The sequence below is a fragment of the Lemur catta genome, chromosome 16, assembly GCF_020740605.2.
Source record: "Lemur catta isolate mLemCat1 chromosome 16, mLemCat1.pri, whole genome shotgun sequence".
In the NCBI taxonomy this organism is placed as follows: Eukaryota; Metazoa; Chordata; class Mammalia; order Primates; family Lemuridae; genus Lemur; species Lemur catta.
In genome coordinates, this window is record NC_059143.1 from 9,080,554 (window position 1) to 9,657,269 (window position 576,716).

The 576,716-nt window shown below is 40.6% G+C and overlaps 2 protein-coding genes, 2 non-coding genes and 1 pseudogene across 10 annotated transcripts; 3 read left to right on the top strand and 2 right to left on the bottom strand.

The window, feature by feature from the left end:
* The first annotated feature begins 20,442 nt into the window (after positions 1 to 20,442).
* On the top strand, positions 20,443 to 22,207 carry LOC123621525 (annotated as a pseudogene).
* A 2,971-nt stretch (positions 22,208 to 25,178) lies between these two features.
* Positions 25,179 to 429,494, top strand: L3MBTL4 (L3MBTL histone methyl-lysine binding protein 4). 7 transcript variants are annotated; one of them, XM_045527505.1, is made up of 20 exons: positions 25,179 to 25,356; positions 71,986 to 72,024; positions 89,581 to 89,639; positions 89,980 to 90,082; positions 101,826 to 101,880; positions 141,831 to 141,916; positions 159,231 to 159,335; positions 160,444 to 160,579; positions 163,463 to 163,554; positions 165,094 to 165,248; positions 166,322 to 166,398; positions 200,655 to 200,740; positions 202,853 to 202,963; positions 240,834 to 240,948; positions 267,921 to 268,023; positions 308,243 to 308,416; positions 320,000 to 320,070; positions 415,214 to 415,383; positions 424,743 to 424,805; positions 427,863 to 429,494. In XM_045527505.1, exons 4-20 carry the CDS (start codon positions 90,011 to 90,013, stop codon positions 428,028 to 428,030), a joined length of 1,839 nt encoding a protein of 612 aa, XP_045383461.1. In that variant the 5' UTR covers positions 25,179 to 25,356; positions 71,986 to 72,024; positions 89,581 to 89,639; positions 89,980 to 90,010; the 3' UTR covers positions 428,031 to 429,494. The 7 variants fall into 7 exon arrangements, with proteins under 7 accessions (XP_045383461.1, XP_045383460.1, XP_045383459.1 ...); XM_045527504.1 differs by lacking the exon at positions 71,986 to 72,024; XM_045527503.1 differs by lacking the exons at positions 25,179 to 25,356; positions 71,986 to 72,024 and adding an exon at positions 25,726 to 25,803.
* On the bottom strand, positions 350,306 to 350,431 carry LOC123621993. The gene has a single exon (XR_006729369.1). It is a non-coding gene; the product is annotated as a U6atac minor spliceosomal RNA (small nuclear RNA).
* Positions 384,394 to 384,496, bottom strand: LOC123621996. The gene has a single exon (XR_006729372.1). It is a non-coding gene; the product is annotated as a small nucleolar RNA U13 (small nucleolar RNA).
* A 65,836-nt stretch (positions 429,495 to 495,330) lies between the features above and the next one.
* On the top strand, positions 495,331 to 501,013 carry TMEM200C (transmembrane protein 200C). Its single transcript, XM_045527329.1, has 2 exons — positions 495,331 to 495,425; positions 498,237 to 501,013. Exon 2 carries the CDS (start codon positions 498,330 to 498,332, stop codon positions 500,223 to 500,225), a length of 1,896 nt encoding a protein of 631 aa, XP_045383285.1. The 5' UTR covers positions 495,331 to 495,425; positions 498,237 to 498,329; the 3' UTR covers positions 500,226 to 501,013.
* The last annotated feature ends 75,703 nt before the right edge of the window (positions 501,014 to 576,716 follow it).

Sequence of the window (576,716 nt, forward strand, 5' to 3'; positions counted from 1 at the left end):
TGACTCGAAATCTTGCTGGTGTCCCCCTCCCCTCCCCAAGCCAGATGTCCCCCTTCCATTGCACCGGGCTAAGCGGGTGGCCCACCCTTGCTCATGGCCACTGGGAGGCTGGGCAAGGTAGAAAACCAGACATGGTTCCAAACTTGGCTGCTTTTATAAAATAAAACCCGTAAACTCTGAAGGAAGGAAGATGCCCTAGGGTAGAGGAAGCAGTTAGAACAGATAGTCCTGAAACTAGGAAGTGATCTCCTCAGGCTTGGAGGGAAGAAGGTGAAAGGATCAGTGTTTCCTGGAGAGAGGAGCGAGACAAGAGAGGTGACAAGACCCGTAAAAGCATGTGCAATCCCAAGAGAGAGAGAGATCTATGAACTCTCCTCCTCTCCTGGCCCTGCAGGATGGTGAGATCACAGCGGGAGACGTAGCTTCAACAGAACAGCTCTGCTTTTGATCTGGTCTGTAGAATGGATTTCAGATGAAGTTAAGGGTTTTGTTGATAATGTTTGAAAACAGCTATAGGAAATTATGTCTTAGATAGCTTTACTCTGAGCAATGTATACTTCACACCGGAGGCTAAATTAACCCAAGGACCTTTGTTTTCACCCCACACATGTGCACAAGCGCCATGGCCGTACCATCGGTGCATGCACACACGTGTCTGTGCTCAGTTCTCCCCACTGAGCTATGAGCACACAAATACTGATGTACCGGCCTGGGACACACACACGGCCACTGGTGAGTCCTTCCACCTCCAGCCCTTCCCTACTTCTCTCAGTCCTGTGACACTCTTCCCTCTTTGCTTTGGTTCTGCTTGTTTGCCTACATTGCATTGATGAATTGTTCCAGCTAGAGCTATGTCAACAAAGTATTAGCTTCTGTGGTATTTGTCACAGAAAAATTTACATTTTCAGAACAGCGATTTTTCTGAGACAATGACTATGGAGTAATAGTATTTGCTGAATGCTTATTTTTTACCAGGTGTCAGGTTAAATGTGTTGAAAGGATAATCTCACTTAATCCTCATAACAAGCCATATAGGGCAGGCGTTGTGATTAGTCTCCCTCTACAGAGAGGAAAATTGACATACAGAGATGCTAGGCAATTTGCTCAAGTTCACACAGCTAATGAAGTGGTAGGGGGAGAATTTTGACAGGAGCTTCCCCTGCTGCCGCTACGCAGGGAAGCTTGCGGCTCAGAGCTGCCTCCAGTTTACACTTGGACCAAGCATTTCATTTGTCTTTTCACCTCCTGAAAACTAAGAATTTTAAGTTGTCTATTCTCTGGAGCACAAAAGACTTATATCTAGAAGCCAAAAAGGGGAGGTCCAGGGAATACAAGAAAAGAAATCTAGTGACACACCAAAGGGAATTACTGTGGCAAATATTATCCTGCCTCATAAGCTTTCATTTTGATGTGGTGTCCTCTTAATTCTCTTTTCTAGCAGAAAGGGGTTTACTTCTTTTATAATATTTGTATTGTTGATAAGAACCTTTCTTCTCCCCTTGTCCATGTCATACTCTTTCAGCGAGCTGGGTGCTTGGGAAAGCATGTTAATTTGCATGTCTAGAAAAACTAGTCATTATAATGTTCCTGCTTATGTATCACTGAAGGATACATTTGGGAAAGAAAGCATGTGGTTAATGATTGGTTATTACATGTGCCTATGAAATTGAATATTTCACAATAGAAAAATACCACTTCAACTGTTACAGCATATGGGCTAAAATGCAGTGGTGCAACCAGTAAAATGACTAAATGATGTTTACTTTCTTCCTGTACTAATATTGATTTCATTCTTCAAAAATGCATGTAATTTGATAGTGTTTCTTTTAAGTTGCTTAGTTTTGTTTACCAAAGGGTCTTTAAATCTTTTAGTTTTAATTGTCTAATTTTATAGGCAAATTAAGGGTCAGAGAATTAAAATGGTCACCCAAGGTCATTCAGAAGTCAAGATCTTTTGTCTCCCTAAGCTAATCCTCTTGTTACCACATTGTGTTGCCTCTTATGCCAGATTTAGAATTTTATTTATGAGGAAATGTTTAAGGTATGTGTGAATATACCTGCTAAAGTAGTAGTGGGGGGAAAAAACTTAGGGACAGAATCCATTTTATTAACATCCATTGCCAGCCACATATTGTTCTACTGACATAAAATTCCTCGGAAATGTAGTTCATAGCCATTCGCAGACATATTCCAGGGCTGTAGAAGTTATAAACAATATGAACAGCATTTAATGGCACTGTTTTTAAACAAAGCCTATAGTAAAATAAAATTGAGCCATTTTTTCACATACATAAAAGTAAACTGAACTGAGCTATTTGATATTTTCATCCATTTTCAAAAATAATCAGTGATGCACCTCTGAAGATTGAGGGGTGGACCGTGTATTATAGTATCATTATTTCTGGAAGAATTGAAGAATTATTAGCACATTAGATAATGTAACCCAGGGAGCGTAAGTTGACTTGTAAAAAAAAAAAAAAGAAAGAAAGAAAGGAAGAAATAAATGGGAATTCTACTTAAATGTAGGGAAGGGGGAGAAGAAGCTGCAAGGAGCCCAGAATGGTGATGGATACTAAGGTTTCTGAAATGGTCATCAGACTTCTGAAAGATTGTCAGTACTGAGTATGTAACAGTAACCCATTTGTAGCAGGAGAGGAAAGAGTTCAAGGATTTCAAAAGTGGTAAAGGAAGTTTCCTCCCAAAGGAACAACAGTTTGAATGCAAGATTCATTTTTTCTAAATTAGCACAGCCCTTCTCTTCTTGCCCAATAGACAACGGAAAGCCTTTTTGCGAAAGAAGGAACGAGGAAGGAACTTCGAGTAGAACAAGGATAGCTGGTGAAAAACGGTACACAGGACAAGGACACAGCAACCCTGCAGCACAGGAGGAGACAGAAATGGCAAAAGCCCTGCGCTCACCCATAAGACACCCCTGGACCCTCCCACAAAGAGCTGGGGTTGGGGGGGGCATGGCGTGGGGCTGTGCAGTTGTGCCGCCTGGCTCCAGGCCCCGGCTCCTTTGCTTTCCAGCTGTGGGACTTTGGGCAGATCACTGTACTTGCAGGTTTATGTGAAGGATTTAATTAGACAATCTATGTACTATGCTTAGCTGGGTGTATGGAACTCAGTAACTTTTCAATAAATGTTTACTCTTATTAATATTTAGCATGGAATAAGCATTTTATGAATGTTTATTCTCCTCCTAACCTTCTTAGGGGTCGTTTTCTTAACACCACCCAGGAGAAGATTCAAGGCCCAGAAAGGCAAGAGAGCTGGTCCTTTGGCAAAGAGAGTTTAGCTGAGCTCAGCAGCGGGACTGATACTTTAATGGAAAGTAATGTATTATTGCACTTTGCGAGGGCTGCCATAACACAGTACCACACACTGGTTGGCTTAAACAACAGAAATTTATTTTCTCACAATTTTGGAAGCTAAAAGTCTCAGATCAAGGTGTCAGTGGGGCTGGTTTCTGCCGAGGCCTCTCTCCTTGGCCTGCAGGTGGCCACCTCCTCCCTGTGTCTTCACACGTTCTTCCCTCTGTGTGTGTCTGTGTCCCAATCTCCTCTTATAAGGACGCCGACGCCGGTCATAGTGCATTGGGGCCATCCGCATGACCCCATGTTACCTTAGTCACTCCTTTAAAGACTGTCCCCAAATACAGTCACATTCTGAGGTTCTGGGGATTAGGATCTCAACATGCGAATTCTGGGGGGAAACAATTCAGCCCATAACAAGTAAATATATGTGCCTGAGTCAACAGTTTAGTAAATGTGTATAAATTATCACCTGCAGTATTTTCAAAAAATATTTTTAAATTAATTCCATTGTTTCCAAGTCTTAACTAAAGATTTCTGTTCTATTGTTTATGATGTAACTCCTGTATAATAATTAATTTTCAAAGTGTAAGTGCTCTGACGTTGGCCCACAAGGCCTGGCTTGAATCCTGTACTGACCACCTGAGAGTTTTGCGATCTCTGGATCTCTCAAAGTCTACTTCTTTATCTGTAGAATAGGGATAATAATCTTTATCTCAAAGGGCTGCTGTGCAGATGAAATGAGAAAATGCCTGGTTTATAGTAGGAATTCAAGGAAGTATGCTTATTTTAGGCATACATATTAATACAACTAAATTTGACTGTAATCTACTGATGTTTAGTCACAAACTTGCTGCTTAAGTAGGGAATACTACTAATTATTTAGGCCATCAGTTACAAATGCATCCATTATAAAATCATTGTGCAACAGAGATTCTTTGGTTTGGAAGTGATGGCTGGCACCCAAGCAACACTCTTGGACCATGAAGTAGAAGCAATGTGTTGAGGATGGCAGATTAATATGATAGAGGAAGCCTGGTCCTTGCTAGCTCTGGAGCTATCAGACAACTTTGGACAGCCCAACTTCGTTCCTCAGTTACATGGGAAAGAAATCAATTTATTTCTTGTTCAAGCTACCATTCTTCTGGAATTTTGGCATTCACAGTTCATCCTAATCCTAACTGACAAAGAGGTTTTATATTTTGAGTAATAGTTTAGTACAAATCCTAATACAGTTCCTACACATAGAGTTTAATAAATTATAGCTATGAAGATAGATTTTTAAAAATTTGGTAAAAACATCTTTAAAACATGTTTAGCAAGGTTGCAAGGATACAAATACACAAAAATCAATTCCTCTATACAAGTAACACAAAGCTAGAAAATAAAAGCTATTTCACTCATAACAAAAGCAGAACATTTGCCTCTTAGAAATTATTTCAACTTGCACTTAAGTTTTATTTTTTTAAGAAAAATAAAATCCTTGCAAAGTAGAGGAAGATAAGAACAAAGAGCCAAATTCCATACTCCTGACTAACCTGACTAAATTAAGAGATCTGGTAGAGTTAGTGTAACAATAGCAATAAACACATAGAGAATCATAAGGTGTCTAGCACTGCTTTCAGTGTTTAAAATACATTAACTCATTTATATACATTAGCTCAATAGTCTTATGAAGTTGACATTATTATTATGCATGTTTTACAGAAAAGGAAACTGAAGTATAGAGAAATGAAGTAACTTTCCCAGGTCACACGCACTAGAACTTTATTAAACCACAGGCACACATGTACACACTCACACTCAAAACACAACCAAGTCCCCCAAATCCCAGACAAAAATTCCGTTATGTGTTTATTTTGGTTCTGAAATGTATATAACACATGAATATTGAAAAATAGAACTTTATATCAAAGATGGATAAACATACTGGATAAATTCCATTATAGAATAAAATGTGACAAATAAGGAAATTGATATTTTCACATCACAATTAAAACTTAAACATTTTGTCTTTCATTTTCCATCATGATGGCACACTGAGTTCATTCTAAACACTCTTCGATTCAAACGTTTAGTAACAAATGGGTAAAGAATAAAAATATAAAACCAAAATGAAAATCTGGGTTCATAAACAAGTAAAACCCCAAATGAAAACTTTGAGGGCAACTCAGAGCAGTGACTAGGGAAGAATACAACCACTGACTTCACTCCAGGTCTGGGATCAGGAAGTGGTGGCCAAGGAGTTCAGCTTCTAGAGGTGGAGAAGGGCAAGGGGACCAGAACAAGCTAGGGAGGGACACCCACACTTTGAAAAGAGGTTGAAGAAAAGGGTTGGCTGTCCACCACCGTAACCTGTGAATTTAGCAAGCTATGCGTCTAGACAGGTGGGGGTCAGACACAGCCTGGAACCCCGGAGCTGACCACACCACTGGCTTCAGGACTGTGTATGCCCTGTCCCCAGCATCCCCAAGACATAATAAGAGCACAGTATTGTAAAGCCAACCATTCTCCTCAAGATGACCCATAAAATAAATACAATTTTTTTCTGGAACTTGATAAACTGGTTCTAAAATATACGTGGAAGAGTAAACGACGAAGACTTGACAGTAAAATTTTGAAGAACAAAGAAGTGGAATACTTCTATTAGATACCAGACCTATGATAAAGCTTAAGTTTGGTAAAAGACTAATACACCAATGAACTAGAAGAAAGATCCTCAAAGCACAACTATATGAGGTCCGTCCAGAAAGTATCCAGCCATGTATTAATAATATGAAAAATACAGACATTTATTGAAGAAGCAAGATACACATTGTACACAGGATGATGACGCCTCGGTCCCCTTCAATGTAGGCACCTTGGGACCTCACACAGTTCTCCCAGTGTCTCTTAACCCAACCTGTGCACGTTCAACATTCTCAGGTGTTCTGCTTATTGCCGGCCTTCCAGAACATGGATCACTTTCAGCAGATTCTCGACCATCTTCGAAGCGTTCGTGCCACACTTTTATTTGCGAGGCACTCCTTGCACTGTTCCTGAAAGCCTTCTGAATCATCCGAATAGCTTCCACAGAGGAATGTTCAAGCTTAACACAAAATTTGATGCAGACTCCTTGCTCTAATGGCTCAGTCATTTTGAATTTGATGGCCACACAGTACACATGGCCATTATCAAACAGTCAAGAAACAGTAGATGTTTTCTAGGATGCAGAGAAAAGAGACACTTAGACACTGTTGGTGGGAATGAAATTAGTACAATCTCTATGACAAACAGTATGGAGATTTCTCAAAGAACTAAAAACAGATCTACCATTTGACCCTGCAATCCCACTACTGGATACCTACCCAGAAGAAAAAAAATCATAACAAAAAGATACCTGAACTTGTATGTTTACAGCAGCACTATTCACAATAGCAAAGATATGAAATCAACCTCAGTGTTTATCAACTGATGATTGATTAAATAATGAATGCACATGAACACAGAGAGTGGGATGATGGACATTGGATACGTGGGAGAACAGGAGGGTGGGACAGTTGGAAGATGAGAAATTACATAATAGGTACTAGGTACAATACTCAGGTAAGGGTTACATGAAAAGCCCAGACTTCACCATTTCACAATATATACATGTAAAAAATCTGCACATGTACCTGCTCTGGGAGACCAAGGTGGGAGGATCACTTGAGGCCAGGAGTTTGAGACCACCCTGAGCAAGAGCAAGACCCTGTCTCTATAAAAAAAAATAGAAAAATTAATACCAGTTCCTTGGGAGGCTGAGGCAGGAGGATCGCTTCAGCCCAAGAGTTTGAGGTTACAATGTGCTATGATGACACTACTGCACACTAGCCCTGGCAAGAAGAGCAAGACTCTGTCTCAAAAAAAAAAAAAAATACTATTTCATAACTATTTACTGAATAAATAGAAATTATAAAATGTCAATGCTGTTGGATCTGAGAATGACATAAATTTTATGCCAAAATATGTTTCTGGTCACATTATCAATTGTTTTAGTTTTTCTGGGAAAAAAACATGTGATGAGCTATGAAACTACTGGAACTACTGGGTATGATGTGGCACAATAATCCTACTCTCTGGAACATTCTTCAAGGAAATAAACAGATTAGAAAGTTATTTACTTAAAAATATTTATAGTAATGCTATTTATGATTGTAACAACAAAAACATAGCAGGGAAAAACCCAAATGTCTCAGAATAGGAGATGGCAAGCAAAAATACGTCATCTTACAACAGAAGTTCACTGCAGAGCTATAAAAATGTCAACTGTGAGGTTTACGCTGATGCATAAAAATATGAAATAAAATTAATTTTATCAAGCACAGTTATAAAAATGTCAACTTTGAAAACCATGCTCATATATGGAAATATAAATTAAAATTAATTTGGAAAAACAGCACACAGCATTTCCTTATTTCCTCATTTTCACTACATGAAAACACCAATATTTGGCAAAGATAAGAAGAGAATATGGAGGCAAATGAATAAATTGAATTGGGTTTATTAGATTCTTATTTTTTTCTTTAAAGTTGCCAAAGCTGACATATATTCTTCAATAAAACAAGATGACAGAGATTTTATCAGCAATGTAATGATTTTATGAAAAAACAGGCAGGTCTGAGCCCAAGTGGTGTGATCAGTAAGCACCTGGCTTCCGTCTTCTGACATTGTTCAGTCTAGGCTGGTGACCACAAGATGGACTGCCGAATGATACTCCCCCATGTTAAAATTTTTACAGTGATAATAGTTGTCTGTCAATTTCTTATTTTGAAAGAATATAGCTGCAATACAACAAAATGTTAAAATCATTCATACAATAACAACTTGAATAGCTTATAACAATCATGTCACCATGAGCTACAAATCTGTATTTCAAGAACAACTCCATAGGTCATTTTGTACCACAACAGATGTTAATCTTCCACCTCAATCAAAATACATGAGTCAAAGGAGCAAATAATCCACAAACAATGTGGCTTCATCTGCCAGCTACAAATCTTTTGTTATAAATGAATGCATGAATGAAATTACAGAGGAGGTAAAATTCTAACAAAAGGACGATATTAGAATAATAAAATTAGGTTTCTAGGAATAGAGCCGATGAAACAACTTCTCCAGAAGAACAAAATTATTTTTGAAGCTTCCTGTTTTATCTTAAAAATCCAGTCAAATTTCACCTCTACTCCATAATATACTCATGTTTATTTTAATATAAAAATAATGTTTGAAATCATCAGCTAAATAATTTAATTTTCCCTCCTGGCAAAGCTAGAGAGAAACAGAAGCTCCAGGAAGATGCCCATGAGTTTATATACTTGCAGCACATGGAGGCCCACTCCTTGGGAAGACACGACCCTTCATTTGGGAAGTTTGGCACTAGAGCACACCCTGAGCAGGAGCATCTCAGCGATAGCATTAATGTCACAAAAGGAGAGGGAGGCACTGATGTTTGCTTTGCTTGTAAGATTGTTTTTGCACATAAGCTTTTTTTTTTTCCAAAAAGAAAATGAAATCAGTAAATCTTTTCCAAGGTAAAGGTTGTTTATACTTATTAGAAAAGAATTTTCACATGGTTTTATAAATTGTTTTCCAAATGTTGAGTTAGTGAAAAATATATAGTATTAAATTTTGTTTCATAATATTGCTCTTTGTTGATCTACAAAAGTAAAAAAGAAGATGCCAGTGTTTTGCTATCAAATATCTGTTTATTTAAGATAGGATGTTCTCAAGATTGGATTGTCATAAATCAGTGAAACCTAATTGACAACACTGTAGAGAAGAGAAATAACAATTACTTTTCCATTTATAAACAAGAAAAATGGTACTAATAGTGTGGTGAGAACTGGTGTGAAGATTGAGTGAAGTACTTAGAAAAAAGCGCTAAAAGGGAGTTGACAATATGACAAAGAGCCAATATTGTACAATTGTAATTTGCATAATTTGCTACTTAAAATTTTCCCTTAGAGTTTAAAATGGAATGTCAAGGTAATAAAGAGGAAGCACCTGGATAAATGTTGACAGAGCCTCTGTGAAGAAGATTATTGCACAAAAATCTTGAAAATCCTATTAGAATGTGCTCTAAGTATAGAAAAATGTAACTATAGTATAAGACCTATCTACATGCTAAGTAAACAATGGAGCAATTCAATGAACACAAATCAATGCATGGTATTCTGGCTTATTGGCACTTATACACATGAAAAATTTATTTTGATTAAGACCATTAGTGATAAAATAGGAGTCCCACCTTTGGATTTCTGCTTGCTGTTCATTTATTTGGTGGCAGTTCATTTATTTCCAGGTTTAAATCATAGCCTGTGGAAGAAAGACGAGAGCAGAGGACTATCTTCAGGATTGGACTCTAATAGAAAACTGATGTGAGTATCAAGATTTATGTGTTGAATTGGAACCAAGGTAAGATGATTTAAGATTCAAAAAGGGCAATCAGATTTTTTGGGGAAAGTGGAGATTATCAAGTTGCATGTCTAGAGCTCTATTTAATAGCTTCTGAGACACTCTATAGCAGGAGACCGAAGAGTTGGCACTTAACAGAGACGAAAATTAAAAAGAAAGGAAACAAAAGGTGGAAGCAAGGTGAAGTTTAATTTGCCAAACTGAGATGTGGGAATTACAGCCTCTGGAAGGAAGCTTGGAAAATGAATTTGTGATTAAAGAGTAGGACTATAACCCCAGACAAATAGGCTAGTCACTTGCGTACATTTCACCATTACAATGATAAGTGAAGGCAGATGGAGAAAGTTGGAATATATAACTACATATATGAAAACATATATAGGAAACATTAAATGGATTCCTTAGGGTTGAATTGTAAACATAGCAACTCTTCTTATATCATCTTTGTTATCACCAGCTGTTTACTGAGCATGTGGTAATTGCCTGTCCTGGCAATTATTTGGATGTGTCTAACTTTCTTCAAAGCCACTCTGTGAGTGTGAACAGGGATTGAATCTTGGACCCCTCCACACAGAAAGGATTACAGTTCATCCAGTTCAAACCTGCACTGATGAATGAATTGCCTCCACAGTATATTTCTGATGAGCCTTCACTCAGCTTCCACTTGAACAATATACAGTGGTTTCAATTCCAGAAACTTTTTTGGAGCACTTATCATGGACAAAGAACTATGCAAGGTGCTGGGAGAGTAATAAAGTCAGATTAACAACAGAAACTTGGAAAACTGACTGAGTTCATCTTTGAAGTACCCATCCTGATCCAAACAAATTAAAATGATAACGTGATCTTCTCTATGTTCTAGAAACACTCACACACACACACGTGCACACACACACACACACACACACACAGGAATTGCAGGGGCTAAAACTGTGCCCCTAGGAGTTTCTGGATCCCGAAATATCAGAGGTGAGTGGCAGTTCCATTCCTGCCAAAGAATATTTCACGCTTGATGAAGTACAGGAGCCAGCCTCAATATCTGAAACTGGGATTTAGGGGCTGTTGTCTTAGTTCTGAAAGGAGCCAGAAAATAATAGCGACTTTTGTCACCAGGGGCTACAGCTTATGTAATGCTGCATTCTTGCAGTGCACTCAGAAAGAGAAAGGTGTAGGGCCTGGGCCCAGTCCCTCACAGTCTTGGTGACTGTATCTGCAGTTCCTTCATCATCACTGTAGAATGCAAGGCCGGAGCTGCCGATAAAAGACCTGAATCTGGACCAGAAGGTAAGGTCCAGGAAGAGGCAAAAGAGGGAGGAGGGCAGGGAGAGGAGGGCAGGGGAGAAGGGACAGGAGAAAACAGACGTCCACTCCAAGGCCCCAAAGATAATTAGCACTAAGAAAAAACAAAAACAGTCAACAAATCAAACTTAGAAGATGAATTTGCCAGCAATAAAAGCAGAATTAATAGAATAGTATCAAAATGACTTTAAAATAAGTATGTTCAAGATCCTTCCAGAAATAAAGGAATAAACTCTATGAGACAAGTTATCATGAAAGGAAAAAAAAGTAACTACTATCTCAACAGACGTTGAAAGAGCATCTGATAGTATCTAAACTTGTTCATATAAAAACCAAAAAAACAAAAACCCCAAAACACTTAGTAACAGGAGATATTGGAACTGCCTTAACCTGAAAAAGGATCTCTACCAGAGCCTACAGTAAACATGAGAACTTGAAAACATTCCCATTAAAGTCAGGGGCAAAAATCCCCTGCTATCCAATGTGTACTGGGTCTCAACTAATACACTAAGATTTAAAAATATACAAAAATTAACATTATCTTTTATAATGTTAAGTCAAGGAAGGATTTCTTTAAAAGCCACAAAACTCGGAAATCATAAGGACAAAGGTTTATGGTAAAAGAACATACACCAAATTCATAAGAGTGGTTGCCTCTCAGGAAGGAGACAGAGAGAGATGAATGAAGGGATGATAAGGGAATTCAACTTTATAATTGTTTGTTTCTTAAAACATGGCAAATATAAAGTGTTAACGAATGTTCCTTCATATTGGTGGATACATGGGTGTTCATTACATTACTTCCTGCATTTCTCTGAAAAAACAAAACAACAAAACCAAAAACCAACCTATTTTTTTAAAAAGAGGACTAAAACTAAAAACAAAACCCCACTGATTAAAAATTTAAACAGCATAAAAGGTATGAATCCTCCTCTTAAGAAAACCATAGAGTTGTCAAAGTTATGCGTAACCAAGCAAGTAATTATAGTAAAAGACATAAATGCAATAATAGACGTATAAAAATTGCTGTCGGCATGTAGAGGAGAAAAAGTAAAGTAATAAAAATGATAAAGTCTTCATGGGAGAGATTTCATGAGTGCCGAATGCTCAAAGATACGTCATGTTGCAATATTCAGAGAAGGCCTTGAGAGAAGAGCGCTCCCAGATAAGCCTTCTGGGGCAGCTGGGTCCCATTCACAGCTGTTCCCAGAACCGGGAGCGCCACGTGGGCGCAGCAGCGGGGACACGGGACACGGTGGCGCTGTGGTGTCGCCTCAGGCCTGGTAACCCGAGCTGCAGACCAAGAAGAGCCGCGGAAGGTTTCTGCGGAGGTTGGTGAGATTGGGCTTGAGAATTAAGAAGATTTTGCTAGTAGTTGATGCTGAGGAGAACTGGGACGGGGAGAGCCTGGAGAGAGGGTTCGAGAAGGTGGAAACATCTTTAAAATGTGATGCCTGAAACACTCCACGTGCAAAGCTGCAGCCGCCGTCCCCTCCTGCCCCAGAGCTCCGCATTCCATAACTGGGAACCTTGCAATCCCGCCCAGGAAGGGAGGTGTTGTTCCTGTTCTTTGGGTTTTTGTAGTACAAGATCGGGAGATGAGAGAAAGGAAGGGGCTTGAGGTAAAAAGCAAAGGCTGAGTTTCTCGAGGGCTGCGTGGATGCCCACGGCAAGGCTGACCTGGGAAAGAGGAGAGAGGGGGTGAAGTGAGAGGCTGGCAAGGAGAGATGGGTTTTTCAGCCCGTTTGAAGGGCCAGCATTGATGAAGTATTTGGAACTCTTTTACTGTTCTTCCACAAATAATGTAAAAGAATGAAATTTCTCTTTAATATTGCTACCAGATGAATTCTTCTCTAAATCCATTTTGAAATAGAATTATGTGGGTGCCCAGGGTGAAAGTGTTTACATGAAACTAGACATCAGGAGTGTAAGGTAGTTCTGGAGAGGAATGATCAGAGCTTGGACTAGGGAATAGGAAAGGAAGGGGAAATACAAAAAGAAAACGAATAAAAAAAAGTGGGTGGGGAGAAAATGATAATATAGAAAAATGTCAATAACAGTTGGCCATAGAATGAGCTTGGAGAATTCAAGGAGTAGAAAATGGCTGGCAAGACGGTGGGGTGGTCTCCAACAAGGACAGGGGAGGAGGAGGAGATGAAAAGGGAAGGATCCCAGGGCAGAAAATGAGGGAGGAGTTGGATATGTCAAAAGCCAGTGAAAAATCCCTGTGGAAATAACAGGCAAGAGGTTGGAAATACGATTGTGCTACTCCAGAGAAATGTCAGGATGAGATATATAGATTTTTGGGTCAAAAAGCAAATAGTTGCTGTCATACCAGTGGATCTGAAAGCTCAGAAAAATAGCCCGGATTCAGAAGGAACAGAATCTTACCAGCCAGTTGTTGAGGGTAAGTGGAGGAGAGGGGGCTGGTGAAGGACACGGAGAAGTGGTCAGAGAAGAAGGGGGAGAGTTGAGAGAGGACTGCGCCACTCAGGGGAGCCCGGCAAGATGTTGGAGACACATTTGCAGGCACCTCCCCAGTCCATATGACACCTGTGCCAGCTGTGGGCATCTGTAGCATACTGAACACGTGCCTCTGCCCACTTATAGAGTAGACACATGAGTTTGGCTGGGCCCATTAATCTTTCCCAAGAATGAGAAGCTGGAACTCAGTGAAATTAATCAGTACATGAGGTGCTTGAACTGGGCCTGGGGTTTGGCCACATGTGGGTTTGGCCACGTGTGTCCACAGAAGCAGAGAAAGTGCACAGAGAAACAGAGAGGACAGAGGAAAGGGACTGAGAGGCCCGAGGGCCTGGAATGATAGGGAGTAACCTCGGCTCCAGTGCCCTGTGGAGCCCGGCTGTGCTTCTTGACTTTGTGATTCTGGAAAGACCTCTGATTCTGCCTGAGGATGTTGCTTATTTCCTAAGTGAACTCAGAGGGGTTTTGTCCCTCACCAAGGCCAAGAGAAAGAATTTGAAGATTGAGCTTAGGATCATCAAATGTTACAGAAGAGTCTGGTAAGTGGATAACTCATATGTGGAAGCCAAAAAAAGTTGATCTCATAGAAATAAAAAGTAGAACAGAGGGTACTAGAGGCTAGGAAGGGTAGGGAGAAGGGAGAGATAGGGAGAGATTTGTTAAATGGTATACAGTTACAGCTAAGTAGGAGGAATAAGTTCTAGTGTTCTACACCACTGTATCATGGCTATAGTTAATAATATATAGTTTCAAATAGCTAGAAAGAAGATATTGGATGTCCCAACATAAAAAAATGATAACTATTGGAGATGATGAATATGCTAGTTACCCTAATTTCATCACTATACATTATGTGTATTGAAATACCATGTACCACATGAATATGTACAATTATTATTTGTCAATTAAAAAAAGCAAATTAAAAAAATAGAGTCAAGTGAGGTGTCTTGTGCTTGTAGTCCCACCTACTCAGGAGGCTGAGGCAGGATCACTTGAGCCTGGGAGTTTGAGACCAACCTGGGCAACACAGCAAGATCCCATCTCTAATAAAAGAGAAACAAAATGGCTGGATGTGGTGGCTCACACCTATAATCCCAGCATTTTGATAGGTCGATGTGGGAGGATCCCTGGAGACCAGGAGTTTGAGACCAGCCTGGTCATAGTGAGATCCTGTCTCTACAAAAAGTATGGTTGCATGAGCCTGTGATTCCAGCTACTTGAGAGGCTAAGGCAGGAGGATCACCTGAGCCCAGGAATGCGAGGTTGCAGCAAGGTATGATCACACCACTGTACTCTGTCTCTACATAAATAAATAAATAAATAAGACAATTTGAGGGCCATTTGTGACCTTTAAGAGAACTGTTTCAGCAGAGAGCAGGGGCAGATGTCAGACTTCAAGGAGTTATAGCGTAAGTGTAAACTGTAGATAGATTGCTGTAGGAGTTGATAATTAAGGGAAGCAGAGGGTAGGGCCGCCCAAGATGAAAGCCAAGTCAAAGGAAGGCTTCTGTTGCTGTCATCAGTCAGGGTGGAAAACGCTTGAGTATCTGTGTGAGAACATTAATGGGACGATACTGTATAATGTCCCACGTTTGTACAAAACATAGACAGCTGCAATTGCTTCCTACAGCTTTGTCCCTGAAATTAGAAATACTGAACTTATTCAACATTCAAGTTTTAGAGGAACAGAACACCTGGCCAGCTACTCATTTTACTCCAAGAGCAAAGAAATGACATTAATTTAAAGTAATAATAAATAAACAACTGTTTTGTCTTATCTAACTATTGCTGCATAAAAAAACACCCCAACATTTGGAGATTTAACACCATAATCATTTATTATTTCTTCTGAGTATTTGGGTTGGCTGGACGGTTCTGCTGATCTGAGCCGGGCTCGGCTGGTCTTGCTGGGCTCATTCACTTGTGCTGACCACACACAGTTACCTGGTGGTTGGGGGGACACTATGTGCTCTCTCACACTAGGGCCTCAAATGGAAAGACTGGCCATGTCCCATTGTCCAGCAGGCCAGCTTATTCTTATGACGATCACATAGAAGCATGACACAAATAGGGACATGTATGGAACTGGCGTATGACCACTTCACCCCTTCTATTGGCAAAAGCAAGTCACAGGCCACCCCTGATTCCTGCCTCATGATGGGAATAAATGCAAAGTAACATTGGGAGGGGTGTTGATAAAGGGAGGCCACTAATTGAGGCCTTTAATTTAATTGATCCACCACACTTACAAAGGTATGTGAGCTTCTTCCTGTTTAGATGGAGTAGGGAAATATCAGAAACATAAACAGAGTTCTCAATGATCTCAGAAGTTTAGTGCTGAAACAGAAGTTTTAAAAACTAGGAACAACTTCCTTACTGTTACATTTTACATTGTTGGCTCAACTAGACTAAATTGGGGAGCTTTGTTCCATTCTGGTATATTACAGTTTTAGTGTTTTCCAATACCAACAACCAATTCTCTGATTCTCCTAACATCAACTGGGTATTCAACAACTCAATTCAATTCTGGCACTAACTCCCTGGCATGGGTACAGACCCCACTGCTCAAGGGTACCCACAAGACTGCCCCCACTTCAGATACCAGCCACAAGTCCCAGGCCTCCGTATTTCTAACCTGCTGGCTATAAATCAGGGGTCCCCAGGACCCCTTCCTAAGGTTCAATAATTTGCTAGAATGGCTCACAGAACTCAGGAAGGCACTTGAATTACATTTACCAGTTAATTATAAATGATACAAATGAACAGTCAGATGGAGAGGCATATAGGGTGAGGTCCAGAAGAATCTTGAGTGCGAGAGCTTCTGTCCCTGTGGAGTAGGGGCACATGCCAACACAGAAGCTCATCAAATCTCATTGTTCACGAGTTTTTATAGAATTTAATCTCCAGCCCCTCCCACCCCTCTGCCCACTGAAAGTTTCCATCCTCTCATCACTTGATCTTTCTGGTGACCAGCCCCACCCTGGGGGTAACTGAGGGCCCCTGCCTCAAGTCACGTTAGCTTAAAGGGTATGATCTAAAGGGGTGTCTTATAAACAACAAAGGGCATTCCTAACATTCTGGAAATTCAAGGGTTTTAGGTGCTTTGTGACAGAAACCAAAGTAAATGTACTTATTATAATGTGGGATAGTCATGCATCCCTTAATGATGGGACACATTCTGGGAAAAGTGTCCTTAGATGATTTCAGAATTATGTGACTATCACAGAGTGCACTTACACAAGCCTGGATGGTCTAGCCCTCTACACACCTAGGCTATGTGATACAGCCTATTGCTCCCAGGCTACACACCTGTACAGCACGTTACTGTACTGAATACTGTAGACAACTGGAATACAATGGTTAGTATTTGTGTATCTAAATGCAGAAAAGGTACAGTAAAAATATGGGATAAAAGATTAAAAAATGGTATGTCTATATAGGGTGTTTACTATGAATGGAGCTTGCAGGACGTTTTTCTAGGTGAGTCAGTAAGTGGTGAGTGAATGTGAAGGCCTAGGACATTACTGTACACTACTGTAGGCTTTATAAACACTGTACATTTAGGCTACACTAAATTTATAAAAAATATTTTTCTTTCTTCAATAGTAAACTAACCTTAGCTTACTATAACATTAGTACGTTATAATTTTTTTATTTTTGTAAACTTTTGACTCATTTTTTCTTTTTAAATTAAAAAAAATTCTCCAAATTGCTTTAGAATTTTTTTTTTTTTTTTTTTTTTTTTTGAGACACAGTCTCGCTCTGTTGCCCAGGCTAGAGTGAGTGCTGTGGCATCAGCCTAGCTCACAGCAACCTCAAACTTCTGGGCTGAAGCGATCCTACTGCCTCAGCCTCCCGAGTAGCTGGGAATACAGGCATGCGCCACCATGCCCGGCTAATTTTTTCTCTATATATATATTTTTAGTTGGCCAGATAATTTCTTTCTATTTTTAGTAGAGACGGGGTCTCACTCTTGCTCAGGCTGGTCTCGAACTCCTGACCTCGAGCGATCCACCCGCCTCGGCCTCCCAGAGTGCTAGGATTATAGGCATGAGCCACCATGCCTGGCCTAGAATTTTTTTTTTTAATTTAAAAAATTTTTTGATTTTTTTGTTGAGATGGGGTTTTGCTATATTATCCAGGCTGGTCCCAAACTCCTGGCTTCAAGCAATCCTCTCCCCTCAGCCACCTGAAGTGCTGGGATTACAGGTATGAGCCACTGCACCTAGTCTTGACTCTTTTGCAATAACACTTAGCTTAAAATACAAACATCTTATACACCTTTATAAAAATATTTTCTTTCTTATAGCCTTATTCCATAAGGTTTTTACTATTTAACTTTTTTTCCTACTTAAAATTTTTGTTTTGAAAACTAAGACACAAACCCCCATATTAGCCTAGGTAGGCCTATACAGGGTCAGGATCATGAATATCACTGTCTTCTACATACACATCTTGTCCCACTGGAAGGTCTTCAGGTGCAATAACACGCAAGGAGCTGTTATCTCCTGTGATAAAAATTCCTTCTTCTGGATACCTCCTGAAAGACCTGCCTGTTTTACAGTTTACTTCTTTTTTTAAGTAAGAGTATGCTCTAAAATAACAATAAAAAGTATAGCGTAGTAAGTATATAAATCAAATCAGCAACATAGTCCTGTATTATCATTATCAAATATTATGTACTATACATGATTGTATGTGTTGTACTTTTGTACAACTGGCAGTGCAGGAGGTTTGTTTACGCCGGCATCACCACAAACACATGAGTAACGTGTTGCGCTACATTACCACTATAATGTCACTAGGTGATAGGTATTTTTCAGCTCCATCATAATCTTGTGAGACCACTGTCCAATACGCAGTTCTCTGTTGACGAAAATGTCATGTGGTACCTCTGTGTGTGTGTATATGTGTGTGTGTATGTGTGTGTGTGTGTGTGTGTGTGTATAGAGAGAGGATATCCTATTTTCAGGGCAGTATTAATAATTCAATAATATAAACTATTAATAATTAGTTGCATTCATTCCAGAAGCAGGGGAATATACAATATTTAAGTTCAATACAGGTGTACAACACTGTACTCTCACTGTATACCACTTGGTGATCTCAAAGTCTAGAGAAACATGCAACTTCTATCTTTATGAGGATGGATAAAACCTTTTTACTTTCTCATGGAAATGTTATTTTAGCAGTTTTAGATCGACTCATATTTCTAAAATTAGAAATGAATTTTATAAGAATTTGCATTTTGGGCATCAAAATGAAAAAGAACAAATGTATATTCAATCCATAAAAATTGGACTGTCTCTATGTTTTTTTGAGATAGGGTCTCACTCTGTCACCTGGGCTAGAGTGAAGGTGGCATCATAGCTCACTGCAACTTTTAATTCCTGGGCTTAAGTGATCCTCCTGCCTCAGCCTCACAAGTAGCTGGGACTACAGGTGCACACCACCACACTTGGCTAATTTTTCTATTTTTTTTTTTTGTAAAGACGGGGTCTTGCTCTTGCTCAAGCGTCTTAAACTCCTGACCTCAAGTGATCCTCCCACCTTGGCCTCCCAAAGGGCTGGGATTACAGGCATGAGACACCGAGCCCTATATTTTTTAATGGAATATTAGACATTAAGATAACATACTAAGCAAAAAAACTGCTCTTTTTACTTTGTCTAAAGATTTAATAAAATGGGGAAAATTAAATCTAAAATGGAAATAATTCAAACAAGTTTGGATTTGGGCAGTTAGTACATAAGGGCTGACATTCAGATACTTTCAGATTTTTGAGATTGGTTCAAGAACAGTCAAAAAAGAGCCATACTCTGAGAGAGCCAAAAAGAAAAAATAAAGGAGCTCATCATTCTGCAGAAGTAGCCTTCTCCCCCAAGAGATGGTGTGTAAATATATTGCTGGTGGAGTTTTTTAAAAACACCCAAATCCAACCAAGTTGGTGATTAGGGAATATCGCAAATATTAGAATGCAAAAGAAAACTGACTCAATTAATAGCATCATACTCAGCTGACACAGCTTTTGAGTTTCTTGGCTGGAGACACCCCTTTATGAGAATGGTTTTACCAGACAGTTGTTCCTTGTTGACCCTACTCACAGGAGCAGCCAGCTTTCCTTGTTCTGATTGCATGGTTACCTGGCAATCTTTTAACACAATTTGCCTTCCTTTGTAGACTATAATGGTGGAAATATGATGGCTAGAAATATGATGGCATTTATGTCTGTCAGTATAATTGGTGTTCTTGTTGGCAACTGGCTTCCTTAGCCTGATCACTTCTGGGAGCATTAACAAAGTCAGGTTTCTGAACCTATGATGCTGAGAACTAGACCTAGCCCCTGACCTTGATGATCCTGGAAGTAAGTGCTATCTATGCCCGAGACACATCCTCTGGTGCCAGCTGGTTTCTTTCCATGATGGGTCAGTGACCAAGCTAGGAACAGAAATCACCTGCCTGACTCCTGGCATGTATTCGATATACCAGTATACCTTGTTTTATTGCCCTCCTTTTATTGTGCTTTGCTGATATTGCATTTTTTTTTACAAATTGAAGGTTTGTGGCAACTCTGGGTCAAAAAATTCTGTTGGTGCCATTTTTCCAATAGCATGTTCTCATTTCCTGTCTCTGTGTCACATTTTGGTAATTCTGGTGATATTTTGAATATCTGGTAATATTTATTATTATTATCTTACAGTGATCTGTGATTAGTGATCTTTTGTTGTTACTATTGTAATTGTTTGGGGTTCCATGAACCAAGCCCATATGAGGTAGCAAACTTAATCAATAAATGTGTGCATTCTGACTGCTCCACTAACAAGCTATTCCCCCATCTTTCTCTCTCTCCTAGGGCCTCCCTATTCCCTGAGACACAAGAATATTGAAATTAGCCCAATTAATAACTCTACAATGGCCTCTAAGTGTTCAACTGAAAGGAAGAGTCACACACCTCTTATTTTTAATCAAAAGCTAAAAATGATTAAACTTAATGAGGTGGGTATGTTGAAAGCTGAAGTAGGATGAAAGCTGGGCCTCTTGTGCCAGACACTAAGCCAAGTTGTGTATGCAAAGGAAAAGTTCTTGAAGGAAATTGAAGCTGCTACTCTAGTGAGCACACAAATGATAACAAAGCGAAATAACCTTATTGCTGATACAGAAAAAGTTTGAATGGTCTCAGAAGATCAAACCAGCCACAGCATTCCCTTAAGCCAAGGCCTAATCCAGAACAAGGTCCTAACTCTCTTCAATTCTTTGAAGGCTGAGAGAGGTGAGGAAGCTGCAGAAGAAAAGTTGGGAGCTAGCAGAGGTGTTACTTCATGAGGTTTAAGGAAGAAGCAAACTCCGTAACATAAAAGTGCAAGGTGAAGCAGCAAGTGCTGATGTAAAAGCTGCAGCAAGTTATCCAGAAGATCTAGATAAGATCAGTGATGAAGGGGGCTGCATGAAACAATAGATTTTCGGTGAAGATGAAACAACCTTCTTTTGGAAGAAGGTGTCATCTAGGACTTTCGTAGCTAGAGAGAAGTCATGCCTGGCTTCAAAGCTTCAAAGGACAGGCTGACTCTCTTATTAGGGGCTAATGCAGTTGGTGACTTTAAGTTGAAGCCAGTGTTCATTTATCATTCTGAAAATCCTATGGTATCTAATAATTATACTAAATCTACTCTGCCTGTGCTCTCTAAATGTAACAAGAAAACCTGGATGAAGGTGCATCTGTTGACAGCATGGTTTAATTAATATTTTAAGCCCACTGTTGAGAACTGCTGTTAAGAGAAAAATTTCCTTTTAAAATATTAGTGCTCATTGACAATACACCTGGTCACCCAAGAGCTCTTCTGGAGATGTGCAAGGTGATTAATGTTGTTTTCATGGCTGCTAACACTTGTCCATTTTGTAGCCCATGGATCAAGGACTAATTTCCATTTTTAAGTCTTATTATTTAAGAAATACATTTTGTAAGGCTATAGCTGCTATAAATATTAATAGTGATTCCTCTAATGGATCTGTGCAAAGTCAATTAAAAATCTTCTGGAAAAGATTCACCATTCTAGATACCATTAAGGACACTCATGATTCATGGAAGGAGGTCAAAATGTCCCCATTAATGGGAGTTTGAAATAACTTGATTCCAACCCTCATAGGTGACTTTGAGGAGTTCAAAACTGTAGTGGATGAAGTCACTATAGGTGTGATGGAAATAGTGAGAGAACTAGAATTGGAAGTGGAGCCTGGAGATGTGACTGAATTGCTGCAAGCTCATGATCAGACTTGAACTGATGAGGAGTTGCTTCTCATGGGTGAGCAAAGAAAGTGGTTTCTTGAGATGGAGGCTAGTCCTGGTGAAGACACTGTGAACATTGGTGAAATGACAACAAAGGATATAGAATATTCCATAAGCTTAGTTGATAAAGCGGTGGCAGGGTTTGAGAAGATTGACTCCAATTTTGATAGAAGTTCCACTATGGGCAAATTGCTATGAAACAGCATCACATGCTATAGAGAAATCTTTCATGAAAGGAAGAGTTGACTCATGCAACAAACTTTGTTGTTGTCTTATTTTAAGAAATTGCTATGGCCATCCCAGCCTACAGCAACCATCCCTCTGACCATTTAGCAGCCATCAACACAGAGGCAAAACCCTCCATCGGCAAAGAGGTTATGACTTGCTGAAGGCTCAGATGATCACTAGTATTTTTTAGCAATAAAGTATTTTTAAATGAAGGTAATTGCACACTTAATAGACTACAGTATAGTGTAAACATCACTTTTATATGTACTGGAAAACAAAAATATTTGTGTGACTCACTTTATTGTAATATTTGTTTTATTGCAGTGGTCTGGAACTGAACTGGCAATTGTGTCTGAGGTGTGCCTGCTATTTTTTAGAAAAAGTATGTCTAGCTATAGTTATTTGGGGTATATTGCTATTCAGGAAAATGTGAATTTCTACCACCAAATTTCCCATTTTCCTTCTTCTAGATCTCTTGCCTTGGAGATGGCATGGTTGTCCCATCAATAACTAGGAAAATGAGATTAAAGAAATTGAGAGCTTTCCTTCTGGTTTTTTCATGCCCTTCTCCAAATCCCATTGGTTTAGTCAGTATTGGTTGTAGTGGGAAATGAAGTTTTCTTATTGATGTGAGGATCCTTATCTTGTTCAATTTATACAGACTCTATGCATCATCAGAAATATTGTGCTTAAGTTAGATTTTTAAAAATTTTGAGGGAGTATCCCTAGAGGCAGTGTTTTTAAGCTACTTTTTGATAGCTTTGTTCAACTAAAAGAAAGTACAAGTATGAAATTAAATAGATTTTTATATAGATTTTAAGTCATTTGTTCAGAATACCATGATGTGCATATTATCTTTGATACCAAAAAGTTTTGTATCATTTATTTAAAATTAGTTTTAATCATTTGATATAATTTATACTTCTTTCCAAACTAATATTTACATTTAAATGGAACTCCATGCAATTATTTATATCTCAGTCCATTAAAAGAAGTTTAATATTGGACAATCCACTTAGAAAAACACCACTGTAATAGACAAACTGTAACAGAGGAAATTATTAACAGTGGCATTAACATGAAAATAAACTTGCTGATAATAGTTGTTGAAGATAAATGGTGACCAATGAAATAATTTTACCTGTTGTGGATAATTTGCTTGTCCAAGTAAGTAGAGAATTCTGTTAATTTCTGCTGGATTTCACCAAAGCATGTAAAGGAATTCACTCTGTGCTAAACTCTCATAAATTGTAAATTGTCTTATTCCAAATATATGCTAGGAAATAATTGTCTTAAAAACACATTAACAGCCAGTCCTGCTATTGATCAAATAATAAAGCAATGTAATTTAAGCCTACTTAGAAAAGATATGTGAACACCTAGCCAGAAAAAAGTAAACAAGTTTGGCAAATTTTAAAAAATTGGTGTGTTCCTTAACAAAGCCAATCACTATCTTAGCAGGTGGGAAAGTTTCATTTTCACCAGTTGATGGACACAGACGTGTTACATGACTGTTGTGACTCTCTTATATTTCAATGACTTCAGAAAGAGGGTCTGTGTTTACCATGCCACCAGGAATGTCTGTCTCAACAATAAACCGTCCTTATCTGGTCAACATCAACCTTGCATTTAGAGTTGGCTGGATTCAATGGACTTATAAAAGTAAAATGCCTAGTACCCACCAGTGTTCTAAATCCCTTTGCTCATGATGGACCATTGGTTAAGTTATAAAAATCAACAATGTGGATATTTCATTTTAATCTGCTCAAATAAAAGGGATTTACTACTACAGCTTTTTAAAAATTCTGTAAGAAGTGTACTAATGCGTTCCTGCTTACATTTCCATAAAATCTGAATAACAGTGAAGTTTAAAACCGATGTCAGCTTCTTTGAATAGAATCATATGTGGTTGCCAGCACTATGCACCTATGCATTTATGTTTAATACCCTAGATGAGGTTCCCTGCCTGTGTTGTCTGTTTTATGGGTTCTTCCTTTTCCTTATTTAAACGTAGCCCATGAAAACAGAGTGATTTTGCTTTTATAAACTTAAGCCAAATATAATCAATAAACATGTTAAAATAATAATTCTGTTTCCAAAAAAAATGAAGACAAGGTGATATAAATTCACTCTATTCGAATTTCAATCCAACTTTCTTTGATTTTGTATGATATTGATACTGATTTTTCTGAAGGGCAGGTGGAACCAGAAATGCTCTTAACTCTTTTTGTTCTGGGAACATTTTGATGTTTATGTCACTGAGACCTAAAGTCTTTAGTGACAAATAAACAGGACTGGTAAGGACTGGGAATACACTGCTGTAGTTGAAACACTTGTCCTTCACCAAAAACTGTATGTGTGTTCACTTGAGTTGTAGGGAGGGGGAACTCTGATCCACTCCTTTCATCTGCTGAGTCCCACTGTCATTTTATCCAGTCGGGTGAGCAAGTAGCCAAAGGTAGTGCCCTGCCTGTTGTCAGAGAAATGCACCACAACTCTACAATGTCTTACCACAAACACTTTCAAATGGACTAGAAATTAGCACACCATTTCGTTAGATGTGTCTTAAACGTTTTCCTTTGTACAATGCTGCCTTCTGCATCCCCTTTCTTTTTCTCTTTGCCTTAAACCTCTTTTTCTTAACTGATTAGAACACAGAACACAGTTTGTGTGTCTTTGCACTTATAAACTTCTACGATCATTGTTTCTAATTTAAAAACTGCATTAGCAAAGGGGTTTGCAATAGTCTCTTCAGTAGTAACACTGTTTCTACCAAATACTCAATCTTGCCTAAAAACACCAAAAAGGTCATTTTGAATGGTATATTGTTAAGTCATGTTAAATGATTCAATTTCTTGATGAAAGTAACAAACTAATACTTATTTTGTACCTACTAGTTATTCGCATAGTAGAATTTATACACAAGACACTCTGATGAAAGAAAATTTCATCATAAAATATAGTCTTCAATTACCAGCTACTTATAGTTATAAACCAAAATAAATGATTTAATAAGTTCCTTCCAAAACCGGGGACAATGGTTTGTGAAGGGCCAAAGTTAGCCAGTAAGCCCCTAAATTCCCTGAGGACAGGAATGAACCGGCGCCTGTTTCCTGTTCCATCCCGAGCGGTTGGAACAGGGTCAGTAAGCACTTATTGCCACTTGAAAAGAGTATTGTTTTATTTTGAAATGGTAGCCCGGTACGCGTGTGTAGCGAAGTCAAGAGCGGGAAAGGGGCATCGGAGAGAAGGTGGCAAAATCGGAGCGAGCAGCAGGACGGAGAGGACTCCGGAGGGCAGAGAGCATTCGGAAGGTGAACCCCCAGAGCTGGGATGAAGCAGGGATGAGCGCCCAGGGACACCGTTGCGGGGGACACCGTTGCGGGGGAGGGGGCTGTCAGGCAGGAAGTAGCCAAGATTTTGGGGAATCCTGCCCAGGGAGCAAATACGGAGAAAGCCGCATCTAAGATCGAGCCGCAGCCACCTCCCTCCCACGGGAAAGCCCCGACTTCTGCGGGCCCGCGACACCGGGCTCCCCGGGGAGTGGGACCCGGAGCGAGGCAGGTGCGGCGGGAGCATGCGCGTGGGGCGGGCAGGGGGCGGCTCCCGCGCCCCCACCCCGCGCGTGCACCCTCGCGCCCCTCCCGCCGGGCACCGCGGGGCCGGCAGCGCAGCAGCCCGGGCCCGCCGCACCTCCGCGCTCCGGCTCGCCCGCGCCCGTCGCCCGGTCGGCGTTGCGGGCCGGCGCCGCTCCGCTCGGGGTAAGGAGGACGCCGCCGCCCGCGTGGGATGATCGGGACCCGAGTGGGCGCCCTCGGCCGGCGCCTTGCGGGGTGGCCCCGGGCCCCGGGAGGGCCGAGGGGCGTGCGCGTCGCCCGCGGCGAGGGCCCGGCCGGGCGTTGGGGGCGCTGGCGGTTGGGCATCGCCTCCGCGCTGGCCCCGGCTCTTTCTCTTTCTCTTTCGCCGCCGGGGCGCGCGCCGGGCTCCCCGCGCGAGGCGCTGCCCGACTTGTCGCCCACTTTGGACGGGCGCGGCCGCCGCAGCGCCCCACTGCTCCACCCGCCTAGGAGCCCGCGCAGCCCGGGGCGGGGGGCGAGGGACGGGGCGGCGAGTCCCCGCGACCCCCGGGCGGTCCTGGGGCCACCGAGCACTGGGCGGGGGGTATTTGGCTTTTGTTTCCTCTCTGGGCTGATGGCCCCGACAAGTGTAGCGTGCCCGTACTGGCGAAGGCTTCGTCCCCCCGCTGGCTTTCTCTCCTTGTTCATCTCCTCTCTGAGTTCTGCCCAGCCGCGGTGCTGAAGCCCAGGGAGTGCACGCAGGGCGGGCGCCTTTGGGCACGGGACGGTGGGTAACTAGCTGTGCCCCCCACCCCGGAAGTGCCCGCGGCAGTTGCCCTCCGCTGCTCTCGGGGCCTTCTTGGACCAGCAGGGCCCTAGGTGGAGGTGGGCCAGCACACCTGGGCCAGCGCCGCAGTTACCTGCGGCATTGGTGTGAGCCTTTTCTTGAGGTCAGGGAACTCCGGGTGGGTTTTGTCCCCTGTTTTTGATCTCCCCTAGTCATTGGTTAAAGTCCATAGAATGTGCTTTATTTTAGATATGCCTTTATCCACTTAATGCGCCAATGCACCAAGATGGAACTAAATAAAAGAAGGCCTTTTTCATGGTTATTGCTGAGACTACTCTGCGTGATAGCCACGTGCAGTCAGCCTGTCCCCGCGGTCTGTCCTGCTGGGCCATTTCCAGTGAAGACTCACTCTCACTTCAGGCTGGTTTGGCCTCCACTAAGACTCACTAGCGGCACTGTGACCTGGATCCCACTGTTGGAGCTGTTGGAGAAGGGGCTTGTGGCAGGCTCCAGTTTCAGTCCTTGGCTGAAATAAGTGTAGTGGAGTCTCTTGATGTTTTCCAGTCCCCTTGACTCAAAAAAGATTAAAGTGACAAACAGGAGGTGCTAGGGTGGTGCTAGGGTGGAGTTTGTTCCTGGTGCTGGATAATGTCAAGAGCATTTGGCTCTTCCCAAGATGTGAAAACTGCCAACTTCAGTTATTCTTCAGTTATTCTAGAATTGGGAGAAAGGGTTGAAAGAGGAAACATATTTGGAACATTCAAAAAGATTGGATATTACTACGCTGACTTGATGTGTAATCATTGAGAAGGAAGATGGACTTAAAACTGCCATTAATTGTGCTCATAGATGTGAGGCAACACTGATGGGTTTGCATGCCATGTAGCCCTTGACCGTGGAATTGTTTAGTTAGCACTTTTCTGGGAATATTGAGGTCAAAAGAAATATTAAGCTTGGCCTACCTCTACAGTGAGCTCTCAATCTGCTTCCTAAGAAAGAGTGTTGGTGGCAAGGTGATCTGGTGAAGACAGAGTTAAAGAAAGTTAAGGAATTGCTTTACTTTTCACTGTAAGGAGAAATAAGTGTATATGTTTTTAAGTCCATCGTAAGAATCTTAGGTGAGCTGCACCATCTGTATACTTCACTGTGGTACCTGGGTACCTGTGTGATTTGTATCTTAAATTACACTTCTAATTCCTCTGTAGTGATAAGTAATGAGCCTCCTGTGCTTGGCATGGTATTTTACATGTGCTTAAGTGCACACTGAACAAAATATTCATGGGATTGAATCCATATGTGAGCGGGCAACTGCTGAGTAGAGGCAGTGAGTGATAAAAGCAGCAGATAGGGAGATCAGTCTGATTATGGTGGAAGATTTGCAGATGGAACACCCGGAAGTTCTTCCTGCGAAGAACAGGCAGACCCGAAAGCCACTGCGAGGAAGGTTGTGTAGGAAGCACAGCACACATCTGACCAAGGAAGCCCCAAGCCTTCTGCCCCCCAGTGCTCCTTCAAGTGTGTCTGGGTTCCCTTTCTCTAGAGCTGAAGGAGGGATTGAATCTCCATTAGATAAGTGTTAAGTCTTTTGGTTAATTATTTTAATAAAGATTGCATCTGCTGGTGGCCTGGGGGAGTTACCAGGAGGGCCAGGCTTGGTGGCTTGGGAGCAGGGTGGAGCACCTGAGTTCAGTTTATAAAATACTGAATTGAGTGGGACACTGAAATGGCTTTTAATTGGAGAGAACCCTGTTGTTGGGCCAGGAGAAAGCCAGCTAGGAAATGCTCAGCACTTTTAGAGTTGATAATAAAAAGCATGTGACAGGGCTAGTAAATTAGCACAGAGACAAAAGAGCAGTTCTGTGACATGATCCAGACAGGGAAGGAGTCAAGAGAGAGAAACCAAGAAGTGGTCAGATGGGGAGGAAGACTGGGTGTTACAGTAACAGGAAGCCAGTGGAGGGAATGCCAAATTGGGTCTTGTCAGTTGCTGATGAAAAATCCAAACTGAGAAGATATAGTTGAACTTGGCTGGAAAGAGGTGATCTTAGCGGTAACACTTCAGTGTGAGCTGTTAGTAATGTTTTGCTTTCTGTTTTAGGAATACAGATGTCCTTTCATTTGAATAGCATTTTCTGGTTTACAAAGCATTTCCAACTTGTAGCACTGGTAGAAATATTTTGAGGGTAGTTTATTATAGGAACATACCTCCAAGTGAAGAAAACTATTTAGGTCCATGAATAGCCAATGTACTATTTACTACTTCAAAAAGGCGCATGTAGCAAGCAGTGTAAATATCACTATTATCTTGTACTTAAGCAAAATAAAGAAAAACAGTGAATTAGAAGATACTTGGGAGAAATGAAACTCTCCAGTTCCTTCATACAGATAAAATCATCTTTTGTTTAAGCATTTGCATTATTATTATCTTTTTTTAGAATAGTGTCTTAGGAGAATTTATCACTATTTTGTTTTGCAAATACAATTTTCCATGGTAGCAGTGGAAAAATGAAACCTTAACTCTGAGCCCATCTGAGTTGTCATAATTCCACTCTGCTGGCCCTGAGTGTGCCCTCTGGGGAGGACATCACTGCAGCGGGGGCCCTGCTCAGTGTCACCTGCTGAACCTTTCTTCTTCATTTTGTGTTGATTTGAACTCATGTGAAACATTCTCTAGATGAGGCCAGATGCAATGAGTCAAGCTTGGAGAATGCTTATGGATCCCTCCTGAAGATGGATGTGAAATGATAAAAGTGTGGTTGCTGTTATAATTAATAATTGGTTAATAAATTGTTTTGGAAAGTATTAGGTAGGGGCTGTGGGAGGCAGAACAGCAGTGCATGCATCTCTTTCCTTTGTCACTATAACTAGCCAGAGAGCACATATTTAACCAGAGGGACAGATAGTACAACACTTTGACACAAACTATTTTGGTATCTAAGCTATTATGGTAGCTTTTAGGATTATTATGATAATAGCTTTTTAGATTAAATCATCTTTGCCCCACTTATTTTTCTGAGTAAGGGATGAATTAAGGAATTTATACAGTGGTGAAGCATTTTTATTGGGTGTCCACTTCGTGTAAGTTGTGTGCTGTGTGTATGGGGTGACTATGCATACATGACCCCTGCCTTCATGGAGTGTGTAGTCTGATGAGGGGACAGATATAGCTAATCACGCAAACACATGAATAAGTGCAGACTCACACAAATGCAGAAGTATACGATGAGAAAGACTGGAGTGCCTAATGTGGATTTGCGGGTCAGAAAAGGCTTCTGAGGATGAGTAGCCCCTGGCCAGTGGGCGTCGGGCAAGAAAGAAGTTCAGACAGAGGGAAGCTGGGAGAAACCCCAAGGGGGAAAGAGCTTGGTGCACTGGAGGGAGGGGAAGGAGGAGAAGGCCCTGAGCAGGAGGCTGGAGAGCCGGTCAGGGTGGAGGGAAGCCATGGGAGGACCAATTAAGGACAGTGCATTTTATTTCTCCTGCCACTGGAAGGCTCTGAAGAGTGAGGAGTACACGTGGTCTGCCGTGTGCTGGGAAAGGCCACTCTGGCTGCCATCTGCACAATCTTTTGCAGGTGGCAAGATGGATTAGCAAGCCATTGCACATGTCCAGGTGGGAGTCAGGGAGGTGACCTTGGACCAGGGAGGTGGGTGTGGAGATGAATAGAAGTGAAGGGACTTCGGGAGTATTTTGGAGGTTGAATTTATGAAATTGCTGATGGATTTGTGGGGAGGGGGAAGGAAAGAGTGCAGGATTACGCCTCTGATCTCTAGCATGAGAAGCTGGGTGAATTTCTGAGATGGGAACACTGGGGAGAAGCAGACCTGGTAACTGCTTCAACCATTTTTCCAGTGTGATATAGGTTACTTTTAGGGATACAGCTTGGTATGGTTGTGGTAGGTGTCAGGCACCCCACACTGTGCTAGGCACATGGTTTTGGAGTTTAGCAAATGTGGATGGGCTTTCCTCCCCTTTCCTGCGGCCGTGGGTTTTGGTATTCATTAGTCCAGACCAGCCCTTATGGCCCTTCTGAGTTTGAATAGCCAGTCTGTCTGCAAATGGGCACGTGTACCCAGAGACGTGCAGTCCGAGAGCCTGCCATCAAGAGCCTTTGTGGTAGCAATTTCAGTCCTGACGCGGAAGGTCTGAAATCACTGGATGTGCTTCATGGACCACTTCAATGACTCAGTGTCCCCTCCCATGTGGTGTCCCAATACTGATCCTGACACCAGGACCCTCCGAGTCCCTGAAGGGTCTCTGGTCCTGCAGTTATGAGCCATTGCTTATCCTTCATGGTCCCTTCTTTTGTGAGTACATCAGACTTAAAAATGGGACTTTCTTGAGTGACAGCATTTTAAAAATAGCATTTGGTCATTTTTATTGGTATTGTGATTTCTTTCTAAATAAAAGCCAAGGACCAGATTTTAGCCACAATTTCAGGCCAGTGTGAATGATCTAGGCTAGTGCTGATGTCAGCCAATGCCCAGTCCACATGTGAGCAGATATTCGGCCCCTGGCTTTGGTTTTCTACTCTGGCCTCGCGTGGTACATTGACCTGGTGCTGTTCAGCAAATGGGGTTAAGACCTAAATCCAGGCTGGCAATTTGCGTGTCTAAAGGCAGGTAACTGAGTGAAGCAGGCAGATAGACAAAAACAGAGACCTCTTGATCTCACTTTCCTTTTTCTCACCTTTGGAAACTGGGTGTAGGTACTTGTCAACTATAAGAAATTCCTTAAGTACAAGGATGGTGAGAGGGAGAAAAATCCCCCAGTGCTGTGGAGACGGTAGGGAGTGGTGAAGACTATAGCAAACCGGGGATCTTATATGGTCTAAAGGAGGTAGTTATTATTTCAAAAATAAACAACAAAACTCAAGTTGGATATCTGCACTTTTTAGAATGTGAATTCTCCTTATTTAAAAATGCAGTCTCACATTTTTTAGGCCACTGCTAAGATAAACAGAAAATGTCTGCTGACCAGACGCAGTTTGTGGTCTGCCGTCTACAGCCTCTCACTGGTGGGGTCAGCTGGATGCACTCACTTCTAATCAGGTCGGTTTTTATTTACCATGAGTGCCTTTCTTATTTATGATGATGTGGAGTACCAGCAAACATGCTGGCTTCTCAGGCCCCTGACTCCTGCTGTGTGAGTTTGACTTGACTAAAGGTGGGAGTCGGGCGGGAGTGGGGAGCCGGGCCAGGCCGGGCTCTGCAAGCACGTCCTGCTGCAGGAAGGGAGAGCTAACATAGTTCGGGCCCAGTCTGGATTGTGTAACACTTCCATTCATGTTTATGTGGAATTTTTCTCAGTTATTCCCATTAAGACTACTTTGTGCAACGCATGGACACTTTGCTCTTGTGTGATTGGAGTGTCTCCTGTTTCTTGTGGGCTTTTGTACATTTGTACCTGTCTTTCTGGTTGTGAATTTTCCTCCTCCGAGAAGCCTCCAAGCCTCCTTAAAACTAGATGACACACTTGTGTGCTCTCCTACAATGATGTACTGTCACCCACGATGTCACTCTGAGGTGTAGAGCTTGACTTTTTCTGTGTTCTCCAGAAAATTTTTAGGCTAAGTCAAGGCTTGTTACCATGTATTTCCAGAGCCTAGCAATTGCCTGACACATGTTAGACACCCAGAGAATAAAGGTTGAATGATTTTGAGTCAGTTAGTGACAGGTTTATACAGGAAAGAAATAAAAATTCTGAACACTTTGGGATTCCATGAATAACCAGCTAAGACTTTGGGTTCTACTGGAAATGTAAGCACTGACCTCTCAGCTGTTCATTTTATTATAATTATGGTCACATATCAAAGAAAATACAAAGGTTCTATGGTTTTTGCTTTATGGCAAAGAATATCCTTTAATTCCCTATCATTATACCCTTTAGTGCTGGTCCTAGACGTCATAAAGGTGAGTTACTAGAGAGGTCATCATAGCACTTTCAAATCTATATTTTATGCACTTAATTTCTGAGGATGGTTAGAACACAGATTCCTCCCTCCCGCCTCCTTCTCTTCCAAAACTGTGAGCTTGCTATGATTTTATTCCCAGAAGATATGTGACTGTTTTCTGGGCAGCCTCGCACGTGCAATTCAGCCTAGAAGAGGAGCCGTTAAGGTGAACAGAGCAAGAATTTAGAGGAGCGTCTCCCCTGCCAGCCGTTGCCCTGGTCTCTGTGTTTTGTGTGAATGGCGATGCCCACCCGTTTACTGCAGTCGATCATTAGTAAGCTTTAGGGCCACTTTATTCTTCTACTGTGAGGACCAGGAGAATATCATCGTCAGTCTTTTCAGAACTGGCTTGTGTGTGTCCAAAATAAACGGTGCCCATTTCTAAGGTGTAAATGGTGAGAGGACAAAGAAAGGAGCCCAGGAAGGGCGCAGTTACATGCTTATCACCACCATGATGCGCGGAGTGTGAGGTTAGTAGGCTTGGCTTTAAGTTGGGTTCCTGTCCAAATAAGTTGTCTTTCAAGTTTCTAGAACTTTCAGCCCAGAGTAGCTGTAACTTCTATCCTAGGCCAGCTTATGAAGAAGCTGCTTCTGCCCCACAGTTAGCAACTTTGTAAGTTTTGTTTGTTACACGTTTGGACTCAGCATTTTTTTGTGTTTTATGGAGTTTAGAAATAATCTCATACAGGGTTTCTCAACCTTGGTACTGTTAACAGATTGTGCGTGTGTGGGCTGTCCTGCACCTTGTGGGATGTTCAGTGGCAACATCTCGGGCCTCTACTCACAGGATGTCTGTAGCAACTCCGCCTCTTCCTCTGTGACACCCCAAACTATCTCCAGACATTTCCAAATGTCCCCTGGGGATGGGACAGAGGGGTTAAATCATCCTGGGTTGAGAACCATTGATTTAATTCAGCCTGTTTTACAGATGATAACAACAGAGGTTGGTTGTATTAAACAACGCATTCAAGGTCAGAAGTCATCATGTCAGAATATGAATCAAAAAGCAAATTATCCGACTTGAGAGAACTTCTTATCAACTCAAAACTAATTTTCTGTTGTAAAAAATAGTTCCTGTGGTAGTAGGTGGTCCCTGTTGATTCTTTCTTGCCATGACTTGCCAAGTACAACTGCCACTATTGTTGATCAAACTGTGGCAAAGACATATATTTTTAATAGTAGTTCAGAGAACTGATTTGCCCACATTTACTCATCTGAGTAATGGCAGAGCTGGAACTGTGACTTGGCCTTCCTGAGTCCCAGTCCACAGGGTTTTTCTATTATGTTGTGTCAACTTTTGTTTTCATAGCCAAGTTTTGCAGTAAAGTATTCAATAGCTTGGTGAATTTTGTTCTGGAGTAGTAATTCTTTGTGTGCTTGCATAGTTGGGAATTACAAAGCCAATGATACAGATATCTGCTGAGAGTGTATTCATTCATTCCATAGTGTTTATTCACCGTCTGCTTTGGCGAGGCTGTGCCAGGCTGGGGGTGTTTGGGATATGAGAAAGGGCCACACAGACAGAAATGCTGGTCCCGTCCCAGGAGACTCACAATCGAGATGCAAATTCACATTGCATTATATTATAGAAGACTCACTGGTTCATTCATGTATTTATTCCTTCAGCTGCATTTCTGGGTACCTGTGATGTGCCCAGTGTTGGCACGAGGTCCTCAGGCCTTTCTGCCTAGGACGTACCCTCACTGTTCACAGGAAAGCTGGCAGGGGCTGCGGCGTGCTGGTCAGGGGCCCTCGGCCCCAGTGCCTGTGCTGAGCGGGGAGTGCGCGTGCCTTCCAGAAGATAGAGTGAGAATATCCTCCTCAAGCCCTAGTTGACAAGCACCGTTGTTCTGCTCCACAGATGTCCATCAGGAGCTGATTGTGGACAGTTGCACAGCGGCAGGGCTGAGTTACCTGCCCGCCAGCTCCAGTCTCTGTCAGCTGGATCAGACAGTGCCCCCCAGAGACCCTGTGTTACAGACAGAAGGAAAAGTGCAAGGTTTTAATTAACCCCTTGTAGGGATGTGCGCTGTCTTCAGTGGTGGCATTATTTCCGTGTTGCTTATGTGGCCACCGTTGGCATATGGCACACAAGAAGAAAGATATATTTCACTTTTTAGAAATTGAAGAAATCTCTGTCCTTGCCTTTGAATGTTCTCATTGAGTGTTAGTTACATCGCAAGTGAAGATAATAAAGCCACCAAAATATATATGCCTTTGTGCATGAGGGTTTTCCTCAGCCTGAGTGTTTAAAGATGCCAGTCAAAACCAAAAATAAAAAGAAAGAGCTTATAAATTATTTTGAGACATGATTTAATTCACTCACCTTCTTTAAATTTTTCTTATTTTTATCCCATCCACTTCAGAGTTACCATAATGAAAGTCCCGATAGTTAAATGAATGCAAATGTCCCTTTTGTATCCCTCCTTAGGATCACACTTTCCTGCAGGCCATGAGGATCTTCTGGGACTAAAAGTAAGGACACCTTTGAAAGAGGTTACAGGAAATGGAGCTTTTTATCTTTGCTTTGTTCCCGGAACCTGAGCTTACCTGCACCACTGCCAGGCGTACAGATAAAAGCTGAAATAAACGAACAACAGCATAGGGCGCACGGATCACCTGTCTCGCTTTGCACTTGTTTGTCGAACCTAATGTTGAGAAAACCAAGGTAGAAGAATGTTCCTGAATGTTTATGGATCAGAGGTTCCAGCTTTATCAGACTCTTTGATGACAAATACTTGTAATATCTCTTTTGGTATCCTCAAATGAAATTAATAGGTAAATAACTTATTGACTTTCAAAAAAGTCAATACAATGTGCATAAATAACAAAATGAGAAATGCATGTAAGGCAATTTATAGCAAAATGATATGTGTTTTGAAATGTTTGGATATGATTAGGCTAGAGAATAAAATGAAGTAGTTGGATGCTTGTACTTATTCGTGGATTCACTGTGAAGGTGACCAGTGAAAGTGCTGATACAGGTGGATTGTATGGGGAGGGGGGGTCTTTGAGCAGCATGTGCTATATGACGTCATTTTCTGAAATGGTGAACAATATTTGCTAAAGTTCTGCACAAAACAAAATAACATCTTTTGTCAATTTAAACATAGATATTAATCTTTTATTTCATAAGCATTTTGATAATCTCAAAGTTATCTTAATTCTCCTAAAATTTCAGCCTTACAAAGAAAATATGAATGGATATTGGTTTCCTCAATATCTAATGATAAGCATTAATGACTAAGCATTAATTAGCATGAATGACTAAGCATTAATCAATCTACCAAGCATTATTCAAATTTGCTAACAATTAAATTTCTGATTTATGTACTTTATGGCCAACACTTCTTCTGTGTGACACTAGAGGTTAAACCTTTTGTTTTAACTTAAAGTGAGTGAATTTTCTGAAGTTGGAATGGGCTGCCTTGTAGATAGATTTCTACAGAATTGAGGGAGGTGTTCAAGCTGAGTGACCATTTGTATAGACGTTATATAATATTTGTGTGTGTGTGTGTGTGTGTGTGTGTGTGTGTGTGTAAGGAATTGAACTTGTTAAGACTGAGTTATATGATTTTATTATATCAGAGATGCTTATGTAATTCCTAGAAGGCCAGAATGATTTATAAGACTTGGAAGGGTACTTAGAAGTTTTCTATTCTTTCAGGCCAATACAGGAGTCATTTCTATGGTATCCTTGAAGGATGGTAATATAGACTATGCTTAGAATTTAAAAAATGTTTTGATTAGTGGAACATCAGTAGAATAAATATACAGCTCTGCAAAGTAATTATTTTGAAGAGATTAAAATAATCTGAATATATAAATTCTGGAATTTTGTTTTCAAGAAAGTCCTGTTTAAACATTTGATGATGTAGGTATCTATCATTATGAGAAAAACAGGTAGCAGAAATTCATGTCTTACCGGCCTAGGCTTACTGCCTCTTGAAGCCATGGGTTTAGAGAAATATAGCACTAGTTTGAAAGTTATGTCTCAGCTTTCCTAATTCCAAAGCAACTTCTCATTGCCGAGGTGTGGGTTGAGGTCATAGCTGTGCCCTGTTCACACCTTGATAACGCTGCACCTGGGTTCCAGTTATGGAGCTCTTTCTGGGCCATCTTCTACCGCACCCTTGTGCAAACTGACACTTTTCTGTACCTTTCTTACTGCCTTTGTGCTCAGTTTGTCCTGGTTTTGGTGATAGTGGAGGCGTAAACATGCGGTATGTGGAAATGCTCTTCAAAAATTGGAGCTGCGCTGTGGGCATGCTGAGGGCACACTTTCTCTATTGACTCTTACCTTCAAAAAGTGAGAGGCTTCTCAGTATCCTGTGCCATTTTTATTTTACAATAGGAATTAAGAGAGAAAATTAGCTTGATTACATGGGGTATACCCATACTGGGTATACCCAGTTTGGCTGTAACATGCTAGCCCTTGTAGGCTGTTTTTCCTCCTCATTTGTACTTTATCTCTTATAAATTGTACTTTAAATTTTATAAGCTGTCTTCTTGCCCAGTGCGGTGTTGTCCTGGGCACTTTCTGAGGTTTGGGGTGAGGGTGGGGGTGAGATTGGAGTCTAGTACAGTCTAATAGTTTGAATATGCTGTAAAAAGTAACAGAGACTCAAATTCCCACAAAGTGATATTTTAATGGTATGTGACAGCTAGTCAAAATTCAGTCTGAAATATAACGTATCAAATGAATATGTAGTGATATCTATAAATGGTGCTTATAAGGACTAAAAATTAATATGTGCCATGTGCTGATATTATACACCCACCTACCTTCACACATGAATATGATGATTTTGAGTTTATTGTTGATTTGGTAGTCATTATTGCCTGTGAAATATATAAAGGCATATTTCCCCTGGGTTCAGTTTGCTTGCTGCTGTATAATTAAAACCAGATTGTGTTTAAAGGGCAGGGCATATGGTCTTACGAAGTCTTTTAACCAGAAAGGTGAGAATAGGCTGACAACATTAGGTAGCTTAAAATTGTGTCTTGCTCCACAAGTGCACATTGAGGACACATTGTAAGTCTCAGCTTTTGACACTTGACAGTGCCGACGGAAGAAAATATGGGAGTCAGGATTGCCTCTGTCGCTGTCTGCACCGTGGGTGGTGTTCAGCACCGGGTGCCTGTAACAGGTGGCTCTTCTCGCTGAACCCATCTGTAGGTTACACTTCTCTGGAGGTGTGCCTTGATTTTGGGAATGAGCATCAAGCCATTTTCTTGATTACTGCCTGTGTGCAGAGCTTTTGGGAAGCTTTCCAAGTAGTTTACAAAAACCAGATCCACAGGGTTTTACAGTAACTCTTCTTTAATATCATCTCTAGACTTTCTGTCACTTTTTTTGTCTCTTATTTCACTCTATATCCACAGGCTAAGTGTAGAAATACCCGGGCAAACTGCATTCAGTGGTTTATCAAACTAATTTGGGTTTACACTGAATAAGATGCAATGGAAGCAGAGAAAACTGGCATATTAAATTGTTTAAGACTTTCTGGGTTTTAGAAGTTAAGACTGACTCTTTGAATTTTAGAAGGCTTACCAGTAGTCTAATTTTGGTAGACTTAACATAAAAGAAATTTTCAAGGTCCTAATGCAGAGCATTCTAACTTGGGGTGATTTTCCACCACATTTCTTTATGGCACTATATTGGGTGTATTTTAAAGGCTTGTTTGGTATTTCTGTACTACTTTATACTTTTAGAAATCCATATAGATTTCAGTTATTTTTTTTTTTAAACATGTGCTGATGTTGCTACACAGTGATTTCCCAAGGTCAGAATTATTAGTGGCAGTTAACTCCTGGCCATCAGTTTTTAAGATATCTTTGTTTTTATTTTAAAAAATTTTAAATATAATAAAGACACTGTGTTTTTCAGGTGATCAAATACTCAGAATTTCTATAGTAGAAGAAATGGTTTGGGAGGGAACCAAAATTATTGGTATTCTGAATATTTTGGTATATCACATAAAGAAAATTCATATGAGGGGTCATGTCAAGGTTATCTGAATAAACTGTACTCTGCTAATTCTCCATTAGCTATATTACCTAAAAGAATTAGAGTTTGCGATTACCTAAGTTGTAAGTATAGAGAAACTTGACATTTTACTAGCCTTTGAGAAGATGGCAGCTGCTAAACTTCCTTTGCTAAATTATATCCAGTCAGTTGAGATAAAAATGAATTGAAAATAAATGGTTATGGCTGACAATTAATATGCAGTTAAAAACCCCTCAAGAACAAAGCCATTTGCACAGTTAGGTGGCACTGTTTCCTTTTCTTTTCAAAGGTTTGACTAAGTGTAATTAAGGTATAAAGAGGTTTCATGTGGCCTTTTTTAGATCTAGCCAGATGAAAATCAAATAGGAAAAGTACATTAGAAACCAGTGAGGTGATGTGTTTGATGTGTCACTGAAGCACATCTTCCAGCCCACCAGCAGAGAGTAACTGGTTGTTTTAGGGATGCTGAACAAACATTGGGGTGCTCCTTGGGGTTGCTCAAAGGCAGCCTTTGGGTCTGGAAGGTACCCCGAGTAGGTGAAGTGGCCTTAGTTTAAGAAGGGGACAAGTGGTGGGCTCATGGTGCCGGGATGGATTGCTGTTGTGTGGAAGTTTCAGTCCTCTGTTCATTCCCCATCCCCTACAACAGAAGTCTGAAATCCAATTCTTTAAAAAAGTGCGTAATTCCCTGGGTTTTATAACAGCGTGAGGCACAAACAAAACATCTGTAGGCTGAATGGGGCACAGATCACCAGTCTGAGACTTCTGGCATATGCATTTGCTAGGAGCAGGAAGACCAGAAGGCTGCGGAAAGGCCTATTTCAGGAAGTTCAGAGCCCCTGACTTTTCTTTGCCTCTCTGATGGATAGAGAATGGGTGATGGGCTCAGCTCCCTGGAGAAACCCAAAGGCTGACATGAGCCCAGGCGGTCCTGTTCTTGCTGCTGGCATTCCAAACCCCAGGGTAGGAGGGACAATCCACTCAGCACGTGCAGGTGGACAGCACACCCCCACCTGCACCCCCACCTGCAGTGTCCAGCACTCCACTGTCTTAACCTTCCCCAGGTCATTCTCTTACAGGGCTACTGCTCCCTTTTCTGTCTTCTGACCTTTTAACACGCAGTATCTGAAGCAGAGGCTTCCAGATTTGGGGCTGTTTTCTATACCAGTAAAAGTATATGTGATCTATAGAGAGTTGCCAACTTTTAATTTTCCATGTACAGACAAAAAACAAACATGTCAACGGAAAATAACCCAAACCCTGTAAAATATTATAATTTAAAGAGGTTTATTCTGAGTCAAATATGTGTGACCATGGCCCAGAGAGCCATACCCAGGAGGCCTTGAGCAAGTGGTCTAGCCATAGTTGGGTGACAGTTTGGTTTTATACATTTCAGGGAGACAGGAATTACACACGAAATCATAAATCAATACATGTAAGGTATACATTAATTTATCCCAAAAAGGCAGGACATCTCAAAGTGGGGGATTTTAGGTTACAGGTGGGCTTAAAGATTCTTTGATTTGTAATTAAAGAAATAAAGTTTTGTATAAAGGCTTGGTATGTTTTAAGTTAAGATATGGAAGTCTGTTAATCAGAGACAAGCAACTGGACACATACTGGACATATACAAAGACTCACATGATCTGTTAAGTAAATTGATGACCTGCAGGTGTAGTTTAAGCTTTGTCTTCTGTAGCCTTAGGCCTGTTAATGAATTAACAAAGGGTATCTCCAAGAAGGGAGGGGGCATGTCTTAGCTCCCTTTTCATGGCCAGCAACTCAGCTTTAGGGTATTTCTGGGGTCCCCTTGGTCAAGACAGGGTCCCTTCAGTCAGCTGGGGTGGGGGTTAAGATTTTATTTTTGCTTGTACATGCTACCACATGTTACCTCCTTTTAAGGTCGCCTTAACAACCAAAATGTACGAGGGAAATTATCTCAGAATAATGAAGTTTTCTTTCTAAGAAGTATAGGTGGGAATCTTTATCAAATGGACACAATGAAGAGAAGGAGTTATTGTGGAACTTCTCAGATGTGAAAAGTTTTAATATAAATTTTAGAATAGTTTTTATGATACCATACTGTGAGCAGTTGTTTGTTTTCTTGACAGATTTTTCAATTTGGGGCTCTTTGGACAGTGATATTCAAAATAAAGGTTCAGATGTCCAGTTGTTCTGGTACTTTGATTTTTTTTTTTTTTTCAATAACAAGTGTTGGAAGAAAAACCAGTTACGCATAGCTTAGACAAAAAGGGACAGCAGTCAACACTAGTTTTCTCAGCTTATTATATAGTTGGCATAATATAGGCTCTTAATCATTTTCTAAATAAAATATTGCACTTAATTGCGGTTTTTAATACTTGTCCCCCAGTCTCTTGCATTGCATATTCAGAGATGTGAAACGCATACCTGGTTTTGCCCGTTGACAAGGTTGTCGATAATTTGTCCTGGTCCTTCTGTCTGATTAGTGCTGCTACTAACTGCACCCCTGTCCTCTCTCTCTTTGGTGTCTCAGTTCATCTGAGTTTCATCTTAGTTATGTATTTGGTTACTCTGCTCATGCTTCATCAGCATTTTTTGTTTAGTTTCTCTGAATTCCTAAACATTCATTTTTACACTTAAAACATTTGACTGTTTATTGAGTTAAGCAAACATTAAAAAAAAATTCCCTGCCTAGCATTCACTCCTTGTTTAGCCTTTTATAGCTGTGTGAATGAGGGCAACTTAGTTAATGCACCTCAGAAATAGGGTTTTTGTGAAAATCATGTGATTTTCTAAACATAAAACATTAGACGTGCTACTGTTAAGTAACTGTCAAACTGATTGTCTGTTGTTAGAAACACTTATGATGGTGATATTGACCCAAATGGGCAACATATTTAGCTATGCTCTGCAGAAATGCTGTGTTTATTTCCAAAAAGATAAGTAAACACACGCTGAGAAAAGCATTCTTTTTCTCAGGAAAGTCACTGTTTGCCTTTGCCTGTCTGAATTACCAGCCAGGTTTTCATGGGATCACAGGGTGCTTCCTTGATAGTTGTTGGAGCTTGCATGTGAAATCCACACCTTGTTGAATCTTATTTGTTGAGGGAGCAATTTGTGTTACTCTGGTGAATCAAGAGGCATGAAGCACTGGCCAGACCCCGTGGCCAGTGGTAGACGAAGCACTGGGGGCCTGGGCTGCAGAAGGCGCAGTGCCAACCCCGCTGGGAGCACCTCCTGCTTAGAGCCTGAGGTCCCGAGTGGTCAGTCTAACATGGTATAGTCAGGAGTTCAAGCTGATCTATGTGATGGTTTCCCTTTGAGTCTTTGGAATCACCCATGCGGCTGCACAGTAACTGTTTAAAAATTGTTCAAATGATATTAAAAGAGTGGTTTAATCTTTAAAAAAGAGGCTCAGAATTTTCATTTGGGAGATCTTTCTCATGAGTGAATGCTTAAATACCAAAAATTCAGTTTCAGAATGTGAACTAGCTTCATTCCTATAAAAAAATCAAAGTTGTGTTTTATTTCTTAATTCATATGGGTTTGTTTGTTTTTTTTAAACACTGGACAGAAAAAGCATCCTTTAATATGCATTGTGAATATGCCAATTTTAGTACTGGAAGTGCTTGGGATCACATAAATGGTCTTGCTCAATACTTAAATTATAAGACTTTGGGAAAGAAATCATTTTACAATGTTTTGTTCTTTTCTGCTTCTTTATTGTAGATCATATCCATGGGAGTTAAATTATAAAAATAATCAAAAGAAAACTGAATATAAAATACCCATGTGATATGGTAATGCATTTAGCTGCTATGCAGCAAAAATGATAGCCATATCTCAATTTTTACAGTGTTTGATTATGATTTTACTCCTCCCAAAATGAAAGTTACCTCAGCTTTTCAAATCCTGCTACTACTGATTATATTTTTTGAGACCATGATTAAAATTAATACGTCAAACATATTGCAGTGCATATTTTTAGTACTGAGAACAGTAAATTGGGTATTTAGGCACACATGCCACAAGTTTTGTGTCAGACACATCATTTACTAATAATACACTTACAAAAATAAAAGAAAGTTCCCTTTCCTCCTTTTTTCCCACTTATATATCAGTATATATACCAAAATAGTATATATTGCCCCATCAACTATTTTGGTCATCTTTGCCAAGAGAAGCTGGAAGAATAATTGGTGAAATATGTGGAAAGCAGAATATGATGGATAGGAATAAGATAGAGGTCAGGCAACCTGGCGAATCACATGATGGGAGAAACAAGGCTGTCTGTTCATGAATAACAATGATGTGTCCATATCGAAGTTGATCCTGGAAGTAACAGTCTCTTATGTTTTATAAAGCAGTGGAATAAGACATCAGAGCAAGACATCTACATGTATGTCAAGATATTGAGATAATTAATTCTGTAAAGAATGATGTATATTTTTCTATGTATTGAAGGGAGGATAAATTTATTTTATGAGATTACTTTTGCAAACTATGTAAGCAAATGATCCTCTATCTCATCTAGTCCCATGGGTGTGCCCTAAAGGAAATTAAAAATAGTCTAGTATGGGAGAATTGAAGCCAGTCTATATACTTGGTGGTGAGGTGGGATTTCGCTCTCTTTTAGGGGTTTTTGTTTTTAGTAGATTTACAAAATTGATGTATTAAGTAAATATAGTGGCATTATTTCAAATTGAGATATTCAGTATTTGGTGTAGAATTCCTAGTTACTTTATCCCACAAATAATGGGCGCCTGGCAAGTATCAGTCACTGTTGTGGGCATTTGGGTACATCACTAAACAAAATGGGTGAAGATCCTCTATGGGGATATGTCCTAGTTGGGGAGAGGCTGTTAATAACCAATAAATATAAAAAATAGGTAAATTATTTAGTATTTTAAAAGGTGACAAATATTATGGAAAAGTGAAAAAAAAAAGTAACATAGGGTAAGAAATCCTGAGAGTGCTGGGTTAGGGGCAGACTGTTGTGTTGAAAGGGTAGTGAGGAAACACATCTAACCCAAAAGGACTCATTCAGACTTAGGGTAAAGGGATGAAAAACTATATCCCATGCAAATGGAAATCAAAAGAAAGCTGGTGTAGTCATTCTCATATCAGATAAAATAGACCTCAAATCAGCAAAGGTAAAGAAAGATAAACATGGTCATTATATAATGGTTAAGGGAACAATTCAATAGGGAGACATAATAATCCTAAACATTTATGCACCTAACACAGGTGCACCCAGATTCATAAAGCAAACCCTATTTGATCTAAACAAAATGATGAACAGCAGCATCACAATAGCGGGGGACTTCAACACCCCACTGACAGAACAGGACAAACCCTCCAAACAGAAAATAAACAAAGAAACGATGCACTTAAATAGGACTCTAGAACTAATGGGCCTAACAGACATTTTAGTTACCCCCAAACTACTGAACATATATTCTTCTCATCAGCTCATGGAAGATTTTCTAAGATTGATCACATCCTAAGCCACAAAACATGTCTCAATAAATTAAAAAAAAATAGAAATGATATCATGTATCTTCTTAAACTACAGTAGAATAAAATTAGAAGTCAATACCAATAGAAACACTCAACCCTACACAAGATCATGGACATTAAATGACTCATTGCTGAATGATTATTGAGTCAAGGAAGAAATTAAGATGGAAATCAAAAGATTCTCTGAACTAAATGACAAAGGGGACACAAGTTATCAAAATCTGTGGGATTTAGCAAAAGTGGTTCTAAGAGGAAAATTCCTAGCCTTAAATGCCTATATCCAAAAGACAGAAAGATCACAAATCAGCAATCTAACGAATCATCTCAAGGAATTGGAAAAGGAAGAGCAAACCAATTCCAAACCCAGCAGAAGAACAGAAATAACTAAGGTCAGAGCAGCACTAAATGAAATCGAGAACAAAAGAAGATTTTATACAGAAGATTATTGAAACAAAAAGTTGGTTCTTTGAAAAAATAAGCCAAATCAACAGGCATCTTGCTAGATTAACCAGAAACAGAAAAGAAAGGCCCTCGATAACAATCAGAAATGAAAAAGGAAATATTACAACTGATACCATGGAAATATAAAATATTATCTCTGAATACTGTGAAAATTTCTATGCACATAAACTTGAAAATGTTGAGGAAATGATAAATTCTTGGAAGCACACAACCTTCCTAGGCTCAATCAGGAAGAAATAGAACTCCTGAACCAACCAATTACAAGCAACGAAATTGAAGCAAGAATAAAAAAATCTTCAAACAAAAAAAAAGTCTTGGATGAGATGGTTTCACAGCAGAATTTTACCAGACCTACAGGGAAGAACTAGTACCTATACTGCAGGAATTACTTCATAACATTGAGAAGGAAGAGGAATCCTCCCTAACTCATTCTACAGAGCCAATATCATCTTGATACCAAAGCCAGGAAAGGACACAACAAAAGAAGAAAACTACAGACCAATATCTCTTATGAATATAGATGCAAAAATTCTCAATAAAATCCTCACAAAGTGAATTCAGCTGCATATCAAAAGAATAATCCACTGCAACCAAGGGGACTTCATCCCAGAGATACAAGGATGGTTCAACATATACCAATCTATAAATGTGATTCCCCACATAAATAGAAGCAAAACAGAGACCACACGATCTTCTCAATAAAAGGAAAAAAAAAGCGTTGAAAAATTTCAGCACCCCTTTATGATAAGAACTCTTAATAAAATAGGCATAGATGGAACATACCTCAAAATTATAAAAGCCACATATGACAGACCCACAGCCAGCATCATGCTGAATGGAGAAAAATTGAGAGCATTCCCACTTAGAACTGGAACCAGACAAGGTTGCCCACTGTCACCACTACTATTCAACATAGTACTGGAAGTCCTAGCCAGAGCAATCAAGCAAGAGAAGGAAATCAAGTGTATCCAATTGGGGAAGGAAGAGGTCAAACTATCACTCTTTGTTGACAATATGGTCTTATATCTAGAAAACCCCAAAGATTCTGGCAAGAATCTCCTGGAATTGATAAATAAATTTAGCAAATTCTCAGGTTACAAAATCAATGCGCACAAATCAGTAGCATTCCTTTACACTAACAATAGTCAAGCTGAGAATCAAATCAAAGACTCAGTACCTTTCACAATAGCAACAAAGAAAATAAAATACTTAGGAATATATTTAACCAAGCAGGTGAAAGAACTCTATAGGGAGAGCTACAAAACACTGAGGAAGGATATTGCAGAGGATGTAAACAAATGGAAAAACATCATGCTCATGGATTGGCAGAATGAACACTGTTAAAATGTCTATACTACCCAAAGTGATTTACAGATTCAATGCAATCCCCATTGAAATACCAATGTAAGTTTTTGCAGATCTAGAAAAAAATAATTCTACACTTCGTATGAAAGCAGCAAAGCCCCTGAATGGCCAAAGCAACCTTAAGCAAAAAGAACAAATCACGAGGCATCACTTTACCAGACTTTAAGCTATACTAGAAGGCTGTAGTTACTAAAACAGCATGGTACTAGCACAAGATCAGAGACAAAGACCAATGGATCAAAACAGAGAACCCAGATATAAAACTATTCTTATATGGCCATCTGATCTTTGACAAAGAGACAGAAACATACACTGGGGAAAAGAATCCCTTTTTAATAAATGGTGCTAGGAAAATTGGATAACACTCACAAAAATTAACTCATGATGGATGACAGACTTAAACATAAGGCATGAAACTATAAGAATTCTAGAAGAAAATGTTGGAAAAACTCTTATAGATATCAGCCTAGGCAAAGAATTTATGAAGAAGACCCCAAAGGCAACCATAGGAACTTCAAAAATAAATAAGTGGGACCTGATTAAATTAAAAAGCTTTTCACAGTGAAGAAAACAATAGAGTGAATAGAACAAAATGGGAGAAATATTAATATTTTCATGTTATACATCCAATAAAGGACGAATAACCAGAATTTACATAGAACTCAAGCAAATCAGCAAGAAAAAAATCAACCCTGTTAAAAAATGGGCAAAACACATGAACAGAAACTTTTCGAAAGAAGATAGACTAATGGCCAATAAACATGAAAAAATGCTGAACGTCTCTCATCAGGAAGATGCAAATTCAAACCACAATGTGATATTACCTAACACCAGTGAGAATGGCTTTTATCGAATAGTCCCAAAACAACAGTTGCTGGCATGGATGTGGAGACAAAGTAACATTTATAAACTTTTGGTGGGACTGCAAACTAGTACAATCTCTATGGAAAGAACTATTAATAAAAGTAGATGTGCCATTTGATCCAGACATCCCATTATTGGATATTTACTCAAAGGAAAAAAAGTCATTTTATCAATAAGACACTTGCACTAGAATGTTTATTGCAGCACAATTCACAATCACAAAGATGTGGAATCAAACCAAATGCCCATCAATACAAGAGTAGATCGATAAAATGTGGTATGTATTCCGTAGAATACTACTGAGCAATAAAGAAAATGGTGAACTTTTTGTAACAACCTAGAACTGGAGACCATTCTTCTAAGTGAAGTATCACAAGAATGGAAAATCCAACACCATATGTACTCACTATTAAATTGGAATTAATTGATCAACACTTGGGCACATATGGTAGTAAAACTCAACAGAAATCAAACAGGTGGGAGAAGGGAGGAAGGGATGGGTAAATACACTCCTAATGTGTATAGTGTATGCTATCTAGGTGATGGGTACACTGATAACTGTGACTCACACTGTACAAAAGCAATTCATGTAACCAAAATGTTTGTATCCCCATAATATTCTGAAGTTAAAAAAAATAAAGAAAGGATAATGAGAAGGCAAGAAAAGAGCAAAGTGGACAATGTCTGGGGAGACAGTTCCAGGCCCTGTGGCCAGAGGGTGTGGGCTCGGTGGAGGGACAGTAAGGAGACTGTGAGCAGGGGGAGGGAGGGAGGAGGGATGGGGATGCTCTGTAGCCATGTGAGGATTCCGTATTCATTGTGAGGGCAGGGGTGGGGGGTGCCCTGGCAGGGCCCAGGCAGAGGTGACAGGGATGGAATTGTGCTTAAGGACAATCACTGGTTGTGGTACAGGCCGAGGTCCCAGGCCCTCCCCAGTTAAGGACCACTGACCACTGCCACCTGGGCCTGCCTGCTCTGTGGCATCTCCTAGGCCTCAGCAGCCTGTTTGGGAGGACCCAGGGTACCTCTGATCATAGCAGGTGTCCAACTGCCTTGGGCCTGGCCCCCCTTGTTCCACTTCTGAGCTGATGATCTGGTTCCAAAACAAAAAAGAAAAAGAAAATCTAAACTAAAGAAAAATCCACAGACTTTTTATTAATCACACAAATAAACCAATACATACATTTTTGCATAGCCAGGTAATTGCATGCTTCCCTTTCTGTGCACTTTCATTGTCTTCATTCTAGGTCATCCTTCCCTCCTCCTCTCCTTCCTCTTGGCCCACACAGTGTCCCCCGGCTCCACTGGACCTCACTTTCCCACACAACAGTCCTCTGAGCTCAGCGGGGAGAGGCTGGTCCACTGTTTGTGAAGCCTTTTGATTTTTCCATGCTGGGATGATGGACCATAATTTATTCTGAAATTTCTATATTTTTAGGCATCAACGTTTTTCCTCTCAAAATTTGTCTTCAAGCAATGCTGATACATCCATGAACATTTTTTTATTCAGCCATTCTCATATTATTCAGCAGTAAGATTTTTGGTTTTTTCTTCTCAGGTAATGCCAGACAATCATCCTTGATATGTTTGTTCTGCATACTGGTGCTTTTGTGTTCATGGTGTAGGTTCCCAGGAGTGGATTCTTGGGATGATGGGCATGTGTGGTTTTTATATTAATAGATCTTTTCAGATTGCTGTCTAAAATCATATCTCATTTCTACCAGCAATGTAAGAAAGTGCCTTTCCACTCACATCTCTAGTCATAGCTCTTTAATTTTGGGGGAGTTCTGATGGGTACAAAAGGATATCTAATTGTTGTTTTAATGTGTATTTCCTGGAGTCTAGGGAATTTGAGCTTCTTTTCAGCTATTTGTTGGCTGTTTGATTTGCTCCTCTAAGCCTCCGTAACTCTAGGTAGTGTGCCTATACCTTTATGTTTTGTTCTATCAATTTTTTTATACTATCTGTTGACATTTTCAGGGGAAAGATGACAATTATCTTTATACTACTTCCTCTCTTCTTCTTTTCAGAATAGGTACTGTCTGGTTCTTTAGGCTCCACACCCGTGGGGACTGGGGGCTCTACACCCGGCCTGTCCCTGCCTCCCCCACTGCCACCCCGCCTCTCCTGGCTGCCCCTGCACACTGTGAAGAAGTTAGCAGAGTTGGTCTCTGTCATGGCCACGTCTTCTGTGTTTTGCCCACTAGACAACTCTAAAGGCTGAAAACCAGTAAACTGTGTTTAAAACAGAATATTAAAGCAGAGGGCTCAGAAATACCATTTAAACTAGAACTGCTCAAAAGCTTCCATCAAAGTGTGACAAATGCCAGTCAAGAACAAATATGCTTCTGCTCCCATAAACGCTAACTTTGTGTAGATATTTAGGCAGTATTTCCTCTTTCACTCATACCAATTTTTTTGTTTTAATAAATGTTAACTAGTAAATACAAATTACCCCAGAGTGTGTTTATATAGTTAATTTTCTGGGAAGATTTATGAGATTGTATTATGATTTGGGTGCTCATATGAGTATCCTAGTTTGAGAAGCATAAATCTAACCATTTACTTCATTTATAGACAAGGGAATGGTAGCACAGAGAGATAATATCCTCAGGTGAGGACATCCTTTTTCACTGTCCCACTGTGGTTCCCAAAAGCTGAATTTGGTAGATGATATATGCTCAGGCCCAACTGTATTTCCAGCCTTGTTTTCTCTTGAGTGTGGTCCTGCCTAAAACCTTGGAGTCATTTCTCTTTCTCCGAACTCCAGTCTGTCACCAGTCCTGGCTGCTCTGCCTTTGAATCATATCTGGAATCTGGCTCACCCTCCTGACCTGTAACGCTGCCCCCCAACCCACCCCATCTCATCATCTCTTACCTGGCTTATCAATACAGACTCTTTTTTTATTTCATCTTATTATGGGGGTACAAAAGTTTAAGTTATGTATATTGCCCATGCCCCCCCTGCCCCACCCTCCTGAGTCAGAGGTTCAAGCGTGTCCATTCCCCAGACAGTGCGCATCGCACTTATTATGTAGGTATACACCCATCCCCTCCTGCCCCCCCATCCTGCCCGACACCCAACTGGTGTTATTCCCAAATGTGCACTTAGGTGATGATCAGGGAAACCAATTTGCTGGTGAGTACATGTGGTGCTTATTTTTCCATTCTTGGGATACTTCACTTAATAGAATGGGTTCCAGCTCTCTCCAGGAGAACAAAAGAGATTCTATATCACCGTTATTTCTTATAGCTGAGTAATACTCCATGGTATACATATACCACATTTTACTAATCCACTCATGTATTGATGGGCATTTGGGTGGTTTCCACATCTTTGCGATTGTGAATTGTGCTGCTATAAATATTCGGGTGCAGATGTCATTTTTAATAGAATGTCTTTTGTTCTTTTGGGTAGATGCTCAATAATGGGATTGCTGGATCAAATGGTAGGTCTACTTGTGTCTGTTTAAGGTATCTCCATATTGCTTTCCACAGGGGCTGCACTAGTTTGCAGTCCCACCAGCAGTGTCTGAGTGTTCCTGTCTCTCTGCATCCACGCCAACATGTATTGTTTTGGGACTTTCTGATAAAGGCCATTCTCACTGGAGTTGAGTGATATCTCATTGTGGTTTTGATTTGCATTTCCCTGATGATTAGAGATGGTGGTGGATAACAGACTTAAACCTTAGGTGTGAAACTAAGAGAATTCTAGAAGAAAATGTGGGAAAGACTCTTATAGACATTGGCCTAGGCAAAGAATTTATGAAGAAGACCCCAAAGGCTGTCACAGCAACAAAAATATAAATGGGACCTGATTAAATTAAAAAGCTTCTGCCCAGCCAAAGAAACAGTCAAGAGAGCAAACAGACAACCTACAGAATGGGAAAAAATGTTCGCATGCTACACATCCGATAAAGGACTGATAACTAGAATCTATTTAGAACTCAGGATAATCAGCAAGAAAAAAATCAAACAACCCTATCAAAAAGTGGGCAAAGGACATGAATAGAAATTTTTCAAAAGAAGATAGAAGAATGGCCAAGAAACATATGAAAAAATGCTCAACATCTCCAATACAGACTCTTAAGTGGCCTCCCAGTTTCTACCCTTGCCGTCCGTAGGGGCCCCTGAGGCCTTTTCTCTGCTCAGAACACATTAGCCTCATTCTCTTTCGTTCATTATAAAGTGAAAGTCCTTTCCAGGATCCACAGCATGGCCCGTGGCCTGGTGAAACCTCAGCCTCCCTGGGCTCGTCCGCTGCCTTCTCCCCCTTTGCTCACCCTGCTGTAGCACGCTGGTTTCCTTGTCCTTCCTTGAGCAGGTTAAGGAGGAGACACTGCAGGACTTTTGTCCTCCTCTTTGCTGGGAACACTCTTCACACAGATAGATCATTTTTTCATTCCCTCATTGCTTTGTGTTCAAATCCTTATTAGAGAGGCCTCCCTGACTTTAGCACTGACTGGTTCCTAGAATAATATTACATATTTATTTCTTTATGTTCTGTCCCCTCAATGAGAACGTGAGCTCCACAAAGACAGGGACTTGCTTTGTTCTCTGCGGTGCCCAGAGCAGCGCCTGGCACGTAGCGAGCGCTCAGTGAAATAGCTGAGCGCGGACGCATCTTGCGATACGTGTTTCCAGTCAGTCACCGATTCCCCAAACATTCATGGCATGCCATCTGTGCCAGGGCGTTTGCTCTCCTCGTAATGCCTTTGCTCGTAGTGTTCACATTTTCTGAAATGCCTTTTGCCTTTTTCTGCTTGCTGAACTCTTTCCTTTTCTTCAAGCTCGACTTGAATGCAGTTTCTTCAAGGAAACCTTCGACCCCCAAGTTGCAGTTAAGCGCTTTCTCCTCTGCCGGCCCGTGTGCTGTCTGTAGTTCTGTTCTGCACGTTCTGCCTTGTGTTGCAGGTTTTTATATATGTGGGTTATCTCTCCCACGGGATTGACAGAGCCCTTAGGAAATCCTGATATTCTCCCGGGGCTTGTTCTGGGGCTTTTGCATGCTAGCTACTGGTGAAATGCTCATTGAAATGAATTATGTGTGGTATTTATGCCTTTACCCATGACTTAGATTTAGAGACAGGTTCAAATCCCAGCTGACTGAAGGAAGATTGGAGATTTTGATGTTTTCCTAAAGATAATATTAGAAATCGAGGGACTGGCAGATGGACCATACAGGAATTGAGTTCATATGGCCTTTTGGAGAGGAATAGGAAAGGGTATTCTGAAAGTAATGTTGGGCAAAGATTCTTGCCTTCAGAAGGATTAGGAGTTAATTTATATACTAATTAATAATTGTGGCTTCACATATGGAAGAACTTTGAAATAATAATTTTACATTTTTATTTTTCATTATTGTGGGTATATAATAGCTGTATATATTTATGGGGTTCATGTGATGTTTTGATATAGGCATACAATGTGTAATGATCAAATCAGGGTAATTAGAGTATCTGTCACCTCAAGTATTTATCATTTCTTTATGTTAGGAACATTCCAATTCCACTCTTAGTTATTTTAAAATATACAGTAACTTATTGTTGACGATAGTCACCCTTTTGTACTATCAAAGACTAGATCTTGTTCATTCTAACTATATATCTGTACCCATTAATCATCCCCATTTTATCCCCCCTCTCCACTACCTTTCCCAGCCTCTGGTAACCATTATTCTACTTTCTATCTCCATGAGATCAATTGTTTTCATTTTTAGCTGCCACATAAGAACATGTCAAATTTGTCTTTCTTTGCTTGGCTTATTTCGCTTAACATAATAGCCTCCAGTTCCATCCATGTTGTTGGAAATGACAGGATTTTATTCTTTTTCTGGCTGAATAATATTTCATTGTATATATGTGCCACATTTTCTTTATCCATTTATCTGTTGTTGGACACTTAGATTGGTTCTGAATCTTGGCTATTGTAAATGATGCTGCAATAAACATGGGAGTGCAGATATTTCTTTGATATGCTGATTTCATTTCTTTTGGATATACACCTCACTGTAGGATTTGTGGTTTCATCACAACTCACTGTCCAGGCTTCTTTGCCGCTGGCATAAACAAGCTACCGTTAAGGGGGCAAGACTGTGTTGATAGCTCAGGCGCATACTTTGATTAATTGTACTAATTCTTGTTTGAGATATAATAAACTACACTTTTGATTTGAAATCGGACATTTCATATTTAATGACCTAATATATATGTCTCTCTCTCTCTCTCTATATATATATATATATATATTCCGCCCCCCCAGGACAGAAGTTTACACCTCTTTGGAGGCGATTTCATAATATCTTTAAAAGTTATATTCTATCCTAAAGCCCTGCTCACAGGTGTTTATCCTATAGTTAGAGCAGCCAGTGTATTAAACAACATGTATGCAGGCTGTAGAAGAAATTTACCAAAGCCAAACATTTAGGAAACTTTACCAGGTAGCATGTGTGTACGTGGCCTGGAGAGGAAAGGGGGTGGTGAGATTTCTTCCTACATACCTATTTTTGTTGCTTTGACCTTTGATCAGATGAATGGATCAGTGACTCAGTACATGAGTGGATGACCCCACAACAAAACCAGTAAACACAACACAGTGCTCCTGGTGGTCAGCCAGGTTTGTGACCCTCGGGACAGGGCCAGGCAGAGGTAGCAGAAATCCATCCCCTCTCTTTCCCCTTTCATGTTTGTGCATCCTGCCCTCCTCCAAAGCTTTATTTGCTTTTCTTTAGTATTAATGGAACTTCTTTCTGGAATTTGTGAGATAATTAGTCAGCATTACTAGTTTCCTTACACAGTTAGCAGTTGGTATCACTTTTCATATTTTCACAACCATTTCAGTGGGAAGGCAGGAGAGGGCAGATCCCATCTTGCTACCTGTATTCCTCTGTTCACGTATTCATTGAACAGATGGGATGAAATATTAGTAAAGGCCAGACACTGTTCTCAGTGCTGGGGGCTCCCCTGGTGAAGAAAGTGGTCGAGGGGTCTGACTTTGTGTGCAGTGTAGACAGGACAGGCAGACAATAAAAATGCAACACAAATGAATTGATGGTGTAAGTTCGAGTGTTTAGTGATGAAAGTAAAGCAGACTGATGTGATGGGGAGTCGGGTTGTGTTATGTTGGGTGATTTTCCTGAGAGACAGAAGGGACTCTGAGGAGGCGACGTCCGCAGTGGGACCTGCATGAGAAGCAGGAAGCTGTGTGAGGATCCGGGTACGGTGTTCCAGGAGGGGCGCAGTGGGTGTGGAGGTGCTAAGGAGCGTCTCACTAGGCATCTGTAGGGGACAGTGGGGGGCCGCTGTGGCCAGTGAGGTGGGCAGGGAGCAGGCAGTTGGAGGAAATGCGGTTGGTAAGCTTGAGGGGCTGGCCTGTGTGGGGCCTCGTAGGACTTCGTGACGACTTTGGACTTTCCGTAATGCACTGGGAAGCTACTGGTGTCACGAGCAGGGCACTGATGCGTTCTTAGCCACGACTCATAAGCACAGGTCTTGGGGCACCTCACGTGCAGCACGTCTAAACCTAAACTCATCCCCTCATCGCTTGAATTTGTGCTTCTCCTATGTCTTGGCGAATGGCTCTGCTCACGTTGCTGCCCAAGGTGGAGATGTGACATCCAGGCCCTTCTATATTGTTGCCCACGGAAGTGTCCCTCACCTGCCCGCGATGGAGGGTGGGTGGTCCTGGGAGGCATCCTAGGAAATGACATTTACACTGAGGCCGAGGGGCACCTAGGCAGTGGGAAGGCTGCTCCCCCTTAGGAGGTGGGAAGGGAGCAAGCAGGGCGAGTCTGGCACAGTCTGGCTAGGATGGGAGGTTGTCTGGGCAGGTGGGGCGTTAGGTGAGGAAGCTCCTTTGGACTTTATCCTTAGGACATGGGTAGCCACTGAACGGTTGTAAGTAGGAGAGAGCCAGGTCATACTGGCATTTTAGGGTCACATATGGGCAGTGAATTTGGAGGGTAGAAAGACCGGAGTCACCATATTGACTGGAGCTGATGCAGTAATCTAGGCGGCTGGCAGTGAAAAGTGTGGGAGTGTCAGTTTGTGAATTTCCTGTGTGGATATCTAAACTAATTTAGCAGATCAGATTGAGTTATGGTGCCGTAGCAGCCCAGATTTCCCAACTAAGCTAAAGCAGAATCTTTTCGGAAACTTGTTTCCTTTATATATTATTGGGAATTTCTTCAGAATATGAAGGCTTTATTGAATGGGTCTGAAATGAATTTCATTTAAATATTAAATGAATTGAAAGTCATGCTTCTGAATATTTTTCCATAGATTTCATGGTCCTTTAGAAATTTCATTTTGCCTCGTATTTTAGTACTAGCAATAAATGCCAATAACAGAAGAGGTGGCGCTGAGGGAAATGCCAGTGGGAAGTGTCGCTGATGGGCTAAGTGGGAAATGGTCACCTTTATTATGTGGGAGGAGTCTCATGGCACAGGCGGGGGATGGATGGTTTGATGGTGTTTTTATTGGGACCAGGGCTGACTGTGGAAGAGGAGGAGGTACTACTTAGCGGTGAGAACAGCACTCAGTCTCCAGTTTATCACCAGTGGTTTGAATTTAATTAAGCTCTTTGGAATTTTGAATGTAATCATGGAAGAGGTCATTTGTTCCTTCATTTGTACAGCAGTTTGTATCCATTTGTCACACGAATATTTGTTGACACTCCCTGTGCGTTAGGCACAGCCCTACAAACAATGCGGATTTTGCAAAATGAAATAGGCCTCAACATTGACTTAAGTCTATAAAGAGGGATATTATTAAATACGAGGAATTGCATCTTGTAGCTTTTTAGCAAACACTGGTGTGCCAGGCTGGGTCCTCAACACTTTGCCATCGTTAACCCATTCAGTCCCCAGGACAGCTCCATTTGGTAGGTGCTGTTGTCATTCGCATTTTACACATAAGGGATGGGGCACAGAACTTGAGCTACTTGTCTAAGTCACACTATTCAGCTCTTCAGTGGCAGAGCTGGATTTGAACCCACCACTGCAGTTACTGAGTTGGATTTTGGGGAAGATAAAGCGGAAGAGGATGAAAGGCAGGTATGTGTAATGGTGTATGTGCTCATAGGTTAAATGTGGGTTACGGGGAGGACTTTGATTCCACTTTAGCTCTCTAGGAGACCTCTGATACACATGGAAAATGAAAGATTCCTTCATCAACATGGAGAATAAAAGATGAGAACAATGAAAAAAATCCTTCTATAAACACATACTTTTGTTTCTGCTGTGAATTTCTAAGATCATCCTTTAAAGAAGACAATAATTTAGCTTTGTCTCTTAGGAAACAAAACAAAACTAAACAACACAATTTCTTTTTTGATCAATCTGTCACTTTCAAGTTTATTATTATTATTTTCTAACTGTTTAGTTTATAGAAATGTTAAAGTGGGGGTATTTCTTTTTAGTAATTCACCTGACGTTTGGGCAGATCGGAAGCAGTTTGTACGTCAAGGCCTGCACTGGAACTCCCCTTTACTTTCCCTGGGATCATCCTACTGTGACTCACCCGAAGATACATTTTGTACGGTGCATAATCTGTTTGAGTGCTTGCATTGCTGACACTGGGTTGGCTTCCTTGTCATAGCAGGGGTCACCATCATTTTGGGTAGAGTGACTTCTTTTTTTGCTTTGTTAAAGCTCTCTGATCTCGGGGTGTGTATGGGACAGGCAGGAATGGGCTTTGGTGGAGAGCTGCATTTGGCTGCTGGCCCTGTAGTGGAGCAGCCAGAGGGGAGCCGATGCCAAGGAGCAGAGTGAAGTGTCTGCCTCTGTTTGGATGCGAGTAGGAATGGAGGGGCCCTTCCTCCTATTGGACCTGTTGGAGAGCATGCATAGGGCTGCTGAAAGCAGATGCTTTTGGCTGCCCTTTGGGAAGGTTTGATGAAGGACTACGCCTCCGTTCAGGTTGTTTCTTTGCTGTCTATGAGACAAGCTCTCAAATTCCCAGCATGGATGGGGTTGCAGAGACAAGGATGCACAAACTGGATAGCTTCCCAGAATCTGCAGAGTCACACCTTGATGGTGTGCCCTCATTATTTTTCTTGGAGAAAATTTTCCCCCAGGATATTGTGTGTGTGGTGAGGGAACCATGTTTAAATATTATCATAAAATTTAATGAAAGATCAGATGTATGTGATTTTTTTGCTTCATTCCCAGTTTTGGATGACAGTTTCCTAAAAGGAAAAATAGTGCATATTTAAATGTGATTTGTAACAATAAAGCACTTAATGACCAATTGATTGTCATCTTGCTTCAAGAGGATGCTGCATTTAAAACTTTCTTCCCATTATTTGCAAAATGTAATTATAGTGGGTTAAGTTCTTGGAGGAAAATGTGTTTTAAGTGAAAGAATTGAAGTCAGACTATGTTGTTCCTATTTTTGTTTTTTAAAGAAAAATGATCACGAACAAAACATGGAAACAGTTTACATGTTTTCAGAAATTATACATCTGTCCATTGGGTTGGAAGTGGGGTGATCATGTAACTTAATGTACAAGCCAGGACACTTTAGAGAGTGAAAGGAGCACTTACTGGACTGGAAAGAGTAGATCAGCCGGTATAAACTGGGATTATCTTGTGCAAACCAGGAGCTTTGACACATAGTATAAGAAGCTTGCTAAGGGCCAGATATTAAAGAGCAAAATGAAATAAAGAATTGCAAATTTTTATTTAATATTAAAGAGAATTATTGTTGGTTCTGGGATTTGATTTTACCTTATCTGTAAACTAATAAGTTACTGTTACTAACAAGCCTGTTATTGTTTCATGGATGCTGGTGGAAGACACAAAATTCCTGAGTCAGAGATAAAGGAGTTTATAATTCTTGCACAGCAAACAGCATGAACATTAGCATATTTATGTTAGTTTCCTTTGCCCCACAAATCTCCATAGAACAACTTAATATGGACCAGGTGGGTGCTTTGCACTGTGTTTGCATCACTTGCATCACTGCAGAGTTACACACCGAGGGGGAACCACCACTCTTACAGCGAGCAGTAAGCAAGCCTAGTCTTTGCTGGGGCATGGGGAAGGGACGTGGAGAAAGGAGGAGAGACATTGATTCATCTCTCAAGGTTACCAGCTGCGTAAACAACCTTAGGAACTGGCCTGGCTAAAACGTGGTCTGGGCCGTGCAGTCTTGGCATGCCAGACAAGGTGTGCAGGAGTGCAAAGGCCCAGGGACACCGTCTCTCCCAACAGTTCCATGTTGTGAAATGTATTGTCTTTATGATTTCAGGCTTACGTCCATTGCATCAGAGCAGGCTCTGAGGAAAGGCTATTGTGCAGAGGCTCATGCAATCCAAAGGAAATCCTTCTGGTGATACTGATAAACTTCTTGAGAAACTGAGCCAAGAATTTTTAAAAAATTCCTTACAGTGTTCTGAAATCAAGTATGAGATCAATTCTGCTTTACTGTAGGTTAGCATCTATTTTCTTAACAGTTCAGCAATATATTCATTTGTAGCTAAATTAGGAAAGCGCTCTGAGTACCATTTGCTATTAGCAAGCACCAGTAGTCCTGTCTTATCAATTCAGTAACATCTGGGGTGGGAAATGTGAGAGGGGCCATTTTTGGAAGGTATAATCTGCTGCATTAGGGGTTATTTGCCAGGTAGGGTTAGCTTTCCTCAGGATTGTGGAGTGTTTTATGCTTGAATTTTCTGGGTGTGTCCCTCTCTCCCAGTTGTGGCTGGGCTGTCCTGGGTCCTTAATATCCTCACTTCTCCCAAGATGCCCTCTCTGCAGGGTCTCATTTACAAGGTAACCAGCCACAGTTCTCTTTCACCCTCATCAAAATGTGCTTTTCACATACGTTTCCAGACCTCCGTGCTAGATCTTCTGCTAAGTACCCTGACAGTTGATCTTCCAGTTAGTCAGCTCACAGTCATGATGAAAGCCAGGGGGTGTCAAACTATGGCCTAGTGGACCAATCTGGCCCACTGCTTGTTTTGTAATTACTTTTATTGCCACATAGCCACACCCATTCCTCTTCATGTTGTCTGTGGCTCCATTAGTACTACAAGGGCAGAGTCAAGTAGTTGCAACAAACACCGTATGGCTCCCAAGGCCTAAGTATTTACCATCTGCTCTTTTCAAGAAAAAGTTTGCTGACCCTGGTCTACGTTAACAAATCAGCTAGACAGACACCCCTCAGTGTGCGTGGGGCTCACTCAGCTGTACTTCCCACAGTGGAAAGTGCTTGATCCGAATTTGATAAATGAAGAATGATAAGCACCCTGGGGCTGAAATGCTAACAGAAGACGGCTGGTCCCCAGTCCCTAAGTCCATACATCTTAGGAATATATTTGAGTTTGAGACCAGCCTGGGTAATAGCAAGACCTCCTCTCTACAAAAAATAAATTAAAAGCATAATTAGCTGGGCCTGGTGGCAGGTGCCTGTAGTCCCAGCTACTTGGGAAGCTTAGGTAGGAGGATAGCCTGAGCCCAGGAGTTCAAGGTTATGGTGAACTATGATCCCATCACTGTATTCCAGCCTGGACAACAAAGTGAAACTGTAAAAAAAAAAAAAAAAATGGGTATTTGGTGGGAACAGTGAGTGGTAGGCCTGTGGGGAGGTCCTATCCGAGCAGCCACCATCTGCCTCCCTTTCTCAGCCTTCCAGACTCTTCTCTGCAGCACCACGGACCCTTTGCATCTATACAGATTTAACCCAGATGACTTCTTCTCTTTTGGGTTGATTCTGCCCCAGGGGGCATCTGCTGACTCTCACCTGTGCTGGGTGCCGCTGTGGCCATCTCAGACACAGGCAGGTGCTCCCTCTGATGTTCCACTGAAAACCAGCAGTGTCTCCTCTGTGGAAGAAAACCCACAAGAAAAACTGCTCATTTAGAGGCAGTTTGTCATTTTCCAAGTCTGGTTCAACTGTACATAATGTTTCCCTTTGCATGAGGACATTAGAGCCTGACTTCCTTGAAACCTGTGAGTCCACTGTGTTTGCGATTCATGCGTCAAGCGCCTCCGTGTGCTCTCTGCTAGGCACTGTCCTGGGTGCACAGACTAGATGGGGACAGTGTGAAAACCTCACCTTAAGCCTCTCTTTCACCCGGGTGTCCAAAGTGAGCCAGGTCCATCCTTTCTTTATAATATTTTTTACTGCTCTCATTTCTCTCTATCCAGAAACCGCTTGTTACTTTATACCTGGGCTATTCTAGCAAATCTTTTAGCTGGGCTCTGGGACTCCCTGACTCTGGTTCTCATCTGTGAGTGTCATCACAAATCTATTATGTATTCCTGTTTCCAACCAAATCCAGCTGTAATCCTTCTGCTTGGCTTTCAGAGCCCTCCATGAAGCCATCCCACGCAACATTATTTCCTTTTATTGCCCGTAATAAATTGCCTCCTATGTATCTGAGCTCTTTTCTGTTTCTGAGCCAGGCTTGTGTAATTTTCCTTGTCTAGAATGAGCCTGTCTAAATACCCTCCTTCCTCTAATTAGGGCTTCTCAACCTAAGTACTGTTGACAATTTTGGACCAGAGAATTCTTTGTTGTGGGGGGTTGCCCTGTGCTTGTAGAGTGTTTAGCAGCATCCTTGGCCTCTGCCCACTAGATGCCAGCAGCGCCCCCTCCCACCCAATCCCCTGGAGCAGTGGTCTCCAACCTTTTGGGCACCAGGGACCAGTTCATGGAAGACAACTTTTCCGCGGACCAGGGCCGGAGGGTGGTTTCGGGCTGATTCAAACGCATTACACTTATTGTGCGGTGAAACCTCTCTGCTAATGATGATCTGTATCTGCAGCCGCTTTCCAGCACTAGCATCACCACCTCAGCTCCATCTTAGATCATCAGGCATCAGATTCTCATAAGGAGCCGCAACCTGGATCCTTGCATGTGCAGTTTACAGTAGGGTTCGTGCTCCTGTGAGAACCTAGTGCCCCCGCTGATCTGACAGGAGGAGGAGCTTAAGCGGTGATGTGAGCCATGGGAGCAGCTGTAAATACAGGTGAAGCTTCACTGGCTCGTGGGCTGCTCACCTCCTGCTGTGTGGCCTGGTTCCTAGTAGGCCAGGGACCGGTACCAGTCCTCGGCCTGAGGGGTGGGGGCCACAGCCCTGGAGGACAAAATCCTTCACTTTCAACCTACTTTCTTGTTGTATTTGCTGTCAGTTTCTTCTAGACAGCATATTCATAGATCATGATTTTTATACACATTGCCGATTTCTGGCTTTTAATTTGTGTAATTTTGAGAACCACTGTTCTCAAACCGTATGTTGGGGATCCGCTGCCCTGAGCTGTAGACCTACTCCTCCAGGAAGCCTCTGGGTGTGCTCCAGCCCTCACTCACCTTTGCTTCCTTGGGCTAGTGTAGGGCTTGTACCAGCCATTGACTTTTGATTAGGCAGTATTGTTTGCCAATTGTTTTAAAAAAGTTAATCTCATTGCCGTAATTGTGTTATAGGCTCAAAGTCAGGGACCATGTGGTATACTACTTTTTCATGACTTTTGGGAAGTTTTCTCATCTGCAAAATGGGGATAATAATACTGTACCTCAGCGTTGTTTTGAAGTTCGAAGGGTAAATACATGTGAAATGCTTAGAAGGGGCCTCGGCAGACAGTGGCACACAGTGGGCAGCTGTTCACGTGTTTTTATTACTCTCTGTCCCCCCAGTGTCTCTAGCACAGAAGTTAACCCCATAGGTAGTCAAGTTATTTGGCTTTTTCTTCTTTTCAGAAGTGACTGGAGTGGGAGTGTGGGGTACGGCCTCAACATGGATGCCTGGTGTTTTCTCTTCCGTCCTCGAGACCCAAGTATTCTTATGCTGTTGACATCAGTTAAAAATAAGCATGAAAGGCTGCTTCCCTCTCAGTCCTGGAGGAGCAGCGTAAAGCAGGTTCCTGGTACAGACGACTATGGAGTGCAGGAGGTGAGGGAAGGCCGCGCCGCCTTTGCCTCTGTCGAGGGCAGGCTGTCGCCTCTGTGCACGTGGGTTTGCCGTCCTCCCGTGGTTTCCTGGGAGCTCCAGGGAAATCATGCTGACTTGGGATCCCTGAGCAGCATCTCAGAGCTGCAGTGTTCTCAACCACATCTTTCTTCCAAGTACGTTCCTCTCAGTACTTGGTGCTGAATGCCAGTTTCACCACTTCCTAGCTGTGCGACTAACTCTGTAACCTGTAGAGCCTCCATTTCCTTATAAAATGGGAAAGATACTAGTACCTAGTCCACGGGGTTGGCGTGGGGACTAAAGGAGGTCATGTCACGTCCATGTTTTGTGAGTAGAGCTCATGGCAGCTGTTAAAAGGCAAATCATAGTCCTTTGTGACCATTAACACTGCTGTGACGTGCCTTTCTAGTGGCCGTGGTGGCATTCCGACAGCAGCCTTGCCCTCATCCTGCTTTATCTAGGAACATTCCGCCCTTACGTCAGGTGGCTTCTGGAGCATTCTGAGGAACACACACAAACTGCTACAGCTACTTGGTGAAGGAGTACGATAAGGGATCGTCAGGGACTGCCCTGTGTCCGGCTCTCAGCAGCGGGCTCGGCGTGTCTGATTCCGCGGGGAGCGGCGAGCGAGGCACGTGCAGGGACACGTGGTCTGCGGGGCCAGGACGGAGAGAGCCCCGGAGGGGGCAGCACGGATGTCGGTTAACCCCTCACCCTCCCGGGCTTGCTGGGAAGCCTGTCCCCAACAGGAGGCGGCTCATTTTCCAGGAGGTACACGCTTGCCGAGTCGCTGAGGCCTCTGGTCAGAGTTGACTCTGAAGTGAGCTAAATTGGCAGTGCCGCTGGGAGTGTCTGCGAGCCTGTCTTCTTGGCCCTCACAGTGATTATTTCTACCTAAGTTCTGGAATTCGAACACTGGGTTCTGTGTTTTAGGGGAGCTTGAAGAGTGTTCTGGATACATATATGAGGAATAAGTTTTCCGACTGCTCAGCGAAGATGGCCTTTTAGGCATCAGGAGGACCTGGGCAGAAGGGGTTAGCTGCAGGGCTGGGCTCCCAGGTCGGGATCTTCTCAGCTCCCACTGGGTGAGCCTCGCGCCGGCTCTGTCTGTTGGTGCCCGCTGCGGGCTCTGGGCCTTGCTCGGGTTGGTGAGTCAGGTCGCTGCCAGGGGCTGCCGCTTTGTCTCTGAAATGCAGAGCTCTGCTCCACAGACAGTGGTGTCTTTGGCTAGTGTAAAAGGAGATCTTCCTTGGGTAAACAATAAATTCATGAATTTTCTTTAAAAGCACACATTTACATCCTTGAGTCTTTTGGAAAGAGGCAGGCAGACCACGAGAAAAGATGTAGCATTTTGATGGCTTCCCAGTCTCCTTGGCACGAAACAAACATCTGCACTCAGCAGAGTATTCCTGTCACAACGTCGTCTATTCAACCAGACTCTGCCTGCGAATATTCTTTTTGGGAACATATGAAATTAGACACCCATTTAAAGCTGTATTCACAGCTTTGCTTTACAATACTAGTAGAGAGATATAGAATTCATGAATATCAACTTTTTTACATCATGAACTTATGAGCTATGTGATTTATATGGAAATACTCATAAGTCTTCTCCAGTCTCTATAGTATGCACTTTTCTTTCATTCTGAAATAGCTATTCCTATGTCATTATTTAAAAACACTAACTTTCGTCTTCTGTCTTAAGAATTCAGTGAAACTGTGAACACTTTCAGACATTGGCAGATGACCTTAAAATAGACGCTTATGCTGTTATGCTACCTTTCTCTAGACATAGTAGCCACAGTCGTTCTCTGATATGAGAATGTTTATCTGTATCTTCTGTGTGGCCACATTTTCGGGTGTTTGGCATGTTTCAAAGTTGTTTAATGGCGAATGTGATGATCATCTGTAGACAGACAATTTCAAGTTACTACTGTGCCGGGAAATACATATTAAATTACTTGTCTGTTCTATATGAAGAAATTATTAAATTTAGTTATTACATTTATGAAGTTTATATGTAGTTTTTAAGTTTATGCATTTAGAGAAGGAAAAGATTATAGAATTAAAAGATTGGGGTTTACTTTTCTTAATCTAGCCCAGGCACATATATCACTGAATTTGCAAGAGTGTGCTACGGTCACCCTTCCCACCTTCTCTCCTGGCAGAGTGCAGTCCATTTGCTGTGCCCAGTGAGGTGCATTTGGCCAAGGCTGTGTGATTTTTCCAAGGTTTCTTATACATCGACAGTATCCTCTTTATTTAGTTCAGCCTAGGTAATTATTTTTGAAAAAGAGTGACTTAGGGCAAACTCTGATGTCCCTTGAAGAACTAGTGATAATTTGAAGATCATTTGCTCACAAGCAATTCAGCATTTCAAGTAACTTTAAAGGCTGGCATTTTTTGCAGAAGGCTGAAGGGACTGAGGAACCAGTTTGTATTAGGAGATAGTAGCCTGGATTTTGTTCTTGCCTTGACTTTACAAGCTCTTCTTGCTCTGTGGGTATTGTTTTCTTTATCTGGAACGTGGGATCTGATGATTCAACCACTCTATTGTTGCTGCCTTATCTTTGTGAGAGAAATCTGAGCCATGTTCTTCTGTAGATGGCTAAAATGTCTGTTTTCAGATAGGAAGGTGTCAGCAGAAGAAATTCTCCATTTCTTTGTTCTTCTAAGGAAGAAGCAGACACAATAACCTAGAGCCTAAATAGTTATAATCCTCTGCAATTATGGTTAACCTACTTTTATTTCTTTTTGACTTCATAACATATATCTTTACGTCACAAAGCTAGAAGGAAAATAACAGCCCCTTAGATACTCCACTGAACAGTGCATTTCTTTTCTTTCTTTTCTCTCTCTCTCTCTCTCTGTGTCTTTTTCTCTTTATTTTGCCTATATAAAACATAATGTTTATACATTCTGTAACCTTTATAAAGCTTTTTGTCTCCAGGGGGGTGTGTTTAATGCATAAAACATTCATATGTACTTTATATCATCTCAGCATTTAATAGATGTTTTTGGTGATGATTATAATTGCATTGATTGCAAATATGAATATGCAAGCTCAAGTTTATAAAGAAATATAAACATATCTATTAACAGCAGCATGAATAAATATTTAATTTGGAAACTTTTCTTGCCATAATATATTTAAAAAACCCAAACAATTGTCTTCACATTTGGTTGCCACACTTTTTAATTTAACTTTGTCCCCAGTATTTATTCTAGACCATATTCTCTGTAATATTTCATAGAGAAAAATCTCTTTGTTCTCACAGGGACCATGGGAAAAGTGTTTTAGAATAGAGGTTATTCTTCTGTAGTTCACAGTAGATGGGTGCTTTACTTGGGCATTAGTGCTTTGTGACTTACCCAGTTTTCCAGAAAGGAAACACATGTGTGCACACATACACACATATACACACACACAAACACAGACATGCACACGCACACACTGCCTGCCTTTCCCCCTCGCCCCCGAAAAAGCCAGTATAACTTGGGAATTGTGATTTAACATTTCTAATCAAAAACTGCATTTGTTTCCCCATACTTCCTATTGCTTTTCTTTTCCCATTACTTTCCAATACCCTGTACAGAAAGTGGTTAGTGAATATTGGTTCATAAGTTGTTACTAAGATGTTATATATTACCAGGGAGAGGCAGTGCTATATTGGGAAAAAATGCACATTTTAAAGTCAGAGATACTTGGGTTAAGATACCGGCAGTATATTTTATTGGTGTTGTGATTTGGGGCAAAAGACTTAATTTATCTGAGCTTCTTTTTAAAAATGGATATAATGATCTTACTTTTATCTCTTGGTTCTAAAAAAAAGTTACCAGGATACTTCACAGGGCTAGTGTAGAATTGTGTAGATTATGTTAGTGAAGGTAGCCATCCCTCACTAGCCCCACGTGGCTGGCGTGAGGGGGAAGGAAGAGTTTTCCAGCAGAGGGGTGCTGTTGGCAGACAGAGAAAGGGGTGCTGAGCAGACCAAACACAGAGACAGCGTGTGTGAGGGCTCCTGGTGCAGGGCTTGGCACCTGTTCGTGCAGTTTATTTTTAACACTTAGGCCCTTTGGTTGAGCAGAGCAGAGACACAATAGAGGCAGCCTAAGGTAAAAGATGATATATACCGGGAAACGCCTGAGGCTGTTTCTGGAATCGTGGACGGGATTGCAGCCAGTTGAAGCAGCCGACCTGAGATTGGCACAGTGTTGAAGACTCTGCTTGTACGTCTCTTTCTGTATCTCCTCCGTTCTCTCACTGCGGTCTGGTTTTCTCCATTTCCACGTGAGGAAAATAGGTTCTGCCAACAATTCCCAGTCTATGTGTTGCAATCCAGCTACACCAGAGAAGGATTAATCTGATCTACCTTAGTTTCTGTCCCAGATTTCCGGAAAAAGAATCTTGTTTGTCCTGCTTGGGTCTGGAGGTCAGCCTGGATCCGGCAGCTGTTGCCATGTGCATACAGGGCAACTCCTGGATAAAAATACGGATGATGGTCAGGGGGTGGCGGCAATTCCAGAAGGAGAGTTGTTGGAAGGAGACTGTCCTTCCTGGTAGACTGTCCTTACTATTTATACTGTAGAGAGAACTGAATTTAGTGTGAGAAGATCTGTGTTCGAGTCTTGGCTCTGCTGTTTGAGCTGTCGTGGCCTTGAGCATTTTCTCTTGATGGGGGTGTGAATCTCCGTGTCCTGCTCTGTGTCTCGTGCTTAACACATTGCAGGCCATAGTTAAAAATCAGTAAGGATTGTTGCTCTTGCTCCTACTGCTGTTGTTTTTACGATGACTGGTATTGCTATAATCATCACCATGACCCAGTCCGCCTGTGCACTGTCATTCTTGAGAGTATCAAACATCTAACGTACGTGCAAGCAGTTAACCACACCCACTGACGTGCTCAGGTTTTATGATTTAATCACCATCTCAGTCTGGTGCCATTCTCTTCATTCTTCTTGTTCAAACTTTGATTTCCTAGTTTATCGCTTTATAACATTAAAGTGATAAATCCCTTTTCAGAATTAATTAGCTTTTTTAAAGTTTTTGAATGTTGTAATATGTAAGATCTTAGAAAAGTGAAAATCTCTAGAATAGAGGAGTGACTGATTTAATCTTCTGTCTCACCTGGCTTTCTTAACATCCTCCTCCTAGAGTTCTATTTCTATGTTAAGTGTTGTATTCATGAGACAGAGAATTACCTTTTTCTTGCCCAATTGTCATTAGTACGTCATGTGGTGGTGTGAGTCATCAACTCATGCTTAATTAATTATGAAGCACAAAGAGAAGAGAAAAAGGGAAGACTGTGAGCTCCCCGTCCACACAGCCTTTAAACCGTGGTGTCTGCTGCCCTGTGCTGCCCGCACCTGTGGGAAACGTGAACAGTGAGACGCAGGGAAGGTGCAGGCTCTTTGACCGAAAACCAATCTGTAAACACTCACAGGTCTCCTGTTTTATAGGGGTCTGCTTTGGTTGTGTAGTGCTTCAACACAATGTTGGCGTCTCTGACTCTCTGGGAATTTTTTCAGAGATTAAAATTGTTTCATTGTTAAATTTCCCTCAGAAACCCCTAGAACAAACAACTTATTTAGAATGCTTTAGAAAAATAATTTTTTTCTACTTTGTGTACTTTCTATTATAGCATAACCCTCTTCTTCTAAACAGTTATCTATATGCAAATGAAAAAAAATGTTTAGTGAAAATTTATTTCAGCCATTTGCTCAGGAATATACCAAGTAATTGTGTGAAGTCATGATGTGTTATTAAATGTTAATCCAAGAATTAAAAATGCTACCTAATTTTATACTTTTAAATAATTTCTAGATGTTGAATGTCTTAAATGAGTGAGTTTATGTTGTAGGTGTGGGCTATGAAAGTAACTGGCACAAAATGAAAACGTTAGATTTTAATCAGTAAATACTGTATGAAAAGACCAAAGTGGTGTTCTTCGCAGGACATTTTCATAACCTGAAATCCTGCCAGGACTCTCAGCTGGAATATGTAACAAGACAGAAATAAAAATGGCAAGTTCACCCACTCGGTCCTCGTCCTCCCAGTGCTCATGCATTTGCACGGGGCTCTCCTGTGGGGCCCCAGGCCACACTCCGCTCATCCCTCTCTCTCCACTGGTCACCGGTCACCTTGCTTCTGGGGATCGGCCTCTCATCTGCTTGCTCTGTGCACAAAGTGTAACCTGTGTATTTGAAGAGCCAAGTCTTCTGAATGTAAACATTATAAACTTACATGCATGGACTTTCTGAACCTTGTGCCAGGTCAGTTCCTACAAGGTCTTGAGTTGGGTTGAGGAGCACAGGAGGCTGGGCTGGGAAACTGGACTAGGTGGCACGAGGAGAGTTGTTACCTTCTTGTCCTTAAGCCTCAGACTTTTGCTACAGACTTCTTCCTTTTTGGGTGACTCTTCCTTTAATATTCTATTTTAAAGCTTTGTGGAGTTTTGGAGGAATGCTTTAAAGTGTGGCAACATTGACCATTTCTTTCCTTTTCAGAGAGGACTTTTCACTAGGCAGGGGGACAAGGTGCAGGACTCCTTGCAGGGGGCTCGGCCCAGGGTTCTAGCCCTGAGCCTGTTGTCAGCAAGCTGTGGACCTTGTCTCTCATCGGTTTGGGCTTTAGTTTCTCTATCTGAAAATCGAGGGTTGGATTGACTTGTATCAGTATTTCAAAAACTGTTTTTCCAGCAATCACAAGTTCATTTAATAGGTGCTCTTAGAAAAGTGTAAGTTAGAGCTGGAAGAAGTCCTAGAGGTCATTTTCTAGGGTAGTCTAAGCCACTGATTTTACAGACGAGGTTGTGAACTCCCAGTGAAGTACTTAATTTATAGTAAGCTGCATAATTTATAGTGAGCTTATTTTCTCTACCTTGATGGAGGGAAAGGTAGGTGAGGCTGTGACTAGATCAGGTACCTTTCCTGAAGTTCGCTCTGCTGTATCTTTATCTGTCCACGGCTTGGTTGAGGACATTTTCTAGTGGCTTCAGTTTTGTGTCCTTACAGGGAACTGAAAGAGAATAGTGAGGTAATGAGATTATGTTCTGAACTTTGAAGCACTAAATGAAGTCAGGCCAAAGATAAAGCTTTCAATGGATGCATGCATGAGTAATTCCATTTTGATGGTTGTATCACAATTTATGCTTCTTACATAATCTGCAAGGCTTAGGCAACTGATTTATCCATCAAGTGACCAGAAAATCCTGCCATTCTCTGTCCTATACACATGTGGTTTGACTTTTGTATAATGATTTTTTTTTGAAAAGTCCTGATTGTGATAATTTGGGCCCAGTAGTCGAGGGGAATTTTCGCAATTGCATCTGTGTATGTGGCATTTTGATAAGGGCAATTTGAAACCAGGCAATCAGCATTTGGAGAACACCTGCATTCCTATTAAGAAGAAGAGCAATCTCTTTTCTCTCAAATCTTCACTACCTGGAATTAGAATAGACCATTGGTAAGAGGTGATAGGGGTGGCTGGTGTTATAGAAAAGATACAAAAATTAAATTAGCTGCAGATTGGAAAGAAGGTACTAGTTATCTCAGTGTTCGGGATTTTTTTTTTGGTATTTTTACATATTACTAAATTTTCTTTTATGAAGTTCCATACAATAAAGACTTAGGAATTTTACATAATGTTTCCAGGTTTGATGAGAAAGTATCCAAGAAAATACACAGTAGTATCAAAGACTCCAGCCTGTCATCACCATTTCTTTTTAAGATAAATTGGGTTTCTTAATTACTTTTTTGGAATAGACTTTAGCAGGCTGAAACAAGGTTTCAAGTGGAAACTAACTTGATAAGATATCAATGCTTTGGATGAGGGAGAGCAAAAGCCAAATATAGTCATGTGCTGCACAATGATGTTTCGATCAGCAATTGGCCACATATGTGGTGGTGGCCCCATGAGATTATAATGGAGCTGAAAACTCCCTTTTCATCACTCACATGTTTGTGGTGATGCTGGTATAAACAAACTTACTTTATAAGCTTTATAAAGTAAAAAAGTTACAGTAAGTTTAGGTTAATTTATTATTGAAGAAACAAAAATATTTTTTAATAAATTTAGTGTAGCCTAAGTATCCAGTGTCTACACAGTCCACAGTAGTGCACAGTAACGTCCTAGACCTTCACACTCACTCACCACTCACTGATTCATTCAGAGCAACTCCCAGTCCTGGAAGCTCTTTCATGGTACGTGCCCTACACAGGTGTACCATTTTTTTTTATCTTTTATACTGTGTTTTTACTGTACCTTTTTTATGTTTAGATGTGTTCTGATACACAAATACTTACCATTGTGTTCCAGTTGCCTACAGTATTCAGTACAGTAACAACATGCTGTACAGGCCGCACCATACAGCCTGGGTGTGTGGTGGGCTGGATCGTCTAGGTTTTTGTAAATATATGCTGTGATGTTGGCACAACAACGAAGTTGCCCAACGACATGTGTCTCAGAACGTATCCTGCCATTAAGTGATGTATGACTGTATGTTTATAATGATCCAGAAAATCAGGGAAAAATCTGTATATGACGAGGATGCACACATGAATATTTAAGTTGTTGTACTTAGAGGGTTTGGCAGAATGCTGGCGTCCGTTGCGTTGAGTGCCATCTCCTTCCTGAGGCTTGGCCTGCGGCTTTGCCGTGAGTGGGAGCCGTGCCCTCTGCTTCCCCAAGGCATTCTTGGGTGTGTAAATGTCATCTTGTACCAGGTCCTGGCAAACACAGAGATGCTAGAGAATAGACCAGAATTATTTTTGCTGTTAAAATGTATAGACACAGAAAGGTCAGGTGACTCAGGACTTTTGTTAGTATCTAGAAAGAGAGCTTAGAGTAGACAGTGTGACATTCAGGGCTTTGTTTTTGAGGGCTGTGACCCAGTGACACCTTCGTGGAGGAGCCTTGGAGGTCTCAAGCCTGCTGCTGAGGTAGCCCTTGGTGGTGGTCTCCTAGAAATGGAAGTGCCCAACCCCACTGGGTTGTTCCCACACACATACTGGGGAGTCATTTTTCATGCACACAGTACTACAGTGAGAACTCATTACTTTGTTCTTTATACGTGTGGATTAGAAAGTAATTCAAATGAGAAATGAGGATAAAACGCGGTGCCCAGTTTTATCCTTACCCAGTACACTGTTTAGTCATAAATCATGCCAGTTAATGTATTTTCAGTATTTCAGGAGGCTGATACCTAAAACTGATAGATTGTAAGTCACCGGGCAGAACTTACTGAAGCTATCCCTGTGTCCTTTAATGTAATGATAATTCTTTAGAACAGTTCCATCCAGTTTTTTCCAGGTGGTGGATTGTTCACTGGAAGCATCTTTGCAATAGTCGTCTTTTTGGTTTGAGTTCTGAAGCACTTTGTGGACAAAATGGAAGCAGGTTACTACTATTATCCAGTATTTTAACTTTTAGGCTTTTCCTCTTTAAAAAAAAAAAAACCAAGAAATACTTTGCTTTACAATAGAATTATTGAAAACATTTCAAATGAATAAAGAGTTAATTTATTTAAAAATCTTTCAAGAAACATGCTTAGTGTGTTCTTGACAGAATTCATATTAAAAACATAGCACTCCTACTTTTATGCCTTTTATTTAATCACATCTGCTTAACTAAAGTCCATAGAAATCTTGCCTCATCATGCATAATATAAAAATTCTGTAGTAAAAGTGCTTATTGAAAATGATGAGTAGAAGACATATGTGATTAATAGCAAATAAATATGCATAGTGTTTTTTTTGCTTTAACCTTGGTCTTTTGAAGCTGTGGTTTTAGTGCTACCTCCTGAACAGTCAGTTTTGCGGATTTGGATCATGCTATGAGTTATGTGAGGGGCAGCAAGCCATTCTATTTTCCATCATAGTTTTTCAAGTATGTGTTTGATAGAGACAGAATATGTGGAAAGCTCATGAAACAGAATGTGCCCTTTTAAAAAAACACTGTGCTAACTTGCATTTATTTGTGGTAAGTTATAATTTACATATGTTTAGTTCAGTTTATTGAAAAACTATAATTTTGTTCATTTAGTTTATTCTAGAAGGTCACAGGAGGTATATTTGGCTCTTAAAATAAGAATTTATATAAACTGTGTATGATATTTAACTGTTTTTTTGGAAGATACAAAGAACAATTTAGGAGAAAATGGAAACTAAGAAGGAAAATATTTTTGAGTTTAAAGTTCCTGAAGCAGTCTGTTTGCAGTGTCTTTCAGCGTTGAGACTGGCGGCTGTACCTCTTTTGCTGTAAGGTCTCAGCACACAGGAAAGGCCATGAACAAATGGAGAATCGTGTAGCCATGGTCTGGCTTCCCTGTGTATTTCCCTGCAGAAGTGAGGCCACTGCCTCTATCCTATCCTCGAGGACGTCTGGTTGCAAGGTTTTCTGGCCTCTGCCTTGGGGAGGGCACAACTCCTAATGCGGGCGATGATCTATTAATAGATGTTAAGGAGCCACAAATGACAAATGGTCACAATAGAGTTTGTACTAATTTCATCAACCAGTTTTTTTCCTTCCAGATCAGAAGATATTAATAGAGCATGTGATATGGAAGTCTGGTGTGTACACTTTTTTCCTTTATGGTTGTTACCTTACTGTGTATTTCTTAAGTAATAGTTACCTAAGGCCATGAAGATATTTGCTGGTTTGGCTTTTTCTAAAAGCTTTGTTGTTTTACCTTTTACATTCAGATCTGCAATACATGTGGACTTCCTTTTGGTGTACAGGTCGGGTAGAGATTGAGATTCTTTTTACACCATATAGACATCCACTGTCCCCAGCACTATTCATTAACGACCATCTTTTTCCTTTGTATGCCCATTGCATTTCCTTATTTAAAATTGTGTCATCTTTGTCATAAATTATGTGTCTGTTTCTGAACTGTCTAATCTGTTCCAGTGGTGCCTGTTTATTTTTATGTTGGCATTATGCTGCTATAATTATTGCAGCTTTGTAAAATCTTGATATCTGGTAGTGTAAGCCATCTAGATTTGTTCTTCTTATTCCTGGCCCTTTGTATGTCCATATAAATGTTAGGATCAGTTTATTAATTTCTTTAAAAATACATTTATTAGGATTTTTATTAGATTGTATTGAATCAATTGATTGCTTCAGGGAGAATTGTTATCTTTGTAATATCAAATCTTCCAGCCCATGCATATGGTGTATTTTTTCATTTATTTGGGTGTTTGAAAATTTTTCTGAATAATGTTCAGTAGTTTTCAGGATAGAGGGCTCATTCATCTTTTGTTAGATTTAGTATTAGATTTTTAATTTTAATTAATGCTATTGTAAATGTCATTTTTGAATTTTATTTTTCGTTGCTAATACATAGAAACAAAATTGACTTTTTCTATTGACCTTGTATGTAGCAATCTTGGTAAATTCACTTATTTCTAGTAGTTAGTTGATTTTCTTGGATTTTTTGTGTTTGGAATCACTAATAATGAGAGTTTTCTTTTCTTCCTTTCCAATCCTTATGCTTTTTTTTTTTCCTTTTTCATGCATCATTACACTGGTTTGGACATCTAGTATAATATTGATAGAAGTAATGATAGTGGAATCCATATCTTGTTTTCTGTCTCAGGAGAAAAGCTTTCAATAATTCACCATTATGTATGATGTTTGAGTGTCTATCTATTATAGATATTCTTTATCACAATTAGACAGTTCCTTTCTGTTTTTTTTAACTCACCACTAAACAAACGAGGATCTATTTTTGTTTAATAACAACAGTATGTTCTTAAAAAAAGTCATGAATTGGTGTTATGTCAGTTGCTTTTTTTTGTATCTGTTGAAATAATCATGTCATTTCTTCCCACTTTTTAATTAATTAATTAATTTTTAGAACACTTTATCAAGGCATGATTGACATATACAAAGTTACACATATTTAATGTAGACATCTTGATGAGTTTGGGGGTAAATGTATACCCATGAAACCGTCACCACTGTCAAGGCTATAAGCATATCCATCACCTCCCCAAATTTCCTCCTACCCTCTTTGTTATTATTGTAGTGTTTTTTAATTTTTTGGGGGGTAAGAACACTGAACATAAGATCTACCCTCTTGAGGACTGCTTGAGCCCCATGAGTTTGAGACCAACCTGGGCAACACAGTGAGACCTTGTTTCTACAAAAAATTAAAAAATTAGCTGGGCATGGTGGCAGGTGCCTGTAGTCCCAGCTACATGCAGAGCTGAGGTGAGAGGATCACTTGAGCCCAGGAGTTTGAGGTTGCAGTGAGCTATGATTGAGCCATTGCACTCCAGCCTAGGTGACGGAGCAAGACCTTATCTCTTAAAGAAAAAAAGGCTCTATCCTCTTAACAAATTTTAAGTATACAATACAGTAAGTATTGTTAGCTCTAGGCATTATGCTGTATAGTAGATCTCTCTAGCACTTACTTACCTTGCATAACTGAAACTTTGTACCCTTTAACCATAACCTCCCTATTTCCCCCTTTTGCCAGCCCCTGGCAGCCATCATTTATAGTCTGCTTCTATGAATTTAAATATTTTAGATCCCACATATAAATGAGATCATACAGGATTTGTCTTTCTGTGTCTGGCTTATTCCACTTTACATAATGCCCCCCAGATCCATCCATGTTGTTGCAAATGGCAAGACTTCCTTATTTTTAAAGGCTGAATAGTACTCTGTTGTATGTATATAGCACATTTTCTTTATCCATTCATCTGTCAGTGGACATTTAGGTTGTTTCCATATTTTGACTATTATGTATAATGCTAAAGTGAACATGAGCACGAGCATATCTCTTCAGATCTCGATTTCAGTTCCTTTAGATATGTATCCAGATGTGGGATTGCTGGATCATATGGTAGTCATATAGTTAGTATTTTGAGGAATACCTGTAGTGTTTTTCATAGTGGCTGTACCAATTTACATTTCCACTAAGTGCACAAGGGATCCCTTTTCCCCATATGCTTGCCAATACTTATTTATTTGTTTATTTTTTTGACATGATATCTATCCTAACGGGTGTGAGGTGATGTCTCATTGTGGCTTGGATTTGCAAACCCTGATGACTAGTGATGTTGAGCACCTTTTCCTATACATTTTTCTCTTTGTCTGTTTTATATTAGCACTCTTACTATGATATGCCTAGATGTGGATTTCTTCAGTTATCTTAGCTCAAGTTCATAGAACTTCTTTTACTTAACTTTTTATTGAACTTAAATATATATATATACACACACAAAGTACATAGGACATACATGTTCAGCTGAGTGAATTTTTATGAAGTAAACAAATTATGTATCTGGCAAATATGTTAAGAAACAATTTCTGAAGTGATGGGCCTTGCTAAGAAAAAAAAAAAAGAAAGAAACAGAACATTACCAGGACCTTAGAAGTCCTTTTTTATATTGCCTTCCAGGTACTATTTTCTAAAGGTAACAACTATCTTGACTTCCCATGCTTTAGGTTAGTTTTGCTTATTATTGAACTTGACATCAGTGAACATTTTGTTATTAGAAGTATACTATGAAAATTCTAGTATGTGTCTTATGTTTAATGTTTTTATGCATTTCTGTTCTAGGAATTTTCTTGAAGTCTGTAGCTTGATGTTTTTCATCAGTTTTAGGACATTTTTGGCAATTTCTCTTCAAACATTGGTTATCACTAGTTCTCTCACTTTTTTCCTTTTTTGGGACTTAAGTTACATTTTGCATCTTTTCACTCTGACCTATATATGTTTTATGATATTTTTCTGTGCTTTTCATTCTTCCTCTCTGTTCAGGTGGGATATTTTCTACTGACTTTTTATTCAGATTACTGCAATATCAATCTGCTGTTAAACCAATCTAATGAGTTTCAGACATTATGTTGTATACTTCTAGAATTTCCATTTGGTTCTTTTTATATGTTCCAAATATCTGGTGAAAACATCTGCCTTTCACCTATTTTCACATTTTTCCCTTAATTATCTTGAACATATTAATCAGAATTATTTAAAAGTCTCTGATGTTAACTCCAATATCTCTATCACCTATGGGTCTATTCTAGTTTTAGGTCATACTATCTTATCTCTTATTATGCCTAGTAATTTTTGATTTAATGCGAGATATTGTGTATAAAAGTTATAGAGGGTATAAATTGATATTATCTTCCTCTAGAGAGGGTTCATTCTTTCCTCTGCAAGGCAGATACATCGGGGGGTTGATCACCCTTAATCTAGCTGAGGTGAAGCTGGGTTACAGTTTCTATAAGCCCCCCCAGTCCATCTCTGGTTGGTGCCTGTTCCTCAGAAATCCCCCTCCAGAAATTTAACTGAAAATCTGTTGGGTTCACCTCCTCTCCTTGTTGAATCTTCAGTTCTGGTCTTTGTCTTCACAGTGCTATGAGACTAGAAAAAAACTCTACTCTGCTTTATAGGTGCTTATGGCTTAGCTTTTTTGCCTTTCACCTTGCTAAATGTCAAAGTAAAACTGGTCTCGTGTTTGAGAGCCTTCAAGATTCTAGTTTTGACCCTCTAGCCTCAAACATCATGTGAGCTTCACCGTGGTCCTTTACCTGTGCAAATACAATAGGGAGATGTTTCTGCAGATCAACAGCTTACTCTCTGACGTTCAGTTTTTTGTTTTTACTTTTTAAGTTAATCTTATTCCTTCTAGTTCTTATTACTTTCACAGCCCTCTGATGCCTTTATCAGTTTAGTATTTTATTTGGTTTTTGTCATTTGGAGAAGTATTGATCTGCCATAAAATACTGCATTCTACTCAGATGCCCTCAACAAATGTCTTTTTTTTTTTTTTTTATAAAATTGAATGGCTTTTAGAAGCAAATAACATTACAGGTCTGGTCTGTGACTACTTGTGATCTTTAATTTAAGCCTTTAACTGCTATATTTGATTTAATAAGTGAATTAAAAGTATTAGGAATTAAGGAGTGACTGTATTTGGCCATTGGAAGAATAACTCAAATTTGGTAAGTGATCTTTAAGGCATAGCCTTAGAGCAAAGGGGCATACGTTATTTTTAGTTTGCAAATTCCTATTGATTTTAGACAGTCGTGACACTCTAATACGCATATAATTAGTGTGCTGTGAGAGCGTATTATTTTTATCTCTAAAAGAGCGATTGATTTCTGAGAGCCTTGATACCTTAGAAAGACAGACTGTGGAGAGACAAAGGTAAAACATTAATGGCTCAGGAGAGGTCTTAGTACCTTCTTTTTATAGTGTTGCTGGAGTTATATTTTCCTTTTAGTGACTCTGGCCATATACAAAGGGGACATTTCAGAAACAAATTTAATTGTCTTATTTAAACTGAGACACAGATTTGGCAGAGCAAATATAAAAAGATAAAATTGTCAATCTCAAGTTAAAATTACACGGGCAATATGGTAAGGAAGTCAGCTCATATCTTTTTGGGAATCACAAAGAAATTTCCTTATCCCAAAACAAACCATACCTTCCACAAACCCCCAAATATCAAATATTAATGTCAAGCAGTACACTAAACTTGTTGTTTTAGTGACTCTGGCCACATACAAAGTATACATTTGCTATGTATGACTTCCTTATAGAAATTACTGCATTTCCTCTAATGCACTATTGCTTCTAAGTGCTCCATTATTTTAAGGACCACTAGTAAGAAAAAGCAATGCCAATTAAACAATCACATTATGTTTTCTTATTACTAAGAATGTGTATTTTTTTAAAGAATGCATACTTTTTAAAATGAGTGTTTTTAGTTGTCACTCTTGAACATAGTAAAGAAGATGGGTTTTTCTAAAACTTTGTCACCTTCTGAGTCTGAGTACTGAATCACTTTTGACTCAGTCATTACTGTCTGTGTTTTCTTACACAGTATCAACCTCTGTGCCCTCTGGGCTGTTAATATTGAATCATTTCTTAAAAGAGTGCTTTAATATCGTCTCTGGGATTTTCATCCAGGCTGTTGGCATGCATTCTGCACATTTTGATGGTATCATCAACGACGAGGACTCCTATTCCTTTTTCAGATAGTCTGCAAATGTTTTGTTGACTGAAGCATTAAAGAGTTACAGATGTTCTGTCAAGCTGCCAGGAAGCACAGCAAAATCTTTGCTTGGGCAGGCAGTGATATAGTTACATAAGAACTGCTACCTGGTTGGCAGCACTGCAAGACCATCCTGATTTAACACGTGCTAAAATGTACAAAATGTGTTTTGTTATCAATCAGACATGGCATACTTTGGAAGACACTATGACTGCTTAGTGTCTGGCTACTTTATGCATGATGTATTCTGTATTTCCAGCCACAGATATGTGTGTCTTCTTTAAGACAGAATGGAGAGAAAGGATGAGTTTAGTGTACTACTTGACATTAATATTTGATACTCAGGGCTTATGAGGAAGATCACTGTAACATTATTGAGTGACTAGCAACATAAAGAGGCACAAGAGACCTTGAGAGTGGATGACAGAAAAAAGATGTCTTGTTTCCATAGATTTGCCTGGGAGATTTCTGTAGTCATGTCATATAGCCAGGGTTATGCTTCCAGTTACATAAACACATATGTGAGCATCTTTCCCCACCCTCCCCACATCCTCCCCCTACATGCTAATCTTTTATTCATAAACAAGTAGGTGCTTTTTTTTTCTCCAAAATCTTAACTCCTTTTGCCTCTACATCTTCCAAAAGCCATTCATTATCATTGATTACTGCTTTTAAAGCTTTAATTGATACTTTCATTTTGTGGCATCTCTTAATTTTCCTAAAATTCTAAATGTCATATTATCTTACATTTTAATTAATTAAAAATCATTTTGTTTTAAATTATTATTTATAAGTTTGTGATGTCCTTTGAGGTGGTTGGAGAAGTTCTAAGGTATTACCAAATGCAAATTGGATTCACAAAGTAGGATATATTAATATTAATAGTTAACGAGTTCGAGTAATGTTGGGATTACAAACCAAATATTTTTCAGTGTTTTAAATTGGGGAACTATTTAGAGAGCATCTATTCACTTGCTGTTGAGGCTGCAACTACTGCTGCTTCCTAGCTTCCAAAATTTTTATCAGTATGGACTCTTAGTTGAGAAGGACAGAAATGCAACTCAAACTGGCTTAACCAGAAAAGGGAAGTTATTCGCTCATAAAAACTAAGAAGTCCTGGGATGGTGTTGGATCATTTATGGTTGGATCCAGGGGCTCATCACTCTTGACGTTTAGCTTCACCGTCCTCTATGTTGTCTTTGGTCTGAGTGAATCTCTTTTACTTAGCGGCCTCTGCAGATCCAGTCTTACATTCTACTAACCTGACAGTCCAGGAGAAAGGTTCTTTGTTTAATATTTCTGAATTGAATTGAATATTTCTGAATAGAATTGAATCTCTTTGGTTTTGTTCAGGTTACATATCTATCTCTGACCCAATTACTGTGGCCAAGAGTGTAGATTTTATTGAATTGGCCTTTCTGGGTTACCTGCCTACCCTGGAGTGAAGCTCTCCAAAGTAAAAATCAAATAGCTGGACAAAGAAGGAGGGTGTTTTGCTGGCTAAACCAATATATTCTCCTTCCTGGCACTATAAGCAGAGGCCCAGTGGTTTTCAGAACATGTGACTTATTTGGGATGTCTAAACCAAGAGGGGGAAAGTAAAAACTATGGTAGTGAACCTGAAATTAGATTGAGGAAAATAGATCCTTAACCTCAGCTCAGAGTCCCATAGGTTTGTAGGGCAACATTATTTCCCTGCTTCAAAATTATGTCGGTCCAAGTGTGAAAGGTGAGAAGCTGATGACACAATGGGAGGCAGAATGTCAAGGTGGGAAGAGTCCTTGCCTGGGAGTCAGGGGTCCCATGTGCTGCTTTCAGCTCTGAGAACACAGGCCAGTTATTTTTCTGTGGGATTAGTAGCTCCTGGCCGACAAGACCATGCTGGATTTTGTTCTTTGAACATTTTCTCTCTTTATTTTTTTTCAGTCTCTCTTTCTAAATCTACTGTTTCTGGCATTTCCCCTTTTTAATAGTCCAGTTCAGTTATGTAATGCAAATAATTTTGTTATATTTTTCCAATGTTTCTTTTTCCCTCTGCATCTGCTCCACTAACATCTTGACCAGAGTTACTTACCTGCTTTGCATTTCTGTAGCCGCCTGTGTACTGTGTGGCACAAAGTGGAGGGCAGTTACATATAGACATGTAGATTTAAAATTTATTTTTATGCTTAGTAACTGCAAAAAGATTTTTCTAGTTGGAGAGAAGAATTATAAGGCTAACAGAAGAAACTAGATCTGCTGCACAGAAATGAAGAAACTTGAGTTTGCTTTATTGTCATATAAAATTATATAATACAAGTTTTAAAAGTATTTTCAGAATTATACATATTGTGGGTAGAATCATGGCCCTCAAAGATGTCCATATACCAATCCCTAGAGCCTGTGAGTATGTTATGTTACATGGCAAGGTGGAAGTTAAGGTTCCCAATGTAATTAAGGTTGCTAATCAGCTGGCCTTAAGATAGGGGGTTATCCTGGATTGTTCAGGTTTATCTCCGTGTAATCACATTGTTTCTTTAAATGTGGAAGAGGGATGAAGAAGAATCAGTGTAAGGGTGATATGTTCTGAGAAGAAGTGACCAGCCACTGCTGGCTTTGAAGATGGAGGAAGGGGCTGCGAGCCAAGGGATGTTGGCAGCCTCCAGGTGCTGGAAAAGGCAAGGGGGGGATGTGTTCTCTCCTTGAGTCTCCAGAAAGGAACATAGCCCTGTTGACACCTTGATGTTAGCCTAGTGGGACTTATTTAGGACTTTTGACTTCCATAACTGTAAGATAATAAATTTGTGTTGTTTTAAGCCACCAAGTTTGTGGTAATTTTTTACAACAGCAATAGGAAAGTAATTCACACATTCACACATGTATAATTTGGAAATTCCACTCTTAGGTATGGACCTAACAGAAACGTGCTGAATGTACATTTCAGCAGAAGAAATAGAATAGAATGTTCAGGTAGCACTATTTATAGTACCCTAAACCTGGAAATTATCCAAATGCCCATGAACAGCAAAGCAGGTTAATGTGTTTTACACACTGCAATATTATACAGCAGCAAGTGAACTATCTACATCTGCGTGGAACAGTGTGGATGACAGTCACAACCATGATGTTAGCAAAGAAATCAGACCCCCCCAAAAGAAAAAAACCAGTGCATACTGTTACGGTTTGAATGGTTGTCCCCTCTGAAAACCCATGTTGACACTTAGTCCGCAATGTGGCAGTATTGAGAGGTGGGACCTTTAAAAGGTGAGAGCCCTCATGAGTGGATTAATCTGTTCACCTATGAGAGGGTAGTAGGAGAGTGGAGTCATGGGTGAATGGATTGTCATGAGAGTGGGACTGGTGGCTTTACAAGAAGAAGAGAGACATGAGCCAACACACTTAGCCTGCTTGCCATGTGATGCCCTGTGCCGTTTTGGGACCCTGCAGGGAGTCCCCACCAGCAAGAAGGCCCTCACCAGATGGGGCTCCTCAACCTTGGCTGTCTCAGCCTCCATAATCATACGAAACAAATTCCTTTTCTTTCTAAATTGCCCAGGCTCACATATTGTTATAAACAACAGAAAGTGGAATAAGACACATACTGCATCGTTCTGTTTATGTAGTGCATAAAAAGAGACAGAAGTAATCTCTTGTGTTAGAAATTGGGGTAACCATCAAGATTCTCCTTGTCTGAGGTAGGGACAGAAAGGGGGCATGCTCTCAGTGCTCTGCTTCTTGATCTGGGTGCTAGTTCCATGTGTTCAGTGGGTGCAAATGTATTGAGCTGGATACTAACCTTTTATGCTTTTTTCTACATGCATGTTACACTTAAATTTTTAAAAAGAGCACATTCCCAAACATTGTCTCATTTTTCACGAGAGCTCTGCAGTCTATTCCATGTGGTGAGGCTTTAGGAGGCTGTGATTTGCCTTGGTCTCATGGCCAGTAAGGTGGAGAGTCAGATCCAGAACTTGTGATTGGATGACTTCCCCTCCTCCAGTCTGACTTGCCTGTCATTGTATCAGATTAGAGAAAGTTTCTGTAGTACCAGTTTTGGATTCGCCTAATGGAAATTCTAACTAATAGAATTTACAAAGATCTAATGCTATCTTGAAATGCTTGTAGTAGAAACAGCTCTAGTAATAAAGGAGTTTGATTTTGTTTCTGCAAATACTGTGTTTTCATGTCATTTAATGTAGTGTGTCATTTTAGGAAGTAGTACCAGTTGCTGTGATTCAAGTGCCAGTATATTAAAGATATTCCTGGAAGGCAATTTATTTGAACAATGCTTAGTGTTGTGATATTAGGAACATTCAATTTTGGCAAGGCTTCAAAGTGGCATTTGTTGGAAAATCTGTCGTAATGAGTGTAGTCTGTCCTTCTCAAGAAAGTATGAAGTGGTCTCTTGTTTAAATATTAGATTTTAGTTCTATCTCTGCCACGTGAGCTTAGGCATGACATTTATTTACACACTTTCCCATGGACAGTCAAAACTATATGTTAATGTTACTCCTATTCCATGCTTTGCCTCTAAGTTGTAGCTGGGGGCAACAGCAACATGCTTTTAGATATGCAGTCATTAGGTAGGGGGTAAAGTTTTGGAGTTAGACAAATTCCAGCTTTGCTTTAACTGGTGATGTCACCTTGAGCTACTTCAGTGTAAAAGGGCTGTTAGATGGCTGCCACCACATGCTTGGTACACGGTAAGAGCTTACTTAATAAATGGAGTTGCAAGGATGATAATAGTTTGGATTTGTTAAGTGTCCTGGTTGAGTTTTAAGGTTCTGAGCCGATGATTGATATTAAGGGAGTACGTAACTTCATTACTTGATGATAATATTCATGGGCAAATGAAACCCTTAAAGAAGTAAATATGAGGACATAAAAAATTCCTTCGGTAAAACTAACCCTAATGTCAAAATTTTATTATAAATATTTGAAATATGCCATGACATATAGAGGATAAATATGAAAATATTACTCTAGGCTGGCCATCCAGGTTTAATAGTCTCAGTACTTTGCCATATTTGCTTACAATTTTTAAAAGAAAGCATTATAATTACACTTGAAGTCTCCTGTTCCCAAACCTATTTATCTGCATCCCTCCTGAGATGTAATTGCTATGCGGTATCATTCTCAGCCGTACTTTTATAGTTTGGCTTGATGTGTATGTATCTGTGAGCAAATATTGCATATATGGTATGTGTCATCCTGCACTTCGCTCTGTTTGTTCAAATGTATTTTATAGATTTATCTGTGATAGAATACTTATCAATCTAGCTCATTTAATTTAAATGCTGTATACTATTCCATTTTTGAATGTATCACAATTTATTTACCCATTTTCCTATTGATGAGTATTGGGGCATTACCATATTTTTCCTGTTACAGAAAATTCCACAATAAAAATTGTACGTTTTGCACATGTGCTAGAGTTTTTCTATATATCTAGAAACAGCTGCATCCTATGTATGCATAGTTTCAACCTGATTCAGCTTTATTATATATTCCCAAGTGCTTCATAAAGTAATTGTAGCAATTTACACTTCCTCAGCAATACGTGAGAGCTCCTTTCGCTTCACATTCTCTTTAGCACTTGGTTAACCTTACGTTTACCAGTTGTGTTCATGGATGTAAGAGGATGTTTACTTTTAATATGCATTTCCTTGATTTCTAGTGATAGTTTCTCTTCATGTGTTCATTATTTCTCTTTCTTCTGAGTGTAGCCTGTAAAAATAATATTACAATTGTTTTTCCCTGTGCATAACTGAAAGATCATGTACATAATTGCTACAGTTAAATCAAATGAGGGTCCATGCAAGGGGTAGATAATTAATGCACATACAATGCTTAATGTAGTCTGTCCTATAATAAGAACCAATTAATATTACGAATAATAATAAACTTATTATCAGTGGAACAGAACTTCTGACAGTATACCAGACAGCCATTCTATACTCCTCTTAAGATTGTACATCATGGCCGTGCAGTTGGATATGAAAAGTGTGCACAACTAGATAATGACATCTTATAGCCCAGAGTGGGAATTAGTCTTTCCTCCCCTGCTCAGCATCCATCTCTCTTGCTCATAGAATCCTGCTTTCCTTTTGGGTCCTCCAGGGGCCAGATCCTCCATTTCCCCATCTCCTGGTCCAAGAGTGCAGGAAGAAAACCTAGGCTTGGTCAATTGGATGCTCTTTCCCAGGACTTTGGCTCTAGAGAGAGAGAGACTATAGCAAGGAGGGAACAGATGGAGCAGTTAGTTCATTTATTGCAGGGGTGTTGGCAACAGAAGCAATGGGGCACCATGCTGATCAGGCCGGTCTAGCCATGAGATGTTTGCTCTGCCTTCTGTTTTCTTGATCCTTTGTTTCTGTCTGATCCTGCCACACATGTTAAATCTCTGACCTGGATATTCTCTAGAGGACACCTTTTTCCTTAAGAGAACTAGAGTCAGTTTTTCTTTTTGTGATTTCCATCTTTCATCCCTGCTAAGATTCATTCAGTGGAGGTGGAAATGCGGGGGTTCAGTTTATGCCCTCTGTCCATCGGGAGGCAGCAGGATGGAGGAGGCTGATGCCCCTGGTGCAGTCACAGACTCCTGCCTCCTTGAGAGCGTGTGATCTGTGAAGGTTGGTAGGAGCAGTGTGTGCTCCCACCTATCTGCCTCTTGCTAACTGCATACGGTACATGCTCACAAAGGGATCTGATAAGGCACTTTTTTTTCCAATTATTTGAGAAAAGCATCAAGCCTTGCTGAGAAAAGAGATTTCAAAGCAGTAGAAACAGACGATTCAGTTAGAAGAGAAAGTGCTCTGTCTATTCTTTTATCTGTATTGACTGTTCTTTCTTATGTTGAATAACTAGGGCACACCATTTCAGATGACTCAGAAAAACCTATAGTATTTTATATGTGCAAGGCAACATACATATTTCAATAGGTAAATTATGAAGCATAAAAAATACACCTATAAAGCCACCATGCAACTTAAGAATGAGAACATTATACCATTAATTTTCCTCACCACCTGCCATGCTAAAGTTTTTGTTTATCATTTTGTTGCTTCTTCAAAAAACTTTGCCACCTCTAAGGTACATATTGAGTGCTTTTGCTTGGTTTTGTATTTTTAAAAAGTAATATACAGTCTTTTGATTTGTTCAGTCAACATTAATGCTAATATTAATAGCATTATACATAGCATAACTGCATATGTAGTTGCAGTTGATTTATTTTCACTGTGTAATGTTATATTGTGTGGATATGCCACAATTTATTTTTTTTTCACAATCTTGTTTGGATTGTTTCCAGTTTTTTTCTCATTAACATGAGCTTATCTCCTAATGTAGTGTAATTGCAGAAGTGCTGGGGTCATGGTATTTGTTGGAATTATTGTCACTTTCAAGTTCATGCCAAACTGTTTTTCAGTGGTTGAGCTATTTAATTTTCTACCAGCAGAGTATGAGGGTTCCCATTGCTCCTGAACCTTGCCAACATCTAGTATTATCAGAGTTCTTAGTTTTTGACATTCTGATGGGGATGAATTTGTAGCTTGTTGTGGTTTCATTCTTTATTTCTCCGATTACTAATGAGACGGAGCAAGTTTTCATATATTTCTGTGTGAAATACATATTCAAAGTCCTGCCCTTTTTTCTGTGTGGTTTGTTTTATCTGTTTATTATTAGTATAAAAAATACTGCACCACAAGCTATAAGATTCAGTGTCTTAAAACAACACATATCTTTACTTTCACATTAGTAGAGGTTATTTGTGATTGGGCTAATCTAGTCTGGGCTTGACTGGTTTTGTAAAAGGCTTCAGGCTCAGGTATGCCCTATGTGTATTTGTTCTGAGGCCTCCGCTAATGGAGCAGAGACTAACTGAGGCATGCTATTTCAATGGTGGTTAATTGCAGTCACGTGAGGTCAAGGCAAGCTGTACACACACATTTTATGCATCAGCTTGCATTGCAGTTGCCATTGGCCAAAGCAAGTGATAGGCTGAGCCTGAGTTGAGTGCATTTGCTCCAGCATGGAGCCATGGCAAGACAGAGAGGATGCTGTTACGTGCAGCATCCTAGAAGCAGCTGAAATGTTCCTCCCTAGTGCATGTTGTTGGACATATTCCCCCTCCTGTGAGCAACCATGTTGCTCTGTAATGTTTTAATGACATGCATTACATTTCTTATTAATTTTTGTATGTTCCTTATCCATACAGTGCCATATGATTTAATGTTTAAACTGGGACATTTCTGGGAGTGAAAGGCTGTGCTATTAATACTTACGCCAGGCTGGGTGGCAGAAGGCAGACATACCTTGGGTTATCCAGGACATATGGCTACTGTGCTTATATCTCCCTTTATGGGGTGGCTGATGAATCATCTTCCTATTCCACAAAGTACCTGTGACTTTGTTGGTGATAATAGTGATGCATAAATACTTTTTAAAAGAGTTACCAATAGCACCTGGACATAGGCAGTGAATTATTTTTGTTATTTATAAATTCCTTTAATTTGAAGAATTAAAAATGCTTACCTGTTCTCTAAGAAGTAATCTAATTTGTCTCCTTAAGTAGGAGGTCAGTAAGACAAGTATTTGCAGTGTGCATACAGAGAATTCTACTGACTATGAAGGGAAATAAAACTGATTAAGAGGATTAATTTGAAAAATTAGTGCACTATTTCCAAATTTTCTACAGAAGTACAAATCATTCATATATATATTTATCTGTCTTTTTTTAAGTATAAAATACTATTTAGAAGCTCCTCTAATTAAAATCACTTAAAACCACCTTGTCTATGATAGTTAGCGCATGGGGTGTTATTATTACGAAGCCAAAGTACACTGGGGTACAATTTGGCCTTGTCCTCATCTGCCTTTACTTTCCCTAGATAATATGTTTCTTTAATGTATTTTATAATTTGACATTGTTCTTTCCTAACTCTAAAAACTTTATATTTCTTCAAAGCTCAGCAAGGAGGCATGTAGCTGATGTGACATTTGGGGTCCCCTGGGAGTAGGCCATGTATCATGGACAATCAGAATAATTGATACTATGTATTTTGATACTATGCCAAAGATAACAAGTTAAGTTTATGTCAAAAGGAGTATTTTATTTGGTTGGTTAGAATATATTCTGAGAATTGGCAGTCTAAGGGATTATGTAAAACCTCTCTGTACGTCTGTCTTTCTATGTGCCAGACTATCTAACTAGCTGTCATCCATTTATTTATCGTTTATCTCCTATGTATTATATCTGGTGGAATAGTATATTTGATTCTTCTTTTTCTGGCAGCAGAATCTTATATGGGTTGTTAGGTACTTTTTATATTTTTGCTTTATTATTTCTAAATCCAAAGGGAATTAAATTGTTACCAAATGGTATTTTGAAACTTCTCTTTGGTGTCAAAACTTTTGTTTTTGTCCATATATATAATAATATGAATTCAAACTTTCTTGCTGTTTTAAACCAACCACGTTACTGAGATAATTACCAGAGATTAGCAAGGCAGATCACTTTGATGGTGAGGAGAAAAACCTCAGTAGCCAGATGATTTCAGTCTGGCAAGCCGAGGGGCATTATGTGTGGCGAAAGGCAGGCCAGCCTTGGCAGTGCTTGTGTCTTATGCAACAACACTTTGCTGCAGGCATCAGGTCTAAGCTGTTCATTTGCATAGATGTTCAGAGTATCACCGGGAGCAAGGCATGATAAATTGTATTTACATTCTACAAAATGAATGTAATGTTATCGAATTTACTGGATAAGTGCCTATCTTAAGGACATAAATATCATCTGACTAGAAGCAAATGGATATGAGGAAGTAGGTTTTTTTGTTTGTTTTGTTTTTGTCTTTTGTTATTAAAGAAAAAGGGAAAGAAGTTTGAGAACTGTGCTCACTCTGGTCATTCAGCATTTTAAAAGACATATGTATGGATCAAGAACCAATATTCATTGGATTTAAAGGCTCTGAGGCTTCTTTATAATTCAGAGAGACATGTTTATGCAGTTCAGGTCAATAAACAATACTGAGAGTCTGCTGTGAACCAGGTACTATCTTGAGTCTAGACAGTGGACCATAACAATCAGTAATTCACAGTCCTTGTTGTCAGGATGCTTACAGCCTCATTATGGGAGTCATATCTGCATATAAAAATATAAAATATTAAGTGCTGTGGCAAAAATATGTACCAGTGCCATGGGGTGTAGGTAAGACACGCTTGGTCCATTGGGAGCAGGAGCAGGGCAAGGAATACTTTTCTGAAGGATGTGAATTCTCTTTTAGTTGAGTAACAGAGGATGAGTAAGAATCAGATGGGCTGAAAAAGGGAGGGGCAGGTGGTAGGGAAGGTATTCAGAGGCTGAGGGACCAGCAAAACTATGGGGCTGAGAAGCAGCAGGCATGTGGTGTGGCAAAGAACTATAAGACCTTTGGCTTGACAGGAACATAAAATTGGAGGTTAATAGGAGTAGAGGAAAAAGATAAATTGAAGAAATTTTTAGTCAATTAAAAACCAACAAAACCTGGTGACAGTACGTAGTGTGTGATATTAACATAAAGAATGAAGTGATGGTAACTCCTAGGTCTCTGGCTTAGGCAGTGTTAGAGCTGCCATTAGCCCAGACGGTGTCATTGTTTGAATTAGAAGAAGATGCATTTTCTTCTGGAATGATGTAACCCTGTGGCAGGGGCTCAGGGTAGATTTCAGCTTCCACTTGCCCCTATGCTTGGTGCTCTTGGGCAGTGCACAGTCTGAACAACTGTAAAAGGCAGCTGTGGGCAAGTGGGTGGCCAGTCGTCATCAGTGGAAATAGGAGGAGAGAGTAGAACTGAGAGGCAGTGAGGGGGGAAATGATGTGTTCGCTTTGGAACATGTTAAGTTTGTAGTATTTGGAGGGTCATTGTTCAGGTGGAAAAATCAATGAAGAAGTTGGATGTATAATCTTGAAGCACTGAGGACTATAGACAACTTAGGGCTACACATCTGATAAAGGACTGATAACTAGAATCTATTTAAAACTCAGGAAAATCAGCAAGAAAAAATCAAACAACCCTATCAAAAAGTGGGCAAAGGACATGAATAGAAATTTTTCAAAAGAAGACAGAAGAATGGCCAACAAACATATGAAAAAATGCTCAACATCTCTAATCATCAAGGAAATGCAAATCAAAACCACAATGAGATATCACTTAACTCCAGTGAGAATGGCCTTTATCAAAAAGTCCCATAACAATAAATGTTGGTGTGGATGTGGAGAGACAGGAACACTCATACACTGCTGGTGGGACTGCAAATTAGTGCAACCTCTGTGGAAAGCAATATAGAAATACCTTAAACAGATACAAGTAGACCTACCATTTGATCCAGCAATCCCATTATTGGGCATCTACCCAAAAGAACAAAAGACATTCTATAAAAAAGACATCTGCACCCGAATGTTTATAGCAGCACAGTTCACAGTTGCAAAGATGTGGAAATAACCCAAATGCCCATCAATACATGAGTGGATTAGTAAAATGTGGTATATGTATACCATGGAGTACTACTCAGCTATAAGAAATAATGGTGATATAGGACCTCTTGTATTTTCCTGGATAGAGCTGGAACCCATTCTACTAAGTGAAGTATCCCAAGAATGGAAAAATAAGCACTACATGTACTCGCCATCAAATTGGTTTCACTGATCATCACCTAAGAGCACATTTAGGAATAACACTAATTGGGTGTCGGGCAGATGTGGGGGGGGAGGGGATGGGTGTATACATACATAATGAGTATGAGGCGCACCGTCTGGGGGATGGACATGCTTGAAGCTCTGATTAGGGGGGTAAGGGGGGCAAGGGCAATATACATAACCTAAACTTTTGTACCCCCATAATATGCTGAAATAAAAAAAAAAGAAAAAAAATTGTGTTTCAATTGGTAAAATTACTCAAAGTGAATGACGTTTTGAATTATAGCTCCAGTGTTACTTGTATAGTACTGGTGGTTGGCTCTTCAAAACAGTTGAACTGCTTTACAAAAAACTCATTTCAAATAACTTTTCAAAGAATATCTACCACTGTTTATTAATATACAGAAGAGTGGTCATGATGAATTGGATTGGTGAAATTTTTTTCTTATCTTCTGTTTCAGATTGCTGTGCTATGCCTTGTGAGATTAAGACTTCGTACCAAGAGTACCTGTCAGACCATGTGAGTACAGAAACGAGACAGGGAGATTGCACTGACTCCTACTTGATTAGGTCTCAGCTAACCAGAAAAGCAAACATTTTGTTCCAGATAAGACCAAAAGCAATAATATTTATTTTCTTTGTGATACAAATTCTAGATCGGGTAGAAAACTCATCTCTCTCCCCATTATTATTATTATATTAGGGGCTATAAAACCAACAGTGAAATTTTTGTCAGCTTGTTATCAGGTTATCTCTAGCAACCAATTATAAGAAATATAATTGAAAGCATGTTTTTTCATTTGCTTTTTAATTCCGAAGGGGCAGCCTTTCCCAACTTTTTATGTGGCACTGTTTTACAGAAAAACACTGCCGAGGAGTGCTGAAGTGGCGATGAAACAGCCCAACAGGAAAAGGAAGCTTGATATGGATTCCAAAGAGCATTTGGATCAGGACAGACGCGTGGTAAGCCCTGGACCCTCCGCACAGCGTGTGCTCCCCGCTGAAATGCACAGGGGAACAGTGCAGTTCGCACAGCCAGGCTGAGGTTCTTCAGTCACTGCAAGCTGCTTGTTTCTGGTTGAGTTTTATGTATAATGGTATAGAATACAAGTGTCATTACAGTCTGGTCCACTTTAAAAGGTAATCTTCACTTTAAAGGTGCAAGGAGACCTTTTCTTTTAGAAAGATGGAGGTAGTTGATCATTAAGTAAGATAATGGAGGTTGTGACATATATATATATATATATATATATATATATATATATGTAGAGAGAGAAAGGGAGAGAGAGGGAGAGAGGGGTGGGGGGTACTTTAAAAAAAGAGTTGGCTCAGGTGGTCACGGGGGCTGACAAGTTTAAAATCTGCAAGGCAGGTTGGCAGGCTGGAGGCCCAGGGAAGAGTTGATGTTGCAGTCTGGAGTCTCAGGTCAGTCTGGAGTCAGAGTTCCTTTGTTGTCAGGGGAACAGTTTTTTCTCTTAAGGTCTTCAACTGATTGAATGAGACTCACCACATTATGGAGAGTGGTCTGCTTTACTCACAGTCTACTGATTTAAATGTTACTCACATGTAAAAAATACCTTCACAGCAACATCTAGACCTAGAAAGTATAATGTTCATCATGTCTCTAGTTACCTTGTCTGTGCTGTTTCCTTATAATAACTTTATGTATTCCTACAAATTTGAAGGTTAGTAGAGTAACCAGAAGATGTCCGTGGTGACTGTTTTTGGGGATAGTGGGTCATTACAGCATTGTCATTTGTGACCCTCTCATGGGCTTTCATCGTTTATTTGGATGTATGTTTTGGGGTCTCCATTTGGTTTGTGGTTATACATTTATACGTTATATCTGGTGAATTGATGTAATGCATTTTTTGATTTGATGCCAGCTTAGGTGCGGTTTGATGAACTTCAGATGTTAAATGAGACATCATAAATGACAGTCTGGTCCAAGATTGGTTTCAAGATGTTAAAAATAGATCTATGTCCAACTCTAGAGCCATTGCCTCAGGATTAGCCTCCCTGGGAGGTGGGCAGATTAACATGGGGCTGAGGTCCAGCTCCTTGGGTCTGGATTGGTTGCATCTCTTAGATCAGTTCCAGGAGAGTTTAGTGCTCTAAATATGTTCCAGAGAAGAATTTGCTCTTTGAGAGGTTACTTGGAACAGACTTTGCAGGCCTCCATCTGTCTTAGGTTGTGTGAGAATGCCATTCTTATTAGCAGTTTTGGTGTGCTGTGTCATGCCCTCTGAGGAAACTGAGTATGAGGGAATGAAGGATTTGATATGTTCTAAGTTATTCTTGGGTACTGCCTTCCCAAATGTGGTCCCTAGACAAAAAGCATCAGCATCGCTTGCTTGGTTGTTTGTGAGAAATGCAAATTTGTTGGCCCCAATCCAGATGGGTTGGGCTCTGCAATCTATATTTTAACAATCCAGGTGATTCTGATGCTTGCTCATGTTTGAGAACCATTGTCCTAGGGAAATAGCTAGATACATCTTACCTGTGCATTGTACTATAGTTAATTAATATTTTTCTTAAATTTTTTTAGTTTAATATTTAAGACCACCTCCCCCTCCAAACATATTTTCTATTTTTCGTCAGTATCATTTCTCTATAAGCTGCTAAAATTATTATTACCCTTGCCCAGTACTCAGGTATCTTGCTTTACAACCTGAGTAGTTAAACTTCTGACTCACCCGCATTAGCACAAATCCCAATTTACTGTTAAGGCTAAATTCAGTTTCTAACTTAATCCTCATGCCTTTATCATTGTGCCCACCCCACATTGGGATTTTCCCTGTCTTAAACTCCAGAAGTGCCTAACACTTAGGTGTGAGGCCTTGTCTAGCTGGGTTTTTGGAAATATCTGGTTAATGATATTCATGGTGCTTAATGACATCTCCGTGCAAATTGATTTCTTTGATTGATAGTAAGCAAATAATATTTTAGAGGACTATATTACTACTTTAAGTTTTTAGGTGTTGCAACATACTCTTATTTTAAAGGATGTTCACATAGGATAATTGAAAAGATGCACATTTAGGATGAATTCCACAGTGCACTGTGAGTTTGGGGCTCATTGCCAGTTATAATGTCCATTTTCATTAGTTGAATTTAACAGTTTAATACAGTAAGCTATATTCACATCTGGGGCTGCAGTCACTGTGGAGAGAAGGGTTCAGTTATGCTTGGATTTTGCTAGATTCCTTGAAATACTGATAACATCCTTTACTTTCTGTGTTACCCTCCTGATTTTATAAGTGGCATTTCTAGTCAACCAAGTAAAATCCCGTTGGCAGAGTAAGCACATAAAACATCAAGCAAAGGCACAGTTGGGTGTTTCGAAACATCTGCTTCTGAGACTGTAATTTCATATCTTGGTTATATAATAATTTTTAGATGCTAATATTAATATCTGTCAATGAATGTCTTCCTAGACTAATATTTTGTATGTATTTTTATATATAATTTAGAAAATATTTGTCCTTTTCAGAACACAGGCATATGGTTAAAAAAAAATCAAATAATACAGAAAGCATTAAAACAAGAAGTAAATTCTCCACTATACCTCGTTATACATACATTAACCCCCAAAATATTTTTCTAAAGGTGTGACCACTGTTTACGGTTTCTTGTATATCTATATAGGAAATGAAAATGGAAAAAGAAAAGTAAAAAGCCCAAACACTTTATGCACAATTATGCATACATACACATTTCCCAGATGGGCTTACATTCTAGTTGTTGTTCTGTACCTTGCTTTTTTTGCACTTAATTATATATGTATGTCTTGGAGATACATGTTTTCTTTTCTTGTCAATGGTGCATAGTATTCCATTCTGTGAACGTACCATATTTATTTAAACAGTGCCCTACTGTAAACATTTAGGTTGTTTTTATTTTTGTGGTTATATAAGGGCTGTCTGGAAAGTATCCAGCCATTATTAATATAATGTCTCTATTTTTCATATTACATGGTTGGATACTTCCGGACAGCCCTTGTACACCGTGTTACAACCAATGCTCTTATTCACATATCTTTTTGATATACAAATATTTTTGCAGTTCATTCATTGGTAATATCAGCAGAATTGTCGTAAAGGCTATGTTCCTTTAAAGTTTTGATAAGTTTTTCCATGTCATCTTCCAAAGATGTTGCCCTAGTTTATCTCTCCCTAACAGCATCTGTGAGAGTGCCTCTTTTCCCTGGGCTTTATTACACATTTTATGTGTGTTTATTCAATTCTCCTGTGTGGGTGAACTTTTCTTTATGGTGCTGGTCTCCATAGTGCTACTGCAGACTTTAAGAGGGTGTTTCTCTGCTCCTTTTGGACCCTTTGACACATTATACCTTTTCACAGCATCCAGCACAAAGATAAGTGTCATTTTGAGTCTCCTTTGCCAGCTTTTCCACCCACCAACTTTGGAATTGACTAGCAAAGTATAGGCAAATGGTAATTGGGGAAACTAAGCACTTTTTTCCCAGGTGATTTCATTGATGATTGGTGTGTGGGTGTGGGTGTTCTGAGGACAAAATCCCCGAATGATATTCAGGCTATATAATTTCAAATTTCCTACATAAAAAGACAAGTTTTACAAATACAAAAGGAAATTTTATTTGACCATACAAGAATAAAATATATAGCCTCTAATTGTGTATATAAAATATCTGATACTGAATAAATGTTAGTTCTCATTTTCCTTCTCCCTCTGAACCTTTTAAAATCAAGAAATCTTTATGTATATGTGAGTTATGAAGTTCAGAAGATAGAAATATGAGACATTTTCCATTCTATAAAGGATCTTACAGTATTGTTGAATAAAAGAGAACTAACATGTGTAGAGCAATGCAGAACAACTGTGTACTTATGCAGTACATCAGTGCTCCAGGGTGTGGTCACCCTTCAGGGAAAGGTAGGGTCATCAGGGGCTGGAGTCCGACCTTGAGGATGAAGAATATCTAAGAATGTTGGTATTTAATGCTTTCTTATTCTGTCATAACAAATGGTTTTTTAATCTAGCCTGGTAAATGCAATATGAGAGAAGACAACTTTTATATATATTAACGTCTAGGTGCTTTCTAGCCTTGAGAGATAATTAAGTTGAGGGATCAGTGTGGGGATTGCCTGGGCCAAGGCAGCAGCGTGAGCAAGGGCAGGGGGCTGGGAGAGAAGGTGACATGTGTGATCTATGGAGGGATCTTAATCGCTTGTCTGCCTGGAGCAGATGTTGCTATTGGCAGTGTTGTAGCATTGGACGCGGGTCAGTAGATGCCCGTTTTAGTCTTTGGCTCTGCTGCTCATTAGTTATGTGACCAAGGAGAAGTCCCTTCACCAGGCTGGGCTCACTTTGTCTGTAGAACAGAAGTCTTAGATTAGAAGATCTTTAAGTGACTTTCTATATCAGCCGGTCTAAGTTTTTGGTGCATAATGAGATTATAAGGTAACTAGGGTAGATCTGGGTGGTCACACTTAGCCTGTCTTGATGGCAGAGAGAGCAAGTAGTGCTTGAGTGGTGGTCTCTGGCTTGGATAGAATGACAGCAGGAGCCACGGTGGACCTCAGCATTGGCAGAGTGTAATCAAATGTTTCTTGTAATATCTTTTAGTAGATATTGAGAAAATGTTTGGGGTAGGATGATTTTGGTTTCTTATTTTTCAATGGTACTTATTTTTTTTTTCATTTTGTTGCCTCACACAGGACTGATGTCAGTTTGCAACAGCCACTAAAATTCATTTATAGATGAAGGAACTGCAGGAAGGTGGTGTTTATAATGCTACTTTAGATTATTCACTTTTGTTTTTTTGCAGATGTCTTAGCCAGTACTGTAGGGAGATTTCATTCAGAGACTGTAACTGTGTTATCAAGTATTTGAACAAAATGGAAACATTTCCTTCTCCCTGACTATGTCTGCATTCCAGCTGAGCAATGGCAAAAATCCCACAGATTCTTGTATTTTTATCCAAAAGGTTAATTTCTTTTATCTTCAGTTCATATCCCACATTGGACCAGAGCAAAAAGAATTTAAAAAGTGAACATCAAACAGCAGGTGAAATTCAAATAGTACTTTGTCACTGGGGTTAGTAAATAGGATTTCACCATTTTGTACAGTTCACGAAACCAATTTGCATCACCCTCTGGGGCACAAATACCAAGTTCTTACGGAACAGGAACAGCAGGGCACTCAGAAATCTGTGAGTGCTCATGAGACTTCTGTCCGACAGGGAAGGAGAGGAAAGGGGCATTATCTGACAATTCCAACGTGATAAATTGAAATTGCTAAACACAAATCAGTGGTTAAAAATCTCTTGTTTTGTTCCCTTGATTGGAATTCATAGACAGAGAAATGTAGACACTGATTAGTTAGAGAGCATCACTGTAACTGGTAGTAAAGGCATATGATGCGTCCACTGCCATCAGAAAGGAACAGAACATTAAGCCTTTTTGATTATTTTCCCACATCATAATCCTCTGTTCCAAAATGATGGATTTTAAATTGGTAAATGGAAATGTACCATGGCAAAGACTTATTTTATGTTCCTTAAACCATTATCTCCCTTTTTTCACACCACTATCTTTTTCCTAAAGCTTTATTTTCAGTTTCAGAACAAGAATTTGAATCCTGAGAAATCACATTAATGATTTTATTTTTCTCAATTCATATTGATTTCCTTAAGTGTTCCGTCTGGAAGGATAAGGTAAAGTGCTCATTTTTTTCCTTTGTTTTTTAGAATTCATTCTCTACTCGTTAATAGCAGTGCAGATTTATTACTCTTATGAAATAATTAATTAGCCCAGACAGAAGCAAAGAATATTAAAGCTAGCAGGAACTTTGCAGAACATTTAGTCCAATCCTTTTATTTTAACAGGCAAGAAAAATCAGGCCTAGAGAATGTAAGTCATTTATTCAAAATTAAATAGCTCTTTATGCATGGGGTTGGGATTTGACCTCAGGTCACCCAGCCCAGTCCCAAATTCAATATTTTTCCTGCTCTATCATATGATAGTAAATATTTTGCCATTTGCAAAATTGTTTCAAAATGAGGTGAGGATATTATAATAAAAATGTAAATTTATTCTGAAATACAAAATTATGAGCTTTTGTGTGTATATGTGTACATCTACATATCTATAACCTTGATCTATCTAAAGAACACATAGAAATAAGGAGCTTCAGAAATTTAAATCTAAGTGAGAGATAATGTTGTTTGTTGGGGCTTCTTTTTCTTTCTAGGCAGAATTTCAATGACAAGTAAAGAAGTGTGAACCAAACATCCTAATCCACTAACTGAGTGACAGATAGCATATTATATATTTCTTTTTATTTTTGAATGAGATAGTGATTATAAAAATGCTTCAGTAGCTGTTGTGTGAGCAAAATCAACTCTTGAATCTGTTTCTTGTTGCTGTTTTGGTTTTTACGGTAGAAGAAAGTTGCTTTGTTTTGAATTACGTATGTAAATCTCCTGTGTATTGAGTGAATAAAGAGGGGTGAAATTGGGGTGAAGAGCTACCATAGAAAATTAGACCCTATTTGGGACTTTGTCATCTCACTTGCAGTAGAATAGGGGCAGATATGATTGGATAACTACCATCCCCACTCTCACTCCATGCCCTGGGAAGAGACAGTAGTAGCCTTGCCACTCGCAGTGTATACCATATATTTTTGCAATAGCATCTGCTGGGAGACTCTTGGAAATGCATAATCGTGGCCCTACCCCAGACAAACTGAATCAAGATCTACATTTTAGCAGGATTCCCAGGTGAATCGTATGCATGTTAATGTGTGTGAGGCACTGATGTAATACATTTTATGAGGATGCTACTTTATTAGTTGCACAAAGATATCCACTATAACTTTGGATGTGAAATCTGCAAAGCAGAAAAGTACTATTGTTGAAACTTGCCTTCATTCAGCAAATATTTGTTGAGCTAGACTAGGTGTCCAGCTATGTTTTGTGGATGAAGGTTAAGACACTGTCTGCCTTCAGTAAGCTCACCAAAGCAGGAGAGCCCAACCAATAAAACAGATCATTATATTGCAGCATGATAGGCCCAATAACACAGATTTGTATAGGAAATTTGCAGGCATTGGAAGATTGCCCTACTTAGCATGGGTAGAGGGGAGGAGGAAGGAGGATATGGAAAGCTTCCCAAGTTGATCCTAAAGGATAAGAAGGTGAGCATTGGTTTTCTGTTGTTGCATAACAAATTATCAGGAAGATAGCAGCTTAAAACACACATTTATTATTACAGTGCAATTTCTGAGAAGTTCAGGCATGATTTATGTGGATTCTCTGCTCAGGGTTTCAGGGTAGTTGGCCTGGCTAAGCTCAGTGGCCTCTTCTAAGCTCACATGGTTGTTGGCAGATTCAGTTCCTTGTGGCTGTAGGACTGAGGTCCCTGCTTCTCACTGTCTGTCAAGCAGGGGTACTTCCTGCCACATAGTCCTCTCATAGACCCTCTCACAGCCTGATGGCTCGCCCCTCAAGGCCAGTAGGAGAATCTCTTGCTCCAGTCCACTGGGACAGAGTTATGTATTGTGATGGAGTTGGGAGAGTGAGGGTCCTATCACCATTGCCATATGATCCAGACCAAGTCACAGATTCTACCCAACTCGGGGCAGGGAATTCTGTAAGGGTGGGACTCATGGGGGTCGTCTTAGAATTCTGCCCAGCACTGATGTCGGAGAGGAGAGGGGACAGCACAACTGAGGTTTGGGTTCAGGAAGCTGCATCTTGAGTCCAGGGGACTTTTGAGCTGGGGATAAGAAGAGGTTTCGAGGACAAAATGACGGATTTACTTTTGTACTGATTGCATGCTAGGAGCTTGTGGGCCATCCAGATGAAGCTGTGCAGTGGGACCTTGGGTCTGCATGTTTGAAACTAACGGAGGAAATAGAGATCCATCGGCTGTGTGTCTGAGACTGAGAGTGGACTGGCTGGGCAGAGTGGTCAGAGTGAGACGGGGAGGACCAGGGACTTCAGGGAGAGCGGTGGTGATGGCTGTGCACAGGAGAGGCACAAGCAGCGAACGCACAGGAGAGCCCAGGGCTGGGCAGAGACAACAGGAGCATGCAGCAGATCACAGCTGACAAATGTTACAGGAGGAGGGGGGAGCGATGTAAGCCCATCTCTTCTTTCTGTCATCAGCTATGCGACAGATAGCGAGCACCTGACAAGCAAACGGTTGTCAGCACACAAACATTAGACATTGTATTTTATTTGCACTCTTAACCCCAACACCGTTCCTGGCACATAGTAATTGCTCAACAGACGTTTTTTAAATGAGCAATTGATTCAATTAGGCCTTTAGGATTCTTCTTTCCTTTCCCCTCAGAATTCTTCTTTCATTAGAGGTTTTGTTTATATGTTTCTTCAGTTGATAAACACAAACAAGCAGGTTAACTTAATTTTTATTAAGTATCAGGATAAATTCTTCGCAGTTTGAAATCTGGCAAAATAACTGTGATAGTTACCATTAATTGAGAGTCTGCTTTGTGTCATTTCTGTAATAAGGACTCTATCCATGGATCTCTAATGCTTAAAACAATTTTGTCAAGAGGTTGTGATTATCTCCAAGTTAGGAAACTGAGGTTCACAGAGGTTAAATCCCATGTCCAGCATCACACAGCTGGACCTGGGACTGGAACCTACAGCCATCTGACTCTAAAACTTGTACAGAAACAGAACTCTTTCATTGTGTATAAAGCACTAAATAGCCCAGAAGCATATTAAAACATGGCTGTAATACTGAAAACTGGTACTGGCACGTGGCTGGACAGATACACTAAAGAAACAGAATAGAAAGCCAGAAATAGGATCAAATGCACATGGGAGTTTAGCATCATACACACATCTTGGACTGGCAGGGAGGAGGAGGGCTCTCAATAAGTAGTGTTAGGAGAAGTAAACAGCCACCTGGGCAAACATACTGTGTCTGCGTCACACCATGCTCTGGTACAAATTTCAGATTTATCAAAGATTTGAACCTAAGAAATGAAGCTAAGAAATGAACCCTAAGTGTACTGGTCATAAACAAGGGGGGTTTTAGAATCTGTAGTGGAGAAGGGTGTTCAAACTATTATTCAAATCTAGAATCTATAAAAGAAAAGTTTAATAATTTCACTTCTTAAAACAAACAAAAAACTCTTCATATTAAGAAAATCATAAACAAAGTGAAAAGAGAAATGACAAACTGAGAAAAAGTAAATGATGTCTATTTTATCATAGACAAAAACTAATCTTCCTCATTTATCAAGACTGAAATTTAAGTAATTGTCCCAACAGAAAAAGGGACCAAGGATGTAATGAGATATTTCACAGAAAAGGAAATACAAATGACTTTTAAATATACAACATGATATTCAACTTCATAATGAAGCAAGTGCAAATTAAAACTATAGTGAGAGATCATTGCTTCCCTGTCCTCTTGTCAAAAATTTAAAAATCTGGTAACACTCCCTGTTGACCAGGCCAAGGGAAAACAGGCACAGACCAGGCCTATGGCCTGTGACCTGGAGCAGCTCTGGGGCTTGTAGCTGCTTTGACTGGCAGGGCCGCTTCTAAGAGGCTGATCTGAAGCTATCCTGCATGTGTGCAGACTGACACATGTGCAGGTTTCTCACTGTATTAATACGGTTGATAAAACTACCCAAAATAACCTAAACATCCATAAATCAAGAACCAGTTAAATAAATCATGACATAACCCATTAGGTGTGATCCTGTGCAGCTATGAAAAAAGAACAAGGATGCTCACTGTAACCTGACATGGAAAGATCTCTGAGATATTTTGTTGAGTAAAATGAGAAGTGTTAATAGAAAATAGTATCACACTACATTTGGTATACAGTAACAATGAACTAAGCATATATATTCATGTTTCTGGGTGTAGTTTTCTAAAGGAAAGTTTGCAAGGATCTATTAGAAATGGATCAGTGATAATTGGACAGGGATATTATGAATTGGCCAGATAGAGGAGGACAGGTAGGAAAGTTTGCACTGTATTATCTGTGTGTGTGTGTGTGTGTGTGTGTATTCTGTCTCTATGTACATACAGTACATATTTTAAATCATATGAATTCACAAAATTAATAAAAAATAAAATAAAATATGTATATAGAAAGATACTGAGCTAAGACATCTCAAGGAATTTATCACAATCAGTTCTATGTGATTGTATAAGCAGTTGGTAGCCTGATGCAGGCATCTTCAATCTCATTTGTTTGGTTACCTCATTAGTAAAGAAACTTCAATCACATATCTGTCTATATGTGGATTGTCTATTTGAAAATGGTATGATTTATTACTATATAAAGTGCATTTTGTACCTTAACGCCATAGACTAAAATAGAAACTAAAAAATATAAAAATTAAATTAATAGTATTTAATAGTTAAAACTAATTTGTTCTCATTAAAATATTAGCATGCATGATTCTCCTTTGAACACTAGGTTTAAAGCTTTGTGATACCATTGTCTGCAGTCTGTACTTTAGGTTTGGTTTTAATGATTGCCATAACTAGGGTAACCAAGCATCTTTGCTTGCCTAGGACTGAGGGTTTCCCTAGATGTGGGGCTTTTCGGTTTGTGACCAAGTTAGCCCCCTGCATACTGGGACAGTCTCATTAGTCATAACTTAACAAGATATATCTCAAATATATATATAGCAGTAAATTGAAGAAATAATTGTTGGCTAAATTACTAGATCATGATTCTCATTTGTCATTATGCCACCAATTATGCAAAAGTTTTTGTGTAATTCAGCTGCTAAATTTTCATATTATGTGATGACAATTCGTTATTCTTAGAAACTAGTCAAAAGTATTGCATGTGTATATTTCCAAAAGCAAGTTCAAACCCACTGAAACCCTTCATTTGGAAGATTTTAAATTTGGGGAATGCTGTTCCTTAATTTTTAAGCCTTTCGTTATATTATGAGTTTTTAATCGGTGGCATACATTGTTTATGGTCACAGAATTATGTAAATGAGACACATCTGTATACCCATTTCCAAAATGCTCTTTGCTACTATATCTTTTAAGAAAGGAAGCTACTTTCTTAGTATTTGTTGAATGGTAAACTTCACTTTGATAGTAGAAGGAAGGTGTGCCTGATTAATTATTTGCACCATGGGGAGAATCTTTGTCATCATGTTTGTTGTATGTGCTTGTATTGTTTGTCATATTCAATCTGTGGTTTCTTTACAGAAATCTTTGAAGTTACTTGTCCATTCTCTGAAGGTCAGTTTGGTTAAAATTAGATAATCTCATTTTAACTGAGCATGTATAAACTGTAGTAGACCCTGATAGGCTGAAAGGAAAAGTAGGATAGAGGGCTTGGCTTTGGTGTGGAATGAGCATCTTCTGTTAGCCACCTCCTATGGGACTATCAGGCCCAGGGATCCAGTCATCCAGCTATGGTGGGCACGCACCTGTGTCAACCTCAATATTAACTGTTATTGAAGCTTCCTCTTTCTTGTGTTTTAGCCAATGAACAATTCAGAAAGTAATAAAGAATTCCTCACATGTCTGAATGGTTCATGGTGTGCCCCTCCTGGGTTCCCACTGGGAAGGTGCTGGATACTGTGTATTGCCCCCTCAGTTATGGCGTCTTCATGGCTTTGCTTCCTGCGAATGGAAACATTAGTTTTCAGCGTTTCAAACAATCCGGAACTATGGTCTAATCCCTATTTTTCTATATTCTAGGATCAAGCTGAAGAAGAAAAGAAGCCCAGGGATGGCACAACCTCTTTGAATCATGGTAATTATTTCTCTTACAGTTTTAGTTCACAATGAACAACTTTTAAGTGAATTTTTATTAGATTGCTTTAGTTGTTTTAGGTTTATTAATTTAAATATATAGTAATAGTATCTAATATTTATTTAGTGTGTTACATACTCTTCTTCTGTAGAATTTATCAGTGTCACCTCACATTTTCACATATATACACTGAAAAAGTCTGAAGCTCTTATTATCTCATTTAGTTGCCTTTTACAAAAGCTTTAAGTAAAACAACTTCTGATCTGTAAACTTTCTCTGTGAACAAGAAAATAAAGAGATGCTACTTAGTTTATTTATAATTCTGTGCATAAGCTTTTCCCAGATTGATCTGATCTTTTAATGATTCTATTGGTACTCTTGTATTAAAACTATGTTTTTGAGGAGATTGTACATTTGCTCTAAATTTAATGTCCTTCATTATGGTTATTAATACATCAGTAGATTTTAAATAAATAGACTTTTAGTATTCAACTAATGCTCTGATGCTTTAAATTTGAGTCAAGAAATGAAGATGCTACTTCCATGGAATATATATTCTACAGATTTGTGATTATTGCTATATAAGCTAAATTTTCTGTAAAATGTAGTTGAACATCCAACAATATTTGTGCTATTCTCAGTGGAAAGGAAGCATATAAATTTGATAATGTTCCTCTAATTACCTTTTAAAGCACCTTAAGTATTTGTTGAGTAAGCTTTTTTTTTTGTTTTTGTTTTTGTTGGTTTGTTTTTAAATAATGGAAACAACTAAAAATATCTTGAAAAATGACAATATTGGGACACAATGTTGAAAATTTGTGATCTTCTACCTGAATATTTTTAAAAATAAAAATTGTTTTATATTTTAAGCAAAACATATTGCTTTAAGCTTTAAATTTCTTTTCCTCTCTTGCTGATTTCCAGGCCTGTCATGTTCTTTGCCAAAAAATCAAAGTAGAATGCAGTAGTTTGATAATTATGTAATTTGATGTTCAGCTCCATTGAAATATACTTCAGTTATGTAAGACTGGGATTTTAGAAATAAATTTGGACTGTACCTGGCCCTAACAGCAGGGCTTTTTTAAACAATTTTTTTTTCTTTTCAGAGAGAGGGTTGTGATTTATGATGTTGTTGTTTCTCCCCTGCAGCTATATTTTCACACTAATGTAAATTGTTTTAGGTTCTCTTATTCTGTGGTTGAAACATTTACTCTACAAAAAGAAAAGCAGATTTAGGCCAAAATTTTTAAATGTTCAGTCCCTCAAACTAAGATTATTAATATAGTATTTACATTTTCATTATATCCAGCTATACGTTTATCTCAAGTAGCTTTTCAGTTTTGAGTTTGCTGTTGTTCTTCCATTATTGTACATATTTTATAGTTAATGGTCCAGTCTCAAAATTTCACACTGAGATTTAGTCTTCACATTTAATATTGTCACTGTTGCTGCTTTCCCCAGCTGTAGAACGTAATAAATGTTTAGAAAAAGGATGATACTTGGTTTGTGTATATAGATGCTACAAACTGCTATCTGTAATGCAAACTGGATTATTTGAGGGCTTTTTTAGGTAATTTATATTTTTGCCACTTTTAGTGGGATAAAGAAAATAATTCCTTGAATTGCCTTATTGTCTTAGCATTATAATGGGGATTTTTCTCCCATAGTTTGTGGAAATAGTTTAATCTTTTCTTTAGGCTGCTTACAAAAGAGATTTAGTCACTTTAATAACAAAAACCCCACAAAACTGTGTATGTACACATACATATTTATATGTGAACAGATAATTTTATTGAAAAATAAACACATAGTTCTCAGTAGTGATTTTATAACAAGTATGTGTTTCTTTGAAAATCATTTAAAAAATAATTTATTGAATGCCCAGCCTGTGCCACTAACATGACGCACCTGTTACAGATGAGGAAGCTGAGAGAGGCCATTGGACTTGTCTGAGGTAACCTAACTGGTTAGTTGTAGGTCCAGGATTTGAACCCACATCGAGCAAGTTCTAACGCCTGTGCTCTTTCTACTTTACTTATATTCTTTCTACATTAGCTTCTCCCTTCTCTGTAGCTGTTAAAGGTAGAGACAACTGGAATCTCGCTTAGCAATAGAATGAGCAAAATTACCGCCAACAGTTGAAGCATTAATGGGCCCCTGGGGAAAATGGCGGCCGGAAGCCGCGGCCCGCACAGCGCTCCCGAGGACGGGACTGGAAATTGCCGGCAGCCGCCCGTGTGCGGATCGCTCTTCTCTGAGGGAACGTTATGAAATCACAGAGCAGCAACCCTGGACACTCAGTGTGTGGAAAAAAGGTGACGGATGATACATTGAACTAGATCAAAGCACGGGCAGGGGTGACAGGCGGAGAGAGAGCTGGGGCGGCGTGGCCACCTGCCGGCGCTGCGCGAGTGGCGAGGCGGCTCCCTCCGCCGCCCGCCGGGGCCTCACCTGGCCACGGGCCCTGCCCGAGCCTGTGCGGAGTCGCGGCGCCCGACAGCAGGCGCGGTGGGGCCGCGCGGGGGCTAACGCCGTCCGGAGCGCCCAGGTGATGGCGCCAGGGCAGCACCGGCCGGGGAGGGAGTGGACGGACCGGAGGCCCCTGGGCTGTACCGTGTGGGGGGAAGCCACGCACCTGCCCCTGCAGCGCAGCGGAGTCTGAGCACAGGAACTGACGGGCATGGCAGGCTCCAACCGGGGACGCTGTGGGCCACTACTTGTTTGGTGGTTCCCCGGGTGGTGGTGGTGGGGAGAACTCGTGGTCCCTGACCCACTGGAACCAACTTCCGCCCGTGTGATTTGGCATCTGTGCGGTCCACCCCCCCAACCCCACCTGCGGAACAGCTTGCCACTTACTTGGCCCCGACCTCTAGGCCCCAAATGCCTCCTGCCTGTTTGGCCCTGACCCGGATTGCAGGTTGGATCTGCTCTGCTGCTCTCACTGCCCTGCTCCTGGCTCCTGCCCAGTCCTGGCTCTGAGGCTCTCACACTGGAGCCCCAGGCTCCGCCAATGTGCTTCCAGAGCTCCCGCCAGGCCCGGACACCGTCCCCAAGACTCCAGTGCTGCACCTGGACCCAAGACCCCACTCTGCTGCAGGGTGGGAGGAGCTGCACCAAAGTCCAGTGCCCTGCCAGGGACCACCCAGCCTCGAGCCACCAGTACTGTTTGGGAACTGTTTGAGCAAACGCCCACAGCCCGGGAACCCATGATCACTGCCAAGATAGCCTCACCCAGCTGCTACTGTCACTTCCGTGGGGAGACCCCAGGTAGAGCAATCCCCACAACACTAGCCTCGATGAAGAGGGTCTCGCCCAGCTCCCAACTCGACCATTCTACAACTATTTGGTGAACAACACAACACCCAGCACAAACAACATTCAGCACAGGTTTGGGCAGAGGCAATCACAGGCAAACAGAACAACTCAGAACAGCTGCACTATGGGCTTCTAGTGCACACAACCCTCCTCTGCCTTGTCAACATTCCAGCCTTGGAAAAAAGCATCATCCAGTGACCTTCCCTTTTTCTAATCAAGCAGAAGAGTTTCCAGCAAAGAACAGGTGCCCTGCAAATGTATTAGCCCTGAGTCAAGAAAAGAGGTTTCAGATGAGAAGAAGCCAGCAAAAGAATGCTGGCAAAATGAAAAATCAAAACAGATTGACACCCCCAAGGGGTCACAACGCAGCTACAGTAGCGAACTCCAACTGCAAGGAAATTGTTGAAATTAAAGAAATGGAATTCAGAATATGGATGGCAAATAAGATGAATGGAATTGAAGAGGAAGTTGAAAACCAACAAAAGGAAGCCAAAAAATATTTCATGAAATTTGTGAAAAAGTCATTAAGAACTAGACAACATAAAGAAGGGTATAATAGAACTTAAAGAAATGAAAGAGTCATTTAAGGAATTTTGAAACACAGCAGAAAGTTTCAGCTGTGAAGTCTCTCGAGCAAACCCAGTCATTTAACGAGGCAGAGAAGAGAACAAAAAAGGCAGAGCAATCAGAGAGACATGGGACTATGCAAAGCAAACAAACAAACAAACTGTAAGTATCCCTGAGGAAGAAGAAGAAAGAGCTAAAAGCATGGAAAATCTATTGGAGAGAATTATTGAGGAAAACTATCCTGGTATCTCTAGAGATCCAGGCATCCAGATACAAGACAGTCATCAAACACCAGGAAGATTCACAGCAAACAGGGTATCTTCAAGACACATAGTAGTCAACCTGGCCAAAGTCAAAATGAAAGAAGAAATTCTATAAGCAGCTAGACGTAAGCAACAACTGACATACAAGGGAAAACCCATCAGGCCAAGAGCAGCCTCCCTAGTGGAAACCTTACAGCCAGAAGGGAGTGGGGCCCCATCTTCAATCTTATTAAACAGAACAACTACCAGCCTAGAATTTTGTATCCTGAAAAACTAAGTTTCACAATTGATGGAGAAATTAAGTCTCTTCCAGACAAGCAAACACAGAGGGAATTTGTCATGACCAGACCTGCCCTATAGGAAATATTCAGAATTGTATTATACACGAATCAGCACAATAGATACTCACCAGTATAAAATCATCCAACACAGCTACAGCTCCCAACTCCTATAAAACAATAGCACAAGAAGACAAACAAAGCAACAAGGTACTATCCAATATGATGGATGGAACAACATCACACATATTAATTCTCTCTCTTAAAATTAATGGTTTAAATGTGCCACTCAAAAATATAGCCTGGCTGAATGGATGAAAAAATATAACTCAAATATCTGCTGCCTCCAGGAGACTCATCTAAACCATAGGGATGCAAACAGGCTCAAAGTGAAAGGATAGAAAAAAATATTGTATGCAAATGGAAACCAAAAGAGAGCAGGTGTAACCATTTTCATATCAGACAAAATTGATTCTAAATCAATAAGTAAAGAAAGACAAGTATAGTCATTATATAATGGTAAAGGGAGCAATTCAACAAGAAGACATAGCAATCCTAAATATATACACACCTAACAACAGGAGCTCCCGGATACATAAAATAAATTCCACTAGAGCTAAGCAAGGAAGTAAATAATATCATGATACTTGCTGGGACTTCAATACACTACTATCAGAGCTGGACAGATCATCAAAGCAGAAAGTAAAGAAAGAAACACTGGACTTAAATGGAAACCTAGAACAAATGGATCTAACAGATATTTACAGAACAGTCTAACCCCACACTACTGAATATACATTCTTCTCATCAGTACATGGGACATTTTGCAAGACTGATCACATCTTAGGCCACAAAACATATCTCAACAAATTAAAAAAATAGAAATCATACCATGTATCTTCTCAGACCATAATGAATTAAAACTAGAAATCAATTCTAAGAGTAACACTCAATTCTATACAAAGTAATGGAAATTAACCTGCAATGGAATGATTTTTGGTCAATAATGAAATTATTAATAAGATGGAAATCTAAATATTCCTTGAACTGAATGAAAAAGGAGGCACAAGCTATCAAAATTTATGGGACATGGCCAAAGCATACCTAAGGGGAAAATTCATAGCCTTAAATGCCCACATCCAAAAGTCAGAAAGATCACAAATTAACAACTAATATCACATCTCAAGGAACTAGAAAAATAAGAGCAAGCCAAGCCCAAAACCAGAAGAAGAAAGCAAATAACAAAAGTCAGAGTAGAACTAAATGAAATGGAAAACAAAAAATAATACTAAAGGTCAGTGAAAGAAAAAGTTGGTTCTTTGAAAAGATAAAGATTGATAGACCTCTTGCAAGATTGATAGACCTCTTGCTAGATTAACCAGGAGTAGAAGAGGAAGGACCCAAGTAAGCTCAATCAGAAACGAAAAAGGAGATATTACAGCTGATAGCACAGAAATACAAACATCATCCCTGAATACTACAAAAATCTCTATGTATGTAAACTAGAAAACGTAGAGGAAATGAACAACTTCCTGGAAACACACAACCTTCCAAGACTCATTCAGGAAGAAACAGAACTCCTGAACAGACCAATAATGAGTAGTCAGACTGAAGGAGTAATAAAAAGTTCCAACCAAAAGAGCCCCAGACCAGATGGATTCAGAGCTGAATTTTATCATACCTATAAAGAAGAACTGATACTCATCCTGCAGAAATTATTCCATACCATAGAGAAGGAGGGAATTCTCCCCAACTCATTCTATGAAGCCAGTTCATCTTGATGCCAAAAGCCAGGTAAGGACACAATAAAAAAAGAAAACTAATATCCTTTATGAATATAAATGTGAAAATCCTCAGTGAAATACTAGCAATCTGAATTCAACAACACATAAAAAAATTAATCCACCATGACCATGTGGGCTTCATCGCAGGGATGCAAGGATGGCTCAACATATGTAAATCAATAATTGTGATTCACCAAGTAAAGAGAAACAAAGACAAAGACCGTATGATCATCTCAATAGATGCAGAAAAAGCATTTGACAAAATTCAGCACCCTTTCATGATAAAAATGCTCAACAAACTAGGCATAGAAGGAACATATCTCAAAATTATAAAAGTCGTATATGAGAAACCCACAGACAACATCATATTGAATGGGGAAAAGTTGAAAGCATTTGCATTCAGAACTGGAACAAGATAAGGGTGCCCACTATCACCACTTCTATTCACCATAGTGCTGGAAGTCCTAGACAGAGCAATCAGGCAAGAGAAATAAATAAAGGGTAACCAAATCAGGAAAGAGGAGTTAAAACTATTGTTTTTTGTTGATGTTATGATTTTGTATTTAGAAAACTCCACAGACTCCACCAAGAGACTCCTGGAACTGATAAGTAAATTCAGCAAAGTCCCAGAATATAAAGTCAGTGTACACAAATCAGTAGCCTTTCTATATATCAATAACAGTCAAGCCAATGTTCAAATCAAAGACTCAGTACCATTCACAATAGCTAAGAAAGAAATAAAGAAAATAAAATATGTAAGAATATACTTAACCAAGGAGGTGAAAGATTACTACCAGCAGGACTATGAAACACTGAGGAAAGAAATTGCAGATGACACAAACAAATAGAGAAACATATCATGCTCATGGATCAGTAGAATCAACATTGTTAAAATGTATATACTACCCAAAGTGATTTATAGTTTCAGTGTAATCCCTATCAAAGTACCAGTGGCATATTTCACAGATCTAGAAATAATAATTCTATGCTTCATTTGGAACTGGAAAAGAGCCCAAATAGCCACAGCAATCCTAAGCAAAAAGAACAAATCTGTAGTCATCAGATTACCGGAGTTCAAACTATACTACAAGGCTATAGTATCCAAAATAGCATGATATTGGTACAAAAATAGAGACATAGAGTGCGGGGAGTTAGCTACGCTCTCAGCAAAAAATCGGGTCCCTCAGGCAGGGGTCATCGCAAAGGATAATGAAATAATAGAAAATAATAGAATATAGAAATAAAAGAATACACAGAGATGAAAGTACAGTTTTATAAAGAATAGATTTATGAAAAGGCAGGGGCTCGGAAGTCCTGACAGCATTCCCATAAACTGTGAAGCCAAGAGTGAAGTTTTACATCAGTACTTATGGGTACAGTGATAGGTTGCCAGGGGTAACAAATTTACATAATAACAAGTAGTTTGTTTTAGGTTAAAAGTCTCCCAAAATGCTTATATAGATCCCTTAATTAACTCTATCTACATGTGTAAATGGTTACAAAATCTTTCAAAGACAACCTTCTAAGTTCTAAGATAAAGCTATCATTTAACAGAAGGGTTAAACAGAGATATAGTGGCTCCATATTTCTTTATCTAGTTATTGTGGATGGAGACAGGTAGTCAGGAGTCAAGCAGGAACGGTCCCTTGGGCTAATTGTTTTTAGCCGCAGGTGTCTGTCTGTCGGGTACTCTTTGATCAGCTCTCATCCTGTGGCTCCATGCAAACCTGCTTTGTCATACAAAACAGGAGAAAGCCACAGGTTTGAGATGCAGTGTCACCCTGGAAAGCAGCTGCCAGTGGCCTTTGAGACGCCCTCCTGAGGGAGGCAGCTTTTGATATGCGAACTAACACGTTCACATACTCCTTCAGGGCAAAGCCCTGCAAAACTCCTGAGATCATTTATGTCTCTAATATAGCAATAATAATCTATGGAGCAACAATAGAGAAATGGAACAGACTAGAAAACCCAGATATAAAAGTATCTACCTACAGCTGACTGATCTTTGACAAAGCAAACAGTATCGTACACAGGGGAAAAGAAGCCTTACTCAATAAATGGTGCTGGGAAAATTGGATAGCCACGTGCAGAAGAATGAAACAGGACCCCTATCTTACCACTCACAAAAATTAATTCAAGATGGATAAAAGACTTAAAGGCAAGGTATGAAACCACAAAAATTCTAGAAGAAAATGTAGGAAAAACTCTGGTAGGCATCGGTCTAGGCAAAAAATTTATGATTAAGACCCCAGTGGCAATAACAACAGCAACAAAAATAAATACATGGGACTTTATTAAATTAAAAGGCTTCTGCACAGCCAAGGAAAAAAATTAGCAGAGCAAATAGACAACCTACAGAATGAGAGAAAATATTCATAATCTATACATCCAATAAAGGGCTTATAACTATTAATAGAATCTACAAAGAACTCAAACAAATTAGAAAGAAAAATAGACCTCTTGCTAGATTAACAAACAACCCCATTAAAATGTAGGCAAAAGACATGAACAGAATTTTTTCAAAAGAAGATAGCAAGTGGCCAAGAGTAGTCCCTGGTCACTTTTCAGTCTTTGTGTACCCGCTCTTCTCCAGCTATAATTTATCTGAGATTCTATCAATAGAGTACCTTATATCCTTTCTCTAGAATATCATTAGAAACCTCTCACCACCTGGCACTTGCCTGTTACCTGCCAACAAGATGCCCTGCCTGCTTTGCTCCAGCCTTATAGAACATGCAGAACTTACTGTCTTACTGTCTGAAGAAGTGCTTTCTCTGCCTGAAGGTCTTTCTCCTGGCTGGCTCCTTCAAAACCTCATTGTCTTCTCCACTTTTCTTATTTTGTATTTTCTTCCTATTCTGTTTTTTCCAGCCTATGGCATTTGGTTTTTAAAAAATTCAGTTACATAACATGCCATATCTCCCACCTGAATGAGGCATTTTTATAAAGGTGTAAAATCGGGGCCAATCAGGCAAATAGGATCTATTGTTTATTATACCGAAGTAATAATTTACTAGTGCTCTGAAGTATTAATTAGCTAAATGGATTGAAGAAGAATTAAAACAGCTTCCAAAAATGCTTACCTTACTTTCAGGGAGTAGTTGTCGCACTGGGGGATATGGCTCATTAAGTGATTCTAAAAGCTTTGAAGATGGCCCGTTGAATCTTATCCTAGAGTCTTTTGCTAGAGTAGCTAGTTTACTTCCTTGGTAAAGTGATTATATATTAGTGGAACTAATGTCTGCATTTTCTAAACTTGTGAGGGATCTGTTCATTCCCACCAAGATAATTCCTTACCTAAGAATGGATATCCTCCTTACACGAGGAAGGGGAAAACCAAATCAATTTTACTTTATTCAATTCTTATTAATATAGTTGGCATTTACTATTGTTAAGTAAACAGTTAAATATTTAGGCATTTGGCTACTTTGAACCAAAGAATTACATTTTCACTGAGCCATGCAGCTCATTGGAAGATAAACATAAGACTTCTAAGTAAGGAACTTTTTGCAGGGCACTTCAATACTGGAAGTATCCACGTGCCCTTCGATAGAAATACTACTCTCTAACAAGTATTTTTCAGTATACATTTTCAATTCATTCATTTGATCTTAATACTGGTTTATAAAAGAGCTCATCTTTCAACTTGACTAAGTTGCAAAACCTCCCCTGTGGCATTCTATCCCTCTTGGGTGACTCAGTGGTGTTGTTGAGAAGAGATGCTTACAAACGAAAGGAGCACATGTGTTTTCTTCCTAGAGTCAATCAGTAGATCAATCAGTTATCAAGGAGTAACACTGTGCAAAGCACAAAGATGAGTGCCTATATTCATAAAGCCTGTTTTATAAAGACAGTTTTTATGGGTCATATAGAATTCTTTAATGTGTGAAAGCAAACACCATATTAAAAACTTTCTCTCATTGAAGAATTTCCTGTGAAGCCTTTGGATTATTCATGTCTTCAAGCCATCCTACAGAGGGAACCCCTAGTCTAAAGGCAGAACTAAGTCTCTCCTACATCTGTGATTAGAGGTCCCTGGTGGATAATAGGAATATTGAACTCTGGAAAGAGGACTGAGTACCCTGATTTTTAAATTGATTTAGCAAAAGAAAATGCTACAGTGCAGCACTTGGTTCTAGTGGAGACATCTGCGAAGTCTTCAAGCCTTGTGGGCAATGTACTTACTTAGGGAGGACCTAGGGCCTACTGGTGGCCAGACACCATCTCTTGCCTGCCTCAGTAAACACTTCCATCTTCTCTCCTGCATCTCTTGCTCATTCTCCTCCCAAAGCCAGAGGCTTGTGTTTCATTTTGAGTTTGAACCAAATGATTCTTTCCACCAATGTGCTTGTTCTTTTAAAGCGTATTTGATTTTTGTTCAGCATAATTGCCTTTTGCTACTGAGATTAAAGCTGGGAGCATTTTAATGTTCGCTCAAACTTAAACTGTTCCATGTGAAATATTTGGACCGTGGGCTTATTTGCTGACGTGCCTATTTTGAATGACTGCTCCATCTCCCTGTGCTCTCTTAGCACCGTAGAGGGATCTTGTTCTTCTTTTTTTTAACACATACGTTAAAAACAAATTGGAAACTATATCAAATGTATAAAAAGTTGCAAGTGCAGTTCAAAGAAATTTTTTTTTTCTGAATTACAGAGTAAGTTGCTAACCTTATACTTCATCTCCCCCAGTACATTGTTATTATGTATTTCCTACAAGCAAGGCTGTGTTCTGCCCAAGGGCAATACAATCAACCTTGCCACGCAGGCAGTTAGCATTGACACATTGCTGCCTTCCAAGCTCCAGACCCCATTCAGCCTTCACCAGTGATGCCAGTAACATCTGTTATGGTAAAAAGGATCAGTTCAGAATTATGTGTTATAGTGAGTCCCCATGTCTCTCCAGTTTCCTCAGTCTGGAGCAGTTTCTCAGCTTTCCTGAACTTTCATGACCTTGATACTCTTAAAGATTACAGGCCAGCTTTTTTGTAAAATGTCCCTGAGTTTGGATTTGTCTGATATTTCCTCATGATTGGATTCAGGTTATGTATCTTTGGGCAAATATCACAGAGGTAATGCTTTTTCCCTCCTCATTGCATTGTATCAGACGGGACATGATTTTGCTTTGTCCCATTTTTGATGATAACTTTGATCTTTTGATTAAGGTGATATCTGCTAGGTTTCTCCACTGTAAAGTTATAATTTTTCCTTTGCAATTAATCAGTGTTTTATAGGAAGGTATTTAAAACTGTCTCTCGTACATCCTATTTTTTTAAACAGATTTTCTACTTATTTATTTCTTTATGGACTTCTTATTCAGTGAACTTTAATCCATTTCTTTCATTATTTGGATTCTCAGATTGTGTGCAGTTTGGCCACTAGAGTCCCTTCACGCTGGTTTTGGTGTCCTTTTGATATGTTTCTATTATTATTTGAGCACTTCCATATTTTCTGGCACAAGATGTTTTAAGGCTCACCTTACACTCTCCCTGCCACAGACCTTGAATCAGCCATTTCTCTGAAGAGCTCTGGCTCTTTTTTGTGGTTTTGGCTGTGTACATTGCCATTAGGGTGTCATTGCCCTTAGGACCTCTCAGTGGACAGAACTAAGGAACGTCTGTTTTTATTCTTACATGTGCACATATACATATATCAAAGTGAAATAAAATATAGAGGTGAATCTCTAAATTTAAAATGTTTTATTTGGGAAGGAAGAATTACAATTTGGGGCATACATACAGACTGGATGGTTGTTGGTATGTCTGAAGAACAAAGAGGTTTTATAAAAAGTAGAAATGTTACCCATTGTTTTGAAAGAAAGTTCATTGGCTCGAGTGAAGTTTTTGGGAGCTGGCAAACTCTGATTGATGAGTGACTGTGGTGGGTAAAACTGGTCTTAGTCTTAGAGTCATGACAGGTTGTTTCCATAGCTATTAGATAAAATCAGTTTCAAGTTACATACAGCAAGCAGTTTCAGCAGCCAGTCTTGCAGAGAATATTCTGGAAGCAACATTATGTACCCTGAGTGCTTTCCCTGTTGGCTTCTCAGTTCTGTTTTAGTTGGTTAAGACAAGAGTGACTCAGTTCATGTGATCAACTTTCACATTTCCCACTTTTGATCAAGATCTTTCTCTCAAAGTATTGCTGATCAAACATTTTGAAGTTAAGTTTAATCCTTTGGTACCAGGACCTGTCCTGTTGTCTCTGTCCCACATTGGGGTGAGGGGGTTGGTATGGGGGTCTACAATAGGGACTAGGGCCACATTTGAGTAACAGAGGCCAGAAGGAAAAATTTTTCTCAGGGCAGGTCTGTTTGGAATCCAGCATCAAGTTCTATCTTATCAGTTACATGGGCATCAGCAGTCATCCCCCAGGTGTTGAGCTAACATTATCCTATTAGGAGAGTTGGCTTTATGAAGATTAGACAGGCAATAAGACCAAAGTATAAAAATCATAATGCAGAAAGTAATTGGCAACAATATAACAAATCCAATTTGAATAGTAATTCTAAACCATGAACCTAATTTTGAAGGTAACCAAATAAACAAATCCAAAGATCATGGGAGAAACTGGGTGAGAACTGCTGTAGCCATTGAGTAGCATTTTATGACTGGGTTGAATTAAAGCAGAGAATTACAACTCTGCCAAAGACATCATCAGTACAATTTGAACAAAAAGTTGTGTTAGGGATATTGTCAAAGTTGCCCATTAGGTGGACTAAAAAGATTTATTATGTCAGAATTTGTCAAGTTACCTATAGCAGCTACTGATTGTGAAATTTTAATTACAACATTATATTGTTAAGTTAAAAAGGTAGGCATTAAGAGGGGTAGCAGTCTCATTATGATATGGAGTCTTGTTCCAACATCTTGGGAAAAGCTATCTACAATGTTGAAAAATGTCAACTTCTCATTCTGGTTTGCAATTTGACTGTCTCTGGTTATGGTGTCAAATGGTTTGGTGAACTTTCAGTTTGGCCCCTACATGAGGCATGAGGCCTGTACCTTAGAATTTATCTATCTAGTTTCAGCTTATGGGGCTTCCGGAACAGAACAGTTACTGTTTTAGTAATTTTATGGAAGAAAGTTGGATAGAAGAATTTAGGATCTACTCTATAGGTAGATAACCAGAAGTCAAAAACAATATATGGGCTGGGCATGGTGGCTTACACCTGTAATCCTAGCACTCTGGGAGGCTGAGGCTGGAGGATTGCTTCAGGTCATGAGTTCAAGATCAGGCTGAGTGAGTCTCTATTGAAAAAAAATAAAATAGAAAAATTAGCTGGGCGCCATGGCACGCACTTGTAGTCTCAGCTACTTGGAAGGCTGAGGCAGGAGGATCGCTTGATCCTAGGAGTTTGAGGTTGCAGTGAGCTATGATGACGCCACTGCACTTTGCCTGGGGCAGCAGAGCAAGACTCTTGTCTCAAAAAAAAAAAAAATGTATGGAGCTACAATCTAATAACAGGTGTATTATAGCTTTTCTTTAGAAACATGACTTTTTTCTCCACAATTGGTCACCTAGGAACCTCAGATTTAAAAACCTCTTGAGGCTAGGAAGCCAAACCTAGACAGACTTTAGATTTTATTTAGTGTCTTAAGGGGAGTGACAGTTTTTATTTACTCACTGTAAGGATGGGAACCCTTGAAGTCAGAAATATTATGCATATTTTAAAAAATGACATTTCAGTCAAAGCCTTAGTAATATAACCGATGTTTTCAACTGCATTATGCTATAAAAAGAGAACAGATTTTTCTTGGACTTATGCAAATAACCATATTGTCATAAGAATATTTACACATAGTTTTTGAATTCTGGAGGAATCAAATAGTGGAAAAAACCCAAATGTTTTTATCTTTGTTTGCAAAAGTAGACTTTACCAAATTCCTGTAAATTATAGGTAGCTTAAGCGAGAAAATTTTCTTAAATCCAGAAAAGAAAACATTTTAAACATTTGAATAAAGGACTCACAACATTTCAAATAAAAATGATAAAAACATTGTATTCATCAGTTATTCAATCTTGTGTAATTAACTTTTGTTCTGCTTGATCTCAATTAGTAGTTTCAGGAATTCCTTTGTTTCTTTATGAGAGATCTGGAAATTTTTATTTGATCTTAAAGTTACCAAAAACTTGTATTTAAGAGTACTTGTTAGTTAGTCTTTTCCATTAATCTGCTTGTAAATGTTTTTAGAGAAGAATTTAAAACAATAACTGTGGATGAAAAAATAGCCAGGCATGCTTCAAAAAAATCTGATGGAAGTTTATAATTGACAAGGAAATTTAGTTATTTCTACTACATATAGCATTTTAAGACAACAACCAGAATTATGGTTGATAACATATTAGATTCCTATGAATTTATATAATTTTTGAAACATTCATATCAACAATATATTAATATTCATAAATGCAGCTGAAAAAAGATCTAGTATCACATCATTTGATGATGTTTCCCAGACAATTTACTTCATAAGTCTTATTATTTAATATCTGCAAAAGATGAGTGATATATCTTTTGATGTTTTCCAAGCACCCAGTTGGAAAATCCCAAAATTAATTTTAGGTTAAAGAGACTTAAACTAGAATTTGAGTTTGGGTAATTTTGTCAAACACATTAAAAGGCTTAAAATACTTGTATCAAAATGGGATCATAGGTTACTTATGAAATAATATTCATTCACGTAGCCATAGTGATAACTGAAAGGAGTTAAAAGCAATACAGCGAGTTATCGGAGAAAAACCCCATAACTCTTTTAAAGCTCAGTTTTTGTTTTTGTTTTTTGTTTTCAAGTAATCAAAAGCCTGATAAAGGCAACACAGGAGACTATCTTGGTAAAGCATAAATTCTTTGTTTCTTAGGCCAGCTACTGAAAAGGTAAAGAAAACCCTCTGTAGTGTGATTGTTTTGCTTTATGGGAAGCTCATTTAGATAACCTGGAAGTTGAACCTGATGAAAAGGGCACTTGAATTTAATCAGACACAGGAAGGATGTGTTCAAAATTGTGAGTGTAACAATTCAGATACATGAAGAGAAGTCAAGGATGCAGAATCAAATTATCCTGAAGAAAGGCCCTCAGCATAAACATTTCAGTGTTAGGCCAAAACAGCAGAGTTAGAACAAGAGTAAAAAGTTATAGGAGCTGACAAAAAAGTTGAAGGAGAGAGTTATCATCCCAGGCCTTCTCAAGGGGCCAAAAAGCTAAAGGCAGTAATGTATGACTTGCAAATCATGTGCAGCAAGATACAGCCAAAGTTGAACCTCTGAGATATGAATCTGAGAAATTTAAAAAGGAAAACTTTACCTCAAGAAATGAGATTACCATTTTAAGTGAAGAGGACAGCATTTTAAACCTGACACTTAGGGAAATTAAATGGATCTCAGGAAGAAATGTATTACAAATAGGAACTGTCTGCAGTTTAGAAGATGGCTGTTAAAGTAACAGATTTTAGAATAAAAAATCAAAACCTCTTGAAATTTCTTAAAAGCCCAGATCAATACTTTAAGAAAACCTTGTTGTTTTAAATATAGACTACCAGATTCTAGTCCTGAGTCATTGCACCCCTGACACCAATGTTTAATTTTTTGAAAAACACAATTTCTTTCCAATCCCAGCCAACCCCGTCACACATAAAACTTCCTTCATGAGGACCATCATTTATAGATCCTCTTTGACTTGTTTTGGCCTTTTATCATTTTCCCAAACTCCTAGTCTTAGTCCTAATAATTTTTCTTTTCTTAAAAATTTGAAATAACCATTTTTTTCTTAGAACAAAAATTTACCACATTAGCTTCTTTCTCAAAATCATTTTTTCTAAATTCATATTTTGATTAATAGACCTAAATGTATTTAGTCTTTTTTTATAAAATTTAAGAAGGCAAGAACAAAATATTTATTCGTGTGTTTCAGTATTTAATCTTATTTGGATATGACCCAGACATTAAATGAGTATATGTTATTTAATTTAATTTACCATAATTTTATTTAAATTACATGAAAAGTTAATTTATACACTTTATTCCATGACTCAATTCAAATGATCACCTTAACACATACATACAAATTTGTATTTGTATGTGTAGATACACACATATTTGTATAACTATTTTTGTATCAGTCTGTCTCTGTATGTTGAAATCTATGAATTCACTGTGATACCTCCAATTCCAATCTGATCCCGCAGGATTCATTCTGGTTTTCCCTCTTTATATTAATGTGTCTGACAGTGAGAAACTGGCTCCCCAGATGCTCAGTGTGTCTGCTTATTTGGTCAGTTCCCCTCTCTGTAGCCATGCTCTCGGCGCTGCCCGGCGCCTCCCTGGCACCTGCGGGCACCTCATCCCGGTCGGGCTGGACCACCGCGGCCGCCCGCCCCTGGATGCCATCCTCCGGCTCTGTTGCTCCGACACCCGCACCAGGCCACCCTCTGCGGCATTTCTTCCCCACCCTGCTTGGGCTTTGGCGCTGCACACCAGGCTGTCCAGCGGGAGTCGCCCTCCAGGCCATCTGGGCTCCGACTCCCCACGCTGGGTCCCCTCCTGGGTGGAGGCCATCAGCCCGGATTCACCCCCGGCCCTGCTCCTGCGAGGCTGCCCCCACCTGCGGCTCTTTCCCGCCCGTCCCGCGCTCCAGTGCCCCAGGCCGGGCAGCTGAGCCTGCTGAGTGGGCCCCCCGGCCGCTCTGGGTCACAGCCGCTGCGCTGTCCGCCTCCCCCTTGTCCCTGACCTTTTCTGCCCCACACTCGTAGTGGCTGCAGAACGGAATTGTTCAGGCTGTAAAGAAGGGAGAGGAGAAGGCTTAGGGGGGTAAGGAAGAACATGACGCCGTCCTGAAGAGAGAGAGCGGCAGACGCTGAGAGAGCCTACGGTGGAAGAAGAGAACCGATGGGGCGGCCGGGCGGCCCTGTGGAGCCCGCTTGTCTCCAGCCTGCCTGGTCCTCCCCTCCCGGGGCGCGCGGCAGTGGGGCAGGGCTGAGGCTCGGGTCAGGGCTCAGGGCGCGTGGAGCTGTGGTGGGCTCTGCTCCGCCCCCCGCCCACTTCAGGCCTGGCCCAGCGGCCTCTTCCCGACCCCAGTGGTCCCCTTCCTCCGTCGCGCTGTGCCTTTCCCATGGCGGACAGTCGGAGAAGACACTGGCCTGACAGGGGCCGGGTCTGACGGGGGAAAGGTCTGACAGGGGGAAGGTCTGACAGGGGGCGGGCCTGACAGGGGGCGGGTCTGACGGGGGGGAAGGTCTGACAGGGGGAAGGTCTGACAGGGGGCGGGTCTGACAGGGGGCGGGTCTGACAGGGGGAAGGTCTGACAGGGGCGGGTCTGACAGGGGGTGGGCCTGAGGGGGGGTGGGTCTGACGGGGGGCGGGTCTGACGGGGGGCGGGTCTGACGGGGGGCGGGTCTGACGGGGGGAGGGTCTGACGGGGGGAGGGTCTGACGGGGGGCGGGTCTGACGGGGGGCGGGTCTGACGGGGGGCGGGTCTGACGGGGGGAAGGTCTGACAGCGGCTGGGTCTGACAGGGGGCGGGTCTGACGGGGGGAAGGTCTGACGGGGGGGAAGGTCTGACGGGGGGAGGGTCTGACGGGGGGCGGGTCTGACGGGGGGTGGGTCTGACAGGGGGAAGGTCTGACAGGGGGCGGGTCTGACAGGGGGAGGGTCTGACAGGGGGTGGGTCTGACAGGGGGCGGGTCTGACAGGGGGCGGGTCTGACAGGGGGCGGGTCTGACGGGGGGAAGGTCTGACGGGGGGGAAGGTCTGACGGGGGGAGGGTCTGACGGGGGGCGGGTCTGACGGGGGGTGGGTCTGACAGGGGGAAGGTCTGACAGGGGGCGGGTCTGACAGGGGGAGGGTCTGACAGGGGGCGGGTCTGACAGGGGGCGGGTCTGACAGGGGGTGGGTCTGACAGGGGGCGGGTCTGACAGGGGGTGGGTCTGACAGGGGCGGGTCTGACGGGGGGCGGGTCTGACGGGGGGAAGGTCTGACGGGGGGAGGGTCTGACAGGGGCCGGGTCTGACAGGGCGAAGGTCTGACAGGGCGAAGGTCTGACAGGGGGCGGGTCTGACGGGGGGCGGGTCTGACGGGGGGCGGGTCTGACGGGGGGAAGGTCTGACAGGGGGAGGGTCTGACAGGGGCCGGGTCTGACAGGGCGAAGGTCTGACAGGGGGAAGGTCTGACAGGGGGCGGGTCTGACAGGGGGCGGGTCTGACAGGGGGCTGACTGGGGACCTCCGGAGCGTGCCCTTGGATTTCCGTCCAAAGCCAGAAGGAGATAGGAATTAGTGATGTATCCTTGCTGCTTTGCTAAAGTTATTGTTATTTCAGTGCTCAATTGCAAAACTGTAATTGTGTGGCAGCTCATTTTATAAAATAGATGAATTTCTTAAAAATTTACATGGACATGCACATTCACGACTAGAATCTTATTTTTCTTCTGATTTCCATATGCATAATTGAATGGTAGTAAACAAAATAAAAAACACTTTCCTCTGAGACAACATCTGACACACAGTTAAGACATTATAGTACAATATTCAGAAACTTCCCTAATGTTCAGACTGATGCATGGCAGATAGATATATATTGAAGACTAGCCTGGATTTTGGGTATTCAGCCATGGTTTTGTCTTTAGCCCCAGGTAAATGTCATTGTTTAGAAATCCAAACTTTTAGTTATTCTTTCTGAAGAGTGACTTCTTTTGATATTTGAAAGGAAGTGTAGAGTATGTGTTTAGAATCAAACAGGCCTTGTTTGAACTTTGGTTTTGCCACTTAATTTTCCATGTGACTTCCAACAAGTTATTTAGTTTCTCTAAGCATCAAAATGTCTTCTTGTGAAATGAGAATAATAGATAATATCTTACCCCACAAAATTGTCAATTAAATGAGAAAATGTTTATAGTGTGTTCAACTCTTGGTAGATACTAAATGTATGTTGAACAGCTTAAGCAGGGAATTTATGTATTAGTTTTTAATAACTTTCAGTTTTCTTTTAGTATAGGTGCTCATCTTTCCCCCAGGAGATTCCTAGAGGACTGGGTTAAAAACTATTTGCTGTAGAGAATTAACATTAGGTGAAGCATTTCCTTTAGTATTTTTATCCTGCTTAAGAAAGAACTTATTTTTCTTTGAGGAATAGTAAGATATGATATTTAAACCTTTAAAAACTTATTTGGTTTTTCTTTTCTTAAAAAACTGGAATCAGCACAATATGTTTCTCACAAGCCTTTCCTGAAAAGCCTCTTTGGGATATAGCTATGCGTAGAAAATAACTTTTTGTAAAAGCACTTTAAGTGAAAATAGAAGATTATTGCCAATAGTTTGTGACTGTTCTGATGAAAGTGAAGAGCATGGGAAAGTGACAGAGGCATGTATTTGGTCTTTAGTAAGTCGAACAGATTTAAAAGGTATATAGGATTTTAAAACTATACAAACTTTTGGAAAGCTTGAGAAACGTGTTAATCATTTTGGGATGAAAGGGATCTTATGTACTGGATTTAAAGTCATTCTCGTCTTAGGAAAGCCTATACCCCATGGTCTTAGGCCGAATGCCTGAAGGCACTGAATGCCCTGCCCAACTGCAGCACAAGCCAGGATCTTGGTGGCTGTCTTGACACCTCTTTTTTTTTTTTTTTAACTTCCCAGGGGCAGTCTGTTATGAAGGGCTGTTGCTTCTGCTTTTGTAACATTTCTTGAGTCTGTCCACTTCTTTTCATCTTTCTTTCACCACTTGAGTACAAGCTGCCAGCCCTTGTCTGTATGTCCAGGCTGATCTCCCCAGCCCTACTCTTCGTACTACCTAATCCAGGCTGCACAGTGCTGTCCTGTGCCCTCTCTTCCCTTGTGCCCTGACAGTGCTGGCCTTATTTGAGGTCCTGCCCAACGACCCTTATATCTGCTATCCTTTCTGCCTAGAATTCCCCTTCTCCCCCTCTCCAGCCCCTTCTTTTGCCTAATTACAGGTACATGTGTTGCTAAAGCTTCTGGCTTTTGTGCTACTTGTTAGGGAAGCTTTCACTGATTCCCCAGAGTAGGCTGGGCCCTGTGTTCTGTGCTCTGATACCCCTATAGTCTGTGAAAGTACTTAGTATAGTTTGTAATTATATTTTGGAATATTTGATTCCTCCCCACTAGATTTTAAAACTTATGAGGGAGGTATCATGTCTGGTTTTGTCCACTGTTGTGCCCACAGAGCCTAGAGCCTGGCACATTGGTAGGGCCTTCATAAGTATTTGCTAGATTAGAGACTAAACTAGAGAGAGCAGCTGATAAGGCTGAAACTTGGATTGAGTCCTGCAGAGAAGCACTTTGTTTGCTGTGCTCAGCTGATTGGACATGGTCCCCTAGTTAATTTTTTTTTTTTTTTCTTGAGACAGAGTCTCACTCTGTTGCCCTGGCTAGAGTGCCGTGGTGTGAGCCTAGCTCACAGCAACCTCAAACTCCTGGGTTCAAGCGATACTTCTGCCTCAGCCTCCTGAGTAGCTGGGAGTACAGACATGCGCCACCATGCCTGGGTAGTTTTTTCTGTATATGTTTTTTTTCTGTCCCGTAGTTAATAAGGGGGCTTTGAAGCTTTCAGGCAGGAGAGTGATAGTCTCTCTTATGGCGAGATAACTCTGTATTGGGGTGGGGGAGAGGGTGCGGGTAGGAGAGAAACTGATAGATCAGTGTATTGCCAAGAGTTGATGAGATGGGCTTGGTCAGCACTCACAGTGCTGTGATGACTGAGAGCAGAAGACAGATTCCAAAGAGATTTTGGAGGTGGAGTCCATGGGATTTGGAAAATGATTGCCTGCAGGGGTTGGAGGAGGAGGGGTCACCGGATTTAGTGTAGATAACATTCACTGACCTAAGGAACATGGGATCAGGTTTGAGGGCTCATGGTGGGTTTTATCCATGTGGAGATTGAGGGCTTATGGAACATTCCAGGGGTCTGGATCAGAAGCCAGCAAGGGGTATGAAGTGCAAGTTTGGATTTGGGGGTTGTCAGATGTGTAGGTGGTGTGAACTTGTGAACACAGGGGACCTCTGCAGGGGAGCACGTGGAGCAGAAGAGAAGGCTGAGGATGGACCTCTTAGGTGGGGAGAGGAAGAAAGGGCAGCCAGAACCCAGATGGAGCTCTGAGGGTGCCGAAGGAGCCCCGTGGGCTGGGCAGCACGTGGGGTGGGCCTGTGCACTGTTCTCTATACCCTCCAGGCCTGGGTGTGGCACTCTGTGTGTGTAGTGGCAGAACCCAGGGTGAATCTGTGTGATGTGGATTTTGAAGTGGAAACTTTTTTTTTTCCAAATAAGCATCAAATTATATAAAGCGAGGTTTTAGAAGTTTATGACATTATTATTTTAATTTTGCCATATTTTCTGCCATGGGTTGCCATTTTTATACATTTAATTATATGTAGTTGTTTTCATGGTGCTTAGTATTTTAGGAGAATTATTGTTATTTTGCTCAGCTAGTTGTCATAATTTTTTATAATAGCAAATCTGAATCCAATAATAAAAGACTTAATTTGATAAGGAAACTACATTTTATTGATGATTTTAAAACACAGGATGCTTGGGAATTGGAACCAGTTATTCAAATCAGTGCACATTTATGGCTTTGAGGGTAATTGGTCTATGAAATAAGACATTTATGCTACAACTAAACCTTGGGGGAAATCATATTTTTCATCTTTAAAGTGGTTACCTGAGTTGTTAGATACATTTCAACTCTAAAACTTTACAACTCTGTTTAAAACTATTTTGAAGAGTTAACACCATAAGCTTTATATACAAAAATGATAGCATAGTGAAGGGTTCTCTGGTGCTATCTACACGTGCTATTATAAATTAGTTCCCTGAACATCAGCTCAAGGAGAGGAAAATATTAGCTATGGATGCATTCTCTTAATTGTTCTATATTTTGTACAGTGAACCTTAGTTTAAGTCAGAGAATACAGTACCTACTATGTGATAACTATTGTCTTAAACTAATTTATGATTTATGGGTTCCTCTGTATTTTTCAGACAAATTAAATGTGATTATTTGGTTAATTTTCCCATTATTGAGCATTTAGAAACTTTTTGGTTGTGAGTTTGAACACTTTACTAAATATCAGTACTTATTATTCCTGATGTACAGTTCTTGTTAGTTTCCTATTGCTGCTATCAACACAAACTTAGTGACTCAAACAGTAGAAATTTATTATTTTACAATAAATTTACAAATTTATTTTACAAAAATAAATTCTGTAGGTTAGAAGTCTGATGTGGATCTCACTGAGCAACAAAGTGTGAGCAGGGCTGCTTTCCTTCTGAAGTCTCCAGGGGACGATCTGTTTCCCTCTCTCTTCCAGCTTCTGGAAGCCAACTTCATTCCTTGGCTAATGGCCCCTTCCTCCATCTTCAGAGCCAGCACAGTTGCATCTCTCTGACTCTCCTGTCATGGCCTCATCTTCCTCTGCTACAGCTAGGAAAGCTTTTCCACGTAAGGACTCCTGTGATTACACTGGGCCTGCAGGGATAATCCAAGATACTCTCCCCATCTCAAGGACCTCACCTTAACCACATCTGCAAAATTCCTTTCTCCATATAAGATAAGGTATTCATAGTTTCTAAGGATAAGCATGTGGACATCTTTGGGAAGCCATTATTCTACCTACCGTAAATTCGAAGCTGCAAACTTTGGGCTTCCTTACAGGAAATGGGAATTATTTTGTACCCGTTGCTAAGGGAACAGTGCCATCTTTGAGTTCCTGTCACACATAGTTTAGGATTTTTAGTCATGAGGTCTAACGGGTATTGCAGTTTTTTGTTACATTTATACAACATCAGCCTGTCACAGTGGCTCACACCTGTCATCCCAGCACTTTGGGAGGCCGAGGTGGGAGGATTGCTTGAGGCCAGGAGTTCAAGACCAACCTAAGCAAGAGCAAGAGCCCGTTTCTACTAAAAATAGAAAAATTAGCTGGGCATGGAAAATGAGCACCTCTAGTCCTAGCTACTTGGGAGGCTAAGGCAGGAGAGTGGTATGAGCCCAGGAGTTTGAGGTTGCAGTGAGCTATGATGCCACCACTGCACTGTACTCGTGGTGACAGAGTGAGACCCTGTCTCAGAAAAAACAAAAGAAAACAAAACATTTATACAACATTGTAATTCAAGTCACGACTAAGGGGGTCTCATTCCAAAAGGGTTATAAAAAGCTCAGTGGAGAAGGTGCCTGTGCAGACTAATAGAACTCTTCGCTGGCTGCTCTGAGTGCTGCTCTCCAGGGTTAATTTTACGAAACTGTTTTAGATGTTTTTACATTAAAATTTCCCTTTAAACAGTGCTAATTTATCTTTCAACTAATAAAAGTACTCTCTTTTGCCCCAATGGTCTGCTAGTGAATCAAAATTCAATGTTCCTTCAATGGATTTCAAATTTACATTTATTGAAAATGACTAGTGTTTTGAAAGGTTAGCAAGCTGTAAAGTTGAGATATGGTTTTGAAAGGAATTTATTTGAAACATTTTAGTGTCAAGAGAAAAAATAATCTTGAATAATATTTTAAGTATGTCCATTAATTGAAGCCCACTAGCAGATACCTTGAATAGAGGAAAGTCTACATTTTGATTGACAGAATTAATTACATTAATGAAAGTAGCAATAACAACTAGAGCTATATTATATTTAATATATTACATTTGATGACTCTAGGATACAAGAAGAAAAAGGTCAAGGGAAATATGTAGTTAATCATTTTATGAGGTGAATATTGCTGTCTCATATAGAAGGTTGTTAATTTGATGACTTATAAGGCAGTGTTCATGGGAGAGTATTTTAATATTAACCTCCTGATTATATATAGTCTTTTTTATGGAATCTCAGTGATGAGAATTATTTTCATAGAACTGCCTCCCCCACATGCACCACATAGCAAGGAGGAAATCAGTTAATAGTGTGAAATCTGCACACAAATATGCTCTTTATTGCAGACTTCGCCATCACCTGAATATTCCAGTAAAAACTTTGAGATTCCTTAGTTCTTTATTCTCCTCTAGTGACAGAACTAGGCCCACTTAGGAATTCTGATCAGCCCTGCTTTTAAAGTGACCCTTCATCTACTTGGCAGTTTTCATTCCTGTGTTCCACATTCGCCCATCTGACTTGACCTTTCTTTCAGCTGGGGTATTGACTATTTCTTCTCTTTCTCCCCCTGCTCTTCTTCCCTCTCCTTTTGTCACTTCTGATTCTTCACTTGTTCTTTCCTTGTAATCTGATACATCAGACTGTCCTGGTTTTTATGTCTTAGTGCTTTTTGTTTTAACAGTTCTTTCCTCTCTACTTTCCATTTAAGTGTTGGGATTCCCCTGTGTTTCAACCGTAATTCTCTTCCCATTTTGTTTTTTCTCTGGGACTTCTGTTACCATCTTGATGCTGCCCTGGTTATTTCTTCCTAGCTGCAGATTCACATCTCAACTCTGTGCTGGAAGTGAACTCCACCTGGCTGTCCTTCACCCATATCAGTTCAGCACCCTGGACCAAGACTTTTTTCTGTGTTACTGGTGTCACTTTTAATGCTGCCACTGTTTACCCATTCTCCTAAGTCAGAAATCAGCGTATTCTGTATGATCTTAAGCTTAATTACTGTACGAGAAGGGAAAATTAACCAATGATGTGAAAGAAGTTTTTTTTTTTTTTTAAGTGAAAAAGGGAAAAAGCAATACATGTATCTCTATAGAAATACATTTGAAAACCTGGAGGAACGAGGTGATTTCATAGCAAGCTAAAGATGATCAAAATGCACCCACAAAAAAGTCCAGCATTTCAAGAGACCAGGAGAAGACACTGGTAGGTGTGGTCCAGCATGGGTCACAGCTGAACTGTTCATCTTTAAAAGAACAGATAATCCCAGCAATAACCAAACTCTTCCAGGCCATAGAAAAATGTGAATGTTTCTTTGTGAAGTCAACAAATGAAAACTGATGAAGAAAGTATAAAAACCAAAACTCTACACTGTAGATGCATGTTGCATATTAATAGAAATATGAACTTCTAGATAAGTATTCACAAATATAATCCAGCAAATATTAGAAGAATGATATCCTATTACTAAGGAGGGTGTAATGTTCATTCATATGAAATTCAGTGATAAAACAGGATTCAATATTATAAAATCTGCCAACATAATTTATACAGCAATAAATTAAAAAGAACTAGCCATGCAGTGGTCTCCGGACTCTGAAAAGGCTTTTGATAAAAATTAATTGCCATTCCTAGCAAAAAATCATATGTAAAATATGATTAAATATAATAACTATTATTCACCAAAATGTAATAGCAAATATACTAAATAGCAAAACATTAAAATCTTTTCAATTGAAATCAGGAAGTAGGGAGACCCACTATCATCATTAATGTTTAATGTTGTCTTGGAGTTTTTAGTGAATGCAGTAAGCAACAAAATTAAATGAGTGCTACCAACTTTGGGAAATAAAGATTTATACACACACACACAGGTAGTCACAGATGATGTGATTTTATACCTAGAAAACCCAGGAGAATCTAACTATAAACTGTTAGAATTAATACAAGAATGTTGAAGTGGTGGGATATAGGATAAATATAAAAACTCATTACCTTTTCTGTATTTCAGCCATTAGCACTTAGAAATTGAAAAGGAAAAAATTCCATTCACAATAGCAATGAAGCATAAAATATTTAGAATAAATTGAACAAGAAATGTGAAGGACCTTATATGAAGAAAACTAGAAAATCCTATTGCAGGATATAAATTAATATCTGAACGAATGAAAAGATATACCACAAAAATGTCAATTCTCCCCAAATTAATATTTAATTCAATTCTGAAATATAATCTCAACTGGTTGTAATTTAACTTGGACAAAATGATTTTATACTTAAATCCCCAGTATTCTGGTATTATAATAACAGACCAACAATCTGTGGAACAGAATAGAGAAATCAGAAGGAGATATGTGATAATGTCGTATATGAGAAAGATGGTAAATCAATTCAGGAGAACAAAGCATAGATTACTTACTTAATAGGTTATACTTACCCAACTGGCCTTTATATAAAAATGAATTCCAAAGGTATAAAAGACTTAAATGTTTAAAAGAAAAAATAGTGTTACAAGAATATTTTAGGAGACTAAAATAAACGCTCTAGGGGTAAGGAAGAACTCAATCAAGCATGGAAACCTGTACTGTATCAATAGAATTGTAGACATATAAAAATCAGTTTTTATTTAATCTGGAGATTTTGTTATTTCCCTCTTACTTTTGAAGTATGTTTTCATTGGATGCATAGTTCTTATTTGACAGTTTTATGGCTTTCAGTGCTTTAAAAATGCAGTTTCATAGTTTTCTTGCCTTCCTTGTTTCTGATGAGAAGTCACCATATCTAAAAATTACAAACGCCCTCCTCCTAATATTTCCTAACTCCTTTCTCTATTGTTTTCCTTAATACTTATTGCTGTCTGACATATTATGTATTTTACCTATCTATCTTGTTTATTATTGTCTTCACCCATTAGAGTTTATGGTAGATAAAGGCAGCGTTTTTTGTTGGTTTGTTTTGTGCTATATTATTAAATATTAAGCTCTTAGCACATAGTAAACATTCATTTAATATTTGTTGAATGAAAAATGAGAACTGGATGAATAGTATACTCCGAACAGCATTGATTCCTCTGTCCACTGTATTCTTACCCCTTAACTCTTGTCTTTGCAATTGGATTTTCTGTCTTTTGTGATAGTTATCTGGTTCCTCCACTATGCTCAAAGCTCCTTAAGGGTAAGAACTGTTTTTCTTCTTTGAATCATCAGCACCTAACACAGGGTGTGTCTCATAAAAGGTACTTAATAAATGGTTGTTGAACCAACAAACACCTGTCTAGAATGGTCTTCTCTTTGTCATGTCATACATGACCAAATCATTGGTGACTTCTCCATTACTGCAATCTCATGGCTCTTTGAGTTTGTCCCATGTGAAGATACCATTTCCAGTACACGTATCTACTTGCATACCTGTGGGCCTGGTCCTCATGACAGACTGTTCTTCCAGCCTTTCTCCTGTTCACTTCCAGCCCTGCTTGTACCCACACACATTTCTTGTTTCTCAGAAGTGGTGATCCTGGGGCTAATGTCCCTACTCATCCTTGGTCCCCTCTCTCCAGCTTCAGATCCCAGCTTTCTCCTGCATCTTCAGTCAACCTTCGTACTCAGCCTCAGATAAAGGCCACTTCTGTCTTTCTAGTTAACTAAATTCAGTGGTCTTTGTTCAGTTCTCATGTTGTTTTACTGTTTTATCAAATTTGATAGTGACAATTTTCTACTTCTTAAAAGTATTCCCTGCTGCATTCCCCCCATTTCTCTCACTGCCCTCTCTCACTCTCCTTTACTGACTGTTTGTCCTCCACCCATGTCTTAAATGCTGTAGCTCTCCAGGTTTCTCTTCCTGGCCCCCTACCTTATGCTCTGCATGTACTCCCTGAGAATCTCCTCTGTTTTCATGCCCTGTACAATCGTGGCCACTAAATCCAAGTCTCCAGTCCTGAACTTTCTCCCAAAAGATCTGTGCTGTTAATGCTTCTTAGAGAGTTCATCCTAAGTATCTTTTAGGTGCTTTTAGATCTCAAGCATTCAGCATCTCTGAAAATGTACTGAACATGCTCAGCTAGTTTTGGTAGCACAATCATAAACTCAGTCTCCTAAGCTAGACATGTCAAGGTCTTCTCTTTCCCATCTCATTGACTGTCCAGTTCTGTCAAGTCTCATTTGGATAGCTCTCTGAATTCTTTCTGGACCTCTGAATCCCCACAGCAGGTATCTCAAATCTAGACCTCATCATCTCATGCCTGCATGGTGCCATGGTCTCCTTCCTGATATTTCTAAGTCTTCCTTTCTTTTTCTATACTATTATCTCTATACGATAATAAGATAATAAGATATCTATACGATATCTTAAAACAACAACAACAACAGAACAACCACAAAAACAGCAAAAGCAGGGCAGAGGAGAAACAAGTCCAAAACTTATCATGGCATTTCTTTGCTTAAAAAACATTCAATGGCTCTATGGTACATATAAGCCAAAGACTGAAAGTCTCAGTATAGTGTTTTCATCAGACTCTTTTGTTTGCAAGGAAGAGAGATCACTCAAGCTTGCTCAAGTAATGGGCTATACTGTAAAAATACATGTCAAGGGAGGATGGAGATTCATGGAGATTCAAGAACAGGCACTGAGGTCAAGGTCAAGAGAGTTCTGATGCTGTCCTGTCTGTAGGGCCCCATCTGCAGCAGGAGTCTGGCTCCCTCACTCCAGGGCAGTGGTTCTCAAACGCTGATTCCAGTTTTCACTGATGCTCCCAAATTTGCATTTCTAACAACTTTCCAGGTAATGCCTGTGCTGCTGGTCTGAGTACCTCACTTTGAGAACCTTATCCTTTAAAAAGGCATGTCATATCATTTGGGAAAACTTTGATGATCTCGGTCAGATTAGTTCTTCCTCTGTAGGTTTCTTCATGTTATATTGGAAACTCAAGCATGCTTGAGGATCACTTGGAGGGATTGTTAAAATAGATTGCTGGTCCCTCTCAGAGTTTCTGACTCATTAAGTCTGGGGTGTGGCTCCAAAATTTGCATTTCTAACAAGTTCCCAGGGGATGAACATATTTTGGAAGCCACTGTGTTCCAATAACTTGCTTATACACCTCTTTCCCTGCTGACCTCAGATTTCCCTGTTAGTCCCTTGCATTGTTGTCACCTTGTCATAACACTCTGAGCATAGTGCCCTGCCACATGCTTTGTGGAATAAACTGCTGAGTCACCTGGTCTTAAATTCTGAACCCTCTTCTTGACCACACCCTCCTGGCCCCCAGTTCTTCCCTCTCCTTCAATTTCATGGAATCCTTTTTTGTAAAAAAAAAAAATCATATTTTGTATTTTAGCTTTTCCATTCTTTCTTGTTCTTTGTCAGTTGTCTTCAGACTTCATTTGTCTCCTGGGCCAGTTGGAGCCCCTCAAGCATTTTATCTCATGTTCTCATGGCTTAGAGCCTCTCATCCTCTTGGCCGTCTCATCAGCCCTAGCTGTCTGCAGATGGAGTCATCTGCTCCCACTTCCAGACTGCCAGCGTGGCTGGAGAGAGTCCCGCAGTGCCAGTTGCCTTTTCCACAGAACCACCGTCCATGGGAGTGGGGCTCTCAGGTCAGCTCTGTACTCCTTATATCCACTCCTAGCTGAACTTCTGTAACTCTTCCTTTCTTATGCTCCTGAAAGTACCATTATCATCTTTCCTCTTAGCAGACATGCTCCTGCCTACGTCACCAAGGAGATGAAGGATATTAGGTGGGATGCCCTTCCGTCTTCTTCCCTAGCACTCTAACACTCCTCTTTTTAAAATTTCATTTGCTCAGGGTCCTTCCCCTACCTATGTTCGTAAAACATTCTGCTTGTTCTGCCTCTCTCCCCCATCAATTTCCTCTGTCTTCTGAGAGCCTCATTTCTCCCTCTTGCTTCATTTTCCTTAGCTGACGAACTGAAATGCCCTGTCTCCCTATATTCTTAACAACAGTCAAGAATGACTTCCTTTCCCTTGCTCTGTTCTTCCCCCTCAAGACTCATGTCACCTGCCTCCCTCCATCAGCAGCCCTCTCCAGCATGGTCCACACTTGCTGCTTTCCTGACACTTCCTTCCATGGCTGGACCTCTGCAGTCTGACTTCCGAGCTCATCCCTCCACTGAAATCTGCCCCCTGCAGCCCCAGTGCTCCCTGGCCACCAAATTCAGCAGCAGTTTTCCTGACCTGACTGCCTGGAGCATTTGGTGGTACGGATCTCCCAGCCCTGATCTCTGTCCCCTGGGAGCCTCCTCTCTGCCCTGCCCCCCACCTTCCTCCAGCGAGGACACCCACCTTCTGGGCTGGGCTCTTTTTTCCTCACTATTATCTCCAATATTTCTGCTTTCTAAAAATTTTGGATTGCCTTTTTTGGGTATATATTTATTATAGATTTTATATGTATTTATTATAGATTATTTCAGATACCCAAAATTCACCATCTCTGAAAATAGTGCCTGTTTTCCTGCAGCGTCCTGTGTTGGCTCCTCCATTTGCTATTCTCCTCCTGGCACCCAGGACTGCTCCTCAGGGTGCTCCCTGCCTGCCCCTCGGCCACCCCACCCTGGCCACGGGAGGCACTTGTTGGCCACAGCCTGGCGATTGGATTTTCGTGTTTTCTCTCAATTTTCTTCCCACCTTTCTTTCTTTTTTCTTTTTCTTTCTTTCTTTCTTTTTTTTTTTTTTGAGACAGAGTCTCGCTGTGTTGCCTGGGCTAGAGTGAGTGCCGTGGCATCCGCCTAGCTCACAGCAGCCTCAAACTCCTGGGCTTAAGCAATCCTACTGCCTTAGCCTCCCGAGTAGCTGGGACTACAGGCATGTGCCACCATGCCCTGCTAATTTTTTCTACATATATTTTTAGTTGTCCAGCTAATTTCTTTCTATTTTTATTAGAGACGGGGTCTTGCTCTTGCTCAGGCTGGTCTTGAACTCCTGACCTTGAGCGATCCTCCCGCCTCGGCCTCCCAGAGTGCTGGGATTACAGGCATGAGCCACTGCACCTGGCCATCTTTCTTTTTTCTTATTGCAAATTGACAATTTATAATTGTATAAATTTGTGGGGTACAAAGTGATGTTATAATTTATGAATGCAGTGTGGAATAATTAAATAAAGCTGGTTAACGTATCCATCACTTCAAATACTAACCATTCTTCGTGGAGAGAACATTTGAAATTTACTCTCTGAGCAGTTTTGAAATACATAATACTCTATTAACCATATTCACCATGCTGTGCAATAGAACTAAAAAAAAAAGTGCCTCCTGTCTGAGATGTTACACCCTTTGACCATCATCTCCCGTTCCCCTCACCCCCTGGCCTCCGTAACTGCAGAGAACTTCACACCAAGTGCAGTCAGTCAGGAACAGAAGGACAAACTCCACATGCCCCCACCTTTCCTTAGGGCGCACCCGGACTGTCTCTTGCCTGGACTGTGGTGTTATCATTCCCAGTCTGGCATCTCTTCCACCCTTACCTAGTGCTGGTTCATAAAGTAAGTTCTGATGAACCCCTTGACCACTCAGAAGTCTAATGTTTCTCTAAACCACAAGAATGGAGCCCAGACTCCTTCAGCTGACTTCTAAGAACTTTCATGATCTTATTTTTGCCTCCTCTCAACCCAGCAGTCCAGCCTTCTGTCGTGTTGACCCGCAACAGGATTTGTGCTTAGCGTCCACCAGACTCTGCGGTATTTGCAGCAGCTCTTTCCTTTCCAGCCACTCTCGCTTTGCTCAGGCCGCAGGCTGCTTCTCCCTGGATCGCCTGCTAAATTCTACTTGTCTCAAAGAGCAATACCCTCTGGGAAGCTTTTTCTGTTGAGAATTAATCCTCCTTCATTTTGTTCCCAGACACATTGTTTGGGTTTCTTAACTAGTGCACATTAGCACTTGTGTCTGTTTGTTTACTTATCAAAACACTGAGTCCCACCATATGTCAGGTTGTGGGCTATGGTTATCTGTCTACACATGTGTTCCCCCATGGAGTAAATGCCACGTGAGGATGAGATGCAGAGGAGAGTCGAGTTCTCCAGGCATCTCACAGCTCTCAGTACCTGCTTTGCCTGGGGACAGGAGCAATACATGGTTTTTAAATTTAGTTGTACTGAAATGAAAAGCAACCTGACTGTGCGAATGAAAAATGTTGTGGGTAGAGCATGGAAAAGTCCTTGCTATGGTGACACAAAAAGAGTTATTAAAATGTGAGTTTGGAAAGTGCAGTGCTACCAGGGAGCTGTTGTTTCAGGGGGATATTAGTGCACTCATAAGTTGTTAACAGTAGGAAAATTGTATCATTGCCAGTTGGTACTACAAAAGAAGGCATTATTTATAATAGTGTGTTATAAAATCGGTTGGTTGCTACTGATAATTGTTTCCACATATTCTAAGATGTTTCCCGATGAAGCTGGAGCCAGGTGCAGCATAGCTTTTGAAATGAAGTTGAAATGATGGTGTGAAAGGTGTGTTTATGGCTAGCGGAATTGGAAAGAGACTGCTCTGAGATGTGTCTTAAGATTAACATGGTTCTGACTTAGGAATGATCATTCGTTCATTCCTAACCCCTCTGGCATTTTTAATTTTAGTTCATAAAATTACTAATAAATATTCTGCAGTTTACTAGAACTGGATATTCTTGTTGCCAAAATGAGAGATTCTTCTCTCATTGATTTTTCAATCTATGCTCTTTGAGATGGGGCCGATGGGAGGCTGAGTGGTCAGCGGATGGAGCAACAAGAATAGCTCTTCTTATAGAGTTTCTAATATGGGGGCTCCTAATAGGATATCTCTGTAAGTAAAACTGAGGTCATCATAAAAAGAAATTTAAGGTTTGAAAAAAATCTCAGGGCTAAAGAGTATTTGGGGCTTCTTTTCATATTTAAATAGAATGTTATGCCTTTTATGTTATGGATTTTTATAAGAAGAGAAGAGTTGAGAACAATTATGTTAGTACACACACGTGCAATTGAAATATAAATAATTGAAATACAAAATAAAACTTTTATTAATTTAAGTAAACTTAATTATTCAGAACTCCAGATGTGAAATGATAAAGTAGGACACAACTGTGGTTTAGGCACCTGGTCTGGGATGTACACACTCAACGTGCGAGCCCATTACCAGTGTGATATTGCTGCCCGGGCCTATCAGGCATTGTGAGCGCTTGGTAAAAGGAATGTGTCTGAGAGCAACAAACTGCATGTCTCAGTGTTCTGCATTCTGTAGGGCCACGGCCTGGCTCAGGGAAGCATGCTGTTTGTTCATAAAGTAAGACCATCTGAACATGCCATTAAGAAAATTAGTCACTTTAGCAGCCTTTGATCCATCCAAGCATTGAACTGCCTTTCCTTGGCTTGTGTTCTGCTTAGCTTCTTTATTTTGCTAAACCATTAGATTTATTTTTCTCAGCAATTAACCCTCATGCCCCACTGCCCAGTCCAGAGTTGAATTCTCTCTCTGAAAACTGCCCTTCTTTGACCATTATTTATTTAGGTGACTTCCACTGTGAATGGTGTCCTGGCAGCTCTGGCAGGCCCGGTGTGGTTCTTCTCACCCACCCCCTTTGTTGATAGATCCCGTGAGCCTGTACCTGGGCTTGCAGGCAAGCAAGGTAATTCTGATCAGTAGAGACAGTGGTTCGTGGTCACTGGTGGGCATGCTGCAGAAGTGTGACATGCGCACAGCCACTTCAACTCCAGGTAGCCATTAACAGCATAATGAGAAGCTAAGCACTTAGAGCAATTTATTATCATCTCATAATATTGCTTTGCTCAGTGAGGTTGGCTTCTGCCGCATTGTTTCTTAACATTTTACTTAGACTGTCTTACGGTTTTTTTTTCTGTGTTCTTTGCTTTGAATTTCTTGCTTTTGCTCTTGCCAATCTGATGAATAAGCCAACAAACCTCAAGGTGTGTGTAGAAGAACAAAGCAAAATTTAGTGGATGGTAAAGTGTAAATATGTCATCTCAGTAGGCAAAGGTTGTCACTTCTTGTGAAAGAAGTTGCTGTGGTTTTTGCTAATCTGCAAATTTGGCTGAGGCCAAGTAAACCAAACACTTGAGACTTGCAGATGAAGCTGAAGGAGTCGTCTTTGCTTTTAGAAGAAAGGAAACACAAACGCACCACCTAATACTGCCAGAGAAAAAAAGGGCTTTGCTTATTCCATTGCAAGAGAAGGTGTTGCATGGGTGGAAATCTATCCATCCTTTTGTAGAGAATGGCTCCACTGTGATGCCCTGGCATCCTTTCACATATCCAAATAGGCCAGGTAGGCAAGGCTTGACTGCAGGTCGTGTGTGTCTTGACAAATGCCCTGTGATCCTTATTTTCATTTGCCCTGTGGGGAGCCATCCTGAGACCCAGGTCTCATTGTCTCTGGGTTCTGATGAGACTGGAGGCCTTTTCCCTCAACCCTCCTTGGGGTACAACTGCGCACTGCGAAACTGCATTGCCACAGCATGAAACAGGCTCCTGAGCAGAGCATCTGACCATCTGTGTGGCAGTATGTGGCCCCTGTCATTTCAGTGTCACTCTGTGCAAAGGACGTGGGGAACTGGCCCCTTTAGTTGTCTAAGTAAGTAATAAGCTAAATATAAAAAAGGGCTTTGTTACCAGCGAAATCTGTCAGCCTTTGGCTTGCGTTGCTTGACAGATCTCATCATCTCAACACACAGTCTTGATTTTTTTGTTTTCTTATGATTTTTATTCATATGTAAACATAAACTGTGCTCTAACTGTGCTTAATTAATATTTACAAAGTAGTATGTGTTCATAACCACAATTTATTTGACTTCTATTGTTGGATATTTAGATTTTTTTTTCTAACTTTGCACTGTTGTGAAAGCTGCATTTATTCCTTTTGCATTTTTTAGAAGAAAATATTAAAGTTGGGATGAATAGGTTAATGAATATTTACATCTTACTTTTTGGCTATAAATATGTATTGTCAACATGACTTTCAAAAGTTTTAATCAAATTTACAAAGCCACTGTCAATGAGTAAGCTTATTAATTTCCCTGAAAACTTAATTTTATGGTGCTGATAAACTTAAAAGTTACTAATTTAATAGGCATTTCGCTACATCTTTATTGTGTGCGCTAAAGTGAGGCAGTGTTGTATAATGGGAATGCTTGGGCTAGGAATTCTGTCTAAATCCAGGCTTTTCCAGCTATGTAAGCTGTGTAACTCTGTAATATTCATTTTTTTAGAGCTATAGAAGGGGGTTATTAATTTAATATTCAGTGTTGTAAAGAATAAATGGAAATGTACACATTCACACATATATGCTCACACACACATATGTACGCCCATGTGCACACACACACACAACCAACCACCTAATTCAGTACCTGGCATATAATAGTTGTATATTAAGTGACAGATAATATACAATCAGATATATTTTGTATATTATATAATGTTTGACAGCAGAGTAATAATTGGAATATTTTGAGTATAGTGAAAAGAAATGGAATTTAGGATCACAAAGTTGTATGTATATATGATATTCTATATAAAATAAATACCATGTCTGTAGTATGTCTGAGAAAACTGCATAAAAAATAAAGTAATTTCAGTTCGTGAAGTAGTACTGTCTCATAATTGGTTCCTTCTTTCTAGGAAACCAAGAAATGAGTTGGTCATAGTAGAAATCTTTGAATTCATTTCTAAGGCCAAAAGTGTTATTCTGCCTGCCTTTCTTTCCTTTAATTCATTAAACAAATATTCATAGCCAAGCATGATTATAGCTCCAGAGATACAATGATGAATAAGCCAAGATGGTCCCTTCTTTCTAGAAGCTTACATTCTGATTCAAAATAAGCAAACTGGTTAATTTCAGCCAAAATAATGAAACAACATGGTGAGAGACAGAGGGTAGGAGAATCCGTTATAACACAGTGTCTAGGGAGGGCTTGTCTACAGGCTGTGAGGCAGGTGGATGTGGAATTCCCTCATCTCACTTGCGGGTACCATATTGCTGAATGATTCTCTTGCTTCAACAAAATATTTAATTCATTGAAAGTTTTCATTGTCTGGTATTATGTATTCTTTTTCTGGTAAATTTTAAGATTCTTTGCATACATATGTAACCATAAAGGTAGTTTTAGGTAATTTACTTTTGGTGACATGATATAATATGTGACAATTGGAAATATGATTAAATTGAGAAATTACATGTAATTTTTTAAAGAACACAGCTGTTATGGAAAATGAGATAGATATCCGTATTTGCTTTAGAGCCAACACTGCTGTAATGTTTTTTGTAAAGCACATCACTGTAATGTAGTAAAATGCTTTTGTGAAAATTGGGAAGTTGAATAATCTTCCCAGGACATCTTCAGATGGCTTTCTCTGTTTACCAGAATTAAACATCGCATGTTGAGGTAGAAATGGTGCAAACCTTTCAGCGCTCTAATGGGCCCATACACTGTAAGCTCCTTGATGGAAATCACACTGTGATGTCTCAATATTTTCAAACAAAACAAAAAAATCTATAAATAATAGTTGTTAGTCTTATTTGATGATTAAAATGCTTTTAAAAATTCTCATACTCTAGTAAGTATATTTCTTAATAATAATAAGTTAGTGTTGTGACTGATAGTGAATGTTAATGTCCATGCTTCTTGTAAGTCTATTTTTCAGCTGTGAGGTGTTGCAATGCTTTTCTTTATTACCTGAGTTTAAATTTTTCCCTTTTGTTGTCAAGGATATATATGGATCTCAAAGGAAAAATAATGTATATTATTTATTTCTCTTCTACTAGACAAGAGTTGTATTGTTGACACATTAACAGGGGCTCAGAAAATATTTTTTAAATGATTAAAAGTCTACATGAAGTATTCCCACACAACTCAATGGATTTTGTGTCTGTTATTCCATCAGGTTGCTTTATTGTCTCAGGAGGTTTTGAATGTTTGACTGAGAGGGGTAACTTACCACCTGCCATCACTGGTGCTGATGCAGTTCTGACCTTTTACCATCTGTACCTTCTTCTGGATCATTTTGCAGCAAGATAATTGTTAAAATTAATACTCAGATAGCACTTTATGACCAGTATTCTCCAAGGATATGTGTGTATAATAATACTTGTAGAGAATTTGAAAAATGTGGAAAGTAATAAGGAAAGGATATTTATATCAATCCTACCATCCACATATAGCCACTGTTAATATTTTGCTGTTTCTTTCCAACTGCTTTTCTATGAGAGTGTGTTTTTATGTGTGGACACACAAATGTGCATAGTGCCTAGCACATGAAAGGTGCTTTATAAATATGTGAATAAGTGAATGTTTTAATATACACAATAATCTGTATATATACTTATATTCTTGTTTTATTTTTAGTTAGCAACTAATAATTGTATATATTTATGGGTTACATGTGATGTTTTGATATATGTTTACATTGTGGAATGTTTAGATCAAGGTGAACATATCCATCACCTCACATGTTAATACTTATCCTTTTTTGCAGTGAGAACATTTAAAATATGTTCTTTAAGCAGTTGTGAAATATACATTATTATTAACTACATTCACCATGCAGTGCAGTAGATCTCTAAAATACATTCCTGCAGTCTAACTGAACCTTTGTACCCTTTGAACAGCATCTCCCCATCGCCTGTTCCTTACTCCTCTACCCCCTGGTAACTACCTCTCTATGCTCTACTTCTGTGAGTTCCACTTTCTTAGGTTCCACGTATGTGAGATCATGCATGTTTATCTTTCTGTGCCTGGCTTATTTCACTTAGCATAAGAAAGGACACAAAACAGTGTATATTTTGTATATATAAAACATACATATATATAAAAAACAGCATGCATAAAACATATATATATATGATTTAAATATATACTGTTTTGTGTGCAGTAGTTTTTTACTTAGGCTAAAGATAATTCTCAAGATATTCTTTTAAATGTGTAAAAAATAAAAAAATATAGTTTTTAACAACCTCAGAATCATATATGTATATTTGTACCATAGTTTATTTAACCTTTCTCTCATATTAATACTACTTTGAATTTTTGCTGTTATGTTGTGATGTGTTACATTTTTGCCATCAACCTTTATTAGTGCTTGACTACTTCTTCAGTATGTAATCCTAAGGGAGGATTTACTGGGGAATAGAATGTAAATGTGAAACAATTTTTAATCCTTTGTGCCAGATGTTTATTATTTAAAACTGATATTTTTATTAAATTAGAAAGGTGTAGGACTTAATTAAATTAAAAAGTTTCTGCATATCAAAGTAAATAATCAACAGAGCAAACAGACAACCTACAAAATGGGAGAAAATACTCTCAAACTATACATCCAATAAGGGGCTAATATCCAGAATCTATAAGGAACTCAAACAAACCAGCAAGAAAAAAACAAACAACCCCATTAAAAAGTGGGTAAAAGACACGAACAGAAGCTATTCAAAAAAGATAAACAAATGGCCAACAAACATGAAAAAATGCTCAATGTCACTAATTATTAGGGAAATGTAAATTAAAATTATAATGAGGTAACATCTTACCCCTGTTAGAATGGCTTTTATTAAGAAGTCTAAAAATGATAGATGTTGGTGTGGCTGTAGAGAGAAAGGAACTGTCATACACTGTTGGTAGGACTGCGAATTGGTGTTATAAAACCTCTGTGGAAAGCAGTACGGAGATTTCTCAGAGAACTAGAAGTAGGCCTACCATTCGATCCAGCAATCCCACTATTGGGTGTCTAGCTAAAGGAAAATAAGTCATTTTATCAAAAAGACATCTGTACTCGAATCTTTATTGCAGCACAATTCACAATTGCAAAGATGTAGGATCAACATAAGTGCCCATCAATTCATGAGTGGATTAACAAAATGTGGCATATATTTACCATGGAGTACTACTCAGCCATAAAAAGAAATGAATTAATATCTTTTTCAGCAATTTGGATGGAACTGGAGATTGTTTTCTAACTGAAGTATCTCAAGAAGGAAAACCAAACACCATTGGGTTTGAAATTATTAAATTTTGTTTGAAATTATATAAATTATTATTCTCTAATAATTTGGAACTAATTGATGGGCACACATGGAAACAGAAAGAAGTAAAATTAGTTGGAAATCAATAGGGAGGAGGGATAAAAACCCACCTAACATGTCCATGTCCAGTGAACACTGTTTGGGTGATGGGCACACTTACAGCCCTGACTAAAGCATTATACAAGCCATCCATGTAACAAAAACATTTGTACCCCCTTAATATTTTGAAACAAAAACAATACAAAGGTTAATTATTCATCTAGAAAATTTTGGAAATAGAAAAAGCACTAAGAAAATTCCCGAAGAAAGATGACTTCATTTAAGGTTTTGATTTACATAATTTTAGTCTTTTTAATTCATTACATATTTATCAAAAGGATTAATTTCTTTCCTAAACTGCTTTTTCCCCTCCATTTAGTAGTATATCATGAACATAGTCCTTCTCTGCCATTAGACAGTCTTCTACAATGTAATTTTACTGCCTATTATTAAAATGACATGTCTGTACAATGCACTTAATTAATTCCCCCTTGGTAGACCTTTAGTTTGTTTTCAGTGTTTCATTATTATTCAGAGTTCTAGGAAAAAAATCTCTTGTGTTTTGCCCCTTGGGCACATCTACTGTGATTGCGTTAAGACAAATTCCTAGAAAGTGAATTGCTGGTTCAAACTGTAGGAATAATTTTCAAGGCTTTTGACAAATATTGCTGCATTGCCTTTCAACAGGTCCTACCGACTGACATGCATACCAAAAAGAGGTATGATAGGGAAAGGAGATTATAAAAAATGTTCTGGTTATTCACCTTAAAATTAACCAAATTACCTTCCAGGAAACCTGTTCCCGTTCACCCTCTTTGAGAGGAACAAGAGGGCACCTATTTTCAGTGTTCATAAGGCATCTTCTTGAGGGTGGGATGTAGCCATGAGCCCATTCCAAAGCAGGAAAAGCTGATTATGGAGTGATTTCGTGGTTTTACTAATTGTGCACAGAAAGTAAGAAAGAATGCTCTTATTACTTGCCGGGTCTTCAGCTTACCAGTTTAATTAATATGCCTGCTTCTTGAGTTTATCTTCAATTGAATTTTATTATTTTTATGTCACTAGTTGTTTCAAGAAAAGTCATTGTGTTTTCTCTTCCCATCCCTCCAGCAGCTGCCCAGGAAGCGTCATGGTCTTGGGAGAGGTACTTGAAGGAGCAGAAGGCTGTCGCAGCACCTGTTGAGTTGTTCTCTAAGGTCAGCCATTGAACACCTTATATTTTTGCAAGGAATCAACACTTAAGAGATTTAATTAAAATTAAATTATTTGCCTACATAGCTCACCAACTTACTTGGATTTATAGGCTCTGCTGAAATGACTCAATGAAGGTAATCAGAACACTCAGTGTTCAGAGTGTGGGCTGGAGCCCCGCACGGCCACCTGGCAGCTCTTAGGAAAGTCATTAAACCTCAGTTTCCTCATCTGTAACGTAGGGAAAGTACTCTCCCTATCTCCTTGGTTTGTTGGAGAACTAAATCAGCTGTACCTGTACAGGACATAGGATGCAATGTGCACGTAATAAACACTCAGTAAGTGTTAGACTTTATTTTTTCTTATTTGATATTACTTGCATATGTCCACCAGTGGACCGGGTTAGAGGGATGTGTTTTGATGTGTTGCATGGAAGTGGTGGGTCAAGCAGACGTTAGAGGAGACAGGAAAACCTCTGAGTCTCGGTGTACCTGACTAGAAGGATGTACAGAGCAGCCAGTGTAGACTCGGGCGACTAAGCAACTACTAGTACTAGGTGTTTGTGGCCATAGGGGATCGTCTTACCCAAGGTACCAGCTGATACCCTTTCTATTCTTCTGGTCTGAATTCTTAGTGTTTCAGGGGAAATTTATATGAAAAATTACATCTGACTTGGATCATTTTGCCTTTTAACCTGCAGCGAGAAGCTAAAACATTTTATTTGCTTTACTTTTCATGACATCTGTTGAGTTACATCTAGCGTGTGTTACTGTGAAAGGGCCGGCATTTGTAATTCTGGACATGGCAATATGGCAATGGGACAGAGGAGAAGAGGCATAGCAAAGAAGAAAAGAAAGGGAAACCAAGTCCCAACACCTCATGTTCAAGAGGATCCTTTTGTTGTCTAGGGCATTTGCTTCACTAACAGAATGAGGGGCATGTCATGGAAAATGGAAACGTCTGGAGCGGCGGCTCTCAACCCAGTCTTCACATCAGATGCTTTTGTGCAGCTTTGGAAAGCACAGGCGTGGGTCTTCCTGAGACTTGCTAAATCAGAGCAGGGGGCAGGATCTGGAAACGTGTAGCTCGAGAACCTTCTCAGGGCATTCTTTGTGCAGGTTCCAGGCCCACTACCGTAGAAGGTTTAAGAACTATGCAGTTGGTGCCTAGGAGTCAGGTTCCTGCTGCCCCATGTTGCTGTCACCTGACAAGACTTAGGGTGTTTGCTCCATTTAAAGCATGTAGGGTCATGAAGGTGAGGGACATTCCTCCTTTTCCCCCTTTCCTTTCGTGTGTCCTCACGATGCCTGCTGCGCTGAGCATGCTCAGACGATTCGTCCATGTTGAATGACTTCTGGGAAACCTCTAACTTCAGAGTCTAGAAGGTCTTTAAAGGGGGTTGCTTGGACCAGGGCTGTCCAGGGTCACTCACAGTTGTCTGTCCCTCTCTGCCTGTGCCCATCCTGTGCCCTTGCTGCAGGGTCACTGCAGGCCAGGAGGGTGCAGTGGGAGCTGCCTAAGGCCCATCAGGTACCGCAACACCCAAAGGCAGATGTGGCCTGGTCAGGGTTCCGCCAAAGCACGCAGGTGAGGTTTGCTGTGTCTTGAGAATCAGACCTGTGCTGTGTCCTCAGATCAGAGTCTTCGGGCAAAGGTCCTCTCTTACCTCCACCAGGATTAAATCAGATGTTTGGATGGCCTTCGTCTCAGCCAGTCAGTGTATTAACATTATTCTCAGAGTTCCTCCTTTAAGATCCTTTGAAGTCTATCAGCCAGTGCAAGAACACTTACAGAATTGAGAATTTCTCCCTCGGGTTCTCCCTTGTGACCTGGTATTAACCACAGAAATGACCAGAGACAAACGTGGGACCTGTGTTCTTGAACGGATCCAGCTGGCGGTGCTAGGAACTGCCTGATCACAGGCCGTGGGTCATGGAGCTTCCCCGTTGGCTTTGCAGAGCTGCGACAGAAGAGGTGCCAGAAGACACGGAGCGCTGTGGCTCGGGAAGCTGGCGTGGGCGCCCTTGTGAGGGTGGAGAGTCCGAGAGACTCCGCTGAGTGGGATGGGGCAGGGAGCAGGGGCTGCGCTCTTGGATGATTTCTTGGCTCAGAACACAACTTTAAAATAGGACTTTCTCAAGCTTTTGAACTTTAATATTTGTCACCTCTGAAGGTGACAGCAAAGTGTTAGTGTATGAGAAAATGGACATGTTTGACGTGTTGGCCTGCCTTCCTCTCCACTCAAAATCTAACAGTCAAGCTGCTCTTGTTTTAAAGGCTCTGTGTGCGCAAAGGGCCAGGTAAGACTCCATGAAACGCTGCGGAGTGTACAACATGGTGCCTTAGAATGTTGCCTTCCAGTTGGGACATAAGATATGCCCATAATAGCACAATAACGATATGAGGTAGAATGTACAAGTGAAGAATTTATTAGGCGTGAGATGAGACCCCATCTGACCTTGAATGAGAATTAAGTTCACCAATTATCATGTCTGATTTGTCCCAATGACTGAAGAAGATGCTTGTGTTTCAGACACAGTGTTACTATAAGTCAAGATTTGTATTTTAAAAGATGAAATAATATGGTTTGTAACTGAAAATATGTTTTATAATATAATCAAAAAGGCAGATTGTTGATGTCAGCCTTCCAAGAAGGAGCATCAGACTGAACTCAGTTTTGTATTGACATTGTGCTCTTGACTATTAATGGTTAATGTTCATTTCATTGTGTAAATATCATAATAATGTTGTTCAGGTCAGCCAGCTGAGATAGAACTCTTCAGCTTTTGACACTGAAGTGTTGAAAATAAAACTGAAAATAGTTTGCATAGCTTGAATGGAAAACTATTCCAAAGACATTAAAGTATTGCTTTACTTTTAATATATAGTTTTTATCCTAATATTCACATTTTAGAAGATGTACCAAAGACAGACAGACACACACACACACACACACACACACACACTCACACATGCACAATCAGTTCCATCATGCAAATCAGATACATGTTTTACCAAGAAAATGTGTATATATATGTATTTTTTAAGGAGACTATGCCTATTTCATTTGCACACAAGGTTTGTGCATATCTATAGGTCTATTTTAAACTTCTTTTTGTACAAGACAAAGTGAAGTGTTTTATATTTTATGATTTATTTTTCCAGCTGGGGTAATAGGTATACAAGGATATAAACACCTGTTGACATCGTAAATTTAAAAACAGTTTTTCCTCATTACTGGAGAAGTGTGCCTGTCCTGATTTGATTTAAAATTTAAGCTATTTTTGCTTGTTTGTTTGTTTGAGGCTGGTATGAAAAGCTTTCTCTCACACTCCCTCCGCCTGTCGTCTCCCCGTCACAAGCACTTGTCTGCAGTGTCTTTTCACACTGTTGCTCGTCGGTCGAGTCTGTATATGTCTGCTTGGAACTGAAGCCCCCATAGTCTAGGCCCAGCTGCAGACGGGCACGACACGGAGCTGCCAGGCTGGTTCCCAAGCTGGCTCCTGCTTCGCTGCTCAGTGTTTATCCAAGTCTGAAGGCCTTTGTGTCTCTCCCTGAGCTCTAAACCTCCTAGGTCCATGTTCCCCCTGAGGTCTTCCCTTTGCGTGAAGCTGTCCCAGCCTGCTCGCTCTGGCCTGTTGACCTGTACTTACTGGGCAGCTGCCTCTCCCTGAGCTCTAAACCTCCTAGGTCCATGTTCCCCCTGAGGTCTTCCCTTTGCGTGAAGCTGTCCCAGCCTGCTCGCTCTGGCCTGTTGACCTGTACTTACTGGGCAGCTGCCACCTGCCCACCTCACAGTGGCGGGAGTGAGGGCCGGGGGCAGGACAGCAGCAGCAGAGGGACCAATGCCAGCTCCTGAGTTACCTGGCCAGGCAGAGCAGCACCTGGATCTCCACCTGCACGAGCCGTAGTGCTCTGCCAGTGAGCTGCACCTGCAGCACTGGCTGGCCTCTGACCCGAGGGAGTGCAGCCTGCCCTAGTTTTCTAGACCGTCCTGTCTGGTGACAGGGAACCCTACCATATGGCACTACCATCGTCATCCTTAGTCACTGGCTTGAAGGCCAGCTCTGCTTTTTAGCCCCAGACAGGACGTTCTCTTGCCAGCCGATGTAGGGTTGCCAGGAATACAGGCTAACCATGGGCAGGGACACTTCCATATTTTTAAAATAATTTGGTGTTTCAGAACAAAATAAATGTCATCATGAGAAAAGTTAAAACTCTTTTGGACCTTATATTTAATCTCATAGCTTGGTAATGTAGTTTTACTTTGAATTCCATATAGCTTAGGTGCTGTGTTAATTTCCTATTGCTGCTGTAACAAATTATCACCAATTTAGTGGCTTAAAACAACACAAACTTATTATCTGTAAGTTCCGAAGGTGAGGTGTGCAGGGAGCCGCAGCGCCACATCCCTCCTGGGGGCTGCGGGGGGAGCCTGTCCTTGCCCTCCTTCCTCGCCTTGCTCTGCTTCCGTCCTCACGCCTCCCCCTCCGGCCTCCTGCCTCCCTCTTACAGGGGGGCCCTTGTGACAACACTGGGCTCCCCCAGATAATCCAGGACAATCCCCATCTCAGGATCCTTCCCTCAGTTACCCCTGCGAGGCCCTGTGTGCCATGTGGAGTAGCATCGCCACAGCTTCTGGGATCAGGCCTTGGCCACGACTTTGGGAGCCAAACACAGATGCCATCATCCTCTTTTCACTGCTGCTCCTGCTGTCCCTGCCCCCGGCCTGAGTGACTTGTGGGTTGGCTCCCTCCCGAGTTATCCTGCTTGGCCTTGGCAGCCCTGCCTGTGGTAGAACAAACTATGCAACTTCCTCCAGAGCTCAGCATGCTGTCCCCTCCTCTCTGCAGCAGGACGCACACCGGTCCCCTCGGCAGCTCTGCTTCCTGAGTGCACCTGTCCCCTCTGCCAGGCCCCTTCTCCTTCCCTCAGAGCCCAGGCAGGCCCGGCCGCTCCCGTCTGCTCCTTCCCCTTCTCCCGGCAAGCCCAGCTTCCCTTCTCTGCGCTTGGTGGCTTCTCATCTGATATTTCTGCTCTTGTCGCTTCCTTAGAGTGTGTGTGAGTCTCTGCTCACACCACTGTTGTGTTCCCATCCTGGGACATTCCTTTGCCCACAGGACGGTCCCTCCCACTCCCTCGCACCCTGAGCGCCTCCACCCAGACACCACTGTCGCCCCCTTCTCAGTTCCGTCCATCGCCCCTGTGGCCTCCTCTGCAATCTCACCATCTGATCTCGTCCACACCTTTCCAGACTTTTCTCACTCTTATTCTCACAGCACCATTTTCTCTTTCAGACTCATAGTTCCTCTGTTGTGTCCCTTCTGGATTCACATTTTCCCACCACCCTAGACCCCCAGTTCCTTCATGTCAGCCACTCCCTTGCCGGGATCTTCAATTCGCTCATCCCCCTGCCGTCTCTCTCCACACGTGCCTGCCACAGTCCCAGCTCCGGCCAGCACATGTTCGCCTTCTAACTTCCGTGCCTCAGGTGCCAAGCGCTGCTGGGGAGGGCCACGCGGCCTTGCAGGTTGGTGGCACTGCAGACGCCCATGCTCAGCAGAGCGGCATTGCTGGCCGTCTTCCTGTGCTGTCCCTCGGGCTGTCCCTGCTTCCTCGGACGGCAGTTCTGAGCTCGAGGGCATCTTCCCCCTGCCCCAGAAGCCGTCCCTCCCGAAATGCTGTGGCGAGGCCCTCAGCTCCTCCTGCAACCTCCCTCACCTCCTCTCACCGCCTTCCCCCGCTGAGCTGGAAGAGGTGTCCCCGCTCTGCCACCCTTCGCCTGTGCGCTGGGTCCTTTCCAGTCCTGCTTTTCTAGGTCGTACTCCGTCACTTTTCTCATGTTCTGCTTGTAAGTTAACTTTTCTTCTCTTTTGAACACAGATATGCTTAAGTCTCTTTCATCTTTAAGAAAAAATATTGGACTCTGCAATTTCCTAACTCATCTCCTTAGCCCAGTCCAGTTTCTTGAAACTTTAGACTGTGGCTTTTCCCTTCTCTCGATTTTTCTAATGTTTTTCCACCTTCAACCCCACCACTCAGCCTTTATCCCCAGCACTGCCTGGCACTGCTCCTGCAGAGGTGTCCTCCAGGATTTCACAAGCGGACATGTGTGGCCTCATGCCATGAGCCCTGCACCCGGGACGCTGTCCACGCCTGGCCTCTGCGTTTGCTGATTCCGAGCCACCTGCGCCAGGCTCCCCTCACGTTCCTTCCCCCTCCCTGGTTTGTCTCCGCTCTGCATGGCTCCCTGGCCAGCTCCTCTGCCTCCCTACCTTCCGTCCCACGGGCACGCAGCAGAGCTCCTGGCCTCCCTCCTGCTCTTTCTCTTGACCCTCTCGCCTCCTCACCTGGGTGGCACACAGCTGTCTCGGTACATCCACACTGGACTCACCTCTTGGCCTCCTCCCGGGGAGTCAGCTCCCAGGCCCCATGTCCCTGTGAGTGGCCTCTACCCTGCGCCCGGTAGCCAGCGCGAGCCCTTCCTCTCCCTGTGCTCTGGGTGTTCGGCAATCTAGTCTGCTCCGCTTCTGCCTCCTAATACTGTTCAGCTGCTCCTCAGCCCCTGCACTACGCCTTAATTTAGGAGTAAGGCCTGGATTTTTTTTTCCACATAAATTTTAGCAAAAGTTCCTTAAATAATTTCTTTCCATCCAGGCTGGCCCCACCTTTAACCTTTGCTGCACACTGTTGCCAGAAGGATCTTTGTAACGTGTAGTTCTGTTTATCATTTGCGTACTTAACACCTTTGGCTGCTTTTTGGGCCATTCTGTGTGGTTACATGTGGGTGTATTTTGTCTCTTGGTGGAATTTTGATCACCTGGAAGACTGACTGGGTTTCTTTCTTTTTTATTTTAGTTCCTTCCTGCTTTATGTTTTCTGGGAGTGGTACCGCTTGTTTGCTTGGTGCCTTTGCATATGCTGCCTCATAAAGTCCTCTAGACCAGAAATTCCACCTTCTCTAGGGCCGTGGGCTTGTGTTTATTTGGGGAGGGGCTGGGAGTGTTGGGGAACAAAGATACCTTCCTAGTTTAACCCCCTAATTATCCTAGATAGGAGACAGCATTATTTGAACACATTCCTGTTCTCTCGCACTCTTCCTTACTTGAAGTCAAAGCAAAAGGAATCCCCACTTTCTAAATTTAACTTCTTATTCAGGCCTGAATTATATTTTAAAAATCTAATTTTTCTGTATATGCCTATACGTTAACTAGAATCTGAAAAACTTATATATGTGTTGTCTTTTGTTTTTGATGATAATCTGCATTTATGTTTAACTCTGCAAACGTAGAAAAATGCTTCTTTGAAAATTCCTATTTATTTTAACTCCCTGTAAAACTACTTGGGACAGTTCCAACCTTTCAGACCAAAGCAGTGTAGTCAGATGTTACATTTGTGTGCTGTGAACATGCTTCCAGATTACTCAACAGTTATTGAAGACACTATCACAGTTTTAATAAAGATCCTCCTTAGACAGTACTTTAAATATTAATCACTAGCCAAATGGTGACCAAATGGTTTTTTAGTACTTGTATAAACTGCAACTACCTTATGTATTCTGATATGCTTAGAATCAAATATGCCTCAGTCTATATGCTCTTTTTATTTGCGTAAATATTTGCTTGTCTGTTTATCTATTTGTTTTTGTCTTCTGTATGTTGTTACCCCAGTTTTAGGGTAACTTCATTGGTATTTGACAATTCTCCCAGAAAAAAAACATTTTTTGAAAGAATACCGTGTGTATCATATTCAGATGTTTCGTTGGGTTTGAAATCACAAGGCATATGGAGGCCAAAGAAGGAAGCATGTTTTAAAAATAGAGTGTAGCCTTATGATGTGAAGTCATTTAAACTGATTAATTGCTAGGGCTCTGAAGGGTGGAAAGAATTCCCATTTTTGTTCGTTTCTCATAGTCTCTAGAGCTGTAAGTTCTGGGGCAAAATTGAAGATACATCCTGATCTTGTGGTTCAGATACTTTTCGTATGCTTAGAATCTGCTTCTCTGAAATGGTGTTCAAAGTACCACGGATGCTATGAAATAGTTGAGCAGATTTGAAGTCTAGAGCCAGACAGCCAGATCAGGGCTGCTTTTGTGTTCCTGGAAGGGACTTGAAGCCCCTGTAACAGGCTGCTTATCTGCAGCTCCAGCTGGAAGCTGAAAGTCAAGTTCAGAGCTCTTCAGATGGAAGAGAAATTAAAAGAAGAAAATGGTGGCATTCAGAATTAAGGGTAGAAACGACACTTCTCCTTTAGTTAAAGGAAATTTATGTTAGAAGTATCCTTGTGTCTTATTTCCTGGAAGAGTTTAGTTATTCAGAAAAACATATATGGGCTTATTGTTTTAGACACTACAGTCAGAGGATTTGTGGAATCCATTCAGTGATGGCCAGTGAATTATCAGACAACTTTAGAAGTTGTTTTTAAAAGTTGTCTCTATGAAGCCCATTATTATATTCTGTGTGGGTTCTTTTTCTTTGTTCATAAACATCTTTGTTGGTCTGAGCTTGCCTAGATCTAGCAGTATCTTACTTGCTCTGGTATGTGCTTTCTTTTTGTTTCTGTGACTGTAATTCAGTCAGTGGTTAGCATGCATATTAAAATGTTTATTGTGCAGCCAAATTTCTTACTATCTGTAGCTTCTGGGGAAATGAGAATTTTTGTATCTGAGATTATAGCAGACTGGATTCACAAAAAGCCAATAAGAATTGCATTCACTTAACTTATTAAAGTAGATTTTTGTTGAGCCCGGAATTCTGTTTCTCTATTTGTAGAATGCCTCTTGCTATATAATCTTGGCAGCAGTTTGGGATTCTGAGTTCAGAATTAATCTATGTAAAATGTTCAAAATGACAAGGAAGTAGTCTTTAAAATGATAGTTTAAAAATACACAATCAGCCATCTTTCACTGCCATCTTAACTGCAACCTTGTACCAAGTTGTGTTTAATTATGTAGGTGGTGATTTCCCCCATTAGCTTAATAAATAGATGGCAAAAATAGGTGTCACTTTGGAAAGGCAGAATTTGAAACATGTGTTGGTGCCTGGCCTATGTGTCCCTGATGGACAACTGCTGTGTTTTGCTTATTGACATCTCCTGAGCCCGTCATTTCGTCAGTGGATCGATGACTGGCAGATCCCCTTGAAGGATAACCGCCAGCACTTAATCTTCTAGTGGGCCTTAGACCCCTTTGAACATCAGTGAAAGCTATTGATAATATCCTTAGAGAAATGATACCCATTTGCACACAAAAGTTTACATAAAATTTAGAAGATTTCTAGAATCTCTGAAGGCATCATGAACCCCACCCCTTTTCCACCATTAAAAACAGCTACATTAGGTGTAGTTTGAGCAAGATGAGAAAAAATAAATGCATGTATATGTGTGTGAGTGTGTGTGTTGTGTGTGTATATGTATATATTTTCAAGTTTTCCATTTTTTCTGTGGTTAAAATAAAAGAAAACCAGAAAAGAGTCTAACATTCTTGGTAAATTCCACTGTTAGCTCAGTGAAAGTTATAAAACTGCTTGAGGAAAAAGCAGGAAGGAGTTTCATAACCTCTCATAGTCTCCCAGTATCTTGCAGCGAATAGACTTTTACGATGAAAAGATTCATTGCAAGATACCTGGAGGAATATTGAGGCTGTAATAATGCAGCAGAAGTTGGAAAGGCAAGGTAGGTACAGCAGCTGGTTGTTCACAAGCTTTCCAGAAAGTCTTTGAAGGTATTGGTAGATATTGTTATCATTATGAAAGTAACAATTACCATGCTCTGGAAAATTTAGGATTTTTTTTCAAGCTTGAAACTTGGGTGTCAGTTTAAATTCCCTGCCTTCCCGGTCCTCTGCCTCCAGGCAGGCACCAGGTACTGCCCATTTTCCCTCCTAAGGAGGTGCTGAATCTGGCTCCTTCCCTCGTTCCCGGCTCCTGCTCTGCATTGGCTGAGGCCCACTTAATCAGGCAGTTGTGATATTCCGGAATGTAATATAACTTTGCGGTTAAGTGCACAGGCCAGGGTTTGAATTTGAATTCCAGGTTTTATACTGACTAGCTGTGCAACTGGAGCAATTTGTGAACAACTCTGAGCCTCAGTTTCCTTATATGTGAAATGGGGATTACAATAGTTCCAATACAGGGGGTTTTAAGGCTTATATAAACCGAGTTAGATGCTGTACCTGGCACTTCTTAATTATCGGTGGATATTAAAAGTGTACTTAACCATCTTCTATTAATACTTCTAGTCTTGCTACATTTCTGATTAATTCTCCACACTGCCACTAAGATCTTTGTGAAATGAAAGAATGCTTCTTTCTTCTCATTGCTTAAAATCTTTTGCTGGTGCTTATCAAGTAAGAATAAAGGAGAAGTTCCTTAGTGAGACACACAAGGCTTCTTATGGCCCGCATCCTGCCCACTCACATAGCGTCATTTGATTGTGTGTATGCTGCACTGGTTTTTAAAAAATTACTGTGCCACTTAAAAATTTGAACAAGATAGAAGGTAAAAATAAAGGGCTTTCTCTCTGTTGGTTTCTTTCTATAGGTGAACTACTCAAAATAAATTGACGTCAATCCTTTCAGATCTGTATCTAGGTAGTTATGTAGATATGTAAATAGTGCTTATATAAATAGATGTTTGGTTGTTTTAAGAAAAATGAAAACATACTGCATGCCCATCAAATACTTGCTTTATATTTATCATAGCTACCAGCAGATCTCCATGTGTCTTGCTTTTTTTAATAGCTACATTGTATTAGTATTCTATTGTCATGTCTCTCTTCTCTCCATCTACAATTACTTTGTGTGATGTTGCGGTAGGCATCTAATTTAACTCTTCTCCCCAAATTGATAGTCAGGTGTTCCAAGGCCATCCCTCTTTGCTCTACAATTACACTGCCACCTTTATTGTGTATTATAATAAATCGCCAGATATAGGGGTCCTTTTACAAAAGGAATCTGCATGGCACTGTTTTCAAACTTTTGATGTCTAGGGATCATTTAATGGCCAGATGGTACATACTCGGTCACCAATTTTAGATATTTAAAAAACTCATTATAACTTTAATTATGAAATAAAAATTTTAAAAATTAAAAAATTATGACATTATGAAGTCTTTAATTAGTGAAGGGGTATAGTATTGCTTACAACCTTTCATAATGTTTTAGCATAGCGACTAATCACCCAAACACAAAAGCCAGGTACACTGTGGCCTTGGGCATATCATCTGTAAAATGTGCATAATAAGACTTACTTCATAGAGTTTTTAATGATGATTTAAGGTGTTCATATTTGTAAAGTGCTTAGAACAGTATTTGGCCCACTGTTAAAAAGCATCTATATATGGCTTGATAAAAGATAGCATAGGCTGTATAACTCTTCCTTCTCATTCCTTATTCTTCATTTCTGTTAATGAGAAAATTGTATCTAACTGTTACAGAGTGTTGGCTATGACAGCAAGTGTTGGTGGTTCCTTACATAGTTTTGGATCATCCTGGATATTCAGATCAAACATAAACCCAGGTTCCTTTTGCTTCATCGGATGCTGATTGGACAAGAATATCACACTCAAAACCTGGCAGGTTGATTCTTTCTACTTTAGAGAAGGCTGCAATTGTATCTCTGACTTTCTCTTTGTATTTATCTTGGGAAAATATTTCTTCGTGTTCCCTTCTGCAGCATATGAATTATTTTTTTGCACTACTAATAACATGAGTGACTTTTTTTTTCCCCATTGAGTGAAGAAAATCATCAAGTGTTGACAAAGAGTTACATTCTCTGTGGCCAAGCTGTTTATATCATAGTTTGCCTACATAAGACTTCTGATGCCTCACCCTTTCCATTTAAAATAGTGACATGTCAGCCCCAGAGGTATGCATTGGAACAATTTAAGTTGTAGAAGATGTTGCTGAGATAAACCCTTTGAACAGGCTGCTGCACTCATGGCAATGGTCTTTGCCTTGTGAGAAACTTTGTTGTCGTCATCTACATAAAACTCCTATGAACATCTTTTCCTTTGACAGTCATCTTGTGAAGATTTGGAAATCAGAGGCCTGTGGTCCTTGCTCAGTTCTTTGCATAGCATGCTAAAAACAGTGGCTGTGATTTGATTGAATGCATAATTTTCCCCATTTCTTTGAATGTTGAATTAAGATCAGGAAAATATTGTTGACTGCCAACTCGTGCCTGTGAATAAAATATAATGCCTATAGGCATTTGGATGGAATCTTGCACTTAGCACATCAGCACTCTTCTGTGACACGCATCGAGCTGATGCTCTGCTAGCACTGGTGGTGGTCCACCTGCCCCAGTCCACAGTCCACACAATAATCGTTACAAGCGTCATCTCTCTGCTCTTGCAATGGGGGTGCTCAGTGATAGAGTAAAATGTCCAGAACTCCTCACATACATTGACTAAGTATCTAAGAGCTGTTCACTGTGCACATCTGTGGCTTTGTTCATCCACAGAGCAAAGATCTGTTGGCACACACGTAATAATGATTGTTCTTAAGCATTGCATTGATAAAGGATTTTGCCAATAGCTTGTCTGCAGTTTCTCTAGGCATGTTGGGTTTTTTTTCCCCTTATGCTATGACTCATTTTACAAGCATGTTAAATAATACTGTGTAATTTGCACCTGCTTTTGCCAAGAGGTATGCAACTTTGAATGCTTCTTCTCCATTATTAGTGACAAAAATAAGTCAATTTCGTACTAGAAAATATTGTTTTGTGGCTGTTCTGGGGAAACAAAATGACAAAGCAAAACACCTTAACTTCTGTACTGGAAAAGACATGGCCTTTTTTGGGGATGTCTTTGAGGCCTTCTCTGGCCTCCAGCCAGGTTTGGTTCTGCTTGTTTTGTTGCCACCTCTCTCCTCTTATGTGGAACAAACAGTTGGCAGGTGTTCACAGGACTCAGTCCTTAGTGTCCTCTGCTGCTAAAGTGGCTGTGTGACCTTGGGGAAATCTCTTCACCTTTCTGGGCTTGAGTTTGTTTATCTGTTAAAGCTTTTTCAGGTCTGTGAGCCTTATGATTTTTTAGCATTGAATTTAATGGGGTTATTGTTTTCTTTAAATGTGTGATTCTGATTTCTTTTCTCATCATAAAATATAATTTTATAAGCCCAGCTATCAATTATGTTCATGAAATACAAGATTTTTAGAAAGGAAGAAAAATTTTAAATCTGTCATGTTATGAATAAACCATTGAACAGAAGAGAGACTGATGAAAGGCAGTGATATTTCTCACTAAATGTTGCCTTTCAGATTGCTAAAATGAACGTGTTATTTTTTATTTGAAACCCTCCAAGGAATGCTGTGTCTGTTTTAGCCATGTAGTGTTACTTTCAACATTATAGAAAGCTCCCAAATGTTCAATTGTGAAACCATTTTGAAATGCTGACAAGAGGAACATTGATCATCTTAACTCCTGGCTGTGAATTATTGCCAGTGTCTTGAATTTATCATTCATGTGTGGTAAGAAGGTATACTCTGCTCAGCATAATACTGTTTCCTCCCCATTCCCAATTTTGTATCTTTCAGTTTTGTTAAAACATGAAAAAAAATGTTCTTTCAGTTTGTACATCTTCTTAAATTTCCTTTTGGCATTATTAATTTACTCTCCCCTGTGGTCTCTTGTTCTCCCCTTGTGTTTTCTCAGTGTTGTGTGCATGTGTGTATGTAGACGTGTGTGGTGCTTCTGAAGTTAACCGAGAAATTTCAAAGCAGTGAACAGGAGGTAGTCACACACAACTTGCTAAATACAATCTGCTGGGAAACAGAGTAGACGTGAGAAGAAGGCTGGGAGAGTTAAACACACACATGACATTTATTTTTATAGAAATAAAGTATTCCTGAGAAATAATTCATTCTTGCCATTTCATTTTTGGGTTTTATCATCTTTTAAGTTTTCCCTTAGAAGCTTATAAAATGATCTGTGAATGTAAGAAAGTTTTTAACGACATTTTACAAGCCAATTCATAAAGTTTCAAATGATTCCATGTTTATATAAAAAAGGCTTGCATCTAAGTACAGAAGAAGGTCGAATAAACTGTGGCACCTACACACAGTGGAATACAATGCAGCTGTAAAAAAGAATGTGGACAAGTGCTGTGAACTGACACAGACTGGTTTTCAGGAAACATTAGTAAGTGCAAAAGGCACGTGCAAAAGAGCGTATAGAGTGTGCTACCTTTTATGTAAGAAAGAGGGGGAAAACAGGTTGGGCATGGCGGCTCATGCCTGTCATACCAGTGCTTTGGAAGACTGAGGTGGGAAGATCACTTGAAGCCAGGAGTTTGAGACCAGGCTTGGCAACATAGCGAGACTCTGTTTCTACAAAAAATAAAAATATAAGCTGGGTGTGGTGGTGCATGCCTATAGTCCCAGCTACTCAGGAGGCTGAGACAGGAGGATTGCTTGAGCCCAGCAGTTTGAGGTTGCAGTGAGATATGATGATGCCACTGCACTCTACCCTGGGTGACACATATATATATATATATATATATATATATATATATATATATATATATATATATATATATATATATATATATACATCTGCTTAGCTTTACAAAAAGAAACTTGGGAAGGATAAACCAGAAACAGTGAAACTGATTCCCTACAGGCGGTGGTGTGGGGAACGGACAGGATACAGGAGGAAGAGTCGCATCTTTGAGTGCCTTTTGGTAGTTTTAACTTTTGGAAGCATGGTAATGTTCTACATATTAAAAACATCATTAAGAACCTAAAACAAATGGGAAAAAATGAACTCAATTGTATTTCAAATGAATACTATAACTGCACTGAAGAGAGAAAAAAAAGAGTGAATCCAAGTAGTTTGTGAACACAGTTTTTAGCTATATACCTCACTCTTGGATGACAGAGAGGAGGGAAAATTGCAGACAAATCTTGAACTCTTTTTAGTAGGGTTTTTAAAAAATTATGGTAGTGTTGGTAAAACAGTCCTGAAACTATAGCAGATACATTGCAGGATTTAGTAAGGGAGTAAATGTGTAGACTTTGTCAGAGGAGAAATACAAAATGGATGAGGAAGGCAGAACGAGCCTTGTTGTGATGGATTAGGTCAGACGTATCTGTTTGAACTTGAAGTATGCACGTGTATGCGTATGGGTGTATATGTGTACATGTTTATGTATGTATGTATGTGTGCAGTTTGTGTATAACTATATAATGAAGAAATTGGACAACACTGATTGAGTGATCAAAGTTAACATCGGAGTGAGGGACTGAGGGACATCATGTGCCTCTGGGCGTGATATCCTGAGAAAGACACAGCATCACCCATTTAATATTCTGGCAAAGATGCATAACCTGAACCAAATCCTGTGGCAGCATCGGACAAATTCAAACTGGAGAGCATTCACGTTGAAAAATCGGCGGTTGGGGGGTAGACAACTATATTCTTAAAAAAAAAGTCAGTGCTTCAAAAGACAAAGACATACTATGGGAAATGATTCAGATTAAGGGAGAATAAAGAGACTTGTCAACTAAATATAATATCTGACCCTAGACTGGCTACTGCTTTGCAGGGCTGGGTAGGTGGGGGGATGTTATAAAGCACATCGTTGGATAAATGGACAAAATTGGAATATGAATGGGTTAAAAGTACCGTATAAATGTTAAATTCACAGAAGTTGATAAACTGAGCTGTGGTTATGTTAAGAGAATGTTCATAATCTCAGGGAAAATACACTGCCCTTATGGAAAAATATTTTGTATTTAGGGGTAAAGGGTCCTCAAATGAATCAGAAAAATTATATCTATATCTATATAATGTCTCTATATATCTGTCTGTGTATACACACGCACAGACATATGAGAGGTAGGGAGTAAGACCAAATGGTAAAGCAAAGCAGGTAAGATGTTTACAGTAAATGAATCTGGGCAAAGGATATGCATGTGTTCTCTGCACTGTATTTTTCTTGGAACCTTTAAGTCTGACATCATTTCCAAATGAAAAAAAATTTGAAAAGGATAAATTTCAACCTAAGAATAAGCATCCAGATATTAAGCAGTATTTACTATTAACATAATTAGTGATTTAAAAAGCAGCTGTAGATTTACTAGAACTAATTTCTAGTCATCAGTTTCCATTAGCATAAGTTTATTTGTAATTAAGAATATATTGACTAGTAATGCTGAATCTGTTCAAAACTACTCAAAACTAATGATAATTCAGCAAGGAATTATAAGGAATTTCCTTTATTAAGGAAAATAATAAAGAATGTGAACAAATTAGAAAGTCTCTTGTCAAAAGTTCCATTGACAATAGCAATAAACATTAAAAGGCACCCAAAATATAACAAAATATCTTGGAAGTCTTATGTGAAAATTGAAAAAACAAATTTGACAAACAAAAATGATGAGATTAAATGGAGAACAAGTTTCTAAGTTAAAAAGTTTAATATGATAATGATTGCTCTCCAGGTAGAAAGATTTATTATAATGAAATAAAGCTGTGTGACATAGGCAAATAAGTCAATGAAACAGAATAAAGGGGCAGAAATAGGCCTGAAAATATGTAGAAACCAGATATAACAAAGGGGACTTTTTAGATCAGTTCAAGTGTGGTTGATTCAAAAAAAAATTTCCTGATAATTTGTTTTTCATATGAAAAAAATAAGCCCCTACCTCACACCATAGAAAAATCAATTCCAGTTGTACTACAGATTTAAATATGAAAAATAAAACAACAGTTTTTAGAAAATGCTAGGAGAAAATCTGTGTAGCTTCAGGGTTAAGAAGGATTTCATAGGGTGGATGTGCAGACTATAGGAAATAATCGACATATTTTACTCTATTAAAACAGCAGAGTCACCGTAAACAAAGTGGGCAAAATGAATAAATGGGAAGTTCACAGGACATATAGCTTTACAGATGAGCTATTTCAAAGCATATTAAAATGAGCAAACCATATTTGAGGGCCAGTTATATATAAGGACAGCCTTCTATCTTGAGCTGTATTACTGAACTTCCAAACTATACAGTAAATAATCTTTTAAAAAATTTATTTTATTTCATCTTTTGACAAATTATACATAATTATGGAGTACACAGTGATGTTAGGGTATATGTATACAGTACAGAATGATTGAATCAAGCTAATTAACATATCCATCCCTTAAATACTTATCATTTATTCTCCTGTCTAGCTGCAAAGTTGTACCCTTTGACCAACCTCTCCCCATTCTCCCCACCCCAGCCTCTGGTTGTTTTAGATTTCACATATGAGTGACACCAAATGTTTTAATATAACAGTGTGAAGAAGTCTCAGTGGCTAATGTTCTATCATGAAATTTCATAGGATCAGTCCTTTCCAGAGCATGAAAATGGTTTTCAGATTGGAATGAGATTAGAAGGCATTGATCCCCGACATCCATCTGTATTCTGTGTGCTTTCTGTAGCTGAGGTAAGAGATGGTGTTATTGTCTTGGGCTAATTGCACAGTGACAGAAAGATAATTTTCTAGACAATAACAGATTTAAGTACTTTTTATCATAAACGAGTTCCAGTGCATAATGGATTTTAATGGGTGAAACTGTGCTTCTTAATGAAGTTTTTCTTTCTCTGAAGATGAATTTTCTAGTAAGTCCTTCATCAACTATCATTTACTCTTGATTTAATTGGTAAATAGTTTTCACCTGAGGTTGATAACAATCTGTGAATCCCACAATGTTGTTTTTACCTGTTAACAGAGACATAATTATTCATGTTTTAGCTGAAATAATGAGAAATGTTTATGAATAATATTCATGCATATGAATTATATATTTATGTAAAAACATGCATTTTATGAAATTGCATGGACTGAGAGCCACTGATGAAAGTAAATGGCTTATAAAATGTAATATTTACTAAACGTATTATTAAATAAAAGGTCTCTATATTTCTAATTGCATTGAATGAACACAGCAAGTCACCTTCATTTGCTATACTGATTGATTATTGTTATTAAACTTGTACAGCATGTCTAGAGGATGTATTTCTCAGACTGTTTTATTATTCTCTGTTTTTTGTTTTTTGTTTTCTTTTAACAACTCTGACATGTGAAATTATTCTCTTTATTGAGTATGCTGGATACATATGTTAGAGTTGAGACAAGGCCATACCCATTTTTGTTTTGCATTGTACTTCAGCTTATGCTGTCTTGGACTATGAATCCAAGCCACACAGTAGGGCACAGGGTTTATGAAAGGAATATTTGACATGTATTGAAGTAGTAAATAAACCAGTCAGTTAATGAATATATAAATTGACCTCAGATTCCTAGGTTGGGTAAAAGGGCAACTTTTTTTTGCAGAAGACTCCAGATACCTATAAGACAGTGTCTAGTTCATCACCCTTTTGTCTTAATTAGATGCCATCCATAAATTTGTATCCTAATGAAAACATTTGGATGGAAGGATTAGCTCTTATATGTTGGTGGTCCTGACAAAATATATGAATATTTTCTGAATTTTGTGTCCATTTGAAATATATGACACTTAATGAATGATTTCAAACTTTCCATTTTGCAGGTGTGTGGTTACCGTCTAAGACTTCATTTTGATGGTTATTTAAGTTGCTATGATTTTTGGACCAATGCAGGTTCCCCTGACATTCATCCAGTAGGCTGGTGTGAAAAGACCAAACATAAATTACACATCCCTAAGGGTAAGCCAGGATGCATTTACCAACTGAAAGAGGGTCAGCTATTATTTAAGTTTTCTTTTAACAAAATTTCATGAAATACTAACAAGAGAACTTGGTGTGAATTGATTTCCAAAATGGAAGTTTGGTTCGCAAAGAGTAGTAAGAATGTAATGGTACTATTTTTAAAAATAAATATCTTTAAAAGAAAAGCATCAATGACTGTTTAGGTCAAATATTCTGATAAGATACCTAGGGCAGAAATAGCATTTTATTTTATGTAAAGTTTATTAAACCTTATAGAGAATGAAAACTAGTGTTTAAATCATGGGTGAAATGACATATCCTTTTTGTTTAATCTAGATGTAATTTATGAGCAAATGTTTTAATTGGACTATAATTTTTTTTCAGTTTTTTTAAATTTCAGAATATTATGGGGATACAGATGTTTTGGTTACATAAATTGCTTTTGTACCATTTGAGTCAAAGTTATAAGTGTGCCCATCCCCGAGATAGTGTGCATTGTACCTGTTAGGTATAAATTTACCCTTCTCCTCCTCCCTTTTCCACCTACTTGATTTCTGATGAATGTTATTTCCATATGTGCACATAAGCGTTGATCAATTAGTTCCAATTTAATGGTAAGTATATGTGTTTTTTTATTTTTCCATTCTTGTGATACTTAGGAGAATGGTCTCCATTTCCATCCAGGTTAATACAAGAGGTATTAGTTCGCCATTTTTTTTTTTTTTTTTTTTTTTTTTTGAGACAGAGTCTCACACTCTTGCCTGGGCTAGAGTGCCATGGCATCAGCCTAGCTCATAGCAACCTCAAACTCCTGGGCTCAAGCGATCCTCCCGCCTCAGCCTCCTGGGTAGCTGGGACTACAGGCATGTGCCGCCATGCCTGGCTAATTTTTTCTATATATTTTTAGTTGTCTGGCTAATTTCTTTCTATTTTTAGTAAAGATGGGGTCTTGCTCTTGCTCAGGCTGGTCTCCAACTCCTGAGCTCAAGCAATCCTCCCGCCTCAGCTTCCCGGAGTGCTAGCATTATAGGCATGAGCTACCATGTCCAGCCTAGTTCGCCATTTTTTATGGCTGAGTAGTACTCCATGGTATACATATACCACATTTTATTAGTCTGCTCATGTATTGAAGGGCACTTGGATTGTGTCCACATCTTTGTAATTGTAAATCGTGCTGCTATAAACATTCAAGTGCAGGTGTTTTTATTGTAGAATGTCTTTTTTTCCTTTGGGTAAATACCCAGTAGTGGAATTGCTGGATCAAATGGTAGTTCTACTTTTAGTTCTTTGAGATCTCTCCATATTACTTTCCATAGAGGTTGTACTAGTTTGCAGCCCCACCAGCAGTGTATGAGTGTTCCTATCTCTCTGCATCGACACCAATATTTGTTGTTTGGGGACATTTTGATAAAAGCCATTCTCACTGGAGTTAAGTGACATCTCATTGCATTTTTGATTTGCATTTCCCTGACGGTTAGAGATGTTGAGCATTTTTTCATGTTTCTTAGCCATTAGTGTATCTTCTCTGCATGGTGAGGAAACTTGATTCATTATAAATAATTTGGTTCAAACTAAATGGGAACGTGGAACTATGAAAAAATTCACTGTTTTCTTTTGACGGCAATGAAAAATCTCATCTTTAGTTACATGCTAGAGGAACCTGGGCCAGGCAGGTGTGACTGAAGCCTTTTTTATTTGCTCTGTGCAAGTGAGGTGAGGGTGTGGTCACGTATGATGCCAACAAGCCCATTTCTTTGCACCTCAAACTTCTCTCTACCAGCTCCCATTTGACGACTGGGACAACTTACAGAGTCAGTTATAGCCCTTTTATTCTTAGTAATCGACTCAGGGTGTCCCTTGAGATCCTCCCCTGAGGCTGATGACAGAGTCCCTTGAGATTGCTGGATTTCATGGGCGCTGGTGACAGGTGACAGGCTCGCCCATTCAGTAGGTATTTGTGGAGCCCCTACTGTGTGCCTACAGGGGAGATAATGAGTAAAACAAACGTCTCCGTCTCTGTGGGCCTTCCATTCCTGAGGAGGGGGATAGTGGAGGGTTGAGTGACTGCAGGGACACTCTTTCAGACAGTGTGGTGAAGAAGGGCCTCAGATGTCATCACACAGAGACTTGGATGAGCTGGGAGAGACAGCAGTGTGGCTGTCTGGGCTGGAGCAAAGGCCTTGGGGCAGGAGCATGCGCAGGGAGGGGGAGGACGAGCAGAGCAGAGCAGCCAGGGCGAGAAGGTAGGAGGTGAGGGAGAGGTGTGCGAGGCCCTGAGGCTATGCAGGCGCTTTGACTTCTGAGTGTGACAGTCAGAAAACAGCCCGGGTCATCTGGGCCAGCACTGTGTGGGATCCACGTTAGGGCATATGAATGGGAGGATAAGGATTTGTAAATGAGAAACTCGTAAAGAAATGGAGCAGAAAGCTGGAGCTGCCGAATGGTCTTTGGATTGTAGCAGAGTTTCTGTCATTTCCCCGAGTGCCTGGTCTGGACGGCCGCGCCATCAGCACCTCTGATGGTCTCGAGACATGGCCTCCTCAGGAGTGGGGACAGGCTCAGGGACTCCAGTGTCATCCCTTTGCCCATTCTGGACATCCGTAATGTGAGAGGAGACTCCTGTTGAGCCACCTGGGGACCAGTTCCGTATCAGAGAATATTAATTTGTAGGGAATGGTGTGCATGACAGGAACTCACTGTCAAAAGTTTTGAGCTTAATGTGTTAAAAACAAGCTGAAACAATTTGAAGATTTTAATTTAAATCTTTTGTGGTCTGCTAAGGACATTGAATTTATGGCAGAAGACTGAATAGTGATAATACATTTAATATTTATGTGGTTACATCTTGTGGGTATTTTGAGTAATCTGTACTTTTTTTAGGTTATAGAAAAGATAAATTTGTTTGGATGGATTACTTGAAGGCCTGCAAATTGCAAAATGCTCCCAAGAAATTATTCAGAAACAGAAGTTCTGTAAGTATTTTCTTCCTCAGTATAAATCAGATTTACCCCAAGCTTAAAATTCTTAGAAGTTCACTATATATATATCCTGTTGTATTTCAGTCCTTTAATAAATTATGGAAACTCTTAACTGCTTATGACTTTTCTTACTTAATTTGTCACTGTTGCCTGTGGGCATGTGGTTTTTTTTGTCTTTAGAAGTATAATTAAATACTTCAATTTGATGGGAAAAGTTGAAAACTTTATATTTAAAGTCCACTAATAAAATTTAAAATGCCTTTTAAAAATCTTTTTTCCGTTTTGCTTACAGTGAATTAATCTTTTAATTAATTTAGTTTTCATATTTTGAAACCAGTAGATACTCCAGGCAGACTTTGAATGCACCAGCCTAGACATATTGAAGTGTAATGAAAATTAGAGTAACGTTTCATACAGATTAAAGGGGTGTTCTGATGATTTGGGTAGAACACACTCCTTCTGCCGTCTGTGTCCCCAGCAACTTAATGAACCTTCAGTAGAGAAGGAGAATAAGTCACGATCCTGACTCCTCTTCGGCACTCTCGGGGGGGCAGCAGTGAGGCTGGCAGGCTGTGGTTGGGGCAGGTGCAGTATGGGTGCCTGGGACCAGGAGTCGCTCCGCTGCCGGCAGCGGCTCACTGTGCAGCCCACTCACTGAAGTCCTCCAGACATCACTTCTGTGATCTTGAAATCAATGTTATGCACCTGTTATATGTGTTTCATGGAACTGTATCAAGAAAAAGGAGCTGTTAAAATGTGAAATTGCTTTAAAAATAGAATGTGCTAGAGGAAAATAAGCATCAGGGGTCAGTATAGATAAAAGAGAAGTAGGGAAAAACCCTTTTTTAGTCCCCAGATATTGTGTGCATACTCCCTAAGTCCCAGGACTGGCTAATTATAGCTATATGAAGAGTGGGTTTTATAATTGTTATGTTATTATAAATCATAGTTCATAGTATATTTTACACCAAAAAAAGTACAGATCGTAAAAAAAAGTCTTTGAATTTTTTATAGTTATAGTTTTATTCATGATTAGTCCATGTGCTCCTTAAATATTGGGAAAGGCACTATTTTCAAATTAAGTAATCAAATTAAATGACATTTTGGTGCTAAAGAGCATATCTTTACCGCTTTTTCAAATAGCATATTTAGAAAGTATTCAAAAGCCTATGGGAGCAGAGAGAATTATTTGGTACTACTGTATTCAATAAACATCTTATTTTTAAATTAATACAAATTATTTTAAGAATCAAAGAGGGAAAAATGAAATCGATAAGGGAACGAAAACCTACCTGCACAACAAAAGAGAAAAGCACAAAGGGAAGCTAGTTTCTTGGGTCTTTGTTAGGAATATAAACTCCATGACAGTTGCTAGATATTTTTACTGGCATTTGCTGGCTTGTTCCAGAGGGTAAGTGTTGCCACCTTGTAGACTTTGCTGATGCTAAACATCTTCGAAGTTCTGACAGTGGCTCAGTCCTATTTGGTGTCCTGTTTCTTTTTATGTCTCTTCCCCTTCTGGTGCTGTGTCAGAATGGGCCAATGCCTAAAGAATTTCAGGTTGGAATGAAGCTGGAGGCCATCGACAGGAAGAACCCTTCCTTGGTGTGTGTGGCGACCATAGCAGATATTGTTGAAGATCGCTTGCTAGTGCATTTTGACAATTGGGATGATAGTTACGATTACTGGTGAGACACCCATGTGTGTTTTATTTTTGTGTGTTCGTGTGTTTGGTGTTAAGAATTTATTTTCATACTGGCAGTATTGCTGTTATTGCTCTTCTAATAGTGATGAACATCAGGAATTTCCTGGGTGACTGTTCACCACCTTCTCTTGCATGTGAATTGTTGAATTAAGAAGCCCCAGAAACTTTTTCTCTGTTTTATGAGAGGTTGCCTAAAGAGGCCTCATCTGCAAACGTATGACCAGTTCAGGACACTTCACTCACTGTCCTTGTCCAGTTTGTAAGGGAAACATTTCTGTGAAGAGGAAGTTAAGAACTTGCCGTATTTTTTAATCTGGAAAATGTTGCACTCAGCCTGTCACATTTTTAAAAGGAAAGATTCTGGGAGAATGGGAGTGAATTCTTTGAAAGCTTATGGGGAGCAGAGAAAATGTGTGCCAAGATGCCATTAAACTAACGTTGCACAAGTTGAAAGAGTTTTTTGGATAAAAACCTGAAATATGGAAGAGGTCATGGCAAAAATCATTTTTGTAGCATTTCTTCACATATGTCCTGAACAATCGACAAATCCTTGCCTGAGGCGGTGGTTCTTCATGTGCATTTCGGGGCCTGTCTCCTCCCTTGAACTAAGAAGCAGAGCAGAGAGTAATTGTTGCATGTGTCTTAGGTAGAATATGCTGGGTTCTTTGACAGGGAGAGGGAGGGAAAATGTAGTCATCTGCAGTTTGACAGTCCTATTAAAATTTGGACTGTCCTGTTAATATCTCCCATTGCTGCTAGCAAGCAGTGGTAGAAGAGGTTTATTGAAATGTTCACTCTTGGGGATATTACCTGCAATTCAGGCCCTTGTCAAACCCACCTTTATTTTATACTTTTAAATTTTAAGAAGGTTATGTAAGAGAGAAGAAGTTTGGTCACTCAGCCTACAAATACAGTACTAAAAATTACTTCTAATTCCCTTTAGCTATGAAGGTCTATTTTTGTAGTATCTCCTGATATCCAGAATGATCATTACTCTTGGATTCTTTCTCTGGCATTGGGTAATATGCGATCTAAAATAGAATCCTGTTTTTGCAGGTGTGATGTTAATAGTCCTTATGTCCAGCCAGTTGGTTGGTGTCAGGAGAATGGAAGAACTCTGATAGCACCCCAAGGTGAGTGGACTGTCTGAGTTTCCTAGGAAACTTGGAAGTCATCTCTATTGAGTGACAATCTTCATTTTTATTTTATTTATGAAAATCACATTTCAGTACAATGTTTATGACAGATATACTGTGAAAGTTTCTTTTGATCACCAAGTGTCTGAAATTAGCATGTCCCTCTCCATAATGAAAATGGATTGTGTTTATAAAGATATATTAGGCAGCCATTACAAAAAGTTGCTAAAAATTGTTATCCAGCTAAATGAGTACCGAGGACTAACATTTAAAACTAGCTGTTTTTAGTTACATAATTTATCTTATAACTTAGGTTAATTCATAAATTGAACCACAAGATTGTTAAATTTGCTTAATTTTGGAGTTAAATATAGAAATATAGAACTATGAGAAGTGAAAATTAACAATGATTCTGTAGACTTGCCAGACCTCTTCTACCAACTCAACTTAATGGCTTAGCCAAACATTTAAATAAGCCTTCTTGCTAGTTAGTTATTTTTTCTCATTAAAGAAATATTAAATATTGAAAGACTTGCTCTATCAAATCTCTTTGTTTTTTAACTTAAAAATGAATTCGACCATAGTGGCTAATAATTTTTAAATGTAATCTTAGCATTTTTAAAACAAATATTCAAGAAGAAATTTGTCTTCTTTCAAGAAATAATATATAGGAAGAAATGTAGAGAAAGGAATATGCCGTTCTAGAATGGAGCAGATGTCAAAGTTTTAATCTGAGTGATTCTGGAGATTTGGTGTTTTTAATTTTTTTTCCCTTAAATATAGAAACAAGTAGAATTTCCCATCAAATTCTTGAAAAAAATCAAGTGAAAAAAAAATCAAGATTTAGAAGCAATAAGAAATAAGCAAGTCCTTTGGCTGTGCAGAAGCTGTTTAATTTGATCAGGTCCCGTTTATTTTTGTTGATGCTGTGATTGCTTTTGGGGTCTTCTTCATAAGTTCTTTGCCTAGGCAGATGTCTGTAAGAGTTTTTTCAACATTTGCTTCTAGAATTCTCATGGTTTCATGCCTTAGGTTTAAGTCTGTTATCCATCGTGAGTTGATTTTTGTGAGAGGTGAGAGGTGTGAATCTTGTTTCAGTCTTTGCACAGCCAAAGAAACTATCACTAGAGCGAATAGACAACCTACAGAAGGAGAGAAAATATTTGCATGCTATACATCCAATAAAAAGCTGATAACTAGAATGTATATAGAACTTAGGAGACTCAGCAAGAAGAGATGAAACAACCCCATTAAAAAGTGGGCAAAGGACATGAACAGAAACTTTTCAAAAGAAGATAGACTAATGCTCAAGAAACATGAAAAAATGCTCAGCATCTCTAATCATCAGAGAAATGCAAATCAAAACTACAATGAGATATCACTTAACTCTAGTGAGAATGACTTTTATCAAAATGTACCAAAACAACAAATATTGGTGTGGATGTGGAGAGATAGGAACACTCATATACTGCCCGGCAAGCATGCCCATCCCCCCACGGTGCTCACTGAACCCATTAGGTGTGGATTTACCCAACCCCTCCTGCCCACCCCCACCTGCCCAATACCCTGTGAATGTTACTTCCCATAACTGCACATTAATGTTGATCAATTAGCACCAATTTAATGGTGAGTACATGTGCTGTTTGTTTTTCCATTCTTGTGATACTTCACTTTGAAGAATGGGCTCCAGCTTCATCCAGGATAATACACTACGTAGTTCATCATTTTTTATGGCTGAGTAGTATTCCATGATGTACATATACTACATTTTATTAATCCACTCATGCCTTGATGGGCACTTGGGTCTTTCCACATCTTTGCAAACTATTAATAGTACAAGCTCTATGGAAAGTAGTGTGGAGATACCTCAAAGAGCTAAAAGTAGAACCACCATTTGATCCAACAATCCCACTACTGGAGATCTACCCAAAGGAAACAAAGACATTCTATAAAAAGATATGGGCACCCGAATGTTTATAGCAGCACAATTCACAATTGCAAAGATGTGGAAAGACCCAAGTGCCCATCAAGGCATGAGTGGATTAATAAAATGTAGTATATGTACATCATGGAATACTACTCAGCCATAAAAAATGATGAACTACGTAGTGTATTATCCTGGATGAAGCTGGAGCCCATTCTTCAAAGTGAAGTATCACAAGAATGGAAAAACAAACAGCACATGTACTCACCATTAAATTGGTGCTAATTGATCAACATTAATGTGCAGTTATGGGAAGTAACATTCACAGGGTATTGGGCAGGTGGGGGTGGGCAGGAGGGGTTGGGTAAATCCACACCTAATGGGTTCAGTGAGCACCGTGGGAGGGATGGGCATGCTTGTTGGGCAGTGCAAAGGTAGTTTATGTGACCAAAGCATTTGTACCCCTGTAATACCTGGAAAGAAAAAAGAAAAAAAAAAAAAAGAAAGAAGCAAGTCAAACAAAACAAAACAAAAACCACAAATTAGTTAAAAATACCTATTTTGTCTAGAAAGGTTTTATGAAATATATAACATCTTTGCAATCTCTAACACAGATTTAGAGTAATTTGTCATATTTTTTCTTTAAAACTGGCTAAAGCTAGCTTTAAAATAATGTTCTTTAAGATGAAGTGAAATGTTTGTCAAATCTCAGAATGTGTTTGAGTTGGTGTGCCTGGAAATACGGAATGCTTTCCTTCCCATTTGCCTCTAGTGAAATACCTTCTCCACTGCTTCCAGCTTGTTCTCACTAGACTTCATGGACAGGCTCTGTGTTTAAGTCCGTTACTCTTGTTTCTTGTTGTGTGGGTCTAGAAATATTCTGTGCAGTATGTTAAGAATCAGATGTCCAGAATCCTGCTATCATTAACATGCTTTTGGTGTCTAAGAAAGCATTGCCTAATCCAAGGACAACAGACTGTTATTTCCCACCATTATAACTGGCACCTTTATTGAACGTCAGTATCATAGAGGTATAGGTAAATTTCTGGATTCTCAGTTCTGTTCCCTCGGTTTATGTGTCTATCCTTATACCGGTACCACACTATCTTGATGACTGTAGCTTTGTAGTAAATTTCCAAACTGGAAAGTATGTCTTCTAGCCCTGTTCTTTTACATGCCTGTTTTGGCTTTTCTGAGTCTCTTGCATTTCCATATGAATTTTAGAATTAACTTCTCATTTTCTGCAAAAAAGCCAGCTGGGATTTTGATAGGGATGTACTGAATCTGTAGATCAATTTGTGGAGTGTTGCCATCTTCACAATATTACGTTTCTCATTCTGTGAACACGGGACTTCTTTTATTTAGGCCTTCTTTAATTTTCTTTCAATGATAATTTGTAGTTTTCAGTCTACAAGTTTGCACTTATTTTATCAAATTTGCTCTTTTATTCTTTTTTCTTGTTTAATTGAGGTAAAATTCACATAGCATATAGTTAAACATTTTAAAGCATACAATTCAGTGGTATTTCGTATATTCACAATGTTATACAATCACCACCTCTCTCTAGTTGCAAAACTTTTTCATCCCCCTGTAAAACATCTCATACTTATTGAGTAGATATTCCCTATCCCCACCCTCACCTGAATTTCCCTGACACCTCTAATTGACTTTTTATCTCTATGGATTTGCCTATTCTGGTTATATTATATAAAAGAAATCATATACTACATATACTTTTGTGTTTGGTATCTTTCACTTAGCAAACTATTCTCAACATCCATCCAAGTTATAGCACATATCAGTAGTTTATTGCTTTTATGGCTAAATAATACTCCATTGTATGTATATACCACATTTTGTTTATCCATTGATCTGTTGATGGTAATTTAGGGTTTTTTTTGTACCTTTTTGTTTTGTTTTGTTTTTAAGACAGAGTCTCACTTTGTTGCTGGGGCTAGAGTGCCATTGCATCAGCCTTGCTCACAGCAACCTCTAACTTCTTGGCTCAAGCAATCCTCCTGCCTCAGCCTCGCAAGTAGCTGGGGCTACAGGCATGCGCCACCGTGCCTGGCTAATTTTTTCTGTGTATATTTTTAGTTGTCCATATAATTTCCTTCTATTTTTAGTAGAGATGGGGTCTCACTCTTGCTCAGGCTGGTCTTGAACTCCTGACCTCGAGCGATCCACCCGTCTCGGCCTCCCAGAGTGCTAGGATTACAAGTGTGAGCCACCACGCCCGGCCTTTTTTTGTACCTTTTTGCTATTATCAGTAATGCTGCTATAAGCATTCATGTACAATTTTCTGTATAGCATATGTCTTCATTTCTCTTTAGTGTACCTAGGAGTAGAATTGCTGCATCATATGGTAATTCTATGTTTAACATATTTGAGGAACTGACGAACTGTTTTCTAGAGTATCTGTGCCATTTTACATTCCTTCCAGCAATGTACAAGGGCTCCTATTCCTCTACATCCTTGCCAACCCTGTTATTTTCAGTTTTCTTGATTAAAACTATCCTAGCGGATGTGAAGTGGTATGTCACTGTGGTTTTGGATTTGCATTTTCTTATTGACCGATAATGTTGAATATCTTTTCATATGCTTATTAGCCATTTGTATATTTTTTGGGGAGAAATGTCTAATCAAATTCTTTGCCCATTTTTTAATTGGGTTGTTTTTTATTATTATTTAATATTACTGCTTATTATGTCCATTTTTCAGTCTTTATTACATTATCAATATATTGTTAATATATTATCATATATATTATCTTTATATATTCTGGATATTAAACCCCTACCAGATAGATGATTTGCAAATGTTTTCTCCCATTCTACAGGTTTTATTTTCACATTATTAATAATGTCCTTTGATGCAGAACAGTTTTTAGTTTTGATGAAGTCCAATTTATCTATTTTTCTTTCATTTCTTGTGCATTTGCTGTTAAATCTAAGAATCCATTGTCAAATTTGAGGTCATGATAATTTACTCCTGTTTTTTTCTATGAGTTTTATAGTTTTAGCTTTCATCCATTTTTATTTCATTTTTGTATGTGAAATGAGGTAAAGTTTCATCTTAATTCTTTTGCATTTGATTATTTAGTTTCTTCTTTGTTGAAGAGACTGTTCTTTTTCCATTGAGTGGTTTTGGCATCATTGTCAAAAATAAATTTACCATAGGTGTTTAGGTTCATGTCTAGACTCTCAGTTATATTCAGTTGATCTATGCCAGTACCACACTGGTTTGATTACTGTAGATTTGTAGTCAATTTTGAAGTCAGGAAGTGTGAGTTCTCTAACTTTGTTCTTGTTTTTCAAGACTATTTTGGCTATTTGGGACCCTTCACAGTTCCATATAAATTTGGGGATTGGCTTTTTCATTTCTGGAGAAACGACTGTTAGAATTTTTAAAAAGTATTTTAAAAACAGCTTTATTGAGGTAGAATTTATAGTAAAATCCAACCATTTTAAGCATACAATTTGATAGTTTTCAGTAAATTATAATGCTGTGAAACCGTCACCATATTCCACTTACCGAACATTTACATCACCTTAAAAAGTTTCTGCATTCCTATTTCCGTTCATTCTCTGTTGTCACTCCCAACCCAAGGCAACCACTGATCTATTACTGTCTCTAAAGATTTGCCGTTTCTGGAAATTTCCTATCACTGGAATCACACAATAGTTGGTCTTTTGTGTCTGGATTCTTTCACTTAGCACAATATTTTTGAGGTTTCTTCATGTTACAGCATGTATCAGTAGATTGTCCATTGTAAATGCTAAGTGGTATCCCATTGTTTGGATATGCTATAATTTGTAATCTACTCACAGTTGTTGGACGTTAGAATTGTGTCCAAAGTAATGAATGGTGCTCTGTGAACATTCGCATATAAATCTTTCTTTATATGAGAATGAGGACATATGCTTTCATTTCTCTTGGATGGATATCTAGGAGTGGAATCGATGAATATTATAGAAGGTATATGTTTAATTTTTTAAGAAACTGCCAAACTGTTTTCCATAAAAGCCATTCTATTTTACATGTCCACCAGCAGGGTATGAAGGTTCCAGGTTCTCCATATCCTTGCCAACATTTGGTGTGGTCATTCTTTTGGATTGTAGCTCTTCTAATGGGTATTTTAATATGTATTTCTGTAATGACTAAGAATGTGAGCATCTTTTCATGTCTTTAATATCTCTTCTTAGGTGAAATGTCTGTTTCTTGCCTAATTTTTAGTTGTGTTGTTTGTCTTATTTTTTTATTTAAAAAAAATTGACAAATAGTAATTGTACATATTTATATAAGGGTTATGTTGAATCTGCAGAATGCTTTGGGGAGTACTGCCATCTTAACAATATTAAGTTTTCCAGTTCATGAACATGGAATGCTTTTCCATTTATTTAGGTCTTCTTTAATTTCTTTCAGCAATGTTTTCTAGTTTTCAATGCACAGGTCTTTCACCTGCTTGATTAAATTTATTTCTAGGCATTTTATTCTTCTAGAAGACTATTGTAAGTGGAATTGTTTTCTTAATTTACTTTTGGAATTGCTTATTATGGGCATAGAGAAGCACAACTGATTTTGTGTGTTGATCTTTTACCCTGAAACTTTGCTGAATTAATTAGCTGTGTCTGTTTTTTTTGTGTGTTTGTTCTATGGGACTTTCATATTTAGAATCATGCCATCTACCAAAAGAGATAGTTTTACTTCATTTTTAATTTGGAGGCCATTAATTTGTTTTTCTTGCCTAATTCCTCTCTCTAGGACTTCCAGTATAGTGTTGAATAGCCCTGGTGAAAGTGGGTTTACTTGTCTTCTTCCTAATCTTAGGGGGAGAATATTTCAGTCTTTTACCATTGAATATGATGTTAGCTATGGGTTTTTAATAAATGCCCTTTATCAGATTAAGGAAGTTCCCTTTTATTGCTAGTTTTCTGGTTGTTTTTGTCATGAAATGGTCTTGAGTTTTGTCCAATGCCTTTTCTTCATGTGTTGAGATGATCTTATGGGTTTTTCCCTTCCCCATTGTTCCATTAATGTAGTATAGCACATTGATTGATTTTCTTATGCTGAATCACTCTCGCATTCCTGGGAAAAAAATCCAGTTGGTCATGTTGTGTAATCATTTTAATGTGCTATTGGATTAAATTTACTGATATTTTGTGGAGGATTTTTGTACCTGTATTCATAAGGGATATTGAGCTGTGGTTTTCATGTCATATCTGGTCTATTCTTTTCTATTTTATTGTAAATGGAAATGTTTTCTTAAGTTCATTTCTTATGGCTAGCATACAGAAATGCAATTGATTTTTGTATATTGATGTTATATCCTGCAACCTTGCTGAATCATTTATTAGCTCTAGTATTTTTTTTTGTGGATTCCTTAGGATTTTTTATATGAAAATTATGTCATCTGAAAATGGAGATACTTTTACTTCTTCCTTTCCCTTTTGAATGCCTTTTATTTCTTGCCTAATTCCTGTGGCTAGACCTTCCAATATATTGTTGAATAATAGTGGCAAGATCAGACATCCTTTTCTTGTTCCTAATCTTAGGAGAAAGCTTTCAGTCTTTCACCGTTAAGTGTAATGCTTGCTGTGGGTATTTTTGTAGATGCCCTTTATCAGTTGAGGAATTTGACTTTTATACCTAGTTTGCTAAATATTTTTATCATGAAAAAGTGGTTCTTTATTCTATTAATAAATAGAATGTTATTATATTAATTGCTTCCTGTAATCTGAACCAATCTTGTATTCCTGGGAAAAATTTCACTAGTTTTTTTTTTTGTGTGTAAAATATATATGTTTTGTCTATAATTTTTGTGTCTACATTTATTATCTCATCTACTCTTTTTAAACGATTTTATTTCTAATAGAGTATTTAAGGCTTTTCTCAGTGCTAAGGAAAAACAGGAGAAACAATAAGTAGAAAAGTTTAGATATTTAACATATTCATCTACAATATGGTTACTTGACTTTAAGACAAACTCAGCTGTGTCATAAAAGGGTTTCTTTTTATGATAATGCTGGGGGTTGACCCTTCACAGTGGCCATCACTGAACCCCAGGCAACTTCCCATTTGCTATGATAAGATGTAAAAGTAAAATTTAAGTAGAGCAGCCGTTTAGTCAAGGTATGAAGAAGATAGTGGAGTGTAGTGAAAATACATTCAGAGGAACTGTGAGCAAAAATTTGGAGAAAAAGCTTAGCAATAAACACAATTGCTTAAAGCTTATCATGAGTAATGATAACAGTGGTCTGTGGGTTTGTGTGAAAACGTGAGTGCACCAAAGGTATTAGGCCCCTACTAACTGCGTCAGAGAGGAAAGAAAGGTTTGAAGCCAGAGATGGTAGAAGGGGCCCCGAGGCTGGATGATATTAATAGAATGCTGTGTACTCAGGTAGTTCACAGTAGGAGTTTAAACATTAGATTTTAAGGGAAAACCAACTCATATGATCTTCACATGTTCTCTTGAGTAAGGCAAGACTGGAGATAGGGCTGCCTGATTGTGTGTGTGTGTGTGTATATGGTGTGTGTGTGTGTAGAGTTTAAATATAGTAAAATGTAAAAAGAAATTAAACATTGTTTATTTCAATAATTTGTTTCTATTAGTAATGTGACTCTAAAATTTGTTAGCTTTACTTATTTTACTTAAAGTGAATTTATACTTTAAACATCTCTTATGCCTAGATTTTTACATTAAATTTTATTTTATGGTTTCGATTACATTATTGTCAGAAAAAGTGTTTGCTATATTTGTCATAGCTTGTGTGTGTGTATAATTGCACTTCTGAGAGCAATTAAAATGCTTGAAAGTAGAACAGTATGTGCTGATCTGTATATCGCCCCTGGTGTATATTAAAATTCTCATAGATTCCAGATAAAAGAAGCTTCTTCAGAGAGATAGAGAGAGGTCAGTTTTTAAAACATGTAAATTATAAAATGTAAAGATTCTTTTAACTGATATAAATTGAATTCCAGGATTTAGATATTCTATTCAGTAACTTTCTAGAGAAGGCATAAACACATGGCAGGGCCTTCTATTCCTTCAGGAGAATCGAGCTGCTGGAATTTTAGTCAAAGCTATAAAAGGACAAAAAGATGTTAGATACCATATAGAAACCCTAATAACACAAGTCTTAAGGGATAAAAGCTCCTCTCCACAAGGGCTGTTGAGCCTCATGGTGAGATTTGGTCTCCCTTCAGTGAGGGGCAGGCAGTGCTCAGCTGAGAATCACCTCCTTTCAAATACAGGTAAATCTGATCCTTTTGTTGAAGTAAAATCACCTTCTACGTAGTCTTAGATGGTAAGTCATGTAGCTGATGCTGTACAGTTAAAAAGTTAGATCTGTCTCTTAAGGAATATTAAATAGACTGTCAGCTCACAGTTACATTTCTTGCCTTTTCAGTTATTTTGAATGGTATTTCTATTTAAAAAATAATTCTGATTTCTGTGTATGTATATGAATTTCCAGTACTCTGTATTGCTTGGAATGGCTTGTTTATCAGTTAAAGCATTTCTGAGAGGACTGTTTTCAACAATTTTCTATGTGTGAAAATCTGCTCTGTAGTTGATGACAGGACCCTCCACCCCAGCCACCCTCCTGCGCAGTGTGTGCAGCTGGACAGGAAGCCCCGCAGAGCCGTGGTGACTGTCACGGTGTGTGTGACTGATAGCGGGACCAATCCCTGGGAAGGACAGCCCTGCATAGATGCCTCTCCAAATGCAGATTCCTGTCCACAGTCGAGTGCTGACTACAGCTAAACTCAAATGCAGTTCAGCAAACATCTCTTTATTCCCTTGTATGTTGCTAGAATGTGGCAAACTGAATAAGAATAAAACATGATACCTGCCCTGAAGGAAGGTATCTATTTGTTTTTTGTAACAGCTTTATTGATGTGTATTTCACATACTATGCAATTCATCCACTTAAGTGTACAATTCAGTGGTTTTTAGCATATTTACTGAGTTGTGTAACCATCACCACAATAAATTTTTGAACGTTTCCATCACCCCGGAGGGAAACTCCAAATCATTTAGCTATTAGTCCCCAACCCTCTATACCCCCAAGCCCTTTCTGTCTTTATTGACTTGCCTACTCTAGACATTTCTTGTGTATAACCTGTGGTCTTTTATGTCTGGCTTCTTTCACTAACCATAATTATTTTAAGGTTTATCTACCATGCAGATTATATCAGTACATCATTTCTTCTTATTTCTAAATAATATTTCATTAAATGTATAAAGCACAATTTGATTTCCCTTTCTTCAGTTTATGGGCATTCAGATTATTTCCACTTTGGGGCTCTTTTGCATAATGCTGCTGTGAACATTTGCAAATGAGTTTTTGTGTGAACATGTTCTCAGTTCTGTTGGATATGTATCTATGAGTAGAATTGCTGGGTGATATGGGAGTTCTATGTTTAATTTATTGATGAACTGCCAAACTGTTTTCCACAGTGGGGCTACACCGTTTTACATTCCAATCAGCAGTGTGTGAGGGTTCCCGCTTCTCTGTGTCCTTGCTAACGATTGTTGTCTTTTTGTTGATAGCCATTGTAATGGGTATAAAGTAAATCTCAATTTTGGATTTCAATTTTCTTAATGCCCAGTATGTCAGATGACCTCACATAGTTATCTGTTTTTATGGCAACTTTGTGAAGTTCGTGTCAGGTATTTCAGTTTCATAGTTGAAGAACTGATGCTCAGAGAGAGCAGGTAACTTGCCCCAGGTGTCTCCAGTGGTGTGTCGATTTGGTAGCAGGCCCTGGTACTTACCTTCAAGACCTCCTTCACCCTTTCGTTTTCACTGGACTGCTGGAAGTCCTGTGCTTGGTAAAGGAAGGGAAGCTTCTAGTGCACCTGGGAACACGGGAGGGAGATGTTAATTCCAACTTCTTATGCCGATGGCTTCACATTGGAGGTGGTGTTTGAATTAGTCTTCCAAGGGTGTGTAAAATTTTAACTGAGAAATGGGGTGGAAGAGAATATTAAGTAGCTGTACAGTATGCACTAAAGCAAGATGGCATGAAGTTGCTACCATACCTAAGAATTATGAGCATTGTGAGTTATGCATTGGGCTGTAAGGTATGCATGAGGGGTAGGAGGTAAAAAGTGACTTAGAACATTAAGCTCTAACTAATTTGTGATTGACCTAGTAAATTTTTCACTTTATTTAAAATTTTAGTGGTTCAGAAGAGTTACAAGAATAGCAGGCAGAACTCCTCCTTGCCGAACCATAAGAGATTAAGTTGCCAAAATGAAAGTTTTACCAGTCACCCAGTTATATCCTTTTTAAAATAAAACAAGCAAACAGAAAATCATAGAGGTTTAATCCAGGATCACATGTTGCATTAATAGTCGTGTCTCTTTTGCATCCTTCAATCTGCAACAGTTCTTCAGTTTTCCTTGACTTTTATGATGTTGGCATTTTTTAATATTATAGGCTGGTTATCTTGTAACTTGTAACTTGTATCTTGTATCTTGTAACTTGCCTCTCACTTTGAGTTTGTCAGATGTTTCCTCATGATTCAATGTAGGTTATGCATCTAATGAGGAATATCCCAAAGCGATGCTGTGTTCTTACTGCATCGTATAGGGTGGTAGGTAATTTCCGTTTGTCCCTTTCCTGTTAATGGTAGTTTTGGTCACTTGATTAAAGTGGTATGTGCCCAATTTCTCCACTGTAAAATTACCTTTCCCTTTTGTAATTAATACATATTTGCTGGGGGATTACTTTGAGATTATGTAAACGTTCTATTCCTCATCAAACTTTTACCCACTAGGTTTCAGCATCTGTTGCTATTTATTAGATAAATAGTTATTAGTGTGATGTTTGCCAAATGGTGATGTTCTAATTCCATTATTCCTTCTATATTTATTCTTTGTCTTATCCTCTTCCGCAATTTATTTACTTACTCATTTTTTTACTTTCAGTATTATGGAGTCATGGACCCCTACTTTATTCAGTGTTACTATCATTATATAGAACCGTGGTGGGGGGAGGTGGGCTAGATAGGTTGGTGAGCTGCCTTCCTTGACCTTAGGGTGCTGACAGCTGCCCGGGGACTGTTGGGTAAGCTAATGATTAACTGTTACAGAGGATAGCAAGGTAATTAATCAAAGAGGTAACACCTGACCGGAAAGAGTAAGAAATGCTTCGTGGAGAAAATTATATGATGGTGTCCTGTTTTATGGCAAATTACCACAAACTTAGTGGCTTAAAACAACACAAATTTATTATCTTACAGTTGTGGAGGTCAGGAGTGTGAAATAGGTTTCATTTCAGTTTTAGAATATTAATAAGGAATTGGTAGAGTAGGTAGATTGAGGCCATTTTACGAAAGATTTTTAAAAGCAGTAATGAGGAACTTACAGTCAAAGCTGTGATATAACGGTGTTTACGGAGCATCTATTTGGCAATAGTGGGCCAGATTAGAAAGGATGGAGGGGAAGACCATTAGGGAGATTGATAATATGTGCAAATGAGAGGTAGTGCCTTACCCAGGGCAGTGGGAGTGGGGCCAGGACAACATAAGACACTCTGGGATTGCCACTTACTTTATGTGGCAAGTGACTGAATGCAAAGAAACATATGAGCTCTTTTGTTCAGTTTTCTGTAGCCTAGAAGGCTCTATGAATTGATTGGCCAGAGAAATAAATTTGGTTCCTGACCTTGCAGGGCTCTCTTTTCTTATAAGTATCATCTTGCTCCCCAGTAAGTGCATTTTAATGTGATAGTAAGAAGCCACCCGAAGTGGGAAAAAATTATATGTGCATATTTTGCTAGCTGTTGGGGCAATTTTCTGTGGTCATTTGATACAACATGAATTTTTTTTTTTTTATGTTATTGTGCTTGGGCCTCAGGTAGTCATTCAACTATCAGAAGTCTCACAAGAAAACTTTACTGCAGTTCCATCAATCATGATACCTGCTGCTACAGCATGGTATCCTTTCTCTTGTACTTTAACTTGATTGCAAATCATATCACCATTTCCCCAGGGCATTTCACAGAAAGTGGATTCCCTACACATTTTATATAAACACTGTGAAAGGACAGTGCTTTCTTTCTCTATATATAGAATGCTCAGTCAGCCAAATTCTACTTTTTATGAATCAAAGTTTATTTTACCTTTGGATACTTACATATAATCACCAAGGAAGTGAAGCTGTGGGCTTCATATAACACAAACTCCTTTAAAATAAAAGTTAAATATATTTTTATGTAAAATTATAGGAAATTTATAAAATACAAAACATTATAATGAGTAAATTAAAAATATTAATCCAACCATTAGATAGAGCTTACCATTATCATACTGTTATATTTTTCCAATCATTTTGACTGTTTATTTGACTATATATAGGTAATTTAAAATTGTGATTTTATTGTTCATACTGCCTTTGTAATCTTTTTTCTTTACTTGGAAATATAATTTGAACATATTACCCTTTATTTAAATAGTTTTTGAGAATCTGGCTATTAATGACTGTGTAATTATCTATATTGTACACCACAGTTTAGGCAGTTTTTCCGTTGTCATTAACTTTTTCTAGTTCTTATAAATAATGATGGGGAGGACATCCTTTTAAAGAAATTACATGCTTGTCTTTTCTTTGTTGTTGTTGTAAGTAGAATTACTGATTACAGGATATGGAAACAGTTTTTTCCTTCTGACACAATATCAGAAAATTCAGATATGAAAAAGGAAAACCCATATCTCTCTAAGTGTAGGCACAATTTTCTGTTAACATTGTGTTAGCAAGGACTATGTTTTGCTCACATTTTATTCACAAGTCCTGGTACATAAAAATGTGCAATAAATCATATTTATTTTATTAAAATATTTTAAATAAAATAACTCATGGACAGATTGAATCAATAATCAAAGAAAATTCTTGGACCTGAGGGCTTCACTTGTGAATTCTACCAAACATTTCAAGGACTAACAACAATCCTTCTCAAACTTTTCCAAAATACTTAACATGAGGGAACACTTCCTAAATCACTTTGTGAGGCCAACATTGATACCATGATGTCAAACCCAGAAAAAGGCACAACAAGAAAAGAAAACTACAAACCAATATTTCTAATGAACATTGATGCAAAAATTCTCAACAGAATACTAGAAAAACCAAATTCAACAGAATATTAAAATTACTATTTACCATGACCAAGTGGAATGCGAAGATGGCTAAACATATGAAAATTGATCAGTGTACATAATTTTAACACAATGAAGGGAAAAAAAAAACACGTGGTCATCTCAACTGATGCAGAGAAAGCATTTGACAAGGTTCTCCTTTTCATGATAAAACACTCAATAACGTAGGAACAGAAGAGAGCTACCTCAACATCATAAAAGCCATATATGAAAACCCACAGGGAATATCAAGCACAGTAGTGAAAGACTGAAAGATTTTCCTCTAAGATCAGGAACAAGGCAAAAATATCCACTTAATCACTTCTTTTCAACATAGTTCTATCTAGACTAATTAGGTAAGGAAACAAAAGGCATCCTAATTAGAAAGGGAGAAATAAAATTATCTCTGTTAGCAGATGGTATGATTATATATGTAGAAAACCCTAAAGATTAGGAAAAAAACCTGTTAGAACTAATAAAGCAATTCAGCAAAGTAGGGAGATAACAAAGTCAACACACAAAATATCAGCTGCATTTCTATACTTTAACAATGAGCAATCTGAAAAGGAAATTAAGAAATACTTTCATTTAAAATAGCATCAAAAAGAATAAAATACTTAGAAATTAACTTAACCAAGTAGGTGAAAACTTGTACACTGAAAACTATAAAATATCGCTGAAAGAAGTTAAAGATGACACAAGTAAATGGAAGGAAATGTCATGTTCATGGTTAGAAGACTTGATATTGTTAAGATGTCAGTATTACTCAAAGTGATGTACAGATTCAACTCAATCCCTATCAAAATCTCAAAGACACTTTTAGTAGAAAAAGAAAAATCCATGCTATACTCCATACTGAGTCTCAAGGGACCCTGAATAGCCAATACAGTAATGAAAAAGATCAAAGTTGGAGAATTCACACTTCCCTGATTTCAAAACTTACTACAAAGCTACGGTAATCAAAACAGTGCAATACTGGCTTAAAGATAGGTATGGAATAGAATAGAGAATGGAATAGAATAGAGAACTCAGAAATAAGCCCTTGCATATATGGTCAAATGATTTTTGACAAGGGTGCCAAGACCATTCAATGGGGAAGGGAGTGTCTTTTTAACAAATGGTGCTGGGAAAACTGGATATTTACATGCAAAAGAATGAAGTTGTGCTATTATCTTATACCATATACAAAAACTAACTCAAAATGAATCAAAGATCTAAATATAAGAAAACAAGAGATAAAACTATTAAAAATCTTAAAACAAAACAGAGCAAAAAGCTTCAGGAGATTGGATTTGGCAGTGATTTCTTGAGTAAAATAGCAAAGGCACAGGCAACAAAAGAAAAAATAGACAAATCGGACTTTATGGAAATTAAAAAGTTCTGGACATTAAAGGACAATATCAACAGAATGCAAAGGCAACCTACGGATTGAGAAAAAATATTTGCAAATCATGTATTTAATAAGGGATTAATAGCCAGAATATATAGAGAACTAAAAAAACCCAAACAACCTGATTCAAAAATGGGCAAAGGACTTGATACACATTTCTCCAGTGTTGGTATACAAATGGCCAATAAGCATGTGAAAAGATAGTCAACATTACTAGCATTAGGGAAATGCTAATCAAAACTACAATGAGTTATACCACTCTAACCCTAACTCCTTAGAATGGCTACTATAAAACAAAACAAAACAAAACAAAACAAAGTAACAAGTGTTGGTGAGGATGTGAAGAAATTGGAAAAGTTATACATTGTTGGTGGGAATATAAAATGGTACTATGGAAAACAAAATGGCATTTCCTCAAAAAAAATAAAAATAGAATTTCCATATGATCCAATAGTTTTACTTCTGGGTATATACCCCAAAGAATTGAAAGTAGGGTCTTGAGATATTTGTACACCCATGTTTATAGGAGCATTGTATGGAGATTTCTCAAAGAATTAACACAGAACTACCATTTGATCCAGCAGTCCCATTGCTAGGTATATACCAAAGAAAACAAATCATTATATCAAACAGATACCTGCACTCTTATGTTTATTGCAGTACTATTCACAATAGCAAAGATATGGAATTAACCTAAGTGCCCATCATGGATGACTGGATAAAGAAAATGTGGTATATACACAGTGGAATACAATTCAGCCGTAAAAAGAATGAAATCATGTCTTTTGCAGCACCATGGATGGAACTGGGGGCCATTGTTTTAAGGGAAACAATTCAGAAACATTCAAGTACCGCATGTTCTCACTTATAAGACGAAACTAAATAATGTGTACACATGGACATAGAATGTGAATAATAGTCACTGGAGACTCAGAAGGCTGGGGTGGTAAAGGATGAAAAATTACTTAATAACTACAATGTACACTGTTCAAGTGATGGTAACTCTAAAAGCCCAAGCTTCATTCACACCTCTAATTCCAGCACTTTGGGAGGCTGAGATGGGAGGACTGCTTGAGGCCAGGAGTTTGAGACCAGCCTGGGCAACATAGTGAGACCCTGTGTCTACAAAATTTTTTTTTTAAAAATAGCCAGGCATGATAGTGCATGCCTGTAGTCCCAGCTACTCAGGCGGCTGACATGGGGGGAATAAATTGAGCCCAGGCGTTGGAGTCTGCAGTAAGCTATGATGGTGCCACTGCACTCTAGCCTGGGTGACAGAGTGAGACTCTATCTCTTAAAAAATAAAGAAGCCCAGAATTCACCACTGCACAATATATCTATATAACAAAACTGCACTTGCACCCCTCAAATTTATACAAATAGGCTCAATCTGGGAAAACTAGAACTCTTCAACAGACCAATATCAAGTAACAAAATTGAAGCAGCAATAAAAGATGTTCCAACAAAAAGAAGTCCTGGATCAGATGGTTTCACATCCGAATTTTACCAGGCCTACAAAGAACTGGTACCTACACTGCAGAAATTATTCCACAACATCGAGAAGGAAGGAATCCTCCCCAACTTGTTCTGCGAAGCCAGCATCACCTTGATACCAAAGCCAGGAAAGGACACAACAAAAAAAGAAAACAACAGATGAATATTCCTTACGAATATAGATGCAAAAATTCTCAATAAAATCCAAGCAAACCAAATTTAGCTACACATCAAAAAAATAATCCACCATAACCAGGTAGGTTTCATCCCAGAGATGCAAGGATGGTTCAACATTCACAAATCTATAAATGTGATTCACCATATAAACAAAAGAAAAAACAAAGACCATATAATACTCTCAGTAGACACAGAAAAAGCATCTGACAAAATCCAGCACCCTTTTATGATAAGAACTCTTAACAAAATAGGCATAGATAGAACATACCTCAATATTATAAAAGCCATATGCAACAAACCCATAGCCAACATCATATCAAATGGGGAAAAATTGAGAGCATTCTCACTTAGAACTGGAACCAGACAAGACTGTCCACTGTCACCACTTCTATTCAACATGATACTGGAAGTCCTTACCAGAGCAATCAGGCAAGAGAAGGAAATCAAGGGTATCCAAATGAGGAAAGAAGAGGTCAAACCATCATATAATTTTTTGCTGATGATATGATCTTATAAGTCTTATAAATTAAAAACAGCATTCTTCTTCCCACTAGGGGCAAATGTGTAACTTTTGATATTTCTCTTTAAGTTGCTCAAGCATGTGTTTGTACTGCTACATACTGCTATGTAATGGTATATTTTCCAATTTGGGGTACTGTGTTTTAACTTATACCGCTCACCCAAACACTAACTTCCCAACATAGTATTTAATTTAAAAAATATTTACTGATTCTAAAGTATGCAGATTTTTTAACATTAGAATTTCTTGTGATTGCATTTCCTTTCCTCTACAACTTTTGTTTTCCCTAAAGTTAGTAATTGCCTCTTTTGTGTTGTGCAGTTTTCTGTGTTTCTGATACTTAGTCATTTCCACATTCTCCATGAAAATAGAATTCAGATTAAAAATATTTTTTCCTTGAGCTTTTGAAGGCATTTTTTTTATTGGTTTCTAATTTCAAGGTAGGCGGTTAACATCATTCCTGATCCTGTGTACATGACTGTTAGCCCGCTGCCCTGTGCTTGTGCTTGTGGATGTCTTCAGGATCTTCTTTCTGTCTCTAGTCATTTGACATTTCATATGCTCTACCTTAGCAAGGGTCTGCTTCCATTCACTGTGTTCAGTACTCTGGGGACTCATACAGTCTGGAAAGCCTTGTCCTTCATATCTGGGAAATAATTTTGATTTATGCCTTTTATAAATTTTTGCCCTGTGTTTTTTCTGTTTTGTTTTTCTGTAACTCCCATTATTTGGAAGATACTGGTCCTGAGCTAATCTTCCTTGTCTTTTCTGTCCCATTTCTCTCTCTCTAAGTATCTATTACAATCCTAGGAGATTCCTTTAATTTTATCCTCTGACACTTCTGTTAGATTGTGAAATTGTTACAGAATTTCCCAGAGCTCTTTTTTTGTTCATTTAATATATCTGCTTACTTGTTAAATAATCAGTTTTATTGAAATATAATTTACATAAAGCAAAATTCATACTTACTAGGTGTCCAGTTTAATGTATTTGATGAATGTATAGAGATCTGTAAACACGTTAACATCATGTTAGAGAATATTTTGATGTTTCCAAAAAAATTCCTTCATATTCCTTTGTAGTCAATCCCCTTCTACTCCTTAGGGCCTGGAAACCACTCATGTGGCTTATGTCCTTGAAATTTTGCCATTTCCAGGAAGTCATTTATAATGGAATCATACAATGTGTAGCTTTTTGTGTTTGGCTTCTTTCATATGACATAATGCTTTTGAGATGCATCATTTGTTATTATATGTATCAGTATACATATAATTGTTCCTTTTATTGTTAAATATTAATAGCATTCCATTTTATGAACATACCATCAACATATATTTGGATCATTTCTAATTTGTAGCTATTATGAATAAAGCTGCTCTAAACATTTGTGTTTAGATAAACATTTCTTGACTAAACATCTAGGAGTGGGATTGCTGGGACTTGTGTTTATAAGATATGCTAAACTGATTTCCACCAGAGCTGTCCATTTTACATTCCCACCAGGAATATGTTAATATGAGTTGTAGTTGTCCTACATCTACACCAGCTCTTGTCATCATTAGTTTTTAAAATGTTAGCCTTTCTAATTTACAACATGGATGAACCTGGGGGACAGTAAGCTTAGTGAAATGAGCCAGGCGCAGAAAGACAAATACCTCATGATCTCCCTTATGTGTGGAATATTTAAAAAGTGAACTCGGAAACAGAGGGTAGAATGGTGGTGACCAGAGTGGCAGGGGGGTGGGCTGGGGAGATGCTGGTCAAAGGGCACAACATTTCAGTTAGATATGAGGAAGTTGTACATCATGGTGACTACAGTTAAAACTGTATTTTATACCTGAAAATTGCTAAGAGAGTAGATTTAAGTGTTCTCATCACAAATAAATGATAATCATGTGAAGAAATGCATATTAATTAGGTTGATTTTTAAAAAAATGTTTAAATGCTCTTCTACCCTTTTTTATTTTTATTTTTTTAAATTTATTATGGGCATATAATAGTTGTATATCTTTATAGGGTACATGTATTGTTTTGATACAGGCATACAATGCAAATTAATCAAATCAGGATGATTGGGGTATCCACCACCTCAGACATTTATCATTTCTTTGTGTTAGGAATATTCCAATTCCCTTCTTTTAGATATTCTAAACTGTACCCTAACTAACTGTTGATTATAGTCACTTTGTTGTGCTGTCAAGTATTGTTTATTCTATCTAACTATATTTTTGCACCCATTAACCACTATTTCCCTCCCTCCCCCTACTACCCATCCCAGTCTCTGGTAACCATCATTCTACTCTCTGTCGCCAGAGATCAATTGTTTTAAATATTTAGCTCCCGCACATGAGTGAGAACACATGAGATTTGTCATTCTGTGCTTGGCTTATTTCACTTAATATGATGTTCTCCAGTTCCATCCACGTTGTTGCAAATGGCATGATTTCATTCTCTTTGTGGCTATATAATATTCCATTGTGGATATGTACCACAATTTCTTTACCCATTCTTCTGCTAATGGACAATTAGGTTGATTCCAAATTTGGCTATTGTGAATAGTGCTGCAATAAACATGAGGGTGCCGATAGCTTTTCAATAAACTGAATTCACCCCCTTTACAAATATACCCAGCAGTGAGATTGCTAGGTTATATGGTAATTCTATTTTCAGTTTTTTTGAGGCTCCCCCATACTGTTTTCCATAGCGGTTACCCAAATTTACATTTCTACCAACAGTATATGAGGGCTCCCCTTTCTCCACATTCTCACCAGCATTTGTTGTTGCCTGTCTTTTTGATAAAAGTTATTTCAGCTGGGTGAGATGCTATCTCATTGTAGTTTTGATTTGCATTTCTCTGATGACTAATGATTTTGAGCATTTTCTGATATACCTGTTGACCACTTGTATGTCTTCTTTTGAGAAATGTCTGTTCAGATCCTTTGCCCATTTTTTAATTGGCTTATTTGATTTTTTTTACTTTTGAGTTGTTGGAGCTCCTTATATATTCTCGTATTAGTCTTTGTCAGATGGGTAGTTTGTGAATATTTTCTCTCATTCTGTTTCAAACAACAAAGGGTGGTTTCTTCTCTTTGTTGATTGTTTCCTCTGCTGTGCAGAAGCTCTTTAGCTTGATGTGATCCCATCTGTCCAATTTTGCTTTGGTTGCCTATGCTTTGGGGGTAATTAGGCTGATTTAGTCATTTCATAATGTATACGTTTCATAATAAATATATACAATTTTTATTTGTCAATAAAAATAATAAGATAAAAATAATCATAAGGGACAAAATTTTAAAAAAGCTGTATTTTCTGTAATTGTATGGTGGTGTTGCACTGTAGTTTTAATTTGCCATTTCCCTAATGATTAATGATCTTAAGCATCATACCAGGTGCTTAATTGACATCATCCATAGCTCTCCTTGAGTGAAATGTATATTAAAATCTCTTTCCATTTTTAAATGATTATTTTTCTTCTTATTATTGAGTTTTGAGAGTTCTTTGTATACTCTAGACACAAGTCCTTTGCCAGATATGTATTTTGTACGTACTTTCTCTCAGTCTGTGGCTCGTCTTTTCATTTTATGAATAGTGTTGTTCAAAGAGATTTTTAAAATCTTGAAGTCCAATTAATCTTTTCTATGGCTTGTCATTTTTGTGTAGTAAGAAATTTTTTTTCTTTCACAAGGTCACAAGATTTTCTCTTTCTTTCCCCCTAGATGTTTTATATTTTTTAATTTTACAGTTAGGTGTTTTTATAGTAATATGTGCTACAATGTCAGGGTCAAGGTTTGATTATTATTTTGGCATATGGATTTCTAGTTGTTCCAGCAACATTTGTTGAAAAGACTGTTTGTTCTCCTTTGAATTGTCTTGGATATTTTGTGGAAAATCAGTTGACAATATATGTATAGGTCTATTTCTGGACTCCCCGTTCCATTGATTTATGTCTCTATCTTTGCATTAACAGCACATTGTCTTGTTTATATAACTTTATAGTAGTCTGTATCAGGTAGTGTGTGACTATTATGTTCTAATAAAAAAGCACTTTATTTTTTAAATTGCTTTGACTATTGTATTCCTCTTGTTTATACACAAATTAAAAATTTCCATATAAAGTTTTTTGTCATTTTCTACAAAAAATGCCTACTGGATTTGACTGGGATTGCTTGAATCTATAGATCAATTTGGGCAAAAATGTAATCTTAACACCACTGAGTCTTGCAATCCATAAAATATGCTTCATTGGTTAAGTATGCTTTAATTTCTCAGATCAATAATTTTTATTTTGTGGGATACAAGTTTTGTACATTTTTGAGATTTATCCACAAGCAGTTAGTGTTTTCTTGATGCTATTGTAGATGTTATTCTTTTTAAAATTCTAATTTCAATTGTCTATTGTTAATAATTTATAAATTTTAATTGTTTATTTACAGAAATGCATTTGATTTTTGTATATTGCAGCCTTCCTTAACTCACTTATTACTTTTAATAGCCTCTTTGTAGATTTTTTTGGATAATGTATGTAGATGATCATGTCATTTGAAGTTAAAGATAGCTTTATTCTTCTCTGATTTGTATGCCTTTTATTTACTTTTTTTGTCTGTTGCACTGGCAAGGACCTCTAATGTTGAATACACATGGTGTGAATGTAAATTTTTGCTTTGCTCTCAACCTTAGGGGAAAAGCATATAGTCTTTCACCATTAAACACGGTGTTAGCTGTAAATTTTTTGTAGATGTCATTTTCAGATTGAGGAGTTTCTCCTCTCTTCCTAGTTTCTTTAGTCTGTTGATATGGTGAATTAGATTGATTGATTTTTGAAGGTTGAACTAACCTTGCGTTCTTAGATTGTTTTTCCCTTTTTACATATTGCTAGATTTGATTTCCTTGCAGTTTGTTGATTTTTAACTCCCATGTTTGTGAAGGATATTGGTCTGTAATTTTCTTTCATTTCTTTGATGGGTTTTTGTGTTAGGATAATGGTGACCTCATAAATGAGTTGGAAAGATATTCCTCTCACGTATTTTCTGGAAGAGTAGTGATATAGTTTGGATATTTGTCTCCTCCAAATCTCATGTTGAAATCTGATCCCCAGTGTTGGAGAGGGGACTAGTGGGAGGTGTTTGGGTCATGAGGGTGGATCCCTTATGAAAGGCTTAGTTACATGCTCACAGTAATGAGTGAGTTCTTGCTCTATTAGTTCCCAGGAGAACTGGTTGACAAAAATCGCTGGGCCCCTCCCAGTCCTCTCTCTTGCTTCGTTACTCTCACCATGTGACGTCTGACCCCCTTGGCCTTCCGCCTTGAGTGAAACATCCGAGGCCCTCACCAGAAGCAGATGCTGGTGCCATGCCTCTTGTACAGCCTGCAGAACTGTGAGCCAAATAAACCTTTTTTATTTATAAATTACCTGGCCTCAGGTATTCCTTTATAGCAATTCAAAATGGACTAAGACAAGTAGGTTTAGAATTAGTATTATTTATTCTTGAAATATTTGGTAGAATTCACCAGTGAAGACTTCTGGGCCTGAAGTTTTCTTTGTGGGAAGGTTTTAATTATGAATTCAATTTTGCTAATTTAATTTACTTTATATTATTTTGTTCTTTAAAATATATTGAGATTTTTTCCCCTAATAGCTCAGAATATGATTTTTCTTGTGAATGTTCCACATCCTTTGAAAAGAATATGTGTTTTCCTGTTGTTGGGTGGAGTGTTCGATAAATATCAGTTAGTTCAAGTGGGTTCAGCATTGTTCATGTCTTCTGCATTCTTCCTGATTTTCTGTTTACTTGTTTGTGGATTATTGAGAGACTAAATCCCAACTATAAGTGTGGATTTATGTATTTTTCCTTTTTTCTATAGGTTTTTGCTTTGTATATTTTGAAGCTCTGTTAGTAGATGCATATACCTTTAGAACTATTTTTTCTTATTAGAGACTCACCCCTGTATTATTATGTAATGCCTTTTTTTAATCTCTGGTAACATTTCTGTAGACATTTCAGCTTTCTTTTGATTAATGTATGTCTTGTATATCTTTTTCCATACTTTTACATTTTACCTATTTATGTATTTATATTTCAAATAGGCTTTTGAACAAACAATTGTTGGTTCTTGGTTTGTTTGTTTGTTTTTTGAAACACAGTCTCACTCTGTCATCCCTGGTAGAGTGTAGTGGTGCCATTGTAGCTCACAGCATCCTCAAACTCCTGGGCTCAAGAGATCTTCCTGCCTCAGCCTCCAAAGTAGCTGGGACTACAGGTGCATGCCACCATGCCTGACTAGTTTTCTATTTTTAGTAGAGACAGGCTCTCGAGCTCCTGACCTCAAGCAATTCTCCCTCCTTGGCCTCCCAGAGTGCTTGGATTACAGGCATGAGCCACTGCACCCAGTCTCTTTATAATTTCTTATAGCATAAGTTTAGTGAAAATGCATTATCTCAGTTTTTTGCCTAGAAAAGCCTTTATTTTGCTTTAACATTATAAATATATTTTTGCTAGATATAGAATTCTGGATTGACAGGGTTTTTCTTTTTTCCCCCTTTTTACTTCTTTAAAGATGTCACTATGTTGTCTTCTGACTTTCATGGTTTCTGAGCAGAGGTCTGTGGTTTCTATTTGTGTTCCCCTTAATGTAATTTCTGTTGTCTTCCTGGCTGCCTTAAACATTTTCTCTTATCTTTGGTGCACTAGAGGGGAGTTTTCTCCAGTTTCCTATCTTGCTCCTAATCTTTCCCTTGAGCACTTGGGGAGGCCCATTGAAAGTAGCTTGTGAGTGGCAGCAAATTCCCGGTCCTTCTGGGGCCGCAGCTATTCCAGACTGACATGCTAGCCCCACTTGGCCCTTAAGAATTTATTAAAATGTTAGAGGATTTCTTTTTACCTATTTGAATAAATGACCTCTTCCTTCTGTACTCTGCCACAGGTGAAATATTTTGAATTTCTCCTCTGTCCCTAGAGGACTTGTCCCTCCTCTCGATTTCCCTTCACTTTGTTGCCTTGGAACATCAGATCTCTGATGAGCTCAAAAAAATTTATGATTTTTCTGATTTTCTGGCTTTTTCTCATTGTTAGGGAGTAACACTCTCCTGTGACTCTTTCTGTTTTACACAAAAATGGAACTTTCTCATTTATTTTCCAATAGCATTCTTTATGGATTTTCTCTTAGCTCTCTAAGGATATTAGTTAAATGTTAGTTTATTTGTTACCTTTTTTGGTTGAAATCTTCTCTTTATATTGTTTTTGTTTTTTCAAAGTTCCTGTTTCTGTTATTTGTTTGTTTTTGTATCTATTTATGGGGGTCTTCAAATCTCTAGTGCGTCTAGTTATCCTTTCATGTATATGAATAAGCTCCTGAAAAGCTGAGTAAAATCTCTGGGTGAGCTGATGGAAGCTGTCAGCTTGTGGGCCTCCCTGTAGTGTGTTCAGATGGAAACTAGGATGTTTTATTTCAGCACCCCCAAATGTCAGCATAGCTGGGACTCTTCGGTCGGTTTCCACAGGAGAGGGCCCTCTTCTGCCTGGTGTGTGTGCAGGGGGTGAGGGGGGGCTGCTAGCTGTCTGAGATCTCAACAATGAGAACGGGTAGAAAGCCCATTCTTCTATGAGTGGGCTTCACCAAGTCTAGGATCCCCAAGTCTGTAACTTCCCCATTTCACTCTGTTTAGAGATTAAAACCTCCAGCCTTTTACTATAATGCGGGAGGGGTAGTTGCCTAGTTATGTGAGGCAAGGGAGGTGACCTGGTGGGGCCAACAGTTTCTGTCGGGACTTTAAGACAATCATCTGGTTTTAGCCCCACATTGTTGCCTTTAGAAATATTTGGTGCCTGCAATTCCCAAAAACCTTACTGGATTCTATAACATAAATTAGCTGCTTCTTTCTAGTGTTCTCCTTTAACAGATTTATGTTTTAGCTTTCTCAATACTGTTAAGTCAGTTTTCATTCATTTGCTTCTTTTTCATATATACAGGGATTTTTGTTGACACTTCTAATTTGCTTTTGGCTTGTTGCCTCTTCTCATTGTGGCTTATGTTCTCATATTAGTTTTGTTTTTGTAATATTTTTGCATAAATAACATTATATTTGTACTGTTTTATAATTGCTGAGTTTTCCCACTTAGCTACCTTTGGTTTCTCCTTCTACCCAGGTTAGTTACTCCCACCAAGGAAATAGCAGCTGATGCTAATCCTTCCATATTCATCACCATGAGCTAACTAGTATATTAAACCACCCTAAAATTTTAGTGCCATTAGCATATTAAGAATTTCTTTCTTGCTCCTGTCATAGGACAATCATGGTTGACAAGGGTTAGTTCTGCTCTATGCAGTTATTCTGGAAATAGGGCTCCTCTGGTTCCTTGGTAATCTTTCATTCAGCCCGAGAATGGGAAGGTAACTGATGGTTGTGCATGGGAGGGATTTATGGGCCAAATGTGAAAGTGACTTTAATAATACCATTTCTATCCATGTGCATCAGCCAGAACTCAGGCACAGCATGTAATTGCATAGGAGTCTGGGAAATCAGTTCAGCTCTCCAGCCAAGAGGAAAAGGAAAACAGTTTGAACCATTAGCCATCTAATGCTATACATATTTTGCTAATTCTCATATAATTGCATGTACATGCAAACATACATGCTTACATACCATATATTTGTGAACCTATACACTCTTTTTTTGTCATTATTTCTGCTATAAAATTGGATTATATTAATATTAGGAACATGTTTGTCTACATTTCTAATAGTAGGAACATGTTTCTCATAGTTGAGATCTTGCTCAAATTATGTCTCATGACAAATCCCTTTCAACTCTTTTGGGATAGTTCTAATTTTTTCATTATAATGACTGTGTAATATTTCATGATGTGTTGTATCAAAATTAATTCAGCATTTTTTCTGTCAAGCATTTGTTTAAAAAAATGCCTTTCATGCCTATAATCCCAACAACTCTGGAGGCTAAGGTGGGAAGATTGCTTGAGGCCAGGGGTGCGAGGCTACAGTGAACTATGATAGTACCACTGCACTCTAGCCTGGGCAACAGAGCAAGACCTCTCTAAATAAATACATAAATAGATAAATATATTTTAAAATGCCTTTACTGATTTGTTGGTGGCATTTAGGAGGGAGCACAGCCAAAAATATGTGATCATTTCTGCATTTATTTTTATTTTATTTTTTATTTTATTTTTTTGAGACAGGGTCTCACTCTCTTGCTCAGGCTGAAGTGTAGTTGCATCATCATAGCTCACTGTAACCTTAGGCTCCTGGGCTCAAGCAATCCTCCTGCCTCAGCCTCCCAAGTAGCTGGGACTACAGGCACATGCCACCATGCTCAGCTAATTTTTTATTTTTTGTAGAGATGAGGGTCTTGCTATGTTGCCCAGGCTGGTCTTTAACTCCTGGCCTCAAGTGATCCTGCAGCTTCAGTCTCCTGAAGTGTTGGGATTATAGGTGTGAGCCACTCTCCCTGGCCCATTTCTGCATTTTTAAACTGGAAATCTAGCATTCAGACTTACTGTGTTCAATAAAAGTTTATTTCCAGAGAGTAAAGCTGTAATAATTGATATTTGGGAAGGTAAGGAAATGTACTTTGTAGAAATAATAGCAGTTAGTTTCTCTAGATTCTCTAGAATCACCAGTTGGCTGGAGCTGCTTAGTAGACGTTGTAAATGTTTGATGAACACATAGCAATATCTAGTTTAGCAAATTAATATTTTGTTACCCAATAACTACTTTACTTCATAATTTGCAAAACTAAAATTATAATAGCAGAGTTTATAGTATAAATGAATCTTTTATTTAGTTTCAACATTAACCATTAACTTTTTTTATCTACACAAAGGATTAGTATATTTTTAATGGCATTGTGCTAGTTCCTATAGGTGGATTCTGAAGGCATATGGAAATTCAGAGAAAAATATAAATTATTAATTAATTAATTAAATAGATATTAACTGAGCACCTGCTAAGTATGAGGCATAGCTAGAAGCTGAGGATTTAACAAATAACAATAAAGACATAACATGAGGACAGCTAAGCCAGTCATAGAGTATCACTCAGTGGAATATTATGCAGCTAGTAAAACAGAGAAAAACAGAAGCAAAATAACCATGATTGTTTATTCTAAAATGTTAAGTATTGACAGAAAGAGAGAGAGAGAGAACGAACTAATTACCCTGTTTTGAATGACTTCCATCTTCAAAGCATTGGGTTTGATTAGGTATCGTGGGAGCTGTGCCTGTCTGAAGACAATTCTGCTGGGAGCATACCCAGTGCAGCACATATAGGTTGTTTTCTGGTGATACCACTTGGCATGGAAGAGAGTTTATTTCCTTACATCATCTAGATATACTACAGCTCAGCCGTACTTTGAGCAAAACAATCAATTACAAAATGAGCGCTTTGACATGTGCCTGAAGTAGTGATGTTCTGTACCGTAGGGCTTTCTTAGGTAATTGAGGCTCTCAAAATGATGGCAAAAGCCAGTCGGGGCTTAGCTGGTACTAGCCTCATCGTCCTCATACTCTGCTGATACTTTCTTTCTCTCGGACTCAGGGCTCTGCAGCCTACAGAGCACTCTGTAAACCCCAAAGCAACTCTTTAGAAGTTTTGATTTCTGCAAATTGCAAGTTAGGAGTCAGGGGCTCTGACTTTGACTTCATTATTAGTTGTCTTGCCTTGGATAAGTCACTTAAAATGCCAGGTCTCACTTTTCTCATCAGAAGAATCGAAGAATTAGATGAAGTGTCCATCTAGCATCTTTGTTTATGATCAATATTCTGTCCATGGTGACTGAAACTTCTCCTCAGTAAGACTCCTAGCGATCCCTTTTTATTGCTGATTGTTAAATGAGACTCTTAGTAATTACTTGGTTTGTCACACACCTATGATTTTCGATTCTTGAATTGGCCACCAGTATAGCTGTGGTTGTTCCCCTTCTCCAGGCCCCATGGGTCACTTGGACGAGGTTGTCAGGGACTTAAGGACTTGTGCTATTTATTCACGATCCCAGTTCTTTAGAAAGAATGTTCCTGTGGCAAAGTCATGTTTCTACTTGGGCTATTATTCCTGGAGAAAAAATAATCAAGGATGTCCTTATAAACACCTTCTGAAACCAGTATCACCCCTAAGTTGGCCTTTCTTATACGTAACAAAAAATTGAGGAGTATGACATTTGTCTTGTACAGATGCCACAAATCAGATAGATGGCTTTATCTGGGCACTGTCCAGTTTTCCCTGCTACTTGGAGCATTAGCCAGTATCGCTCCACTAACACTGTCTTGTTCTAATGGTGCCTCTGATAACACAACAACTTTATATCAGAGTTCCAATCAGAATTTTGAGACTAGGCAGTTATTTTGGGTACTATCTCTATCATTCTTGGCTACTACAATATTAAATGTAAACTTTTTAGGAAATACATTTCATTCATTCAACAAATATTCACCAACTACTTACTGAGTGCCAACCATATGTTGTGAGGAAATAGCAGTGAAGTGAACAGACGCGTTCCTGTCATAAGGCAGCTATGTTCTAATAGAGCAAGGGAAACGAGATATGTAAAATACACAATGTGTTAGGTGGCTATCAGTGCTATGGAGGAAAAAAACCAGATAATGGGATGAAGAAGGGCACACACATTTGGGGGAGGGGTCCATATTCTATAGGGAATTCAGGGAGGACTCAGTGAGAATGTGACATCTGAGCGATGACTTAAAGGATGAATGGCGAGTATGGAGACCGTCTGGGGAGAGCTTTCCAGGTTAAAGGACAGCAAGTGCGGGAACCTGAGAAGGGGGCGTGTCTGCTGTGTCCTAGTTACCGCAGGAGTGGGGTGAACGGGAGATGGGGTCAGAGCAGTAGAAGGCCCAGCTGGGTAGGGGCCCGCACATTTCTGTAAGGACTTGCCCTGAATGACATAGGAAGCTCTGGGAATGACATGACATAGACAGGGTTTTAACTTATATTTAACTTATTTTGACCCTTGAGTTTTTTTCTTTTTTGCTTCCCTCCTGCATTTGTATTCTCCAGAGGGACTTTTTCTTGACCCCGAATCCTTTCCACTCCACACCCTGGAAATGACCTCCATGGACCCCAGCTTCTGCTGCTTCTCCTGGGGGTTTCTCTGCTGCCCGTCTCGAGGCCACCACTTACTCTGCCATATGGCAAGTGGCCCTCCTGCTGCTTCTGAAGCAGTTGTCAGCTGTTTGGAAAAGCCGCTCTGGCCTGAGGGCTCAAGCTGTTCTACTCCGCATCTCGCCCCTCCTGTCGCTGCCATTTACATTCCTTTAATTATTTTCCATCATTAATTGAAGATATTTGTCACCTGGATCTTTTCACCCGAAGAATTTCCGGCACCCTGGGGCAATCCAGGGCAGCCGGCTGATGCCCTAGCTCCGTAGTCCTTGGTCCCAATGTCTGTGACACTTTTCTCTTGGTTTGGTTCAGCCCCTCATGCCCACAACCACAGCTTGGACCTCATGGATTTTTCTTCAGGGATTGTCCGTGCCTGAAGTTTTAAACTCTAAATGGCGTGGAGCGAGGTGGGACGTGTATAAATACATTGAATCCGTGCAGCTGGTCTCCGATCTAGCTGTCGCCCTCGCAGGACCACACACGGCCTCCAGGGGGCGCTCAAACCCCCGGTCGCGAGGCCCGAGGGACCCGCCGCCCGGGCCCCGGCGTGCTCGGGCTCTCAGCGCCCGGGAAGCGGGGATTAAGTAAGTGTGTGCGCAGCGGAGTCCCACGTCGTTGTTCAATCCCATTCTTCCACTTTCCTACTGTGTAACACCGGGCAGGCCGCCCAGGCTGTCACCTGTCGACTGAGGATGAAGAGGTGTGCCCCACAGGGTCTACGTGAGGAATCAGTGACTTAGTGTAAACGTCGTACTTACTACGGTGCTCACTGGGGACAGTCTGACTCTCTTTGAGAGCAGCGAAGAGCTTAAAGGCCACTGTTGTTCTATGGGGTGGTCTCTTCCAGTTCCCTCTTGTTTCAAGTAGGAGTTTAAACTTCTGTAAAGCTTCTGTCCCATGGTATTGCCACACAGCTGTGTGAATGGGCCTGGTCACCGCCCCTTTTCCACAACCCCACTCTGGTCTCCCAAGGCCCGGCAGGACGCAGCCTCGGGCCAGAGGAGAATCTGGGCGTAGGTGTCTTCTGCAAGTCCCCCAGGCCACAGACAGTCTCCTCTTCCTGGGGTTCCTTGAGCAGGGAGTATGCAGGTAATACATGTTTCCTTCCTTGTGTGATACATGCATAGCTCATTTCTGGAGAGTGATACAGAAGCAGTTGTTGCCTGCGAACCATTTAAAACAGTCTCAGCCCTTTACTTTCACTTGTTTGCTACAAAAAGGGGAAAAAGGATAGTGCCTCTCATAGCAGCATGCCAGGTATTTTTTACAAGGCTGGGACTAGTCTTCGACCCTGTACACTCTGGTTTCTTTTCCCTCCATCCCACCGAATCTTCTGGTCTGGTGCCTGGGTGAGGAACCCAGTGCTGAAAAGGCCAGGCATGGGCATAGTTCAAAAGCCATGCAGACATGTGAAGATCCAAAATGTAAGGAATAGGTTTGGATAATTTTTAAAAATATGAACTATTAAAGTCAATGTAGAGCTGAGTATGGTGATACATGCTTGTAGTCCCAGTTGATTGGGAGGCTGAGGCAGGAGGATTGCTTGAACCCAAAAGTTTGAGGCCAGCCTGGGCAGCATGGTTAGACCTCATCTCTACAAAAAGTAAATAAATAAATAAATAACTCAGGGGAGCGTGGTGGTGCTTGCCTGTAGTCCCAGCTACTTGGGAGGTTGAGGCAGGATCTCACGAGCCCAGGAGGGTAAGGATGGAGTGAGCTATGATCATGCCAGTGGTGCTTGCCTGTAGTCCCAGCTACTTGGGAGGTTGAGGCAGGATCTCACGAGCCCAGGAGGGTAAGGATGGAGTGAGCTATGATCATGCCACTGCACTCCAGCCTGGGCAACAGAGGGAGACCCTGTCTCAAAGAAGTAAAAAAAGAAAAAGAAAAGGACAGAACGCAAAGGAAACCTCAAGAAAGCTTTAACAAAAATTTGGCTTAAAACATGTTTACAAAAATTAGGTACAACAAACTAGTGATGAAAGCAAACAAAATGATTTTGTAAATCCATTTAGAATGTGTTTAAAATAGATGTACCTGTAAGGCTGGTGGCAGGCATCCCTTCCCTCCTTAATGAAAAAAAAGAAGCCCCTCCTATTCCTCAATACCCGCCCTAAAACTGTAACAAAGAAATTCCTCACTCTTCCTGCCAAAACCTTCCCTCCTGAAAAACTCCCATCCCCTAGCCCAAAAAAGCTATATAAACCCACTCAGACTTCTGGGCGAGGCGACTTCCCAGGTCTGTCTCTCTCGGGGCCCGTGAACCTCGCCTGGGAGTGCCCCAATAAAGCCTCGTTGCTTACCCCCTTCAACTCTGCTTGTCTTTCTTTCTCTGGTGCCGACCTATCCAAAAACCTTACAGTACCTACAAGAAAATAATATAAAAGTAAAGATTAAGGGGAAAATTTAATCAGGAAAACAGAAAATAACAGGGTGGCAATATAATTTTTAGTAAAAAGAATTTGAGGCAAAATGTAATAAATGTGTCCAAAAGAGAAATTTTCTCTATATTAAATACAAAGTATAATTGATAGTGAACATTATAAGTGCTGAATAATGTAACATCAAAATATAAATCAAAGTACTCCATGATCTAGCAGTTTTACTCCTGGATGCATTTCAACAGAAATGTATACTTCTAGCCACTGACAAGAATGTGCTAGAGTATAGCAGCACTTTCCATGATAGCCCGAAATTACTATCATCAATAGAATGGATAAATAAATTGTAAAATACTCACATAATAGAATATTATACAACGGTGAAAATGAATGTTCTGCACACAACAGCTTACATAATCCTCAGAGAATGCTGAGCAGAAGACGTTCACCACAATGAGCACATGCTGTGTAGTTCCATTTATACAAAGGGAAAAACAGAAGGGGCAAAACCAGTCTCTGTGGGTGGAGGCCAGGGTGGGGATTTCTGTTTGAGAGCAGAGGTGTAGTGACTGGAAGGGAGCCAGAGCCCTGTGGAGAGGAGGGTCCCGGGGCTCCGGAAATGTCCTGGTTTTGAGCTGGGTCTGCCCATACAGCTGTGCCAGCTTTGTGAAAAATTTTCAGGCTGTCTGCTGGATTTGTGTACTTTCCTTTAAATATATTTTATTTTAGCAAAAAAGTTTTAAAATGAAGGAAAAATTGTTAGAAATACAGGAGAATTACACAGAAAAATAGTTATTTTATGATTTTATCATACTGCTTTAGGTTTTCTGCTTAAATAAAAAACAGGTTTTTGAGTAACACAGCTAGATTATATTAATGCATATTTATACTATACCCTAAAACATATATGTACTCTTTTAAAAACATTTTTGTTAATTCTATTTTATACCAAAGAGAAAGTCTCACATTCTAAAAGCAGAAAGTGTACACAACATGTGAAAAATGTATACAACATGTGATACAACATATTTGTTTAACATTTTAAACAAATGAAAATTAATCACTTGGAGTATCCCAAATAAATATTTGGTCAATGATTAAACCGAGACAGTCATCACAATTGTAATTGTAATTGTTTTTTAGAAAGTAAAACTGAGAAAAATACATGTTTTGTAAAAGTTTGTCCAGTTGTCCAAACCTGTATTTAGTGGCAGCAATGGCCAGTTCATAGTCTTAAATGCTTTTGTTATTTTTAAAAAGTGAAAATATATTATGTTTACAATTCAATTTGACAAAACAAGTATAAAATAGACCTAAGGAAGTAGGAAGGAGGATGTAATAATAGTTAAAGCAGCAAATAAAATAATTAGAAAAGAAGAAAAAATAAAAAAATGGACCTGACAAACAAATCTAAGTACTTACTTGCTTGAAAGGATAAAGAAAACAACATAATATAGATAGACCTCTAGCAAATGTAATTAGGAGTAAAAGAAAAATATAAAGAGAAACAAGAAAACCCAACTAGAAGGAAATTTTAAATAGTGTGCTTTATAATAAACTATGTTATACCAAAATATATTTTTAGATTGCAATGATAAATAGCAATTTTTGGAAATTATAATTACAAGGATTTAATGAGAATAAAACCCTAATAGAATTATTGGAGAAATTGGAAGGATTCTCAGGATATTTTTTCCAATTCATAGTTTGAGGTCAGATAGTTGATTGTGAGTTTTTTCAAACTTCCAAAGAACCTTCTGATGGAGCTTGGAAGTCAGAGACCTGTTTATCACCTGGCTCTGCCCTGTGCTGGCATTGCCATTTGACCTTGACTGACCTGCTTAAGCTTGTTGAGTGAATGAATGACCCAGTGAATAAGTGCTTGCATGCCAGAATGCCTTAGCCTTCTCAGAGGTTATCATAAGACTTAAGTGAATTAATATATATGAAGTTTTTAGCATGGGGTCTATTAAATAGTGAGCATTCAATTAACAGTGTGCGTTATTATTACCAAATATTTTGTATAATAGTATATGGGAATCAGACTATCTATGAGTAATCTTTTGATATTTATATAATTTTTTTTTTTAGGTTATCCTGATCCAGAAAATTTTTCCTGGACAGAGTATCTGGAAGCTACTCAAACTAATGCAGTTCCTGCCAAAGTTTTTAAAATGGTAAGTTCTATATAGGTACTCCCTCTCACCTTTAAACAATGTCCGTGTTGAGTCATGCCTTCATTTGACAGTTTTAAATTATTCTGTTTTTTTTTTAAATTCAAGTAGTATTTGCATAACCAATTTGCTTTGCTTTTAGTTAAAAATACAAAGTAGGTGACTCATTTGCTATTGTTCCTATATACAAACGTAGACGATGATTTCCTTCTTTGCAAAACACAGTAGTTGCACATCAGAGGTGCTGCTGAAATCAGCTCACCAGCTGCTGATGAACTGAGTCCTTGCATTTCTGGGTCTATTAGTCTGCTGAGTGCAAACTCTGAACTTTCACAGTATCGCTTTCTCAGGGACTATCTGAATGCCGATACTGCCACAGCAAAGTAGGTGAAATGTGTGTAGTTTTATCCGTCTTGAGGGAACCTTTCTTTTAGCATTAGAATACTAATTTTTAAAGTTCAAATTTGCACTTACATACTTGTTCCAGGGTTGAACTAAGTATAATCTCTAAAAGAAAGTGCACAGATAGTCTAGTTAGAGGTATTTATGCTCTAAACCAGTGGTTTTCAAACTCTGTTTGCTTTCAGTTCTCATGCGCTTCAGGCTCCCTGGCTCATCTTTAATCAGAATTTTATATTTTGGGCTTCTACATATGATTTAGTTTGTTGAAAGTTTTCTAGGAATCAAAAGAAGTTTGAAACAAAGTGCTGTTTCATTTTTTAAAAAAATTGATTGTAATAGACTAGATTTGGAAGAAGATGTACAATGCCTAGGATAAAATGAGGAAGGTAGAAGTGCTGGGGCACTAGGAAGCGTTTTAAGAATTGTGAAGATTCAAGAAGCAAAAATGCCCAACTACTGGCAGTCTCTCTTTCTCTCTTGCTTTCTTCCAACACTTTATTTTACTTTTCCAAGAGGAAAATTATAAGAAAAAAAAAAGTTGCAAAAAGGTTTAGCAAAAAAGGCAACTTCTAGGCTCTGTCGTGGGTTCAGCTCAGGTGTGTATGTTTGGCATCTGTAGTACCAACCACGTTTACTTCTGTAGTTGAGGACAGTGACCACGGGGGGAACAAAAAGATTCTCAGGGATCAGAGACCTAAATATAGTCAGTGTACTCCATTTAGTATATGTAATAATGCATTTTAGAAAGAAAATATGTTTCTGCAAAAGCAGGAGAGAAACATACCAGATAATGGAGAAAGATCTGTGTATATTACTCGTGTATTAGTAGGGTTTTATTTTCCTCTTGCCATTTCTAGACTTGAAAACTTCAATACACTTTTATTTCCAATAGTCAATTGAACACTCTTATGCATAGTAGCTTTCAAAGTTAAACTTTTTGCCAACCTATGAAAAACTGTCCAGAGTTGTCTTTTGACTTTGATTTTTGATAGTTGAATTTCCATCGTTTCAATAATTTGGTAAGTCTCAGTGTCTTTTCTTAGTCCGGTTTCTTTAAGACTGCCTGTGTGTCTGTCATTATAGACTCTCTGTTTCTAGCATTTGAAGACTTAAAAGATACCTTAACACAAATCAGCCCTCTTAGGTTACAGATGAAGTGACAAAAGCATAGGTTATGGCTTTAAATTATATCACAGTGTGATTTTAAAACAATTTAACAGTTGAAATTATGCAGCTTTTATCTAAGCATATTTTAAAATTTAGATTTATATATAATCATATTTATTCTTTCTAATTATTTATTAAGTAATTTTGCCTTCTAGGCCATACACTTTGAAACTGGCCAGTGACAATAGTCAGTAATTTCTTAATTTGTAAGGTTAAATTCAGAAAAAAAGAAAAAAGGCTAATCTAATATGTAAACCATAGTAAGATCCTTTTTGAGCCTTGGTGTGATCATTAACAAGTGTATGATTTAATACGTCTTAGTCATTTTAGCTATCTTTAAAATGACCAAAAATTCTTTTTCTTCTCACAGTCTTTTGTGAAACTGGATAAAATAATATGGATAAAGTCCTATGTGTTCTTAAAACTAAGTTCTAGTATAGAAGATCTGCATGTTAAAACTAAAACAATAATATTTTAGAAAAAAAATTTAGTAGAATATCTGAATTATTGAATTTTGCATGATTTTTTGCACTTGTAATATTACAGAGGTTGCCTCATGGTTTTCTGCCAAATATGAAACTTGAAGTTGTGGATAAACGAAACCCCAGGTTAATTCGTGTTGCTACAATTACAGATGTTGATGACCAGAGAGTAAAGGTACGTGTTTTAAATTATTATGTTTTAGTATTTTTTCCCCACATTTCTTCTGTTTCCCCCACCCTTCTAGTCTCTGTACCTTCCTCAATTTTTAATTCATTTGCACAATAGCTTTTCTGGGGCAAAAAACATTCTAGATCTGACCTTGAAGATTGACCTTGGCCAAGATGGTACTAGGAATAATAGGATCCCTAAGACAGGGTGGCGGTGTAACTCACACACAAGGCTGCTAGAGAGTCTCTGATTTGGTGCAGTGGAAGAAAAAAACTCCGATGGGCTTAATTTCTAGTCTCATGTCATTGGGTAAAATATTTTCAGTTTATATGTATATGAAGTGGGAAATTTATAGATTAGATCTGACTGACTTTGAGAGGGATTCTAATACATCTCTATTTGGATTTGTTGTTTCAAATTTCACTGTCAGTTCTTTTTTTTTTCTTTTTATTGGCATTATCAGATTTTTCTTGAAAGTGTTGTCATTAAACAACTTACCAAGAACAATTGAATCTTTGTTTCCTACTTTTCTTTGTCAAATAAAAAAATATTAAAAACACTTTAGTCACTGTAGCTAAAATAAAATGTTAGATTGTGAATTAAAGACTTTTATTAACGGTTAGGTTTCTATACTGTCCTTGTTGATGACATCTGGTTTATTAAAAGAATACACATCTTCATAATGAAATTTTCCAAAGATGAAAGCCTTTTTTTCCCTCAGACAGAGAGCTGAAAGCATCTGTGGAATTCATTAAACCTTCTACAGCATATGACAGTTCAAAAATTATCTTCTACCCAAGCACAGTTGTTTTCATAATAATGAAAAGATTGAGGTCAACTAATTTTAATAGGCACTATCTTAAAAGATGTATTTAAGTTTGATATATAGTTTGTTATAATTTAAAAGAAATCTTATTTGCTATATCCCTAATTTGAAAACAGTATTTAATTCAAATTATAGAGAATGATCAGTACTTAAATTTTAGTAAAATTTGGAGATGTCTGGCTTGGCTGTAGATTATGACGCATACATATTGGCAGTGCCCTTCACTATTCTGACAGATGAGAGCAATCCCTGTGTTAAACATTGTTCTGGAATAACATAGTATAAGCATTTTCTTCCATATACCTTGCTATCAATGTTTTATTTTAAACACATTGCTTTAATTCTTATTTATTTGTAGCATTTTATTGTTTACTCTTATGGCACTTACTATGAAAATGACTTTTGCATATCATAATTATTTTGTAAATTCAGTGATATTTTGTTATTGACTTTCATTTTAAAATTATTGCATTTCTAGGAAAAGCTCAGTGTTAATAGCACATCAAATCTTACTTAGCATCTTAACTGAAAGACTATTTTCTTATTATCAATAAGATATGTCCTCTAGAATCTAGTTGATCATTTGTTGCCAGCTTATTATGTGAACATATTGGATTAGCCTATTATTTTAAAATATTATTTGAAAAAACTTTAGCTCCCAAAGTGTATTTATTGTATTTCTTATTTACCATCTCAGCATTGATCTTTTAAATCTTCGAGCATTTGGCTGATCCTTCCAGTGAAATATTTCATGTATCTTCTCCTTATTCTTTTTCTGTAGTGGTAATTGCTTTGTCCTTTACTAGAGGAAAACATTGAAAAGTATCAGGTATCTCTGAAAGAATTAGAACCATCATAGTTGTCTCTGTGATTGTGGGCAGAATGGAAATCCCTTTAGGATTTTAGGGCTGTGTTAAGATGGGTTTATGCAAGTGGCACTCTCCACCCTGTACATTGATGCTTTATAAAATGTGAAACGAATTTTTTCCACATACCATTAGGTCTACCAGAGTATATCAGTCTTGCAGTGGACATAAATGTCTTAGGGCTCATGTCGTGCTTGAGGTCTGTACACAGCCTCTGACCTCTCGAGTGCGTGGCCTTCAGCACACAGTTTCTGGATGGTTCTGCCGTGCACCCTCCACTGTACACCCTCCTCCAGTCAGTCTCAGAGTTGGGTAAATACTTGTCTTCCCCCAGGATGTAGAGGGGAAAAGATTGTCTGTGGGCTGGTGGTTTTCTGAATACAGAAGAGTCAGCAGTAATAGCTTAAAATTCCATTCATCAGTGTCACTAAGTGAAAGAAGGCATCAGAAATGAGCAACAAGCTTTTTCTCTTAAAGTCTTATGTAAGGAGTAGACGAGGCTACCTTTGCCAAGTGAGAAAGCATTTGAAGCTTTTCTGATCTCCTTTTTGCCCAGCACATTCCTCTATTATTCAATTAATGTGTTGATCATGTTCGATAATTTTCTCTTTTAAAGTCAATGTGCTGCAAAGATGATTTTTATACCTGGCATGTAATTGATGCTTAATATACTACTGAATGAATGAAAGAGTGAGTGAAGGAAGGAACGGCACTCAATGTACTTTGGCATTCTGACTGTTATTTGAATATGTATAAATTGATTGTTTTGGTCAAAAAGCACTTTTCCCTCATTCTTAATTTCTTTGCTAATTAGATTCTGTTGGAATCTAATTCAATACAATGCACTTGAAAGTGCACTAGGATAAGACTGATCTGGGTTCAAGTTACAGCTCTCTCTTATCTAACCGTGCTATTAACGTGGTGAAGTTACTCAACTTATTTGAACTTTCCTCATCTGTAAAGTGATGGGGTTAATAATACTGACCTCACAGGCTCGTTGTGAAAATTCAGTGAGGTCATGTATGTTAAATGTGTAGGCACTCTCCATCGGCACTTCAGTGGTAGCTGCTGCTATTGTTGGTGCGAATACCCTGGCTGTGTTTATTTTCTGTGTTAATGAAGGGGCCTTATGGAAATAAGTACCATCAGTAGATGGACAAGGAACAAGTGTACACTCCTTGGTGAAAAAAGCAGGGAGTTTGATTGCAAATCCCCTGGGGGATGTTAACACGAGCCCATGTGATTATGCTGAACGCCTGTGTTTGACTGTGAGAGCAGAGTTAGTCTGTTCTAATAACAAGAATTACATTTATAATGATGGTAACAGTGATGATGGCACTTTGTCTTTGTCAGACTGGTCTAAGGGCCTTACATGCATTAATGTATCCTCACTACAACCGTGTGACAGAAGGTACTGCTATTGTACCCATTCTGCAGATGAGAAACTGAAACCCAGAGAAGTTAAGTAATTGATCCAAGGTCACAAGCTATATAGCTATATATGAGAACAGGGTTGTAGACCCCGATTTCAAGCATAAGTTTTCAACTCTAGAGCTTATAATATTCCAACTCCTTTTACTTCTGTATTCTAATTTTCATCCTAACTAACCCACTTTATAGTGGGAGAGTAGATGTGTAGGATGGGAATAGAGACCACCCAAGACTCCACTCCACATTGTCACTTGTGCCCAAGCCCACATTGCATGTCCTGCCTGGAGGTGTGTGTGTGGTGCCAGCAGTCCCTGGCAGAGCACAGCAGATCCACTAAAGACTGACTTTGTTCCTTTCTGCCACTCCCCAGGTATGTAGCTCCCTCATGTGCTTTATTAGTTCTGTTTTTATTACGTCTTTTTTAAGATATAATTCACATACCATAAAATTCAGTGGTTTTGAGTATATTCACAAAGTTGTGCTACTGTCACCACTAAGTTTAGAACATTTTCATCACCCCCCAAAACAGCCTTGTACCCCCCTTAACAGTCATTCCTCATTCTACCCTCCCTCCCACAACCAATCCCCTGACAATCACTATTCTATTTTCCATCTCCATGAATTTGCCTATTCTGGATATTTCATGTAAACTAATCCTATAATATGTGATCTTTTGTGATTAGCTTCTTTCATTTGTTTTTTGTATGTTTATTTTATTTTATTTTGTTTTATTTTATTTTATTTTATTTTATTTTATTTTATTTTATTTTATTTTATTTTATTTTTGAAGCAGAGTCTCCCTCTGTCGCCCTGGCCAGAGTGCAGTGGTGTCATCATAGCTCACTACAACCTCAAACTCCTGGGCTCAAGCGATCCTCCTGCCTCGGACTGCCAGAGCGCTAGGATTAAAGGCGCGAGCCAGCATGCCCAGCTGGCTTCTTTCATTTAGCAAAATAATGTTTTCAGGGTTCATCCATAGTGTAGCAAAGATCAGTACTTCATTCCTTTTTATTCCTGAATAATATTCCATTGTATAGGTGTACCACATTTTGTTTATCCACTCATCAGTTGATGGGCATTTGGATTATTTCCACTTTTTGGCTGTTTTGAATAATGCTACTATGAACATTCATGTATGTTTTTGTGTGGACATAAGTATTCATTTCTTCTGGGTATATACCTAGGAGTGGAATTGCTGGGTCATATGGTAACTCTATGTTTAACATTTTGCAGAACTACCAAAATGTTTTCTGAAGTGGCTGCAGTATTTTTACTTTCCCAGTAGCAGTGTAGGAGGACTCCAATTTCTTTATATATTCACTAATACTTGTTATTGTATGTTTTTTTGTTTTGTTTCAGTTTTGTTTTTGTTTTAGCTTTTCTAGTGGGCCTTATGTACTTTAGAGCCAAAGAATAAATTATTCTTGTTTATATGTGCCCACTAATAATACCCTGGCCAAAAGAAGTGGGATAAATTCACGCTTGCTTAGTAGTGGTTGCAGTAATAGAAGTAGTAACGGTAGTGGCTGTAGTGGTGCAAGTATCAAAAGTAACAGAAACAGTAATAGTGGAGGAGGAAGACTCTGTTATTGAGTGTGCACTTTGTTCTGGGCACTTAGCTAAGTATGTTGTATATCACATCTTTGTCTTCACAACAACTCGCTTAGGTAGGTGTTATTTCTGCTGTACAGTTGGCATGGAGAATTTAAGTAATTTGGCCAAGGTTTCAAGGTGTTAGATGTTTCTAATCCAAAGACAGTGTTCTCTATATTCTAGCAATTACCCTGTAGCTGTGATGAGCCGTTGGTATTGGAGACCATAAATTGTCAATGTCGAGAGGATGGGACAGTGGGCAGCCTGATTCAAGATACTCTACTCTCTTGCTCTCATAAATCCACTTGTACTAGCCAGACCAGACATTCTTATTTTCATGCTGAAAATATTAATTTGGTCATGTGTGGCTCATTGGTGAGTGAGTTGTAAAGTTTTTCTTGCCATGGCAGGGTTTTAAGATGCTAGGTTTATTAATTACCATAGCTGTTCTCTAATACATATTTATGATGTACTCAGTGTATCTTGTTCAATTTATAGCCAGCTATTTTGTTTAATAATTATTCTTTTGTTTGGTTTCACAGTATGCTGTTATATCTGAAAGCCCATTACCATCACCTTATCAGGAAATCTACATTAAATTTCAATAGATGGATGCTTTTAGGAAGTTTAGATTTTATTTGGGAAAAAACATTCTGCAAATAAATGTAAAGGAAGGACTTAAAACAGAGTAATATTTGATAAATATTTGCCCTGTGGGAACTATAACTAAGCTGTGAAATGAATTATAAATGAATTTCAAATAGATGCTTTAAGAAGTTCTACTGAATCATTAATAAATTGAGTCTCTTCAGCGAGTCTTTTCATATTTAATGCATTAACTGGATGTATTTGCGGCATTTCTAAATGAAATAAGAGCATGATGACCAAGAGAAATTGTCATGGTAAGTTGTGTACTTACATGACTAGAAACTATTTTGGATTTTAGGTCAGACCAATAAGTTCAAAAGCTTTTGTTTGAAAAAACCTGCAGGTGTATTAATGCAAAGCAAAAGTACAAATGCAAGTCAGTGAGTGTTCACTTTAATTAAGGGCTGCCTGTGCTTCTAGAAAGTTGCTTGACCCCTAAAAGTCCTAGTTTAATTATCTGTCAAGAAGGGAGCAGAATCTGGAATATATCATCCCACTTGCCAAAATTTCTTACGGGGATGCATTTAGGAAAATGGTTTTGAATTATGAGGATAGAACAAGATACTAACATTACAAATAACTGTCCTTTGAGCTAAACATTTAATTAGTGGCCATTACAGTGTCATAGTGACTGACGGCTGTCTTCATTTGGGAAGGGGACTGGGACAGTTTTCCAAAGTATTATGACAAATTAATGAAAAGATAATTTTTAGAGTAGGTGAAACTATAAATTAGTGTCAACCATGATTTCCAGAAAAGTTGAAGCAGGTAGAGTGCTCTCCCAGAGAGAGGTGCACTGGTGTAATTACAGGTAAAACAAACACCAACAATGATAATATTAATGATGGCTAACTCCAACCCTTGCTGCTGTTCCATTGCTTTACATTTTCTTACTCTCTCAATCCTCGCAGTGATTCTGTAGATATAGGTACCGAAATAGGCACAGAGAACTTAAGCAACTTGCTGCAGGTCACACAGCTTGTAAGTGGTAGAGTGATCTCTTAACCCAGGGGACAGTACCTTTTCTGTAAAGAGCCAGAGAGTAAATATTTCAGGCTTTCTAGGCCACGTGGTCTCTGCTGCGATTGCTCAACTGTGCTGTTTATCGAAAAGGCAGCCGTAGACAATATGTAAGTGAATGAATGACACTGAAGTTTGAATCCCACATAATTTTCACGTTATGAAATAGTTTTCTTTTGACTTTTTTCCCCAGCCATTTAAAAATGTAATCACCATTTTTACCTTATGGGACACACAAAAACAGGTGGTAATGGGGCCCCATTTGGCCTGTGGTCTCTGATTTACAAAGCCCTGTCTTAACGGATATGGTACTGATTAGATTACGAGATGAATTTATTTAATTGTTACCTTTAGTATAAGTAGTTTTGTATCCTTGCCTTATCTTTTCCAATATTTTATTTTTGAATCAAACCATATCTCCATTTAATTTTCAATCTAGTTTTGGGTAAATTTTAGATATTCAGTAAAAAGCGGTATTAATAGAAAAGATGAGGGCTACTATGTAATCAACAGTTTCTAGATTTAAAATAAATATATTTTTTTCTAGCATCTGTTGCCATAAATTTATTTGGGTTTCAGTGTGAATGTAGCCAAGCCCCTGAAATGATATATATAGTCTCTCACTAGATTTGTATTCTCCAAGAACTGTAAGTCAGGACTTACCTTTCACATTTTTATTGAAGTCAGTGTATCCAGAACAGAAGCGTGTGCCCAGCAAAACAGCAGCGCAGTATTGTCCTGGTGAGGAACTCGACAGCCCGCTTGGGAGCTCCCGCCTCACCCACTCCCATCTCGCCAGCCTGACCTGTGAGATCTAATGAGATCCTGACATGTGATTGTTTGGCTAGAGGCATCAGCTTAGTCATGATCTAGATAGACTAGAAATAGAACATTTCACAGTTTTCTATGCAGAACACTGTCTGTGTAGAAACGTCTTAAATAAAAGATGATGATGATACTTCACTAGCTGTTCTGAACTCTTCCTTTTTAGGGTTATGCATTTGAGTGTCCAAGGAATGTTACAGATTGCTCTGCTGCAGAATGCACATACATGTGTACACAGATACTGGGGGTTGTATTTGTGTTTCAAGGGTTAATGGGGCTTTGAGGAAGGACCTCATTTTAAACTAACAATTCTTAAGTTAGTAAAACAGGCTCTCCATTCTCCATACTCTGGCACTTCATTCAGAGCTCTCTGTTTGCTCAGAGAGTGTAAGACCCCTGACCTGCTGTGATAAGGAAGCCCTGTATTTCCCAGACCTTGAATCAGAACGTGCAGTGTGGACACACTGTGTTCCTTCGGAGCAAACATGGGAGCGTGTTGGATTTGTCTCAGCTTTGGAGGAGACTTACACATTTTCTGCTGTTCTCCTGAACAGAAGGGTACTATTTCTGACCAGCTGCAGTTTTGACATTCCCAATGCCCTTACTAATACTGATACTTAGCTAATTATGCCGAACATCATCTCTTTTTCTTACATCCTGCTTTATAGGGACTCTATTTTTACTACTGGAAGAATATCTCTCAAAAATAAATAAGTGAATAATTGACTAGGCAAGATGGTGAGCACATTCTTCCCCTCTTGTTCCAAAATCTATGTCATTTCTTGTGATGTAAGAAAGGGTGATAGACTCCGGGGAAGGAAATGCTTCTGTGAGAAGGGAATGAGTGGATTCTTATGGCAGATTAATTTATTTTCAAAATGTAGTTGTCTTATTTTCCTGTTGCTACTGTAACACATTACCACGAATTTATTGGCTTAAAACAACACAAATGTATTATGTTACATGTCTCTAGGTCAGAGATCTCCCGGGACTAAAATCAAGGTGTCAGCAAGACTAGATCCTTCTGGAAGCTCTGGAAAGGAATCCATTTCCTTGCCTTTTCCAGCTTCTAAAGGCTCCTTTATTCCTTGGCTAATGGCCCCTTTCTCCATCTTCGAAACCGTTAGTGTAGTGTCTTCAAGCCTCTGCCTCCGACACTCCCGCTGGCCTCTTGTAAGGACCTTGGTGATGTCTTTGGGCCCATGGATAGTCCAGGATGATCTCCCACTCGCAAGACCCTTAACTTAATCACAGAAAGTGGTGTAGTCCCAGATTTCAGATTAGCATGTGGACATCTTCGGGAACGTATTATTCTGCCTACTGCAGCAGTTTTAGATGAAATTTACACATTCATTGAAAGGAAGTGCATGAGTTGAGGTGTACTGTGTAATCAACAGCTTTTACTTACTGAGCTCCTCTAAGGGAGAAGAGGCCATTCGGGAAGTGTGAGCCCTACGGACAAGATGCACACTTGGAACCTGCCCTCACCATCTAGCTGGGAACAGAGGATGGGCTGACATTTTGTTACAATAGTGCAAGGCACAAACCCTCAAGTGCTATAAAAGCCATTGCAAATGCAGCAGGCGTTGTGAGCAAAGATGCTGAGGGGCAGATGGCTTCTCAAGAAGCACAGTTTTTCTCCTCTGAGAAAAAGTATATAACATGCCTTGTTTTATTTGCATTTCCAAACACCAAATGCCTTTATTTACTATCATGTAGAGACAAAGGCGACTTCAGATTTAATCCATTTTAATGTGTGTATATGCATGTATGTATGGATGCATATATATTTTTGTCCCTTAAACCAGAAGCCCCTTGGGCAGGTGGTCTACACACAGTCTTTATTTGGGCTGTGAGCAGAGAAGTCCTGGGGAGTTGTGTGGCCATTGGAGCCATCAGGGCTCAGCTGTGGGAGAGAAGGCAGGGGGTCCCCAGCCTAAGCAGTTGCTACAGAGTTTTTTCTTTTCCCACTTCTACTTCTCAGAGGCTTATCCTCAGCTCCTCCAGCCTCAGGACTCCATCAGGAACGTGTGTGTCCTTGTTTCCTTGCAAAACCAGCACTGGCTGCAGAAACAATGGGACCAGGCCACATTCACAGGGACTGACTTCCCCCATCCCCGAGGGGCCTGGAGATAGGAAAAGAAGGGATATGTAGATCCTGCAAGCGCAGAGGATGGATTCACGTTTCAGGGTTGTTGGACCAAACTGAGGGCGAATCCAAAGTGAGCCCTGCATATGGGGTCCAGGGAGTAGGGTGGGCAGGACAACAGCCCCAGGGAGCAGGGGTGGTGTGAGAGGCAGGCTGCACACACCCGAGACGGGCACAGCTGAAAATGCGCAGGCAAGGCTTATGGCAGCTGTGTGTTGTTCCAGAACTGGATGTGGCCTTGCAAGGGGTCAGCACGGATGAAGGTTTTCCAGAGACTTCCAGGTCAAGATCAGCAGAATGCAGCATCCACATCACCTGGGAGCTTGTTAGAAATATCTAATCTGGGGCCTCACGCCAGGCCTCCCGAATCAGAATCTGCATGTTAACCAGATCCCACTTGCTTTGCACATGCACTGAAGTGTGGGACACCTGTCCTCCAACGCCAGCAAGGAGTTCCTGTTTGCTACCAGGGCAGGGTACACTGGCTGTCCTCTGCCCTGGTTTCTAATGCCTTTCTCCACATGGGCTAAGGAGGGTGGTAAGTGATTGCTGCCCTCCACAGTGAGTCACATGTGAGTGGCCACTTCTCTCTCAGAATTCAGCAGCCTTCAACATCGGGGTGGTTCTCTGGGGTTCCCTCCCACCTACGACACTACTGTAAGAAAATAAAGTCTACTTGAGTTTGGGAGCCAGTTACTCTCCAGTTTGGAGTAAATGTCAAGTGAACTTGAAATGTATGCTCCCTGATTTGGTTTCCAATGCGGGGCTTTCCATGAGAGGGCTGAGAGGCCAGCTGGCAGTCTCTGGATTCTTAATGGAATGATGCAGAGGGGTCAGCCGTCCCACCTTGATCAGTGCTTCCCTCTCTGTCCTTTTTAGGGGGCAGTGGGTGGTAATTATCATCATAGGTTCTGTGCAATTACATTTACATGTTTTCTTCTACCTCTTTGTTCCTTTTGAGTCTTCTTGTTGGCCTCTCTACTCTTTGTAACCTCTAAATATTGGCATTGCCCAAGGCCTTGGTCTTGGACCTTTTGCTTTTTCCTCTCTAAAGTGTATATTCCAGCCTGACTGCATATATAAACTGCCCAGCCGGCATTAGAACTTTGTGCAGCTCTCCCAGGTGATTTTATCGTAACACATGCCTGGGCCGAGGATCTCTGCTCAGTCCGGTTTCCCTAAGTGAGCTCATCTGTTCCATTGCTTTTTGGAACCTTACATTTGCAGATAACTTCAAATTTCTATCTATTGCTATGTCCTCCTCCCAGAGCTCCAGGGGTCATATATTTAACTGTTACTTGATATCTTTTGTATCTTTCATGTTAGTGTGTCCTGGACTGAACTCAGTGACACAAACCCAAACCTGTTTCTTCCTTCGACATCCTCAATGAAATAAATGGCAGTCATATCCACCAAGTTGCTCAAACCAGAATCTTGGGGTCATTCTTAAAATATCCCCATCTCAGAGCTACCACCATAGTCTATTGGTGCTAACTCCAGATAACATGTCTGAGTCTCCATACCTCCCTCCATCTCCATGACGGGCCACCCTAATGACAGCAGGCGGCGTCTCTCGCCTGGACCACCGCTCTCACCTCCTAGCTGGTCTCTCTGCTCCTGCCCAAGACCCTATCAATCCACACTGCACAAAGATGGCAAAGTGACCTTAAATGTATGGACTGGATCACGTGACTCCCTTGCCTACATCCTTCAGTGTCTTCCCATTGCATTTAGGTAAAAAAAGAATCAACTCCTTAATGTGCCCTACCAGATCCTGCCTGATTTGTCCCTACTTACTCCTCCAACCTGTCTTATTCCATACTTTATCGCATTTAGAGACAGCTGTAAAATTTGGAGAAAAATAGAACAATAACAGGATTTGGCCAGTGACTTTTGACCTAGTTTTAACAATTTTTCTATTAAGGTAATGGTTATAGTTCACTCTCAACTATATGTGAGTGGGTCACACTCTCTTCTGCTTTTGAAATGGCAGGATCCCTTCTTGGAAGATTGGACACATTCAGCACCTACGTGGACACTGACAGCTGTTTTATGACAGACTCCTATGGCAGCTGGCGAAGGTTTTCAGAACTTTGAATATGAGGTGCATCTTGATTTCAGAATCACTGAACTATGGTATAGTGGTGAGATAAGGGGTATGATAGAATCAGGGAAATAGAAGAATTTGTTTTTCATGTTCTTTCAACAAAGTTACTAATTCACGGGAGTGGCTCCATTTTATGTAAACGTCAATTTGCACTCCTCATTCCGAGTGGCTTGCCTTGTAAGCCTTCTGCTTTGACTGTCTCTCTATAGTCCCTCACTTCACTGGAATATCATTTTCCCCCATTCTCACATAATTGCCTGTTTACAAATGCCATCCTGTGGCTGCAGAAAAGCAAAGAGCCATTCTGAGAGGTCTGACTACAAATTCATCTCCACAAATGTCAAGGGAACCCTAGCTCCATTCTTGGCATTCTACTCCATTTCCCTGATCAATCCATATTCTCATTCTCCACGAAGACTCTTTCATACACCCTCTCTCCTAATGGCCTTCTCCTCATTCTTCTTGCATGACCTTGTTTCTCATTCACTTGGAAAAGAGAAGAAACTCAAAGTAAAACTGCTAATACTCCCGTGGCCAAATCTACCTTTCTGTCCATGTAGAAGCACACACACTTGGAGTTTTTGCTTATTGCAATAAAAAATTATTCCTGCTCCTATCAAAAGCAATTCACTGTCTTCCTCTAGGAATTAAATTTTCATCATAGGTACTGTGGTTATCTGACATTTGAGTGCATATTTCTTTTTATAGTCTGTTTTGCCTCTAGAATGCAAGCTAGTGGGAAGAGCCCATTTTCTCTCTTGATTAACCAAGGACTCTTGGTATCCCCAGGATCTGTGGAGCAGCACCTGGCATGTTATGGGTGCTCAGTAAATATTTGCCAAATGAATGAGTGAAGAAATGAATGTGGGTTGTAAATAAAAGTGTACTGTTAGGTTGTTTACTGGAAGTAAATTACTATTTATTAAGGGTTATTTATTACTTATTACTTACCCAAAACAAATGTGCATTAGCCCCTGGCATTAGCTACATGCCATTTACATATTCCTTCACAGAAGAAGAGTCATTTACAACACCACATAGAAAACTGGGTCGATTGATGGTTCTGTATTACTAATATACTTTTAAGAAGCACCATGCTTACTTTAAGCATGGCTGAGAATTATGTAATATTTGAATAATTTAAATCATGCATAATTTCATTGTATATGATGCTTTCTCCCTTGGAATACTGACACAGTGAATCATGACAGAGTTGTAGCAGTGTCAAAGAACCATAGCCCATTATGAGGCCATTATACTAATAACATACGACAAACAGTGGGACTGTGGGGTGGTAATGGATACATAATGGGTAATAAATGGCTGGAATTCTGAACAGTAATGGTCGCTAGTGATTTTCCAGCAATAATAACCTCCTCTTAAAATAAATGTAACTTTAATGTCAAAAATTGCCAGTCGCATAAAGGATTCAGATTGCGTTTTGAGTGTGGCCTACTTCACTTGGCTTCAGCCATGCAGAGACCCATGTTAATCTCTGGTTCCCAGCCAGCTAGGAGAGAGTTCCTCCTGCAGTGCTTGCCCACAGTGACCACAATGTATGTTCAGTGTGTGAGCATGGCGTAGCTTAATAAACAGAAAGCCCTAGAGCCCCAAATTGATATATCCTGTGATATACATAATATATTGTTACATCTTTTCTTTTGCTATGCTCCACGCTGATTATTGCTCATTTGCATCTAAGATTCCTAAATGAAAAAACAGTTTTTCACCACTGTGATTTGGGGCTGCCTTCAGGAAGTTTGTAGCACTGGACACTATGAATATACCCTCCCATCCCCTGTTCACCACTCCTTGCTGTCATTTAGCTTCCACTGGTGGCTCTGCTGGCAGGTTCCTCCTGCCAGGTGGGCTGTCCATTACTGTGCTGTGGGCTGGCATTTCTGTCTGTCCTGCCTGACCCCTTTCTGCAGGGCCTTCTCGGGGCTCTTTAGCTGCCTTCGACCCCAGGTATTGCAGTGAGAGCCCAGAGACCCATGTTTTGCTCTGGTCATTTGTTATAATTCATGTTAGTGCTCATAAGTCAATTTGGTGGTAAAACAATGACTCCCTTCTGTTGAAGCCTATTTTAATGTCTTCATTTCAGATGCCTCCAAAACTCACATTTATTCAAGAATAAGGTCATATAGGTCTCTCTCTGATCCCAAGACCCCCACCCCCACCCCACTGTCCTTCAGATCCCCCTCCTGCTTAGGGCTGTGGATGGTGTTGGCTTCATTCTGCCCCAAATTCTGACATTCTCGGCCACCTCGTGGCAGTAGGACTTAGAATTGCTTTTTCAAGGCCATATTGCCCACTTTTTGAGGAAGTAAATTCTATCCATAGTAAATTTTGCTATTCCAGTGGGCTCTGTGTGGTAGTCTAATCATCTAGGCCAGTGCTGTTCAATAGAACTTCCTGCAGTGGTGGAAATTTTCTCTCTCTGCCCTCTCCAGTAGATTAGCCACTGCCACATGGGGTTACTGAGTACTTTAAATGTGGCTAGTGGAACTGAGGAGCTGAAATTTTCATTTTAGCTAAGTTTAATTAATTTAAATTGAAGTAGCTGCATATGGGCAGTGGATGTCGTATTGGACAGTACAGCTCTAGGGCATTTGGTGGCAAGTAGAAATGGTGGCCAGGACACATCCTCCTTAAGAAGCCCCCCTGTAGGGCATGAGGGGACCAATATCTACCCCTAGGAAGCTGATGCTGTGTTGGATTTGGGATCATCCATAGTTTATCCCTTTGTCTTCTCTGTCAGCTTGTCTTAAGGTCAGCTATCTGGCTGTCTCCTTAACATTGCTAGTAAATATCATAAGCTTAAAAGGTTGCACAGATTTTACCACTTCTGGAAATAAAAAATATAATTTAGATGAGTGGAGAGAAACTGGTTAAACACTAGGCAAAATCAAGTAATTACTCAGTGATTAATTCTCAAGCTTGAAAATTGTCTAAATGTTTAAACTGACCTTTCAATTTCTACCCTAAAACACATTTTCAGTATTGTGAACAATACATTTATCTAATGTTATAAATAGATGCTGCCTCATCAGACTAAGAGAGTATGTCTGAGATGCAGCAGTTTAATAACTGTTCTCTAGTACTGCATGGAACCAGCCTATCATTGTCAAAACTTAAATTCCTTGTCAGACAGTGAGTACACTGTCCACTTTGACAACGCCAAGAGATCTTCATTTAATACTTCTTACAACACATGCTCATTTCTTTTCAATTCTGACTGATTTGTAGAATTTTAGAATTTAGGCTTTTTCGGGGATTGATTTTAATGAAGCTCCAAGCAATTGGGATGAAAGGGAGAAATTCAGACCGAGGAACAAGAAGACAAATGCACAATAGAAACTAATGAGTTTAGACCCATGGTTATTCTTTAAAAATATTTATTATACAGCCAGTAATCAGAAGACAGTACAAGATGCAGAAACAAGGCAAAAGACTTCATTAGACATGAAATCTCACTAAAAATTAGAATAAGTGAAATATATTGAGAGGAGTGCAGAATTTCTGGGTTTTGAGGTAGTGTTTTATCCTTCTCTGATAAATATCAGAAATCTTATTACAAACAGGGACTAAATCAGATTAGCATGTGGGGAAATGAAGCAGACAAATGGAGCTGAAGCAACTGCTTTATTACTGTTGGGTGTCAGTGGTTGCAGCCCTCAGGTGAGCTTTGGTGCAGGGATTACATTATGTTCAAGTTGTGTGTTTCACATTTTCATTGTGAAGATGTGTGGGCTACGAATAATATGATGTTTCATCAGCAATAAAAGACCTACCATGATGAAAGCAATATTTTTATTAGCTAGCAAGATCACAGTGGCATCAAGAAAGAGAGAGCAGATCAAAGCAACAGGCTGACTTCACAGGCACTGAAAGTGGTTGAGCAGAGAAGGGAGAGAAGGGGTGTCCCCAGCCGGGGGCCTGTCTGACAGGCCAGAGATGCTGGGTGACAGACATCTCTGGGCTGCGTGCTCACCAGCCTCAAAGTTTTTCGTTACTTCCTTTCAATACTTCTGAGAGTAGCAGTGATAGCAAATGAATTTACACCTCTTGAAACCTGGGTCTGGTGGGAGCTTAGAGTGAGTGGAAGTCGGGGGGCCCCAGGACAGCAGGCAGCTGCACAGGGGAAGGTCGCTCACAAAGGCCAGAGTCAGCACGAGGCAAGGTAGCCACCTGGGACCAAGTTAACACAGTCAAGAACCGCCCAGCATGAGGGCTCTCAGCACCACCGATAACTATCCAGAGCTGGTCTAGACCCAGTTTTCTAGTTTTCTCTGTAAGCTACTGAGGCTCTGCTCGGCCTTGCCTTTTGGGCAGAACTTCAGAGTTTGAAAGAATTGTGTAAGGAATATTTATCAAGATTCTTCTGTTGCAAGTGAGAGAAATCCAGGGCTAACCTAGCATAAGTTTAAAAAAAGGTGGGGGGACTCCCTGGACAAGAGGACGTGTGCAGCAGGATCCAGGGTCTCAGACAACGTGGTCATGTCTTCCTCCTGCTTCTTCTCTCCCTTTCCCTCTGATCTTTCTGTCTTTCTCTGTCTCTGTCTCCCGGCTCTCCTTCCCAATGTGGCTGTTGACCTTTCCTCTTGAAGATGGGCTTTTTCCATTTAGATGTGGAAAGGCCACCCACAGTCCCATCCTCACGCATCCCAGCACAGTGACTCTGATGGTCATCGTCTTCCCTACTGCTCTGGCAGAAGGATTGTGGGAGGATTCTGATGGGTCCAGAGCCAGTCCCTAGACCCATCGCTGTGGCCAGGATTCAGGGTATCTGAGAGGCCGGTGGTTTCCCGTGGTGGAGATTTAGAAAGGGACTGAGACCTGGATGCTGTAGTCATAGACATCTGGATGCCAAAAGGACGGCAGCTCAGATCAAACATAGTAAGTACCGTGGCATCCCTCACCCTGTAGTTAGCAATTGTCTCTGTCAGTCTCCAGATCTTCAGGATAAAGGTCAAAAGTCCGGGCCATTTCTCCGTCCCCACTGGGACACTTTGGGCTTATTACTGAGCCAGTAAGATGCTCAGAAAATTCAGGTTTTGTATTTAAGTCTCTCAGCTCCTCTTTGAGTATTTTTCATGTGGAGAAGGGAATCAGGGCTATACATGTAACAGGCTTTGGACATTTCATTTTGAATAGATAGCTCCATAGGAGCAAACAGGTTTCATAAATGTTGTGACTTTTCTGGTGAATATTCAGTTCAGAATTTGAACCAAAGACCCAAATTTTAAGAGTAAGAATTACGTGTATCCACAGTTGAGTTAAGATCCCAAGGTTCTATTTAAGAGGAAGTCTAGGTTAGGCGTGAGTTAGGGTGTTGCTTCGACTTGTGGGAGAAGCAGATATCAGTGGAGCCATCGGTGATGCAGACATCCTTGTGCGTGTGTGGCGGGCACTCTGGTGGCTCTGTGACCATGGAATGGAGCCACGCGAGGAGTGTGTGGCCAGGGAGAGGGGGTGAGGGAGGAAGTGGGTGGGGGGAGGAGATGCTGAGTTGTGTCTACCGTGGAGTGAGGCTCTTGCCCACACAGCTTCATCTGCTGACCCCCAGTGTCCACCAGAATATTCCATTGTCTTCTCTGGCGTGGTTTGCAAAGAGTCCTTCAAAATTCCATTTTGTTATTCTAGGACAGGAAAACTGAGCTTTATGGATAGCTGCTAAGGCCAATGAGATAAGCAATAGGCATCTGCAGAAGTTAAACTGAGCAGGGGCAGTGATTGCATGGAATTTTAAAAATGTTTTCCCCTCAGCAACAAAATATTTTATCCTTAAAATAATGTTTATAATAAAAACAAATTTCTGCCATCTTTCAACAGCAAAAATTGTGGTGAGGCTTTTTCTGCGTGCACTGTTCGCATACATTTGTGTGTATGTTCCTCAGTCTGAGGCTTGTAAGAGAATGACTCATCCCAGTCTATCTGCCCCGCATGGAATCCGTGTCATGAAATATATTGCAGCTTCTGCCAGCCACACAGAACTCCACCACCGAACAGGAAACCCTGGCAGATCAGTTAGCTCTCAGCGTTGACAAGGAAGTAATCAAGTACCTAGCGGGCAGTGAGATGCTAGACAGCCCATCTGCAGAGGGAAGGGGCAGGGGGGTGAGGCGGCATCCACACATCCAGGTGATGGGGATTCTGTGGTGGGGTGAGGACCCCTCCTTTCTCCTCCTGCAACTGCCAAGCACCTGGGGCTCCCAGCATGGCCCATTCAGGTTTGCTCCCTTGAGGTCAGGACAGGCACTGGTTGTTGACCACCTGGCAGCTCAGATCATCATGATCTTTTGATGAACTGTATTGTTCCCAACCTAACGTCCGAAGGTTTCTTTTCCCTCCTCTACATGATATCATCATCCTACAAGGTCATTCCTTTCTGACTGCCTACTTTCCTACATTACAACTAAGAATTAAAAACCTTGCACTTGGACAAATTTGGCATCATTACCTCCAGTCTGTAGGTGAGGACATCAAAGATCAGGCTGTATAAGTCTGTTGCTCACGGTCGCTCAGCCTTGAGTTTCATGTAGGTCTGTCTGTCTTGAACAGACCAAGGCGCTCCTGCTGCCCTGTGCCGGGAGGAGCTCTTCTCAGTAGTAGTGCTCCTGCTTTGGCGCTAAGGGCTCATCTCTAACCCAGGACCTAGGCAGGGCTCCTTAGTGTGGGATGGCAACTCATGGGGATGTTTTGTGCCTCTCCCAGCCAAGTCCCGTGTGTCTTTATTGCAGATTTCTTGCCTGTGCTCCCGTGAGGACGGAGCGCTGGGGAGGCGCTGTCTTCCCTGGGCACTCTTCTGACTGTAACTTGCCGTTCAAAGTTAAGGACCACAGCACAGAGTCGGGGAGGAAAGAGAACTTCCCGTTAGATGTTCTGGCTGTGCCGGAAAGATGGTGAAGTACGCCGTTGTTTGGGCTAACCACACACGGACTAGAATTAATTAAATGGGCCGCTTCCCACGGTGCTTTCTTTTAAATTGGTAATAACTGTGATGGCTTAGTTGACACTTTACCGAAAAAATATTTTTAAAATAAATGGCAAAGGTGACTGTGATGGTGGCATTTAGCAGCCCACATGTGGTGTTCATTCCAAATGCGGCATTGGGCCGGTTTCCAGGGGCGGGTGGGCTGCGGCGACCATCGCCACCCCCCAGGAGAGTGGGCTCATTCACACTCCCTCACTGAGTCTCTGCTCTCGCTCGAATTATGGGATATTTACTTATTTCCGTGGCAATGTGGGGAGGTATACTACTGACTTTAAGTAGAGCATGAAGCTGATCACTGTATGTTGGGAATTTAATGCTCACTGGTGCCTCAAGTTCTTAAAAGTTAAAATTGCAGAGTTTCTTTGATTTTTCTTTCCAGAGGGGAAGAATTTAAATAGGCTCAGATCTTTTTTCCTCTCCTTAACCTTGGAAAACTTGACGGGAGGACCTGTAATGGGGTGTGCTTCTCTCCTCAGTCCCACAAAATACTGCAGTGAATACTGTAAGCTCCAGCTGAGTTTATAATTTATCAGCCAAGATTGGCAGACTCATTTATCCTGTTACTCCCTGGTGTGCTTTTGGTCGAATAGCAGGAGTTAGGAGCCATACAGTCAATTTGTAATGGTAAAAAAGAGTTAAAGCATGTTTAAGAAAGTGGCCCGTTCGCCTGGACTATGACCCGTTCTCCCCGGTCTGCCTCCCCTGCATCCAGCGCAGCCACAGGGAAGACCCAGGTTCCCGCTCCTCACTGACCCCCCCAAAAAACTCCCAACCTCTCACCACGTGCTCCTTTGATCCCACCAGCACACCTGTGTCGTGCCCTTTGTCCCGCTTATGTCAGTTTGATCAAGAAGCCCAGACTCCCAGGTCACCTCTCAATCCTGCGCCCCAAGCCCTGGTCCCCCACGATTTGTCCTGTGCCCTCGGGAATCTCTTTTCCGAACACTCTCTTCACTTTCTGCTCTAGACAAAACCTAGCTCCCCCCGGAGGACATTGCTTCTCTGCAGCCTTGCGGACAAGCCCTCGGGGTCTGCAGGTGAGAGGACTGGACTCTCTCTTCCTCCCGGTTATTTTCAGACCTGCTCCCTTTCCCTCCCTTGAGCTTTCCGGCTTTGACTCTCATGTCTTCAAACTGTATTTGCCACCGCTCCTCATACATGCACGTGTCTACCAGTGCCCCTCCTTCGTCGGCTGTCTCAGCTGTTGGCTCTCGTCACTCACACCAGAACGACTCCAGCCGTCATCCCTGGTGGTTTTCATGTGCACATCGATAGATGATCCTTCCGACACCCTGTCCTCCCAGTCCCTGGGACTTCTCTTTCCGATGATCTTGTCCACCCGACCTCAGCTGCTGGCCCCTCTTGTCATACTTTAGGCCATGCCATTAACAGTGATGTAATCCTTTCATAATTGCAATTGCTTGTACCCTCCTCCCTGACCACCTATATCTTCTGTCTAGGTAATTCCCTCCAATACTCCACTCTGTTGGTCCTCAGCCCCCCGCGGCCTCCAGTCTGTGTTCCTACCATGTTTTCACAGCCCCTCACCTTCTTGTTTTCCTTTTCTCCCTCTTTCCACAGCATGGATGACAGATACAGTCAGATCATTGCATAAACCTTCAGCTTCCTTGTCCTTTACTCTTCTTACTTTCTTGTCAAAACCATGGCTCTGGAGATGTGTAACCTCTGCCTGCTCTGAACCTGCCTTCTGGAGTGAGACATGGCTAGAGGGACAGTTTGGTCCCCTGAGCAACCACAGGACATAAATGTGACCTGGGAATCATTGTGTTTCCCTAATCTGTTGACTTTCTTGGTCTCCTAGATCCCTATTTCACATCTTTTTTCCTCTCCTAAAATTTTCTGTACCTTTTGCTTTATCCTCATTCTCAGCTGATGGTGCTTATTACTTTCTGTCCCTCCCAGGGTAGGGAGGCCATCACAGCAGACTCCAGACATTCCCAATGGCACGTGCACCAACCTTCCTGCTCCTGTTTTCTCATATCCCCCCCGCCTTCCTGTATTTGAGATGAACTTCCACATTCCTATCAAAACCACTTGCACACACGCCCGTCCTCTCCTGCCCACTCAACCACATTGCAGCAACTTACCCCTCTTTCCTTTGCCCTTTGTTCTCCCCTTTCCATAAGATAATTTCCATCAACAAACAAATACGGTATTATTTTGTTGTCTTAAAAACATCGTTTCCTGACTCCACTTCTCCCTTTATATTTCTGCTTCTATTTAAAAGAAACCTTACTAAAAGAGTTGTCTGTACTTCTGCTAACTCTCTTCATGTGGCTTCCAGGGTGCTACGTTCTTTAGTTTTTCTCCTTCCTTACTGGCAGCTCCTTCACAGACTTTTAGTGATTTCTCCTTCCCTCCTCAACTTCTTAGTATTGGTGTGCACCAGGGCTTCACTGGACCCCTGCACTTCTTCAGCTATATTCACTCTCCTTGTGGTTTCATCAAATGTCATGGCTTTAAATGTCACCTGTGTGTCAAGGAACTATAAGCTCCTGTGCCAGTCTGCCTACTCCACATGTCTGTTTAATGTCTAGTTAGAGGCTGAACACCTGATTGTCCTCGTCCCCATCTCCTGTCTCCTCCGTCTCAAGCAGTGGCCACTCGAGCCTTCCCATTGCTCGAGTCAAAATGTGGCATTATCTTTGACCCTTCTCTTTCTTCACAACTGATAGCGCAAATTCATCAGCAAAGTGTTAACGACGGCTGTGAGATGTGTACAGAAGCAGGCCCCTTTTCCCACTTGTGCTGAAACCACTCCAGTCCAGGTTCCATCAGCTCTCACCCGGATTGTTGCAGCAGCTGCCCAGCTGCTCTTCCAGCTTCCAGCCAGCCACCTCCCTCCTCCCCGACACTCTCGAAGCAGCAGCCAGACTGATTTTTGTAAAACACAAGTCAGATCACGTTACTTCTCTGCAAAAACCTTCTAGTGCTTCTTTCTCCCAAGAGTAAAAGCTGAAGTCCATAAGGCCCTACCTGATATGGTCCCGGTGTGACCTCTCTAACATTAACCCTTGCACTTTCCTCTTTTGCTCACTGTGTTTCAGCTAAACTAGACTTCTTGCCGTCCCTACATACATCAGGCTGCTGCCTCAGGATCTTTGCACTGGCTACCTGCTTTGCCAGTAGTGTTCTTCACCATCTATCCAAATCTCTACCTCCCTCACCTCTTTCAGGCCTACATTTACCGCTTCCTTTGAAACGTCAACAAGTCTCTCCTGGCACACTCCTACTCCCCCTAATTCTGCTATAATTTTCCCAGCTTTTACCACCCGTTAATATGCTAAAAACATTCACTTATTTGATAGTATTTGATTCTCTCTACTAGAATTTAGCTTCAAAAGGCAAGGAATTTTTTTTTTCCTATTTTGTTCACTGATGTATCCCCTAGTATCTAAAGTAGTCCCAGACATGTAAGTATGCAATTAATATTAGTGCCATAAATGAATAAATGAATGTTTAGAACTTTATCAATAAATTCTGAATCTAAGCAAGCAAGTCACAATAGGTATAAATATTTGTGGACCCATTGTGTTTTTTAAATGAAAGGATAATTTACACATTATTAAATACACAAATCTCAAGTGTGCAGCTCAGTGAATTTTTATTTATGTATCTGCCAGATAGGTCAAAATAGAGAGCATTTCCATCATTCAAAAACTTCCTCAGAGCCTCTTCAATCAGCACTTCAGCCTCTTCCCATACCTCTCCAGAGGCAACCATCATTCTGACTTCTGTTTTACCATAAATTAATTTTGCCTGTTCTTGTATTTCTTATGAACAAAGTCATACAATATGTACTTTTTTATGTCAGACTTTTTTCTTACTTTTCATTTAGTATGGCAATCTCTATATCTTTCATTTTTGGTATTTTGCCTTGATAGGCCTAGGTGAGTTTGTGTGTGTGTGTGTGTTTGGGATTGACTCAGTTTCTTGAATATGTGGATTGATGTTCATCGTAAATTTTGAAAACTTTTAAGCCATTATCTCTTCAAACATTGATTCTGATCATTTTTTGTCTGCTCTCCTTGTGGGATAATAGTTACATATCTGTTAGACTGTTTGAGAATATTTCACCTATCTGTCATGATCTGTTTTATTTTTACCCTTTCTTTTTACTTTTTGTGCTTCAATTTGGATAATTTTTATTGCTCTGTCTTTTATGTCACCTGCCCTTTCTCCTGCTGTTTTCAGTCTACTGTTAAGCTCCTTCAATGAATTCTTAATTTCAGATATGGAATCTTTAATTCTGGAATATCCATTTGGTTCCTTTTTTGATAGAATTTTCTGTTTTATTTAGATATCATTTTTCTGTTTTATTTGTCCATCTTTATATACATTTTATTAATCTTTTTTCTATTTTAACATTTATAATAATTAATGTCATTTCTTTCTAATTTCAACATCTGAGTCATCTGTTGGTCTGCCTCTATTGGCTGTATTTTCTCTTGTTTATAAGTTACATTATTTTGTTTCTTTACATGTCTCATATTTTTTCATGTATGGTGCATGTTGTATATAAAAGAACTTTAGACACTGAAGTAGATATTATTTTCCCCCAGAAAGGGCAGTTAGTGTGTATGAGTGCAATGGGTTGAACAGTGGCCCTCATAAAGATATGTTCACTTCCTGCCCTCCAGAAGCTGTGATTGTGGCCTTATTTGAGAAAAGGATATTTACAGATGTAATTAAGGATCTTGCAATGAGGTCATCCTGGATTGCAAGGGTGGGCCTCAAATCCAATGACAAGTGTCCTTGTAAGAGACAGAAGAGGAAAAGACACAAAGAAGAGGAGAAGGCCATGCGAGAATGGAGGCAGAGATTGGAGTGATGCAGCCCCAAGCCAAGGAACACCTGGAGCCAGGACACTGGAAAAGGCAAAGAATGACATTCTCCTAGGTTTTGGAGGGAGAGTGGCCCTACCACACTTTTATTTCAGATTTCTGGCCCCTAGAACTGTGAGAGAATAAATTTCTACCATTTTAAGCCACCAAGTTTGTGGTAGTTTGTAATGGCAGACCTAGGGAAACTAATACAGAGACTGATCCCTTTGCTCCAGTTAGGAATTGAGCTGGTCTGGGGCAGGTTGCAGTTTTATTTTAGTTCATCTCTGATTTCAACTGCATCAAGAAAAGGAACTTCCTTGTATACATCCCTCCAGTGATGGAAGGACCAGGAGATGGCAGGGGGACTGTGCTGGTAAGCATTCAGCAGCAGCCGGCTCAGGCTCTGGTTCCTCCAGATCCCAATGCCTCTAGCCAGCCCCTACAGCTGTTTAAGAACCACACTGTCTGCTTCTTCCTCTCACAGAACGCTTCCTCCCTGTCAGGTTGGATCCTGTGCTTCTGCAGGTCCAAACTCAGCAAATGCCCTGGAGGTAGAGGAAGCGGCTGATTTCCCTGTTCTCTTAGGAAGGGCCCCTCCTGCTCTGCCCGTCAGATCATTTAGACCTCTCAGCATCCACAGGTAGTTCAGAAATTATGGTCTTATAGTTTTTTAGTTTATTGCTAGACATTTTCTAGTTCTAGCACTTCTAACTGGCCTGTTCTAAATTTCAACATCCTAACCAGAAGCACAACTACCTAAAATTGGTTGCAGTTAAATTAATAATTAAACTTTTAATATTAATTATATTATATGGTAATATAAATTTATATACAATTATATTAAAGCATATTTATAATAATTAGTCACATAATTAGAAATATAACTAATTAATTACCCATACTGTCTTATGATCTGTGTGAAGTTAGAGGGCTTGGTGTATAATCTTCGTGAAGGCCAATGGTTTCTGATTTCAGATCACAGACTCTAGAATTCTAAGGTGAAAACTGAGAGATAGGCAGGGAATAAATGGATAGACATGAAATATTCAGGAACACATGTGCCGAAATATTGGAAATAATTTCCAGGTGGAAAATAACGATTTTTTTTTTCATTTCTGTCTAAAATAAATTAAGTAGGAAACTAGCCTTAGATGATTAGATCTTTGATAGTTTTAATTAATTTACATTATGTTTAGCTGTCATGGCAGGTAAAATTTTAGCAAGCAAAAGCCAGGTCGTGAATTTTTTTTTTTTTTTTTTTGGTTTGATTTGGGGATTTTTTTTTTTTCTGTACCAAGAACTCTGTAGGCAACAAGTATAATTTCAGCAGAAGCAATTTAGATTTCTGACACTGAATTATAAAAAGAAAAAATAAGAAAACATGAACAAACATGTTAATTGCAATCATTCTCCTTCATTGCTTGAAAGTTATTCACTGGCTTGAACATTATTTATTTTCTTTAAAAGTTCAGTTCATTTTCAGAACATGTTGTTCTGGTTGAGGTAATTACTCAGTTATACATGAAAAAGAGGAGAAGGCTCCTGCAGCCAACTGGATAAATTACCTATTTCAGAGAGTACAGTACATGTAAATATAAGCATTTATGCAGAATTTTAAATTCCTGACAGTTTTAAGCTCAATATCCCATTCCTTAGAAGCAACATACATTTACCTTGGTGACCCAGTACACTTCACAGGACATGAATATAATCAGTATTTAAATGGAACCTATTAAACATAGATTTTTGTTGTTGAAATAGAGCTAAGATCTTCATCTATTATGATTTGACGTTTTAGATGAAAAGTTTTGAATTTGAGTAATGTTGGAGTGAAACACAGCCTTTTTAATAAAAGAGACTAACTCCATGAAAAAATAAACACATCAAATATGTTTGCTAAAACCAAACCTCTAGGTCTTGCAAGCATCTGTTCTGAGTATGAATAAAAGGTAATATCAGTTTTCAAAATGAATTTCTGTTTTCATCTGTAACCAATAGTGGAAGAGAGAAGGCAAAGAATTGCTGATGCCAACGTCTGGGGCATCGACCTGTCCCTGCCAGCCGCCCCCGCCTCCGCACTGGGGCCTCAGCTTCACGCAGGTCAGCTCCGTTGCTGAGATTTCAGACTCTGAAACCACGGTTTCTAAGCAGAGCCTTCCATCCGCCGAGCTCTCGCAGTGGCTGGCCTTGCTCTGCAGCCTCGTGCCAGCCCCCGGGGCCCCCAGTCTTCCCGCCCCCACTGGGCTTCCCTGCCTGGAGCCAACCCAGAGCGCATGGCCCTGCCCTCCCCACACCTCCGCCCCCCCTGGGAGGAGGCGCCGGCGCCAGTTCGGGATTTGCGACCCCGACTTGCCTTTCCACGCGCGGCCACCCCGCCGCCTCCGATGGCCTCGCCGCCCACTGGCCTGAGAGGCTGGCAGCCACGGGGTGTTCATCCGTCCAGTTCTCCCCGCTCCAGCTCTGCCATCCTTAATTTGCCTCAGTGGCCTCAGGGAGAGATGACACTTCTCTTTTCTGAAACTCTTTCCCTTGTTTATCCCGTTTCTGGCCTATTTCTCCAGTCCCGTCGCAGTCTCTCTGCAGGGCCTTCCGTGAGCGCGCGGCCGCGTCCCCACGGCCCCACACGTCCCTCGTGGGGGGCTCGGCCACTGCTCTTGGCATCGCCCTCACAGCTGCGAAAAGTGTTCCTTGCTTGTTTCCATCCCTGCGGCCTCTTCACGCCTCAGGCCGAGCAGTCCCGTCTGGTCACCTTCTGTGGCTGCCGCTGCTGAACGCGGCGTGGCCGGCTCTGGTGTCAGTTCTGTGACCTCGGCACGGTGACCGCCGCTCCCGTTTGAAATAGTCACTGTCAGCTGCCGCTCCGCCGTGCCGTCCTGATTCTCCCCTTCTGGTCTTAGAGATCTTTACTTCTTACTCCTCTGCCGCCTTTTAGGAGAATTCCTCAGGAATTCTTGGTGAACTCATGCGTCAGTCAGGGTCATGCAGAAAACAGAGGTCACATCAAACGGACTTTAAGAAAGGCTGTTTGCGGTGTCTGCGGAGAGAAGTCAATGAGGGGTGTGGCTGCGAAAACCAAGGGAGAACCGAGCGGTGGGAGCCTGGCCAAGGGCGGGACTTCAGCCACTGCCCCGTCCCCCAGCGGGAAGCGGGGCCTGGCCGTACATCCCCCAGCCTCGCTCTCCCCCTGGCCTCCTACGCCCTGCCAGTACTTCTCATTGCCCCAAACCCAGCCAGAAACCAGAGAGCAGAGTCCACTGATGCCATCCATAAAGGGCGGTTTCCTTGGCCCCATGTGGGTCTGGAGGGGAGGAGAGAGAACGTGGGCTCTAGCACTGCTCATTTCTCTGTCCAGTCCTCACTCTCCTCCGTCCTAACGTGTGTGCCCCTGGCTTCACCTGGCCCCTGTGTGTTCATGACTCCCAAATCTGTGTCTTGTCGCTCTCCAGCAAGATCCATGGACGAATTTTCATTTTTCTGCTAGACATTTTCACCTGAATATCCCATAGGTACTTGGAATTTAATATGGTAAAAATGGAATTCATTACATTTCCCCTTCAACAACAAAATAAACCAAGCTGAACAAAAATCAAAGCTCTGCTGCTTTTCCTGTCTTCCTTGTCTGGCAGTGGCATAGCCATGAACCAGGTTGCCCAAGTTACACTGACACAAAGTGCAAAAAATAATTCTACAAGTTTTGTTTGGGAAACACTTGTCCCAAGACCCTCTCTCCCACATTTTTCTCTCTGCAGAGGCAACCACTTTCATTTATTTTAGATAATTTTTATGATGTTTACCCAGAGACTCTAAACATAGGTTTGCTTTACACCTTCTTGACCTTTATCTGGGATTCCTAAGATGTGGGCTGTAGGTGGAGCTCTCTGTTCTCCCCGGCATCCTCCGCATGTGTGCTCGTCTCTCCATACAGATGGATCAGAATAGGTTAGACCAGAATTCTTGTTAATCTGCCACATCTTAGTCATTCTAACCAAGAGGAACATGTGTTCACTTTTATAGTATAAAAGAATAAATGGCTTAAAAGAATTTGAGAAACTGCTGCCAGCTTTGGAACACCATCTTTCTTGAAAAACATGTTGGTAGTTCAAAACATAGGTCGATAAAATAAATGAATAAATCAGTAAGTTTGGATGAAGTCTAAATGTATCCTTTAGATATATTTGTTTGCTAATGTTTACCTAACTTGACTGGACATATCTGCATTTATACATTACTTATTCATTCATTTGTCCATCAAGTAGAGTGTTAAAATGCTCCAGACATTATCTGGTACTAGAGACAAAAAAAATTAGAAGATATACTTTCTGCCTTCAAATAATAGTCAAAATACTGTAACAGAGGTGAAAGCAGAGTCAGTAAGCTTAAAAGACATTCTTGAATGATCAAAAACTCATTTGTATGACTAATTTAGAAATTGCTACTGATAAAATTGATGCTGTATTAATAGGCAAATTATTAGAATGGATAGGAAAAATATGTAACTTACCTATGACTTCAAAAGTTTTAGAAATAGTGCTCATGCACTAAGTTCATAAGTGTATCTCTCTCTGTATACATATTTCCATTTTGCTAATATTACCCATGTAGGTAATATATAATTACATGAACCATTATACATGCACTATATCATATTGTTCATTGTGTTCAATGTTCCTTATGTAAATGTCTATACAATAAATTCCCATCTGAGGAAATTCTGCAACTTCAGACTAACTGGTATGTTTTTCTCATATTTTAATGAGAATTGTATAATATTTCCCAATTGTTGGTTTACTGGGAGTTGAGTGTTTACCTAAAGCAATCGCATCCCTACAATACCAGAGTTGTCATATACCCTGGCCTACCTGGAGAGTCCTGGATTATGCCTGCTGTAATTGCTTGATTATTACTGCTCCTTTTCACTCTCAAAAATATCCCATTTAAACAATAAATTATGCGGTCTCTCTAGATAAAACCTACTTTTCTTCACTTCACCTTTCTCATATCCTACTGTTCTTATTGAGAAACCCTTTCTTCTTTCATTATAAATATCTTGAGTCCTTTTTGAGTTGGTGGCATCTAAATAATGAGCATAAATAATGTTTGATTTGGTAGAAAAACCGTGATGATTTGATATAGGATCCAAAGCAGAAATTCAGAGTCTCGGGACAAACAGAGAGTGCATATTGGAACAGTCTCCACCCTAAGGGCTGTTGTCCTGAACGGAAGACGAAGGGCAGCGCCTGGGAAATAAACGCAAAGGCGATGGCCTTTAAATTAACAATGAGGGCGCAGTATCTGCCATCATTGTTCAGTGCGCTGCTTCAGGGCTTCAGACTGTATAAACTTTATGGCAGAGCTTATGAAAATATTTATGTTAGTTCCAGCCATAAACTGATTTCGAGATTATTTGTCCTCACTCTGCTTATGAAGGAGGTTTTTCTTCCTAAGATAATATCTACGGACATACCCATAGCCACAGAGCCCCGAATGTGGCTATTATTATGCCTGACTCTGATGAAATATTTAAAGATTTCCTAACAAGAATTAAAACCCTGGGGATTCTATTAGAAATTTGGCATTTTTATTTCTTATGGGAATCTTGCGGGGGAAAAACACATCTTATTGGAAAAACTAATTGTATTTGTCATAACTGTAACCATAGAAATAGAGAAATGGAAACTATGTTGACATATTTATCACCAGTGGAAACATTTGGAGTTGAATGTCCTCTGCACCAAGCCTCCAACTAGGTTTCTCTTGGGTTTTTTGTCTTACAGAATTAAGAAAGGTCTATGACTTTTTTAAAAAGTTAAGTTATCCTTGATTGCTGTGGATAGAACTGTGGGTTTAATGGCAAATTCAGTTATCTAACTACTCTGTTGCCATAGTAATACCTGAAAGAAGCATTTAAAAAAGTTTTATTCAAAAACCAGCCTCAGCAAATAATCTAGGATGTATGGTAAAAAAATAAGGATTTTCACCTTCATTCTTGACCCCCTTCAGTGGATAGTTGATACTTTGTTTTTTAAATTTTGAAAACCACTGCTGTAAGACAGATGATGAATTTGAGCAGTGGCCTTGAAAAATGAAAAGTTTAGAATAGCTGTAGTGAAAGCTATTAATTTTCCAATTTAGTGACTAAAAGTTTTTCTGTAATACTTTTTATGGGAATGGGCTAAAAGGAAGATGGAAGCAGATGGTTTGGGAGGAGGTGAGCGGGGGTGGGGAACGGAGCTAATCCGCAAGAGTGAGTGTGGGTGTGGTGGCGGGGAGGGTGCCGTGGCGGGGAGGGAACGTGGGGCAGCCGGTTCCACACCACAGAGCAGCAGCTTCACATGTGGCCCCGGGGAGAATGCGGGGTTTGGAGTCCCAATGACTTGGACATTGCAGGCAATTTCTTAATCCCTGTGTATCTCAAGAGCCTCATATGTAAGACGGGGACAGTGATATGTGAGAGTTTTATATATTGCAATATTATGTATATATTACAACTATACCTGGAATATATAAGCACACAGTAAAAGTGGGTCCCCTGCCATCGCCAACACTCTTGCTCTTGGATTATGGTGGTATTCTGTAATGGTACGGGGCAAGCATTCCTGCCCTGCGGTGGAACAGATGTCTGGCCTCAGTACTATCCCTGAATATGCCCCTTTGCCATTCTTCAGCAGAGCCCAGAGCCCTGCATCCTGCATAGGAAGCAAGGTCAACTCTAGTCTTTTTTTTTTTTTCCCTGAAACAAGGTCTCGCTCTGTCACCCACTCTAGAGTGCAGTGGCATCATCATAGCTCACTGCAACCTCAAACTCCTGGGTTCAAGCAATCCTCCTGCCTCAGCCTCCCAAGTAGCTGGGACTACAGGCGTACGGCACCACACCCAGCTAATTTTTCTATTTTTAGTTGAAACAGGGTCAAGCTCTTGCTAGTCTTGAACTTCTGGAGAACTGTAGTCTTATTAGCACAAATAGTTATGAGTAATAGATATCAGGATAGCATATTGAAACTATGTTCTTTTTAGAATGAAATTTAAGGCTAAGTCTAGTTAACTGAAAATATATTAAAACTAGAAGAGTTCAGGCACAGTGGAGGCTGTTTCTAAATAAGTTAACATCGTATACATGCTTATAATTTGTTCACCATAAGCATTTAAAATAGATTTGAGGACTCTAACAATAGAATATGCATACCCAATGAGCCTGTTAAAGTGGAAATTAAAAAATTTAAAACTATATAGAAGGGGAAAACAAGTACAATAATCACATAGGCTAACAAAATTATTGTGATTGAACATTAAATTTAGCCCCAATGTTCCTAAATAAATAACTGCTTTATCTTCCAACTGCCCAGAAGAACAATGAGGAGATACAATTACTGTCTTCCATCTTATTCAGGCGATAGGCTTTGAGCTCTTACAATGTGTGAGCTGCTGCATGTTAAGTACCCTGGAGGCAGCAGAGATGACTGGGTCTCAGGGGCCAGCATCAAGGGGCTGAGGGCAGTCCTGGTGTGGGCATCGGGCAGTGAAGTGAAAGCAAAGTAGAGAAACAGTGCTGGTCCAGATGATCAACAGCTTTGGATTTATGCTCAAGAGTTTGTCCTTGTTTTTTTCATGTGATCTAATTTTTAAATTTCCAAGTTATATTACCAATAATTTATTGTTTATATATACATATATATGTATATATAATGTTAATACCATCAGGAAGCATTACCATCTATTTAAGGAGAAGAACTTGAGATCGTCAATTCTGATCTTTGTTTTCTAGTTTATCAAAGTCTGAGCAAGAAGGGTCTATATTTTTATTTTATGCAAACAAAAATATGTGAAAAATCATAAATGTACGAGATACAATGATGGAGATGATTGGTATTCAAAATGATTCTTTTCTTGACAAAGGGACCCTTTGTAAATAGACTTAAAATGCCAATCTCCTCTATTAACTTGACCATCTGGTTAGGATTTTTAAAATTGGATTTTCACTCCAGATATACAAAGATCCAAAGATATGAAAATATCTCTCATGAAGATGTATATAGGTACAGATTTTGATTATATATTCCAAGTTCAGACAGCCCTTTGAGGGAGGGAAATCACATCATTGGATTGGAAAGGGCTATTTTTAATTCCTATGGTTTCACTGTAAGTAATTATATACAGCCTTGGAAAGGAAAATTTAACATTTCTTAATGAACATAAAAGGAAAATGTTGAATAGCATAAAAATATTGTATCTGCTGTCAAAAAAAAATTGATTTTTTTTTTTTTTTTTTTTTTACTTTTCAGTTTAGACCTAACTCTGCAGTTAGGATTCCCAGGTCCGGCATGATAGCTAAAATAGAAAGGCCTAACTCCTCAAAGCAGGGTCTTGCGGAGGTATTCGGCCTGTCTTGTTTGTGCTTGGAGGTTGTTTCCTTACTTTTTAAAGAAAAAAAATTACACTGTAAACGTAAAAGAAGAACATTGAAACTATATAGGTTGAAATACTAAAGCTTGGAAAATGTTTCTTATTTCTTCTTCACTCCATCATTTGGACTTACGTAAGCTTCTTGCTGTTGGTAAATCCAAAGCGGCGGGCATCGTGCTGGAAAAGAACGTCCTTTTTGCCTTTGCGCTGCTGGCTATTCAGTCGCCTGGCACCGAAGCCCGTGAGGTCTGACTGTGTCCTGAGCACTGCACCGTCACCATCAGTGGAATACAGTGAAGGACAGAGCGGCCACATGAGACAGCAGCTGAGTGTAGAGATGTTTTAAATAAAGTAACTGTGTTGAGATAAAATTTACAAATGATAAGATGTACAGATTTTACATGGGCATTTTGATGAGTGTTAGATAAATGTATATCCTGCATAACCACCACCCTGATGAAGATTTGGAACATTTCCAACACCACCAGGTTTCCTTTGTGCCCCTTCAGAGCCAGTCCTGCTCCCCCCGACCCCCACTTCCCAGACAGCCTCGGACCTGATTTCTGTCGCCTCTTGTCAAACTTCGTATCAGTGGGTTCATACAGCAGGCGCTCATTTGTGTCTGCCTCTTTGCTCAACACGATGTCGGTTTCATTGATCCCATGTTCCTGCGTGTGTAAATAGTTTATCCCTTTTGATTGCTGACTAGTATTCATTTTACGGGTACAGCACACTTTGTGAATGGATATTCACCTGTTGGACTTTTGGGTTGTTTTCAGGTTTGGGTAATTATGAATAAAACTGCAAGGAACACTTGTTTACTTGATTTTGTATTTTTGTCTCTTTTATGTGGAATTGCTGGACGTCAGGGCATTGGCACATGTTTGTAAAAAATGTAGCAAAATGTTTTCTAAACTGGTTGTACAGTTTGACACCCCTGCCAACATTGTTATGAATGTTCTGGGAGCGCCATAGCCTCACCAGTAATTGACGTTGTCAGTCAGTTAAGTCATTCTGGTGGGTGTACAAAATGAAATGAGTGTTCCACTTTGGTTTCTCTGATGAAGAGTGATGTTGAGTCCTTTTTATTTGCTTATTGATCATTCATGAACTTTCTTTTCTTTTTCAAAGTGTCTATTGAGTTTTGACCATTTTTTAGTGGAATTTTTTTGTCAAGTCTTTTTCAGATAAATGAATCACAAATGTTTGTGCTTTGCTTTTTATTTTTCTTGGTGATTTTGAAAAACAGAAGTTGTTGATTATGATGAAAATTGAATTTATTGATTTATTTTTGTATGGGTAGTGCCAAGAAATCATTGACTATTCCAATATCACGAAGATTTTATGTGAAGTTTTCTTCTTGGGTTTTATAGTTTTAGCTTTTATGTTTAGGTCTCTGATCCATTTCAAATTCATTTGTATGTGGGATTTAAGGTGGAAGTCTGCTGGCTCATTTTTTTCCACATGTGGATAGCCAGGTGTTCTAATACCATTTGTTGAAAAGACTTTCCTTCCTCCATTGAATATGCTTGTCATATTTTTGGAAAATCAATTGAAAAAAAACTGTGTGTGTGTGTATATATATGTGTGTGTGTGTGTGTGTGTGTGTCAATTTATGCACACTATTCTGTTCTATTAGCATATTTACCTATCCTAAGGCAGTACAACACTGTCTTATTAACTGTGCCTTTATAGTAATTCTAGAAATCAGGTAGTATAAGTCCTCCAAAATTATTTTGGATAAATTAGGTTATTTTTATTCTTATCTAATGTTATAATTATATAAGAGCATTATGTAAGAGCATTATAATAATGCTCATCACTGATACAAAAGAAAATCCTGCTGTTTGGAGTGGGAATATATTGTATTTATAAGACAATCTGGAAAGAAATGACATCCTAATAGTAATATTGAGTCTTCCAGCCTTTGGGCAGGATAATTCTCTCTAATTATGTGTATCATCTTTTAATTTCTCTTAGGAATGTTTTGTAGTTTTCGGTGTCTATGTATTGCATGTTTTCTTATTTTTCCAGATGTTTCACTAAGTTCTTCATGTTTTTTAATGCTATTCTAAATATAAATTTTTTAAATATTAATTTTTTCCAATTGTTTATTGTCTGTATGTGGAAATGCAGTTGATTATTTTATATTGACTTTGAATCCTTCAATCTTGCTAAATTCTAGTCATTTTTAATTTTTTTAGATATCTCATGGTTTTCTATGTGGACAATCTCACCTGAGAATAATAAGTTTGCCCTCTTAATTTGCAATTTCTATGCCTTCTATTTCTTTATCTGGCCTAATTGCTCCGCATTGCAATGTTGAATAGAAGTGGGAAGAACAGATACAGTTGCCTCATTCCTGATTTTTTTGGGGAAAGCATTCAATAAAATATCATTTAATATGATATTAACTAAGTTTTTGATAAATGCCCTTTTCAGATTGAAGGAATTTCCTTCTATTTCTGATTTACTGAGAAGGTTTATACTTGTGTTCATTTTTGTGCTTTGTACTTAGTCAAACACTTTTTCTGTATCTAGTGAGATGACCACATTACTTATCCTGTTTATTCTGTTATGTGATGAATTGATTGATTACAATTACAATGCTGAACTAGCCTTGCATATTTCCCCACTTATTTGTTATTCCTGGTGCTCTTCATTCACAGCTATGGATTAGAGTTTCCATCTGGCATTACTTACCTTCAGTCTGAAATACTTCCTTTAATATTTCTTGTAGTGTCAATCTGTAGGTAACTATTCTTCTGTTTTTGTTTATCTGAAAGTTTCTTTATTTTACTCTTTAATGGAAGGATATTTTTGTACAATTTAAAATTCTGGGTTTACCCATTTTTATGTTTCCTCTTAGTGCTGTATGACATTCTGTTATTTTATTTCTTCCACTGTTTCTGATGAGAAATGGGCCAACTTTCCTAACATGTTCCATTTTTCTGATTGCTTTTAAGATTTTCCCTTGTCTTTTATTTTCAGTGGTTTTACTATGATTTGCCTAGTTTTGGTTTCCTTTATATTCATTATGCTTGGGTTTTGTCATTCCTTTTAAGCTTGTAAATTGGTGTTTTGGCCAACTTAAGGAGATTTCTGATCATTATTCCTTCTGTATTTGTTTTGTTTTGACCATACTCCTGCTCCATTCCCTCTCTGTCCTCTCCTTCTGGACTCCCAAGTATATGTATGTCAGATGAGTTGATACTATCTCACAAATACCTGTGGCTGTATTTATTATTTAAATCTTGTATCATTTGCTCTTTTTTTATTTCAAAATATTAAAGGGGTGCAAGTGTTTTTGTTACATGGATGAGTTTTATAGTGGTGAAGTCAGGACTTTTAGGGTGCCCATCACCAGAATAGTGTACATTGTACCCAACAGGTAAGTTTTTATCCCTCATCCCTCCCTTATCTTAAAGTAATAATTTCTATAAATCTGTTTTCCTGTCTACTCAACCATTTTTATGCCATGTCCAGTCTGTTATTAAACATACCCAACAACTTTTAAATTTTAGTTATTTTGCTTTTCAGTTCTAGAATTTCCATTTGCTTCTATTTTATAGTTTCCATTTCTCTGCTGAAATCATCTATGTGTTTACTCAAGACCATTTTTTCTTTAAGTCCTTAAACATATTTTAATAGCTACTTTGAAGTCCTTGTCTGCTAATTACAACATTTGGGTCATCTCAGGATCTATTTCTATTGATTATTTCTTTGAAAATTGAGTAGGGCTCACATTCACCTGCTTATTTACATGTCTAATAAATTTCTATGTTGGACACTATGAATGATGCAGTGTACCATGGGAGTATTTGTCTTCTTTTAAAAAGGGTAGAGTTGGTTCTATCAGGCAGTTAATTACTAGTGATTCTTCTTAATCTTGTTGAGGCTTGGTTTTAGCTTTTTTTTATGGCTGGTCTAAAGTAGCCTTTAATCTAAGGCATGATTCTTTCCCCAAAATTGTCCCCTTTTTTGGTCTCAGTCAAATTCTTAAGGTATTATTGATGTCTCTCCACTCTGGTCTCTACTCTCCCTGTAATGTGTGACCTCCGGTATCTTCATTTCACTCTCAGCTCTGTATCAGCTACTCTCTGCTTGGCTTCACAAAGTCTCACTTTACACATGTACAGTCCAGCCCTTGCCCAAGCTCTTGCCAATAATCCCCCATAGACTTTTGGGGTCCCCTTTGTAGTTCTGTCTTATCCAATACTTTGTCCTCCAATTTTCAGCTGTTTCATCAGCTCTGAGCTGCAATCTGTATTTCCTCTGCATAGCATAACTGCTTTATGTTTCTTCTCCCTGTGTTAAAATCAGGAAGTTGTCTCCAGGCTGACATTAAGGGCCCAACTGCGGTGTTTTCCTTTACTTAGGGATTGCATTTCTGCACTGCCTATTTTCCAGTGTCTAAAAACAGTCACTGCCTGTATTTTGTCCAGTTTTATAGTGATTGCTATGAAAGGGCACTCTGTCATAGCCAGAAACCTACGTTTGGTAGAAATATACTTTTGAAAGTTATCCCTAAGATCATTGGTTCTCAAACTTTAGCTTAAGTCAGATTAATATGGAAGACTTTTTGACACATAGATCATTAGGCCCCACCTTTTAGAGTTTCTGTTAAATAATTCAGTGGCATTGAGGTGGGGCCCAAGAATTTGGATTTTAACAAGGGTCCAGGTGATACTGATGATCTAGAAAGCACATTTTGAAATATACTTGCTTAGAACATGAATCTTGAGAAAAAATATGGGGGCCTGCTGCAGTGGCTCATGCCTGTAATCCTAGCACTTCAGGAGGCCGAGGCAGGAGGATTGCTTGAGCCCAAGAGTTTGAGACCAACCTGAGCAACTAGCAAGACCGCTGTCTCTACAAAAAATAGAAAAATTATCTGGGCATGGTGGTACTCACCTGTGATCACACCTACTTGGGAGGCTGAGGCAGGAGGATAGCTTGAGTCAGGAGTTTGAGGTTGCTGTGAGCTATGATGAGGCCACTGTACTTAAGCCCTGGTGACAGAGCAAGACCCTGTCTCAAAAACAAACAAACAAAAAATACTGGGACTTTATTTCGGACTTAGCCCCTGCAAGTTTCCTTTTTTTTTTGTCCTATGTCCCACACAATAGATGTGTGTTTCAGCTGGTTTATTATAGTGCTAGGCATCTCTCTCCTGTTTACTCAAAGTATGATTCTTTTTAATTATGAGGGATTTGTTTTGCAGTGAAAAGGATAGATTCTCTAATTCATAGTCAAGCCAGAAAATATGTAAGAGAATAAGTAGAGTTATTTAATAATAATGAACTTTTTAATTTTTTTCCTGCACAAATAAAATTGACTTTTTTAATCCAGATATGAAATTTCCGGAATATGGCATTAGTTATATTTAAGAAGTAAGTATTTTATTTTTGTTTCAGAAATTGAACTTTAATTTAATTATTCTTAGACTTGTACATATATGTCATGGGGTGTGTGTATGTGTGTGTGTGTTTTGTAGATAAGATACAAAACAGAGATAAATTAGCCTTGTTTGAGACTCTACCAATAGGACTTCTGGACCTGGGCCCTACCTCTTCCATGCAAGATTTCCTGATAGCTTACACTTTGTCCTTGAGTAGCTATTAAGGTAATTATTACAATCCATCTACCCTAGTAGCATATTGTGTTTGCTCTCTTTGCCTCCATTGTTCCTATGGGTCTCTCTCTCACTTGTGAGAATTTAGGAATTTATTGCTTCCTTATGCTCAAATCCATGCATGTTTCATCAGGATAAAACTTGCACTGATGTCAGCTTGGTGACTCTTATTGTTGGTGATGCTGACATGGTTCTTGCAGTGGCTGCCAGGACACTTGCCCAGGACAAAAAGTGTCCTCTCAACAATATTATAGGATTTATCTTAGTTGAGAAAATAGATTGGTCTTATCCCTTTAAATTTTAATCAATCCCTGACAAATTGTTTATTTAATAGCCTCTTTAATTTCTTTGAAAAATTGGTACAATGGCCTTTGGTGGCTAGATTAGAAGGCTATAGAGTAGCGCATCTTAAATATTATTTCATTAACGAAATTTCCATTTCAGCTTCAGTGATCTGTTTTCAAATACTTTGATACAAAGATAGTGAAATACTAATCACTGAATACTAATTATTCAAAACTCATTTTGACAGGTTCATTTTGATGGCTGGGACCATAAGTATGACTACTGGGTCGAGGCAGACAGCCCTGACATCCACCCAGTCAGGTGGTGTGATGTCACCGGACATCCACTGGAAGTGCCACATCGTGAGTATTTGCTCTTTGCTGCTTTTTAAATACTTAGCCTGACTTCCAGCCTTAATGTTGCTTATTCATGTCATTATAAACATTAAAAAGCTAAATATCAGATAGGCAAATTAATTAATCATCACTACGGCTACACTGAAAGCCAATTATTCACAGTTAATCTTCAAAGGGCAGGTGTTTATAGAAATGAAAAGTTAATAATCATTAAGAAATTATTTTGATAGTGTTTTCCAAAGGAATCTTCATTTTCTACATTTTGGTTTGGAAAACTCAGCCAACACATCTCAATTCATCTGATTTTGGTCATTGCTTTTAGCTGAATTCCATTTTATTTTTTTTTAAGATCTCAATTTTATAGAATAAGGTACAAAAAGTTTTGGAAAAGACATTAACAATATGTTAAATTTTAGCAATTTTTAAATTTTTTTAGTTGTAAAAAAAAACCCTATTTCATTGGTATCTTCATTATTTCTGTCTTTCTAGCTACTTAAAAGTTAAGGAGGAAATTAACCACTCTAAATTTTAATGAGCCTCAAACCAAAATATCTTATTCTTTTGTCTGAAGGAGTCCTCTGATCTGATTAGGCTGACATGACTAATAACTAGTTCCAGACATAAGTGCAAGCGTTCTCCATTCTTATGTTTGTTTTGTTCCCACACTGTTTCTCTTTCCCTCCCCTTGGCTTCTTGGGCTGGAGCTAGAATGTTATTCTGTTAATGAGGATGTCTGACACTGAGTCAGCCTAATGATGCTTGAACTTTAGACCTAAAAGGACTAACTGCATCTGTGAAAGAATTCCTTAACTTCTTGTAAAAATGAGAAGAATCTTGGACTAAATAATTGGATAAACAGTTTTACATGGTGCCAGGCTCTCCAGAAACTACAAAATCAATAAGGTGCAGCCTGTGTGGGACTTGCAATGCGTTGGCACGCATAGAGCCCGCGCACAAAGAATGTGAAACCAGGGAGACCAGGGTCAGCTCACATTTTATTCTTCTTGGTTTCACACCCCGGCATACTGGGGAGATGGTTGTCACTTTATGTTAACCCTAGGACACCTCCACACGTGCGTCCCTCAGCCAGTAACTTCTCAAGTAGTAGCGATCTCAGCTGGGGCAGAGGTGGGCCAGGAACAGGGACAACTCCCTTCGCTCCTCTCCAGCTTCTTTGTCAAGCTGCCCACTTGGCTTCTCTACCCAAATGTCTCAGAAGCATCGTGAAGTCTATGCATCAAACCCAAACTCCACCCCAAGCCTTCATACTGTGGGAATTATTAAGGGTAATTAGAATTTGGGGCCAATATATGCTTGTAATTGGCAATCTTCACTTGGTCTTGATTTTCTATTACTGCTATGCTTGATTTTTTTGTTATAACTTTGTTTAATCATTAATATAACTTATTGTAGGTTGTTTTGTTAAGCCTTTGGTTATAATTATGTGTATCTGTATCATAGTGTTTATATCTTATTGATTTTGAAGTACCTAGACTTTAAGACATGCTTGTGATGGGATTTAATATATATCATCTGTGACTTATTGTAAAAGTAAAAATACATGCACACACACAACCCTACTCTAAAACTGATTCTTTTGTATATTTATTTATCCCTGAATTATTTTTCCACTGGAAAGTAAAAACAACAAATTGTTGGTCTAGGTATTCCAACAAAAGAAAGTTTGAGGGTCTGGCATTGACTGTTGCAGTGGCTTTATGACTGTCATTTTCCATTTCTTTCCTATAATAGTCTGTATAAAACCCCAACCTCACCTCATTATCTCCATTCTCAAAACTCTTTATTTTTGCCCAGTATCCTGGAGGCTCTAGATTCCTTTGCATGTACATAAGGCCCTTCATAATCTATGCTTTACTCATCTCTATACCCTCATCTTCTATTTTCTCCAAAAACTCTTCATTTGCACCAAACATGTTTACTTATAGTGCTTAGACTGTTGGCCTTCTAAGATTCTGAAGACAGTGCACCACCTTTCCATAGCTTTTCTCTATGTCTTAGATTCCTTTACAGAAAAATCCGACCCCTCAGTTGTTGCCCGATGGCTGTATAGTGAGAAGCTGGCATGCGCCCCCTACTCTGCAGTGTGAATTCTGTAGACCATCTTGACTCTTACCCTGTGTTTTAGGGATGAGGCCTCTACAAGCGACCACATCAAAGCATCTTTTATGTCTGAGTGCTATTTTAAGTCAAAAAGTTGATTTTATTTACTTGTAACTCAGACTAAAACTTTCTCCCTATAATGTCCAGTATCTTTTATAATCAAATCAAAATAATTACATTTTGTAAGTAGAGTTATAAAACTACACATGGTAGTTTATCATATATGAACAGATAGAAGTCATCTGACCAACATTAATTTTCAGATATTTTAATTTTCAGACATTTGCACTTGGTTGTTTTATTTTTGTTGTGTTTGGATGACTCAACAATTGCCTTTAGTACTTCATTATATATAATTTGATAGCTTTATTGATCAAACACTGCAAAGACTACTAAAAGTTTACAGCTTGGAACAAAATCTTAGAGATTGCCTAATCTACCCTATCATTTATAGAAGTGGAACCTGAGTTGAACTTCATCTATTTTATTGATTGACTTTAGTGAACTTTTACAAAAGATATCACAGCAGGTTGTCTACTAGTAGTGATACTATGTGAAAACAAGAATGATTATAAGAAAATGTGAGGTAGAGAGTTTTTTAATCTATATTCTCATCTGTTTTTCCTTATAAATATGTTCTCCTTTTGCAACATATTTATAGCTGGTATTATAACAAATGCCTTGAAAACAAAGGAAGAAAGATTTATGTATATACATATATGTATGCATATTTATACATGTGTTTTATATATATATTTTATTTCTTTTCAGTGAGCTTCCAATTTATGTCTGAAGAGGCTGCAATTTACAAATGTATGAAATAGAATAAAATCACACAGCTGCCTAAGGATGAGGAAAAACTAAATAGAGATTGCTAATATGATTTTAAGGAGTGGGCAGAATGTTCTAGGTTAGTCCAGGAAGGCTGTTTAGAACCATGTTGAACTGGGTGTGGAAAATCACCCTGGACCTGGACCAGTGGTTACCTCTCTAGAGGCAGAAATGGCACAGGTGTAGGCAGAATTAGAACTTGTTGGTTCTCATACAAATTTCATTAGAATTTATTAAAATTTTAGGTCTTTTACAATAAGTGGTAGTCCTTTTAGTTTTTTTCTGTTTTCCTAATGCCATTTAATCTCATTGTAGAAATTGAGCCAAGATAGAGTGTTGTAGATCCCAGCTTCCATAGAAATGCTTCTGCAGTAAATTTGGGCCGAGGCCTTGATATTCAATCACTAAGACCTAGTAGAATTTCTTTAAAAGATAACAGAAAAGCCTCTTGAGAGTAAAAACTTGAATGTTCCTATTCCACTGGGAAGTGCCCAGTTTTGCATGACCAGGTGATGACAATTTCTTCTTAGCTGCCATTCCTTCCTCCAGATGCTCACCTGCAATCCACCCTGTACCCCACTGCTGGATTAAACTCTCCTTTTCTCATTTATGAGGACATGATTTGTCTGTTTTATTTGATATATTGTCCTTCATAGTGGACTTTTTCTACAGTTAGAATCAAAATTAAACACTTATGATTTAGCACCATTGAGTTGTTCAGATCTTTCTGTCTTGCTTTTGTGTTTCCTGAATGTCCTTAAAAAGATATCAAAATATCAGAACCTAAAAACCATGCCTGCCTTGGTCATCTAACTAGATTGCCTTTTGGAAATCTTTTCAGTAACATCATTTAGAAACTGTAATCCCGGTCACATTTGATATTAAATTTCTTTAAATAGAGCTCATCTCTTCTGCTACATTGGTCATTATTTGCCCACAGTTTATGCCATTGGACAGTGGGATGTCCAGTATTTCTTGCTTTGGAAATTAACTAAGTTTGAGAAGGAAGATGATGGACTTTGGAGTTAGAAAGACTTGGGTTTAAATTTCCATTCTGCTCTGACTAACTCTGTGCCTTTGAGCAAGTTCCTTTACCTCTGGGACTTGCAGGCTTGTGAGATTAAACGCTGTAATGGCTGCATCCGAGCTGCCTGGCGCATAGTGGCCCTTCGGTAAATAGCGGGGCCGGGGTGAGGAGCACAGGCACATCTGTGTCCCATGTAGCTGTTTCTCTTCACTGATCTGGAAAATTAGGAGTTGACTTTATTTCCTAAAACTTACACAACCAGTGTTGTCTTCTCCTGGATACTTGTGATAATTGTGCTATCCGTAAAGGGGTTGTCGATTACTGAGTGAATACTGAATAACATTTAGGGCAGTTCAAAACATTTGGAGGTACTGATTTAGACATAAGATAAGCAGGCCGTATAAGCCAAATTTAACTGAGAACTAGTTTTGCTGTTCTTTAAAAAAAAATCTGAGCACATTTTAAATATATCGCCAGTGAAATGAAACATTCTCACTGAGTTCTTCAGTAGCTTTCTAGTTGTCAAATCGAATGGACATACCCAGTCTCCACCCGAGCCTTCTACCCTGTTCTGCCATTCCTTTCTTTCTGATCTGGGCAGCAGAACTTTCTTCTGGCCTCTTCCTGCTTCTCGTCTTAGGCGGCAGGGATGCCTGCTCTTCCTTTGGGTGGGGTCCATGTCCCCTGTGCCTAGCACCAGTCCTTCCTAGCGTTAGAGCAGACAAGACAAAGTTCTTTACATGAAAGTGTCACTTCCTCTCCAAAACTTTGTCTGGTGTCCTTGGGGGGATGAATTGCCCCCTCATCCTTGTCATCCCACAGTATTCTGTCCTCCCCTCTGTTATGTTACAGTTACATTCTTCTTACTCGCAATCCAAGGCAGCTTTCCGCAGCTCCCAGAATGTGTTCCAAAGTGCTTGCCCTCACCGGAGGCGCTGCCCAGCCTGGCCTCTGCAGCATGTGATGCTCAGGCCTCTTGAGGGTCTGCAGCTCACTAGCCACACGCCCACTTGGTGCTGCCACATATTCTCAGGGCTTTATGCAAATGTCACCTCCCAGGGGTACCTTCCTTGGCCAAGCCATCCATAAACAATAGCCTGTTAATCTCTAGCCCCCACCGGCTTTTAGTTTTCTTAATGGCAGTTCTCACAGGCCACTGCTGCTCTTTGTTTATGTTCTCACATCACCTCCCTTACTAGACTCTCTGTTCCACGACAGCAGAGACTTTACCTGGCAATTTGTTCTCCATGGTGCTGTCTAGAACACCTCCACCTACCAGAGGGGACTTGGAGCTCAAGACATAGCCACTGAATGAGGGCAGGAGCAGCCAGGGGATCCTGTAGTGGGGTCTTCTTGTTATTCGCCTGTGCTCCTTGGCACCTTTGCAGCTCCTGCGGGGAGTAAGCACATGTCAGCAAATGCTTGTTGGAAGGTGCAGAATGGAATGTGCCAGTCCACAAACGGCTGCTTCTCTGTGCATGCTGGGACATCTCCTCCGCCCAGAATACTCGCTCCTTCCTACTGTGGACTGAGATGGCTCTTCTTATGTCACCGTTCCTGCCCCTCCAGCCCTTGTTTAAGCAATCTTTCAGAAATTAGAGTTAAACAGAATTAAATATTCAGTTACATAGAAATGCTTTTTGAATGCTTTAAGGTAGGAATAAAAACAACAAAATAAAAATATGGCAAGTCCCAAGGCTGCTAATAAGGTAGATGTTGCTTGAGACAAAAGATCCATTTTTTTAAATTAAATGCAGATTTGGATGCACCACTTGGTAACTAATAGACTTTTCTCGCCAGGGTACACATAAAGTGTTTGTTCTGAAATGACAAAGAGCTGACCTGTAGTGACAAGGGCTGGTGGGGTGTGGAGTGGCCCAGTGGCCACTTGCCCTCCGGGGAACGCCGAGTGGCATGCTCCAGAGCGCCCGGGGCAGGGACCGTCACATCAGATCAGGCTGGTCTCTAGTTTCTGATGTGAACACCTTGCGTCTCAAACTGGAGAGGAACAAAGCTACTCGCTCAGCTTGGGTATAAAAATAAGTTGGCACAGGTGAGGTGATTTGATTCATCTTCTCTTATCCTTGGGAGTCACCGAAGTTGGGGATGTGGAATATACAGCTGACACAGTCCAGCTTACCAGGTCCAAACCTGTCTTTCAGAGGTGAGGATGCGGAACGATTTTCACAGCTTGCTAGAGACAGAGGTGGGTCTCTGGCCCTGGACAGAATGTTTCCTGACTTGCCCAACCCCTGCGGTGTATGCACTTCCATGATCGATGCGTCTCCCTCCTATTACCTGCTCTCTGGATGAGGAGGCAGCTAACCCAGCTGGTGAGAGGTCCCAACCTGGGGCCAGCCCACGAAAGTGCTGAATTTGGGTTTCCAGAAAGGGACGGCAGCGTCTGTTTTGCAGCATCAGCAATGTTGCATGAAGCATGAGGGGAAGAGGGTGGCAAAACCCAAAAATAGATGACATTGCAGCCCAGCTTCATACCTGGAGCGTCTGCAGCGACTTCCCATGATTCATGAGAATCGGCAGCTCATGGGGTGCACAGCTCTTTCCAGGGAAAAGACTGAGCCTTACTTTTCCATAAGGAGAAATCCTTGCTGGGCTTCCCTGAATCTCCTGGGTTCGTACCTCAAGATACTTCCCCCAAGGAGTATGACCCTAGCTGTTTGCTCTAGTCCCCAAGCTTCTCTGTATGTGGCATTTGTATCTTGACCCCAGGCTTCTGCTCACCTATCAGCCCTTTCAGAGACCCTGTGCTTCCTCGCTGAGGCTGAGGCATGTAGGAACTTCCGGGTCTGCTCCACGTGCCGCGCAGGCTGTGCGGAAGCAGAAGTATGGCCTTGGGCTCATTAACTAGGCCAGTGACCGCTGCTGCGTCCTCACCTTCTGCCGTGTGCAAGTAGCTATGTGGGGTCTTTTCCTTGAGCTGTATGGCCACCCCTTAGTATTCTCCCAGCCTTGTTTTGGAGTTCCCTGTTCATAAATGGATGCCCATTTCAATGCCAGCCTGAAGAGGGGGCACATGAGAACAGAGGGAGACATGTGAGAAGAGAGAAGGAATGTTCATGTACACACCTCTGATCTGCTTGTCTTCCTCTCACCTCTGTCTGCTACACTCACCCCTTTCCTTCAATTCTTGAACGTGGAATCTTTCCATCCCAGGGCCTTTGCATATGCTATCTCCTCTGTCCAGGATCGTCTATCTGCTTGTCTAATTGGTGATTGTTTCTCACCCTTTAGAATTCATCTCATGAATGGTCCCTTCTTAGAGAGGCCTTCCCGAGCCCTATTGTCTGAAGAACAACCACCGCTAGTACTTTCACTTCACTACTTCCTTTTCTCCATGGTGCATATCGCAGCATGTAATTATTTTAATTGTCATTAGTCCCCATGGGACTGTAAGATTCATGAATAGAGGGACAGTGGATATTGTCTCTGGTAGTGTTTTTCCAGGTCTGGCTTCCAAAAAACATTTATCTATATATTCATCCCTTTGTCTCAGTTGGCCAATCACTTATACCAAGTCAACACACACCTCCAGAGGCCACGTCGGGCTCTTGCCTGCAGCCCTTATGGAGTGAGTGAGTTCTTGGGTAGTGGCTGTGGAGTTGATCCGGTCAGGCCTAGCGGGAGAGACACGGGCCAAAACAACCCTCCACAACTGACGAAGGAAACATTCATAAATAGGAAGTTGACAGTCAGAAAATGAGATTTCCTAGCTGGCTTCCAAGTCTAAATAATTTTATCATAGTTCTTTTTTTAGCTTCTTTTTGATTTATATTTGGAAGTAATTGTAATGTTTGATTACAAAGTAAATTAAATTATGCATTATTGTGAAGTTAAAGCCTATATTAATAGAATAATAGTACAAAAATAATAATATATGTAGCCTTTATAATTTCTGTTAAAGACCTTGAGAATATTGCTGCTTTATTTAACTGTTAAATACAAACAAGCATAATAGAACATAACTTGACAAAAGATATAGCTCATTTTTTTTCCAATTTGGTTTATTACATGGCAGATGTACAAATGCAACAGAATGACTTGTAAATATACCATATGGACTGGTACAGTGTTTATGCTGTTAAGTGAGATAAAATACTTAATCTACATTAAGAAATGAATGATTAATAATCATTAATGAGCATTGAAACTGCATGGAATTAGAAAAGTTTTATTTAGTCAGAGACAGAAATTCACTTAGATTATAAAATGAGAGTTTATGTAATTATAATCCAGTTATGGAACAATAAATATGATGACAAATGTATGTCATTTCCATGAAGAAATATTGTTAACTTAGCCAGGTAACAGTACATTTTCAATTTCATTCTGAGAGAATTTCATAAGGACTCTTCAGTACTTGTTCTTCCAAAATACAGCACGAAAGCAATCAGCAGTTTTAAAGAGTCCCTAAGTACTCATTGACTTAATAGACAATTACAGCATATTGTGTTTTAAAGAAAAAGTTAGCTATTTTAGAAGTCCCTAATTACAGATCTACATGATAGACTTATCAAGAAAAAATAATACATTTCAAAATGTACTTATAGTCTTAATGATATTGTCTGTTTTAAATGTTCCTTGTTGAAGTGCTTGTCCTATGTCTCTACCTTCTGGAGGTGTGAGGGCAGAATCCATTTACTTTGCTCTAAAACTTGGTCTTTGGATGACTAGTGCCAGCTCAGAACAGTTCTACAGATTATTTTCTCAGCGTAGCTGGGTGACTTCATTCTCTGCTGGTCTGTGCTCACAGCTGAGATGCGGCGTGGCGTGGCAGTCTCGGTCCATGTACAGACAATTATAGATTGTATTAAACAAGGCACCACTCTGCAAATTTACAGACCTTTGAAACAGGTAAGATACTTACTAACTTCTAAAAGTCATGAAATAACTCAGTGTTTTGACAGTTAGGCCAAACACATTCGTACCCTCTACCGATTGATGACTCGTATCGGCCATAGATTTACGCAAGTCGGTATCTGGCTGTTCAGTGGACATCCTGAGTTAGGCAAGAGACCTTTCAGGATTTCTCTGAAAGAATTTCAACTCTATTCAGAAGACTATGACACCTTCTAGGGAAGGGGAGGCAATTATTATACCCCTGCCCTCCATGACCTTACAACACCTGGTGAATGGAAACCTTGAGCAGTTGAGGAAGGGTTTTACTATCTCAGTGTTGCTGTGGTAACTGAATAAAGACTTATTTGGTATCTCTGCTGTACTAGCCACTGTGCTAGGACTTGCAGAGTCCCATGGGACATAGTTCTACGTTGGTGACCATGATGATAAAGGTGCCAGAAGCCACAGTTGAGAAGGAAAGCTAGTCCTGTGAACACCTGGCTGTGTAGCTTGGTAGTCAGTGGCGAAGCAAGTCACAGAAAAGGTGGCATGCGGCTGTTTAGGCTACTGCATATGCTGGTATTTAGTGTTAAGAGATTAAACTTCCTCCTCTCAAAGATGCTTATTTATAGCAATGTCTTCTTTCAAGATTGGGAGTCAGGGTGAGGATAGGAAGAGGGTGAGGGCAGCTTTGGGGGTTACTTTAAAGACAAGCTTAGTGGTATTAGCATCTTAGAAAATCTTTTGTTCATTTGTCTTTCATGGTATTAGAAAGACTAAGATAATACTTCCTACCTTTATTTTACAAGTAGATGTATCTTTAGCTGACTCCTAGGAATGAACATGGAATCAAATTTTTTAATATTTAATATTTATTTAATATTAAAGAAACTTTATCTATTTGCATTATGAAAGAGAGCTATATAAAGATTATGGTTTTTTTTTCATTTTACTTTGCATTCTAAGTAAACAAGAATCAATAAGCTGAAAATACACACAAACCTAAAATTCAATGAGCCATAAATGACAAACTTAGAGAATTGAAAATTTTATAGCCCATTTGGGAATGAAGAGCCTTTTTGGCTTATATATTACTTTTCATTCATGCTTTGATATTCATTTCAAACCATAAAGTAAAAATTAGAATTTGTTTTTCTTAGCAAAGTAGTAAACTTAACCTCAACACACAAGATTACCACAATTATAAGAGAGAGCAGATTTCTTTACAGTGGTCTTTGGGTTAGCAGCTCTCTGCACCTGTCCTTCCAGCAATGGGAACCATAAATCTTTTCTTTCAGGACCTTCTCATAGGATTGCATACTTAGGGGCTTCTCATCCAGGGCACTGCAGATACAAAGTGAAAACTGCTCTGACCAGCTTGTAGCCTCTCCCTACCATATTTGACGTGGCCTGGTAGAATTAACCCTCGGCAGTTCTTTCTTCTACTGCATCTCACCCACTTTAGGGCATTCTCCAGAATACTTCTAATTGTACTTGTATTCAGTGTTTCACAAAAATTTTCTATACTTAATGTTATTTCTATCATCACCAACTAGTCTGAGGTCATTTAGAGGAGGAGACAGCTGCTGACAGTATACCACTTTTTCTTCTGCATTACTGACCCTCTTCTCCAAGACATTACTCCCCTTGGATAACTCACATTCTCCTTATTGCTGCTTTACTTGAGTGTTTTGCTGAACATTAAAAGCTTTTATTGTCCCAAGAAATTATAAAGCAGAGTAAAAGAAATATGGTTATGGAAATTTTCATTTTTTAATGTACAGTTTATATTTTTTAGATTGACCAGAATATCCCTCATAATTTTCTTTGAAGTCATCATTGTCTTTTTCATGTCAGAGAACCTGTTTTTTAATGGAAGTCATTAGAAAAGAAGAGGAATCTTTTATGTGACACCTCTGATCAAATTGTACACATGCCAGGCAGCCAGGGAAAATTCAGCGGCACAGTGGAGTCATATTTTATTCTAGGGTTAGATTCTGAATTCAGTGAGTAAGACAAAAAACATTTAGTCAAAATTATTGAGAAGTATGTCTCTGTAAGCTCAGCAGAGTGGGTCACCCTGGTCTATCACTGAACTAAACAGCCGGCATTGTTGAGCATTAGGTGAAGTCATTGGCATGAGTTGAGGGTCATGCTATATGAAAACCATACTGCATTTTTAAACACCAGGACCATTCCATGTTCAGGAAAACTCTCACATTTGAGAAACACATTGAGACTGAGGAGAAGAGTTGCATTCTCTCACTTCCACCTTGTGCTAGTGCCCAGATTTCATTCCTGAGTAACATAGGATCACCCATACTTTTACTTAAATGCCTTTCTTTCCCTCCTTTTCTTCCTCTGTGTGTGTGTGTGTGTGTGTGTGTGTGTGTTTGAATTTCAACACATGCTGGAACTCCATTCTGTTCATTTCAGATATTTGACTACCTTGATGTGCATAGCTACCCTTGCTATCTTTTAAAGCTAGGAATAGTTGAGGTAAGAAAGTTTGTGCATATAAACATATAAAAATGTTGATTATTTTATAAAACAAATATTAAAAGAACTGAAGGAAGAAATAGACAGGGACTTCAATATGCCACTCTCAACAATGGACAAGTCATCCAGACAAAAAATCAATAAGGAAACACTGGACTTGGATAAAACTATAGACCAAATGGACCCAACAGACATATATAAAACTTTCTACCCAACAGCAGCAGAATACAAGTTCTTCTCAAGCGTATGTGGAACGTTCTCTCAGATAGATCATATGTTGAGTCACAAAACAAGTCTTCACAAATTTAAGAAGATTGAAATCATCTGATGTATCTTTTCTGACCACAATGGTATAAAACAAGAAATCAATAATAGGAAGAATTTTGGAAAATTCACAAATATGTGAAAATTACACAACACATTCCTAAACATCCAGTGGGTGAAAGAGGAAATGAAAATGGAAGTCAAAGAGTATCTTGAGACAAACTATAATGGAAACATAATATACAAAAATTTATAGATGCAGCAATAGCAGTGCTAAGAGGAAAGTTTATAGCAGTAAGTGCCTACATTAAGAAAAAATAAAGATCTCAAATAAATAACCTAACTTCTCACTTCAAGGAACTAGAATAAGAATCAACTAAGCCCAATGTCATCAGAAGGAACAAAATAATAAAAATTAGAGCAGAAATAAATGAAATAGAAACAGGAAAGACAAAAGATCAACAAACTGAGTTGGTTATTGAAAAGATAAACAAAATTGACAAACTTTTAGCTAGACTAACCAAAAAAAAGGAGAAAGAGGAGACATTACAGCTGATACCACAGAAATACCAAAGGATTACAAGAGACTACTGTGAGCAATTATATGCCAACAAACTGGTAACTTAGAAAAAATGGATAAATTCCTAGAAACATACAACCTATCAAAACTAAATCGTGAAGAAATAGAAAATCTGAACAGATTGATAATGAGTAAGGAAGTTGAATCAGTAATCGGAAACTCCCAACAAAGCAAAGCCCAGGATCGAAGGCTTCACAGGAAAATTCTACCAAGCATTTAACAATTAACTCCAATTCTTCTGAAACTCTTTCAAAAAATTGAAGGGAAGGGAACACTCCCAAACTCATTTCAAAAGGCCAGCATTATCCTGATACCAAAGACAGTCAAGAAAACAAAAATTATAGGCCAAAATCCATGATGAACATAGATGCAAAAATCCTCATCAAGATACTAGCAAAATAAATTCAATAGCACATCAAAAAGATTACATACCATGACCAAGTGGTATTTATCTCTGAGATACAAGGATAGTTCAACATATATAAATCAATAATGTGATATACCACGTTAAGAGAATGAAGGACAAAAAAGCCATATGATTATTTCTATTGATGCAGAAAAGGCATTTGACAAAATTTGACATCCTATCATGATAAAAATTCTCAGTAAATTAGGTATAGAAGGAATTTACCTCAACATGATAAAGGCCATTTATGATAAGCCTACAGCTAAGATCATACTCAATGGTGAAAAGCTCAAAGCTTTTCCTCTAATATCAGGAACAAGATAAGGGTGGCTACTTTTGCTATATCTATTCAACATAGTATTGGAAGTCTTAGCCACAGCAATTAGAGAAGAAAAAGAAATGAAAGGCATTCAAATTGGAAAGGAAGATGTTAAATTATCTCTGTTTGCAGATGGCATGATCTTATATATAGAAAACCCTAAAGATTCCACAAAAAAACACTGTAAGAGCTAATTAGTAAAGTTGCAGAATACAAAGTCAACATATAAAAGTCAGTTCAGTTTCTGTCACTAACAATGAACTATCCAAAAAGAAATTAAGAAAATAATTCTATTTACAATAGCATCAAAAAGAATAAAATACTTAGGAATAAATTTAACCCAAGGAGGTGAAAGATCTATACGCTGAAAGTCATAAAACATTGATGAAAGAAATTGTAAAAAACAGGAATAAATGGAAAAATACTCCATATTCATGTATTAGAAGACTTCATGTTAAAATGTTCATACTGTCCAAAACAATTTTCAGATTCAGTGTAATCCCTAACAAAATTTCAATGGTATTTTTCACAGAAATAGAACAAACTACCCTATGGAATCATAAAAGACCACAAATAGCAAAAGCAGTTTTTTTTTTTTTTTTCATTTAAGCCTCACAACAAGGCAAGATTTATTTTGTATAAAATGTATTTTGAAGAAACTGGGAACGAAGCCTGAAAACACATTGTCCAAAGTCATACCACTGCTAAAAGTTGGCGGTGGGATTCAAAGCCAGGTCATCTGATTCTTATTCTGGTTCCAAAATGCTGTTGCTGTTTGTATTGCATGCTGTCCTCTGAGAAATCTAGCCTACCCTGCTTTCTTTTAATAGATTAATTTATAAAATATTTTTGTGAAAAAAATAGTCTATATATACATACATATATATGTGTGTGTGTGTGTGTGTGTGTATATATATATATATATATATATATATATATATATATATATATATATATCTCCATATTTTTCCATTGATAAAAGTCATGATTCCAGGGATGTTTTATCTGATAACAAATATTGAATTGGCAGTAGCTCCCAATTTTTTTTTTTTTTTGAGACAGAGTTTCACTCTGTTGCCCAGGCTGGAGTGGAGGTAACAGTGCTATCATTAAACTTTTAACCCCATCTTCATTAGCAACAGAACCTTTTTTTCAATTGAAATTCTCCACAGCCCCTATATTTAAGAGCAGGCTGAAGCAGAGCTGCTCTGGAGGAGGCCTGGGTGGGCCAGGGGCTGCTCTCAGAGACCTCTGGCACAACTTCATTGAACACAGTCTGAAACAAATTCCTTTAGAATTTACAAACAGCCACCACAGTCAGTGTTTCATTTAATTATTCAATAGTTTAAAATAATCATGTTGAGCAGATCAGTTTGGACATTCCCTCATTTTGAAGTTGAAGAAACTGAGGCTCCGAGTCAGTGACATGCTGGCCGCTGTTCATCAGCTGCCATTTGCTTTCTTTATGGCCCAAACTGACCAAGTCTAGAAAGCAGGAAAGACAGCAGGCAGTCTGAGAAGTTGGCGTCAAAGAACTAGTTGCTTCCTAGCAATATATCTCATTTGTTAAGTAGCCCTAAAGCAGAGGGTGGGAGATTCCAAGGGGATGATGGTGACACACAGTCTAAGTGTTATCATTGGTTGTATTGTTTTAAAATCATTTTTCATAACCTACTTGAATGAGTAAAAAACCATGGAAGGAGTCTTTTTTTGTGAGAAAATATATGAAGTATTTATTACAGAACCCTTGAAATGTCAACCACAGAGATGTTCCAGTGATTCTCGAAGTAGGGTGTCAGACCAACAGCCTCAGCCTCACCTGGAAACTTGTTAGAGAGGCAAATTTGGGGGCTCCACCCAGACCTACTGAATCAGAAGCTCTAGCGGGGGAGCCCAGCAGTTTGTGGGGTTTTCTTATTTTAAAATATTCATTAAGGGGGAATTAAAGGGATACAAATATTTTGTTACATGGGTATCTTCTATTATGCTTAAGTCAGGGCTTTTGGTGTACCTGTCACCAGAATAGTGTTCATTGTACTCAGTAGGTAAGTTTTTATCACACACTCACCCTCCCTACTTCTTGGTTTCTCATGTCCTTTATATCACTTTGTGCCCGTGTGTACCCATCATTTAGCTCCCACTCATTAGTGAAAACATGTGGTGTTTGGTTTTCCATTCCTGAGATACTTTACTTAGGATAATGGTCTCCAGTTCCATCCAAGCTGCTGCAAATGACATTATTGCATTCCTTTTTATGGCTGAGTAGTACTCCATGGGATATATTAGTATTATATATACCACATTTTCTTTATCCATTCATGAATTGAAGAGCACTTAGATTGATCCCACAGCTTTACAGTTGTGAATTGCCCTTGATAAACATTTCAGTGCAGGTGTCTTTTTGATAAAATGACTTCTTTTCCTTTGGGTAGATACCCAGCAGTGGGCTTGCTGGGTGAAATGGTGACTCTACATTTGTTTCTTTGAGGAATCTCCATACTGTTTTCCATAGAGGTTGTACTAATTTGCAGTCCCACCAACGGTGTATAAACATTCCTTTTCTTTGCATCAATGCCAGCATCTATCATTTTTGACTTTTTAATAATGGCCATTCTGATAAGGGTAAGGAGGTATCTCACTGTGGTTTTAATTTGCATTTCCCTGATAATTAGTGATGTTGAGCATTTTTTGGTGTGTTTGTTGGCCATTTGCCTACCTTCTTTTGAAAAACTTCTGTCCATGTCTTTTGCCCACCTTTTGATGGGTTGTTTTATTTTTTTCTTGCTGATTTGTTTGAGTTCTTTGTAGATTATGGGTATCTGTCTTTTGTCAAATATGTAGTTTGTGAATATTTTTCTCCTGTTCTGTAGGTTGTCCATTCACTCTGATGATCATTTCCTTTGCTGTGCAGAAGCTTTTTAATTTAGTTAAGTCCCATTTATTTATTTTTGTTCTTGCTATATTTATCTTTGGGATCTAAGTCATAAATTCTTTGCCTAGGCCCATGTCTAAAAGAGTTTTTCCTATGTTCTCTTCTAGAATTTTTATGTTGTCAGACCTTACATTTAAGTCTTTAATCAATCTTGAATTAATTTTTATATATGGTGAGAAATAGTGGTCCTGTTTAATTCTTCTACATGTGGCTATTCAATTTTCCCAACACTGTTATTGAATAGGGCTTTCTTTCCCCAGGGTATATTTTTGTCTGTTTTGTGAAAAATCAGTTGGTTGTAGGTAGATGGTTTTATTTCCATGTTCTCTATTCTGTTCCATTGGTCTATGTCTCTACTTTTATACCAATACCATGCTGCTTTGATTACTATAGCCTTGTGGTATAATTTGAAGTGAGGTAATGTGATTCCTCCAGATTTGTTCTTTTTACTTAAGATTACTTTGGCTATATGGGATCTTTTTTGGTTCCCAGTGAATTTAGGATTATTTTTTCTAGATCTGTGAAATATGACATTGGTATGTTGATGGGATTGTGCTGAATCTGTAAATCGCTTTGAGCAGTATGGATATTTTAACCATGTTTATTCTACCAGTCCAAGAGCATGGAATGTTTTTCCTTTTGTTTGTGTTATCTGTGATTTTGTTCAGCAGTATTTTATAGCTCTCCTTGTAGAGGTCTTTAGCCTCCTTTATAAAGTATATTCCTAGGTATTTTGTTTTCTTTGTAGCTATTGTGAATTGTATTGAGTCCTTGATTTGTCTCTCAGTTTGACTGTTACTAGTGTATAGAATCTATAAGATTCCCTTAAAAATTATAACTACCGTATGATCCAGCATTCCCACTTCTGGTTATGTATCCAAATGAAATAAAATCAGTATCTCCAAGAGATACCTGCACCCCCATGTTCATTGCAGCATTATTCACAATAGTCAACATATGGAAACAACCTGTGTCCATTGACAGATGAATGGATAAAGAAAATGTGGTGTATATATACAGTGGAATATTGTTCAGCAATAAAAAAGAAGGCAGTCCTGCTGTTTGCAACTTCATGGATGAACCTGGAGGACATTATGCTAAGTAAAATAAACCAGGCACAGAAAGAAAAATACTATATGATCTCACATATATAAAATCTAAAAAAGTCTGACTAATAGAAGAAAGGAGTAGAATGGTAGATACCAGAGCCTAGGGTAGGTGGGTGGAGGAAATGGAGAGATGTTGGTCAAAGTGTACAAATTTTCAGTTATAGGATAAACAAGTTGTGGGGGTTTAATGTACAGCATGGGTGGTAAATGATGTGTTAATTAATTTATTGTGGTAATCATTATATAATGTATAATATATGTATATCAAATCATCATAGCTTACATCTTGAATATGTACAATCTTTGTCAATTAAATACTTTAAAATTTAAAAAAATGATTATAGCAGTTGCTTATTGTTCACAGAGCACAGATCCTGCAAATTAGGAATCTTGAATTCTTGTCCTGAATATCACAATGTGATTTATGAGCTGACATAATGTATATGATCTTCTAAACTTTTATTTTATTTAGAAAAATAAGTGAGTGCACTAGATTAGTGGTTCCCAGCCTGGATGGAGAACACTTAAGAAATAAGACTCACAAGCTTACCTCTGCAATTCTGAATTTATGAGACCTAGAAATTTATATATTTAGACATCTTTCAGTCCCTTCCATTTCTGTATGCCAATCCTTCTAGTAGACCCCCAGGGTCCTCGTCCTGCTGTGTGCACGGTCTTTGACCTTGTGAACCCTGGTGCTGCTTTAGACTGTACTGAGGTGGCACTTCAGGTGGTCTGTGGCACTGTGATGCTCACATGGCCAGTGGCACGTTATAATTTGAACGGTAAATGATCATGGGAGCCTTCTCTCCTCTGAATGGAGCGCCTGCATATTAACAGTGAAAGTGAGCATTGCTGTTTGCTGTTTTGATCGGTCAGGAAGTCAGGTCTACTGCATCTCCTTGCATGGCGCTCCCGTGGGCAGCACAAACACACCCCATGCGGGCTTGGCCTTCTTTCCCAGTTCTACAGCCCGGACAAGTCCAAAGCCACAGGGGTAACCCAGTGCAGGGGTGTCGGCAGGGAGGCGCGCTGCTCCTTCCACTTCGCTGAAGCATCTGTTACAGACATCAGGGTGGAAGATTTCCTTCTATTCAGAAACTTGGCAGCTCTGCCAAGTCTATTCACAGGTAATTCAATAAGGGAATGTCATGAATTGTAGAGTTAGGTTTAGGGCAGAAGCCATGGGAGAAATGTAATTAAAAATTTTTAAGAGCTTTTCAAACAGCTCGCAACGTTTTCTGTTAAGAAGGGCCCAAAGCTTATTGGTCAGGGAAACTCCTACTGCAGCCGTGTCAGGCTAATTTGAGAAGTGATTGTGGACGCCGTAGTCACAGTGTTAGAGACACTTTTCAGCTTATTGGAAATATGTTACAGTCACCCCATCCGGGAGTCTGGATTTATAGAGAGTGTTTCATTCTAAAGAACTTTTATATGTATATACGTTTAACTATGAGAACAGATGATATTTCTGTCAGCAACTAGTTAGTTTGATTTTTTAGTCAGAAAATTAGGTATGACACCTTCAGTGAAGCTGGAATGTACTAAATTGCTCTTTTGGTAAAAGGGGGAGAAAGCAGTTCAAGGACTGGGGAGGCTCAAAAGCACTTCCTAAGCTCCCTCGATGTGCTTGCAGCTGGGCCTGTCCCGTGTCTCCCTTCATGTAAGAAAAGTCCTGGGAATATGGAGGGTACAGGTTACCATCCTTTGGGCTTGAATTTAGTGTCACTTTGCTTAAGGCGATGTGGCGGGAGGGAGAGAGGAAGGAAGAGAGAGAACGGGATGGCTTTGCAGTGTTGTCACTTGGTGAGATGAGAATAATTCATGACATAAACCAAGTACCAAAGTAGGTTTTTTCCTTGTTGTTTTGTTTTGTTTTGTTTTTTAAAGCTAATTTCATATATAATAAAAGGCAAAAGGAAGTAGTTTTAGTTTTTCATAATTTCTTTGAAAGAGATTTTTTTATTATAAAATGTAAAGTTTAAAAACAAATGCATCTATTGTGATCACAGATTCTTATTTCTTTCTTAAAAATAATGGAAAAAATGGAACAGAGCTATCTAGTCAAGTAGTATTTGTATTAAATACTTATAGATGTCGTATTACTCTTCAGTCCCTCACAATAAGGCTATCAGTGTATCAGTAGGTTTAATTCAGTTTTGTTTAGTTATTTATAAAATATTTTTGTGTGTGTGCCAATAATCCTTAAAGTCTTTTTCTACTCTTAAAATTCTGTGCTTCCTCATTATCTGCTTGGGCCTCTCATAATTTTATCCTTTCCAGAGATCAACAAAAGGGTCATTTTCCTGGTTTTTTTGAAAGGTCAAAACTGGGTTATAAAACAGTCTAATATTTTACAAAGGTCTATTCTGTAATACAAAAAGAGCCTAGTTTTGTGCATTTAAATAGTTGAGGTATAAACTGTGGTATAAATCCGTTACTTTAAAATACTAATATATGACATGTTTGGAGAGATGTCTGAAATTGAATCTCCATTTTTTCCTTTATTCTTTAATGTCCCTAATCCTTACAATATCTCCTGCTAATACACAGCCGGCTCTAAGATGCTTCATCCAGACACTGCAGGTCAAATCATTGCATTTTCCATCGAACACCTGGTCTCTCATATACTGTACCCATATTTAATTAAACATGAGGTCATCTGTTTATGGGACCCTTGTGTAATTAACCAATTGCACACTATATTATAATCTTTTACGTAAAGCTCAATGTATGATAAATGCATTTTATAATGTTTTGCTAAGACAATCTTTGCCAGTTCTTTATTAAATAAGTGGTCTTCTGTCTCATTTTAAATAATAAGCAAAGCCCCATATAACATGTTTTTATTTTTGCTGTAACCGCTCCATAGCTCTGCCAGATCTGTGAAAGGGACTTACTGCCTTTGCACTCTTTTCTTACTGTAGGATGTTTTTCTGTGTGATAGATAGGTATTGCTACATTCACTGGTCCTCTTTAGGACTCTACAACATTTCTAAATGTTTTCCTACATTAGGTAGATAGACTATCTTTCTCTACTAATATTACCACTGTAATACTTTGAAGATTTTTCTAGATCATCAAGTAAGTATAAAAGTCACATTTTTAGGAACTTTATCAATTCTTTTGTTGCATTTCCATTTCACAAAATTATGGTTCTATTTTATTTATATATCATGACATACAATAGCCTGAAACCCAAGGACAAGTGACTGTGGTGTTTGATTATACTGTTTTCTTTTTCTGTTTGAGAAACTCATTATTACAGCACAACTGGTATTTATTGTCCCTAATTTAATTAAGAGACAGAGAATGGGTATGATTAACCTACAATTTCAGTTTGAAAGATAATGCTTCCTGTTTGCATTCCCCAACATTCAAGGGTAATTATTTCATTAAATCTTCTTAGCAAACTATAATATAAATTTCTGAGGGGTGGGGTGGGAAAAAACCAGGGTCCTAACCTAAAACTTTCCAATTCAGAATAAAGTTAGTAAAAGCTTAATTATTTGAAATGGGGACATGTACATATTTGAACAGTTCGCTTTATGTATTTTTAGTTTCAGATTTAATGCTTTTGCTCTCCTGCCCCATTCTCAATCTCAGCTGTTGACCTTGCTGCCTATTTTGCTGAGAAAATAAAAGCTATCAGTGAAGAAATTTGTCTTCCTCCTGCCATACAGGCCACCAGCACTCCCTCATCTGCACACGTGTGCTTTGCCTTCCCTTCTGTGGGAGCTGGTGACAGCCCTGCTCCTGCCGGCAGCCCTTCCCCACTGAGGCCTGTCACTGCGTGCCCACTCCAGGGCTTTTCCCTGCAATTACTCCCTCTCTCTCCACAATATCAAATTTTCCCTCTGTGGAAACATTCTCGTCACTCAAACAAAAACAATAATAAAAATACTTTTGGGGGCATAAACCCAGTTTTTATAACCACTTTAATATCATCTTTTATATAAAAACTTCTCAAAAAGTTTAAACTGTAGCTTTTTCCCTTTTTTCTCTTCCATTCTCTCTTGAGCTTCCATGAGCTTGCTGACATCTTTTCACAGCAAACATTCTTGTCACAGCCATGGCAGCCTGCCGATGCCAAACCCAGAGGCCAGCGTGCGAGTCTTAACCCTCGTGTGGTCTTCACGTGACTCCCCCAGGCTGTCCTCCTGCCTTTCCTCTTGCTGCCCTGGCTGCTGCTTCTCAGCCTCCTTTCTCACTCCCTGCCGGTCTCTGCCTGTTGGCATTGCCCACGGTTCAGTCCTCAGGCGTCTTCTGTTCTCCATCAACACTCGCTCCTGCGGATCTCATCTCGTCCCTGGCTGTAAATAGCAGGTGTGAGTGCCATCCCAAGGCTTCCCCAGCCCCAGTCACAATGCCTCAAGCGCTTTACAAGTTCCAGTAGAAGAAGTAAATGGTTCTCAAAGAATGGGGGCTCAGTAGGTGTGTTTTCACTGATTCACGCAATGCTTCCCAGTGCCTCCCGTCCAACCAAGAGTAAACAGGAGATTCCTTCCCTGGGCCACATGCTCTCATCTTGCACCACCGTTCTCGTCATCCATGTGACCCCAGACGCTGTCCCAGGTGTCTTATGCTCTCACCTCATGTAGGATCCTACTCAGACACCACGACTACTTCCCTGACTGCTCTGCCTTAAAAAAACATCCCCACGTCCACCCATCACGTTCTCTTCCTGACCCCACTGTCTAGGTCTTCCTGGCACCATCACTGTCTGACTTCATATGTCTTTTATTTGATGGTTTATCCTGTCTTTGGCACCAGAAGGAAAGCTCCAAGGGGCCGGGGTCTTTCTGTTTGGTTTGCTTCCCCAGCTCTAGCACTGGGAATTCCGTCTGGCACCGAACAGGCACACAGGGAATAACCCTCAGTGGTTACTTTTATTTTAAAAATAAGAAAAAGTAAAACATCTTAACTTGTCTGTTACCAGTGATATTTAAGCCTGTTCCCTTTTCAAAGAAGCAGTCTTTATATAACCTCTAGTGGATATTACCACCCAATGCTAATATCATTTCTCTATTAAAAAAAATGAACTTGCTAAATGAATGAGGTCAAAATGAATACTTTTCCAGCAGTGAGTGATTAGTATTGAACCAAGGATAAGAATGGTGCTGCTTGATTCTTATTTTTTGATGCTGGCCAGTATCAATCTGGAACTCATATATATATTGAAATGGATAGATCATCTTAATTTGCTTCAATCAGTGTCAATATTATCATTGTGCTCTGGTCATCTCTATACCAAATAAAACCACAGTTCTGAGAGGAAACTGCACCCTACTTAAAAGGAGGAAGATGATCTCAGTCTGTAACTCATTCTGGGTAGAATAATAAGCCTTTTCATTTACATCACTCATAGTCACCAGTTTGGGCCATGTGAAATAAGACAGTTCCCTTTCTCATTTTCTAGAGATGAGTATAATCTCTTATTTCTTGATTTTTGCCTTGGTATAGTACATCATCTTTACATGACAATAGGTCTAATATCCATATGCAACTCTAGGTTTTTTTTTTTTTAAGGACAATTGCTTGATTTCACAAAAGGAAAATCAAAATAAAATTGCTATTTTATCCTAGGAATTTTTAGCTGCAAGTAACACAAAAATCTGTTTTTGATGGTTTAATCAAAGAGAGGGTCATTTTTCCTACATGACAGACCACTGGTCCCAGGCTGGCAGAGTTAAGGGCCAGGCTCTGTCTGTCTTTATTCTCTTCTTTCCTAAAACACTTTTGCTTTTGTCTTTGTGCTTGTCATCTCGTGAGCTTTTACATTCACATTCCGGGAAGTTCAAAGAAGGGGGAAGTGGGCCAAGCAGTGCCAGTCTTGTCTTCACCCTTTTAATAGAAAAGAGAAGCATTTGTCCTCACAGTGCCTTTCCTTAGGTCTTACTGTCCCGGACAGTGTCAAGTGACCACGTCTGGATGTAAGAGAGGCTGAGAAAGATGGCAGTTTTAGCTGGGCACATTGCTGCCCTGAACAAAATCAAGGTGTGGTTAACAAGCAAGGCGGCTGGATTCCGGGTAGGCAACCTCAGTGTTTGCTCTGGCTGCGTATAGTAACTGATCCCGTAAGGACATCTTACTACAGTGTCATGTTAGGATGAAGCATTATTCATGATTCAGATAATTTTAGTTTACAGGGACATTTTCTATTTCTTTTTTGTTTTGGCAAAAAGAACCTTGACATTAGATTTACTCCTACCTGAGTAAAGTTTTTCAGAGAAGACTTGTAATAAATTAAGAGTTGTTCATGCTGCTCGACAGAGCAAGTAGCTTCTAATATTTAGAAACAGAAGATTAGAGATTGACTTTAGACAAGCCAAGATATGAAATGAGAATGAAATAGTGATTATCTCACAGCATTGTGGTGAAGATCCTCTAAAATGCTTATAGGTATTAATTGCTGTTGTTTTTATTATCCTTTATGCATTCATAAAACATTCTTACTGAGTATTCATTAGGTGCCAATCACTGCTCCAGTAGGTGCTGGGGGCTCGGTGGTGAACAGGTGAGATGAGGTAAATGTCCTCACTCTAGAGAGGGAAACAGTTGATATAAGCAAATGAACTAGGAAACTAATTTCAGGATAAGTGGTAAAAAGAAGGCAGGAAAGGCTAACATGGTCAGGGATGGTGTCTCTGAAGAAGTCGTTTGGAGCTGAGAACATTATTTTCTTGAAATCTAATTCTCTAAGTATCTGAATTACAAGTAAGATATTCTTGGAAAAATATGATTATTTTCTGGAAGAAAAACATTAATTTCATCATGGGTTTCCTTTATCTTAGAGGCAATAATGTGAACTGTTGTAGAATTTGTGGGTTTCTTTTCCCCCATGGATAGCTCTCTGCCTAATTCACCATTGATTCAGCCCATTACACTTCATCATACAGTATTTAATGAGGAAATTGCTAGGTTCCATGCATTTTTATTTCCTCTTCTTCTTGACTCCTTTGTTAAATCCTTTGCTGTGGTTTTTAATGTGATAACTCTTCTCCCTGCAGTCGAGGTCATGCCTCTCCTTCCAGCTCTACCAACGAGAGAATTATGGTGCCCGTAAGGGATATGGAGATAAATATGCATTGATAAATATTAAAAATATCACTTTAAGCTTTAATTTAATCAAGTGTATTAAAATAGTACTGAAAACAATATTAAGTAGCATTCATTGAGAGGTCACTGTGTGTGGAATGTTGTCCAGAATTACATCTGGATTGGCTGATGGAGAGTATTTTTTTGTTCATTTGTTTATGGATTTAACATCCTGAGCCTTTTTGGTGGTAGCCTAGGTAGTGTGTTGTGAGAAGCAGTTTAGACAAAAGTCTGTTTATGTACCCTATGTTTCTTTTCTCATAGATCCTTTTGTTTACTGAATGACAGAAGCATATTTTTAAATTAGGGACTGGTTTACAATATTTAAACACCAACTCCTCCGATTTATTTAAAAGTTGTTTTGTTAAAAAGCTGTTTCCAAAAACTGCCTTTGGATAGGGGAGCTCTTTTTCTCTCTGCTTATCCCTCAATATGTTTCACAAAGTTATGAGAGCATAAGAAATGTCTAAGGTGTACTTTCCTATTGTTCATTCAATGTAATGAAAATGTAATTTGAGTTTAAATATTTGCTCTAACATCACCACATATTGGGACCTAGCGTCAGTCAGTATTTTAATGCAGTGTAATTACACTGTAACGTGAATTTCGGGTTGCTATGTACGCCTCTTTCCTAGACTGTGAGCACCTCAGGGAAGAACTATGGAACACTCACCTATTCATTCAGTAAGCGTTTACCGAGCACTATTTGTCAGGCTAGGTACTGGCGACACAATGGTGAAACAGACTCAGGCTTGCGGCTTACAGTCTAATAAATGAGGTAAACATTAAACAAATAATTGTTTAATTTATTGTTGGGGTAAATGCTTTATAAAATGGGGACCTAACCTCTTCTTAGACGTTAGCCTGAGGATGGTTAGTTAGTCAGCCTGAGGATAGTTAGCCAGATGGGGTGTTGCTCAGTGATTTTGGAAGCAGAGCCGTTTTGGGTGGCGACAAGCTCCGGAGGGTTTTCTGTGCGTGTGAGCGGACGGAGCCCATGGCCTGCGGGGCCAGCAGGTGGGCGGCGTGACCGTGTGCTGCCGAGCTGGCCTGGGCAGTGCTGGCGCCGGGGCGGCGTAGAGCACGGCCAGCCGGTGCCGGTCTGCCCTGGGTGGCGTGGGGGCGGCAGGAGAGGGACGCGGGCCCGCGCCGCCGGCCTCAGGGGGCAGGAGCGTTAGAGGCGAGCCCCAGAGCGACGCCCGAGGAGAAGGGAGGACGGGGACACCTGCTCCTCCGCCAGTCCTGAGGCCCCTGGCGGGCGGGCGGAGCTCCTCCTAGGGAAGCCGAGTCCCTAGCCAGCGTCCCGTGGAGCTAGAGCTGGGAGGGGGAGAAACACTCAGACGAGGATGAGGGAATAAGGAGTTTGCTGAACAGGAGATGGAAGCCTGAGAGCTGGGAGGGGAGAAGGCAAGGTGGGATGGCCAGTGACACAAGACCCAGAGGGGTATGGCGGCCTGGGACGGCGCCCCGGGACTGACGCCTGTCGGGGTGTGTGTGTGTGTGTGTGTGTGTGTGTGTGTGTGTGTTTGGGGGCGGGGGAAACTGAGGAAAATCATAGAACAGGATATGGGGGGTTTAATCTCGATAATCTTCAACGGTAGATGGCCTCTTGGGCTTGACAGAATTCATCTCCAGCCTGGAGTGGTTAGTGTACAGTGCAGCGTCCTACAGGATATGGTAGAGTAGAGTAGAGTACATAGTTTAGTACAGTGTAGCATAGGATATAGTGTAATATATAGTTTAGCACAGTGTAGTATAGGATATAGTATAGTATATAGTATAGTACAGTGTAGTATAGGATATAGTGTAATATATAGTTTAGTACAGTATAGTATAGGATATAGTATAGTATATAGTATAGTACTATGTAGTATAGGATATATATAATATATAGTTTAGTACAGTGTAGTATAGGATATAGTGTAATATATAGGTTAGTACAGTGTAGTGTAAGATATAGTATAGCACATAGTATAGTACAGTGTAGTATAGGATATAGTATAATATATAGTTTAGTACAGTGTAGTATAGGATATAGTATAGTACATAGTATAGTACAGTGTAGTATAGGATATAGTATAATATATAGTTTAGTACAGTGTAGTGTAAGATATAGTATAGCACATAGTATAGTAGGGTAGTATAGGATATGGTATAATATATAGTTTAGTACAGTGTAGTATAGGATATAGTATAGTACATAGTATAGTACAGTGTAGTATAGGATATAGTATAATATATAGTTTAGTACAGTGTAGTGTAAGATATAGTATATCATACAGTATAGTACAGTGTAGTATAGGATATAGCATAATATATAGTTTAGTACAGTGTCGTGTAGGATATAGTATAGTATATCATATAGTACAGTGTAGTATGGGATATAGTACAGTATAGTATGTAATGTACTATGCACTATAGCATAATATGGTCTAATGTCAGTTCTTTCCTTACCTAACTTTGACAGCTCTTGAGCAAGCACGTATGAGGCCCGGGTCTGCTGTCTGCAGCACACCCTGTTTGCTAGCGCTATTTCTGTGCAGCATTTGAGGAGCCTTGCTGTGGCTGAGTGAGGATTCCACCAGGGAAGCACAACCCAGACCTCACATACCTACATTTTCGGCTCATGCCGCATTGCTTTTGCTGTTATTAATCTCGGACAGAAAGAAGTGAATGTTCTTATATTTGTTTTTAAATTTCTTCAACGCCTATTCATTTTCCTCTCTGATATGAGCTGTGCTGTTCGTGTTATTTATTACAGCACTGATATTTTCTGCTAAATCATGTTATAAAATATAAGAAATCAATAAATGTTTTTTGGTAATGGTTTATTTTTAATATGTAAAGTCTTAATTAACATCATTTATGTATTTTAGTCTTTTAAATTCTTCTTTAATGAGAGTGTTTTCAAGGTATGTTCTTTTACTTCCTGAAGGAGCAAATGATGTGAAAATCCTTCCGGGTCAAGCTGTTTGTCCTACTCCGGGGTGCCGAGGAATAGGCCATATCCGTGGTCCACGTTATTCAGGACATCACAGGTAAATTTTTTTTCTTATTTAAATTATTGCAGGGATGAATGAAAAACATGATGCAAGTTAGAAGCTACATACAGCATCATAAAAGAGCCTCTTGGAGCCAGCTGCCCATGTGACACTCCCTTCTCTGTGTTGTAAAGGCCCTTTTAAAACGTTTCCTGCTGCCTGCCTGCCTCTGCCCTTCTAGAGCCTTCTTGGACTTACAAGGTGTTTCCCAGACCCACATCACATTCCAGAGTCTCTGTTCTCTGACAGTTTTCCTAAGAAGTACGTATCTTCTCAGATATGGTCACCACCTTGCCCCGTCCCAGTCCTGAAACTTGCCATCTTCTAGAGAAATTCCAGCTCCTCTTACCTTTCCCTTTTCCTTTTTCACCTGGCCTCTATTTCTTTTTCTCTCTTTCTTATTCTGTGAAAAAATAAAAAATGTGAAGTTGTGTTGTAGAATATGCCTGTGTTTTAAATATCTAATGATAATATGGAGTAGATAGATGATGCTTATAAGGAAAAACAAATGCAAATAAATGTATATATCCTTGCTGGTTTTTCTATCCCCATCAATTGGTAAAATATATACATATATATATATAGATAAAATATCATATTGGTGATCTAGAAACAGAATATATATATTAAAACTGAACAGAATTAACATCGAATTTGTCCAAATACACAAATATGTAAAACAAACACCACAGATAAATAAAGAAAAAGAATAAGTCATATAATGTGTGCAGCAAGAAGACATTTGTTTGGATAGAAGAGATCCAAGTGCAGTGCAGGAAGTCCTTGCCTTACTGCGGTTTCCAGGCCATCCTGGAAGCCAGTACCTCAAACATTTTTCAATGAACCAAAGCAAATGTCTCTGTAAGACATAATGGGAGGCACTCTCCAATAGCATACTTGAATATAAATGTTATATGTGTAAATCTACTAAAACTTAAAAGAAAAAAGGTATAGTATCCATTGAAGAAATAAAGTAAAGACACGTAGGTGCTTGGCCACTTGCGCAAATCTGTAGGGCTCACGGAGTATGAGGGTGGGGCTGGACCGGCGGAAACGTCGGTGCTGAGTGAGGGAGAGGAGAGGAAGGGAGGCCAGGCAGGGGCAAGAGCACAGAGTAGAGGCGCCATCATTGGGAGGGTGCTCTGTCTCAGCTGAGGACTCTGGAGGAGGTGGCAGAGCCACTTTCTAGACATCACTAGGAGTAAGTGGCTATAGAGAATCTTCCTCAGGCTGTGTGTGTGTGTGTGTGTGTGTGTGTGTGTGTGTGTGTGTGTGTGTGTTTAAGCTAGAGTTACAAAGTTCGGTATGGTAGTCACGAGTCACATGTGTCTCCTTAAACTTAAATTCATGAAAATTAAATAGAGTTTAAAACGTCAGCTCCTCAGACACACTTAGTCATATTTCTGATGCTCAACAGCCACATGTGGCTAGTGGCTACTGGATCGGATGGCACTAGTGGCCACTGTATCAGATGGCACGAGTATAGAACGCTTCCATCCACACAGAGTCTGTCCGACAGCCCTGAGAGTTTGGCATGTTCTGCCTTCTCATTAGAGATTTCTGAGGGGCAGGCATTTCCAGGTGAAATAACTGGCCATCTGAAGGCCTCTGGCTAAATTTGAGCCATTATCCTCGAAGTTAGTCAGACCTTAGTGTGGAGGTCTGTCTCTTAGAGCTCTCTGGAGATTGTTCTCCTGTGGTTCCGGTGCTAAAGTCACAAATAGTGTCCCTTGACAGCTTCTTGAGGTGGTCGAGCAGCCCACTCGAGGCCAGTTCTCCCACTCCATCAAGCCGAGTTGCCCCCACACTGTTCTTAGGTGTTGTTGATTCACCTTTCCTTGCCGGGTTCTGAAAAGGTTGTGAACAAAGACACAGCAGGCATGCTCTGCTTTGAACCAGCAGCTTCCCCGAACTTTTGCTCATCCCACATGATGCAAATAGGGTTAACTGATGGTTTTATTTGTATTGTCTAATTATCAGTAATATTAAAAATAGTTGACATGAGTTTACCTACCAAGTAGCCTTTAAAGGTTGGCCTCAGAACTTCTGAATGAACTAGAAGAATGTAAAAAGAAGAGTTAAATGAAAAGCATTCTATGAAGCTTAAAGAAAAAAATGAAATACTGAAGACATGATGGTGAGAACAATGGGATGTTTTGGGAGAGGTAGCAGGCAGGAGAGAGTATCCTGTTTCCAGACTCCATCGATGGGCATGGCTGCCAGGGTGATGCCATGTGATTGGCTCTTGTCTAGTCCCCGACCTTGTTATGATGGAGCGCTCATGTGAGTGAGGGCAGCGTCTTCAAAACTTCATAATTCCAGGGTCTGAGAAATGAAAAATGAAAAGCAATGAGTACCTGTAGTTAGCTTCTCTCTAGAAAGGAAAAGACAAAAATTAGAGCATTGGATGTTTCTTGAATTTGAATTTCTTAATAGGATTTATGAGGCATGTAAACCATCAGGTAAATAAATTCTAACTTACCTATTAAAGGAAATTCAAATAGTTTTTATTGTATTTAACCCTTTTTGTGTTTTTAAAATTTATTTCAGCAGATTTCAGGCGTGCAAATGGTTTTTTCTTACATGCATGAATTGTATAGTGAAGTCAGGGCTTTTAATGTGCCTGTCATCTGAATAGTTTACATGGTATCTGATGGGTAATTCTTCATCCCTTTCCCCCTCCCAGCCTTCTCCCTTCTGAGTCCAGTGTCCATTATACCCCTCTGTACCCCCTGCTTGTCTCCCACGTATAAGTGTTCACTTTACAAGAGAACATGTGGTATTTGTTTTTCTGTTCCTGAGGTATTTCACTTAGGATAATGGCCTCAAGTTCCATCCAATTTCTGCAAAAGATATCATTCAATTATTTTTTATGGCTGAGTAGCACTCCATGGGGGGTACGTGTGTGTGTATTTTCTTTATCCAGTCATCAGTTGATGGGCACTTAAGTTGATTCTGTATCTTTGCAATTATGAATTGTGCTGCAATAAACATACAAGTACATGTGTCTTGTTGATATACTGACTTCTTTTCCTTTGGGTAGATACACAGTAGTGGGATTGCTAGATTGAATGGTAGGTCTACTTTTAGTTCTTTGAGGAATCTCCATACTGTTTCCCATAGAGATTGTACCGGTTTGCATTCCCACCAACAGTGTGTACACATTCCCTTCTCACCACATTTGAGCCAACATCTATTGTTTTTTTACTTTTTAATAATGGCCATTCTGACAGTGTTAAGGGAGTATCACATTGTGGTTTTAGTTTGCATTTCCCTGATGCTTAGACATGTTGAGCATATTTTCATATGTTTATTGGCCATTTGTGTATTTTCTTTTGAAAAATGTCTGTTCATGTCTTTTGCCCACTTTTTAATGGGGTTATTAGTTTTTTTCTTGATTATTTGTTTGAGTTCCTTGTAGATTTTGATATTAGCCCTTTGCTGGTTATATAGCTTGTGAATATTTTCTCACATTCTGCAGGTTGTCTGTTTACTCTGTTGATTATTTCTTTTGCTGTGCAGAAGCTTTTTAGTTTAATAAAGTTCTGTTTATTTATTTGTGTTTTTGTCATATTTGCTTTTGAGGTCTTAGTCATAAATTCTTTGATTAAGCCAATGTCCAGAGGAGTTTGTCCTAGATTTTCTTCTAGAATTTTTATGGTTTCAGGTCTTAGATTTAAGTCTTCAGTCTATCTTGAGTTAATTTTTGTCTGTGGTGGGAGAGAGGATCCAGTTTCATTCTTCTGCATGTGGCTATCCAGTATTCCCAGCACCATTCATTGCAGAGGGCATCCTTTCCCCAGTGCATGTTTTGTCTCCTTTGTTGAATATCTGTCATTCTATCATATCTGTAGGTATATGATTTTATTTCTGTGTTCTCTATTCTGTTCCATTGATCTATGTGTCTACTTTTTATACCAGTACCATGCTATTGTGGTTACTTCAGCCTTCTGGTATAATTTGAAGTCAGATAATGTGATGCCTCTGAATTTGTTCTTTTTGCTTAGGATTGCTTTGGCTATCCAAGCCCTTTTTTGATTCAATATATAATTTAGGTTTTAATCATATTTTATATTCAAGAAATGAGGACAATTTCTGGATGGAGTTAATGTGAGGCTATTATTGGAGAGTGGGTATCATGGGTAATATGGGTTAGCTCTAGTAAACACTGGGCATTTATATCTCTTGCTTTAATCATTTAACCATTGTCTTTTACCAGGTCAATCAATTTACAAATGTAACTATGCATATAACTTAAGAATTTATTTAAATTCTCTTATAATCAACTGTGTAGAAATTGTTTTGATATCATCCATAATCTCTGGGCTGTGTTTTCATGTTATTTCTATTATCGTAGTATAAATTTTACATAGCTCTATAAGATTAGGAATATTATTCTTCAAGACTATCTTTGGTAGTATCTGTTGAGAACACTACACACACACACACACACACACACACACACACACACACACACACGTGTGCCTGTGTGCCTACTACAAATTTGCCATAACACAACACATTATACCTTTTCTTCTTATATGTCAAAGATATGGTAAGCCAGAGTTGAGAATTTTAAAATGTTGCTGCATTCTCCCAGATTCCTAGATGTACTATTATAATCACTTCTAGCTTGAGTTTCCTGACGAATTTAAATGGGTAAAACTTGCATATTTCAAAATAAAAGTTTTTTTTCCTCTTGCCATAGATACGTACCTTTACCAAAGAGGCATCATTTTATAAGATGTTTCTTGTAGTTTCCAGTTCAGAAGATTCTGGGCAAATATTCATATATTTTAAAAAAAAGAATAAGAAGAAAAGAGAAAGTCCTTCCAGTTTTGCTAAGACCTGAATAAAACAACCTGATTGACTTCCGCTTTCAAAGCCTGGGGGGAAGCGTGAATATGTAGAGCTCCACTTTAAGGAAGGGGAATATTTCAGTTACTTTTCTATAAAATACTCCCAGGCAGTAAAGTGCTTGCAAGTAGAACGTTGTTTTTACCGTTTCATGTCAGAATTTCTGATTCTGATATTGTAGCTTGGTGCTTTGACAGGAAGTAAACAGTATTCTTAAAATAAGTTGTCAGCATCTTATTTTGTACAGCTGACAAGGAGAATGGTGACATCAAGATATCACTAAAGATATTTGAAAATAATATATCATTTTAATAGATCAGGTGGACCCCAGGTGTCCTTTTTAGATAGATTGCAGACAAATTTATTTTAGTTTTTACTAAAATAGTCAAGAGATTAACAATAATATTCAAAGCTGTATGGAGTTCATATAGAATCTGCATAAACTATTATTTGAAAGAAATTGCATCTGTTCTTATCTGTATGAAAATAGGACTTTGGGCACACAATTATCACACAACTTACATTTTATTTGAATTAACTTACATAGTGAATAAAATGAAGTAGGTGTATTTGTTAACATAGGAATATTTGAAGATGACAATATTGGGACTCCAAGATGTAAACTTACTTTTGAGCCAGGGTCCAGGATTAGGTATGGGGTTGTTTTTTTCTAAATAAGTAGAACACAGAATCCAGAGACATGATCTACCTGTGTGTCGTGAAACATAGAGAGGTAATTTATTCAGGAGCTAATGATTATATTCTTTACATAGATAACCAGGTATTGTTACAGTGTGAGGGCCTCCTTCCCCAGTGCTCATGTGTGGGATGCAGGGCACATATTGCTAATATGTCAAATCTCAAATGACACAAATAGAAAAGGAGCATCTGCTACTCAGAAGTAGTGGGGTCAGATAGATCTAAGATGTTTCTGAATGCTCTTCGTGGAAATTTATAGCACAACTGAGCCTCTGTTAAGGGTTTACCTGGAATCATTTTGTCAGCTCAAGAATAGGGACAGAAATTATTTCATATGTTTTCTTCTTTTTACATCTGTTCCCCTCTGTGAGTGTGTGTATGTGTGTGTGTGTGTGTGTGGTGTGTGTGTGTGTGTGTGTGTGTGGTGTGTGTGTGTGGTGTGTGTGGTGTGTGTGTGTGTGTGTGTGTGTGTGTGTGGTGTCTGCATGGTGTGTCAGTCCCTCTATCCATGTTCAAGGCTCAGACTGGCCTGAGCTGGGCATCCAGACCTACCTCTCACTGTGTCGCATGGAACAGACTGCCCCACTGTGTTCTTAACTTCAGCTTTGTCATCTGTATGTTAGGGACAGAAAAACGAATGAGAGGTAATGAAAATCAGAAAAACAGAAAGGAGAAAGGAGTTGTAGAAAAATAATAAGGAGGAAATAGTTGCACAAAAATAAAAAGAGGGAACAGTTATTTCAGCCTTGAGGAACGGGGTAAATGGGCCTTGGAACACTGACCACCAGTCAGAGAATGGAAATGGAACTCCCCCCCGCAGTACGTATAGCATAACTTTTAAGTCATGTCCAAACATAGAAAGGAATTCAGTCCTAACTATAAGTAACCTTTACCTAAACATGAAGCATATAAAAACAAAAACATAGAAGTAGACAGGGTTTTCTCCACTCATGGAGACAGACCTGTTCTCCCTTAGGAAATGTGCTTTCACTTTGCACCCTTGAACTTTACTCGCAGTAAATGCGTCATGCATACTTGCTGGGTGTCTGTCATCTCTCTCCGTGGTGCAGGCTGGGCTTGCAATGCCTCCAAGCCAGGAGCTCAAGAACTGTGGCAACACTTCAAAGTCCAGCCATGTAAATGGGAGCTTTTTGCAGTAGAAACAGTTAAATTCCATAATGAGATTAAAACAGGCGTGAGTCTTTATTCACTAAATAGTATAGTATCATGTTGCTGAAAGCATAACTACAGAAAATATACGGAGAAACAGAATAATATTAGGAGACTTTCCTTCACCCATTTCAGACAATGATAGATTAAATAGTCAAAACAGAAATAAGAATATACAAGCTCTGAATAACATGATTTAAGAAAGAGAAGAAGATTGACTGAAAGATACATATCAAGCTGAAAACAATAAAGCTGCTTAAAAGCACTTTTCAAAACTTGACTGTTAGGCCACAGACAACTCAATAAATTCTCAAAACCAAAACATCAGACTGTTTCTCTGATCAAAATGCAATAAAACAAGAAATTGTTGAGAATAAAACCCAATCACCTAGAACATGTGCAAAAACATTTGTAACTATAACTTCAGCAATCGTGGAATCAAAAAACCCAAACCCGAATCTCAGAAAATCTAGATTTATTGTAATGAGAACACTAAAGAGACAAACGTTTGGAATATCATTGTATACATGTGCAGAGGTAAATCTGCACCCTATTCAACAAGAAAGTATGAAAATTAACCAATTAAACATTCAACTAAAAAAGTTATAAAACTAAAAAAATGATTACATAAAGGGAAGAAATATCAAACTAAATGATGAAATTAATGAATTGGACCATAAATAGTAAGTAGTTAAGAGTATCCAAGTGTTGACTTTTCAAAACAAAACAATAATACTATAATAATAAATGATAGGTACCAAAATGGTTGAGCAGCTGTCTTGGGCTGTCCATGCATTATTCCGGGAATTTGGACGCCCTTATGGAAGGACCTAGAGGCATAGGTCTTGGGTTTCTTATTTGGTTGCTCTGACTTTACATGCAATGGCTTGTTTTAAATCATTGACCTTTTAACTGAGGCCTGTGGAAACCTGTTTGGGCTCCATATCTCTTAGGCATATATCTCTTGTCATCCTTAGAGGTAGCCTTTCCTCTTCAAGGAAAACATTTCCTCGGCCATCCTCCTGCCTTTTGGGTTGGTTTTTAAAGATCACCGCCTGATTGCATCATAGTGTAACCTTGGAATACAAACTCCTCCATTTGACTACTGACTCAGCTGCAGTCAGACACATCAGGAGGTCTATTAATCACTGCCCCCTAGCTCCCAGGTTAGCCCTCTCTCTGTTCTCCAGCTAGACTGATTTTTCTCCAGACCTACCACACAGCTGTCTTCCTGGGTCTGCCCTGTGTCCTGGGATTCCCTTTACCTGCCTTCCATTAGAGCTTTTATTATTTCCTGACTTCTGAGCCTTCTTTTCCCTGGTTCCTGTTCTAATTTTCCTGGCTTTTTGGGATAGGGTTTGTGGGAGGTAGTTTTTTTGGTATATGTAAAATATTTTTTATGTCTCCTCAGCCATAATAGTTTTGTTGTGGGTAGAGTTCCATTTGAAAATCCTTTTTCTTCAGAATAGTGAAGTCATTGTTCCATGTTCTGTTTACCTTTTTATTGTTGAGAAGTCTGCTTTCATTCAAATTTCGGTCCACCAAAAGGCTTGTTCTCCCCATTCATGCGCTGTCCCCCTCTCCTAATCTCTGCAAGGATTGCAACCCGCTGGAAATTTTTAGGACTTTCTTTTATCCTTGATGTTCTGAAATAGGCCTTTTTCCATTCAATCTGGAAACTCACAGCTTTTCTTTCTAGGAAGTATTCTACTATTTCTTTAACAATACTCTATTTGCTCTACTTGCTTTCCTGGAATGATGCTCAGAATTTTTTCACCTAGCTTTAAAACTCTTCTTTTGTTGTGTTTCATAAATTTTTCTTATAAGTTTGTCTCTCAGTCCTTCAACTGAAGTTTTTAATTATACTGTGGTATTTTTTTTGGTTTCTGAGAATACATTCTTATTCTCTGATCTGTTTTTTATTGTATCCTGTTCTTATAGGGTAGATTGTATATCCTTTCCTACCTCTCTGATAATGTCTGAAGTTGTTGTTGGTTTTCCTGCTCCCTGCACTGACTCTTGCCAATATTTTTGTTTTGATTTGCTTTTGGTTAGGTTGGTTGGCTCCTTCCCATTATATTAAAGGCATTTCTTAAATCCTGGCAGTCTTTCTCCATGTTCACTATTAAGGGTAAGGTACCCACAAAGCTGATGTAAGGCTTTATGTGCATGCCTGGAGCCTAGCAGTGGTGAACTTCCGGGAAGGGTGCTGGGGGCCCAGGTACACTATGAAGAAGCCTCCCCTCCATCACCTTCAGAAGGCCTGTCCTTTGAGTAAGTAAGTTATTATACTTCCATCAGAGAAGACACTTCCAGACTTTTCCTGGTGTGTTTTTATGGAATCCTCTCTCTGCAAACTCTTGGCTCTCAGTTTACCTGTCCTTCTCTCATCTTCTACGCTGTATTGACTTCTCTCATCTGCAAGCATCTCTTGTCTCATGCTTTGTCTTCATGAGTTTATACCATTTCATTCATTTATTGTTATTTTAGTAGGGAGGGAAATGATTTGTTGTCAGGCAGAAAGGATAAATTCAATTTTCCAATCTGCCATGTCTTCTCTAATGTATCATTAAAACTTCATTTATCATTAAAACTAAAACTTTACCCCCAAAATAATAATTCAGCTAATAGTTATGATTTTGTTTCTAACACTCTATAAGTTGTTCTACCTCATCACAGTAGCACCTTGTTCATACACACAGAAAGTAAACAATCTTATAAAATGACTTTTTTTTTTTACTTTGGCTCTGCAAATTTTATGAATTTATATTGGCTGATTGGAATGCTATGTTAAAAGGATTCCCAAAGGCATGGCTTTTAATTCCATATGCACAGTACTTCTTAATTTATTGTCACCTTCAGTTAAAACTTTTATGGTATGAAGAGAGCATTTCAGTGACATGTGCTTGCATTTATCTGATTCCTTTGTCACTTGGTCTGTCATTTTCCTTGACTTCATGTAACCACACAGTGAAATTGAACTGGGTAGAAATTTAAAAATAAACGTGAAGATGTATTTTTACTTTAATAAGTAAAAGGAAAGAGAGTATCTGACTATAAAAAAACACTTTTAATTCTCAAAGTGACATGATTAATTACCCAATTTAGTAAAAACATTGATAACGTAACAAAAGATCAGTCATGGGTCTTTAAATCACCTCTGTCCATTGCTATATAATTTTTGAAGGTTAATGGATAGGTCTGATTTTACTGAACTGGGAAATAATTATGTGAGAATTTGATGTTTATTTCTAGATTCTTTAAAGAAGAAAATTGCATATAAAATGCGTAGTTCTATATTAAGTGGGGCATTGATTTCCAAAAGTGCTATATTATTTGACACATTCTAAGGATTTTATTAAGTGTAACATTCCAAATTATGTGGACTGCCAAGGTTATAGGAACATTATCAATATTATGACAAAAACAGATATGGGTTTGGTTTATTTCTGTGTCAGAACAGTAGTATGTTGATTATGGGGAACATGTAATGATGAAATCTGGTAATTTTAAATTACTTTGAAAAACAAAATTATTGTAATATATTGACAAGGAATATCCATTCTCTTCAAAATTAGAAATATTAAGAATGTACATTATTTTAAAATTAATACCATTTTATTGCAAGATTAATCAATATTCAATATTAAAATTTGGATAATACAAAGAAGCATTAAAAATTAAATAGAAAACCATTCATAACCTAACTACAAAGTTATATACCTTAAGTCTGTTTAATTTTTCTGGGATTTTTTTTCCACATATATATACACATACCTTTTTCAAGGGTAGAATCAGACAAGATATACAGTTTTATGTGATTTGTTTTTCAATAAAATCTCAAGTAATTTCTTATGTTAAAAATTCCTCAAATATATTAATCAGATATTGTGTTATTTAATACACAAGTTTCAATACCATTGTGTCTTTGTGTTCTCGAGTCTACATTAGTTGGAAATGACTTAGTTCTATATTTTTCCATGACTTCTGCCTTGTCTGACATTAATAATACCAAACAAAATTCTATTGTGTATGTGTATATATGTTAAAAAAATGTTTGCATATTCTATTATTTTTATCATTTTGTGATGTTTTATTTAGGTATGCTTTTTATGAAAAGCATATAACTGTCCTAAAAATAAAATCCATCTAAATCCCACCTAAAAAAAAAAAATTCACCATGATCAAGTGGGATTCATCCCAGTGGTGGAAGGATGTTTTAATATGTGCAAATCAAAAAATGTGATTCACCACATAAACAGAATCAAAAACAAACACCATATGATCATCTCAATAGATGAAAAACAAAAGCATTTGACAAAATCCACCACCCCTTTATGATGAAAACCCTCAACAAACTCTTTAATCAGGAAGAAATAGAAATCCTGAACAGACCAATAATGAGCAGTGAGATTGAAGCAGTAATAAATAATCTCCCCTCAAAAAAGCCCTGGACACAGATGGATTCACAGCCGAATTGTACCAGACCTGCAATGCAGAACTGGTACCTGTCCTACAGAAATTATTCCATAGCATAAAGAAGGAGGGAGTACTCCCTAACCCATTCTACAAAGGCAATATCACCTTGATACCAAAGCCAGGAAAGGACATAACAAATAAAGAAACCCAAAGACGAATAAATACCCTTATGAATATAGCTGCAAAAATCCTCAACAAAATATTAGCAAACTGAATTTAACAACACATCAAAAAAATAATTCACCATGATCAAGTGGATCAGGAATGCAAAGATGGTTCAATGTACACAAATCACTAAATGTGGTTCACCATATAAACAGAAGTGAAAACAAAGACCATATGATCATCTCCATAGATACACAAAAAGCATTCAATAAAATCCAGCATCCTTTGATGATAAAAAATAACCCTCAACAAACTAGGCATAGAAGGAACATACCTCAAAATTATAAAAGCCATATACAACAAAGCCACAGCCAACAGCATACTGAATGGAGAAAAGTTGAAAGAATTCCCCCTAAGAATTGGTACAAGACAAGGGTGTCCACTCTCACCACTTGTATTCCACATGGTACTGGAAGTCCTAGCCAGAGATTTCAGGCAAGAGAAAGAAATAAAAGTTATCCAAGTCAGGAAATAGGAGGTCATACTATTACTTTTCACTGATCTTGTATCTAGAAAATTCCAAAGACTCCACCAAAAGACTCCCAGAATTAATAAATAACTTCAGCAAAGTCTCAGGATACAAAATCAATGTACACAAATTAGTAGAATTTCTATATACTAATAGCAGTCAAACTGAGAGTCAACTCAAAGAGTCAACACCATTCACAATAGCAACAAAGAAAATAAAATACCTAAGAATATATTTAACCAACGAGGTTGAAAGATCTCTACAAAGAGAACTATAAAACACTGAGGAAAGAAATCACAGATGACACAAACAAATGGAAAAAAGCATCTCATGCTCATAGATTGGTAGAATCAACATCATTAAAATGTCCATACTGCCCAAAATGATTTACAGATTCAACACCATCCCCATCAAAATACCAACAATTTATTTCATAGATCTAGAAAAAATAATTCTATGATTCATTTGGAACCGAATAAGAGTCTGAAGAGCCAAAGCAATCCTCCTCACAAGCTCTCCCAACCTCTTTATTCTTCCCCTCTCTATCACCATCTCCTAGCTTGAAGTGGATTTTTTGTATGCTGGGAATTACGGAAGACATTTCAGATACAAAGTTCTTAACCTTAAGGACATCATGCACTAGATGGTTCTAACACATAAACATCCCTGGAATGGAAAGTGTCATTTCTCCATTTATTTTTTTCAAAGTAAAAATGTTTTCAAGTGTTTACAAAAGAGGAAGTAATTTAAGATTAATTCTTGTAATGCCAGATAGTAGGACAAAGAATAAGTTTATATCATCTCTGGGCCTTGGTTTCTTCATCTACAAAACAAGATGATTAGAGTAGGTGATTTCTCATTTCCTCTTTAGCTAAAATATCTGCGATAGTGCTTAATCTAAAAGATATATATTAACATAATTCTCTAAGTTCTACAGCATATTGCCTGGACAGGACTTATTCCACTTGCAAGAAACTTACTCATATGTGCATTTCACTGTTTATTAAAATATAAATACCTTAAGTCCATCATCTATATTCCAAATGCAAGGCCCATTACTGCAAAACTATTGCTAGCAGCCCCGTTTCCTAAAGATGCCTCAAGAATTAAGATTAATGATCCTTTCATTATCTACCAGGCACAGGAAAAAAGAAAATATAATTCTTTAATTGACTTGCTGTGATTTCCTAGAATTACTCAAATCATTGAAGAATTTATTTTACCTAATGTGAATGCACAGAAAACTCTGTAATGTGAATTAAAAGGTATTATATTTTTCCCAAGAAATAACTTCTCTAAGCCTAGGAAGTTTGTTACTTTCTAGTTTCTTTCTTACATATAAGCTAGGCTTGAGTATATAATTATCTTGGAAATTCTGTTTTCTTAATTTTTGGATAAGCACCATTTTTCAAAGATCATGGCTAAAATCTGAGGAGATAACCCAGCCAGGGCCAGTCTTCCTTTTGTGAATGAGGATAATGTTGATAGTACAGCTTATTTCTGGAAGTTGTTTGCAGTTCAAACAGTAGAATGGACTCAGTTTGATTCAAAGTTTGAATGTTGATGGTTTTCCTTTGGAAAGAATCTGTTATACAAGCTAATAGTAACAATCATAATAATACATTATATTTGTTTATCATTTAAGCATTTACAGAATGTTTTCACATGCATTATCTTATTTAAAACACATTGTAGCCCTGTGTTGTAAGTTTTATTATCTCTACTTTATGAATGAAAAAGTGGGTCTTGGACACATTGTGTCTTCCCAGCATTGCACAGCCCATAAGTGGTAAGCTTATTTTAAACTGGATGTCTCATAACTACTTGTCTGGTACCTTTTCTCCTACTCCCAGATGTACATGCAAAACTGGAGTGGTAGTTGAAATTATGCCTTTCACTTGTAAATTAGGAAGGTTTAAGGTTAGAAAAGTAAATTGTTAGTGAACTACACACAAACCTACTACATCTTGGATATTCAGCTGTTTAGGAGACTGTTAAGAAGTTTTCTCACCTGAGACAAAACCAATATAAAATGGTCTCCAGGATTATTTTCAAACTATACATTTTTTATTCTCAGCTCCAAAATACACACACACATGCATGCATACACACAGGGATAGGGGAAGACTCCTAAAGACAACTGTAGTTGTTACTCATAATTTACTATAGAAAATGAAGAGAAAATGAAGGTACTTGAATGTCTACCTCCACTTTGGTAGGTAGAGCTGTTAAAGTATTCCTTGTAAGACATGAAATATCAATAATAAACCTACAAGTCAGAAATCTGAATTAAAACCTTCAGTTATGGAAATATTAAGCTAGGTATGATGATTTTAATTATCCCTTTGTCTCAATTATTCTCATTTTGATGATATAATAATTGCAGCACCATACTCCAATTTCTGTTATTATAATTCACTGCCTGCATATGTCAGATTTAATATTCATTTGCCTGTCTTAATGTGGAGCCAGATGGAAGAGGTGGATTTCCTATTTATAAGAACTAGCTGTTATTATTGAATTTTATGAATTTCTTCAGTGATAACAGTGGGTGAGGTTGACGGTAGTTTAGGATTGCATTAGAAATGCCAGGGCAATAATCCAAAGTAAATCATGTGGTGCCGTGCACCTATAAATGATCATGCTCATTACTAAAACAGATACAGTGGCATTGACCTCACTTACAATAATACATGCTACAGAGGGTTCAAGTATGCATGGATAACAGATAATTCTGCATGTAGTTTATGGAGCTTTGAACTTGGGGGCCTTTCATAGAATGTTATAAACATTAATTATGTGGTAAATACCAAAAATAACTTTAAAAATATAGCAATTCCATTCCTAATCATATGCCCAACAGAAATGTCTGCATCATCAGTTCACTAAAAAACACGTACCAGAATGTTCATAGCAGTACTATGCAGAATAGCTCCTACCTCAATCTGCCCAAATGCTTATCAACAGTGGACAGATCGTGGCATAGTCACACTGTGGAACATTGTGCAGCAACGAGAATGTGCAGAAAAACAACATGGATGAAGCTTCCAAGTGTAATGTTGATTGAAATAACCCAAACACAAATAGTAAATACTGAATGATCCCATTAATGTAAGGTACAGAAACGGGACAAATTTATCTACTGTATCAGAATTCAGCACTGCAGTTACCCTTGCGGGGAGTGGCTGGAAGAAGAGGCGTGGCAGGGCTTCTGGGTTCATGTTCCATTTCTTGATCTGGTGTTTGTCATAGGAGTGTGTTCAGCTTGTGAACACAACTTATATTTTATGCACTCTATATGTAAGGTCTACTTCAATTTTTAAAAGTTTGCAAAAAAAAGAAAAAAATTACCTCGAGAATCCCAAAGTAGCCATCCCAGCTGACATTACAACTTTCTACAAGTTGACTGTCAACACGACTGGTGACACCACGCCAAAAGGAGGCATCCCGTCTTTCTTCCCTCTCCCAGCAAGCCCGTGACACCCCAGGGGAACAGTGACATCCAGTAGGAAGGCCGTCACTGACCATGCTCCAGGCCCCTGGGCTTGTGGATCAGCTGGGAGGGGGGTGGCCGCTGTCCAGTCCTTACCTGGTGAGGACTGAGTCTGAGTCACACTGAGACTGAGTCAGTGAGGGTGAAGATGCGTCTACACTATTTCAAGCCCTCGTTGGGGTCTCACAGTCCACAGTACTCATCTTAGGTTTTAATCTGCTTGCCTGTCTCTGTCATGGATTAAAAATGAACTAAAATGTAAAAATGTTTAAATTTCCCTGAGTTAGGAATTAGGAGACCTTGCAAAGCCTTGTGTGAACATTTTTCAACCTGGAGAACATTACCAAGTTGTTGGTCTTTTTTTGTCTTCTTTATACTTAGCTTTTAGGTGGGCTTGAGAAATGATTTTTCCTTCTATGAGACAACAGGTTTTGCGAGAGACATATCAGATATATCAGGAAAAACCCTACCCTTTACTCTGGAATTAAGCCTGGGACACGTGCACCGCCCACACTGTCAAATGGTCTTCCTTAGGCTGGGCTTCTGTGCTGTTTAAACCAGATTATAAAATAGATGAAAATCTTAGGAAGAATAAAATAGCAGATATCACTATTTTGAGTGTTTCTTGAACAGTGATCCATATACATCCAAGCCTGACACCCACCACCCACACGTTTATCTAAGAATTCTTTGCTGCTAATTCACAAACACTGAAAAAGTCTTTTAGAAAAAGACTAAGAACCATGTCTTGTTAAGCAGCAGACTGATGTTCTGTCTGAAGCACGGGGAAAATCTCTGCGTTAGACTGCGCCCAGCGTTCCTGTGCCATCTGCAGTTGGTCAGCTGTTTTCACGGTTCCTTTTGACAACAACGCAAGTGGCTCCTAATTTTTCACAGATACAAGTGCTAAGGATTTTAGCACAGTGTCCGTCGCTATCACATTTCTAAAATATCAAGTCAGCAGCTGGTGGCGAGAGAAACCATTGCTCTTTCATTATCTGTGACTTGGTATAATTGTTATTGTTAGCAATTGGTGGAAATTCAGGAATAGACTGGCTGTGAGCCACCCGGCAGAGGCTCTGCAAAGGGAAGGATGCTGTTCTGGTAAAAAAAAAAAAAAAAAAACTGCGACCGCGCCAAACTCATTAGGAAGTCCTGGATAAATTTAAATATGTAATTGTACTTTGATGTGAACATTTGTGCCGAATGTTGGAAGTACTGTTCTTCTGTAATACATGCAAACAAATTGCAAGCCCCTAAAACAATGAAGCACTTGATGTTCATTTAATCAATCATTTTTGTTGTCACTTAACAGTATTTAAAAATAAGGTCACATAAGTAGTCAATGAAATTTTTATGTTGTATGTTAAGGGTTTCTTCTGAATAGATTGGCTACTTCAGAGAAAAACACCGTAGAGATTTTTGACTTGTAAAAAAGTAAAAAATTTGCATTAATATCTTCAATAAAAGTAATTTCTTAAGACTTCAACAAAAATATATCACCTGAAAATGGTTTATGTTCCATTGTTTTCTCACACAGTTGTGTCCTTCCGTTGAAGGAGCATTTATTGAATGCCCTCACGCAGCCAGCATTGCTCTGGATGTAAGTAAGGTCTGTCCCTGTTTCCAAAAGCTCACAGTCTGGGGAGCGACATTAATGATACCTAGACAGCTAATTACAGTTAATTAGGTGGCAAGAGAAAGGTATGTATGGGCAGCCATGGGTGGTCAGATGAGGGTCCCTGGATCCAGTTGAGGGATTTCCAGAAATATTCTCAGAAAAGGGGGTATCTTTGCAGAGTCCCGAGGATGAGTAAGACTTAACCCAGCAAAGGGGGCGGGAGGGATATCCCAGCAAGAGGCAGTAGCTGGGACGTGGAGCAAGTGTGTGGGGGGTGGGGGGTGTGCGTGACTATATGTGATTTCAAATATCTGGAGCTTGGAGTTGGGTGGTGATAATGGGGGATGGGAGGAGAGGTGACAGATGGGGCTGAGGATGTGACCGCAGCCCCTCCCATTGTGGTCCTGAGCTCTTCCACCTTTCCTCCTCCAGAATTGGAGGTGGGGAGTGCAGGCTGGGCGTGTCCAGCTGGCTGTCTTCTTCCCAGGGCCTGTGCTTGTGTGTGGCCGGTGGCCTTCACGGCACATCGTGCAGTGAGTGTAAGGGCTGGCTTTTCCTTCTCATGTTACCAGCACAGAGCACTGGACCTTCTTTCTGGGAGTCTGTTCAGCATTGTCTGCTAGTCCAGGATGTGGGCATTATGAATACATCTTTTCTGGCAATGCTGTTGTAGTTTTATTGTTAATAGTCCGCTGAGAACTTTTTTTTTTTTTATTAACACCTCAAACATTGGATTTCTGTTCTATGCCAAGATTTTGACGTGTGGTGCTGTATTTAGTTATCATATCATTTTACAGTAGATAGTATCTCCATTTCATAGATGGGTCAACTGCGGTTCAGAGGATTTGCTGTTCTTACTGGTTACCAGTAAGTAGCAGATGCAGAATTTGAATTTAGATTCTTTGAATCCACCAAGCTCCCTGCTTTTCCCTTTGCACCAAGGAGCACCATCTTCCTCCTCTGCTGGTACACCTGGGACGCCAGTGTCTGCCCGAGGGGATTATTCACCCACACCCACTGCTGTCATTTAGGGTGTGCTCTGCATCTCTGCTCAGGCCTCGCACCCTCTGGGAAGTCTTTTAGCTTTCCTTAAAATAATCACTTCATAGAACTTCTGTGTTCCTCTCCGTCCCCGCTTCGCCAGACTGACCTCAGCTCTACCTTGCTGGAAAAAAAAATTTGCCGTGCAATCCTGACTCCTTCCTCCTAGTAGGAAGAGGAAGATTCCTTCCTCCTGTTTAATGCCAGTTCCCGACCCCACCCTGCCCTTGTCCGTCCTTTGTCCATAATTTAGTCCTTTTTATTGACCCTTAGTCTCTTCCTTTCTAATTAAATCTTCTGCACAAGGTGTAAAATCTCTGAGTATATTTATGCAAAGGAGGAGCTGAGTAGTATTGCAGGGGGCAGGGATCCTGCACAGATGGTGGGAGTATAAATGAAAGCAAAGAAATGCGCAAGGGAAGGAGCTGAGGAGGTGAGGGCATGTGAGGCCTTTTGTGAAGCCGGCAGTATTTTGTTTCTTGACCATGATGTGGTGCTTTATAATTAAGTTTGAAACAGCATATCTATGTATTATGCTGTTTTTTGTGTACAATGTTAAAATGGAAATTTAAACATGCCCCCAAATCTCTTTAAATAACACAGAACTTTTTTTCCAGTTTAGGTGTCTCTATAACTTTCTCCATACCCCTCCCCTGCCCTCCATCACAGACATCCTAAAGGGGTGGCCTGCCCCTCCCCTGCCTGTGTGCTGGCCCGCCACAGAGCCCTGTCACGTGGCTCTGGCCACGGTGCCCACTGATGCTGCTCTTGCCAGTTCACCTGAGCCTCCTTGTTGCAGAACCCTGGGGTCGGTTCTATGTTCTGCTTTTCTGCAGCACCATGGTGTCAACTTCTCTCCAGTTTCACCGCCACATTAGTTGGGCCATCGTCTCTCCTTGGTTTCCATGACGTTGCCGTCTCTGCTCCTTCTGTCTTTCTCCTTAGTCTCCCTGGTCTCACCGGCCCCACCCCCACAATGCCATTGCTCAGGGTCCCGCCCAAGAATCTTCTGCTTTCTAAATCGTCTCAGGTTTCCCTTTTCTCTCCCCATTCATCAATGCTTTAGTTCTGGGGTCCCCAAACCCCGGGGAGTGGCCCACTACTGGTCTGCAGCAGCCTGTTAGGAACTGGGCTGCACATCACCATGTGAGCTCTGCCCACCACCCCCATGTCAGTGGAAAAATTGTCTTTCATGAAACTCAGGAACTGGGGTCACACAGCAGGACGTGAGCTGTAGGAAAGCGAAGCTTCACCTGTATTTACATATTTACAGCCACTCTTCATCGCTGGCATCACCGCCTGAGCTCTGCCTCCACGTCCCCTCACTAATCCATGGAAAAATTGTCTTCCATGAAACTGGTCCCTGGTGGCAGAAAGGTTCGGGACCACTGCTTTAGTTCATGCCCATTCTTTCTCGGTGAATCACTCAGCACCCTCCTCCAGGGGCCACCAGTTTGCTTTCCTCACTGCGGTCAGATTGGTCTTTCTAAAACGTGAATCTGACTTTCTCACTGCTCTGTTTTAGGCACCTCTCAATGGCTCCCCCATTCCTTGCAAAAGTATTATAATGGCTTGTGAGGCCTGTGGTCCCCAGCTACACACACAGTGTGTTGGACTCCATCGCGCTCACATGTGAGCTTGCTGCTCCTGCTGCTGGAGACCCTGTCACCATCCCCGTCCCACAGACCCTTCACTGCGTAACCCCCACCCATTATAACGCAATGTGGGCATCACTTCTGAGAAGATCTCCATGGTTGCCCCTCATCAACCTGTTACGTGAGACCTCCTCTGTGCTCCCAAAGCATTGTGTCCCACCCGCAGTGCGCCTGCACCGCCTCATGGGCATCCGTTGGCTCCTCCTTCTCCAGCATGGACAGCATTCCCGAAGGGGGCCCTGTGTGCTGTCACTGGGCCCTGCATCCTAGCTGAGTGCCTTGCACGCATGTGGACGGAAAGTAATGACATAGCTTTTATAAGCTTTAAAAAACTGATTTAAGAATCATAACGAAATAAATAATGGAATAAATTTTTCCAGATAAATCAAATAGCAAATATTTATTGAGCAAAGAGTGATGCATTTCTGGAAATGCAATTTTATTTCACTGACATTCTTGACTAATTATTTGTTCCAGAAACATTGGTTGAAATACTGCAGTGTCCAAGGCACTATGATAGAATCTACAAGAAACGATAAAAGGGGAATACAGACTCTCAAGGAGCTTGTATAGTGATGCTGGAAACATGAATTATGTGAATACAGATGATTTAACGGAAAATAGAAAGTTATGAATATCTTAGAAGAAGCACAGAGGGGGAGAGACTAATTTGAGGTGGACCAGTCACAGGAAGCTTCCCAGAGGAAGGGATACCCACACTGTCCTCTGAGTGGGGTGAGCCAAATGCGTTAGTAAAGAAGGTGGGTAGGGAGGGAGGGCTACTCCCTCACCTCCTTCACGTGGCCACACACAGGACCTCCATCCTCTCCTCCCTGCTTTACTCAATTCATCTGAAATGCATCTTTTTACGTATTTGTATTATTTTATAGAGATGTATGTGTGTGTGGTGTGTGTATAGTTTACTGTAGTATCTCCAGTGCCTAAAACAGTTCCTGGCACATAGCAGGGGCTCGTTATTTTTGGAAGAAAGGAAAAGGAGGAAGGAAAGGAGAAAAGGAATTGGCATTTGACTTTGGTCTTGATCTCCAAGCATTAATAGGTAGACTGTGGATATCACGTAGGTGGTGACAATGTGTTCCAGATGGGGGGACCCTCCATACTTTGCTTAAGTGTACATTGGAACAACTTAAAACACCTTGTTTCAAAGTTACTGTTACTGAGCATTAAATATCCAGTATTTGAAAATATAGTTATGACCATAAACTCAAGTTGTCTTTGAGTTGTTGGTTTTTAGTAGGACGTGAAAATGAAACTACCTCAGGAGTGGAATAGAGAAGGGCAATGACTTGGTGATCTTGAAACAGGTGAATCAGTGACTATCTTTGAGAAATCTTTCGCCATTCCTCACTCTCACATTTACCAAATAAGGAAAATATCACATAGAGGTTTCAAAGAGCTTGTGAGAGCTGCTGTAGATTATTCTTTGTAATTCTTTCAGCATTTTGCAAATAAAGTGTTACATAAATGCAAGTTTCTACTCTTTGTCTTTCATTGCTTTCTTTACCCACATATGCCTCCAATTATATCTGTGTCATAGCTATACTTTAATGCAACAAAGCTTTACCAGGTTTGCGATTGTACAATGTAGCATTTTAAAACTATTTTGAATATGCTTTCCTTTTTTAGTCTTTGTTCTTTTCTGTCACAGTTTCTGAAAACAGAAGAAGCAATTCCCATTTCAATGAATGAGTATGTTAGTCTTTAATACTAATCAGATAATCATCAAATGTGCACAAAACACAAAAGAGCAATTTTTATTTCTCCCAAGACTCCATCTCCTTTGTTTTTGTTATCCATTTCTATAAAAGTATTTTCTCATAATTATATCATCCCCGAAATTGCTCTTTGGGAAACATCGAGTGAGAGATGCGGTATACAAACAAATTGGGTTAAATATGGGAGACAGATGATTTGGGCTCTGTTCTTCTGTAATGTGCCGGGAGTTAACCAGGCACAGCTCATTAACACTAATGGAAAAATTCATCACTTAACATGTGCATTCTTGGACACCATAGAGGCAATTTCTCCCCCTAACTCGGTATATAACTTGATTACTTCTAAATGTACTAAGATCCAAAAAGGAGCTATTTTATCAATCATGCATCATAAAGATTACTTCTTATTAATTTAAATTTGAATTCCATTGAGAAGCAACTTTCTCTCCAAAAACCAACTTCTTTTTTTTATAAATATATCTATGACATCCTAGACACTATGTTCTGTTTTAAACTTCCAAATAATGAGTAGTACATATCTGCCACATTTTACGTGTAACTTGCACTTTTATTGTATGTTAAATATTGCTCAAGATTTAGGAAAAAAATTGGTTTCTCAATTTCAGATTTAGAAATCTGTACGGAACAGAGATTTTAAAACAGGGACATCCTTTGCTTCTCCGACCTCCGACATCAGTTATCCGCAGACCTGTCTATGTAGAACAGAGCTGAGATGCGGGGCATGAGCCGGAAGAGGCTTCTGTGCACCCACAGAACGTGCACAGTCTTTGTTCCTTACTTGCAAGCTGCAGCTGTGACACACACAACTTAAATACTTCTAACGACACGACATGTGCTTTCCTAGTTCAGCACGTGTGACATGCCAAAGCAGAAAAAGGAGAGACTTTTCTGGAGGGTACACTAACTACAGAGAAGAGACAGTCCACAGTTATCAAATAATTTAAGATTAGAATCAGTCCCTTTGTAAAAAGAAGTTAAAAAGTATATGCTGTTATTTTAGAGACAGAGCAAGACGGTTTTAACAGTGACCTGAGATCATTAGTTCAGTGACATACTGGTGAGTGTGTGCATGTGTTTACGGTAGTCAGGAATTTGGGTTTTAGCCTTGTAAAGCAGCAAGCATCTCTACTAGTTAATTGTCCATTTTCCCCCAATTAAAAATGTATTCAGAAAAGACAAATACTACATGATATTACTTATATGTGGAATCTAAAAGAGCTGAACTCACAGAAGCAGAGAGTAGAATCATGGCCACCAGGGGCAGGGGTGCAGGGTGAGGTGGGGACATGTTGATCGAAGGACACAAAATGTCAGTTGGACAAGAGGAATAAGTTCAAGGGATTTCTTGTGCAACATGGTGACTATAGTTAGTAACAATGTATTGTATTTTTGAAAATTGCTAAGCGAGATTTTTGAAAATGTCCTTACCGTAAAAATAAGTATGTGAGGTAATACACGTTAATTAGGTAGATTTAATCAGTCCTCAGTGTATACGTGTTTGAATGCATGATGTCATACACAATAAATATATACAATTTTTGCTTGTCAGTGCTAAGTAAGTAAATAAAACGTGTCCGTGTCTCAGAAGAGGACAGCGGCTTGGCCCACAAACGCAGAGGCTGCGCAGGGCCCCCCAGCTGGCTGTTTCTTGTCTTCTGTCTCTTTTGCGTTTCCGTCTTCCTCTTATGGATTCTCCATCTCTAGTGACAACGAAAGGCCACCTGCCGTGGAACCTCAGTGTGCAAGTGGTGTCGTGGGCCCCTTAGCCGAGCAGCTTTGCTGTGTGTAAAGTTGGCCCAGGGACTAGTGTGCTTTGAAATAAAAATGATGTTTTAAAAAATCCTAGGTCACTTTTATTAATATAACCACTTTATTGCATTATAGTTCATGTACCCTGTAGTTCACCCATTTAAAGTGTACAAGCCAGTGGTTTTTACGGAATTCACGGAGTTGTACAAGCATCACCACAGTCAGTTTTAGAGTGTTCCCAGCAGCCCCAAAGGTAACCTTGACCCAGTTGCATCTCCCTGCCATTTTCGCCCCTTCTTTGCAGTGTGTGTGTCTCCCTTCTCCCTTTCGCCTCGCCACTCCCTCTCTTCTTGTTCTCTTTTCCAGACCCTCCTCTCCCTGCTGGCTTCCTTTCTTAGGTTCTTTTCCTCACAAATGGTGAGTGCACCTCTTGGACTGGTTATTGTTTGTTGCCAAGGCAGAGAAGGAGGGAAGAGGAGAGACAGGAGGTGGGGAGGGGAAGGGAGGGCAGGGTGAAAGGAAGAAGACAGGAGCCACTCACTGCAGGGCTGGGAGTGGCTGGGGCTGGACAGGAGCAGACAGATTAGAGAGTGAGGCTGCACCTGCCCAGCGCTTTCCTCTTCTCTTTCTCACTCCTGGGATTTTATTATTCTCCAAAATGCTAACTATAGGCAGACGAGTGATGCCGACATGTTGCTGTCATCAGTCGTGTGCTCTCTGACACACACGTACACCCCCCACACACATACACCCCCACACACACAAGAGAGAAGCACAAAAGCAGACCCTGTTGGTGTGTGTGTAAAAACTGACCCATCAATGTACAGATGACATTTCGGAAATAATGGTCCCTGCAGCGTGATTTGCTCTATTACCAGTAGATTCAATTTTGAAACTTGATAGGGATCTCCGATATAAATGGCATTAGAGAGTTTTTCCACTGGAAACGGAGACACTCCCAGCCTGCGAAGGACTGTGTATACTGAGTTATCACACTTCACCACGAAATTATTTCAAGTCATCTCTGTGGACCATTAGTAAATATTTGTGGTAAGAAATGTCCTTGGCACTGCAGGCCGACACCTCACAGGGTCCGTTCTCCACTCACTGTGAGTGTGCATGTCCCCCGAGGCCTGCCTTGTCCCAGGTGCAGATTCTGGTGGTCCTGCTGCACCTGGGCTACAGATGGCTCAGCGCCAGGGCGGCGCACCGGCCCTCCACTTCCCTTCTCTTCTAAGGAAAACAGGAAATGCTAGAAAGAGACCAGAGGAAAGCATGAAGAAGTAATGAAAATCTCTCTCATTTTTAAAGAAAGCTAGAGGATCAGGAAACCGTAGTTGTCAGGGATCTTCTGTGTGTTTTCTGGGGTGCGTGGGCAGCTTCTACGGGACCGTGACCCTCAGTGACAGATCTGCCGCGTTTTGTGCGTGTTTGCACATGTGCATTTGTTCAGCCAGGGGACCCACGATATTCAGCAGATTCTCCTAAGAATTTTGACCCCAAGCAGGCTCTGGAATAGTATTGATCAGTCATCCTACAGACTGGAGAGTGCAGCCTGGCAGAGGACAGGGACAGGGCAGGGACATCCTGGAAAGCCACGTGTTGCCCACAGGGCTGTCACCCACCAGGCTGTCACTGGTGCTGAGGAATTTGGAGTTGATTATCCTAGAAATGAGAAATGCAAGCCTTGTGACAATGGTTATGACAATGACTCAGTGCTCTACCTGCATAGATAACTCCACTGTGCCTGCACACATGGTGTAAAAAATAGAACTAGAAGGAACCAAAGAAAAATGTTGATGCTTTGCAGTGGCAGTAGACAGACATTTTTCCCTGTGCTAACATTCTACACAAGAAATAATTTAAAAATTATGTAGTATAATTTTTTAAAAATATATAAACTTCAATGTATAGTTTGCAAGCTAAAATGAAGACAAGTAAAATTTTGTGCAGGTCCTCAGGTAGTAAAATTCCCAGTAATTTTTGTGGATTAAACAGATACATAAATCCTGCAGATGTGTGGGTAGAAAGCATGGTGCTGAAAATTAAAGTCTGTAAAGAATCAGTATGCTTTTATAAGGACTTTGCTGTCAAACTGATAAAAATTTAATGAGTCAATAGAGATTTATACAATTTTTATAAATCAAGCAAAGTGAAAATTTAGAGTACCTGCAGTCTCAAAGAAACTGTTACAAAGAACAACCACTTGGAGAGCGTAGCCACGGGATAATTTCCTTCTTCAAGTCAAGTTGCTTTAAAACGAGGCCACTACTGGTCTGAAAGACATTGGCCTTTTATCGGAGAGAAGACTATGTGATCCATTGAGAAGGAGAATTCATGTTTTAGAACTAAAAAGAAAGCCGATTTACCTCCACCAGTTTCCTTCCTCCAGAACATCCCTACCTCAACCTCTCCAAACACACACCTCTGCATAGACTCACAGTCCCTTGAAAGTCTCAATACAGTCGTCCCTCAGTACCCATGGGGATTGGTTCCGGGACCCCCAAGGATACCAAATTCCGAAGATGCTGATGTCCCTTACTTGAAATGGTGTAATATTTGCATATAACCTACACGAATCCTCCTGTATACTTTAAATTATCTCTAGAGTACTTATGATACCTACTACAAACTAAATGCTAAGTAAATAGTTGTTATACTATATTATTTTTATTTGTGTTTTTAATTGAGTTTTTTAAAGAATATTTTTAAATGTGGGTAGTTGCATCTGCAGATACAGAGGGCCACCTGTACTCTAAGAAAACAAAAAGAGGGGGATCCTCAGAAGGCGCAGAAGGGGAGTGGAGCCGCCAGTGATTCTGTGCTCCTGAGTTCTAGAAAAGCCCATCTGCCCTGAGACTGACTCTACTTCAGTTAATTCTCTTCAAGGATGGACTCCCAGTGTCTCTAGCTGTGAAATCCAGTTCTATAAAATCACAGGAGCTATTGATGAACTTGAATAATCTATACTACTGTGAATTAGACCTAGTTTCACTTTTCATAGGTTGCAAAACTAAAACATCTAGAGAGCTTAAAATGCCAGTTTATCTAGATAGATTTTCCAACAAAACATACAACTGAAATATTTCAATTCAAACTATTTTTATAGGCAAGTTTTTTAAAAAATGGTAATTGACAAAATTAAAGACAGAAACAAACTTCTTCTGCCTTTTTGAATATTATTTACCCTCAGTGCCAAGCACAAGCCCCACATTCTCCTGGAATCTTCCCCTGGCTATGCCAGTGATGTCTTTCATATCTGAAAGTACTCTTTAGCCCTAACACACATGTGCTTGCATCATCTAAGGCTGTTATTAAATATCCTCAGCCAGGATTGCAGCTGGAGACCAGGGACCGTGCATGATACTCCTGTGTTAGCCAGCCTAGCAAGGGCTGAGAGTCTGCCTGCTCAAATCAGACGAGAACAACGTTCCAGGAGTGTGTTGGGAGTGTGGTAGAGAGGCGGGGATTGGCGGGAAGCCTATTTAGACTGTGTCGCCCCTGTTGGCATGGCATGAAATTATTTGGGGAGCTCAGAGGTTAATCTCGTTACTCAAAAGAATCTGTTACCTGAGCAAAGTAAACAAGGTGAAGTGGAATGGTGGTAGACAAAACCTTTTGCTATTTCCAGGCAACATTAAACAGATGCATGAAATCCGAGCAGTGGCCAATCTGTGTGCAGGCTAAAACTTGGGGAACTCATCCATCCTCTGCTTCAGCAACAGGTCTGCTGGTGGCACCCCAAAACCCATCTTCATGTCCAACTTCTCTCTCTCTGCTCACCTGCAGAACGAGTCCAAAATTACACTGTCAGTCCTGCCATTTAAAATGTTTCTGACACAGGTCACATTATCTTAGCCCCAAATCAGCATTTCTGCTGTGCCCATCTTTATCATCACAGTTGGGAGTTTTTATTTAATTATTTTAACAACTCCCAAATTTACTAAGTCTCTAAGTGCCACTGTTTTTCTAGAATGTTTTCAGAGCCAACTTTTCCTTCTGTTCCAGACACTCTCCCCTGGACCCCCCTGCCTGTCCTCCAGGCCCTGCCCCTGCCGTCCTCAGGCTGTGAGGATGACCTTCCAGACTTTTCTTGGACTCTTGAACAATTCAAGAACTGACCGCATCTCTGATCAGTTGAAGTCGTAGCCAGACATTCAGGTCCCCCTCGTCATAAGGAAGGGTCCTTCCCAGTCCTGCCCATCATCCCATTGGCTCTCCTCTCTCAGTCTGTCCTCTCTGTCCCCTTCCCTGAACTGACTGAGGCCAGTCCTATTTCCAGAACCTGCCCCTGCACTCTCCTCTGTGCCAAATTAAGAAACAAAGCAATGAAAGCAATTTTATGAAAACCTTCCTTTCTTAGATTTTGTTTGATGAAATGAGGCATATAATGTGATATGTACTTATCATAATGGCTTGCTTCATATTAAATGTCTACTAAGGACACGTGCCTATTGTTATATCATTTTTAAACATATGATACACTGTACATAATTATAATAACCACAACATACACTACTTTTGCCTTTAAGATTTTTAATTCATTTGTTTTTTCACTGCCCAGCTCAAAGTCCCTTGAAGCAGGACCTTTGCCGTGCTTTGGGTCAGCACACAGCTAATCCGGCCCCGTGCACGCAGTGGCATGCTGTAAAGATGTGTGGGTGCAATGAAATGGCAGAGGCGTTTGCCTCCTAATCTTGGCTTCAACTAAAATAGGATACTATTTGGATGCTTGTAAAGTAGTGTTAGGTAAAATGATGTATTTGGCTGTATATATGCCACCTTAGTGTGTGTGTATGTGGGTATGAAATATTTAAATTTTCATTTAAAAACGTGTTAGGGCAGAGCTTTAAAATCTTTTTCTGGCAGAAACTCAAGGCTCTCTCTTCTCTATTTTCTTCTTCTTTCTCACGGTTTTATAAATTACAGCTTGTCCCAATAAAAAATTATCCAGATGGCCAGTTCTCCACATTACATTTCATTCCATGCAGAGAATGTGCCTTTGTTTCTAAAGAATTCCTTCTCTACCACACGTTTTATTCTTGTGGCAACTCAGTACATTTGGGAATGAAATTTTAGAAGCACTAAACAGCCTAAATTCCCTCAAAGTATTCTAATTTTCCTACTCATTCTTTTCCGTATACAACCAACAATGCTAAAGATGTTACATGAATATGCTAAAATCATCAATATCCATTTGGCAAAGCACCTAGTATGTAGAGGGCATTATGCCAGGTGTTTCATCATTTTTATTTTCGCCAGTGTATTCAGAGAAAAATCTGGCCCCAGAGGCAGTTTGGCATAGTAGTTAAAAGCCTAGACCCTGGCACCAAGCTACCTTGATACCTGGATTTCAATCCTGTCTGTATAACTTCTTAGCTATCTGGCCTTGAATGACTTACTTAACCTCTGGGCCTCAGTTTCTTCATCTGTAAAGTGCAAGTATTTAATAATAATAGTATCTACTTCACAGTGATGTTGTGAGACTTGCATGAGCTAATATATGAAACTTAAATCAGGGTACAGTGCATAGTAGAAACTATGGAAGTATAACCTGTTTTTATCATTATAATATTAGGCTAATCAAGTTGTGATTTGATAGCATCTTTCTTTACTTTTTTAACAACTTTACTACCTAAATTTAATAGAAATGAAAAAGTCCATTTATATATTTTAGGTTAGGTGGATAGTCTTTTAAAAAATATTTTATGTGTTGCTTCTCAATAATAAATATTTAAAACTAATTATTTGAATAATATTTTGGAATAGTTTATGGTGGAAAAAGTAGTATTGATCATATTCTCTTGAAAGAAGTAGATGTTCATCCTTATCACCTGTTTTGATAATTATATTGATGCCCCCAATCTTTAATCTCTCAGGGGTTTTGGTTTTGTTTTGTTTTTAAAACAGCTGTTTTTAAATAGCACCCTTCTAGATTTCATGAAAGTTTCCTAATGTTGATTCTTATTTCTAATAAAGACAATATTGTTTTACACACACTAAATTACAGAACACATTTGCCTTTGGTGTTAATTAATTTAGAGAGAATATAATTGGCAATCAACTTCTTTAACATGAAATCTGTCTATGCATATTTGACTCTACAATTGAGTCTTTATTTGCAGGCCATGGAATGATAAAAGGTTGCCTCTTTCTTTTTCTAAATAGTGGTTAAAACACTTAATGTGAGATCTATCCTCTTAATAAATTTTTAAGCGTACCATACAATATTGTTTACTATAGGCACAATGTTGTACAGCAGATCTCTAGAACTTTATCTTGTATAACTAAAACTTTATACCTGTTAAACAGCAACTCCCCAGCCCCTGGCCCCCACCATTGTACTTTCTGCTTCTATGAGTTTGACTACTTTAGATGCTTCATATAAGTGGAATCAGGCAATATTTGTTCTTCAGTGATTGGTTTATTTCCCTTAGCATAATGTCCTCAGAGTTCATGTATGTTCATGTGTGGTGGGATTTCCTTCTTTTTTAAGGCTGAGTAGTATTCCATTGCATTATAAACCACATTTTCTTTATCCTTTTGTCCAGCAGTGGAAACTTAGGTTGTTTCCACCTCTTAGCTATTGTGAACGATGCTGCAATGAAAATGGATGTGCAAATATCTCTTTGAGGTCCTGATTTCAGTTCTTTTGGATAAACATCCAGAAGTGGGAATTGTGGATCATAAGTAGTTTTTAATTTTTTTATAGGAACCTCCATATTGTTTTCCAAAGAAGCTGTACCACTTTACATCCCTGCCAGCAGGGTTCCGATTTCTCCACATCCTCACCAACACATGTTATCTTTTGTTTATTTGATAATAGCCATCCTAACAGGTGGGGCACCTTTTATAGAGAGATCCGAAATGCATGCTTTTGCAGCACTCCGCGGGACTCCATAGCAAATGGCCTGTGGGGGAGAGGGCGCAGGACCTCTGCAAATCCTCGTGTATCTGTTAGTGTTTGGGAACACTTAGCCCAGGCAGTTGAAGGATGAAGCATGGGCTTTTTTTTTTTTTTGCACACATACACTGCACTCCTAATCTTAATCTGTAGGTTTGTCAAGATAACTGTGAATATATCACTTTGAGAAACAACCTCTAAAACAAACTTTGAGTGCAGTGTCGACATTGGGTCAGTATTAGTGTTTAACACAAAGGTTAGATTCTTGTGGTATAATAAATACATATTAATACCTATGTAAACATATCCTCATGCATATCCAGATGACTTTTTATAATTTCCTTTAAATTATAATAAATGAATTTAAAGCCTCTCAAAAGGTGGAATTATGATCCATTGCCAAAATGTATACTTTTAGTTTATGAATTTTTTAAAATTGTGCTTGAAGCATTTTCCAGATGCCCTTTGGACAACTGTCTTAGAAAAATGCTTTCACTTCTGAGTAACATTTTGCTGAAAAACAAAGCATGTTTGGTATAAAGAGAGGAAAAACATACTTTAAATGCCTTTGCAGAAACTAAATGTATTTCAAACTAGAATATTCCAATTAAAAATAACCTTGACATGTTCATACCACTTAACCAAAATATTACAATTAAAAGTGTGAAAACAACTTGTGTATAGTAACAGAAATGTTCACTGTAATAATAGAAGCACAAGCTTATCATTGTAACTGTTTTGATTGAGTTAATAATGCAGTGTGTTAATCATTTGTTTAATTTACTACTTAATGTTAACCATGTAGACAGTATTCTGTTAGAAATGTTTTAACTACATATTCTATTCATCAGATTCTATTCATCAGATCTTCTCCATGCATAAAGTAGACAAATTACTTATTTAGTACATTAAGCAGGTTTCAGCATAAATTTTTTAAAGGCCATTAGTGTTGCCACTTAGTGTACTGTCATATTCCTTGAGAACAGTTTATACCTTGGAAAGTTCCTATTAACTATAGAAGAAAGGAGAGTGTACACACACACACACACACACACTCTTTCACCTTCACTCTTGATACATTTTTTTCTGTTTAATTTACTGAAAATATTCCCTGTAACAGAACAGCACAGATAACATACAAGCTCAATTAAAGGGTATCTCTTAATGCATACCAATTAAATGTCACATCTTAGACTTGGCTTTTTGTTATTTGAACAGACATTAATGAAACAACTAAGCTCATAACTCCAATGAAATTAAAATAAATGGAGGTTGCATTTAATGTCCGTCTATTTCTGTGTACACCAGCTGCAAAGTTCCTGTTCTTGCCAGGCTCTCTAGTCTTCATCAGTGTCAAACTTTGTGTATTTCCAAAACCAGGTAAGGATCCCAGTGGACTAAATTGTGGTAGGGGCTAAATCTTCTCCAGGAAGGAGCTGGTTCTCCAGTTCTGCAGTTGAGCTTTATTGTTCCATCTGGATAATGGGTAGACATGCCAGAAGATGGCAAAGGCTTGATTAATTTTTCTAGAAGGACAGAGGGAGCTCCCAGGAGAAAGGAGTCAGTCTAAGATGGCTAAATAGAGGGACTAGAAAGAGAGACGCCAACGTGGACTGAGTTTGGAGATGATGATTAAGGGAATGAGTTGAGAGATTGAAATCAAGTTCTGTGATGATTGAGATATGAGAAGTCTTTTTCTTATGTGGGTGTTATGCTTAAAATCCTGCTTGGCATCTATTTGAGTGATGTCAATAAATAGATAATTTGCCACACCCCAGATCGTGACTGGTGTTTCTTTAGAAGCTGATGTGCTAATGAGAAGCTAAGGCACAAGGTAGCCCAATTTTACTCAACTCACGCTGAGACTAGCAATTATGGCCCCTGATTTTAAGAAACTCAGTTGCAGTTGAGAAGATGGATATGTGCAAACAACAGTATAATGAGAAAAATATTTATGAAAGTTAGAAAGTGTGTGTTAAAACTGGAAGGAGTGATTATTCTGATGTGATCAGAGCTTAGGTTTTATGGGCAGTGAAGATGGAGATGGCTTGGAAAGATGCCCTCCGGTCAGGTGGGGGAGTCTTTGAATGCCATGAAAAGGATTTCAGCTTGGGTTTCTGGGCACACGTTCACAACAAGTGGAAGGAGGGAAAGAGAGAAATAATGGCTCCTTCTTTCTGAAATGCATCTGCGATGTGAAAATTGGATACCTATAGGCAGCAGTAATCTGAATTGTAGAGGGATAAATTGGAGTTGGAGAGAAATTGTATTTGTTGAGTGCACATATGCCAGGTAGGGTACTAAGCCCCCTACACCCAGTGTAGCCCTGGCACTGACCCGAGTGGAATCCAGTCTGCAGGTTCACATGGTGAAGCCGTGAGCGGGAGGGTGAGGATTGGGGTAGAAGCAGATTGAAGCTCAGTCTGGCCCACCTCAAAGGTCTCTTTTGCTACTGCAAGGATCCCTGAGTGGTTTGGTTGAGCAGAGTAAGTTCTTCCTTTAAAAAGAGAAGTAAAGAAGAGAAGGCCTTCATAACGTTTCTTAACATTAAAAGGATCACTAGGGGAATTCCACTTCCAGAAAAATGGAATAGACATGCTTTTCTCTACCGTCCCACTGCAACCTGGACGTTGTACATAAAGTAAACATATGAAGACTCTGCAAGGTGTACAGGAGGACACGGATTGGCTGGGGGCCTGGAGACCAGGGAACAACGCAGTGGTGAGTTCCCCGTGTTGCCTTCTTCGTCATACATGCTGGGCTGGTTGTTGGAGAAGCCAGAAACCCGGAGATGCCAACGGGAAAGTCAAAAAATTGTCCCAAGAAAAGCCTTGTCTCTCTAGTTAAAGGACCAGGAAAGGGGCAGCCTAGCAAGACTGCAAACTTTTAGATAGCAACCACACTGCTTGGGCCAAACACCACAGGAAACACTGCGGCCCCTCCGCCAGGGAAGCTGGAAAGGGCCCCCGCCCTCCCCCAACAAGACACCATCAGAAAAGGCCCAGTGGGGAGCCTGGGCTTGTGGCCCCATCAGCTGTAATGAACTGTCCCTCCCCATCTCTGCCGGGGTGGTATCATAGGAGGCCAGTGGTGGGTCAGGATTTCTCCCACAATGTTGGTGGCCCCACATTGACAAGGCCACCCCCCCCCACCGTGGTGTCAGTGGAGGCCACATGGAGAAGTGTTGTCCCAGGGTGGTGTCACCTGGTGCCTCGGGAGGAGCCTGGACCTTTATCCCCATGTGGCGACTGCAAGGCAGCCCTCCCTTCCCCTGCTGCAGCAGGGTCAGAGGAGACCTTCTAAAACAGAAGATTTAAATAAGATCCAGAGTCCCATGGTGCAATATCCAAAATGTCCAGGTTTCAACCAAAAATCACACCAAGAACCAGGAAAATTTCAACTTGAACAACAAAAGGCCATCACAGATGCCAACATCAGGATGACACAGGTGTTAGATGCTCTTGGAAGAACAGTAAAGCAGCCATCACAAAAACACTCCAACACGCCATCTGTAACACTCTTGAAACAAATGAAAAAACAGGAAGTCTTGTCAAAGAAATAGAAGATAAAAGAAGAGCCACATGGAAGTTTTAGAATTGAAAATAAAATAACCATGATAAATGGGATAATTAGTATTATATTTTGTATCAGAATAGGCCTTTGTAAAATTAAAAACTCGTGAGCATTTAGTTTGTGCTAGTCACTATATAAGGCCTTGCATGGATTCTGTCATTTAGGTTTTGCAAAAATCCCTGTAAGGAAGATGCTGTTACCACTATTTTATAGATGAGGGGTGGAATACCTTGGCCAAGGTTATGGAGCTAGTACTTTCATCCAGTTATCTCTTATTCTTAAGTCCATGCTTTTCACCACTAAACTGATTTCGCTGCTTAATTTAAGTAGTGACTCTGTTGCAGCTTCCTGCTGGGCCGTTTTCAGGAGTTTGTAATATCCAGGATGATTTCACAGCCTGAGTTACCCTAGAGAAATGTATTTTTAGAACCAAATGTATTTCATCCAACTCTTTGAACTCTTTGAGTTCTATATATATGTAGATTTCTTTTACCTTTTCTTTTGAAACTTTTTGGAAAATATTTATACTTTTTTCTTACTCTGTGTGCACCAAATTTTCTAGTACATGCAATGACAAGTCACAGTATCAGCTGTTTTATGGACAAAAATTAGCTGGGATCAAAGAAGAGTATCTTGACTCATTTTAAAGCCACAGGAATTTGAAGAAACTTTTGACCCTGAGACCTGAGAATCTTATGTGTATATACCAGTTTGCTTTTGCCCATCTCCATATTTGAGAACAATATAATAAAAATTGTGTTGTATCTTCAGTAGATAGTAAATATCCATGATAGCTCTTCCTTCCTGGTCTGTATTCCAACATGTATCTTTTGTACTTGCCTTTAATCCTCATAGAAGTAAAATCAGCAACAATTTCAGTCATATGTTAGTGTTCAAAAGTTTTTATAGAAAGTATTATAGCCATTTTATAATTTCAGTAATATGCATTTTGGTATTTATTATGTCTTTTAGTGCCATTTGGCTTAAGAAACCAATATTTTGTTAAGAATAAAAGATGTTCAATTAACATCCTTATGTTGTTTAAGATTCGACTACCCACATATCAAAGACAATAAAATTCTGGAGCGGACTGGGTTGTTTTTATGCAGTGAAGTGGTGGTGAGGGGAACAGCACGGGGGACGGTGTCGTTTCCTCAAGTGGCAGGTGTGGCACCTGCCCCTCACCAAGTCCTCAGCAGGAGCCACCTGCCCTCGGATGGGCTCTTGTTGCCATCAGGCCCCAAGGCCACCTGGCAGGGCAGGCAGCATTCACCTCCGTCCTTCTCGTGTCCCCCACTGACCCCTTTCTCTGCCAAGTGTCAGTGCCCTCTCTCGTGACCTGCCAGAGACCACCGTGCGGTGCTCCTCCCTGCCCTTCGGCTCTGGAGGGCAAACCCTTCTCTCCTGTGAGTGCTTCCAAATGAGGGTGCCTCCCGCCCACCCAAACAGCCACTTTAGAATCTGACATCCCAGCTAAGACAGGACTCCTGTGTTTTCTTATCTACTTCTTAGAAGAAACAGATATAACTGGCTAGTAAAATAACTGAGACTAAAATATGAAATACAGTAGGCATCATGGATGGGCAGGATGGTTGCATTTAGAGAAGAACTCATTAAAGTCTAACTCTAAGTCTAATTCCTGGGCTATATGTGGGCATATTTCTGCATCTGAGCTCCTCCTGGGAGCTACTTGCCTATTCCAGGTAACTTCACTTTCCAAGATCACAAAAAACGTTGTCAACGACTTGACACTCTTCCTGAAATATTGCTGACTTCTGGGTTACTTATTTATGTTTTGAAGTACAGCACTCAAGAGGCTTAGTTCATCTTTGCATTTTGCTTAAATTTGTAATGCATCTCAACCTTTTTAATGTCATGTCACAGACAGAAAATTATAATCAGCATTTGGGAACAAGAGGGGATTTAGAGCTTGGAGGTTGCTCAAGGCCAAAAGGACTGGCCTGGGACTCTGGTGCCCCAGGCCCCTCCTGGCCACCGGAGGCTGTAGCTGCACACGGGCTGGGAACCTGCCCTTAAGTAAGTTGTGACAATTTGTCTATATCCTCATGGTGCCAACTGTCCATCTCCAGGACTTAAGAGAGCATGGCCCATTATTTTAGGAGAACAGGGGAGTAAGAGAAGAGTAGGAACAAAATCTGCTGCTTGGGTATGAGAAAATGAAACACTGTTGCTACAAGATGATAGATAATAGAGTTGGATGAACAGAGCCTGGTGTCCAAGGGGGTTGGTCATCAGTAGTTATCATCTAGACTCTTGGAAATGGGGCCAGATGGGAAGAAGCCAAGAGGAAGGCGGGGATCCCAGTTAGTGAGCACAGTAACACAACAGGGAACAATTCGGGGCAAGAAGCACGTACAAGACCAGCCAGCGACACCTGGGGAGTGGGTGCTTCCTAGGATGGCAGGAGCTAAGTGGGAATGTAGGGTTGCTGTCCAGTAGGGCCCCTGAATTCCAGTCATGGAAGCCTTTAGGAACAAGGGCCAAGGCAGATGCCACATGAGAGGAACCAGAGCCCACAAGGCTGACTAGGACTCATAGCCAGGCACAAGTGCAGGCATCAGAACTGGGCACTGCTTCAGGCTTCAGCCCTTGACTTTAAAATGGACGAATTATTAGTTCATCTGGATGCAGATCAGGGTGAGTCCTGAGAACGGGGTTGAGGGGGGGGAACTGAGCCAAGGAATCAGGTACCCCTGGCCCTGAAAGGAAGGAGGGAGGATTCAGAGGCTGAAGAGCCTCCTGGGCCTGACACAAAATGCAGGATTCCCATCAACTGCTTGGTGTTGCTGCCTCCCAAAGCCAGTCCTAATTAAAACTCAAAGGCAGAGCAATGTTCAGGGATGCTGCTCTTATACGAAGTACATTTGCCATCAGGTATTAAAAATTATACTTAAATATTCTGAAGTCAGGGCCAGGCATGGTGGTCCATGCCTGGAATCCCAGCACTTTGGGAGGCTGAGGCAGGAGGATCCCTTGAGCCTAGGAGTTTGAGGTTGCAGTGAGCTATGATGAGGCCACCATACTCTAACCCGGGTGACAGAGCAAGACCCTGTCTCAAAAGAAAAAAAAAATCTCTTTTAAAAGTTTGTCTGCCACTGTGGAGCAGCTTTGCTTCCTTAGCATGTAGCCTCTATCCATCTGCTTTACTGGTGATGAGGCTGGGCTGACGCCTTTTGTAAATTGTTTGGTTGAACCATGTGAAATTCCTGATATTTGACTGTCTTTGACATCTAAAAACTGTAATTTCACATGGGTCCACCTAATATTTGCTGCTGTCTCTTCCTTCTTTTCCTGCAAATGCCAGATTCCCCTGTGAATTAAGGAGGAATGAGAAAATGCTCTGCTCCATCAAAAAACCCAGGCCTCCAGCAGAGACCTGCTGCTCAGCACTCCCTCCCAGCCTGTGGTTTTTAAGCTTGCTTCTCTCCGTCCATAACGAACTGAAATTTGAACATATTACTTCCCCATCATTCAGAAACTGACATTTTACCTCAACCGACAGAGCTTTACATCATAGAAATTTTAGCTCATGTCAGAAATTTTCTGAAAAGACTATGTCTTTCTGAACCGTATTTCTCCAATATCAGGCTAAATCCAAAGCTTCAAAACTAAATTTGAAATGTTTTTATCACACCTAGGATGTCCACTTCATTCTTTTTTCCCGTGGGAATAGATTTATACAAAATCATACATCTCTTAAATACGTACACACATACACACATGCCTGCACGCACATACATGCACGAGTAAGGTCTGAGTTGGCAAGAAGGCAGGCTAAAGCTCGGGATGCCATCTCTCTAACATAACTATTTCTCTGTGAAGAGCGCAAGTAAGCACAGGTTGCAGTGCAGAAACTAGCTCACAGCAGACTCTCAGAACCCGCTTCTGAGGTTCAAACGGTGAGGACAATTATATCTGAAATCCCCTCATCTCCACTTCTGTGCTGCCTTTTATCTCTCATCATTATCTTCTTTCAAATTCTTTACCAGCGTCTCCTGCAAAGCATGTTTTTGTCATTTCATATATTCTTTTGAGCTTCACACTTGATTCTGCTCTGTACAATCTGGAACTGTGTCCTCACACGCCCTGCCTCCCAGAGCCAGGAACTGTTCCGTTGTGGTGTAGGGATTCCATTTGGTTTCGCATTCCTTGTTACCAGAGAGACAAGAGAAGCTAGAATGAAATTAGGATATAGGTGAATGGTTAAGTGACTAGACGGAATGATTTATGAATAAAGATTGAGGGAAACAAAATCTCTCTCAGTGTCAGCAAGTACCGAGCAGGAAGCTCTTTGGTGGTCGTCTGCAAATGCTGGACAGATTCAGGAAAAGAGCGTTAGGACCACACATGTGAATCAAGCAGGGATGGTGATATGAAATTAAGATAAAGAAAATTCATGACTGTAATGGTCATTAAAAATTCTCAATTGGGAGTATGTGTTAGATGGATAGCAGAGCTTGTGAGTGTCTTAATGAAATAGCGTCTTAATGAAAACCCAGCTGTGCTTGAAAAAAACATTTCTCAGTCTCTCTTAGGTTAGCCTAATACCTTCCAACTTTTATCTGAAGAAAATTCTCTCTAAAGTCTCCCTTACTCTTGTACGGTGCGGCTTAACCAGATCGCTCCTGTGCTATTGCTGCTGAAAACAGTGCTTCACCCCGGGACTCACACAGATGCCAGCATCTGTCCCCAGTAACCATGGCGAACCAAGTGCTGCTTTGGCCTGTAAATACCTGTCTCTGGGGCTCTGCACAAAAGCTTGCTACGGTTCCCTTCACATTTCTTTTGTAGATGGGGTTAAAAACCATGTCTCACTTCTGCCATCTGATTGGTGCTAATAATTAAGTGATCTGTTTTGGGGCTTCCCAAGAAAGTGCCAGCAGGCCTTGAGAAGGTTGCTGACACTGTGTGATACTGTTTTCTTACTTGTAAAATAAATGTGTTAATACAATCTTTGCATATTTAGCAATAAATATTAGAGATAATATATGTAAAACTCTTTGTATTTTAATGGGCCTATAGTATGCACTCGATAGGAGTAGCTTTTTTACTGTTATTATAAATTGTATTTATTGGTACATATGTCCTAACTTCTTCAGTAGATTTGTATCCCCTGAAGAGCCTCGCATGTGGCAAATGCTCAGTTAATGGATTGTTGAATGAATAACTGAATGGATGAATGAACCAATAGATCAATACCAGTTACTATAAATGACAGGACATGCATGTAAAAGGGCACGTCTGTCTGTAGCAAAGGCTGCTGCTCAACCATGATGTGGGTGCAGATCCACCCTGTCCTGTTGGGCTGGGCTGGTGTCATCTCCACCACCTCATCCCCAATTCCAGGGGTCCATTCTAAATGTAGGCTGGTACTAGAGTCCTTCTGGGGTTAGATTGCTTATGGGCTCTCCCTAGAAAACTCAGTCTACTTCAAAATAGAAGAAAATATGCTTTGATCTCTAATTTTATCACAACCTTAAATTAATAAAAGAAAACTTTTATGTATTCAGAAAGAATTTATTATACATCATGTATCAGCAAATTTACAGTGAAGTTTTTAAAGAACCAGCTGCCTCGGCATTGACACATTCGACCCAGTGCTCCCCTAGACGTAGCCGATGGTCAACCTGTGATGGTGACAGCAGCTACCATTTCATGGTCTGTGTGTGAAAGAGGGAGAGGGATTTTTCACCCTCATCAGTCAGAGCTGCTTTCCACATTTCACTGGGGAGAAACCCTGAAGCTCGGGCATGAAGTCTGTGCCCCAGCATAGTGCACAGGTCACCTGTCATGTTTGTGTTTTCCCTGGCAGTGGCTGCCTTATTCGTAGCAACAGCAGAGGCTTGGGGCCTCCTTGGATGCAGGGATGTGGGCACAGGAATCTAATGGAGACAGCTGATGAGCCTGTGGAAGGAACCACATCGTTTGCCCTGGCAGATTCTTCTGCCAGTAGCCTGCTGCTGGGCTCCAGCAACATCCAGGATTTAGGATTCAGCCTCACTGTTGTGAGGGGTGAGAAAAGACTTGTCCAGCCTGGGCTTGGGCCTCTCTTCTCTCTCCTGGAAGGTGTCATTTCACATCTGAACACAAATCTTCCTAGCGAGTTTCAGGAAGGTTAAGCAGAAATGCAGATGTAGTGTTTCTGGATGCATGATTAAGAAATGAAAGCATAATATTCTCTGATATTGGTAAATATGCTTAATTACCCATAGTATTTTATGGTATAGGTAGTCAAACCAAGGCATCAGTATAGGACATTTTCATTCCTCCATGGGAAACACATCTCTGTGCTATCCCTAGATTTTTAAGTTTCCCAAACTGTAAATGCCATATGTCCTGATGAATCTGCCTATGATACTTTGTTGACCAGTGCCTATGGTTCTGGAACCTGAGATTTCCTCAAAAAGTAATATAAAAAGAAACTGTTGAGTGTGTTTAGTGAGAGAAGAATGTCTCTATTCAGGTTTTAAATATGAGATGTAAGCCAGTCTGCTCCAATGACAATGGTTCCCTGATTTATCACTATTTGCTGACGAGTGTGCTCTCATTTTTGTACAAACCAGTGCTTTCGGCTGCCCGTATTCGGACATGAACTTGAAAAAGGAGGCAACACTTCTTGATCATCTGAGAGAACAAACACAGGCAAATTTGGAATCAGACTCTTCACATTCAAAATTGAAAAACCTCTGTAGTTTGAAATTCAATGGAAAACATGAAAAGGTGAACAGTCAGCCCAGGTAAGAAACTTTTCAAAAATGTGAACCAGAAAGTAAACCACATAGAATAGTAAAAAAATAAATTTGTTAATAGTAATAATTCCTTCTATGTCTTTTTATTTCTGGATATTATTATGTTCACTGGCTCACAGAATTCATCTAAGCCCTGATCTTCATTTAAAAAATATTTTCTATTGCTTCATCCTCAAATAACTGAATTTACCTCTTTCTGAATGTACATATTATATAAAAGCATTGGAAAGTATATCTTATCTGTACAATTCTGAACAATTCCCTTTTATCTTAAAAATGTCTTTATTCTTTAAAACCATTTCATAGATGTTACCTCTTTTGGCACATGGTTGAGTGTATGTATCTACTTAGTCGTATCAGGATTTCCTCTCGTTCCTGTTATCTGTCTTTGTCGTCTTTACTCCAGACGTACCTCAGATACGATTTCTTCTTACTCTGAATAGTTTCCATTTTGCTATATAGATCACACGCCATCCTTTTGTTCCTAAATGTAAACTTGCAATTTTAAGTATCAGTTTTTAATTTTTATTTACATATACTTCTTTCCTAAGGAGCTGCAAATACAACCTTGTTTGATATTTGTTATTCTAAATGAGTAAAGCAATCTAAATAACATCTTTCCCCAAAGAGCTCCATACCCATGCTGGGAATTATAAACACAGGAAAGGCTAAGTGACTGGAGACCAGACAGAGACTGAGCCAAGAAAGACCAGACAGAGAAGTGAGAAGTGCGTGTTTCCCAGACCCTGCTGCAGGCAGAAGGCAATCACATTCACGACCTTACAGATCCTAGACCCTGTCTATGCAAGGTTCGAGGGGACAGCTGCTTCTCCTAAACCTGAGAGCCTTGCTCTTTCCTTTCAGCATGTGTGAAATGAGGAAGCGCACTCCTCTCTGGCTGCAGAGTTTTCGTGGAACAGCTTTCTGTCCACTTACATCTCAATCCCAGTAGGGCCGTGTGACTTCACTCCCAAGGGGGCACCTGTTCATTGGGAGAAGTTGGCTAGTAGGGTATACTTTTCACATGGATTTTACATCCTGGACTATGGATTTTTTCTTTTTTATTATTCACACCCATGTTGTTTTAGAGCATTTGGGTGACATTTCATTTTTATTAAATTTTCATTATTTTGATTTTGATCTTTGCACACGACTGCAGATTAATGCTTCTCTCCATTGCACGATCTATTTCCTATGGGTACGCATGCCTCTCTATTTTTGTAGCTGTATCTTGCATTTTTATTATTTGTTATACACCCACTCCTCTTGTTGAAACTTCACAGGGTCTCGTTGTTCTTTACTGCTGTTTCACACCCACACTGTTTACAACTTCAAGGAGTTGAGAGCTTGAACATCCTTTCCATCTCCTGGTTGAGAGAGAATTTTTTTTTTCTTTCTTTTTTTTTTTTTTTTTTTAGCTATTTTCCAAGGAACGGTGTTTATTTATTTATCCCAGAATTATAGAGACCAGTACATCCATTTGCCCTTATTCTTTTTGCTATATTCTGTTGTATCTTTTTCCAAATAAAAACCAGTCTCACTTGTCAGTATTTTAGACATTCATTTTCAATGTCAAAAATCACAGAAACTAAACAGATCTTTGAACTGCTTTAAAAAAATTATCTCTCTGTTGTATTCTCTGCAAGGTTAGCTAAGCCCTTCTTTCCAGCAAACACAGATACGTTGCCTCCACAATCTTGAACTCCTTGTAGGAACTTACCCTTTTCAATGTATTATTATGTGCTTTAGCATTTTTGAGGAGGCTTTGCACTGAAGCATACCAGATAGGCATAATTACTACCGACAGAGAGAAAAAGTAGAGAATGCAAGTTGATAACCGAGCAGAAAAATCACAGATCATGCTATTCTGCCAAATCCTATTCCATATGCGCCAGGGCCGTGTAAGGAGCTGGGGCTGGGGGAGTCATACCGTGTACGTCGTGAGTCCCAAAGCCTTCTTTTGCTTTCAGATCTCAAGACCAGAGCCATCCTCGCACCACAATCCTCCTCTACCTTTTTTCCTAACCAATGATCATAGTGATGTTGGGATAAATAGTATTAGCAGTGGTGCCCCCTTGGATTCTGTCTCCATCTCCATGACATCCGGTTCATAGTCTTAAATTCCAGGATGCGGGGGAAAAAAGATAACAAGGAAATCAACAGGAATAACATGTAGGCTAATTATGCAGAGATAAAAATACATTGTAACGCTCCTCGCAGTTTACTTGTAGCACTTTCTTGAGGCTGCCTTTCCTACAACCCAAATTTTTGCTCTTAAAATCACCAGATATCAGCTACAGGTGGAGGAGAATAGTTAAATTTCATCTCTCCTCTTCTGCATGTTGAGGAGAAATAATTTTTACTTGGCTCCTGTCCAAGGAGAGGGGTGGAGTTTAAACTGGTGAAGATTAGGGCTGCAATTTCCATTGGCCTCCAATCTATCCATCCGCCTCTGAGCTCTGGACGCGCCTTCTGTAATTTCTCACACAAGCAAACTTAGGATCTCCAGACTTCATATAATTCAAGTGCAGAATATAAAATTAACTCTTCTTTGACATTCTTCCAAATTCAATCAGACATTTCCCAGCAATTTGAAGAATTTTGTCTTTTCTTTAACTGCATCCCAGTTTTGTGATTATTTTTAAAAAGGATATTGCTCTCCTATCAATATTTGTAGGGTGTTATTATTAGTAAACTTATGACTCTACTGCATGACTTAGTAGTGGAAATAGTCTATGTTCACATTTTTTAAGTAGAGGGTCACATTTTAAATTTGAGTTGGATTACATATGTACTATTAGGTATTTGTAAGATTTACCTTCATGACAGTACGACATACATGATATATTAACTGTGAAGAGCAGACTCACAGGAGGTCACCATTACTGAAAAGCTGTATGTATTCCTTTTTTCCTTGTGCTCATAGAGTGGGCAGTGTCATATTCATGGTACATGCAGTGGAAGCAAATGGCCTTACACTTGAGTTCTTTCATTTGGGCATATACTCCGGGGATGGGGTAGAAATACCTTTAATTTGTTTAAGAGTTTCTAGTTTGCATATGTATTACTTTTGGAGCTCCTCATGATCTTGTGATTTAGGCAAAGCAGACATTATTGTCATCATGATATTGCCATTTATAGGTGAGGAAATAGAGACCCTTACTACAAGCTCATCCGGGACTCACAGGTCTCCTGATTAAATGCAGTGTAGTTGCAATAGTGTAAACTGATAATAATAACACCAGAAGTATCAGCAATAATATACATCTACTGTTAATCACACATTTACTTGGGGCTGCAAAGCATTGTGGTAAACAATTTATATAAATCATCTTGTTAATTTTAGTTCATCGTCACAACAGCCCTGTGTGTTGTAAGTTTTCTTATTCTGATTTTATAATGTAGACACCTGAGGGTTCAGAGAGGTTAGGCAGTGTCCAGGGTCACACAGATAATCAGTAGAAAAGTGAGATTTAACTTTTCCTTTGTCTGGATCCAAATCCCATGCACGTTTCAACTTCATTAGACTAGCAAAAGAATAACAATTTAAGGCTTTGAAAAGGCCTGACTAGGTTTATATTTAGACTACTTTCTACTTCTGGGATTCTCAGGGTCATCTTGTGATACATCTATTTCTTATTTTGTGAAAATAGAACTACTGAAAGGGAAGAATCTTACCATGTTTTCCCTAAACTGTTTATTCTTATTTGTACTATATATAATACAAAATTTTCCAACTTGAACACATTTTACTATAATATACTAAAGACTTCTATCTGCAACAAGAGAATAAAATTATAGTCATTAAAACATTTTTATCATGAAGAAAATGACTGTGAAATGCAACTCCCCCCACCCCCCATATTATCTATTAGCTGGTTTCCCCAGGCCTGAGGACTATATTTTTTTAAAGCATCTTCCACCCACTTAAGTGTTCTTTAATAACGTCTTTTTCCTCCCCAAAGCATTGTTCAGTATATTCTAATTCACACAATTGATAGCACCACCATTTGTTAAAATACCTTCATTGCTATTCAATCATTGCTATTAAGAAAATGCCTAATAAAGCCCACTTTGTTTGCCCTGATGCCTGCCATATTATAAATTGTGTGCACTTCTCAAAGGCCTATATTGGTAATAAAAATGACTGGGGAAAATTATGGTAATCAGAGAGAATGGCATGTAGTGGAATAGTTCCTTAATGATCCTGATAATAAATTGTGCTGCCACGAGCTGACTAGTTTATTTCCACTCCTCTAATTATCTGCAACACAAATACCTTCTATGAAGTCCATCTTCAGGATTCTAACAGTGTTAGTTGGTAGTTCCACACATAAACCATCCAAATCAGTAAATAGGTTTCCTTTAATCCACCAGGCTTTTCCCTCACTTCCTCCCACATGAATTCTCTGCTTTGGGGAGGTAGAGCCCACTCAGGATCCCCACTCGCTCCCTGTCATCATCCGCAATGCCATGTCATTGCACTTGTGCCTTGGTTCCCACTCGCTTATTCCTGTCTGAGCCTTCTCACTTCCCCACAGCTCACCTCTGTCTTGCAGTTGTCTGTAGCAGCTCCAACCTGTAAGAGCTTCTTGAGGTTAGAGAATGGGTTTTGCATGTCTCTATATTTTTAGCACCTAGTATAATGCCTGACACTTAGTAGGCACTCAACAAATTCAATAGATTTTGAGCAAGCACTATGTGCCAGGGACCGTGGCCAGCACTCCTCTGTCCCTTTGGTCCCTACCACACATCAGCAGCTCCTTTGTGTGTACATGTGTATACCTTTTTAATGTTGTTTTATGTGTGTGCCTTATTTTCTCAAAAAGACTGCAGGCTGCTAAAGGGGAAGAACCAATTTTCATTATGCTTTCAGTGTTTCTTCATTCCTTCACATCATAGGTCCTTAGTGTATCTAAGATGATTGCTTGGGTTATATACACTTGTTTTCCTCTCACAGTCTCAATTTCGTCACCTGTAAAATGGATATAAATGTGAGGCTTATATAAGATTTTGAATACAAATATATAGATGTACAGATAGAGATATTGATATAGGTATGGATATATGACTGGGCCTGGAACATAGTAGAGGCTATTAAAATAATAGTTCCATATCTTTTTTCCATTTTTATAGAAATTGTTGATTTTAAAGTCTTGCAATTAGACCAGTTTTAGCTGTGTATATACCACACATCTCGGCACCAAACATAGGAATTTAGACCTTTGTATATTTAGTCTGAGATAATACTCAGCATCTATACCTCAATTTAGTCCCTTAATCAAGTAAGCAGTGATCCAAACACCAAAATAAGCCAGTATCCTTCTGGGCCTGTGGGGGTGTAGCTGGACAGGAACCCCCAAGGCCATTCAGAGAAGCTCACCCTCTCACTTCCAGTCGGACTCTGAGGAACTGCTAGCCAGATATGACAACCTAGAAGCTTTACAGTGGGAAAGAATTCAAGAGATTAATCCAACTTCTTCAATGTAGAAGTAAGGATATCAAAGCGAAAGAATTTAGTTCTCTCATTAGCACTATTGTTGGTGGCCCCTTTGAGCTCGTTTGTGACTCCCAGGTCATAGCTCTGCTCACTATGCCATACCACCTCCTACCCCCAAACTAAGATTCAGTGAGAATGCCATTGGGTTTTGGCATATGGCAAGCACAGAAAACACTTATCTGGCTGAATTCAGCACCATGCTCATAGCCAGGTCCTGAAATTAGACATTGTCGTTCATTCATTCAACATTTTTTTTTTTTTTTCTGAGACAGGGTCTCACTCTTCACCTAGGTTGGAGTGCAGGGGCATGATCATAGCTCATTGCAACCTTGAACTCCTGGGCTCAAGTGAGCCTCCTGCTTCAGCCTCCCACGCAGATAGGACTACAGCTGTGCACCATCCAGCTAATTATTTATTTTAGACATGGGGTCTTGCCATATTGCCCAGGCTGGTCTTGAATTCCTGGGCTCCTGCCTCAGCCTCCGAAAGTGCTAGGATTACAGGTGTGAGCCACTGCACCCAACCATTCATTCAACATTTATCTGTTGAATAAATATTTAGAAAATACTATTCCAAACTCCAGTGATACAACAGTGAACAAAACAGACAAAAATCCTTGTTCTCATCAAGCTTTCATTTAGTGATAAGAAAACCACCCAAGCTACAAGTGGCAGGATGAGGGTTCGAACTGAGGCAGGATGGCACCTGCCCCTGCAGACTTGGCAGGGGACATACCAATACACTCACGGCATCAGCATCATTCACTCCGCACATATGTGTGGAGCTTCTGCAGTCACCAAGTGGTGTCACCAAGGTGCTAGGGACATGGAGGTGAGCAAAATATTTCCATCCCTGCATGTAGCCTATTTTCAGGCAGGTGAGATGCAGGAGGAAAAAGAAAGCAAACCATAAATGAAGAGAAAAATGTTCGCAGACTGTGACAGGTGGCATGAGGAAGTAACACGGTGGAAATAGTGATGCTCAAAGTGTTTTCAGCAATTGCCTATTGTAAAGTCCTAGAGACCAGGAAGAGGGGGGGAGTTATGCTGAATATTTTGCAAACTGACGATGAGATGTGTGGTGTTGAGAGGAGCTCAGGAGTGTGGAGAGGAGCAGCCATGAGACGGACAGACCCAGCCCTCGCCGGCGTCCACCCACATGGTTCCTTTGGCACCTTCACTGTAGTCTTGTTTTTCCTAAACAAATTTACAGTTTTATTATGCCTTAATAGGCTCTTAAAAATATTTTTCTGAACTGATTCTCATAAGGCATTTTTTAACTTATTGTGACTCTCTGGATTTCTGGAACCCTGCCTTGGCTCAGGCTCTCGGTGATTAAATGCCACAGAACAGTGTGTCCTAAAATGTCCACGGTTGCTTGCAGAGAGGAAATATTAGTGTTCCTGCACTCCAGAAAAACAAAACTTTGCTGTCTGAGCACCAGCAGACATTTTTTTCTCATCTACATACTTAATCTGGCTTTAAAATATTTTTTTTTATTCATTGTAAATAGTAAAGTTGGGACATTTAATGTGATTTTTTTTCTCATTGCTAAAGCAATGTTTGTTTATTATAGGCAAATCTGAAAATATAAACGAGTAAAAAACATTAACAATATCCAGACCTTTTTCTATCAAACAGAATAACATTTATATATACGTAATACGTAAGCTCATAAAAATATATTAAATTCGCACCATAATAATTTAAGTAATGTAAATATTTTGAAAAGTTAATAATTTCTCATTCCTCACTGCTCAACTCTGGTGCTGCAACCTGAGTTCACTAGTGTTAACAATGTCGTGTACTCTGTGTATCTTTTCGATGCTCACGTATACATGCATACATGCAGATGTACATTCACTCTTTTTTAAAAAATTAAATTTTTTGTTAATCTGCAACATGTTTTCTTTTATCTAACAATATGTCGTGGATAAATTGCTGTATCAATGGGTCCAGGGCATTATTTTTGACAACTGTCTCATATTCCGTAGTGTGGGCGTAACTTAGCTCGTTCAACCCAGTCCCCTATTGACTGGTGGTTTCCAGTATTTTTCCTCATAAATAATGCCTCAGTAAACATTTTAATATGCATATTATTATTTACTGATGCTTTTTACTGCCATATTTTAAAAGTTTAATTACTTTTTATTTGCAAACTAAACATCCTGTATGAATCCTTTACATTGAAAGCATCTTACGTACAGGTCCTTGGTCCTTTATGCTTAACTCTCAATAAATAAATGCACATATGCAAACTTACACACATACATGGAAACACGGGAAGTCTCTGCAGGCCTTACAGTTTGTGCCCGTGTCACGTCTCACCTCCTCCCACTCCGCACCCCGGCGCTGATGCTCCTCCCCTCGCCCGCCCGCAGGACGGTGACCTCGGCCTGCAGGGCCCTTTCTGCGTTTCCTGGGATAAGACTTGGTTTGAGGCTGAGTTAAAACATCTTCCCATGAAAGCTTTTCCTGCCCTCTTCCACCTAGTGCACTGTGTGATCCCACAGCACTGTCTCTCTGCTGCAGCCCTTTCCTTGTTTCTGCTCTCTGCGGTCGCGGCGGTGCACGTGTCTGTGTCCCCTGCTAGGGCACGAGTCTTTTGGTGGCAGAAACAATCTTGGCTGAATGACACACCTGCATACAGGAAAATCTCCAAAAAATGGTGATTGGGTTTGGAGAATTTGCCAAAAAGTAAAGAGTCACAGCCCAATACATTTATTAAGGCAATTTTGGGAAAGGATAGCAATATTACACAATCACATATGGAATGTGTATTTTTGACTTTATGAGCCTTTTATTTCTAGAACAGGGGACAGCAAACTTTTTTTTAAAGAGCCTGATGGTAAATATTTTAGGTTTGGCCAGCTAGGAGGGGTCTGCTACAACTACTCAACTCGGCCATGGTAGGGAAAGCAGCCGTAGACAGTGAGTAGATGAATGAGCGTGTCTGTGTTCTAGTAAAACTGCATTTATAAAAACAAGCAATGGGCAGCATTTGACTTGTGGGCTATGGTTTGTCAACTCTTATTCTAGAATATGTCTAGGTACAGTTAGACTAACCTGAGTTAAAATCAAATTCTAGTTCTCCTTACTGTGTGACTTTGGGCAGGCTCCTTAACCTCTCTGTCTTTCTGAACACATAAATATATGATTAGTACTTCCCCCTTTTAGTTCAGGGCCTACCACTTAACAAGCACAGAAATGGTAGCCCCTGCTGTTGCCTTGTTAAAAAGAGGAGAAGCTTAGCAAGAGGATCTGAGAACATGCAGCTCCTTCTTTCAACTGGAAGTAGCAAAATCCTAAGGAAAAGGCAAGTTGAAAATGGAAAGCAGAGACTGTTGGGTGACAGTGGCAGGCACCTCTAAGTCATGCACGCTCCTTGATGGAATAAATCAGGTATAAACAGATAGGTATCTTGACACTTGCTACAGGAACAGCAGTGCTATTAATAAAAGATTACGAAGATTGTTTAGAGTGCCTGGAGCTATTATGACTATAAAAGGAATGGGCCAGGCTTCAGGAATAGTTATTGGGGAAATAGTAATACATACCTAGAGATTTAGATGGAGATTTAGGCCTTTTTAGCAAAAGCAGAAACAGAATATTAATCATTCAGGTTCTCAGAACACTTCTCCCCTCCCATTTTAGTTTCTTGCTTTGCCTGTTCTATCTGGTTCCTCTTTTCTCCCACCCTAATTCTCTAGACCTTTAGAAACCCATCAGTCACCCCCACCCCATTCTCTCCGATCCACCCCGGCCACATCCTCTGCAGGGTGCCCTGCCTGGCCCAGTGCCAAGCCACGTGCTCCCTCCAGCCTCCTGGACTGTTACTCACTGTCCCCTTCTTTTGCTCGGCCTGTGACCTCTCCTTTTCCATACCTTCCACAAATGATCAGCAATCCCTACATTATTGGAAGATAATGCGTAGAGTAGAAGGAACCTGGATTTGCAGTCCACAGACTTGAGTTTGTGTACCGGCTCCACCACCGACTCACTGTGTGCCCAAGGTCATTCAACATCTCTGAGCCTCAGTTGCTCTATTTATAAAGTAACTATCCCTCCCTCCTAGAGTTCTTGTGGAAATGAAATGAGGTGAAGTGAAATGAAGAAGCTGGGCGTCCTTAGAAAGCACCTGCCTCCCTGGAGTTCTCAGGAAACAGTAACTGCATCTGAACTGCTCACAGGATTTGGCTTGGCCTATCTCCCTGTGATGTAATCATTTGAAAGCAAGACTGGACCGAAATACACCCCTGATTAATTGCAGTACCTGGCATTTTTTAAAAAAGCACTCAATAAATTTATTTGATTTATTTTTAAATTGTTTTTAAAAATCTCCATCAGAATTATGTAAGGCAGGCTAGCTTTTATTTTTCTAATTTTGTAAGATAGAACCAAGATCTTCATTAGCATGTATTGCAGAAGGATGTTTTAAGATGGTTTGAAAATCAACTCAAAGTTTCATAAAATTTGTCAAATTGGGGGGAAAATACTCTGAGATTTACCAGAAAACATGTAAGCAGAGCTCTAAAATTGTTCTTTTTTTTTTTTTCCAAATTATTCTTTGCAAAATGTCTGCATAGTCACTCAGGACATGTGTTGTGCTGCTGGCATCCCGTGGGAACCTGCTCCCCCCACCTGATACTCGCTGTTGAGCCTAAGCCCTCTTTCTGTGGTTTATATTCTTCCCTACAAGAATGTAAATAAATCTTAATGATATATACATGTTGAATATAATGAAAGTTATACATATTGAATTAATGAGAATATTCTGCACATTTTTATGCATGTCCATGATACATAAGAGTTTCAATAGTGGATTTTAATATCTGTTCCATTAATTGCTCAGAACAACCCAGAGAGGCAGGTATTATCTCCATTTTACAGATTGGAAGCTAAGACTCCTAGTGTTTAAATATCCACTCTGAGTCACCAACCTAGAGGCTGGGTCCTGGGCATGAACCCCATTTTTCTGCATTGTCTCTCCATTGCGGCACAGGTGATTAACTTCCTGCACTTCGTATGCGCCACATTAGCCATGGAGGACCCACCGTAAGGTCCAAAGATGGGATTTCAGTAGAAGTTCTTTTTCAGTTTCTTACCTTTTTGATTAAAAAGTCTTAGATTAAGATATATCTAACTGATAAATAGAATATGTTTCTACCATGACATAACATGTATAAACATATTAATACACATAGATGAAATTACCTCGAATTATGTACAAGTCCTTTAGGTTTCAATGCAGGGTTTTGGTAACTGAATCAGTTTCCTCATCTAAAACAGAAATTGAAGCAGTACTTCCATGACCAACTAAAGGCTTGTCAGTGAAAATAAAATGAGAGAGTTGCCGTCCAAGTGCAATAAGAAAACACGTGTGTAAACAAGCCATTATAATTTCATTAAAATCATAAATATATACAAATAAATTAATCAATTATCTCGTAAGTTCTGTCTACCAAAAATTAATTACTAGCTAATTAGCAACCCTGACAAATTTATATTTTAGAAACTTCCATACTCATTATAAAATATAAGCCTCAAGTTTTAATAAAGTTCCACAGTGAAAGAGTTACAAAATTAGGCTTTACTGCATACTGCAGCATTTTAAAGTTAATTAGTTTTCTGACACTCAGCAATGTAACTAAATTACTTTATACAGTTGTTTGAGCACAATGTCTATAATCTTCTGATTAATATAATAAGCACTAAGGTCATCAGTAGTGATTATTTGCCCACCCCCACACCCTCAGCCCCCCATCCCTGAGAGCTCTTCCTCTGAATCTGAAGGGATTGTTCTCCAGAGTTTTAGAAAGTTTTTACTATAATAGAATGAGGGAAAAAAGACTTTTAAGTTTCAGGTTTCAGAGTCCAAGTTTCTGAACAAAAGTGTATTTTCTAAATCTTAAACTGAAGACAAATTCTAGTAAAGCTCTGTGTGGCAAAATAAATACCTGCCAGTTCACTACTGTTTACCCTGTGGTTTCTGTTTAAATCTGTGCTGCTGTCATGATTTATTCCTACCTCACAGGATAATGAATCTAGATTTTATTTCTGTTCTTTGCCCAGACTTGTACAGCAGGCAAAGTGTTTGAAAATCAAAGGAAAAGAAGATATTGACTTGGATAATCTCTTCAGAGGTAAAAACAAAAACACTAACAAAAACACAGAATATACTTTTTGTTATGCAGAATGTCTTATTTGTTGGACTGTGTGGTCTTGTCATTCCCATAGGGAATGTTGGAAAGAGCCTGGCCCCAAGTCAGGAGACCTGTGTTCTGGTCCCAGCCCTGGGAATACTAAGTCCCATCACTTCACTGTGCAAAACCTGAATTTTCTCATTTTTGAAGTGAAAGGACTGGACTCTATAATCTCATGATAGGACAAATTTAAACCTGCCGAAGTCACATTCTGGGTGGTTGAATCCCTCTCTGCCCTTTGCACAGGCCACAGAGGGAAACCAGGAGTGTCTCTCTGCATTTGCAAAGTTGGGAGGCTGGGAAACAAGCCTGGTTAGTAAGGCAGGCAAGGGGATTGTTGGGAAGAAAGTTTAACCATCAGAGCCGAGGAATTTGTTGGAGCCTAGGAAAAAGAATTGCATGTTTTCATTTATTATAGTTATGTTTCTTTCCAGTGAAGGTTCAATATAGACAGAACTTTGAGGTTAGGTTATATTGCAGCAAGCTACGGAATATGTTGTCTGTAAATTGTGCTATTTTAGTGCAAAAATTTTGATGTGGTCAGATAAAAACATTGATAATCTCTAATTAGTATCCTTTATCTTCAGCCTTGGTAGTTCCATGTATTTGTATCTATGGGAACGTGATAGGTCGCTCTACCTTCCAGAGGAAAGGAAAATTAGCGAGCTTTCTGCTGACGTGGCCAGAAGTGCAGCAAATGAGCACAGTGTGGTGGCAACTGCACTCTGTGCCCAACACAGTCATCCGCTCAGGTTTTCTCAACAAAAAGAGAGTTTGTACCAGCAGTCGTTGAACAAAAGGGCTGGGAGGTACATGAGCAATGCTGAACTGCTCACTTCATTCAGGGGTGAAGGTTGTGTTGGAAGAACTCTAGATCGACTCAGCCGCAGAGAGGGAGAACCTTTTCTCAGAACACGGAGGGCAGTGAAGTTGCCTTGGTTTCATTGTGCAGCTACATGTTTCCCTGTCATCAGAAGAATTCCTGTGTAACATAACCGGAGCTGAAGCTTGCTTTAAATAAAATAAATAACTGATATTTTAGAAACTGCTTCATACAAATGTTCTCATCCATTTTACCAAAGCTTCATTCTGTAAACAACATGTTTTGGAACCATATAAGAAGCCTTAAAGAAAAGTGCTGGTGTTTTAATTCATATTTTGACACTTTTGAAAATATCTGCACAGAGTAATTATGTATATGTTCCTGCTAAAACAGATACACAATTTTGTAGTTCACATAGTAAAAGTAGTAATGAGGATCATCCTTACAAAAATAGAAAATATCACTAGCAAAATTCATTTGCATAATTTGAAAGATGAAATTTCTTCCAACTTGCTCAGAATGCACTTGTTCTTTTCTGTCTCTCTTATAGGAGGTTTATGCCCATATGCTTTTATTTATTTGTGCATTCACTGTGCTCTTTAATTTAAACATGCTAGTTTCCTCGCAGTGGAGATCTGTGGCAGCAGACAGGGCGTATGTCAGCGGGGGAGCAGCCCACCTGGCCGGGGACACTGTGTTGGGAAGTGCAGTCAGGCTCATTCTACCCTCGGAAATGGGCAGGCTGACCTAGCCCTGCTTCCTAGTCCAGCTTTTGTCACCCAAAGTGACTCTTTCTCGTATTGGACTAATCTCTGCTGTTATAATTAATCTCATTTGCTCTGGCTCTAACCTGGATGAGAGAAAATAATGAGAATAAATATGTTACTACTGTGATATTAAATAATGATTACTTAATATTTCCCTTTTATTTTTCTTTATCCTGTAAATCTGGGCATAGTCTCCAAGTCCTTGCTTTTTTTTTTTTTTTTTTTTTGGTCTGGGCAGAGATTTGAATGAATGCCTTCTTCATTGATTGGGACTCTTTGTTTAAAAAAAAAGTAGGCTGAAGTTTGTTCTCCATTTCTCCTGTGAGGAGAGTTAGTAGTATACACTGGATATTTAGGGACTGGGTACACACATGTATACATGCACACGCAGCTTATGTTTTTCATATCTTGGGCATGTTTTCAATTTTTATGTAAACATCTTTATTTTCTAAAGCATTTTATTCTAAACATGTATGCTTGGCATATGTAATTTAAAAACCTTTTAAAGGCTGCCCATTATTTTCAAGTATAATTCTTAGAGATTCACACTCTTTTTTTCCCATAATGACATATAAATATAAGATTGGATGACAGAAATTTTTAATTAGTTTATAATGATATAAATTTGTTAAGGAAAGCATGATTATCTTGAAAGGATGTTTGGTAGTAAATTTGACAGGAGTAAGTTGGAGTTTGTCTCGCTAAGCTAAAGGTGTGCAGATAAGCTTATGGAATGTTACACCCAAGACATGACAAGTGGTAATTATCCTTTGTGCCTTTTGCTAAGTAAAATAATACATGAACATAGAGCTGATGGGTTCAGTGACATCGTGAGTCCCTTCTCCAGGTTGAAGCTGGGCATCTGTGCCTTTCAGGTTTTTACCTTTGCTCAGTGAGTGGTCCAGAGAGAATGGGACAAAATTTGCTCCTTGAACACAAGTTGAGTGAGGCTAATTAAAGTGCATTTTCATTAATGGTAAAGGATCTGCTCCTCTAAGTGCTATGTCCTTCTGCCCCATTAAAAGCTCCTCGGTACCTCAAACAGATGTCACTGTCAGGGCAACTGCATCGCACCCACTAGGAGCCTCATTTGGAATTGTAGAAAGTTCAGGTAGAAAGTTGTTTCTTCTTAAATATTTATTATTTTTGGTCTCAGAAATGCAACTAATACTTATTTTCTTTAAATCCCAAAATTTCATAAAGTGAAAAATAAATATTGAAAGAGGTAAACATTGTTAATAAATCTTTCATATATTTATTTTGGATATATTTTTTTGTTTTCTATACCAGTATAGAATCATATTCAATTGATGATCTACAGTTAGCTTTTTTCCCTCTCACTTGTTGATATGGTATGATAATCTTTCTAAGTCAGTGCATATACACCTCACTGATTCTTTTTTAAGTAAAACTTTTAGCCAAGTGCACAAGTGATTACATCCATTTAATTACCACTTGAGTCAAGAAACAGAGCCTGACCACAAGCCCGCCTCATGCCCCTCTATCATCTCCTCCTGCCAGGGTGACCCCTGTTCTGATTTCACTCACTCTGTTACTTTTGCTCCATTTTGAATGTTTTATAAATGGAATCATCTGCTAAGTACTCTTTTACATCTGACTTCTTTTGCTAACATGATGTTTGTGAGATTCATCGAAATCATAGTTTGCCTATTCTCATTGCTGCATACTATTCAATTTCATGAAGATACTACAAATTTATGTACCCCTTTTAATGTTGGTGACTTTCAGGTTTGCACTCTTACTGATGATGCCACTAGGAACATTCTACTGTGTGATTTGGTAGCTATGTGTATGCATTTCGGTAGGGTAAATGTCTGTGAGTGGAATTTCTGGGCAATTGGGTTTGCGTAAGTTCAACTTCAGGAGCTAGTATCACATGTTTTTGTAAAGCGGTTGTACCGGTGCATTCCTACCACCGTAGTGTGGAAACTGCAGATACTCCACACCTTTGCCAGCAGTTATTACTTGTCAGCCTCTTTCATTTTAGCCATTCTTTTGAGCTTACTGCGATATTTAATTAAGCCTTTAATTTTGGTTTCCCTGAGGCCTAATGAGCTTGAACACATTTTCATGTTTATTGACTTATTTGAATATCCTCTTTTGTGTGGTATCTTTCCCATTTGTTTTATAGATTGTCTTTTTCTTATTGATATGTAGGAATTCTTCATATCAGTATATGAGTCTACTGTTGGATAGATGTATTGCAAATATCTTCTTCAGCCTATGATGTGCCTTTTCACTCTTTAATGGTGCCTTGTGATGAATACAGATTCCAAATTTTAATATAATTCATCAATCCTTTCTATTTTGATTAGTGCTTTTAGAGTCCTGTTTAAAATTTTTTGCCTATTCCATGTCCATGAAGAGATTTTGCTATTTTTTTATACTACAATTTTTATTTTTAAAAAATCTTTCACATTTAGATTGACAGTGTACCTGGAACTCATATTATACATGGCACAATATAGGGGTCAACATTCACTTTTTCTATGAATATTCAGTTGACTCAGCACTATTTATTAGAAAGTCCTTCCCCCATTGCTCAGGAGCATCAACTTGTCATAAATCAAGTAACCACATAGGTATGAGTCTGTTTCTGGACTCTATTCTGTTCCATTGCTTATTTGTCTATTCTTTTGCCAATACCATGGTGTCTTAGTTACCACAACTTTTTATATTAAATCCTGATAGCTAAGAATGTTACTCCTCTAATTTTGTTGTTCTTTGAGATTGCCTTGACTATTCTTGTCCCTCTAATTTCTGATCAGCTTGTCCATTTACACAGACACACGCCATACAGCCTATGCTGATTTTAATTAGAATTGCAGTGAATCTAGATCAATTTCAGATGAACTGACATCTTTTAATTCATGAGCATGGTATATCCTTCAGTTTAATTAGGTATTCTTTAGTTTTCAGTAATGTTAGGTAGTTTCCCTGAGCTAGCACCTCCAGTATAATGTTGAATAGATGTAACAATAGCAAAATGTCTTTGTCTCATTCTCAATTTTAGGAGGAAAGCATTCATAAGTTTACTATTATGATACTTGATGTACTGTTTTGTAATGCACTTTGGTAGATTAAGGAAATCATCTCCATTTTAGTTTGCTGTGTTTTAATTTTATGAATGGGTACTGATTTTATCAAATGCTTTTTTGGTTTCTATTGAGATGATTATATGATCTTTCTCCTTTATTCTCTTAATGCAGCGAGTTATATTATGTTTCTTAAGGAAATTTTTTTGTTTAAGGATATCATAAATATGGAAAAGTGTACAAATTATACTTGTATTGCTCCGTGAATTTCAAAACATGAACATATATGTACCAACACCCAGATCGAGAAATAGAATCAATGTCTTTACTAATATGGGTAGACCTCACTTTGTGCTTTGCTTCCAGTATGCATGAATTTCAGTTCATTGTTTAGTTAAATAACGTCAGTCTCCCAACAACACAGTTCAGGATTCATTTACCAAGGCATGTTAACTGTGAGTGATTGTACTAGGTCTTTATCACACAAATCACTACATAAATAACAGATCTCAAAATCTCATTATGATGAGTGACCAATAATGTCACATCTTTCAAAGTCTGTTGGTGATTGATTGTAACACATCTGTTGTTCTGTTCACACACTGACAGCAAAGCATGTAGTTGTGTTGCCTGCTTGTCTCCCAGTGATAAACCCATGTGACGTTTTACAAAACTAGGTACTCCAAAGAGGAAATTGGCCAAAAAATATGAAAGTATAATAGAGAAAGGAAGTGATAACACTGGAAGTGAAATTCTAATCAAATGTAAACAGATTCATAGAAAAAAGAGCCAAACATAGAAATACTGACCCTGCCACCATTCAAGACTAAATGTACAGGCAAACTCATTGGCATAAATAAGGAAAGTGGTTGTGACAAACAGGATGACGATATCCCACAGGCGGTGATGCTGGCAAAAACAACTTCACGTTACAGGAACTTGCAGAGATATTTCACGTTGCAAATACAAAACATGAAATACTGGAAGTGGATTCAAACTTAGAAGGAGTATGACAATTTATAAAAAACATAGAAGAGATGCTTGCTCTATATTGCAGTTATAGGACAAGAAGGAAGCAAACATTGCTCAGACAACTCTTGATAAGTTTTTTACAAAGAAACAAAACACTTTATCTCAATGTTTTTAATGTTGTAAATTACAGTGTGCTAATAATTAAATATTATTTTTACTAGCTTTAAAATTTCTCTAAACATTTATGATTGACAGTAAGAGAATTGTTAATGCTTTGAGCAAAATTTGTAAAGGTCATGGAAAAAAACGCAATTTTTCCCATTGATTATTAAGCTCATTTTGCATGGTTTCAGCTCTCACGGTGAATTTCACAGCCCCTCACTACTGTGCCAAGTGAGAACTCCGTATGTTTTACTAAGGACTTTTTAAAATACATTCATAGGAGAAATTGGTCTGTAATTTTCTTTCTTATAATGTCCTTATCATGTTTTGATATATACTCTTTTTCCATTCATATGAAAAATTTATGTAAGATTCACAACATTTCTTTTTTAACTGTTTAGTAAAGCTATATAAGCCTGGAGATATTTTTATGGGAAGAGTTTTAATTGCAGACTTAATTTCTTTAATAAGTTGAGGACTCTAGATTTTTTAGATTCTTCTTGTATCAATATTTCTAGGAATGTGTGTATTTCATTTAAATTTTCAAGTTTATTGCTATAAAGTTGTTCATAATATCCTCTGATGAACTTTTCAGTGTCTGTGGAGTCTATGGTTACGTCCCCTCTTCACCCCTGAAATTGATCCTATGTGCTTGTGGGCACTGTCTCACTCATGCCTCATGCTTACTTCTGCACTCTCTCTCTCCCCTTGTCTCCTCTCTCTCTCTTAATTAATCTTAACTAAAAGATTTATCCATCCTTCCAATGGACCAACTTTTGGCTTTGTTGATTTTCTCTAGTGTACATTTGTTATTTCTGTTACTAATTTCTTCTGTTATATTTCTGCCTTCCTGCCTTCCACTTTTTGGGTTTAATTTGCTGTTGTTTTTCTAAGTTCTTTAAATGATTTCGTAGATTATTTGTTTTTGAATACATTTTAATATATGTGCTTGAAGATATCAGTGTTCATCTAAGCATAGCTTTACCTGCATTCCATAAGTTTTGATTTGTCAAATTTCATAATCATTTAATGCAAAATATTTTCTCATTTGTGTTGTGAGTTCTTCTTTTATCTGTGGGTCAAAGTATACTGATTTATTTGCAAATAGTTGAGGATTTTATTATCTTTTTGTTATTGATTTCTAGCTTTATTCCACCGTGGTCAGAAAACATTCTGAGCAATAAGTTTGTTAATCATGTTGTTAGGTCTTTTTTACCCTTATTGATATTTCTTTCTTTGCTTATTCTTTTGGCTCCTGAGACAAATGTGTTAAAGTCTCCTACTATGATTATGGCATTGCCTATTTCTCCTTTTGCTATATATATTTTAAGCTATGTTATTAGGCTCATGTAAAGTTAAAATAATTATTTATTCCTAATCAATTGGCCTTTTTATCATTTTGAAATACATCTATTTCTCCTTATACTTCTTGCCTTTAAGTTTACTTTGTCTGATATTACCAGTTTTCTTCTGGTTAGTGTTTGGATTTTTATATCTCTTTCCATCCTTTTATTAATATATCTTCCATCACTGTCCTTGTATTTAAGTATGTCATTTCTAAGTGGCATGTGATTTTTACTTTTAAATCTAATCTTATGATAGCAGTCTTTTAATTAAATTATTTACATTTAATTTGATTACTGTTAAGTCAGGTTTATAGCTTCCATCTTAATAGTTTTCTATTTTTCTCAACAGTTTGTGTTCAGTTTTCTATTTCTTGCTTTATTTTTTATTAACAAAATTCATTTTGGAATACCATTTCCTCTCTATTAGCTTGTTGGTTATGCATCTTTAACATTCTTTTAGTGGATATCCTAGCTACTAAAAAATGTATCATTATATCGGATGAGCTTTCTTCTGTGTGAAAAACTTTTGTGTTTCTTTTAGAGTGTCTTCTAGCTATGATTTTTTTTAATTTTTTTTATTTCAGGAAATTATGGGGGTACAAACATTTTGGTTACATGTTATGACTTTTATTAAAAAGTAAGTTTTTCTTTGTCCAGAAATGTATTTCTTTTGCTTTAACCTTTGAAGAATATTTTTGCTGGTTATAGAATTCTAGATTGGCAGTTAATTTTTTTTTTCAGGCTTTATATATGACATTCCATTGTCTTCTGACTTCTATTATTTCTTTCAAAAGTCTGTAGTTTTATTGTATCTCTTTTGAAAGGAGAGTGTCTTGGAGTATATCTAATTTTATCTGATTGTTTATAAGATTCTCTTGTTGTCTTTGGTTTTTAGCAGTTTTACTATGAAGTGCCTAGATGTAGCTCACTTCATATTTATCTTTTTGGGATTTATAGTGCTTGCTTAAGTCTATGGGTATATGACTTTGATTGCTTTAAAAAATTAATCATTATCTCTTCAAATATTGTTCATGTTCCATTCTTTCTTGTCTGCTCTTTTGAGACTCTATCTACAAATATATTAGACTTTTTCTTGTTTGTGTGTCTTACGTGCTCTTTTCTATATTTACTCTCCTTTGTTCTCTGCATAGGTCAGTCTGGACTTTTTCTGCTGGCCTATTTTAAAAATCAATAATGCTCTCTTCAGCCATCTCTAAACTGACATTACACCTGTCTAATTAATTTTTAATTAAATCTTTGTGTGTTTTTGTACAGTAAATTCCCTATACATGATTTTTTATAGACTTTAGTTCTTAAGTAACATTTTCTATCTTGCTATCAAACATTCTCCATCAAATTTCTTGACATTTGTCACAGTTATTAACTCTGTACCTTAAACACCAGTATCTGAATTATCTTTGTGTTTGCTTTTCTTGTCATTCTCTGTAGGAAAGTTGGTCTACTAAATCTACTCCACCCTAACTTGGAGTGGAATTTCTACCATATTCTTGCTTAATAGCCACTAAGAATTGTACTGGATGATTCTATCACAATGTATTTAATAGAATGGACATTTTTATTATTTTCAGTCCTTACATTTAAAACAAATATTAAGTAAGACTGGTAAAACTATGTATGGGCATTTGTGGGAATACTTCTGTAAGATTAATATCTGGAAGTTGAATTGTCATTAAAGTAGGTTAAAAAGTATGGACATTATAAATTATGAGTGTTCTTGTCAACCTGCCTTTAAAGTGTTTAAAGCATATTATATAAAAATCTACTAATTGGAATATATTCATGATATAGAAAGTTCTATCACATGCCTGAAACTTACAAGCTCTGTCATCAGTGATGCTGTATGTGTGTCCAGGAATTGCTCCAGACCTAGAGCTATAGATGCCACCTTGTTCTAGAGAGATCTGAATCCAGTGGGGGGAACCAAATGCTGAGTGAGGCATTGTCAGGAGGTCAGAAATGTGAGTCCACAGCAGGAGTGACTGAGGAAAATAATAAAAGCAAGGAGATAATATCAGCAAACTAACAGGAAAAAGAAAAACCACAGCCAGGGAACCAAAGAATGAAGATAAGAAGGGAAGGGTTTAAGCAGTATATTAGAAAGCGACAACTTGTCGTGGTCTTGTCCATAGGTTTCAAAGGCAGGGGTCTTCTTGGACATCTTTTTATTTTATTTAGTTCTCTATGACAGATGACTTTCAGAGTTACAAACTGGCAAGTTTTACGCATGTGTTAACAAGCCCTCTGGGAAGCCTCTACATGTCTCTTTACCAGGAGTTTTTAACTAATGGAATTATGATGTGAGTCTATGTGAAAGCTTGGAATTACTTGGATTACTGAAAGTTTTTCAGTATATCACAAAAATAGTTTGTGTGCCTAAGGGTCTTTAACCACCACTGAATTAATTGTTGCTACTCACCGTAGAGCTTAGGATGTAAACTTGTCTGTGAGAGAAGGGGTGTAATAGCAAATTGATACCTGTATCTGCTCTGGGGCTATTTGATTTTTGTTTTTTAACTTGAGGCTCATGTTTGGAAGTGGTGTTTTGTTTGTCCAACATTTCTGTCTTACTCTATGTGGCGTGACTCTTCAGACAGGCAAGGTCTCCAACTGCAGCTCTTTGAGCAATGACTGCCCAGCTTCTGGAAGTGCTCATCATCCCCAATGGTGAATCTTACGCTTACTAAATAATTTCTTTATTAAGGTAGAAACTGTCACCAACATGTCCTCCAAATTTGGTGAAAATACATCCAACACGTCCTACCATTTTGGAGTTTCATGGTAAAGGATACATAGCAACATGGAAAATTATTAGTGGTCGCTCTATGTATGATGTTAATGCTATTTAGCAAAATGACTTGCTATGCTATGAGCTGCATTTATACTGAATCTAAGGGCCTTCTCAGGGATTGTGACCTAAAGACTTGCTCTCATAGGGAACTGAGTAAATAAGTAGCTCTGCACAGCCTTCTTACTGACATTGTGCATAGGAATTATTATAGTTAAAAAGTGGATTGTTGGTTTTAGCTCTGACATGTAAAGAGCTTATAAGTCATCATTTCTATCCTAACAATGAGAAAAAAGATGAACAAACTGAAAATCAATAACTCTCCTTAGATCCATCAGAGAATTGAAGTTCTGCCTTCAAGAGAAGCTACTTTATATGGCTTATCCATCTTAGGGGAAAGGCATTTAGACAACTGCAATCCTCTCTATTCTTCCTGTCTCACATAAGGGAAGGAAAAAAAGGTTGAGAAACTCTTCTGAAGGTCACAGCCCAGAGATTCAGGCCACTAGGATGGAAACGAGGACTGATTTTAATCATAAAACCATGTAACACTTCACCCCACCAAAACCTTACACCACATCAACAAGACTCCAATATGGTAACAGTGGATTGCAACAGACAGCTGCAAGACACAGATTGTATTTAAGAAGGAGTTCCCAGGGAAACACAAAGACAACAGGGGAGACAAAAAAGGATACTAGAAGAAATTGAAGCCTCTGACAACTACAGGTAAACCAAACATTAAACACAGCCTAACTCTTAGATGTATACACATAAAACGTCACACCAAAAACCTTTTACCTAAGCTCCTTTTATCCAGTACATTATGTCTGGCTTTCAAAACAATTACAAAGGCATGCTAGGAGGCAAAAAAAAAAAACCAGCCTGAATTGACAAAGCAACCATTAGGACCAGTCTCATATATGGTAGAGATTTTAGAATTATCAGACCAGGAATTTAACTATGCTATAATTGTATGGTTATATAGCTACAATACGCTAAGGACTATGATGGAAAAAGTAGACAACATGAAAGAATAGATGAGTGATATAACCAGACTGAGGGAACCTCTAAAGAAGAATCAATAGGAAATACTATTAATAGAAATCAGAAGCACTGTAACAGAAATGAAAATGTGCAATGGGAGTACCAGAAAGAGAAGAAAGAAGAAAAGGAGCAGAAGAAATGTTTAAAATAATAATGGGTAAGAATTTTCCAAAATTAACAGCAGACCCCAAAACACATATCCAGTAAACAACAAAGAATACCAAGCAGGATAAATACCAGAACACCTAGATAGATCATATTCAAACTACACAAAATCAAAGATAAAGAGAAAATCTTCAAAGGAGCCAGAGGAAAATAATCGCCTTACCGGTAGAGGAGCAATGATAAAAATTACATTGGACTTCTTTTCAGAAACAACGTGAGCAAGAAGAGAATAGAGTAAAATGTTTAAAGCGTTGAAAGAAAAACCCACAACCTACAATTCTGTATGCAGTGAAATTATCCTTCAAAAGTGAAAAAGGAATAAAGACCTTCTTGGAAAAGCAAACCTGAGGAAATTTGTCTCCAGTAGAGCTGGCTTGTGAGAAATGCTAAGAGAAGTTTTCTAGAGAGAAAATTGATACAGGTCAGAAACTCAGAACTACATAAAGAAAGCGCACTAGAGAAGGTAAAAATGAAGGTAACATAAAATCTTCTATTTTTCTTAGTGTCTTAATTGATCTAATAGATAACAGTTTGTCAACTGTTTTTCAGAATAATAATAGCAACAATTAATTGGGCGATGGCTTCTAGTTAAGTAAAATGAGTAACAGCAGTGTTACAAGGGATGAGAAGGATTTGAGAATACTGTTATAAGGTACTTGCACTACCTGTGAAGTGGGGTAATGTTAGTTAAAAGAGGACTTAGATGAGCTGTGAGGGTACAGTGCAAACTCCAGGGCAACCACTCAAAATCCTTTTTAATTTAAAAGTATAATTGATACGGTAAGTGACAGGAGAAAATTGAATCATATAAAACGCTCAATTAAAATCAGAGAAGGGAGGAAAAGAGAAAAAGACAAAAAAAGAAAGAACAAGTGCAATAAATTAAAAATGGAACGAACTCAAAATGGATCATAGACCTAAATGGAAAACTATAAAGTTTCTAGAAGATAACAAAAGAGAAAATCTAGGTGACATTGGGTTTGGTGATGACTTAGAAAACAACACCAAAAGCACAAGCCATAAAAGAGAAACTTGATTAAGTTGGACTTCATTAAAACTAAAAATTTCTGTTCTGTGAAAGATACTGTTAAGCAAATGAAAAAGACAAGTCGCAGACTGGGAAAAAATATTTGCAAAACGTATATCTGATAAAGGATTTATGTACAAAATGTACAAAGAACTGTTAAAATGCAACAATAAGAAAATAACCCAATTTTTAAAGGGCAAAAATCTGAACAGACACCTCAGCAGACACAGATGGCAAATAAGCTTATGAAAAGATGTTCAAAATCATGTATCATCAGGGAATTGCAGATTAAAACCAGATACCACCACACAACCTATTAGAATAGCCAAAACCCAAAACACTGACAAATACTGGTGAGAATGTGGAACAGGAACTCTCTCGTTCATTGCTGGTGGGAGCGCAAAATGCTACAGCCACTTTGGAAGACGGTTTGGCAGCTTATTACAAAGCTAAACACAGTCTTACCTTATGATCCAGCGATCACAGGCCTAGGTATTTACCCAAATGAATTTAAAACTCATATCTGTACAAAAACCTGTACATGAATGTTTTTAGCAGCCTTATCTATAATTGTCAAAAGCTGGAAACAACCAAGATGTCCTTCAGTCGGTGAATAGATAAATAATCTGTGATTATGTCCATAGAATGGACTACTATTCGGTGATAAAAAGAAATGAGCTGCAGGAATGCATGGAGGAGCCCTACTTGCATCGTGCTAAGTGAAAGAAGCCAGTCTGAAAAGGCCACATGCTGTGGCCAAGTGTATGATATTCTGTGTATGATATTCTGTAAAACACAAAACTACAGAGATTGCAAAAAGATAGTGGTTGTTAAGGGTTCGGGGACGGGGAGCAGAGAGGGATGACTAGGTGGAGCACGGCATTTTTAGGGAGCATTAACTGTTCTGTATGAAACTGCCCACCATAATAGCAGGTACATGTCATTATGCATTTGTCAAAACCCATAGAACTGTACAGTACAAAGTCTTAATATAAACTATGAACTTTAGTTAATACTAATATATTAGTATTGGTTCATTAATTGTAAGAAATGTACTACACTAACCCAAGATAATTAGTAATAGGGGAAACTGTGGGATTGAGGAGTAGAAGGGTCCTATGGGACCTCTCTGTTTAATTTTTTTTTTTTTAAACTTAAAACTTCCCTGAAAAATAAAGGATTATTTAAAAAAAAAACAAAAAGACAAAAAAACCTGATTGTGAGTACTTAGTATCTTTGTAATGACTCAGCAGTATTTGGTGTCCCTAAATGCATTTTAATGTTTTAGGTTTCTGTGGCCCTTACAGAGGGACGGACAGGACAAGCTGGAGGGAGGGAGGAGGGGAAAGGAGTCATTTTCAGGGGCTGAAAAGATGATTCTAGGGGTGGGAGTTGGTGCCCACAATTAACTCAAGGACGATATTCTGACAACTGAGTAAAAGGAAACTGATGGGCATAATAAGAGTATGTAATGAATATTCTCAATTTTAGTCTAGAAAAAGTTAAATATCTATTATAAATGCCTGTAGTGCTGTAAGACCACATAAATGAAGTACTGTTTCTTACGGGGCATAGATACTGTTTCTATTCTTGAAAACACCCTCCTGCAGTACCTGCTACTGTCTTTAGATGTTGATTAATATATTAATACTAAGAGCTTACAAGACAGAATAGAATGTAATAAGTTTCTCATTAAAAAGGATAGTTATTAGTTTTACTTTGCTTAAAAAGTAAATAAACACCAGAGAACTTTATCCCAGGTTAGAGAACAACTGAGATTAGAGGTGTTGTGATTAGAGATGAGATTTGGAGATGCTGAGATGTGAATGATTAACTTGTGTCCCTGCCAGATCCTCTGAAACACCTGCACTCACAGGCCGGCTGCAAGCCGTAGCCACAGCAGCCAGTATGGCTCTAAGCAAGAGGGAGGCCCTTGGACCTGCGGGGAGGGGTCTGGATGCCCCCTTGGCCTCCTTTCTAGGATAGCTGGGGCTCTTTTTTTTGTTTTTTTAGCTTGGTTTTTAATGTACTCTCTATTATCCTTCCGAAAATTCCCTTTGCCCTTCTTCTCATGCAAAATTTTTTCTTCTCAAGTTCCAGAAGTATATGAAAATGAGAAAGCCAGTGTTCTTGCTGGAATCAAGACATGGTTTATAGTTTATGGATTTTGAAGAATTATAAGTGTTATTGACAAAATATTTGGAAAATTTAAATGTGGAAAAAAGCTATAGTGCAAGAATAAAAAACTCTGAGTAAAAATAAATCTGCTTTAATAAGGAGATACTTATTTTTAGATATAAGGCTTAAGGGACTGACAAGTCTGAAAACTAAATTCCACGGCAACAAGTCTGGTGGCATGTGGGCAGCCATGCCAGAAGCTTCCTCGGAGTATTCCAAAAATAACCTTCTCGAACTGGAATCTGTCTCTGACACATCCTCTTCTGCACACTGACACCATCTCTGGTTATATTAGAATGCAGCTTTACCTTTCCAAATCTCTCCAGACTGGATCCGTAACTGGTGCTTAGACGTTGTTGGGCAGTAGTGACCCCATGCGGGTCGTCAGGCTAAGGGTCCCCAACTTGTGGGACAGCGGACAACACAGAGACAACCAGAGAAGCAGATCTTACTTCTGGAATAGCATTGCCGCCTTGTCTTCAGACGCTGCACGGTATTCTTTCTCTGGTGCCAAAATGGGATTCCAAGATTCTTAGATTCTAGGCTCATGATCCCAGGCAAGGTGACGGGGAATTCTAATAACGTCACCTTATTCCCAGTGTCAGATCAACCTGCAGTTTGGGTTTGATGGATGTGGGCACTTCCATCCTTAGATTCTCAGAACACAGAAGGATTACGTTGGCGTACGTGGGTGTGGGTGATGCCCCCAAAGCAAAGCAGTTCTCTCCGTTAGTCTCCATTTCTCCCGGAACACTGCCAGGCTTTGTCTCCCTGGTCTCTAATTTCAGTGCTAAAAGGATATATCCCCAGGCTAGAGCCAAGAACCTTTACCTTCAAATACACCTGGGATCAAAGAGAGAAAGCCCTTGCATCTCTCCAGCAGACTGATAGCGTGAGACGCTTTCCCCGTTACTATAGGTGCTGTGGACTTTTAAAACAAACGACCCTGATACACAGTCTCCTTGGGGAGGGAAAGCATGCCTGTTTTATATAAAAAGTTTTCTAAACTTGGGATTTACACTCTGTTAAGATACAGATAATGAAGAAGAGTTCAGGGCTTGTTCTAAGGATACAACAGAAAGATCAGATAGGAGAGAAGGTTCAAGATACTGGAGCAATTTAGGGAATGAGGCAGTGGAATTCCTTTTCTTAAAGGCCTTCAGCCAGATTGCCCTGGGATTTCTCTGCCCAGACAGTACTGCTATTTTGACATTGTGTTAAATTGCTGGGAGATAAAAGGCTTTTAAGTAATAATGCCAAGAACCTGTGTCTAAGGAGAAGGGAGGATCAGGATTTGATGTCTTGAATATACATAAATGATTCTCACCTGTATCATTGGAGCCTTATCGCTTTAGATATCTGAACCAAAATTCATTACTGAGAAGTAGAAAATGAGAGTTGTTGCTGGCCTCTGTACACTGGGGTAAGTCACGCTGCTCATAAGTTAGGAGGCACAAGAAATTTTTATCTCTTTATGAATTAAAGGAATAGCTTTAAAATGAGTAATTTTACATAAATAAGGGACATAAAATACTTCAGTACCAAATGAAAATAGGTTTATACAATATACCTGAAATATGCTTAGTATTTCAATTAGGTATATGGTTGAGTCACTCTGAGTACACTGCATCTCTTCTTGTTGCCATAGTTACTGTTGCCTTGTGGGGGTACATCGTGTATCATTTATGTCGTAGACTTTATTTATTAGCACAGACAACTGTTTCTTCTATTATTTGCATGGTTTTTCCTCATTCACTATTTTTTATGCTTTTCCTCATTGATTTGTTTTCCTTTTTTGAATAATTTTAGTTGATGCAATTTTTCTTTCAAATTTTAACTGCCAAGCCCTTAGTGGTCCTGATGTGCAGAACAATCAAATTACAAAATAGTCATAAGAAGACAAATACACTAAACAATAGAATAAGCAGTATTTAAGGAAACTAGAAACTATAAAACAAGTGATATTTTCTGAGGTATTCTAGATGTAGCTATTTTGATGACATTTTTTTCTCTTTTATTTGCCTTTAGAAAGATGATGATTTTTAAAAATTTTCCCCAATGCTGATGGATTGTCATTCATACACTCTTGCCTAGTTTTTATTCCATAACAATGAAAAACACACTTTTTAAAAAACCATTTTTTAGCAATGGTGTCAACTTTTCTTAATATGTTCACTATGATGGTAATAATAATAATAAGTTCACCTAGCACTTCCTGTGTTATAAATCAGTTCTACGTCTGTCCCTTTTTCCCTCTGAAGCACTGTGGTTCCCATTTCACTGTTGAGGCGATTGAGATGCAGGCTGAGTGATTTGTCCAGGGTCACACAGCTGGTGAATGACAGAGTTACAGCTTAGGGTTTCCTGTGCGTATGCAAAGCTATTCCCTGTAGCACACCACTTCATCACAACGCGCTCATTGAGTTCACTGTGCGGTTTCGTGGAAAGTCCACCGGAGCTGCTTGGGAGGCCTGACTGTAAGCCCTTCCACAACTCCGCTGCCTGATGGGGCAGAACTGTTTACACCGTGAGCCTCACTCTCCTTGTCTGTCAAACGGAGATCCTTTCTCTAGCTCTCAAAGCAACTGAGTGCATCGAAAGAGAGAACTGACAGGAAAGGGCATTAAAAGTCAAATACGGTGTACAAGCATATGAAGGTAGGACCAGTGCTCAGACAGTTCTCTGCAAATTCATCAGAGGTGGGTTAATAAACCGTGAGAGGTAACCTGGCTGGGGCGCCTCATGCCCACGTGGTGCGCGTGCTGCAGATGCCGTGACTTGCGCTTCCTTTTGACCATTGCTAAGTTCTTGCCTAAATGTAAAAGCAAACTTCTGCAGAAACATTGGGAATTTTGCTTTGTATTGAATACATTGGCATTGAAGTCTCAGGTGAAAAGCTATGTCACTGTCTCTGACATTCTTATTCTGTTTGATGACAGTCTCTCTTTACTTGAGAAGAATGCCTTTCTCCTTGGCCAGAAATTTCTTCTTGGAGATGAGAGAACTGCTGTCTTACGAATTTTACAGAATTGCTGTTAACGAATTTTACAGCTCAAATCCCTTTTGTGTTAAAGAAATATGCACATGTCTACCCAAAATCATCCTTTAAAACAAAATAGGGGAAACCAGTGCTTCCCTGAAACACAAAGGCGTTTGCAGCCTTGCTGGGAAGAGCACCCGAGCTCGCTGCCTTCCAGCCACTTGCAGAGCAATCACTTTCACAATCGATATTGGTATGTTTAAAAAGAAACACAAAGTCTCTATATACAGAGAGGAGGCTGAGGATAAAAGTTTAATCATCTGTGATTCACACATATATCGTAAGGTATGGCAGAAAGAGCCTTCCCCGGGGGCTCTGAGAGTCTGGGTTCCAATTCAGTGATGATTCCTATGATATTGGGCACTCCTCCCCTAGGATGTCTGTTAGATGATGGGCTGCACTTGGCTAAATTGCTGGGTAGAGGAGTTACTGTTTCTTTATTGTATTTTATATCAAAAGGTGATTGTTTTTTATCACTTTTGTGAACATGGGGGTTGGAGAATAACAAATTTTCAAAGCAGTCCTTGTTTGAGTACTGTTTTTTGTTTAGCTTTAAAATTAAACATGTTTCCTGACCAATCTGTCTAAATCTGTGGTCCCCAACCCCCGGGCCACAGCCTGGTACCGATCCGTGGTCTGTTAGAAAATGGGCCGTGTGTGTATCACTGCCTGAGCTCCACACCACCCTCCCCCCATGCACGACACCTCACCTCCCCCACTCCCAGTCCTTGGAAAAATTGTCATCCATGAAACCGATTCCTAGAGCCAAAAAGGTTGGGGGCCACTGGTCTAGATTATCCCCAACCAAAAACAGTCTGTGTCTTGAACACACTATCAAAGAAACCTTACTCTGAAATATATCTGCTCAGAAGAATGGTTCTTTGTCTTGGTGGTCATGGCTTAGAATCCTGCACCTCTGTCCTGTGCTTAGTAACTTTTAAGCCCAGTGACTTGAAAGATAACTAGGTATGGATAAAGTATCTTTAACAATATAAATTAAGCTTGGAATGAATGCCAAAAATGTCAGAAATCTTCTTGGAGGAGCTTTATTCTGCCAAAGGTTAAAACCTCTTTAAACACCATGAACCTCCAAGAAATTCCTTAGAGAAGTTGGAGTGAATGAAATGGTTTCTGTCTCATATATATACATATATATGTGTATATATATATATCTCAGGTTGATATAAGTAGTCACTGAAAATAGACACGATGTGCAATTTGAGTGGCTTCTCTAAGCAGACGACACTGAGGTAGCTAGTCATCCTGTCTCACAGATTCCTGAGGTAAAAGGTGTAAGTTCTTGGAGGAAGTCCTGAAAAAAGTAGTTTCTAAACTATGTGTTAGTGTCTTCCAGTGGGATCCCATGTAACCTACAAGTGAAGCAGATAAAAGCTGTGCCCCTGGGAAAGGGGAAAGAGCCTGAAGCCCACCCGCTTGGTGTCACTCCCTAACACACAGGGCCTCGAGGCATTTCCACAGAACCGTTTCTGTGGCACCAGAGGCATGCATTTGTCCATGCAGCACACATTCCCGACACAGCCAGCATTATTCTAGGAGTGAGGGAGACCACAGTACACAACAGCAGAGCTGGTCTGAGCTGTCAGGGACCTCACATGGTGCCTGGCATTGATCTGTGTGAGGCTGCAGCTGAGCTAAGTGCCGAGAGAGCAGCACGGGGTGCTAGGAGGTCAGGGCTTGTCTCTGAGGGAGTGACGGGCCCAGATCCACTGGGCGAGAAGTGGAAGTGGGTGGCAAGGGAGGGGCAGGGGCAGAGGACACAGGGAGAAAAGGGTGTCTGCTCAGCATTCCACTCACTGGCAGTGTGAGTACGTGTGTGCTAAACCCTGCACAGGGAGCACCTGACATAACACCCTTGCAGTGAGAGGAAACTAAGAGGCAGAAATCGAATCAGGTACCCTTGATCCCACAGCTAAAGATGATGAGGCCCGGGACTGGGACGGAACCCAGGTCCTACTGCAGAGCCCCCACCCTGTGGCGCCACCCCACACTGCCTCCTGATGTGAGCAGGCACTTTCGGGGATTCAGGTGACAGCCGTGTATGAGACGGTTTGTTTGCCAAAAGCTCACTGTGAAGATGCAGGCTGAGTCACATGTCTCAACCCATCACTTCTTGGGCAGGGATCTGCAGAGCCCTAGAGATGGAGTCTAGAGAGTGCAGTGGAGAAGATGTTACACTAAGAATGCGCAAACACACAAAGCACTGAGAGCCTCCTCTCCAAGGTAGGGAGAGAGGCAGGGGGACTCGAAGAGCAATATCAGAAGACAAGTGATGCGTTTCCCAGCATCTGGTCAGAACAGGCAAAAAATATTTGAAGTACAGAACTTACCCTATCCAGGTCAATTAGACCTTGCAAAAGCATTTGCATGCCATGATTGCTTTTTTCAGTCACTTTTCATGTAATATTTAGTTCACCTGCCTTTATTGAACATATTATTTATGTGCCCACTAGACTGTGAACTTCCTGTCAACTTAAAATAACAGCAGAGAGAGACACAGGCTCTCCAAAGAAAGAGTTTATTTGGAAATAGCAAGGGAGTGCAAGCAGGGTATGCATGCTGTGGTGGACCATCGATGCATCCAGAGGCAGAGGAAGGCGAAATGAGGGAGGTTACACCAGTTGCTTTGAAACAATTATCCTTGGCTACAAGGATTAATAACAAGGGTGAGTCAGTCCATTAGTGGAACAGGCAGTTTCTGGACAGCCATCCTCATAGAAATAATCTTTGTGCAAAGTTGTGGTTTTGGCAGAGTCTCCTGTGATAGGTCCTGTTATCAGCCAATGTGTGTGAGGACCCTCCCTTCATGGCCTCTGGCACCACGTTGTTAAGGTTTGACGTAGTGACTCCATTTTAGTGCTGACAGCTTCACAGTCTCATAGGCAGGAAATCTTCACTTATTTTCGTGTCCTCTCAGCCTAACCTTGTGGCAGTCCTGGTGGAAACTCAGTCCTGGATGAATTTTGTAGCATTTCTGAAACTAAGTCTCTTGCCCCTTTCTCTGTAGAGTATTTATTGCCTGATCAAATTTATATTTTAGCTATGCTTTACACACACACACACACATATATATATATATATAAATAGATTACAAACTGTCTTACTATCTTAGTGCAGTGTATTCTGAAGAGCCAACACTAGCTAGAAATATATAGGAAACCCCTATGCCATTTAAAAATGAGAAGACATAACGTACAAAGGCAGGCTGATCATCACACATTTATAAATTGGCCTTGTTCTTCCAAATGATAAATTTGTTGTGGGAAGTACAAATTGACAGAACTTGCTGTTGAAATTCCCTGAACTGTAAATGGTTTCTGCCTTGCCATCAAGTGTGCACTGTGGTTTAGGGATTTGTGACATTCAATTTGCATAGCACAATTTTGGTCCATTGGAATGTATTTTCCAGTTTATTGGCATGTTCTTTCCCTGAAAACTACCAATGTCAGAATTCTTTATGTCCCCCAGCCTACTAACTCACTGAGTCTTGAAACAGAACATTCTTCACTATTGGCAAAGTAAGAAAAAGTCAATTATTTGCAAAACTTAAATTGAGATTTTCTTTTTTCCCTGAGAAGATTAGATGGAAAAAATACATACGAATTTTGTAACTTGCTCTTCAACTGCAAAGGTCAAACAAGGATATTGACCTTTTTTTTCCATTTTCCTGAATGTCTGCAGGCTGAGACTGATTATTTCATAAGAGACATATAAGGCACCGTAAGGACTGTTCATAGTGACCAGAGTCTGGCAAGGAGTAGGCACTGATTCATATTTGTTGAAATCCAATATATTGATTAATTGAAAGTTAGCTATATATGTCAACTGCCATATTCTGAAAATTTGTAATTGATTCTGAAAATATGCGGAACATATTTTATTGCTTTATGATTCAGAAAGCACTCTACAGACTTACTCAACTTCAGAGCCATTGTTTTAACATCACTTTAAATTGTATTGATCGATGCCATAAAGTCAATTAATAGGAATTCCTGATCAGTAGCATGCTGTCAGTACCTGTCTGTATTCATAGTTTTTAAGCCAAAACATCAAAGACAAAACACTTATGAAGCTGACTTAAAGAACATTTTTTAGTCATTGCTAAGTGTTTCTCTAAGTTCTCAGTAAGCCTTTGGAGCTGCCTCCAGTTGCTTTTCAAATAACTCCAAAGTAGAAATTTTATAACTGAACCATGTGGTGTTAGAGAAACCGTGAGGAAAGCCCATCAGTAATCAAGCACAGGGCTCAGTGGCCAAGTATGCATGTCCCATCCATGTTTGATGAGACAGTAGCTAACTGAGGGGAAATATTGCAAGACCCCTCTGGTGTTTGCTGTGGTATCTGCTCCAGCAGCCACAACTGCCATTTTCAATTGTCCCTGCTATTAGCACTCATCCTGCAAAGCCAGGGATTTTAATGTGATGTAGTGAAAGCCACTGCTGAGAAATAGGGCACTGAGGATGCCAGGGTGCGCTAATACAGTGCAACCCCCCGAGGAGGAAACCTTTCGTGGGCACAAGTCCTGCCACCTCAGATCGCCCAGCAAGAAACAGGAAGGCAGGCTCCACCCGGGGCCAGGGTCAGTGTCTACACCACCGTCACAGAATAAATTCAGTCCACGACTGACATTTTCAATAAATTCATCCTCTGAATCTACAAGGAAATGCACCAGGATTCTGCGGCCTATTCCTGAACAGAGATGTTAGTGCAGACTCTGATGGCCTCCACGGCATCTCATCACTCCAGAGCGGGCGGTAGTCAGAATGCCTCTGCACTGGCAGCCAAACCAGATTGGCGCTGTGCGTTCTGTTGAGCAGCATCTGCTGAAGACGTAGTGTGGAATAAGAGCGCAAGGATTCCACTAAGGAGGCCTCTGTCAGGGCCAGGAAGAGTCCACGCAGCAACATCGCAGGCTCTCGAAGCCCAGCACCAACCCTGGCGTCAGTTGCCACCACCTCCTCCTCCCACACCAGCTTCCCCCAGGGGCCTGAGGCAGAATGAAAAACGGGATCACCAACTGTGTTGGCGTCGCACGGCCACGATCCTTTAATATGTAGCATATTAAGAATACTTCTAAGAGTTTAAGAGCCGACTAATATACATTCTGCAACAAAATTTGCTTTTTAACTTTTTTTCCCATTATGAGCAGATCACCTGCTGGGAGGAAAAAAATCCTCCCCTTGCTTTGACTCCCTCCCTCCAGAGCTCATTTCAGACCCATGTTATTGCCCTAAGAGAATTTTTTTTTAAATCCATTAAAAACCAGAAGTCGTACACTTCACAGCAGCAGCCCATGGAGCTACTGGGGAACAACGTGGATTTTATTCAAATAGCAAATCCGAGAGCTACTGTGCACGCTGGAGTCAGATTATATTTGTATTTTGGAAAATATGAGGCATTGATTTTGTTGAGTTGCTTAAAATTAGATACTTTAGAAATTGTTGTGCACAAGTATTAATAATAGAGGGTATCCCCATTTATAAAGACTAAGGAACTTTGCTCTTAAATTGTAAAAATTGCAGTGAATTTATTAATATTTTCATCTTTATGAAGTCTACAAGGTTAATTGCTTTTTAGAATGGTGAGTGTAACTAGTTTTTACACAGTTTCTATTTAAAGGAAAAGGCTAAGATTAAATTAACCAGATTTTATATGGTCCTAAAGAATTTCTGACATACTGTGGAAAAGTATGTGGAGAAAATAGGATTTGGTGAGAAGACACATTATGCAAGCCCTTATCCAGAGGAAAAGAATACAGAAATTAACTTTGCGCCCTTCTTTTGACCTAATGTCCTCCAAATATTATGTTACTTTTTATAGCATTTACTGAATAGAGTCCTGTGCAGCACTTTGTAACAGTTTTTGTAATTTGGTCTCTTAATATTTTATACCAAATTGAGTAGCATGAGTGTTATGGATAATTACTTATAATATTCAAAATGCTGTATTTACTGCCTTCCTGAACACACACCTATGTTTTGCAACAGCATTTTGCTAGTTCACATCCTGACTACAAATCTGTATTAACAAATAAAGAACATGGTAGAATCGCATAGTTATGTTCTGTGCAATTACAAATTGGGCTTTTTGCACAAAGTGACTTTTTTGAAACTTCACTTTAATAAAACAAGCTGAAAAGCTCCTACTGTTTTTGCCCTCTCCTTTTCCAAGGGGTAGTCAGGAGAACGGAGGCAGGGCTGCAGGGCTCGCTGAGCTGCAGTGGCGGCTGTCAGCTGCTGTGCAGCAGCCGTGCACCGCGCGCCAGTAAGACCCTTAGGACATTATGGGAATGAAAGCGAAGCTTACAGGCACATCCACGGTGGAGACTTAGACTGGAAAGACGTATTTAGGTATTTGGAAGCAAAGCCAGTTCTGTGATCTTTGAGGACAGAAGTTACTCTTCTGATCAACCACGTGAGACTAGGAGGAAGAGTGGGAGAAGGCAGGGAGCACCCACTCTGCCAGGCCCCCTGGTGCTTCTCCCACTTACTCCCCACAGCTCTCCAAGTCAAGCTATGCTTTCTTCTTCTTTCTCTCCTCCTCTTCCTCCTCTTCCTCCTCCTCCTCCTCCCTCTTCCTCCTCCTTCTTGTCTTCTCTTAACAGTGGCACACAGAGTGCACGTAACCTTCACAGGCCCACGTGGCTCATGGCTGGCTGACGGGCACCAGCACCTCTACCTGCTGGTCACCATGGGAGCCAGCTGCTGGCTAGTGTTCCGTAAGTGCTTTGCAGCAGAGGATGGGGTCTCCAACGTGAGTTACACCTGCATGCAAAACACCTTCCCAAGCACCAGCTTGAGGCAAAGTGAGAGCTGGACAGGCCGGCTCCCCACCACACCCATTTGTGGCCAGGGCATGTGTGTATTTTCATCAAGGATAATGAATTGGTGAAGTGTTTTCACTCTACTTTAGAGAATTAGTGCCATATGTCAATATTAATGTTCTTTTAGTGCATTCTTAAAGGGATTTTTCTTAAAGCAGACATCTGAGCACTTACATTCCAAACACAATTCAAAATCGTGCCTACTCCTAGGGTCTTTTAAAACAAAAGAAGTTATCCCTTACTAGTGCTCTTGAGAAAACATCCATATTTAACTTTGATTCAATGAAATTAAATTACAAAATAATGAACCTACTAGAGGATCCTTTTACTCTAAGATCAGCCACTCAACAAACATTTTATGGAGCAATTACTCTGTGCCCAACACTGAGTTTCAGACAAACTGTAGCTAGGTCGAAGAAAAGAAATACGGAAGAGAATGGTTTTTTAGTTGACAAGCTCTGGGAAATCCTGGTCATTAGAAGTGAGATAAAAGAATTCATTTTTCTGTAATTTAAGTCAAAGACCTAGATCTCTGTTTGCCTTGTTAAAAGCAGAAGCATTGGAGCTCACTCATCCATTTATTTAATAAACATTACAGACAGTGTACTGCTTAGTGAGTGCTGCGTTAGGTATTGGGCGACACTGCTTACCAAAACCACACACAGATGCCCGTCCTTGTTGAATCTTACATTCTAGCTGGGGAGACAGTCAAATGACATCAACCTGTACCTGTGACAAGTGCTATAAAGGAGAATATACAGAAGGCTCTTAAGAGCCTATTTATTCTAAAAGGATTTGATGTAATTGAGGAAACAAGATGAAATTTCCTGAGGGGGTGGTGTCTGAGCTGAGACTTACCGGATGAGCAGAAGGTCGTGAGGCCTGGGGAGGGAAGGAAGGGCCCGTCGCCAAGGGCAGCATGCAGGGCCTGCAGAGGGAAGCAGCAGAGAGTTGAGCCTGGAACTGAGAATGGCCTGAGAGGGTGGCAGGGAGCAGGGATGACAGGGACAGCGTAGAACAGATACAAGTTGACCAGACGGAAAACTACTGAAGTTTTCCAGGACAGAGATGATGATAGCTCAGACCTGTGTGGTGGTATGGAAGAGAGAAAGAGAATGCATTCCAGATGCATTTCAAAGGGGAGCATCAACAGGCCTCGAGTAGCGGGGATGAGAGAAGGGAGGTATGAAGGACGACTTGGAGAACTGAGTAGATGGCAGTGCCTTTCGCTAAGATGAGGAAGCTGGAAACGGACCAGCTTTGGGATCTGAGGACAGTAGGGGCAGGAGATACGTCTTAACGTGCAGCTCTGAGAGGCCTTTGAGAAAGCCAAGAGGAGATATCAAGTAGCAAGGATATGGGTCAGGAGCTCAGAGGTGAATTTTGGGGTGGTCTTTAATATTTGTAGGTTGGCCAGGCGCAGTGGCTCACACCTGTAATCCTGGCCCTTTGGGAGGCCAAGGCTGGAGGATCACTTGAGGCCAGGAATTCAAGACCAGCCTGGGCAACATAGCAAGACCTTATCTCTACAAAAAATAATTTAAAAATTAGCTGAGCATGGTAGCATATGACTATAGTCCCAGCTACTAAGGAGGTTGAGGAAGGAGGATCATTTGAGCCCAGGCGTTTGAGCCTGCAGCAAGCTATGTTCACGTCACTGCAGTCCAGCCTGGGCAACAGAGCAAGACTGTCTCAAAAAAAAAAAAAAAAGAAAGAAAAGAAACAAACAAAACATTTGTGGGTAGTGTGTTCCCAGAGTGGTAATTGAACTCCTGCATCTGGATGCAATCACTTAGGGAAAGGGGGTGTTCTAGGAAGGCCTGGACCCAATTCTTTTGGAATCTAATACTCAAGGTGGGCGAAAGGGGATGAGTCCTAAAGAGACGGAGCAGGGAGAGTCTGATCAGAAGGGCAGGGGGAGACGCAAGGCCTGCTGTGTCCTGAGCACCCAGAGAAAAGCGTGTGTCAATCAGGAAGGAGAGATCCCAGCACTGCATAGTGCTGCGGGTTGAGTGGAATGAGGACTGGAAAATGCATATGGCACTGAGAACGCCTCCCGTGAGAATGAAGGGCGTTGAGATCACGGAGGACACTGGTGAAAGCTGTGTGGTGTCAATGGAAAAGAAGCCAAACACTGTCAAATAATTTAAGGAAGTTCATTCTGAGTCAAATTTGAGGACCGTGACCCGGAGCCACACCCAAGAAGCCTTGAGCAAAGTAGACTTGCTGTGGCTGGGTTACAGTTTGGTTTTATACATTTCAGGGAGACAGGGGTTACAGGTGAAGTCATAAATCAATACATGGAAGGTGTACATTGGTTTGGCAAAAAAAGGTGGGCCATCTCGAAGCTGGGGGAGCTTACAGGTTATAGGTGGGTTTAAAGACTCTTTGACTTGTAATTGGTTAAAGCCCTGAAGTTTTGTCTAAAGGCTTGGAATGTCTTAAGGAGATTTGTTTATCAGAGATAAGCCACCAGACATGTATTTGTTGTGTAAATTGGGGACCTGCAGGTTTGTTTTGCATACCCTTAGCCCTATTAATGGGTTACAAAGGATGTCCCCAAGAAGGGAGAGGGGCATGATGAGGCATGTCTGACCTCCCTCCTCCTAGCAGGCAATTTAGTTTTAGGACATTGCTTTGGCCACAAAGGGGTCCATTCAGCCAGCCGGTGGGGGGAGGGTGGGGGGGATGAGCCTTAAAATTTTATTTTAGTTCACAGTGAAGTCGCAGGTGGGTTCCAGTGACTCAGGGCAGGTGGGGGGGCGGTGTGGACGTGTCCCAGAGGCTCAGGAGAAAGAGTGTGGACTGGGGGCAGGTGAGGGATGGAGGAGGGTGTTTTATGCGTTCGTTTGCTGTGTAAGTGGGAGGCACTTGAGAGTGTTCCGGAGCCCATGGAAGGGTGCTGGTGAGGAGAGGCTGAATTTGCCCCTGTAGAAGGATCACGGAGGCCACACGGTTTCTGAAACGCCTCAAGGAGATGTGTTTATCCATGGGTAGGGGGAGGGACAGCTCCATAAGTTTCCTCCTAGGAACATGCGGCCATTCCAGTTTAGTGGTTTTTGTTTTCTCTTTGAAGCAGGAGGCCAGACCCTCTGTTGGGAGGGTTTGGGGCGAGGCAGCGGTTGGGGAAACCTGCGTGGGAGCATGGGGGGAAGTGGAGGTTTGGAACAGGGAGTGGAAAAGCCGCACCAAAGCGATGGGGCGGGGCTGCTGGGCGCGCGGAGCCCCCCAGCTTGGCAGCCGGGGCATTTGGTGACAGTGCTCTGTCCTTCCATGATGCCAGCGCAGGCGCAGAAAAGGCAGGTGGCTGGGTTCTTCCCAGACTGCCATTTTGGCCAAACAATCCCAATGAAAAGACGGAGAAATAAAGGGATGTAGAGTATTTACAAGACAAAAAGAAATGTCCATAGTATCTAAGCAGAAAAAGAGAAAAGTGAAGGAAGAAGAGGATTAATAGGAGAAATTGGGGGTCCAACCCATTGACGACCCCATGGGCACTCGCCTATCAGAAGCCGAGGGGCAAAGGCGGGCTGACAGGTGGGGCGGGCGCCACAGCCACAGACTCGGCGACAGTGGCCTCCTGCGTGTGCCAGGCGGCTCCTCCCGCTCCAACCCCCAGATCCCCATCTGAGCACTGAGAATTGGGGTCAGCCGTACGGTGTTTCCAGGATGTGAGGATGGAACAGGTTAAGGGGGTAAAGCAGCACACCTGACACCTGACTGCGACTCGGTCAAAAGCTTCGGCAGCTGCTGGCTTTTTGTTGTGACATATTTTCTAGGCAGACCCCAAGTTTTGTTGTTGTTTTACTTTTTTATAATTTAGGAGTCGAGGCAAAAAACATTTTGGATTTTACAGAAACGATGTGATTTGTAAAAATATTATTATGTTGACTTAATCTCCTTCCCTGTGCCCCGCAGCTGGGAGCGCAGAGCCGCAGGCCAGACGGGCCGGGAGGAGGGTCCAGCCGGTCCGAAAACAGCTGTCTTAGGGGCTCGCCACCTTTGGGTGTCTCTCATTTCTTTCTTTAACAGTAATTAAATACTAGTTTATTAACTCTTATGATGTACTAGGCTCCCTTTTAAATTCGTACACACATCATCACAATCGATCCTCAGGAAAGCGCTAGAACGCGAGTAATTACCCGCACTTTATAAATGAGCAAACACGTAGAGAGACACAGTGCTGTGCTCTTCTGGGTCGGTGCCAAATATCGCTCTCATTACATCGAGCAGATCCAGAAAAAACAGATGCAACCCCGTGTACATAAGTAGGTAGATAAGTTTAGCTAGCTCCTTTCCTTAAATGTCTTCATTATTTTCTAATCTAATTTAAGAAAAGAAACAAGAATTTTTCACATTTCGGTTTCAAGTAAGACATTTAAATTACTGACAGGAAGTCAGCAGATACTGTTTGTTTTTAATAATGACACCTTAATAGTGATACCTTAAACTTGTCTGTGGTGTGTATTTTTGAAAGTGTTTTAGAGTTTCACAAATCTCTTTCACAAGAATCCTGAGGTTTTAATTCCAAACCTACTTCAGTCTAGCTTTGCAACTTTGGGAAAGTGAAAACTTTTTGGACTTCCCTTTTCTTGATCATGAAAATATGAGTATGGGCTAGATCTTCTGTTAAATATCTTCTCATTCTAAAAATTTTTTCAAGGCCGTGTAAATAAAGGTAGCTAAAAACCATGTGGTATGGTTGCTTTTCAGTATAAGGATATCACTACAATAAAATAGCAAAATGTTTCCCACTACTATGAAGAATCTGCTGTATCATTTTTACTGCATTTTACAACATGCTGAAGTGAATGTTTTGTTTGTTTCAAAATATTAATGGGGAGCAAAAGTTTTCGTTACATGGATACAACTCTTTAATGCTGCAGTCAGGGCTTTCAGTGTGCCCACCACCTGGATAGTGTTTGTTGTACCCACTAGGTAAGTTTTTATCCCTCACCCCCTTCTCATACCCCTTCTTAGTTTGCAATGTCCTTTACATCTCTTTGTGCCCATGTACATGCATCGTTTAGCTCCCACTTATTAGTGAGAACATGTGGCATCTGTTTTTCCATTCCTGAGATACCTCACTTAGGATAATGGTCTCCAGTTCCAGACATTATTTCATTCCTTTTTATGGCTAAGTAGTACTCCATGGTGATACCACATTTTCTTTATCCTCAAGAACTGATGAGCACTTAGGTTGATTGCATATTTTTGTAATTGTGAATTGTGCTGTGATAAAGATTTGAGTGTAGGTGTCTTTTTGATAAGATGACTTCATTTACTTTGGGTGGATACCCAGTAGTAGTATTGCTGGATTGAATAGTAGGTCTACTTTTAGTTCTTTGAGGAATCTCTGTACTGTTTTCCATAGAAGTTGTAGTAATTTGCAGTCTCACCAACAGTGTATATGTATTCCTTTCTTTCTGCATCCATGACAGCGTCTGTTGTTTTTTGACTTTTCAATAATGAACATTCTGACCAAGGTAAGGTGGTATGTCATTGTGGTTTTAATTTGCATTTACCTGATGGTTAGTGATAGTGAACGTTTTTTCATGTGTCTGTTGGTCATTTGTCTATCTACTTTTGAAAAAATTCTGTTCACGTCTTTTGCTTACTTTTTTCATGAGGATTGTTTGGGTTTTTGTTTATTTTTGCTGTTTGAGTTCTCTGTAGACTCTAGAAATTAGTCCTTTCTCAGATATATAGTTTGTGAATATTTTCTCTCATTCTGTGGTTGCCTGTTTACTTTGTAATCTATTTCCTTCACTGTGCAGAAACGTTTTAGTTTAAGTCCTATTTATTTATTTTTGTAGCTGCTCTATTTGCCTTTGGGATCTTAATCATAAATTCTTTGCCTAGGCCTATGTTTAGAAGGGTTTTTCCTACCTTTTCTTCTAGAATTTTTATGGATTCATGCCTTACATTAAGCCTATAATCCGTCTTAAAAACAATGTTTAGATGCCATGAAGTAGGTGGCGATGCCTTAACCACTTCAATGTTGTCAGGCCTGAGGACCTCTTCCATCCTTGTCAACGGGAATGCTAACCTCCTCTCCTTTTATACAAAGGGTATCTCTCTCTCTCAGAGTGGGACTAATTTCGGTTCTTTTCATAAGCGCTGAAATGGAAGTTTCAGGCACTGAGTGACTTAGTCCATTCAAAGGGCCCCTGGCCTCCAAAGAGATGAGAGTAAAATGTTCACTCATTTAGGTTCATGTGCTTATCCATAACCCACACTCAACAGAGATGAGAGTTGGTCCTAAGTATCTCACAGCAGGTACTGAATAATTGTTTGTAGCATGCAGTAGACTGTAATTAGTAAAGTTTTTTGTTGTGTAATGGGTTACAGCAGGATTCCTCAAACCCAGCACTAGTGACATTTGGGCAGATGATTCTTGGCTGTGGGAGCTCTTGCATGTTGTAGGGTATTTAGCAGCATCCCTGACTTCTACCCACTATATGCCACAGGCACCACCACCACCCAAGTTGTGACAATCACAGACTGTCCCTGGACATTGCCAAATGTCTTCTGGGAGAAGGGGATAGAATTGCCTCTGGTTGAGAAACCACTGGTTTAGAAGAAATCTTTAACATGATTTAGTGTGTTGAATTTTTTTAAGTTTATTATATTATTTGCAAAGGAAAAATATGAACTATAGCCCAAAATACTTTGCGGGGTATATTTCTGAGCAGTAAGATTCTAAGCATTTATAATTTCTTTCTGTATTCCTCTGGCTTTTCTTAAATTTCTCATGTTTCTCCACTGTACATGCATGAGGTAAAAGGGAGAGAATGAAAAATTTTACCACATTATTAGATTGAAAGGTCTGTTTTCAACAAGAAATAACAAACCTTACAAATAAACAGGAAAGTTTGTCTTGTTCAAAGAATTAAAAAAAAGTCATAGGAAACCATACCTGAAAAAGATCTGATGGCAGATCTACTAGACAAAGATTTCAAAGGAACTATCTCAGAGATGCTCAACAAACTAAAGGAAGATGTAGAGAAAGTCAAGAAAACAATGTATGAACAAAATGGAAATATCTAGAAAGAGATAGAAAACCTAAAACAAAAAATAAATTCTAGAGCTGAAAAGTACAGTAATTTAAATGAAAAATTCACTAGAGGGATTCAAAGACAGATTTGAGCAGGAAGAAAACAGAATCCACAAACTAGAAGATAGGACAATGGAAATGATTAAGGCTTAGAAACAGCAGAAAAAAGATTGAAGAAAAGTGAACAGAGCCTAAGGGACATGTGGAACACTATCAACAGATCCAACTTTGGCACTGTGAGAGTTTAAGAAGAAGAAGGAGTAAGATTAAAAAAAAAAAGACAGACAGAAAGGAGCATAGAGAATGTTTAAAGAAATAATGACCAAAAACTTCCCAAATTTTGTGAAAGACATGAATATAAACATCCAAGAAGCTCAATGAACTCTAAGTAAGATGAACTCAGATACCCAAACCGAGACACATTATAATCAAACTTTCAAAAAACAAAGACTGAGGAATGTTGAAAGCAGCAAGAGAGAAGTGACTCATCACATACAAGGGATCCTCAGTAAGATTATCAGCAAATGTCTTACCAGAAAGTCTGTTGGCCAGAGACAGTGGGCCAATATTCAACGTGCTAAAAGGAAAAGGAAAAGGGGGGGAAAAAAAAACCTGTCAGCTAAGAATCCTTTATCCAGCGATATCAAGCTTCAGATATGAGGGAGAAATTAAGACATTCCTGGATAAACAAAAACTGAGGAAGTTCATGACCCGTAGACCTGCCCTGCAAGAAATGCTCAAAGATGTCCTGCACATTGAAAGGAAAGGACACTGGACAGTAACTCAAAGTCATGTGAAGGATCATAATAAAGGTAAATATAATACATGGGCAAGTATAAAAGCTAGTATTATTGTGACAATGGTTTATAACTTTACTTTTTGTTTTCTACATAATTTAAGACACTAATACATTTATTAAAAAATATTGATTTAAAAACTAATATTATTGTAACTTTGGTTTGTAACTCCACATTTTGTTTCTCATAATTTAAAAGACTATACATTTAAAATATTTATTAGTTTATGTTTTGGGGCATACAATGTATAAAGACATAATTTTGTGACATCAACAACCAAAAGGAATGGAAGCAGAGTTTTGTGTATTATTGAAGTTAGCCTGGTATAAATTCAAATTAGAGTGCTCTAACTTTAGGATGTTAAATTTAATCCCATAGTAACCACAAGGAAAACAGCTGTAGGGTATACACAAAAGGAAATGAAAAAGGAATTTAACGTTTCACTAAAAAAAAAAAACAAAAATCAACTGAACACCAAAGAAGACAGTAATGCAGAAAGTGAGGGGCAGAAAAACTAAAGGCAAATAGAAAAGTAATAACAAAATAACAGAAGTCCCTCCTTATTAATAACCCTAAATATAAATGGATTAAACTCTCTAATCAAAAGAGATTGGCAGAATGAACTAAAAAAACAGGATCCAACTACATGCTGTCTAGAAGAGACTCACTTTAAATCCAAAGACAAAGAGATTGAAAATAACAGGATGGGAAAAGATATATAATGGAAATAGTTAAAAAGAGAGTAGAGGTGGCTATACCACTACCAGAAATAAATAGACTTTAAATCATAAAAGGTTACAATATGCAAAGACATTACATATTAATAAAAGGCTTAACATAGCAAGAAGAAATAATAATTATAAACATTTACATACCTAATAACAGGCCATCAAAATATATTAAACAAAATCCGACAGAATTGAAAGGAAAAATAGACAGTTCTACAAGTACTAGAGGGAGACTTTAATACCTGACTGTCAATAATGGATAGAACAGTCATACAAAAGTTACACAAGGAAATAGAGGACGTAAACAACACAATAAACCAACTAGACCTAACACACATATATGGGACACAATACTCTACCCAACAACAACAGCATACACGTTTTTCTCAAGTACACACAGGACATTCTCCAGCACAGACCATATGTTAGGCTACAAATTAAGTCAAATATGGTATATACATATAGTAGAATATTAAAAAGGAAGGAAATTTGGACATATGTTGCAACATGGATGAACTTTGAAGTCATTTTGCTATATGAAATAAGCCAGCAACAGACAAATACTTTATGATTCCATTTATATGCGGTACTTAGCATAGTCAAAATCATAGAGGTAGAAAGTAGAATGGTGGCTGAAGAGGTAGAGAGGAGGGGAGAATGGGAAGTTATTGTTTAATGGATACAGAGTTCCCGTTTAACAAAACAAAGAGTGCTAATGATGGATGGTGGTGATGGTTGCACAACATTATGAATGTGTTTAATACCACTGAACTGTACACTTAAAATGGTTAAGATGGTAAATATTATGTGTATTTTACCATGATAAAAAAATTGACAAAGAAGTCAGAACATTATGAAGGCCCCATGTGCTGATCACCAGACCCGACCACCATCAACCTATGGTCACTTTTGCCCCATCTGCCTCCCTCCCATATTATTTTGATACAAATTTTAAACATTATATCATTTTATTCATGAACATTTAAGTATATACCTCTAAAAATAAGCACTACTTTTAACATAACCACGATAATACCATTATCTGAGCAAAAAATTGAAAGTAATTTCTTAATACCACAATTTAAATTTTCAATCATCTCATGAATGACATCATTTTTTCAGTAAAGCAGAGTCCAAATAAGAGCACAGTATGATTAGGTTACTATGCTGTGTGTGTGTGTGTGTGTGTGTGTGTGTGTGTGTGTGTGTGTGTCTTAACATCTCTTTTAATATATAGCTTTGCCTCCATCTCTTTTTCTCTTCCTTGCGTGATATCTGTGAAGAGACTGAAGTTTATATCTTTAATTCCTTTTTGAAGTAGAAGAAAAATACATCTATGAATGTATAAAAAGTTTTACCCTCAAATCTCCTGGCCACTGTGGCATTTGTTTTTCCTCTGTTGTGCCCCTTGCTGTGTTGCACTGGAATTTTGTGTCACTCTATTCCCCCCACTCATCAGGAGTCCTTGGGTGCAGCATGGAAAGTGGGCCTGGGAAGCAGGTTTGTTTGTGTAGGGCCTGAGAGGAAGAGGAAGTGGTTTTCACCCAGCAAAGCAAAGTGTGTGTGTGTGTGTGTGTGTGTGTGTGTGTGTGTGAGATTGGGGTTGGGGGGAGGGGGCGTGTGGATCAGAGTGTGTTCTTTTGGTAGAAGGACTGTGTGCTGGGGGAATTAAAAAACATTCTCAGGGCAGCTCTGATCCCTGCACCATAGAAGATTGCATGAATTGCTTCAATTCTCCACCCTCCCTGTATCCAGGTCCTCTACCACGTGACTTTTCAGTTCTTTCATTAAAAATGCAGGTCTGTTTTCCCAGCCTTGGATATGGCTTTGGCCGAGGGATGTGCACAGATGAGATGCATGCGGAGGTGTGCACTTTTCCATTTACTCTCCCTCTCTTGCTCCTCTGCCTTCCCCCGGGAAACCAGGCTGGAGCTGGCCTGCCAGAGGATGAGACCTGTGCAGCAGAGTCCACCTGCCGCAGTCACCTTAGCCGCGTCCACACCCATTCTGCTCAGCCAGCAGCAACCATCCCCCAAACGTATGAGTGGGCCCAGCTGAAGTCAGAACTGCCCAGCCTAGCTGAGCCTAAATCACTGACCCACAGATGCATGAGCTAAATATAATAAATGCTTCTTGTTTTAAAAAAAATTGAGATGCTTCTGGTCTCTAAATTTCTCAAGAGGCAAAGAATAGTCCATCCTTGCAACTTATAAATGCTTAGAAGTTAGACGGGCACAGAAAGGTAACACCTGGTGTGTGTTCTGTACCTGTCTGAAATGAGGTGAAGGAAAGCATTTATCTTCTCTGCAGCCAGAAAACCTGTAACCCGAATACACAAGAATACTCTGTTCATCGTTCCACTGTGCTTGTTGGCAACATATATATCAGCTTGCAAAATCCCCTTGGAAATAGCAACTAAGATAATTCTCATCGATCATTCTACTCCCACTGGAGGAGGGGGGAGTAAATCAGAACACGAGCTGGGTTTAGGACCTGGATTGCATGTGGCCTTTCTCAGTGATCACAAACCCCAGCCTCCTAGTAAGTAACAATTGGATTTATTGAATATTTTATGGGGCAGTCTAGCCAAAGAGCAACTATAAAATGGAACCAGCTAGGTTCAATGGAACCAGCTAGGTAAAGGGAAAGGTAAGATGGCAGAATTAGTTTGCTAGTACATTGAGTATTTCATAACTATAAGCTTATTGTATTTATAAAGAAAGAAACACTGGGTTTAATTTAGCTGCCTGGCTGTTTATGACCTATAATGTAGTTTTAGTATATTCCATGTTTATATGCCTGTTTTAAAATATTTTACTTCACTATTATAAGAAGTTTTTAAGTACAATGAAACTTCAAGCCAGAAAAGTATTAGAAAATTAATGAAATAAGGAGAAATTGAGACAACAGTAAATGCAAAGAAAAATTTGAAAGAAATTTTAGTTATTTGACAAAATTTGAAGTGGGGGAACAAAAGCAAATGCACTGGGCCTGCTCGGATAAGACTGTAAACTAAGATTTGTCACCCTTGAAACTTTAAAATCAAAAAGAAAATTTTTCTTTTCTTTCTTTTCTCTGTTTTCTCTGCAGCGAACTTCTAATGATTCCGATTAATGTTAAAAGAATTACATGCAAGTCTGAGAAGGGAGGCTTCCTAAACAAAAAGTAAAAGTAATTTGTGTTACCTTCTTCCCTCTATGAGCCTCTTCTTTATCTAAATAAACCTAATACTTCATTTGTTTAATAAAACATTGACAATTAAAACCTAATGATAAAGTCAGAAAATGTACTTATGTACATGTTCCTGCTTTCTTTCATTTAACAGTCTAACTCTCCCAGATTTGGCTTTTTGCTAGCTACACATTCTATCACCCAGAATTTTTACAAAACTAAAAAATATATTATGGATTTTTGCGTAGGTAATACATGTACATGATACAAAATTCAAAAGGTATAAAGGATTCTATAATGAAAAATAAGTTCCCTCCCTGCTCCTGCCCCTCAGCTCTTGGCTCCCTCCCTGGGCATGATCACTCCATCCTTTCCTGGTGGATCTCTCCAGAGATACGCTCTGCTTATTTAAGTATGTGCGTGTATGTGCATATCTGCACATATGGTGTCATACCATGGACATTGTCAAACACTTCCCTCCTGTCCTGTAGCAGTGAAATGCCTATCTGTAAGTGTGGAGCTGCCCCATTCGTTTCACCACGTGGTGAATACTAGACTGTATTTGGCCAGCCCCCTGCCCATGGCCAGCTAGGTGGTTTTCAACGTTTGCCATGTGAAGAATGCTTAAGAGTGTCTTCTCCACTCATCATTTCACACCTGTGAGCGTCTTCAAGCTAGATTCTGTACGTGGAATTGCTGATCAATAAGTAAGTGCATTTTAGATAATGCCAACATTTTCTCTATAAAACTTGTACTGCTACATTCCCAGCAGCAATATATGGGGGGCCTCTTTTCCCCACACATTGTATTGGGAAACATTTTTATCTACACCAATCACATAGGTAAAAAAACAAAATAGTACTAAAAATGAGGATAAGGTGACTATCTTTTCATATTTTAAGAGACATTTGTATTCCTTTTGCTGTGAACACTCAGTTAAATCCTGTACCCATTTAGTTGTGGCTTGGTGGGGGGAAGAGTAGAAATAAACTGTTTTTCTGTATTGCAAAGTGTAAATTCTTTTCAGCTTATCTTTTGTGTTTGGACTTGCTTATAGCACTATTTATGGCTTTTTATATATAGTCTATATTCAAATATATCAATCTTTTCCTTTGTGGCTTCTAGTTGTAGATCACACTTAGAAGGGCTTTTCTTTCCTTAAAAATGAAGTCTACCATGGTTTCTTCTGGTGCTTTTATTGCTTCATTTTTTAAGTTGAAAGTATTGCTCCATTTGGAATTTGTATGTGTGTAAGACGTGAGATCAAGATTTACATCCTTTTTTTTTTCTAGCTGCCTATCCTATTGTCCCTGAACTACTAATTAAATAGTCCATCTTTTCACCAATGACCTGAAATTTCCCCTTTATCACATATTAAATTTCCTTATATATGTTAGATTATTTGCATTGATCTGACTCTCTGTTCATGTGTCAGTACCTCAGTGTTTCAGTTACTGCACCCTTACACTGGGGTTGAAAATCAGAATAGCAACTAGTCCCTATTAATATTCTTCCTTTTCAGAAGCTACTCTTGCTTGTTCATTTTTCCAAATGAACTTTAGTATCGGATTTTTGGTACAAAAGAAAATTTTACTTCAAGTTGGTTAATTTTAACATTGCCTTACATTTATGACTTAACTTTGAATTTTACCCTTTATGAACTTGAACATAATAATCTGTTCCCATATACAAATATTTCCTGTACTTCAATAGTATTTTAAGTTTTCTTCATGTAGAAATTTCGCCCTTCTTCTGAAGTTTACTCCTAAGCATTTTCTCATTTTTGTTGCTACAATAAATGGAAGCATTTCTTCGTTGGTATCCTCCAGCTGGGATTATATGTATGTCAAGGCTTTCAATTTCTGTATATTAATTCTGATCCTGCCAACTGTATCTTCTTCCTATTTGTAATTTTTTCATGTAAATATTTTGGGTTTCCAGGTAAATAAGCACGTCACCTACAAGTAATTATTTTACCTGTTGAAAGTTGTTTTATTCTAATTTTTCCCTAACTGAAATAGCTTAATGACTTTAGGACTTTATATTTAAGCATTCTCTATGGCGGACAGGATTAAAGCCCCTCTGAGATTGCTAGTGACTGTGTCTTCCATGTGACCAACAAGAACTCAGGACTGCTTTCACTTAATTCCACCTTTGCTTTTATTTTAGTTTTCTTTGGTTAGTCTCTTAGTGCTAAAAGAAGTCACAATAACCCATTTCTCATTTTTGTTTAGAACTGAGGAACAGGGGTATAGGAGATGGTTATGGCTTTAGTGATTTAATCTTTTACTTTATAGATTTCCTTACAAATTCTGTTTAACATTCAGAGAAAACAATGTGAAGTTGCAGAAGTTTAAAACATATGGATTATTATTTTAATATTCAGCCTGTTTTACTTGGTTTCACTAACTGAAAACTGATAATCTTGTGAGGAACCAAATTAATTTTTTTCTTTCTTCTATAACTTAATTCAGTGAGGACTCTAGTATCATAATGCTCCTAAGTCTCACTAGTATAAACATTAGCTATTTTACTGGTGAGTGGACACGCAAGTTAATTAAGAATCCTGGTTGAGAGAATATAATAATCTTAGTTTTATGATAGTTAAATTTAACATAGGGTGAAGAAAATTAATGCAATAAGTTGCAGATTTGATCTTAGCTCAGAAACCAATTTGTTATGCAACCTTTAGCAAATCAACTAACCTTTCTATTTTGATATCTTCAATTTTGTAATGTGACTATTATTAAATATTTAATATCTAATTAGTATAAATGTTAATTATTATTAAGTATCCAGCCCCTCATATTTGTAATCATACTCCACAGTCATTATTATGAGTCCCTATTAAACAGCCCCTGGTGTTGATATTGTTGCTCCCTATGGTCATTCTGAGCCCCATATGGCATTTTAGAAGAGGAACTTGGGTAGGTTTTCATGACTGCTCCTGTGGTCCTGCAGCACATTGAGGGAGTGGCTAGGATAAGAACATACAGTCATGGCTTTTTAATTGGCTGCTGTCTTTAGCTTACCAAAATTCTTCAGACTGCCTTCCTGCAATTAATTATCTACCACCTTCTCAGAAAGTTGGTAAGGATAAACTCTTACCTCTAAAGGCATTGCAAATTAAAATGTTAAATAATATAAATACAAGTTGACCTCATGGAGGTAAAACACTGGCATTGTAAAGCATTGTGATGGTTTGTAAAATATTTTAACTAAGGAAAATAACCCCCATTTGAAATAATAGTCAAAAGGAACAGTGACCAAAATTTTCTTTGAATTCTTTTTATTTTATTTTAGTTGAGAGTATTACAGGGTACAAACGTTTTGATTAAATACATGACTTTTGTACAGTTTGAGTCAAAGTTATAAATGTGCCCATCACCCAGATCGTGTGCATTGTACCCGTTAGGTGTGAATTTACTCATCCCCTCCTCCCCCCTCCCATCTGCTTGATTTCCGATGAGTTTTATTTCTACATGTGCACATAAGTGTTGCTTGATTAGTTCCAATTTAAGGGTGAGTACATGTGGTGTTTGTTTGTCCATTCTTGTGATACTTCCCTTACAAAAATGATCTCCAGTTCCATCCAGGTTAATATAAGAAGTATTAGTTCACCATTTTTTTAAATGGCTGAGTAGTACTCCATGGTATACATATACCACATTTTATTAATCCACTCATGTATTGATGGGCACTTGGGTTGTTTCCACATCTTTGCAATTGTGAATTGTGCTGCTATAAACATTCAGGTACAGGTGTCCTTTTTATAAAATATTCTTTTTTCCTTTGGGTAGATATCCAGTAGAGGGATTGCTGGACAAAAAGGTAGGTCTACTTTTAGTTCTTCAAGGTGTCTCCATACTACTGTCCATAGAGGTTGTACTAGTTTTTAGTCCTACCAGCAGCGTATAAGTGTTCCTACCTATCCGCATCCATGCCAGTATTTGTTATTTTTGGATTCTTTGGTAAAAGCCATTGTCACTGGAGTTAAGTGATACCTCACTGTGGTTTTGATTTGCATTTCTCTGATGATTAGAGACGTTGAGCATTTTTTTCATATGTTTGTTGCCATTAGTCTATCTTCTTTTGAAAATTTTCTGTTCATGTTTTTTGCCCACTTTTTAACGGGGTTGTTTGATTTTTTTCCTTGCTGATTTGCTTGAGTTCTTTGTAGATTCAGGTTATCAGCCCTTTATCAGATGTACAGCATGCAAATATTTTCTTCCATTCTTAAGGTTGTTTGTTCTATTGATTGTTTCCTTGGCTGTGCATAAGCATTTTAATTTGATCAGGTCCCATTTATTTATTTTTGTTGTTGCTGTATTTTCTTTTGGGGTCTTCCTCATAAATTTTTTTCCTAGGCTGATGTCTATAAGACTTTTTCTAACACTTTCTTCTAGAATTCTTTTAGTTTCGTGCCTTGGGTTTAAGTCTGTTATCCATAGTGAATTAATTTTTGTGAGTGGTGAGAGGTACAGATCCTGTTCAGTCTTCTACATGTGGCTATCCAATTTTCCTAGCACCATTTATTGAATAGGGATTCATTTTCCCAGTGTATGTTTTGTCTGCTTTGTCAAACATAAGATGGCAATATGAAGATGGTTTTATGCCTGGGTTCTCTGTTCTGATCCATTGGTCTATGTCTCTGTTCTTATGCCAGTACCATGCTGTTTTGGATACTATAGCTTTTAAGTACAGCTTGAAGTCTGGTAAAGTGATGCCTCCTGATTTGTTCTTTTTGCTTAAGGTTGCCTTGGCTATTCAGGATCTTTTTTGGCTCCATACAAAGTGAAGAATTATTTCTTCTAGATCTGCAAAAAATGATATTGGTATTTTAATGGGGATTACATTGAATCTGTAAATCACTTTGGGTAGTATAGACATTTTAACAATGTTGATTCTGCTGATCCATGAGCATGGTATGTTTTCCCATTTGTTTACATCCTCTGTTATTTTCTTCCTCAGTGTTTCATAGTTCTCTCTGCAGAGTCTTTCACATCTTTGGTTAAATATATTCCTAGGTATTTTATTTTCTTTGTTGCTATTGTGAAAGTTACTGAGTATTTGATTTGATTCTCAACTTGACTGTTATTAGAATATAGAAATGCTACTGATTTCTGTACATTGATTTTGTAACCTCATACTTTGCTAAATTTATTTATCCATTCCTGTAATCTCTTCACAGAATCTTTGGGGTTTTCTAGATATAAGGTCATATCATCAACAAGGAGCGATAGTTTGACCTCTTCTTTCCCCATTTGGATACCCTTGATTTCCTTCTCTTGACTGCTCTAGCTAGGATTTCTAGCACTATATTGAGTAGGAATGGTGACAGTGAGCAACCTTGTTTGGTTCCAGTTCTAAGCAGGAAGGCTTTCAGTTTTTTCCCATTCAGTATGATGTTGGCTATGGGTTTGTCATATATGTCTTTTATGACTTTGAGGTATGTTCCATCTATGCCTATTTTGTTAAGATTTCTTATCATAAAAGGGTGCTGAGTTTTGTCAAATGTTTTTTCTGCAAATCATATGGTCTTTGCTTTTGCTTCTGTTTATGAGGCGAATCACATGTATAGATTTGTGTATACTGACCCATCCTTGCATCCCTGGGATAAAACTCATTTTGTCATGGTAGATTATTTTTTTTTTGATGTACAGCTGAACTCAATTTGCTAGGATTTTATTGAGAATTTTTGCATCTATATTCATAAGGGATATTGGTCTGTAGTTTTCTTTTTTTGTTGTGTCCTTTCCTGGCTTTGGTATCAGGGGATACTGGTTTCATAGAACGAGTTGAGGAGGATTCCTTCCTTCTTGATGTTATGAAATAATTTCTGCAGTATAGGTACCAGGTTTTTATTTTTAATTTTTATTTATTTATTTATTTATTTTTGTAGGTCCAGTAAAATTCAACTGTGAAACCATCTGGTCTAGGACTTTTTGTTTGTTGGGAGATTTTTTTATTGCTGCTTCAATTTCATTACTTGATATTGGTCTGTTCAGTAGTTCTATTCCTTCTTGATTGAGCCTAGGGAGGTTTTGTGTTTCTAGGAATTCATCCATTTCCTCAATGTTTTCATGTTTATGTGCACAGAGATTTTTACAGTATTCAGAGATGATATTTATGTGCAATTCTGCAAAAGCAGTCCTAAGAGGAAAATTCATAGCCTTAAATGCCCACGTCCAAAAGACAGAAAGATCACAAATCAACAATGTAATGAATTGTATCCAGCAATTGGATAAGGAAGGGCAAACCAATCCCAAATGCAGTAGAAGAAAAGAAATAACTAAGGTCAGAGTAAAACTAAATGAAATTGATTCCAAAAGAATTATATAGAAGATTAATAAAACAGAAAGTTGGTTCTTTGAAAAGATAAACAAAATTGACAGGCCTCACTTGATTAACCAGAGACAGAAAAGAAAGGACCCTAATAAGCTCAATCAGAAATGAAAAAGGAGATATTACAACTGATACCGTGGAAATACAAAATATCATCTCTTTGAATTCTATATACTGAGCTTTTTTCCTTCTTGTAACTTATCCTACCAGTATTTTTCTCTTCTTCTAACTGTACTATTTTATGATGCCCTATTTTTATATCACTTTCTTAGACTAGAAGAATGTTCATTTCAGAAAGGGTCAATGGGAGGAAAAGCCCAAGAGAGAAGTCAGTAATATGATGATGAGTATACAAATGTGCTGAGCTCTTGTTCCTCTGCAGCCAACATAATTTAAGTGATACAGTATAACCAACACTTGTTATCCTGGCAGACATCAAATAGATTAAAGCAAAATATTCACCAATGTTTTAGAAAACAGAGTGGAAGTCCTAAAACCTACTGAGCAGTATGAAACTAAACATAGTAAAGCTTTGTAAGAGTAAAACAGAGTCAATGTTTTTAGAAATGGTGAAAAACTAGAATATATCCACACAGAAATGGGCTAATCAGGCCTTGATAGTGTGAAAAGATTTAGGATTGCCTTAAGGTTATGAATCATTTTGAAAAGATGAGCTTGGATTTACTTAGATGGGGTGAGGGCTTTGAGGAGAGGGGTGAGTGGATGCCCTGTCTGATTTTAGAGACCCTCTCAAAGGAGAGGTAAAGATGACTCATAACCCAGCAGCAGTGACTTTAAAGTATGTTTGTCACATTGACCTGGGAGATCAGTGCTGCATCCAGTGGATGCTTAGCTAAGTGTTCCAGTTTTGGAATGTCATTTTTTTAGGATTTTGTTTTGTTTTGTTTTGTTTTGCCTTGTTTTCTAATGCCCTCTGCAAAATTGTAACTTTACTGTGGCATTTGGAGGGAACCCATAAGTGTATCACCCCAGGCAGAGAGTTGGTACTGATGGGCTGTCATGAGCAAACAGGGAGAAGAGAAGAAATTGCTTGGAAGAAAGGGACAGGAATTATTTTTAAACACTCTCTGTGATTATTTAGCTAAATGCGGGAGGCGTACTGAAATTTATTTTCAAGTATGTGACCTTTTCACAATCATAAACTACATACCAGAATGTGCAGTAGTTTTAATTAGCCACCCTGTTGATAAAACCAACAACCAAACTGAATATGAGGGTTTTTTTTAATACCCATTGATTTGAGTAATTAGAAAAAAAGAATCATTGTCAACAGCATTCTTCAGCTGAGTTTATCCTTGCTTTTTTAATTTTAACTAGAATTTGGGGGAAAATGTAAATTACATTATTTAGTTTTATTTCTTAGTTTAGAAAAATGAATATGACCAGCACTAATTAACTAGCAGAGTCACTGCTTACATAATGGATTCTTTCAGATAGTGCACCTTGAGGGAGGAAAAGTAGGCGGTTTGTGTTATTTTGTGGGCTTTAGTGACTATGATTTAGCAAAGCAATATCCTGGAGTATATTAGGAAATAACAATGACAGATTCATTTTGTATTTTCTGCCCTGAAAAGCTGTTTATGTAAACATAAATGCAGTATTTGTAATATAAAAAGGGTTGGAAAAAATAGGCTCCGCAGTGTTTGTGAGATGATAGTAAGAGAGGGAAAATTGGGAAATCCCAAACTGTGTTGTGATTATTAACTCTCTATAAAAAAATGGATGGATATGTCCCCATTTTAAGAAATTCCAATAGATGACCATCCAAACTTCAAAATACATAGAGTAGGGTAGCACATTGCAAAAGAGTACTGTCAAATAAGAAGTAAGGAGGAAGTTATAGAAGGGTAGTAATAATTATCAGTTTTATGTAAATGATAAATTGAGATTTTATCTGAAAATCTATGGTATGTAGCACCAGAAAATAGTACCCCATTAAGAAAATATTAGCTTATGGACAACTTTTCAGGGATACTGTTGCATAAAGTAGGAGTACATTTATTTTTAATCTTGATGTGTCTTTTTCTAGCATGGGAAATATGCAAATAAGCCAGACAGGTAGATGTTTTTTGTTTTGGGGTTTTTTTTTTTTTGCAATTAGATTTCAACACAGACAGGTAGGTTTTTAAAACAAGACTAGTGACTTATAAAAAGTACAATAGTTATTTATATGCATAGGAATTATGTTGCAATGGGAAATGCAGTGGGTTCAAATAATAAATCTGTTACTTATACACCATACAAACTTGGACAGGTAACGTCTCTGAGCTTCAGTTCCCATTGGGTACATAAGAGATAATGTACATGCCCCAGCATGGCTGAGGACCAGATTAGGTGAGGTCGGAACGTGATAGCTCAGCACTGAGATGTAGTTTATTGTTATCATCATTTTATATGACTATGGTTTTACATTTGAATTACTTTAAATACCTCTCCCAGGCAATCTGAATAGTTTACAGCCCTCCCCCATTCTTTTTACTTATTTCGCACAATGTCCTGCATGGTGCTTAGTAAAAAGTGGTCCTTAATAAATGCTTGTATCATGTTGAATTACTTAATTCTGATTCATTTACTTTGTCGTTTCTTAGAAGGCTAAATTATTCCTCAAGAAATCAGCCATTTATGTCTATATTTTCCACTAGAATCTTCTCCATTCTATCAAAAGGAAAAAGAAGCTGACTCATTTTCTATAGTTTTTTACTTTCTTTTCCATTTGAGGTTTAAGGACTATAAAAAAAATAGAGCTTTCTTTTGTCCTTGCACATATTGTGAATCAGTGCACTCAGACGCAAAGATCATTTTCCACTTTTCTCACCTTCTCCAGCTTCATTGTCATCCCTAAAGCTAATGAGAACAACTGTTCCCAGTGTGTTCTCTCCCTCAGAAGTCAGCATGTCTAAGCACATGAATGATTTCTTTTAAACTCTGAGTATAGCCACCCCTTTACTGGAAAAGAGCAGGGAGCGGTGCCCGGAGAGTGACCTCGCGTGTGTTGAGCCCTCGCCACCTGCCAGCCACACCATCCTCAGGGCTCATCCTCACAGCTTCCCACACGCCCTGGTTGCACCAGTGAGTAACCAGAGGCCACGGGGACTACGCAAGGTCGTGAGGGTGGCCAGAGCCACACCCAAGCAGTGTGACTCCAGCGGCAGCAGCCTTAACTCCTGCCCACTGAGTGACAGCAGTGCTTCTCCCTTCGCACAGGAGGGGCACACGTGCTCAGTACTTGCTGACATGTGAAAGTGAAAAAGTAAAACATCTTGAAATATATAAACTTTGGGTTTGACTCCCGCCTCACTTGTAGCCAGTGTTGCCCTAAGCTGAATCACTGAATTTCTTTGTGCCTTCATGTTTGCAAAACAACATAAATTTTAAATGCCTGCCTTACGGAGATATTGCTGGAACTGTAACCTGTTGGCAGGAGGGAATCATTGGAAGGGTATAAACTTGTACAGGAGGTACATGATCAAATTTGGGTTTTTGAAAAAATGAGTTTAAAAGCATTGTGGAGGATGCGACGGGCAGAAGCAAGACCAGAAATAAGGCGCATGGTCGGAGCCTTTCCTGAAGTCCAGGAGGAAGGAAGTGAAGGTGTGAAGCAGGACAGTGGTGGTGGATCCGGAGGCGCAGCCCCACGGATCCTGCAGAGAGGCCTTAAAGGATGGAGCTGCCAGTTTAACACAGAGGGTGAGGGAACAGAGTAATACATGTGATACTGAGGATTCCAGCAGCCCGGAGTGTGGCAATGCTGTTAACCGTGAATAGGAAGTGCTTGAGGGGAAATAGACTTTACCAAAAAAAAATCACAGAGCAAATGTTATTAGAAATAGGCTCAGGGGTGCAGCAGTTACGTCTGAGACAAAGATCGACATTTGGGATTTGTAGGGAGGGTGGCGGAGGAACCTGGCAGGAAATGACTACCAGCAACATCAGCAAGGGGGTGGTTTGCAGCCAGCGCTCCGTAGATCTTTGTGGGGGAGGGGGAGAGGTAGGAAGGGAAGGACACAGAGAGAGAGAGAAGATGCCAGAAGAGAGACAGCCAAGAAGAGGAGGGGGCAGGGAGGGGAGGAGGAGCTGCCGAGGAGGTGAGAAACCAGCCCTGGCGGAACCAAGATCAAAGGTGCGCCAGGCCGCGGCTTCACGTCTCAGCTGACCTCCACGTGTCTGCATCGAAGATTTTGCAGAGACACTGAGGATCAGCATTTTGCCTTCTGTTCACTTCTCACGAATAGTCTGAATACTGCCACTTAGTCACCTCCACGCAGGGAGTGCGGTGAGAGGCGGCCCCCGCTGCGGAGTGGCTTCCGTGGCGGGTCACAAAGGGCCCTGCGTGCTGCCTGCTGTCCAGCGGACCCGCCTCTGCAGATGAGTGAGTCACGGTCCTCGCTCTTTGTCTCCTCGGACCATTTTCCCATTGTCCTTTTCTGAATTTCTTCACCAAGCTTTATTCTGCCCCACAGATAGACTTATTGGCAGCATCTCTCACAGCTACATGGAAATTCACTGAAAAATGCGAAAAAAAGTTCCCATCATGTTCTGGATTTCAGTGATAGGACTCGGGTTCAGGGGGCGCCTTTGCCCCAGCAGAGCTGTGCACTGGTCCCCAGCACCAGCAGGCCGGCTCCGTGTCCTCGGGGTCCGGTACTGCTCGCAAGGTCCCTGCTGAGCTCCTCGTCACAGAAATCCATGCAGCGTTTTCAGGGCTTCACTCACTGACCATGGAAAAGCGTTCGGCTCTGTGAGGCCATTCCCACCTTCCTGAAATCTACTTTGGCTTCCAGGACATCACCCTGTTCTCAGTTTTCTTCCCTCTGGCCTCTCTTTCTTTCTCAGGTTCCTTTGCTGCCTCCTCTTTCTCTATCTGACTTTATCTTTCCAGGAGCTCTCTTTTCTGCCGGTCTGAGTGATTCCACTCCGTCTCTACCTCCCTCCGTGTGATGGACATGTCCACTGAGCACGTGAGACTAGTCCAGCTGCACCCGCCGTCTTCTCCTCCAGGCCTAAGTCAGCAAACGGCTCCACCGTCCATCCAGGTGCCTTCTCTAATCACCTGTGTCCAGTTAGAAACCAAACCTGCTGAATCTACCTGCATCTCTGCTGCCACCGCCTAGTCCAGGCCGCAAGAGCCTCTCGCTGTGATTACAGGGCTGGGTCTCCTTACCTGGCCGTCCTGCCCCTCTGCTCACTCCCATGGTTTATTCTCCCCACTGCAGTTAAGTCTGGTCACGAAGCTCCGCAGTTAAGTCTCTCCAGCAGCCTCTCCAACAACCTGGGGGCCCCGAGCTTTCCGCAACCTTCACGACCTGTCTTGCTGACATCTCCAGCCCCAGCTCTCTCCGCTGCCCGCCCTCGCCATTTTCCTTTCACCTCTCGCCTTTGCACATATTGTTTCCTCTTCCCAGAACCTTCTTCCCTCCTTTTTCTCACCTCCACTCAATACCTGGCTTAATCAGAACCAGCCCTCTCACCTCAACCTGGACGTCTCTTCCCTCTTTAGTCCTTATCCTTCCCAGCTTCCTTGCCTCCCTCCACATAATAGGATAGGGCGTCCTGCTCCTTAATCCCATAAACTCTGTCGTCCCTATACTTGTCCCTTCATGGCGCTTATTGTTTTAATTGCTTATTTAACCATTCATTTCTCCTCTAGAATGTGAGCTCCATGGGGGTAGGGACCATGTCTGCCTTGTTCATCCCTATATCTGCAGTGGCTGACTTAGGGTCTAGCACACAGTAGGCATCCAAAACACTTCTACTGGGAATGCAAAGCAGAAGAGAAGACATGCTTCAACGACGTATAATTTTGTAAAGAAAAAAGCTTATGAATAATTATATCACATCACAAGTACAATAGTGGAAACATACACGTCCAAATTGGCACAGAAAAGGGAATGGCTACTAACGTCCTACTGACTTTGTCTGGAAGACACAAGTCGGTCTTTAAAAAGCGTAAGGAGCGATATCATTCATATCCAGCTTTGGACTTAGCTCTGTCACTAATTAGCTTTTTGATCTTGGGTGAATTAACCTGACTTTTCTGAACCTTAATTTCCTTCTCTACAAAAGTGGAGATAGTGACACCTCACTTTACAAACTGCAGGGAGGATTAAACAGAGGAATTTAAATGACATACACAAAGCGTGGCACCTAGTAGATGCTCAGTAGGTGGAAGCTATTTTATCATTTGAATGAATTTAAACTCATTTCTACAATATTTCTTGAACAGACCTGAAGATGAATGAGGAACAAAGAATCTACTTCTTAGTGTGACTAAAACTACAACTTCAGCCTGGGTCAACATGAGGGAGTTTCTATACTGTAGTCTAACATATAATTTATGTTTGCCTCCATTAAACTACAATGAACTATTGAGAACCAAGGGGACAGCCTTTACACTGAAAATGTCCGTTTACCTCAACCTGAGGGAATTGTTTGCACTGTCACCTCAGTGCTTAGAGTAATTTACTAGCCCTGGGTCATTTTTACTCATCCCAATATTGATTCTACATGATATTACATAGTAAGCTCTCTTCCCTGGACCTCTCATGGGCCTGGTATGCTTTACAATGTGGAATCTGTGGCTGTCTCTGCAACAGCAGAAGTGCTGTTGAAGGCATATCCTATGAACATAATTCTCATCAAAAGCTACAGGTAATCTCTGTATATTACATTTTATTTCCTTGGGAAGACTCATGCTCTGTAAGCCTGTTCTTTGTGATGTTGGTGATGAAAATACCTGATTTCTTTAACCCTAAGAGATAATATTATGTTTCTATCACCCACTTTCACATCACTTTCAGAATGCCAACAAGTTAATTTCAGTTAGTTTGGGGTCCCTGAGATAATGTTAAGTCATTAATTAACTCAGATAGCCTTGGGCGTCTTTGCTGAAGTCCTTGCTGCTTGCTGCTCTCTCTTTAATATCTCGCTAATCAGAATCTTTGCTGTCAGATTTTTTCCAAACCTTAACTCTTTCAGAGCACCGCTATGTCATTGGTTTGATGTTCCCTAAAAATGTATGTAGTTATCTAAGAATTAATGCCACTCTTCAGATGCTCAGAAGTCCTTTGATTACAGGAAGAACAAATTCCACCTGGCCCCCAGAATTCAGGGTAGGAAGGAAATGGTAGGGCTTTTCCCTGTTTTAGAACTTTTAAAGAATCACATTGCACACTCGCAACATATGGAATGTCTCTTGCTTCTGGATGGAGTGGATGCCCCTGAAGTCCTTAGTACGTAGGCAGTAGTAATTGCCATTTCAGATTTTACCGGTATTTCATATCAAGACTTGAATTTGGCTTTCAGTGGGTAGCAAAAAGGACCTTGGTGTGATCTTTACTTCAGAACCTCCCATGGTTCTAGTATGCAGTGGTGCTCAACCCTGCTGCACATCAGAATCACCCATATAGCCTTTGCTTAAACGCACATGCTCAAGCCCCACCTAAGAGACTAATTTGGAAATTCTGGAAAGGGAGCCAAACATAGGTGTACTTTTCACTTCCGCAAGCAGTTTGGAGATGCAGCCACAGTTGGGAATCACCATCCTATGGGTGGACAGCCCCAGTCCAGCTTCCCAGCTTCCTCTCCTTCGGCTCAGTTATTTGCACATCTCCATCTTCGTGGTGTCACCTCTACCCCGATTCTCCTTTTTTCCATTTACTGAGTTCTGAGGCATCTCTTAAAACAGTGGCTCCTAAACCTTAATGCACATGAGAAAAACCCTGGGCCAGCAGGGTGACATGTGCCTGTAGTCCCAGCAACTCAGGAGGCTGCCGCAGGAGAGTCACCTGAGGGCGGGAGTTTGAGAACAGCTGGGGCAACATAGCAAGACCCAAGACCTGTCTCTAAAAAAAGTAAATAAATAATGAACATTTAGCCAGGCATGGAGTGAGCACCTTTATAGTCCCAGCCACTGGGGAGGCTGAGGCGGGAGGATCGCTTGAGCCCAGGAGTTCGAGGCTGCAGTGAGCTCTGATGATGCCACTGCAGTCCAGCCTGGGTGACAGAGTGAGACCCTGTCTCTTAAAATAAAAAAGAGAACAGAAATACCTTGTAACATCTGAAAGAGTTCTGTTTCCAGCATTCCCTGTCCCAGAGGTTCTGATTGGGTAGGGCTGGAGTGGAGTCCAGACAGGACATTTTTTAATAAGCTCTGCAGTCAACTCTCAGGGAAATGTGGCCGTGCCTTGAGAACCACTGCTTTAAGCTTTCTTCCGCACGACCTTTCCCAGTTCCAGCTCTCAGAATTAATTTCTCTTTCCTCTGGTGTCAGAGCACTGTGTTCGTCCCACTAGTGCACACTCCGCGTGAGGCCACCGGCTGTTACCCAAGGGTCTGTCTCCCCATTTAGCTGACAGCCCTCAAGGGCAAGGAACACGTTGTCCTCATTTTTGTGTCCCTGCCCCGGATTCAGTGCCTGGCACAAGTCAGAAAATGTGTGTGGAATAGACAGTAGTGTTTGTGACATAATGTGTATTTATAATTTAAAATTACAGTGCAAAATCTAGAAAAAGTAAATAAACTTCCACAGCTGCTGCGCTGTGAGTCAGTGTCGGTGTCGAGAGGAGACGGTTTTCCTCTCTGATGTGCGGCGCCCGCGTCACTCGCACTGTCACTCCTCGAGAAGAGTTTCTGATCACCAGCAGGCCAGGCTGTCCGCTTCCATTTGAACTGCGTTTAAATCCTTTTACACGTTTCTTTCGACGTCCGCCTTTGGAGTGTTTTTCTGAGGGGAAAATGCAGTCTTCTGTTGAAGACATTGAATGCTCAAAGTTTCTCCTCCTCTTCCTTCTCCTCCTCCTCCTTCTTCTCTCCTCCTCTTCTTTCTCTTCCTCCTCCTTCTTCTCTCCTTTGCCAAATTTCTACAACGGGCAGGGTCAGGATCCTACTGAGGGTGTCTGTGTTCACCCAGTGCCACCCACTCGGGGGAGGCTGTGGGCTGTACCTCCAGACACCAGCTCACATGGGCCATGGGCCACTCCCCGCACTGTGCCTTGGCTCTGCCTGGGGCCAGGGGGACAGGAGCCTGTGGGCCCCCCGCCTGGCACCTCCCCAGCCTCCCCTCCTTCCCACTGGCCGGGTCTCCCTGCCTGCTGCACTCCCCCGACCTCCTGCCTGGCTCTCCACCCTTCAGGCCACTGTGTAGCTGTCATCCTCAGCAGGAAGACTTCCTGGCCTTCCTAAAACTGAGTTAGGGGCCTCCTCTGCTTTGCTATTTGCCTGTTGTAGGTGTTGGAGACTTAGCAAGTTGTGTTAAAATTGCCTGTTTGCTTGCCAGCAGCTCCCACTGCTCCCTAAAAGCAGCTGCAGGCAGCAATGTGTCACAGCCACCATCTTTTCCTGTTCCCTCATACTGTCCCTGGCCAGTAGTAAATATCCGCTGAATATTTGTCAAACACCGATAAAGGACAGGAAGCCAGATTCAGAAGTGGTGACATGAACAAGGGTAGCTACTCCTGAGACAGGGAGAGTGCTCAGGGCCACACCCCCCACAGCCCAGAAAACCAAGGGCTGCAGCTCTTTCCCCAGAGAACAGGCCATCGGCTCACGGTTCTAGCTGAGCTGTGTTCCTCCATTCCTGGCCTTCATAGGCCATAAAGCCATCTTTGCAGTTTCATCCATATGAAAAATACTTGAGTTAGAGACATTGAACTAGTCCCTGTGGAACAAAGGATAAAGAGACTTGGCCTCTGCAAATTGCTGTCAAAAGACTGGAGCAATAACCACACAGATAAGATTACACAGATAAGAGAGAATGATCGTAGTTGGCTCCCCAGTATCTGCAGGATGAAGTCTAAGACTGCAGCCATCTCTCAAGGCCCGCCTCTGGTCCCTTCCAAATGCTCCAGCCTTGTCCCTACAGCTCACCTCGAAGAGTCTTCTTTTCTAAACACATGGTCTATTCTTTGCTCCCCAGATAAACCATGCTGCATCCCACTTCTGCACCCCTGAATTCGGCAGTGATAGCCCTCCCTGCAATGCCTGGTCCTGTGCCTGACCACGCCCTGTCCTGCCTGTGGGGCCTGCCCTGACCCCCTCAGCCAAGCCCTCATCTTCTCCAGCAGTCACAGATGCTCAGTAGAGACTGCACAGAGTCATGGTTTATTATGCAAGTGCTCTCTCCCCTCAGGGACCACACTTCATGGCTTTCTAAATTCCCAGTGCCCACTGCAGAGAGCAGCAGCTCAGTAAGTATTTGGAGACGGTGGTCACTTGTGGCTGGAGAGCTCAGAGAAGATTCCCAGAGGACACAGTGTAAGGGAAGGCATGAGGGTGGCCCTGCCCCCTTCACTCCTGGGATGCATAAGTCCAAGGTCCATGCTTTTGGCACAGTGGTGGGAAGGGCCTCTGGGTAGTGGGTTGACCGCCCACCCCCTGCACTTGGAGGCTTCCTTCCCACGTGGCTTGCCCCTCCTCCCTGGACTCCTTAATTTAAAGTTCGATTACTCAGTGCTCTCTCCGTTCTCCAGACCTCTCCTCTTCCTTTGCACACCCCCTCTGGGAGATGTCATCTGCCCCAAGCTCACAGAGCAACGTGTACCGGGAATGCTTTGCAATCTGCCTGTATCTCCAGCCTTCATCTCTCTCATGCGCCTGGCCAGAAATGCAGCTGCTTGCTGCACACTCCACTTGTAAGTCCCCAAGCACCTGCCACATCATCCTTCCTCCCCACAGACCTCCTCTCCTTCCCTGCTCTCCTTCCACCAAGTGAAGCCAGAAACCAGGGTATCAGCGATGGCTTTTCTCTCTCTCTTCAACATCATCCTGTCGTTGTTGAGTTCCGCTGATTGTGCCTGTTGACTCTCACATCTGTCTGCTTCTCTCTACTCCTACCATGAATCCAAGCCACCGAGTCTTCTTACCTGAGGACTACAAGGGCCAGTGCAGTTGTTCTTCCTGTTTCCAACCATTGCCTTCTCTAATCCATTCTTCACGCTGCAGGCTAAAATGATAGTTTTGAAAGTCAAATGTAATCATGTAATGTTTCTGCTTGAAGCTCTTCAAAATTTCCCCACTGCTCTTGGGATAAAATCAGATTTCCTTAACAAAATCCTTTGTCATGTCTTCCCTTCTAGCCTCTCCTTCTTCCCTCTTGCCATCTCCTCTGTTCCCTGACCCTACTTGAAATTCCAGGCACGTGGACCCTTTGTTGTTTGGGTCCTCCAGACTCGTCTCACACCCGGGCCCCTACTTAGACTGCCACAGGCAACCCCACCCTCCCTGCTGTCACATGTGTGCACACCCCACACCTGGCCTTCTGCTGATTGAGACAGAGATCCCAGCACAGACTTCACTTACCCAGCAGCCTTCTCCGACCTCATGATCTGGGCAGGGCACCCTTCTCTTCTGTAAGCGAGACCTCTGAGGTCCCTAGAGGACCTCACCACTCTGTATTACAGTTGCTTGTATAATTGTGTAGTCAGTAACAATTTGCCTAGAGGATGGATGAATGGGTGGATGATCTGTTGACTGAAAAGGTCGCTTCTCTGGAATTAAGTCTTCTTTAAAGAAAAAGGGACACATTCTAGATAGTTCTTTGATGGCATGTGAAATTGCAAGAGATGGTAGAGAAGTGCCACAAAGCGTTTTATCTTCAGGATGCATTGTATTCGTGTAACCATCATCTACCTTCAGCAGCTTTAAAAATCAATTTCGTCATACCAATAGCCCCGTATGAGGCAGAAGGAGCAGAAAATATTGAGCTTCACTTACCAAAGAGAAAATTCGAGGCCCAGAGTAATGAAGTATGTGGCTAAAGATCACACTGGGCTTTCGACCTTGGACTAGAAGAAAAGTCTCCTCAGTGCCGGCCACATAGGCCACTTGCCCAGGCTGCCTGCCCTCAGGGTGGCTCCTAGAAAGCTGAGGAACCTTCTTGTCTCTACCAAGAAATACTTGGTATAAGAAAACGACTGGGAACGCATATCATGAAAAAAGAACAAATACCAGATCAATGCCTTTTACCCATTCAGGCATTTAGCAAGTATTTTTGGTTCTCTAATATGTATCTGACATGTGCCAGCTCTGAGAATTGTGGGGGACAAAAATGGAAACTGTGTCTTCCTCATGGACGTACGGTGGGCGAGAAATGTGGCAAATAATGTGAAATTAGAACTGTGAGAAGAGTTCTGAAGGGCAGGCGTATGTGGCAACCCGAGAGCAGATGATGGGGACACTGGACCAGTCCGGGAGGTCTGAGGACACTCCGAGGAGCAGAAGCTGTTCACCGGGCAGGTGGGGCGAAGCTGCCAAGGGCTTGTGCAGAGTGAAAAGACGGTGGAGACCCTGGGCAGGAATCTTTTTGTTTCTTGGAAGTTGAAGGATCAAAAGAAGAGCGCAGATCCTCATGATCGTGGGAAAGGGAAGGAAGTATTTAGCGTAAAGATTTTTACACATTCCCTTCTGAGTCAGCACAAGCCTGTGTTCCGGCCAATTGTAGCTGACAAGTTAGGGAAAGAGCAAGACTATTCAGGAAGCTGGAAGGAGGGCGAGCTGGCACAGAGGAGCAAATGAATTGTCCCTTCGCTGTTATGTTCAAACTTTAAAAAGCGCCTCCCATCGCCTGTGGGCAGGTGTTTGCCTGCCGGTGCCTGCCTCGAGGTCCTCAGCGAAAGTCAGTCCAAACTGGGCCATTTCTCCTGGCACCAGAATCGGACCTGCAGGGGCCCTGCAGGGCGTGACTGAGGCAGGTTTGCTGATTTAGTTCCCCTCAGAGGGAGCCTGTGTGCGAGAGAGCCACGGGGTCACCCTGATCCTTCAGGCCAGGGAAAGAGCCCCGACCTGAGGGACTTCTCAGCGACGTGAGATCTCTGCTGGCCCAGCCCGTGGGCTGGGACAATGGGAGAAGAGGAGAGGACAAGCGTGCACCGAGAGTGAAGGTGCGACATATTTACTGGAGCGCACAGGCCCACGAGAAACTGCACGTGTTCCCATGGATTCTTCCAGAGTTTAAGGTGAAAGATGCCAGGGTTGGTACTGCTGGCCCATTTGGAAACTATTTAACATGTCATTGCCACTAACCAAAAGAGAAAAATGGTTACTCCTGTGATTTCTGGCAGAACTGATACTAAATTAGATGCTTGCATATGCTTTTAAAATTTGTTTTCTACACAAGGGATTTGAAACCTGCAATTCTTCTTTATTGCCTTTATGGTTCCTTGCCTTGTTTCCTGAGGGTTTTTTCCTGCTTCTTGATCTTGATTTCATCAGCAGGCAATCATGGCTTTAAGTTTCTCAGGGCACTTGCTGCACCCCTTCCCTACAGCTCTTCCTTCACTCCTCGTCTTTATTGTTTTGTGATCTTAACTGTGAGTTTTCTGCTTTCCCTCTAACCTGTGTCCGGTTTACAGAAGTTAGTGGTGTTGCCCGGCAGCACAGGCACCTGACCTGGCTCCCGAAATGTCCCTCCTCCTGTCTTCATAGTCCAGGAGCCCTCACCCTTGGGGAGTTATCACAAATTCTATTTTTAAGGAAAATTTGATTTTCATGTGCTTCACACCAAAGAACAAAAGAAAAGGTTTCTATCCCAAAGCAAAGTTCTCTACCAATGGGAATTGGAAAAGTGGGCCAGGTGATTATTTCAACAAGCAACAAGGACTGATGGTTTTTCCCTTACTCAAAAGTACCCCTTTAACAGTTCTGCAACCAAAAATTCTGTTATTTTTTACAATGCATTTGTGTTGTAGCAAGAATCTGTGAACACAGGAGAGGTAGTTAGGCCTCTGTCCCCTGTGCCTAAGAGGTCAGTTGGATTCCTGAGAGCCACTGCATTCCCATGAGCTGTTCTGATTAGCAGCTGATGAGCACCTGCTCGTGAGGATGGGGGAGATGTGGCAGGGCACCCAAAGGGCACTGGGATATCGCTGTACTCACAAGGGCAAATAAACGCTGGCAAACACCTGGGGCTGGGAGAGTGGTTCATTTTGCATAGACTGAGAGATAAGTAAAAAGCCTGGGTGAACAGGAAATATGAGAGCGGGTAAATAAAAATTCAGATGTGGCTCAGAATACAACCAGATTAGCGCTACCCACTGAGCTTGTCACCTGTCCCCTCCCTTAATTTTCACTTGAAGTCTGTAGAACTATCGTTGTCAGGTATGTGTGCAGAAACTTTGACCTCACCAGCAAATAGTACAATTATTTTGAGATGATGGGAAAATCTGCTTTTATCTCTTGATCTTTTAAAACTGTTTTATATCTTTCTAAACATGCTATTATGGCTGACAGACTAAATGAGGACTTGTCACATGCCACTTTAGCTTGTCTTCTTGTGTATTTTCAGCCAACATTAAAAATACATATACCAGTAATTAAGTCTTCTTTAGAAATCATTTCTTATTGGTAATGTGATTTTTAGTCCCCTCAATGGGACATCATAACTTGATGAATTATTCTGTTGTCAGTGGTGACAACAACGGACTCTGCATAATTGAAAACCCTTCCCATGCTGGTACTTAGCAGAGTAATGACCCAGGCTGATTTCCTCACTTCGGAATAAGGAGGCCCACAGTAGCAGGTTATCAGAGATACTACTGCATCCTGCCTTTGGGAGGTATCACTGAGTCACTTGACAAATGCAGTGTGACTCTAAGTAATGGGCATCTTATAGAAATGGTCTTGCTGATGTCTGTTCTTGCCTCACACTAATTTTTATTAAATTTACTATGGTAGTCAGGGCTGGCTGGGTATAAATCCAAAAGGGAAACCGTAGGTTTCATTTTGTGAAGAAAAACTTTACATTTATTTTACTTCTATTTTGCCTTTTTTAAAAAAAAACTTAGAATTCTTCAAGGAAAAATATGTTCTATTATGTAAATAAAAGGAGACAGATGGGTTAACGGGGGGGAAGAATATTTCCATTTTAGCTCAGCTTTCAAAATCTAGGCCAACACTGATAAAAATTGAAGAAAGACAGATTGAAACCAGATTTGTCTTACAAGAGAAATGCTGCAGTATTAAGCCTCCAAACGCAAGTGACTCTGACTAGAGAAACCGTTTACACTGGCTTCAGAGAGGTTGGGACTTAGTTTGTTATTTTTTTTTAGTAATTTGAGTCACCGCTGATCAAAATGCATCCCAGTTGTTACATGAAATTTGGAGGACATTTAAAAGGCATAGAACAGATCATATCTGAGCTGCTCGACCCTTCACATTTGTCCTGTATTTCTTATTAGATTAGCAACATTTTACAATCTAAACTCTCACTTGGTGACATTTTCATTAGCACTTCTTATTCTATGTTCTGGATTTTAAATTTTAATGCCTGTCTTATAAAGAAAGAGAGAAGAGAGTCTTGTTAATCAGAAATGTATTACTTTCAATTTACTATCTTCAAAAACAAAACAAAACAAACAAAACACTTTGCATCTTGTTGAATAGCTAGTCCTAACTGGACTTTAAAAGCGCCATGGAAAACAAGACAAGGATAGAGAGACAAACATCAGTTTTCTAAAGAGTCAAAAAGGAAGAGGAGGGCTAATGGTAATGGAGGGCTAAAGTATGTTTGTTAAATTGTGGATAAGAAATGACTAAGGAACCAACCGAACTTTGATTCTTAAGTCCATAGCTACCTTATCTAAGAATTATGGGCAACATTGTTGTTAGTCTCAATGCTAAACAGAATAGAACGAAGCTAAATAGATCTCGACATCAAAGGTGAAAGCTGTGCTAAGAGTCCTTGTACGCGTGGACAGTCGGCCCTCCACATCTGTGGGTTCTGCATCTGCAGATTCAACCAACTGCAAATCGAAAATATTTGAAAACAAACAGACACAGTGGCTCATGCCTGTAGTCCCAGCTACTTGGGAGGCCAGCAGAAGTAGGAAGATTGCCTGAGGCCAGGAGTTTGAAACCAGCCTGAGCAACATAACAAGGCCCCATCTCTAAAAAGGAAAGAAAAGAAAAGATTCAAAAACAATAAATAAAAAATAGCAATACAACAATAAAAAATAATGCAAGTAAAAAAATACAGCATAACAACTATTTACATTGCATTAGATATTATAAATGATCTAAAGGTGATTTAAAGTATACAGGAGGATGTGGGTAGGTTATATGCAAATACTACACCATTTTATTTAAGGAACTTGAGCATCCCTGGATTTTGGTATCTATGGGGGTTCTGGACCAATCCCCTATGGATACTAAGGGAGGACTGTATTTAAATTTGACCTCTAGGACCGTGGCCTCTCCTTGCACTTTGGAAGCAAAAGCATTGTAATAATGTGCTGAGTTAGAGAGCCCAGGGTTCCTGGATAGAGGGAAATTCAGAGGCCCCTAGGGAGCTTTCCTTGGCCCCGACCCCCAGGGCTTCAACCAGTCCAACCTCTTCCACCTGGGGACCGGGCCTGGCCTCGTCCTGGCTGGTTGTTGCTCCTAGGAGACATGCCTTGCTGCCGACACCTACCTGTACTGACAGCCTGGAGCCCCAACTCCTGGACTCACGCTCTGGCCCTTACCTTGAAGTTGCCGTAAACCCCTAGGCCCTGCCTGCCCAACCACCCCTCTGCAACCAAGCGTCTTTGCCTGCCAGGCTGCTCACCTGATTTGCCACCCCCAGCCAGGGCCACTATTTCTGTGGTCCAAACCACAGCTCATGGCTCACCTCCCCCAAGGTCTCCCAGGTACACATTCCTTGACACACCTGGGTGCCACCACTGCCATCAGACTTGTGCTGAAAGACAATCACTAATATTTATGGCCGTATAATAAATAATTAGCATCACACTGAGAGCTGTCAAACCCTGAAATAGGTTCCTAGGGAAGGTCTATTGGAATAGGAGAGGCCCTCATTTGTCTGAAAGGGTTTATGTCAGTCTGTCAGAGAACACACAGACTTAACTGGTGCCTGGTCCTTAGACTTAATAAACTTCAGGTTTTATAAATGCATTGGCAGAAGAAAAGGGCCAAATTGTAATAAACGGTACCCAGTATGGAAATCTAAACCCTTGGTACTATGAACTGAATGTTCATGTCCCTCCACCAAATTCCTATGTTGAAGCCCTAATTCCCAATGGGAGGGTGTTAGGAGGTGGGGCCTTTGGGAGGTAATTAGGTTAGATGAGGTCATGAGGCTGGGCCCACATATAGGATTAGCGCCCTTATGAGAAGAGGAAGAGACACAGAGCTCTCTCCTTGCATGCACGCACCAAGGAGAGGCCGTGTGAGGCTGGGAGAACATCCCTCCATCCGCACATGGCCTGTCCTCACAGGGCATCCTCTCATCCTCACCTGGTGTGCCAGGACAGTCATCGTGAACAGGAGGAGGGCTTCTGTCATACACTGGCACCTTGATCTTGGACTTCTCAGCCTCCAGAACTGTGAGAAATTTGTTGTTTATGCCACCCAGTGTACGGTATTTTGTTATACCATACTGGATATTGCATAGAAATTGGTACTGTCTTGTGTCCTTTCATTGTTAGGAGCCCATATACATCTCTATGTCAGATACAGATCCACCTTCCTCAAGCTATCAGGCCTCTAGAACAGCAGCAACCAAGCCAAGGCCAAGCTCACAGCCTTCCTACAGAGGAAGAGCGGAGTGTGAGCACAGAGGAGAGCAGAGAGATGCCCCAGCACACGGGGCTGGGACGTCTTCCTGTTCTCACACTGCAAGGACAGGTCTCCACAGCCACTCCCCACTGAGGACAAACAAGGATCGGATTTCCTTGTGTTGTCAAGAAATGAGATGACATATGAACTGTATTTTACAGAGCATGCGGTAAATCAAGACGTAAAACATAACTATCTGAGCATTTTCTTTTGCCTTTTTAATTTAATTTTTGAATAGGTAGTATATTCACATGATACAAAAATTTAAAACATTTTAAAATGTATAAAAAAGTATACAGTGAAAATTCTCCCTTCCCCACCATCTTCCATCCACATAATCCCCCCTCCATACCCACTGGTATTAGTCTCATGTATCCTAGAGTTTCTTCATGCATAGCAATGAATAGATTTTCTTATTCTCACTTTTTTTTCACACAATAAGTAGTATGCCATATGTGTTGCTCTCACTGGAATTTTTTTCATGTAACAGTGTATCCTGGGGCTTTCACCCCATTCCTACAAAGGGAGCCTCTTTTCAGTGCCTACGCTGAAAAGTTTTATAGCTGCATGGTAATGTTCCATTGAATGGAAGTATCATTATATAACCACTCCTCCACTGTGGACATTTAGGTATTTCCAGTCTTTTGTTACTACAATCAATGCTATAATGAATAATCATATACATATATCATTTTGCACACGTGCTAGTAGGTCTATACAATTAATTCCCAAAAGTAGAATGGCAGAATGAAATGGAATATAGATTTCTTACTTTAATTGGCAGAATGAAATGGAATATACATTTGTTACTTTAATAATAAAATTGCCCAGCATGGAAAATGTACTGATTTACACTCTGCCCAGCAGTTTTTGAGAATGCCTGTTGCTGAATACCCACAAAGCGTGTTATCAGACATTTGCATTTTTTTTCCTGCATGGTAATTGAAAAAAGCTATCTTGGTATAATTTTAATTTGTATTTTTTAGTATGAGTCATTTTTTTTGTTACGGGTGACTTATGAGCATTTTTTTCATGTGTTTAAGGGTCATTTGTGTTTTTTCTGTTGTCATGTTAAACTTTTTTCTTACCAGTTTCTAAGAGCTCTTTATCTTTATGCATTAAGAAATTAGACTTTTTTCCATGATATGAGTTGCAAATTTTTTTCCCCATTTTGTTGTTTGGCTTTTGACTTTGCTTAGGGGTCTTGTGTTTATTTGGTTGGTTGGTTGATTTAGGTTTGCCTTGCCCTTATTTACCATTTTTTAATTTTCTTTTTAACAACAATGTAGTTAGAAAGATCTTTCCCATGCCGTGACAGGATCCTGCTACATTTTCTTTAGTACTTTTATGGGTTTTATTGCTTACATTAAATCTTGTAGCCATTTGTAATTTATCCTGGTATGTCATGTCAGCTAGGAATACAACTTAATTTTGTTTATTTTTTGTTCAGAAGGCTGCCCAGTTGATTTAACACTGTTTACAACATTTCCTCACTGATCTGAGATGCCTCCTTAGTGCGCACTAAATTTCCATAAATACTTGGTCTATTTATGAACTTCCTCTTCTTCTCTAGCAGTCTGTTTCATAATATGTTTAAGATCTAGTATTAATAGGTCAGTTGTAGGGGTGAAGAGAATTTTCTTTCCTCCCCCTTCTGAAGATTTGATAATTAGGGTCTATAAAATAAACTGACAGTAGACAGATTAACAGGGGAAAAAAGGCATACAAGTTTATTAATGTGCATAAGCACAGAGGAATTGTGGGAGAATGATTACCCAGTAACCCAGTGAGGTCCAATGCTTGAATACCCTCCTTCACCGGGGAAGGAAAGTTGGAAGTTGTGGATGGAAGTAAATGATTTTCAGGGAAATGAATGAGCCCAAAGAACAAGGGCCTGGAAAAAAGTTCCTCTGAGCTCTGGGGGAGGTGGCAGGAAGGTGAAGGGATGGAACATCAGCATGAACAAAGGTTGTCTTACTATGCAGATAAAAGCCTCCAAGGTAATCTCTCTGGGAGATTAGAAGAAAAATCTCTCTGGGTTTGGTGATGACTCCTGACTCCTGGTGTCTTCTCTCCTTGAGCAGTTAATCTTTCCTAGATTTTTTTGAGTTTCTGAGGGAGGGGATCATAAGAAAATTGTATTTCTTAGAAGCTTCTTCACTGGTCAGATAAGGAAATTCCAGAGAGAGTCCTTCCTGGTGCTTCAGGAAAAGAAAGAGGATCAGAAAGACGAGAGCAGGGCAAGGTCATAGAGAGACCTTGGATCTGAGGCTTATTTCTATTATTTCTGAGGCCTTTTGATTTCCTTTAATTTAAATCGCTCAGAATGCCAAAGCACCATATTTTGAGGTATGATTTTCTGAGCCCCACGCAGTCACACAGTCATACTTCATTGCTGTTCTTGTTTGTTTATTCTATTTTCTATATGAAACTTGGAATCAGCTTATTCCTTGTATGTCTATGTAAATGTATAAAAGTAACTGAAAAGTGGGACCTCTATGGTATTAATTCTTCTACAGGTACACGCTGAGTCTTTCAGTTTGCTTGAATCTTCTCAGCAGTATTTTAAATTGAGATTCTCAGTAGTGTTTTAAATTTTTCATCATATAAATGTTGTACATTTCCGGTTAAGTGTCTTTCTAGGTATTTGATTATTGTAAATTGGCTCTTTTCTTCCACTATCTTCTAACTGGTAATTATCTATGAGTATTAAGGCTTTTGATATCAGTGTTTTAATTTTGTACCCTGCTAATTTATTAAATTTTCTTCTTTTGTGTAGGAGTTTTTCATTTATTAAATAATTCCAGTGGTTTTCTGGGTCTACGATAATGCCATCTGTAATAATGTTGGTATTAACTTTTACTTTCCAAATGTTACGTCTCTCATATCTTTTCCTTGTCTAATTGTGTTGGCAGGGGTCTGAGTGGGACTAGGATGCCCATAAAAAATAATAGTGGTGACAGTGGTCAACTTTCTTATTTATAGATTTGTTTGAAATTACTTTAGTGTTTTGTGATAAACATGAACCTAACTTTTTAGACTAAAATAGAAATATTTTATTGTATTAAGGATGTATACAAGTTAGTTCCTTTATTGAGTGTTTTTATTAATAATGGTTGTTGAATTTTGATAAATACCTTTTAATAATCTATAGCAATAATCATATACTTTTTCTCTTTAAACTATTTTATATGAAAAAATTTCCTGTTGTAAAATGTCCTGGCATTCATGGAATAGACCTCACATTGTCACGATATATAATTTTGTGTGCTAGTAATTTATTTATGATTTTGGCATTGGTATCAATAAACAACAGTGGTCTGTAGTTTCCTTTGATGTGTATGTGCATGCAGTCTGTCAGATTTGGATGTCAGTATTATGCTTTCTTCATAATACTAATTTGGAAGTTATCCCTTTTTCCTGTGCTCTGAAACAATTTTAAATGTCATTGAAATCTTTTGCTCTGTAGAGGTTTGGTAGGAATTCTCTGTGAAGCCACCTGGACGTGGAGCTTTTATGAGATTGGAGAGTAAGGGTAGATTTTTGATATTACTATTTCTTCTATGAAAAACAAACATATTTAGATTTTCTATTTCTTCTGGAATCAGTTTTAGTGAATTCTATTTTTATATAAAATTTTCCACCAACTCTGCCGTTCAAATATATTTATGTAGAGTTGAATATAAGGAGTTTCTTTTAAATTTCTTCTGTTTCTGTGATTATTTCCCCTCTAGCATTTCTCATTTGCTATTATAGTTTTTTAAAGTCTTTGTTATGTGGTCTGATTGCTCTGACATTTTTGTGTGTGATTTTTCTGAAATTTAGCAAGATTTGTTTTTGTTCAAATCATTATTATTTTAATTTTTTCTAAAACTCCTCGCTTTCTCTCTCTCCAAAGGACATTATCTACTTATTTCCTACTATATACAATGAAAAAAAATTTATTCTTCTCCTTCACACTAGATTTTAATAAATATTATGTTAACTGATATTTGCCTTCATGTGTATTTCTGTTTCTTGGTTTGTTGACTTTAAGTGATATCCTTTGACTCACACTTCTTACATATCAAGGAATCAAAGAGCATATTCTACGTCAGACCTCATGCCCCTTCTTTCTCCTTGTTCCCCATTGTTGGAGCACATTATCGTAGAACCGTTCTGTCACCCCTGTCCTTTCCGTGTGTTGGAGACCTGCACATGTTAAGTGTGCGGCACCAGCCCTCTCACGGCAGTGCTCCTCTTCCAGTGGTATCTTCCGGAAGGGCTAAAGGAGACACATTCCCCAAGTACTTGCATGTTTAAAACTGTCTGTGGCCTGCACATTTGAAGGAAAATTTAATCAGACAAAAAATTGTTATTATTTTTCACATCAGATGGGTAATGTGTCGACGTCGTAACAGGGTTTGGGGGGGCACATCTCACGCATGCTTGTCAACACCCTTTCATCACGCTTATGAACTACAAAAGGATCAGACATAAAATTCTTTCTTACTCTTTCTTTCCTTGAGCGTATTAAAGATGTAGCTTTACTATCTTCTGTTTTATTTTTTTTAATTGTGGTAAAATATGCACAATACAAAATTTACCATTTTAATCATTTTAAGTGTACAGTTCAGTGACATTGTCATTCAGTGACATTAAGTATGTTCATATTGTTGTGAGACCATCACCAGCATTCATCTCCAGAACATTGTCATTGTCCCAGACTGAAACTCTGTAGCCACTAAGCACTGACTGCCCATCCCCGTCCCATCCCTGTCCCCGCAGCCCCTGGAAACCACAGCTCTGCAGCCCGTCTCTGCGAATTTGGCTGTTCTAAGCATCTCATGTAAATGGAATCATGCAAAATCTGTCCTCTTGTGTTTGGCTTATTTCACTTAGCACAAAGTCTTCCAGGTTCATCAATGTTGAAGTATGTATTAGAATTTCACTCCTTTTTAAAGACAAATAATATTCCATTGTATGTATATACTATAATTTGTTTATCCATTCATACGTCAGTGGACACATAGGATTTCTTTAGAGTTTTCTACATATAAGATCATACTGTCTGTGAGCAGAGATAATTTTACCTCTTCTTTTTCAATTTGAATGCCTTTCTGTGAGTTCCACCCTGTTCACTTTTTTGGAAAACTTTGAGAAGAATTACTGATAGTTATTTAAACGTATGGTAGGATTCACCAGTGAAGCCATCTGGTCCAGGGCTTTTCTTTGTTGAGGGGATTTTGATTACTGACGCAGTCTCCTTACTAGTTGTAGGCCTATTCAGATTTTCTGTTTCGTTGTGATTCAGTCTTGGTAGGTTTTGTGTTTTCTAAGAATTTGTCCATTTCATCTGTGTTATCCAATTTCTTGGCATACAGTTGTTCACAGGACTCTCTTACAATCTTTGTTTCTATAGAGTCAATACTAATGTCCTTACTTTAATTTGTGATTTTAGTAATTTGAGTATTCTCTTTCTTCTTAGACAATCCAAAGTTTTGTCAATTTTGTTCATCTTTTTGAAAAACTAGCTCTTGGTTTCATTGATTTGCTCTATTGTTTTTCTCTTATTTCTCTATATATTTCTGCTGTAATCTTTATTATTCCCTTCCTTCTGCTAGCTTTGAGTTTGTTCTTTTTCAAGGTCCTTCAGTTGTAAAGTCAGGTTGTTGATTTGAGATCTTTCTTCTTCTTTAACATAAACATTCGCAGCTATACATTTCCCTCTTAGCACTGGTTTCAGAGCATCACATAAGTTTTGCTTTTTTGAGTTTTCATTTAAATTTGTCTCAATATTTTCTAATTTCTCTTATGATTTTTTCCTTGACCCTTTAAGGGTGTATTGTTTAATTTTGGAAAGTTTGTGAATTTTCCAGTTTTCCTTCTGTTATTGATTTGTAATTTTATCCAGTTGTGGTTAGAGAAGATACTTTATTGTGATAGCTATCTTTTTAAGTCTATTGAGACTTGATTTGTAGCCTAACATAATATTTCTTAGAGAATGTCCCAGGTACATTAAGAATAATTTGCATTCTGTTTTTGGAAAGAGTGTCCTGTATATGTTTGCTAAATCTAATTGGCTTACTGTGTTACACAAGTCTTCTGTTTCTTTATTTATCTTCCCTCTGGTTGCTGTATCCATTACTGTGAGTGGGGTATTGAAGTCTTGAACTATTATTTTAGAGCAGTCTATTTATCCCTGTCAGTTTTCATGTCATATATTTTGAGAGTCTTTTATTAGGTGAGCAAATGTTTATAATTGTTATATTTTCATATGCTACATTGAACCTTTTATTAATATATAATGCCCCTCTGTTTCTTTTGTAACCTTTTTTGATTTAAAGTGCAGTTTGTCTGATAATAGTACTGGTATCCCAGTCTTCTTTGGTTACTATTAGCATGGACTATCTTTTTCCATCTGTTTGCTTTCAACCTATTTGTGTCTTTGAATCTAAAATGAATCTCTTATAGACAGAATATATTATAGTTGAATCATTTTTTTAATCCACTCTGCTAATCTTTGTCTTTTGATTAGAGTGTTTAGTTCATTTACTTTTAAAGTAATTACTGATAAGGGAGAACTTATTTCTGCCATTTTTCTATTTGTTTTCTGTATACCTTCTAGGATTTTTGTCCTTCATTTCCTGCATTATTATCCTCTTTTCTGTTTAGTTAATGTTTGTTGTGAAACTTTAAATTCCCATTTCATTTTCTTTTGCGTATATTTTATAGTCATTTTCTTTGCCATTACCTTGGGGATTACACTTAACATCCTAAAGTTATAACACTCTAATTTGAATTTATATGAGTTTAACTTCAATAACATGTAAAAATTCCACACCTGTATACCTCCATCCTCACCAATTTGCAGTTATTGATATCGTTAATTACATCTTTATGTATTGTGGGTCCCAAAACATAGACTATTAAATAAATGTTTTATGTATTATTTTTTAAACCGTGCAAAAAATAAGAAACAAATGACAAAACAAAATGACAATAACACTTTTTTTATATTTGTCTATGTATTTACGTTTACCAGAGAACTTTATATTTTCATGTGCCTTCAAGTTACTGTCTAGTGTCTTTTCACTTCAACTTAAAGGACTCCCTTTAGCATTTATCATAGGGCAACTTTACTGATAATGAATCCACTCAACTTTTTGTTGTTCTGGAAATGACTTAATGTCTCTTAAATTTTTGAGAAACAGTTTTGTCTTATGTAGTATTCTCGGTTGATAGTTTTTTGTTCCTTTCAGCACTTTAAATATATCATCTCATTGTCCTCTGACTTGCAAAGTTTTGGCTGAGAAAGCCTTTGATAGTATTCTAAAAAATCCCTTATACGTGATGAGTTGCTTTCAGGATTCTCTCTTTGTCTTTGGATTTCAAAGGTTTGATTATAACATGCCTCATTGTGGATCTCTTTGTGGTTTATCTTACTTGAAGTTTGTGAAGCATCTTGGATTTATAGATCCAGGACTTGGGAAGCTTCCAGCCATTATTTCCCCAGATAATCTCTGTGCTCCTTCCCCTCTCTCTTTTTCCCTTCTGGAACTCCCACAATGTATATATTGGTTTGCATGATAGTGTCTCACAGGTCCCTTAGACTCTGTTCACTTTTCTTTAATCTTGTTACTTTCTATTCCTCATACTCAATAGTTTCAATTGTCTTATCCTCAAGTTCACTAATTCTTTCTTCTACCCACTCAAATCTGCTTTTGAATCCCTCTAGTGAATTTTTCATTTTAGTTATTGTACTTTCTAGCTCCAGAATTTCCTTTTTGTTCCTTTATGTTTTGTATCTCTTTATTGATCTTTATTTTAAAGTCTTTATCTGGTAAGTCTGCCATCTGGTCTTTCTTAAGGATAGTTTCTGCTGATTTATTTTTTTCCTTTGAATCGATCGTACTTTCCTCTTTCTTTATATGCTTTATAGGTTTTTTTGTTGAAAAATGGACATTTGAATATCATAAATATGATATCTTTATTAATCAGACTCTCCTCCCTCCCCAGGGTTTGCCGTTCTTGTTTTTCTCCTTCTCCTTCTCCTCCTCCTCCTCCTCCTCCTTTCTCCTTTCTGCTTTCTCCTTCTCCTTCTCCTTCTCTTCTCCTTCTTCTCCTTATCTTTCTGCTGTTACTTCTTCTTCTTCTGCTGCTGCTTCTGGTTCTTCTTCTTCACCAGCCATCAGCATGAGGACTAAACTTAAGATCCTCTTAGGTCTTTTCTGAGCCTGCATCTTTCCTCAGTCATAGGCAATGACTTTCTAAATTCTTCAGTATATGCTATTACTTTGAAATGCTCTAGTCCTTAGATACTTAGTTTCCAAAATGAATTGGGAAAAGGGGAAAAACTAAGGGAAAAAATTAAGACACTTCTATTTAAATACCCTGGAAAACACTTCAGCCAATGAGGGTTACTACAAAGTCTCCTGTGCCTACACTTCCATGGTCAGAAGCTGCAATCAGCAATTAGGACACAGATCCCCAATATTTGGAGGACAAGGTCCTTATTGTCCACCCTGTTCTTGCAAGCCACATGTAAGTTGCATCAGGAATGTGGGCACAGCTGCCTACCATGGGGCTGGAGGGAGGGGAATGGGTAGCTGCTACTGCACTAAGAGATGAAATTGACCAAAATTAACCATAATTTACCATCTAAGCCTTTCCCTGGAAACTGTAAGACTCCAGAATTCCAAAATAGTGACATCAGTCAGATTTTGCCCATGCAATTGTTGTCTAGGTGGAAAGACAGAGTCCTGGTACTTCCTGCCCACCACCTTCCTTCCCTGATGTCACTTCTGTCTTTTGTTTTTGAAGGTTTTGAGACGATGTCTGATACTTGACTGGCTGTCCAAATGAGTGTTTATCTTCAAACTCCAATAACTTTACTAAGATAGATCTTGTTAGTAAATTCTAATTCACCTGATGTGATACATGATATGCTCTTTTGGGATATAGATTCAAGTGTATTCACACATATAGATTCAGGAAAGGATTGTTTTTATTTAACATTATATATTTAAATATTTATTCTATTTCATTGTTTTGATTTTTCCTCAGAGATGATAGTTGTGTATTTGGTGACTCTCCTTCTATAATGCTTATTTTCAATTCTTATTTCAGTTTCATTTTGCTTCTGTTTCTCATCTTTATCTTTTACATCCCTTGCTCTGGATTGTACAGATCTAGTCTCCCTTTCTGCTCCTTCCAGTTCTGTCTTAATCCTATGATGGTTTTATTTATTTCCTTCTACTTCTCTCTTGAACATTGTCTTCTGTTGACTTGCCAGATAATTCTCTGTCTTGAATTATCACATTTCTCCTTAGTATTCTTCATTCCTAGAGAAGGTTGCTTCACATGCTTTGTTTTGTGTTCTAAACACATGCCAAATGTCTAACCTCTTTTTTTGTCTCCTGGATGGCAACATTTTTCCCGTGTGCATTTTTAAAATATAATAGATTCTGCTTGTCCCATGTACATTTTTCTCATAGCATCTTTATAACAACACCATAACAATTCCTTTTCTTTTCTTTCTTCCTCCCTTTTTTCTAAAATCACCCAGTATTGAATGGGCTGGATTTTCCTGTACTATATGCACACGTCTGTGTTGACAGAGAATGAGGGCCAGGATTCACAACTAAACACTTTCTCCGTCTAGCCTGACGCTGAGACAGAATTGCCTCCAGCAAATGCAGCTCATCTGGATTATTCTGAGCGTAGCTCTGGCTCCTCTTAACTCCCTGAACCAAACTGAGGCCAGGAGGGCTTATTCTGACTCTGCTCACCCGTGGTCCCACCACCGTTTCTGCAAGCAAGGGGTGTGCCTGTGCCTTCTGCATCTGGACTCCGACAGAGACCTGCAGCCACCGGCCTGCTTTTCTTCCCTTCCTCTGCACAACTTCTGGCCAATCACAGTGGCTTTTGGTCCCTCTAGCAAATATATTAGAATCTAGGGGATTTATCTGCCTCCTAGTTTCACTAAGGAGTGTTCCTTTACCCTGCACTTGGTGGGAGAAAGTCCAGGAATTGTTTTAACTCAGTGTATGGTTGGTTGGTTTGTCATTTTATTCTGTTTAGATTTTGTAGAGTGACATGCCTAGATTTGTACCGAGAAGAATTCTGAGGGAGGGTTAGAGATGATTTGGAAACGGAGGAGCCTGAAGGCAGAGGCCATCATGGACTGCAGGTGGCACCTGGCTGGGATACTGACAGTGACGACAGAAAGGAGGGGATAGGGACGGACAATGTGGACTTTACCTGACCCTTTGATCCTGGAAAACAGCAAAGGTTAAGAAATTCTCCCACCCTTTGTGCTCTAGAAAACAGCTTACTGCAAAGAAGCCGCCTTCCCCTGTGACTTAGGAAGACTGGCGGATCCCTGCTCGTCTGCAAGGCCAGACACAGACCCTCCAAATTCCCATTCTTTGCTTCAGGAATGATTAGCTGAACTCTTTTGTCCACTGGGAACAAGACGCTTGTTCACCAACCTTTGGTTAAGTTTCTCTCCTTCCCTCGGGGCCCCTGAACTTTGGCCCACTCTCAGCCTGAGTGAGCAGACACCCCCTCCTTAAGGACCCCTCCAGGAAAACAGGCCAGCCCCAGGTAAAACATTCTCTGAGCGGCTAAGAGATCATGCCTCTTCCCCACTCCTCTTCTTTCTAGTCTCATTTACTCCCCCCTAGCCCGGGAGCCCTCACTGATTTGTGGTTAGAGCTTCTGCCTGTCCCCGTGGTCCCCTCCCCCACTGCAGCAGTCCCTTCTCCCCCTTGCAATAATTCTTTTGAATAAAGTCCTTTTTACTTGCTTTCCATGTGGCAGACACATTATCAACCAAACCTGGCCACTGGTTGGATAAGAACTCAGGGCTGAGAGGGGGGCCAGAGGGTTAGAGCCGGGCTGCGACACGGAGCCAGTGGTCACCGAGGGAAGAGCCACCGTGGCCTTTCTGCTGCTGTTTTGTGTCTGTGGTTTTAGTTTGGTTTGTTGGGGGCAAGGGGATAATTCCTCTATTTTAACTTTTAGACAGAAAACACAACTGTGTTTTTTTGTGGACTTTGTAGAGCCGTCCCTAGGTATCTGAGGGGGACTGGTCCTAGGACCCCTGCAGATACCAAAATCCACAGATGCTCAAGTTCGTGATATAAAATGGCATAGTATTTGCATATATCCTATGCACATCTTCCCAATGTAAATGCTATGTAAATAATTGTTATACTGTATTGATTTTACTGGTATTATTTTTTATTATTGTAATGTTCTTGTTTTTCCTGGATATTTTCAATCCATGGTCAGTTGAATCCACGATGTGGAACCCACAGATACTGAGGGCCAACTGCACTTGTAAACTGCATCTCACCTGAGTCAGTTTCTCCCCCTCTTTTAAATCCCCAAATATCAAGCACCCAAATGCATTGAGATTAGGAGGGAAAATGAAATTATTAAGAGCTATTTTTAGTAGTGGTGATTTTAGCTTTATTGCCTTTTATTCATTTAAAGGATCCATGGATTTAGTATCTAGATAATGCCTAAATCCTACCCCATATAAAGATATTCCTGCTGCTCCTAAGTCCCTTGCCCCTCAACACTCGACTTGTCCCTGGCTGACTTTCTGGTGCTTCCTGGATTCTTGGTCACTGGTCTTGACTTAGCATCTTCTGTGTGCTTCATAATCCCACTGATGGCACAGTGGGACTGGTTCTTTCGCATGGCAAAGCTTCTCTGGCCTTCACCCTAGGCATGGCAAATGCAAGGGCTGAACCCCAGCAGGCATGCGGCCTCCGGTTCCCGGCTTCTGTCCCAGAGCCGTGTTCCTTAGTGTCGTAGCTCAGGCTCCTGTGTCATAAACAAGAATCTCCTGCCCTCATTTCATGGAAATTGAAAACTCAGAATAACTGAAATAGTTGTGCTTCAAATAATTGGAGTCAATCGCCTACTCCTCTCTCCTCCCTGCCAGCCACGCCCCTACAGGGGGCTGTGTGTTCCTGTTCCTCCACCCCTGCTTTCATTTTACTCACTTGTTCTTACAACTTCAAAATCTGTCTTTTGAGTATCCCCTCAGCTCTCTTTGCACAGTTCTCTACCCCCAGAAGAGTAAGGGCACATCCTTAGTGACCTGAGTGAAATGATGACTCAAACGTCCCTGAAAACGGAAGAAGAGCAAAGCTAGGCACACGTCTACATGACCTGAGAAAGTTTCCTTTACTGTAATTTTGGCTGAATTCTGAATTTGTATTTTTCTTATTTTAATAATGAAATTATCATAAATAAAAAAGGCCATCTTGTAAATAACTTTTCAAAAATAGCCTCTCTGTAATATGTTGAATTGGAAAAAACAAAAAGGTGCAGGCTCCGGCCCCCGGCGTCACCCCAGGGCAGTAAAGCCAGGACCCAGCGTGGCACTGCGGTGGGGCACACAGTGGCGAGAAAGTTCAGATTTAATCAAATCCACAAGCTCACTGCTGTGTTATAAGTCCTTGATTGCATCTTTACTTTGCAGTGTCCCTGCGTGGCGTGGCTGCCTCTGTGGAGAGCACAGATGGTGACTGTCAGACCCATGCATCAAGCCCGTGCAGCCATTCATTCGAGCTGGTGTTCCAAATGCAGCTATTTCCCAACCATTTTGAAAATTAGTCTTAAATATACTTTGGAAAAATTACATTTCTGGATGCACCCTGTTATAATAATAACAAAGTCTCACTAAATCAGAATGATGAAAGGGAGGCTTAGCTCAGTGTAGGGGAAAAACCCTGAATAATTGCAGAATGTTTGCAAGGCATACAAATGTGCAACATCTAGGTGTACAGTAAGATTATGTTTTTATTTTAATGTGGAAGAGAAAATTGACTATTTCAAGGCTGTTCCTGAGAGCAGAAGTGGGGCACGTGGATAGAAGCTTAAGGAGGCAGTTTTACTTCAGCCTGAGGAAAACCCAGCTAGCAATTTTGGCCATGCTTCGGGGAGCGGTTTTACCTCATGGAGGTGACCTCATGAGGGGGACCTTGTGGAGGTGACACTCTGTTGCTGGAGGCAGTAGGGTTCTTTTCCCTCCAAGAGGACAGCACAGCAGCGTAGGTGCCAGCATGGGTAGAGTCTAAGCCACACTGCCTGGCTTCAAATACTGTTTTCACTACTATTCAGTTTGGAACCTTGGGCAACTTGACCTCTCTGTACCGCACCTGCTTCCCCTGCAATGGGGTCGATAATTCTGAGGAGTTAGTATTTGGAAAAATAAGAACTTAGAACGATGAGTGGCAGGTACATAATAAGGGGCACGTGAGTATTTGTTAAATGTAGGTAAGGAAAATATGTTCTGAGGAGTCTGAGCGATGCCAAAGGTCTTTTCTGAGCACCTCCCGTGTGCCGAGTAGCAACGCAAATGCTGAAGACGCAGCAGTAAGCAAGATGGGGACAGACCCAGATTCTGCGCAGCTCGCAGTTGTGCTGGAGAAAGACAGCAGCAGGTGCCCGGCCTGGAGAGGCACCTCCAGGACAGGTGCTTCAGGCACGGGCTCACAGCAGTGCCTAGAATGCTGAGGATGGGCGGAGGAGCTGCCTCTGCCCCGCCGGGCTCCAGGAGGAGGAGGGACCTGGCGGACAGGAGGAAGGTGGTGGGGTCATGTTCCCGGGAGAGCAAGATGCATGAATGAGGGGAGCCGGGCCCAGTGTCCTCAGCGGCTGCACGCACTTTGGGGCTCTGCTGATTTCATTTAGGACCATAGTTCCTTAGAACTTCAGACTTACTCATTCATCCGATTTTACTAGCATAATAGAATCTAACACTTCTTAGTGCAAAAACATGTATTCTTTGGGCTTTACCCAGAGAGAACTTCATTAAATATGTAAGTTTTCTGAATTGTTGCAACTTCCATTCTTATGCTATGTGAATAAAACTCTTGGGGAAAAAACAGTATTTATTCACATTATTCACATTGTGTCCTTGTAGGAAATAATGGCTAAAATCACAATTCTACTTTTTCATTATTTTTACTACATAAGCTGAAATAACCAAAGGAATTTTATAATGATTATTATTAAAATTCATAATTTTGTAAAATCTTTGTTTGAAGGATCTCTTAGTGAAATTATTTTCTTTGGTGAGCTACAAACGGCAGAACTCATTGGGTGTAAATTAACAGCTCTGATAATGTCTAAGCCTAAGAGCAGAAAAACAAAAAGCAAACAAACAACAAAAAAAAAGAAACAAGAAAAAAACCCAACTTGTTCTACAAGAGCTTGTCCAGGTTAGCCCAGCATATTTTAGTTTACAAATAAAAGACAAAATATCAAAAGCTGTTTCACTACCGAAAATAGCAGGCATAGTCTCTTTCAAATTCAATAAAATTTTCAAAATTCTTGTTGGGACATCTACAGGAGCTTCTCCAGAGCCCACTTTCCCCCAGGCTGAGCTCTTTGCCCAGATTTATCTGGAAAACTCATTCCATTTGGAAAGACAAGGATATTTCTTTGGAAAGAATTACTTGGAGATGTGGAAGCCTCTCTGGCGAGGCGCATGTGGAAACGACACAGCGTGACCACGGGGACCGTGTTTCTAGGAAGCTCCCCCTGCATCACAGACACGCCTCGGAGCGAGCACAGGAGAGGCCAGGCCGTGGGCCCAGGGCCTGCAGACACAGTTGCTGCCTACAGTGCTCGCTTTGCTGTCAGTCCCACAGCCCACCAGCCCGTCCTCTGCCCCAAGAGAGAACTTTCTCCATTCATAGCTGCCACGCGCCCATGAGCTCCAGGGAAATGCTCAAAGCGCTTCTTCAGGTGCTTAGGGGCTTCCGTGGTCTGCGCCCACCTTGCTCTGCGGCATCCCGGCCCACCTTCCCCGCAGGAGGCTGTGCTCTCATTGCATCAAACCGCAGCGGCTCCCCAAGTGCACCCTGCGGCCTCGTGCCCCGTCCCCAGCACGAGGTATCCTCTGCCTGGAAGGCCCCAGGCCCCTTCCCCCGCGCGGGCTTACGCTGGCCTGAAGACCCCCCCCCCCCGACCCCCCTCCATTGCTCCTCGTTTTCCCCTCGTCTCACCCTTGAACCCAGTGTGTGACTGTCTTTTCACGTCGCTACAGCTAATTGTTTCCACGTCCACCTTTCCTGCCAACCGTAAGTGCCTGAGGGCGAAGGATGAGCCTGGTTCATCTTTGTGCCCAGGCACCCGGCATAGCATTGGACGAGCGGCTGCTTTGCTGGTAAAAGTCTGCAGTAGAGGTCTCTGGGCAGAGGGGGGCAGAGGGGGCGAGAGTCCCGCTGGCGCCAGCGCACTGGGTGCCCCTCCCAGGCCCCGGGCCGGCCCGGCTCAGCATGTCGCTAGATTCAGCCCTGGACTCGGACAGCCGGTGCTGACTTTTTCAGATGACCCGGTGTTTCACAGGTGAGCCGGACTCCACAGTCCAGAAACATTTCTAAAAAATTCTAATGTAGCTAAAGTTTATATATTAACATTTTGTTACAGAAATTTTACAGGTGGGGCTAGCTAATTCCTTGCTATTTTAAATTCACTTTTAAAAAGCCTTGACACTGCTGGCTGTGAATTTTTTATCTATCATCTTCCTCTTTCCCCATTCCAGTTATAGAATAGTGTGAGTGTGAGAATAATTAAACTAGTTAATATCATAGGCAGCTCCAGTGTAGATAAAAGGTACTAGGTATCAAGTGACTAACTTGCAGTGTGACGTGCGGAGAGTCATTTAAGGTCAATCTTTAGAACTTTTAAGTGTCTATTAAAGGCAAAGCCTTGTACATCTTGAGAACTGAATAAGAGACTCTCCCCTAAAGAAACTTAATAGCCATAGACTCATTTGCTTAATATGTATTTATTAAGCCCCTACTGTGTGCCAAGCACTGGGCTAAGGGCTAGGTATACAGTAACAGGATACAGACAGACAGACACTGCTCAAGTACAGACCGTGAAAGGAGAAATGACGAGGAAGGATCGTGTGCTAACAGAGGGAAGGAAAGTAAGGCATGGGGGCAGCAGGACGCTAAATTATACTTGAGAGTCGGAAAGGACCTGCCTGTGGAAGTGCCACGTAATCGGATCTCCTGCGAGTCAGACAAGCAAAGAGAAGGGGGAGCCATTCCAGGAGGAAAGAACAGCACAAGGCCACATCACTCGGGACTGAGAGGAGGCCTGCTGTGGCTGGGACATGGGAGCAAGGTGGGCAGAGAAGGACATGAGGTCAGAGAGACAGGGAGATAAATGAGTGCATCGGGGAGGGCGGAAATAGCATTTATCCAATCCTAGGCTCTATGCACTGTACACATGCATCTCATTTAATTTTTAACAGCCACTCTCTACTGCTAACATCATGTGAAAAGGTACCATCGGTGAGCATTGGGACAGAATGGTAGCCCATCTTCATTCATTGTAAAAAAAAAAAAAAAATGAAACTAAAATTTGAGGAATTCTCGACGCATCTACTGGATTTCCAGGGCTCAGAATTTGTAATAACTCTCTGGGTTGAGCTGGTGTCTATCTTTGCTATCTAAAACTAGATGACATTTTATAGAGGAGGAAATATGAGGCTCAGAGAGGCTAAGTAACATGCCGAGGGTCACCCAGCTTGACTCTGGGATAGCTGGAATTGGAACCAAGATCTCTCTGGGTTTCAAGCCCATGCCTGCTCTTTCCACAGCAGTATGTGTCAAACAAAATAAAATAATTGCTATGGTAGGAGTATATACTGTTATGGGAAATAGACAGGGGTACTTTATTACAGCCAGGAAAGTACGGAGATGGTGTTACAGGCCTTCATTATGGCGAAACAAGAGGGGCAAACGAAAGGATACATAAGCTCCTGTGTCTCCAAAACACTGTGGTTCTGGAAAAGTCTCTGTCCCAGTAAAGGAAAGGGTTCTGGCTTATATTATACATAGCTCAACCTTAGCTCGTTCTTCTTTAATAAATGTGGTCAATTACTATCCATGCATGTAAGCACCGTGAACGGTGATGGGATGTAGGGAGTAGAACACATTCATTCTCTTAATGCCAGCCCTTTTCATATGTATGATACACATGATTCTGCATTTTTGACTAAATTCCATCTGTTTGGAGGTGAAGTTGTTCAATTTTACTAAAGGTAAAGACATTCTTTTCTACAAGACGGTGTCAGTGTATCCTGAAGTCTCCCCTGTGAATTCATAGCATGCCGAACCTCACCTCCTCTTTGTACTGCTGTTTTCTTCGGCTTTATTGCCTGTAGGGAGGTATTTTTCTTTCAGTAAAGGCTCTGAGAACTCTATAACTAGGCACTTAAGCAAGAGCAGAGTTATAAAGCAGTTGCCATTTGAGCAGATCTGTTCTGTGTAGCAGGTATGGAAAACGGGCAGTGCAGCAGGACAAGTGACCTTCCCACAGCACAAAATAACCTTCGTAAAGTCCTGCCTTGATTGTCATGCTTCCCTGCCTGAAAGCTTTTCCTGGCTCCCTGCAGCCAAAGGGACATAACCCAAACCCCTCTGAGTGGCCTCTGGAGGCCCCACATTCAGCCTCCATCTATCTGCCAGCTGCTGTCTTAGGGATCCCCACTTAGAGACTGCAGGCGCACCTGCCTGCACCTGTCCGATAGCTGCATCTTTCCCCCAGCTAGACTCCAAGACCCTACTTTCTTGTCTCCTCACCCGGCCGCCCCCACCTCAGCGGAGCCTGCTCTGCGCTGTGCTCGGTCTGTAGTAGACCCTACTGGCTCCTCACTGGCCCTGCAGAGCCCTGTGAGGACCTGGAAGTCCTTGGAGGTGAGCCACTGTATGACTGGGTGGAGTTTGCTGCTTCCTAGGTACCATCAGGGATTTCATACAGAAACGCCCCTACAGGAGGAGAAGAGGGAATGAACTAGTACTGAGGACAGGGACAGTACTCCAGGTTCATGTGTCTCAACCCTGGTGACAAGAGACCTTGTCAAATCACCAGTGCCCACTCCCCATCCACCCTCCCCCCCGAAACTCCCATATAATCGGTCTGGGCTCATCAGATTTAAAATCATAGATGATTCTAATGTGACTTAGGAACCCCTGGTCTAGCCCATCTACATAACTTATAAAGAAAAGTGAAATGTGCAATTAGAAAAATGCATATACATACATATATTGACAAGATTTACACCAAAGCCTCATTACTCTGGACATCCGGTGATTAAAGATACGTGACAATTTTGTCTAGTGGCCTAATATTTACCTTTCTTATCTAGGGAAAAAAAAAGTTGGCTAAGCAAATGAGTATTATATGCAAGATTGCTCCAAAAATGCTTTATAGAAACTAGATTTTTTTTTAGTGATTTAAATTCAAATGCAGACTTAAGCTAAATATAATTTACATTTTCTATCTAAAAAAACCAGAAATTTGGAAGATACCAGCAGAAACTGTGAATATTTCATACAGGGCCCCTCCAAGAATTGGAGACTTGTTTTTACTGCATTGTCTGTTATCACATAGCCTATAATTCTATTTGTATTTTAATTACTTTAGAATAATTGTCATGACGGTTGGAATTCAGCAGTTATGCCACAGAAGTATTCATCTAAGGATGGTGTTAGAGGGTAACTTCCCCTCGTGCTGCAGCTTTCATGGACAACCACCCCCTCCCAGGTCTGACGTGCTGCTGGGCCACAGTGTCCTGGCAGCGAAATTCCTGCCGATTCAGGCAGCTCCTCTTGATTAGGGGTCTGACAGGCACCAGAGTAATTCATGCGATGACTTTATGCAAGAAAGTTCATTATTTCTAACAACTTAGTGTTTTCCTATTTCAATGTAATTATGTCTCAGATATATCGTAGTGTGCATTGGCTAGGCTCTGTCTCTGCGTCTAAGTAAAATACAGCTAATGGAAAATTTTTCTCCAGTTTTCTTTTTTTTGAAACAAGGAATTAAGTCCTGAAGTGAGGCGGCATGCAAAGCCAGCAAGCAATCTCTTGCCAGAAAAAATATTGGTGTAATAGATTTGAATGGCCTAGTTTATCAGCTCACTTTGCAAAAGCCCCAAATCATACACTGGTTTAGAATTTTTTCACAAGTTCTATTTCTCACTTTTCCACTAACCTACTTTTGGTCATTTGTTTTGTTTCATGAACTTTTACTAACAGGCAGTCTGAGGGAGGGAAATATGGACAAAGACATATCAAAAAAATGTTACCTATCCTAATGCGTGCTAAAGGTGGAGCAGGGAGGGAGCTGGGACTAATGCCCGGGTGAGGTCTGGGGATTCCGCTTATCTGTGCTGCCCACCTGGGTGGCTGCTGGAGACAGACCCCTGCGCTGAGCACATGCCTGTGCCGCAGGAGGACGTTCCCACTCGCCCGGGCGTGGCCCCATCTAACCCTGAGATAGGAACCCATGGTAGAAGGGCCTCCACTCTCCACTCCCCTCATCCCTCTTCTCACTTCGCAGCACCTTTCTCTCACCCAGGGAAGTCAAAAAAGACAAAAAGGGGGGGCAGAATGGGGGCATCAGAGCCTTCCCCATCCTGAGCCTCCTGCAGTCACCGAGGCAGCTGCTCTGCAAGGCCCCTGGGGGCCTGGGCCTCCGCGGGTGACGCCAGACTTGCAGGCCTCAGCGAAGCAGACGCAGCCATGTGGCAGACGGGCAGTAAACAGACCCTGCATCCGTCCCACTGACCATGGGGGACCTGCCTGCTTTTTCACTGGAGCTACCTACTCCCTGGTCTGGAAGGGAAGGGAGAAAACAAAAAAGGGGCAATTCCCAACAGTGCCATAGTGCAGTCCCATACAAGGGATTTCATTCCCTTAGCAATCCTGTGTTAGCAGCTCCATTTTCCAGCAGAAAAGCTGAGGCTCTGGGAAGCCAAACATCTAGAGAAAGTCTGCACAGCAAGGGCACAGAGGAGTCAAACTCAGACCCCAGCCCACGGCCCAAGCCCACGCTGTTCCCACCAGGCCACTGCAAGTCACAGCAGCCACGGAAGGCACGGGACTCACTGGCACCAGTCCCAGCCAGCCAGACACCCAGGCGGTTCCCTAGTGTGGGGAAGGCTCTCTCTGGCACAGAACTGTTGGTTTTGCTTTTAGCAGAATTTAACAGTGCCTATTTTGAAATCTTTGCTTAAGGGCACATTTTAAAGTTTAGGAAGGGAAAAAAAGAATTAACAGCCATCAGAGGCAAGGAAGGGAGATGAAACCTCCAAGCTGGAGGCTCACAGGGAATGTTTATTAAAGGACCTCATCTAAAGACATTGCATATGAACACTGAAAGGTAAACTTCATAGGGATAAGAAAATAGAATATTTTAAAATATGTTACTGGAAAGAACAGTGAGATGGAAGTCAGGTTCCAGGTTGGGTTCCCACCTCGTGTCATTTGCTGGTACAATGACTGCTGACAAATTAAATTATAAGGCCATCTTCGTATCAGTTTCCTCATTTGAAAGTGGGGACCACGGTAATTCACAAGACTGTTGGGAGACTCCTGTATCACAGTGTGTGAAATGTGCTTCTAAACCTCTGGGGGAAAATATTCTCCTTCCTGTCTGTGCAGTGGTGCATGGTCTGGGCGGAACAGGTCAAAGGCTTGCATCCCTTCCGGCCTTTCAGGGCACCTGCTTACTTTGTTCTCAGGTGAATCAGCTGCTCCAGCAATACACTTTTTGTGGATTGGTTGCTGTCTTTGACCGGGTCAGTCTTCATTTCCAGACTTCAGCTGAGACTGCATTATTGCTCAGCACCCTGGGTTCCTGGTCCTAGACACACGTGTTCAGAGTCACACCTACAATGCATCCCTCTCTGACCCTCTTCCCCAGACCCCAGCCACAAAATACGACGTCCTTTGAATGGGCCTCTCTCTTGGTGTCCATTGTAGCATCCTCTCCCCCAACCCCAACTCAGTGCTCTGATCCCCGTTCTTTGTCCTCCGCCTGAACTGTCTTTCCCTGGTCTCATGTGCTGTCAAACAGCACCGCATAGATACCACACCTGAAGACTTCACCCCGCCTCCCAGGTAGGTGAATAATCCCTCAGCATGTCATCTCCCTAAACGCTCATCTCCAGACCAATTTTTACCTATCTGTTGACAGCCTTCCTTTATAACTTAAATATTCTGCAGCTCTCTGATAAAGGCAGTATGACACAGTGGTCAGGAGCGCAGTCCTGGAAGCCGGGCAGCCTAACGAAGAATCCCAGCTGTGCCACCTTCCAGCAGATTCTTAGGCCAACTCCATTCCCTTTTTGTGCCTGGTTTTCCTCACTTAAAATGCTTAAAACAGTGCCCGGCGTGTCATATCACTGTGTGAGTGCTGGGCTGTGTGAGGGCTGGGTGTGTTCAGCTTGGGCAGATAAAGGGAACGAGGACTGGATTTTACTCACTGGGAACAGAACTAGCAGAGCATTTTACCCCAATATTTAATAATATATTCCTCACCTGCGGAGTTATCTCACCTCCAGGGCTATTCAGGTCAGCCTCAGCTAAGATCCATCTTCTGGTTCCCCGCTGGTTCGCTAGTACTGTCTTTCACATTGCTGCTTCTGGTTCAATCTATTATGTACTTCTTTCCCGGCTTGTGTTTCTCCTTTGTGTCTTCCTCTTTTGCCTAGCTCTCTCATTTGAACCTTGAGTAGGTAAGAGCTTTTTACTTATATTTCAGAGCAGTTTATAAATAGGCTGCTTAGTTTCAGCCAGCAGGTACAAGCTTTCATTAAATTGTTCCTCCTTCCCATAGTGCTGTTATCTGGAGCTCCCAGAAAGGATGGAAAAGTTGAGAATTATGTTTGCCTAGTCATTAAGAAAGCATAGTTTGAGACCCAAGCAACAATCTTTCTTTTCCCTACCTAGAAGTGACTAATATGATTTTTGACTGATAACCTACACCTGTAAAATTTTTTCCCTCTGACAAAAATTCCCCTAAAGACACCTGGATCATTATCCATGATTCAAATAAGTGGAAGTCCAAAAATAATTCAGAAACAAGGTTCACGTTCACTCTGAATGCAAATTATTCTAGCATGTCAATTAATTTTTTCACCAAGAAGTAAATGAGAACATAAGCAACAAGAGCTACCTTTGATAGAATAATCTATTAAGATGGGAGAAGAGAGACTCCCTTTTTCTGTTCAAAATCGGAAATGAAATTGCCTCTGAAATGTCTTAAAAGGTTTTTTCCCCCACCCTCTGATATTCAGTTACAGGAAGGATTTCTTGCATTGTTACAGAAATATAATTAAGAATATTTAACATTTTCTTTGGATTTACATTCATCTGTCATTATCTTTAGTTTGGAATGGCATAGTGGAAGCCACTAAGCAGAGGAAGGCATGAAAGATAAATCATTCTTCCGTGGTACATAAAAGTTGTAGGCGTAGTCGAAGGTGGGGCGTATTCTAACACGAAGTACAAGTCGGTGGGACTCATCAGCACTGTCATACTGCAGAAATGTGGCCACAGCTGTGTATCCTTGCATTCCCTCAAAGAATTCCACGGCTGTGTCCTAATAAGTTTACACGGCCTTTAACACAACTTCAGATGATCTTGCTATTTCCTGGTTCGAATAAAATTTGACACAAGGAAGCCTCGCTGTGTAATGGAGGAGTATTTAGGATGAGGATGTCAGCCTCAGGGAAGATTGAAAGTCAGGGGCAGTTCTGTTCCCTGGAGAGTCATGGGCTATGGGGGAAGCAGGGGTCACCTGGCCTCAGACACTTGCTGCGTCTTATTTATTTCAGGCATGTTTTCCATCACTGCCATTGTATCCTGTCACTGTTCAATCTTGTGCTCAATGTTTTCTCTTTCAAATGGTTTATCGGAAGCTTTGCAGAATGTTTCTAAATATTACCTGTTACAACCAACAGGATCTTGAGAGCGTGGTGACAGCCTACCTGAGTCAGTCTTCTTCAAACACTAGCTTTAGTAAAACTATTCTATTTCCTAACACTGTTTTTTCTATTCGTCACCCACTCACGCAAACACACAAATATTAGCAGCTTGTCTTTTGTAGTTGATAATTGAGGAAAGGGCTTTGTTGTTTTAAGTGTCGGTGTCATCCCCTGGCTTCTCTAATTCCTCGATAATGACTTGGTTGTGCTGTGGCTGGGGAATCCTTAGCATTCGCCCCTTAAAACGGGACTTCCTTCCAGCGACACCACTTCCACGGTGTCCTCAAGTGGAAAGCAGCCGGGTAGAGAAAATTATTGATTCCAAACACAGTTATTTGCCACAGCAGCGTAAAGCAGGGTTTTGAATACAAGTAGCACTTACTTGAGAAAGAGGCCCACCATGTCATTAGCAGCAAGGAGTTCCCTTCACGCTGGAAATGAAGGCCTTAATGTACGACAGACTGTTTCCTTCTGGCCTGAGCAACGTAAGGCTCCCTGAACAAAGTCTTGCCAGTTTTCATGTTACTGTGTATGTGTAGAGGCCAAAGACCCATGGGAATTGTCATCTTTCTGCCAAGGTGATAAAGTCTTTAGCCTATTTCCTCAGTTGTCCCCCTTGGTTATTACTTGAACGTCTGATATGATAGGTTTGAAATAGTTACTTAGTAGTTATATTTGCTAATACTGATAAAAAATATAATTTTCAAATTCTGCATCTTTTGCTATATTCACATAAATTAATTAATTCCAGGAAGAATTGTACTGTCTCTTATCCACCACGTTCCTCTCTCTCTTAGGCATGCAAGTGATCAGTGTTGCAGCTTTGATCCAATCTCCCGGACTTTTTCTTAAATGGAATTGATGCTCTGGTTTCTCTTCAGAGCGTATAAATCTTTCACCTTTTAAATGGATTTGAGACAGACTGTTAGTTTTGTAAGATATTATGAATCTATAAAATTAGCATCTGAAACAAATGTATATTGTAAATATTATACAATAGGATCATAAACTTAATTCTTCTGAGCTTTAATTTATCCTGGTTTGTTTTTAAAATTGCAAAGAGCTTATTTCCCAATCTGTCCATTCTAAAAGCATGCCATTGACTTTGTACTGTGCATTTTTCATGATATCCTGTAGACTTTGTGAATCCCAGGTTTCTGAATGGCTCTGTTTGTGGCTCTCCTTGCTCCATGCTTCCACTTGGAATTCTCATTAAAAGATGGGAATTTCATGTGACAGAGACCTTGTTTCAGACTAATTGAAAGTTCGTGGCTCGCATGCTAGCATGTCATCAGGAAACAACCTCTGGCTGTGGCCACAGCCCGCAAGACCTGGGAAGTCAGTTCTGCAGTGCAAAGATACCCAGTGGCTAGGGGAAAGGAAGAGATTGCTCAGGCCAGGCTATCGAGGACGAGGAAAGGCAGGTGCTAGGAGCTGGGCCGTGGCTCAGGGGAGTGGGAAGAAGGTGTGCAGGTGTCACTCAGGGGGCAGCTGGTATCTCCTGCCTTTTAAATAGGAGGCTAAAATGCAACATGTAGTGGCTGATCATATGCCTTCCGTGTCCCTTTGCTTCCTAATTTGTTTTGAACTTGTGCCAGGTACTTGTTCCTGCCCTTTAAACATTTGGAGTGTTTTGGTTTTGTTTTACTTTTTTTTTTTTTTCCTTTTTTTCCAAAACACAAACACACAAGCTGAGAACATTATAAGATTTTTCTTCTCTTGAATGTTGATAAATTGGGAAAGATCAGAGCTATTATCTGTGCATATTGGCATCAGGTGATATTTATTTTAGAAGAGAAACTAGGTGACTGAACAGAATAGCTTTTATATGGCTTAGAACTGAGTTTCTAACAAGACCTGAATCATGTAACAGAGTTTGGAGCCTTTTGCGTGGCTTTGCTCAAAGTCAGTCTTCTTAAAAGTTAGTGTAATTTACTGTTTCTTTTTTTCATAATTCTAATAATTTTTAAAGAAAAGGCAGGAGTCTGTGAAATACTAAAAATACTAATTTCTTATTTTATTCACATCACAAAGAAGACTAGTAGCCTTAACTTTTTCGTTTGGCCCATGTATTTTCCAATCATCACAGCCCCACTGTGTTCTCTGTAATTAGCAGAAGGTGGGACCAGGCCCAGGGGCCCAGAGGGCACCAGGAGAGCAGTGGGTGGGAGGGCGGCTCTGCCAGGACCTGTGAGTACACACATTTCATTGTGTGAACGGAGGGAAACCTGAAAAACAGGCAGAGGGGCCACCAGAAAGCTAAGCCGGGGAAACCTGGCCGGCCCAGACACCAGCGTGCCTCCCCAGCAGCGCAGACAGGGACCGCCGTCCTCCCCTCCAGCCTCCCCCAGTCTTGCCGTGTGGGGCGGGAACGCAGATCAGCCCAGGCACCGGGGGCTTGAGGAGCAGCCTGTCCTGTGTGCGCTGCTGCGTCTGGCTTCCCTGAAAGCCAGGAAAACATTGGAAATATGCACAACTCCTACAGGAAGAAAATAGCCCATGAGCTGCTGCTTCGTGGACGTTGCCAAAAATGAAATACACAAACTAGCATATACATATATATATATATATATATTTCTAACAAAAACAAGAATCACAAGTAAAAGGTGTGACGAACACCTAAGAGGGGGTGCTTGGTTTTAATTTGCAGAGGGGCAGCATGGCTTCTGGAATGTTCTCTCTCTCCCAGAGTGGGACGGATGACACATGGCCTTGGGCGAGGAAGAGTTTCCCCCAGAACCAGGAAAAGCTGTCTGCAGGGCGGACGGAGCACGTGAGCCTGTGCAAACAGGTGGCTCCCAAGAGAAGCCACTTGGACCTCAGGGCGCCCCGCAAGGCCGGCGACTCTCTAATTCTGTCTGGGAACACGTCAGCACCTCCGCGAGGGGAGCCCTTGGCACTGCCCGGGAGTGAGCATCTGTGCTGAGCTCTTTGCCAGGGTAGGAGGCAGCTTTCTGTGCCAGGGACAGGGAGGGTGGGCAGCAGCCCCGTGTTCCTGGAGTGGCAGGCGTGGCCCCTGGGGGCCACGGTAGGGGAGCTGCTGCCCTGTACCTCCTGCCAGGCAGAGCCCGGGTCTTTCCGTAGCTTGAGGCGCTCCTGTGATCAGGCCTCCCTGGGTCTTGAGATAAATATGACAGTACTTCCAGGACCTGTCTGGAGATTCAGATGCTGAGTATTGCCATGTAGAGGGTTTCCTTATTAAAGAGGAGGCAACTCTGTCTTTCCAGCATGATCGGGCCACACCCTGCCCCCGGAGTGTCACTTCTGCCTCTAGCCCTCTGGACAGGAATGTGCAGGCAGTACCAGAGAACCCACTAGTGAAGGATTGGAAGGAAAGAATGCCCCAGTGTGGCAGGCTCTAGGGCCAGCACCCCAGCTCTGCCCCGGCCTGCCGTATGACTTTTGCCAAGCTACACTGTGTCTCTGAGACCATCACATTATCCATAAGAGAGGGCTAATAGTGCTGCCCCTTATAAAGTCACATAAAGTAAATAAAACCATGGTAAGAGGTGCCCAGCAAAGGCTTGTCCTCTGGGTCCCAGCTTGCCCCAGGGGAGCAAGGCTGGCTGGTACTGGCAGAGCTCCTCTGAAGCTCAGCTCTGCCCCCACCCCCAGCACTGGCCCCCGTGGGTCATTCCTTGTGGTCCCATTCTTGTTGTTCTCATGGCGTGCTCCTGGGTAACAGGCACAGGGCTGCACCCTGGGCTGCCTGTGCTTCAGCAGGAGCCTGGAAGCCTTGCAGTCTCACTGGATGTCAGGAATCTTTTCACGTGGGGGTTTCTCTGATCAGGCCGAGCCACAGGGACTCCCTGCTCAGTCATCAGAGGCTGGCAATCGGGCAGTGCAGAGAAAACGGGGGCAGAGTCCAGCGAGGCCGTTACTCGTGGCACAGACAGAGTGCGGCGTTCCAGGCTTTGTGCCATTCCAGAGGGATATGTTCTTCTGCCCCTTCCCAAGACTTGTACCTGCCCTGTTGTCAACAAACAGCGATTGAGCACCTCCTGTGTACCACGTGCTATGCTGGGGGGTGGAGATTGCAAAGACAAATAAAAGATGGTATCTGCTCTCTCAGAGGTAGGTCCTATAAAGATTTTAAGGTTTCTAACTATTTGTTCACCGGCCCCTCCCAACCTCTGTGTTGTTGGCACAGAGAGACCTGCTCAGGCTTTGGCACTAGTTGCACTGCACTCGCCCCGGACCTGGGTGCCCGTACGCTGCCCTGAGTTCAGAGCGTTTCCTTCCAAATCTGTTTGCTCTTTTGAATCAGTACTATCATCCCCTGCTGGAATTCAGTACAGTTACCATTTCCTCACGTATCATAATGCTTTCTTTTGTGTCACACTCACAGATATATATATGTAATATAAAGTGGCAGGGCCTTTCAGATTTGTGAATGCCAACTCAACATGGCTTGTTCCTCCTATAACTACACGTGGAGAGTAGGGGGACATTGTCAGGTAGGAGGTTGCCTACCTTGAGAAGAGCCATTCTATTTCTCTGGCCAAGTTGATGCTAGTGTTCAGTCAACTGTGGTCTCCCCTCTGCAAGTGAAGGAAGGTGGTCTTGCAGAGGATACAGAAACACATGCTGGGTGATGGGGTTGTAGTATTCAATCAAAAGAAGTTAATTAATGATGTCTCAAGCTGTGGGCAACAGATATTAAACTAAAAGGTCATGCTTCAGCCATCAAAAAATATGCTGTGCTGAAGCCTTTTATTGAATGACTAACGTATCAAAAGTTAATAGGGATTTTTGTACATTTTTGTTAAAATGAAACCAGGGAATATCTGCTCCTTGAGTATCAAACTGAGGAGTAAGATTTCCTATCACAAAAATTGCCAGCCTTTTCCGTAATGAATGTATTTGGCAAGTAAGAGACCAGAGGATGGAGGCTCGCTGTTTTCCCTGGCACAGAGTGAGCCAGCGTTTGCGGCTGCGTTATTTGTCTCTGCAGCAGGATTCCTCAGATGGCCCCATGGCCACGTCAGACATTTAAGCACCTGTACTGTGCTGCGCCATGTGTCAGATCTGTGCCCCACCGTGGGACTCTGGGGGTGAACTGGAAACGACTGCCCTTGAATTCATGCTCCACTAATAGAGACTGAAAAACTGGACAGGGGGGCGGGGTGGGCATTGTTCCAGCCAGAGCGTGCTGGACGGGGCCTCTGCACCTGGACCCTGAACCTCTGGGTCTAGGGAACCCTGGGGATAGAACTGCTGGGATTGGTGGCCCCTTAAAACGGTGTTTGCTGAAATGGGATCAAAAGAAGGAACTAAAACCCTGCCCCCAGGAGTAGAAGCTGAAGGCCGGACCCCTCCATAGAGTGCTCTAGGAAGTGTGTTGTTTGCCACTGCCCTGCTTGTAGGTGACTTATTCCATCAGGACTCTGTCATTTGGCCGTAGGCCCTTGCAGGCAGCCCGTGCGAGGCAGCAAGGCAGGGGGACTGGGGAGGCAGCGAGAAGCACCCAGAGAGAGGACGGTGGCAGCTCTGGAGGAGAGAGGAAACAGACCGGCTCCAGCGCGGGACTAGGGAAGACACAGCGTATGCAGTGGAGAAATAGAAGACCCCAGGCCTAGCAGGGGGTTGGATTCAGCTGGGGACCTGGTGACTGAACTGTGACCTGGGTGTTCACTTCTCCTTGAGTGAGGGAGGGCGGTGGCAGTGGGAAGTCGCCTGGTCGAGAGCAGAGCTCTACAGCCCGACAGCCGGAGCCTCAGAGGAACTGGCTGTTCCACGAAGACTGAAGAGGATGCTTGGACAATGGCCACCGGGAGTCTGGAGACCCCGAAGCTGTCGTTCCCTAACTCGCCCTGCCAGTACCCCCGCCCTGGAAGGAGACAGCAGCTGGATTTGCATGGATTCCTTCAGCACTGAGTGATTTGGGGGTGGGCAGTGACACTTTTAGAGAAAGTAGCCCTAAATCTGAATGGTTTCAAACCTAGTTCTGAAAGCCATTCTCTGAGAACAGTCCCTGCTGCCCGGCAGGCATCCCCTCGTTCAGTCGCTTACTCAGCCTCTCCACACTCACCGAGCATCAGCTGCGAGCTGACGAGAGCGTGGCTCAGGGTCACACGGCGAGGGACCTGTGGAGCCAGCACAAGCACTCAGGCCGTGTGTCCCCAGACTTCTCTGCTCCGCTAGACCTCCATGACCTCGGGTCTTCATGTCCTCTGCCATTCTTGGGGCTGCTGGTGCAGGGGGGAATGCAGGCTGCCTCGAGCCCCATTCTCACTGCTTCACAAGAGCCACGGTCACTGGATCCGGCCACCCAGCCTCGCCCGACACCCAGGGCGGGCCTCAAGAGAGGACACGGGCCCCTCACTCTTCTGGGCCTGTGCTGCCCAGTAGAAAAGGACACTAGCCACAGAGGAGTTTGGGGTGTTCCAGTAGCCATATTTTAAATAATAAGAAGAAACAAGTAAAATTAATTTTAAGTACAAGTTTTATTTAACTCAATAGATCCAAAGTATTATTTTGGCATGTAAATCAAGATTCACAGAATTATTAAGGAGATATTTTACATTCTTTCTTTGGTACTAGGTCATCCAAATCCAGGACACGTCACAGCACACAGATACTGCACATATGCACTCTTCAGGCACTCTGTAGCCACACGTGGCTGGTGGCAGCCGTGACCTTCGGGCAGTGCGTAGACCTAGGGCATGCAGAGTTCCTCCCTCAGCTTCTGATCCTGGTGACAGCCCACCACGCTGTCATCTCCCACTTCTGTGTAAAACCCATTAAGGGACAGCTCGTGATGAGGGAAGACCAGTAGCTACAAGGAGAAAGCACCCTGCAATATCAGTGCATGGTTATGCACGATGAGAGTGTGGGGAAATGGAGGACAGTACAGCAGACAGGGTCGCGCCATTCGGCACGTGACACAGAGCACGTGCTGAGTGCCTGCTGTCAGTGACGTGACCGTCCCTGATGAACGCACATTCCCACACAGGCATGGACGCTTGTCTTGCCGATCGTGGTTGGGCTTCTCTTGTTCTGTTTTTCACTTTTGTTTTGGGGAGCAGAGGGATTAAAGAAACGGAACTGAACAGGGACTCCGTGGACTCGAAAGCATGAAAACCAGAAAAGATGTAGCACAGAAACCACAGCTCTAAGCATGTTGAGTACACAGACCCTGAAACAGGTGACTGTGAGAAGAAAACAACATGGCAACTGAGAAGCCAGCTCTGAACATTTCCCTGCTTCTCCAGCAGAAGTCACCAGGGGGGCACCGTGCCTGGATCAGAGTCACTTCTGTGCCATTGCCGGGTGAATCGATGGAATTCAGCCGGTGACGGTCACAGGTTATGCAGTGGATGAGAAAGTCACACAGTTGGGTTCCAGGACCACCTGCAATCGTATTTTCTTTCCTCCTTTTTGGAGTGGGGAGCACAGTGGACGTGCTCCCCTTTCATTGAGGAGAAGGTTTCGTGTGGACTGGGTGTCCGTTTTTAGTGGGATTAAAAATAACTCCAGGCCCCGTCAGGCAGACTCCGGTTTACCATTTATGACTCACTTGCTTCAGTTTTGTTGTGTGAGGTTTTTGTGAAGAAACAGCCACATCTCGAAAGAACATTTTCCAGAAAGGATTTTCTTTTTCTTTTGTTGGGGTAGAGCAGAAGTGGGAAGGGTGAGCAAGAGGGCAGAGAAGAAATCAGGAGCCTCTCTTCGTGTTATTTTCAGAGGAGTTAAAATCCTTTACTCTGTAAATGGATTTTTTTAAAATCTGTGGAAGTGGGAAGCATTCGGTGCTATACGTCACGTCACAAGCCTGTGGTCATTTCACTGGGAGGCAGCCCCCGGCGACACGCCGTCCACACCAGACTGGTCCGGCGGTCTCTGGCACTCTTGAGAAGGTCGGGCTTCTCAAGATCTCCAGCACCTTGAATGAAATCATTAAACACTTCATTATATTTTTCTTAAGGGCCATAAAACCCCAAAGAAATACCCACTGCAAGAGAAATGGTAGCAAAATAATTCTTCCATCCAAGCTAGTCTGCAAATGGCAAATCACTGAGGTGGCAAGTATTACGTACTCTACTATTTTCTGGAAGGAGAAGGCATCCTAAATGCAGGGATAGCTTTATTTATTGCCAAAGCCAGGATTACATATGCATTTCATTTTCTGGTGCAAAGGACATTTTGATTAATTAAAATGTCCAAACCTCCAGTAGGAGGGCTGATTTTGCAGGCTGAATTTTCTTGGCTGACTTTTGGGGTGAGGTGGGTAGGAATCATAACTGCAGTGAGGCAGTGTAGCTGGGACGCATCCCATGTCCCTCAGCTGTGTTAGGTGGAAGCAGGGCTGTGATGCCAGGCCTAGTGGATGAAGTACACAGGTGACCCTTGTGCCCTCTGCTCATAGCAAACATCCTTTTCTAATCCGAAAGGCTCTGTTTACCCAACGTGCCCCAAGATAGAATAATATGATCCCTGATCTGATGAAAATGGTTTCTGAGGACAGTATACACCTTCATCATCAGCTTATGCTCTTTAATTTATTAACACTATTGAGTGAGTATCTGATATGATGACATAAACTTCACTGGGCTTAGTAAAAAGTTAAAATCAGTGTGTTCACATCTTATACAAATTTATGCAAATTTTAAGTGGATATTTTCAAAAGTCTAATTTTATGCACAGAATTTAAAATAATGCAAATCACCCCGAATTTCAGAAGTCTGTCAAGAGTCACATAGTTTCCAAGCTGGCAGGCCAAGCGCGTTTTAGCATCTGACGCGGTTGCCACACTTGAGCACCAGTTTCCCTGGGAAGCAGATGCCCACCCTGCACGGGCAGGATTCCTCGCTCACTTCCTTCCATGAGGACTTCTGCAAATGATTTCGGTGACCACTGCACTGTCTGTCCAGGACACCTGGGTGCGAAATCTGAACGTGGCCCTGAAGATCCTGAACCTCAGTCTGGATTTCAGCTTTCATAGGTTTTAGGCACATCTAGCTGCTTTGGAAATTTTAAATGTCCCCACATTCGCTATTGTTACAACTTAAAATACCTCAGTGTCTTGTCTCAGTCATGTCATATCTGACATGTATTGAACACTTCTTCCATACGAGGAGGTGTCCTCATCACAACTCAATGAGGTGTGGGTACTAGCATTAAATACTACCCCACTGTAGAGATGAAAAACCTTGATGCACAAAAGTTAAGTATCTCGTCCCAGATCACTCAGCTATTATGTGGGGTCCCATGCCACAGTGCCTCTGAGGCAAGCTCATCCAAGCATTTCTTCAGCTAGACCTGAATATCCCACCCCAAAATTATCAGCTGTGGAAGAAACTAGATCTGGTGAAGGGTACAGAGAAAGCAAAACAGCCACATGAAACACTCCCCAGAATGCATTCTTCTCTCTTGTTACTGTTGGAAAGTTAGTCTTGCACTGTGTTAACTTAGAATTTATGAAACTTCCCTTTATAAAACATCAATCCTGACCTCAAGAAGTTTGTAGATCGAGTTTAGAGTCGTCCCCCCGACTGAGTGAGCACACCACGCTGGGGACCTTGCTAAGCTCTTTGCACACATTCTCCTTCTCCCCTGCACCAGCCTGCACACCAGATCCTGTCAGGCCCAGCTGTGTCTCAGGGTTACTACAGACTTTCTACTCAGGACTCCCTCCCTAACGGAACCCATGCCTTTTTGAGTTGTAAAATACTCAACTTTCAAAGTTTTCATCTCATGATGTACAGTTGATACAGTAAAACTGATAACGATAAAAAAAAGTTACCTGTATTCAGATAACTGGTCCTAGCAAGCCTTCCCCAGAACCTGAAGTTGCAGGTAAACAGACACAAGCCCGTGTACCCCGTAGAAACTCTGAACCCCAGGCAGGGGATCTACAGCCCAGCAAGTATTAGTAGTTGCAGCTCTCTCCCCACCTCCCACGGGGGGGGACTCCCTTTAGCACAGAGAGCCCATTCCATGCAGCTCTCACGGGCTCCCTAATTAAGCTGTGGTCAGGCTTCAAGAAATCTAGATGTCAATTGCCCTCAAACAAATAGTGTGATTTAATAGGGACACAGTTAACCATATTCTAAAGCCACAGATAATATGAAGCCAGCCGGAGTTTAAATGCACAGCATAAAGCTAGAATTCCATTGCTTTCATTCTGACCTAAAGACCATCGAAGGCCCCATCTGCCATCTTCCAGACGCAGAACCAGCCTGGACGGTGACAAGCAGTGGCTGGGGGAATCCCAGGACCGTGCAGGTGCTGGCAGCCACACATTAGGTATCTCCCCAAGAGTATTTTCCAGCACTCAAGGCAGACAATTCACTTCCAGAATTCTGGTGTGGAAAATTTTCTTGCTTGGGAAGACTGGTTTATTTTTACATTTTTAATGCCTTCAGCCTTTATTTGTGAATCACAAGAATCTGATCGCCATCACCTGCCATCTTTGTAAGATTCATTAATTAGGTCTTTTCAGAGTCCTATATATTTTGAAAACTACATGATTAACTTACTCAGGGTATGACTTTGAGATACACGTATGTTGGGTGTTTTTAAGTTCATGCTGTTTCAGCAAAAACAACCGATTGAGTGATGCAGTAATTCTTTTCCAGAATAAAGCTAGGCTTTGGCTCACGTCTTAATCCCTAAGAGTACATGGCTTTAACTCTTGGTCTCCCAGGAAAGCCGTTGGTCGTTCCTGCATCTCTAACTGCAGACTGGCCCTGTGATGCTTCCACCCTGGATTTCAAGGGCTTATTTTGTACATGCTCCTTGTCCAACCTGACAGCTTCATTAAAGAGCATTCACATTTGTCAACATACTGGCTTTTCAAAGACTATGGGAAGTTTCCTTTCAGAACCTGCAGCCTTATATACCGTTGGCTGAACTACTCGGAGAGAGATAACCTATTTACATACTAAAAAGGTCAGTGTTGGACAGTCAGCAGTTAGAGATGAATTTGCTGCTGCTTGCAACTGGAGCATAAGAATTGGAGAGAAGCTGGCAATTTTGCTGTCTCTTTATCTGTGTAGACAGCAGGCATTGGTAAATACGAAGATGTCTGTTCCGATCCACGAGAGTGGTATTGCAGAGAAGCCGGGTGATGGACAAGCTCGCTCGTAGTTTAGAACCTTTCTGGTTACTAACAGGTATGTGGCCATGGGACGACCAAGGTCAGCCTCACCTACTAAAAACCGTAATTTGAGGTGGAAATATTTGCATAATACCTTTTCAGATGCTACTAGTAAAATACAAATCCTCCTAACAGACTTTAAATTATGTGGCTACTGCTTACTTAACCTTCATTTGCATTACAAAAGGTAGACTTTTAGGGGGCTTAAAACATTTTCTTTTGTGATCTTTTCAAAATCTCTTTAAATATCAGTGGTTTTATTTTGTTAATATGTGTTGAAAGTATCTTAAAAGGTGTTATTATATAAAGGCATTGGTTTTCTCAGAAATCTCTATAATGTTTTTGCTCCACATCCATTTGTAGATTTAAAGCAAAATAATTAGGGAGTTAAGATCCATGCCTCCATTTTAAATGTCGGGACATAACAAGAGTAAAGTCACAGCTGAAGGTAGAAAACTGGCACAGAAGGCTGTTGCTAAGTACAAGGCTGAAGTGCACCGAGACCGGAGTGAAGTCTTCCTCCTTGGTTATGGCAGCCGATCTTAGCAAACAAACAGCCATTGTCCTTTGTACCTTAAAACCATGGTGCATTCAGAGTTTCTGCTCAGAAGAGACAGCACGCCATTTAAGACTGCCTGTGTCAGGGAGGTCATGTCTCAGCCACGGCTGCTTTCCAAAAGTCCCTGGCGGCCACACAGTTTCACCCCAGGTGAGGTCCTGGTGTATTGCTGGGGGTCTACAGCAGCAGCTGATGGCAGCCATGTTCTCATGGGGACTGTGTGCTGTGTTACATATTCCGTGTCACCCAGAGGATTTATGAAGCCAGATGTGGACCTGGGCTCATTCTGTCTTTAGAGATGTATGAGGCAGCTTCCAGGGAGAAATTGTTCTTCGTATACGGGCACATCCCAGATGGTTCAGTGTGCCAATCTCCTTAATAGGCACATTCTGCACGATTCTTTGATTCCTCTGACTCCTGTTTTAAGGAGAGAGAAGCCAGTGGCACTGACAAGCTAGCCCTTCGCTGGCTGTCACAGAGGTTATTTGAACTTGGTTGGCACCCAGCCACAGTCTTCTGAGCCAGGGTGGCATCTGTCTTATGACCACTGTCCTAAATCAGACCGGCGGCGTAGGCTGTGCCTGGGGACTCCTGGCGATGATCCTGTACGACCAGAAGACACGGGCTCTGACTGTGCCCGCACTTCACCTGCCCCGACCGCGGCCTCTGTCACGCAGCGGTGGGCGCTCGCCCGCCCCAGCCTGAGCCTCACTCCCGCCTCTCTTGCAGAGTTCTCCGCTGGGCAGACGCAGCAGGCGCTTCACCAGTCGGTCTTCATGTCAGCCGTGGCAGCCCGCCCTTTCTGGGACCTTCCGCTCGGCAGGGAGCAGCACTGCAAGCTGCTGCCAGGCGTGGCTGACATCCAGGCGAGCCAGGTGGCCCGGTGGACGGTGGACGAGGTGAGCGGGGCTGCCGGGACCCCGGGCTGGGACCCGCCCTGCTGCTGAGATAGGGCAGCAGGTGCTGATCTACCTTGGCCTGCGGCGGAGGATCTCTGAGGCCCGGGAGGTGCTCTTTTCCTCTTAGGCTTTGCATCCACTGTGTAAGGTTTAAACCCAAACTGGAGGGAGAAGCCAGACATGATTTTGAGGAAATGAGGAGAGCCCATCGCCTGTCCAGCAGGTTCTGAGCCTCCTCTCCCCAACCTTATTCCAGCAATGCCCTGTGCCCCACGGCTGGCCATCCGCCCCGGGCTGACTTAGACAGAGGGGCTTAACCCTCCCACCCCCACACAGATTTAATCTGGGGCAGCACGAATGTATGAGCATCTCAGGCCTGCGTCCCCACGGCGTCTTCACTGCGCCAGTCGCCCTGGGGCGCCACGGGGGACCCCTCGTCCTCACTCCAGAGCAGGTCCCAAGATGATCGGGTCAACCTTAGGTTTATTTATAAAGTATTAATATATTTGGTCTCAACATTGTGTAAGAAGCTTTTCAGAGGGAAAAAGTTGGGTCCCATTTTAATATAAACATGCTTACAGTATTGGTTTTTAACAAGGATCAGTTAAGCCCCATTGCTTAATATAAAGCTAGAGAAATGCTTTCTATTTAAAGCAGTTTTCTTTTAAGGAATACACCATTTAACTGAAATTTCTTTTGATAAAGGTATTGTTTTCACTAGTCAGTCCTTAAATAAATTGTTTTCTAAATGAAAGGAAACCCTGGGTCACTGTGAGGACAAGGTTAGAGCTAGAGCTGGGGTTAAATTAGTCACAAAATGTTCGTAGAGCACTTACTGCAATCAACTTAACTAAGCTTGGTTTAAGCCTCCCTTGCCAGTTTTGGGCCAAGGAACAGCAGGTGGGGCTGAAGCCTGGCAGACAGCGGAGGCCGGAGCTGGCCCTTTCTGCTGCCCTCCCCGTGGCACCTCCCACGATCTGCGGGCAAATTCGCCTGCGCCCAGGCTGGCCGGAGCAGAGCAGACCACGCTGTCCCCCGGCCTGCCCCGCCACTCCTTCCCAAGGCCCACATGGTCCTGGCGGTGCAGCGCTGACTGCGTGTGCCGGGTGCAGCAGAGTGTTGGGGCAACGACTAGACTGTGATCCTGCTTCTTGCCGAGTACCCAGAGTCTTCCCTCCTTTATGAATTTTTACAAGTTTGCAGAGTGCGCCTCAGCCTCATGACCACGCAACTGAATTAAAACCTATTGTGTCTAGAATCAACTCACGTATGCTTTTGCCCTTGAGACAACACTGCACAAAACGGGGTTCAATTGCAGATTGAATGCAAGTCATTCGTCGTTCACTCCCAAGCCACTCACTGGAAGTGTCACCTGTTCTGAAGGAAGACTGAGAGTGGCTCCACTGCTCTCCTTGTCACTGGGCTCTGGGCCTCTCATGTCATCACTGTCCTGCACAGAAGGCTGTCACCGTGGATGGGGTGGAAGAGACAACGCTAAGGCCCCCTGCTCTGCTGCCTGTGTGTGCACAGTGCTTGAGTCTGGGTAATGAGGGAAGGTGGTAGAGAAGGATGAATTCTGGGGGTGTCTCTGCCCAACTTACAACCGTCCCCCTGGCATCCTTAGCATGCCCTGAAGACCTGCACGTGTAGTCCTGCCACTAGTCTGCAGAGCCTCATGTTCACACGGTTCCCCACTGCCTGCGGTACCCTCTCCCACTCTGCCTGCTGCCGCCACCTGCCCGTTGCTCTAAACTCACCTCCACCCCCTGCAGGAGGCTCCAGTCTGGGCCAGAGGTGATGTGTCCCAGCTCCTGCACGCCACTGCCTGACCATCACTGGGTGAGGAGAGGCCTCACGTCGCTCCCTTGGTGTGGCATCTTGAGAACCTCTCACTACACCTGGCACTTAGTAGACACCTAGTAAATGTTTGTTGAATGAATGTTCAATGACAAGAGAATCAATTGGGAGCTGAATTTTGAAGCAAAAGTGGAATGTGTCTAAGCAGAGAAGAGAAGGGGCGTCATTCCAGTCAAAAGGAAGCAGAGGAGGGTGCATGACAGTGAGTATGACAGACCCAAGGATGGCAGATACACAGTGTGCCCTTTGCTGTCATTAATAGCGATGATGAACTTATTAATATAATGATAGGCAGAAACTCTTATTTTGCCCATCTTACAGATGAGGACATTGAGGTGCCCAGAGATTAAGTGACTCACTTAAGGCACAGCCTGGAGCTGACTTTGTGCCCACCGTGCTCACTGTGGACCCGGGCACAAAGGAAGGTGACCTGGGACAGGGAAGATGGATGTGAACAGCCTGAGAGGTCAGGCAGAGCGTGTGCATGGCATGCGCTCAGCCGGACAGAGCCACTGTAGGCTTTTCTGCAGAAGGCCACTTTGTGAAGATGGTGTCGCAGGGAGGTGAGAATGGCAGACTTCTGCGAAGGAGCGGAGTGAGAAGCCGAGGAGAGGGTGACGCCCAGGGAGTGGTCACGTGCTGCTGGTGTGGAACCGTCGGGGCCGGCCTGGGCGCTGCCGTGAGAAGAACCCGGACTCAGCAGCCATTTTCAAGTCCAAAGCAATGGCACAGGGAAGTAGATTAGGTGTAGAAGACAAAAACGTGAAATGAGCCAAATGTGATTCCATTTATAGTCTCCACACTACACAGTTCAGTGCGTAATTAGGATAATGATGAGTGAGAGCTGCAAGGTCACCTGAAAGAAAGGGAGACCAGTGATGCCATCAGGAGTGAGGATCCAGTTAGGGGCAGGAGATGCCATGGCGACTTCGTCACTGGACATGCAGAGTCAGTGGCCCCTGTGAACCACAGCCGCGGATGCAGGGAGGTCCCAATGGAGAGAAACTCGAGACAGGTGCCCCTAAAGGGCAGGCAGAGGGTACTGAGGGGCATTCCCCCAGGGTGACAGTGCCCAGAGACAGCCTCTGAGGACTGGGGTCAGGTCGGCAGAGCACCCCACCCCCGTCAGAAAGGGCGGGGGAAGGGGCTGTAAAGCGGCAGTCTGAGGAGGACCTGGAGGGGTCCCTGCAAGGCGAGCGTCAGAGGAGCCCAGTCATGCATGCGCCATGCAGCGGGGCAGACCTCAGCGTCAGGTCGGGGGCTCCTGCTGGGGCCGTGGTGTTGGGCTTTAGATTTGGGAAAGAATGTGTGCAATATGTGCACTTTTTAATAGAGGAGCTTTCATTAACTCCTCAGGGGACCATCGTGCAGAAAGAACAGGAGCCACTGTTAGGGACACTGACCAGTGAGCAGGAAATGGGGGTGGGGGCTCTAATCTGACAAGTTGCAAGTTGGGCATTTAACAAAAGCAAAAGCAAGAGATTGGAAGCCGATTCAAGGGAAGCAGCTGATCCAAGTGCAAGTCTCATTAGGACGGGGAAGGTCTCCAAAGGAAGACTCAGAGAGGAAGACTGTTAGGAAGATCCCAGTTCCCAAGCTCTCTGTTGTGGGTACATGTGGAGTGTCAGCCTTTTATTGTTGGAAGAGGCCTTAGAGCTTTTACAGATTAAAAAAAAACCAGCCGTCAGAGAGGCTAAGTGCCTTGCATAAAGTGCTCCCGCTCTCGGGGCGTCCTGATGCTGCCGTAACCATGACTTCCATCAGGGCTGCGTTCCAGAGAGAACAGCGTTCATTATCCCCTAATGCTGAATATGTCTTAGTCCCACATCTCCCTACCTAGATGCCTCTGAGGACAAGGAGCACATCCTGTCTTCTCTACCCTCATGCACTGCAGCACATCTCCCAGCACCAAAGTAGGTTCTTAAGAATAATCTTTGATGGGTTGAAAATGTGGGCTTTGTGATCATTCCCTTTGTATCTTTGAAAATAAGGGCACTTTCAGAAGGGAGTCCACTCAGGAAGCACCCAGGGAGTACAGCCGACAGCAGAGTGAGGCTGCTTGCAGCCGCCACGGTGAAAACGGGGCGCAGGAGAGTGCTGATTTGAAAAGGCAGCCCCTGGCTGAGCGGGATCTGTGGGGGTGCGGTGCCTTCGTGCTTCCTTCGCCCTGGCTGCCTTGGAGAGGAACCTCTGCGGCCAAGGGCAGCACATGCTGAAATGAACTTGGCCATCCTGGTGTTAAGTGCCATTCAGCGAGACTTAACATGGGGTGTCTGTGGCAGAAGACGAAGTGAAAGAGCATTCGCTTTGTCAGCCTCCCTGGCCTGGGAGGAAGACCTCTGCTCTGCATTACGCTACCTGCGAAGAGAAGCCCGCACAGGGCCTCTGTGACACCCCCCGAGCTGGGAGCTGCTTTTAGCTCCTTTGTTCCCGTGGCTGTTTCCACTAGAGCAGTGCTTTTCAACGCGCAGACAGGCTGTGAGGTCAACTCAGCGGTTATGAAGTGAGAGGCAGGAACAGGTGAGAGTACGTAGTGTGTCACAAAGGTTATTGTTTTGTGAAACCTGGCTTGGAGACGTGTGTGGGTGTGTGCACGCACTAAGTTACAGGCAGCGTAGTGTCTTCTTACTCTGGGTTGTGAAAATATCCTGTACCAGTGTATAAGCTTTTAAGAGTAGGGACTAAAGTATTTTTATATCTTTTTACATCTTTACAGCAAAGCATCTTGTGCAGGGTAGGTGTTTGACAAACGTTTGGCCGAGTGAATAAATGAATGGCCAGGTGGATTTATGTGCTCTGTTCCTGCCAGATGTGGGTCCAGGCACATGTGGCGGGCAGGATGTGATAACATTGTCCGCACACTTACCGCCACGGGTGTACCTCAGTTATGCTTGGTGCCCATGTGAGTACTTTTATTTCTTAGATTCAAAAATGCTTCTTAAAACACCACATATAAATTGCCCTAGCCTCCACCAAGTGCTCCCTAAGCGTTCATTAACTTTAAAAGATGGCAGTCACCGTAAAAGTGGTCTTTACACAGGAGGGAGTGTTTTGAAAAATTCAGGGTACTGCCAACTAAGCATAGCAGCCTTACACAATTGGGCCTTTTTTAAAAGGGCAAATAAACTCTGCTGTTAAAAAGCGAGACCAGGCTGGAAACATGGTCCCTGGCGGACTGTTAGCCGGTACAGTGAGGCACACATCTCCGGGCTCAGCAAGACAGAGGCACCGCCGTTTGGAGAGATTTAAGGCAGCGCAGCCCGCGGAAGAACATGAGCCTGCGGGGCCCAGGGAGGATGCCAGGGAAAGTAGGTCGTGGGGGAAGCGCGTCGGGTGAAGGGATGGGCTCATCTGAGAGCCGGGTGATGGCATCCTTCTTAGTCTTCCCAAACTGCTGTCTCATGCCTAGAGTTAACTTACTCCGTGTCCTTCCAAAGCAAAGCAGGGGTTTGAGCTGCAGGGCACCGAGCTCCTGAGGATGCGGAGAAGGACTGTGTGTCACAGCACTGCATGGGGCACTTCCCAGAGCCAAGGCCAAGGGGAAACACCCGCGTGGCAGCCCCCAGGCCACTTGGCTTCTCTGAGCCAAGGCCAAGGCCTGGGCCACCTGCCGGGCTCCAGCAGGGTGACGGTTACCTTTGAAAAGGCATCCTCCTCCCGCCGCTGTCGGTTCTGTGGGTGGAGGACAGATGGATGATCCTTTCCCCTTCCCGTGAGTTCGCTCCCATCAGAACAGCTGTCCACATTTTATTAATGCTGTGGACTTAAAAGGAAAGAAAAGTGTTCATCTTTTAAGGGGAGAATGAGAGAGAAGCTTTTTGATATTATTCTAGGGTATAGTAAGGTGCACTACATTTAGAAAATTTGTAGCAAAACTTTCTATGAAAGCTCAAAATATAATTTATTCTTAGGGGACATAAATACCAACTAACACCGAATCAAGGCCTGTGGATATTTTTTAATTCTTGGCCAGAAAAGTCTGCCTCAATAGATTTCGGGTAACTTGTTCTTTACTTTGGAAAAAGGAAGATAGACTGAGTTGAATGGGCATCGCTTTCCAAAGTGGCAGAACCTTGGGCGTGATAGAGCAGAGGGCACACAGCCGCCCCCATCCGAGGACAGCGGAGTCCACGGTGGCTAGAGGTGGGTGTGCAGCTGCTCTGGCTGGCGGGGGCCACCGTTCTCGGCAGCTCTGGCCTGCTCTGTTGACACTTTGGTTTGACGCATTAGTTATTCCCATTAAAAAATCCAATGTACCTTTGACATGGACAAGGATTTCTTGGCTAACAATACTGAGGAGGGGGACCATGGTCTTTTTCTCATTTGTTTGCCCAGGAAAGGACAGTTTGACATATGCAGACCATCGGAGCAACTGGCAACACTACTGCTGTGAACAGAGGTTCTTAGAGCAGGTGTCTAAGAGACCCTCTTTCTAGCTAACGACTTCACTCCACCAGTGGGGAGACCATTGTCCCTACCGCTGACGTGGTTTCCTCGCCCCAGCTGGTGATTAAGATTGAACAAAACGTGGGTCTTCAGCTAATTCCTGGTCCCACACTTCTGTAATATTTGCATTTTTTCCTCCTATGACATTCAGCCCCTCTTCCTGTAAAAGAGTCATCCCAGCAGAACTGGGGCCATTTTGCCCCCCAGAGGCATTTGGCAGCATCTGGACACATTTTTGGTTGTCACAACTGGGATGAGGACATTGGGACTGGCGCCAGTCAGTGGAGGCCAGGGAGGCTGATAAACACCCCTCGATACCACAGGGCAGCGCCCGCAGCAAGGAATCACCTGGCCCAAAGTGTCAGCAGTGCTGAGGGTGGGAAACCTGCTCTAGAGCATTTTTCCTGGACTCCGCTCTAGTTCCTTTTGCTGCCACACCCAGCCTGTCATCGGGTCACCTCCCGCCTCTGCTCCAAGCTCTGCGTGGAGAGGAGCGTCCAGGCCGGCAGGGCTTCCCGCTAGACCCCACACTGCCCGAGCATCTCTCCAGCCACCTCCAGTGCCGGGGTCCTCAGCCCTCCGTGCTCACTGGAATCAGCCGGGGAGCTCTGAACATGCACACCCAGCACGTGGACCCAGTCCAGCTTGATTAATGTGTAATCTCTGTGGCATGAGGCCTGGACTCCAGTCGGTTTAAAAGCTCGGCAGGGGATTCCAGTGTGTGGCCAGGGTGGAGAACCAGAGCACTGCTGTCCCTGCTCCCTGCCCTGGCCGGGAAGCGCAGACCTACGCCCGGAGACCACACCGCCCTCCCGCCTCCCCACCACCCCCATCCGCTCCTTGGCTCCTGCCACTGACACCACCCTGCTCATGCCTGTCCTGTGCTGTCCTGCTCCCGGGCTTGCTCCTCGGATCCTCTACGCCTAGAAGCTCCTTTCCACCCGGGCACCCAAGATCACCACCAGTAGGGATGCTGCACATCCACTGTGACCATCTCAGCCACCACCTTCTCTGTGACGCCCTCTGAGTTCCCACCTGAGATGCAATCGTCCCTCCCTGAGGCCCACGGCCTTCCTCCTCTCTCACAGATGCCAGCACATCCGACCAGGTGTCACAGCAGGGGATAAGCTTCCTGTCCTCGCCTCTTCCCTCAGTGGACCCTCCCCCAGTAGTCAAACATCAACTCATGGGAAGTTCAGGCCCAGCTGCTCACAGGAGCCACCCTCCCAGCACCCAGCAAGAGTCCTCACACGCAGCCAGGGTTGGGACATGTGGCCAGAAGAGCGGCTTGGAGCGTGACAGAGCCAGCCCCTTCCGTGTCCTGGCCTGAGACACCCTCGAGGCCACGCTTCATCACCATTGGCACTGTTGTCACCTGCCCCAGCTGCCCTGTCCCTGCAGCTGCCCATCCCTTGGCTTTCAGCAGCTCCCTGCAAATACCAAACCCTTGTTCCATGCTTCCTGCTCACCTGGGAAAAGAAAACCATGTTACTGCAGCAAGCAGACTCGGCATCCTTCGCCTGTGAACTGCCAGAGCACCAGGTTTTCCTGGGAACCGGCTTGTGATGCCCAGAGCCCAGGCCAGCGCACCAGCCCAGGTGACCCTGGGGCCAGGAGGTGGCATTGCACAGCAGCACGATGACTGGTTCAGGAGGGTTTTATGCAAGCCTTACCATCCCACACTTGCAAAGGATGATTGTAAAATGACTCATGTTAAAATATACCTGCAGCGCCAGAGGTGAATGAAGCAGACGCCAACACGCTGGTTGACCCCAAACAGAAGATATTCTGCGCTCTTCACATTTGCACAGACTAAATACAGCTGTGAGACCACAGGGGAGAGAGCTCAGGAGGGCACTCGGGTGTCCGGCCCGCGGGTGAGCCCTGTGGGTGTTGGCTGCTCTGTGTGTAGCCGGGATCAGGGAAGCCTGGTGCTCCGTGCCGCACCGTGGGGGACATGTCCTCTGACTTCTCCTGAAGGTCGTGGAGGGAGAGAGCGCTCCCAGAGCTCTGTGGAGGTGGAACATGTCAACACAAGACCCTGAGCTCTCGGGTCCTCTTGAGGACCTTGCATGAGACTGGGGAGAGGAGAAGGGCCCGTGCACACAAGAGGCAGAGAGTCAAAAAGAAACAAACAGAAAGACAGTTCCCACAAACATCACCCCCAAGATCACACGCACTTGCTGTCGCCCACGCTGCGACAGTGCCAGACCTGGTCAGAAGCGGCCAGAACCCAGCTGTCATTTCTGTTGCTGGGAGTCTATGCTGCATCATGTTTGTTCAGCCAGCTCCCCAAAAGTGTCTGCAGGGAGCACTCAGTGGCTCCCTGAGCTGATAGCCAGATCTTGGCCTGAGCTCCCTCTCACTGAAAGGAATTCAGGGCGTGTTGGGATGGAGAGGGAGGGAGAGGTTGAGGGTAGGAAGTTGCATTGAAGAGACTGATTCTCCAGGACTGGAGGTTTGAGGATAGAAAACCTAAGTTCCAGCACCATCTCCACTACTTACTGGCCGCGTGCAGCCTTGGGCAAGTTATTCAGGCTCTTTGGACTTCAGCTTCATCATTATTTCTGTGGGAATTCACCTTGGTGTAGGTGTGTGGAGTTCCTGTGGCCTGCCAGGACCATGTGGGGTCCCGGGGACACAGAGGGAACCTTGCCATTGGGTCTGCCTGGAAGCGAGTGAGCAGGTCCTCACTCGTGAGGGTCACTGTGATGACTGCCCCTCAAGGCCAGCGCCCTCCCCTCAGTGACCCCGCAGGGTGGTCAGGAGAATCAGAGACAGGAAGCTTCCAGAATGCCAGAGCTCCACGGAGGTGGAAGCTGTCATTGTCATCATTATGATCACAGCCCCACATAGGTCAGCCTGGTAATAAGAGGACAGAGAAGATGCTGGGCCTGGCTGATTCCTGAGCTGAGAAATGCTAATGTGACTTGATAGCTATGATTTAAATCCCAGCTGCTTGAGGGATTTGAAGTATATTTTACTCCAGTGTTGCATTACTACAACCCCCAAATTATTTCAGGTGCGTGTTTTAATAATTTTACTTTGTGCTGTAGGTGGCTGAGTTTGTACAGTCTCTTCTGGGCTGCGACGAGCATGCCAAGTGCTTTAAGAAAGAGGTAAGAAATGTAAAAATTATATATATATCTATACTTCTAGACCCCGAAGTGCTTTTTCCCATTTACCAAAGTGTAAAGAAGAGCAGTTTGGGGAGGCAGGAGAACGGGGTCCAGCAGGACAGAGCCCAGTGGTGCAGGGGGGATAGGGAGGGTCCTCTGATGTTTAGCTGTGCTTTGTTGCAAAGGCCATGGCGTTTAGCTGGTACAGCATACCCAGTAAATACGCTATTTGGTGGACAAGAACATAACCAAGATAATTAATACCTGCGGGTGTCACAAAGCCTCTGCATTGGTGGCTTTTAGTCACACTGGGACAAGGGAGGAATCCCCCCTTGGGACTACACCAGGGAAGTAGAGGGGACTTGTCTACTCCAAAGTGAGGACGGGGCCATCCTGGCTATCCCTGCCCTGCACCTGCTTCCAGAGGGACACAGAGAAGCCCCCAAATCCTTCTGCGGGGTTTCTGCTTCCCACCCGGGAATGTACTGAACTGCTTAACATATTTTCTAGAATTAGTATCCGTAGCCACAGGGCCGCCGGGGACTGGACCAGCTACAGAATGACCATGCGGATAGCAAGGCTAGTGATTGCTGTGCGCCAGGCGCTGCTCTAGGCATCTGGCAGCCATTGTCCTTTGATCCTCACAACAACTGCGCAATGGCAGCCGGTTACCCATGCAGAAGCCACAGCTCAGGAAGGGTGGGCAGAGCAAGACAAGGGCAGAGTCGGGTTCAGCCCATACCCATCTGAATCCAGAGCCTCCGTCCTTGCTCTAGAACTCTCCAAGAAAACTGCCCTCCTAGAGACTCAGGAGAGCAGCGCAGGCGTCTCCCTCTGTCGGTTCAGAGCGTGCGTGGTTCAGGGGAGGTACTCGTGGAGTTTTGGGTCCCGGGCCTCTCCAAGTGCAGCAGGGAACTGAGCATCAGGGTCAGATGGCACTAGCTTGGGCAGCTGCCAGTGGTAGCATGAGCTTCGCCTGGTTGCACCTGTGCTCAGCACTGCTTGGGCACAGTCGGCCCAGCCTCAAAATACAGTCCATGCTCTACAGGTAGCGACAGCCAAGAGCCACCTGGACAGTGAGTCCCTGCGTGGTGAGGGGAAGGAGTGGCTCTTTGCAGGTCCAAGTGCTCACACCTGGCTCTCACCGGCGCTGTCACCTGGGGCAGATCCCTGAACCTCTCCTATCCCTCCCCTCTGAAACACAGACTTACATGAGGGGCCTTTAACGCTTAGGATTAGTGTGTTTCAAGTACTGAGCCCAGTTCTGGTCCCAGAGGGCGGGCTTAGTAAGGCAGCAATATGCAGCAGAGGGTCTCCTCTGGGGTCTAACAGCTTTATCTGAAATCCCAGCTTTGCCTCTTAGAAGCTGTGTGACCTTGGGCAAGTCAGTAAGCCTGTAATTCCACCTTTCTTCATCCACCCTAAGGGGGTGTTGGGAGGATCAAACACAGATAATAGATTATTACAGCTCCATAAATGTCAGCGTTACCATCATCACCACCATTCCCATATTCTTAGGATAGCTGGCTATTTGGCCAGCAATTTTTGCCCGAGAATGCTGGAGTTGAGCCCAGGTCAGGGAATGGAAGTGGGCATGTTCTCTCTCCTCTGCCTTGGAGAACGTGTTCTTTGTCCCGTGGGAACTGTGTTCCCTTCTCTAGATGGAGGAGTCTTCATCAGACAAGATAGCATAAGTGCACAGGAAGCTTTTAAAAACTTTTTAAATGGTAAAACTTTAAAACTTCACCCCAGGGATCCAAGGATAATCCTATCAGTAGGACATTGACACCTGGGACTGGTACTATTAAGTTTTAAAAGGTTTGAGCCATGCTACCAAGTTCATGGACTGGTGTTCCCATGGAAAACCCTTCCGTGCCTGTCTTCTCGGTGCCGGGGCCAGCAGTTACCTCAGCCAGGCTGTCTCAGGCAGGTGCCGGGCACGCCGACGTCCCCAGGGGTCAAGGTCTGAGGTCACTGGGGCCCCCGAAACCTGTGGAAAACCAGCCTGCACGGTGGCCGTTTGCCATCACGTGCATCTCAGGAAAGCTGTCACATTTTAGATCACAGTATTTTTTAATTAAAAAAAATTGTCAAGTAAAGGTTGAATATATTCAAAGTGCATAATGTGATGATTTGATACACGTGCACCGTGTGTCCTGATCACGATCATATTAGTTAACACATCCAGCGCCACCCACACCATCATCAGAGACCCAGAACTTGCTCACCTGGAGCCAGGAATCATTCTGAGCCCGTTTCACAGTATGTTTTAGAAGTTCATATATAAGACATTTATTTTGTATGTATTTTTGCTTATAATGGCATTTATTACAGAAAAAAATTTTGAATACAGGAAAGTTAAAAGGATAAAACAAAAACTAACCACCGTTCTATCAGCCAAAGATAATTTCCATTAACATTTGGTGTAAAGACTTCAAATATTTTGAATATGTATGCATATATATGCAGTCAGGCATATTTAATTTTACAAATTAAAACTGAGATCATATCATGTTTCATTGTTTAATGATTTATGAAAGGTTTTCCAAATCATTAAATGTTTCATTGAGACATGCATTTTAGTGACTGCATAGTAGCCCATCCTGTGACTATACCATAATTCTTTTACTTCTCTATTGTTCAACACTGGGTTGTTTTCCATATTTCACTACTACAAATAATACTAGAGTATACACATGGCACACTATTCTCTTGAGCAAAATTCATGGAGGCTTAGCTGGTGATATGCTTAAGACTCTTGATACAAATTGAGGCCAAGATTTTTAAAACATAACAATAGAAATTTAGCCTGGGAACAGATAATATATATTGAATTCATATTTAACAGAATAAGCACCTTCTTCATTTAACTTAACTTCAAAGTGCTGGAAGAAAAAAGTGGAGTTGCGTGATTGTCAGGGCTAAGCCGTGCGAGGGACACCTTCATCCTCTCTTGCTACTCAGCTCAGTGTCACTCTTGGCTCCCAGGAGTTATTGACCAATAAACAAACTTTATTGGCAGGATATTTTTATTTGTTTTTACTTATTTATTTGCAGCAGATCGATGGCAAAGCCTTCCTGCTCCTGACACAGACAGACATTGTCAAAGTAATGAAGATCAAACTGGGTCCAGCACTGAAGATTTATAATTCCATCCTGATGTTCAGGAATTCCCAGGACCTCACTGAGGAAGACATTGTCTCAGACCAGGAAGTCAGGGGATGAGTTCGCTCCCGAACGCCCGCTGGCACCAGGACCTGCGCTGTCTCAGCAATAAGTTGGAGCACATTAATTTGATTTTAATGTCCCCATGGTCATATCCACATTTAATCTGGACATTATAAATCGTCTGTGGTTTATATGTTTGCAGGATCTTGACGACTGATCAAGTGCCAGTGACTCAGAGACTTAGGCACGTGTTCAGGTTTGGGTTTGGGTTTATGAACATCGTTATTTTTGGTGGGATCCTTTCAGCTCTGATGTGTTTGCAGCAGACAGACCAAAGAAGCCCACACATGCACCTTTGTCCTTTTCCCTCACTATAAAAGAAACCATTTTCCATTTTACAAGCAGAAGACTCTCAAGTGGTAAGATATTAGAAAGACAGTATTCATAAATACATTGTTGTTAACATTTTCACCAGAACAAGGTTGGCTCAGATCTGCCATCTGGGCGCAGTGAGGCTAAGAGTTAGAGGCTTGGTGCTTTAAAAAGACTTCATGTGAGATTTTAGTGTACTTTACTCAGGAAAGTGTGAATCTTAAAATAATAATAATAATAATAAGCACATGTTTTCATGATTCATAATTCTCCTATTTGTTCCATTAACCATTTCTCAGTTGTGCTCCCAAGGCTTCCTAGCACCTAGGAGAAGGAGTGTGCCCAGGAGTAAGGAGAGGACAGGCAGGGGGCACTCCCAAAAGCTGGCGAGACCCTCCACCAGCAGCAGGGCCTCGGGGGACTCTGCACCAACGTTGGCATTGGCTGGTGGGCCAGACACCCACCTGCACAGAAATCCCCCCCCCCCAATTTCTCCTGCGATCTGTCCGCATCTGTGTGATGAGGAGTTATGCTACTCTGGGGCCTTGTGTACATCTATACAAACAGACGCATGCCATCAAAAGGGAAGATCTCTACAGTAGGGAGCTTGGTATCTAATCTTTGTTTGAAAAATTCTGATTTGTTATCAGACTTTATCTGTTTTTTAAACGTGATTGTATCTTGACTTAAGTTGTGTAGAGTCAGTCCCACAGTTTTGAAAGGCAAAGACCTCTCTTCTTACACCTCTTACTACTCTTACACCTGGAAACAGCTACAAGTGCCCTCATGGGAGTGGCGATCACCATTTTGGGTGGGGAAAGAAAGGGAAGAGATACAAAAAGAGACTCAGGCCTGACTGCACACATTTGCTTCATTAGGAATGTTATGGTTTGATTCTGCTTAGAGAATTTCTCAAACTTTGGGTCACTGAAGAAACAAAAATCTTCTCGAAGAGGTGTGCATATGTTACATCCTTACCTAAATGGAATTTTAATATATTATTAGTTGTTCTACATTTTGTTTCTATGGAGTTTTGTTTGTTGTTTTGTTTTGTTTGGCTTTTTGTAGACTGCCACGTGCAATTAAAATCCCTGCTTCTGCTATGTTAAAAATTTTAATATATTTTAAATGATAATAAACAGATAATACCTATAACTCACTACTTCAATGAATATGTTGTTATAACCTGTGCCCACACCACAGTCTGGAGTCTGTTTTTTCTCAGCTGCAGAGAACATGGGTAACTCTGCCTGCATGAGCTAGCAAAGAAGTCAGGCGTTTTTGAGTACCATGTTCCTTGGGATATATTTTCCTAGGGAAGTAGGTTTAGGTGTTAATACTTTGAGAGATTAAATTAGAGGTTTTTTAATTAATAAGAATCTCAAAATTGCCCATTGTATATCCTCCATGGGAGATCTGAGATTTGTGGTTATGTATTTAATGCATGTAATTTCAGCAGAAGGACCTAGAACAGGATGGCTAATACCAAGCCAAAATGGAGTTGAACTGTTGTGTTCCTAGGGGACAGTGCAATCAGAAAGAGATCTATCCAGGTATCCAGCTACCTGCTGGACACCCCCACTTTGTCACCCACGTAGCTCAACCTTGATGTAGTTCACTGGGAGCTCGGGTGACCCCGCTCCCCGCCCCAGTATTCCTCGTCTGAGTGAATGATGCCATCATGAGTAGCTGCCCAAACCAGGGAACCAAAATCACCTGACTCTGCATTTCTGTGGCATTATTCTTCTACCACACCTCACTGGAGTTGGGAAGGCTCTGCATAGCCGGCTCTCGACAGCAGTTTGTGCAGGACCTTGTACACTGCAGACATCCACAGCCCGGCCCTGCCTCCGCCTGCAGGCAACTCTCTCTGCACTCACGCACATTCAGGCTGGATTTGCACTGAATTTCTTCCTTTCTCTAGACCCACCGTGTTCTTAGGACTCTCACCTTTGCACTTGCTGGTCCCTCTGCCTGAGATGTTCTTTCCTCTCCTCCTCCCTCTTCCTCAGGGGTCTTCCTGGACACCTTCTCAGTGAGGTTCCCAACTAGCCCCACAGCCCAGCACCCTGTACCGCCCTTCCTGTTGCTGTTCACTCTTTGTTGCTATTACTTGTTTGCCTCTCCCTGCTAGTCCAGAAGATCAGCGAGGACAAAGACTGTGTGGCATGTGCATCCCTTCTTCCTAGCACTTGGCATGGTATCTGGCACGTAATCGGAACACAGTCACGTGTTGCATCAGTGCGTGAAGCAAGCCAATCAGGCTCAAATGCAAACCCCAGCTCTGCAACTTCCTAAATAACTAACTTCTCCATAAAATGAGAAAATATTACCTATACCAAAGGTTTTTCATATTTAATTTTAGGGACGCGGGCATGTTTGTGCATATGAACGACATAACACACATAAGGTGCTGTCACCTAAGAGTAGCCACTAAGTAGGTGTCAGGAAATGACAGCAGCAGCTATTCATTTCTTTACGTGGACTGAGGGCCAAGCTTCCAGGAATCGCCCATGTACAAACCGCTTAAGTTTTTGCATCACTCCTGCCCCAGCCTGCAAGGACGCCACAGGATGCACCCTTCTCAGTGTGGCTCCTCTCCAGAGGCCCAGGAGCACGGAGGGCAGACCTGGGGTGATGTTAAGGGGCCCGGACTGCCCTGGACTCAGCTCTGCCCACGTTCAGCTTCCACTCCAGTTTCCCTTCCCCTCCCCCAGTGCTCTCCAGGAAGGTTAGAAACATTCAGAGTTGAAGTCTTTCCCTCTGCCAGGAAGACCCCCACACACACACTGCCAGGGGCCAAGTAGCATCCAGAAATGACAGGTGGTGCAAGGACCGGTGATGGGAGGGCCACACTGCCTGGGCACCAGCCTCAGCCTCGTCCTCTCCTCTTTTCCTGGTCCCCACCTGGAATGTTAGTTGAGCCAGAGACGGGGCAAAAAATTGCCAACAGGGCTTTAAGAAATACAGGCTTCTAGATTATTAGAAAGAATTCCCCCAAAGGACCATTGGTACGACACAATCATAAGTACACACCATGATGCTGGAAATTAGATCATTAGCAAGAATCCTAAGGGAGCTTAGGACTTCTGAGACTGGAGTCTTTGAATGCCTGTAATTTCAGATAACTTGCAAAAATAAATTTCTCTCGCTTCCAACAGCCCTAGGACATTAAAAAAAAAAAATCTATCGTTAACAATCTCTGAACACTGTTTTCCCTCTCTGTGGTTAGAAATCCTGACCTCAGAGGACCCACGTACTAAAGAGTTTCCAAGAGTAACGACGTAAGTGATTGACTCCTTGTTAACACAGGACTCCGTGTCATGGCATCCTTCCCTCGCTGAGTGATGACTGTCAAACGTACCTGGGATTTCATGGATCAGTCATTTTGTCTGTAGACTCCCCACCTTTTGAGTAAGGGTTGGAGGCATGAAGAGTAGTGGAAAGTACTCTGGCTTCAGAGGGAAGCCCATGGTTGAGTACCGAGCCCTGTGCCTGGCCAGTTGCAGGATCTAGAAGCGTTTCTTAACCACCTGTCAAATGGCCAACTTGCCACATTTACCTATTTCTTTTGTAATGTTGAGTTTTGCTTCCTATCATTTTAAGGAATATTCAATTTGTCTCTGCAATTCCTAGGGCTGAAGACTATGTGCTTGAATTTGAAGGGTTCCGATGAATATATTCTTAATATTTGAGAATATGTTCTTCATGAATATTTTCTCTTATAAATATATTCCTCTTAAAAACTTATTCTTGTAAATATATTCATGAAGAATATAATTGTTAATACATTTTTGAATATTCAGAATCTTTATAAATACGTTCTTCCTATGAATAAATATATTAATGAATAATATATTCATAAGACATCTTTCTTCAAAAGTACATTCTTGTTATACTCTCAGTCTCTGTCTCTCTGCCCTTCTGTCTCCAGCCCAGTTCCAGCAGGAGGCTGGGCCGGCCAGACTCGTTCGTTGCACTGATCCTGCGAAGACGAAACGAAATCCAGTCAACTCAAACTCTAGTTAAGTGAGTGGATCTGCCGACTGAGCCATTTGGTGACTTGGTGACCAGCAACGTGATTTCTCAGTGAAATTGCTTGCTTCCAAGTCTCTGCACGATAGATCCCTTTCAGGCAGGTGCTGGATTTTGAATCCAGTGACCGATAAGACACACCCCTGCTGCCACTGCCGAACACCAGGCTGGGATGTGCAGGGACATCCACAGGGTGGCCGGGCAGCTGTGATGGCTCAGCTCTCCCGTGATGACAGCAGAGGACTGCAGCACGTGGCCAGCATGCGTGTCCCTCCCTTCGTTGTCCCCCCCCCCCCCCGGGGACCACAGTTGCAGAGGGGCAAAGCCGCAGATGTCCCAGGCACTGTAACAGTGGCGCACAGGAATGACAGAGAAATGGAGGCAGGTCAGGGAGAAGGTGGGGTGCTAAAGTTTAAGAACAACCGTTAAACAGGCAATGGAGAAATGAGACTTTGCATTGAAAATATTGAGAGTTAATTTATTTTTCTCCAAATAGTTTTATTTTGTGGGATCGGACTAGGTGTTCTGTGCTATGTTTTGCCCATAAGACAACATCCATCAACTTCAGTTTGAAATTAGATTGATCCCTTTGATTTGGGAATCGAGGCACCAAAGCAAACTGATGCATGAAGAACACAAAGTGCGGAACAATCCCAGGTTAAACCCAGATGTTCCTACACTGGGTTGAACTGCAGTTGTTGCATTGCAGCTAAGAGCCGCTGTACTCAATACGCGTGGGGATTGTTTGTGATACATGCGTCAGTTGTTTTATGCTGGGGTCTAAATGATCTTTCAGAAGGAAAAAAATATCAAGAACTAGTGCTAATATGAGCTCAGTTTTATTTTTTAGAAAAAGAAAAATAAAGGTATTTTTACAGGATCTCTAGCCAAAGATGCATGAATGTCTCCAACGGCTGGCTGTGGGAATGGGTCAGACGCACGTGGCATGTGGCATGTGGCTCCCGGGCAGGCAGTTCTTTCTCTGTAAATTGCTCCGTGATTTGAGGTTAGGAGCTGCCCTGACAGTTTGCTTCAGAAATCAGTGGAGGTTTGGTGGTTTTATTTTTTCCAAGAAGCAGAAATTGGAATTTCATTTGGCCCGTTCTCTCCGACAAAAAGAGTCAACAAGCCAGTCAAAAATCAGTTTATTACAGGAAGATTTATCAGACCGGTTACTTGGTATTGGTAACTGAATTTTTTTCACTTTAATTTTTCAACCAATTTGCAAAGTGAGCAACCAGCTTTCCTTATTTTCAGAATAGCTTTGTCTTTCACAGGCCCTTGTTACCGTCACTTTGAAACCTGTGGTTGTCCTTCCTGGACCCTCAAAGAGATTTACACCCAGGCCTTTGAGACTAGGAAAGTTAAGTTTAAGAGTAGATGGAAAAATATCACAGATACACATCCATATAGGCTTTAAATTTTTCCTTAAATTAACCAACAAATTCACCTGCACAGATGTCCCTGTCTGTCCATTGTGGAAATTATTAAATCCATGTATTCAAGAAATACTTAACGAGAGCCCACTACGTGCCAGGCTCTATCAGCATTTGGGATGTATCTCTGGACAAAACAAATAAAAATCCCTCCTTTCGTAAAGCTAAAATTTAAGTGGGTAGACATAAGCAATAAATAATAAGCATAAAAATATGAAGATAAATAGAGGAAGAATAAAGAGAGGAAAGTCTAGGTTCTCATGATGGAGATACGGCCTAGCTTGTCCACAGGTGGCAGACAAGATGGTCAGCTGGTGTAGCTGGGTGGAGCCCCTGCCATTTAGGTACTTGAGTCACGCGACATGTACCTACACACACCTGGGTGTGCTGTAATTCTTTTTAGGTTTTTGTTCATGCTTTGCCATTGTAAACTGTGGAGATGTTCACATCTCTACAAAGAGGTACCTGTCATTAGATATTGCTAATTAAGTGGCTCAAGAGTGTGTATTTTAAGTACCAGTTTGATGTTAGCAATTAAGTAACCTGTTACCTGGAAGTTTTTAGACCTTTTCCCCCCTGGATTATAAGTAGCAATTAGCTAGAAGTAATCAGATATACTTCTAATGTGATTAACTAAAATTGTCATCAGGTAATTTTAAATACTGCCATGCTTTAAATACAGACCCATTAATTTTACCTCAGTGGTGTTCTAATATTTATTATGCATACATAAGAATTTTAAACAAGAATATGTTTTCACATAGCTATGCTTTGTAATCCTGCCACCCCTAAAAATTATCCAACTAACAAGTTTGATTCTCACAGCCCTCCAGTAGGGTAGCTAAAGGTTAATAATGTGTTTTGAGAGCTGGTATGATATTGAACTAAAAAAGATAACATCTTGATGATGTCTGGTAAAAAGGTGAGAAAACTTGGTGTAAGTCAACACTAAGAACCTAGACTGGGTGTTGCATTACAACTGTTGTCAGTGCCCACACAGGGCACATTTTTCAAATTAGTCATTTTGGTGCATGTTAACTTGAGAATTGCTAAGCTTTAAAGGATGCACAATTTTAGCAAAAACAATTTTATTTATTTATTTATTTATTTATTTATTTATTTTGCTCTAGGCAAGTCCTCTTAAATGGAAGAGTCTGTAAGTTATAACAGTTTGTCAAGATCTGAGCTTGGAGCAGGCTGCTATTCACAATCTTTTGGGAGAAGACCAATTTTGCATGTCTGGCTAGTTGTTTGAAACTTGAGAAATCATTTGGAACTTGTGACTAGTCTTAGCAGAGTTGGGTTGACAGAAACTTAATTTCACAATTCAGTCTACATTATGTGCAGACAATTGGAATGTCTGCCTCCAGGAGGAAACAATGAAGAAATAAAGGGCTCGCTGATTTAGAAACTTTAAGCTCCAAGTTATGTACTGATTTTGTACTGGTTTTAACCCGGTGAAAAGCATTTGTTCCCCCAAATCCATTTTTTCCCTTTCTCCATAGACAATAAATCATCATGCACATCCTCCTCAGAAGCAGCCTCATAGTTTTCTCAACCTTGATGAAGACCTGAACATGAATAGATGAACAGAAGGTGACTTGAATAGCTGGGTTATATGATCACACTCCTCTTCACTATTCCATTCCCGAAAAACCCGCAAGAAAAGCAATTATACAATCTCCTTCAGGGACTCATTCAGTGTAGTCCCTGGAAGAGAAAGATTATGTCTTGTAAAGTTTTCCACCCTTCTAAGTGCTAGCACAGTGCATTGCACATGCTGGGTAAATAGAATTTCATAATTAACAACTGTATGGTGAGGGAGGGAGGGAGGGAGGAAAGAAGGAATGAAGGAAGGACTTTTTCAAATCCATCTTTAATCCTTCAAACTTCTGCTTAACCTATAAAACAGTTGGTCTCTCCTATTCCTCTAAAATCATCTTTTATATATTTTTGAAGACCCTAATGAAATGATCTTTCATTCTTTTTTCTGGACTAAATCCCCCTTCTAGTCTGTTTATTTAGGTTTTTAACTCTGAAATTTTCAAGTTGCCTCTACTAATACTTTGACTTTTTCCCCAATCTTCGTCCTTCTTCACTGCCGTACACCCTGTTAGGAAGCCTGGCCTTATCTGTGAGTGGGCCTGCAGAAGCCAGCTTTTGTCACTCTGACCTGTCTTGTTTCTACTAAAATTAAGGATACCATAGATATTTTCACTCTATGTCCGTGTCAGCTCTTGCAAAAATGTAATCCGTGGGACACAAGGTGGAAACAGCCCAGAAAGCCAGCGGTGACTGGCCAGGGTGAACATACTGAGCTTGCTAGTGCTCAAACACAACTTCCAGAGACCGTTATTTTGTTGATGGTTTGTACAATGTTACCCAAAACAAGCGCCTTAATGAAGAGGCTTTAAGCAAATTAGAATCCAGCTTTTAGCTTGAGGGTGTTACCCGAGCAGTTCTGTTGTATTTCCTATGTTTGATGTCCCATGTGTCTAGCTATTTGCTTTGAAGAATTTTCAGTTGAACCCATTCCATTTTTTTCTGCCCCATCTGAATTTCTGTCTCACTTATATTTAGTGTCACATGGTTTAAGCAACCCTGTCATTTTTTTATATTTCCTTCAGCACCTTGCCTAAAGCTGAGATTATAGTAACTCAGTAAGTTAATAGCTCACTTATGTAAAGTTGGTTAAGTAGAGGATTAAAATGGTTTTCTAAAGACCTGACTTTCAATCTGGGAAATGTCAATGAAATAACTGGCTCTGAATAAAGCTAACCCATATCAGCCTAATTCTTCCCAGTTCTATCTTTCTCGAGTATCTTCCATCGTGGCAAGGCCCCCATGCCAATGTGACCTGTGATAACGGGGATGCAACCAGAATGTGTATGGCCTGACCCACGCCAAGCAGGGTCCTCACCTGAGTGACTATGTTAGCAAAGAAGAAAGTCCTGCCTTGGTCGTGGCACCGGACTTAGGATGTCTATCCAAGCATTCTCAGTTTATTCTACCAAGAGTAATTGACTAATTAGGAGCTTGGGGATAGGTGAGGAGAAGAATACCTAGTTTGTAAAAATAACTCTAGGGAAAGCTAGGCAAAGCATAGTTTATGATTAATCATTCATTTACTCATCAGACATTTACTGAGCATTTAGTTACATCAGGCATTATGCTCCTTGTAGTAAGCACAAGTAATTACACATGGAATTTTTCATTTTTAAATATGTGATGAATGAATGATGAAATGACCAAATGAATGAACAAAAATGAGCATTACAATATCATTTTAAGCTGTGAGAAGTCTTTAACAGTTCACACGAATTGTGATAAAGTGTTTCAGAAGGTCTGAAATGTTTGAATCACATAGGCAGTGGCTTCCCAGTGTTTTGGCTGCATGTCACAGAAAGAGAGATGTCTTAGATCACAACCCTGTACACACACCTACACACACACACACACACACACACACACACACACACACCCCGCACACACGTCTGGGCAATTGTATTGTTTTGGGTTTTGTTTCTCAGTTTTTTCAAACACTGGTCCCAACTCTAAGTTGTTTTCATGGCCAATGGGTTACGACCAGAAGTGTAGTGAGCTCTGCCATGGGTCCCTGGGCAGCAGTGGCTCTCAGCCCCGGCCGCACATCAGGATGGCCCGGAGCTTATTAAGAATGCTGATGCCTGGGCCTAACCCAGGCAACTGAGCCAGAATCTGGAGGTGGATGCTGAGATGTGGTGTTTTTAAAGCTCCTGCTACCATTCCAGTGAGCAGCGAGGGCTGCGCATCACTGCACTACATGATGGAAATGTTCTTTCCAAATAATGTAAGTGAAACAAGCCAGACATAGAAACTCAAATGTTGCATGCACTCACTCACAGTGGGTGCTGAAAAACGTGTACACTTAGACACAAAGAGTGGAATGACAGACAATGGAGACTCAGAAGGCAGAGGGGGTGGGAGGGGGTGGATGATGAGAAGTTACTTAATGGGTGCAAGGCACATTATTCAGGTGATGGATGTGCTAAAGTCCTGACTACACCGCTACACTATCTGTGCATGAAACCAAATTTCACTTATACTCCATACATTTGCATAAAGAAAAAACAAACAATAAAATAAACAACTACCACTTTTAATCATATAAGTAATACATGTACCTACTGAAAAATTCAAATAATGTACATGGTTATAAAAGGAAAATAAGTCTCCAGCTCAATCCCTTATCCCCCACTTCCACTGCCAAGAGGTAAATGTTGGAAACAGCTTCTCGCACATCTTCCCCAAAACTGTTTGGTATGTACAGAAATCTATAGAGTTTCCCCAAGTTTACGTTTCTAGGTAACTTTAATATGTTGCCAAGTGTCTTTTGGTATTTTGATGAGGATCATATTGGATTTATGGGTTAATTTGGGATAAATTGATGTGTTTGCAGTATTGCAATCTCCCTATCCAAGAATATTATAGGTCTTTCTATTTATTCATTTTATTTATTTATTTTTTTTAAGACAGAGTCTCACTCTGTTGCCTGGGCTAGAGTGCTGTGGTGTCAGCCTAGCTCACAGCAACCTCAAACTCCTAGGCTCAGGCAATCCTTCTGCCTCAGCCTCCCGAGTTGCTGGGACTACAGGCAGACGTCACCATGCCCGGCTAATTTTTTCTATATATTTTTAGGTGTCTGGCCAATTTCTTTATATTTTCATTGGAGATGGGGTCTTGCTCTTGCTCTGGCTGGTCTCGAACTCCTGACCTTGAGCGATCTTCCTGCCTCGGCCTCCTGGAGTGCTAGGATTACAGGCGTGAGCCACTGCGCCCGGCCCATTTTAATTTTTTTATGTACTTAAAGTATTACAGGTTTTTAAAAAATAGGTCCTATATGTTTTTCACTAAATTTATATTTAGGTGTTTTATCTTAGCATAAAATCTTTAGCATAAAAGCTATTATAAATGAGATAAATTGTTCCACTGTATTTTACAGCAAAATACTATTTGTTTATTAAAATGCTACTGAATGTGGATGCTAATTTTGAAACCAGCTCACCTAACTGACTTACTTCTGCTACTAATAGAAGCCCTCCAATTAATTCTTTTGTGCTTTCTAAGTAAATAACTACGTTGTCTGAAAGTAGTAATAATTTTGTCTCCTCAGTTGAAGTATGGATGTCTCATTTTTTTCTCTTATCTAATCGCATTGACTAGCACTTTCAGAACAATGAGTTTGAATCTGAGATGCTTACGGAAAGTAACATCTATTATACAAATGACTTACAGCTAAGAATTATGTACATTTTGTAGAGAGGTATGTTAAGACTGAGAAAAAATATAGAAAACTTAATAAAAACGCTTCTGATAATTTTCCTCAATTGCTTTTTTTTCTTTAGAAGACTGTCAATTTTAAAGAAAATATTTGTTAATATCACAGTTAAGATTTTTATCATGAATATTCATAACAGATTTGCCCACAATTTTTTTACTATCCTTGTCAGGTTTTGTTTTAGTGCTTTGTAGCTCCATAAAAATATTTTAGAACCTGTTATCCTTTTTTATGCTTTGGAATAGTTTAAATAGAGCTGAAAGTATTGCTTGAATTTAATTCATATACTTCACCTAAATTACCCAATCTTGATCTTTTTAAGCTTTCAACAAGTTCCTAATATTTTCCCATGATAATTATCTGTTTTAATAGAGCTGCCAGATAAAATTCAGGATGTCCAATTAAATCTGAATGTCAGAATAACAACCAATAATTTTTTAGTGTAAGTATGTCTCAAATATTTTATAGGACATACTTATACTAAGAAAAATTATTTATCTAAACCTCAAATTTCTATTTGCTAAATCTGGTCACTCTACTAGTAGGCTTTCTTGTAAAATGAACTTTGGTAATAAATATTTCCCTAGAAAAATTTTAACTTTCACTTAGCTTTTCAAAAGTGTCAACATAGCATTGAGCAGAGTGGTCTCTCTAAATATTTTCTCATTTCTAAGTTTGTGTGATTTCTCCCATGTTCTTTACTGGGTAAGTTAGGGGTTTGTCCATTTTATTGTTAAATTAAAAGCAGCTCTTAGAAATAGTATCTGTTCTTTCCGCTTTTCTAAGTAACAAAATAGAAATGTTTATGTTTATGTCTATATATTCCTTCCTCGTACATTCTTTAGGTTAATTTTGTCCTTCTGAGGAGAGATGCAGGCTGGAGATAAAATTCTGGAGTTAATACTGTGCTGAGTGAGTAGAGGGTGAGGAAAGAAGGGGACTCGACCTTGAGAGTGCTCCTTACGGACTTTCAACATTTACAGACCCGGTAGAGAAACATGAACTCAAAAGGAAGCCTGCAAAGGAGGGAGTGCGAAGTCACACAGAGCCAGGAGAATATTAAATCCCTCCACCACTCTAAGTCTTGGCTCATTCATTCATAAAATGGGAATAATATCGTCTGTCTTTATAGCCTTAATGCTGCATGCAAAATCCCTGACACAGTGCGGTGTTCAAGCATCATTAACAGCCAGTTCCTCCTCAGTGGGGATGAGATCTTCCCATGCCCACGTCCAAGTCTGCGTCCTGTTTGTTTTTGCCACTCCTCTTGTGTCTGACGCTGTTGTGCTGTTCGTTGCAGGGCCCTGCGCCTGCAGTAATTCCTGCTCCATCCCCGTGTTCTCGGGACCTGCAGAGACTTCATTGCTGCTGAGGTTACTGCTACCGTCGCTGCCCTGCCCCTGGCCATCTGCCCATTGCTCTTTAGCACTTGCAGGCGTATTTTCATCTGCTGTTCTGTCATCTCTCCTTGAGGCTTCCCTTTTTCTTTGGTCTTTTGGCTCAGGACAGCTACGGAGCCTCTTGTGCCCCTGAAGAACCCCTACCGGGACTGTGGCCCCTACCAGCTGTGTTGGTTTTTCCTTTCTGACTGCACTGACCATGACCAGCAGCCGGTCCAGTGCTCACCTCAACGAGCCGCCGTCTCCTCTGTCCCTCAGAGCTCAAGGGTTTTCCTGCAGATCCGAGATCTGAACAAACCCCGTGGTCATCACCTCAGAATCCTAGGAGAGAATTATTATCTTACCCTCTGATTTGGGGCCTGAAGGAAGAGCTTCCAGGTGGAAATATTATCTACTCTGGAGTAGACAATGCTTTTTTTTTTAAATGTAGTCTTGACCTCATTCCTCTTTAAGAAAGTAGCTGAAAGATGAAACAGGGGATGGTCATCCCGAATATCCAGAACACATCATTGCCACATAAACCGCTGCCATGGAAGGGAAAAATTGATCCTCAGGATTTTTGATCTAATTCTTTTCTCTGAATGTGATGCATTCAGAGAATTAGATTTTTGATCTAATTAGATTTTTGATCAAATTAGATTTTTGATCTAATTCTTTTCTCTGAATGTGATGCATTCAGTCAACACTTGCGGATGCTACTTGCAGTTTTGATATTGCTGTCCTGCGCCAGCCCATGCTGTAGCCACTAACCACATGCGGCAATTGAAATTTAAACTTAAGATAAGGTTGCTCAGTCACAGTAGCCACACGGGGCCAGTGGCACCGTGTGTTCAGCACAGATTAGAGAAGGTGCCCATCATCACAGAAAGCCCTGGTGGGCAGTGCTGCCCTAGGCCATCACTGTGGACACAGAGCCAAAGAGCTTGACACTGTCACCCTTGGAAAGGCAAAATTGGGCAGGGTCCTCCCATCCGTATTTCCAGAAATGACCACAGTTTGCTGCCACTGGAGATTGGAAAAGCCCAGAAGTGTCAACCCAGAAAACAGAACTTTTATTCAAAATTTTTCCATGTGGAAAGGAAGAAATCACACGGTGCCATCTGAAGTTTGGTTTCAGAGTTCCATTTATATTTATAAAGAGAAAACAAAGGAGATGATACTTCCTGTTTTTCTTTCCATTTTTTTTCCTTCTTGGTCTTTGAGCAATGAAGCAGGTTTAAGAACAATGATCTTTTGTCTGCACCCAGCCCACCTCCCCCAGCTTCCAGGATGAGAGGAGAAAAATAGGTGAAAAATAGGTAGAAAAAGGAGGAAGTCACCTTGTCCCTTATGAAATACTTGTTTAACGTTGCATGGATCAAATGTTTACAGCAGGGCAGTGTTCCAATGCAGCTGGTCAGTGAAGCCAGCTCTGCGAATGCCAAGGTGGAAGAAGGAAGGAAAAAAAAGTGCTCCTACCTTCCCTCCTGCCTCCTCTTTCCTCTCGGTTCCTCTCCCCTGCAGATAGAAAGCTGGCAAAGCCTCCTGCCCCTTCTCCTCTGAGCACTGAATTCCTGTGCTCAGCCACAGTGTCATCACTGCACTGCGGTGAGGGCCACATGGAACAGAGCCCCCATCTGCCTTGTGCTTGGGGACAGCCTCTGTGGAGGGAACATTTTACGGTAGCAGGGAGGGAGTTCTGTAGAAAGGTTGGCTACGTTGCTGGCAGAGCTGGAAGTCAGAGATGTGAGCTCCTGGAGTTGTACAGGATCTTCTGCCTTCTCTTAGAGATCCTTAGGCTGATGTATGAGGTTTGGTAGCTGCCTCCGCTGCTGCTGCTGCTTACAGTAATCATGATATCAATGAGAAGGAGATAGCAGCCCTTGTCACTCATCAACTTTCCTAATTCCCACAGCAACTCTGTGCAGTAGGTCCTTTCAGCTTATGTCAGCTGCTCAAGGTCACACAGATAGAGAGTAGGATTTAACCCAGGTGTTCTGGACAAATGAGCCACACAGTTAACCACTATGCTAGTAACATGACAACAAAGTGGTGCTGAAGAAAACCCTGGGAAAAATAGCAAAAGCTCCCACCCTCCCCCATGCTACAGTTCAAATTTTTTTCTGATGATCGGGCCCAGCTGATTGCTAACAAGCTCCACAGGGTGCAGAGCAAACTTCCTAAAGACAGGTCACAAGGGCACACCCAACCTCCCTGTCTTAGACTGTTTGTGCTGCTGTTAAAAAAAAAAAAAACAAAAAAAAACACAGACTGGGTGATTTATAAAGAACAGAAATTTATTCCAAAAGGTTCTGGAGACTGGCAAGTCCAAGATCAAGGTGCCAGCAAGTGTCTGGCGAGGACTTGCACCTTCTTGCTATGTTCATGTGGCTAAAGGGGCAAAAAGGGACAGACACTGTATCTTCAGGTGGCAAAACAGATGGAGGAGCCAGGCAGCTCTTGGAAGCCTCTTTTAGGTTATTAAATATGAAATGTCCGATTTCCTTAAGTTTTTTTTTTTTTTTTTTTGAGACAGAGTCTTGCTTTGTTGCCCGGGCTAGGGTGAGTGCCGTGGCGTCAGCCTAACTCACAGCAACCTCAAACTCCTGGGCTTAAACGATCCTACTGCCTCAGCCTCCCAAGTAGCTGGGACTACAGGCGTGCGCCACCATACCTGGCTAATTTTTTATATACATATATTTTAGTTGGCCAGATAATTTTTCTATTTTTAGTAGAGACGGGGTCTCGCTCTTGCTCAGGCTGGTCTAGAGCTCCTGAGCTCAAGCAATCCACCCGCCTCGGCCTCGCAGAGTGCTAGGATTACAGGTGTGAGCCACCGCGCCCGGCCTCCTTAAATATTAATACTAAGTTTGACAGTTGATATCTCTGAGATTTCTCTTTGATACTTCTAGCTTTATGTTTATTGTGAAGGTACAGCCTCAGTCTTTCAACTGCATGGTTTGGCTCATGATTATCTTTCAAATTTTTTTATAGCAATTTTCGTGAAACCAGGGATAAGTCAAAAGTTCATGTTATTTTTGAATACGAGTTCTGTTGTGGAACCAATGCAGCACAGACAGCTCAAAATATCAGTGAAGAGTTTGGGAAGAATGTGGCTAATGAACACACAGTATGTCGATGGTTTGAAAAGTTCCATTCTGGTGATTTTTATCTTGAAAATGAGCGAGGTGGGTGACCTGAGACCAAGGAGGGTAACGATGAGCTGAAAACTGTAGTGGAAGCGAATCCATCTCAACCTATGCATGAATTAGCAACAAGGTCTGATGTTACTATTCCAACAATATTGGACCATTTGAAACAAATGGGCAAGGTAAATAAGCTGGATAGATGGGTTCTGCATGAATTAAATGAGCATCAGAAGAGAAATCATCTTGAAGCTTGCCTTTCTTTGCTGTTACAACATAAAGGTGAACATTTACCATATTGTTATGTGTGATGAAAAATGGATTCTTTTTGACAATCACAAGGGTTTTTAGCACAATGGTTGGACAAAGATGAAGTGCCGAAACACAATCCAAAACTGAATATTCATTTTAAAAAAAGCTAATGGTGTCTGCTTGGTGTGGTCCAGTGGTATTATCCACTACAGCATCATGAAACCTGGTCAAACGATTACAGATGTCTACTGCAACCAGTTGGATGAAATGATGAGGATGCTTGTGATCCTCTTGCAAGACAATGCTCAGCCACATGTTGCATAAACAACGCTACTCAAACTACAGAAGCTGGACTTGGAAACTCTCTGTCATCCACCGTATTCACCAGACCTTTCATCAACTGACTACCACTTCTTCCAGGCTTTGGACCACTTCTTGCAAGGAAAAATATCCAATTCTCAACAAGCTGTGGAAAACGGCTTTCATGGTTTCATTGCCACTCATTCTCCAGGCTTCTTTGCTGCTGGCATAACAAGCTGCTGTTAAGATGACAGAACTATGTAGATAGTTTAGGCTCATACTTTGATTAATTGTACTGCTTCTTGTTTGAGATATAATAAACTACACTTTGGATTCGAATTCGGACATTTTGTATTTAATGACCTTAATCTGAGGGCACTAATCCCATTCACAAGGGTGAGCCCTCGTGGCTTAATCTCTTCCCAAAAGGCCCCACCTCTTAATACCATTACAATGTGGATTAAATGTCAATGTGAATTCTGGAGGGACACAAATATCCAAACTATAGAACTCACCCAGCAAGGTCACCCTGAGCTGTGCGTTTATGGTGTACAGGGAGAGGCAGGAAAGAGTGTGGACGATGCAGTCCAAACCCTCACTCTACTAGCTGAGGAATGGTCCAATGTTTGGTTACGGAAAAGATATCCAGGGACAGTCCCTCATTGCACACACTGGTTGAGGGCTCAGGGTGTACTAGGTGAGGTGACATGTCCGTTGTCAGGTGTCCAGGCCCTGGGCCAGCCTTCGTTCAGCCTCCTGCACACTCGCACACCACATGGGTCTGATTCCAACTTAGGGCTCCTCTCCCGCGGCTCTTCCTGGGCACATTCTCTCTGCCTTTCTCTCCCAGATGAAGCTGCCTTGAGCTCGGCAGCAGCAACCGTGAGAATTACGCAGGGTGGATGCTCAGTTAACAATTTCCAAATGACTAAGTGAAGAGAGACATGTCCCAATGCCTCCACCAAGAGCAATAGTGACTTTTGGGAGCAGCTGCAGAGGCGTTTCTTCCCCTGCCTCAGCCCTCGCACAGAGGCTCCCATGGCTGAGCCTTTGAGAACTGCCCTGCACCGCTTCTCCTCTGCAGGTGGCACCCCCAGCCAGCCAAGGGCCCCCAAGTCTGTCTTGAACTTGTGATCAACTGTGGGCCCAGCCAGCAGGTGCAGAGACCATGTGGCTGCTGAGGGCCAAGGCCGTATGTCTGAGCCCTGTCCCTGGGCTGCCTGTCTTTCCAGCAGGGCGCTCTTCCCAGCTTCTCTGGGCCAGCGTCATTGGCACTGGGCAGTCTGAAAGCCAAAGCCCACGATGGTTTTCACCCACCAGATCTCAGCAAGGTTTTCTTCCTGCCAGGACGTGGCTGGTTTCCTGAGCCTGCTAGGAGCTCTTTAAACAGTGCTCCAGTGAACGGTGAACGTAGGGTACAAGCAGAAGTCATACTGCTCCCAACCCTCCTCCCGCCACCCTACCCCACCCCCTCACTCCCATTTCGGGAGTCTGCTCTTTCCTATGGAGTTCAAACTACTGCCTCTCACTTTTCTGTTAAAATTCAACAATCCACTGGGAGATTTTATAACATAAAGATAGAAAATAGTTTTTTAATTGGAGAAAAGGAATACAAATTTATTTGATCATAGTTTTATGTAACATGGAAACCTTCAGAATAAAGCTCTTAGTGAGGAGCAGAAGCTTATATACCGTTTGTTTTGTTTTGTTTTGTTTTTTTAAGAGACAGAGTCTCGCTCTGTAGCCCAGGCTAGAGTACAATGGTGCAATGATCATAGCTCACTGCAGCCTCAACCTCCCAAGCTCAAGTGATCCTCCTGCCTCAGCCTCAGGAGCAGCTGGGACTACAGGCATGTGCCGCTATACCTGGTTGATTTTTCTAATTTTTTGTAGAGATGAGGTCTTGTTATGTTGGCCAGGCTCCAGGCTTGTCTCTAACTCCTGGCCTCAGGTGATCCTCCCACCTCAGCCTCACAAACTGCTGGGATTACAGGCTTGAGCTGCTGTGCCCAGCCTTATATACCACTTTGAGGTTATGGAAAGAATGGGGGCTTGACTCCTAGCAAAACAGGAAGAAGGAGAAGAGGAATTCTGTTCAGGGGCAAGAAATGATAGCTAGGGAGAAGTCAATGTTCAATGAAGAACATACAATGACCTGGGACAATGGGTTATGATGAAGGAAATTAGAAATATTCTACCCCAAAATATATTTCTTTGACATATTTTGACATGGCTGTCATGAGTCTCACAGATAGAAGTAACAAAGCTGTCTTTTGTGGGGGGAAATTTACATCTGTAGAGAATCCACATCAACACAACCAGGTCTTTCCTTCCCAATCTAGAAAAGATTAACTGAGAGTCCGACACCTTTTAAGGTCTGAAAAGAAACATTTACCATCTATTCTCTCTGCAGGCTGCTACCTGTAAAGTTTCATTTATATGACAAGACCACTTTGCTAGCTAGTTAACTCTCTTCCCCCTGCCCAAAAGCTGTTTTTCTGCTTTCAAGCTCACATTCTTTAAAAACCTCTGTATCTCGTTAGGGAGTTGAATCTTCATTCCGAGGGTTCCCATGTATGCCTGTTAAAATAAATTTGTATCTTCTTCCTCCTATTAGTCAATCTGCCTCATGGAGGTGATTTTTCAGTGAACCTTAGGGGGCCAAGAGCCTTTGCTCCCTACAGTCTAACAGAAGTCTGTCCAGGTTTGTTAACAGACTTTATGTTTTGTTTTGTTTTGTTTTAATTTCAATAGATTTAGGGAGTACAAGTGTTTTTCGTTACATGGATGAATTGTATAATGCTGAAGTCAGGGCTTTTCGTGTACCCATCACATGAATAGTGTACATTGTACCTGATAGATAGGTTATTATCCCTCACCTCCTTCCCAGGCTCGCCCATCTTAGTTTCCAATGTCCATCATAGCACTATATGAACACATATACCCTTCATTTATCTCCAACTTATAAGTGACAACATGTGGTGTATGTTTTCCATTCCTGAGATACTTCACTTAGGATAATGGCCTCTAGTTCATGCAAGTTATTGAAAAATACATTATTTCATTCCTTTTCATGGCTGAGTAGTACTCCATGGTGTGTGTGGGTGTGTGTGTGTGTATACCATATTTTCTTTATCCATTCATGAACTGATAGACACTTAGGTTGATTCCACATCCTTGCAATTGTGAATTGTGCTGTCATAAAGATTTGAGCGCAGGTGTCTTTTTGATAAAACAATTTATTTTCCTTTGTGTAGATACCTAACAGTGGAATTGCTGGATTGAATTGTAGGTCTACTTTTAGTTCTTTGAGTAATCTCCATACTGTTTTCCATAGAGGTTGTACTAATTTGCAGTCCCACCAACAGTCTACATGTGTTTCCTTTACATTGTAACTGCACCAACAACTATTGTTTTTTGACTTTTTAATAATGGCCATTCTGACAGAGGTAAGGTGATATCTCATTGTGACTGTAATTTGCATTTCCCTGATGATTAGTGATATTGAGCATTTTTTCATATGTTTGTTGGCCATTTGTCTATCTTATTTTAAAAACCATCTGTACATGTCTTTTGCCCATTTTTTTGATGTGGTTATTTGTTTCTTTCCTGCTGATTGATTTGAGATCTCTGTAGATTCTGGATATTAGCCCTTTGTTAGGTGTATAGTTTGTGAATATTTTCTCACATTCTGTGGTTATCTACTTACTTTGTTGATTATTTTCTTTGCTGTGCAGAAACTTTTTAGTTTAATGAAGTCCCATTTACTTAATTTTTTGTTGTTGCTGTATTTGCTTTGTGGGTCTCAGTCACAAATTCTTTGCCTAGGCCAATGTCCAGAAGACTTTTCCCTGTGTTTTCTCCTCGAAATTTTATGGTTTCAGGTCTTACCTTTAAGAGTTTAACCCATCTTGAGTTAATTTTTGTATATGGTAAGAAATAGGGATCCAGTTTCATTTTTCTGTATATGGCTGTCAAGTTTTCCTGGCATCATTTATTGAATAGGGCTACCTTTCCCCAGTATATCTTTTTGTCTGCTTTGTCAAAAATCTGTTGGTCTTAGGTACATGGTTTTATTTCTGGGTTCTCTATTCTGTTCCATTGGTCTATGTGTCTACTATTATACCAGCACCATGCTGTTTTGGTTACTATAGCCTAGTAGTATAATTTGAAGTCAGATAATTCCTCCAGATTGGTTTTTTCTGCTTAGGATTGCTTTGGCTAGTCAAGATTTTTTTGATCCCATATTAAGTTTAGGGTTATTTTTCTAGGTCTTTGAAAAATGATATTGGTATTTTGATGGGAAATGCACTGAATCTGTAAATCACTTCGGACAGTATGAACATTTTAACAATGTTGATTCTTCTAATCCATGAGCATGAGATGTTTTCCATTTGTTTTTGTCCTCTGTGATATCTTTTATCAGTGTTTTCTAGTTCTCCTTGTAGAGATCTTTCACCTCCTTAAGTAAGTATATTCCTAGGTATTTTGTTTTCTTTGCAGTTATTGTAAATGGTTTTTGAGTTCGTGATTTGTCTTTCAGCTTGACTATTATTAGTATATAAAAATGCTACTGATTTGTATATATTGATTTTGTAACCTGAGACTTTATTGAATTTAGTGTCAATTCTAGGAGTCTCCTGGTGGAGTCTTTAGAGTTTCCTAGATAAAAGATCACATCATTGGCAAACAAGGATAGTTTTTCCTCCTCTTTCCTTATTTGAATGTCTTTTATTTCTTTCTCTTGCCTTATTGTTCTAGCTAGGACTTCCAGTACTATGTTGAGTTGGAGAGGTGAAAGTGGGGGTACCCTATCTTTCTTCCAGATCTTAAGGGGAATGCTTTCAACGTTTCCCCATTCAGTATGCTGTTGGCTATGGTTTGTCATGTATGGCTTTTATTATTTTGAAGTATGTTCCTTCTCTACCTAGTTTGCTGAGGGTTTTTATAATGAAGGGATCCTGGATTTTATCAAATGTTTTTTCTCCATCTATTGAGATGATCATATGATCTCTATATTGTGCTGTTGAATTCAGTTTGCTAGTATTTTGTTGAAGATTTTTGCATCTATGTTCATGAAGGTTATTGGTCTGTGGTTTTCTTTTATTGTTGGGTCCTTTCCTGGCTTTGGTATCAGGGTGACACTAGCTTCATAGAATGAGTTAGGGAGGATTCCCTCCTTCTCAATGTTATGAAATGGTTTCAGTAGCATAGGTGCCAATTCTCCTTTGTAGTCTGACAAAATCTGACTGTGATCCATCTCATCCTGGGCTTTTATGGATGAGACATTTTGTACTATGGTTTCAATCTTGCTACTTATTGTTGGTCTGTTCAGGGTTTCTATTTCTTCCTGATTCAAGCTTGGGAGGTTGGATGTTTCTAAAAATTTCCATTTCCCTTATATTTTCTAGTTTGTATCTGTAGAGGTTTTCATAGCAGTCACAGATGATATTTTGTATTTCTGTGGTATCAATCATAATGTCTCTTTTGTCATTTCTGATTGAGCATATTTGAGTCCTTTCTTCTCTGTCTTTGGTTAATCAAGCTAGTGGTCTGTCAATTTTGTTTATCTTTTCATAAGAACAACTTTTTGTTTCATTGATCCTATGTGTTTTTTTGTTTATTTCCATTTCTATTAGTTCTGCTCTGAGCTTTGTAATTTAATTTCTTTTATTAGATTTGGATTTGATTTGTTCTTCTTTTTCTAATTCCTTGAGGTGTGACCTTAGATTGTTAATTTGTGGTCTTTCTGTCATTTTGATGTAAGCATTTAACGCTATCAACTTCCTCCTTAGCACTGCTTTTGTTGTATCCCATAGATTTTGGAAGCTTGTGTCATCTTTGTCATTCAGTTCAAAAAAATCTTTTGGTTTCCATCTTAATGTCATCATTAATCCAAGGATCATTCAGCAGCAGTTTGTTTAATTTCCATGTATTTGTGTATATAAGAGAGTTCCTCTTGGAATTGAGTTCTAGTTTTATTCCACTGTGGTGTGAAAATATACATGGTATGATTTCAATTTTTCTGAATATACTGAGACTTGTTTTGTGGCCTAAGATATGATCTATCTTGGAACATGTCCCCTGTGCTGATGAGAAGAATGTATATTCTGCACTTTTGAGGTAGAATGTTGTGTAAATGTCTGTTAGGTCTATTTGTTCTAGAGTCTCATTTAAGTCCAGTGTTTTTTTGTGGATTTTCTGCCTTGATGATCTGTCTAGTTCTGTCAGCGGATTGTTGAAGTTCCTGGCTATTATGATGCTGCTGTGTATTTCTTTGCTTAGATCTAGTAGAATTAGTTTTTTGAATTTGGCATCTCCTGTGTTAAGTGCATATATATTTAAGATAGTTATATCTTCTTGCTAAATTGTACCCTTTATCATTATATAATGACCATCTTTGTCTTTTATTACATTGTTGATTTAAAGTCATATTATCTGATATGAGAATAGGACTCTCATTGCTTTTGGTTTCCATTTGTGTGGAATGTTTTTTTTTTCCATACCTTTGTCTTGAGTCTGTGAAAGTCTTTGCAACTTAGATGGGTTTCTTGGAGGAAACATATATTTGGGTTATATTTTTTATCTATTCATCCAAATTATATCTTTTAAGTGGAGTGTTAAGACTGTTTACATTCAATATTACTATTGATATGAGATACTGTTATTTTCATCATATTGGTTATTACCTAGTTGTTTTGTTTTCCCCTTGTGTTGCTGTTTCATAAGAGCTGTGAGTTTTCTCTCTTAGATGGTTTTACACTGGTGTGTACTGATTGCTCTGTTCCATGTATAGAGCACTTTTGAGCATTTTTTGTAGGACAAGTCTAGTGTGACAAATTCCCTTAGTGTTTGCTTGTCTGAGAAAGACTTTATTTCTCCTTTATTTATATAACTTACTTTTGCAGAATACAAAATTCCTGGCTGGAAGTTATTCTACTTAAGAAGGTGAAAAATGAGACTCCAATCCCTTCTGGCTTGTAAGGTTTCTGCTGAAAAGTCTGTCATTAGTCTGATGGGTTTTCCTTTGCAGTTACATATTTTTTTGTCTTGAAGAGTGTAGGATTTTCTCCTTCACTTTGATTTGGCCAGACTGATGACTATGTGCCTTGGTATTTGGATATTTAAATCTCACATCTCTAGTAATACCAGGTACATTTTCCTCACTTATTCCCTCAAATAGGTTTTTCATGCTTTTTGTTCTCTTTACATAATCCCATACTTCTCAAAGTGATTGCTCATTCTTCTTTATTCTTTCCTCTACATTTTTTGCTGACTGGGTTAATTTGAAAGCCTTGTCTTCAAACTCTAGAAATTATTTCTTCTACTTAGTCTAGTCTATTGTTAATACTTCCTACTGTATTTTGAATTCCATAAACTAGTCTTTCATTTCATTAAGTTCTCTTATATCTCTTCTTATGTTGCCTATCTCTTTAGTGAATTTTTCATTTGTGTCCTTAATTTCTTTGTGTGTGTCTGTTTTCACCTTTTTCATCAATCCAGTTGATCTTATTTATCATCTATATCCTGAATTCTACATCTGACATTTTGACAATTTCCTTTTGTTTGGCGTATATTGCTGGAGAACTACTGTGATCCTTTGGGGGTGTGAAAGCTTTGTTTTTTATCATGTTGCCAGGTTTCTTATTCTAGTTCCTTCTCATCTGAAATCTCTTCTGTCAGTTCAAGATAGATAGGTTTGTGGTATACCTGTTCTCCTCTGGTGGAAACTCTCTTACTCAGTAGAGAGATAGAGAGGTCCCTGGATGGTGCACTTGAGTCCTAGTCTGGATGACTGACCAGGCAGGAGAGGGGTGGATGCACTGTGAGCCTTTAGCACTGCTGCTGTACATCTCAATCTCACCATTCCTCTGTGGTTGCCACAGACAGTTAAGATGCTATGGAGTGAGTGATCACCCTGCCTAGTTCAAACCATCAGCAGTGGCAATTGTTTCCCACAGTGGCTTGAGTGCTCCCCTGCCCAGGTCCATGGGCAGCAGGATTTGTTGGCCTGGGCAGCTTGAGTGCTGCCCTGCCCAAGATGGTGAATGATGACAATTATCTGCTCATGTCTACCTGAGCGCTGCCCCACTCAGATCTGTGGGCAGTGGTGTTTGTCAGCCCATGGTGGCTTAAGCACTATCCAACCCAAGATCATCAGTGGCAGCAGGGATCAGCACAAGGTGGCCAAATTGTTCGCCCTACCCAGGTCCCCCATCAGTGGTGGGGGCACATGGCACCTGCCCATGGGACATGCAAGAGCACCCAGCCTCCCTGCTCACTCCCTGACCTGGCAGGGGAAGCAGGAAGGCAGTAGTAATGGATGATCTGATCCCCGATATAGTGCTATGAGTCTGTAATCTCAAAATAGTGCCAGCCATGGCATTCAGGAATCCCACTGAGTGGGTCCCTGCACTTCTCACCAAAGCTATACCACTGCACAGTCTCCAGTAAACTCTCTATGTCAGTCCAGCAACCTGCTACAGTGGAGGGTCCCTCACACAGCTCAGATTGCAATGTCCGCAGGAGAAGGGTTAAGCTCAGGGTTCTCTCCACTGTCCCTTCTCTACATGCAGATACCTTCTCTGTGTACCTCTGATCCCACAGAGTGGGTTGCCTCTATTCCCTATCCTTCACTTTGGGAGCCTCCTGTCACTTTTATATTGATTCTCAATGTTCTCAGTTAGACCATCAATCTGAAAGTGAATATCCGCCGACCACGTTCAATCTTCCCTGTGAAAGCAGCGTATGCAGTCTGCTAGAAAGTCCTCCATCTTGGCCCCTCCTCCCAGGAAACAGACTTTCTGATTTTAGCATTTAAAAATGTTTAAATGTCTCTTTGTTGTGTACCTTTTTCTATAACTTAGGGTTAGGCCAGTCATGCTAACACATTGCAAAGTCACTCAGAGAGGCTACGATTGGCATTCATCCTCTTGCATCTAGAAGAACAAAAAAAAGAGGAGCTCCTGTATGCTCTGCAGTTATTGAAAACTTAGGTATACTTAGAATTTATCATGCTGCTTAAAAATTATTGTCTTTAATAAGTAGTCTAGCTCTAGTCTAAACCAATAAGAAATTACATGACAAGAGCTCCAAATATAACCATTTCTGGCTGACCTAGAGATCTACTGGGCCTTCACTAGACTTAATTACTAAAAATACAATATCTCCTAAGGCACTTTATAATCCAGGGAAATTATTAATATCTGAAGATGGGGAAAAAAGAAAACTATAAACATTTTCCTCAGTGTCTAAGTAATTTCATTACATATTTGTTCAATGACTCTACATTAGACTCTGTGGTAGCCTGTAGAGATACAGAGTTGAAAGACATCTTTGGTACCAAACAAATTTACAATGTAGTGGAAAAGACAGATGGCTAGACCAGAATTTCTAATGGATGGGTAATAACTAATTTACAGGGAGGAGATAAGAAGAACATTACTTCTAGGGGAAATGAAACATGAACTACACCTTCAAGGAGGAGAAGGGGACAGTCATAAGTGGAAAAGGACTATTTCTTGGTCAAATCAATAGCTTTCTAAAGGCCTGGGAAGTGGGAAGACCAGCCAGCGGGACAGCAGAAAGGTGGTCTCATGTGCATGAAGAGTGAAAGCAATGTTGGGAGATGCACCTGTGGTGTTCAGCACCTGTATGTGCATGTTCTGCCTTCATTTAAATACCACGATGAGGCACTTGCGCATTTTGCTGAAAGTATGGGAAGCCATGATAGTGTTTTAAACAAAAAGATGACAAGGTTTCATGTGATTTTAAAAACATTCCTGTGATTAAGTGAGAAGGAAGAATTAAATGGTGCCAGAGCAGAGTTAGGGAAGTTTACTGACACTGGGGTGAGCCAAGAAACGCTCAGCCCCTGGTCTAAAGGAGCTGACCGCAGGGATGCTGAGGAGATGAGAAGGAAGTGACATGGGTGAGCACGGGGAACCCAGGTCTATTCCAGCCATCTGGCTTGGATGGATGAACAGGAATGATTTGCGCAAAAATACTGATACAAGTGTTACTTTTAATAGCGTGAGATGCCTGTGGAAGATGCTTTTCCTATTTGGAAGGAAGTTCGTTCACTTATTTATCAGTTTAACCTATGTCTTGAGCATCTGGGATGTGCTATGCACTATTGTAGATAGTAGTGTCAATTAAAAGAAAGGCAAAATTCCTGTCTTTGTGGACCCTACATTTCAGTGAAAGGGAGAAAAAAATTAAAAAACTTGGAATTATCTGGTAGGTTAGGCAGTAGCAAATGCTCTGGAGAATAAAGCATTCCATGGGGGACTGAGACTGTGGGAAGTGAGAAGGAGGGATGTCAATTTCAACTGTGGACAAAAGAAGCCTCACGGTGAAGGTGAAATTTGAATGAAATCTAGAGAGAGGCAATTGAGTCGGATATCTGAGGGAAGAGCATGCAGATAATCACTGCCTCCTCTCTGAGAAAGCGTGCCTGGAGTCCTAGTTAGCAGTCAGTGAGCTGATGTGGCTGGGAGAGTCAGCAAATAGAGGGAGGGAAGGAGGAGAGGAAGACGGAAGACGTGGGTTGGAATCGTTGCTCCAATACAAAGTGTATTGGTTGCATAACCTCAATCAATTGACTCAACCTTTAAGAGTCTCGGTGAGCTCAGTGCCTTTACTATGGCCTGTTTATGTCACAAGATTTTTGAAAGGTTAAAGTGAAATAATATAGGGAAGTGACTTATGAACCATTCTTGTTATTGTTCTATACATAGAACTGGATGTCTCTGTTCCCTCAAAAATTCATTTTTTGAAGCCATAACCGCAAATGTGATGATACTAGGAGGTGGGGCCTTTGGGAGGTAATTAGGTTTAGATGAGATCAGGAGGTTGGAACCCCCACAATGGGATTAGTACCTTTATAAGAACAGGGAGAGACACTAGAGCTTCCTCTCAACAGCCAGCAGATGAGGACATAGCAAGAAGGTAGGAAGACGGTGGCCATCTTTAAGCCAAGAAAAGGGTCCTGACAAGGAATAGAATCAGCCTTGATCTTGGACTTTTCAGCTTCTAGAAATGTAGGTAATAAGTCTGTTGTTTAAGCCACCAATCTATGGCATTTTGTTATAACTGCCTGAGCTGACTAAGATAGCTAGCTAGCTAGCTATTAATAGATTGTGTCTGTGTGTGTGTGTGTGTGTGTGTGTGTGTGTGTGTGTGAATGAGGTCCCTAGGCGATGGTGCTCTGATTACTTTTACTATGCAATCCAAACAGAAGAATCACATTTAAAGGGAGCATAAAAGTGCTTACTTTTATGAAGTAAATGCATGTAAAATATGATAACTGGGAATAAAATTGCACAGTATTGTGCCTAGTGCACATTTGTGAGATTAGCCCTGTAAAACAAAGAAAATCATCACAGAGAGAATACGGGACTCCTCCAGGCACCCTGTTGCCTGACTCATTTACTCCAAGTTGTTTGTTACAGCTCCAGGATCCAGCTCCTCCTCCCGGCTGCAGACAATCTCCTGCCCTTTGCAGTCAGAGCTGCCTCTCAGAAGCAGGGTTGGAATCCAGTTTGTTTCTAGCAGTCCTGCACCCTCTCTCCACCACGCCTGGCAATACTACCAGGGACAATTTTAAAAATTTGTATATCTTGACATTTGTTAAAAAGGACTATAAGCTAAAAGTAAGAATCCTGATAAGGCAGACTTTTAATTAATGTGTGAGAGATATAAAGATTATTTTGATTTTCATGTTTTAACGCACTTGCACAGTTGAAATTATTTCCAAACACATAGAAATATTTTTATTTTTATGAAATAGTATAAGAACATGATATCAATTTGAAAAATACTTAAATTCTACCCTTTCCACCTCGTTCCCCTCTCCAGGGACAGCTTTCAGATACTTGATGTTACTCCCATAGCTATAAACTTAGTGCTTACCCTGCTGTGTCACGACAAATCCATTTTAGAAAATATGTTTACCACCCTAACATGAGGGAGGAGGGTAAGCTCCCTCTCCCACTCATTTCCTGCCTCTTCCTTTCCAATACCTCATATTCATTTCGTTAATTTTGCTGCTTTTCTTTTCTAACTTAATGTAACTTTGCGACTTTATTGACGAGGGAAATGGTGGCACAGTTGCTAACAGCATTGACTCTGGAAATGGATCCCTGGGGCTGGAAACCTGGTTCCTCAGCTTATCAGCTGTGCAACCCTAAATAATTTACATAACCTTCCCATGCCTCTGTTTCCTCACCTGTGAGTCGGGGAAAGGGACAATCCCACCTCATGGGGTTGCTCACGATGACTAAGTGGAATCATGCACGTGTAGCCTTCATTGTCCAACACACAGCAGCTCTCGGGAAACATTAGCTATCCCTATTCGTTTCTTGTTTTATCAACTTTCGTTTTCACTGATGATCTCTATACACAAAACTGCTTATGCACCCACAGTTCATCTGCCTTTCCTTTCCCAGGCACACACAACTGACCTCTGCCAAGACCGCTTGCTTTTGCTTGTCTGTGCTGCAAACATTTTACATCTTGTCATGCAATTGCAGCAACGTGCCCCATGTTTTACCCATAGGCTGACTCTGAGGGCTGAAAACCAATAAATTGTACGGACTATATAAATATTGCTCAGTCCTGGGGAGAAGAATGTGATAGGATTTTATTTTCTTTCCTGTAGGTACAGGACCTCAACTTCTGTCTTTTACATCAATGTTTAAAATCTTGCCATATTTTAGTTTATCATTTACTTCAATTATTATTCTCTCATGAAGATTTCATTGCTTTTCCTAAAATTTAAGTAGCCTTCCTCTATTTTCCTCCTTGCACTGTTTGCCCAGAAGAAAGTATTTTATTATTTAAATGCAATATTGTTTACTTGACTAGATCCTTTCCTTTTCCAGGCAGGTTTTCCAGAAAGGGTTCAAAACACAAAGTATTAATAGGGCAATTTCTGATTTGCTATTGGACTAGCCTAGGCTGGTATATAGGAATTTAGAAGCACAGACTATGGTGAATGAAGTACCTGAGTTTGCCATATGGACAATCACTGAAAAAGGTTTTTATGTTTCCCTTGAAGTTTTATTGATTTTACCAAATACATATCTCACATTGACAGTAAAAATGTGAGCCTTGAAAATGCTAAAGCATTTATGAGCCTAACCTTGGTAGACACCAAAACTTATGACAGAAAGTTAAGTGATAAGCTTGGAATTTGCATTTATTATTATCATCATATTTATAGTGCTTACTCTACAACAGCACTATTCTAAGTGATTGGCAAATACTCACTCATTTAATCCTCATGATAACAACCCTATTGGTAGGTATCATTCATAATCCCACTTTGTTTTTTAAGAAACTGAGTCCCGTGGAGGTTAAATACCTTGCTCAGTGTCACACAATTCACAGGTGGTAAAACTGTAGGATTTAAAACCAGACCATCTGAATTTTTGTCACTTGGCAGTGTCACCTCATTATAAGCCATGTAAAGGGCAAGGACTAAATTGATGAACCAAAGGCAGGAGAGAGACATGAGAAAGTGACTGATGCTGGAACCTGGGGGGAATTTGAGTTCAGAAGCTTTTTGGTGATGAGGCTTGGATGGGAGGCGGGGGACACAATTGGAATATTGACTTGGGGTAGCACCTGAATCCACTGAGGAATGACTGTGTTCTCCTTAGAGTTAAGAAAGACAGACTGGATGAATAGTAATGAAAAAAGTAATAATGTGACTGAAGTGATGAGAAGTAAACTTTTCCCCTTAAATAACAGAAGAGAAGTTCTGTAGGAGGATAGGACTGTCTCTGCCAGGTGTCTGGTCATTTATCCCCAGGATAAATATGGAGAAAAATGGCAGTCATTGCATTGGTCTTTATAGTTCCTTAAAACCAAAGCTTCAGTGTCCAAGAATGGTGCACATGTACAGTACACCTACTGCATGTTAAGCACACTACTGCATTTCCAGTCTCATGTTTTAAATTGGAGTAACAGTTCCTAATAGATACGGGTTAACTTCCTCTGGCTGCTCTAATAAATTGTCACAAATTTGTTAGCTTAAAACAAAACACACTTATTTTCTTACAGTTCTGAAGGTCAGCAGTCTGAAACCAGTTACACTGGGCTGAAACCAGGAGCTGGCAGGGATGTGCTCCCTCTAGGGACTCTGGGAGAGACTCAGTTTCCTTGCCTCTTCCAGCTTCTGGCAGCTGCCAGCATCCCTTGGCTTTTGGTTGCATCAATCCAATCCCTGCTTCATTGATACATTCATTTTGTCTATGGTCAAATTTCCTCTTCCTGCCTCTTATAATAGCACCTGTGGTTACATTTAGGGCCCACCCAGGTAACTGAGGATAATTTCCCCATCTCAAGATCCTTAACTTAATCTCCTCTTAGAGTTTTGACATATGAAATAAGATTCACAGGTTCTGGGCTTTAGGATGTGGATGTCATGGGTCAAGGGCATTATTCAGCCTGCTACAGGTAGACATTATTATTTTTCTCAGGTGCAGGAAATGAAGCTTGGGGAAGTAATGTGTTCTAGGTCTTCATCACAGAACAGTTCTCCACCTTTGTGGTCAGCCTCATCCAACGCACAAGCCAGGGTTCCCCAAGTTCTTGAATTGCTCCTGAGTCAAATGCACCCTTCTTATCAGCGCTTTACGTTTAGTTATCCAATGTGCAGCCAGCCTTCTGCCCTGAACTAATAAGCAGCTAGCTGTGCTGCTGACTCTAGGAAGGTTGCCCCTCAGAGCTGAAAGGCACATTCTGCATCGTCCAATCAATCCCTCACTTCACAAATGAGGGAACTGAGGCCACACATAACAAGAAACAGTAAAGCTTAAACCAGATCATGCATCTCTGGGTCATACCTGCTACATATTATGTGCTGGTTTAACAGGGTCTCTAACCTATGTTCTCCTTTGAGAAATTATCTAATTCTTTTAAGAAGTAAAACTTTAACATGGTACTTAACTGCATGTCATTTACTCACAGTGGGCCTGAGAGACAAAGGGAGCATTTGGGTGTTCACACTGACGTGACACGCTACAGGGATGCCCAGGGCAGAGACGTGCACGTGAACACTGCAAAGCAGGAATAGTGAACTACGCAGGGATCTCAGCCCTTCTCCTCCCCTCCAGAGCCGGCCTGGACATTCCCGGTGAGTTGTTTTCAGCTATTCTGCTCTGTTGGGTTCTGTTCTGGGCCCCTTTCCATCGTAACTGACCCTAAACATGCAGTTATCCTTCCAGTTCTTTCCAAAGTTTCAGGCTGCCAAGCGCAGCTGGCCCCCTCCGAGCGCGCTGCGCGCATGCTGATGTCTGCCCGAGCCGGAGATGCAGCTCCTGCCGCGGCAGAAGTTGCTGGCACCGTCCCAGGTCATTCCTTCCTCTTCCAATGTCTCTGCTCTTTCGTTTTCTTTTGTCTTTTTCTTTCTTTCTTTTTTTTTCGAGACAGAGTCTCACTCTGTTGCCCAGGCTAGAGTGCCGTGGCGTCAGCCTAGCTCACAGCAACCTCAGACTCCTGGGCTCAAGCGATCCTCCTGCCTCAGGCTCCCGAGTAGCTGGGACTACAGGCATGCGCCACCATGCCTGGCTAATTTTTTCTATATATTTTTAGTTACCCAGTTAATTTCTTTCTATTTTTTAGTAGAGACGGGGTCTCACTCTTGCTCAGGCTGGTCTCAAACTCCTGACCTCCAGCGATCCACCCAGAGTACTGGGATTACAGGCATGAGCCACCGTGCCTGGCCCTGCTCTTTCATTTTCGTCTGTTCCTTTAAGACAGGCTGCTCTCTCCACGTTTCTGATGTGGGTCTGTGGGACCCGGGCTAAGAGACAATGCAAAGCAGATTTTACTATCTCACCCTATTCAGAGTCCCTCTGCCCCTCTAAAACCTGCCGCTATCTCGATCAAATGTGTCCTGCTCAACTACCCCTCCCCTCTACCTGCCTTCTTTTTCAGGGTTTTCCTTGGTTCCTCACACAAATAGACCCTTAGCCACCGTCCTACCCTACTCCCAGATTCCGGTCACATCCAGACCTGGCTAAATCCTAAAGCAACTCAAGTGAGAATTCTTGCTGCATCTTGGCAGCTGTGATAGGTCAAAAACTCTGAACGTGTGAGTGTCCCCTGGCATCCCTCTCTCCCCTCACGGTGTCGCCAGGCTCACCCACTCTGCCTGCTTGCAGCGGAGCTCTGCTTTGCTGGTCCTTAGGTTTGCACGAGGCAGAATCAGGAGAAAGGAAGTGGAAACGGAGGAGGCACCCAGGTTAGACCTGGGAAGAACTTACTGAAGGTTGAGAAGAAGAGAAATGTAGGAAAAGTTGCTGCAGGCCGCCTGATTTTCTCTAAAATTTGTTTGTTTTCATGATGTTCTCCTTTTTTCGGGTAATCCCTCTCACGTTAGATCATGTGTCTATTGTGTTGATCATGGCTTAACAGGGACTATGGATTATTTATTGGAAACATAATAGTGACTATGAGAAATGATTTATCCTTCTTTTCCCCTGTAATTAATATGTCAAAAAAGCACAATAGGCCGGGCACGATGGCTCACACCTGTAATCCTAGCCCTCTGGGAGGCCGAGGCGAGTGGATCGCTCGAGGTCAGGAGTTCGAGACCAGCCTGAGCGAGACCCCGTCTCTACTAAAAATAGAAAGAAATTATCTGACCAACTAAAAATATATATAGAAAAAATTAGCCGGGCATGGTGGCGCATGCCTGTAGTCCCAGCTACTCGGGAGGCTGAGGCAGGAGGATCGCTTAAGCCCAGGAGTTTGAGGTTGCTGTGAGCTAGGCTGACGCCACGGCACTCACTCTAGCCCGGGCAACAAAGCGAGCCTCTGTCTCAAAAAAAAAAAAAAAAAAGCACTATAATATGCCACATCAACAATGTTACTTGGATTTGGGAGCAACATATTAGACACCTGGAAGAAATGAATAAACTTCTCAAGAAAGAAGATAAATCCAGGTTTATCTAACACCTTTATCTAACACCCTAACACCTCTGTATGTTAAACATCCTAGAAATGCTAGAGACTAGATGTGAGAATTGTGAGAATTAAACTTCAATGCCCACTCTTGGGACAAGTGGATGAAACTCAAAACTCAACTGCAATTTTGCTTTTCTCATCAGCCAAGAGAGTATAAGTTGTTAAGATACTGTACAGAGCTTTCGAGTTTCCAAGCAATTTCTTATATATGAGCTTGTCTGGATGTTCCCAGCAGCCTGGGAAGCCAGGGAATATATAATTAGCTCAAGCTGAAGATGAAAATACTGAGGTTCAGGAAGGTGTAAAATAACTCAGTCAAGGTCACGTGCTGAGAAGGAGCTGCTACTGCTGCTGATGGAAAAAATTGTCCAGACTCAAGATGAGCCAAATATCCCTGAAGCCCTGATGAGGTTCGGTTGAATGACTCAAGTGCCTTTGATGCTGTCAGAAGAGTGGGAGTACTTGTTAGTTGATTAGGAAGGGAGCTATTTAGATTAATATGGATGTTCAGGCCTGAAAATGAAGGAAATCAGGTTGCTATTAGTTTAGCGACTTCATGCAGCGATTCCATAATACTTTGGGCTCCTCATGTCCCAAGCTGACAGCTCTGTCATCAATAGGACATGGGGAAGTGTGCAAATCCCTGAGGTGACTCTGGGTTTTGATAGTGATTCATAATGATGGAGTGAGAGTTCTGAACTTATCAACCAGGCTGGAGGAGGAGGCTGAAAAATCTCAAGCCAGGAGCTCTGCAAAGTTGCTGACAATGGATTTTACGACCGAACTGTCTCTTTGCACCAAAGTCAGTTGAGACTGCATTGACAAGAAGCGGGAAAAACTGTCCTAAAAATCTCTTTAGTTGATTGGTACAAAAATAACGGAAAAATGCTCACAAGTTTGGTGGCCAACATTTTGTGACCCCAACAGCATGATAGTACCATTCTCCAGTTGGTCATTGGGTTCCATGTGTAAAACTGTGTGTAGCAAAGGAAACCCAGATGTATCTCCTTTTGGAATACATTGTCATGTCAAAATTATTTGGAAAAACTCTCCCATTAAATACATTAACAGTCAGAGCCCTGGTTAAGATCCCAGTATCTTAGGGATGACCTACTTTTATGCTAACTTGCAGCACGACCTTGGGGGTATCCTAAAACATCTATCTACACTTCACTCAGTCTACCTGAAATGTACATTCACCTCCTCTTTGGGGAGAGGAAAAAAGGGCTCATGAACTAAGGGTCATTTTGAGGCCATTAAAGGACATGAAAAGATGAAAAGCAAGAGATGATTATCCACATACACCTGGGACATTGACTCTGTTCTCTTCACCAGGCGCTGTGAGCACCTCGGTGACTTTCTGGGGAGGCCCCAGATGAGAGCAGCACTTAGCTGGTTGCAACACTTCCCTTCTCTTTGTTTTGAGACCTTTTACTTACCTACCATTTCCTCCTTCTTAAAGCTTTACCACACTAAAAAAATGATCTTTCCATGTTGCACCCCTCTCTGATTTTGCAACTCACAACTCTTTAATACAGAATATTCCTTATGATACTTCTTTTTGTGATAGAAGCACATGAAAAACATATGAATTTACCACATTTTCCTCCTTTACCTTCTAATGAGGGTGGGTCCCCCAAAAGATCCCTGTTTGGCCAAACTCTCAAGAGCATCTGAAGAACTGGGAGTATAGAACCAACACATAGCATGAGAGAGAAGGATAAAGAAAGGCAGAGAAGGAGAAGGAGGAGAAGAGACAGATGGATGCCTCGGGAGAAATAATTTGGGGAAAGAGAGAAATATTCAAAGAGGATTTGTAGAAAGTTTTGCTGTATGCTGTGAGATGCATTCCCACCTTTGTCTCCTGGTGTCCATTCTTCAGAAATCTTTAATAAGTATCTTCAATAGGTTCTGTGTGTGTGTGTGTGTGTGTGTGTGTGTGTGTGTTGATGGAACAATATGTTGAGACTGACCTTAAGACGTAAACATAAGATAGCCTGGATACATTCAAATTACACACTGTTAAAGAAAGGTGTTTTTTTTAATATAACTTTTCATGTGTGCATGTTTTGCCTATCTCTCTAAATTACACACTTCTAGAAGGCAATAATTTGAGGCTAGATGATCATTCTCTGTATCTAGGGTATTTCCTATCACCATGTCTTACATGTGATAAATACCCATTAAATATTTTACTCCTTGATTGACAGGAAAAGCATGTATAGCAAGAATGATTACAATTTGTTATATTAATAGTAGGAGCCAATAGTTTATTTATACAATATAAGAGAATCAAGAACTTCAGCCAAAGGATATAGTTTTGTTGGGACGTTTTTCAAAAAGATTGCTCTAATGGCAAGGCATAACTGTGCTCCTAATAACCTTGGAAGAAAAAGCTTAGAACTTAATCTTATGCCAAGAGACACACAAATGCCTATAAGCCACTGAGTACAGCTCGTGTCATTACTTTCCAGCCAAATTGTGCACAGCAAGCTGAACAGTACCTGAGATGACTCTGCTTCAGGATTTGGAATGTTATCTTAGGGGAAATTAACTGTGTACTAAGAGGACTGTGAACAGTGTGATGCTGGCAAATCTTTAGCAGCTGGCTTTTCCAGGAGGGGCAAGGCCTGCTTTATAGCATTTGCCAATTTCCATGGTGTAAATACTTTGATTATGGCTGATTTCAAGCCCCCAATGTGGTATCACTGAATATGGAATTGGAAAAAGATGCCCCAAATCAGCTCTTTCCAGCCAGTGTCAGTCAGCTCCAGCACACCACTGATTCTAAGGTTTTCCCTTTGTAGTTACCCAACAGGCAAGCATGAAAACTGCAGAAGATGGGTTTGTGTGTGTACGTGTGTGCTTATTTCAGAAACAAGAAGCCGACATTCAGAAAAGTGGTATGAACACTAAGAATTATTTTCAAGTATTACGGAAAGAAAAATACAAAATATAAGGCAAGTCAACCAGCTAATAAAATACATATATCCACTTTCAGTATAATATTGAATTTCAATAGCCTGCCAGGCTAATGTGATTGTACCGAGAGAGCCAGAACACCAGAATTATAGACTATTAAGCCCTTGAGAGGTCATTCAACTAGCTCCTGTGAGGCATGAGATTTTATTGAGATAAGCACAGAATAAAGAATGTGGCAGCATTTGAACTTAGGTCAATAACCTGAAGATTTCTCTTCTGCTTGGCCCAAATCCCTTTGCATTTGATACGCCATCTTTGCTGTGCCTTGTTTCCCCAGGGTCTGACTATGATGTGCAGCATGTGTAGATCTGGTGACTCCCCGCATTGGGAACAAGCTTAAACCAATTGAGAACATGTTGTAAGTCAATTTAGTCTGTCTGTGAAAGCAAGCTCTTTCTGGTATGTGTATTACAAGTGGTACATGTGTGTGTGCACTTGTACATGTGTGTGTGTGCAGGATACCTGCCCTCTTTCACCCAGGCCCTGCCACTCCCTCCTCCCCAGCCTAATCCCTCTACCTACCACACGGAGAGCAGGCCTGGGTGGCGGAGTGCTAAGGGTTCTTATCCATCCTGATAAGGCTGACGTTTTAAATTAATTAATGGAAACACCTACTCTAAAAGATTATAAGTATCTATTTCTAGGACTCATGTACAATTATAATTCCTACCAAAGCTACAAAAACCTTCAATCTTTGAATGTAGTATGTAAGCCTGGTGAAGGAAAGTGCACGGTGATGCTTCACGAGCTATCTTTTACAATTTGGTCAGTAAATATTTACCTAGTGTATATTTTTTCCGTTCTTGATTCTCTACATATCTTATCGTTTTATCTTATGTGTGTCTTTTTATAGCAGCATATTGTTGAATTTTGTTTTTATTCATTTCAGTGGCCTTTGTATTATGTAATGGTAAACATAATCGATAATTGTAATCACGTTTATATATGAACTTATATTTACATTTCACATTGTGTTTTTAAATCATTTTTTAATCTGCTACTTTATTTTCCTCTTCCTATCTTCTGTTGAATGGATAGGATTTTCTGTATCTCCAACTTTTGTTCCATGGAAAGTTTGGAAACCAGAGATTACATTTATATTATTTTTAAACTTTTTATTTAGAGATAATTGTAGATTTGGATGCACTTGTAAGAAATATTACAGAGAGAGTCTGTAAACACTTCACCTGATTTTCCTCAGTGGTAACATCTTTCGTAATTATAGTATAACATCACAACCAGGAAATCAACATTGATAAAACCCAGTGACCTTATTCAGATTTTATCATTTTACATGCATTCATTTGTGTGTGTGTATGTGTGTTTAGTTCTGTGTGGTTTTACCACATGCAGATTCATGTATTTTTTAATTACCCTTGAATTTATAACATATGCACCAAACTATAAATTTAGCATATTTAATCAGCCAGAGTTGGATTTCTTTGGTTTACTAAAATGATAAGCCCTAGTTAGTTATTTGTATTTTATAATCTATTGATAGTTACATTTACTAGCATATTTACTAATTACTATTAATATACTTATTGTTTTTTTCTCTATCTTGTATTTTTTTTTCTTGCTAAGTTACAGCCTTTAACAGGCTGGTGAACTCTCTTTTTATTATATGTCTGAAAATGTCTCTATTTTGCATTTAATTTTAAATGATAGTTTAAATTGGTATGAAATTCAAGGTCGAAAATTATTTCCTAATTTTTGGCCCTTTAAGTCCACTGTTTTCTGGCATCTACTGTTAATGAGAAATCTCCCTTATTGCCATGCCCTTGCCAATAATCTATCTTTCCTCCCTGTCATTTCCATGATTTTATTTCTGATATTCTACATTTTCACTCTGACATGTCAAGTCATAGATTTATTTTAGTTTATATTTATCAGCACTTGGTAGGTACTTTGAATTTGAGGACACATTTCTTTCTTCAAGTCTGGAAAGTTTTAGCCATTTTCTCTTTTAATAATGTTTTTCTGCCATTCCCTCTAGTGTCTCCTCTGAAATTCAGACTGACATTGTCGGAGCCTGTCAGTCTCTCCACCATGTCGCTAAACGTCTCTTTCACACTGTGCTCTGCTCTCTCTCTGCTGCCTTCCAGGGTCATTCTTTTTTTTTTTTTTTTTTTTTTTTTGAGACAGAGTCTCACTCTGTTGCCCGGGCTAGAGTGAGTGCCATGGCGTCAGCCTAGCTCACAGCAACCTCAGACTCCTGGGCTCAAGCGATCCTACTGCCTCAGTCTCCCGAGTAGCTGGGACTACAGGCATGTGCCACCATGCCCGGCTAATTTTTTCTATACATATATTTTAGCTGGCCAGATAATTTCTTTCTATTTTTAGTAGAGACGGGGTCTCGCTCAAGCTGGTCTCGAACTCCTGACCTCGAGTGATCCACCCGCCTCGGCCTCCCAGAGGGCTAGGATTATAAGCATGAGCCACCGCGCCCGGCCTCCAGGGTCATTCTTGAGCACCATTCTCTAGGTTACTGATTCTCAATTTGTGTCCAGCCTGTTGTTTAAATTGTTTAAGTTTTTAAAATTTTAACAACTGTATATTAGTCATAGATATATGACTTTGTTTTATTTCTGCCTGTTTTTATTTCTCAATTTTCTGTCCTTATTATGAATATTGTGCTTGCATTTATCTGCTGGAGCGTTCTAAACATAAGAGAGGTCTGTCCAAAAGTACCCAGTCGTGTAATATTATATATTATATTAACAATGGCTGGATACTTTCCTGACAGACTTTGTACCTATGTTAATATGTTTCTTAGACTGACAGAATATTTTAATTTCTGTAATTAATTCATATTAATTATCTATTTTCTTTTCTCTTTTGTTTTCTTTTTTTCTTTTCTATTGAGACAAGGTCTCATTCTGTCACCCAGGCTGGGAGGGCAGTGGCCTCATCATTTCATCACAGCTCACTGTAACTTGAAACTCCTGGGCTTATGTGATCCTCCTGCCTCAGCATCTTGAGTAGCTGAGACTATAGGCAAGCACCACTACTCCCAGCTAATTTTTTCTTTTTTTCTTTTCTTTCTTTTTTTTTTTTTTCCGTAGAGACAGGGTTTTGCTCTTGCTCAGGCTGGTCTCAAACTCCTGGTCTCAAGTGATCCTCCCACCTTGGCCTCCCAAAGTACTAGGATTCCAGGCGTGAGCCGCCACACCCAGAGCCTTCTAGTTTGTTTTCTTTCTTAGTATCAAATGTTTTTGTGAATTTTACAAACCAAAAACCCTTTTGAAATCAGTAGGTTTGCAAGAACATTTTGAGATGTTTGATTGGTTGTTTTGTTTTGATTTCTCCCTTCCTCTGTGCTCCAAACTTCCTTTCTAGAAGTTCGGGGGTTGCCCTCATCCACCTGTCTAGGCCGCAGCCCGGGGCCGGGGCTTCTATTATTATCCAGACCTCCTGTTCAGTAGGGTTATCTCTATTTCTATCTCCTGGTCAACAGGAGATTCCATGAGGCTCCCTGTTGCCCCATCGTGTCTGGTTCTCTCTTGGTCTACACCTTCCTTTAAGATGTGGCTTATTGGCAGCAGTTTTTTACAGCTTCCTCTCTTAGGGGAAGGATCAGTGCCATCCAGCCCCAGGCTTCAGGCACTGACCCTGCTGCTGGCCCCACCTCAGATGAATGGCTTTAATCTCCCTTTCTCTGCCGGAGCCAGACCAGCCTTGCCCCTGCCTGCTTCCAGTTCCAGAAGCAGCAGTCCTAACCACTGTTTTGCATTGTTTTTCCATTTATGGTCTGGGGAAAGGTTTATATAGGATTTTAAGCCAGGTGTAGTTACTTCATTTGTTTCTTTTATTATTTTATTTATTTATTTCAGAAATGAGGTCTTGCTGTGTTGCCCAGGCTAGTCTCCAACACCTGGGCTCCAGTTATCCTCCTGCCTCAGCCTCTTGAGTAGCTGAAAGGACAGAAATGCACCACCACACCCTTCTTTCATTATTTTATCTATATGTTTAGAGCACAAAGGGTACTTCAAAGTCTGAGTTTACTGCACCAACCTGCCCATTTACAACAAGTACAAATTAAGGTTCCTTAAACACTTACATCCCAGGCATTGCCTTTTCATATCTCACCTCATTTAATCCTTACAATACTTCTGTGAGGCAGGTGCTACTCTATAGCAACATTTTATATGAGAGGAAATAAATACTCTCTAGAATTTAAATAACCTATTATATAACAAGTATTCTGGCAAGTGGAAAAGTAGAGTTTGAATCTAGATGTGTCTGACTCCAAAGCCTGAGATCTTGACCTTGATATAATAAAGACAAGAGAATGGCTCCTGACAATCACCTGAAATTACTAGTTTATGACTCTAACCCTATACAAAGAACCTATAGAAGCAGGAAAGGTATGGGCTGTGATTCTGTGTTACTGGTTTCTAGTTAGAGTTCTTTTGTTAATTACTGGAATGACCTTGGAAAGTCCTTGAAGCAAGCTGAATCTTTTTAAAATGCGATTAATAACATTTTTTTCCTGATTTCTTGTGAAGGCTAAAAAATAATGGCTCTAAAGCAGCTTTTTAAAAATATGAAGCATATACATTTATAATATTTTGTATTAATTTCAAACTCCTTTTCCTGCATTGAAACCAAGAGACATCATAAGCAAAGTTTATATTATTTTTCCTGACTCTATTGCCTTACACTTGCCCACGCTCGAGCTCATTTGCCATTTCTCTACCCACTCATGAAACCTCATGAGATCTTACTATGGTTTATCCCTGTCAGTTTGACATTTCACTTCCATCTTTAATTTTGGAGAACTCACTGTGTACTCTCCTATCCAAATCACTTAGAAAACTATTAAATAAACTCAACATTTTTCCATCTGGAGAAACAATCTTTTCCTCTGCCTTTAGTTTCTCATTAAACCAATTCTTTACCTACAGCAAAACAAATACCACCCCCACGCTACCTCTGACTAGTGGTAAATGTCTTGACTATTCCATGGTTTTTTTTTTTTTTTGTCAGCATTTCTTCCCCTATCAAAGATGAACATCATATAAAGCAAAGACCAGCTCGTGGAGTTAAACCTCCTGCTCTGATGTGTCCTAGCGGCCTGAGCAGGGCCAGCTACTTAGCATCCTTGACCTTTAGTTTTCTCATCTATAAAGTGAGAAACACATCAGTCCTATAGGAAGGATGGGATGATTTTATAAGATTAAGTATACCAAGTGCCAAGTAGGGTATTTGGTAGTAGTAGGTTTTTGATAAATAATTATCCTTATCAGAATCTGAAGCCTGAAAGCATTGACTTGCAGCAAACATCTGAGAAAGCATGTGTTGACTACATTAACCATACTCCAGTGATGCAAATAACTTGCTCCTTTTTTCATTTTTATTGCACTGTCAAGCTCAATAAAGCAGCAACATACCGTAATTTTCAATGTTGATAGGTAATGATGACTCATTTCAAACTCCAACAAACACATAGTCCTCATTTTCCACATAAGCGGTGGTCCTTTTTAAAGCTACTCTGATATCTTTGCAAGGAAAGGATCTTGAGCAATGATGGTGAGTGTGATGAAGCCTGAAGAAGTGTCCAGTCCAAGCCTGGGGACCATCAGCGCTGTCCTTTACAAACCACGTGCAAGCTGTTTGTGTGACTCATTGGAGGCTGGAACGTGCTATCCAGCCAAATGCAAATCCATCCATGAAAAAAAATCACTGATCTCCTCCATTCGGGAGTGGCAACTCATTTGGAAGGAGTTTCACATTCCTTTGCTATCATTTTCAAAACCTAAGGATCCATGGGTATGAGACGGAAATAGTTTCAACGTGAATAGAACTTTTAGGAAATCTTTGGCTTGAGCTTTCTTTTCTAGGCTGAATAAATGCATATGTGTGAATGTGCGTGTGTGTGTGTGTGTGTGTGTGTGTATGTGTTGTGTGTGTGAGAGACAGACAGAGATCAATTACTCAGGGAAAATTCCGCCCCCCCATATATGTGCTACCTTGCTAACTGCATACTTCCAGAAGGTTGCACTGTCAAATTCAATGAAGCAGCAACATACCCTGATTTTCAATGTTAATAGATGATGATGACTCATTGCAAACTCCAGCCAACACGCAGGCTTCATTTCCCATGTAAGCAGTGGCTCCTTTCAATGCTAACTTGCTAACTGCATATTTCCAGAAAGTTTCACAGATTACTATTATTGCCACTGTATCCTATAGGAAATAGAATTACTTCTTCCTACAGGAAAGAAGATATAATTGCAGCTTGTTCTTTCATAACTATCTATATTTGTTTACTCAGTAGATTTCTCTCCAAGTCCCTGAGTCATATCTTCCCAGAACACAAAACTTAAACCTTCTTTTCTTTTTATCAGAAGACTGACATTCTCATAAAACATTTCATAATAATGTGTTCAAAGGGCACATTTAAAATATATGAAATGTATATGAAATAAACTTGTTGAGAACTGGAGATATTACAAGCCTCAAGCTAACAAGCTGGCTTAATAAAGAACCACAATAGCTCACAGAATCAAAATTCAGACTAAAATCCAGGATGAAGTCCCTTTCCCATTTCTTACACACCTGGGTTTCAAATTTTCAGGTGATGCTCCAAGGGACAATTTTTAATCAGATTACTTCAAATCTGGTTTTATTCCCCTCCACTTGAATAAAAATGTGTTGTGTGGAATAATATCATCAAATTTAAAGTATGATGACTTCATACCTGTTATAGCTGCCACTTATATCCCTCTAAGCTTGGCATCATACTGAAAATTCCAGTAACTTCTTGAGATACTAATATCTCTCTCTGCTCACCACTTATTGTTATTTCTCAAATGTTTGTGAAATGATTATCCTATCACCTTTTAGGGAATTTTCTTTAGTGAAAATTTATGTTTCTATAATCCCTAAACACGTGCACAGGTAGGAATTTTGTGAAATTATAATGAAAAGTGTTCTGGTATTAGTGTGCAGCACTGAAAACAATCTGTCCTCCAAATAACAACATTAATAACAACAAGATAAAAGCCATGGCTGGCCAGTTACATGTCACCCTCAGGTAAACACCAACAACCTTCATTATTAGAATGCACTAAAATAAGTCCTTTCCTACTTCTTCCCACACACGACCCCCTGGAAGCTTCTAAGGAGTCATAACCCAGATGTCACCATGGCTTTGCAGCCTCGGTAAGAACTCTATCAGATTAGGTTGAACTCCCTATGGAAGTCTAAAGCCAAGATAACTGTGAATTCTCAAAAGGCTTATATTTTCATGGCCACTTTTTCTCTTGTTTTGCTAAACAGATGTAAAATTCAGCTCCTTCCCCAGCTTACAAACACCCACACCCACACACAATTATATAAAGCCCAGGATCATTAGGAAAGGTCACATATTCAGTATATTTCCTACAAAAGGGCATCCCACTGTACCTATTCCTGTCCTGGAATGTCCTTTGTCCACCCTCTCCTAGCAAGAGATTTCTCACTGACCCTTTCCCTAAATATTCCCCAGCCCCCCTTCTCATCACAACCCCTATACTTCCTGGATTGCCCTTTGGATTCTTCCCCCGACTTCCTCTAGCAGGTATGCAGAGCAGTTCCGCCCTCTCCAGGTTCTGCTCCAGACAAGCTGATAGTAACACCGCTGGGTCGCAGGGAGCCACTCCCTTAGAGAGACCATGTGGTTATACACATCATTTGCCCTTTGCACAGTATACATTTGAGGTTTTTAAATCATTTTCTTTAACATTCTACATCTTTTTCACTTTTTGTCAAGCATCATTGAATCCTTTTGCAGCTTATAAGGCTTCACAATAAACTTATTTACTCCCCAAATGGAAATTTTAAAGAATGACACATCCTCTCTCACAAGTTGACTGATCGGTCCATTGTCTGCGGTGAGACTGATAGTGATTTTCTCTCCTTTCTGGTCATGTTTGTGTTGCTATGAAGCTTTCTGAAGTCTTGATGAACAGACTCGGAGTCTCATGTGACTTTGAGAAGCTTAGAACAGGTCCTCCCATATCTGAGGGGAAAGGAACTACAGTTAATCAATGCCTGGCTCTGTCCACGTGTTTACATCAATACAGCATTAAAGTCACTATGTAGTTTTGAGAAATGTTCCAGAACTGTATATTGAATAACTATCTCAGCATATACTAGCGGCATCATTTTTGTATCAAGTAGCTTTGTAAAAAGTATAATGCCCCCATTTAATGGTTATTTTCCTTTCATGATAGAATTCATCCTTTTCACAAACTTTCACATATTGGAACCAAATTTTAATGTCAAACACTTTTATGGACCACTGTTAATTGGAGAAAAATCTGAATGACCAAACCTATTATGACTTTGGCAATATTTTCAAATTAGTGTATATTTTATTAATCACAGGGGTACTTGTATTATCTCCCCAGTCTCTGTGGATTAGATCGTTAGGCCTCTGCAGAGGTGACATCTGAGCTGACATATGAAGAAGCTGTCACGGGAAGATCAGAGGAGCAGGAAGTGCAAAAGGCTGGAGCTGAGAAGGGGCCTGGGCCATTCAGAGGAGAGGAGGAGGGCGGTGAGGCTGTGGGGGAATGAGTGGGGATCAGCTTCCATGAGGCTGACAGGGACTAGACACTGCAGGGCTTTGAAGCTGTGGTACACTGGGGCTGCTGTGACAGAGCACTATAGACTGGGTGACTTTTAAATAACAAAAATGTATTTCTCATAGTGGCTGGAGGCACTAACCCTGTTCATGAGGGCTCCACTCTCACGACCTAATCACCCCCCAAAGACCCCACCTCCTAATGCCTTTACATTAGGGATTTGTTTCAATATGTGAATTTTGGAAGAAAACAAAAAATCAGTTCATAACAGAAGTTAAGGTAAGAAGACTGAGCTTTATTGTAAGTGTCATACAAAATCATGGAGGGATTTAAGCAGAGGAGAGGCATTGATCTGATTTAAGTTTTTACAAGATCACTCTGGCTGCTGTGAGGAGGAATTGTGGGGGCAGGGGAGATCACAGGTCTAACAGGAGGCTACTGCCTTAGTCCAGGTGAGAAGTAGTGGGGCTTGGCCTAGAGTAGGAGAGAGGAGAGTGGAATGGGGGTGCATGCCCTCCATGCATGTGGCACACTGCACGGGTACCAAACGTGCACTCTAAGGATGCCAGACAGATGGCAAGAACCAGTGTCCATTCGATGTATCTGTGTGGATGGATACAGAGGCCCCTTTCAGTGACACCAGGTCCCTGTCAAAATCCAGTGCTGTGAAATACTGCAGCAGGCGTGACAGGAGACACATTCCCTCCCTTCCATCTTTCGGTGAACTTTCAGAAGTATCACATGAACTATTTTCATCTGCAGAATATGGAAGATAATTCTTTTGCATCAGTGCCTGATGAGGCTTAATTAGTTAATGCTTACAGGGTGGTTAAAAATGAAAAATGAAAAATGTTTAAATGTCAGCTATGACTCTGTCTAATTGTGTTGTAAGCACTTAGCTCCGATGCTCGCTGAGAATTCCTCTTCCAACCGACAGCTATTCCCGTGGGGTGGCAGGAAGACAGGAAGGCTTTTTTCTGACTGCAATCAACAGTCCAGCTATCACTTCACACCATTTTCCAGGGAGAACATTGGAATCAAGTCCCGTAGCGGGATCCTTCATTATCTTCTAGAAAACCACATCCGAAGGTCATTTTTTATGAGAAGTTAGAGATGGCTACAGAAATGCCACAGTGTTCAGTATCATTAGAGAACAACCCTTTCCAGATAATTGTCTGCCTTTAAGCATCAAATCATTTTTATTTTAACTACAGTTGGTGGATATATCTCTTAAATGCAAGCACATTTCCCTACATTTCAGGAGGTTTATCAGGTATGACTTAATCTTTTCCCTGCATCTCAGGGTCGTGATTCAAACACTGAATAATGTGCCATGAGGTAAATGAGTGACACCTCCCAGAGCTGTCACACCCCTGAGCAGCCACTACTACCAGTCGGCCTGTGTGGCCTTTTGGTGGCTTTGCTTTCCTCTCACAGTTTAGCTGTTCATTGTCACATATTGTGACTGTCATTATTTTTGCTCCAATAACTCCCCATTTGTTATTTTTCATCTGCGGCGGGCTGGAGAGCCAGTTCATAAAGTTGTGAGGGTGCTGTGTGAAACTGAGGGGTCTGGTGTGAAGGGGGGGCAGCTGTGTTTTGAGTAAAGTGCTTTCACTTTTATGATCTCTATTAAGACCCCGTGGAAGACGTTAGAACACTGGCCTTACTTTAAACATGAAAATGAAAAGTAGGGAGGGGTTTACCTTGGCTATCTACTCTCACTATATTAGTTTCCTCTTGCTGCTGTGACAAATTTTCACAAACCTATGGGTTTAGAACAATATAAATTTATTATCCTACAGATCTGGATCTCAGAAGTCTGAAACAGGCCTCACTGGGCGAGGTCAGGGTGCTGTCGGTAGGGCTGGCTCCTTCTGGAGGCTCTAGGGTAAAACCAGTTGCATTTTCTAGCTTCTAGAAGCTGCCGCTCTCTGTGGCTTGTGACTTCCTTTCATCTTTAAAACCATCAACGTAGTATCTTCAAGCCTCTGTCTGACTCTGCCGCTGTGCTTTTGCCATCCCCTCTCCTTCTCTGACTTTTTAAAGGACCATCCAGACAATGCGGGAGAATCTCCCCATCTCGAGATCCTGAACCACATCTGCCTCGCAAGGTGCCACAGTCACAGGTTCCAGGGTGGGGCGGGGATGAGTGTAGTAGTCAGGGTTCCCCAGAGGGACGGAACCAATAGGACTCATATGAAAAAGGGAGTTTATTAGGGAGAATCGGCTCCCATAATTGCAGAGGTGGAGTCCCACCATAGCCATCGGCAAGGTGGGGAGTGAGAAAAGCTGGTAGGTGGCTCAGTCTGAGTCCAAAAGCCTCGAAACCAGAAAAGCTGACAGTGCAGCCCCCAAGAGGTCACCCGTGCAAATCCCAGAGTCCAAAGGTCAAAGAACCTGTAGCCTGATGTGCAAGGGCAGGAAGAGAAAAAGTGCCCCACTTGGAAAAGGAAAGAGACAGAGAGAGTGACAGACGGAGAGAGGAAACTCAGCAAGCTGAATATCCCCCTTCTTCTGCCTGCTTGTTCTGGCCGCTCTGGCAGCTGGTTGGGTGGTGGCCGCCCACATAGGTGGCAGATCTTCCTCTCCCAGGCCACCAACTGACTCACATGTCGATCTCCTCTGGAAACACTCACAGACACACCCAGCAACAGTGCTTCACTAGGCAGACCTCAATCCAGTGACCCTGACCCCTAACATTAACCACCATAGTTAGGACGTAGACATGTGTGTGCATGTGAGGGGGATTATCCTGCCTACCACACTCTTTGCCAGGGCTGAGGCTCTTTAGTCTCATGTTGGACACATGTGATCATTCCCTCTGATTTAAGTCAGGGTACAGGGCTGCGCCTACACTGCCTGCCAGGGTGTGGGGACTCAGAGGGCTCTTTTTTCTCTATTGTTCCTTTAGAGGTTCATCTGGGGAAGCTCCCCTATATCCAAGTGCCCACAGTGCTGTTGGAAGTGGATTCTGGAAGCAAACCCTGACTGCGTTGCAGAGACTGCTGTGTGCTAGTCTCTGGCCTGAGCCACATGTGGTCAGCTGGCTGGAGGTACCTGTCCCCTACGTGTGAAATATACCTGACTCCTTGTTACATCTGTATGAAGTACAGAGATAGAATTGGAATGTCTGTGTTAATAATCTATGTTAATTGCATAATAGAATTCTTCTAAAAGTTGGGTGATTGAATAAAAAAAAATATTTCAGATTGACTCTGAAAAGGGAGGAAAACATAAAGCCACACAAATCTAGAACTACACTTTTATTCATTCACATATTTATGTGGAGCACACTGTGTACTGGGGAAATAGAGATAACAGGAGAGATGAGGTCTCTGTCCTTACTGGGTTTATATTCTCCTTTGGAGGAGCAGGATCAAAAAGCAAAACAAAAAAATTAAAAATGTGATTGGAGATTGTCATTAGGATCATGAAATACATAAGAGTGCTGAAGTTTCCTACTAGTTGAACTTCAGGGAAGGCCTCTCTGAGTCAGGACAGTTACCTTGAGCTCTGAAAGATCAAGAGGCAACCATGTGAAGAGTCAGGCAGACTGTTCTAGACAGTTCTAGACTTTTCTAGGGAACAAATGCAAAGATCCTGAGGCAGAAAAGAGACGAGTATGTTGAATGAATAATAAAAAGGTCAGTTTGGCTGGAGCATAGTGGGCAACAGGGAAAGGGGAAGGAAAACAGAATCCAGACCAAATAGGGCCTGATAGTTTCTGTTTTATTTGAAGATAAATAGGAAACCATTAACTTTGCAGGCAGTTAATGATATAAAGGAATGATATAAAGAGACTGACATTTTTCTGAGATCATTCTGGCTCCTGTGTGGAGATGAGCTTGGACAGGAACAGGGTAGAAGAAGGAAGACCACTTAGGTGACCAGCACAGTCCCCCAGGCAAGATGGCTGATGGTGCCCAGAGGAGGATCTGAGGGGGACATGGCCAACATTGTAATCTGAAGGCAGAATTGATAGGAAATGCCATGGATTGTATGTGTGGTGGGACAACTGAAGAGTTCAGAATGATTTTTTACATTTTAGATTTATTAACTTGGTAGATGGTGGTATTATTTATCAAAATAAGAAGATCCAGGGAAAAACAGATTTGTAGGAGACAGTTAAGAATTCTCTTTTGGATATTTATTATTGAGAAGCCTGTTAGCCACATAGGTTGAAATGTCAAGTAGGTCATTGGATATACAGCCCTCGGCACAGGAGGAAATGAAATGCAAACTTGAATTTGCTTTAACACCATCTCCTGTGTTAGAGTTCCGCCCTCCCAGGCATCACCCTGTGCCCACAGGAGCTTCTAACATGCTTAACCCACTGCTTGGGATGTCCCAAGTCGGCTGGTTGGTGGAGGCATCCTTGAGTCGTATGAATCTGTTTGGCTTTTAGTCCTCAGAACCTTCAGTGTGACGTCACCGGAATTACAGAATATCCAAAACTGTCTCTGGGTACTCGTATGTACTTAGGGCATAACTGGAACAAAGTTTCTAGCACACAGAAGGCACACAAGGGCTTGTTGAATGGCTGGTTTCCTTGAATTAATTAAATTTTATTTGAATGAGAATGAGATTAGCAAGTACGGGTCTAAATTTTTCTGCCTGAGGGTAGAGAAAAGTGACTTACGGATCTTCAGGGTAGGCCAGTGCTCTGAGATCTTAACGTTCTATGAATCACTGGGGATCTCGTTACAATGCAGATTCTGACTCAGTCAGTCCTGAGCAGGGCTTGAGATTCTGCACGTCTGACAGGCTCCCAGGCGCTGCCAACGCTGTTGGCTTTCAAAGCACACTGTGAGTAGCAAGGGAACACACTTAGCCCACCCCCTCCCCATCCTTCCATTTAACCAGCAACCTTTTAAGAAATGGGCAACATTCAGCAGGCATGGCTTCCCCAGCCAAGGATGACTGCTGTCTCCTGTGGACTTCTACAGCAATTATTTTTGACACCATCACTTGATACTCAACATTTATTGCTTTATATTGTTATCATCCCATGCCTATATTTCTTATTTTTCCAAACAAAACTAAAAGCATTTAGAAACCAAGGACAAAGCTCTGTAATTTTTTTGTATACCTAGCTTCAAAACTCCATCCCCATACCTTGCACAAGGTAACTTTCCATGAAATATTTATTGACTATTGATGAATTCCCCTAGTAAGGACTGTGAACCCAAGAGCATTAGTTAGAATCATGCAGAAAAGGCAATGTGGCTTTTGCCATGAAGCTTAAAATTTAAATCAGATTTATAGTCATCTCTACATGCAATAAAGAGACAGAATGTGTATATCTGTGTTAATAATCTGGGTTAATTGTGTAACAGGATTCTTCTAAAAGTTGGGTAATTGAATAAAGAAGTATTTCAGAGCACCTGGACCTCTAATTCCTTCTCAATTACAAACGGATTACATAAAGCTGTACATCCATATTACATATTAAACAATAATCATGAATATCCAAAATAATAAAGTAACCATGAGTAGATGCTTGATGTGAATTATCTGGAACATTTGCATGATTGTTCTTTAATTAATTGCTTCATAATATAAAAGCTTCTCTGCCTTTCAGTATGCATGGCAACATAATATTATATTTCTTTCCCCAGAACTCACTCACAGCTGAACAATTTGAAAAGAATGTTCAGTTGTGGAGGAAAACAACTTCTGTGTGGCTGCCACTTGGAATCTAGTCCTGAATTACAAATTGCAATTAAGATGAAGACCATTGTCTGAGTGACCGGCATCTCTCCAGGGGTCCTCACTTCCCTTCTGTGCTCACTGGGAAGAGAGTTCCTGGCACAGAACTCTGTGTCTCGGCCCAGCATCTGAGAGAGGCTGCTCCTAACAGTGGCCCAGTCCCAGCAGGAGGGAAGTAACCACAGCTGACTTTGCTCTTCGCTTTTCAGAAGTGTCAGTTACCCAGTCATTCTTAATAAACACTTAAGCATCTCCTCTGGGTTAAGTGCTGTGCTAGGCTCTAGGTAGAGACATAGGGACAGGATCTCCCTCTCTAGGAGCTCACAGCCCACTCAGATGGAGCTCTGAGAAGGCTCGAGCCTCATCTGGCTTGATCACATTGGGTCCCTAAATCCAAGAGGGTACTTGGCTTACAATATGTCTTCAAAAATATTTCTCAAACCAATGAGTAGATGGGTGGATGGGTTTAGTGGGGAGCTCAAATACATAAATGATTAGCTGATGGTTAATAGAGTACTTTATACAAAATAATACCAAAGCTACAAGTTATGCAGCCCTCACTGGGCCATGTGCCATATAGTATTCTACAGACTCTGCACATTGTCTATTCTAATCCCTGCAACCACTTCAGAGTAGTTGTGACTTTGACACCACGGCACATGAGAGGGGATGGTGTAAAGAGAGTGTGAGCACTGTGCCCAAGCTCTGGTGTTGGTGAGAAAGTGAGACCTCAGATTTAGGTCTGCCAGTGCTAGAACTCTTAACCACCACATTCTACTCCTTTCTTTCTGGACTTTATTATTAATAACAGCCAGAGCTTTCAAACTGTGAGTCCAGATTTAAAAAGGAAAAGCTATGGGTAGTTTTCTGCCTTGGGACATACTAAATGTGACAGCAAAAGCAATCTTCATGTTGTTGTTAGATCATTCTGCTTTCCATGGGGTTTTCCTCCAATCTAAGTCCAAGGAGGACACAGGGAAGAAGCCCCAAGTTGACCCACCCATTGGTTAGAAGAGTCAAGGTAAGAGCTTTCCTTGGAGAGAATGCCAATTTTTGTGAGTAAACAGAAATCAGGTGGTACTCCTTCCTCAAGACAAACTATAATAGAAAACCTCACCTTAAGCAATTCTTAATATTGAGAACCTGATATTGACAGCAGAATTGGAGAATCGGGCAAAGAAAAGTCAAGATTTTTTAAAAAGTAACATTTTTTAATGCACTAATTTCCAAATAATGTCACATACATTTCTATAAGACAAAGGAAGCAACCATATGCATCGTGAATATTTGAAATGAATCACAGACTTATAAATACTAAAGATTTATACTCAGATTCCCTCCCCAACACTTACTTGGTGGGTGATTGCAGGGCTAGGTGCAGGTGCTTTGGGGAAGGTACCTGGAAAGCAGAAGTTGGGGACATTGAACAGTCGGAGAACCCTTAGAGTCCCAAGCACATGAGGTGGCAACTGCTTAGGAAAAGAGGTAGGACAAATTTTACTTCCCTTAAAATTGTGCTGAGGGATAACCACCATATTTTTCTGAATCCTCTTTCTAGACAGTTCTAAACAGATGCTGGGGAATTGCCACATTTTGTTAGACTCTGTAGATTCCCTACCTGGAGTGGAATGATAAATGTTGAGGAGCGTTGTCTCTCTTGACATTGTGTGACAGGCCAGGACTGGCTGTGCTGGAGGAATTTTATTAAATAAGCAGAAGGTGGATTTAATAAAAGTAGTTCATTAAATGATTTAAGTAGTTCTCAAAGTCATCCCCAGATCAACAGCATCAGCTAGACGAGGAGTCTGCAAATATTTCTGTAACAGGGCCAGAGAGTAAATGTTTTAGGCTTTGTGGGCCAAGAGGCAAAATTGTGGACATCATCTGGATACTTATATAAGAAGGGAGAAAACGAAATTCCATCAAGTTTTTATTGATGAGATTCAAACTATAATTTTGGGCACAATGTTTTTGTGACAAAGGCCTAATGATGAGAAGAATATAAATCTTTTTGGGGGGGGACAGAAATTTACCTAATAGGGGTTCAAAATTAGTGTCTCCTATCATGGAACTATTTGCAAACGTTCATCTGTAAAAACCATTATTAGCTTGCAGGCCTTACAGAAACAGGTGAAAACATGGATTTGGCCCTAGGGCTAGACCTGGGAATTTGTTAGAAATGCAAATTATACGGCCCACTCCAAACCTAGTAAATCAGAAAATCTAGGGGTGGGGACAATACCCTGTATCTTAACAAGCCCTCCAGGGAATCCTAATGCATATTAACATCAGAAAACCACTGGTTTAAAATAAATGTTGCAGGGCCTGCCCACCCTGTTATTACCATGGTAACAGCCATTTCTCAATCATGGTCTTCAGCCCTACCCTCCCGCTGCCATTATTTTAATGAGTTTGGGTGTATATTTATATTTTTACAATAACCTTTTGGATCTTAGGCAACTCATTTAAGAAGCATGGCGTGCCCATGTCCACTTTGAGATTTCTAAACAGAAAAGCAGGAACTCCCCTGGGAAGTGGCTCAAAGCCTGGGAGGAGAAAGCGCTTCTAACCACTGCTGGAAGGATAAACTCTCAGACACGTTGTTTTCAGTAGGGAGCCCTAGAGATTGGTAATGGAAGTTACAGCTTTCACCTTTACAATTGCTACCTCTGAGCTACCTCTGGCCAGTGAAAAATAAATGGAACTACAACAGAGCTGCTGTTTCTTGATTGAATTGGCAGTCTTGGTGCTATAACCATTTCACACAATTCAATATTCTTATAGCAAACTCAGAAGGAAGAACTATCGAGACTGTCCCCTGGGTAAATTCTCACTCTGATTCATCTCTTTCTCTCTAAAGCTCTGCCTCAATTTTTCCATGTGTACAATGGAAATAATCAATAAAAACCCCCTTGAGAATAAACTTTAGATCCATGAAGGTCTCTGCAGTTCAGGAATGCTCAGAATTATTAGATATTATTGTCCTAACAGACTGACAAAATAATGTTTACGCTGACAAAAGAGCACAGGGAACCTATTATTCATGCAGCATCTCTCCTGTGGCTAAAGAGGTCGCTTCCTTATCCATTGGACATATTTTAGGCATACGGATATTTTTTGCTAAAAATTCAAATAGCTCTTTAGCTAGACCCATTGGACATGAAGCCTCTGCAAACATTTTAAATAGGTTCCCCACCTGTCTGACCCCACCTCCTCTCACTATCTGAAATTCAGATTCCTTGCATCACTTGGGGGTTAGACAACAAAAGGAGAAGGGGGAGGGCATGTCTGCAGAGGGGACTTGACAAGTCTTCTGGGAGCAGCGTCAAGATGATTCCTTTTAATATCAGTTAATTGACTGAATTAGCTGGGTGACACCTAGGATGTCCTAAAGAGCCAGACCCAAGTGGGTGAGAGGTGAGATTTTCACTTTTCCTCTTTTTGAATTTTGGGGTAGAACCAGGAAGGCTGCAGATGTGAAAGGAGAGACCTGTATTCTCCTACTTTTAAAATATTGCCAAAGACAAGCAAGAAACTCAATGCATTTTCTCTCCCAGGGGGCTTAGAGTTCTGGTCCTTCTCAGGAATCTCATTTCCGAGCCAGCGCCTCAGTACAGTAGATGCAAAGGTAAGACACAAACACCCAGGTACCAATGTTTAAGTGAGGATTGACGGAAGGCGCTTTGAACAAGAGATAGAAACTGAGGAGGTGGAGGAGGGTTTAGGAAATGTACCCTGAGGCCAATATTCAGCTCTGCAGCTACTTGAAAAATCAAGCTATCAAGAGTACAACTTCTTTTAACTAGCACTGAAAGAGAAAGAAACAACAAGAAGAAAAAAAATAATGAGTTGAAGAAAAACCAAGCCATGAAAAGAAGTCCATAGATTAGAAGAGGACTATAAAATACTTCAAAAAAGATATGCTCTGTATGTGGGTGGATCCGTAGTTGTCTCGAAAACCTTTATATTAATAGACAACACTGTTGACTGTTACTTTCTCATTCCCACCTCATGCTGTGCTTGGTCCTCAGATTGTTTGTATTAGTGGTATATATATACATTTTATCTTCCATTCATTCTTCATTACGAAACCAAGAATTTTAAAAGGGAAAGTAGCTTAGTCTATTCCCAGAAATAATCCAGGTGACTTTTAGATGTTATAATAACTTGTTCAGCCTAATTCTATCAGGTGCTAACTGTCTCTGAGAATCTCCTAGCCCCTGGTACGCATTGAACATTGACTATGACGATAAATAATACTTTGTCCTAATTTGCTTCCTACCTTGCTTCCAAGTAGTGGTAAGTAGCGACCCGATAAAAAGACTTGTTTTGGAAGTAAGTTCTAGCCAAAGGAGAAGAAAGCTTTGCTGTTTCTCCAGCTTCAGAATCCTGAAATGACTTTGGCTAAACTATAAAGCTTCATTTGCCAGGGCCCCTGTCCCACAGACTTTTTTCCTGTTTGCTTCTAAATATTTTATAGTTTTATGTTTCACTTTTAAATCTGATCCACGTTGGGTTACTTCTTGTTTAAGGTGTGAGGCTTTGGTCCAGGTTTGTTTGTTATCAATATGGGCTCATGGGTTTTTATTTTATTCAATTACCGTTATTATTCATTTTGAGTATACACTTCAATACAGATATTCTCCTTTTAAGGTTTTTCCCAAAGGAAATAATTAGTGTCCTATCACTACTTTTTTTCCCCCAAAGGTGCCTTGCCTACTCATACTTCCCTATTCTTACATATAAACTTTAGAATATTCTGTTTTGCTTCATTGAGATATAATTTACAGAGCATGAAATTCATCCATTTTAAGTGTGTAGTTCAATGGATTTTAGTGTATTTACAGAGTTGTGTAACCATCACCACAATCTCATTTTAGAATATTTTTATCACCCGAAAAAGAAACCTTGTAGGAAAAAAAAAACAAACAACATCTTGTGCTCACTTGCAGTTATTCTCAATCCCACCCCCAGCCCTAGGTAACCATTAATCTTTCTGTCTCTCTAGATTTGCCTTTTCTAGACTTTTAATACAAATGGAGTGATGAATTCAAATATGTGGTCTTTTGTGCCTGGTTTCTTTCACGGAGCACAATGTTTTTGAGATCATGCATGTTGCAGTACACATCAGTGCTTCCTTCCTGTTCATTGATGAGTGTGTTCCATGGTGAGGCTCTGCCCCATCTTGATTAGCCATTCACTAGTTGACAGGCATTTGAGTTGTTCTACTTTTTAAGCTATTATGAACAATGCTGCTATGAACAGTCACATACATGTTTTATGTGGAAATAAACAGGTTTCCATGTCTCTTGAGCAGATCCCTAGAATAATGTTGATAAGTTATAAAAAAAAACCCAGATTTTGATTACAATGCATTAAGCAAAAGGAATAGTTGACATCTTTACAATATTGTCTTTCCATCCAGAAAAACAGCATATTCTTGAATGTATTCAAGTGTTAGTACCTCCTTCCAATCCTTCTTACTTCTATAGGCTCCTTGATTAACGGGAGACTAATATTTCTAAATCACTTTTGTATACTGCCTTTTTGTCCACCAATCCATTCACTTTTCTGTACATGGAAGGTGTGTGGCAGATACTGGCTAGTCGCTTTCTTTGGTGTTAAGGATGTAGCAGTGAACAAGATGGTGTAGCTGCTCTGGTAGAACTTGCTTTCTAGTTGAATAAAGGAATAATTTGCTTGAAACATTAAAATAGGTGAAGAGTGGTTAAGCAGTGACAGTAGTGACTGAGAATGAGAAATGGAGGAATTAGTGCTCTAGATAGAGGACGGAGTCGTCTTTCCAATCTGGAAGGTCTCTGGGATGCAAATCACCCCCATTTTTGAGTCTAGCATGCACCTGAGGTTCTGTGCAACTCTTCAGACCCACAGTACTGGGAAGAGAGGCTAGACAAACAGTGGATCTGTGCGGGCTTTGCTAATTGTAGGACAGGAGGGAGATCGGGGGCCACATTCTTGGAAATAAACTGTAATAAAGCCAAGGAGACTCCCATTTACAACCTCATCAGTTTGTGAGACCCTGTTATCCCTGACAATTCCTCAGGTGTGTTATTTACATTCTGTAGGCTACTAGCTCATAGGATTGATAGCAAAACTCTAAAAATTTTGTTGCTGCATTTACTTGGAGGATATGAGAAAGGTGATAGTCAGGAAGAAACATCTGACTCTGAGAATAGGTTTGGGGAGACAAAAATTTCAAAGGGGAGAGTGCACCTTGGTGTCTACCAAGAGGAGAAAGCAAGCAGTGTCCTGAGGGCTTCTGGGAGAAGAAAAGGAAAGTCCAGAGCAGCTGTGTAGATGAGGAAGGGCCTTTGGCATGGGAGGAAGATCTTTTTTTTGGCGACAGATTCTCGCTCTGTCGCTCCAGGTAGAGTGCAGTGGCATCATCATAGCTCACTGCAACCTCAAACTCCTAGACTCAAGTGATCCTCCTGCCTCAGCCTCCCAAGTAGCTGGGACTCTGGGACTATAAGCATGCTCTACCGGGCCCAGCTAATATTTTTTTTTCCTATTTTTAGTAGAGACAGGGTCTCACTGTTGCTCAGGCCGATCTTGAACTCCTGAGCTCAAGGGATCCTCCCACCTCAGCCTCCCAGAGTGCTGGAATTATAGGCCTGAGCCACTGCGCCTGGCCAAGAAAACTCTTTTGAAAGCCTGAGAATCCAACCATGAGTGGGGGTGCAGGAAGGACTGCCTTGAAAGCCTCCTAGAGAGTTTTGCGCAAGGCTAGTCCCTCACCATCGACTTCATACAGAGGTATTGTGATGAAAAAGTTAAGCTATAGAATGAACAATATGGATAAAATGCCTACGATAGAAATGCAGTAGAGGTGTTTGAATTAGACGTGAGCATATCACCTGGTTTATGTAATAGAAAAATATTTTATGCAATGTTTCTTCAAAAATAGACTCAAAGTAGGTTAAAAGCCCTTTCTGTGTCTTAAAACAACACAGGCCCCAAGGTACTTGTCCCTCCGTGGATAAGGAGATCTTGAATACAAATAACTAGAAGAGGAATTCTCCTGGTGATTCTGAGCTTCTTGGAGTTCACTAATGATCAGGACAAAAGAGTAAACAGTACCCTAACAAATGGTGAGACAAAACAAAGGAGTGTCATAGCCACCCATAAGGGTAGAGGAAGGATAGCAAAGGGTTGGCTTAGATGAAGAAAATGCACTAAAAATAATGACATCCATCTAGGAAAAAATGTCAACTAATACCTCTGGGATATTGTCCAGAGAAACAAGGTAGTTAATGAGTTAAATAAACCTGAAAAGCCACGGTGCTGAAAGAGGCCAGAAGGGACAGGGAATAAGAAAGCAGGCAGGTGTTGTTGGCAATGCAACTGCAAACGTCAATATGTTAAGTGGCAAAAACAAAAGTAATGGCCAACAACAGAGATTCTTAGTTATCTAACCATCATGATAGCTAAGATCGTGTTTTAAAAATTATATTCTTGAGGAATACTGGTGCTCCATAACTAGGTCAAGATGTCCCAGGGCTCAAATAGAATGACTGTGTTCTTTTCCAATTTTTAGGAAAAATAATGTTATCAGACAAAGGTTCATAGTTTTAAGGTTTTATTCCATAGACATTCCTTATATATTTGATGTTTACTATATTGCTACATAAGAAACTAATGTCAGATGGTTTGCAATTCAATCCAAAATCATACATGAATTCATTTTCAGTTTGGTATCTCATAATGTTCCAAGAAACACTCTAAGATTTTCAAATGTCCCACCTCCAGAAGAAATGTGAGAATCACTAATCCAAGCAGGGCAAGGTCCCATGCAGTACAAACTCAAACCTATTAGCTTCTCTGTGCTTTGGCACATTGCAATTTTACTATGTTTTGTACAAACCAATGTTTCTGGTTACACAAGAGCAGCAGAAAAAGCGGCCGAATGAACATTACAAAATGATGTTCCCCTATTTTATACAGTTTTCTCAATATGAGGGCTCAAAGAACAGGAGGGAATCTTAAAAGCCATCTAGTACTTTCTTTTAACCACATCACTCAAGACCAACCATTCAACATGATACATCATATAAACAGTGCATTACTATGTCTCGGGTCCAACATGTTGTGCAATATGCCCTTGAGATTTTTATGGCTGCGAAAGCAAAGAGAGAATGAAATGATCTAGTTTGACTTTCTACCTCCCTTAAATAAATAGGACTTTTTCAAGTCTCCACTCACCTGTGAGGTAAAGAGATTACCCAGAGAAAAGTTTCAAAAACCATTGTTTTGACATGGTTTAGAATCTGTCTTGCTCAGATTTGATATCTCCTCAGGTCAGTAGAGACGGGAACAGAAAAATCAGAGCACCAGCTCCAGTGATGTGGTCCTAGTGGCTCGTAACTCCCTCAGGGTTGAAGCCTGGCTCCTTGGCTTCTCAACCCCAGCCAGGCCAGCATTCCAATCCTGTGTCTGCAGCTGACCTGCTGCCTGAGCAATTCCTTTGCTGCTTACAAAACGACAGTGGCAGAAATTCTCGGAGTTCTCACATTTCTAGTATAAGCCATTATACGGATCTACATTCTGGTGAATAAGCTCTTAAAATGACTGCTGCAGATTGGGTTGTGGATTCTTGTTCTTGATCATATATATGTATTCATCTCTGTAAATGGGCAAAGCATCATTTCTTTGACAAAAAAAATAAAAAAGTGGAGCTATAACATTGATTGGTATCAAATTTCCAAAATGTATAATTTTTCTATCATTGCATTAATATTAATGTCATCAAAAGTCAGAAGCTATAAGTGATTTGGAGGAATTTGGTGGAAATTTGTGACACAGCCACTCTGTAAGGTGAATATATTAAGCTTTTACACAATTTGCTATAAATACTTAATTCCCTTTCTCTCTCTAAACCTTTCAAAAGACGAACCCTGATCCTTGAGGGGAATGGCTTCGGAAAATAGTAAAATTCAGAAATATTTTGAAATATTGTCTCTGATTTTTCTCCATATCATTTTCTAATATACCACACCAGTATTTTGCCTCTATAGAAAGCTATGTAATCACTTTGCTTTGCTTGTCAGGAAGTGATGTTGGCATCTTTCTCACTAGAAAAGAAGTATTTGTGATGCTTTTCTGATGTAATGATACTTCAATCTTCTTCAGTATAAAGAAGCCAACACAGATTGTCAGTAAGATTTTACAGAAATTCAAAACTAAATTTAGTGTGAAAAATGTTGTGTGCATTTCTCCTTCAGAAAATACACACACAATATATGTCACTTTGAGCCCATTTTAATCATGAAACATATCTTTTATGGTTCTGATAAGATCAGAAGAGTTTCATTGGGTAAAACATGTCATCGATGCTGATTTATTGACTTTACATATTAGGCATATACATGCTTTGTGATGGTAATTTGGGGGAAGCAGTTTTCTCTTTTGCTATGACTCTGTATTTATACCCCAAAGAATATAAATGTATTACAGATGTTGCCATGGGGTCATCTGAAAGGTATGTGAGATAAATAATTGGGTGACACTACTTTGAATGTGAAATTGAATTCCTCATTGTGGCCCTTTGGCCCCTTAGACGTTAAGATTTGATAGTTACATGTTCAAACATGGGAGAGGCTGCCCCATGATTCCTAAGTAGTGGGACTCACATGAAGGTCCCAAGGGTATGGTGTGAGATTTAAGGAAACCTAAGCCTATCACAAAACACAACTGCTCTTGGAGTATGAGTCTCCGAAGACAAGGAGGTGAGAGAGTGGAGACCAGGGAGCCACTTGACTCCTTCCGAACTACACAGCATTTAGGGGAAGCTTCGTGTGTCTCTGGGATCTGACCCAAACTTCATGGGTAGTTTTTGCCCTCCATTGCATCTCCAGGACCCAGTGACGTGCCCAACAGGTAATGAGCACTCTATAAATATTCACCATCATCATCACAACCACCACTAACATCTGAATAATGCCTGACTGGCCTCAATGCCTATATCTCTAGTAATGTCTACAGTGGCAGCTCCATGATTTCTACGTGAGTACAATGATTTAGTTGGAGGGGGAACATGTACATAGCAAGTATTCAGTTTTTCCTTCCATCTTCTCATTTGGGGGGACTTTGTAGGGACAGTGGAGATGACGAGGAACAATGCACTCCTTCCCTATAACTACATGATGCTGCCACTGATGAGCTCATTTCTTCTTCACAACTACCTTGAAAGAGAGAAGTTATAAATCACCCTTTGTAGACAACACCATTATATGCAGAGACTTAAGTAACTTGCTCAATATCTCAAGGTCAGAAGGGGCCAAGTTACTTGAGTACAAAATCCAAGAGTAGAATAAATTTGATCTCCTAGAAAGCTGGATTCAGGTTTCAAATCCAACAAGCCTGTTTCCTAGACAGCTGCATAAACCTGCAAAAGCTACCAGGTTTTAACTTTCCTCTTCTATTTGAATTAAAATAACATGATTCTGCCCTATGTAAGAAACATGTGTCTGGCCACAGACGTCACAGATGTCCAGGTTCACTATTTGAAACACATATGTAAAAGCAAAACATTCTCTCTCTCTCTCTCTCTCTCTCTCTGTCTCACACACACACACACACACACACACACACACACACACACTCACGCCAAGGACAGCAAAGTTGGAGATCATGTAAGTTCTGTTATCTTACCCCAAAATTGAGAGGATTGGACTAGAGCAGTGGTTCTCAAAGTTTAATACGCACACAAATCACCTGAGCACCTTGTGAAAATGCAGATTCTAAATCAGCAGATTTGGGATGAAACCCAAGATTCTACACTTCAAATAAGCTCCCAGGTGATGCTGATACAGTTGGTCCTTGGACCATACTTTGAAGAGCAGGGGGCTAGAGTACCTTCAGGCCCCTTCCCACCCTATGCTTCTTACCATCTCTGTCAGCTTGGCCACCTGCTACCTGGGCCGTCATGTCTTCCCTGCCACCTAGTGTGTGTCAGGATGCCTATCAGAGACGTTATGTCCAGGTCATCACTGCTCACATGCCCAATCCTATCACTTCCCTTCACTTACCCAAATCTACATTGGGTCACGTGGGGCGTCCAGACCCATGAAGTATTTCCTGACTAGTTTTCTCCCTCCAATCATCTTTATCTTTTTTTTTTTCCTAAGGTGCTCTGATGAATCTAACTAGACCATACACTAATAAGACTGCTTCCTCTAATTATTTTCTTTTCCCAGGAATACTTTCAAATGACCAGCTCCTCTTCAGCTTTCAGTTCTCAGTGGAATGTCATTCCTTGGTGAGGCCTCCCTGGAATATCCAATAAATTGTCCTCCCTTGTTATCCCCTCTGATCAGTCACAATACCCTTTTTTAATTTCTTCACAAGACTCATCAAGATTTGAAATTTTCTCAATTGTTTGTTTACTTGTTTAATATCTGCCCACCCCCAGAGAGGGGGACCATGTTGGCACTGTTCACCTCCACGCCATCCCTAGCACCTAGAATGACAACTGTGATACAGTAAATATCTGTTGAGTGACTAATGCAGGAATCACAGTGCAGGATACACAAGAGATGTTTAAGAAAATGGTTATTGGATGAATCAGAGATCTGTCACCCAAGTAGTAATCTCAGCATCTTATGTTTCTTTACTTTTGAAAACTAGCTCTTTGTGTATTTCCTCTTTCCTGCTGTGTACACACAGCCACTCACATCACAACTAATTTTGAAAGGAGATCAGACACGTGAGTTACTATTAGCTCTTGGTAGGACACGTCATCTGTCCACAGTGCTTGTAGATTATACACAATAATAAAAGTGACATTGGTGTGGACATTTAGGATATGCTTTGGGAACACAGGGCAAATTTAGCTGTGGGTCTCTTCTTGGCTGTTCTGTTGATGGAGCCTTCCCTGCAAAGCCCTTACCAAGCTCAGCTTTGATCTGCTTTCAGACCTGCCAACACACTCTAGTTTCTCATCTCAGACCTCAATTATTTTGTGAGGCACAGAATTCAGTTTTGATGGTGTAGATGGAAAATGGTAGAAAATTCAGGCTATTGGGGAAAATTGAATGCACAAAAATGAACCCACTTATTAGAGACAACAAGCCCTGGTAGGTCTCCAATTGAGACTGTGGTTATTTGTAATATTATAAATGAATTGGACTGAAGACAGAGATGGAGGCTGTCATTACCACATGCCATTGATCTGGAATGGAGGGAGAAGATCTGTCTGATGTGTTCTAAGGAAGGCTCTTTAGATTTTGCATCATTTCTTTTCCTTGTACCCTGTTGTGGAAGTGTTTGGGCTTAAACTTCTTTGATACTTTTCAGAAACACAAGAAACAGGCTTGATCATGACCTTGACACTAACACAAATTTATCTTTGGTTTCAACATTGAAGTTCTCGAAAGTGAGGCTGAGTTCCATCTCTTCAGAGGTTCATTTGTGGAACTCTGGGGATTAGAGGCAGAAGCAAGCACCTGTCCCTCTAGCACTGCAGATTTCCATAGGGACAGGCTAGAAACACAAACCATGTAACATCTAACTATGAGAAACCCCAGGGCCAAGCACTGCCCAGCTTGGAAATGCCATCCTGGGGCTTTGAAGTTCTATTGCTCCATGTAGGCTTTACTCAGTGTTTTCTTTTACTGTTTATTCTGTTCCAAAAGAAATCTAATGAGGCTTTAACCCACTGTTTCATGTTTTCTGTCTTATCAGGCTCTTTTGTCCTTTATATGAGCCATGAAAAAACTGTGAAGCTATCAAGGTACATTGTGGTGGGGAATGTAGATAAAATACACAATGCCCAGTTAACTCTGAATTTCAGATAAACCATAAGTGGCTTTTTTTAGTGAAAGTGTACTCCATGCAATATTTTGATTTGCTAAATCTAGTGACTCTAGTTGCATGCTTAGTTTATTTTCTTTTGTCATGCTTTTTTTTGGTCATTTTGTTTTTATCGGCAGGTGTATGACGAGGGTGAAGAAGAAATAAAGAGAAGGAATGAGAGATGATTTTGTGTCCTGTTTTCAATCTGGGGATGACAGTTCCTTTCCTCTTGTATAGAGATGTCCTTTCTGTGAAATCCTCAAGCTTCCAGTCTGAAGAATGTCTTCTTGGTTGTGTTTTTGCAAATTTCAATTTCTAATTTGGCTATAGAGTGACATTGAGTTTGAAATTTGGGTTCTTGAGCAAACTAAAATTAAAGAGCCCTGGTTAATGGCAAAATGAACAAAGTAGCAATTGAAAAAGTATTTTCACCCTCCCACAGAGAAGGCTTTCTGGAGTGGCATTAGGCCTATGTCATGAGGACAGAGATAATTCAATCACAACAGCTGATCCTGTAACCCTACTTCAGAGATGTCAAGTGCAGATACAGTCCCATGTAGATCCTGGAAAATATGAATGGTACAGGAGAATAAGGGTGTCAGGCTGGGAGATGTTAGGACTAATAAGTTGATAGCTGAGTTTAATGACTGTTTGACATGTGCTAAGCACTAGCTCATACCAACCAAATTCCTTTAATCCTCACAGCAATGCTATGTGGCAGGTATTAGTGTCACTAACCCCATTACAGTTAGGGAAACAGAGGCAGACAATATTAAGTAATTTAGTTACTTAACTAAGTTAAGTGGTTGAGTAGTGGAACAAACTGTTTTCAGAAACCACTACACTAAATTACCTGTCTACCCAGCCTGCATAGGAGAGTACGCAGAGAGCAAGGCATACGCAGAAGAAGGAGTTGCTGAGCTGTTGGTATAAGCAGACTGCAGTCTCCCACTCCCCCGTCCCCCTACAGGCACACTCCTGAAGTCTAAGAGGGGCCTGGGTGGGCCCTGGCAGCCCACTGTCTTCCCCTGAGCACAGGCAGGCAAGCCAGGCTAGGTTGATGGAATGATCAGGGAAGTAAGTGAGTTGTGAATAAATTATGAAACTGAATAAATTATATAAGGATTCTTTTTAAGAAAGAGCAAATGAAAGGTTACAGGTCAGAATTTAATCCAACTAAACTAAGCTAATCTTTCTCCTCTTCTCTTTTTCTCCCAAGGCCTTAATTACTCTCCCTGCTACATGTTCAGAATGCTGTGCTGAGCTCTGAGATCTGGAGGCACTAGTGAATTGTTATGATTAGGTAGCCTTAGCCCTTCAGCCCTCAGCAGGGTGACCATGGTGTCCCACAATCTCAGAAATCATCCAAATTGAAATGGCCAGTGAAATCAGAAGGACAATAATTCCAGAAAGGCCAAGAGTATCGTTGTTCCCTTAAAAACAACTCTACATAACTGGAAACCCCCTAGGAATATGTATTGTTACTGTATTGCAGAGAGGATAAAGGACTCCAGTGGAAACAGATGTGATCTGTTTGATTTCCTCTGATACTATGAGCTGAAAACAGAGAAAATTACTGAATGTGATAACACTCAGGTTAAATGGAATAGTTCAAAGTTCCAAAGAGTTCAGTTTGGAAGGAAGCCTTTGAATAACAGACCATAAATTTTGTTGCAATCATCAATGCAAGAAAAAACTAGCTATGTCCCAAGGCCCTTTGCCTAGAAAAGGATTCTTTTCTCCCAATCCCTCAAATGAGTTTTAAATGTGCAAATGATGGCTATAATTTACACAGAAACTTGAAACTATTAATGGCTTAATCCACCTAAAATCCTAATGAAGTTCTGCAATTATTATTCCTGTTTATACAGCCCAACAAACAGGGGATAGGAGTTGTGACCCATGGCCCCTGGCAGCCAGCTGTGTAATGAAACGAGGCCGCAGGTCCAATCACTGTACGAAATACCAGATTACTGTTGGGATTCAAGACATCTGGAAGTTCAGAGCCAAAGGATTCAGAAAACAACAAACAGACCTACTTATTTCTCCCTTGCAGTGATTTCTCTAAAAGGAAACAATCCAATGTGAGATTTCAAACTTTCCCTTTATTGTGGCTTATTTTCTAATATTCTGAATCTGAGCAGGAACAGACAGGGGGAAGGAGATGGGTTCTGAACACTCTGTTCATAATCCAGATTCACTATTTGCTTGACAAGGGTGACAGAGGCCACCTTTCAAACCGGCAAATGCAGGGCTGCCTTTTAGGAAACATTTCTCCTCCATCCCCTCCCACCTCCCACCACTCTATTCCCACCTCATAGACCGTTGTCCACATTTATATCACCGAACCTGTAAATTGTGTATCTTTATTGTTCCTTTAGGACAGTATGCTCTAGGTTTAAACACAAGTGAATTCTGTGCATGTGGAGAACAGTCTTGTAACTGTAGCTGTGAGCAGCGGAGCCCTCCTGTGTGGGTTTTGTGGACCCCTAAACAGCAAAACTCAGAATATACAACACCCACCACCACCACCAGCACCACCAAAATATTTCTGTCTGGATCCAGAATTTCAGACAGGCTTGCTTCATCTGCTCTTCTGTTCTTCCTGGATCCTGGCTGCCTCATTTCAATAGATAATTGAAATCTTTCTTACTTTCTCAATACTCCTTGGGGAAATTCCACTTTGAAATTCTCTTTTCCCTGTCATTTTTACTTTACAGTTGAGAGGACAGGGATGAGCGAGAAAACAGGATCTCTCTCCCCCTCTCTTCCCTTCTCTCTTTTTTCAAATGACGTAGGGAGTTTGGACATCCTCCCTACCCCCACCTCCCCTCTTTGATTCTAACCCCGATTCCTGGAGAATTAACAGTTTTCCCCCTCAGTGCTTGCTGGTCACCGCACCGGGGAGGTTGGAGGGGCTGCCCAAGGACAGCCCGGAGCTGACGAGCCCCAGCCGCCCGCGTCCGGGGGAGACGCCTGGTCCGATCAGGCCGGTCACAAAGCCCAGCTCGGCTGAAGCGCGGTAACATCAGACAGAGGCTTCCACGGGTCCCGCGGTGCGCCCCGCTCGGCGCGGGCGGCTCCACTGCGCCGTGGCCCGAGTTCGCTGGGGGACAACTTACTGTGTTGGCCGGGCGTCCACACCGCAAACTCCCCGTGGGGACGGGGGAAACAGCCCAGGCAGGGTCGTGTCGAAGAGTAGAGGCCAAAAAAGAGGAGCGAGAAGACGGCAGGGAGGGACGAAGCGGGGGCACCGGCCCCCCGGCCCCCCAGGGCGCCCCTCGGACGCGGATGGGGAGACCCTCCCGGGGAGGCGGGCCTTCCCTCAGGCCCGATCCGGCCCGCTGCTCAGACAGGTAGTTGCGCGAAGAGCGAACAAAGCTGCCGGCGGAGGCGGGCGGCGGTCCCGGGGCGCCCCCGGGGACGGAAGGGCCGCGGCCGCAGCGCCCCGCGCCCCCCGCCGGCCCCGCGGCCCGAGCGCCCCGCGCTGGCCGCCGCCTCCGCCTCCCCTCGCGCCGCCGCCTCTTCGGGGACGCGGCGCTTCCGAAGGGACGGGCGGCCGCGGGAGAGGAAGTGGGGCACGCGGCGGAGGGCGGCGGGGGGCGCCGGGAGCGGGAGGGGCGGGGGCGCCCCGAGCCGCCGAGCCGGCCGGGCACCGACTGCCATCCTGCAGCGATTTCCCTGTGTCATGGCTCCGGTCTCTTAGCAACAGCCGCGAGTCCGGCCGCCCCGAGCCGCCGCCGCCGCGGGCTCAACTCCACCCGGCGGAGCCCCGCGCGCCGCAGCCACACAAAAGAGGCGCGAGGGCCGGCACTGCGCGGCCGCGGGGGCCCGCCCGGGGGCGCCGCGGGAGGGGACGCCGCGAGCGCGGGGAGGCGCGCCGGCGGAGAGCAGGGCTCGCAGGCAGGATGCAGGATGCGGAGGACCTGACACTTCTTGGAAACTCTTGGAAATGGCTCCCGCCACAGCGCCGGAGGGGGCTGCGAGCCTGGGGCGGGCGCTCGCCCCCGCTGGGCTGCTGAGCGGCGCTCCGATGGAGGGCCCCGAGGCGCTGTCCCCGCGCTCCGTCGTCGGCTCGGTCTGAAAAAGTTTCTCCATGGTTCCTTTGTGTCGCCCGAGCGCCTGTTCGCCGGCCCCGAGCTCCCCCGCTCTCCCCGGGTAAGTGAGCGATATTGTTTGCTTATAGTGCTGCCATTTTGAGCAATTCTGCCAGTCCCCGGTCCCCGAGCCGCCCCTCCCCGCGCTCCTTCCCCGAGCCCCGGTGCCCCGAGCTGGTGTCGGGAGAGGCTTTTAACGGGGCGGGCTACACGGGATGAGCTGCCCAGAAAAAGCGAGTTCAGGATTGCCCTCACTTCGCTCCTGCCTGTCTTCTTTTCAGAGGCGGACTCCCAGCTGCTGCACTCATGTGACTCCAACATAAATAAGCAGACCCAAACGAAGGGCAGGGGGATCGCTGCCCTGCCACTGAGGGGCCCGGGGTCGGGGACCCGGGAAGGGTGCGGGGCACAGCGTAGCGCTCCCAGCCTGTGGGCTCTGAGCCTCAGACAGCGAGTGGGGCTTAATCCATCATGAGCGGAGAACTTGAATGTCTCTCTTGGAAGCAGTTGTATTTTTAGACATCCCTCCTTGGCTTCCCCCATCCTCCATTCCTGAACCACGGTAAGACCAGCACCAGGCAGTAAACTGCTAGGGCGGCCAACCTCGGCTGCTAAGTTTGTTTTCTCTCGTTAGGTATAAAGGACAGCCTCAAAGGTGGGTCTTCTGTGGCATCTGACCTTTGTTAGTATTTCATGTCAGATGGGATACATTAAAAAGGAGTACAGCTTTGGATAGAGTTGAAGGAATAATAAACCAGGGAGTTAATTACTAGCTATTAAGCCGATTTTAAAGATCTTATGTAAACGATTGTTGAAATCCATTCCAACCTTCCTTACATTCTACCGGAGCCAAAGCTGCTTTGCCAAGGAGAAATCCAAGCGGGTGCCTTCCTCCCCGGAAGACATCCAGCATCTTGGTGCCCCTGACCAATGGCCAAGAAAATGTTAGCCCTTCTCTCCTGGGAGAACCACTCTGCCAACTGAGTATGGATTTGCTTCTAAAATGTCTGGTCCTTAAAGCCTTCTTAAGATAACCACAGGTCTCCAGATTACTTAGGATGCCGGAGTCCAGTGATCACTTAAAACAACAGTCTTTATGTTACATCTACATAATAAATGTGTTTATTTTGGGGGGCTATGGATGGATAGTAAGTTTTTTTTAAAAAAAATCTGTACTTACTGGTGCAGCTCTTTATTATAACAAAATTTAAAAGGTTTATAGATGTAGTCTCTATACTGACCCCTCTCTGACCTACCTAGTGTTTCTCTTCACTGAAACCTAAGTTCCAAAGAGATATTGATTTGTAAACATACTAAAGAGCTTATTACCATTTGCATTCCCACTGATGGAGAAAAGATCCTGCCTTATATTGATGTAATGGAAAGAAGCAGCTTTTTACCCAAGCACCAATTAAAAGCAAAATTCTACCTAAGTTGTCTCACATTTTCCAAGGGTAATTTATTCTAAAATATGAATTATCTTATAAAGGAAGAAAATACCAAAAGGCTTGTGAGTTATATCTAACTCTTTCAGTTCATACAATGCCCTTAATTTCAGCAACTCTGTTATAGGAGGGGACACAACCAATGGAACAGAAAATGTTTTACTCCAGGGATACAGCAGGACTGAAATTTTTAGAAGCTGCCAGATAACCACAAATATGCATCTGTGAATTTACCTACACAGGCTTTATTACGAACAACTAAATAAACTTCCTAAGGATAGTCTATCGACTGTTGCCACCTTCCCTTCCTAAAAATGACCTCATGAGAAAAAGATGAAGAAAACAGCTTTGGTTCTGAGAAATGTCATTCTACAAATCATTATTATGTAGAGGGCTTTACCTAGTTAATTGCCTACTCATTTGAATACTGAGATTCTGTAGAGTGCTCTTGGCACATTAATAAGGGGTCAGAAAGCTATTATGGCAGAGTTGTTTTTTTTTAAGATTGTAAATTTCCCACATGAAAAAAAGATCTTTCTCTTGGAGATTCCAGGAGACTTCTTAAATTCCCTGATGAAATCTAGCACAGGATACCTTTAAGGGAGTTCCTCCAAGGGAGGAGAAAAGGCCAGAAGGAAGAGCTCAGTTATGTAACCAGTTACCTAAAACTAAATATTCCACCCCAAGAAGCTGTCCAGATGTTGCAGAGTGGAGATGCAGAGAAGGCTGTGAGAGAGATCTGCTTGCTTTCAGCTGTAGGAACAAGGATAGATGGGAGACAACTTTGTCAGGGGATTGTCAGAGTATTGCAGTATCTCTGATGTTTTCCCCAAAATGAACTTTCTAGTAATTATCTGAAGTAAATAAACCATCTGCCTACCAGTATTTTGACCTTTACTTTTCATCCAGTGAAATGAATTCCTTTGTCTTCATACAGTAGTAACTTTTCTGACTGTTCTGGTGACTTTGGGCCCCACATTGACAGATTCCTCAGCTTAGAGACTTGAAACGCCTGTGGCAGCTCCCTTGGGAAATCTGATTCCAGCAGGACTGAGGGAAAGGCTCTTGCCAGGAAAGTCCTCGACCACTACTTTTGAGTCCGCACATGTAGTTTTTAATTAATGATTGGAACTCCATTGACTGCCAAGCAGGAGGGTTTGAAATGAACAGTGCTGGGGAGTGTGTGGAGGGATGGGCTGGGGAGTGGGGAGAGGAGGTTCTCTCAGATTGTTTTATCACCACCTGTCAGTCATTGCAACAACGTTTCCCTTCCCTAATATCTACCCCACCCCAGCCTTGGGTTAGTGGGTAAAGGCCCTGAGGTGGGGGCACACATGGAGTGGGATCTGGGAGCAGGGCAGTTGCAGCGCCTGGGATGTTGCTGCAGCCAAGCCCACACCCTCTGACTGTCTTCCTCTGCTTTGCAGCAGGAGGAGGTGGCCGAGCAGCTAGTGGGCAGTTGGCGCCCCCCTGCACAAGCCTCCACCCCAGAGGCTAGTCCCGCATTCCACAAGTTCGCCATGATCGCCACCGGTGGCCTGCTGAGGATTTCCGCCAGAAAGCAGGACCCCCTCCGCCCCCCCAGCCAGATCCCCAAGCGCAAGCGGAAAGCCAAGAGGAGGCGCAAGAACGACGTGGTGGTGGTGAAGGGCAAGCTGAAGCTGTGCTCCATCTCGGGGCTCATCGCCCTCTGCGGGATCCTGGTGCTGCTGGTGGGCATAGCCATGGCTGTGGTGGGCTACTGGCCCAAGGCCAACGGGCCCAGTAAGGAGGGGGGTAAGCAGCTGCCGCCCGCGGCCAGCGGCCACCGCGTCCCAAACACTGCCAATAGCAGCAACAGTGGCAGCAAAAACCGGTCCAGGAGCCACTCGGGGACTCCGGAGGGTGCCAACTCCAGTTCCGTGGGCGCGCCCAGGGGCACACCCCCAGCGCGGCCCGTCGCCCCTTCCTCCTCCTCCTCCACGTCCGTGGGTTTCTTCTTCCGCATCTTCTCGGGCTACCTGCACTCTGACAAGCTTAAGGTCTTCGGGCCCCTCATCATGGGCATCGGCATCTTCCTCTTCATCTGCGCCAACGCGGTGCTCCACGAGAACCGGGACAAGAAGACCAAGATCATCAACCTGCGCGACCTCTACTCCACCGTCATCGACGTGCACAGCCTCCGCGCCAAAGACCTGGCGGCCGCCGCAGCCGCGGCCGCGGCCGCAGCCGCCTCCTCGTCGGCCTCGGCCCCCGCCTCGGCCCCCTCCGGGGCCACGCCGCTAAATGGCTTCCTCAGTTACGTGCAGTCGCGGGGCCTGGAGCTGAAGCCGGGGAGCTGCTGCGGCGCTGGGGACGCCTTCGGAGCAGCGGCGATGCTGGCCAAGGGCTCGTGGCCTCACCCCGCGGCGCTCGGTAGTGGCGGCGCGAGGGGCGCCGCCTCCCCGCCCGACCTGGCCTCGTCCCCGCGCTGCCCGCGGGAGCCCCCGAGCCTGGCCGAGGCCGTGTACAGCATCTACCGCGAGCGCTCGGGCGGGGCCGGCCGTCGCCGGGCCGCAGATGCCGCCGCTGTGGCCGCCGCCGCCGCCACTGCCACCGCCACCGCGGCCGCCAGCAGCAACAGCAGCCCGGCGCGCTGCAGCCCACCCGAGAGCTGGGGGCGCCAGAGCACCGCCAGCTCCCTCGTGGGCTCCTCGCTGAGCGCCTTCGCGCTGCTACCCTTGCAAGGGGACCGCGACAGGGACGGGGACGCAGAGGGCGCGAGCTGCAGCTGGCAGAGGCCTCCCGGGGAACGCGGCTCCCGGGAGATCCCGCGGGGCGAGCTCGACCTGAGCTTGACCAGCCTCCGCGGCGCCGAGGGCGGCGCGCGCTGGGCGCACGGCGAGCAGGAGGAGCCCGAGGGCGCGGTGGCGGCGCGCACCGCCAGGGGGCAGGGCGGCCGCCTGCCTAGGACCGGCCGGTATGCGGCCTTGCGGCGCCGCAGCACCAGCGGGCTCCCGGACTACCGGGCACCGTCGCCCCGCGAGCCTCCGCCCTCCCCGGGCAGCGAGGACCTGGACTCCAGCCTTCTGGCCAAGGCCGCCTCCTCCTCCCCTCCCCTGCGGCTGGAGGACTCTCCCCCTGCCAGGCGGGACTCTGGGAGTTCCCAGTCGGATGACCCATCCATTAGCAATAAGGGCTACACCCCTCTGCGGGAGGCCGGCACCTCCTTGGAGTCGGTCATGGACGCAGTAGCCAGTAAAAGGCAAGACTGTGCTGCCGCCACCGCCCCGGGTGCAGAGCAGAGCGTCCCGGAGGGTGCCAGCCAAGAGACACCCACGGCTGGGCCACCTCAGCCGGTGCAGAGGCAGTTTACAAACAAGGAGAAACTCTTCATGATTTCCCGGTCTCCTGCCCTGGGGGTAGAGGAAGGAGAACTGGAAAGCACTGGCACTTAGGGAAAGAGGGAGCAAGGAGAAAGGAGAGGAAACGGGAAAAGCGCCCACTTGAATCAGTGCAATAACAGGTCCCTCTTTCCTTTGTGGACTGATCCGAGGACATCATTCAATATCCAAAGAGCTGCAGAATGTTATCCTTGAATTGCGTTCGCAAGATTCCTGTAGATATAACTCCAAGCAATTTTTTTTTTTAAAGCAAACTAGTCTTTTTATGTCCGATGGTGATTGTATGTTCCATGAAAACCAAATGTATTAAAAGGTCAGCAATCTAGTTCATTAGATAAAATTCTCTTAATTTTCTTAGGATGAAAATAATATATTTTTGACAGTAACTGTGCACTTTACTCCAACTTTATTTTTTACCCCTAATTTCCCTAACCCCTGTACTCTGCCGCTGGTTTTGTCCATAGCTGCTTGTGAATGACAAGCTTTTTTCTCCCTCCGTTTGTGGAGCATAGAAGAGTTTGTCTCAGTTCTCGTAGAATTGATCTTACTCAATGAAGTCAAAGCCAAAAGCATGAGTAATTCAGGAAAGAGCACTTTCCTCGCCCTACCCTACTCTGCTCACCCAACTGTCCAAAGGCCTCTTTATTTTTTAAAAGGGCATATGCATTTTGCTACTAGGGTATGTTGTGCAGGCTGGAGAGGGCAGGAGCCAGATGGACTGTTATATTCCTAAGTTCACAATATTAAGTACACCATGCTTTATTGAGTGTTATCACACCTGTATTGAAAATAGCATTAATATTTAAAATCTTTTTTAATAAAAGAAGTTCCAAACAGTTAAACATAATATGGCCTCATTTTGCTTTGTAGCTAGTTCATCTGGTACATCTAAAATATTTTGCTGTGACGCTGCTACTAGGACTGTAGTTATCTTCCCCCAAAGTACTCAGTGCCATCATCATTCAATCCATTTACAGTGAATTTTTAACTTAAAATGTAGGGTAGTATTTAACATTTGGGAGTTTCTCTTTCAAATAGAATGAAACATTAGATAGTCATTTTCAATACTTCTAGTTTACTTCAGAGTATTAATTTACAGAGCAGCAGGCTTATTAATAGTCCCTTCTCATCCTCTTAGATTTCACTATTTGATTTTGATTTTAACTTCATGATCTTGAATCCATGGCCTACATAGGCAAAAAGGTAATGTTTTAATAATTTGGCAGATTGTTTGCAATTGATGTTAAGAATTAATTAGTTAATTTTCAAGAACAGATGTGGTCATGTTAGTCCCCATGGATGAAGCAGCTGGTCCTATGGACAGAGTGCACATTCAGGACTGAGACTGGACCTCAGCTCTTGATATTGTTACCTGTGTAGCCTTGTACGAGTCACAAACTCTGAGTCTCCATCATCTGGTCTGTAAAGGTGGTTATTGAAATTATTATTACCATTATAATATGTTGTCTGAATGCATGCTGTAGAAAAATGGGCCTTCCCTTGATTTAAGCTCAAAAAAGTATAGGCTGAAATTTGGGATATCTACTTAATATCTGCATAACCTTAGACAAATCACTAAATCTCTCCGGGCCTCTGGTGGATGATACAGTCTCTATGATCTCCCTCAGCTCTAAAAGCTTTACTTCAGGGTGCTGATTTTTTTCCTGGATGTAATCATATTATATTTGTGCATATAACTTGGCGAAGAGTGAATATACTTCATAAGCCACCCTTAGTGTAACATTCTGTAATACATTTAAAGGACATAATTTATTCCCAGATTGGATCTGCGTTAAGCTAATAACTCACTTTAAGGCTGTGGATTAATATATTGGGCCTTTCTAAATAGCAAAAATGAGTTGCCACTAGTGAGGGACAAGGAAGTGTAATGAGACCTCCAGGTAGTGTTAAATTTCAACAGTCCCAATTGCTTCATCACTCTTCCAAAACAAACTCTAAATTTCCCTAGGTTTTCTTTCCTACTACCTTGCATATTGGTGATAATTTATGTACTGAGAGAGTTTGTTATTTAAAAGGAAAAACAGGTTCTGGTATTCTAAATTGCTGTTGGCAGTCCTTAGAAAATACACTGTATGACATTTAGCAAGTAATAAAGCCACTACCTCTAGTTCAACTAAAGAGGTGTGGGTAAAATAATATTTGTCTATTAAAAACTTAAGAAAATTCACTCTAACCAACTGGTTAGACTTGATACTGACTGCCTAGTTATATTAATCATATTAAATAAAAACGTCTAGCTCATGTTGATCTCATACATACAGGCCCTCTGAAATTAATTTCGGCAAACTAACTTAGTTCAGTATCAAGTTGCATCTATCTTAACCATTGAACAATTTATATTTTTTTTCTGAAGATGAAAAAGGATGAGCTCAATTTTCCAAATCTTATGAGGAGCCTGGGATTTTCTCAGATTTCAAAAAAATCCTCTGAAATTATGAGCGTAGTAATTCACAATCTTAACTTTCATAGGAGCAGAATGTTCTGCAATGACAATGCTGGTTTTTACTCACTTCTTACTGTGGGCTGAGTATGAGTTTTATACGTATTATCTCAGTGCATCCTCACAGCAGCTCTGTCAAAGTAGGATTATTATCATCCCCATTTTGGAGAGAAAGAAGCTGGAGTCACAATGGTGGAGCCCTTGCCCAGGGTTACACTGCTGGTTGTAGGAGCCAGGATTTCTACAGAGCTTTGAGGATCAGATGGCTCCGCTGGCAGATGCCAAGCTGAAGTTGGCATTTCTAGAGACCATCAAAATACTTTCTACCTTCTTAGATTCCCCTAGATGCTTTCCCAGAACCATTTTTAGAGAAATATGGAGAAATGTTAGAATGCACAATCAGATAAAAAGCTGAAGTTTGTAAATTTTGGACTGGAATAAATAAGTTTTTTTTATAAGTGACTTTGTGGGGTTTTTCTGTGCCCAACAAATAGGAGTATTTGAAGGGACATTACAGATTATGGAATCTCTCCACCGTTTACTTATAAAAGATGTTGCTAAGATTTAGAAAGATGTAACGATTTGGTCAGAGGCAAAGAGCAATGGCAGGACCCCAGTGTTAAAATAACCACAACAATTGGTGTGATTGATTTTCTCCCTGAATTTCTATCATGTACCAGCTGGGTGACCATGGGCAAGCCACTTAGTGTTTCTGTGTCTCAATGTCCTTTTCCACACAATAGGAATCATAATAATACCTACCTCACAGGACTGGAGTGAAGATTAAATGAATTAATGGGCATGGCAGTGGTGTTATAAAAAGGTCCGTTAGTTTTATTTAATTTAAAATAGAATCAATTGCCAAACAATTTTTAGATGGCCTTCCTTCTTATTAACAGAATAATTTTAGATTAAAAATCTAAAATGTAAGGCAACATAGCATAGTGGCTCAAAGTGTTACTTAGAGCGGTTACATAACATTATAGCTGGGTTTTAGCATCTATTAAATGGAGATAATAAATAGCATTTGACTCATAGAATTAATTATTTAAATGAGGACTAAATAAACTAATACACTTAAAGGACTTCGAACAATTCCTGGCACATAAAAAATTCAGTAAATGTTAACTACTCTTATTAAGGTGCAATACAGAAAAGTAATTAGTAGGCTAAATTTACTGCTCAGTTGTTAGGGACAACCATAAACGTTATACTGAAGTCTTTGTAATTTAAGTATATCAAAAAGAAAAAAAATAGACCTTTAAAAATGAGGACTTCTGCTGTTGCAGTGCCCCTGATAGAACAAAGAACTAACAAGAACTAGGTATGTGCTCCTCGTGGTCCCGTGGTCAGAGCATTACGTAACAGTGAATGGATGCTCAAACTGGCTTGCTTGGCTATATTGAGCCACAGATATTCCATTTCCATTTATTGAGGCTCGTCGAATTAGATAGGCCAAGCAAGTCCCTAAGGTCCCAGCCTCTGTCTGTTAGAAAGTCCCAAAGTAAAGATCAGGAGCTTTATTGATTTATTTAAATTGTCTAGACAAAAGTTTTTCTACTGGTTTTCTCTTTACTCATTTTGGGTTCCCTTTAAAGCTGCAGCTCTGATTTTTTTTTTTTTTTTTAGCTAAAGAACTTTTAAAAACTCTCCAACACATCAAATTAGTACAAACTAAGTATATGAATTTGTATTTTAATTAGAATAGTAGTTTTGCCAAGATAAAAAAAATATATTTCACAGTCAAGTAATTTATAAATATGACCTTCTTATATTAAGCGTTGCAGTTTAAGGTTGATATATTTCTCATTCATAACAAAGAATAGGATCGATGTTTATGGAGCTTGTCTAATAGAGACCCAGACTATTTTTTTATTTTAATTATTTTTGCGGGGTACAGCTAAAAAAGACTAAGTTTTTGAATGACTAACTCTGAAAAGAGTTCTAAGACTTTCTTTTTCTTTTCAGGGAAGTCATCTTTGAGGCCTTTTCTTCAAAAAGGAATGAGTTTCTTTAAATGGATATGAAAATGACGTGTTTTTTCTATTAAGCCACCAGAGGTTGGGGAGTCCAGCTTTAGTCAAACAGCTACCTGCCACTCTCCAAAGACCTGATGAGCTACTTGCTTTCTGTGTGCCATCAGTTTATCTATGAGTCAGAAAACCCCGGGCTAGTGCTGGGCCCACACGGGCTTGAACCACAGTAGGAGGTACACATGGCAGTCTTCCTGAAGATTCAGCCTTCACCCCAGAACCAGAGGTGCTTTAGGGTTTCTACCACCTGAAAAGATATTGTTATTCTGCTTGGAATGGGCTCCCAACTCTTACCCCTTCCATAATCCCAGCTATGATATGGCTGTGCTCAACAAACAGAACAGTGGCTCATTAGTCACTAAGATAACATATCGCAGGTCAAAGGACTCAAACAGGTTATGCAGATTCACTTTCAGTATCACAAAGCATGTGCCTGTCTCAATAACCTGTGCTTCTGATCCCACATTGTGACCAAATCCCACTAAGGGCCAGATGGCTGAATGTCAATAACAAAGGAGGAAAACAGGTGAAGAAAAAGAAAATCCTGCAAAAAGAGAAACAGATAAAGTTAGACTAGAGTAGCTAGGAAAGCTTTTTGTTTCATAAACAAGTATCTGATAATTCTTGTTTGTAGATTTCCTTTCTTTTCTTTTCTTTTCTTTTCTTTTTTTTTTTTTTGAGACAGGGTCTTGCTGTGTTGCCCAGGCTGGAGTGCAGTGGCATCATCATAGCTCACTGCAGCCTCAAACTCTTGAGCTCAAACCATCCCGAGTAGCTGGGACTACAGGTGTGTGCCACCACACCCGGCTAATTTTTTTTTTTACATTTTTTGTAGAAATGGGATTTCACTATTGCCCAGGCTTGTCTCAAACTCCTGGCCTCCAGCAATCCTCCTGCCTTAGCCTCCTAAACTGCTAGGATTATAGACGTGAGCCACCACATCTGGCCAGACAATGTTTTAAAATGAAAAATTACAATAGCTTTTATTCCTTAGAATATCTTCTCTCAGCAAATGCATGGCTAGACATTAATTTGTATATTTTTAATATTAAGGAAATTTCACAAAACACTGTATTCTTGAAATGAACCATTTGATACTAATAAATGCTAAACATCTAATAATGTCCAATAATTGAAAATAAATTTATGGGCAAATATACAAACAATTGCTTTTAAGTTGAGAAACTCAAGTATCTTTGAACTATGTCTGTACTTTCAAAGGAAGAAAATCCAAAAGTTATTAGTGACTGATGTATTAGGTCAATTAAAGCAAACCAGGTCAGAAAATGATGTCGCCATTGCTCTGTTTTATGTGATTACCTTATCACTCTATTTTGCACAGATACAACTTAAAAGAAAGAAATTTTACCTGTAGGAGTAAGTAGCTATGGCTCAAGCTGCTGCCCTTTCGGTAAATTACACAAATTGTTTTCAGATAAGTTCAAGATATAAACTACCTGTCATGAGTCAGGTAGGCATTGTTTTAGGTGGAAAGGATAAAAATATGAGTAAGACATTATTTCCAACTACAAGTTCTTGCAGTAGTATCGTTTTTGAGACAGGCACATAATCAATAATTTCAATACAATGTAAGTATTATAGGACAGTTATGATGTGGATCTTTCAGCTGAGTCTTGAGAAATGAAGAAAATGTCAGATAGATACAAAAGGTGGCAAAGGTATATTGGCCAGGAGGACCAGCATGAGCAATTGCAGGAGGCAAAACATAATTTTACAAGGTAGATTTTCATAAGGCAACTTGTATTTGACTTTTCTCTAGTATTTCCTTACGAGCAGAGTGAGGTGTTTATTTTGAAAAAAAAAAAACAAAAACAAAAACAAAACTATATGTCCCTATAGCTATATCTATAAATAAATAGATTCTCCTTTATGAGTAGATGGGTATTTGAAATTAAGATTACGATGATTTTGGCATTAAGATACTCAAAATATATATTCCCTACTAGTAGATCTTTACTTATTCCCCATGTATAACTGCCCTCTACTAGCAGGACTTCTTAACTGAGAAGTATCAGTACACGGAATTAACAAACCATATTTTTACTGGACCTAAACTATCTTTATGAGCAAGAATGATTTTTGCTGAATTAAAATTTTTGCTTTAAAATTACCATTTAATTTAAAATTTCAAATTCTGGAAATTATTTCTCTAGATATGTGTATAATGAGATGATACTGGGAGGAGAATCTGTCACTTGTCAAGGCGGTTTGTGTTGTTCCCAGCATGGTAGATGCTATTGTGTCACTCCATGTACTGTGATGACTGGAGACAGCATAAACTCGGGGTTATTCCACAGGTCACAGGTCATTTTTCAGAATCTAGACATGATACTTGAATGTATTTCTATAGATTTCTACATCAAGTTGCAACATTATATTCTGAGCAAACAAAAATAATTTATTTTTGTTAATAACAAACTTTCCATTCCTATTTTTCCTCACATATGTGTTCATAGCAAAAGGAAAGATTATTTAAGGCCCAGACAGCCTGTTGCAAATGTGGTTGAATATTCTTTGAGGACTGGCACCACAAACACTATGCTTTTTGATTTCTAAACAGCCAGTCATTTTCAGATAGTCACTGAAAACAGATTTGGCCAGAATAATGCAGTATAAATGCAGCTTAATATTTTGTTTACCTACAAAGCTGCAAACAAAAAGATATAGGCAAAAAAAAATCTATTTTTCAATACAAATATTGTATTAGAGTAAGAAAATCAGTATAATTTTGTTTGTTGGAATACCACATATAATTATTTGATTTTTTCCAAAATCTTTTCAGTGCATGAACACAGTCAAGGAAAAAAATGTAAAATGTGTCTATTCTTTTTTCTAGTCCATGAAAGTGAGAATTTTGTAAAAGCACTTTCCATTGCAGGTAAAATTCAATAGATATTATCAATTGCAGTTTAATTGTTAGAGCCACTAATAATTCTTTCATAGAGATACATGTATTAGTAAGAAGTTTAACATTTGGAAATACTGGTAGATAAAGTGCTGTGGTTAATATGGCATGGTAAATGATGTCAGGAAGCAAATAGAATTCTTGATAAAGAGCAAGAAATTTCAAAAGACTAATTTGGTGACCTAAATGCTAATCCTGCTGCTTATGTAACCACATGGCTCGACGTGTTTGGAACACTAAATACGACTTGAGTGCTTGCTCATTTGATTGTACAATCTCTTCCATTTGTATTTCTAATTTTACTTTAGCTTTATGCCTAAGAACATTTCTTGATTTATTAGTCTTGCTTGGGATTATTACTTTAGAAAAAACTGAATGCATTTATTATAATAATAATAATAATAGTAGGCTTAAAGGAGACCAAAAAGTAATTTGAGTACTTTACTAATAATATAGTAATTGTTTGCTCCCAAATTTTTATGTCTTCTCAAATAGAAAGTAAAATGACTGATATCTTCTAGAAACATGTGCTGCTAAAAAGCCAAAACAATTAAAGTGCATGTTTGCAACCTCCTTGTTCCTCAAATCCCATGGATGTTGGACACTAGAAACTTTTTTTATTTATATGGCATATTCTGACTAAGTCAGAGAGATGGTGGTGAATGCTTTCCAAGATTTCTTTTATTATAAAGTGAATGAAAAGGACATTTAATAATGCTTTACCTGCTTGGAAGACAAATGCCAGCTCTGATTAAGTCAATGGCAATTAAACATAACAAGTACAAATAAATTGAACAGAGCATCTGGCTAGCCTGTGAGTATGACTCACCTTCAATGGAAGCACCAAATCATAGTACAAAAATAAATAAAGGGATATAAAAAGGAAAACTTACTTCAAACATGATTAGGGCCATGAGTAAAAATAATTCAAGTGGATGTGTGGCAACTTCTGATGCAACATAATTTTAGAAAATTATTTAGTGATTGTATAAATGTGACATGCCTGAAAAATGCTAATTAAACTGGTTTACACAATGGTGGAGATGTATAATTATTTAGACATGCTCCCACGGTCATTTGGAATGAAATTGTAAATTCCAGTTCTGAAAAGCTCTTTTGGATTATAACCCTGGAGCTGAGGGTTGGATGCAAAGCCTTTTCTATACACTGAAAATCATGAGATCCCAGAAGTGTCACAGGCCTGCTTCACTCTTCTCTGATTTCATTTACGCAGATTAGAAAGTGCAACTTCAACGGCAATGAGGATCTGTACCTTTAAGGCTTTCTCTTTTGCCCAACATCTTTCAGCACATTTGATTCATGGAAGAAAGAGAGCAATACGATATTAGGTCGGGTCTCAGAATGAATAATCCAGCCATTGTATCTTTTGATTTATACATACTCCTTATACTCTTAAATGCAGAAGAAGAGGGAGATTATTGAGAAAATGAGCCACCGAATCCACTGAAGTCCAGAACATTTTTACCATAATGTCTAATACTGATAGGATTGCCTGAGATTTGTTTCCACGTCTTGGCCTGGAATTACAGATTTGGGAATCAGGCTTTTGAAATAAAAACTAGGACTGATGACAGAAGTATTAGTGGAAGGACACGTGGGATTTTGAGTTGCAAAGCTTAAGAACTGAAGGAGACCAAAGAGGTGTGATTTGTGTGTGTGTGTATATTGAACTATGAACTATTAACACATAAATCATCTTTGCAACTTACTGCTTTACTTTGAGGTCTATGAACAAAAATAAATACTTTTGAGAATAAATCACATAGTATGGTAAGAAACCCTTGCTTCAAGCAGATAACAGTACTTGACAAGCCATGTATGCCGTAGTTCTCATGATGTGGGCTGCAATCTTAAGAAAAGTCAATAAATTCCAAACATAATTTCTATGTCATAGAACTCTGTTATAGCCCAGCCTTAGGAATGAACTTCATCTTATTTATACTAGCAAAGAACATACATAAGACTAGATGATGCATTTCTCAGTCAGTTTTTATATTTTGGTTTTCATGTCAAGTAGTTTCTATTCTCCTTATGCCTACCACAATCAATGTTATGAGCCCAAGTGAAGACTGGAGTATTTTGGAGCTCTGGGCCTTGCCATGTGGACTTAATGAGACTAGATAAAACCCTGAAAGTGAAGTGTACCAAAAAAATGTCAATTTTACAGGCACTGGGATTCATATAAAATACATTTGCATCATTAAATTAAAATAAAATAGAAATCATTATGCAACTAAGTTCCTCAGTTGGAATATACAGAATTTCTTTTTCCTAGACTCTAATTAGAAAATTCAGAGATGGTCAAAATAATTTTGAAAGCGCTTATGTTTGTTGTGATGCCAGTTATGGATATTTTTAAGGGAGAATTTGCTATGGAGAGTGCTCAAAGACTTCTTCTCAACGTGTGGCACCATAAGCATTCATTTGTGGAGATGTCATACACCTGACCAGAGCTAGGCTCTCTCTAGATTATTCTTTATAGAACCAGTCTATGAATTTCATCTTGAATTTCAAAGCACAATATAATCCTTGTTTACAAAATGAGCAAAACATAGCTCTATAGAGAGATACATTTTATCTTATCACATTATAGTATGCCTAGGGAATTTCATTTAAATGGCATCATTAATTTTCTCTTTAATTTTGGTTTTCTTTAGACCACAATAAAGCGTTCAAGATTAGGTCAAATTGACATAAACGTGGTGGGAATTTTACCGCTGTCAAAGGACAAATTAGTTAATTTGGGTTAAAAACAATCTGTATTGCTTTATCCTTATTGAACACTTGCACCAATCATTGCCCAATTTTCTTACTGTGTGCTGGAATGCTAGGGCTCCAGCGACCAAATTCAAAGCCATTTTAAATTGATGGGTCAGTATTTAAAATACATCAAAACCCCATTTTCAGACTACTTTGTGTCAAATCACTTTCTCATGCTTTATCCCTAGATGACTCAGAAGTCTCGTTTTTTTATGTTCAGTGTTTGTTCTAAAATTTTAGATTTCCCTGCATCTTGCTCCCCCTACTGCTGAGTCGGTGTATGCGCGCCTCAAAGTAAAAATAAATGCCTTGTTTCCACGTACTGGATACTTGCTTTTTCCATAAAACAAACGCCCTTCCCTGCCACCCCCTCCCCCTGCCAAAATGTGAGGCGATCTGGATAATAAACTTTCCTTTCTATCACCACTATTCTTATCAATAGCATAAGTTCATTCTGTAGCTAGGCTCCCATCCTGGAGAAGTGAACAAATGCCTGTTACAAGATTCACTGCCAATTTTCCTGAAGCAGAAGCACTAACGTCAGCCACACTTCCCACCACAGGACGCACCTCTGCATCTGCTCAAACCTCATCAACCAACGACCTTCCAAGGGTAACAACTACTGCTCTGCTCCTACCTTCTACAAATCAGTCTTTTGGCCAACTGTAACTCAGGAGCATTCAGGGCAATATATTCTGAGAAAATAGGTCCAACCTAACCAAGTTGATATGGTTAAAAAAACACCAGCATCCATCTGTTGTCAACTTGGCATCCATATGCACCTCATTAACCATATTTAATTTCCTAATAAGGACATAAGCAATGCCATGTTTCTACCTAACATGATACAACTATCTCTCATGCACCTGAAAACATAGAAACATTCTCTATGATAGAGGACACAAATTCAGTTTATTATTCTCTGAGTGATGCTTATTTCTCTTGTAGCTAAGTTGCACCCAACCCTCTGCTATCTTGTAGCTTAAATATTGAGATAAAATTAAGTGAACCACTATTAATCTATCATAAGTCAGACAGCAGAAGAGCTGAAGTGGGGAAAAAGAAAAAGAAGTTTTATATTTCATGTCCCTTCCCCTTTAGCAAGCACATTGGCTGGCTGTGATTCCTCTTCTGGTGGGTGACACACAACTTTATGCCTGAAAGGTCTGTGCCAGGAGCCATCGTACTGATGTCAGGTTGTTGTGCATTGTCGTTACAGGACCTGGTAATTCTAACAGGCACCATCAGGATCTCCTGCATTCCTGATAACCTCCTTACTCCCACTGTGTAGCAGTAAACCAATTTCCCCTTGATTGTCAGATTAGTCACGTCACCTAGTACGATTACTCCTTTCTTTGCCTGTAGAATCACTGGCATGAATAGTCCAAAGAGGCCAGACAGCAATCTCAGCTTCCAGTTTAATGGAGCCAACAGTGTGTCCCTTGGTGGAAGCATCCCTCTCTTGGGAACTAAGATCTTTAGACTAGCAGAGCCCAAAGTTGTAGCTGTCAGAAGCAAAACTTTCACTGGTACACCGTTAGGGATAGCAGTGAGAGGAATCACTCCCATTCCTACCCCTTGATTACTGGACACATGAATAAGAGTTATGGGAGAGACATCAACATGTACTGGTTGCTGATTCAGCGGTCACAACACATTCTGGAGAATATTACCCCAGCCTGCAAAGTGTTGCCACAGAGCTGGTGTAGATCATTCCATCATTCTATAAGGCCAGCTGTTTAGATGACTGAAACTGGTGAATTTTGTGTACACAAGCCCATTTACAAGCTACATTTGCTGTAAAATTAGTTTTACAGGTAAAATCAAAACTATGTGTAATACCATTATGGTAAAAAAGGTTTTCTGAAAGTCCACAGATGGTGGTTTTGGAAGAAGTATTTCAGGCAGGGAAGGCAAATCCATATCCAAAGTAGGTGTCTACTCCAGTGGGAATAAAACGCTGCTCCCTCCCAAGATGGGAATGGTCCAGCACAACCAACCTGCTGCCATGCTGGGGGCTTATTGTTGTCTCTGCTGCCATGACTACTTTGTTCATGAGCCCACTGGGAAAAGAGGGTATGGCTAGGGAAAGAGGGGTGGCTGGGGAAAGAGATGACTGAAATTTACAAAAGAGGTCATCTTGTCCATCTGATTATTAAAACCCTCCTCTCCAGGAAAAACAAACAACCAGGTGCACTGCTTGAAGTTCTTCCCCAAAGAGGATTTCCCTGCAGCAGTATTCTTCCAGACCATCCTAGAATGGGACAGATTGTTGCTCTTGTTCAATTTTATTTTTAAGGAGACAAGGTCCCACTATGTTGCCCAGGCTGGAATGTAGAGGCTATTCATAGGTGCAATTATAGGGCACTGCAACCTTGAACTCCTGGGCTTTAGTAATCCTCCTCCCAAGTAGCTGGAACTATAGGCATAGAAGCATGCACCACTGTACACTGCTTCTTCTCTTTCTTTCTTCTCTTTTCTGTTTTTTTTTTTTTTTTTTTTTTGGTCTTGTTCACTTTTGAGTGGTACAAGTGTATTGTTCAGAACAGCCTGAGTTTTTTCTTACTCAGCCAACTGGTCATAGGAGCATTATATGGGTGTGATAGTACGTTGCTAGTCCTGTCAGTTGAAAGCAAATTGCTTCTGATGATCTTTGCTAAAATGCATAGAGAAAAAACCATTTGTTACTCAATAGCTGTAGACCAGATGTCAGGAGATGTGTTGGTTAGCTCCAGCAATGAAATCTATCTGTAACATCATTTGAAATTAGAATTACTACCTGGTTAAGTTTATAATAATCCTACTATATTCCCAAATCTGCCTATTTCCTGCAGAGCCCATTTAGGTAAGTTGAACAGGTATGTAGTAGGAACTCCAGCAACTTGATGGTGACTCTGATTTATATAATCCCTCTAGGAATACAGCATTGCTTCCAAAGTCTTCAGCCTCATTGGAATCTGACCATATTTCCCCAGCTGAAGGTTCAAGGTTTCATTACTTCTCAATGAATAACCTAGCATAGAGACCCTGAAAAGTTCTAAATTCAATTTGCATTGTAATTCAGCCACCTGCAACATTAGACTTTGAGTTTGGTTTTTAAAATCCCTGATTCTACAGTTAAAGGAGGTAGGGTTTCTTTAAGAACAGTAATTGCCCTTAAAACGCTGGAAACTTTAAGCTCTGAGCTCAGTTTCTTTCTCTAAATTCTCTAGCATGCTTAGAAGCAGCCGATCAACATCATTATACTCCTTAGTGCCACTAACATGATTTGCAGCAGCTGTTACTTGATCACCCAAAGCCTTATCTGTTAGAGGCAATGGATTACAAGTGATCACAAGTGATCACCTAAGTGACTGTTTGCCGTTGAACATCGTGGACTACCAGGGCCCCTTTTACCACTGGAACAGGTCATCAATGCCTTTAAACCCAATCAAATCAGAGAACCTATTCCAGATTCCCAAACTTTAGGTTCTGTTCCAGTGTCAATAATCATTGATCAATGTTTAGTCAGAGAAGCAGAACTACTGTGAGTTGTAGAATAAGGTATTTCCGTAGAAATTAGATCTTACAAAATCGTGGGAAGCAGTGGAGGAAGTGAAGTCTTATGAGGTGGGTTATAGGATCAGAGACGAGTTGTCAACCAGTTCATCTGAGAAGCCAAGCACGTCCAGCTGCAAAAACGGGACTGAGAAGGGGAGGCTGCTGGGGACATGGGTGGGAAGCTGTGCCTCTATCTAGTCACTACCTCTCTGGATCTGCCACCAGCCACCTGCAGCCACTGCAGGACAACAGGGCCAGCAGGCAGGAAGAAGACCTGGATGTGGGGTGGAGGAAGTCAAGGGCCAACCTGACCTGCCTGCCTTCTACATCTGACTGTCACCACGTGTTTGATGAGCTTCCAAGAACGGCTGTGGATGCTTCACTTCCATTTTCTGCAAACTGGTCTTTAGGCTACTCTAGCCTGGAGCCATATGTGGGAGGGAATTCTAAGAACAAAATTCCAGTTTTATAAGAGCAGCATAGTATTAATTTGTGACCGGGAAGGTAGTCCTTACTTCAGGCCATCTAAATACTGTATTTTAGGATTTGTACCAAGCTATTTTTTTAACTCTTCTTATCTTAGGACAAAGGGAGTTTTGTTGCATTTTCTGGTAGTAATTATAAACTAGAAGAAGAAGTCCACATTTTCAAGAACAATTTAGAGGGCAGTGGTGAGAAATATATGCTTTTTGATTATTTTTTGACTTATCAACATGACACAACTGAAACATACATTAAGCATACACTCTTGTCCATAGCAAGATTATTCACAATAGCCGAAAGGTAGAAGCAACCCAAGCGTCCACAGAAGGATGAATGGATACACAAAATGTAGGATGTGCCTATAGTGGAATATTGGCCTTAGAAAAGGAAGGACATTGTGACACAAACAACAACATGGATGAGCCTTAAAGACACTGTGCTAAGTGAAATAAGCCACTCACTAAAGGACAAATACTCTATGATTCCACTATATGAGGTGAATAGATTAGGCAAATTTATTGGGATGGAAAGTAGATTAGAGGTTACCGGGGCTGGGGGATCAGGGAATGGGGAGTTGTTTACTGGGGTACAGAGTTTCAGTTGCAAGAGATTAAAAAGTCCTGAAGAGGGATGATGGTCATTGCACAGCAATGTGAATGTACTTATGCCACGGAACTGTACTTTTAAAAATAGTTAACAAGGTAAATTTTATGTTACATATATTTTATCATAATTTTTTAAAAAATAAAACATATAGTAAACAAAGGGCTAGTGGTTATTCATTCCTCAGTATGAATTAATTAAGTCAGAAGCCTTCCTATGAATACTTGAGCTTTAGGGCTGGGGCTTGTGACTGAACAGGGCAGACACAGGCTGTGAATCCGCATCATGGGGACACTGGCCCTAGAACGGCATCTTCAGAGGGGGACGGAGCAGAAGGGAATGTTTAACTCATCTAGGATTATCCAGGGAGGCTGGGGGAGTAAAGAGACAAAGGAGTGTAGTCACCAGCACTTCAGGTGGCTGCTGACGTCCAATTCAGGCATTTGCCCCCAGGTAAACACCCTTAGTCATGAACCCCACCCCCCTCCACACTGGCCTAAAGGTAGACACCGGAACCCAGGTTGGCCACTCAGATTTTCTTTCCCACAAAGTTGTCATAAAAGGTGGAAGGGGGACAAGAAGAGACCAGGAGCCCTTGAGGTTGTGTCAACAACAATGCTCCAAACAGTAGGTCACCCAAAACCTTGTCACCAAAGTCCCTGGAGCTGCCCTGGCTTCTGCAATGTTAAGTCTGATTTTGTTATTGTTAGATCTAACAGAGTTATTTTCATTCCCCTTCTCTCAATTTCTGTTTTGTTTTGTTTTTGCTTGTTAGCTACAGAGTTCGCTATTGTGCTTATAATTAAAATACCTTAAACTAATACAAGGAGGCAGAGTTTAATGGGCATCTTCCTCCCTCTCACTCTGCCCTTGGTATTCAATGTCAGGAGGACAAGTACATGGTAAGTACATTCAATACCCCATTAACAAGGATTTTTAAAAAATTGATACCACTCGTTCTCATAACAAAGACTCTAATAATATGAGAATTTTCACACACACACAAAATTCTTCCAAGTCATAATCAATGATCACTCAAACAACAACTGATATAATAATCTCTTACAGAACAAAATACTTTGAACAGTCCCTTCAATTTGACTGTAATAGGATTGGACTCCACTAGCTCTTTCTTTGTCTTGGTGGCTCAATATAAATTCAATGCTTCTAATTTGAGGAATAGAAACCCAATATAAATTTAATTACCATCATTAGCTTACAGATCACTGTAGAAGATACACACTTTTCTTCTCTTCGGGGCTTTTTAGATCCCTGCTCATAAATAAAGAAAAAGAAAAAAAAATAATAAAATTTAAATAGTATGTTTGTTGCTCATTTACCTCAAAGAGAAGCTAAATGGAATTTGTTAGAATTTCTTCTTACTGGATAGAGCTGGCCTCCTTAGCAGCTTCATTTGGTGAAAAATTTCTGATACCCTCTAAAATACCACCTACCTCAACCAAGGTCTGATATAAAATACAAGTACAACACACACACACACACACACACACACACACACACACACACACGCATCTATCCCATATGCTGTGGTGAGCAAAGGTGGTCAGAGCCGGAGACAGAGAAATGAGAACTAATAATCTGTTTCCTTTTGTTCCAGTGCTCTAGATGAATGGTTCTCGCAATATGGGCCCTGAGACAGGAGCACCAGCATTTCCTGGGAATTTGTTAGCAATGCAGAGTCTCAGGCCCCACCCTAGGACTGTTGAGTCAGAAACTCTGGAGGTGGGGGCCCAGCAATCTGTGCTGTAAGGAGTTTAACAATCCCTCCAGGCCATTCTGGTGCATGTTCAAGTTTGAGAACCATGACCTTAGACTCTACCATGAATGCCAGTCAGTCGTCCTTCAGACATATCACCCTTGGTTCCCAGGAGGCTCAGGCAAGGGAATGTGCATGGAGGAGAGAGGTCACTGTGAATGGGCAATATGGCCAACAACAACACTGAGGTGTGCACCTTCTCAGCAGGTGGGGAGTGCAGTGTGAAGGGGAGAGCAGGGAGGAGGGGGAGAGGCTGTCTTCAGAATCTCCTCAACTCCAAGGCTCCTATTTCCCCACCACAGTGACTCATGGGAAACCCAGACTTACCTGAGTGGCCAAGATGCTAAAGGGATTTCAGGGCCATGTAGTTCCTGTCTGCCTTCTTGCTTCAAGGTTGAGAACCACAGCCTCATTGCAGCCCCTGGGGTGAGCTCCTTCCCACTGACATCCACCTCCTCGAGTGTGCAAGTATGAAGTAGAGCACACCCAGTGTTCAGTCTGCTAGAGCTGCCATAACAAAATACCACAGACAGGGTGGCTTAAACAGAAATTTCTTGTTTTGTAGCTCTGGAAGCTAGAAGTCCAAGACCAAAGTGTTGGCATAGTTGGTTTCTCCCGAAGCTTCTCCCTGTGTCTTCACACGGGCTTCTCTGTGCCTGGCCATGTCTAAATTTCCCCTTCATAAAAAGACACTAGTCAGATTGGATTAAGGCCCACCCTGATGGCCTCATTTTAACTTAATCACCTCTTTAAAGGCCGTATCTCCAAATAAGGTCACATTCTGAGGTGCTGGGGGTTAGACTTTTGGGGACGCACAGTTCAGCCCATAAGACTCAGAGAGACATGAGGTCTGCTAGGGCGGCCCTTTATGAAGCCTGCTGCATGGCAGCTTTCTCGCCACAGACACCAGAACCTTCCCTGTCCCTGTCATGTATTTATAACAATGCCTGAAGGAGTTCTTTAACTCAGGGCCTTACAAAGATAAGAGAAAGATTGAAAATGCTTGATCGCATTCCATAGCATGAGAATGAAATAGAATTTCCAGTATACGTAAATACAGTTGTACTTACACACACGCACACACATAAAACTGTTATGCAGTAAAGTTCCAGGATAACTACGGCCTCATAAAAATAGGGGGAACTTTAAACTGTCAACCAAAAGTGAGCAGCAGAGAGACCAATTCCCCAAAGGGATTATTTGGAACAGCAAGAGATTATAATGCAGGATACGAGCGCGAGGGGTGCACAGGCACACCCAAGGGGGTTGAGGCAAGAGAGAGCTTTCAAAGACAAAAAGGAGAAGTCCACATAAGCTGTCCTGAAGCAAAGACCACTGCTTGCAGGGGTTTGTTGCAGGAGCTGGTGTCAGCCCACCAGCGGGGCCGCTGCTGTGAGGCAAGCGTCCTTGTCCTAGCAGCTTCTCCAGAATACTGTAGTTTTGAGAATTTCTTGCACAGTTCCCCCCACAGGCATGTGTGCATGGCAGCCACTCCCTCGTGGCCTCCTGAGAAAAAAATGCAGGTTCCCGGCCACATAACAGCAGCACTGTGCTAGCCTGGAGGACTCAGCAAAATTGTTACAGAGTAAACAGTTACCACAATAAATACCGGGCCCAGGAAAAGTGCCCGACACTTTCTTGCCCTGAAACGTCCAGCTCAAACTGGCCCTAACTGCTTTAGAGTTGCTTTGGTTGTCCTATAGCACCTTTTAGCTAATTCTAATACTAAAACCTCCACCCAGTGGGAAATTATAATAACATTAATATAACAGGGGTTGCATGACAGAGTATGATGATGGCACTGTGCCTGTGTGATTTGTTTCACTGTGAAAAAGCAAAGATACAACATAAAAACTTTGTATTACTCATTGGAAAGAGATTTAAAGCAACCCAGGGTGGGCAGATGTGGCTTTTGCCTGCAAGAAGGCTGTGGAAGAAATTCCTGTGCCGCCCAGGTTCAGGCGCCCTTGTAAGTGACCTCTAATAAACTCATCTAACTCATCACGCTGGTCTTGTCTGAGTCACTCTTTGGTCTCTCAATTCCCTCTCGTTTTGGGGGCAGTTTTTCTATACTGTCCGGGATTTTCACAAAACACTTCCTGGCTCCATTTGTTAGGGTTTGACAGCAGTGACTCCATTTCAGTTCTGATAATTTCACAAAACTATGTTGGCTAGGTGATTGTTTCTCTCTGGGTTCTTCCATTCATCATCCAGGTATAGTATCCAGCTCTCGGGTCTCCACTACCGATGGCAAAAATGAACTGGCCTTTGGGCCTATGATTGCTCCAAGCACGGAATGCAAATCCCCACACCCATTCTCTGCTAAAAAGTTTCGCTTCTTCCGGGGAACTCTGCTCCTTCCAGTGAACAGAATGTGAAATGCCTGCTTTCAGTTTATTACCAAGGAAGTGCACCTCTACCTATCCAGTGTCAATCTAAATGCTTTTTCCATCTTTGTGATGCTGCAGGCCTGGGAGGATTATATAGTCCACAGCTCCTGGGTGACAGTGTGAGTATCTTAGTCTTGGTAGCCCCTTGAAAACAGCCTGAGACAAGGATTTTCATGCAGGTCTTTCATTGCTTTCTGACACAACTGCATTCCCAGCCGAGTGTTGGGGGCTGGTATTCTGAACATCCTAACATGCTGGTTTTGGTGAAATAGCCTCAACTGGCTAAAAGTTAGACTCTTTAGCCATTTGAAAGCACACAACTCAAATCGGAAGCCCACACTTTGCTTAAAGATTAGAGCCTCCAAGTCTGCCTGGAGATCTTTAAATGATAACTTATTTTTAATCAACATATTTTTATTGATACCTGGTCTTCAAGTTCTCCAAGTATTATAATATGTACGTGGCTTTTGAGGAGCCAGTTTTAACCCTTTCACACTACACACATATATCACAGCTGGGGCGAACGCCGTGTGAGTAGAGTGTACAAGCCCTGAGAAGGTAGAGTGCCTGCTTAGCAAGTGCAATGCTCCAGGACGCGCTCTTCCATGGAGTTAAGAACCTAAACCAATATGTTACTGAAAATGAAGTTTTACACCATATACACCAGAATTTTTGAAAACCAAGGCAAATGTTGCCTAAATATCCTAATCATGAAGAAAAACAGAAGTGAGCAAATATCACAGGGACAGAACTACAAACCTATATTAGGAGATAACTCTAGGTACAACGTAGCAGAGACATGAACCCACAGGAAGAGTTAATGAGGGGGTGGAGAGAAAAGAGAAAGAAAAGAAAAAAAGACTTTACAGCTTTCAAAGGGAAGTTCTTATTTTCTGTAACGATTTCTATAGCTGCCGCATTTCTGCTGTGTTGTGATTATTTATAGACAGTCAAAAGATTCTCTCTTTTTTTGTGTAGGTTCCAATTAAAACCTGGCAGCAATTCATCAGACCTATGAAGGCAAAGCTGTAACTGCGTTAGTGTCGTGGATAACTCGAGCCACGGGTGCCAGCTCCCCACACTCAGCTTCCTGCTCAATGGGAAATAAATATTTGCAGCCCCTCATGTATAAGGTAAGCAGGGAAAGGACTTGGCCCTGGGACACAACATCTTGGCAAAGTCTTCGTGGTGGATTTCATTGCTGGTCTCTCCGTGTGTGTCTTGATCCATAAGCAGAAAGTCCTACCCCAATATTACATTCCTTCTTTGAGCAAAAAATATATTTTCTATGGAATATGAATTTTCTCTCAGCTTCTCACAGTTCAATGATTCTTGGCAACATCAAAGAACTGAGACAGCAAAATGGGATGCTTTCTGATCACAAAGAAGCTGAGTCCTTCAGTCTCTTTCAAGAAATAATGGTGTCAGCAACACCTCTCGGCTGAAATTATCATCATCACAAACAGCCTAACAAGCAAGAAAAAAATCTGGCTTGTTGTAGCATGGACCTATCTGCCATTTTCAAACCATGACACTTCTAGCATCTGAAGATATTAAGATTTCCTGTTATTTTGTAATGATTACTGCATCTCAGGTATTTGGGGAAGGGAGCAATGAAGTATAAGAAAAACCTTAAAATTAATAATTTCTAGGAACTGTTTCAATAATCAACAACATCCATGAAGGATGCTACTCCCCAAAATTACCCCCAAACTGTGTGGCTTAGCAATGTCAAAGGTGGTAGATTTTTGTGGGTCTGAACAAAAATGAAATAACTAAAACCCTAACAAATTGTACAATGCCTTTTCCATTCCCATCCACATGCTGAACTTGTTTTTCTTTCTCTTTTGAAATGACCACCACTAGCATGTCCCGGCCTCAACCAGCCAAGCACAGATCAGTGAATGAAACTGTGGGAAACACAAAAAGAAAAGCCAGGAGCTTCCTAACACTTACCAATGTCCACATTCAATGGTGGACTTTTGGAAGTCCATCTATACACTGGTATGCAGACTTATTATTCCAGCCAAGTGAGTTAGCCCAGATTGGGATATTAACTTACACAAGCAGATTTGACTCAGCTGTTCTGAAAAAGTAGGTGCTGATACCAAATGCCAGAGAATGCGTCTTAAAAAAAAAAACCAACAATAACAAAAAATAACCATCAAGACTGGTAGCAGATCAGCGGTTCTAAACCAGGGATGAATTCAGTCCCCCAGGGGACATTTGGCAATGTCTGGAGACATTTCCGGTTGCTACCACTGGTGAGTGTGTGTGCGTGTGTGTGTGTGTGTGTGTGTGTGTGTGTGTGTGCAAACTTGCTCGTGCTCCTGGTATGTAATGGGTAGAGGCCAGGGGTACTGCTAAATATCCCATAATACACAGGTCAGCTCTCCTGTTTCCACTCGAAAAAACATCATTTGGCCCAAAATGTCAACTAGTGTTGAGGATGAGAAACGCTGCGTTATGTTAAATTCAGCCACGAATGCTTTCCAGCTTCTCCCATCAGGAGATGGAGTCCATTTCTCCACATGCGATTTGCCCTGACTCCGAGGATGCAGGGGAAGTCATGTTCAAATGCCAGGGCTGAGCTCCCAAGAGGCCTTTTAGCTTCTGCCTGTGCTCCCTGGGGATGCCGCCCTGAGACCATCCTGTCAGGAGGAAGCCCTAGATGAAAGCTCAGGTAGAGAGAAAGAGCCATCTGTCCCAGATGCACACATGAGGTCAGCAGACAAAGCCCCAGCCACCCCTCAGCACCGTGAGAAGCAATAAATGGCTGTCCTAAGTCACCAACGTTTGGGCTGCTATGCTATACAGCAATAGATAACTGAAACGGTTCTTTCAAAAGATAATTTCGATATGAATAGAGCTTACTTTCCCAGTGTTTCCCAAGCAATGGTCTATCAGATATTTCCCACAGGCCTGCTGGGAGAGGAGCCTGAAAATGCATCACCCAAGCTTTGCCTTCATAGCCTGCACTGACACAGCTGACCATCAAATTCTGCAGGGATTTCTGGGGAAATCACTCTTCACTAGCGAAAAATTCTAACCACCACTGGGCCTTGCCTTCACTGCTCGCTCTTCATCTTGAGTCAGTAGCAACTGGAATATGTTGAGGGGCCGTGAAGAGGGCAGAAAACAAAATCACAGTGCAGAACGAGGGACCCTGGCAAACCGTCCTGTGCTCGCATCCTTTTTGCGTTCCACACGCTGTCCTTTGGAAAACCCCAAAGAGATTATGATTTTACCCCAAAACACTAGGAGAATGAGGGGCTGCATTCCTTAGGGCATTTGTGCTGTCCATGAAGACAGTCCTTTACAGCCAGCCACACCCAAGTGACCCACAAACTCAGCAGGATGCAAAGGACACGCGGATGTGACACGAAGGACACTGGGAAGGAAGAGGAGCGGAGACTCCGCACTGCTGCCAGGCAGGGGATTGCCAGGCCTGGGGACTCACCTTCTCTCCTCCTCCCTCTGTTTCCTGCTCAGTTCCAGTTCTCTCGCGCAGCCTGTTTGTCCCAAATTGTGCAGCACAAGAAATCAGATTGCGGAGTGTCCTTCACCCCGAGCTCCAAGCACCGCTGCTGTCTCATGCACATAGGACCCGCCGAGAGCTGACTCCGAGGGGCTGGGGATGTGCCCTGCATCCCCGACGCCGAGCATCCTCCGGGTGTGGGACCGCGGGATGGGACAAGGACGCCTCTGCGTGGAGACGAACTCACTGTGTGGAGCATAGGAATGGATCACTACCGGTTGTGACCCCAACCCTCTGGCCCAGGGCTGGGCAGAGGCGGCAGGGCGGCTGAGGTCTTTCCCAGCGGAGTCCCCAGAGGCGGAAGGAGCTCACCGGTGAGTGGGGAAGTCGCGGCACGCGGAGAGCTGCAGGCAGTTGGCCCGGTCTTTGAGGGAATGGGAGACCGGCACGTCCCCTCCCCAGCCTGCGTGGCACCTGTGGTCGGGCCACTTTCAGTTCCTCTATGCATCAGGGATCCTCAACCCTGGCTGCACATTAGAATTGTCTGGAAGTTTTTTGTTGTTGTTGTTTGCTTGTTTTGTTTTTTAAAGCCGATGTCTGGACCACCCCCAACCCTGCCCCGAGAGTCTGATAAAAATGACCTGGGCTGGGATCCTGGCATCCATACCTCCTAATGTGCAGGCGTTCGTCTGTTAGTTAGGGTTTCTTTCTTTCCTTTCTTTTCTTTCTTTCTTTCTTTTCTTTTTTTTTTGCGCGGAAAATAACTGTTTCTTCATTCCATCCTCCGAGTTGAGGCTCTTGCTGTCTTCAGCCCCTGGACAGCTCACCGTGGGAGTCACCCTCGGCGTGAGCGCCGGAAAAACTCACAGGAGTCCTGCTGCGCCCTCTGGTGTCGGCAGTGGTACCGTACAGCTCCTAAGGAAAACATTTTATTACGCAAGTTGCAGCCAGGGAAGGAAAAATTAGGAGAGACAGATACACAAAAGGAAAAAAAAAAACATATAAATAACGTGTAATCCTCATTTTTGACACCTTATGCATATCTTTGCATAATTTTTTGATAAATTTTGTTCTTTAAAAAAATAGAAGCAGGTTGTATATGCTGTCTTGTTAACCTTTTACTTACTATACTATACCATGCATGCATTTCCCTGTAAATTAAATTCTATATCATTTTAGTTGCTTGTACAAATGAATGGTATTTTGCATGCAATGGTAGTAAAAATACCTAACATTTATCATGCACTTACTATATGCCGACAACTGTGCTAAGTACTTGGCATGAATAATATCATTTTGTATTCACAACACCCCTTATAAAGTAGGTAGTATAATTATTCCCATTTTATAAATTGGGATATTGATGTTATAGGGGTTTGGTAATTTCCCTGAGGGTGGAGCCAAAATCAAACATAAAAATTTTACTCTATATTACCAGGTATATTAAACCTGTCCCTCATTCTTGTCGTAGTTGTTATTTTCTTTGGGAATCATAAATTGCACTCTCTCTCTCTCTCTCTCTCCCTCTCTCTCTCTCTCTCTCTCTCTCTCTCTCTCACACACACACACACACACACACACACATACACATACACACCTGTGGTCATAAGATTGTTTCCTTATTCCTTATGCTAAATTCTTGGATGGATTCCTGGATCAAAAGATATGCATTTTAATGGTTTTACATCTCTTACCAAATTTTCTCCAAAAATGCTATATTACACTCTCAATAGAAGGCTAATGGAATGTGTGCTTAAAAATATCAGCTTCAATTTCTAATATAATGTAGAATGTACTAGTATATACCATACTAGTATATACTGTTTTATAGATATGTAAACAAAGGCTCTTTAGAAGTAATTTTTGAGAGTCTAAAGGGGCTGGGTGCAGCTCAAGCCTATAATCCCAACACTTGGGGAGGCTGAGGCAGGAGGATTGCATGAGGCCAGGAGTTTGAGACCAGCCTGGGCAACACAGCGAGACCCCATTTCTACAAAAATAAAAAAATTAGCTGGGTATGGTGGTGTGCATCTGTAGTCCCAGCTACTTGGGAGGCTGATGATCACTTGAGCCCAGGAGTTCAAGGCTACAGTGAGCTATGATTGCACTAATGCACTCCAGCATGAGTGACAGAACAAGACCCTGTCCCCCTGCCTCAAAAATCCTTTATATATATAAACGATTCCTAATACCAAAAAGTTAGAGAACTGCTGCACTAGGAAAAGAAGCTTGAGTACATTTCTATGGTTACCCTCTTCACCCCCTTTCTTTTTGGTCCACAGACTTTCTCCTTGGCTGCAGCAGGCATTCTCTCCTGCCGATGGGCCCCTTAGGTATTTTGCGTTTTCATGCCCATTCCCCACTAGTGTTGAATCCAGCAGTTTACTCAGCAATGAATCGAAATTCCATGTGTGCTGCTATAGGTGTGGCGACCATTCAGGTCAGTGTTTCTGGGAAACCTTGCTCCTCTCACACTCCTCCTCCCTTACTACTCTCCTTCACCCTCCCAAGAATGCTGACCTGGGGTGCTCCCGTGTCTGGGGAGGGGCAGCATGGTGCTGTGGAAAGGGAATTGGGTGTGAATACACCTCTGTTAGTGACCGGTTTGGTAGCTACAGGTGATTACTTAACCTCTCTTCTGATCTAGGTTTCCTTATCCATAAAAATGAGAACATTACCTACATTTTTAGGGTTGTGAAAATTAAACAAAATAAATTAGATAAGGTATTTAGTACTAAGCTTGACAGAGAAGAGGAATTTGACATGGAGTGTCTTTATGCATCTCTTTATCTTCAACTTTTTCATGCCTTTGTGTTTTATATGTGGCTCTTGTAAATAGCATATAACTGAGTTTTAAAAAATCCAATCTGGCAATCTCAGTATAACCGGAGAGTTTTATTCATTAACTTGCTTTTCTTTTCGGTTTTACTACCTATGCATGCATGCCTCTTTGATATACTGTTTGGTTTCTCTGAATTTATAAAAATGCAATCACACTGCATTGATTTCTCTAAATTTGCTTCTTACACTCACCATTATGTTTTTAAGATCATCCATATTATTTTGTGAAGCTATAGTTTATTCCGTTTTTGCTGTATGGTCCATCTTGTGACTATTCCAAAATTTATCTGTGTGTTGTGTTGATGGACATTGGATTTACCTCCAGTATTTGTTATTTACATGTTCATTCAGTTTTGCTAGTATGCTCAGTGCTTCCATGAGAATGTCTTCTAGTGCACACGCGCAGGATTTTCTAGAATTGGAATTGCAGACTCCAGGGTATGCATATGTTCTATTTACCAGGCAATGTTACACTGTTTTTCAAAATGATTACACAAATGAACCTTCTCATTACAACTGATGAAAGTTCCTTTTGCTCAACATCCTCACCAACAGTGGGCATTTGGCTTTTAATTATCTTTGCCAGTCTGAGAGATGAGAAATAAAATAACATTGTGATGTGAATTCCAATTTCTCTGATTAATGAGGTTGAGTATCTTGTCATTTGTCTATGATCTTTTGTATTCCCTTTTCTGCAAAACCCTTGTTCATGTGCTCAGCCCATCTTTTTAGCCAGGAGTTAAGGATTCTGGAAAAACTTTTTTGTCTGTTATGTGTGCAGCAAATTTCCTCTTACAGTCTGTGGTTGGTATTTTCACTCACTTTTTGATGTTTTTTTATAAGCATGAGTTCCTAATTTTAATATAGTCAAATTTATCGATCTTTTCTTTATGGTTTGTATCTTGTATAAGAAATTGTTCCCTATCCAAAGGCATAAAAAGCCATTAAAATATTTTCCTATATCATCTTCTCAACATTGTATAGCTTCAACTTACACATTTTACTCTTAATCCATGTGGACAGTATTTTGTGTTTGGTGAAAGCAGGGATCCCATTTCTTTTTTTACCAGAGTGGATAGCTAGTTGCCCTAACACCATTTATTGGATAGCCCATCTGGATCTGAAAAATCTCTTCCTTTATGCAGGCTATCTTTAACACTTCTCAACTGTAATTTTCTTCACATATTGCTTACATGTATTTTATTAGATTTACTGCAAAGTATTTAATTTTGCTATTATAAATGGGATATTTTAAAGTTTCATTTTCTAAACACAATTAACTTTCACATATTGATTTTGTATCCAGAAACCTTCCTATACTCTTACTTTCAACCATTTCTGTAGGTTGTTTGGATTTGCTTTCACAATGCTATCATCTGTAAATAATGAGTTTTTTTATTTTCCTTCCCAAACATATACTTTTCAAAAAATTTACCTCACTGTATTCCCTGGATTCTCCTGTATAATATAGAACATATGATAGAACATAGGCTTTGTTATTGATTGTAAAGGGAATCTTTTCAACAGGTCATTATTAAGAATGATGCTTGCTGTAGGTTTCTTCCTTCCTTAAAAATGTCCTATATCACATTAGGGAACACTTGCAAAACTTTTCATCATGGAAAGGGATTTTTACTGACTGCTTTTTCTCCGTCAATTGAGATGGTGATATGATTTTCTCCCTTTAAATTGTTAATTTGATGATTTCAATGAATTGCTTTCCTAATATTAAACCAATCTTTTTATTCCTGAGGCAAACTCACCTAGGTTATGATGCATTATCTTTTTATATGCGCTGTTTGATACAATTTGCTAATATCTTATGTAGGAATTTTTGGAGTACTTTTTCCTTTCTTGTTTGGTTTTGCTATTAAGATTATGCTAGCCATTGCTCTCTGAAAGAGTTTGTATAAGTGTGAAATGAATTGTTCCTTGAACTTACCTGTGAAATCAAATGGGCATGAAGGTTTCTTTGTGAGAAGGTTTCTGTCTACTGATTTAATTTAGTAAATGATCACACAAATATTCAGATTTTCTATTTCTTATAGTCAGTGTAAGTTGCATTTCAAAAATTATCTCATCACATCTAAATTTTCCAATTAATGGGCTTGAAATTTGCCATAGTACATTCTTATGTATCAAATCTCTGACATTTCTATAGTTAAGTTTTTCTTTCATCCTAATATTTCTCTCTCTCCTTGATTAACCTTTTCAGAGTCTTGTCTGTTTCATTCATCTTTTTCAAACAACCGACTTTTGACATTGATTCTCTCATCTATGTTTATTTTCTATTTCATTAACTGTGGCTTCTATCTTTGTGATTCCCTTCCTTCATTCTCCTTCCTCTGAAATTAATTTGCTGGGTTTTTTCCCCCTAGCTTCTCATGTTGGATGCTTAGTGCCTTATGACCTTTTTGACTTTTTCCCTTCTTGTACATGAAAGCATTAAAGATTATAAATTTCCCTGTAAGTACTGTAGCATTTCATAAGATTTGACACGGTATTTTTGCTTCTCCTTTGATCCATGAGTTATTTAGAAGTTTTCAAAATTTCCAAACATATGGAATTTTTTTTTTTAGTTTTGTTTATTAATTCTTAATTGCATTTTGCTCAGAGGACATTGTTTCTGTGATGTCAGTCCTTTGCTTCTGTTGAGGCTAGCTTTATGGCCTCCTAGGTGATCAACTCTCGAAAATGTTGCCATGTATCTGGAAGAATGTGCATTCTTAATTGTTGTATATACTACATGCATCCCAACTTGCTAATTGTGCTGTCAGAACTTCTATATCATTATTCGTGTTTGGTCTGCTTAAACTATTAATTTCTGAGAGGAGTGCGTTAAATTCTCTTATTATGTATTTGTTTTCTCCTTGTAGTTCTATTTTTTAAAAATTGAATTATGCTATTAGGTGAAAGTTTTAGAATTTCATATCTTCCTGATGAATTGAACTTTTTATCATTTTGAAGTGAAACTCTACCATTAGTAATCTCTTTTATCAGATATTAACTAGCTATGCTCAAACTCTTCTGGCATATTTGATTAAAATTTGTCTTTCAGTTAATAATTATCTGGTATGTCTTTTCCCATTCTCTGTCAGTCTTTGAGTTCTTATGATTTTGGTATGAATAGCATAAAGCTGGATTTTAAAATATCCACTTCAGTATATTTTTTAGGATTTCTTTTAGCAAGAGTTTTGGCTAGTAAACCCGGAAAACCATCAGTTTCTATTTATTTTATTTTGGCTTCATTGTGAGAAAATGCTCTGAGTGTAGAATTCAGGCTGTCAGTTCTCACTTCCCCAAAGCTACTATTCTCCTGTCTTCTGGAGTCCTTTGCTGTCCTTGAGAAGTCAGTTCTTAGACGAAATGTTCTTCTTAGATCTTAGTTTTGTCTTTTCTCTCTGGCCTCTTTAAAATCTTCTCTTTTTGGTATTCTGAAGTCCAATTACATGTCTAGATTTTTAAAAAAGAAACTATTATGTACCCTGTGGTTCATGGGTTTCTTTGATCTGATATCCTCTGCCCAAATTTTGTCTCTGCTTAATTTTATCTCCTTCTGAAACCTCAATTACATATGTTAAATTTCTCTCAGCTCTCTTTGTCTCGACTTTCTTTCATATTTTTTTTATCTCTGTCTCTGTACTGCATTCTGGGCCATGCTTTAGATCTATCTTTTTTCATTCACTAATTTTCTCAGTAGTGTAATTAGTTTAATGTGTCCTGTTTTAAATTTTTAATCATAGTTTTCAGTTTTATAAGTCTATTTGGTTCTCTTTCAAATCTGCATGGTCATTCTTCATAGAGTCTGTTCTCTATATTTCAATCTTTCCCTTATTTCCTTAAATGTATTAAATTTCTCACGTTAATCTCTTCCCATTGTCTGTTGATCTTGTTGCCCTCATTCATGAGTATTGCTTTTGGCTGAAAGCTGCTCACTGTCCTCAGCACTGATCGCCAGCAACTCTCTGAGGTGTGAGTTGAAGTCGGTTTCTTCCAGAGAGCATTCGTTTGCTTCTATCTGCTGCTTTAGGACACTGCTAACTCTGTTCTGTTCTCAATGATCTGCTCGAAGTCTTTTTGGGACACTTTGTAACATGAACTTGGAGCAAAAGCCTTTATGAAGACAAGTTTATGGGCATGAATCTTCAGGAGAGATTTTGTCCCTTTACGCAGCATCAGGGGTAGGATAGCCTGTTTCATCACGGTAAGAATGTAGCTAACATTGACGCTAAGAATGTAGCTCTATGAGATCACACGTGGATGCAGAGAGGGCTTCTGTTAGATTTCCCCACCTTGGGCAGGCCCCGGAAGCTCATGCATAACCCCTGTGCAGTGGCCGAAGGGTGGTGGGGGGTGTTGCATAAGTTCTCTAGGTCCAGCAGAAACCCTCAGGGCAAAAGCTGGCTTTGGTGTCTCCATACCTTTCCAGATTCCTGCTTTCACTCAGCTTTTGGGATCTAGGTATTTCTTAATCTTATACCATCTCATAGTCCATATTCCATGCATTTAAAAAATTTATTTCTGTTTTATTCAAACTTCTACTTGTTTATAATGAGAAGGTCATCCCAGGTATCAAATCATTTATACAGCAAGAAATAGAAATGCTAGGCTTGCCATAGCTTCTTGCTTTGTGTCTTTCGTTTGTCCTAATTTTCCTATGAGATTTCCTCCACATTTTTCTTCCTTTGAATTGTTTTATTTTTTATTTTTCCCTTTCCCTTTGTACTGTTCTGTGATTCATTGTTTTACTCTTTTATCGTTTACCCTCAAAATGTTACCGTGTGTCATCGTCTTAACCTTGCTCCAGCACAGTAGCAGGGCCTGAAAAGATTAAATCCAATTATGCCTCCACTTTATATGGCAGTTTAAAAAGTCAGTATCTTAGCTCATTATTTAACCCTACAATTTAAATATTTTTATTTTGTATAGAAAATCATTTTTCTGATTTCCTCAGATGTTTACCAATTTTTTAATTAGCCATCTTTTTCAATCTCAGATCTTTCTGGGATAATTTTTCTTCTTCTTGAAATAAATCTTTTAGGAATCCCTTCGATAAAGTTCTGCTGATCATAAACTCTGCTTTGTTTATATGAAAATATGTCTTTATTTCATGTTAGTTTTTTAAACAAACTTTTGCAGGGTATATAGTTCTGAGTTGGCAGTTAATTTTTTTTCAGCAATTTGAAGACATTATTTCCCCATCTTTTGGCCTCTATTATTTTGTTGAGATCTCTGCAGTCAAATTGTTCCTTTGTCCCCTATGTTCTGTGCTTTCTCTTCTCTAACACTGATGAAGTTTATGGTGGGTCTTCTTATTATGTCCTCCTCGTATATTAACCTCTTTTTTCTACAGTTTCTTATCTCATAGCTGCATTCTGGGTAATCTGGATTTGTCTTTATGTTTATTATTTTTTCTCTTTTTTTCTTTAGGAGGTACAGGGCTTACTTTTTAAATTGAAGTATTATTGAATTATAATATTAATTCTCTCTTCATCTATGTATAATATGCCATTTAGAATATTTCAAGAGTTATACTTTTTATTTCATCAGCACATTATTTTTGATAGTCCTTAGTCCCTCATTTTTTAAAATTCTACATTTTATTTTAACAGTTCTTTCCTATTCCAAATCTGATCACTCCAATAATCTAAAGTCTTTGTGAGGAGGTAGAATAGTCCACACACAGGAATAGTTTCTGCTAAGTCTCATTAGGGTGATTTGTTTCCCTGGGTGCATGATGATTATATTTAATGTGACTATGTTTGGCCGCACAATCCACGAGGGTTCTGAGTTCCAGGGTTGACTTCCTCCGCAGACAATGTGCCTCCAGGGGACTCCTAACATCTTTAAGTTTGTCCATTTCATGAGTGGTGGGTCCCAGGCTTATACTCCAAATCTACTCCTGCTGTAAGCATTTGACCTCAGGGGAAAAAAATAGCTTTTTGGCTTTGCCTATGCTCAAGTTCATTCTCAGCCCACTGTTACATTTTCTTGTTTGGAGTTGTTGTTTTTGTTTGCTTGTTTTGGCCATTGAAAACTCCCCTTGGTTGCTCATGAGTTCAGCAGTGCTTGAAAAATCATGCTCGTTATAATCTATTCAGAATCTAGCAGTGCTTTAGCTAACTGACCCTTCATAATGTCTAGTCTGCCAGATTGTTAGATGTCAGAAATCTAATAAATGGCAATCATTATTGATTCAGAAAACATAGCTTGTCTACCATGGGGAGACATGGAATGCAGTCCTGTAGTGTTGAGAAATTCATAGATGGTTATTGTAAGAAACTGCCAAATATAATTGATTGTTGCTAAGTTACATAGATTTTTGAATCAGCATTTTAAAAATTGGAATTAGGTCTACATAATGCAGACTTGTTTTGACACAGCTGCCATTTCAGATTCAAATGACAGAATTTGGTGCAGAGGAAACAGCACACACTTAAATTGTTCAACAAGCCTGTGCTGATGCCCTTATAACACTGCTTCCTGGGGCAACAGTCTTTCTGCCAGCTCACATCAAAATATACACTTAGCATGAAGGGGAAAGTGACCTTTTGGCTCCCTGAGTTTATTTTCTTATTCTCTCCTTCTCTCCCTTTTCTCTTCTTGCTAGCTGACAAAATTATATCTAGATCTTAAGTTTAAACTCCAAAGGGGAACAAACAATTAAGAATTGAAGGGGTGTTTGTCCAAGAATCTTAGGCCTTCCAATATTCCAAGACAGAAAAGAATATGTCTTTTCAGTAGGAAGGAAGACGGTTTTGTAGTGTCTTCTATGTGCTAGAATAAGTAATCCATTTGATGTCCTTATAATAAGATGTGCCCTTCTATTTTCATTCCTCTCAGATATGAATTATTAAAAACTCTCTTATTGTTCCTCTGTAAGTCCTGTGTATAATGTAGAACTCATGTTGAAAAAAAATGGAAAAACTGGAAGTAGCAAAAAATAATGCATCTGGAGCTTCTGATTCCTGCCCATAGTTAAATCATTTCTTGTACTTTTGTTCAAAAGCATTTTTTTCCATTTTATTTTCATCTTGTGCAGAAGGTAATTACCCTTTGGAGACACCTGCAGGGAGAGGCTATGAGAACGACTGATAATTTCTAATGTGTTTGTCTCTACATTTTCTTTTCAACATTCTATTAAGTCGAGCACATCTGCCATGAAGCATCAACGGAGGAGGGCCTCATTAAATATTAAATACTGTTTTCTGCCTCTGCAAGTGGTTGTCCTATACAAAATCCTCAAATGGTGAAAGTGTACAGGAGGGCAATGAAAATCTTTAAGAACTGCAAACTGCTCCTTGCAAAAGACAGCCCATCTATGCTGCTGGTGTCTTCTGAGCAGTTAACCACCTGCTGCTTTTCCCATTTGAACAATTGTTATGATAGTATCTCTAAATAATCATCTTAATGGAAGCTTCAATCTGTTTGCTGATTAGAAATAATCTTTAAGATGTGTAAAACTTATTTGTCCGATAGCCAATCATTCAAAATGAGAGGAAAAAGTAGATATATCATAAGCCTTATATTGCTTTTTCCAAAATAGATTCCTTTGCCTTTACATATATAATTGAAAATATAGATTTTTAATCTATTTTACATTCATTTTGGGATTTTTTTTCCCTTCTGTAATTTTCAGCCCTTGAAAAATCTGAGACAGTTGGTTTTTCCTTTTAGTGCCATCTGCTGGTCTAGATATTCTGACTACATTCCGGTTTTTGTACACTTGAGAAAACTTACATTTTTAATGTAATGAAAAATCTTCACTCAGAAATCTTGCTAAAAGATTTTTATTTCACCTGTACCTAATATTTGCTATATTTGAATTCATAGGTCCTTTTTGCTTAACCCCAAAAGTTATAATTATCATGACTTATAGTCATTCACATGCACCTATATTTTATATGTTATTATAATGTATTCATGCTGACTTCTCTATTTCCCTTGATAATTATGAAAGTTTGGAAAGTTATCATCCATGTTTGATTACTTAATTTCTAAGAAGCAAATTTTAAGGCTACAGGAAAAAAATTAAGTATTTGAATATTTTATATGTGGTTTAAATGAACTTTTCTCAACTTCAGAAAAAAAACATTTATACTTATTTCATAAGCTATTGAACAGGATGTTGAACTATTGAGTCTTGGATACTTTCTGCATTTGTCATACCCAGTTATCAGCAATTTTGTTCTGCTTTCTGTAGTCTATGACGGATGCCTTCTGAAATCCCAGATGTTCAATAGTTTTATTTATTATATTGCTCCAAAGAGATGTCTACCCGCAACTGGAGATCCAGATGGCTTTGCAATGGAGGGGTATTTCTCTACCTTTGTCTTAGCTCTGAAGGGTGCCCAGTGGTTTGCTTGCCGCGCTGTTGGCACGCTCACCATCTCAGCGGTTAGCCAAACACTGGAACACATCCTCTTTCCTCTGCTCACTGATGAGTTATAATTTATGTTGATTCAACTCTTCACAAATTGCCATCTGTCAGCTTTGCTTTTGCTAATCCCTCCTCTCCTTCTTTCATTGCACTGGGTTTAACTGGCAGAAGTTCAGGTACTGGATTGGCGCAAAGGCTCCCTGTCAACGGGAAAGATCTCATTTGAAACTCACACCTCACTCATGGATTGCCTGCTTCTCAATCTCGACGGTGGCAATATTTTCATTTGGTTTTGCATCATCCTCTGCTACACAGGAAATAAAGTGGCAGCAGCCACTGACATCTCTGGCTTCTGCGACTGGATTGAGAAGCAATTTGGCATCTATTGTCTTCCAAGTAATCTGTCTTTGTTGGGATTCTCTTGTCTTGTTTTAGGCTTCCAAGGGCTGGATATACAGAGTGTTCACAGCAGAGGACTCAGAATCCTGCTTCTTCTTGTGCCTGGAGCACAGAACAATTGTACTGACAATTTCCATCCCAAAGGGGCTGTCTTCATAGTCTTTATATGGATCTGAAAAAATATCTTTCTACAGCCCTGGAATATAGAAAAAGTCATTTAATGCTAATTAAAAGTAGACAAGTATCATTTAATTAATAAGAATATTAAAGCATGATGAAAATCTGTGTTAACAGACTAAAATTAAGCATAAGTAAACCTTATGCTTATCTTTTAGAAGTGCTTTTCCCTAAGCCAAGATTTCTCAACCTTGACACCATTGACATTTTGGCCCAAATAATTCATCATGGGGGGATCCTGTGCACTGTAGGAAGTTTATCAGCAGCCCTGGCTTCTACCCACTGAATGCCAGTAGTAACCCTGTCTCCCAAGTTGTGACAACCAAGAATATCTCCAGACATTGCCATATATCCCTTGGAGGACAAAATTGCCCCCTATTGAGAGCCAAAATTATTACATATGAATATTAATGAAAGAAAAATACTAAGATATGAGCCATGATCCAGAAGTCCAGGTGGTTTTAGTTAGCTTGCAAATGACCACACTGTAAGAGAAATGTCACAGGAATTCAAATATTATAGAAAAACAGAACTTCAAACTAGAGAGGAATATAAAAATATTTCTTCCAGAAATGGAGAGACAGGATTGAGCTCATGGTCATGGGCTCTGGACATTTCAGCAAGATCTGGGGCCTGGACACAGGACTCATTAGTTAAATGTTCTAACAGAGATATTTCTAATTACATATTTCTTATTTTGTAAGAAAACAGGAACCTGTGAAAATTTGTCATGGATTACTGCTAGTGGCTAACTGCTTTTAGAACCATTGATCTAATGGATAGATTCTGAGTGATAAAAGGAGGAAAAGTCTCTAATGGGCTATGTTGATGTCTCAGCTCTTGGCCATGAGCCCTCTGAATATGCCCTCATTGAGGGCCTGTCTATACTCAAACTTTATGCATTTCCTAGAAGCAGAATCCCAATGCTCAAATATGCATCAAATTCTATGGTAGCTCTGTTACAGTCTTCAGCCTGATCCCAATTAAGCATGGGGGTTATAAATTCTTTTTAGTTCCAAGTAAGCTTTTCCAATGGGCATGTTAATGTATACAACGGTTTCCTTACTTCATGCGGTTGCATATACCATGAGCTATATCATGCCTCTGAAATATAAAAATCTAATATAACATGGTTAGTTCTGAAAGAGAATGGTAAGTCCAACCCAAACTCTTGTGTTATCGAGAAATTGCATTTTTTACAATCATCCATACTGTGTCACATCCACCACTTAAAATAGTGCCTGGCTCTGTAATTTGGGGCTAATGGAATTAATCATGCCCATCATGGTTGGTAGAGATAATATCTCACGGCAATTAAAAACATGAGTGACTAGACTTTGCTAAACCTCAGTTTCTGCATCTGCGAAATGAGGGATAAAAATAGTTCCTGAGCTTCCTGGGTTTGTTAGGAGGGTTGAGATACCAGACATGAAACACGTGGTTCTGTATCTGGCACACAGCAGCAAGGGCTCAAAGCTCTTAGCCACTAATACCTCATTATTTGATTATATAATAAATATTGCTGTTATGGGGGCTACCAGGTGAGAGTGACACTCTCTCTACACCAAATGCTTCAGTAGGGTTACCTGCTTAAGAAAAACTCGGGAAATCCACACCTAAGAGAAGAGGTTATCTTTCCTAGAAGTAACCCAAGACATTTAAGTGCTTTATAAAAGAGATTGGAAAACTCTTAATTGGTGTTTACTGCAATTTTGTAGAGAAATATGGAACCAATATATTATACCCTAGTCTAAAAGACCACCAGAACATCCAAAGTCATCTTGAAATACACACACACACACACACACACACATCTATATAATGAGGGAAAGGCTAAACAGCAAGGATTTCAGTTTCTTTTCAACAGTGGCCAGGGATCAAATTGCCTTAACAGGCAGACGTACCATTTCTGGTCCCTCTGGTGAGTAGACAGTGGAATCCACTGCACTGGACTATCACAGCTCAATTACTAAGTTGCTAAGATCTGCTGCCGCTCTGATCCCTGCTTGTCAAAGCCACCTTCTGAACATCATCTGACCTCCCATGTGGACCTCCCACTGGGAAAATATACATAGGTACAGCATATTCTAGGTCCCTCTGGAAGTGATAGGGCTCACTGTGAATGACACCTTTGCATGCTTTGAGGGCTTGGTAAGTATGTAGCAGTTCAGGAGGTACCTTAAGAATGAGAAGCAGCGTAGGACATGCACAGCTAAGGGCTGGGCCTTCGAAGGTTGATCTGCATCAGTGGCTTCTGAAGGACAGCTGAAGTTAAACAATCTCTGTATCAGTGACCTTGATATCTCCTCAATGCCTAAATACTTTGTGCTTTGCTGCTCAATCTGGCAACCTCCTCCATTAGTCTTAGTGATAACTATAATCACTGACTGATTGAGTGAGGACTCCAGGCTTCTAACATGGTCACTCCTCTCCTTTAAACAATGAGACACTAAATAACAATTCAATAATTATGAATAAAATGTATACATATGCATATAGATACACTGCATTCCAGGAGAATTGTGAGAAAATTCTATTTTTGGAGGATAAAAGGTTCTAGGAGAAGTATCTAGAAGATATTTGAAAGCTATCTCCAAAGTGAAATTTTACTGCAATGGATACCTATAAAAGGAAAGTCAAATGTTAGACTTTTGATAAATTAAAAAAAGCTCACCACAAAAAAGGTAGCAGAGGGCATCAATAATATTTTTTTTGAGGCAAAGTCTCACTCTGTCACTTGGACTAGAGTGCAGTGGCATCATCACCGCTTACTACAAACTCAAACTCCTGGGCTCAAGTGATCCTCCTGCCTCAGCCTCCCACCTACAGATGCATACCACCACACTGGGCTAAATTTTCTATTTTTTGTAGAGATGGGGTCTCGCTCTTGCTCAGGCTGCTCCTGAACCGCAGGCCTCAAGTGATCCTCCCGCTTCAGCCTCCCAGAGTGCTAAGATTACAGGTGCGAGCCACCATGCCTGGCCAATCAGTAATATTTTGAACATCTTGATAATTAGAAATGCAATACAAAATAGAAATGCACGAATTACTAGCTATTAATCTGGAACACTATTCAAATATTTCTACAGAGTGTACCATTGCTAGACACTTCCTAGAGAGTTGTGTGTTGGCATCCTTTCTTGTCACATAGCTGCAATTACTTTCCAAAAGCTCAGCTCCATAATGTAGTTTGGCATTCTACTACAGGTCTGTTGGGTCATAGTAGTATAGAGAAAAGAAAGGAAAGAAGGAAAGCCATTCTTGGAGGAAAAAACCCCCAAAATGTGTGTGTTCACTGTTGGCCTAAAACAGGGTCAAAATTACCTACACCATTGGTGAAAGAGCATTTGTCTCAAGCCTGGTAAGGTGAAAGGAATGTGTGTGTTGGGGGTGGTGGCTGTGACTTGATATTCTTCCCAAGGTTGCTTGGTGCCTTAATTTTTTTAAAACAATGTCAAACCTGTAGACTAGGAGTCTTAACCAAGGGGCTTTCCATCCTGGCTGTACATCAGTGCTTTTCAGAAGCGCCAATGCTTGGAGACTTCCACACTCAATGTAAAAAGTCATTCTAAAAATCAAAATAAGCTAGATAAATTATAAAATCAGAGGCTTTAAAAAAAAAACTAATGGAGAATTGAAGATGCAAGGAAACTTAAATGAGTTAAATTTCACAAAGTGATGAGCCCTTGACAGATGAGAGCCCCACAATTGCTTTCACATCCGTGAAGTGGCGGGAAGGGGAGGAGCCCTCCACGGAGGAGTGAGGAGAAACCAGCAGTGACAGTCAGGCTGGGCTGGCATGACAAGCACCACAGACTGGGTGGAAGTCTCAGATCAAGGTGTTGCAGGGTTGGTTCCATCCTGAGGTCTCTCTGTTTGGATAGTAGATGGCTGCCTTCCTCCAGGTTTTCCCTCTGTGTATGTCTGTGCCCCAGTTACTCTCTGAAATGCCATGGATTAGGGTTTCAAAATGTGAATTTTGTGAATACACAATTTGTCCCAAGAACACCAGTCCAACTCTTAATGAACTTTTAATAGCCACGAGTGGGCTGGTTCACATGGTCAGAATCCCAAGGGCCCAGGCCCACAGCAACTTTTCCCACCTGCAATTCTTTCCTGCAGGTCTTCATTGAATGTCTGGGGACAGTGTACCAGTTTCCTGTTGCTGCAATAACAAATTACCATGAGCTTATTGGCTCAGAACAACACAAATTTCCTATGTAACAGTCTGTAGGTCAGAAGTCTGATGAAGTCTCACTAGGCTAAAATCGAGGTGTCTGCAGGGCTGTGTTCTTTTCTAAAGGGTCTAGGGAAGAATCCATTTCCTTGCCTTTTCCTGTTTCTAGAGGCTGCCTGCACTCCTTGGCTCATAGCCCCTTCTTGCATCTCCAAAGCTAGCAGCCTCACAGCTCTCTGACCCTGTGTCCATCATCATGTCTAGTCTTCTGCCTGCTCTTTGGCCTTTGTCTTCCACTTTTAAGGACTCTTCTAATTATATTGGGATTATCCATCCAGACAATCCAGAACAATCTTCCTTTCTTAAGGTCCACTGATTAGCAACCTTAATTCTCCCTTTCCATGTAACCTAACATATTTGCAGCTTCTGAGGACTAGGATGTGAATGTCTTTGGTGGGGAAGGAGGGCATTATTCTGCCCACTGTAGTGGCATGTCAAAGGCTGGGGCAGGACCAGAGAGCTGAGGGACAGCCCCCTGAAGTCATGACGAGCCTCCTTCAAGAGTAAGGCAGTTGCCCTCCAAAAGAGATGGGAGGGCAAGAAGCCAAGAGAAACTCCTCCAAGGCCTCTGAGGCCTCCACAGAGTAAATGGTAGTGCTGGGCAGGGCTGGAGAGCAAAACCTCCCCAGGAGTCCAGAGTAGCTGGGATGGGAAGTGGAGAAAACTCTCCCAGGCGTCCTGAAACCTGGCCATTCGGCCGTCAAATGAAAGTGCTCCCCAGGATGTCACCAGTGCTTGTATCCCAGGCTCTGTAGAAAAGCAAGGCCTTTCTGATGTAAAACACTGGAAACTGGTGGTAAACTGAGTCCAGTTAAAGCTGCCACAAAGCTCAGACCCAGCACAACTACAAATCAGAAAGAATCAGCTCCTTCCCCAACTCTGGCATCCCGACACAAGCAGGGACATGGAGGAAATGTCATTTACCCCTATCTCCACCCTTCTTTCATACAAAATGTTCAAATAAAAGCCAATATTATAAGGCACACAAAGGGAAAAGAAAATGTGACCTATGGTCATAAATAAGAAAGAGTCCACAGCAGCTGAGTCAGCTGGCCCGACATTGGAGTGACCAGACAGGGACTTTAAGTTTGACAAAGATGCCAAAGAATAAAGACACAGAGAACTGCACACAAATGCTGAACTCTAGTTAATACACCTGCTTTTCACCGGGGTTTGGGTTAGCAGTTCCGAAACTACTTTGTATGTGTACTAGGTTTAGACCAATAAGAAAATATATTATAGGTAATGAGATTTTCTCACTATCAGAGAAAGAAAGTTACAAATTCACGAAGGGGGAAGACAAGAATGAACCCTGAAGTGTTGGATTAGAATTGGAGAAAATGGTAGGATTTCATGTGCATTTTTTAAAAAGTATATTCACTAGACAGATACGGAAACTAGTAGAGATTTGTGTGTGCATGAGTTAGTAGCTATACATGTATTTCCAAACTCTGTCCACTGACAGGGTCTAGAGGCAGCAACATCACAATAGTAATGAGTATACCCAGAGCCCAGACCTTGGTTTCTAAATTCCATTCTTCATAAAAGGAACCACAGCTCCTTGGAAGAAAGGTTGATTCTAGGGCAGGGGCAGGGAAAATTCAAGATGAAACAGGAGCATCTCATGATGCCAGAAAGTAGAGAAATGCTCAAAAGAGGATGAAGATATGTCAAAAGGCACAGGCACCAACCTGAAAAAGTTCCCAACACCAAAGCTGAAACCATTTAATCAGTAAAAATGATAATATTAGATTAAAATCCATAGAATAAAATACATATTCATGAGTTCACACTGACATACATAACTAATTGAATAAATAAATGGAGACAAGAGATAGCTCTTTCTTACAGAATTCTGATTAATAAATATAGAAGAAATATATAGAAGGGAAATAGAAAATTATCCTTAAAACACCACAGAAAGATTATTGCATGGAAGATTCATCAATGGATGCTAAAACTAGTGGACAAAAGTTTGAAGAGAAATAGGGTATTTGTACAGTCTCAATGCATCTCCTCAAGAAATGTTTTAACTACAAAGAGAAAAATAACTTTACAGTGGAGAAACCCAGACGTCAATGCCTTCAACAAATAAATAAGGTTAACATCACCAGTAATAAGACAGTGACATTATGTACTTGGTATAATATATTCAGAAAGGTACATCACTTCTGTAGTGTTTGCTGAAAATGCATGACTTCAATCTAACCTTGAGAAAACATCAGACAGACCCAGATTGAGGGACAATCTACAAAAATCAGAATTCTTCAAAAGCTTCAAGGTCATGAAAGACAAGGAAAAACTGAGGAACTGTCACAGATTGGGGAGACTAAGGTGACAAGACAGCTAAATGCAAGGTGGGATCCTAGATTGGATCCTGGGCCACAAAAAGGACATTACTGGAAAAATCTGGTAGTATCCAAATAAAGTCTGCAGTTTAGTTAATATTAATGCTCCAGCATTATTTCTTAGTTCTGATAATTGTGCTACGGTTATGCAAGGTGTTTTAGAGGAAGCAGGATGAAGGGCATACGGGTTCTCGACTGTCCTTATAACTTTTCTGTAAATCTAAGATTATTTCAAAATAAAATTAGAAGAAAGAAGATGCCAAAGGATCTAATGGAAAAGGTTGGCTATATGCCTGAAGAGAAGGAGAATTTCCACAAAGGCTTAGAAACTATTAAAAAGGAACCAAATAGAAATTTCAGAACTAAAAATTACCGAAAGCTAGGTCTTACTCAGCAGGAATCCTGGTGTAATTGCTCTGAGGCTACATGCAGGCATTTGGAAGGGTGTGTGTGTGTAATTTTCCAGATAATTCTAATTATAGCCAAGGTTGGGAACTACTGGGCTAGCCTAGTCAAATTAGCATTAAAATATAAAGAAATTATATATAGTGTGTTGGGGATCCTTAAGACTACCCTTACCTTTGGGGATTTGCTAGAAGGACTCAGGAATGAGCATCTAGTTTTAGTCATGGTGAAGTTCCTTCCAGCAACAAGGTGAGGACATGCAGTCAGTTGTAAGAGAAGCAGCAGTGGCAGAGTCCAGAGGAACCCACGTGCCGGCTTCCTCATGCTCTCTCTCTTCTACGAGCGGACACACTTGAGCACGTTTCCTTCTCCAGCAACAGGCGTGTGCTGTTTCTGCCCTGAGAAGCCCATTAGACAAGCTAAGGTTTTCATTAGAAAAGTCCGAGGTCTTTATTGGGAGCTGGTCGCTTGGGTACTCTCTGCTCAACATGCACCAAAATTCCAGACTCCCAGAAGGCAAGCAGGTGTTTAGTGTAAAACCACATTGTTTGTACAAATCATGTAAGCACAGCGAGTCACCCTTATCAGTTAAGAATAGTTTAAATCATTGTAAGGAACTGTTTACCAATCAGATTCCCAGAGGCCAGGCAAAGGCCAGCCTTGCAAGCAGCCTCTCTAAGGACAGTATCTCAGGCCTGCTGTGGACACACTTTTCCCCACCCAGAGTAACTCGTCACCATCAGCAACATTTTGCTGAGCACTTATGAGAGGATGATCCCTGTGCCAGCTCTTTCATGTACAATATCTCATATAATCCTTATGACAACTCCATGGGATGGATATTATCTTCATTTTACAGCTGAGAGAATTTGAAGCTTAGAGATGATTTTACCCTAAGAGATAATTTACCAAACATTACCAAGCCAGTAAATAGTTATCCACACACAGTTCAATTCTTACACATCCTGTGTTGAATCTTCATTTTTTTCCATTGAAATTAGAGATAGATTATAGCTCTTGCTCTCCTTATCATAAAGCATTTTTGAGGATTAAGGATGACCCTTCAAAACTATCTAGAATGAAATTATATAAATCCTATTTTTTTCCATTGTTATCACCCATACAGGTAGTTTTAACAAAAAGAAGGATCTCAAGTAATCAATAAATATGGCATTTGAAAAATCAGTTTTAGGGGTTTCCTGAATCTCTTTTCCATATTGCAATAGTATATAAAAGTACAAATTTCCCAAATTATTGTTAGTTTGCTTTTTTTTTTAATGTAAGTATCTGGGCTTTTGTTTTTTATATATTTGACTCCTCCTATCCTTGGACCATGTAGGGTTTTTGTAAGTGGTTACACAACTCAAAGCTGCTGACAATTCACCAACCTATTACAAAACATGAGCTTCCACAGCCTCTCTGGCCATTCTATTTCAATAACCATCAAGCTCAATTTTATTACCAACACTCTTACATACAGTTCAGCATCTGGAAACTGAAAGGTGAAAGAAAGGGCCTCTCTGTTCTGTACCAGAACAAACCCTCCCTTTGCAGCATGCCCTAGAGGGCACCCCTGGTCTTTGCCTGGATCCTGGGAGCAGGAATTGGGCTGATGCAGCAACGGAGGCTGTTGTGAAAACTTCATGGAGGAGCTGTCCTTGTGTTCCTGCTCTTGTGGTGGAATCACTTCTCACGGGGCAAACCATGGCTGTTGCAAAGTTTATGCTGACTGAAGCAAAGACTAAGCTGATTTAGAATTTCAACTAAAAGACAGCCTTAATGAAATAGAGTCTAAATTTCCAGAAAGGAGTCAGCCAACTTTCTGTAAAAGGTCAAAAAGTAAATATATTAGGTTTTGCAGGCCATATGGTGTCTGTCTCCCTGACTCAGCTCTGCTGTTGTAGTTCGCAAGTAGCTTCAGACAATATGCAAACAAGTGGGTGTGGCTATGTTCCAATAAAACTTTATTCACAAAAACAAGCAGCAGGTTGGGTTTGATTTACAGGCTGCAGTTTGCCAACACCTGTTCATGAGCTGACTTTGCTATATGTGTTTTTTCCTCTAATGTAAGATACCCAGGGAATCGTTAACTCCTTTATTCATAATGTACCATATGATTCATATCTAGAGCACAAGCAGTCTCCATACCCAAATGTGAGGATTAACAGATGTGAAGTGCATGATATTGGTTTATATATTTAACTTTCTTTATGATGGATACCGGTACCAATCATTCTTCAATATAGAAATGCAGCTAGAACCTGTGTGTTAATCAATAGCACACAGCCACTGTATTTGGCATACTGCCACATCCTACATGGACAACAGCTGGCACCTGACTGCTTTTGCAAAATGTATTCAGGTACAAAGACAAAGCAACTATCTCCAGACGCCTGTATACTGTACTGCATCTGGAGGGAAGCTAGGTTATAGAATCAACAGCAGTCGTGCTGGCCCCACCACATAGAAATTCTTGGAAGACCAAAATTTACAAATGCAAGTAAAATCTAGACAAAACTTCAGGTTCACAGTAAGTTTTTTCTAAATGCAGTCTGAATTTCAGAATGTAGCTATGCTTATTCAGTGATTGATTTGCACAAAATATGAATGCTATTTGAATTTTAACTACAAGTGCCTTGAGTATTCTCCCTCTGAATTAAAACCATGGCTGGTTGTTTCATACAGTAATTACAACCAGTAGGTGGCATCTAATAGCTAGGATAATATTTTGGAGCTATTTTTAATATCAGACTTGCTGATTTATGAAGGCTCACCCTCTGATATTCATTTATAGTAGATCATTTTAATTTTTAGCCCTACTCATCACAGTTTAATTTTGAAGCTTTCATCCAGTAAATTCATATAAAGGGTTTAAAAAGAAAAAAAAAAATCCCTCAGTTTGAACCTGATAGTTCTACTGCACTTCCACATAATAAGCAGACTAACGTTCTAAATTTTAAAAATATCACTTAAAGACATTGAACACTAGGCCGGGCGCGGTGGCTCACGCCTGTAATCCTAGCTCTGGGAGGCCGAGGCGGGTGGATCGCTCGAGGTCAGGAGTTCGAGACCAGCCTGAGCAAGAGTGAGACCCCGTCTCTACCAAAAATAGAAAGAAATTATCTGGCCAACTAAAAATATATATACAAAAAAATTAGCCGGGCATGGTGGCTCATGCCTGTAGTCCCAGCTACTCGGGAGGCTGAGGCAGTAGGATCGCTTAAGCCCAGGAGTCTGAGGTTGCTGTGAGCTAGGCTGATGCCACGGCACTCACTCTAGCCCGGGCAACAAAGTGAGACTCTGTCTCAAAAAAAAAAAAAAAAAAAAAAAAAAAAAAGACATTGAACACTGAACACAAGCACTTCTAATATAGCTGGTTCTTTTCTCTGATTGAATAAAGGACCCAGACCAAAAGATATACAATGGGTGTAACACCAAACACCCTCCAACTTGGACAAATCCAATGGGAATCAATTGAATTTTAAAGTTTCACAAATAATTAAGTTACTGAATAGGATGGACCAGAAAGAGAAAACTAAAAGATTTAATTCTGTTCCTTAGAGCTCGATGCGCTTTTTAGCTGACTGTATTTAGTTATGTGCAATTGCAACAAAGTCAGTTCATTAAAAACCCATCCATTTTATTTATGCAGCTTAAACAGAACATCAACCGGTTTCACCACTTATAGATAATACACTTTTTAAATCTGCCAGTCTCAACTCTTTCTTTTCCCTGCAATGCTTATGGAAGCCAGTGTGTTAGATTATAATAAATAATCTGAGACCCAGAATAAAAAGAATGCTTCTTATGATAACATTTTCTAGGCTGTGAGCTACACATTTTGGTGTCTGAGTTTGAGCTAGACGGATTGCATAAATAAAATAGCATTCTTGGGAATGTGAAGAACAGGTCTGTGGGGGGCAAAAGAATCATCGAATCAGAGACTTGTTTCTTACTTTAATCATGAGCCATAAAAACAGCCAAATCCCATGTCACGCTGCAGTAAAGGTTACATCAGCACTTCATACAATATTTATAGTGTAAAAGAAGCCTTGCAGTCCAACTCCAATATGACATTAATCTTCCTGCTCTCTCCAGCCCTCTTTCCATGATCCCATCTCACTCCCATCCCTTCCCGCAGCCAAATGTGCTGCCTGGTGCCGTTCAGATAACTGACTGCGGAGTATTGATGTAACAAGAAATCTAGACCACAAAACAAACAATTACATCGGGTCCTAGGGAAGCTGCATGGTGCCTTTTAAGTAGAGGGGCCGACCATTACAATGTGCCCCAGGTCAAGGGGCTTCCTGGATGCGGGACTTTCAGTGCTAAGACCAGTAGTATCCTGGACAAACCGGACAAGTTGGTGACCCCATTTTTAAGAGGCTCGTGGCTTCAGGAAATGAAGACTTCATTCAAAAATATTTATTACACCTTAGTCATGTAAGACGTCACCAAAGGCAAGATATGTTATTGGGCTCTACTACTTAAAGCCTGCTGCTACTGAGACAAAGGTCAGGGTTTAATTCTCACAAGAGCCAGCCAGCTTTTCTATGATCCCAGACTTCTTCCTTAATCCCCACCCTCTAGGCTCATAGGTTTAGGGAGGGTGGGACAGGGCTTTGGGGAACTAATAATTCAAGGAACTATAGCTACTTTGGGAATCGCATCTCAAATCATAGAACTTACTGGCAGTTTTTTCCTGCGGTCTTGTCCGTTCTATAATAGTCATTGAAAACTCTTTTATGCAGAAAAGAATACACGCGAGCAGCTGAAAAGGAGTTCGGGCATAAGGATTCAATCAACGTAATTACCGTTCTCCATGAAGCCGCTCTGGATAGCTCGAGGACCGTCAGGTGGGATTGGAAGGTTTTGCTGCCTGGCAGTCTATGCTCATTTCATGAAAAGCTCTCTGCCTGGCTTCTGGTAAACAAGCGATTTACAAACAGTACTGCCGCGGGGTGCAGTCTGCATCATCCCTTTACTGCAGCGATCCAGGCAGTGACAACATGGGATCAAGCCATTGAACACCCAGGTTACTGTAAACTGAAAACTCAAAACGAGCATGACTCTATTTATAGAACAGTATACACAGTGTCACACAAAATGACTTTGTTATAACAAAATCCCCTCTGACTACTGTCCCCTCACCTCAGGCCAGGCAGAGAAGGCAGAGGGTCTCACCCCCAGCCCGCATTCCGTGCTAGCCAGCCCATTTCCGCCTTAATGCCTGTAACCCCCTCACCTTTCCAAAACCACTCGCCTTCCCCGAGATCAGCACCGACTCAGGGACTCCTGCTCACTAGGGCTCTGTTGCTTTTTAGCAACCTTTCTTCTGGCGGGGCCCCTGAACGTGTCGGTATTTGTCTTGGGGAAAGTGGATTTGGGGGGAAGCACGGCCGGCCGCGCTCTGTGCGCGCGGTGCGCACGCTGTGCACGGAGGCCCCTCCAGGAGGAGCGGCAGACTGGCTGTGTAGGCAGCAGTTTCGCGGCACCCAGAAATAGGTTCTGCGGTACATGCAAATGCAAGCAGTGGGGTAGCAGAATGGGCCTCTAGGTTCAGAAACAGCAATTCTCTCCAAATGGCCAGCATTTTTGAAAAGTAGACTCTAAAAAGTATGAGTAAAAGTACTTACGAAAAATGCCTCCCTCTGAACAAATCTGAAGTTTCTACTAGTAGGTAACATCTTAAAAAGCCTTAAGCAGCTAACAAAAACATGTTATCCTGGAAAGGAAATGAGTGACAATTTATCACAGGTAGTTATTCCAGAATTTAAAGAGAGAAGAAGAGATGGATATATCTTGACTGTAGGTCCATATGAGTAGGTATTTTAAAAATAGTCCCAGGTAACTGACTGCTAGGAGATCCAGGATAAAGAATGCAGGTAATCTAACTGACAAGCTGGTTTTTTTTTTTTTTTTTTGAGATAGGGGTCTCACTCTGTTGCCCAGGCTAACCTCAAACTCCCGGGCTCAAGTGATCCTCTTTCCTCAGCCTCCAACGTAGCTGGGACTACAGGCACGTGCCACTGCACCTGGCTTACCTGACAATCTTCGCAAAGACCATTAGCACCTCTTCGCTTTTGCCTTCTTTCCCCATAAGAGGTAGAAAGGGGTTCGCACGTGGGGCAGCCTTACCTGCCATGGTGCCACAGAGACTTCAAACAAAATGTCCCCATCTGAAAGGAAACAAACTGGTTTCTCTTCTAGACTCTCACACAATACTTTCAACACTTCAGTAACAGAATGTGTGAGGTTTTTCCCACAACAATTTAATTCAGTTCTCAGGCAGACGCCAACTGGGTGGTCCCGACAACTCAACCCAATTCTCACGCGATCTCCCTGGGGATAGATCATTTCCCACAGGTCAGGGCTCAGTCTCACAGGACTGCCCCCGCTTCAGATGCCAGTCACAAGTCCAGGTGGTCAACTGTGATTCTGACAGAGCAGCTATAAATTGAGGTTCCCGTGACTCCCTCCTCAGGCTCCATAATTTGATAGAATGGCTCATGGAACTCAGGAAAACAGTTTACTTATTAGATTATTACTTTATTATAAAAGGATACAACTCAGGAACAGCCCGATGGAAGAAATGTATAAGGCAGGGAATGGGAGAAGGGGCAGGGAGCTTCCATGTTCTCTCTGGGTGAGACACCCTCCTGGCACCGCCCTGTGTCCACCAGCCTGGAAGCTCTCCAAACCCCACCCTTGGAGTTTTTAATGGAGAATTTATCATGCAGGCATGATTGACTAAATCATGGCCCATTGGTGATTGAGTCAATCTCTAGCCCCTCTCCCCTCCCCAAGGTTGGTGGGTGGGGCTGAACAGGCCAAACCTCTAATCATGTGGTTGGTTCCCCTGACAACCAGCCCCCCACTTAGGGACTTTCCAAAAGTCACCTCATTAACACAAGCACTGGCATGGTTGAAAGGGACTTGATATGAAGAACAAAAGCTGCTTCTTCCTCTGTCCTTATCACTCTTACCATTTAGGAAACTGAAAGCATTTTAGGAGCTGTGGTCAGGAACTTGGGAATGAAGACCAAATACGTATCTCTGATTCTATCACAATATTATAGCATCCAGTATCTGGATCTATTTAGCCCTAGTGCTTGAAAAACAAGGGAAGTGTTTGAGAGTGGCTACATATTATAACAAGAAGTCATTTTAAATGAAGATAGATCCTACATAGATTTGGATACCTACAAAGAAAATATTTGCAGCCTAGTAATTTTAAAACCAATCTGTGAACCTTTTCTTTCTTTTAGAGAAGAGGGATTGTCATTTGCCTTTTCTAGAGACTAAATCATTTTATGAAAGAGGTGTAGTGAAATGATTAAGAGTTTAGGCTCTGAGGTTGGACTATGTGGGTTCAAATCCTAGTTCCACCGTGTGGCAGTGTGTGTGACCCAAAGCTGTTTGTAATTTAGCCTATAGCTTAAAGATACTGGTGCTTCCTGCACTATAGAGTGGCTCGAGCATGAATAAATACAAGCCTAGAATTGCAACTGGCACATAGCAAATTCTTGTTATAATTGTCATCACTGAAATCGTCACCCTTCATGAATTTGGGTAGAGGCTTTCACTAAGATAGCAAAAGAAAGGAATTTTACTTATTCCTGTAGGAAGGAGAAAGTGAAGCAGCAGAAATTGTTAGCTGTGTTAAGTGTCCTGAGTGGCAAAGAGTCTTTAGTAAGTGGCTGTTGTACAAATCCCTGGCTGTATTTATTGCTGCAGTGACAACAAATCTCAGATTTTTCTGGGATCATTTTATTGAACATATTCTGTTTCTCTACTGCTTGCCCACTGTGAGTCTCACCCCTCTGTCCTGGTCCGCTCCTTTGCTTCCCTGCAGGTGATGTGTGCTCCGGCACAAGGACTCTCTGAGTAGGCTCCGCAGCCAGCACCATTTACTTACAGCAGAGTCGGTGCTTCCCCGGCGCGCATCACTCGTGGTTAGTGCCACCAGCATCAGGTTCATCTCCCCTCTGCACACAGAGGACCGTGATCTCTAGATCACCTGCAACTAGGGCCCGTGTGCAGTTCTCCCCAGTGGGGTGAGAGCAGAAGTGATGAGTGTGGCTTCAGGCTGACACCCAGAAAGCGCAAGATCCCAAAGCTGTGGCAAACAGCGGAGCGACACAGAAAGGTGGGGGGGGGCACCCCCAGCAGCTTATGTGCTTGAGCAACAAAGGAGCAGAGCTCTCTGCTCCTCACTTTGCAGGTGACTGAAAAATAAACTTGATGGTTTAGCCACTGAGATTTGAGGGGTTTTGTTACCGTGGCCTATCCTATCCTGTCCTGACTGATACGCAGGGGATGACAAGTACTTTCGCTTCATTAGATTCAGACACCAGATTGGAAGCGTCCTAGTGTTACAAGAAAAACAACCTGTGAGGAGTCGGGATATAAGATGTGTGCCAGCATGCACATGCTCTTGTGTCCTAGTCACTGACAAACTCTTGGAGCTTTCACTTTCTCGGGGTTAAAACTGGGGGGCTGAACCAGAAAGATGCTAAGGCCCATATGCTATGATTCCATGGATTTGAAGAAATAACTACTTTCAAGGTCAAATGCTCGAATTTAAGACACTGATTATGGGCTATAAGTCAGAAAAGGTTGCTGATCACTCATCCAGAGGGGAATCGCATTTATACCTCATCCATGCATTTTATAGTTCTTTAGCAAGAACACGTCCCTTGATAACCTGCTTCCAGAAGAAAATGGGTTCTATACAGTGATAGAGCCTATCTGCCTATCTGAATTATCTGGTGATTCAAGACAGGTTTTGCCTGCCACACTCAACCTCCTAGGCAGATCGGCATTGTAGAAGCAGGCGTGGTGCAAACCATCCCCAAAGAAATATCAGCTATTGAGATGAGGCTCAGATTTGACTAAATGGGCAGGTCCAGTCTGGCAGCCTGTCCTTCAGAGATGCAGACAAATCCATGAGTTCATGGCTGACATTATGGCCCATTAAATTCTACTGGGCTCTGCAACATTGTCTCTAGATATTTCACAGTGTTTGCAGCAGAGGTAGGTTTGGCATCTGCAGCTGAGGTTGGGACTCCTCCTTCACTAGGTACGCACTCACTACAGGGTTTCCCCAAGGAAAAGATCCAGGAACTGGCTCTCTGCTGTCCCTATTCTGGTGGGAGCGATGCTCGTGGCCCAGGAGATGATGCCCAGATTTCCAGCAATGGTCCTTATTCTTTAGAAGACAGCTGTGCAAAAGCAGCCAAACAACCCTCCACCTGCATTGTGTAGGAGCGGCTCATTGTCACTGAAAAGGGACACGTCACTGCTAATCCTAGAGTGCATTCCCAGGGTTCCCAGCCTGGGCTGCTCACCTCAGTCACCTAAGGACCAATCGAGAGCCGGACTGAGTAGGAACCGGGTGGGGCCTGGACATCTGAGTTTCTTCCAGCACCCAGGATTGAACACCGGGGATCTGCCCCAGGTAAGTTAGAATAACTCCTCTCCTGTCTCTCTGCTCTCACTTACCACTGGGTGGGCTATAAACAAGCCTGAGGCTGTCAGCTCCGGAGCTCTGTTTTTAAAGCAGGTACCTTTGGGAGCAGGTTTCGTTCTTTGAGCCCCAGGGCAGGGGCTGAGGCAGAGGCAGCTCAGCACTGAGTGTGGTAACGCCTCTGTGGCCTCAACCTGGCAACTGCTCATCCACAGACCCTGGAGCAGGGGTCCCAGGTGCCTGAGTCCTTGAGGCATGCACCAGGATCCGGTGGCACAGCCCCACTCCTGTGGCTGTCATCTGACCGTCTTCACTAAGTTCCTGTGAGACAGATGGTTCATCTTTTGGTTCCATAAGAATCTGTTTTTTAAAAAGAAACCTTTATTTCTGGGTTCTCAGTCTTGTTCCAAAGTTCTATATCTTTGCTCTTGTGCCACTACCATGCTGTTTTGGTTACTATAGCCTTGTAGTAAAGCTAGAAGTCTGATAGAATGACGTCTCCCAATTTGTTCTTTTTGCTTAAGATTGCTTTGGCTATATGAGGTCTTCTCTGGTTCCATATGAAGCATAGAATTATTTTTTCTAGATCTGTAAAGAATTATGGTGCAAGGAAAACTGGATAACTATACGCAGAAGATTGACACTGGATACCCACCTCTTACCTGTCACAAAAATCAACTCGCGATGGATAACAGACTTACACCTAAAGCGTGAAACCTTAAGAATTCTAGAAGAAAATGTTGGGAAAACTCTTATAGACATGAGCCTAGGCAAAGAATTTATGAAGAAGACCCCAAAAGCAATTACAGCAACAACAAAAATAAATAAATGGGACCTGATCAAATTAAAAAGCTTCTGCCCAGCCAAAGAAACTGTCATTAGAGCAAATAGACAGCCTACAGAATGGGAGAAAATATTTGCATTCTACACATCCAATAAAGGGCTAATAACAACAATCTATATAGAATTTAAGAAAATTAACAAGAAAAAAATCAAACAGCCCCATCAATAAATGGGCAAAGGACATGAACAGAAACTTTTCAAAAGAAGACAGAATAATGGCCATCAAACATATAAAAAAGTGCTCAACGTCTCTAATCATTAGGGAAATGCAAATCAAAACCACAATGAGATATCACCTAACTGCAGTGAGAATGGCCTGTATCAAAAAGTCCCAAAACAACAAATGCTGGTATAGATGTGGAGAGATTGGAACACTCTTACACAGCTGGTGGGACTGCAAATTAGTACAACCCCTATGGAAAGTAATTTGGAGATACCTCAAAGAGCTAAAAATAGAAATACCATTTGATCCAGCAATCCCACTACTAGGCATCTACCCAAATGGAAAAGACATTATATAATAAAGACATCTGCACTTGAATGTTTATGACAACACAATTCACAATTGCAAAGATGTGGAAACAACCCAAGTGCCTATCAATACATGAGTGGATTAATAAAATGTGGTATATATATATATATATATATATATATATATACATATATATATATATATATATATATACCATGGAATACTACTCAATTATAAAAAACAATGGGCCGGGCGCGGTGGCTCACGCCTGTAATCCTAGCTCTGGGAGGCCGAGGCGGGTGGATCGCTCGAGGTCAGGAGTTCGAGACCAGCCTGAGCAAGAGTGAGACCCCGTCTCTACCAAAAATAGAAAGAAATTATCTGGCCAACTAAAAATATATATACAAAAAAATTAGCCGGGCATGGTGGCTCATGCCTGTAGTCCCAGCTACTCGGGAGGCTGAGGCAGTAGGATCGCTTAAGCCCAGGAGTCTGAGGTTGCTGTGAGCTAGGCTGATGCCACGGCACTCACTCTAGCCCGGGCAACAAAGTGAGACTCTGTCTCAAAAAAAAAAAAAAAAAAAAAAAAAAAAAAACAATGGTAGTGAACTAGCACCTCTTATTTTACCCTGGATAGTGCTTGAGCCCAGCCTTCAAAGTGAGGTATCACAAGAATGGAGAAACAAGCACCACATGTACTCACCATCAAATTGGTCCTAACTGATCAGCACTAAGGTGGTCAGATGATAGTAATATTCACTGGGTGCCAGTCAGGTGGGAGGAGGGGGTGGGGGCGGGTAAACTCACAACTAATGGATGCAGAGCTCACTCTATGGGGAAAGGGAAAGCTTGTAGCCCTGGCTTGGGTGAGGCAAAGGCCTTATATGTAACCACAATGTCTGTACCCTGATAATATTCTGAAATGAAAAAAAAGGAAACCTTTACTTTACTCCCTAGCAATTTCAAAAAGGCTTTCCATATTATTCTATTACTTTGAAAAAAACCCTTTGATAGTGGGGTTTGCATCTCAGTCTCCTAATTACGCGTCCATCCTGGAACCTGTGGGAAAGAGTAGAGCCACGTTCCTGTTAGTTCCAGCTGCTACATCAAAGTTCCATAGACTGTGTGGCTTAAACAATAGACATTCGCTTCTCACAGTCCTATAGGCTGGGAAGTCCAAGGTCAAAGCACTGACGGATCTGGTGTCTGGTGAGGTCCTTCCTCCTGGTTTGTAGATGGCTGTCTTCTCATTGTACCCTCACATGGGCAAGAGACAGAGAGAGAGAGAAAGCAAGTTTTCTCATGTCTCATCTCGTGGTGCCATTAATCGCACTGATGGGGCTTAGAAAACGGTACCCCAAATTGAAGGCCTCAGAAGCAAAAGTTTTTCTCTAACCTTCTCCTGTCCTCCTGCCTCTCAGTCCCATTCTCCCCCAAAGCTAGCCATAGAAACTAGACTGCCTCTTTTCCAAGGCACGTCATAAAAGCCAGAACCTCTTTTCCTGAAAGCCGTCCATAAAACCTAAATTATTCTATATAAGAACTGACTATAAAAAAATAATCTGACCTACTTTCTTTCACTATAGGTCATAAGATCCCCATTCCAGAGAGGGCCCTGCCCCACACCCAGGAGGAGGGAACACTTGCTCAATAAAGCCAAGAAGAATCTAGACAGACAGGCCTTGCTGGGTTTCCCCACTCAGTCTGTTAGTTAAAAAAATACTGGAATGTAAGCCTTGGATGTTCCTGCTCATTTGGAGTAAAGACATTAGGAACTCGAATCAACAGACCACCCCCTGCAGCATTTGGGGTAAGGCTCCAAACTGGTGGCCTGTGAGGGCCTGGGGAGAAGCTGGCACCTCTGTGAAGAGTAGTTCCACCCCGTTCCCCACCCCCTAGAATTCCCAGCTGAGGCTCAGTGTGGAAAGGTGGGAAGAGCATAAATTTCTTTAGAAGTAATTCTACTCAATTGTTTTTATCTTATGAGTTAGAAAGCCAAAAATTAGAAGAAAATGATTTTTCTTCTAAGAAAAAACCTAACATACATTTAAGAAAAGAGGAAATGTGAGGACTTATTGATGAGGAAGGATGCTAAGTGATGGGATAAGAGAAATGACCTTTATTTATTTAGTCTTTCACCTTTTTTAAAAATTTCAAAACATTAAGGGGGTACAAATGTTTTTGGTTACATGAATCGCTTTTGCAATGTGTGAGTCATGGCTGTAAGTGTGCCCATCGCCCAAATAATGTTCATTGTGCACATTAGGTAGGTTTCAGCCCCTCCTCTCCGACCCCCTACCCCCTGCTTGATTTCCACTGAATTTTACTTCCCTCTGTGCACACGTTGCTCATTGGATTAGTTCCAATTCAATAGTGAGTACATGTGGCAGTTGTTTTTCCATTCTTTAGATACTTCACTTAGGATAATGGTCTCTAGTTTCAACCAAATTGTTGCAAAAGGCATTAATTCATACTTTTTATGGCGGAGTACTACTCCATGGTATGCATATACCACATTTTATTAATCCACTCATAAATTGATGGACACTTGGGTTGATTCCACATCTTTGCAATTGTGAATTGTGCAACAATAAACATTTGAGTGCAGGTGTCTTTTTGATGAAAAGTCTTCTTTTCCTTTGAGTAAATATCCAATAGTGGGATTGCTGGATCAAATGGTAGGTCTACTTTTAGGTCTTTGAGGAATCTCCATACTGTTTTCCTTAGAGGTTGTACTAATTTGCAGTCCCACCAACAGTGTACAAGCGTTCCTTTCTCTCTGAATCCAGGAGAACACCTATTGTTTTGGGAGTTTTCAATAAAAGCTATTATAACTGGGGTAAGGTGATATCTCATCGTGGTTTTAATTTTCATTTCCCTGAATATTAGTGATGTTGAGCATTTTTTCATCTATTTATTGGCCATATAAACATGGAAAGCTTATTTTGGAAGGCTTCTGTTCATGTCTTTTGCCCACTTTTTAATGGAGTTGTTTGTTTTTTCTTGCCCATTTGCTTGAATTCTTTGTACATTCTAGATATTAGCCCTTTATTGAATGTATAGTTTGTGAATATTTTCTCCCATTCTGTAGGTTGTCTATTTACTCTGTTGATTATTTCCTTAGCTGTGCAAAAGCTTTTCCATTTAATCAAATCCCATTTATTTATTTTTGTTGTTGCTGTATCAATAATTTCCATTAGGGTCTTAGTCATGAATTCTTTGCCTAGGCCAATATCCAGAAGAGTTTTTTCTACATTTTCTTCTCAAATTCTTATGGTTTCATGCCTTATATTTAAATCTTTTATCCATCTTGAACTAATTTTTGTTAGATGTGAGGGATAGGGGTCCTGTTTCATTCTTCTACATGTGGTTATCCAATTTTTACGGCACCATTTATCAGATAAGGCTTCTTTTCCTCAGTGTTTGTTGTCTGCTTTGTCAAAGATCAGTTGGCTGTAGGTAAATGGTTTTATATCTGGGTTCTGTATTCTGTTCCATTGATCTATGTCTCTATTTTTGTACCAATATCATGTTGTTTCAGTTATGATAGACTTGTAGTGTAGCTTGAAGTCTGGTAAATTGATGCCTCCAGATTTGTTATTTTTGCTTAGGATTGCTTTGGCTATTCAGGCTCTTTTCCAGTTCCAAATGAAGTACAGAATTATTCTTTCTAGATCTGTGAAATATGCCGTTAGTATTTTGATGGGGATTGCACTGAATCTGTAAATCATTTTGGATAGTATGGACATTTTAACAATGTTGATTCTACTGATCCATCAGCATGATATGCTTTTCTATTTGTTTGTGTCCTCTGCAATTTCTTTTCTCAGTATTTCACAGTTCTCCTTGTTGAGATTTTTCACCTCCTTGGTTAAGTGTATTCCTAGGTATTTTATTTTCTTTGTAGCTATTCTGAATGATATTGAGTCTTTGATTTGACTGTCAGCTAAACTGTTATTGGTATATGGGAATACTACTGATTTATGTACATTGATTTTGTAATGTGAAAATTTGATGAATTTATTTGTCAATTCCAGAAGTCTCTTGGTGCAGTCTTTGGGGTTTTCTAGATGCAACATCACATCATCAGAAAAAACAATAGTTTGAACTCCTTTTTACCCCTTTGGATAACCTTTATTTCTTTCTATTGCCTGCCTGCTCTAGCTAGGACTTCTGGCAATATGTTTAATAGAAGTGGTGATGGTGGGCACCCTAGTCTTGTTCCAGTTCTTAGAGGAAATGTTTTCAACTTTTCCTCATTGAGCATGATGTTGGCTGTGGGTTTGTTATATATGGTTTTTTATAATTTTGAGATATGTTCTTTCTATGCCTAGTTTCTTGAGGGTTTTTATTATGAAAGGGTGCTAAATTTTGCTGAATGCATTTTGTACATCTATTAAGATCATCATATGGTCTTTGTTTTTGCTTCTGTTTATGTGATGAATCACATTTATTGATTTACATATATTGAATCATCCTTGCATCCCTGGGATGAAGCCTACTTGGTCATGGTGGATTATTTTTTTTGACGTGCTATTGAATTCGGTTTGCTAGTATTTTATTGAGGATTTTTGCATCTATATTCATAAAGGATATTGATCTGTAATTTTCTTTTCTTTTCTTTTCTTTTTTGTTCGAGACAGAGTCTCGCTTTGTTGCCTGGGCTAGAGTGAGTGCTGTGGCATCAGCCTAGCTCACAGGAACCTCAAAGTCCTGTGCTCAAGGGATCCTCCTGCCTCAGCCTCCTGAGTAGCTGGGACTATAGGCATGAGCCACCATGCCCGGCTAATTTTTTATTTCTATTTTTAGTTGACTAGCTATTTTTTTTTCTATTTTTAGTATAGACAGGGTCTCGCTCTTGCTGGTCTTGAACTCCTGACCTCAAGTGATCCTCCTGCCTTGGCCTCCCAGAGTGCTAGGATTATAGGCATGAGCCACCACGCATGGCCAGTTTTCTTTTTTGTTGTGTCCTTTCCTGGCTATGGTATCAAGGTGATACTGCCTTCATAGAAAGAGTGGGAAGAATTTCCTCCTTCTCAATATTATTAAATAATATTTGTAGCAGGGGTACCAGGTCTCCTTTGTAGGTCTGGTAGAATTCGGGTGTGAATCCACCTGGTCAGGGCTTTTTTTTGCTGGAAGGTTTTTTTTTTTTTTTTTAATCACTGCTTCAATCTCACTGCTCATTATTGGTCTGCTCAGGAGTTCTATTTCTTTCTGACTAAGTCTTTGAAGATTATGTGTTTCCAGGAATTTGTCCATTTCCTCTACATTTTCTAGTTTATGTTCATAGAGATTTTCATCATATTCACAGATAATGTTTCGTATTTCTGTGGTATCAGTTGTAATGTCACCTTTTTAATTTCTGATTGAGCTTATTTGGGTTCTTTCTCTTCTATTCCTGGTTAATCTAGCAAGAAATCTGTCAATTTTGTTTATTTTCTCAAAGAACTAATTTTTTGTTTCATTGATCCTTCGTATTATTTTTTTGTTTTCCTTTTTGTTTAGTTCTCCTCTGACCTTCATTATTTGTTTTTTCCTGCTGGCCTTGGGTTTGGTTTGCTCTTCCTTTTCTAGTTCCTTGAGATGTGACATTTGGTTAGTAATTTGCGATCTTTCTGTCTTTTTATGTAGGCATTTAAAGCTATTTTCCCCTTAGTAATGCTTTTGCTGAGTCCCATAGATTTTGACAGCTTGTGTCCCCTTTATCATTCAGTTCAAAGAATTTTAATTTCCATCTTGATTTCATTCTTGACCCAATAATTGCTCAGTAGCAGGTTGTTTAATTCCCATGACCTTTTGTAGGTTTGAGTATTTCTCTTGTTATTGAGTTCTAGTTTTATTCTACTGTGGTTTGAGGAGATACATAGTATGATTTTGCCTTTTTCTGAATCTGTTAAGACCTGTTTTGTGGCCTAAGATATGATCAATCTTGGAAAATGTCCCATGTGCTGCTGAGAAGAATGCATATGCAGTAGTTTTGGGGTAGAATATTTTGTAAATGTATGTTATGACCATTTGATTTAGAGTCTGGTCTAAGTCCATTGTTTCTTTATTCTCTGCTTTGATGATTTGTCTAGTTCTAACAGTGGGGTGTTGAAGTCCCCAGAAATTATGATGGTGCTATTTATTTCTTTGTTTAGTTCTAGTAAAATTTGCTTTATGTATTGGGAGCTCCTGTGTTAGGCATACATATATTTAGAAATTTTATGTCTTCTTGTTGAATTGCTCCCTTTACTGTTATATAATGACCCTCTTTGTCTTTCTTTACCTTTGTTGGTTTAAAGTCAATTTTACCTGATATGAGATTGGCTATTCCTGCTTTCTTTTCATTTTCATTTGTGTGGAATTTTTTCCCCATCCTTTCTCAATGGGTCTATGTGTGTCCTTGTGGTTTAGATGTTTTTCCTGAAGACAACAGATATTTAGGTTGTGTTTTTTTCATCCATTCAGCTAGCCTATGTCTTTTGAGAGGAGAATTCAGACCATTAATGTTGAGTGATAAAATTGATATGTGGGATGTTAATCTGTTCATCATTTGGGGTGGTACTTTATTGCTTTGTTTTCTCTCTTGTGTTATTATTTTATAAGAGTTATGAGTTTTAGAGGTTTGGGGCATGATTTTATATTGATGGGTATCTATTATACTGACTCGTGTGTAATGCAGCTCTGAGTATTTCCTACAAGGCAGGTCTAGTCATGGTAAATTCCCTCAGTGTTTGCTTGTCTGTAAAAGACTTAATTTCCCCATCATTTATGAAGCTTAGTTTTGCAGGATACAAAATTCTAGGCTGGCAGTTGTTCTGTTTAATAAGATTGAAAATGGGACCCCAACACCTACTGGCTTGTAAGGTTTCCACTGAGCAGTCTCCATTTAGCCCGATGGGTTTTCCTTTGTAGGTTATTTGTTGCTTTTGTCTTGCTGTTTGCAGAATTTTCTCCTTCATTTTGATTTTGGCCAGGTTGATTACTATGTGTACTGGAGATAAGCTATTTGCTATGAATCTTCCCACTGTATGATGATCATCTTGTATGTCTGAACCTCTGGCAATACCAGGGAAGTTTTCCTCAATAATTACCTCAAATAGGTTTTCCATGATTTTAGCTCTTTCCAGAGTAGGACAAATAAGCTCTATCTAGGGTCCTCCCCTTCCCCTAACTAAACAGGAGAGCTCCCACAAAAGGAGAAAAGGTGTCCTGAAATCCTATTAACCCAGAGCCAAGAGAAGAGGATCAAGATGAGAATAAACCAGCAAAACAACACTGGCAACATGAAAAAAAAAATAGTTTAGCACTCCCAAGGGATCACAATGGGGCTACAGTAGTGGATTCCACCCATAAGGTAATTGCTGAAATGACAGAAATGGAATTGAGAATATGGATGGCAAATAAGATGAATGAAATTGAAAAGAAAGTTGAAAACCAACAAAAAGAAGCAGAAAAAAAAATTGAGAAAATCAATTAAAAAGTTGCTAAGGAGCTAGACAACGTAAGAAAGGTCACTGCAGTGGGGAACTTGCGGCCCTGGGGCTACATGTGGCCTTCTGGATCCTGGAATGCGGCTATTTGACTGAATCTAAATTTTGCAGAAGAAATCTTTTTAATAAAGGGTTTTGTTCTATGAAGTTTGGATTTGGTCAAGGGGCTGAACTTGGGGATCCGGAGGGCCACATGTGGCCCTGAGGCCGCAGGTTCCCCACCCCTGTGAGGCAGAGAAGAGACTACAAAAGTCTGAGCAATCACTAAGATATGGGACTATGAGAAGTGAACTGACATTTGAATTATAGAAATGACCTTCAATTTGAACACAAAACATGAATGTAAAACCTCGTGGCATCTCTTGCTGTCATGAGTATCTCCATGATCGAAAGCAGCAAAGGAAGGAAGGGCTCCTTTAAAGTCAAGGCCGACCTCGAGCTCAGTCCAAGGGAAGGGAGAAGCTGGCAGATAATGCGCTTGAGCAATAACCACCTCTCTCCTCTTCCTCCTGTACCAACTTGGCTAAGCCCTGCTGCCCAACACAGGGAAGGTTTGTCTTGGATGCTTTAGGGGCAAGAGGAAATGACCTCAGGAATACTGTAAAGGCATCATATCACCTTCTCTCTCCCTACAGCTGTGAGTGCCCATCTCAAAACCCAAAGCCCAGGTTAGGAAGGTGTTCTAGTAACTGTTATTTGATGACTAGTAAAAGCAAACATTCACTTTGGAGCCACAGCCTCTCCTGGGAATAAGAGTTTTCTGGAAACATAAGAAGTGGATGGACAGCTGAGGATGAATGACACTTGCCCACTATTTCCTGGGAGTCATTGATTAGAGCCTCTAAAGCAGAGTTGGGTTGTGTTTTCCACTGTCCAGTTGAGGAGTCCAAAGCACCAAGCAGAACTCTAACTTACTTCTGAAGAGCATTTCAATGTACCCCAATATAGCAGCTTCCTGAGATATAGTAGCACAAACCTACTCTGAAGTTAACCTTTAGGGAAAAAAAAATCATAACTCTCTCTGTGGGGCAGGTGGTTATTTAGAAAGAACAAATGAACTATTCCAGGTTCCTCTGGTGAGCCACAAACCTGAGCGTTGCTTAATTGCTCACTCTCAAAATAGTACGCAGCCTGGGGAGGGTACAATCGAGTCACTGCACCAAACTATCAAAAGGCCTTCTATTCTACTTGAGCTAAGCTGTTGAGAGGTCCCTGGGCAGCAGCCTTCACAGGAAGTGGACGACAGCTGGAACTCCTCTGGCTGTGCTGTCTCCATGGATGGGAGGCTCCTGAGGGACGTGAGCCCGAGGAGTTCCCATGAGAAGAGGAGAGGGCAAAGGTCCACGGTCAGCAGCAGCTTAGGTCCTATTTCCCCAGAGCACCGGGGACATTTATACATTCCTTCTTTTCCTATAAAGATAACTTTTTTCCTCTAGAGTGAAGTTATATAAGGATATGACCAACAAAAAATATTTAGACAGAGCTGTTTATGATTATAGATGAATCAAGACTGATTTTACACAAATGACAACACAGCATCGGGGCCCTGCCCAGCACTGGCTGTTTTTCAGACACCTTCATGAGCATCACTCAGTTGCAAAAGTGGCTCATCCCATGAAATGTCAATATTAAGAAATTTACTTTGCAAAAGTCCTTCGACTTTAGTTTCTCTCTGTTCCAATGCCAAATAGCCCTGGTGAAAGATACATACAAAAAGAGAACCATTAGACATCTGAAGGCTGCCAGACTGTGCTTTCTTCCTGGGAGACAAAGTAAAACAATGATTCATTGAGGAACCGTGGACTCAGAGAAATGTTCATCCTTAAGGAATGCGTGAAAATACATAATTGTACTATTGTGAACAATATCCTCAAGATCAGTAAGTCCTTCTGCCTCTTCTGCCTGCAACCCCAAGTCCCCTCAGCAGGATGGACACTAAACTGACTTTGGTGGACAGACACACAATGTGCTACCACAAACATGGGCACCCTCCCAAAAGAATGCCAGCTGCCATTTGCCTATTAAAAAAGGATGCACAAGTCGTTAAAGGCTGGGAGATAGACCAGAGACCAGAATTTTCTAATCAGAACTAATCCCTCCAGGCATACAGCATTTGATACATCAAAGGCTTAATATTTGATACATCAAAGGCCTTCTCAGTAATTCTTTTGAGAAATCAAAAAACTATGCTAATGAATGTATGAGTTCTGGGGTTTAAATCAGAACTTTTTTTTTTTTTGGCTTGGGATAAACTTTTTATAACTTAATTTGGTTGATGCAGCAACTGCATATGTGCTATGATTTAAGATGATCCAAGAGGACCAATTGCTCCCAAACACCTTCCCTGCAAACTCACCAACCCCACCTTAGTGAATCTCTTAAGTTAAGGATTTGAAGGCCTTAAAATACATGTTGCTCCAGAGACATAATGGATAGAACACAATCACCCACTAATACATTAGGATAGACTCATTTGTCCAATTAGCTCGACTGTCTTTTCAGTGGCATTGAAGGATTGGGACCCACAGCAGACATCTTTTGATGAGGCTGGATTAGGCTGTAGAGGTTCATTACATGGGGTATTGGTCCCTGGGTAAGGGGAAAACATCCAAGGAGAAAGGAATAAAAAGCTACAAAAGGGCCTAGGATCCCTGGAAGCAGGCAGATTCTGATCACACCAATCACATAATTCTTGATCTGAGCACTCCATGAGAAAGAGAGAAAAAGGGCGTTGAAGGGGACTTATCTTTTCTCCACCCACCACTAACTATGCTGCTGATCTCTAACCCCTCTGGGCTTTGTTAGTATCTTATGCAAACTTTGTTGCAACATTTGTTTTTTTTTTGTTTGTTTCAAAATATTGGCTGGGTGTGGTGGCTCACGCCTGTAATCCTAGCACTCTGCGAGGCCGAGGCGGCAGGATCGCTCAAGGTCAGGAGTTCGAGACCAGCCTGAGCAAGAGTGAGACCCCGTCTCTACTAAAAATAGAAAGAAATTATATGGACAGCTAAAAAAATATATATAGAAAAAATTAGCCGGGCATGGTGGCACATGCCTGTAGTCCCAGCTACTCGGGAGGCTGAGGCAGGAGGATCGCTTGAGCCCAGGAGTTTGAGGTTGCTGTGAGCTAGGCTGACAAAATGACACTCTAGCCTCGGTAACAGAGCGAGACTCTGTCTCAAAAAAAAAAAACAACAAAACAAACAAACAAAAAAACCCCAAAATATTAAGGGGGTGCAAATGTTTTTGGTTATATGGATGGCTTTTGTAATGCTTGAGTCACTGCTCTAAGTGTGCCCATCACCCAAATAGTGTTCCAGTTAGGTAGGTTTTTATCCCTCCCCTCCTCCCCTCTGCTTGATTTCCACTGCAAATTAGTACAACCTCTATGGAAAACAATGTGGAGATTACTCAGAGAACTAAAAGTAGACCTACCATTTGATCCAGCAATCCCATTACTGGGTATCTATCATGGGAAAAAATAGTCATTTTATCAAAAGATACTGAACTTGAATATTTATTGCAGTACAATTCACAATTGAAAAGATGTAGAATCAACCCAAGTGCCCATCAACCCAAGAATGGATTAACAAAGTGTGGTATATGTATACCGTGGAGTACTGCTCAGCCATAAAAAAGGATGAATTAATGCCTTTTGGAACAATGTGGGTGGAACTGGAGACCCTGATCCTATGTGAAGTATCTCAAGAATGGAAAAGCAAACACAGCATGCAACACTGATTATATGATAACATTTCTTTGGTTCATGTCACTACCCTCCTACCCACTGCTGCGTGAAGTAGTAATGACCACCTATTCCCCCAAGCACCTCAGCAAATGGCTGGCCCAAAGGAGTCACTCAAAGGCTGTATGAGTGAATTAAGCAATATCCAATTAATTTTTTAAACCTAGATGGGACCTAATAATTTTGATTTTCCTTCTATGTCATCTTGAACAAGGGTGCCTTCTTTTTCTTTGACAACAAGGGCTTGCAGCCAGGCTTTTACCTGCATGTGCCATGTGTTTCCTGAATTGTAGCTCCTGGGTGGGTGAACAGCTTCCTCCAGGGCAGGCAAGACTGGCACGCGCATGGCCAGTTCAGTGCTGGATGGGTTCCCGCCCACGTGCTTCCCCCGCCAGGCACTTTTGCACAGATACTCACGGTGTATGGTGTGCATAGCCTCCTTCTCTGCTTGCCTGGTGCTTTAGTCCATGAAGAGATCACTGACCATGTATCTGATCACATTCAATTTAACACAAACTTCTAAAGAGACTTATCTATGTGTTAAAAATATGTATTTTAAAGACTCAGACATAAAATACTTTACATATGAAACTATAGAAAGAAAAGTATCAGTATGAAAGTATACTATGGCGCTCCCAAGTTTGAGAACACACCCTTACAAACACATACCTGCCAGTACAGACTTATCCCAAAGGCTCAGATGATCGTAAGTGCTCATTTGTACAAGTTTTAATGACAACACTGTAATGAGCATTGTAAGTTCCAGCAAAGGTCATGCTCCCGTGTAAGCATCAGGAGGTTGATGAGGAAGCCTTTACTCCAGAGCATAATTCTTCTCCCACTTCCCTTCTGCCGAAGTAGAGACAGAAAGACTGGAAGGCGCTCCATTCTGGGTTTTGAGAGCTTGGAGAAGTTTGGTACCCAAGGCTTCAATAACACCATGCCACTATGACCTCAGAGCCCACTAAGAGTCACTGGGAACCCCACTACACGCCAAAAGTGTCAAAAACACGACACCTTGACCTGTAGCGTCCACGGAGGCTCGCTGGTCTCCCAAAGAGGAACACTGGCCTCTGATCCCAATAAAGACACAAGGTTTCCTTTTCTAAGCCTCAGGTTCTTTATTTCTTGCTCTAGTAGAGTCTTTTGCATGTAATAATGTATTTGATCCATTATCGTTTAAATGTATTGAGTTCCACGTATATTCTCTTCCCTGATGCTCTGTGATAGAAAGAGCTGGCCACTAAATTCATTGATGGATAGAGGGAAACTGCCCTTTATCAAACATGTAACCCTTTCTCCCTTAAGTATACCACACTGCCTTTCCCACCAACTAATTCTGTCTATTCCACATCCCTAACACCATTAAAAAGAAAAAAAACCACATACTCATTTACCACGTATCTGTCTCAACTCTTCACAAGCTTTAATCATAGCTTTCCTTCCACCTGAAAGCCCTTCTCACTATTCTCTCAAGTGACATAAAGCTAAAAATTTGATTTAAAGTTCATTCTGTGGAAAGCAAGGACAGAGAGGTGGAAAATGCTTCTCATTTATCTTTCATAATAGGGCCTGTAGAGGTTTGGGGTACCAGCTCTGAGTCAACACAGGCCTCTTGCTTGCCTATGCTGAATAGTTTAACTGTTTGGGCAATCAGAATTATTCCACAGCCCATTTAGAAAGCCCCTGAAGGATCTGAAGGTGGCTTAATAAAATTAGCCAGGAGTACCGGACTTGAAAATAGAATAGTTCTGCAGAACTGGTCATCACTGACACATTGAATGGCTCATTTCAGGTAGAAGCTTCAAGAATTTCATGGTCACTATTTTTTCTTGTTATTTTGTCTTAAAACGAAGAGTACAACTATGAGTATTACTAAAATCCCTAAGCTTTTATAAAAAAAAAGGTCCCAAAGATTAAATTCACATAATTGCCCCAATATGATTAAAGAGAAAACTGTAAAGTTGATTACACATTGGTCATTAAAATTTCTTACATAGTCATGAAATGTATTGATCACCATCCTTCCCTTTTCTTGACATCAGCAAAATGGAGGCTTCAGTCACATTAAGAAAGAAAAATCTGCTTTGACATGTTTTCCTTTACTGCAGCTGGGCACTCCTAATCTTGCTACCTAATTGGCTAATGCCAGCTGACATTGACAATTGATGCTACAGGTATCAGGTTTTGTTATCGGTATAGTAACAAAAATATGAAGAATCTCCAAGCAGCAGCTCTTTGTAAACTAGATTAATGGCCAAGGGAACCCAAAATTTTGCCAAGTGCTGTCTCCTTGGTCCCTAATTCATTGGTCTAAGAAATTAACTATTTTCTGTATGCTGAAGGTTCCTCCCATATATTCCATTGACAACTTGCTGCCTTCTAGATAGGTGTAAAGAAAGTAATTTGGACCTGAAGATTTAATAGTACTAAGTATCTAATTTTTCTTGCTTTTTATACTATAATTCATTTGATACATATACTGATTGTGAGAATCCCTGTTAGGGATGAGTTCCAAATACCATGCCAAAAAAAAAAAAAAAATAGAAGATAAGCAATGAGTTATGCCTAAATGTATTTCCTCAATTTGTTAAAACAATTAAAGCTCGAAAAACATAGTTGAGGCCAAATTTGTATCCAACTGAATGAGTTCTCACTTTTGCACGTCGTCATCAGGCTTGGGCTGAGCAATGACCGTGTTGACACGTGTCATCTGCTTTGGGATCAGCGCTTGCAGCAACTTGGGATCCTGGTTGTGTGAGTTCCTGAAGTTCTTTAATTTTATCCAGAAACTACAAGGTCACACAGGGAGAGAAAAGAAAGACAAATCTACTTTGCTTCAATCAAAGAGTATAAACTTACATGGTCAAGACAAATTTTATTGTTCTCTAGAGGAATATGATGAAAGCAAAGGTGAATGGGAGTCAGTTTACCTGGGAAATGCAAAGGGTACAAAGTCAAGGACTAGCCAATAGCAAAGAAGTCTTTAGAATCCATCGCAGAGAAACAGAACCTCGAATAGTCACTGATACTTGGGGAGATTCTTAAGCTTAGCAACCACTTTTGGTAAGAAAGGAAGAGCAAGAGCAAAGGTATAGCCAGTGCCCCAGCAGCTCAGGACTTGGAAGGGCGGCCCTCCAAAATGCTCATCTAGGGCTCTGAATTTAAGTATGTTTTAAATGGGAACCTGATCAACTGCCTTCCCTGATACACTCTTTGTGCTTCTAGAGGAACCCACAGGATGAGGAGTTTCACTAAGGGGAGGACCAAGGTGGAGACCACTGCTTGCTGCCGGGATCGTCCCAGTATTGGTCTTCAGATCTCTACTTCTCATCTGCTAGGCAACAACTGTCATCTGTCATTCCAGCTGTGGGAAGGCAGTTTCCTTGTGGTAGCACTTAGATTCCAGGCTCTGATTTTAATGCCTGCATGAGTCTGTTTAAAGCAGCGTGTCCAAAATTTGCCTGCAACCTGCATATCTAATCTTTTTCTGAAAAAAAGACACCTACATTTAACATAGGCAGCTGTGCACACAGGCAGAGGGAGGGATGTTTGGTATTTGGAGAAAAATAGAGCCTCAAATATTATACTGTTTCCCAATCTCTGGACTTTCTCAGCTCAAAGTCCGATATTTGGGCTAAAACAGCATCTCCCAGAGGCTTAAATTAAAATGCAAATATGTTACCTGGGAGGGGAAATTATTCAAGTTTATTAATGCCTTAGCAAGAATTGATTTTTCTGATTAGAGAAAGTATATTTTTAAAAGGCAGTGTCATAAAAGACTAGAATGTCCCCTTTGGATTGGCTGGAGTCGGGGAGAGGGAGAGGAAAGACCCAGCTCCCTAACTAGAGAGGGGGAGGGAGCGTCAGCTGAGCATGTTCTGAACGTCAGGTGCTTTTAGGTACTTTGGTTAGTCCTTATAACAACATTACGGGGTAGGTTTTGGCATCCTTACCACACAGATAAGGAAACTAGGGTTCAGGCAATTAAAATAACTCAAATAAGCAGGTGCAGAGCCTAGGGTTATGCCTGGTTCCTTAGACTGCCAACCTAGTGATCCAGCAAATGTCTGAAGGGGTCGGAGGGCTACCAGTGAGTACATGAGCTGACAAGAGACTCCGCGTTTCCCAATCTTCCAAACACCAGACAGAAAGGAGGCAAAGCGAAGATAATCACACACTCCCAGACAATTTAGGGTATAGTAGATGTATGTAAAGAGAGACCTCTTATCAAGGCACTATTGTAAAATGTCATAGGACCTCCTAGGGTGATGGGAATGTTGTATATGTTAATTCAAGTGTTGGTTGTACTTTTGTTACAATTTACCTAACCATACATTTAGGATCAGTGCCTTTGACAGCATATAATTATAATATGAAAATAAGTCACAGGCTTTAATCAAATTGAACACTTTCGGGGCCAACTTCTAGGGCCTGTCCTAGCCCTTACTTTCCCTCTTTGGTCAGAGCAGAGAAAAACAATTTCTTCATTTAAGGGAATAATATAGATCTGTGGCTTGTCCACAGCTACTGTAGATATCAGGAAAGAATATTTTTACTAGGGTCTAGGGGAGTGTGCGTACTTTCTGATATCTCACTCATGCGCCTAATGACAACCAAGGCAAGAATTCATGCAGAAAAATTCTCTGTGATGATGGTCCTAGACTAAAAAAATTCAGTGTTACTTTGGTAAGCATTAACTTATAATCTGACATCCAAAGTAAATTCACGCATCCCTTGGATGTCAGATTCATTAAAAAAATAATGCTAATCAGATTCTCTTTTAAAAGTCCAAATATATTAAAATAAGGCTTGTAGTGCAATGCTTGTAGAACAATGTAATTATTGTGGTCTTTATACACTTGCCTGTTAATTGCCTACTGAAATTGAAAAGCATTTCCATAATTAATCTCATGCCATTTTCCAATTATAAATCTGATATAGTGAGACTGATGCATTCTCAAAGCAACTGAAGGGAATAGCTTGTTTTGGGGAGTGGACTATTTTCTATGACAATCCAGGATAGTTGCCTGATCAATACAGTATTTTGCTTTTTGAAATCCTATGTGCAGAGAGAATAAAATGAAAGCAGCATGAAAGCATTCTTTTAAGCTATCTTTGAATAGGTTGAAAAAGGTGAAATTGGGGCAGTGGTGGTAGAAATCCAGTGTGATTAGATATACTGTAGAGTTTATCCAAACAGCTCAAGACATGCCCTGAATCTGAACAGCAGGCCAATTGCAATAGAAGGTCTTTACTCCTCGATGTGTTCAATTCACCATGGACCACCCAAGATGCCAAAGACTTAAGAACAGACAAAAACAGATGGCAACCAACTCTTTGCAATTTGAAGAATACTATGATGACCACCTGCATCTACCCAGTGAATTCAAGCCCTTTAATTTGGCCAAAATGAAGCACAGATTATAGGTCTTTACTATTATTGTGATTGTGGTAAGAGCACTTAACATGAGATCTACCTCCTTAACAAATTTTTAAGTGTACAACACATGATTGTTGACTATAAGTACAATGTTGTACAGCAGATACCTAGAGCTTACTCATCTTGCATAACTGGAATTTTATACCCATTGATTAGCAACTCTCCATTTCCCCTTTTCTCCAGCCCCTGACAAACACTATTCCATTCTTTGATTCTATGAATTTAACCCTTCTAGATACCTCAAAGAAGTAGAATCATGCAGTATTTGTCTTTCTATGACTAGCTTATTTCACTTAGAACTTTCCTCAAGGTTCATCCATGTTGTTGCATGTTGCAGAATTTCCTTACCTTTTATGGCTGAGTAATAATCGCCTGTATGCATTTACTACATTTTCTTTATCCATTCATCTGTTGGAGATTTAGGTTATTTCTACACCTTGGCTATTGTGAATAGTGCTTCAATGAACAGGAGTGATATGATGAATTAGGGGTGTCAATATCTCTTCAAGATACTGATTTCAATTATTTTAGATAAATACCCAGAAGTGAGGTTGGTGGATCATATGGTATTTCTGTTTTAATTTTTTGAGGAACCTCCATATTGTTTTTCACTGTACTAATTTACACTCCCACCAACAGTGTACATGGGCTTCAATTTCTCCATATCCTCACCGACACTTGTTATCTCTTGTCCTTTTTGATAATAGGTGTGAAGTGATATCTCAGTGTGGGTTTAGTTTGCATTTGCCTGATGATTAGTGACATTGAGCATTTTTTTCAGATACCTGTTGGTCATTTGTATGGGCTTTTTTTTTTTTTTTGGAGAAATGTCTACTGAAATCCTTAGCCCATTTTTAAACATGTTATTAGTGGTTTTTTTTTTTTTCTATTGAGTTGTAGGAGTTCCTTATATATTTTGGAAATTAACATCATATCAGATATTCAGTTTGGAAGATTTGTTGTATTGTTAAAATGTCCACATTACCCAAAGCAACCTACAGATTCAATGCAATCCCTATTGAAATCCCAATGACATTTTTTATAGAAATAAAAAAATTCTAAAATTTATATGAAACCAGAAAAGACTACAAATTGCCAAATCAATCTTAAGAAGAATAAAACCGGAGGCATCACATTTCCTGATTTCAAAATATATTACAAAGCTATAGTTATCAAAACAGTATGGTGCTGGCATCAAGAAAGGTCTATCTATACAGATCAATGGAACAGAATAGAGAACCCAGAAATAAATCCATGTATATTGAGTCAACTGATCTTTGACAAGGGTGCCAAAAATATGCAATGAAGAAAGGATAGTCTCTTCAACAAATGGTATTGGGAAAATTAGATATCTACTTGCAAAATAATAAAATTGGACTCTTATCTTACACCATTCACAAAAATCAACTCAAATGATTTTGTTGAAGACTTAAATATAAGACCTGAAACCTCAAAACTCCTGGAAGAAAACACAGGGCACAAGCCTTATGATATTGGTCATGACAATGATTTCATGGATGTGACACCAAAAGCACTGGCAACGAATACAAAAAATAAGCAAGTAGGACTATATAAAACTAAAACCTTCTGCACAGCAAAGAAAATAATCAACAAAGTGAAAAGGCAGCCTGCAGAATGTCAGAAAATATGGTATGTCTTATTGTATTCTCCAAAGATGTCACTCAGAAATCCCAAAAGACTCCTAGAAATGGAGAGGCAACAGAAGACTGGCTTATTACCATTAAAATATTACCTATCACCTATTAAGAAGCAAATAGGTTAACACATTTTGATGAACATCTTAGGGCTGGGCTAGGCTCTTAGACAATAGCAGAGAGAAGTTATGAAGGTAGAGGGAGACAGAGAGGGGCAACGTATACAGCACAAGTCACTGTCCAAGATGCAGCAGGAATTTCAGTCTGTGTCTTTGGGAAGTCCAAGGGCCAATGCAACCTAAGAGACAACTTAAGGAGAGATGCAGGGGCTCTGATGCCCAACTGTACTTCCAGAAATGGTTGTCCCTTGCATTTCACATTCAGAGAATAATAGCTAATGTTTGGTTTCAAGGGCAAGGCTGTTCACAGTATCCCAGTTCCTGATAAGTTGGACACAGGGGACAGAGCCTAGGAAATAAGGAGACCTGGATTCCAGTTTTGGATTTGCTACTATACCATTTGACTCAGTCCCTTGCTTTAACCCTGGAGACTTCAGTTTTCTCACATGTACCATAAGATTGAAATTAAACGACCTGTCAAGACCTTTCTACTTTAGTATTGAATACTCATGTCTTTTCTCAAGGAGAACAGGCCTTGGACGGAACTGGAGAAGTGAGAAAATATTTTTTCACCATCAGTATACTATCCATATCTTCTATTCTTAGGCTATTTCATAGATTCTTGTTATTGTTTGAATTACGTCCTCCCAAAATCCATAAGTGGAAGTTCTAACCTGCAGTATCTCAGAACGTGACCTTATTTGAAATAGGATCATTGAAGATGCAATTAGTTAGGAGGAGGCAAGCGAAAGAAATAAAAGGCATCCAAATAGCATCAAAAGGAAAGGAAATTGTCACTTTTTGCTGATGACAGGATCTCATATACAGAAAATCCTACAGACTCCACCAAAAAACTATTAGAACTAACAAATGAATATAGTAAAGTTGCAGAATACAAAATCAACATGCAAAAATTAGTAGACTTTTTATACAATGACAACAAATTATCTAAAGAAGAAATCAAGAGAACAACCTTATCTAGGTTGTTACAAAGAGAATAAAATAAAACACTTAGGAATAAATTTAACCAAGGAAGTAAAAAACCTATACACTGTAAACTATAAGAAGTTGATGAAAGAAATTGAAGAAGACACAAATAAATGGAAAGATGTCCCATGTTCATGGATTAGAAGAATTAATATTGTTAAAATGTCTGTAGTACCCAAAACAATCTATAGATTCAATGCAACTCTTATCAAAATTCCAACATCAACATTATTTTTCATAGAAATAGAAAAAATAATCCTAAAATTCGTATGGAACCAAAGAAAAGGAAAAAGAGAAACAAAACAAAACAAAACAAATAAACCCCACAAAAAAACCCTGAATAGCCAAGGCAATCTTGCAAAAAGAACAAAGCTGGAAGTCTCACACTACCTGATTTCAAATTAAACTACAAAGCAATGGTAATTAAAACAGCATGGTATTAGCAAAATAAATAAATAAATAAAAACATTGGCCAATGGAACAGAATAGAGAGCCCAGAAATGAACTCATGCATTTACAGTCAAATGTTTTTCCACAAATGTGCTAAGAATATGCAAGGGGAAAAGGACAGTCTCTTTAATAAATAGGGTTTGGAAAACTGAATATCCCCATGCAGAAGAATGAAACTAGACCCTTATCTTACACCAAATGCAAAAATCAACTCAAAATGGATTAAAGACTTAAACATAAGACCAGAAAGTCTAAAACTACTAGCAGAAAAAACAGGGGAAAACCTAAATGACATTTGTCTGAGCTATCATTTTTTTTATTTGACTGTAAAAGTACAGGCAACAAAAGCAAAACTAGACAAATGAGATTACATCAAACTAAAAGGCTTCTGCACAGCAAAGGAAACATTAATGACATGCAGAGATAACCAACAGATTGGGAGAAAATATTTGTAAGCCATACATTTAATAAGAGGTTAATACCCAAAATATATCAAGAGCTCAAAAATTCAATAGCAAAAAACCAAAAAAGCAATTAAAAAATAAGCAAGGGACTTGAATATACATTTCTCAAAAGAAGATATACCCATGGCCAGCAGATACATTAAAAAATGCTCAACATCATTAATCATTAGGGAAATGCAAATTAAAACCACAATGAGATGTCATCTCACACCTGTCAGAATGGCTTTTTTCAAAAAGACAAAAGGTAAGTGTTGGTGAGAAGATAGAGAAAGGGGAACATTCATACTCTATTGGTGGGAATGTAAATCAGTACAGCCCTGATAGAAAACAGTATGGAGGGTCCTTAAAACACTAAAAATAGAGTTGCCATACCACCCAGCAATTTTACTCCTGAATATTTACCCAGAAGATTTGAAATCAGTCTGTCAAAGAGATGTGTGCAACCTCATGTTCACTGCAGCACTATTCACAGTAGCTGAGTTATGGAATTAACCTAGGTGTCCACCTACAGATGAATGGATAAAGAAAATGTGGTGTGTGTACATATACATACACACACATATATATACACACACCACATTTTCTTTATCCATTCATCTGTAGGTGGACACCATATATATACAACACACACACACACAATGGAACGCTATTCAGCCTTAAAAAAAAAAAAGGAAACTCTGTCATTGTGACAACAGAGCTGGAATTAGAGAACATTATGCTAAGTGAAATGTCAGGTACAGAAAGACAGACACTGCACGTTCTCACTTTGCATGGAATCTGAAACAACTGAACTCACAGCAGCAGAGCAGAGTGGTGGTTACGGAGGCCGGGCTGTGGGGGGAGATGATGGTCAAAGGGTAGAAAATCTCAGACAGGAGGAATACGTTTTTTTCTATTTTTGAGTTCTACTGCACATTTTGATGTATACAGTTAATAATAGACTATTGTACATTTCAAAATTACTAAGAGAGTAAATTTCAAATGTCTCACCACAAAAAGTATTAACTATTTGAGGTGGTAGATATGTTAATTAGTTGGATTTAATTATTCCACATCATATTCATAAATTATAACACCACTTTGTACTCCATAAATGTATACAAATTGTCAGTTTATAATAAAAAAGATGAGGTCATACCAGAGTAGGACCCCCAATCTAACATGATTGGTGTCCTCATAAAAAGGGGAAATTTGGACACGAAGAAACCTGCAAACGGGGAGATGGGAGTGATGTAGACACAAGCCAAGGTAGTGCCAGCAGCCAGGAGAGAGGCCTGGGACGGATGCTTCCCTAGTTCCTTCGGAGGGAGTGTGGCCCTGCCAATACCTTGGTAGCCTCCATACCTGTGGCATTAATACTTTGCTGTGGAAGCCCTAGAAAACTAACACATCCCTCCACCCTGCTTCTGCGCACATCACTTTGCTAGCAAATTCTGGCCAACAGTTCTCATTCAACTTTTCTTAAAACTCAGGTCTTTCTTTCTTCCTTCAGGTCAACCTTAATGTTTCTGCCAAGTCAGGAGACCTTGTCCACAAATTTGGATGGCCTCTTGCCGTTCAATTGTAGTAAGCAGGGCATAGGGTTAAGTCATTAACTTCTCTATTCAATCATGAAAATTAAATTTAAGTCCTTCTACATACTCTCCTCCATTATCTAAGATGCAAAATTTGTTTAAAACAGTACAACAGTGACGGCAGATGATAGCAACAGTGGTGGAAGTGATAAATGAGACATCCTGGAAGAAACATAGACATTACAGCATTTCCAGTACAAACTTTCTCCTCTCAAGGATTGCTAAGCATTTTCTGTTCGGCTCTATGCCAGTGCCCTTTACAGAATATTAAACTGGGTCTATTGAGATTTAATGTGCCTGTCTGTTAGATTAGATGTTGCACCAACCACCTTGCTCTCCAAGGAAGTGTTACTTTTAGAAATTAAGGTAGAAATCTGAGATAGAGAACTTGTCAGCCACTTCCATCAAACAACTCCTAAATAAAAGTATAAAGCCGAAGAGTATAAGAAATAAGAAATGATTTAATTTACAATTGTGGTCTTATAATACATAGATTGAGGAATTTATAAACCACTTTCACTCAGGTACTCAAACCCCTCATGAAGGGGAAACCTCTCCTTGTTACACAAAATGAGCACATGGAAATCCAGAGCCTAAAACATTGCATATTAAATTATAGTGACAAATCTGAAAATAAACTATCCTAGATCAGTGATTCTCAAATTTTACTACGCAAAAGAATCACTTGAATTATTGTTAAAATGCAGATTCCCAGATAGTCTGGCATATTGTGAGGCGGTAGAACCTAAGCATTTACATTTTCGCAGGCATCCTGGTGGATTCTGAAACAGCGAACAATAATCCCTACCTCATGTAGCATTTTTCTTTTCAATGAAAAGTGATTCTTTAACTGTCACCTTTTGTAATAGTCTTTTAAGTAAATATTCAAATCAGAAACAAAAGTCCATCAGACAACATAGTCTGACTTTTGGCTTAGCACCTGCGGTCACTGTAAATTGTAGTACCGTCTCAGCTTTAGGAGGCACAAAGATTTACAAATGGTCCCGGTAAGACCAGAACTCACCACACGGAAGGTGTCAGTTCTCTAATTTCCTTATGGTGGGAGGCAGCCAGAGCAGAAGGGTGGGGCAGACATTTTGGGGGGCTGTGCTGAGGTGGAAAGCTTCCTCCTCATTTTGCTTGAGTGTCTAGAATTTGAACACTTGTCTCTCTTAAATAAGAATGGCTTCACTTTTTCACTCCAGCCCAGCTTGGTGAAATATTACATTGTTATATTTTTATGTGACTTTATAGCTCCAGAGTGCTTTATCATTTAATCCTACATTTAATTTTAATATGAAAATATTATGTAAATTCAGTTCCAACACCTTCTTTTGATGAATTATAACTTAGCTATCTGGATCTACGAGCTCTTCTGCATTCTGGGTCTTGTAGCTGATTTTCTTGTGGGCACTTACACTTGGATGCCTCCCGTGTGTCCCAAGCTCCACACAGGAATCATTGCCCCTTTGGGCTCCAGGCTTGCTCCTTCTATACTGCCTGCCCAGTGAACAACACAGACGTCCCTGCTGTATTGAAGTTCAGAACAGACTTGTGGTCTGCTGCTTCACTTCCAGTTGGTCACCGCGTTCTATTGGTTCTTTCTCCCAAATATCCCCTGAATCATCCCCTTTTCCCCATCCCTAATGCCACTGCCCCAGTTCGGGGTCTCATCGTTCCTTCCCTAGATCAGCACTTCCCAAACTTCAGCATGTGTCAGAATCACAGATTGCTGGGTCCCACCCCCAGGGATTCTGATTCAGTAGGTCTGGGGTGGGCTTTGTGCTCTGCATTTCTAACATCTGTGTCACTCCGGGTGGGACAGATGTTGTTGGTGGGTGGCACACACTCTGAGCAGCGTCAGTATCAGCCTCAGCCCAGGTGCCTGCCCACACCTCGCACAACACACACCTCCGTGCTCTTGCTCTCGGTCTGCAAAGCTGCTTGAAGAAGCCTCAGCATTGCCTGCCATTGATGACTTTTATGAGGATTCAGCCACCTCGGGAAGGTGCCAGCTCTGGAATCTCTAAAATCTCATGACATGCTGGGGTTCCTGGAGCAATAGGAAGACAGATTTCCTCCCACTCTGTTTCAGCTCTCTCTGCATGCAGAATCTTGTCAGTTCTCTTATAACAAAAATCCTGCCCAGGCAAAACACCTGTTACAAAATATTGTGAGTAGGATGGAAAGAGGATGGGAAATGAAGTCAGTGTGAGAGAATGGTTTGCACCTAGACAAATGCCCCTCAGGAGACTGCTGGTCCCTCTAAGGTCCTGTTGGTCCTTCTAAAAAGTCCTGACCATGTAACTCCTCAAGAGAGGAGGGGCACAAAGGAGAAGACAATTAATGGTTCCCATCAGTTACTCTGCTTGGAAAGAAATTCTTCTATGGGGACTGTACCAGAAAAATATAAATAAAACATCGTGCTGATAATAAAGGAAGGCTAGAGAATACAGTGTCTGAATTTATGCTTCTTTTTAGGAAGGGTGAATGATGCAGGGCTTAAGAGTATGGGTTTTAGAGTTAGACAAACTTGAGTTCAAATCCCAAGCATATGGCTTAGTTATGTAGATACACTTATTTACCT

Excerpts from the sequence above, each read along its gene's own strand:
- L3MBTL4 (XM_045527505.1), top strand. The coding sequence starts at position 90,011 with ATGAAACAGCCCAACAGGAAAAGGAAGCTTGATATGGATTCCAAAGAG. Across the intron at positions 165,249-166,321 it reads GATGATAGTTACGATTACTG|GTGTGATGTTAATAGTCCTT; the intron begins GTGAGACACCCA and ends CTGTTTTTGCAG. Across the intron at positions 202,964-240,833 it reads TTGATGACCAGAGAGTAAAG|GTTCATTTTGATGGCTGGGA; the intron begins GTACGTGTTTTA and ends TCATTTTGACAG.
- TMEM200C (XM_045527329.1), top strand. The coding sequence starts at position 498,330 with ATGATCGCCACCGGTGGCCTGCTGAGGATTTCCGCCAGAAAGCAGGAC.